The following is a 576,716-nucleotide window of genomic DNA, read 5'->3' as shown; positions in this document are numbered from 1 at the left end:
CCAGCGCGCGCGGCGGCTGGTTTCAAACCTGTGCGATCCTCCTGTCTCTGCCTCCCAAGCGCGGGGATTACAAGCTGCGCCACCATGCCCGGCCTTGACCGTAACTTTTAAACAGCAGTATTAGAGGTTTGAGGAGGGGAGGGAGAGTAAGCCAAAAGTAGATAGAAGAGTTTCTCAAAATGTTGAAGTCATATTATGTCATTCTGCTTTAATTCACCAAACTTCTCCATGACTATTATGGAAAAATAAGAAAAGGAACCACATCTAAAGAAAATTGAGCTTCAAACTTTCATAAAAATGTCAATGGTGCCTGTCTTCCAGGAGCACCAAATGTACTTGACTTGGTATCAGTAGAGATAACACTGGGGAGAATTTCCATCGCTGTTTCCCAACTACCCCAAGTCCAGTAGGCAAGGATACTAGCCAGGCGTGGTGGCGCATACCTGTAATCCCAGTACTTGGGAGGCTGAGACAGTCAGGTCACAGGTTCAAAACCAGTCTCAGAAAATAGCAAGACTTTCACCAATCTAGTGAGACCCTGTTTCAAAAAGTAAAAGTTAAAAAAAAAAAGATGTAGCTCAGAGGTAGAATATCTCTGGGTTCACTTTCCAGTACCAAACAAACAAACAAAAGATACTGAAGATGCTTTGTGACTCTATCACCCCTCCTGGAAAATGAGCAGTGTTGGTGGCCCCCAACACTACTCTAAAATAACAGAAGTAAAATGTTGGCTCAGCTCTCTGCCCTTTCCTTAAAAAGCCCATGTATCACCATTTGGCATCTTTGGTTTTGACTCATCCAGGATATTGTGTTCTTTTCCTGAGTACACAGTGAGCCAGGGCTCTGTCAAGGGTACCGCTTTGTGCTTACAGAAGAAAGTTTATAAGATTTTTCTTAACTCTAAAAACTGAAAATTGGCTTTCTCATAAAAAAAAATAATTTCCCTTTGTCCTAGGGGTGTACTATGACTGGAAGATCAGAACACATAAAGAACAAAACATCAAGTTGAACATAAAGGGGGAATTAAAGGTGGTTTAGAGCTTTGGGTAGCAGAGGGGTGTCTTCAGTACCTGTGTTGTTATTAAGATTGGAGTTGGAGTGACTATCTCACATCTCAGTTCAAATGAGGTTAATGGACTCCTCGGGCATCACTGGGGGAGGAGGGAAGAACCCAGCATTTTTTTATGATGCTCTGAGCCTCTGAGGTTGTTTTGTAAATCTTCTAGAAAGTACATGATGTTAGCCTGCAATCCCAGTACTTGGGAGGCTGAGACAGGAGAACTGCAGTTTGAAGCCTGCCTCAGCAACTTAGGCACTGGAGGATTTTGAGCAGAGGAAGGACATGCTCCAACTTGAGTATTTGTACATTTTCGTATGCAGAGTAGATGAGGAAGAGCAAGTCGGGGAGCCAAGTTGGATAGCCGAGGTAACAGTAGGAAGGTGGTGGCAGTGTGGACTAGGATGGCCCATGTGGAACTGGTGAGAAACGGTCATATTTGGGATATGTTTTCATGAGCACAGGAAGACTTGTCGACTTTTGCATATAAAGTGTTAGGAAAAGGAAGGTTTGGGGACCAAGCAACTAGAAAGGGAAGTTATCACTTACTAAAATGGGGGAGATGAGGAGAAGGAGGCTGAGCGAGGTAGATATCTGGGGTCTGATTCTGAATATGTTAAACTTGAAATGTCTTTATACATTTAAGAGAGCTATGAATTAGCAGGTACATTGTACCAGTCAGAAATATGGGCTGGTATCACAGTGGGAGTTTGTGGTCAAGGGGGTTGGAAATGCTGGGTTAAGCCTAACAGGTTGCTGTACTCTAGAACTGTTCTAGGGTTTTGTGGATGTTTTGTTTTGTATTTTGTTCTGGAGATTGAACCCAGACATGTTCTGTCTCTGAGCTCTACCCTACCCCTTTTCATTTTGAAACAGGGTCTTGCTAAATTGCTGAAGCTTTCCTTGAACCTGTGGTCCTCCTGTCTCAGCCTCCCAAGTGCTGGGATTTCAGGTATGCATCATCATGCCTGACTTTGAGTTTTTAACTCAAATTCACTTTTGAACATCCAAAAGAAGGGTTTATGTTGTACCAAACTTATTTCATATGGCACACCTACCTGGGGAAGCTTCCACTCCCTCTATTATTCTACAGGATACCCCATGAAGAATACTATTGAAGAGGGCTTATACTCATTTTTAATAGAAATGTCTCCACCTTAAAGCAGGATAACACAGAGAGAAATGTGAGTTTGGGATGAAGATCTTTTAATCAGTAATGGATTGTATTTTCCTTGTGAATCAAAAGAAATTCATTTGAGTCTGGAGAATAGATTCTTATGGGTTTGGTTGGAGGCATCAGACCTCACAATTTTAATCAGCCATCTCTTGGGTGAACTAATAAAGTCAAGTTTCTACACCTGCAGGTCGAACATCTCAACTTTATTAAGTCCAGGCTGACACCTTTCATCCTGCCTTTCGCCTTTATCTTTCTTCAACTCAGTGGGTCTGCTACTCAGGCCACCACCTCTCCTAATAATCCTCATCCACGTTAGCCTGGGACCGCTTTGCCTATCAACATCACAGAAATCTTTCCTGATGATCTTGTCTTTTCCCATAACAAACCAGATACACCAGTGACTCTGAATCCACATCTCCAGCTCTGGCCTTCTCCTGACCCCTAGGATGGTACTTCCCTCTGCCGCCAGCCACAGTGGAATATCTTAGAAGCATCTCAAACTCAGTGTTTCCCAAAGATCAACTTTTTCATCAAAACATGTTCTTCCTCCTGAAGTGTTTATTTTAATCTATTCTATTTGTGCTCCATTTGCCTCAAAAAGAAACCTAAAGTTACCCTCCTGTCATGCAGCCTTCTCCTTGACCCCGCTGCAGCCATTCATCAAGAGCTGTCATTGAGACCTTGTATATTTCTCCCAGTCTTTCTCCTCTTCCTCCTCCATTTCATCAGTTCAGGGCCTCGTCTTTTTCTACATGAATTGTTCCTGTAGCTTCCACATGGTTTCCTGCCTTCTGCATGGGACCACCATCAACAGGTCCTCCTCGGACTGCCAGAGTTACCATGTCCAATGGAAAACGGGTCATATAGCTAACTCCCCTGAGTAAAAGCCACTATGAGCGTCTTAGCAGTCCTAGAACAAAGCTCACATACCTTAGAGCAACCTCAGGATCTTTTACAGTTTGGCTCAAACTGTTCCACCATGGCTTAAGACACAGAACAACTCTTTCTCCCAAGACATGACCCTTATACCTACTACGTTTGCACACGCTGAAGTCTTGCCTTTGCTGAGAACATATCTCTTTTCACCCCTATTGAGTTTAAGGCTTTAAACTCCATAGCAAAAACTTCTTTAAAGAAGTTGGGCATGGTGACTCATGCCTGTAATCCCAGTTCTTGGGAGGCTGAAGCAGGAGGATCTCAGGTTTGAAGCAAGCCTCAGCAATTTAGCAAGACCCTGTTTGCAAATAAAAATAATTTTTAAAAATGATCAAATATTGCATCGCATGGTTTATATTTTGGTGAATGCTTCTGTCACTGACTTACATAGTTAGCCACACATCTGCTTTGGCTTGAATGTGTCCCCCAAAGTTCATGTGCTGGAAACTTAAATCCCGGAGCAGTAGTGTATGGAGGTGGGGCCTAGTAAGAGGTAATTAGGTCACGAGGGCTCCAGCCTCTTAAATGGGTTTATGCCATTATCTTGGAAGTGGAACAATTGTCACTAGTCTAATCACAAGTGAAACCTTGGCAGTCTTCCTCCCTGACCTCCCAAGTGCTCAGGTCCCCTTCCTCAGGGCACCTAAACCTTTACAGGTAACACAGTTCCTGGTTATCAGCAGCCTGGAGACACCACGGGAGAATAGGGGTCATCTGAGGGGAGTCTTCTACTCTCAGCTCCTTTCAAGGAAAGTGTAGGCACTGGGGTTGTATGTAACTGATGATGATGGTGATGATGATGATTCTGAGCCATGTCCCAAGCCAAAGAACCAAACCCGTGGGGAACAGAGGAGTGTGCAGTTAAACTTTCAAGACTGGGGCTGAGAATTGCAGGGACCAAAAGGAGCTTTTAGGGACAGGACTGTCTTACTGTCCCACCAGCAGCTGGAGTTCATGAATCCCGCCCTAGACATCTGCCATTCTTTTTATGTCCTCCTCTCTCTGGGTCCCTCCATTTGGCTGCCATTCTACTAGCTGCCAAAAATCCCTCTAACTCATGTTCCTACTAACTCACTCTAACTCATGTTCCCTCTCAACAACAGAGATTCTGATTGCCAGGCACCTTGGAAGCCCCTGGAAGCCTTTAAGATGCTTCTCTTAAGTCAGGTGCGCTCACCTTGGCCAAATGGTTATGGTCATAAGCGTCATGGGCTATGGAGCAGAGTCCTCAGCATTGACCATTGCCATGGCTGCTATCACAATGGTTTGTCAAATTCAAACACCTATCTTTTTTGCCTGGGGAAACCCCTAATCTGCCCACAGTGTGTCCCAGGCTGGCCCTTGCCCGCCTGGCTTTGTTGCATTTGCTGTCTTTCTCTGTCCCCTGGATGCTTGCTCTGTGACTCCCTGGCCGCCGTGTAGAAGAGGCTGCTTCCTTACGCTGGCCGGCCGCATCCCTGTGCCCCTGACTTCACCTTCCTGGCCCCAGCTCCTGGAGGCAGCCTGCCACCAAACTGCCGTTAGGTCAGCCTGCACCGCGCTGGTACCAGAGTGTGATGTCTTTATCTGATTCATAGTAAACCTTGTTAGGCCACAAAAGGGAATTTCCAGGAGCAGCTTCTATGACTCAACTCTCTCTAATTTGTTGGTTGGTTGGTTTCCTTACATCTCATCTACTCTGGGTGAATCTAAAAAATTCAGGAGATGAGCCTAAAAGGCAGTTGAATCACCCCTCTCAAAAACATCCTCTTTGCCAGTTCCTAGCCAGCATCCCATACCAGACTGTACATTTTTACTCTCTTCTTGGGGTGAGATTTTTGTCTCTCAAAGACCACCTAATGAGTGAATAGCTTGTAAGTCTTAACACAAAGCCAAAGCAGCAGCCGAATTTGTCCATGGAGTCTGCCCCAGGAAGCTCATGGATTTCCCATGGCATCAGCACCCTCTGGCTCACCTACCCCACTACACCCCTAAATAGGCAGAGGGTCAGAGCCTCAGCTCTCTCTTGCACTAGGGATGGATAACTCTGGGTTACTTGAATAATTATGATAATCATACCCAGAGCCACAACTGACATTCTACCATAATTATCTGAGAGGGAAGGAAACTGGTATTTATATATAAATAAAGTATATTGTGATAGCCATGGCACCTAGAAGGATCCAGGTTTTGTGTTTTACGTTTCACATATGTGATGATACTTCATCTTCATGCCCCCTTTGAGATATCTCATGTTTATGCATAAGAATAACTCAGAGACATGGCGTACCCTGTGACCTTGTGACAAGGTCATGCAGCTAATGAGGGCCAGGCAGGGAGTCACAGCCAGCGGTTCTTAACAAGTCTGTGTGCCCCTGGTCCCATGCTGCCTCCTATCTGTACTCCTGCCAGCGCCGCTGGCCATGAGCGTCTCTTTGGCTGTTGCTAGCAATCGTCCATCATTATATCCCCACTGCATCAGTCACACTCTAAGTAGAGGAGGCAGGACAGAAAAATGTACACGCCCTGGATTTTGCCTTTCACTTAGTAGGTGCTTAACAAATGCTTATGGATGAATCCCAAGGTTTTAGAGAAGCCCCATCGAAGCTTTCCCTTGAGACCAGCAAGGAACCTGATTGGCCAGGCAAGTCTGGGAAACCAGGCAAGAATGATGGGACTGGAGCTAATGTAATTTCAGATGAATCCATTAGAGGCCTAGTACTGCTGGAAACTGGGACGTAGAATTAAAGTGCCCTGTATAATTTATACTTGGACGCCAATGGGATGTGGAGAGTGAACCTTCGCTTTATTCCAAAGTCTTTTCCTCTGGCCCTGAAATTGTTCAGCAGATAAACAGAGCTTCTGCAAGGGGAGAGGCTGGGGTAACTTAGGAGCAATCCTTACCCCAGTCTTCGAGCTGGATGAGCTGACCTGCCAAGCTCTCATCTAATCTTTCGATTTTATGATTCTATTATGTGGATAACAGAAGAGAAGGGGCAGCCAGACGGGCAGAGCAGCTGTCTGATGAGATGCTGTCAGGGCCGGGAGAGCACAGAGAAAGGCAGGGAGTCTATTTCATCCCGGGCCTGCATCCTGTCACAGAGACATGGTAATAAATCATTGCATATGAAGGTGTCAGTGTTTCTAGTGCTGCTGTGCATGTGCAGGGGTCAGCTGGAAGAGTATGAAGTCTGTGTCTGTGGGGCTCTACTAATTTTGCCATTCACAAAAAGATAAAAAGGATATTTCAGGGATTTCTGCATAGAGCAGAGTGAGGAAAGAGAGCAAGTACATTTTAAATGTATGCCGTTATTTCATTTCTAGGAAGAAATCAGAGGGATAAAAAGCTAAAGACTTCCAAGGCAATTCTCCATCTCTTAAGACCTCCTGGGTTTGAGGATCATAAGATTTTAGAGCCTGAAGAGACCTGTAGTCCATCTCCTTTATTTGGTAAGTGAAGGAGCTGGAACCCACGGGCAGAAACCTACACTAGTGAGCAACAGAAACCTGACCACACTCCAGTGGGGAGCCTGCAGTTCCTGGGCTACTCAGTGACTCTCCCATTCTATAATTATTTCTACCAGCATGTCAGGAATCAGTGAGCTTCTCCCTAATATAGGAATAATGACATCTACTCTTGCTATACTTATTTTAAGAAGCAAATGAGATCATAGAGGTGGGGTGAATCTGTTTTGCAAACAGCAAGCCCTATAATATGCTATAAACCTCTATGTAAAAATAAACATTATTAACATTTTTGACATTAAAACTTATTTGCTCCTATTTTATCATCAATGTAAATAAATAATGATAGATTTCCACTCTAGATGACTTTTCAGAAGGCATATTCTTTTCAATGTTTTAATGATAATTCCTATAAGCTTTTTTCTCATTATGAAAAGCATATCATAATAAACACTTTATTTAATTTTTTTTTTTTTTGCAGGTTTGGGCATGGAACCCAGGGGCATTCGACCTCTGAGCTATACCCCCTGCTCTATTTTGCAGAGGGCCTCACTAAGTAGCTGAGGCTTTTCGCGAACCGCGATCCTCCGGTCTCTGCCTCCCGAATGCTAGGATTACAAGCATGCGCCACCACACTCAGCATAATAAACACTTTAATATACCAAAAGGCATAAAGAAAAAAATGTCAACTATAGCCCCCAAACCTAACAATAATCATTATTAATCTTTTGATAAAATTCCTCCCAATTTTCTCCCATGTATATTTTAGCGGAACTGTGATCATGTTGAATTGAATATTCTCCTTCCCCATTTCTTTAATTTGATATAGCATTTATCTTACCCTGTTACTAAAACTGCTTTTTAAATACCCTCATGGTTGCATAATATTTTACCCTACTGTTTTAATTAGCTTTTCTTGTTTCTGTGGCCCAAATATCTTACAAGCACAACTTCGAGGAAGAAAGGTTTATGGGGGCTCGTGGTTTCAGAAGTTTCCATACGTGATTGGCTAACCAATGGCAGACGGGTGTGTGGAGGAAGGACACCACCCTCACAGGAAGGTGAAAGGTTGAGGGGAGGGGCCAGGGACATACGGTCCCCAATACCAGGCCTCCAGCCATGTGCCACCACCTCCCTCTAGCACCAAGCTGGAACCAGGCCTTTTACACATGTGCTTGGGGGAGGGGGGCATTAAAAATTCAAATGACAGCAGCATCAGTATTATCCTTTGCTGATATCTCCCAGTGTTTGTGTAATCAGGCTCGGTCCCCTTGCCTAGGCACTGCTCCCGGGGATCCAGCATACCCTGTATGGGTTCTGGCTCTGCAATCCAGTCTTTATTACCTGCTTTCCTAATATATGCCTTGCAGGACCTTCTGGATGCTCCCTGTACTCAGAACTTCCCCTCACATCAACAGGAATTATCTGCTACAGAACCAAGCCTGAGCAGTTTGGCTCCCCTTATGCCAATCACAGTTCCGTCTTCCTGACCTGCATATCCAGAACCTGCTTTGCATATGAGTCCTCCTGCCTGATCTGACATAAGACATTGCCAGAAAATATAATTTACTATGGTAAATTATAATTTTCCAATACTTGTTGATTTTTGCCCAAACAACACCAGGCTCAGTTCTTTTCTTTCAGCCTGTACGATTTCTCCTCTACTCAAATCCTAGATTCAACAATTAACTTTACTAGAATCATCCATCCATATTCCTGGCTTTGAAAGGATCCTTCAGCATCATAAATAACCATGCCTAAAATTAAAAACTAAATAAATAGATAACACCACCACGCCCTATTCAAACAGTTTTCTGTTTCTTATGTATTATATACCCAATAGGACCAAGCACAGGGAATGGAATGGAAAGGAGGAGAGCAGTCAATGTTAAAGTGGTCTGCAGCTACACATTAAATAATGCATAAAAAATCTCAACTCTAATCAGGTAGAAAATGATTTATTCTACTTAATAAATAAGAAAATTATAAAGCTCATCTATACATACTTAATTATCTCGTGTTGTGTTGTTTCAGGATGCTTAGAGTAACCACAGTTAAATCCATTAAAGAAGACTTTTATTTCTTCTTAATGTCACAGCCATCTGCTTGACCTCCCTTCATGCATATTCATGGAGTGATTAACATCGAGGCCATGCCCCTCAAGATAGCAGGCATAGAACAACGAGGCCGCCAAGACCTGGAGGTGCATGGTAGAATGTCACACTTTAAATGATGATGTTTTGCACAAGCAAGACTGACTCCTGTGGTTCCGAAATAGGTTCTTTGCCTTATAACACTTTAATTACGTGCTCCAAAATGTTGCTAAGTGTTTGGCAGCAGCACCTCCTCTCTAATTCTCTCTGGATCTCAAAGAATCCTCTCTCTCTCGCTCTCGCTCTCTCTCTCTCTCTCTCTCTCTCTCTCTCTCCCTTCTTTATTTATAAAGTGTCGTGGTGTGTATTATGTCATTTGAACATTATCTCATTTGGTTCTCACATAGTCCCAGGGGGAGGTAATAGAGTCAATAAGGTAAGCGAGCACACATTTTTCACCTGTACAGTTGGGAAAATGAGGTGAAGAGAGCTTTATTGGATTGCCCCACTTCCAGACACTAGTAAGAGGTGTGAGCCTCTGTCTCCAAGTGCAGGGGACTTATTACACCCTAAAGTGAGATGTTTGCACGGGTGTGTCCAAATCTTCAATCCAAATTATTGCTAACTAGGTCCGACAAGTCTATTCTCGCTCAGTAAATGTTGTCGATTACTTAGCATCTCCTAATCAGTCAATTCAAGTGTTTATTGAATGGAGCTCTGTGCCAGATCATATACTCCGAGGCATATGGAAAAGGTCGAAGACATGACCTCTGTCTTCCAGGTTTCAAATCTACTTACAGGGGGAACAGAATGAAAAGTTAGGAAAAGGCAATGTTTCTGAAACAAAGGCACATTACAAAATAGTATTAACAGAATAATACTAATTTTAGAAATCTGTCCTGTATGTGTGTGTGTTTTAGTTACTAGGAGTTGAACCCTCAGGTATCCTACCTTTGAGCTGTATCCATATATATATATATATATATATATATTTGTGTGTGTGTGTGTGTGTGTGTGTGTGTGTGTGTGTGTGTGTGTTTAGTTTCCTTTTGTTTTGAAACTGTATCTCACTAGGTTACTGAGAGTATAAGTTATGAGTCTGGTCTTGAACCTGAGATCCTCAGATTTCAGCCTCCAAAGTTCTGGTATTAGAGGCATGTGCTGCCACACCCAGCTAAAACCTTAGTCTTTTTAGTTATGTTATGGGGGGGGGCTAGAAGGTAAGAATACCACAGGGTTTTCTTTTTGTTGTTGTTGTTATTTTCTATATTTTCCAAGTTTTCTACAACCAACAGAAAGTACCTGAGAAGTAAAGGAAAACAACTTATTTTATTATCTTTTAAGAAGAATATTTTACAGAAGAACAGAAGAACAGAATGTGGTATGAAGAGAAGGTGGTACATTCAGTGAGTCTGCAAGGGTGTCTGGTTTTAGACAAGTAGAGGGGAGCTGAAGCAAAAACAGTGTGCTGGCTAAAAGCATAAAAGTACCTGTAGTTCTGCCCCTAGGGCAGACAACTAACTTCTTTGGGCCTCACTTCTTTATCTGTAAATTAAGCATAATAATGCCAACCTCAATGTGGTTTTGAAAGAATAAAATCTGATACTTTATTTATTTATTTATTTATTTGCGGTACTGGGGATTGAACCCAGACGCACTACCCCGGAGCTACATCTCCAGCCCTATTTTTTTATTCTTTCATTTGAAACAGGGTCTCAGGAAGTTGCAGAGGACCTTACTATGTAATTGAGGCTGGCCACGAACCTGCGATTCTTCTGTCTCAACCTCCCAAGTACAAGGATTACAAGTGTGCACCACCACACCTGGCTCAAACCTGACATTTATTTATTTATTTATTTATTTGTTTATTTACTCATTCATTCATTTTTGGTACTGGGGTTCCTGAAAGCTCTTCTACCTCCAGGCTATACTCCCAGACCTATTTTATATTATTTTTATTTGGAAACAGGGTCTCTTACGCCAGCGCGGCTGGCTTCGAACCTGCCCGATCCTCCTGTCTCCGCCTCCCAAGCGCAGGAATTACAAGCGTGCGCCACCACGCCCGGCTAAACCTGATACTTTCAACAAAGTGTTCTGCACAGTGCTTAACATACCAAAAGCACTCAAAGTGATTATTATTATGGCTATTATTGCTATTCATGGAAACTAAAGCTGTGCCATTAGGAGAGAGGACCAGATTCTACAAAGCCTTAGGAACCATAAAGAGAGCTAAGTGTGGTGGCACAAGCCTGTAATCTCAGTACTTGGGAGGCTGACAGGAGAATCACGGGTTTGAGTACAGCCTCAGCAATTTAACGAGACTTCCAGCAAACTAGCAAGACCCTATTTCAAAAAACAAAATCTAGAAAAGTACTGGAAGTGTACCTCAGAGGTAGAATGCTCCTGGGTTCAGTCCCTAGTACAAAAAAAAAAACAAAAAACAACAACAACAAGCAAACAATAACAACAAAAAAGAACCATGCAGTCTGTGCTCAAGGTGGGTTAGAACGGAGAGAACTGAACTCCCAGAAGTCAGCGGGAAGGCTGATATGATTCAGATAAGCGATGAAAGGGGCCCTTCAACAAATTAACACACATTGGGTGGTTTAAAGTAACAGAAATTGATTGTCTCCCAATTCTGAAGTGGAGGTGTCTGAAATCAGAGTCTCACTGGACTCATGCTCCCTCCAGAGGCCCCAGGTGAGGCCCTCTTTCCTGCTTCCTTCAGGTCTGGTGGCTGTGATACGACTTGGTTTATGGCTACGTAACCAAGTTCTCAAAGCAGATCTGTCCGTTTTCACATTGTGTGTAAACCCTGTGTGCCTAATCTCCCTCTCCCTCCTTCTTAAAGGATTGCATATGATTGACTGAGAGCCCATCTAGATAACCCAACATAATCTCCCCAACTCTGAATCAGTTGCTTGATGACATGGCCATTTGAGTTATTATTCACAGTCTTTGCCTTGTAATATAAACTATCACCCACCTAAAATCTTTGGGGACATTTTTTACCCAATACCATTGATAGGGACCTAAGCATCTCTAACGGGCCTGGAGCTTGGGTCAGCCTGGTTGTTAGCCCCTACTGTGTTGGGTCCCAGGCAAGAGATCAAGAACTGATGTAAGGTTTGGGGACACTCACCTGCGGCTATTTGCCAACTAGCATGGCAGTATAACCTACCTGAATATAACACCTGGTTGTGGGATAGAAAAGGAGGAAAGAGGAAAGCTATTAAAGGCTTTTTATAGGCAAAGTGGATGGGCCTGGTTATGAAGGATGAAGCGCAGAAGGCATCTGATAAAGAGAGATACTATTACCAAGAAGAAATAAGGACATGTTTTTCAAGCGATCCAAGGTTGAGGTTCTCAGGGTAATTCCAACACATTTTTCATCTCAGTCTCTCATACTGCTGGATGGCGCGGGGCCCTGTCTGGGAGATGTTAATGAATTCACTTCTCAGTCTTTTAGAACTGGTGAGGATCCTGGTGTGAAGCTGCCGGCAATTGCAATGTGTCAGAACAGATTGTTTACCAAGCTCCTGCAAACATCCCTAAGCCCAGGGGACTGCTCTAAATTAGAAAGAAACAGGTTCTTTCAAGACAGCTAGTACCCTAGCCAGAAACTAGTAGTAGAGGGTTGCTTTTCACTACCTCATGAGCTGCTTAGGAGATCGATAGGTTCTAATTAGCATGTGAGGTTTATCCATCTGTGAACTTGCAAAGGAGTCCTCTCTAGGGAATCCAGAAAGAACTGTTGTTCTCCGGGTAGCTTAACAAGAAATAAAGACAATTTGCCTCTGAGTTTTCTCTGTTAGGTAAGTAGACTGGAAAGAAGATAATTTCTTGGTGATCGGTATAAAACATTTATTAGATGTCAGTACAGCCTTTGTTGATCTACAAATCAGCCCCTAGTATTTTTAGTGGGAGGAAAAAATGATAGGACTACTCATTAAAAGTGCACAGTTTGACCCAAAAGGCAGGAAATTGAGAACTAAAGTCAGCAGAGCAACTTACACTCTGTTCTTTATATCGATGGCTAACCATAATGTAGGCTCCATGTTGGATTAGAAAAATCTCTGGTGAGTAGTACATCAAAAGTATAATTGTGTAAGCTCAGTTCACACATACCACAATAGTGAAATTTGTTTTGCTATAAACATGAGATAGTAATAACGAGTTGTAGCAGGGTGGTCCATCGTCCACCCAACTCCTGACCCCACACATTTACATTATTCATGTAGATTTGTTTTTGCTGTTATACAGCTACAGAAAGAAAACTCAAAATTCAGCTGATTTGCCACCAAAAAGTAACTAAGTTCTGTTCTGCACAGATACCCACCGCATGTCACACAACTTCAGAAAAAGAATCCTCGCGTGCCAGGAGTTAACATTTTATTGATGCCTTAATTTCCCAATGCCGATGGAAAAAAATTTATTTCCATTTCATCACATTCATTTGTTACAGATGCTTCCATCTGATTTCTCAAGAGAATAAGAATAAAAGATTGCAGAAAAATGCCTCGACCTATATTTTACAAACCCCTGTCTCTACCAAATCGGATACTTCCCCTTTTGCAGCAAAAAACATTGCTGGTTCTATTTTATTTTATTTAAGAAATGTATACTAAGTCACCAGGAATCAGACTGTTTAAAACTCAGCCAAATACTTGTACAAGATGCCCTAAGGTGAAACCAGTCCTATGATCAAAGTAGCAACTCCATTTTCCTGCATTTAGACATCTGAAGCTACCTTCACCTCCAAGTATCCCCACCATGCATGCCTGGAAAGGCTTCTGGCCCCTCATTCAATGACTTTCATCCTTCCAAAGCGGAAGGCAGGTTGAGTTTGAGTGTTGTCCTGAGCAAAATATGAGAAGGGGGCGACATGGCACCTGGACAAAATAAAACAGCCTCAGATCTCCTAAGGCTCTGAGTGTACCTGACTAAGGCTAAGCGGTTGTGTTCTCAACGCCATCTCAGTGTTCTCTGCAGACCATGCTTCCCACAGACTACATCTGGTTATTAGGCACAGCTGGATATTGGGGCACAACTGTCTGGGAAACACGGGACTCCTTTGACAGGCTGCTTTGCCGAACTTTCCTTAGAACTGCCCTGCGGTCCAAGTGATTCCTGTTCAACCTTGTTTCTTATTTTCCCGGGGTCAAACTTGCATCATGGTTTGATGGCTTTCCAGGCCTTTCCTGCTTCCTCCTTGTTTTTCTTTTCTTTTTATTTTTTTAATTAATTTATTTTTTAAATTGGTGCATTGTAGTCATATATCAATCACATTGGAGTACAAGACTTGAGAGGATATACAAGCACACATCATCCAATTAGCCCTCCTCCAGCCCCCATCCCATTCCCTCCCCCTCCCTCCATCCCACACTTCTTTGGTGATTTACTTTGATACATTTGTTTATGTACCTCCTGCGTTTTAAAGAGGCTCCGTCCTCCAGCATTACATACCCTCTGATTGGTCACATTAGTTGCTTCACTATAGGGCCCTTTCTATAGCTCAACCTCTTCCTGTTGCCCTTTTCCTCCTAGTTATTGCTGATTAAGAGAAGCATCTGATTTATATTTTCTGCAATATTTCTCTGTGCATGCTGCGTTGCAAGTACCGATCCCACTCTTGATGGTCCCAGTAGTGGCCTGGCTACTCAGTGGACTGATCCAGACCTCACTGGCTCAAGCAGCGGCCTTGCCTCATGGGAGGCCCAAGTTCTGGTCTCGCTGGCCCCTGCACCGGTCTAACCCCTAAGCTGGCTTTGGTCCCGGCCTTGGAGGCCGCAGGAGTGAACTTGCCTCACGCCAGGCTCCGATGCTGGCCATTGGCCCCTGCACCGGTCTAACCCCTTGGCAGGATTCCAATCCCGGCCTCGGAGGCCCCAGCCTAGCCTCACGGCAGGCTCCGATCCCGGCCTCGGAGGCCCAAGCACTGGCCTTGCCTCACGGCAGGCTCCGATGCCGGCCTCGCTGGCCCCAGCACCGGCCTAAACCCTCGGCAGGCTCCAATCCCGGCCTCGGAGGCCCCAGCACTGGTCATGCCTCACGGCAGACTCCGATGCCGGCCTCGCTGGCCCCAGCACCGGCCTAACCCCTCAGCAGGCTCTTATCCTGGCCTCGAGGCCCCAGTACCGGCCTTGCTTCAAGGCAGGCTCCGATGCCGGCCTCACTGGCCCCAGCACCGGCCTAACCCCTCGGCAGTCTCCGATCCCGGCCTCGGAGGCCCCAGCACTGGTCATGCCTCACGGCAGGCTCCAATGCCGGCCTCGCTGGCCCCAGCACCGGCCTAACCCCTCGGCAGGCTCTTATCCTGGCCTCGGATGCCCCAGCACTGGTCTTGCCTCACGGAAGGCTCCGATGCCGGCCTCACTGGCCCCAGCACCGGCCTAACCCCTCGGCAGGCTCCGATCCCGGCCTCGGAGACCCCAGCACTGGTCATGCCTCACGGCAGGCTCTGATGCCGGCCTCGCTGGCCCCAGCACCGGCCTAACCCCTCGGCAGGCTCTTATCCTGGCCTCAAGGCCCCAGTACCGGCCTTGCCTCAAGGCAGGCTCCGATGCTGGCCTCACTGGCCCCAGCACCGGCCTAACCCCTCGGCAGGCTCTTATCCTGGCCTCAAGGCCCCAGTACCGGCCTTGCCTCAAGGCAGGCTCCGATGCTGGCCTCACTGGCCCCAGCACCGGCCTAACCCCTCAGCAGGCTCTGATCCTGGCCTCGGAGGCCCCAGCACTGGTCTTGCCTCACAGCAGGCTCCGATGCCGGCCTCGCTGGCCCCAGCACCGGCCTAACCCCTCGGCAGGCTCCGATCCCGGCCTCGGAGACCCCAGCACTGGTCATGCCTCACGGCAGGCTCCGATGCCGGCCTCGCTGGCCCCAGCACCGGCCTAACCCCTCAGCAGGCTCTTATCCCGGCCTCGGATGCCCCAGTACCGGCCTTGCCTCAAGGCAGGCTGATGCCGGCCTCGGAGGCCCCAGCACCAGCCTTGCCTACGGCAGGCTCCGATGCCGGCCTCGCTGGCCCCAGCACCGGCCTAACCCCTCAGCAGGCTCTTATCCTGACCTCGGAGGCCCCAGTACCAGCCTTGTCTCGAGGCAGTCTCCGATGCCGGCCTCGCTGGCCCCAACACCGGCCTAACCCCTCGGCAGGCTCTTATCCCGGCCTCGGATGCCCCAGTACCAGCCTTGCCTCAAGGCAGGCTGATGCCGGCCTCGGAGGCCCCAGCACCAGCCTTGCCTACGGCAGGCTCCGATGCCGGCCTCGCTGGCCCCAGCACCGGCCTAACCCCTCAGCAGGCTCTTATCCTGACCTCGGAGGCCCCAGTACCAGCCTTGCTTCGAGGCAGGCTCCGATCCCGGCCTCGGAGGCCCCAGCACTGGTCATGCCTCATGGCAGGCTCTGATGCTGGCCTCGCTGGCCCCAGCACCGGCCTAACCCTCGGCAGGCTCTTATCTTGGCCTCGGAGGCCCCAGTACCAGCCTTGCCTCGAGGCAGTCTCCAATGCCGGCCTCGCTGGCCCCAACACCGGCATAACCCCTCGGCAGGCTCCAATCCCAGCCTCAGAGACCCCAGCACTGGTCATGCCTCACGGCAGGCTCCAATGCCGGCCTCACTGGCCCCAGCACCGGCCTAACCCCTCGGCAGGCTCTTATCCTGGCCTCGGAGGCCCCAGTACCGGCCTTGCCTCAAGGCAGGCTCCGATCCCGGCCTCGGAGGCCCCAGCACTGGCCTTGCCTCACGGCAGGCTCCGATGCCGGCCTCACTGGCCCCAGCACTGGCCTAACCCCTCGGCAGGCTCTTATCCCAGCCTCGGAGGCCCCAGCACTGGCCTTGCCTCACGGCAGGCTCCGATGCCGGCCACACTGGCCCCAGCACCTGCTTAACCCCTGGGCAGGCTCTTATCCTGACCTCGGAGGCCCCAGTACCAGCCTTGCCTCATGGCAGGCTCTGATGCCAGCCACGCTGGCCCCAGTACTGGCCTAACCCCTCAGCAGGCTCCGGTCCTGTCCTCGGGGGCCCCAGCACTGGCCTTGCCTCACGGCAGTCTCCGATACCAGCCTCGCTGACCCCAGCACCGGCCTAACCCCTCAGCAAGTTCCGGACCCAACCTCGGAGGCCCTAGCACAAGCCTTGCCTCATGGCAGGCTCCAATGCCGGCCTCGCTGGCCCCAGCATCGGTCTAACCCCTCTGCAGGTTCCAATCCCGGCCACGGAGGCCTCAGTAGTGGCCTTGCCTCACAGCAAGCTCTGATGTCGGCCACTGGCGCTCGCCTAACCCCTCAGCAGGTTCCGATCACTGTCTCTGTGGTTATTATTTCAAAGGTTCCAGGTGTAATGTATCAGATCTCTGCCTCCCCCGAGTATTGGCCACTGGCATTGTCACTGCCTCCACCGTTTCAAATCCTTCCCAGGCTCTTTTTCCACTCTGAATGTTGTCCAGTGTTCCTAAGCATGCGTGATGATAGCATTCGACATTTGGTGTAATTTCTCCAAAAAAATAAATTTGGTAAGATCCGGTTTCTGCTTCTCCTGAATACAAGTCTCCACCACCATCACGGAGAACTCTTTTAACACCGCATTTCTCCTTGGTCTCTGCTAAACTCTATTCTTATATGTGATGTCTGAGATTCTTAACAATATAGAGAAATAGCAATCCTCTTTCACGGCGAATTTTTCCATAAGTTCCAGTGCATTTAGATAAGTTTTGTCTGCATCTCCAGTGTCCTGGCATCCATAACGGCTTTCTTACCTCCTCTCCAATATTTTTCTTTATCTTTTTCTGTTCTGGGCCCGGTTTCTCCAGGGGTCTGGCGTGCTACTCGCAGTTCGGCCCGGGGCCCAGAGTCCCGCGACCTGGGCCCCATCTGGCGTGCCCCGCGCGCGACTCCCGCCCAGAACCCAGCTTCTTACTGGGCCCGGTTTCTCCAGGGGTCTGGCGTGTTACGCACAGTTCGGCCCGGGGCCCAGGGTCGAAACAGGGTCTCATTTAGTTGCAAAGGGCCTCACTAAATAGCTGAGGTTGTCTGCAAACTGTGATCCTCCTGCCTCAGCCTCTCCCTTGTTTTTCTTTTATAGGCATTTCCGTCTAATAGATTTCTTACACATTAACCAATCTTGGTGTCTGCTCCTCCAAGACCTGGACTAACATAAGCAGAGGTCACCAAAAGGAGCAGAAAACAGCTGGAGGGATGGGGCACGTGGTATTGGTATGTATGTATATATAATTATTTTTCAGTGTTAACATTAGAATCCCAACCTTTTGGTATCAGCTTAAAGACCAAATTTACTTCCAGAAGAATAGGCCACAAAGTGCTGGAAGAGGCAGCTGAGGTAGGCTTTTCTCCGTGCCCATTGCAGTGGCTTTGTAAAGTGCTAACTTGCCTGGGCCAGATCCCATTTCCCAGGATTCCTCTTTCTCCTGTGTTTCTGGTTGAGAGGGCTGCTGGGATATTCTTTCATGACAGGCAGCAGCAGCCATTTTGCACTTGTGTGAACTATGAACCGGAAGTAGTCGTGGACCTGCCTCTACCCTCACTTCTTCCCTAGACCTTCTAGCAATTTCTCTGACCCCCCGGGCCAGCTGTGTGCTTGTTCAGCATCCTGGCCCAGGGCTTCACCCCTGCAGGAGACCCTGGTCCTCAAATTCAGACAGACAAAATAAGGTGTAGGTTTCAGTCAAGTCTCAAGTGGTTCTCTCTCCTGTTTGTGGGATTCCAGCCGCCAGAACTTCGGTCCCTGACAGCCTGCTCATGGAGAATGGGCTCCAACATTAGTCAAGAAGACAACCTATGGAAGACTGCTAAGCTAGATTCCATAACTGTGTTCCTAGTGAATTATGTATACATAGGTGTCTTCTCAGTTGACCCCTGAGTGATATACTGATTATGGGTTCTTCCCCCAGTTTACCTCAGGGCAGAGGTGCTTGTTAGGAACTGACATAGGTGCTTGGGTTTCACAGACACATCATGCCAACTCTGCCCTGACGCCTTAGGTCAGACATGTGTATTAGCAACATATAGAAGGTGGAACCACTGTAATGAGGTGTGTATGGTCACAGCCCACCCTGCAGAGGAAGGGAAGAGGGAATTTCTGTGTTCTGTGGTCTACTCGGATAATAAGCAGCAAAGAAGCTTTCTCCGCTGGTATATGTTCTCTCCTATCCTGTAAAAGTTGAGGAAGGAGAGGAGCGTGATTTTATAGTCTACAGCAGGGGTGGCAAATATGTAGTGTGGCTTTCTGCACCCATGGCAGATGTCAACAATAAGTGACAACAGTTTTTCTGCTGAATTGAGACATGGCTCCACTTAAGTTCGAGCCATAAATTCAGGGGCTAAAAAATAGTGTGGTTTTTATTTGTTTTCGCTTTTGGGTTCTTTTTGTTCTAAACAAAATTATGTCTGCCTTTGTGCCTACTACCTCCTTGGCAGGGAAGACATCCAAAGACAGTCACTGGGGCACCTAATGCTACCCCCACTGCCTCCCCAGGTATAGAACAGGAAGCCCAAAGGGCTACCAGGGAATGGGCATGACCTTGCCTCGGTCCAGCTTAGTTGCTATCACTTTCCTATCTCCTTTTATTTCCCAGTGCTACTGTTGAGCCTCCTCCTCTGTTGTCTGTGAGACTACTCCCACAGAGAAATCCTCAGCATTGCACCCTGGGGTACAAGCCTCAAAACCAAAATGGCCAGTGCTAAGTTCCAGGCCACCAGATGCCACATCCTCAGGGGTCCTGACAGGTTGAGGGGTGTGTTGAGGTGGATGTCATCTTCACTTGCAGAACCTTTAATCCTTCAGGTTTCAGGGAACACAGTTCTCTCTTGGTCTAACTGCTTCTCTGGGAGCCTACACCCACTCTTTATCTTGACTACCCAAAATAGCAATGTATTCATCCCTCCCATCGCTGATTTAGCAAAACCCCCATGGAATAGTACCTTCTACTTCCCTCATGATAAGTTCATAAGTATTTCTTTCTTTTGAATCCTGTGGATTAAAAATCAGGAAACCCTTGGGAGGAAGAATAGAGGTAGAATCATAAAGTGGGTTTCTAGGGTGCTGGCAATATTTTACTTCTTGATGTGGATGATAATTTTACAAATGAGTTCACTTCCTGTTAACTCATTGAGCTACATGTTTATGAATGTGTACTTATCTCTATGACAAATGCTAACAGGAAGATATGAAGCTAAAAAAAATCGCAATATATAAAATTAAGTATCAAATGATAATCAGGTAAAATATTTTGTAAGATATAAAAGTTCAAAGAGTACTATTCTTAATATATAAATACTATCTTAGAATCTCATATGTATTATTCTTAGTCATGCACTACTATTGTTATTGTTATAATAATATTTCAGTCAAAAAACAGACTGCATATATGACTCATGATTATAATAGAGTCGGAAAATTTCTATTTTCTAGTATTTTTACTGTATCTTTTCTATGTCTAGTTATACAAAGAATTATCATTGTGTTACAACTGCCTAAAATATTCAATATAATAATATGCTGTACAGTTTTGTAACCTAGGAGCAATAAGCAATAGCATATAGTGTAGATTATTGTGGGATATACAGTCTAGGTTTGGAGATATCAATATCACGCAACAAAGTCACTCAGCAACATATTTCCCATCATTAAGTAACACTTGACTGTATTAGTATTCTTAATATGTTAGAAATATATTTAATATTTAATATTCTTTTATGGCCGGGCGTGGTGGCACACGCTTGTAATCCCTGCGCTTGGGAGGCGGAGACAGGAGGATCGCGCAGGTTCAAAGCCATTAGCTGGCTTAAAAGACCCTGTTCCCAAATAAAAATAGAAATAGGTCTGGGAGTTTAGCCTGGAGGTAGAAGGGCTTCCAGGAACCCCAGTACCACCAATATATATATTCTTTTATGAATCAATGAGGAAAAAGAGCGAACATCCTTTGAGGGGAAATGAGCTAATAATAAGTACAAAGAATTCATGAAATAGATAGGTGTGGGGGCACAAGTTTCTTGGGAGGCTGAGGCAGGAGGTAACAAGTTTAAGACAAGCCTGGGTGACTCAGACTCTGTCTCAAAACACTAAAATTAAAAGGTTAAGGATGTATCTCAGTGGTAAATGTCCCTGGGTTTAATCCCCAGAACAGAAAAAAAAATTATGGCATGAAAATAAATGCAAATAAACATGAAAAATAACCTTTTTAGAAATCAAAGAAATAAACTTAAACTGGCAATTAAATGTCATTTTCTACCACTAACATGGGAAAAGTGTTTAAGTATAATAAGCAGTATTGATGAGATTCTAGAGAAATTGGTCATTTTCTACCTGCTAATGGGAACGTAAAGTGAAGCAACCTTTCTATAAGGCAGGTTGGTCCTACTTTCCAAAACCTTAAAATATTTATGAACTTTAATTCAGCAATTCCACTTCTAAAAATTTATCTTGAGAAAACAAAGATATGTGCAGATATTTACAAGAACCTACAAGAGGATATTCATGTCATTACTATTTTTAATAAGAAAAATTTTGGGATTAAAAAAAGTTCAAGAGTAGACAGTTGTCTAGTTAAAACATGGCCCTCTATCTTATGCAGCTCTTTGGAATGATGTTGCAGAAATATTTACATTGATAAGGGAAAATTCATAATGCATATCTCCAATATTAACATATTAAATGTGGTACCTATGATATGGCCCTATTGTTGGAGGCAGGTTAAGAAAAGGTTTGAAAAAGACATGGACCAAGGAAGTAACAGAGTTCGATGGGAAAGAGTATATTCTTTTGCATTTTTTATCTTTATTTGCTGATTTTTTTCCCCTGTTAAAAGGTTCTTTGTGGCACTGAGAGTAAGGAAGACTATTTATTTAAATGATATGGAGGAGCCGGGCGTGGTGGCGCACGCTTGTAATCCCCGCGTTTGGGAGGCAGAGACAGGAGGATCGCGCAGGTTCGAAGCCAGCCGTGCTGGCATAAGAGACCCTGTTTCAAAAATACAAAAACAGGTCTGGGAGTGTAGCCTGGAGGTAGAAGGGCTTCCAGGAACCCCAGTACCACCAAAAATAAATAAATAAAAATAATTTTAAAAAATAAATGATCGGGAAGATGGCGACGGAGGAAAGCGGCACTTACAAGTCCTGCTAACAATCCAACTCTACTACCACAAAACCAGCGCCTTTCAGAGCCAGAAAACACCACCAGCAAAAAAATAAAAACGGTAACTACAAGGGACAGAGAAAAAGGGCTGGAAAAACAAGACACCAGAGAAAAACCAGCCCGAAGTGCCGCGCCCGCGTGGCGCGGAGCGGCCAGAGCCGCAGCGCGGATTGGGGGGAGCCGCAGAGTGGAGCGGCCTGCCGCGTAGTGGAACCGCCAGAGCGGCTGGAGTGACCAGACCCGAGGTGCAGAGCAGCCGAAGCCACGGTTCAGAGCAGCCGAGCAGAGCGGCCAGAACAGCCAAGCGGAGCGGCCAGAACAGCCAAGCGGAGTGGCCAGAACAGCCGGAGCAGCCAGAGCCGCAGCCCGGATTGGCTGGAGCGGCGGCGCGGAGTGGCCGGAGCCGCGGAGTAGAGCGGCTGGAGCAGTCGGAGCGGAGCGGCCAGAACAGCTGAGCTGAGCGGCCAGAGCAGCCGAGCAGAGCGGCCAGAACAGCCGGAGCGGAGTGGCCAGAACAGCCGGAGCAGCCAGAGTCGCGTCGCGGAACGGCCGGAGCGGCCGGAGTGGCCAGACCCGCGGTGCAGAGCAGCCAGAGCCGCGGCGCAGAGCGGCCGGAGCGGCGCGGCCTACATCTCCCCTAGCAGCACCAGAATCCAGAGAGGAGGGAGACTCAAAACAGAGCTCAAATCCAGAGAGGAGGTACTTTGGCCTCGCGGCCTAGGACGCAGAAGCAGTGTCTTACTGCTGGCGGCAGCGGTGAGTTCACCTGACGACCCTAGACCAATCCACTCAACCAGCCACCAGGCGCCTGAGAGGAGGGGTGGACAGCGAGCCGAGGTGAGCAGGTGCTGAACAGCCGGGCGGCAGTCAGCAGTTTTGTTGGTGCAGGGAACATCTAAAACTCCCAAGGGCCGGGCACAGCACAACTGGCAAGGACTCAGAGCGGAGTTCAAAACCAGAGAAGAAATACGCCATATCACGGCCGAGGGCGTGGCAGTGGTGCCAAATTGCCAGTGGCGGCAGCAGCGAATCCATCGAGTTCACTACAGCTCCATCAGCGCACTCAATAACCGTGAGTCAAATTGCGGCCCCTAGGGGAGAAATCCCAGTTCTGCACTCCCAGGGACTCGCGCAGATAGTCTCCCTGGGTCGGAGATTTTAGCAGTGCAGCCCAGTGGGGGAGTGGCAGTGGCAGAGATATCATACCATAGTCACAACTCCCCACTGGAGAACGCCCAACTTGGCACTCCCCACGGTCTAAGCAGCCTTAATTGACTCCCTGGGTCTGAGACTTTGTGATACAACCCAGTTAAGGAGTAGTGGTGACAGAGATACCACAGACACGAGATCCAGAGCATCTTAAGTGAACACAAATTTCCAAAATCATGGGAAAGAGAAATAACAATGGAGCAGTGAATGCCAACAACCCCACAACATCAGAATCCGATAACACAGAAACCCAAAGATCTCTAGAAGATCAAATTAGGAAAATAACTTTAGAAATAATAGAGGACTTTCGAAAAGAATTTAGAGAGAGTCAAAAAGAGATAAAGGATGCAATTAATGAAGTAAAGGCCTCAATTCAAAGTATAAACAACAGATTAGACCACATGGAGAATAGAATCTCGCTTCTTGAAGATGATCATTCTAAAAATGAACGCATAGTTTCTAATTTAGAAAAAAAAACCCGACAGCAGGAATCTGACATTGAAGAAATATGGGCCCATTTCAAGAGAGCTAACCTAAGAATAATTGGAATAGAGGAGGGAAAAGAAGGTGAAACCAAAGGGATCAACAATCTCTTCAAGGAAGTAATAGCAGAAAATTTTCCAAACATAGAGCAAGAGGTCGATACACAGGTCCAGGAAACTTATAGAACTCCCTTTAGACAGGATCAGAGAAGAGGATCCCCACGCCACATAATTGTCAAAATGACTAATGTGGAAGCCAAGGAGAGAATCTTAAAGGCAACAAAAACAAAAGGCCACGTGACATTCAGAGGCAAACCAATTAGAATCACTCCAGACTTCCCAAACCAAGTTATGAAAGCCAGAAGGGCTTGGAGTAACATATTCCAAACTCTGAAAGAAAACAACTTCCAGCCAAAAATTTCCTACCCAGCAAAACTATCCATCAAATTAGATGGGGAAATAAGAAGCTTCCATGACAAACAGCAACTGAAGGAATTTATGTCTTCAAAACCAGCGCTAGAGAAAATACTCAAGGAGATTAACTGCAAAGAGGAAATGGGTAATACACGCCAGAACCAAAGAAACAAGAATTCCCATCCAGCTGACAACTAAGCAAAGAAGAATAAACAGTATCTTAAACAGAAATAAGATCTTAACATGTTGGGAATTAAAAATTATCTCTCTATAATCACACTGAATGTAAACGGCCTCAACTCCCCAATAAAAAGACATAAAGTGGCAAAATGGATTAAAAGCCAGAATCGATCCATCTGCTGCTTACAAGAAACACACCTTACAAGTAAAGATAGGAACAAACTCAAGGTAAAGGGCTGGAGCAAGGTAATCCATGCTAATGGCACTCGAAGACAAGCAGGATTAGCAACTATGATATCAGACAAGTTAGACTTCAAACCCAAACTTATTAGAAGAGACAAAGAAGGTCACATCTTACTGGTAAAAGGAATAGTCCAGCAAGAGGAAATAACAATAATCAACATCTATGCCCCAAACATAGGGGCAGCTACTTTCATAAATCAAACTCTCTGTGATATGAAGTCACACATAAATCCCAACACAATAATACTGGGAGACTTCAACACACCTCTCACAATACTAGACCGATCGTCCAGACAAAGGGTCAGTAAAGATGTCTCAGAACTAAAGAACACCATTAACCAAATGGACCTGTTGGACACATATAGAATATTTCACCCAACTACAGCAGAGTTTACATTTTTCTCAGCTGCTCATGGAACCTTCTCCAAAATAGATCACATCCTGGGACACAAAATGAGCACTAGCAAATTTAAAAAATGTTACATACTTCCCTGTGTCATTTCAGACCATAATGGAATGAAACTAGAAATCAACTATAAGAAGACCCAGAGAAACAACATAAACATGTGGAGACTGAACACCACACTTCTGAATGAAGAATGGGTCATAGAAGATGTAAGAGGTGAAATCAAGAAATTTCTAGAAACAAATGAAAATAAAGAAACAACATATCAAAACCTCTGGGACACTTTGAAGGCAGTATTAAGAGGAAAATTTATAGCACTGAGTGCTCACATAAGAAAAACAGAAAATTCTCAAATAAATATCCTTATGACACACCTCAAAGCCCTTGAAAAGCAGGAACAATTGAACCCCAAAGCCAGCAGAAGTCGGGAAATTATTAAAATTAGAGCAGAAATTAACGAAATAGAGAATAAAAAAACAATACAGAAAATCAACAAAACCAAAAGCTGGTTTCTTGAAAAAATTAACAAGATTGATAAACCACTAGCCAACCTAACTAAGAAAAAGAGAGAATCAACCCAAATTATGAAGATAAGGGATGAAAAAGGAGACATTACTACTGACAGCGTAGAAATCCAGAGGATTATCAGAAACTACTTTGAAAAACTATACTCCAACAAAATGGAAAATCTGGAGGAAATCGACAACTTCCTAGATAAATACAACCTTCCTAAACTGAGTCAAGAAGATATAGAACACTTAAACCAACCAATAACAATCAAAGAGATTGAAATAGCAATAAAGAGCTTACCATCAAAGAAAAGCCCAGGACCAGATGGTTTCCCAAGTGAATTCTATAAAACCTTTATAGGAGAACTAATCCCAATACTACTCAAACTATTTCGGGAAATAGAAAAAACCGGGACTCTCCCAAATACATTCTATGAAGCCAACATCACCTAATACCCAAACCGAATAAAGACAGTTCAAGGAAGGAAAACTACAGGCCTATATCTCTGATGAACTTGGATGCAAAACTATTAAACAAAATACTAGCAACACGCATTCAAAACCACATCAAGAAAATCATTCACCATGACCAGGTAGGGTTCATCCCAGGGATGCAAGGCTGGTTCAATATACGAAAATCAATCCATGTAATTCATCATATAAACAGAATCAAAGACAAAAACCACATGATCATCTCAATAGATGCTGAAAAAGCATTTGATAAAATTCAACATCCATTTATGATAAAAACACTGCAGAGAATTGGAATAGAAGGAACATATCTCAACATTATTAAGGCAATCTACAATAAGCCCACTGCCAACATCATATTAAATGGGGAAAAACTTCAAGAATTCCCCCTAAAAACTGGAACGAGACAAGGATGTCCACTATCACCACTTCTCTTCAATATAGTACTAGAGACTCTAGCCAGAGCAATAAGGCAAGAAAAGGAAATCAAAGGAGTACAAATAGGAAAAGAAGAACTTAAGCTTTCACTATTTGCAGATGACATGATACTATATTTAGAAAACACAACAAACTCAACCAAAAGGCTTATAGAACTGATCAACAAATTCAGCAAAGTATCTGGATACAAAATCAATCTTAAAAAATCAGAAGCTTTCCTGTACACCAACCATAAATCCACTGAAAAAGAAATTCAGAAAACACTTCCACTCAGGATCTCCCACAAAAAAATAAAATACCTAGGAATAAACTTGACCAAGGAGGTAAAAGATCTCTACAAAGAAAATTATAAAACACTGAAAAAAGAAATCGAAGAAGATCTTAGAAGATGGAAAGACCTTCCATGTTCATGGATTGGCAGAATAAATATCATTAAAATGGCCATCCTCCCAAAAGTGATCTACAGATTTAATGCAATGCCCATTAAACTACCAAGATCATTCCTCACAGACATAGAAAAATCAGTCCTTAAATTTATCTGGAATAACAAAAAGCCCAGAATAGCCAAGGTAGTTCTCAGCAACAAAAACCATGCAGGAGGAATCACAATACCTGACTTTAAACTATACTACAAAGCCATTGTAATAAAAACAGCATGGTACTGGCAAAAGAACAGATATATAGACCAGTGGAGCAGAATAGAAGACCCAGAAACAAGTCCACACACTTTCAGCCAATTGATTTTTGACAAAGAGGCCAAAAACATACACTGGAAAAAAGATAGCCTCTTCAACAAATGGTGTTGGCAAAACTGGTTAACCATATGCAGAAAATTGGATGTTAATCCCACTTTTTCACCCTGTACAAAAGTCAACTCACGATGGATCAAAGACTTGGAAATTAAACCAGAGACTTTGAAGCTCCTTGAAGAGGGCATAGGTCCAACACTACAACACATAGGCACAGACAAACATTTCCTCAACAAGACCCCAAAGGCACAGCAAATTAAAAGGAGAATCAATACATGGGATTGCATGAAACTGAAGAGCTTCTGTTCAGCAAAGGAAACTATCAAGAATCTCAATCGAGAGCCAACAGAATGGGAGAAGATTTTTGCCACCTACACCACTGATAGAGGACTAATATCTAGAATATACAGAGAACTCAAGAAACTCAACACTAAGAAAACAAAACATCCAATAACAAAATGGGCAAATGAACTAAATAGACACTTCACAAAAGAAGAAATTCAAATGGCCAATAAATGCATGAAAAAATGCTCAACATCACTGGCAATCAGAGAGATGCAAATCAAAACTACCCTGAGATTTCACCTAACTCCAACTAGAATGGCCATCATTCAAAACACGAACAACAACAGATGCTGGCGAGGATGTGGAGAAGTGGGAACTCTAAGACATTGTTGGTGGGATTGCAAATTAGTGCAACCACTTTGGAAAACAGTATGGAGAATCCTCAGAAGAATGGGAACAAATCTACCATTTGATCCAGCAATACCACTGTTGGGTATCTACCCAAAAGAAAAGAAACCAAACTACCAAACTAATCCATGTGTATCTATGTTCATAGCTGCACAATTCACCATAGCCAAACTATGGAACCAGCCAAGATGTCCATCAACAGACGAATGGATTACAAAACTGTGGGATATGTACACAATGGAATTTTACTCAGCCATCAAAAAAAACTCAATTACATCATTTTCAGGGAAATGGATGGAACTGGAGGACATTATGCTAAGTGAGATTAGTCAGGCACAAAAAATAAGAAATCAGATGCTTTCCCTAATATGTGAGAGTTAGGGAGAAATGGGTCATACTTTTAACTCTGTTTACATTGTCTTTGGATATACAATATTTTTTTTATTTTTTAGGGAGTTTATTTACCCTTTTGTTGCCTGTGCAATTGAAATCATATCCAAGAAATCACTTCCAATTTCAATGTTGTGAGGTTTTATAACCCAGATTTTCTTCTAAAAGCTTATAGTATTAAGATTTATATTTAGGTCTTTTATCTATTTTGAGTTAATATTTGTATATGTGTTAGGTAACGGTCCAATTTTATTCTTTTTCATTTATTATTATTTTTCAACAATATTTGGTTAAAAGACTAGTATTTCCTCCACCAAAACTTCATGGAAACCTTGTCAAAAATAACTTGTCAATGTTTGGAAGAATTTATCTCTAGGCTTTTATTTAGCTCCAATGGTTTATATATCTGCCTTTAGAACAGTACTACACTGTTTCAATTATTGTAGCTTTATATGGTTTGAAATCAGAAAATATACATCTTCTAGCTTTGTTCTTCTTTGAGATTGTTTTGGGTATCTAGAGTCCATATTCCATATCAGGATAGATTTTTTCTGAAAAATAAATTAATAAATGTATGATAGTTTTACCTAAAAAAAAAAAAGAAAAAAATATTCTCTGGTAAGAAAGAAAGCAAAAAGAAATATTGAAATGTTATCTTTAAGTCATCAAGAGTTTGGTACCAGACAAATGAAACTGTTATGTGAGATTATCAATGTTAATATTGTATAAATTGCTATAATACTAGATGTCAACTACTAAGCCAAGCATGGGAAGGAGGGATGGGGAGGGAATGGGGTGGGGATTGGGTAGGGGCTAACTGGGCGATATGTGCATGTATGTCTACAAAAGTATTTTCTTTATACCACTATGATGTATGAATACATTGCACCAATAAAAAATAAATTAAAAAAAAAAAATAAATAAATAAATAAATGGTAGTGAGTTTTGCAGAGGGGTAGAAAGATTGGGTTTAAGCTCCAAATACAAAAATGGAATTTATAGCCAAAGAACAGGGTCGGGGAGATCAGTGGATGAGAAATTACTAAGAGTATAAGGTAATTCTTTGCTGAATTGACTTAATAGAATTCTTGCTCAAATCCAGCTAGGGTGATCAGACATCACCTGGGAGATGTTGAGGATTAAGGAAATTGGTCAGATATAAAGTGACAGGCTTTTATAGTTTGGTACAAAATGTCCCCTAAAGAGCTTATTTATTAATATTCAGGGTTGATATACTTGAGTCGTGAGGGTTGTAAACTCAGCAGTGGATAAATCCATTATAATGGGTTTATCTGGGTGGTGGCTGGAGGGGCTGGGTCCCTGGGGGTGCAGCTTTGGAGATTATATATTATTCCTCCTCCCTCTGCTCTCTTTGTCTCTTGCTTCCAGTCTCCATGATGTGAGGAGCACAGCCTGTGTGCTCTCTCCCTCTCTCTGTTTCCCGCTGCCAAGCCCTGAGATCCACAATCCCCAGGCTCACATGAACTAAACCTGAAACCATAAAATAAATCTTCTTACCTCTAAGTTATGTGGTCAGTCTTTTAGATTCCAGCTACAAGAATGCTGACCGGAACACAGGTTCTGCCTTAACTGTTTTGACAGGAGTGTTTCTATAATCAGGCTATGCAAAAATGGACACCAAAGTCCAAGGAGATCCTTTTGAACCTTTTTTCTTAACTTGCCTGTACTCACATCATTAAATATATTACTCTTTTTTTTAAACAGAAATAAAACATTTGTCTTTCTGCCCAATTCTCCTGTAATGCAGGAGCTATTATTGAGTATGGCAGTCTAATTTTCATGGCAATCTAATTATTTGCACACTTCCAATAAGAATTTGTTCTTGTAACAGGACACAAATGTAAACATTGGTTATATTACCAAGGATATAATTATACTGTCATGTTTGAGAATAATGTGCATGGAATCTGATTTTAAGAATAAAGGCAGAGTTGATGAAGCCAATGCTTACAAAGCTTTTTTTTTTTTTTAAATAAAAAATGGCCTAGTAGCTGGTTAGCAATGTTATTAGCCTTATAAGTGAGTAAAGGAAATAATTTCCTGGCATATTTAGTTAGGTAAAGTAGTTGGGGTCCAAAAAAGAGAAAATTTTACCCTAATTATAGATAATGCAGGAAGAATCTGATAACAAGTTCCTGGCATGGCTTTCTGGTGTTCAGAGGCTTTTAGAAGTCTAACCTGAGATTCTTTATGAGACGTTCTGGAAAAGCAAACTCAGAAAATTCTATGTAGCCTATTACCATTCTTAGTTCACTTCTGTAAATAATCAGGTAAAATCTAATGAGAATAGACTTATGTTGTAAGTAAGAATCAAAGGGGAGGGTGATTGTAGAAAGAAATTTTAGGCTTCAATGGAAAACTACAGTGTACCCTGGCAGGTTCCATCTTGCAAATTCTGACAGGCTTGATCACATTCCCAATTTTTCTAGTTTCCATTTCTATCCAGCTATAATTCTCCAAATGAATATATCTCATTTTTTCCTCCCCTCCTACCTTGCCATCATAGAAAAGGAGAACTTTTCTTTTCCTCAAGTCCAGGTGGTGAAAACTAGACTTGATATAAGCTTCAAGAATGTCACCTCCACAGACCACGCATGAACAGCCTCTATGCCAAAGAACAGGGTCGGGGAGATACGTGGATGAGAAATTACTAAGAGTATAAGGTAATTCTTTGCTGAATTGACTTAATAGAATTCTTGCTCAAATCCAGCTAGGGTGATCAGACATCACATGGGAGATGTTGAGGATTAAGGAAATTGGTCAGATACACAGTGACAGGCTTTTATAGTTTGGTACAAACTCTGTGACATCCAACATTTTAAATATAACCAGAATTATGTTTATAATATTATGCCAACACGTATCATAGAGAGGATATTGCCACATTCCTATTAATTTTAAACAATTTTGAAACATTTATATAGTATAAATAATATTTACCAATAACACAGGGAAAGTTCAGCATCTTTTCTTACTTAACAGTGCTTTTCATGTGATTGGACATCAGCCCTTTGGGAAATCTCAAGGAAAATTCAAGAATAAGAAGATTTCATTTAGTATTTGATTTGGGGAAAGAAAAATTGTCAAAAATGTAGCTCCTTTAAAAGTGAGACATTTCACTTCTCTTAAATAATGAAGGACATAGTAAAGGTTAGCATAAAGCACAGGAAATTGTTCTGATAAAAAAAAAAAACTCAATTTCCCAGGCAGATTATTTAAAGGGTCAAAAAAAATTTTAAGCCCTTATTAAAGGCAGACCAATAATTCAAGGAAATTGTCACTCTAACAGAGAGAACACCAAATTCCATTTTATACAAATGTACTTTTGATGTCAAAGTTTTTTTTTAATGTAAATGCATTCAAATCTTTTGTCAGAGTGACCACACATAAAATCTCCTTTCCAGGATTTATTTACCACAAATCTACAACTTTTGATACCTATTTGTTATTGTTGTTTCATTTGTTTGTTTGTTTGGTTGGTTGGTTGGTTGCCTGGGGTTGGTTGGTCATTTGGTTGGTTAGTTAGTTGGTTGGGCTTTTTGTTTTGTATTGTTTTGTGTTGCTTTCTTTTGGTGCTGAAGATTAAACCCAGGAGCCTTCTCCTTTTGAGCTACGTCCGAGACCAATTTTTATTTTCTATTTTGGAGCAGGGAGGGTCTCACTTAGTTGCAGAGGGCATCGCTAAGTTGCTGAGGCTGGATGCAAATCTGCAATCCTCCTGTCTCAGTCTCCCAAGTACTGGGATGACAGGCAGGCACCACCTGGCTTGTTTCCCCTACATTTTCTTCTTTCTTATTCTGGAATATCCAGTCATTCCAGTTCAGAACGAAATTACTCTTTTTTCCATGAACAAAAACATAGTCATCATACCTTATGCCTTTGCTAAATAAAAACACATCCTACTTTCTTTGCATAATTTTCATATGGAATTATTTCCCTGACTATTTTCAATAGTTTTATTAACATATTTATTATAATTTTAACCATTAGTAAACTTTCTTTTATAGAGAAAACTAGAAAGTAGGCAATTGTCAATGATCTGTCACCTACTAGCATTCTATAGCAAATGTATGAATATACCATGTTACATTTCTCTTAGTTATTTCTTAGTGTGTTGTTTCAACATCTAATTCTGCACATTTATTAACAAACCCAAATATACTTAGTTCATACCCCATAAAAATAAGAAGCCAAAAATATATAAATTTAGCTTGTTCTTAGTAATTACACTTCAGTAGTTTATCTTGCTTAGAAATAATCAATATTTAGTGAATATTCCTTACTGAATTTAGCAAATCTTAGAAGTAACCAAAAAGAGTTAGTAAACTGTTTTTAGATAGACATAACATTAAATAAAATTAGACATCTCTTTAGTTCTCTACTATTTCAATTTTATTTGACCAGCAAACCTAAGTAAAATAAAAGTATGGTCCTATTATGTTTAATGCTTGCTGATTACTCAAAAGATATACCTATTTTTATTAAGCCAATGGTATTAAGCTAGTCTTACTTGCCAAAGATGTAGCCAAGTCGTGTGGAACTTGAAAAACATTTGTATTAGCTTCTATATTTCTCGGAGTTTTAGGAATAGTTAGTTTATATAAACCCTTTTTCATTCCTAAGCCAATTTGCATAGCCTTTTTTTTTTTTTTTTTTTGGAGGGGTGGTACTGGGGTTTCTGGAAACCCTTCTACCTCCGGGCTACACTCCCAGACCTATTTTATATTTTTTTTAATTTGGAAACAGAGTCTCTTAAGCCAGCGCAGCTGGCTTTGAACCAGCGCGATCCTCCCGTCTCCGCCTCCCAAGCACAGGGATTACAAGCGTGCGCCACCACGCCCGGCCTTGAATAGCCTTCTTTAATATATTTTATAAATTAATTTGGTAATACTATCCAGAGGTAAGAAATACCACCTATCGGTATCATATGTACAAAGACAGACATAACCATACAGATGCAAACAGAGATGGCTTTCATTCTAAAAATGTTAGCCTTGTTTAGCTTTATATCTTTTATCCAAATTGTTTTTGGCCAATGGGACAAGTTGAGGTTACTGCCTCAATACAAGGGCTAATGCTTTTTGCACATATTTGTGAAGAGGCCTCCTTCTTTTTTGTTTTTTTTTTTGTTTTGTTTTGTTTTGTTTTGTTGTTTTTGTTTTTTTTTTGGTTTTTTTTGGGTTTTTTTTTTTGGTGGTACTGGGGTTCCTGGAAGCCCTTCTACCTTCGGGCTACACTCCCAGACCTATTTTTTACATTTTTATTTGGAAACAGGGTCTCCTAAGCCAGCGCACGCGGCTGGCTTCGAACCTGCACGATCCTCCTGTCTCTGCTTCCCAAGCGCGGGGATTACAAGCGTGCGCCACCACGCCCGGCTCCTCCTTTTTTTGTACTAGGGATCTAACCCAGGGATGCTCCATCACTGAGCTGCATCCCCACTGAGCTACAATCCCAGCTCTTTTAATTTTTATGTTAAGACAGGATCTTAATAAATTGCCCAGACTGACCTCAAATTTGTTATCCTCCAGCCTCAGGCTCCAGAATAGCTGCAATACAGATGTGCGCTACTACACCCAACAGGAGATTTTCAAAAATTTTCATATTCCCTGATACATAAGTGTGTGTGTGTGTGTGTGTGTGTGTGTGTGTGTGTGTGTGTTTTACTAGAGATGGAACCCAGGAGTATTCTACCTCTGAGCTATACTCTCAGCCCTATTTTATTTTTTACTTTGAAACAGTGTCACTAAGTTGTTGAGAGCCTTGCTAAATTTCTAAGGCTGTTCTCACATCTGTGATCCTCCTGTCTCAGCCTCCCAAATACTGGTCTTAAAAGCCTGTGCCACCACATCTAGCTGATAAATGATCTTAAAGAGGCTGTGAACTACATTATAGGTAAGAGACTGAGAAGACACCAAGCAGCCATCTGAATGTCTCCAAAGCCCAGCTGAATAGATAAAATACCCATCCAATTACCTTCCCCCCAAATCTCCCCCTTTCTCTCTCTCTCTCTCTCCATTGATAACAGGGGCATTCTACCCCCAAGCTATACCCCAGACCTATTTTAATTTTTATTTTGAAATGGGTACTTGTTAAGTTGCTGAGGGCCTTCTGAAGTTATGGAGGCTGGCTTTGAACCCTCAATCCTCCTCCTATGTCAGCTTTCCAAGTACTGGAATTACAGGCTCACCACGCCTGGCTTTACCTGCTTCTCTTGAGCCCCCACTGAGGACAGGAGCCTGCAGCCCATGTGAAGGGCTGATGTGGGAAGAGAAAAGTCTTGCAGGGGTGATCCGAAGAAAAAGAGTTTGGGGCCTAAAGAGGACATAGCAAAGGCTTCAAAAGAATAGAAAGGAAGATAAAAGGTGATCAAAAAGCCAGGCATGGTGGCACATGCCTGTAATCCCAGCTACTCAGAAGGCTGAGCCAGAAGAATCATAAATTCAAAGCCAGCCTCAGCAACTCAGCAAGGCCTTGTCTTAAAATAAAAAGGGAAGCGCTGGGCGTGGTGGCGCACGCTTGTAATCCCCGCACTTGGGAGGCAGAGACAGAAGGATCACGCAGGTTCGAAGCCAGCTGCACTGGCATAAGAGACCCTGTTTCAAAAATATAAAATAGGTCTGGGAGTGTAGCCCGGAGGTAGAAGGGCTTCCAGTAACCCCAGTACCACCAAAAAAAAAAAAAAGAAAAGAGCTGGGGTATAGCTTGGAGGTAGAATGCCCCTGGGTTCAATCCCCAGTACTGCAAAATAAATAAATAAACAAACAAACAAACAAACAAATAAATAAGGGAAGAGGAAGCCAGCCGTGGTGGCGTACGCTTGTAATCCCAACATTTGGGAGGCTGAAACCAGAGAATTGTGGTTCGCAGACAGCCTCAGCTACTTAGTGAGGCCCTCCACAACTCAGTGAGACCCTGTTTAAAAATAAAGAATAAGGCCAGGCGTGGTGGCACACACTTGTAATCCCCGCGCTTGGGAGGCAGAGACAGGAGGATCGCACAGGTTCAAAGCCAGCCTCACTTGCTGGCTTAAGAGACCCTGTCTCCAAATAAAAAAAATATAAAAAATAGGTCAGGGAGTGTAGCCCAGAGGGAGAAGGGCTTCCAGGAACCCCAGTACCACCGGGAAAAAAAAAATGAGGACTGTCCTTTGCCGGGTGTGGTGGCGCACGCTTGTAATCCCCACACTTGGGAGGCTGAGACAGGAGGATCGCGCAGGTTCGAAGCCAGCCTCAGCTACTTAGTGAGGCTTTCAGCAACTTAGTGAGACCCTGTTTCCAAATAAAATATAAAAAAGGTCTGGGAGTATAGCCTGGCAGTAGAAAGCCTCTGGATTCTACCCCCAGTACCACCAAAAATAAAAATAAAAATAAAAATAAAAATAAAAATAGGGGAAGGGGTGTGGCTCAGAGGTCAAATGCCCCTGGGTTCTATTCCCAGACCCGAAAAAAAAAATAAATAAATAAATAAAAATAAAAAGGGAAGAGGTATAGTTCAGAGGTAGAATGCCTGTCCCTCCCCCACCCAAAAAAGAGAGGGAGAGAAAAAAAAGAAGTAGCAGTAATAGGAAGGGAGAGGTCTTAGAGGAAGAGTTAGGGGTGATCTTGAGTTTTTGTAAGAAGCCAATGAAGTTTTAGACAAGGAGCCTGGGACTAACCAACCCATCCGCTGTTTGTCTGGGACTCTATCCCAGTTTCTGGAGTGAACTCGGAGTCTGAAGGATCCAACTCCGTCCTTAACCATGCCTCCGTGGTTTAGCGAGAGTCTGACTCACTGTGGCCATGATCAGATGAGAGGCGCAAAGACAGAGGTTGTTAGGATTCACACTTAGGGCTTGGGCCAAAGGGCTGGAGGTACAGTGATAAGTCTGATCCTACCTAAATAGTGCTAAGTAGTACCATATCTCTTAAAGAAAAACATATTCATGGCACTTGTTAAAATGGCACGAGGCCTACTTATTCAGGGGGACCACTACAATGGACTTTAGAAGTAGAGGAGAGAAAAAACAAGGACAAGGGAATAAGTATAGCCAGAGAGCAGGATGAGAGGGTAGGGTAATTCTCTGCTAACTAGACCTAATAGGATTCTTGCTAGAGGCAGGCCAGTGTGATCAGATGTTGCCTGGGAGATCGTGGTGGGTGAGGAATTAAGTCAGATGTCAGGGCGATCAGATGTTACAGTTGATCATATATTGAGGGTGAAAGAGTCTGGATGGTTTCATCTTGATAAGATTCTTGCTAAAACCAAATGATACAGAGAATGGTCACTGAAGTCCTGAAGTCAAGGGCTAGCTGGGAAGAGGATTGTTTAAATTTGGGTCTGTGAGAGAATGTCAAATCAAATATTATTTCTGTCTTCAAAAAACTTTTAGGATACTTTTTCTAAAGTCAGGGGGTAGAAGAGGAAAGGCATAACATTATTTTTAAGTGAAATATACTTTCTTAATTTTAATATTTTCACCAAACTTAAAAATTGAAAACCATTTTATTCCTAACAAATAGGAACTCTTTTTAAAAATTAAGCATATTTATCTTCAATTCTGTGTAACATGCCATTCTTAAAAATAATTATAAAAACTGAAATTATAAAAAGTACTTGAGACAATGTTAGGAAAATAGAGCATAAAATATAGAATTGTGATACAGTATTGCAATCATAAAAATAAAAATGGGCAGGAACAAAAATTTAAAGAGAATATGCAAAATGAAAATCACTTTTCTCTTTCAAATGGTTAGATTATACACTGATTTTTCTTTCTTTGAAAAATTATGCTTAATATTTTATTATGTGCTTCAATTTAAAAAAAATTCTAAAATTATCAGTATTCTCTTTTCTGTTCACTAGGCTTAAACACATACTTTTCTAGGACATAGGGTTGCCAAGTTTAGCAGAAGATAACACACAGCACATGGTTAAATTTGAATTGCAGATATGCAATGAATTTTTTTTTTTTCTTCTAGGGATTGGACCCAGAGGCATTCTACCTCCAAGCTATACCCCAGCCCTATTTTATTGTTTATTTTGAAGCAGGGTCTCACTATGTTGCTGTAGCTGGATTTGAACTTGCAATCCTGTCTCAGCCTCCCAGGTAGTGGAATCTCAGGCATGTAACACCATGCCCAGCTATACAGTGAATCTTCTTCTTTCCCCGCCCCTCCCCCTCCTGGTACCAGGGATTGAGCCAGGAGCAGTCTATTACTGAGTTACATCCCCAGCCTTTTTTATTTTTATTTTTAGACAAGATCTCACTAAGTTGCCCAGTCTGGCCTCTAACTTGGCAGTCCTCCTCCTCAGTCTCCTGGGTAGCTGGAATTATAGGTATAAATCTTTTTTATTAAAGTATTAATGTGTCCCACACAGTATTTGGGACACACTCACACTTTTGTTTCTCTGAAATTCAAATGTAATTGGGCTTTCTGTACTTCCTGTGGCAATCCTGTCAGGGAAAAAAAAATGCAATGTTTTGATACACTGTGCCCAGGGCCCCTGTGTGGTGGACCTCTCAGGCGAAATGATGCAATAATTAGTTTCCCATCCCATTGGACACCCTCTTTCATTGTTCAACCACCGTGATCTGACAGAGACCTGCCTTGGAGGACAGAAAGAGGCTGCTGAAAATGAAACCCGCTGAATCATTTCCAGAGATACTGAATACAGCTTTTACCTCAGCTTGACCCAAATAAATGGGAGACAGGACGGGGGAGAGGACGGGGGACTGGGAGCCTGGGAGTGTAAGAGCACAAGTCAATACCCCCAGCACAGTCTGCAAGGTTAAAAAAAAAAAAAAAAACAAGCAAAACCGCTGGGCGTGGTGGTGCACGCTTGTAGTCCCCATGCTTGGGAGACTGAGAAAGGTGGATCGCACAGGTTCGAAGCCAGCCTCAGCTACTTAATGAGGTTCTCAGCAACTTAATGAGACCCTGTTTCCAAATAAAATATAAAATAGCTCTGGGAGTATAGCCTGGAGGTAGAAAACCCCTGGGTTCCACCCCTAGTACCACAAAAAAAAAAAAAAAACTTTCTTCCACATAAAAGGATATAAAAATGACAGACCATTTGGATTCTAATAAAACTAAAAACACACTTGTCCCTAAAGATACTTTCTGCCCCTAAGACTAAGTTGTATTTCTAAACAGACTCCTCAAGATCTATTTTCAACAAGCTTCCTGCAGCACCTAGTTCCAATATAAAATTTCTAGAATCCAAAGCAGTAATTTAAAAAACACTAGAAAAAGCACGCCGGGGCTTTCACCAATGAAAACCCCATGATCTAATGGGCTTCCCTGGCACAGGAAAGACGGACTGCTACATCACTTAAACTGTCACCAACAATGCACAGGGCCACAAATGCTCAGGGCAGGATGAGTCTCTAGACCTTCATCTACCCCGTCTTCTGCCCAGTTCCACACAGCACTCCATCCACTCCATCACACATTGACCAGAGTGCCCTCATGACCCCTGAATGACCAGTGGAAGTTGCTACTGCTGCCGCCACCAGCAAACTGTGCACCATTTGAGCTCCATCTCCTTTCCTGTCATTTTGAATTTCAAATAAAAAAAATTTTTTTTAGCATGATAACTTGAAAGTGAATTGTTCCCATCATATGTGAACATGTGTTGATATCTGATCCTCACAATAGGTTTTTGTTTGTTGTTTGGGGCAATACTGGGGATTGAACCCAGGGCCTGACACACACTAGGCTAAAGTACTCTACTGTATTTTTTTTTTTTTTTTTTGGTGGTACTGGGGTTCCTGGAAGCCCTTCTACCTCCGGGCTACACTCCCAGACCTATTTTTACATTTTTATTTGGAAACAGGGTCTCCTAAGCCAGTGCACGCGGCTGGCTTCGAACCTGCGCGATCCTCCTGTCTCTGCCTCCCAAGTGCGGGGATTACAAGCGTGCGCCACCACGCCCGGCGTCTACTGTACTTTTGAAAAATAGATTTTTAAGCTATTCTGACTCAAAAGTCCAGAATAGTTTGAAAATCACTCCTATTGGTTAGAGGCTCCCAAAGGCGCTGCGGATCGTAGAAATAGCGTAAGATACAAGAGCCAGACGTGGTGGCGCACGCTTGTATTCCCCGCGCTTGGGAGGCTGAGACAGGAGGATCTCGCAGGTTCGAAGCCAGCCTCATCTACTTAGTGAGGCTCTCAGCAACTTAGTGAGACGCTGCTTCCAAATAAAATATAAAATGAGTCTGGGAGTATAGCCCGGAGGTAGAAAGCCTCTGGGTTCCACCCCCAGTACCACCAAAAAAAAGAAAAGAAAAGAAAAGAAATAGCGTAAGATAAAGCATAAAATCTGGATTCAAGTTCTCGCTTTGTCTCTGGATTCACATAGTGGATGTGTCCTTGGGTGACTGGCTTAACCTTTTCAGAGTCCCTATTAAGTGGATTCAGTCCATCATGTTTATCTCACAGATTTGTAACATGTAAAAAGCAGAGGAAAGGCTGTCTGAATGGTTTATAAACTCAAAACCTGCTACTGTGCTGATAATCACATACATTTATCAGGATTTGTCATGTGGTGGGCGCTGACCTTTATGTGGTTTATCATATTGAATTCCCACAATAACCTCACAGGATAAATTGTATTTCCATTTGAGAAATGACTATTCTGAGAGATGGAGTATTTTGCTAACACCAGCAGTAAAAGGAGACTTGGGATTCGAACCCCGGCCATCTGGAAGCCAAGCCCACTCACTCACCAACTGCTCTGCGCCAATGCCAATATGGTGTCTTCAAATCATCCTTAGAAGTTGAGGTTGCTATGACCTAGACAAGTCATTACTGTTGCCTCATCTGTACCGTGAAACAGGCCACAGCAGAGCTCACACAAGACTGCAGCCCCTCATGGGGTGTACAGGTGACTTGACTGTTCAGACCTGGTGAAGGGCAGCCATGAGCCCAACTCAGCCCAATGCACTGTGGCCAAGAGGGGGTCCAGGGGCAGTCACTCTTCATCCGGTTTTCTAAGAGAAGCCTGGCATCCATGTCTTCATGCAAAAACCTACTGATTCTAAGTGTTGGAAACCAAGTCTGCCATTTCTCAAACAGTGGAAGAGTGAAACACACAACACCTCTGTGAGCCAAAGCCACCAGTTTGAGCCCCTAAAGAGATCAAGAGTTTGCAATCCACAACTACCGGAAGGTTCTATGGACCTACCGTGAGGGCTCTGTGGGGACTTGGGGTCACCAGCTCTTCTCCTGTCTCAACCATAATAGCTCGATGTGCCTTTCCAGTGATGTCTTACCCATCTGTTTAAGAAATGCTTCCATGGCTAACCCCTGAGATGGTTAATATAAAAATTAAATTGTGCTCCCAAATCCACATGTATGTCTGCAGCTGTAGAGGTAGGTGGGGGTAGAAAAATCATTCTGGTGGCTTGTTTAAGAGGAAAAACTATTGCCAGCCGTGGTGGCGCACGCTTGTAATCCCAGCGCTTGGGAGGCTGAGACGGGAGGATCGCACAGGTTCAAAGCCAGCCTCAGCTATTGAATGAGGTCCTCAGCAACTTTGTGAGACCCTGTTCCCAAATAAAGTATTATATAGGTCTAGGAGTATAGGCTGGAGGTAGAAAAGCCCCTAGGTTCCACCCCCAGTACATAAATAAATAAATAAATAAATAAATAAATAAATAAATAAATAAATAACAACTATTGCCAGACATGGTGGCACATGTTTGTATCTCAGTATTTGGAAGCCTGAGACAGGAGGATCAAAGGTTCAAGGACAGCCTCAGCTACTTAGGCTCTCCACAACTTAGACCTTGTTTCAAAAATAAAAAAATAAAAGTAGAAATAGGGCTGGAGGTGTAGCTCAGAGGTAGAATACCACTGGGTTCAGTCTTCAGTACCACAAAAAAAAAAAAGAAAAGAAAAGAAAATGAAAAAGAAAAAGAAAATATTCAGTGGGTCCAGAGGGCTGGGGCAGGAGTGTATCTTGCCTCTTGGAAGTAGCACCTCCTGCCTCTGCTTCTGGCCTTGCTCTTATTTATTGAGGCTGGGTTTTATTAAGCACTTGGCCTGCATCTTTGCATTTCACTGGAACTGAAACACAAAATCACAGCTCTAGAAAGAAAAGGCCTAACTGAAGAGCAAGTTCAAACAGCCAGCCAGCCGATCTCAGGCTCTCTCGAGTTCTATAACAGCAAGCGTGAGGGGTGCTTTCTTGAAAATGGCTCCCTGAAGAGCAATCACTTTTTGGATGCAGTCCAACTGCCCTATGCTTAGAGGGTCTTCTTCTTAATCTTTGACTGCCCGCATGTTTACTCTGTAGAGGAAGAGGCTGCGGTGTTCAGAAGTGCATGCAGCAGTGGAGCTGGAAGGGACACAGGGATACAGGAATTTGGGAGCCTCCCCTGGAAAGGAGTTTGTGCCATATTTGTGCATCTGATGCATGGTCCTGCCGACAATCCTGGCCGACTCAACAGACAAAAACTGCCACTTAGATATAGCCAGGAACGTGTATGTGTCCGTGTGTGTATGTGTGTGCATGCATGTGTGTGTGTGTGCGTGTGTGTGTATGTGCCAGAGAGGGGGGTGCTGTATGTATTACAGACATGTCTACCTTCTGATAATTCAACTGGTTCTACAATCATTTTACCACATTATTAAATCACTACGAATGGGGCAACTATTTAGAATGGTCTAAGGAAACCAAGTTGGATGTAAGAGGGTAAAAAAAAAAAATGAAAGAAAACCACATAAAGACACCAGGGAAATCTCTTGAACGCCATAATGTGATTATCTTACTAGTTTCTTAAGAGGCCAGGAAGGGCCATCATAGCAAGTGATATAATTTTGAGATGAGGCCACTCATTTCATTTACAAAGGGAGAGAGTAGGAGAAAAAGGAGTGGTGTTTTTAAACTGTCTTAAACGATGGTGGTTTAAACTATGCCTCTAACTCGCAGTGCTACAAATCTAGAAACCCCAACTGATGGGATTTCTAGGATGCACTTCACTCCCCAGGACCCCTCATCCTTCTCTCTTTGACCTCTTTCTGTTTGGAAATCCTCTCCTGTATAGCCACATAATTTTTGCTCTCAAAGGCTTTGAGATTCTATTGTATTTTGGAGGGGCTTCTATCTGTCATTGTTTGTTTCTACTGAAGATTGAAACCAACAGTACTCTACCACTGAGCTACATGTACCTCAGCCCTTTTAGGGTTTTTTGTTTTAATGTGTATGGGCAGGACAGGGCGGTGTATATGTTACTGGGTATTGGACTCAGGGCCATTCTACCTCTGATCTATACCTCTGCCCTATTTTATTTTTCATTTTGAAACAGGGTCTCACTAAGTTGCTGAGGCTGACCTTGAATCTATCATCTTCCTATTTTATCCTCCTAAGTACTGGGCTTACAGGTGTCTGTCACCACACTCAGTCCTTTTTATTGCTTTATTTTGAATCAAGGTCTAAGTTGCCAAGATGGGTTCAAACCTGAGATCCTCCTGCTTCAGCTTCCTCAAAAGCTAAGATTACAGTCATGCTCCACTGTGCCCAGAAATTCTGTTGGGCTTCTCAATGAAATAAAAAACACTTTTTTTTTCTTTTTTTTCTTTTTATACACACCTGTAATTACAGATGGTTTACAAAGCAAGATACCTCTCCTCTGCCCTGTTCTGTCTGTTAGGGATTCATCATGAAGTGCACCATTAGTCTGTCATGAACCAGAGCTCAAATGTGGGATGCAGCAGCTCTAATCCCACCCGCATCCCTTCTGGGTCCCTAGACGTCTGTATTTTAAGTGTAAACCAAATCACGGAAGCTGCTGATAAAAGCACTATTATTTAGAAGTTCACTGACAGGCCCTGTGTATTAGATCTCCTTGAGCTATTTCACGCAAATTGATGTTTTGACAGGTGCCATTTTGTTTGGTTGGCAGGACTTTACTCGACTCGTTTCCTCTTCGCCCCTCTCTAAATTTCTACAAGGTATATAAATACCCAGCTAGTATAAGGAGTAGATTTGTTGAATGGAAGCCCAAATTAACAAATTCTAGGAAAGACCCCAGCAGTACTTATATAAGCTATTTCATGGTATTTTCTCTCATAAGGAAGGTAGTTTAAGTGTGGCTTAATTCTTTTTCTTTCCTCTGGTGACTTATCGATTCCTTGGCCTTGAAATGGACATTCAAATAAATACTTGGCCAAGAAGATTTGATGGCCCTGTCTGATTTACAGGAAGGGAAGCATTCATCCTCTCTACAATACCTCTGTGGGCTTCGCTGAAGGGTTATTTAGTGGCCTCTCTGGAGAATCACAGCACTCTCTCTCCTCGGCTGGAACACCTTGAGGAAAATTGTATTTCCTTCCTTGTGTTGATATAAGGAGATGAGTTTTATGGAAGGCTATAGTTATTTGGACAATGCTTGGCCTCCTCGCTTGATTTAAGACAAAAAGAATAGGTACATCCCATCAGTGAAATCTCCGGAGACTAAAATTGCCTGTGCTTCCTTTCTAAAGGAGAATTTAGAGAGCAGATTGTCTCTCCCCCACCTTTCTTTCTTTAAGCTTTTTCTTTGCAAGGAGATTTTATCTTCTACCACTTAGGCTTTCCATTTCTATATTTGAAGCTGAGCCCTGAATTCCTAAGCTAGAGTATGCTCCCCTGTCCCTAGGCTCTCGTTTATGCCCCTTATCTTAAGGGTGTTGGGATGTGATCCTGCCTGCAGAGCTTGACAGACTTCTAATCTCTTAGGGTCGTGCTTTCTACACTTTTCCCTGAACCAGCTTACCTCCAGCTTTTTCGGTTTCTTTTGGCAGGGCTCTGTGGAGTCTCTCTGCATTTTGTCCCTCACCCAGAGGAACCGGGAGTTGCTCATGAACCGAGAACACACACATTGCCCTCTCCTTTGGAAACCATTGGGTATCTCTGTTGCAGATCTTGTTTAATCTGCCCTGGGAACTGCTATCAAAAGACTGAGAGGGAACTGGATTAGGTCCACATTCTCTGTATCTAGAAAGGCAGGGAGCCACCAGAGAAAGAGCCCATCCTCATACGGTGCTGCTCTGAAGCCCACTCCATGAGGAATGTGCCTATCAGGAATTCCTCAGCTATGGAGAACCTCCTTGACCACGGGCACTCCTTCCCCAATGGCCCACGCGCTATGGATGACTGATACGGGAGTATAAATGCTGGGCCATCTCAGCCCAGCTTGGACAATTTTGAAAAGCTGTTCTAGCCCCAGCACTGCAGTAGGCCCAAGCCAATTGAGACGTGGCTCAACCTTTCCTTCTGGCCACGCCTTCCACAGACATTGATCCCAAGAACCATCTCTAATCAACATCCTGTGTACTGAACCCTGGGGGACCAACCTGTGATACAGGGAGTTGTTTATTTGGATAATGGGAAAGAAATCTTGGGATGCTGTCTGCTTTATCATCGGGTACTGCTGTTACCAGTTACAATCATAACTAGCATCTCTGGTAAAGAGACAATACTGGAACAAAATTACACAGAGAACAAGCTAATATCGAAAGAAGAAAATCTGCAACTTTAACAACAGCATCAATGGCAATAAATTGCCAGGCATTTCATATCTGTTCACCTAACCCCCCATGGGAATCCTATGAGGTGAATACTGTCTTGCTTCTGTGAATAAGAACATAGATCTGAAGGTGTGAAGTAACCAGACTAGACCACAGGCCAAGATGGATCTAAAGCCCCAGCTTGTCTGCCTCCCAAACACAAAACCTACCGCCGCTCACAGTTCCCTGAAATTCCCTCCCCTCGGCCCTGTCTCTTTGCCACCCAGCTAAAATGCTGCCATAGCCAACATACAATTAAATAACGCCTTATAGAGTCGGGTGTGGTGGCGCACGCTTGTGATCCCAGCATTCAGGAGGCTGAGATGGGAGGATCAGGATTGGCAGACAGCCTCAGCTACTTAGCGAGGCCCTTTGCAACTCAGTGAGACCCTGTTTCAAAATTTAAAGGACTAAAATATAGGGCTGGAGCCGGGTGTGGTGGCGCACACTTGTAATCCCAGCATTTGGGAGGCTGAGACCGGAGGATCGCAGTTCACGACAGCCTCAGCTACTTAGTGAGGCCTCCCGTAACTTAGTGAGACCCTGTTTCAAAATAAAGAATAAAAAATAGGGCAGGGGGTGTAGCTCAGAGGTAGAGTTCCCCTGGGTTCCATCCCCAGACACACACACACACACACACACACACACACACCATATATGTATATATACACACATATATGGTGTGTGTGTGTGTGTATATATATACATACTATATATATACTATATATACAATATATATATATATATATATATATATATATATATATATATATATATATGGAGGTATAGCTCAGAGGTACAATCCCCAGTACTGAAAAAAAAAAATCCTTACACATGCAAATTTTGAAAATTGGGTCTTGCTTGAAAAAGATTTGTTCTCAAATAAAACTCTCTTCAAGCTGTACTTCTGTGGCTCATTTTCATGGTTTAAGGCAGTATCTAATTAGATCTTGTGAAACATGGAGGTTGACACAGGTTGAGTCCTTTAAAACCCACTGAGAGTCTGAAACTCCGAACAGCCTTTCATTCTGACACTAGGTTATTTCTGTCTTGAAGTAGGAATGGACAAACCGAGTCTATTAATACTATATGAAATAGATCTGCATTCCCGTTCTTAGAACTATTTTATCAAACTACAGCTCAGTCTTTTGACCCCCACTAGCAGGTGACCTGAATCCCAGGGGCGGACATTTCCTGTCCCACCTCCTCCCCGGCTTCCCTCTACACCTTAATTGTTGCTTTGCCCTCGTTTCCTTCATTACTTAAGTATTTGTTTTTTTCTCTTAACCTACTATATATATTCTCAGCTGTTTTAAACCTATTTTAGAAAGTCATTTCCATGTTCTGCATTATTTAACTCCATCTTTTCCCCTGATCTCCTTTCCCATGAGACTGGTACCAGAATGATAACTTCTCAATCTTCCAGGAACCACAGAGATGCAGGGGTCCATGTGGAAGAGGCACGTCATATAGGTTTCCACTACTCACTTGCTAATATTAGAGATACACTGGAACAACCATAGGATTCGAGCCAGATGGACAGGGGTTCAAACCCAAGCCCTATCAGTAATGTGACTTTGTGCACACAAAACTCAGTTAACCTATAATAATGCTTAACTTAAAGTGTTGGGTAGACCAGAAATGATATGTGTGAAGCCCCGAGCGTTACTCAATAAGTCTAAGCTGTGCATTGTGGTACACACCTGTAACCCCAGTACTTGGGAGACTGAGACAGGAGGATCCCAGATTGGAGGTCAGCCTCAGCAACTTAGCAAGATTCTCATCAACTTAGTGAGATTCTGTTTTAAAATAAAAATAAATAAATAAAAGAATGCTGAAGGTGTAGCTCAGCGTTAGAATGCCCCTGGGTTCAGTCAAAAACAAACAAAAAGTCTATCATTAGATTATAGACCACTCTTGGAATAGAATGGAATGAATTAAACTCCAGCCTCTTCCATGGCTCCTGCGAGTACTGAGTGCGCCCTAAAGCAGCGAAGCAGGGTTGAAGGAGAGTACTTAAAGACATGAGGAGGGAGGAGGGGGATGGACTAGGAAATCTGCCATTAGCTGGTTGCGGGACTGTCAAAATCCTTGTTGCCTCAGAGGTAAAACCAAGAGGTTTCACTGGATCAGTTCTGTGGCCCCTTCTAGCCTTAAGTTCAATGATTCTATGGGATATGGCAATCGTATAGACCTGGAGATGGATAGGACAGATCAGAGATGTTGCTGTCGTCTGCCTCTCTCTCTCTCTCTCTCTCTCTCTCTCTCTCTCTCTCTCTCTCTCTCTCTCTCTCTGTGTCTCCTTCACAGGAGAAGGATTAAAAATAATAATAATAAAAATAAAAAGGGCCCATGGGTATCACTCAGAAGTAGATGTCCCTGGGTTCAATCCCCAGTGGCCCCTCCCAAATTTAAAAAAAAAAAAAAAAAAAGCTTACACTACAATTCCTTCAACTTCTTTGTATTTGAAAATTTTGAGTTCAGGCTGGATCACCTGAAATCTGTATTCCTTCAGATCGGCTTATCCTCTTCTTTAAGCTTTGCTTTTCTCATGTGTGGAGGAGGACATGGGTAATAATACCTGCTTCTTAGGTGCTATGAGGAATATGCCAAGTGTCCAGCATATAAACGTGTAAAGAAAGACATAACAAAAATTATTGCTAATCATAGGGTATCCGAGCTGTACTTTATAAAGCCACCGTGAAATGGTTAGTAAAATGCAAACGTCCCGTCTCTGTCCTGTTTCTGACAATATTGTAGTGTAAGAGGTTCGTACCCTCCCCCTTCCCCCCAAAACACAGGCTCTTCCAAAGCTCTCAGCCATCGGGAAAGGTGAAAGCGCTATTTTGCAGCCCAGCATGATGCCACAATCGCCTCCTGGCGGAGTCTGAAGCTCTTCTGATTCTTACTCAGCTTCTGGGTTTGTTAGCTGTTTTTCCTTTGTCACTTAGTTCCTCTAAGTTTTGCTCTGCCAGGTTATTTCCAGCAAATCCCTCCTAGTAGGGACACTAGCAGAGCCACTGGGGTGACGGAGAGCTGATCAACCGTGCGCAGTGGGACCAGACTACAGTTACAGCAAACAGCTGTTTAATGAACTAAATTCCTTTCTGTTATTAATTGGTTCATTAATTGTTCCCAGTAGATAAAGCAACAAATAAGAATATTAAGCTCCATTGTCTTAACTAATCTAGCACATATGGCCTATTTGTTAACCTCTCCATCAGATTTCCTCGCCTTTTATTCTTCAAATTAAGACCCCCACCTAGGGCCGGGTGTGGTGGCGCACACGCTTGTAATTCCCGCGCTTGGGAGGCAGAGACAGGAGGCTCGCGCAGGTTCAAAGCCAGCTGTGCCGGCTTAGGAGACCCTGTTTCAAAAAAAAAAAAAAGTATAAAATAGGTCTGGGAGTGTAGCCCGGTGGTAGAAGGGCTTCCAAGAACCCCAGTACCACCAAAAAAAAAAAAAAAAAAAAAAGACCCCCACCTTGACAAACCATTCTTTGCCAAACATTCTGCTTTTTATTTTTCTCCTGTGACTTATAATTTACCTGTCTGGCTATCTGACACTAACTGAGCTCGGGAACAGGTTAAAAACTAGAAACAATCCTCACAACATCCCTAGGCATTATTTCCTATAGTTATCCCTTTTGAACCAATGAGGGACTGTTCTTAGCCCACGTTGATGTGTGCTTGTTAAGCAGAGTTGGGATTTGAGTCCAGGTCTGACTACCACCAGGGCTCAAGCTTATAGACTTTGTAGGGTTTCTCAACTGTTTTTGAGTCCCGGACTTTTTTGTAGTCTCATGAATCTTATGAACCCCTTTCTCAGAATAATGTTTTTAAATTAAAAAAATATATTACAAAGAAAACCAACATGTCAAAATACTGTAAAGCAAACGTGTGTTATAGTAATTTTATGAACACTTTAAGTAGCAAGATCTGGTGGCAGTTTGTGAATATAAACAATAAATTTTGAGATAGCTACAGCAGCCATAATGTGACACAAGAATAACTGTGATTTCTATTCATGACAAGTACTCCAGAAACTTTTGGGGATTTTTTTTTTCCTACACCTACTACTGAAAAGAATGTTAAATTTCTCCTTCGAGGCTAGAGAAAATTAAGATGTAATATTTTTGCCATCCCAGTTTGTGGGCCCTCTGAAATCTCTTCATGGATCCTTTAGGAGTCTGTGGATTCCAGGCCAGGAATTTCCATTAACTAGATTTAATAACTTTATCTCTGCATTATATTTCATTTGTTCTACACACATTTATGAGCACCTAGTATATGTTAGGCATTGTACTAAGTCCTGGGTATATGAGTTTTAATAAGACTCTGTACCTACTACCCTCATTGGTTGCTAAGACAACCAAACGTGTGGACCAATAATATACATCATGGAACCGAGATACATGCAAATTATTGTGAATGCACTCATTTGTGATTTTTAGAGTATTAAGCTGTTGTCTGTCTGCTCCCTTTGGCCAAGCAGTCTGAAATGAACTTCTCCAATTACAGAACACCTGGCCCTCCGTTTATAATGGGGTTACACTGATCAGAAGCTGAAAATATTATAAGTAAAAATGTGTTTAAAACGTTGAACCTGTCATCATTTAGCAGTGCAGAACACTGTAGAGAATCAGTTGTTTTTCCTTGTGATCAGGTAACTCACCACCGCTGTCCAGCATCTTGAGAAAGTATTTACCACATCTTGCTCGCCCAGGAAAAGTTCCAAATTCAGAATTCCAGGTACACCTTCTACTGAATACACACAGCTTTGCAACATTGTAATGTTCAAAAAAAAAAAAAAAAACTAAGTCAAACCATCCTGAGTTGGGGGCCATCTATATATGACTTTTCTATATTCTTTCATATCTCACAAATGACTTCTATCATGCGTTCGTGTTCATGCCAAATTTGGGAGATTTTCAATTAGTTGCTCCATTAGTCAAGAGTCTGAGTTTCTAAAAACAGAGCATAATTATTGCAGGAAATCAGTCACACAAATGACGGAGGAGCTAAGAAGACAGTAGGGACCTGGGAGGCCACTAACAGGTTAGAGATGGACCCCTCTGACACCTGTAACTAGAGGAACAAAGCAGAGGTCATGTTACAGGGAGAGCCCACTGGAAGCCAGAACCGAGGTGGGCTAGCACCCAGCTGGAGCTGCAGAGACTATAGAGCCGTGGCAGAGAGGAGAAACAGTGCCTGGGCTGTTTCTCCCTTCTCCCCGTCCTCCTTCCCCCTTCTTCCCGTCCTCCTTTCTTCCACCAGTGCCAGGCACTGGACAAATCCCACTTGAGAGCCTGAGAGAGGCAGGCTGTGGGAGTCAGACGCCTCACCACAGAGCAGAGCAAGAGAAGCAGCCAAAAGTAAACGAGCCCAGAACCAGCAGAGCTGCATTTCTCCTCACATAGAGTGCCTGCTCCTGTGCCTTCTCCTGGATACGTGACCCTTAAATATATATAAATCTTTACAAACAAGTATACCTGTTTAAATTTAGAATTTTACCTAGTGGTTGAATTTTTTCTTTTTTTTTTCTTTTTTTTTTTTTGGTATTCAGAATAAGTTCTGGTATATATCCTCAAACTTCATTTCTGGTTTCCTTATTAGAGTCATAGAAACTTATTTTATTACTAAACACCCTTTGGCATTAGCCATAATATCTGCATATTTGGATCTCACACCTCAAATCTCAATTCCTTTGTCAGCCATAGTCTCCAGGTTAAAAATTCAAGTGGTCAACAACGTATGAAATCCTCAAACTTAGAAGCAGTTAAGAAAATGCAAATTAGCCGGGCATGGTGGCGCAGGCTTGTAATCCCACCATTCAGGAGGCTAAGACTGGAGGATCGCTGCTCGCAGACAGCCTCAGCTGCTTAGTGAGGCCCTCTGCAACCCAGTGAGACCCTGTTTCAAAGTAAAGAATAAAAGCCGGGCGTGGTGGCGCACGCTTGTAATCCCCGCGCTTTGGGAAGCGGAGACAGGAGGATCGCGCAGGTTCGAAATCAGCCTCTCTGGCTTAAGAGACGCTGTCTCCAAATAAAACTATAAAATAGGTCTGGGAGTGTAGCCCAGGGGCAGGGGGAAGGGGGTGTAGCTTGGAGGTAGAATGCCCCTGGATTCCATCTCCAGACCCGAAAAAAAAAAAAAAAAAAAAACCAAATTAACAAGAAGAGATCGCTGGAGATGACGCTCAGTGGTACAGTGCTCCTGCATTTAACCAGTGCAGTATTTTTTTTTTTTTTTGAAGATTTAAAGAAGTTTATTAGAAAGGTAGAAATACAGAGGATAGGTACAGCTCCATACCAGACTGGCATGGAGGGGTGACTCGAATGAATACACCCTCAGTGCAGTGAGTATTTTAAAGAACTATAATTTACTAGCAGAAATGCTGATAAAAATGCGAATTATTTCAGCTTTTTGGAGAAGCAATCTGGCAATATTGATTTCATGTAAACACACAAATGAACACCTCTTTTGAATATTTTTTGGAGAAAAAAACAGAAAACTTCATACTTATTCTGTCTTTGAAAGAATTCCCTTTGAGGTTAAAAAAAAAAAAAAAAGACAAGTATTTCTTATAGAATTTCTATAATTTAGCATAAAAACTAGGTCCTAACCAGAACAATAAGAAAAGTAAAATAAAAGACAGTTATGATAATTATTAGAGAAGAGGAAGATGGCGACCAAGAAAAGCGGGGCTTAAGAGCCCTGCTAACAACCAATTTCCATTACCACAAAACCAGCGCCTTTCATAGCCAGAAAACACCATCACCAGAAAAACAAAAAAACCACCAGGCTCCAGAGAGAAAGCTGACTGAGAACAGAGCTCAGGGCCACAGAGGAGACACACACGCCCAAGGACGCGGCAGCAGCGCCATACTGCCGACGGCAGCGGCGAACTCATCGGACGGCTACAGCAAGCCGAGGTGAGCCGCTGCGGAACAGCCAGGCGGGATCTTTCGGCGCAGAGAGGATTTAAAGCTCCCAGTGGCTGAGCTCAGCACACACTGCAGGGATTCAGAGTGGAAATAAAAACCAGAGAAGAAAAAATACGCCAGCCTCATGGCCGAGGGCGTGGCCGCGGCGCCATATTGCCACCGGCGGCGGCAGCAGCAGTGAATTCGCCGAATCCAGCACAGCTACATCTGCGTACTCAAGAACAGTGAGTCAAATTGTGGGCCACAGAGGAGAAATCCCAGTACTGTACCTCACTGAGGTACTCACTGTACCCAGTGAGGGAGTGGTGGTGGCAGAAATACCACACCATAGGAGAACGTGCAACCTGGCACCCCCCCATAGTTTAAAGCAGCCTCTATTGACTCCCTGGGTCAGAGACTCTGTGATAAAACCCAGTAAAGGAGTAGTGAGGTCTGAGATACTACTGACTCGAGATCCAGAACACCTTAAGTGAAGTTATAGTGACCCAAGGGAAGAACCCAGAGAAGGCACAAACATCCAAAATCATGGGAAAGAGGAATAATACTGGAGCAATGAATGCCGCCCACAACCCCACAACATCAGAACCTGATAAAACAGAAAATCAGAGATTTCTAGAAGATCAAATCAGGAAAATAACTGTAGAAATAATAGAGGTGCTTCAAAAAGAACTCAGAGAGAGCCAAAAAGAGATAAAGGATGCAATTAATGAAGTAAAGGCCTCAATTCAAAGCACAAACAACCGATTAGACCACATGGAGAACAGAATCTCGCTCTTAGAAGATGAGCAATCCAAAAATGAACGCATGGTTTCTAATCTAGAAAAAAATATCCAACAGCAGGAATCTGACATTGAAGAAATATGGGCCCATCTTAAGAGAGCTAACCTAAGAATAATTGGAATAGAGGAGGGAAAAGAAAGTGATACCAAAGGGATCAACAATCTCCTCAAGGAAGTAATAGCAGAAAATTTTCCAAACGTAAAGCAAGAGGTTGATACACAGGTCCAGGAAACTTATAGAACTCCCTTCAGACAGGATCGGAGAAGAGGATCCCCACGCCACATAATTGTCAAAATGACCAATGTGGAAGCCAAGCGGAGAATCTTAAAGGCAACAAAAACAAAGGGCCAAGTGACATTCAGAGGCAAACCAATTAGAATCACTCCAGACTTCCCAAACCAAGTCATGAGAGCCAGAAGGGCTTGGAGTAACATATTCCAAACTCTGAAAGAAAACAACTTCCAGCCAAAAATTTCCTATCCAGCAAAACTTTCTATCAAATTAGATGGAGAAATAAGAAGCTTCCATGAAAAACAGAAACTGAAGGAATTTATGTCTTCAAAACCAGTGCTAGAGAAAATACTCAAAGAGATTAACTACAAAGAAGAAATAGGTAACACACACCAGAACCAGAGAAACAAGATTTTCCATCCAACAGACAACTAAGATTGGTTATCTGTGGAGATTCATTATTTATGTTAGTCTTTTACCTATCTCTAAATTGTATTGTTTGCCTTTATTGTTGTTAATTTTTAGGATTTCTAGTTAGAATATTAATATACCTTCAGATATAGCATTTGGAAATATTTTATCCAATTCTATTAGTAACTTTTAACTCTGTTTACATTGTCTTTGGATATACAATATTTTTTTTTATTTTTTAGGGAGTTTGTATATTCTTCTGTTTCCTGTGCCATTGAAATCATATCCAAGAAATCACTGCCAATTTCAATGTTGTGAGGTTTTATGACCCAGATTTTCTTCTAAAAGTTTATAGTCTTAAGATTTATATTTAGGTCTTTTATCTATTTTGAGTTAATACTTGTATATGGGATTAGGTAAGGGTCCAATTTTATTCTTTTCCATGTAATTATTATTTTTCAACAATATTTAGTTAAAAGATTATTATTTCCACCACCAAATGTTCGTGGAAACCTTGTCAAAAATAACTTGACAATATAGGGAAGAATTTAGCTCTAGGCTTGTATTTAACTCCAATGGTTTATATATCTGCCTTTAGAACAGTACTACACTGTTTCAATTATTGTAGCTTTATATGGTTTGAAATCAGAAAATATATATCTGCTAGCTTTGTTCTTTTTCAAGATCGTTTTGGGTATCTAGAATTCATATTCCATATTAGGATAGATTTTTTTCTGAAAAATGAATATATAAATATATGATAGTTTCACCAAAAAAACAGAAAAAAATATGCTCTGGTAAGAAAGAAAGCAAAAAGAAATATTGAAATGTTATCTTTAAGTCATCAAAAGCTTGGTATCAGACAAATGAAACTGTTATGCGAGATTATCATTTTTAATTTTGGATAAATTGCTATAATACTAGATGTCAACCACTAAGCCAAGCATGGGAAGGAGGGATGGGGAGGGAATGGGGTGGGTATCGGGTGGGGGCTGACTGGGCGATGTGTGCATGTATGTCTACAAAAGTTTGTATCCCACTATGATGTATGAATACAGTGCACCAATAAAATAAAAAAAATAAATTTATAAAAAAAAAAAAAAAAAAAAAAAAAAACAAAAAAAAAAAAAAAAAAAAACAAAAAAAAAAAAAAATTATTAGAGAAGAAAAGACTGCCATTTTCAGATAATAAAATTACATTTCAAGAAAATGTGAGAGAACTCACAGGAAAATTAGAAGAATTAAAGTAGAAAGTTTGCTTAATATAAAATTAATATATCAATCAATCTTGCTTCTGAATACCAGCCACCAAATAGAAGATGAATAGCTTAAAATGCTCCATTTATAATAGCATCACAAATATTAGATGCCAAGAAATAATCTATTAGAAGATATGCAAAGCCTTGATGGAGAAAAGTGAACCACATACACCAAGAGGCCTGCCACTTTTGCAGACTGGAATACTTTAGTCAATTCTCCCCAGTTCAGTAGATTTGGGACGACCTTAGTCAAATGTTCAACAGATCTTTTCTCATGGAACTTGACAAGTTAATTCTAATATATATATGCAAAGGGACAAGAGTAGTTAAAACACTCTTGAGGAAGAAAAAGTAAGGGACTAGCTCTGTCAGATAGCAAAACTTTGCATAAAACTCTAAGATTAAAAGTATGGCAGTGACTTAGAGATAGAATACTAGATCTGCTCACTTATCAAGTTATAAGGTTTTTGGTTTTTTTCTGGTTTGTTTTTTTTAGTGTGTGTGTTGGGGGGGGGGGTACTGGGGATTAAGCCCAAAAACATTCTACCTCTGAGCTACACTCCCAGACCTTTTTTCTATATATTATTTTTTGTTTTGAAACCAAGTCTCACTAGGTTCCTGAGAGTCTCACTGCATTTCTGAGACTGTCTTCAAACATGCAATCCTCCCAAGTACTAGAATTACAGGCATGTTCCACCACTCTTGGCTGTTGTTTTTGGGTTTTTTGCTTGTTTGTTTTGTTTTGGTGGTAGTGGGTTCCTGGAAACCCTTCTACCTCCCGGCTACACTCCCAGAACTATTTTATATTTTTTTATTTGGAAACAGGGTCTCTTAAGCCAGCACGGCTGGCTTCGAACTAGTGCAATCCTCCTGTCTCTGCCTCCCAAGCATGGGGATTACAAGTGTGCGCCACCATGCCGGCTTTTGTTTTGTTTTTCAAAATAAGAATTACTATTTTCCCAGAGAGATGTGGTTTCACTTATATAATCCCCCTGTAATTTTCCTAGCAGGTTTTCTAAAGGATCCATACAATACATTTTCTTCCATAAATATTTTGGGCACTCCTGGATCTCTGGTAATAAGAGGCAAGGGGAAAATGGTTGCCTTGACAAGTTGGAGAGGTTTGTTCTTGTCCCACTAAAAGCTAATATCGTTTCTGGTTATCCAGGAGAGGAGTCAACACACCTTTGTATCTGCTGAGGATTGTTTTAGGGTAGGACATTTTATTACACACTAAGGGGTCTAGATGACTGGTCCAAGAGCTACCTAAATCCCAATGTCTCAAGGTTCCTCTATCTTTCTGCTCTACTTTCTGCACTTGTGACTTGTGTTTATGCCACAGCTCCAGATAGGAAGAGGCAGGGAAACAGGAAGATGTAGCATCTTCCCAGAAATCTTGAGATTATGTTACTTTAACCAGACTCTGATATTTGGTGGTTCCTAGCTACAAGGAAGTCTAATGTTTAAAAAAAAAAAAAACTAGAGAAAAACTTCTGTTCAAACAGAATTAGTGTTCCATTTAAAAGGAGAAATAACAGCTGGGCATGGTGGTGAACACCTGTAATCCTAGTACTTGGGAGACTGAGAAGGGAGGATTACAGGTTTGAGGCCAACCCAGTCAATATTGTGAGACGTTGTCTCAAAATGATAAATAAAAAGAGGTGAGAGTATGGCTCAGTGGTAGAGTGCCGCTGGGTTCAATCTCTAGTTGCAACAAAAAACAACAAACACACACACACACACACACACACACACACACACACACGGGGATACTGGCAAGGGGGGCGAGAGAGAGATTCTATATTGGTAGACAATTAATGTCTGACAATCTAAATGTGACATATGTCACTTCCAAAATTCAAAAAGACTTTATAAATCATTGTGCCTTTATTAGTGGTAAGAAGTGCAATGGACAGTGACTTATTCTTTTTGTAGGAAATACCCCAACATTCCTCACATACTTTGCGTTCTCTCTCTCTCTCTCTCTCTCTCTCTCTCTCTCTCTCTCTCTCTCTCTCTTTCTCACACACACACACACACGCACACACACACAGAAGAGAGAGAGAAAACTTTTTCAAGATGGCAGACCAAATAACTTCATGAATTTATTCTTTATTTTCTGATGTACGCCATTGACCGAGGCACCCAGGCCACGTGATAGATCCTATGCTTAAAATTATATTAGTATGATATCATTAATATAATGAACAACTTCACATTTTGTGGACTAAACTTGTTAAAAAATCAGAGAGCTGGCATACGCCTAGACCCTGTGGTGCAAGTATATTGCTGTTTTGAGAAGTAAAAACAAACTCGTTCTGATGTGTCCCACATACAGGGATAAAGAGAAAAGGCAAAGGGTACTCGGTGGGGATTCAAGATTCAGTAGTTCTGAGTAAACTAGATTAGACCACCAAGGTCTGATCCAGGGTCTAAGAAAACTGGTCAGAAGGATTACTCAGACTGGGCTGGTGTTATTGTAACTTTTTTTTTTTTTTTACCAGCAAATAGGAATGCAAAAAGAACAACGTCTTAAAATTGCCAGATGCCACCTTCTACCACATGTGTCTTCAGTGTGTTACTCAAATCCAAGTGCGACAAGAAAGTTTTCTTAACCAAAACCACCAAGAAAGGCTTGGAACGGGAACAGAAAATGATAGAGGAGTTTCGGGAATGCATGGACACGTACAAGCACCTCTTTCATTTTCTCTGTGGCCAGTGTGAGATGCAGGAGCTGAAGGACATCAGGGATGCCTGGAAACACAGCCAGACATCCTTTGGCAAAAACAAGGTGACGATGGTGGCCTTGGGTCGAAGCCCCTCTGACTAGTAAGTACAAAGACAACCTGTGCCAGGTCAGCAAGAAGCTGAGAGGTGAAGTTGGTCTCCGTTTTACCAACCGAATGAAGGAGGAGATGAATGGATTGATTACAAAATTCACAGAAATGGGCTTTGCCCGAACTAGTAACAAAGCAACTGTCACTGCCAGGCTGGATCCAGGGCCTCTGGAGCAGTTCCCCCACTCCCTGGAGCCATCGCTGAGGCAGCTGGGCCTGCCCACTACCCTCAAGAGGTGTGTAGCCCTGCTTTCTGACTATGAAGTGTGCAGGGAGGGCAATGTGCTAAGCCCTGAGCAGGTTTGCATCCTGAAGTATTTTGGGTATGAGGTGTCTGCATTCAAGGTGACCAACATATGCATGTAGGATTCACTGTTGGGAAGGTTCCAGCAGATGGGAGGTGACTTGCCGGAGAGCTCATCCAAGTCTCCACTGGATCACACAAGACTGTCAGGGCTCCTGGAGGGAACACCTGTCTATTTTGCTATTGCTGGAGACAAGGGCAGGTGATGGGGACTGACTGTTAACACAAAGAATAAAACTGCATCAGGAAGGTATCCCCCTCCAGTCAACAAGAGGTTTTTCTTACAAAATAAAATAAGTAAGCGGGTGTGGTGGCGCACGCTTGTAATCCTCGTGCTTGGGAGGCGAAGACAGGAGAATAACGCAGGTTCGAAGCCAGCTGTACTGGCTTAAGAGACCCTGTTTCCAAATAAAAAGTATAAAATAGGTCTGGGAGTGTAGCCCGGAGGTAGAAGGGCTTCTGGGAACCCCAGTACCACCCCCCAAAAAAAATTAATTAATTAAATAAAATAAGTAAAATTTGCCAAAAGTTTGGTAGCCTCAGTGTTCTGATCTCCTGTTTACACCTTTTCGCTCTTGGAGAAGTGTGGAGAAATACATTAGTACTTAAGGGTTCATCTCATGATTATATAAGGAAATTCCTCTTTGACAATTACTCCAAAATTCTATTTTGGATTGAGGTAACTGGATCTTCTCAGGATTCCAGTGCAGCATGCCCGGCCGGGGCCGGGATGAATCGTCTAAATCTTCCCGTTCTGATTCTCCAGACCTGCTCTTCGCCTGTGCCAATGATCCAGCCTTAAGAGACTGGCCGTGGATGTGAATTCAGCTGTTTTTAATTCAGAAATTCTTGGGATCAAACTGCACATTTGGCACGTGGCTCTCTCCACATTTAACAAAGCCAGAGAAGTCCCTGGTTTTCAGCACTGTGCTTTGAACTGAGAACTGGGGGATTTGAGAAGGCCTTTCCTCTTACTTGAGCTCTCCATAATAATTTGAAAACCCATCTCATTTCATAGTCCTTGAATTCCCCACGACCTTCATATTTCAATATGATCGATCTTTTAGTTCCCACAGCTTTGCCTTCGATGAGCAATTCATTGCTCCAATGAAGCAGTTGATTAACTGGCTCGCTAGATCATGACGAGGCCCCTTATCCACACCTCTGCCGTGGCTCCCCTCAGAGGCTTGATCTTTCTGCCATCCCTGACCGAGGACACTGGATAGTTGCTTATGGTCCCCCCAACTTCATGACTTAGTTGCACAGGTGCCGACCACAGCTCACAGCTGATCTTAGTGGTGAAGGCTGGGAGAACAGGCACCTGACCTTTTCGTTTCTCTTGTGGAAAGTACATCTGTCTTTTCCTGATGCCTCCAGGGTAGGAAAATCCAAATATAGAAAAGAGTTTCAGATACTGAACAGGTAGCAAAAAGGAAAAATGTTCACGTTGCCTTCCTAGAAGCCCAAACAGGAAATAATGTTGAAGCCCCTTTTCCCTTTTCCAATAAAGAGACAAGATCACATCCAGAGAGAAGAAAAAGATAGCACATGTCTTAGAGGCCCCTGAAATATTTTATTTAACTATGCCTTTTCCCTGAAGACACACATTGAACTATGACATTTTGAAGCACTCCCCGCCATTTACTTCAAGAGTGGATTCATCTCTCCTCACTAGGAATCTGCACGACTCCACAACCCCAAAGCCGAGCATGCATTCTCCACAACCCCAAAGCCTCCCAGCTTTCAGGAGGCTGAGACAGGAGGGTTGAGGTTGCGGCCAGCCTCAGCTACTTAGTGAGGTCCTTTGTAACTCAGTGAGACCCTGTTTCAAAATAAGAATAAAAAATATGGCTGGGAGTGTAGCCCGGAGGTAAAATGTCCCTGGGTTCTATCCCCAATACTGCCACACACAAAAAAAAAAAAAAAGTGGATTCACCTCTCTCCACTAGGGATCTGCACAACTCCAGAGCTCCTGCGCTGTTCACCTCCCCTTGGGTGCCAGCCTCTGCTAACCTGCTAAATATCCAGACCTCACACTGCTCTTTAGCACAGGCCAGCCGTCCTCTGGAGTCAACTGCCCTAGCACTTAACTGAAGCAAAAGGAACCTCTCGACTGTCCTGGTTGCTTAAATCCCAGGCGTGGTGGCACAGGCTTATAATCCCAGCATTTGGGAGGCTGAGACAGGAGGATCGCAGTTCACAGACAGCCTCAGCTACTTAGTGAGGCCCTCCGCAACTTAGTGAGACCCTGTTTCAAAATAAAGAATAAAAAATAGGGCAGGAGGGGGCTTGGAGGTAGAATGCCCCTGAGTTCTACCTTCATTACCACAGGGAAAACAATGGACTGGGGATGTAGCTCAGTGGTAGATTGCTTGCCTAGCATACGCAAGGCCCTGGGCGTGATTCTTACCACTGCGAATGCCAAGTAAATAAGTAAAAATGATCCTTTCCAATGAAAGAAAAGCACTTGTCTGTGAAGGAGACCTCACCAAAAGGGCAAGTAATTTGGGAAGGCCACATTCTGGCTTTTCCTAAATAGTCAGAGATGGTAGCATCTGCCCTCTTATCTGGGCATGTGAAAACAGCCTTGTGTTGGGTCTATTAAATTTCAGGACTAGCAGCAGACAACATAGAAGGCTCCAAGTCGATTGCTGCTCCTGACAGTGTAGCCCTAGCCTTGGCAACTTTCTATTCATCTCAATACTCTAAGCTATTTATACACTGGCATAGGAAAACATATTATTTGCAGAAATGCCTCTGGATCTTATGTCATTTATACAGGAACAGAAGATGTTTTCAAAGAACCATATTTCTGTAGTATTTTTTGCAACAAAGACTGCACAGCCATGATCTGCCAGGTTGTGTGGGTGTAAAAACAGCCTCCATTAACTATTCTCCAATCTTTCTGTTGGCTGTTCAAATATCTATTCAAGTATCGCAGCGTGCCCATACTACTTAGATCCTGGGTTTTACTCACGATCAATTTGCGACCTTTAAGGATCCGATGGAGTTCCCCCGAGTTCCTTTTTGAATCCTGGCCTCCTCCCTGTTGGATTTTATTGGAACAAGGTCAATACCGGTGCACTCTGAGGCTCTTGCAGGAGGTGATCTGGAAATGTACAATTGTGGGAGGTAATGCGGGTCTCTTGTTTCACTTCCACCGGCTCCTTGGTTTGTGTTCTCTGTGGATGCCAAGACGAGATTAGACAGGGATGAGATTCATGGAAAGAGATAGCAGTGAGGGAGACAGGGGAGGGTACTGAAGGAGATGAGAAGAGCTGGGAACCAGGAAAGAGAGTAAGAGAGGAGGCCCAACAGGAAGAGTTCTTCTGCACATGGCTTTCTATGATCTGGGCCAGGGGCTTGTCAGCAGCGCAGTTCCTAGGCAGTTTCAGCCAGGTGCATGGAAAGTCTTTGAGCCAAAGCCCCCACCAGATTTCCCCGTCTTGCAGGAACCGGCCCGCATGAGCAGCCCTGTGGCACTCAGTTGCTCGCCAGGAGGAAGCCAGGGGGCCATGGGCTCAGTAAACACTGTAGGGGATTCCTACTTGTCTCTTCCCTGCGGCAGGAGAGCTGACCACAACATATTTTAGCCAGCCAGCTGCCAGCCTGTCTGCTTGAAAAGAATAAAAGGCAGAAAATTTTTAAATTGTCTTCTGGAGACCAGCATGGTGACACACGCTTGTAATCCCGGTACTTGGGAGGCTGAGACAGGAGGATCGCAGGTTCACGGCCAGCCTCAGCTACTTAGTGAGGACCTTTGCAACTTAGTGAGACCTGTTTTGAAATAAAGAATAAACATAGGGCTGGGGTATGAGTCAGAGGTAGAATGCCCCTGGGTTCAAGACGGGCATGGGGGTGCATGCTTGTAATTCCAGCATTCGGGAGGTTGAGACCAGAGGATAGCGGTTTGTGGACAGCCTTAGCTACTTAGTGAGGCCCTCTGCAACTTAGTGAGACCCGGTTTCAAAATAAAGAATAAAAAATAGGGTAGGGGGTATAGCTCGGAGGTTGAATGCCTCTGGGTTCTATCCCCGGACCCACAGGAAAAAAAATAAAGAATGCCCCTGAATTCAATCCCAAGACACACACACACACACACACACACACACACACACACACACACACACATACACACACAAATATATATGCATATATAGTGTATATACACTATATATAATATATATAGTATATATACATATTACACATACACACACACACACACACACACACACACACACACACATATTCTTTTGTAAAAACTCTGGGTTCCCAAAGTGGCCCGTCAGTCTGCACAGGGAGGGACCACTGCAAACCTCCTCCCCCATGCCTTCTTCACCTAGAGAGGCCTTTACTGCTTTGGATATTGGCGTTCTACCTAAGATTTCTTTCAGAGGGAAAAGAACCCCATTACTTTAATAGTTTCAGAATGGTTAAAGGAATACCACTAGTGGAGAGGTGTTGTTGTCTTTTTTTTTTTTTTCCTAAAACCCAAACTCTTGATTCGGGGTCAGTGGGGGGATGTTTTCTACATGACACTTATTTTTTTATACCATGTTCTTCTACACATTGGTAGTTTTCTGTGATCTGGTCCAGGAGCTTGCAATACCATTTTCTTTATTCTCTACCTGGGATATACTTCATGACTCATACCACCTCTGCCATCTCTCTCTCTCTCTCTCTTTTTTTTTTTTTTTTTTTTTTTTTGGTGGTACTGTGGTTCCTGGAAGCCCTTCTACCTCCAGGCTACACTCCCAGACCTATTTTCATACTTTTTTATTTGGAAACAGGGTCTCTTAAGCCAGCGCGGCTGGCTTCGAACCTGCACGATCCTCCTGTCTCCACCTCCCAAGCGCGGGGATTAAAAGCGTGCGCCACCACGCCCGGCATCTCTGCCATCTCTTCTCTGAAGTGTCCCCTGACTTCCTTAGACACAGCTTCTACTACTGTGTCCCTGTTACACTTTGTGCCTTGATGACAACTTTGGGCATGTTTCATAATAATTTGTTTATCTATGTGTGTCCTCTGAATGGTAAGAGTTTTATGTTTTATTATTTCCCTCTTTTTTCTAACGAGGGAAACACTGATATCATTCCATTAGTGTGCAGGTGAATTCGCTTGCCTTCCAACCACTACCTCTAACTGGTTGTACGAGTATCCTAGCACTGTCATGAACAAAATGCTAGCAACTGGGTGCTTCATGTGACAGAAATGTATGGCTTCATGGTTATGGTGGCCACATGTCCAAAGTCAAGGTGCGGGCAGGGTATCTTTCTTCAGAAAGCTATGAGGGAGTATCAATTTCGTGCCTCCATAATGCTGGCACTCTTTGACATTCCTTTGGTTTAAAAAAGATGGACCTTAGCTGGGCATGGTGGTACACACCTGTAATCCCAGTGTTTGGAAGGCTGAGACATGAAGATCACAGGTTCAGGGCCAGCATGAGGTAGCATAGGGAGACATTAAAAAGAGAATAGGGCTGGGGTGGAGCTCAGAGGCAGAATGCCCCTAACTTTAATCCCCAGCACAAAACAAAAAGATGTTCATCATCCCAATCTTCATCTTATTCTCCGCATGACATCCTCCCTGTGTTTCTGCCCCCAAAGCCCCCCTTTTATGAGGACACCAGTCAAACTGAATGAGGGGCCCACCCTTCTCAAGTATGACTTCATCTTAATTCCATCGTCAGCAGACCCTGTTTTCAAATAAGGCCATGTTCTGAAGTACTGGGAGTTAGGACTTTAACATAGGACTTTAGGGAGGAACACAATTCAAAGAAATTTTTCCTATAAGAATTTTCCCTATAGAAAAAGAAAGAAAGCCACATACTTTCTAAGCAACGTTGAGTAATTTTTAAGAAGAAATAAAACCATGACCAATAGCAACAGAAAGATGAAGAAAGAAAGAAAAAAGAAAGAAGAGAAAGAATGAAAGAAAGAAAAAGAAGAAGGAAGGAAGGAAGGAAGGAAGGAAGGAAGGAAGGAAAGGAGGGAGGGAGAATGGGGTGGAGAAACTGGCATCCAAAATGGTTTCTCGACATTAATTTTCAATATGAAGTCATTTGTTATTACAACTTTATAGCTGGGTGCGGTGGCTCATACCTGTAATCCCAGTACTTGGAAGGCTGAGATGGGAGGATCATAGGTTCGAAGCCAGCCTCCAACAACTTAATAAGGTTCTTAACAATTTAACAAGATTCTGTTTCCAGATAAAAAATAAAATAAAATAGGGCTGGGAATATAGCCCAGAGGTACAAAGCCCCTGGGTTCTACACTCAATTCTAGGAATATCTTATGGTTTGTTAGAACTTGAAATTCATGTGGCGTACTGGTGAAAGAGCATCTCTATGAGGGACAACAGCCAATGCAAAGGCCCTGAGGTAGCGGAGACAAGGCACAGAGTGACTTGCATGGCTTTGCAGAATAGCATGGGGTCGAGGGCAGGAGGCTTTTGTTTTTCTAAGTGGAACATGCAGTCTTTAGAAGAGTTTTAAGCAAATTTACTATATCACCTGATTTATGTTTTCAAAAGATCATAGTGGTTGCTATGTATAGAAATTAACTGAGAGCCGGGCGTGGTGGCGCCCGCTTGTAATCCCAGCATTCGGGAGGCTGAGACCTGAGGATCGCGGTTCGCGGACAGCCTCAGCTACTTAGTGAGGCCCTTTGCAACTCAGTGAGACCCAGTTTCAAAACAAAGAATAAAAAATAGGGCAGGAGGTGTAGCTCGGAGGTCGAATGCCCCTGGGTTCCACCCCCAGACCCGCAAAAAAAAAAAAAAAAAAAAAAGAAAAAGAAAGAAATTAATTGAGAAGGGGTAAGAAACAAAAGAGAGTAGTTAGGAGCCTCTGCCAAAGTCCAGGCACGACTGATGGAGATTTATATTATGCAGTAGCATCAGGGTTCAATGCTAAAACATACAAACAAGTAGTATAATCAGACTATAGATGCAATGCACACATCATTAATTAATCCCTAAAATTAACTAATTCTATGCCCGCAGATCTCTATGGCATTATATCAAATTATACTCTTGCAAAAAACAATTAAACATAGCTTTGCAAACCCATTTCCACCCCTGTTCTTGGTACCAAACCATTCCAGGACGTGATTAAGCTACCAGAGATCAAACCCAGGTCTCAAACAGAAATTCACAGGTTTGAGAAACACGAAGGCTGTTTTTTCTTTTTATTGTCCTAGTCTGCATTCGTAATTAAAGGTGATATAAGGTTGCGTCCACTGAGCAAACGCAGCACCAGTTAGCATATTCTGCCTGAATTAATGGGTGGCAGTTCTGAGTGTTTAATTAGTTGACCATCTGTTCTGGTAAATCATCTCTTGACAAGACCCGGGCTTCTAATTGACCACCCTCCCTCCAATGTAAACCTTCCAAATTCACTCTACATATTTTTTTTTTCCAGAGCACTCGAGCTAATAGTCAATGCTAATTACATCATTCTCCTGTTATGGAGCCTCAGAGATCTCCCCATCAGTGAGGGCGGGACCATAAAGTCTCAGCTGGTTTCACGCACACAGGGCCCTCTACATCTCTTGCCTTTGGAACACCACGCCCTGCTGCTGCCTCGTTGTGCCTTTATTTGTGTAAGGGAGCCCTGCCAGGCCCATCTAGTTTATTTCCTCTTGCTGTTCTTTTGGTCTAGAAAGCCAGCCCCTCCTTCTGCATGTGTTCATCCAGCCCCAACTCCAGCCCCGCTCTCAGCAGCCTCCCAGCATCCTTCCAGGTTGCGTGGAGTAAAAGCCCTTCTGTGCTCCTAAGCAGAGGTTCTTTCTGTGTGTGTGTAGGTCTTGGGATGGAACTCGGGGGCATTCTACCTCCGAGCTACACCCCCTGCCCTATGTTTTATACTTTATTTTGAAACAGAGTCTCACTAAGTAGCTGAGGCTGTCCTTGAACCTCGATCCTCCTGTCTCAGCTTCCCAAATGCTGGGATTACAAGCGTGCTCCATCAAACCTGGCTAAGCAGAGGTTCTTAAAGTACGGTCCATAGAAATCTGTACCAGGGACTACAATGTAAAAGCTACACACACACACACACACACACACACACACACACACACACATTGGTACTGGGGATTGAATCCGGGGGTATTCTACCTCCAAACTACACTCCAGCCCTTTTTTATTTTTATTATTAGTTTTTAAATAGGGTCTTGCTAGGTTGCAGAGAGTCTCCCTATATCGCTGAGTCTGTCTTCAAACCTGTGATCCTCCTGCCTCAGCCTCCCATGTACTGGGATTACGGGTGTGCACCTGCCCTTCCCAATCTGGTAACTACTATTCTAGGCAAGTCTTTTATGGGATTAATTTTTTTTTGTTTCCAAAATGAGTCAGAACATGGAATATTTGTCTGTCTGTGACTGATTATTTCACTTAATGTAATTACTTTAAGTTCCATTCATGTTACTACACACACACACACACACACACACACACACACACACACAGGTACTGGGAATGAACCCAGAGGCATTCTACCTCCTAACTACACACCCAGCCCTTTGTGTGTGTGTTTGTTTTTTAACAAGATTTCGTTCTTTTTATGGCTAAATAGTATTCCATCCTGTGTGTGTGTGAGTGTGTGTGTGTGTGAATGTGTGTGTGTGAGTGTGTGTGTGAGTGTGTGTGAGTGTGTGTGTGAGTGTGTGTGTGAGTGTGTGTGTGAGAGTGTGAGTGTGTGTGAGTGTGTGAGTGTGTGTATGTGTGTGAGTGTGTGTGTGTGAGTGTGTGTGTGTGTGAGTGTGTGTGTGTGTATAACATTCTTTTTATCCATTCATCCACTCATGGACACCTAGGTTGACTTTATATCTTATCTATTGGGCATAGTGTTGCAATAAACACGGTTATGCGAGCCGGGCGTGGTGGCGCACGCTTGTAATCCCCGCGCTTGGGAGGCGGAGACAGGAGGATCGCGCAGGTTTGAAGTCAGCCGCACTGGCTTAAGAGACCCTGTTTCTAAATAAAAAGTATAAAATAGGTCTGGGAGTGTAGCCCGGAGGTAGAAGGGCTTCCGGGAACCCCAGCACCACCAAAAAAGAAAAGAAAAGAAAAATATGGTAATGTAAATCTCTCTTTGTTGGTATCTCCATTGGAGATAGACCCTGTGGTGGAATTGCTGGATCACAGGGTCGTTTTCTTATGAGTTTAGAAAAACTTCCCCACACTGTTTCTCATAATGCCTCTACCAACTCACATTCCTGCCCACAGTGTATCAGAGTCCTCCTTCCCCTACATCCTCACTAGCACTTGTTATTGTTTATCTTTTTGATGGTAGCTGTTCCATCTGGGGTTAGATGATATAACTGGTTTGTATTTGCATTTCCCTAATGATTGGTGATATTGAGCATTTTTTATACACCTGTTGGCCTTTTGCAAGTGACTCTCAGAGATTATCTTTACCTCCTTAAGTTACCTTGGCATCTTTGACAAAAAATCTATTGGCTACATATGTATGTCTTTCTTGCTGGAGTCTGTCTCTATTCTCTTTCACTGATCTCTATGTCTATCTTACCAGTACTACACTATCCTGATTGCTAAGCTTAATAGTGAGTCTTGAAATCAGGTACTCTCATTTCTTTGCATTTCCATATAGATCTTAAAATTCATTTACCAAGTGTTCAAAAAATAAGACCTTTGGGATTTTTAATGGAACTGCATTAATTCTGTAGATCAGTTAGGGGTGCTAGCAAGAAAACATTTTATACTTTGTTACATTAAAATACCTGGGTCTATCTTTCAGTTTAAATGGATTTTACCACAGGTGATTTTGTAACATCATATACTGGTTACCTAGAAAACACTAGTTCAATCAGGAATAAAAACTGTGCTTGGAGCCAGGCGTGGTGACACACTCTGCAATCCCAGTACTTGGGAGGCTGAGACTGGAGGATCCCAGGTTCACGGCAACTTAGTGAGGCCATCAGCAATTTAGTGAGACTCTGTTTCAAAATAAAAGAATAAACTAGGGCTGGAGGTACATAGCTCAGAGATGGGTTCCATCTCCAGTACCAAAAAATAAAATAAAATAAAACAAGAATTTGTGTTTGGTGATGCATGTTTATAATCTCAGCATTTGGAAAGTTAAGACTGGAAGATTGCAAGTTTAAGGTTAGCCTTGGCAATTTATCAAGACCTTGTTTCAAAATTATAAAATAAAAAGGGCTGGTGGTATAACTCAGTGGTAGAGTGCCCTTGGGTTCAATTCTCAGTACCATTAAAAAAATTAGTCATGCAAGCTGGGCATGGTGGCGCAGGCTTGTAATCCCCGCACTTGGGAGGCGGAGATGGGAGGATCGCGCAGGTTTGAAGCCAGCCGCGCTGGCGTAAGAGACCCTGTTTCAAAAATATAAAATAGGTCTGGGAGTGTAGCCCAGAGGTAGAAGGGCTTCCAGGAACCCCAGTACCACCAAAAAATTAAAAAAAAATTAGTCATGCAGATCTTCCAAAGGTTACATATTTTCTTATACTAGGTAGATATATAGATTGATTTTATTTGTGGTACTAGGGGTAGAACCCGGGGGCATTCTACCTCCAAACTACACCCCCAGATCTATTTTTTATTCTTTAAAAATTGAAAGAAGATTTCACAACTTGCGGAAGGCCTCACTAAGGAGCTGAGGTTGGCTGGGAACCATGATTCTCCTGTCTATAATCCCTAGTACTGGGATTATAAGCATGCACCACCACACCCGGCTTATAATATATTTAAAAACATGTTTATTGGAGAATGAAACTGATCAAATTATGTTATTTGCATGTACAAATATGTAACAACGAAACCCACTACTATAAATTATAATTCACCAATAAATTTTTAATCATATTCATTAACCTCATCACCAGTTCTATTACAAAAGTCTTTACGAGAAAGCTTTCAAGATCACAGTGGCACAGACATGTTTTCCAAAAATCTTTATTTTTGCTGGAAAACTCAGATTTTGTCATTGACAACAAATAATTTCAGTTGTTTTTCTTGAAGTGACAGGCTCACTTGATTTTCTTTGTCAGGAAACATCTGCCAAATACCAAAGTTAAATTCTGGTTTGTCGTTTGTTCTCTCAAATAAAAACGGGGTTAAAGCGGTAGAATAAAATGGAGTTATCAGAGTGCATCAAAAAACAAGATACAACTACATGTTGTCTGTGGGACACGAATTTAACTGCAACGACATACACATTAAAAGTAAATCGATGGAGAAAAGCATAGCGTGCTAACACTGACTAAAATAAAGCAAGAGTAACTATTCATTTCAGACAGCAGACTTTGGTCGTGGAAATTATCAGGGATAAGAAGGGACAGTACAGAAGGTTAAAAGAGTCAATATTTTTCTTAAAGTTTATGATCCTGATTACATAGCTTCAAAATATTTGCAGCAAAAACTAGTAGAGCTATAGGAGAAAAAGAAACAGATGAATCCATTCTTATTTTTGGAGACTTCAACGGCCCTCTATTTATAATTAATAGATTCAACCAGCAGAAAATCAAATAAAAAATGGTGTTCTATGAGACAAAACACAACTAACAATGTCTGGCTCAGCTCACAACTCAAACACAGCTGGTTTTTTCTGGAGACGATTGTGATTCTTTGGCCTGCAACAGAAATGCTTTGTGTGTTATTTCCCACATCAGCATATAATAGAGTGTTAAAAAGTTATGTATTCCCTGGGCGTGGTGGCACATGCGTGTAATCCCAGCATTTGGGAGGCTGAGAAAGAAGGATCCGGGTTCACAGACAGCCTCAGCTACTTAGTGAGGCCCTCTACAACTCAGTGAGACCCTATTCAAATTTAAAAAATAATAAATAGGCCTGGGGGTATAGCTCGGAGATAGAATGCCCATGGGTTCCATCCCCAGTACCACAAAAAAAAAAAAAAAGGTTGATGTGTAGTAAAATTAGTCATTCGTACTGCTTTTTCAAGGACACCGGTAAGTATAACTATTTTGTTTGTCTTGTTTGTGTAGCTTTTTTTGGTGAGTATGTGGTGGAGAAGAACACAATGTCGATCAGAATAGTTTGGTGCCATTGCCTTGATCACGATAGGAGGGCCTCTGTTTACTGTGCATGTTGTCATGCACTCTCAATGTCAACACAAAGGAAAAGCCAAAAGATATGTTAGTCTTAATGCAGACATAGCTTTGACCTTGTGGCCCCTGTATGAGCTTCTATGGACCAGACTCTAAGAACACAAAAGGGCACTTAGTACACACATCCTGAAAGGAAGGAGGCCTGAGCCAAGGCTCCATGGACACATTTGTAAGAAACAGTTCTCAACTCATTGCAGCTAAGCTCAACCAGATACCCTAAAGAGCTTTATTAAAACACTCCCTTGACAATGTGGAAGATGTCTACAATCAAATGACATCTTCAAGGAGATATATAAACTTGATGGCTTTCCTAACATTTCTCGCTAATATTAAACTGTCATTTAGTGTTTTTACAACAGTAAGTGCCACATAACAAACGCCAAAAAACAACACGAGAAAGTTAAAGTCGTTAAGTCATTTCCATTCGCTGGCCTTCCTTTCGCTCAATCTGTCTTTGCAAAGGCCCTTGCGTGGACACAACAGTCTATGTCACAGATTTCACCAAGAAAACTTACAACTCCAACTGTAAATAACATTAAATATTATATCCCCACTTCACCCTGTTCTCACCCCAAAATTCTGAAGAAACCAGTGTCCAAGTCAAGAAATATAAAGCTCTTAAGCAGTATAAACCTGTCAATTAATGTTCTGTAAACATATTCCTTTTTCAGTAAAGTTCCTTTAAAATAATAGCGCTCTAATTAACGGCTATCACCCAAAACAGTAGAGAATTGGAAAAACTTGGCTCTACCCTCTGTTGTAATCGGCCAACTTCATGACGCTTTCTACCTAATAATTATAGATCTTATTAACGGAGATGGGTTTAATAACATAAAAACATTAGGCACCACAAATTGCATGTTCTCCCAAAAGTCTAGAGATTCGTGCCATTTCATATACCAATGTGATAAACATTATTTTTATTTAACTCAAGCGCTGGAGTTTTCTAAATACAGGGAATTTATGCAGTTCAGTGGTAGTGTAAATTGCACATACTTTCTGAGACAATGCCATTTTAACCCTGCTTTGAGAAAATGAAAATGGTGTATTATATCTGTGCCATTTCTTTTTTCCCTTCCTTGTACACAATTCATGCATAACCTATACAGAAATATATTTTTAAAATTCTGAGGCAGTAGCATATCTTTTCAGTTTTTTTTATATAAGGGTAATAGTGTTCATTGTGGAAATTTGGGAAAATAGAGACATGTATAGAAAGAAAATAGCCAGTCGTGGTGGTGCGCCCTTGTAATACCAGTACTTGGGAGATTGAGACGGGAGGATTGCAGGTTCCTGGCCAGCATCAGCTCCTTAGTGAAACCTGTTTTGAAATAAAAAATAAAAAAGTAGAGCTGGCTGGGGGTGTAGCTCAAAGGTCGAAGACCCCGGGATCAATCCCTAGTACCAGAGAGAGAGAGAGAGAGAGAGAGAGAGAGAGAGAGAGAGAGAGAGAGAGAGAGAGGGAGAGAGAAATAAAAATCCCTTAAAATGATGCAATCTGAAAAGTAGCACTTTTTAGTAATTTGGTTTATTTTATTTCAATATTTTTGTAAATTGTTTTGCATAGCTAAGATAATTTTGTACCATTTGTATATGGCTTTTCTTTCTTTTTTCTTTTTTTAATGCCTAATATAAGACTGTGAACATTTTCTCTTTTCATTAAAATCTCAGTAAACATATTTTAATGGGCTTCTTTTCACACTGAATGTGCAATGTCATTTCATCATTTCCCTACTGATGAACATTTACCTAGCTCGGCTCACTTTTCCACTATTATAAGAATATTTGGTGAATATTTATGCACATTTATTCTATGAACTGGGACCTAGACCTGTGAGGGAAGGGCAGAAACTGGTTTCCTTATTGATTGAGGCTGTGTGTCTTAGGGTTTTTTGGGTTTGTTTTTTTTTTTACAAAATATTCCTAGAGACATAAAGAACATAAACATGTTTGCAGCTCATAATACGTACTAACAAATTGCTTTCCACATTATTCCATTTTATACTCCACTAACAAAGAGCAAGATGTCCACCTCACTATACCATTGGCAGCATTGAGTATTAATATTTTTAGAGAGAAATTATTTCGCAATATTATTTTGATCTGTGTTATTGAATTGCTAGCGAGTTTGAACAATTTACTTTCAGGGCATTTAAGTTCTTCATACAATAGGTATCAAAAATAATTTTTTGTAGAATACTTTCTTCTAAATTGACATGGTAAATCAATCCCTTTAGCCAATTCTGAATACTTATAAGAAAAATTCTTCAATTATCATTCTTAACTTGAAAATTGTCTTACACTCTTTTTTTAAAATCATATATGGGTATGGAGGTGTAACTTACTAGTAGAGCATTTTTTTTTTTTTTTATCATGAACAAGGCCTGGGTTCTATCCCCAACCTGCAAAAAGAAAATAAACTATTAAAGGCACTGAAGCCGGGACATGGTGGTGCACACTTGTAATCCCAGCATTTGGGAGGCTGAGACAAGAAGATCATGGTTCAAGGACAGCCTCAGCTAGTTAGAGAGGCCCTTTGAAACTTAGTGAGACCCTGTTTAAAAAATAAAAATAAAAAATAGGCCTGGGGATGTAGCTCAAAGGTAGAATGCCCCTGGGTTCCATCCCTGGTACCACACACACACACAAAAAAAATTAAAGGCACGGTTTGTTGACATTGCATTATGGCCTAAAGCAAACTCTTTAGTAAAAAGTAGTTGGTCCTTTAAAAAAAAAATTTTTTTTTCAATATAACCCAGGAAAGTGGCACACATCTATAATCCCAGTACTTGGGAGGCGGAGACAGGAAGATGTTAGGTTCGAGGACAACCTCAGCAATGTAAGGAGACTCTCAGAAATCCAGTGAGATCCTGTTTCAAAACAAAAAATAAAAAAGAGTTGGGGGTATAGCTCAGAGGTAGAATGATCCTGGGTTCAATCCCTAGTATGAAAAAAACTTTTTTTTAAATTATTAGGAAATATAGAAGTACGCATTGGAAAATGCAAAATTTTAAAAAATCACCATCCAGAATTTTGCTAAAATTCTATTTATCCAGTGGGACCTCTGAGAGTGTACCACTAAGGAACTTTTTAAAACTTGTTCATGGCAAACTATGGCCTGTTCCAAGCAGAAGGCTTCCTCGTTGATTTCTCCACACGCTTGGTGTGTTTTGAAGCTGGAACTTAACCTTAACCAAGAATTGACTTTGCTTTGTAACTCTATACACACGTGCCTTGTTCACTCACAGAGACAGATATATATATATATATATATAGATAGATAGATAGATAGATAGATATCTTAAATTTATATCTTATAAATTTATATCTTAAATTTCATAAAAAATTAATAAAAATAAAATTTCATAAAATATGAAAAATAAATAAATAATAAATAAATAATTCATAAAATATGAAAAACATGCCAAGTACATATTATAATTGCCATTCTATGGATGAAGAAACCAAAGTTCAGAGAGACTAGAGCTAAGATTCAAGTCTAAGTTCAGCTCATCCCGGAATCTGGGCAGGCTTATTACATAGAAATAGACTACATCCAAATACAGAAATAAGCTGGCGTGATGGCTCACACTGGCAATCCCAGTACTTAAGAGGCGGAGACAGGAGGATCACAGGTTTGAGGCCAGCCTCAGCAATTTATCAAGGTCCTCAGCAACTTAGCAAGACCCTGTTTCAACATTTTGAAATAAGTAAAAAGGCCTGGAGATATAACCTAAAGGTAGAAGTCCCTGGGTTCAATCCCCAATACTGCAAAAAAATCCATATATACATATATAGTGTGGGTTATGCCAAGAGGAGGGGCAAGGTATACAAGTAAATTGGTAGCTAGTGGAAGCCGGGCATGGTGGCGCACGCTTGTAATCCCCGCACTTAGGAGGCGGAGGCAGGAGGATCACGCTGATTCGAAGCCAGCCGTGCTGGCTTAAGAGACCCTGTTTCCAAATAAAAAATATAAAAATAGGTCTGGGAGTGTAGCCCGAAAGTAGAAGGGTTTCTAGGAACCCCAGTACCACACACACACAAAAAAATTGGTAGCTAGTGGAAAGGTCTCATATATATATCACACAATGCCATTATCCAGAATTTTGTGTTACCAACTCACTTTCTATTTTTTGTCATTTTGCCTTATATGTCTATATCCCTAAAGATTGTATGTTTTTAGTTTTGCCTCTTTCATATTTTATGAAAATCATGACTAGTATCTGTCTTTCTCAGAAAACTCCCTCAGTCATAAATTCATCATAGACCTATGCTGTGTCTGTAGTTTCAGAGTTTTAAACCAGTGTAGGTAGAAGTCTAGGTTCATAGACTTGAGGTAGGATCGCAGTGGGGTTCGGGATGCATCGGGGAGGCCGAGGCAGAAACGCCCTCTTCTCCTCCCTCCCCTGAAGCAGGTTGTGAGACCCCATGTGAAAGGCGCCCTCCTTACACCAGAGAAAAGGTGCATCCTCATCTCTGAAGACCTGAGACCAGGGAAGGGGGCGAACACGAGGCCTTCTGAGTCACCCCCAGTTCATTACCATTGTGCCCCTTTCATCCCATTATAGCTCTGCACAGCTGTCCATAAAAATACAGGGTCCCCTGTTTCCTTGAATTTTTATTTCTGGTCTCCCGTGTCATGTGACACTTATTTGACATAAATTTGTTATGCTCTTCTCTTGTTACTGTCTTTTATTATAAGAGTTTCAGCCATGAACCTAACCATAGGGAAGAAAGAAAGCCTTTTCCCCCAACAATTATTACATTTATCAAATAAAAGCACGTGTATCTCATGCATATTTTAGTGTGTAGGTCCCATGAAATATCCTGAATATGTTTAGACTAAAAAAGCATTCTCTATTTTAGGCTTCAAATTTAACTGAGCATTCTGTATTGATATGGCAGCCCTATTTTCTATTTGTTTTCACTTTTGGAGGGGGTTTGTGGAGGGGGATATTGAAAACAGGGTCTCTCTAAGTTGCTGAGGCGGGCCTTGAACCTGTGATTCTCCTGTCTCAGCCTCTCAAGCACTGGGATTACAGGCATGGGCCACCACACCTAGAGTGGCAACTCTAGTTTTCATGGAGTCTTATCACATCTGTTTTGAAGGATCAACATTAACTGCCAATAACCCTAGAAGGTGATCAGCATTTTTCTAGAATTTTCCACAACATGGTGGTGGAAATTATAAGGATTCTAAAATTAGGAGACCCAGGTCCGAATTTCTACTCTGTCAATTCTTAGTGATGGGACCTTGGCCAAGTCGCTTGAACTTCATGGGCTTTGTTTTCAAAGCATCTTCAAAGCAGGGATTCTATGAGATCCCTCTAAAGAATCTACTGCCTCAAAAGGCTTTCTTATCCTCAGAAAGGAGAAACCCTCATACTATAAGACAAATTGGACAGTTAGCATTTAGACTTGATAAACCAAGGAACTGTGCCATAAGCACATCACTGAGATAGGCAAGTGGCACAAGAAAATACTGAAAATTTATGCAATTGAGAATGCCAGTGGCTACTACCTCTGTTTTGCAGAATCCAAAGGAGACTATGAAGAGGAATGGAACTGGGAATGTTGCTTCTCATGATAAGCTCATTAGGGGTATTTTATATTTTAAAAAGTTTTACTTTGGAAACTTTGAGAGTTTAGAGAAAATTTGAATGAAAAAACCCTGAAATTGAGTTTTAAAATAATAATAAAATAAGGATAATAAGCATCATATCTCCTTCACAGGATTATGGGTAAAATAAGAACATGTGCATCAAAATTCTAAGAAAATTCCAAAGTTGATTTACGCCAATGAGGAACTCAAGTTACAGAGTTGAATTACAAAGAGGAAAATGGCTCTCGTGTTTCTGATGCAGGACAGTGTCTTAAAAAAGAAACACAAAATGTCCCTTCCACAATTTCCCTCTCCTCCCCAACTTAAAAGAGAAATTAACTGGCAGGAGGTGCCCCGCTGGCGACAGGTTTGCTGGTCCTTTGGCAAATGATGTGAGCTGCAGCGCCTCCTGGAGGCACACGGGGGAAATATAGCGAGGTCGTGGCTGCATCCTCAGGACCAGACTTGAAGCTGCTAAAGTCTGCCCTCTAGTGGCAGGAGAAGCCAGTTACATTTGGAAAGTACTTTTCTCGAGTAAATAACTTTAGGGAGACAGAAAAATAAGAAACCTTTCAGATGCGTCATAGTTGAGACGTGGATAGGAGGTTTGGTTCCCAGTTCTTTGGCTCTTTCTCCTACAAGCTAGTAGTAACCTACTTATTATAAAACTAATACATAAAGTAAAAAATGCATTTAAGTTAACAGGATTAGGGTTACCTTTCATTCTGAGATTTTTGTTCTTCTGAATGGGGGGGGGGGCTTATGAAGTGATTATGAAAGCCATTAAGAATTTTTTTTAGTATCCCATATTATCTTCCAAATATATTGTGAATGTGTTCTCACTTGTTATACCCCTACTTATAGCAATCACTGTTCCTACCCTCCTAGATAATCTCCCAAATATCTAATTACAGGATTATTTTCAGTTGAGTAGCTAGCTATCCAAACTCATTAGATTCAAGGAAAATACAATGGGCTCCTCTCTGTATTACAGACAAGCAATCAGCCTGCTGTCCTTCAGCACCTTGGGAATCACAGGAATTTAGTGGGAAATCTTGAAAGACATTCCGGTCGTAGGTGACAGGGCCTAGAGCCCAGATTTTCTGCCACCTAATGCAATGCCCTTTTCACCACATCTGGATGGGAGGACTTCAAGATGCAATTAGCGTGATTGAAAAACTGTTAAGTTTTTATACCAGGAAAGAGTTGGACTGGGGATCAGAACAACAGGAGTCCAGCCAGAAGAATCCATGTGGTGTTGTTGTTGTTGTTGTTGTTGTTGTTGTTGTTGTTGTTTGGTTTTTGCTAAAGTTGAGCCTTAGAATTTTCTTTGGAGACTACCAGAGGGAACTTGAGGGAAGTTTTTGGCAGTTATTAACACCCTGATTTCCCAACTGGCTATAATATTAATAATGCCGGTGGATTGAAAGGATTACCAGGTTGGGGGTGAGATAGAAGACTTTGTGTGCACAGAGAGAGAACAAAAGGAGAATAAAATCCTGAGAGATCTGGGTGTGGTGGCGCACGCTTGTGATCCCAATACTTTGGAGGCTGAGACAGGAGGATCACAGGTTCGTGCCCAACCTCAGCAACTTGTAAGGCCTTCTGCGATTTAGTGAGACTCTGTTTTAAAATAAAGAATAAAACAGAACTGGGGGGTATAGCTCAGAGGTAGAATGCCCCTGGGTTCAATCCTCAGTAACACACACACACACACACACACACACACACACACACACACACACACGGCACCCATGAGAAAGTGCAAATAATAGCTACCATAGGTGGGTCAAGATAACTAGATCTTAAAACCAGCTCTGAGGTCAAATACAGGTGCTTCCATAATAACCAAGTACTCTGAATTCAGGGAAACATTTACACTCTACACTCTTAACAACTTTAGATTCCAAGTTCTAGACTAAAATGCCCTCTGAAAGTTCTGTACATCTACTCCATTTTTTGGTTGGGTTTTTTTGTTTTGTTTTGCGGTACTGGGGATGGAACCCAGGGACATGCTACCTCTAAGCGACACCCTCTGCCCTGTTTTTTATTCTTAATTTTGAAACAGGCTCTCACTGAGTTGTAAAGGGCCTCACTAAGTAATAGCAGAGGCTGGCCGTGAACCATGATCCTCCAGTCTCAGCCTCCTGAATGCTGGGATTACAAGCGTGCGCCACCACGCCCAGCTATTTACTTTGTTTTTAACGATGTATTTAATAGTGGTGAGGACACAGAGAAATTTAAACCCTCCTGCATTATTGGTGGGATATAAAATGACACAACTGAGTTGAAGTGCTGGAACATGCTAAGTAGATGAATTCTGAAAACGTGCTAAATTAAAGAAGCCAGACACAACTGGTTGCATCATTTCATAAGTATTGTTGAAATACTTTTGGCATTTCCTCAAAATATTAAAGATAGAATTGTCAAATGACCTGGCAACTCCATTGGGGTATAGATAAACACCCCAAAGAGTTGAAAAACACATATTCAAACAAAAGCTTGTGAATGAATGCTCATTATTCCCAACAACCAAATGATGGAAAAGCCTAAATATCCATCAACCAATGCATGCATAAAGAAACTGGTATATCCATTTAATGGAGTAGTAATAAACCATAAAAAGGAATGAAGCACTGGAACATGCTTGGTAGATGAATTTTGAAAACATGCTAAGTCAGCCGGGTGTGGTGGCGCACGCTTGTAATCCCTGCGCTTGGTGGCGGAGACAGGAGGATCGCGCAGGTTCGTAGCCAGCCCCGCTGGCTTAAGAGACCCTGCTTCCACATAAAAAAAAGTTAAAAAAATAGGTCTGGGAGTGTAGCCCATGGGAGTGTAGCCCGGAGGTAGAAGGGCTTCCAGGAACTCCAGTACCTAAAAATAAATAAATAAATAAATAAATAAATAACTCTTGGTCTACAGTTATCGAAATTTAAGGTATTATTTTCTTCGCTTGGTTGTATTTTAATCATCACCAACCTTTAATAATGTTATGATGGCTCCTGCGGTCCACTTTCAATGCCCGACGATTATTTTCATGCAAACAATCAGGATCAGTTTTAACAAAAGGTTTTCTTGACTGCTTGTGTTACAAATGAATCCCGGTGGTTAGTAGAAGTGGCCTATTCCACAACAGTAGAGAGAGCAGGAGAGACATGCTTTAGAACTGGTTAAGATACTGAAGCTCAGTACACCCTTCGGAAAGGGATATCTCATTTAAGTCCTTATTTCATTGATTCTCAGATGCAATTTTTTCCATAGTTTTATATCACTGAAATCACCCTCCCCTGTGTCGTCACCGAGGCCAGCGGCCATCAGGGTGTAACTGTCATTACCTTCACTTGTACATCAAACAGAGCTAGCTAAATCGGTGTCGAAGAACAAAGGAAAATTCCAGAGACTGAGAGTGGAGCACTCCTTTAAGAACATCCTTGACATAAAAGCAGGGACATCAGTGATTTTGTGTCAAAAAAGAAGAAAAAAAAAAAGTGATTCTGAAGAATTGGATTCTGAAGGTTAAGAAGTTTTAGGAATGTTTACCCACTTTTTTAAGTTATATTTTCCTCTTCCTACATATATACAAGCAAAATATGGAATGACACCTTTGCTAAATAAGCCTTTAAAAGCTATTTTGATGAGTGCTAAGTAAACATTCAAGTGATAGAAAAACATTTGCCTTCAATTAGCTGCAGATGTGTGAGCCTCGGGGTCTGGATCCCGCGAGTCTTCAGCAAGTGAACTCTGATCCACCGGTGTCATGTCTGTGACACTGCAGTGGGTCGACCACACACGTGGGCCTTACAGATTCTCCTCCAGTGTATACGGAGTCTGTTTCTCTACAGTCCCCTCCTCTCCCCCAGGAATTGAACCCAGGGGCATTCTACCTCAGAACTGCACCCCAGCCCTATTTTGTTTTTTTTTTATTTTAAAACAGGGTCTCACTAAGTTTCCCTTAAACTTGTAATCTCCCAAGTAGTTGGACGACAGGCATGCAGTACCACGCCCAGCTATTTCTTCACCCTTTGCATGAGTGTGTGGCTTTGCATTGCCAATAGTAATTGTCACCAGGTCTAGGCCTAAGTCTCAAAGGGTCCTGTGTGCTTCCCATTCCCCTCGGTCTCTCTTGTTCCTCTGTTTCTGAGTAAGCATGGCTGGGTCGGTCAATGGGTGAGATGTGGGGGAGAGGCAGACTAGCATCATAGATGTGCTTCAGCTGAGACCTCAGATATTTGGAACAGTCTAGCAGAACATCAGTTCAGCCATCCAGCCAACCCACAGGCAACCATATTCATGGGCCAGCCCCGAAGCCTGGCTCAAATTAGCAGAATAGCCCAGTTGGACCCAAAGGCAACGGGTAAAAATAACAATTGATTATTATATGCTACTCAGGTTTTGTGGCTGTTTGTTACACAGCAGTTGTAGCAGTTGATGACTGATATAGGTATGTAGGTAGAGATATCATGGAGGCAGTTAGATAGATGGGTCTGAAGTCCAGGGGATGCATTCAAGCTGGAAAAAAATTTTAGCCCATCAGCACTGTAGTGGACACCATCGCGGGCTCCACCCGGACACCCTTGAATACTTTTTTTTTTTTTAATCTTTAGTGAGAACTTCACTTCTACCCTCTTTTGCTTCTAATATTCCAAGCCAGTGTCTCTTCTTAGGGGAGTCTTGGGCTCCTGGGGCTGCTCCTCCTACCTCCAGAAACCCAGAAATGCCTGCAAATTCACTTCCCCAGACAGCCCTTGACCAATGACTGGCAGAGGTTCAAAACCAGAGTGGAGCTGTCTGAGCCTAGCTCCTTTGTCTTGAGGAGACTCTGCAGTGTAACTTGAGCCTGTTTTCTTTTCCCTGAGATCCAGTTAAAACCACACCTGAAATTGCACTTCTGCTTGATCTCCTCTCCTAGAGGATTAGCAGCTCCCTCTCCCCGGTCGGTCTTTCTGAGAAGCGCTTCCTCCATAAATCATGTGTACACAAATCCTTCTGGGGCACCCAACCTAAGATAAACATATAACTGATATTTAAAGCCTTGAGTCGATGTGAAGTAAAGGATATCAAGAGACTTGATATTCACAGTTATTCTTATTCTCTATATTTAACATTTTAAGAGTTTTTTTGTGAGCTGCATTAAATTTTTCTTGTACCCAAGGCAATTCTGAATGTGTCCAAGCAGAGTCTCCTCCAGCATTGCTCAAGTTCTACAGCAAATATTCAATATTCCACTAGAGTAGGATTTCCTAGCCAGGTCAACATCTCCTCCATATATAAACATTGGTTTCTGGATGCAACTATGAAAATGAATCTAAGTACGTGTGTCTGCGTATGTTTGTGAGAGCATACGTGTGTGTGTGTGTGTGTGTGTGTGTGTGCAAATGGGTATACATTGTATCTCTACATACATAGGTATGTGTATGTTGAAGCAGGAATAAAGGAATCCCCTGTAAGTTGTTGGCTATCAGGAAAGGTGAGAAACGCCTCAAAGAAATGTACTAGAAAATACATTCCGGATTCTGGAATGTTTTGTTTGAATTTAAGGTTGATGCAGTCGGGCGTGGTGGCGCACGCTTGTAATCCCAGCATTTGGGAGGCTAAGACTGGAGGATCGTGGTTCGCGGACAGCCTCAGCTACTTAGTGAGGCCCCCTGCAACTCAGTGAGACCCTGTTTCAAAATAAAGAATTAAAAAGAGGGCAGGGGGTGTAGCTCAGATGTCGAATGCCCCTGGGTTCCATCTTCAGACCCGCAAAAAAAAAAAAAAAAAAAAGAGTAATGCAGCCCACAAATTAGGTTATGGACACATATGAATGTATTGGTATGAATCTCAGGATCATGTATAATTACATTGTACCAATAAAAATTTTTTAAAAAGAAAAATGATCACACACATGTGCACATGCGCGCGCACACACACACACACACACACACACACACACAGGTAATGTGGTCAAGCTTCAAAAAGAAAAAAATTTTATTATTCGTTCAAAAATATTTATTTCAGGTCAGTGACCACGTCTTCGGCACTGCACTGGGACAGAGGATAAAACTGCTTTCTGCTTTCATTCAGCCTACAGTTTAAAGGTGGCCTGAGAAGAGGAGAGATGGACACTTCACAATTATTTGTGTTGAAAGGGGAAAGTCCAAGGCATTATTAAAATAAATAACTGAACCAGGCATGATGGCACATGCTTAGAATCCCAGTACTTGGAAGGCTCAGACAGGAGGATTGCAGGTTTGGGGTCAGCCTCAGCTACTTAGTGAAGCCCTTTGCAACTTAGCGAGACCTTGCTTCAAACTAAAGAATAAAAAATAGGGCTGGGGGTGTAGCTCAGAGGTAGAATGTCCCTGGGTTCCATCTGCAGTACCTCACCACACACACACACAAAGGAAAAAAAGAAATAACTGGAGACTAGCCCAGTCTGGCCTCTTTGAAGACATGACCTCCACGCTGACCCTAAAGGTGAAGCCAGTCTGAGGGAGAGCGTGTGTTCTTGGGGTTGGCAGCAGAGGAGAGGTATATTCTTGGGACTCTAAGCTTCTTCTCATGTAATTTGTTCCAGCCTAAAATCTACCCACCTGAAAGTTATCGCTCATTAATGCCACTGCCCCACTGATGCTTTGGCTGACTCCAGAAAAAGCTACATGCTTCCTCCTCTGTGTGTCCTGAACATTCCCGAGACATCGCAGGTACTTGTTACCCATTCCTTGGACATTCAGCAAATAAATCTAATGGTGTGTTATTTTGTAACTTTTCTTTTCTCTTTTCTTTTCTTTTTTCACATTCAACCCATTTCTACGCTCTGAGCTTCCTGGATCTTGCTCATTCTGTATCACAGTGGTTGATTTGGGGCTGGAGTTTTTTGTTGTTATTTTTTGTTTGTTTGTTTGTTTGAGTTTTTTGTTGTTTGTTTGTTTGTTTGTTGTGGTACTGGGGTTCCTGGAAGCCCTTCTACCTCCGGGCTACACTCCCAGACCTATTTTGTATATATGTTTTAAATTTGGAAACAGGGTCTCTTAAGCCAGCGCGCATGGCTGGCTTCAAATCTGTACAATCCTCCTGTCTCTGCCTCCCAAGCACGGGGATTACAAGCGTGCGCCACCACGCCCGGCCATGGGGCTGTTTTTAAATGTTTGTCTAATGAGTGGCTGAAGGACCTAGGAGATGAGGTCGTCCCATGTAAAGATCCTTCAAAGGAGGTTGGACTTCATTTTGCAGGGCATGGGGAGCTACTGAAAGGGTTTGAGTTAGATTTCATGTGTTCAGAGCTGTGCTTTATGCAGGTAGCTGTCAGCACAGTGTTGGACCAGAACACATGGAGAGAGGCCGGAGGCAAGGAGGCCGGTTAGGAAATTACCTCAAGTAGAGGTCATAGAAAGGGTAAGGAGGGAGGCAGAAGCTGTAGGAGGAGGAATAGAGATATCCACACCCGAGATCTGGTTTCCAGGGAAGAATCACTCTGGGGTATTTGTTTCCAGAGGCTGCCGTTCACATAAACTCTCTCTAATGTTTCCTGAGAATTCTCCAGAGGCATGTGAGTTTTCTAGTTAGGTAATTAAGAAATGGTTCTGTTCTCCAGAGACCAGCCAAATGCCCTAGATAATTTCTCCAATTTTGATTCAGCGAAAGGGTGAAGGAGCTACGCCATAATTCCTTTTTGGTGAATATCTACTCATTTCAAACTAAATGATCATTTAATCATACTGTAGCCTCATGAATCACCCAAGATGTTTCTAGAAACTTACTTATTTCAGCTTCTAGCTTCAGCTTCCCTCTGATAACCAAGGTTTATGTTTCATTTTTATTGTTCCATCTCCCAGTAGCTTAATTACCAATACTGTAGACAATGCTGTGGGTGTGTTTGTTCACTCAGAGTAAATATGACCCAAAGAAAAAGAAGTACACGAAAAGTATACTTTATGATAATTTTTATACCAGAAGTCAGGCAAGAGAAACTTTTAAGATTTTCAAGGCACGTGAATGTTAATTTATCTGCCTTGCTTATGTTTCAAAAGATGTTTCAGATCTACTCCTGAATCCAAACTAATCATTTGTAATGTGGGTGGATTATCATTACCATAATTTATCTTTTGATTTTTTTATATCATGAATAATCTTTATGAGTAACTATTCTATGCGGTCTTAAACATTCATGAGGACCTATTATATGCCAAGCACTGTATTTTATGTCTTCTTTCTTTCGCCCTTTCTTTCTTCCTTTCTTTCTTTCCTTCTGTGGTACTGGGTATTGAACCCAGGAAGTATTGTACCTCTTAACTATACCCCCAAGTTCTTTTTATTTTTTATTTTGAAACAAGATCTCATTAAGTTGGTGAGGGTCTCATTTAGTTGCTGTGGCTGGTCTGGAACCCATGATCCTCCTGTCCTGCCTCCCAAGCACTAGAATTACAGATGTATGCCATCATGCCTGGCTTATTTTATATCTTTATGTATCTACAGGGTTATTCTTTACAAAATTCCTGCAGGAGGTTGTATCTTTAGTGCTATTAATGACTTGCCTTAGGCCACACAGCTCGCTGGTGATAAAACCTGTGGGCAATTCAAGCTGAGTGAGCCCCAATCCGCCTCCATCTTCTCCTTCTCGATGGTCAAACCCTTGCCAGTCAGCTCCAGCACCACTAACCAACCAACAGAATGGCTGAGAGTCTTTATTAAAATAGGCCAATAGAATTAAAGCTGTCCTTCATTCTGTCCCAGGGTCAAAGCAGAGAATAAGCATCAGAACAATAAAAGAAGCTTATTCCCAATAGCAAACAGTATAACCATCCCTAAGTACGCACTTGCTTTAAAATTATTTCTTCTTTCTAATGAAACTATTTTCTCAAAAGGTCACGAGTCCTGTGTCAAATGTCACAATATGATTAAAATAATTTTTCAGCCCTTCCTGGACTATTTCATAAGAAATCTAGTGCCCTATAGGCATTTTTTTTCTTTATAGGATGATAAATAGTGTGTCAATAAATTTGACAATTCCTCAAAGCAATTAAAGATAATTGTGCATTAATATTTATAACAGCCGTTCAAGTAGCATGGAGCTGAATGTTGCTATTTATATTTTCTTTCCAGTGGTGATTGATGTCTAGAAAAATCAGGGATCCAACTGGACCTTAGAATTAAACACCAGGCTCTGTATCAAAGTCCAATGGAATTTTGTGCACTCGGAGATGCTCATTTATCAGTAAATCTAAGAAATTAGTAAGTATAGATACTATATCAAATAAAGTGTGCATATATAATCACAACATATGTCCATTGGTTTTCATCCATGTATACCATAACTATGTATGAGCTGGCTCATAACTTCATTTTATTTTCTAAATGACCAGCGCAATAGGCGAAAGTATTTGGCATTTTGTCCTTGGCTCTGAAGCAGATTGGGAACAGCTTTAGAATGACAAAAGTGATAGTCTTTTGTTATGTTGGGGCTTTAGGTCTCAGAAGAGGTCCTCGGGAATTAAAATCTCCCTTTCTCTCTCACCTTCTCCTGCCCTTCTTCGACCTTCTACTTTTTCTTTTCAAGGCACAACAGCAAAAATGCAGATAATTTCCCCTACCTTCCTGTTTTAGAACTGGCCCATAAATAAATTCTCTAACCTAACTTGTCTGATAGTAGATCTTAAGACTCCTGTTTCAGAAAGGGTCATGCCCCAGCTCCAGGCATGGGGAATTTTGCACAGAGAGGCCAAGAAGAATCTGAACAGACAGGCCTTGCTGGGTCCCCTCTGGCTGTTACCATTGGCTCATAGCCTCCTGTCCAGTCCCATTTCTGCATGGTGGTCCATGCTTCAGTCATGTCTGTGCTGTGAAGTCACCATAAAAACCCAAAGGACAAAGTCCAGAGAGCTTCCAGGTAGCCAAACACGCGTATGTTCCCTGGAGGTGGCTTAGAAGCTCTATACGGGTCTCCCCTGCCTCACCCTACACCATGTCTCTTCTTCTGTGTCCTTTGTAATATCATTTACAATAAACCAGCAAACTTAAGTGTTTCCATGAGCTTTGTGAACTGCGTGAGCAATTTAATCAGGCCCAAGGAGAATTGTGGGACCCCTGATTTATAGCCGGTGGTCAGAAACACAGGTAGAATAACCCGGGGCTTGTGATTGACCTCTAAAGGGGACTTCTGGGAACCAGCACTCCAACTGTGGGATCTAACACTATCTCTAGGTAAAGAGTGTCAGGACTGAATTGAATTAGAGGACACCCACCTGGTATCCACTGCAGAATTAATTGCTTGCTTGAGGATGAGTATCCCCATACTTTTGGAGGTTAAAGAGTGAGTATATAGTTGAAGACATTGAGGCTGTTTTTCTTTTATATCTTCATATACTTCCCTTCATTCTTCAGGGTATAATCATTATCCTTATCTTCTATTCTGATGCTTAAGGGAAGGAAGCTGTGAATTCCTATCCTCCTAGTATGACACACGGTGTCACCCACTGGGTCATTCGAACCCTCACAACAATCCCCTATGGAAGGCATTATTAACTCCATGTCACAGGCAGGAAAATAGTCACTCATCTAGCAAACGATAAATACAGGGTTCAAGCCCAGGTCAAGCAACATCCCCACTTGCATGAAAGATTGCATTGTGTTATCTTTCTTATTATTATTCTGTTTTAAATATGGATAATATTTTCTTCAATTTTCAAGATGGGGCATGAGAAAACACAAGTAGTTAAAATTCACAGACAACTGCCAATTCTTATTTTAGTGTTTCTTCCAGACCTTAATTAGAAACTCAGAACGGTGACTTAATTAAATTGGTTGGTTGGAAATTCCCTGCCCTCCCCAGCCCACACTCTACCGGAGGTAAAAAATGCCAAAGGATGATTTTGAGAACACACCAGGTACACATTTCTGTGTAATCAGGCTCTGCTTTTGTGGATGAGGGGGTAAATTTCAAGTTTCACAGTTTGATACTTAAAAGAGGAAATGAAAAAAACATCAGGAAGAGGTATGCAGTTTTTTGGTCATAGAAATTTAGCATGAATATTCTTACCATCATGACAGACTAGCCTATCGCATTTCTTTTCCCGAAGCATACCTGCATTATGACACAAACGTGCTAGGAGAATGCTAGACAGCTTTGTGTCTTTTTAAACAGAGAGAGATCCAGAGCTGATAGGGAAAGGTTAGCAAGTGCCTGCTGACATAGAAAAGAGAGAAAAAGAATCAGAGTCCACCCTTTGATTGTCAAGTATTTTTTTAATCTGGCTTTATAATCAAGAGAAGCAGCATTTTTTATTGTTAAAAGGTTTCGTTCCAAGATAGCCTTAGGATGTATGTTATCTTCTTTATAGAATCCATCAAATTAGTAGCTTTGAAACTTAATAGATCACAACAGAAATGAATATGATAAAAAAAACACATAACAGAATTTAAGGAGTTACATTATCTGATGTTCACATGTGCCAGTTTTAAAAACCTGCTTTTAGAAACTGTTAGGAAACTCGGGGCCTATTACATTAACCAAATACAGTGAAAGCGTGTAGACTGCCTCTGGGTTTTTTAAAATATCCAGCTTCTGTGTCAAATTCATAACAGAAATATTCATTTCTACCTTTGCCCTACATCAGACCCCACTCGGGACTCCCAGTGACACTGCCATCCTGTGAGATAGAGTGGGCTCAGTGGAGAAGGAAGGGCATTAGGAAGAGAAGTTACACTGCCAGGGAACTGACTCTAGAAAGGCAGGGGGCAAAATCAGGAGCTTTGGAGTCAAAAGGCCTGGGCCAAAGTATTGACTTTACTGCTTAGTCACCTATGACTTTAAGTTACTTGACCTCTCTTAGCTTTCATTTCTGAATCTATGAAACAAGAGCAGTAACTACATGCCTCACGATGTTTTTGGAAGGATTACATGACATTTTTTCTCCAAATGCAGCAACTAGGGAGAAGTAAGGATACAAGAGGGACTTTAGATAACAGAGGAGAAACCCCAGTGAAGCAGGGAGGTGGTCCAGGGGAGTGTCCAGATGTGAAATTATCAGTGCCAATCTCAGCATCATGTATGGGGAACAGGAAGGAATGAGAAGGGAGTCTGGAGGAAGCTCACCAAGTACTGGGTACAAGTGTGTCCCTATCAGTCTGAATTATGCACCAATAAAAGTATATTTATAATAAAAAGGGCCAATGAGATGGTATACATGTGACCCTAATTGAAGCCATATCTCGTGTGGTTTAGTCCCAGAGGAGTACCATAAAAAAAAAACACCACAGACTCTTGAGGCATAAATAAATAAATAAATAGGAAGAAAGAAAAGAAAAAAGCCATGGGAAGACTATTTTAATTTTATTCAGCTTTCTTAAAAATATCCAAGAGAATCTAGCCAAGCATGGCAGTACATAACTGTAATCCCAGGGCTTGGGGGGCTGAAACGGGAGGATGGCAGGTTGAGGCCAGCCTCAGCAACTTAGCAAGGCCCTCAGCAACTTAATGAGACCCTGTATCTAAAAAAAAGATAGGGTTGTGGGTGCCGTTTGGAGGTAGAATACCCCTGGGTTCAATCCCAGTACCACAAAAAGAAAGAGAGAGACTCTAATTCACAACTCTCTTGTTTCTTTTGCCTATTTTATTGTGTTCCCAGTCTCCAAAGTACCTCATTTTCCAAACCACCAGAACATGGTCTCCACTTCTCCTTGCTCTTTCTAAAGCTTTCAATCCACTCCCTACCTATCCATCCCATCTCTTTATTACAAACAGGATCGAATCTTTTTTCCAAGTCCTTTCTTTTCCACTCCAGACACTCAGGTTCCATTTTTCTGTGGCAACCCAGCATCCACAAAGACGCCAAAACCATTCTGCATGAGAAATACCAGAGGTTTGTTTGGGGGGGATGAAATTGGCAGAGAAGGCAGTTTTAATTAAACTGGAAATTGCAGGCTTTTCCCTCTCAGTATGGGAGGATGATGTGGTAGAAAAATCTGTCACCATCCTGCATTGATAATTTTCACACCGTGATATATGCAAAGAAAATAGCACAGGCTCTGGCATGAAGTCCAATCTCAACATTTGTTAGCCCCTCTTCCATTCAGCATCCCTGCCAGCTATATATTGCTCCATAACCAACTCTGCCAAGACGAAGTGGCTTAAAACAGCAGTTATTATTCTCTCTCTTGGTTCTGTGGTTGACTGAGCTCTGCTGGCCAGTTCTCACTTGGGACCGCTCCTGTGACTTCAGTCAGATGGCATCTGGAACTGGAATCATCAGAAAGCTCAACTATACAGTCTGGCGCCTCCGCTGGGCTTGCAGAAGAGCTGGAGGCCGGCCGGGTAATTCTCCCTCCATATGGTCTCCTGTGCGCCTGGTTTGGGCTTCCTCCCAGTATGGCCTCTCAGGGTGGCCAGACTTCTTACATCATATCTGGTTTCCTCAAAGTGAGCATATCAGAGACCCAGGTAGATGCTGCAAGGCTCTTTAAGAAATAGTCTCTGACGTTTATATAGGCATTTATTTGGCAAGATCATGTGATAGGACCAGCCTGGATTTTTAATGGAAGGAGACTATGTAGGGTATGAAAACTGGGATATGCAATTGATTGGGTGATACTATAGCTTGGATCAGAAGTTCCCAAATTTATTTGGCTTACTGACCTAACTTCCAGGAAAAAAAATTACTCAGCATCCCCTTGAAAATCTTTCTTGTTTAAGCAAATAAAAAGAAAGAAGCAGGGAGAAATGTGCGCTCTTTTGTGTATCAGTATTTCATCCCAGCAGCGCCAGGGCAGCACCGCCCACTTTGGGAGCCTCTAGTTTGTATCTTGAGTGTATCTCTGAAGGTCCACGTGTTGAAGGCTTGGGCATCAGTCTGTGACACGATTGGGAGGTAGTGGAACCTGTAAGAGGTAGGGGAGTGGAGGGGAGTTAGATCATTGGGGGTGTGCCCTTGAAAGGGATATGGGACCCCTGGGCCGCCCTTCTCCCTTTCTCTGTCTTTGCTTTCCAGACACCATGAGGTGAGCAGCAGACCCTCCTGCCATGAAGTGCTGCCTTACTACAGGCCCAAAGCCATGGGGACAGGCAACTGTGGACTGAAATCCTGGAAAGAGGGAGCCAATACAGACCTTTTCCTCCTTTTAAGTTGGCTACCAGAGTTTTGGTGGGGTTTTTTTTTGTTGTTGTTGTTGTTGGGGTTTTTTTTTTGTTTGTTATTGTTTTGTTTGTTTGTTTGTTTGTTTTGCAGTACTGGGAATGGAACCTAGGGGCATTCAACCTCCGAACTATTTTTTTTTTTTTTTGTAGTACTGGGGTTCCTGGAAACCCTTCTACCTCCGGGCTACACTCCCAGGCCTATTTTTATATTTTATTTGGAAACAGGGTGTCCTAAGCCAGCGAGACTGGCTTCAAACCTGCACGATCCTCCTGTCTCCGCCTCCCAAGCGCGGGGATTACAAGCGTGCGCCACCATGCCTGGCTTTTATTCTTTATTTTGAAACAGGGTCTTACTAAGTTGCGGAGGCCCTCACTAAGTAGCTGAGGCTGTCTGTGAACTGCAATCCTCTGGTCTCAACCCCCCGAATGCTGGGATTACAAGCGTGCGCCACCACATCCGGCTCCTATTTTTATTCTTTATTTTGAAACAGGGTCTCACTGAGTTGCAAAGGGCCTCACTAAGTAGCTGAGGCTGGCCTTCAACTGCGATCCTCCTGTGTCAGCCGCCCCAATCCTGGGATTAAAAGCATGCTCCACCATGCCCAGCTCACCACAGGTATTTTGTCACAGTGACGAAAAGCTAATAACTAACACAAGCAGCCAGCTTTGCAGACAACCTATCTCATAGCCCACTCAAGTCACCCCAAACATGTCCTTCCAATTGGGAGATGCTTTGTTATACTTCACAGTTATTCCTAAGAATAGAGCGCCCAGGTCTGACTGGCAGATTCCTACTTTAACCCAACAGAATTTAGTGTGAAAACATCTAGCCCTTTCTTTTTGGGGAGGCAGGGAGCAGTAAGTCAGACAGCCGGTGTTTGACTCTTCCCTCTATCCTGCACTGTCTCCGCGCTTGAACAGACATTGCAATCGCTCTCGTTTTCTCAGTTACAAAACAGGATGGGTACTATTCAGAGGGCTGTAGTAAAGACTAGGTGAGATAATTTACATAAAAATGCAAACTGGACATGGTGGCACACATTTGTAATCCCAGCATGTGGGAGGCTGAGACCGGAGGATCATGGTTTGTGAACAGCCTCAGCTACTTAGTGAGGCCCTTTGCAACTCAGTGAGACCCTGTTTCAAAATAAAGAATAAAAAATAGGTCTGGGGGTGTAGCTCAGAGATACAATGCCCCTGGGTTCCATCCTCAGTACCGCAAACAAATAAAAAAAAAATTTAAAAATAAAAAAAATTAAAAATGTAGCTGCTAGCCAGATGTGGTAGTATGTATCTGTAATCCCAGTACTTTGGGAGGCTGAAACAGAAGGTTCACATGTTCAAGGACAGCCTCAGCAATACAAGATTCTCAGCAATCTAGTGAGAAACAAAAAACACAACAGGGCTGTGGGTATACTTGGAGGTAGAATGTCCCTAGTATCACACACACACACACACACACAAAAAATACTAATTCAGATGGTGCCTAGTACATGTGATATATTAGGTGGTTATAAGCAAGGCAAAGAAAGAAATGGAACAGGGAAGAACCCTCCTGAGAAGAGATGGAGATTGACCCACTCAGCCGTGATCAGAGACTTGGAGCCATTACATCGCAGCTTTAGATATCAGCAGAAAATCTGGCCTGGTGAATTTAGCTTAGTCACACTAAGCAGTAACCGCCCTAATTACTATGCATGAGAAGGGGTGGGATTTCTAGACAGTCTAAGAACCTCACCAGGAGGCCGACTTGGCCCTTCTCTGTCTTTCTTCTCTCTGCTACTGGACCAGCCAGCTGTGACCCTCCTGGTTAACCTACCCAATAAAACCCATTATGTGTACCCTATCTGTGTCCCCCAAATGACATATTTCTCTTGGGGAGACAAGAATCAAGGGAAACTCACAGCCCTGTGCCAGGGGTAACAGGATATTATTATCATAACTGAATAATAATTATCATCATTGAATAATTGATATTATCATAATCTTATCATATTCTTATTATAATTGAATGCAGATGCTTACACTACTCATCAAGAGATTTTTGTGTCCTAACACTTTCAACAAGACACTCTGGTCAGGAAATACCTTAATTTCACCTAGAATTCAAGGCAGTTGACACTAGTTTCAAAACAAACAGGTAATGCAATTCATTGTGGGTATATTCTAAACAAATGGCATATTTCCGGCAAGCATGCACGCACTGAAGCTAGTGAAATTAGCTCTTATTTGCACTTGACGTGTCACTGAACAATTTTGTCTGCTGCTTCATTGGGAAGTATGAAGTAGCACATTACTTGACCTAAAGATTTTCAATTCATTATATGGTCCTGATAGAGAATTCGACCAATGACAAATTCCTGTGAGTGGACAAGTATAACCAAAGCTTTGGAGACAAGTACAATAAAGTCTGCTAAGTGAATTTCAAAAATCATAGCTAGCTAGAAATGAGTAGAAGGTGGGGAAAATGGCTTCTAAGATGAGTGGAGGTGGAATCTTTCAACATCACCATTCAGAGGGAGAAGGGAAACAAGGCTCCACTAATCATCCAATAATAAACAGAAACACTGAAACGTTCCGAGGACTTCTTAGGTTTATCCTTGGGTCTTGAGATAGGGCTTGGGGTGGGAGTAAGATCTCTCTGTGGAATAAGATGAATGTCGTTCTTTTGTGATTTTTATCCCTGAGTTCATGACATAGATAGAGCAGGAAGGAGCAGAGAACCTCCTGGGGTTCTTGGTATCAAGCAGCAAACCAACTCAGGCTAACCTGAACAAAAAGGAATTCTCTTGGATGGATATGGGGCATAGAAGGATTAAAAAAAAATATGGACTCAAAAGGACAAAGCTAAGCACCTCTGGAAGATCCCCAGCAGCAGGAGTTACTAAATGGTCTATCTGAATATCCCCACCAGAAAGGATAGATTAACTTTCATTTCAAGACTTTATATCCTCCAAGTCAAGAAGGAAAACCACAGTTAGCCAACATGCGAGTGTTTACCTGACCAAAACAGGATTCAAAGTTCCACTCAAAGCCAGGTATGTTGGTACATGCCTGTAACCCCAGTACTTGGGAAGCCGAGACAGGAGGATCAAAGGTTTGAGGGCAGCCTCAGCAACTGAGCAAGACCCTGTTTCAAAATAAAAAATAAAAAGGGCTGGTGGTAGAACTCAGAGGTAGAATGCTCCTGGATCCAATAATTCAATTCCTAGTAACACACACACACACACACACACACACACACACACACACACATACACACACACTCCACTCAAACACATCCAATGGAAGATTAGTGGTTTTGCCCAGAGAAAGTTAGAGTGGTAGACTATCAAAATCAACATGCAGTGCTGGGCATGGTGGCGCATGCTTGTAATCCCCGCGCTTGGGAGGCGGAGTCAGGAGGATCGCGCTGGTTCGAAGCCAGCTGTGCTGGCTTAAGAGACCCTGTTTCCAAATAAAAAAGTATGAAAATAGGTCTGGGAGTGTAGCCTGGAGGTAGAAGGGTTTCTAGGAACCCCAGTACCACCAAAACAAAACAAAAAAATCGACATGCAGCTATGGCATAAATCAGTATAAATATATAAGAACAGTAACACTGATGGTGCAATGAGGGCCCTACCTTAGCAGGCAGAATAATCAGGTATATGGATTACAGTATGCTGCTGTGTTGTCAAATTAGACAGAAGTGGCTTGTTTTGCCCCGAGAAGGTAAGAGGCCACTAAGACAGAGGTAATTATAATCGGAGACAACCTATGAGAATAATAGATTCATTTAATTTTGTACCCTCATTTGATCCTCCAAACTCCCAAACACAGAAGCACCCTTTTGCAAAGATATAAGCAGTTACGGAAAGAAAGGACCACTAGTCAAATCAAATGTTAGTTTGAGCTCATTAATTCTCTCCGCTGTCTTGTGAATCTCTGTGAGAGGTTGGAATTTCAGTAAGAAAATGGGGAAAGAGGTGGGTGATTTAGGAACCTTGGAGAAGTCAGGGCTGACCAGACAAAGTGCAAGAGCAAAGGGCAAGAGTGAAGGTTCTGAGCCCATGGTGTGGAGGAGGTCACCTAAAGCTGGCCTTGGCTCCGGATCCGGGAGGGACACTTCTCATCCTCTCCTCTAAGGACTTGGTTTCCCATTCCGAGAGCCAGAACTCATGCTTATGTTATTGTTCAACCCCAGCAGGGATGGACAGGCTCCTGAAGGAGAGGCCTTGCCACTTGTTTGGGGGGGAAAGACACCCCCTGGGTTCCTAAGCATTGACAGAAACTCATAGCCTGAGTTCTCCATAGACAGTCACTGTCCACCAAGCATCAGCTGTGCTAAGTTGGTTGCTGGATTTATTCTGAGCGGTCTGGCTTGGGGAGCATCATAATCAAGCCAAACCTCATCTCACATGCATGTAATTCAGTTAAGCCCTTAATGATGCCCAGTGGCTTTTATCATGTCTGTCTCCGTGTCTTTATTTAGTTTGATTTACAATGGACTGGCCCCAATCCATGCCTCTGTGGATGCAGATAAACAGAATTTAACCAGGGCTCATAAACAAACTCAAGGATACCTTGGACTCCCTTGAGCAATGAGAGACTCAGGTACATGCCTGAGATATTCCTATTAGAGGGCTGCCTACGGGGCAGGGGCACAGGCACCTCCATAGAGGCTAAGGGGGTAGGATGCAACCTTGTTTTGCAACCAGTTTCACATGTCCACTTTACATCTTCTCCTTTACCCCAGTCTGTCCTCTCTTCTGTCATGCAAAACCAAAGAAGAAAGAGCAAACCTCAAAGCAAAGGCCAGTCCCATGGCCTCCTCCTCTCCACGGAGCGCCAATGAGCCTGGGCCAGGCCTGTGTCCCGCGACCAACCAGAACTGGGACGGCTCTTTAGGTTGCGCATGCGCTTGAGAACCTGCGCAAATCAGTGTTTCAAGACACATTCCTAAAAACTTTACGATGTCAAAGGCAGTGAAACCACATGTCTCCTTCCGTTAATTTATCTTATTGTTCTCTTTATTAATGTAGCAAAACTATTAAAAAGTGAGAAGATAACCTGATGGTATTTTGGTCTTAAATCATCTATATGGCTAATCATGAGGTTAAGAATAGTCGGAAAACGAGATGGATAGCCAGGCGTGGTGGCGCACACTTGTAATCCCTGCGCTTGGGAGGCAGAGACAGGAGGATCGCGCAGGTTCAAAGCCAGCAGCACGCGCTGGCTTAGGAGACCCTGTTTCCAAATTTAAAAATGTAAAAATAGGTCTGGGAGTGTAGCCCGGAGGTAGAAGGGCTTCCAGGAACCCCAGTACCACCAAAAAAAAAAAAAAAAAAAGAAAACGAGATGGCTTCTGGAAATTAAGCCCCAAATGACACCAGCTTTGCAGATGGAGGTTTTTTAAATTTTCAATTTGTGGTGCTCATTTTTCCTGTACCTCCCTCTTTCTTATTGGCAGACGCTGCAGATTCTGAAAGTAAAGTAAAAAGGAAGAGCTCTTCTTGGCATCTGGCAGCTCTGCACTCCACACATAGCAGCGATATTCTCATCTGTGAACAAGAGGATTGCACTGGTTCATCCTTACATGGAACTCTGGCTCTGAACTCTAAGACACTTAATGCTGCTAAGAAAGAATCACCGTGGTTTCTCAAGTGCCAACCTCCAGGCTGAGAGAGCGAAGGTACCATAGGGTCACCATCTGGTATTATAGTGACTGGAGTTTGTATGCTGTTCAGTGACTAATTGGCTTGTAATAGTGCGATTCCCCGGAGTCATTTATTCTAATCAAATGAACACATTAAGCTAAAGTTCATCACTACAAACTGTGTCTTTCGTATGCCATCTGGAAATGAACAAGTTAATTTTACTGCTGGACAAAATAGGGGACGTAGAACTAAACTAGCACTGGATAGCAATAAGCTAACTTTTAAAAAAAAAACTCCCACTCTCATAACGCCATTAAGTTTATAAGACCTACTGGATGCAATTGTATTAATTCCACTGCAAACCACTTCTTTGTTTCTTTAAATAATTTGTATGTGAATGTGTGTGTATGTGTGATTCAATTTTGCAAAATAAAAAAAAAATGAACAAAACAGTTGGAAGTGCTATTTTCAGGCTAGAAATTAGGGTGTCATTTCAACAGGATATGTTTGGAACAAATCATTGAAGGTTTTCATTTCTACTAAAAGTTGGTATGGCACACTGTATTGGGTTTGTTGGCAAGAAGCCTATAATTAGTATTTGTTTTCATTTCTCCAAAAATAAATTTTCCCCAAATTTCATCAGGTCATATTTTCAAAGGAAAACTGGGCAATTTTCCAAATAAGCCTAAATAAGGGTAAATAATGCTCCACTGAGTGTTCCTTTATTATTTACATTAGTATGAATTAATGCTGACTAGGAAGAGGAGAGATGAGGCTGGATACAGCCCCCTACACCCCCCCCCCTGCAGAGTGGATGGAAGCCAAAGCGGGGGTCAAGCAAGGAGAATGCTCTGGCATCCATCCTCAGAGGATTTCAGACACCTGAAACCACAGCTGACACGAATCTTCACTTCATTACCCTTTCAGCTCTTCGCTATTTTTAGGGCAAAGAACTCGAGACTTCACATCAAGGTTAAACTTAATGATGGACATGAAGTAGAGCGTTAGTGGGGACTCTCTCCCCGCTAGAACACATCATCAGGCTTAGAAAGAACGCACTGGCCTCAGATTGGAGAAAGAAGTCACAGGGAAGAGGGAAGAGAGGAGCATTTTGAAGGCAGGAGCTGATGCTTGGCTCGTTCCATTCGGCTCATGGGACAGGCTCTCAGATCTGATTTGTCTTACAGCAGATCGTGAAAACGCAGGAAGATAGTACAAACATTTTATGGAAATATTCTATATTAAAAAATGAAAACAGGCCAGGCGTGGTGGCGCACGCTTGTAATCCCCGCGCTTGGAAGGCAGAGATAGGAGGATGGCGCAGGTTCGAAGCCAGTCTCTCTGGCTTAAGAGACCCTGTTTCCAAATAAAAATATAAAAATAGGGCTGGGGGTGTAGCCCGGAGGTAGAAGGGCTTCCAGGAACCCCAGTAACACACACACACACAAAAGGAAAACAGAATGGTTTATAGTTCCCTGTGAATAGACAAAGTAGATTTTTTGGGGGGTGGGTTGAACCCAAGGACATTTTTACTCTGAGCTATACCCCAGCCCTATTTTATTTTTTAGTTTTGAAACAGGATCTCACTAAGTTGTGAAGGGCCTGACTAAGTTGTGAGGCTGGCCGCCAAGCTGCAATCCTCCCCCCACCCCCAATCTCAGCCTCCCAAATACTGGGATTACAAGCATGAGCCATCATACCCGGCTAGACAAAGCATTTTAAAAAGAGAAAATTGTCATCATGACCTATGCTTCCCAGGCTGTACCCTATAGCAGTGCAGGCAAGGTGGCAGGGCCACAGGACCTGCTTCTGACTCACCCTTCCTTCAAGGTTAAACTCCAAGATGCCGATGATGGTAGATAAACTGCTTCTCAAATTAATCTCCAACTTACCTATCACTTAACGTTACTTTCCTCCCACCTGAGGGGCTGTTCGCCCATAATAAATTCAAGTACTCAGAGATCATCTTACTTTCTTGTGGATAAATATGAAACACAGATTCACCTGCTTGTAGCTGTAAGAAAACTACCAGTAGAGGTGCTATGGGTGCAGTAGTTGCTGGTTGTTGCAATGCTAAAATTGTCTTGTGTTCACAGTGAGATCTTCTTGATGATTCAGGTCTCTGTTTACACACACACACACACACACACACACACACACACACACACACCCCACATATACACTCTTACTTCCTACCTCTGCCCCCAGAACTTTTACTATGCTCAAAGTTGCCCTCTCCTATAGGATTTAGGCTGTGTGTAGACTCACGTGACCTATAGGGACCTCTCCTATCTTGCCCCACGTGCTCTACTTCCTTCAGGACGAGTTTCTCCTCACATCCCCTGGTCATATGGCTTTAGGGAGTCCACCATGATCTACCTAGATGCTTTGTGTTGAATAACTTGAAAAGAGGAGCTCGAATGTCCATGTCTGCCCTTCCAAGAGACTTCACGGGCCTTGTGCAGATTTGACCTGCTCCTCACCACAGCCTTTAAGATTCACCTGCTAGAAGGTTCTGTCCCATCCTTCCTCCAGACAAAGGTTCTCAAAGTGGGCAATACCACCCCCTGGGGGCATTGGAAGGAAACATAGATACTTATAAGAATGCAAAGTTCTCACTGTCTCTATTCACTTCAAGAAGGTAGGTTTCTAGTGGGGCACTGAGTAACTTTATTTTTCTGAAAAGAGGGAGATAAACCAAAGAAGTTTGGAAACCTCTGATCTAAAACAATGGCTTGCTGTTTGCGTTTTTATCTGCATGGCTGCAAGAGGTCGCACGATTGATTCTGCCTGCAAGACATCTTGCTCTGTAAGACTTACTTTCCTCACCATTTGGATATCCTCAACTCACTATATCCTTCTACTACTAAAATGTTTACAGATTCATGAGAAGGGTGACAAAATCCTTTTGAAAATTCTTTCCAGAGAGTGTGAACTGGCTAAAAGTCGGCTGGGATGTTGAGACTGTTTTCTGGAGCTGGGTATTCTGGAAAAGTGATCACTATGGTGTAAGCCTTGGTGAGCTCTGTGTGATGCCCTTCTTAGATACCCACTGCCATGTCGGTAACTCAAAATACCCAGTGTCCTGCGGTCAGAGGTGTCCTGCATTGGGTTATATGAGGGCAAAGAAAACACAGCCCAACAGCAGGGAACAGGCTTTATTCAGGAATAAAACCTGGAAGGAAGCAACTGACCAGGAGGCAACTGCCCATGAGAGTCAGGAGCCTGTCTTCTTACAAGCTAGGGGGTTTTATGGAGCAAGGAGTATGGGGAGATACAGGAGTAGTGGTGTAAGTCGCTGGTTTGTGTGCTAGTGGCCAGGTCATCTCGGGGCAGGGCAATGGTCAGGGGAAACTTTTTGTGGTTGTTGTACCTTTGTTCTTGGTCTTCCTCTGACAAGGCCTCTTGGCCATACCTCTCAGTGCCCACACCATGTCTTAAGCTTCTGAGTTACAGACAGTGAGGTTGGCACCCTTTATAGTTCTCTTGTGTGTGGGGGTAGGGAGGGGCAGATGAAACCATCCTAGCCCAGGTTTTCAGGGTTTGTCCATACAACTCTGGTCATGGTATACTGGCCTGGGACTAGTCCTTGGCCAGGCAGACATATGTAGCATGAGGCGATCTGTAGGAGAACTTTGCATATCTGAGACATTCTCTATTAAAAGAGGCACCAGCCCAGCATTCAGAGCCTTCTTCTGGCCACACAGAGAGAGGCACTGTTGGAAGCAGCGGTAGAAATCCAGAGGCAGGAGAGGAAAGTTGTTAAGCTGAAGCCACACGGCAACAGGTATTATATGATAGAGCAGAGAGTAGAAAGAATAAAAAGTGGGAGCAGAGAGAGTCCAAAAGATAAATAAAATGGGATGAGCCATTAGGAGAGGAAACAGCAGACATTTTTCTTTTCTGAAATGACAGCTACTAGAGATGCTATTAGGATCCTAGAATGTTGGTTATTTTCTGACTGATGCAGGGGGGAAAGAGGTAGCTTTCTTTCCTCTCTTAGGTTCATGACTGAGGCCCATAAAGCAAAAGACTGATGAACAAAAAAAAAAAAAAAAAAAAACAACAACAACAACAACAAAAAACAACAAAAAAAGAAAAACATACAAATTAGTTTAATATGACAGCATATATGACCCAGGAGCTTTTTCAAGGAAATGAAGATCCAAAGAAACAGAGAGTGTACATTTTTATGCTTCTGTATGATGAGGAGTGGGTGGTCATGGAGAACTAAGAGAGGGTACAGGGTCATGATAATGCACTGGGGGAACTTGGCAAGGCCCGTGTGCTCAGATTCTTCCTGGCCTCTCCGTATCTTTGGCTCTTTTCTCCTGGGTGTAAGAGGGTACCTCTCATATGATGTTTTCATGCCCTGCTTCAAGGGAAGATCAGAGATTTTCTGAAAGGCTTCAGAGAAAATGGGCAGAGTGGTTGTGAGGAAGTCAGAGAGACCTTTGGCTTCTTGCCGTTTTCTTAAATTCAATATGCCATTTTTTGGGGGGCGTAGTATGTTCTGAACCTCATCAATGACACCAGGAGCCTTCCAGTTCCAGGAGGCCTGGATAAGTCTTTAGACACAGAGATTCCAAAGTTTACTCCCTTTGCTGTGTAGGTCCTTACAAACAGATGACATTCCTGGGCAGACCAGGCACACCTCTACTCCTGGTTATATGACAGTGTGGTCCTTCCTCTTGTATCCCCTGCCTGGTTTATCTTTCTTTTTTTTTTATCTCTACCTCATATTGTCACCTAAGAGCCAGCCAGCAGAAAGTGCTGGGTGCGTGGAGCCTGCAAGGGCTCAGGCTCATGGTCCAGAGCACCAAACTACAACTGAAGGAAGAGACTGAGTCCTTCTGGATGAGCTTGGAAAGATGAGGGCAAGCCACAGGTAGTCCCCAACTTAGATGGTTTAATGTATGATGGTTCAGCTTGATGATGGTACAAACATGGTGTCTATCCAGTAGAAACCAAGCTTTGGGTTTGCTTTTCTGGGGCTGGGGGTGCATGGAATGCTCCTCTGTCCTGATGCTGGGTGGTGACAGTGAGCTGCAGCTCCCAGTCAGCCCAGCAACCACAGGTGGGGACCGACAACTCTCCAGTGTACACAGTATGTTTAATCAGGTCATAACCCCATCGTAAGTGGAGCAGCATCTGTCTGCACAGCTTCAATTTTAGAATAATCAGGGATAGATTTATGGGTTCTAAGGTCATAGTTGCAATTCTAGCATGAATTGCTGCCTTCCCCTTCAGGGGAGTTCAAGTTCTTGTGACTAGCTCAGTGGTTCCCGGCATAGCACCTGGGAAACTTTAAACAGAACAGAATTAGGAGACCGCTGTCTCAGATCAGTTAAATCTGATGCACCAGGTCTGAGCCCAAGCATAAGTGTTTTTAAAATGCTTTCTGTGACGCCAAGCCTGGTGGCGCTCACTTGTAATCCCAGCACGTGGGAGACTGAGACAGGAGGATCACACAGGTTCAAAGCCAGCCTCAGCTACTTAGTGAGACCCTGTTTCCAAATAAAGTACAAAATAGGTCTGGAAGTATAGCCCGGAGGTAAAAAAAAAAAAGCCCCTGGGTTCCACCCTCAGTACCACCAAAAAAAAAAAAAAAAAAGCTTTCTTTGTGATTGGTAGGTGCAACCAGGCTTGACAATGGTTTCAGTCAGGATTCTCACTGCTATGACCCCAAATCCCCTGTTTTAGGTGCTGGGACTGCAGAGCTTAATAAGAGAGGTGGCAGTTAACATCTGGGCCTGTATTTGCATAGCCTACCTCACTTACTTCCTCCAATCCCAGCCTCATTGGAAATTATCTTTATTTAAAAATGTGACATTTTGTATATCATGAGTGTTTTTCACTAATTTGGAATTTCTTAGATGTTGCATTAAAATCTTATTTGTAATCCCAGTGCTTGGGAGGTGGAGACAGAAGGATTGCAGGTTTGAGGCCAGCCATAGCAAATTAGTGAAGCTCTGTTTCAAAGTAAAACATAAAAGGACTGGGAGTATAGGTCAGAGGTAGAATGCTCCTGGGTTCAATCCCCAGTATGACACACATACCTTATTTTGGTTACAGAACTTTTAGCTTCCCTTAAATCTTGTACTTGAGATGAACACCTTACTTTCTGTGCCTGAAACCCAGCTCTGGTTTCAAAATAAACTTGTGAAAAATAAATAAATACCTGCTAATACTTACATAATTTTTTTGTGGGTTTGGTGATGGAATTCAGGGGCATTTGATCTCTGAACTACACCCCCTGCCCTATATTTTATTCTTTATTTTGAAACAGAGTCTCACTAAGTTACAGAGGGCCTCACTAAGTAGCTGAGGCTGTCCGCTCAGGTCTCAGCCTCCCACATGCTGGGATTACAAGCGTGTGCCACCATGCCCGGCTTTAAATAATTTATTAAATATATTTCTAATGTGTACTGCATGCACTAGGTTAGGAAACAGGAAATGTGCTAGGAAGTGACTAGGTGTGTAATGTGAATGGTCAGGAAATATATATATCTAACAGGATACTAGTTCATCCCAGAGCTGCATGTCATGAAGGAATCAGACAGGGGACGGTTTAGAGAAAAGCGTGGAGAAAGTCTTTGATGTGGAAATGTACCCCAAAATTTCAAAGAACACAAAAAAGCCTATTAAGGTTTAAATGTCAAGGATTTGACAGGTAGCATTCAATTTGGAAAGAGTTGTCTGAAAGCATTCAAATCTTAGGGCTTTCTAAACTCAGTAAGGAATTTGACTTTTTGCCAAGTACACGGGAAGGATTTGGATTTTAAGCAGAATACCACAGTCTGATTGACCTTGAAAAAAATTTTTCAGTACTTGTCATTGAACCCAGGCCATGATACATGCTAGGCAAGTGCTCTACCGTTAAGATATATCCCTACCCCTTTTCTAAATTGTAGAGACAGAGTCCCTCTAAATTGCCCAGGCTGGCCTCCAAATTGGGATCCTCCTGCCTCAGGCTCCCAGGTTGCTGGATTACAGGCATGTGCCACCATGCCTAACTCTGATCTTTTAAACAATTCTCTTTAGCTGTTAAGAATGGATAACAGTCATGGGTAACGAAAAGGGTAGAATCAGGAAGCTCTCTCAGAATTCCTAGTGAAAGAAGATGGTGTCATGGACTAGGGTAATTGTAGTGGAGACAGAGAAAGGGCAGCCGGTCCCAGAAATACTTTAGAAATTTTTTATTGGAGTTACGGAAGATGAGAAAAATAAAAGGGTGATTTCAAGTGTCTTAACTTGAGCAACCTGGTACATGGTGGTGCTATTTGCGGAAATAGAAGAGTGGAAAACACTAGGTTGAGGAGTATGCGATGAAATTTCCAACGTTGTGTTTATTGGGTCTGAGATACTGTTTGGAAACCTGTTGAGGGAGCAATTAATTAAAGGACAGGAAGGAGGGAGAGTGCTAAAGACAATTGTGGGTGTCACCCATACCTTGACAGAAATTCCAGCAGGTAATGTATAGAATAACCTATGGAGAGCACACAGAGGAGAAGGCAGGGCCTGGGGGTGTGGTCTTGGGAGCAGCTGTTGAAATAGGAGAAGGGATGAAGGGGGTGGGAGAGAAGTATGGTGACCTTGAAAACAAAAGAGTGTGTCTCTTTAAGAATGGGCTGAAGTCAGGTGTGATGGCGCATGCCTGTAATCCCAGTACTTGGGAGGCTGAAACAGGAGGATTGCAGGGTCAAAGCCAGCCTCAGCAATATAGTGAGATGCTCTTTCAAAATAACTAACTAAATATGAAAGGGGGGCATTCGGGGTTAGAATGCCGCTAGGTTCATCTACAGTGCCAAAGGGGGAATAAAGTTCATCTTTATTCCATAGGGGGCATAAAGTCTTTAACCCAAAGACTAGGGAGGCTGAGTCAAGAGGATTGCAAGTTCTAGGCCCACCTGGGCAATTCAGTGAGAGCCTGTCTCAAAAGAGAGAGAGAGAGACAGAGACAGAGAGAGACAAAGACACAGAGAGAGACAGAGACAGACAGACAGACTGGGGATGTAGCTCAATGGTTCAATCCCCAATACGGGAGGAGGGGCTGGTGGGAAGGAATGTGAAAAATTGTATTGAGAGCAACAAAGAGGTGGGGGGGGGAAATAACCAAGTAGACCAGTACTGGCAAGCAGGAGGTCATTGATGATTTGTTAGACGCGATCTTCTTTGATGTGAAGGGTAGAGAATGGGGAAAGTGAGTTTGTCTAGACAGTTTATAATTACTGCCATTTAACGAATGAATTAGCCCAGGCTTTGAGTGTATTAACTATCTCATCCAAAGTCAAAGCCTGGCTCTCAGGTCTTGGAGCGCAGGAAATGTTTTTTTTTATAGGGAGGTGCTGCCGTGTAAGATATTTAAACAGCTCCCCTCCAAACTGTAAAGCCTTCGACTTAACTAGTCCTTCCACGATGCCACTTTGAATGTAAAACTAAAACAACAGGAACAAAAAGACGCGGCGGGGGATGGAAACAAGCCGCAGCGCTTCGGGTTCAGGCAGCCCGAGCCGGGCGCTTTACTGCGACTGCGCAAGCCGGCGTGGGCAGGGCGAGCGCGGGCGTGGGCGTGGCGAACGCGGGACGTGGGCGTGGCGAGCGAGCGCGTCGGGGGCGTGGCGAGCGCGGGCTGGCGCGGAGTGGGCGTGGCTGGCGGGCGCGCGCGGCGGGGGCGGAACGCGGAAGGCGCGGGGCTGAGGGCCGCGGCGCAGGGCGCGGGCCGCGCGGGGGGCGGGGCCGGCCGCGGGAGTGCGAGGCGCGGGCTGACAGGGGCGGCGGCGGCCCGGGCGGAGGAGACGCGGCGGCGATGCTGGAGACCCTACGCGAGCGGCTGCTGAGCGTGCAGCAGGATTTCACCTCCGGGTGGGTATGCGGTAGGCGACGGAAGGGACCCGGGGCCGGCGGAGGAGCGGGGCTGCAGCCGGGGATGGCCTCCCCGCCCCGCCCCGCGGGAGAGTCACGAACTTCCCGGCGTCCCGGGGTGCCCAGTAACTTCGGTCCCCGGGCTGGGTCTGACCCGGGCAGCGGGGATGCGCAGGATCCCTCCCCGGCTCTCCACTCGCGCTGCATTGTGTGACCCCGGCCCTCCAGAGCACCTGCACACCCGGGCCCACCTGGGCTGGGCCGCCGCCCCCTCTCCAGGCCCGGCCGTCCGGACCAGTGTCCGCCCCCTGGCCGGCTGGCCCAGCCCTTGGCAAGGCTGGCCGCCTCTTCTAGCCTTCTCTCTCTCTCTACCTTTGCCCTGGGTTGGACGCCTCGGTGGAGGAACTGGAAGAGAAACAACGCGACTATGGCGATAGTGTTACTACCCAGTAGTTAAGAGCACAGACCCCCAGCTTCCCAAACTTTGCTTAGACTAAGCACCTGGGCATGTTTTGCAAACCCCATGCCCAAGTTGCACGGGATACCAATTAAACCAGATTGTCCACGATGGCGTTGTTGTTACAGATCTCCAAGTGATTCCAGTGGGCAGCAAAGTTTGGGAACTCGATTGGGCCCCTGGCTTCCTGCCTAGCTACCCATCCAGGCTCTACCACTTAACCAAACCAAACGTGGTTCTGCAATTACTCAGACCGCCTTGCCCCATGTACAGCCTCGGCCACTGTGAAATGGGAATTATTGAGAGAATTAGCGAATGAACCTGTAAAACAGCACTATGCCACTACTGTTGTTAGTGCTTGTCATTTTAATTTTTTTCATTACTTTAGTAAAAGTGTCACCTTTATGAAGGATCTGTCACCTATGCCTTACAAATCTTTTTGGAGAATGCTCTAAATGTAAGATAAACTCAATCATACTGTTTTAAATTCTTCATTGGAAAGATGGTATAGCAGCTACCATAATAAAGTTTTTTTTTTTTTTTTTTAAACTGGGAATTGAACCTTTAGGGACCTAGGAACAGTCCACCTCCGAGCTTCACCCAAGCCCTTTTTATTTTTTTATTTTGAAGTAGGGTCTCAGTAGGTTGTTGAGAGTTTCACAGTGTTGCTGAGGATGTTCTCGAACCTGAGATCCTCCTGTCTCCGCCATCCAAGTACTGGGATTACAAGTGTGCACCGCATGCCTGACTATAAGACATTTTATTTATTTATTTATTTATTTATTTATTTATTTATTTATTTTTGGCGGTACTGGGGATGGAACCCAGGGGCATTCTATCGCCAAGCTACACCCCAAGCCCTATTTTTTATTCTTTATTTTGAAACAGGGCCTTACTGAGTTTCAAAGGGCCTAAGTATCTGGGACTGTTCTTGAACCATGATCCTCCTGTCTCAACCTCCCAAATGCTGGGATTATAAGCGTGTGCCACCACACCTGGCTCTAGGGCATTTTTTATATTTTAGTTTGCTTTTAAGAATATTAATGATGAATGCCCAGGAAATCGTTCATTGGTAGGTGTTCTTGTATGCTTGTGACTGTCCCTCCATATTCTCTGAAATAGAGTGATTGCCGAGCATATGCAAGGCCCTGGATTTGATCCACAGTACTACAATAACAATAGTAATAATAATAAAATAAAAACAGATTTTCCAAAAACATTAGACATCACTTGCTCAGCTTTTCTGATGTCACTTTGTGTAAATCTATTTCTAATCTTTGTGGCTAATTTTCATAATCTTAGATTGAGAGGTAAATATAATCTGGAATAATAAGTCTCTTACCTAGATTAGATTACATTTTTCATCAGCTAAACATCTATGAAGGATGATTATACCCTCTCATCTGTCCCTGGATGACACAAATATCACTTACTTTGTTGTTTAAATTGAAATAAAGCTTTTCAAGAATTAAAAAAAATAGTGTAAATTTAAAAATTGTTGGTATGATGTTGCAGTGCTTTATGGCATAAAAGTGGCCATAGGTAAATCTAGGTGGGTATGCTCCTGATATCATTGCTTTTGAGGGATTCTTTGGTGGAGCCAGGAACTGTGGTACACACCTGTAATCCCAGTACTTGGGAGGCCTATACAGGAAAGTCACAGGTTAAAGACCAGCAACTTAGTGAGAACTTCGGTCACTTAGACCCTGTTTCAAAATAAAAAGAAAAGGGGCTGGGAGTGTAGCTTGGAGGTAGAATGTCCCTGGGTTCAGAAGGAAGGAAGGAAAGAATTCCTTGGTGACCTCATAGCCCCTCTTTTGGTAATCGCTATAACTTTCTAGGTTATATGGCTACCTCCAGACCTAGTCTTGCTTCTGAGCTTTGCTTAGGTTTCTTGCTTAGGAATGTGGACGCGACTTCCCCAGGCTCAAACCATCCTGGGAGACCTGGATAACCCTGAAATTGTCGAGTTTAGCTAAGGGGATCTCATTAGAACTCCTCGGATACTCACTTCTTGAAAGTGCCATAGTCTGGGGCCAGTTTAGAGTTAGATATCCTCAGAGGGCTTTGTTCCACGTGGCTCTTTTCTTGGTTTCTCTTACTCAGCTGACAGTCACTGGACTGTCAGTGTAAGCCGTTAGTCTGTAATACCGCAGGGAGAAAGCTTATCTCCGAGTGATGTCTGTCTGCTAGTTGACCCACAGCTCTAAACTTTGATGCTCACTTTCTTCCCATCCCCAATGTCCTGTGCAGTTTTTACTAAGGAAGAAAACCCCACTTAGTCTATCTGTGATCACTTTGGGATCAGCCTATTTAATGTATTTGGATATTTTTGCCTTGATGAGAAAAGATGAACTTGAAGACAGTAATAATGTATATTGTATGGAGACACAGAAGAATTGGATTTAAAGATGAAAGATGTGGCAGGTGCCTCCCCAAGCTTATCACAGTTAACTTGGTATTCCTGCAGGGCCCTTGGTTGTGGAGAAGTGTTTAGCAGTCCGAGTAGCTGCCTTTTAAAGTAATTTTAAACATCCAGTGTTCAAGACACCCCAGGCAATCAGTAGGTAACCTCGTGATTTTCTGGGCTCCTTCAGCTACTCAGAGCAACATCCTCTCCTCAGCTTTTCTGCTCATTTCACTTTCTGAAAATTCACATTTCTGGGGCTTAATTCTAGGAAAATTTACTTTTTTTTTTTTTTTTTAGTGAACTAGGACTATTCTTTATCAGCTTCGTAAAAGAATGTCACATTAGTGGTTAAAGTATGTTCAGTGGACACAATGAATTTCAAAATTTCATCCAGACTTAGATAAAATGCAACTTAGGATTCATAAAGAGCAGAGTAGAGATGACTGAGAATCTAGGGGGACCCAAGGTTGTCCATGGGTTTGTAGCCTTCCCCACCTTCCATCTCCCCTCTGCTGAGAATTGAACCCAGGCCCTTGGGCATGCTGGGCAGTACACTCTACTACTGGGCTGCAACCTTGTGGCATTTTTAAACGAATAGTAACAATTATATGGACACCGAGGTAAACCTTGAACTTAATTAAATCCTGTGCTTTCTGCCTTCAGTAGATGGTGCACCAGCCCAAAGGCTTTGGTTCTGGGCCTCACAGAGATCTTTCCCCTCACTTTGTGAGTCCTCATTTAATTTAATTTAGAATTTTTGGGACCTTTTGAGGGTTCACAGAGGACATCCTTTTTTAGTGATTGGCTTGTACTCTGAGGGAAACTTGGGTGTATAGAAGCACATACTCCAAATCTATATTTGGTCTTTAATTTTTACCTTTTGAGCAGTTAGGACCAAAGGCCCCAGGACTGAGGTATTCAGGCGTGTAAAGAGATTTTGCAAATCTCTTCAGAGAACTGAAAATCAGATTTATTGAAGGATTACAGCTGCCTGTCACAGGATGGTGTTTCCTGTTTGTAATGTTCTAGGTTCCTGTGATTAGGAATAAAAAATTACTTGTTGCAACTAGACAGTGGGTGTTTCCCCTTCAATGCCAGCACTACCCCTGACATCTACCCCGGCCCGGTATCCTCATTCTCTCTCCTCTGTCTCTGTAAAAACCTACACAAAGAAGAAAATCTAGTAATCTAACTGTGTGGTCAAAGGCTGAGTTTTTGCCTGCAGTGTTGAGTTTTCCAGGATTTCTCTTTTAACAAGGCTAATAAAACCTCACTCTTCAACTCTATTTAATAAATACCTATAGAGTTCCTGCTAAGATTAGGCATACTATCCTGTGCCAGACCCTAGATTAGGCACTCAAAGCATCCTTTTTCATTGAAGCTTTAAAAAAGGTTTGAGAGACCATATGCTCAGTTTTGCTTGGACTTTATTAAGCAGTATCTGGATACTGGACTAGATCCTGGGGCTACAAAGTTGACAGAGAGTTTCTGCCCTTGGATGCCCTATACTCTTGGTAACATAAAGCAAAAGAAAAGCTTGTGTGCTGAAAATATAAGCTGTGTGGCATTTGAACTTAGAAAAGAGTCTACTTTGATTTGGATGTGTTTATAGAAGGCTTCAAGTGGCTTCTTGAAGAATGAAGAGGGCCTGATAAATTTGGGTAAGGGCATTTCAGCTGGAAAGGAAGTTCATTGCCTGGTAGTAGAGTATTTCGTTTGTGCTAGATGCTGGGACTATGGCAGAGAACAACCAGACAGCAGGGAAGGTCCCTACTCTCATTCCAGCAGCAGGAGGCAGAGTGTCTAGAAGCTTATAGAAACTGTGGCTGAAACAGGTGGAGGGGGAGAGGTCTCTATGTACTTCTGGAAAAATATTTTTTTATTTCTGGAAAAGTAATTTGGAAAGCACTGTGATAAGACGGGGCGTGGGGAACAGGGCCGGGTGAGAGACGATGAGGTAGTGTTGGTAGGAATTAAGAAGAGGGAAGGAATGTGGCACACGGGGGTTGAATTTGTCAACAGCGAAGTGGGAGACGAAAAAGGGTGCAGAAATGAATGTTGACTTTGGAGTGAAGTGATGGCATATACCAACATAAAAGAATAAAGGAGCAGTTGACAGCGAATTTGTCGTGAAGTTGAAGCTTGACGTCGAAATAGTAGCTGGAAATTGAAGACACCCTCAGGACGCGGGTGGGAACTGAAGTTCTCTTTTCTGAGTCTGTGCAGCTCTCATGTGAATTTTTCAGGTTTTGGAGCTTAGGAGTCATTTTCACTTTCGAGTGTGATTATGCTTTTGCTTTTTCCTTGATCTTGTTAGAAAAAGAGCAAGAAAGAGAGAATTGACAAATACTACTGTGAAAATAGGGTAGATTAGATTTGTAAATGGAATTTCAAGTTAAAATGTGGTTCAAAGGAATTGAGTTTCATAACAAGATATGTTAATAGGTTTTTGTGGTGTCTTAAAGCAGCTGTCTTCCCTTTTCCTAATAGCCAATGATGTAGGTGAGTTGGAAACTGAGGTGCAGATAAAGAAAGTGCTGCCTAGTTCACCCGTGCAGCTGGGTCAGGGAGCACATCTCCACAGCCGCTCAGTGCTCCAGGTAATCATTCTGAACATCCACTCCTTAAAGTTTTTACCTAAGCAGTTTTGGGACTCACCGTCATTTCTTAGAGGCCTCCATTTTAGTATTTTCTTCAAAGATTGAAGAAGTAAATAGTCTGGTTTCAAATTAAGTCTTTGGAGCCATCCAAAAATAAGATTATTGAACCATTCTGATAAATTTGAGGTTTAGTGCTTTGAACGTGAAAGTGTGTATTAGCTGTCATTAGTAGAAAATGGTTGTCAGGTGGCTCACTTAGGATATACATCAATGTGCTTACATAGCAGCAGTTGTGTCTCCCTGGGGTGTGTGGTATTAGGAAGAAGAGTGAGGGTGAGAATGGGCCAGGGAAAGCCTTTTACCAAAACTGGTGCATTGACAGCCTCTACCTATTTCACCCTGGCACAAATACATAGTTTCCTAACTTCTTTGTTGGTGATAATTTTTTATTATTTTTTTTGTGTGTATGGCACTGGGTATTGAATCCAAGGATATTCTACTTCTGATCTACACCCCCATCTCTTTTTATATTTTGATTTGAAACAGGGTCTCACTAGGTTACTGAGGGTCTCATGTCTTTGGATTATAGGTGTGCACAACCATGCCCAACTTACATTTTATTTGAATCAGCTCTGTCATTTCTCAGAAAGCTTCCCAGTTCATATTTAGAATTTTATTTCTTAGCAAATGTTCATGATTGAGTAAAATACCACCATTTGTGTTTGAGGAAATTGGAATATTCCCTCTGAATCCCTATTTCCATCCTGTCTTGTCGTGACATTATGGGACATTAAGTAAACTTTATTAGGGAGTTGTTTCTAGTATAGAATTAGTGTGAGAAATTAAGTAGGGTTCTCTCAAAATAAAAATGACAGCGTACTTTCAGTTGACTTTGGGTTTTAGGTATGCATTTTATAAAGGACCTTTTAAAGTTGGGCATGGTGGAGAACCTGGTAACCCCAGTATTTGGGAGGCTGAGACCGGAGGATTGCAGTTCCCAGACAGCCTCAGCTACTTAGTGAGGCCCTTCGCAACTCAATGAGACCCTATTTCAAAATAAAGAATTAAAAAAATATATAGGGCTGGGAGTATAGCTCGGAGGTAGAATGCCCCTAGGTTCCATCCCTAGTACCACCAAAAATGAATGAATAAATAAATAAATAAATAAATAAACCTTTTTGAGACTGGCCTATAATTCCAGTACTTGGGAGGCTGAGACAGGAGGATCACAGGTTTGGGACCAGTCTCAGCTACTTCGTTAGGCCCTCTGCAACTTAGGCTGACCTTGTTTCACAATTAAAAACTAGTGCAAGCCAGGCGTGGTGGCGCACGCTTGTAATCCCTGCGCTTGGGAGGCTGAGACAGGAGGAGGATCGCACAGGTTCGAAGCCAGCCTCAGCTACTTAGTGAGGCTCTCAGCAACTTAGTGAGACCCTGTTTCCAAATAAAATATAAAAAAATAGGTCTGGGAGTATAGCCCAGAGGTAGAAATCCTCTGGGTTCCACCCCTAGTGCCACACACACACACACACACACACACACACACACACACACACACACACGTACAGCTCAGAGCTCAGAGTTAATATGCCCCTGAGTTCTTTCTATCCCCATTACAAAGAAAGAAACAAGAAAGGAAGAAAGAAAGAAAGAAAGAAAACCTTTTTGGTCTTTTATTAAATATATTTAACCCTGGCTGGGTGGGGTGTCTAATGCTTGTAATCTCAGTACTTGGGAGGCTGAGACAGGAGGATTGCAGGTTCATGACCAGTCTCAGTTATTTAGACTCTGTTTCAAAATTAAAGAATAAAAAATAGGACTGGGGGTATAGCTCAGAGGTAGAATGCCCCTGGGTTCCATCCCCAGTACTGCAAAATAAAAGAAACATACATACATACATACATATATACATATACATGCATACATATATATACACACATACATATATAATCTAACCTTATTTTTGTGTGTGCATCTGGTGATGGAACCCAGGGGTATTCAACCTCTGAACTACACCCCCCCTTATTTTTTTTTTATTCTTTATTTTGAAAAGGTTCTCACTAACTTGTGGAGGGCCTCACTAAGCAGCTGAGGCTGTCCACGAACCACAATCCTCTAGTCTCAGCTTCCTGAATGCTGGTATTAGAAGCGTACACCACCATGCCCAGCTTTAACCTTATTTTCTTTTTCCTTTTTCATCTAAAAATAATAGTGGTTGTAATCTTGCATCGTTTCCCCCCCTCATCTATTCTTTGTTGTTGTTGTTTCTATCTTTAGCTACTTTATATTTTCTCCAGTAGTTTCTTTTTTGAATTTTGGAACATTGACAGTTTATTTGGAGAAGGTGTAAGAAAATAGAAATATCTGAAAGTCTGTTTTTGTCATTAAAACATTTTTACAAAGTTTTAAACATACACAAAAATAGAATAACATGATAAATGCTATATATTTATTACTTAGATTCAGCAGTGTTCAGATATTGCCACATTTGTCTTTCCCTTACAACTCCCGTATTATCAGCTTGCTTTGCTTTAAAAGAGAGACATTATGTAACACATGACCAACATCATAGCTAACACAATGAACACTCGCTCCTTGATATTATCAATTATACAGTGCATAATCAGATTTCTTTGGTTCTTAGAAATGTCTTTTTTTTTTCCAGTACTGGGGATGGTACCCAGGGGCATTCTACCTCCTTAGTTGCACCCCCAGTCCAATTTTTTTATTCTTTATTTTTTAACAGGGTCTTCCTAAGTTGCAGAGGGCCTCACTAAGGAGCTGAGGCTGTCGGTGAACCGAGATCCTCCTCTCTCAGCCTCCTGAATGCCGGGATTACAAGCAGTTACAAAACATGCGCCACCACGCCCGGCTGCCCTATTTTTTTTTATTCTTTATTTTGAAACAGGTTCTCACTGAGTTGCAAAGGTTCTCACTAAGTAGCTGAGGCTGTCTGCGAACTGCGATTCTCCTCTCTCAGCCTCCCAAATGCTGGAATTACAAGCATAAACCACCCAGCTAGAAATGTCTTTTTATAACTGGTTTGTTGAGATCAATAGGTTTCACTCATTACATTTGGTTAAAGACCAATTTTTAAACAGATGGTTGCTGAGAAGCCACCTGGGGAGGCTCTTCATGACTCTTCCAACAGTTTTATTTTTAGCTCTTGTGATGGTCCTTCTTCCCTGTTTATTCCATACTATTTTTTTTCCCTTTCTATTTTTGGAAAAAAGGAGAGGGCCCCAAACTTGGTAAATTACAATTGAAAAATTAAATGCTTTAATCCAGGCAAGTGGTGTATGCTTGTAATCTCAGTACTTAGACTGAAGCAAGAGGATTGCAAGTTGGAGGCCAGCCTCAGCAATTTAGGCCCTCAGCAACTTAGGCCTTGTTTAAAAAAAAATTATATATACACACATACATACACACACACACACACACACACACACACACACACACAATACACACATGGCTGGAGGTGTAGCTTAGAAGCAGAATGCTCCTGGGTTCAATCCCTAGTACCACAAAAATGAATAGATAAGTAAATAAAGTCTTAGAGCTGTATTTTTGAAATACCAACCTAGAGATTTGCTAGGTTACATAGAATAGTCTAAAGAGGATCTTTAGCAATTCTGTTTCAAGCCTAACTATATAGCATTGTCTCAAATCACTAAAAATGTTAAAATAATAAAAATGTTACTTATTTTAAGTATGTTGTGCTGTTTTGTATAACTACACTAGGGCAGTCTACTGAGTTGTCACAACTAATGCCTTCCTTAGATTTTGGAGTGGAAATGGTAGAGCATGACTATAAAAATCTTTTTCTAAATTTTGTTTGATATTTGGTTAATCCTGATTTACTAGTTTTCAAGATAAGCTTAGAAATTTGTGCTTCTCTGGGACAGAGGAGACTTTTATATAATTTCTTAGATTCCTCTGGAGAGAGACACAAATCCATTTTGTATTAAAGAGATTGTTAAATCTTTTTAGTAGTGTAGAGAAATTAATCTCATCAATGTTTTATTTTTCAGATCATAGAGTAATGGAAAAGTTTTTGTATGAAATTGGCATTCCAATTTGGCTGAAAATATACTTGCAACAGAAAATCCCTTCTGGTGCCTGGCCAGGCATTATTAAAGAAAATATGTAATCTTGTGTCAGGGCCTGCACCTGTAGTTGTGCAGATTGTACATTGTACAGTGTGGGGTGGGACATTCATCAAGTAATGTGTCATGAGAGGAGCTCCTATTTCTCTCTTTTTCTTTTTCTTTTTTTGTTTTTTGTTTTTGTTACAAAGATTTGAAGGGCTAGTAGTTGTCCAGTCTATCTTGACTTGAAGTAATTAAGAAGGCCACATATAGCAGTTATCTCATTTCAAATAAGATTATATCATAATCTAGCACTTGCTTATTGGCAAACTCAATTACCTGGAGTCAAGTTTAGAGCCAAAAAGGAAGTAAAACTGGGCCAGTAATGTGAAAATAAATTGTGCAGTCAGTAGCATCATATTTTATACTTGAAGAGTCTGTTGAATTTTTATGTGCAGTTACAGACCGTTGATCTGTTCCTAGCCCGGTCATTTAAAAACAACAAATGTAAAGGGAAGAGATTGCTATCGTCAGATAGTAGAAGCAGTACATGACTGTAATAACCAGGTGACCAGTAGTAGACAGAAAATTTAGAAAAAAGAGACACGAGAGCCATAAAAATCCCCACAGAACTACCTTAATAGTAGTTAAAAAAAAAAAAATACCTGGCTTCCAATTAGCAAATGAGGATGCATTCCTAGCTCAGAAGCATCTGAAGAAAGCACTGTTTTGCTGCAGAATGCAGCCAGGTATTCATAACAACGGGTCAGTAATCACGCAACGTGAAGAGGGGCACATTGATACTCTTTAATGAAAGCACTTTGCATTAGGTGTTCTACCTCTACAACCCTAGTCTTTTTTTTTTTTTTTTTTTTTTTTTTTTTTTTGGTGATACTGGGGTTCCTGGAAGCCCTTCTACCTATTTTATACTTTTTTATTTTTGGAAACAGGGTCTCTTAAGCCAGCATGGCCTCCCAAGCGCGTGCTTTGGGAGGTGGAGACAGGAGGATCGCTCTGGTTTGAAGCCAGCCTTGCTGGCTTAAGAGATCCTGTTTCCAAATAAAAAATAAAAAAATAGGTCTGGGAGTGTAGCCTGGAGGTAGACGGGTTTCCAGGAACCCCAGTACCACACACACACACAAAAATAATAATAAAAAATTTAAAAATTATTTCAAAGTAGGATCCAAGTTGCTGAGGGTTTCACTAAGTTTCTGAAGCTGGCTCAAACCTGTGATCCTCCTGTCTCAGCCTTCCAAATACTGGGATTATAGGCATGCGCCACAACTAGTTTATAATATAATGTGAGTGCTCAGTTATCTGAATACTTGGGGTGATATCTGCTTAATAAAGTATACTGCTTTATTTATGTATACTTATTTTTGTTGTATCTCCAGTTCACTTATGCGAACAACTTTTTTTTTCTAATGATACAAGATAAATTATGAGTTCTCTGAGCACATTTAGGAATCGCTGTTTCTAACAAAGGAATTTGGGGAAAGTAAAAATGTAAAAATTGCTACCAATTTTCCATTTGTGATATCGGGCACATAGTGAACACTCAAATATTTGTTGCCCATAGAGGATTTTAATTCTTGTAACAAAAAAAATAGCCTGTGCCATCTAAGATTGTAACAGCTGCCAACACTTGTGGTTGGAAATCTTTTGACCTGATATATTTTCTGCTCCTTGAATTACAGGCTGAAGACTCTAAGTGACAAGTCAAGAGAGGTGACAGTCAAGAGCAAGCCCAGGTGAGCTTGTGCTGAGACTTACTTGGCCATGACTTGAGTTTCATGCAACTTTTGGTTGTCTTCATAATGGTAACATTACTTTATGGGCTTAAGATATGTTGAGTGCCCCTGACTACAAAACAGTTAACTGATTCTTTGTATTTTATATATAACACAGGATATTTTTTTCTGATAAAATTGTGAAATGGTCGAAAAATGGTGAAGTATAATTGTTTCTTCTCTATGACAAGTAGCCATTGTTTGATTATAATTACTTTAATTTGTATAATTTGGTACAATTTAATTATACCAAAGCTATTATAAAAAGCAAAAACTCCTGCATTATTGAAAAGCAAATGAATAATAAAACAAGTTGGAAAATGAGTCTCTTAATTAAGTATATTACCTGTTTTTTGTGAAAACACTTGTATTGCACTTTTTTTAGTTTATTTCTAGTAAACTGACTAAATTTTACTTTCAACCTAGAAATGATGAGTTTTAATCACACATTCTTTTTATATAACATTTTGTTAAAATGTGTATTTTATTACTGTATGCTGAAAATAACCTCTGTGGGACAAAGTTACTATTGATATATTGTAATACAAATGTAATACATTTTTCCTAAGAGTTTAGATAATCATTAGTAGTTTTAAAATATCTTACATTACAGCTGAGAATGCCAGAATTTCTGTGCATACCTTTCTTTTTACATTAGCTGTGTCAGGAACAATTTTAATAAAATGAGTGTTTCTTTTGGCAGAACTGTTCCGTATGTGCCAAAGTACTCTGCTGGACTAGAACTACTCAGCAGGTAAATGCTGCTCTTCAAAGAGGAGGACTGTATTTCTAACTGTTGGTGAAAAATATTTTATAATTGTATGTATACAAACCTTAAAACATCCAAATTTTATCTTGATGTATTGATGGGAAATTATTTATTTGCTCTTTCTTTGAAGGCTTTTACTGTTCTGGTTATTGCCAAGGTCACTCCAGGCTCTGGACAGAGATCACTGTTGTATTTACTTTTCAGCAGCTTTATCATGTGTATTTATTGTCCACACGGTTCTTTGCAAGAAAATTGATTCTGAATTTGAGTCCTCAATAATCTGGTTTCTTATTTGATTCTTAAGTTTGTAGTATTCATTTTTCAATCCATTCATGATGACATGCAAATTAATACTGAAATGTATGGTTTTCTCAGACATGGCACCAAAAGTACAAATAACTAAAGAAAAATAGATGAGTTGGAGAGGATCAAAATGAAACTCTTTTGTGCTTCAAAGAATACAATCAAAATAAGAGCCCGCAGAATAGGAGAAAATATTCACAGATTGCATATCTGATGAGGGACTTGTATCTAGAGTGGTAAAAAACTTTTACAACTCAAAAATAAAAATACAGTCCAGTAGAGAAACAAAGGACTTGAAATGACATTTCTCAAAAGAAAGTACACGACTTGCCAAGAAGTTGAACATGGAAAAGATGCTCAGCATTATTAGGCATAAGGGAAATGCAAGCCTAAACCACAGTGAATTACCACCTCACACGCATTAGCGCCTCTGTGTTAAAAATGATATGCTTTACCAAGTCTTGGCAGAGATCTGGGGGGGATTAGCACCTTTATGCATTGCTGCTGCACATGGAAAGTCTTGCAGTCACTTTGGAAAACAGTTTGGTAGTTTCTTAAAAAGTTAGATATGGGATTACAATATGACCCAGTGATTTCGCTCCAAGGGAATTTAAGACATCCACATAAAAACTTGTACCGAAGCCGGGCGTGGTGGCGCACGCTTGTAATCCCCGCGCTTGGGAGGCGGAGACAGGAGGATCGTGCGGTTTCAAAGCCAGCCTCGCTGGCTTAAGAGACCCTGTTTCCAAATAAAAATATAAAATAGGTCTGACAATGTAGCCCGGAGGTAGAAGGGTTTCCAGGAACCCCAGTACCACCAAAAAACAAAAATAAAAAATAAATAAAAACTTGTACTCAAATGTGTATGGTAATATTATTCATAATAGCAAAAATGGAAACAGTATAAATTTTCATCAACTGATAGATAAAAAGTGTGTCCATATAATAGAATATTATTCATCCACAAAAAGGGAATGAGATGATACATGCTGAAGTGTATGCTGAGAGGAACCAGCACAAAAGGCCACATACTGTATGACTGCATCTATAGTAAATGTCCAAGAGGTGCAACCACAGAGAAAAAAGTAGACTAGTAGTTACCAGGGTTTGGAGAGGAGAGGGCAATGGGTAGTGACTACTAATGGGTATGTATTTTTTTAATTTTTTTTTTATGTTTCTTTTTATGGTCACTAAATCTAGAGATTTTTCTTCTGTGAAATGACTAGTGTTTATTTGATATTAATTTCCTGTTTTGTTGAGTGAAGAACATAAGTCACATGAAAGGAAGTGTCAAGTTAACCAATGCTATACACTTATGTACATTTTCTATTTTTTCTCTCTAGTGCTTTAGTTGAAACAAACTTTATTTCAATGAAAGATTTTTTTGGAGATGTAGACTTGTGTGTATGTGGTAGACTTTTGGAATGGGGATACTTTTTTGTGAAAAATTAATATTCACAGGCAAGTGTCTATACTTTGCCAAGACATTGTACTGGAACAGTCTTTTACTCATTGGAACTAATATTGAGTGAGAAGGGAAACTTATTTTAAATAATGAATACCTAAACCATCTTTTAATTCTGGAAATTGTAGTAAAATACAAATAACATAAAATTTACCATTGTAACCATTTTGAAGTGTACAGTTTGGTAGTGCTAAGTACATTCACATTGTTGTGTATCCAGCTCCCCAAATTGTTTTCATCTCATAAAACAGTTTTATCGACATGCCACTAACCATTGCTTCCCTGTCTCCCTCCCCCGCCCCATCAGCCTTCATTCTGCTTTCTCTTTTTAAGAATCTGACTGTTCTAGACCTCATGGGTGTGAAATTGTTAGTATTTCTCTTTCTGTGATGGACTTATTCACATGGCATAATGCTTTTAGGGTTCGTTCCTGTTGCAGTGTGTCAGAACTTCTTTATGAAGCCAGAAGAGTGTTCAGTGTAGGTACATATCTGTCTATCCACTCATCTGTCAGTGAACACGTGGGTTATCTCTCCCTTTGGCTACTGTGACTGATGCTGCTGAGAACATGAATACATGAATCTTTTTGAGACTCTGCTACTCTGCTTTCAGTTCTTTTGGGATCATATCCAGAAAAGGAGTTGCTATATTATATGGTGATTCAGTTTTTAATTTTTGGAGAAGTGCTGTACTGTTTTCCACATTGGCTGTCTCTTTGTGCAGCTTCCACAGAGCCCACGCTGTCCTCCTGATAGTGGTTCCTGAAGCTCTGTTCTTTGTTCTTCGAGCTTTTTTCTTTCTGCTCCTTAGACTTCATTATTTCAGTTGTCCCATCTGTAAGCATGCTAATTCTGTGGTCTGCTCAAATCTACTTTTGAATTCTTGTAGTAGTTTTTCATTTCAGTTATTATGAATTCCTTTTGTGTGTGTGTGGTACAGGGGGTTGAACCTAGGGGCATTCTACCTCCAAGCTCTACACTCAGCCCTATTTTTTATTCTTTTTTAGGGGTTGGGAGCACTGGGGTTTGAACCCAGAGGCATTCTACTACTCTGAGCTAAACCCCCAGCCCACTTTTATTTCTTATTTGAAAACAGGGTCTCACTAAGTTGTGAAGGGCTTCACTAAGTAGCTGAGGCTGGCTTCAAACCTGAGATCCTCCTGTCTCAGCCTCTCAAGTACTGGGATTACAAGTGTGTGCCACCACTCCCGACTTACTCTTTATTTAGAAACATGGTCTCACTAAGTTGCAGAGGGCCTCACTAAGTTGCTGAGGCTGGCCGTGGCCCTGCGATCGTCCTGTCTCAGCCTTCTCAAAACTGAGATTACAAGCATGCACCACCACGTTCATCTTAGAATTTCTTTACAGAATCCTTTCTGCATTTTCTGTCTTTATTAATATAATCATTTTGTTCAGCCATGGTGGTGCACACTTGTAATACCAGTACTTGGGAGGCTGAGACAGGAGGATTGCAGGTTTGTGGTCAGCCTCGGTTACTTAGTGAGGCCCTCCACAACTTAGACCCTGTTTCAAAAATTAAGAATAGCCAGGTGTGTTGGGATATACTTGTAATCCCAGCATTTGGGAGACTGAGACAGGAAGATTGTGGTATATGGACAGCCTCAGCTACTTAGGCCCTTTGCAACTCAGTGAGACCCTATTCCCAAATAAAGAATAAAAAATAGAGCTGGGGATGTAGCTTGAAGGTAGAGTGCCCCTGGGTTCCATCCCAGCACTGCAAAAGAAAGAGAGAGACAGAGACATACGGGGGGGGGGGGGGGAAAGAAAGAAAAAGAAAGAAAGAATTAAAAATAGGGAAAATAGGGCTAGGAGTGCAGCTCTGAGGTAGAATGCCCCCCCTCCAGGGTCAATCCACAGTACCAATAAAAAAAATTTTTGTTGTTGTTCATGTATCATTTTCTTTTTTTGGGGGTGGTGGTATGGGGATGGAACCCAGGGGCCCTCTACCTCCGGGCTACACCCCCAGACCTATTTTATATTTTTATTTGGAAACAGGGTCTCTTAAGCCAGCGAGGCTGGCTTCGAACCTGCGCGATCCTCCTGTCTCTGCCTCCCAAGCACAGGAATTACAAGCGTGCGCCACCACGCCCGGCATTGTATCATTTTCTTGATACTACCCATGTCTACTTTTTGCTCTTTAAGCATATATAAACCATTGCCTTTTTTTGTTTTGTTTCAGTGCTAGGAGTCCAAACCTAGAGTCTTGAGTACTTTTAGGCACCCACTGTACCACTGATCTACACCTCTAGCCCTGTTGATTTAAAGTCTGTCTAGTTTAAATCACCACCTGGTCTCTCTTGGTGATATTATATGTCAGTTAATCTTTTTCCTTTGAAAGGGCCTTAGTTTCCTGTTCTTTTTTATTGCATGATTTGTGATTTTTATTGAAAACTGAATATTTGAATTATATACTATGATTCCCAAAAATAGAAAAAGGACAAAAACAGGTAGGTGCTAACCCTTTAAATTTTCTGAAAGTCTCTTTAGTAGGAATGGGAGGGACTTAGTAGTTGATGGAGGCTGGAGTGGGTGTGGTTAGCTGCTGCTGTGCTGAGAGCAGAGATTGACCAAAATTAATTTCAGATTTCTGTCCAGGCTTTCTTTCCCTGAGGAGTTGCAAACCTTCAGTAGAGGCCAGAGTTCCAAAGTAGTTTCACCAGACGGGTTCTTTCAGTGCAGTTGTGGTCTAGGTGAGAAGACAGATTCTTAGTGCTTATTCTGGGATCTTCTCTTCTGGCCTCTAAGTTCTACCTTTATAAGCAATGTAGTACATCACAGTTACTCTCCTATATTTGTATAGTTCTAGTACTTGGTAATTAGCACTTTGCCTTAGACGGTCATGTTGTGTATGTTGACCTTCCCTAACTATTGTGAGTTTTTCCATTAGTGCTACCATAGTATATAAAGTATTATTTGAATGAATGAGTCATTGCATTATGAATGTGGTTTCTTCTCCATTTTTGCTCATTGACTTAATAATTTTAAAGATACTTGAAAGCAGAGATAGTGAAGGATTTTATATCTGGGGTCTTTGTCTCAGTAAGATGGTACAGTAAGGTCGTCCATTGTTGAAAGTGGATGGGGATGAGTTTATTGGCTTCATGAAATGTGTAACACCTGCTGTGTGGACTTCAGGGAACAATCTAATAGGATCGAATATTTAAAAACTGCTGAGTGTCAGCTGAGGCCCACACAGTGTTAGATAGTATGTCTCTGTAATATATACTTTTCTCCAGCAGTGCTCATCATAGGAGAGTGAAGAAAAATGAATGTTATTCTATATTATTGCATAGGGAATACCAAATATCACAGGAAAATCAAGAACGATAAGGTAGGTCTGATGGAGGGTGAAATGCAATGAGGCTGGCTATAGAAGATTTACGTAAACATAAGCTGGGCTTGGTGGTGCACACTTACACTCCCAGTACTTGGGAGGCCGAGACTGCAGGATTGCACCTTTGCGGCCAGCCTCAGCTACTTAGTGAGGCCCTCTGCAACTCAGACTCTATTTCAAAATAAAATAGGGTGGGGGTGTAGCTCAGAGGTAGAATGCCCCTGAGTTCAATCTCTAGTACCACAAATAAAAAAAATAGAAGGCATAAATTTAATAAGAAGGAAAAAGGAGATGAGGAATGGTAAGAAAAGAGTGATTGGAGATTAGATGACAGGCAGTGATTAATTTGCTCTTTTCCATTGATTGAAAAAAGTGATAGAATATTTTATCATTCATCGAAATTTTACCCTAACTTTTAAATTAGTAGCCAGACATGGTGGCACATACCTGTAATCCCAATCCTAGGAGGCTAAGATGGAGAATCATAGGTTTGAAGCCAGCCTCCATAATTTAGTGAAACACTGTTTCAAAATGAAAGAAAAAATGAGGCTGGGGTTGCGGCTCAGAGGTAGCATGCCCCTGGGTGCAATCTCAGTACCACACACACACACAAATTAAAACCGGCATGTTTATTCCTTCCCTCAGCAGACATTTGGTAAGTCCTCTGTGCTGGGTACTGGGACAACAAAATGCAGAAGTAAAATTCAGCTCAGCAATTCTCACGCGTAACAGTGCCTGGCATTCAGTAAATACTTGTTGATTTTAACTGATGCTTACAGTCTGATGTGCCAGAGAACATTTCCCATCTTTGTGTTAGTTGAAGCGACAGTGGGACTGTGTTACTCTGTGACCTTCCACCTTGCTTTTCATTATGTGTGGTAGCAGCCTGTTGGGATTATCAGGTTGATGTTCCTATTTGAATTCAACAGGGAAGTTGTAAATCTCTCTACGGCTATGGAGAGAAGCAGTGTAAAGTCATCAAACACGTATTCCTGTTTAGAGAATTACCACTTGGATACCCAGAAAGTCAAGTTTTAGATCAGCATCTGTATTGATAGTTCAGAAATTGTATTTTTTTTTTTTTTTTTTTTTGCGGGTCTGGGGATGGAACCTAGGGGCATTTGACCTCTGAGCTACACCCCCTGCCTTGTTTTTTATTCTTTATTTTGAAACGGAGTCTCACTAAATTGTGGAGGGCCTCACTAAGTAGCTGAGGCTGTCCACGAACTGTGATCCTCCGGTCTCAGCCTCCCCAGTGCTGGGATTACAAGTGTGCGCCACCACGCTTGGCTGAAGTCGTATTTTTTAACTTATCATTTTGAAATAATTTTAGATTTAGGAAGCAGTTGTAAAAATAGAGCAGGGAATTCTAGCTTTCCCAATATTAGCATTTTGTATAATCCTAGTACAGTGATCAAAACCAAGAAATTAATATTAGCAAATATTTCACTATAAATCTTATTGAGATTTCACCACGTGTCTCACTAATACTCTTATTTGGGACCAGTACAGGCCCACACATTATATCCAGTCACTATGACTTCATCTCCTTTAGTCTGGAACAGTTACTGAGCTTTGTCTTTTATGATCTTGATACTTTTGAAGACCTATGGCCTTTGGTTTGCAAAATGTTCACCAATTTGTATCTATCTCTTCTTTCCTAGTGAGTACATTCAGGTTAGTGCCTTTTTGCCAGGAATGCCAGAAGAGTGGTACTCAGTGCCTGTTGGGAGGCACATGATGGTGATGTGTCTCAGACTGTTGATAATCTTGATGTCTTGATCAAACTGTCTACCAGGTTTCTCACTGTTGACACTTTCCTCCATTTTATTTAATGATAATCTTCTGGAGAGATCCAGAAGACTCAGAGATCTGAGTCTGTGAATATCCTGTTTCTGTTTATACTTTCACCCCCTAATTTTATATCCATGAGTATTCTTTTCTAAAGAGTTATTTCTGAGCTGGGCGTGGTGGCGCACGCTTGTGATCCCCACATTTGGGAGGCTGAGACAGGAGGATCAGGTTCGCCGCCAGCCTCAACTACTTAGTGTGGCCCTCAACTACTTAGTGAGGCCCTCTGCAACTTAGTGAGACCCTGTTTCCAAATAAAGAATAAAACAATAGGGTTGTGGACGTAGCTTGAAGGTAGAATGCCCCTGGGTTCCATCCCCAGTAACCGCAAAAAAAAAAAAAAAAAAAAAAAAAAAAGAAAAGATATTTCAGTTGTGCTTACCACATAGCGATTTTATAAGTTTTCTGTTACTTCTTCTAAAATTACTAATTGAAATTCTACTGCAATGAAGAGTTTTCTCTTCTTCATTTATTCAGTCACTTATTTATATCTCTGTGGACTCATGGATGTTTGCTTTATTCTTTGAGTTGTAATCTATTACTGCCATTATTTGATGCTCAGATTGTCCTCTCTTTGGTCATTGCAAGCTCCTTCAAGTTGACTTCTTTTTCTTATAACATCTCCCCCTTATTTTTTTAAATTTCTTCTTTTTGCAACCATAGTATATTTAAAGATTATATTTAGGTAGTATTTCTTTTTACTGTGATTTATACTTTTTTTTTTTTTTAGATATGAAGATACATGGGCAGCGCTTCACAGGAGAGCCAAAGAATGTGCGAATGCCGGAGAGGTAAAGAATTGGCTAATCTTATACTCATGGTAAAATTTCCTTTTTCAGTGTTAAATGCTGAATTTTAGAAAATTAAATTTATTATTCTGTTAAAATATCTTATAGCATATTTGAAATTGAATTTAATTGACTATAAAACTCGCTGAATGAAGCATATCTTTTTTTCAATTTCTCAGTCATTATTTCAGTTGGGGTAGAGAATTTATAACTTATAATTTATAACTTAAAATTATTTGGTACACACACTTAAAGTTTTGCTAGCCAAGAGCAAATACTCTGTGCTATTGTTTTGAACTAAAAAATAAAATAGGGCTAGAGGTATAGCTCAGAGGAAGAACATCCTGAGTTCAGTCCTCAGTACCATACACACAAAAAAAGAATAATTAATTGTGAATTCAGTGATTCTGCAATAAAAATTATATGCATTTCCTTCTAAAATTCTTATTTTTATTGTCCAGAATATGGGTATTGGTCACAATTCTTTTTTTTTAAATTTTTTATTGGTGCACTGTATTCATACATCATAGTGGGATACAAAAAACTTTTGTAGACATACATGCACACATCGCCCATTCAGCCCCCGCCCGATCCCCACTCCATTCCCTCCCCATCCCTCCTTCCCATGCTTGGCTTAGTGGTTGACATCTAGTATTATAGCAATTTATCCAAAATTAACAATGATAATCTCACATAACAGTTTTATTTGTCTGATACCAAGCTTTTGATAACTTAAAGATAACATTTCAATATTTCTTTTTGCTTTCTTTCTTACCAGAGAATATTTTTTTAGGTGAAACTATCATATATTTATATATTTATTTTTCAGGAAAAAAATCTATTCTAATATGTAATATGGACTCTAGATACCCAAAATGATCTTGAAAAAGAACAAAGCTAGAAGATATATATTTTCTGATTTTAAACCATATAAAGCTACAATAATTGAAACAGTGTAGTACTGTTATAAAGGCAGATATATAAACCATTGGAGTTAAATAAAAGCCTAGAGATACATTCTTCCATATATTGTCAAGTTATTTTTGACAAGGTTTCCACGAACATTTGGTGGAGGAAATAATAATCTTTTAACTAAATATTGTTGAAAAATAATAATTACATGAAAAAGAATAAAATTGGACCCTTACCTAATCCCATATACAAATATTAACTCAATATAGATAAAAGACCTAAATATAAATCTTTTTTTTAAAGCTAGAAGATATATATTTTCTGATTTCAAACCATATGATTCTAATTGGTTTGCCTCTGTATGTCATGTGGCCTTTTGTTTTTGTTGCCTTTAAGATTCTCTGCTTGGCTTCCACATTAGTCATTTTGACAATTATGTGGCGTGGGGATCCTCTTCTCCAATCCTGTCTAAAGGGAGTTCTATAAGTTTCCTGGACCTGTGTATCGACCTCTTGCTCTATGTTTGGAAAATTTTCTGCTATTACTTCCTTGAAGAGATTGTTGATCCCTTTGGTTTCACTTTCTTTTCCCTCCTCTATTCCAATTATTCTTAGGTTAGCTCTCTTAAAATGGGCCCATATTTCTTCAATGTCAGATTCCTGCTGTTGGATATTTTTTTCTAGACTAGAAACTATGCGTTCATTTTTGGAATGATCATCTTCTAAGAGCGAGATTCTGTTCTCCATGTGGTCTAATCGGTTGTTTGTGCTTTGAATTGAGGCCTTTACGTCATTAATTGCATCCTTTATCTCTTTTTGGCTCTCTCTGAGTTCTTTTCGAAGCACCTCTATTATTTCTACCATTATTTTCCTGATTTGATCTTCTAGAAATCTCTGATTTTCTGTTTTATCGGGTTCTGATGTTGTGGGGTTGTGGGCATTCATTGCTCCAGTATTATTCCTCTTTCCCATGATTTCGGAAGTTTGTGCCTTCTCTGGGTTCTTCCCTTGGGTCACTATGACTTCACTTAAGGTGTTCTGGATCTCGAGTCAGTAGTATCTCAGACCCCACTACTCCTTTACTGGGTTGTATCACAGATTCTCTGACCCAGAGAGTCGATAGAGGCTGCTTTAGACTGTGGGGGGTGCCAGGTTGCATGTTCTCCTATGGTGTGATATCTCTGTCACTGCCACTCCCCCACTGGGTCAAGTCCCAGGGAGTACAGTACTGGGATTTCTCCTCTGTGTCCCGCAATTTGACTCACTGTTCTTGAGTACGCAGATGTAGCTGTACTGGACTCGATGAATTCGCCGCTGCTGCTGCTGCCGCCGGTGGCAATATGGCGCCGCTGCTATGCCCTCGGCCGTGAGGCTGACGTATTTCTTCTTGGTTTTGAGTTCCACTCTGAATCCCTGCAGCGTGTGCTGAGCTCAGCCACTGGCGCTGCTGCCGCATCCTCAGGCATGAGGCCGATGTATCTCCTCTGTGGCTCTGAGCTCTGTTCTCAGTCCGCTTTCTCTCTGGAGCCTGGTGATTTTTTTGTTTCTCTGGTGATGGTGTTTTCTGGCTATGAAAGGCGCTGATTTTGTGGTAATGGAGATTGGTAGTTAGCAGGGCTCTTAAGCCCCGCTTTTCTCAGTCGCCATCTTCCCGGATGTCTTGGTCACAATTCTTGTTTGTCGTTGTTGTCCATGTTTTCAAAAGTTGATCTTCTTTACTGCTTCTACATCGTAATCTAGGTCCTTTCCTCTTTCACCATGTTAAGACCAAAACAAAACTGTCTGGGAAAAACTAGTGTCTGTTATTTTCTTTATAATCCTCAGGGGAAAAAAATTAGAGTTATCTTAAGCTAGACTGGTATCTCTCAACCCTGTGATTAGGACCTTTTACATCTGAATCCCTTCTTTGTTAACTTAAATCCTTTTTACCCCCCCCACCATTGACCAGTTGCCTAGAATTCCTTCACATACCCTACTGTTTACCTTGCTTCATGTAAGAAGTATTTCTAATTAAATGTAAATTGATCATATTATTTAAAATGCATTAGGAAACTTCTCTTAAAAGAATTCCTTTGAGCCAGGCATGGTGGCACAGTATGCTTGTAATCCCAGCGCTTGGAAGGCTGAGATAGGAGGATTACACAGGTTCAAGGCCAGCCTCGGCTACTTAATGAGGCTCTCAGCAACTTAGTGAGACCCTGTTTCCAAATAAAGCATAAAATAAATCTGGGAGTATAGCCTGGAGGTAGAAAAGCACCTGGGTTCCACCCCCAGTACTACCACACACACACAAAAAATTTCCTTTTGTAATGCAAATAATTACCTGCTAATTATGTTGTGGATTTTTTTTCTCTTTGATTGTTAGTGGTAGTTTGTTTGTTTTAGGTTTAGATTTCCAAATAAATGGTTTCCTTAAAAACAGGGTAAATTTAGGAATAATTTCTAAAGTCATTTTTGGACTTTCTCTTCTCTGTTAAGATGCACTGATAGAAGCAGTAATTTGAGGTTTTCTGTGCTGAATATTAAGTTGGTTCTTCTCTAAAAAGAAAGTCTTGCTTAGCATGCACTGTCACATATCTGCAGAGGATTGTGACTGGTGACTGGCTCTTCATGCTAACTGCAATTTCTTAGTACCTAAGATTTGGTTTCCCTCTCCCTGCCTGGTCTGTGTTGTAGCTGGTGGACAGCGAGGTGGTTATGCTTTCTGCACACTGGGAGAAAAAGAAGACGAGCCTGATAGAGTTACAGGAACAGCTCCAGCAGCTCCCAAGCTTAGTAGCAGACTTGGAATCCATGACAGCAAATCTGGGTAAGTGCGAGGATTGACAACATTTTCAGCAGGGCCTGGTATAATTTTGTAACTTTCTAAAAATACATTGAATTCTTGGTTAACAAGGTTTTTGGGGAACATAGTGAATTTTTAGTTAACTTTATAGTCAGGTTAAGGACTAGTCAGAAAATGGTTTAAAATATAGAAATGATTTATAAAATATATCACTAATGCTTTCTACTTAATTTTCCTCAGGAAACGTGTGTGTGTGTGTGTGTGTGTGTGTGTGTGTGTGTGTGTGTGTGTGTTACTAGGGATTGAACTCAGAAGCATTCTGCCTCTGACCTATACCCCACCCCTATTTTATTTATTTATTTATTTATTTATTTATTTATTTATTTATTTATTTATTTATTTATTTTGTTGTACTGGGGTTCCTGGAAACCCTTCTCTGGGCTACACTCCCAGACCTATTATTTTATATTTTTATTTGGAAACGGGGTCTCTTAAGCCAGCGCAGCTGGCTTCTAACCTGCGCTATCCTCCTGTCTCCGCCTCCCAAGCGCGGGGATTACAAGCGTGCGCCACCATGCCTGGCTATTTTATATTTTTGAAGCAGACTCTCACTAAGTTGCTGGGGCTGACCATGAACCTGCAATCCTCCTGTCTCAGCCTCCCAAGTACTAGGATTACAAATGTGTGCCACCACACCCAGCTAGGAAACATTTAAGTTTTGTTGATTCTTCAGGTGACTCAGTACTATCTTTGCGACATTAGATTTTTCTGGTTAAAAACTTATGTGTAAAAAGTAAAAGGGATTAGTTGTTTTAATTTTTTTTTATGGTGACACTGAAGATTGAACCCAGAAGTATTCTACCTAGCCCTTTTTTATTTTCTATTATTTTATTTTTATATGATTAATTCATTTATTTTGCAGTACTGAGGGTTGAATCCAGAGGCAGTCTACCTCTGAACTATACTCCCAACCCTGTTTTTTAGACTTTATTTTGAAAAACAGTCTCACTAAATTGCAGCAGGCCTTACTAAGTAGCTGAAGCTGACTACAAACCTGCAATCCTCCTGTCTCAGCCTCCTAAGTATTGGGATGACAAGTGCATGCCACCATACCTGGCTTATTTTTTATTTTGAAACAGGGAGTATCTCACTAAGTTGCAGAGGGCCTTGCTAAGTTGCTGAGGCTGGCTGCGAATCTGTGATGTTCCTTTCTCAGTCTTGTTTTTAAAGTTTAAATCCGGCCAGGTATGGTGGTACACACTCCTTGGGAGGCTGAGACAGGACTGTCCCAGGTTTGCTGTAAGACTCAGCACCTTAGCAAAGCCCTGCACAACTTGGTGAGATCCTGTTTCAAAATAAAAAATAGAGCTGGAGGTGTAGCTCCAGAAGTAGAGTGCCTCTGTGTTCAACCCCAGCATACATACACATACAAACACTGTCTGCTAGAACATACAGGATTCTTTTTCTCTCCCAAACAGATAAGCAATCCAATAAATCCAGCTAAGTATAAACTTGAACAAATTATTTTTGTTGTTTTCTTTTGAATGTATGATGATGATACTTTGTTTTTTCTTAGGTTTGTTTTATATTCTAAGGATCTGTGTTTTACAGTGCTACATCTGAAAATAATTTTGTGGCTTACTAGTCTCAAAAGACAAGATTACAACGATTTAAAGATCTTAGCTGGCTTTCTTTTCAGTTCTAGAATCAGGCAACACTTCATTTTGTAGACTAGAATAAGTCTTCCAATGAGCCCGGCACAGTGGTTGAAGAAAGCAGAAACAAAACCCAGAGAGCACATTGGTTACTTTATAGTTGCTTTGTGTTGGGGGGGGCAGGGAGATAGAAAAGACAGAATGGTTAACATCAGGTGGCTTCAGGTTACTTTTCATGTAAGGATTAAGGTGGAGGAAACCTTTTTCTCATGCCAGGTGAAACTGGAAAATAGGGCTGTTATTTTTCTTTTTGTGTGTGTGTGTATGTGTGGTGGTACTGGGGGTGGAACCCAGAGGCTTTCTACCTCTGGGCTATACTCCCAGACCCATTTTATATTTTATTTGAAAACAGGCTTTCATTAAGTTGCTGAGAGCCTCACTAAGTAGCTGAGGCTGGCTTCGAACCTGTGCAATCCTCCTGTCTCAGCCTCCCAAGTGCGGATATTACAAGCGGGCGCCACCACACCTGGCTTGGGCTGTTATTTTTCTTATCCTGATTTTCTAAGGAAGATCAAATAGACAGCTTGGTTTCAGTTTGCTGAGGTGGAATTTTAGCATAAGTGACTCCATTTTTAATGTTTGGCATGGTATATTAAGGATGAATGCAGTAACTTAGTCCAAAACAATGATCTCCTATAATTTTTATTCAATATTGTTTTTTAACCAAGCTTAGACTCTTGGTAAAAGAAGAGGTAGAAGCTATCTACACAAGAGATAAACATGTTGAGCTAATATTTGATCTCATCTTCAGGAGAGAAGGTAAAGATACCTTATCTCCCAGGGGCATTCTATCACCAAACTATACCCCCAGTCCTATTTTTTATTTTAAAACAAAGTCTCACTGAGTTGCAAAGGTTCTCACCAAGTAGCTGAGGCTGTCTGCTGATTGTGATCCTCCTGTCTCAGCCTCCCAAATGCTGGGATTACAAGCATGCACCACTACGCCCAATTTATTAGGTACTTTACAGATATAACCTTTACTTCACACAAGGACTTTACAAAAAACCCCAAACAAACAAATAAAAAGAACCATACAAAAGTTGCTTTTACTGTCATCATTTCAAATAACAAAAACAAGGCTTGGAGAGGTCGTGAGTGGCTTGGTGTCGCACAGGCAGTATCCCAGCCTTGGGATGCTGTCCTCAGGTGATGAGGCAGTGGGACGGCCTTCCAGAAGCCCCCAGCACTACAGATGCCTCTGGGCTGGCGTTTTGTTATTTCTGAAAGCAGGGCATGGAGAAACCTACCCTCAATTCTGTGTCACTTGCTTTTCAATCAGTATATGTTTATTTGTAGATGTTCTCCTATGGTGACATTCCTTCCCCACCCTCAGCTGAGAGTTAGCTCTGTTTATGGCTAATCGTTGTTTGTTTTATACTCTACTGACCACATGCATTTTGCCATAATTATTATTTTCACAGTTAATTGATTTTAGGAGATGCAGTCCACATAAGTCTTTCTTAGACTATATTTTATCTTCATTATCAGTTAAGAATCCAGCCAGATGCAGTGGCACACATCTAGGATTGCAAGTCTGAAGCCAGCCTGGGCAACACAGGGAGGTCTTGTCTCAAAATATAATAATAAAAAGAGCTGGGAATATGACTCAGTTGTAGAGCTCCCCTGGGTTCAGTCCTCTGTATCAGGGAGGGGGGATTCAAATATGTGAAAAACATTTGATATTTATTGATACATGACCTTACTCTTTACCACTAGTATTTTGGCTTTTTATTTATTTATTTTTATTTATTTATTTTTTGGTGGTACTAGGGGTGGAACCCAGGGACCGTCTACCTCCGGGCTACACTCCCAGACCTATTGTATATTTTCATTTGGAAACAGGGTCTCTTAAGCCAGCAAGGTTGGCTTCAAACCTGCGCGATCCTCCTGTCTCTGCCTCCCAAGTGTGGGGATTACAAGCGTGCACCATCACACCCAGCGTATTTTGGCTTTTTAAACAAATGGTATAGGTTTCTCAAATGCTCACTTGAATTCTTTTTTTTTTTTTAATTAATCTGAGAAGAGCTATCATTAAAGACAAATTAAAGTGAAAGAATTCTCTGAGAATGCTGTTGTGGGCAGTAGTCACTTGTAAGTAAATTTGAATAATTTCTTCTAGTCAGTGTTTAGCTTACATCAAGCTCTTTTTGATGAGTTGATTCAGTTTGCTTAGAAGATATGTCTATAAAGAAGATGGCACTCACCAGCTTTTTACCTGCACCTACTTTGCTCTCTCAGGACCAGCTTGAGGCTGAGGAAAAAGCAAGATCTCCTCTCGTAAAAAAGTGGTCTCCTCTCGTAAAAACACCCCATATGGGTACCGGAAGGGCTGGATACCTCGGTCGTAGATGTTTTGGTAAAGGAAGTGCTTGCCCAGAGATCCATGTAGCCCAACATCCACTGGATAAGGGAAGAAAGAAAAAGGTGTCAAATGCACTGGCCAATCAGGTGGGTCCTGAAGGAGAAATTAAATGTGATGCAGTTGCTTGACAAGGACAGTCAAAAGACAAGGTCACTTATAGCAAATACACTGACCTGGTTCCAAAGGAAGTTATGAATACGGATGATCCAGACCTGCAAAGAGCTGATGAAGAAGCTATTAAAGTGATAACAGAAAAGACAAGGGTAACTTCAGAGAAATCTGTATCTCAGAAGGTTGCCACAGTGACAGCAGTTCGAGCAGTTGATAAACTGGCTCCTGCTCAGTATATCCAATACACACCATCTCAGCAAGGAGTAGCTTTCAGCTGTGGAGCTAAACAGAGGGTTATTCAGATGGCAGTAATGCAGAAGGATCCAGTGGAATCTACAAGGTTCAAGTTTAATAAGAAAATTCTCACCGGGCGTGGTGGCACATGCTCGTAATCCCCGCGCTTGGGAGGCAGAGACAGGAGGATGGTGCAGGTTCGAAGCCAGCCACACACGCTGGCTTAGGAGACCCTGTTTCCAAATAAAAATGTAAAAATATGTCTGGTAGTGTAGCCCGGAGGTAGAAGGGCTTCCAGGAACCCCAGTACCACCAAAAAAAAAAAAAAAAAAAAGAAGAAGAAAATTCTCTGAGGACCACCCTCCGCCACGCCTTCTAGCCAAAAGATGACTGTAAAGGAACAAGAGTGGAAGATTCCTCCTTGTGGTTCCAACTGGAAAGATGTAAAAGGTTATACAGTTCCATTAGACAAACGTCTAGCTGCTGATGGAAGAGGACTTCAGACAGTACGCATAAATGCAAATCTTGCCAAACTGCCTGAAGCTCTCTACATTGTAAAGCAGTGGAAATGCTGCCCAAGGAGAGAGAAAGATGGCCCAGGAAGAAAAGGAGAGACATGAGGAGACACTTAGAGAAGTGGCACTGAAAGCCAGGGAGAGGAGAGCTGGCATCAAACCCCATGCAGGAAAAGAGGATGGGGAGGCGTGTAGAGGGATGAAATGCGGCATGACAGGTGAAAAGAGAGACCATGAAAAGACAGGTGAAAAGACAGCGACCGGCATCACTCTAGGGCAGCTCCTGATAAAAGGTCAAAACTGCAAAGAAATGAAGACTGAGATCAGTGAAGTCATCACTCGTGGTGTGTCCAATCCTCGGGCCTCCAGTGAAGTTCAGCATGACCAAAGGCTCTTCAACCAGTCCAAGGGAATGGACAGTGGACTTGCAGCTGGAGAAGATGAAATTTATAATGTTTATGGTCAGGCCTGGAGAGGTAAAGGTATGGTCCAGAGTATTTATAGGTCCAGCAAAAATCTGAACAAAGACGTGTGGTGATGACCTAGAAGCCAGAATAAAGGCCAACAGTTTGTTCATGACATAGAGTTTTCTGCTTCAGACTAGAGACAGAGGGCCCAAGAAGGACCAGTCCCTTTGAGGAAGATTCTTTTGGCTTGGAAAAACTTTTAGAAGAAGCCAAACAGTAGAGTGGCTCTAAAAGACCGTCAGACAGCAGCTGCCCCAAGGAACAAGAGCATGAAGACAAGAGGAGGAAAGAGTGGGCACCTCTAGTATAAATAAACTCTTACCAGAACCCCGATGATCAAGCCACAGGGACACTCTGTAAATGGTCAGGATAAAACCAAACCTGGGCACCAAGTCTCAGTGCTACTTTTTATTATAGGATATAGGAAGATTTAAAATTCTACTTTGGATTTTTTAGTTTTTTTTTTAATAATGGGTTGTGTTTATGCTTTTCCCACCTTTTGGCATTTATAGAACACATGGAATTAAGACCACTTCCTTTTGTGTGCCACTAGTAGTGTGGGGCAATATTTTGTATAAGAACAGCTGTTTATGAATAAAATTACCCCAACCATGAGGAGTAGAAGAATGTTCACATGTTGGAACTGTGCTACTAAATTAATATTATAATATTTTACTTTGGAGAAAGTAAGGTCTTTGTGCAACTATTCCTTTCAAATAAAAACATTTAGGCAAAAAAAGATATGTCTAAAATACAGATAGTTGGTTTACATATATATTGCCAATCAGATTATTCATTAGTATCTGAAATAACAAGCTACCTCTGGAGTTTACTGCTGTTATTTGCCTAATATTTCTACTTAATAATGAGCAACTAATAATGCAAGATGGCAAGTAAAAACTTGGAGTTCTAAAGACCGTATGTTTGTTGACCTAGAATAAGCTCAGAGAGATGTTTTGAGATTTTGAGACTTATAGATAATCAAGATTCATGAAAGCAGTGATGCTGTTACAGTAGGACATTATGAAGACAGATTCTGGGGATAGGTTTTATAAGTATATTGCTCTTGTTAATGTACTTTATGAGTCCATGTTAATGAGCTTATGCATCATTTTTATTTATTTTTTTGTTGGTGGTGCTAGGGACTGAACTAGGGCTTTGCGTCTGCTAAGCACATTCTCTATCACTGAGCTACACCCTGGCCCTAGACATCAATTTTAGACATTGGAAGCACTTAAGTGTTTTAAGTGTTTATTCATATACTATTGGGTTTTATTTATTTTGTAGCTTCAGAATATCTTGTTATCACCTAAATATCTTGACACAATATTTCAAGGCTTAAATAGTCAAGCAATAGTTAAAAAACAAAAAAGCAACTTGGAGAAAAATATTAATTGACCTTAACCATATTTTCTACCCTCTCACTGTCAGATCTAATATCATATCCAGTCAGTCTCTCCATTTCTAAGCTGTACCTCTTTTGGTCTTGCCTTTCTCTCTGGAGGGTCTGCCCTTATTAAAGAGTAAGAGATTTATATTATGTGAGCAATTTAGATTTTTGATGATGCTTTGAGCTATGCTATCCTGTGGCTTAATAAATATAACTCCTGGCTATCCCCCTTAGGAATTGTTAAGCAACAATGGCTAATCTATTTATATTGATTATTTATGTGATGTGATCCATCTAGCTTACAAAGGCCTGTTTAATTGATAGTTACTATTAAGGCTGTCATGTAAGAAAGAAATGATAAAGGTATGCCAGAAACTGCAAAACAAAGAACAGAGACTCTCAGGTCTGGGATTGTTCCTCGGTCTCACAGCTCCCTAATGGTGAGACTGGTGCAGATTTTTTAACTGCTCCAAGCTTTATAGCTTCCTTGTTTGCAACATAAGGGTCAAAACGCAGTCGGCTCTTTATATATGTTGGTTCCACATCCTTGGATTCAGCTGACTGCAGATAGAAAATATTTGTAAAAAAAAAATGTGTCTGTATTGAACATGTATATACTTTTTTCTAGTCATTAATCCCTAAGTAATACAGTGTAGCAACTGTTTACATAATATCTTTACATCGTATTAGGTGTTATATGTAATCTAGAAATGATTTAAGGTAAATAGAGGATATATATAGGTTATATGCAGTACTCCATCATTTCATATAGAGGACTTGAACATACAAGAACTTTGGTATCCATGGGGGTCTGGGAACCAATCCTTCGAGGACACTGAGGGATGGCTGAACCTCATACCTAGGTTAAAGGATTAAATGAGATTTTAGGTGTAAAGCACAGCACAGATGCATCAGGCATCTGCTGTGGGTCAGCTGCTGTCTGTAGGCCCTGAAGATGCAGCAGAGAACCAGGATGTTACCTGCCATCAGAATTCTGACATTCTAGTGGGAGCCTCTCTAGTTCTGGCTGGTTACAAAGCTGCCTTTCTGTGACTACAGTGGATGGATATTGTGAATTTTAGCCTGTGTTGCAAAACAGTTGAATGCAAAACTATTGCATTAAGTGTCGTGAGATGAACAGTGTAGTACCCTTTGTGGTAAAAGATAGTGGCATGAGGATGAAATGAAATATTTTATCCCAATTCTACCCAGATGCTTTCTTGTTCTATGAAATTACTGCAGTGTATGTTTTATCATAAAACTGGGAAAATATGTTTGAAGTGTTATATTTATTAAGTTATCTTGAATTTCCACTAGAGGGTAGTCTAATCCTACTTCTGTATTGAAGTTTAAACTACCAAGGGTTTGGCTTTTGCATTTTCTCTATTTTGTATATTGTTTCTTCATCTAAAGCAGAAAATTCTGTTCTTAGCTAACATGGTGATGACAGGGAATGGCAGCCATATGCTGAGTTTATATCTTTCTTTTAATCTGACCTGATACATTAGTAGTTTTGCTTTCTTCTGTGCAGAATTTGAGGACATTGCACAGCTAGACTGTTACAGCTGTTACTCTTTCGTGAACTAGATTATTTTATGGCCCAGGTTCTGTTCTGAAATTGTACCCTTCAAAGGGCATGCTAACTCTCTTTAGACACCTTTTGTACTGCAGGTATCTCATTGTTCTGCAGTGACTTTTGTAAGTTTTCTTATTACCGTACCATCATTACCATATTGCCTCAGTACATAAAAGCATAGCATAGCATTTGAAGACTCTTGCCATCTTTTAGTAGCTGGCCTCTCAGACCTTTAGGTTTGCAGCCAGGGAAGATTTCTTTGTTCCATGAGGCTAATTATTTTAGGGAAGATTTCTTTGTTCCATGAGGCTAATTATTTTATTAGAAAGGAACTCATTAAGTTCAAAATAATTTTAGCATGCTGCTTCATTCTTCATCTACTAGTGGCTACACGATAGACACTAAATATTTAAAACAAATGGCACAAAGAAAACTTCCAAGCAGAATCGCTCTTCCTCTGGGAGTCTCCTCACAGAGATGGATGGAGCTCTTTCTTGCAGTGTCAGGCATTCCCAAATGGCTCTTCCCAATAGAATCTTACCTATCATTTCCACTGATCACTAAGGGAGACATATGCTCTTGTTACAGTGTGCAAAATGGTGAGGCCTGAGCTCCTTGAAAAGGTAGATTTGGGTCCATAGAGGCCTGCTAGTGTTTTGGATACTAAATTACAAAACTTACTCATATATGCAAAACTGATTTTGTAACAGGAAATGAGCAGATTGTGATAGGGAAATTAAATTCCTGCCAGTTTAAATTCAATACTTAGAATATAGAATATATATTCTGTATGTGGTTATAATAATATAAAGATGCTGGGCAAAGTAGTGCACGCTTGTAATCCCCGCACTTGGGAGGCGGAGACAGGAGGACCGCGCAGGTTTGAAACCAGGCTTAAGAGACCCTGTTTCCAAATAAAAATATAAAATAGGTCTGGGAGTGTAGCCCAAAAGTAGAAGGGTTTCCCCACCCAATAATAATAATAATATAAAGATTTTTTAAGAGTTTTAATATGCAAACTTAATTCTTCTATTTTTTATTATTAATTTCAAGCTTGTCAAGAGTTAAAATGGGCTGGGCACAGTGGCATATGCCTGTAATCCTAACTACTTGGGAGACTGAGGCAGGAGAATCACAAGATTGAGGCTAGCCTGGGCAATTAGACCCTATCTCAAAAAGAAATGAAAAGAGCAGGGTATATAGCTCAGTGGTAGAGCACTTGCCTAGCGTGTGTGAGGTCCAGGGTTCAATGTGCAGTTCCACTAAAAATAAGAATTTTTAGAATAAAAAAATAGTATCATGGTTTTAATGTTTTATAAGTTCTCTGTCTATGTTTGACTTAGTACTTTTACAAAATTTAGCATAAACTTTAACAATTTAAATTAGGTGAACATAAAACATAGACTTATTGTCTAGGTTATTTTATATTATAGAATCATAGAATCACTCTATCACCAGAAATTATTCTTTATTGAATTCAGTAGAATAGATATTAGCGATCATAAAGATACAAGGACACAGTCTTTACCCTTGAGACCTTTACCGATTCCTGAGAGAGATGAGTGTACACAAATGATCATGGGATATCAGGACATTGGTTCTGTGAGGCTCAGAGCTGAGGAAGCAGAGGAGGACGCGGGCCTGTGGTCTGGAGGCAGGGCTGGAGTTAGTAGGGTGGGGGTTGAGGCCAAGCAGGGGCACTTAGCAACAGGCCAGGTGAGGAGGTGGGGTGTGCTGGCTCTTTCTGGCCTGGAGAGTGGTCCTGTTTTACTGGAGGGTAGAATATGTGAAGAATGGCAGTGAGGTTGTAACTGTACACTGTAGTCTGAAGGTGATAGGTCCTGAATGCTAAGTTAACTTAGTTCTGAAAGGACTCAAAAGTCTTCAAAACTTTTTAAAGGGCAGGACTTAAATAAGAATTTGGGGGTAGCGATAAAGTGACCACTGACAACCCAAACATCTTAAATACACCATTGAACAGAAGAATTCTTATCCTGCTGTTGGCCTATTTGGAAGGACATTTCTTTCTCATTAGGAGTTCCAGGTTAATACTGAACTACTCACATGTTTTCACCTCTCCCCATGTTACTCCTATAGAGGGATGACTGGGACAGCAATGTACAATATATACTCAGAACAGAGTTCTATCCATGAGAAATTAACTGGCCTGCCTAGGGGTCATCTTCAGATTCCTGGCTTCATTAACTCTGCGATCGGCCAACAGAGATGGAATCTAAATGGAAATTGCTATCTGTCCAAATAAAAATTACATGCATAAAAAGAACATGTATTTTCTAATACAAAGTAATTACTGACTGTTTCTTTTTATTTGTTTGTTTGTTTTTTTGTGTTGGTACTGGGGATGGAACCCAGGGCCATCTACCTCTGGGCTACACTCCTAGACCTATTTTATATTTTTTATTTGGAAACAGGGTCTCTTAAGCCAGCAGAGGCTGGCTTTGAACCTGCGCTATCCTCCTGTCTCAGCCTCCCAAGCGTGAGGGTTACAAGTGTGCACCACCACGCCCGGCGACTCTATTTCTTTTTAAAAAATAATTTAAGGGCTGGTAATGTAGCTCAGTAGTAGAGCATTTATCTCTCATAAGTAAGGCCTTAGGTTCAATCCTCATCACTGCAAAAAGAAAAATCATTTTAAATTTAATCATCTTCATGTATCCCAGGGGATCTTCAGTCTGAGAACATAGCTCAGAGTATAATTTGTATGAGTTTATCAGGAAGAAATGAAAAGGTTATTGATATTTTGATCTGTTAAATTCATAGATATTGTTTATATCATGATTGCTACTGTCAGCAGTTACTACTTTTAAGTGGCTTTTGTAAAACTTAGTTTTTTTAAAAATGTTTTCTTGTGCCGGGCGTGGTGGAGCAAGCTTGTAATCCCCGCGCTTGGGAGGAGGAGACAGGAGGATTGCACAGATTTGAAGCCAGCCATGCTGGCTTAAGAGACCCTGTTTCCAAATAAAAATATAAAAAATAGGTCTGGGAGTGTAGCCCAGAGGTAGAAGGGTTTCCAAGAACCCTAGTACCACACACACACACAAAAAAATGTTTTCTTGAGCTGGGTATGGTGGCGCACACTTGTAATCCCAGCATTTGGGAGGCTGAGCCTGGAGGATCGCGGTTCGCGGACAGTCTCAGCTACTTAGTGAGGCCTTCCACAACTTAGTGAGACCCTGTCTCAAAATAAAGAATAAATAGGGCAGGGGGTGTAGTTTGGAGGTCAAATGCCCCTGGGTTCCATCCCTAGACCCGCAAAAAGGAAAAAAAAAAAAGTTAATGTTTTTAATACTCATTCATTAACTAATTGCTAACTGTTGAGTGCTAAGCTTAGAATGTGTGTTGTGAGCCCCAGGTGTGTTGTGAGTCCCATGTTCTTGCTCTTAACTCATTCTCTAGATGCCAAGGGTACATGCATGATACCAAAAGAACCAAGTACTTTAGAGTTAAGTGGAGCTTAAGGCTTGCCTTTCATCTTTGCATCCCAGTGACTGGGATATGTCAGTGGGTGTTCATTCATAGTTATGAGGCTGCTTGACTTCTAAAAGCTTTGACTGCTAAAGTATTTCTGTTCGATGAGAAAACAGCTGTCCTTATCCCTATAATCATGGTTAATTTAGCTTCCTATCAACTGGAAATCATGTAGACTCAGTTTACATTCAGACTGCTTTTCTGCTAGCCGTGTGGCAGTGGGCAGGACATCCTTTTTCCAATAAAGATGCAAAGCTGTGTGTTCTGGAGACAAAGTTGTGTGGTGAAACACCGACTAGTCAACTGGCAGGTAGAGCTGAGTCTCCTCCCTGCCCAACCATTGACTAACCCAGTAACGGTGTTTACCAAATATCTGAACATCTCTTTCATACCTTAGAGACTTGTGTATGTGAGATGCCAGAGGCAAAACAATGCTGAAGTAACTTGGAATCATAAATGTTAAAACATGTCGGTATAATTTGTGTTCATTGTATCTTGCTGTGTTCTCATTATGAGAAAATTGGCCCTTTACGTGTGGTATATGGGATCATTAGGCTGTAACAGCAGACTAGTCGAGGTATTTCATTTCTTTGTCATCCTGGTTAATGAGGTATTTGTTGTAGAAATCTGCATCTTGAAGGTGTTTGAAATACACTCAGAAAAGAAATTTTGAAATGTTTTATTGTTGGTCATTGAATTTTATTTTGCTTTAAGAACGTTTAATAAAAAATGGTAAGTAAATGTAAAACAATCTCAACAATTTGAACTTTTACCTTTGTGACAGTTTTTTTTTTCTTCATGATCAAGAATTCTGACTTGTGATTTTTGTTTCTTTTTATCTTTTCAGCTCATTTAGAGGCCAGTTTTGAGGAGGTAGAAAACCACCTGCTGCATCTGGAGGACCTGTGTGGGCAGTGTGAGTTAGAGAGATACAAACATGTTCAGTACCAGCAGCTGGAGAACTACAAGAAAAGTAAGAGGTGAGTTTGAAAGATTGGTCCCAGTATTCATTTTCAGTCTCAAATTTCTCTATATTGCTTTAGGTACTATTGTTTGTCCGGGTGGACTGATAGAAGACAAAGGTTTCAACATGTAGAGCTCATTAATAAGGCATCTGAAAGTTTTTTTTTTTTTAACCACAATTTGTTGCCATTTTACGGACATGTGTTGAAAACACTAAGGATGGGTATCTCCAGTGTGAAGGTGTACGGGAGCCAAGCAGAGGGCAGTGTTTCCAACACAGCAGGAGCATTGTGTAGTTTTCTCCAGTGGCAAGGGGCTGGGCTGCTGTTTCCTCCTGAATTAGTTGAGCAGGAGGAAGGATCCTGAGCACGGGCTGTGGAGAGGGGCTGGATGGCTTTGAAATGGCGCTGAATCTCAGCTGTCACATGCCAGCTTGGCCTCCAGGCACATTAATCTCTGTTGGTGTCAGTATCACTGGCATATGATGGGGATATTAACATACCCATCTCATAGAGTTGTTGTGAGGACTAAATGAGGTAACTAGTGTTTAGTTCAATTAGTGCTCTGGTTAGAATAATGATTGTTATCACCCTGTCTCAAAAATAAAAATTGAGCCGGGCTTGGTGGCGCACGCTTGTAATCCCTGCGCTTGGGAGGCAGAGACAGGAGGATAGCACTGGTTCGAAACCAGCCCCGCTGGCTTAAGAGACCCTGTTTCCAAATGAAAATATAAAATAGGTTTGGGAGTGTAGCCCGGAGGTAGAAGGGTTTCCAGGAACCCCAGTACCACCAATAAATAAATAAGTAAATATAAAAAAATAAAAATTGAGCCGGGCGTGGTGGCGCACGCTTGTAATCCCAGCGCTTGGGAGGCTGAGACAGGAGGATGACACAGGTTCGAAGCCAGCCTCAGCTACTTAGTGAGGCTCTCAGCAACTTTGTGAGACCCTGTTTCCAAATAAAAGTATAAAATAGGTCTGGGAGTATAGCCTGGAGGTAGAAACTGTGGGTTCCACCCCCAGTACTGCAATAATAATAATAATAATAATAATAATAATAATAATAATAATAATAGAAAAGGAAAAGGACTGGGGATGTAATTCAGTGATAGAGTGTTTGCCTACTATGTGTGAGGGCCTGGGTTCATTCTCTGGTCCCCAAAGATAAAAAGACAAAACCAAAAAATGAAGATTTGGAGATAAGAAATGTTATTCATTTGTTCTTTTTCCCACCATTACCCAATGACCTATACAATTAGTACATTATAATTTATGTTACAAGATGAAAATTAATTTAGGTGTAAAATAGCATTACCTGTAATTTAAGTAAAAACTGAAACGTACTGAACATCTCTTAATGTGTTTCCTATCACTGAAATGGCAAAACATTTGTCTTTTGAGTTAGAATCAAGTGGTAGTCAGCACTGTCCTTAGAGTCAGAAGACCCCAGTCCCTCATGCTTCACTGGTTACTGTGTCCTTGGGCATGCCATCCACTGTATTTTATGCCTTGTACTGTTGTAAAGCTTTACTTAGTCTGGAACCTTCTTGAGTAGCATTTGACAGCCTTTAAAAATTGTCCTTTTAGTGAACTTAAATGTGGTAAACAGATTTGTCGATAATGCCTGTTACCCTGAAATGTGTAAGAAGAAGTGTGCTAATTGAGGACTAGCAGTTTATAATTGGTAGCTTGAACTTGACAAGTCATAGTAAATGTTTCATACTCTAATAGGCTAAATTTTTCAGTTATTTTCTATTTTCAAGAATAGCATGAAATCAATGTAGAATGTCTTAATTTTTATTTTATTTTATTTTATTGTGGTACTGGGGGTGGAACCAAGAGGCTTTTCTACCTCTAGGCTATACTCCCAGACCTTTTTTATATTTTATTTGGAAACAGGGTCTCACTAAGTTGCTGAGAGCCTCACTAAGTAGCTGAGGCTGGCTTCTAACCTGTGTGACGCTCCTGTCTCAGCCTCCCAAGCTCGGGATGACAAGTGTGAGCCACCAGGCCCGGCTACATTACATTTTTAATACTAAGAATCATGGTAAGAAGTTCTAAGGATAATAAATTTAACTAATACTTTGTTTGACTTTCTAAGACTTTATCTGAAAACAATAGTATGTGTATTTATTTTTTAATAGATACAGGTCATCTTAATAAAATAAATACTTACCAAGAAATGCCAGTACATTTTATATCTAATTGTCTAGTAAGATACTAGACTGATTTAAGTTGAAGTCATATTTCTATCCTGAAATAATTATTACTGATCTGATTCAAAATTATTAAATGAAGTACACTTTTGATTATTGCGAAAATCTTTGGAGACTTAAGCTTGAATTTCCTTTCTGCTACTTGCTACCTGTTTGACTTTTGCAAATATTCTATCATCTTTCTTATCTATAATAATGAGAATTTCTAGGATTTGGGATTTGAGGTGGTTAAGAGCAGGCCTCTTTAGCTCACTGAATCACTAGAAATTCTAAATTCTAATAAATTTGCTTCTCTGAATATAATAAATATAAAACATGGCTTAAATCTTTATCAACTGTAATCTTTCTGAAATATTTTTTGTGTGTGTGTGTGTGGTACTGGGGATGGAACCTAGGGACATTCTACCTCCGAGCTACAGCCCCAGCCCTATTTTTAATTCTTTATTTTGAAACAGCGTCTCACCAAGTTGCAGAGGGCCTCACTAAGTAGCTGAGGGTGTCCATGAGCCGCAATCCTCCTATTTCAGCCTCCTAAATGCTGGGATTACAAGCATGCGCCATCAGGCCCAGCTCTTTCTGAAACTCTTAACCTATTTTATTCAGCAGATGAAAGCACAAAGTATGTTTTTTAAAATTAAAAAAAAAACTTTATGGAAGCAATTTAGATTATTTACATGACTGATTAATTGTTGGTTGTAGTGTAAATAATTTGGGTACAATACCAAGAGAATTAAACAGTTTTATTCAGTCAAATATAGATTAACCAAAATATCTTTTAATGAATCATGTAGAACATTTACTATTCAGAGATGTTTTATTTACATTTAAAGCTCTTCTTATGCAATACTGAAGAATCAAAATGGGGAATATGTGAATGCTAATGTCATTACACCACGATAGTTCTATTAGTACAGAACTTTCATTTAACACAATTGATTGAACAGTCATTTATCTTTACTGGAACCTCACTAAAATGATAAAGTTAAAAGTTATAATTCAGAAGAACAAGAAGATGGAAGAGGAGATATCCATAGACCAGAGATGGCATCAGCGATTTGGAAGACGGGATGTGGATAGATAGGTATGGGCGGACCTAGTGATGCAGGCTGAAGCCGAAGCTGAGCCTTGAGCGCCTGCAGAGGGGACTTTGGAAACATGCTGCTGTGTTCCTCCAGCTCTGCAAATGCGCAGGATGGAAGGCAGCCTGAAAGATGCTGGAAGCAGGAGAACTGGCTGAAGATGCATATGTGGGAAGTTAGATCCCCAGGCCTCTGCCCAGCCCGCTAATTACCCACACCCCAGCAACTCAGGTAGTGTGGGAGCTCACCTGAGGGGCTCTAGGCCTGAGGACTTCTGGCACTTGTGTGGCAGCTGTGGCACAATTACATTAAACCAAGGGATCGGGTGAAAGTCTACACATTGACTCTTGTAGCTCACCCTCACCTGGCTACCAGAATTTTAGCAGCTAAAAATCCCCTGTGCAAGAAGATTGGAAGCTTCAGCTGAGAAACCAGCCAGCCCAAGAGAAAAGACTTGCAAGTATGGACATTTAGGGAATACTCGGAAACAGCAGGGTCTGCATCCTGACATCCTCAGACGGCGAGCCCCACGTCACGCACGACTTCTGATCAAGCGTCTGGCCTTACTCTTAGATATGAATGGACTGCTGAAGAACATTCAGTTGAGGAAAGCTTCCAAAATGAAAGGAACCAACGCAAATGGGAAATAGACTAGTGGTATTTAGAAACAGAGGAATGAAGAGACTGAGGGAAGCAGAATGAAATTATTTGTTCCAGGGATCAAACCCAGGCCTTGAGTGTGCAAGACAGATGTTCTACCTCTGTGCTGTAGTCTCAGCACAGAAGAAAATTCAAAGCAAAAAATTGTAATTAATATTCCTAAATATATAAGTTGGGCATGGTGGCGCACACTTGTAATCCCAGCATTTGGGGGCTGAAACTGGAGGATCATGGTTTGTGGACAGCCTCAGCTACTTAGTGAGGCCCTCCACGATTTAGTGAGACCCTGTTTCAGAATAGGGCAGGGGTTGTAGCTTGGAGGTTGAATGCCCCTGGGTTCTATCCTGAGACCTGCAAAAAAAACAACAACAACAACAAAAAAAAAACCCTAAATATATGAGGATATTTTGTGATAAACCATTTTGTATTTATGATATTTGTTACCATAGAAGGGAAACAGAGAATAAGAAAAAATTATTGAAAAAGTAGAAAACCAGTTGAATCTTCGGAAGGTACTGTCAAATGTCTATATAAAAGAAACAAAAAGACTGACAAAATCTAAAAGTATTATGAAAATTAGAGAATTAATTAGTTCTATATCTTACTACTTGGAAATTTAAAAAGAGAAAAATGGGAGTTGAATTTAAAAACAATATAAGAAAATTACCTACAACTGAAGAATATTAATGTTTGAATTTGAAATGACCCATTGTGTATACCCAAAAATATAAGTGGAAAAAGGCCCATTGTCAGTACATGTTTTTGTAATGTCACTGCATTTGGAATAAAGATGACTGGCAGTGGCAGAGTGCTCAAGTAGCATGTGGAATAAGGCTGACATAACACTTAGAAAGATTTTATATTAAGGGTCAGAATCAAAAGGAGCTTCAACTTTTCAGTAGCAACTCAGGAAGTAAAAAATGGCTTCTACTTAGAATGTTTCATGAAGAGAGAGGAAATGAAGTCATATCCAGGCATAGAAGGGCTCTGGGTTAGCTCACGTGGACACCTTTTCAGGAAGTTACTGGAGGATATACTCACAAGCAAGTAAGTAAAACCAAGAACAGTGCTTGGGAAGTTGAGATAGGATCACAGGTTCAAGGCCAGCTTCAGCAAGATTTTGTGTGTGCATGTGGTACTGTAGATTGAAACGGGAAATTATACCTCCAAGCTACACTCCCTTTTTAATTTTTTGTTTTGAAACAGGGTCTTGCTAGGTTGCTGAGAGTCTTGCTAAATTGCCAAGGTTGGTCTTGAACCTGTTATCTTCCTGTCTCAGCCTTCCAAGTACCAGGGTTACAGGGGTGTGCCACCATGCCCAGCCAGCCTCAACAACTTAGTGAGATCCTGTTTCAAACAAAACAAAAACCAAGAAGGAGGACTGTCCAACACAGAAGAGAGATGAATGGTTGTAAGGGAAGCATATGGGATTTCAGGATGATAGAGAATATTGCAGAAAGCACAGCTGGAACACGCCAAGGGCAGAGTTTCTGAGGGGAGGAACGCGGCCAGTAGATGCACTTGACAGTTCTGAGAGGCACGCTGAAGCTGTAGGGGCAAGCCGGACGAAGCATTAGTAAAACAAAGCAAACGATAAAGGGAAAAGGTCAGCCCACGGGGAAACACAATTTCACAAGAAAGGAAATAAAAGGCTCCAAGGCTAAGCTGTAAATAGCATTCATGTAATATTATAATGAGTACAGATTTGTGATATAACTTACTAGGAGCTGGAAGAGAGGGAGAACATTTATTATGAAGGGGTAGGAGGTATCTTAAAAGTTAATTCTCATCATCTTCTACAACAGGATAACAGTAATATTTAAAATAGAAGAGTCAATGTTGGCATAATATTTAGAAATAATGGAATTAAGTGTCAGAAGGAGAATTGAAAGTCTTGAATGTGGCTTCCTTTGAAAAGCTGGGTAGAAAGGAAGGGAGAGAACTGGGGCAGGGAATCAGTCTTCGTTATAAATAAACCCTCCTTGAGCCGGGCGTGGTGGTGCACGCTTGTAATCCCCATGCTTGGGAGTCTGAGACAGGAGGATTGCGCAGGTTCGAAGCCAGCCGTGCTGGCTTAAGAGACCCTGTTTCCAAAAATAAAATAGGTCTGGGAGTGTAGCCCAGAGGTAGAAGGGCTTCCAGGAACCCCAGTACCACCAAAGAAAAAAAAATTAAAAAATAAAAATAAATAAACCCTCCTGGGCACTCACTTTTGTAGTTAAGGAGTATATAAATATTATAAATATACAAAGTATGTACATGTGCTTGAAAAAATTTTTGTGTTAATGTATTAAAGGTTTCAGGAATTGCTATAGTAAAGACATTTATTTTACTCAACATTCCATAACTTACTTGCTCACAGAATCAATCTGCATTTAATACATATTAAAATTTGACAATTTTCCGGGCATGGTGGCACATGCTTGTAATCCCAGCATTCAAGAGGCTGAGACCGGAGGATCATGGTTCACAGACAGCCTCGGCTACTTAGGCCCTTCGCAACTCAGTGGGACCCTGTTTCAAAAATAAAGAAACTAAATAATAGGGCTGAGGGTGTAGCTCAGAGGTTGAATACCCCTGGGTTCCATCCCAAGAACCACACACGAAAGAAAAAAATTTGGCAACTTAGTGTTTTTTTATAACACCATTTGAGAAAATTTTTAAATAAAAACTAAACTTTGTGTGTATATGGTATTGGAAATTGAAGTAAGGGGCATTCTACGGAGCTACATTCCCCCTTCCAGGCTTTTAATTTTTTTGCTTTGAAAAAGCATCTGGCTAGGCTGCTTGAGAGTCTTACCATATTGCTGAGGCTGGTCTCAAACCTGCGATCTTCCTGTCTCAGTCACCAGGTTCTGGGATAACAGGTGTAGCCTTACTATGTCCAGCCAGAAACTAAGCTTAATTTTCTGATCCATAAGGGAAGAGTTTCCTAAAAATAAACTTTAATAAAATACTACACAAAGTAAACTATTGATTTCCCTTGCCTTGCTCTGAAGAAGATAATGTGTGATATGGAAGGCTGGGTATATAATATGTGTATGGTATTCATTTTTAAAAAACAGTATCTGCATACCCTGTAGCTTTGCCGAAAGTGTAGGCCAGACAGCCAGACAGCTGGGTGGGGATATGTTTGTAGGATGTAGGATATCCTATTAATGTAGGATAGTTTCTCAGACTCCTCCAGCACTAGCAGTTTCTGCACTGAGCCCTCTGCATCTTCTTAGCTCCCACCAGAGCCCTAGGTGGGCAGGACAGCAGATATTGGAGTTGAGAAGGAGATTGAGTTGCATGAAGTCATCTGGCTCCTTGGGGCCAGCATCAGAGCGAGGCTCTTCAGAGGCCCTAGTGTGTCTTCTTGTTTTTACATTGGAGTTGAAACAAGTTGATTCAGTCCCAGATATTGATACCAATGCATCTGTAGTTGAGAATAGATGTATGATAGGTAGCTTGTCATACATTTGGTGGGCATTCTCAGCTAAGAATGGATTCCTGTCCTTGCCAAAACAGTAGTGTGACCAACCCTCCCTCCCTCTCTTTCTTTCATCTTTTTTTGTTGTTTGTGGTGCTGGGGAAGGAACCAGGAGTATTCTACCTCTGAGCTACACCTCCAGGCTATTTTATTCTTTTTTATTAGGAAACAAGGTTTCACTAAGTTGCTAAGGCTGGCCTCAAATCTGCAATCCTCCTGTCTCAGTTCCCTGAATACAGGGATTATAAGGGTGTGCCACCATGCCCGGCTGAGTGTGACCCACTCTTAACAATAACTGGACTCACTACTGCCTCCAGTCTCACCATGAGCAAGAGAAACTCTTGGGGATGTTTTTACTAATCCTTATCTACCCTTGAGAAACATTTGAATAGGTGGTTTAACACAAGTGTTTGTGCGGTGAATAAGAACGCCCTTCTCCAGCTGGCTATCTGATGAAAGTGACATACAAGGAACTGTGTGGTTGGAGGGGGAAATACCTTTGCATACTAGAAGTACTAGGATAGTATTTCTTCTGCAAGTAAAGTGATACTTACTGTTCCTGATACCTTCCGTAGACAGGAGCAGACTACTTTAATAAATAGCAAAACATAGTGGATAGAATATGACTATAGGCTGCCGGACGTGGTGGCACATGCTTGTAATCCCCGTGCTTGGTAGGCGGAGACAGGAGGATCGCATAGGTCTGAAGTCAGCCTCACTGGCTTAAGAGACCGTTTCCAAATAAAATATAAAAAATAGGTCTGGAAGTGTAGCCTGGAGGTAGAAGGGTTCCATCCCCAAAAGAAAGGTTCCACCCACACCCCAAGAAAAGAATATGACTACAGGCTGAAGACAAGCACTGATACAATAGTTAAATTGTCAGGTCAGAAGACAAGAGCCATATGTGCCTAACTCATGGATCCCTGGCAGATTCTTTAGTAACCAGTAGCACAGATGGTTTTAATAAAGTAAAGAGAATAGTTAGTATATAAACCAAAACACAGTATTTAAAATCACTTAGAAGGAAATTCTTTAAAGCACACAGTGTACTTAAACATATCACAGTCAACCACTAAGCCAAGCATGGGGAGGAGGAATGGGGAGGGAATGGGGTGGAAATTGTGTAGGGGCTAACTGGGCAATGTGTACATACGTCCACACAAGTCTTTTTATCCCATTATGATGTATGAATACAATGCGCCAATTTAAAAATATCACAAGCCGAGCGTGGTGGCACATGCTTGTAATCCCAGTACTCGGGAGGCTGAGACAAGAGGATCTCAGGATCCCAATGAGCCTCAGCTGCATAGTGAGACATAGGGCTGGGGGTGTAGCTGGAGGTAGAACTTCCCTGGATCCAACCCCCCCACACACACGTAATGAGACTTGTTTTAAAATTAAAATAGGACTGGGCATGTAGCTTGGATATAGAATCCCCCTGGGTCAAATTCCTAGTACCATAAAATAAAGCAAAATAAAATCACTTAAATGGTTTTATCTAGCTAGTAATTGGAAAACGGGCTCAGGATTTGAGAGTAGGCTTAGAGTTTTAGTCACGATGCATGGGGGAACACAGACCAAATATTTAAAATGGGCTCGGGATTTGAGAGTAGGCTTAGATTTTTAGTCATGATGCATGGGGGAACACAGATCAAATATTTGAAGTGTATAAAAATGACAATTTCAGGCAATCAAATAAAATGGGACTGCATGGTGAGGTCTCCTGTAGATGGGGTGAGCATTGAAGGCTCTTCTAGAGAATCATGAGGACTGAGACTTGAATAAGCGGTCATTCACCTGAGGACCTAAGAGCGTACACCCAGTTCCAGGCAGAGGGAGCAGTAGGTACAGAGACCCTAAGTCACACACAACAGAGAGATTTTGGAGCATGAAGAGTTACTACAAAGAATCTCAGTCTTCTTGATTTTAATCATTCTCTTACCAATTTATTCCATGGAATGCTTATTGGAATTCTGTGACACAATTCACTTTATACTTAAAATTTTACATAAGTGTCGCCGGGCGTGGTGGTGCACGCTTGTAATCCCCGCGCTTGGGAGGCAGAGACAGGAGAATCGCGCAGGTTCGAAGCCAGCCGCGCGCGCTGGCTTAGGAGACCCTGTTTCCAAATAAAAATGTAAAAATAGGTCTGGGAGTGTAGCCCGGAGATAGAAGGGCTTCCAGGAACCCCAGTACCACCAAAAAAAAAAAAAAAAAAAAATTTACATAAGTGTATAATTTAAGTATTTCTTTTTCTTTCTAAACTTTTGGATCACTTATGTTTTCCCCTTAAGCACACAGCACACCATCAGAATTTCTCCAAAAATAGCTTTCTCTTGAAGAACAACAGTGATTTTTAGCAATTCTAGTTAATTATAAATGACTCATAATTTTAACGCAGTCTTCTGTTAGACTTGAAATCTGTCCAGGAGCACACTCAACTCCAGACACAGGTTTCACTGTTGCTTTGGCACACTGAAATGTGGTTGCCTCTTAGGACCTCTTTCCTGTGAGGGTGGCCCCTGCTTCTCTTGATGAAATTGAGTGCTCATGAATATTTTTAGAGAGGCAGCATTCCTTTTGCTTTGTTTGTAGAGCCATTACAACTGATGCTGAATGGCCATGCCCTTCTTTTTCTCTGTGTTTGCTGTACTTCTTGGTAATACGTAGTCTAAATTTAGAAAATCCAGACAAAGTATAAGAAATGTCTGAGATATTATCTATGGTAGTATTTGGCCAGGATATATTCTAGAGGATGACCTGCTAAACTCTCCAGCTTCCAGAAATGCCTGTCCAAGCTGAGCTGGGCAAGGTGTAGCCAGAGGTCTAATGGTACCTCCATACCAGAGGGATTGGGAGGGTTGGCAGGAGTGCAGCAACCAAGGCCTGCCTTTGCTGAGGATGGAACAGGAAGACCCAGTGGCATTCTCCAGGGTGAAGGTGGTTCTGGAACCAGAAGAGAAAGTCCAGAGCACATCATCCAAAGGACACAGGCAGAAAGGCAAGCGTGTGCTTCCTGAGGTTCTGCAGAAAAGTCTGTTTGGCTGCTGAATGAGAAGTAGAGCAGAAAGCGGGCATGGATAGCAGACGGTCACTCAACCCAGGTGGAATGACTGGGAATCAAAAACCAGACATTGTAAGCCGGGCGTAGTAGCGCACGCTTGTAATCCCTGCTTGGGAGGTGGAGACAGGAGGATCCTGCAGGTTTGTAGTCAGCCTTGCTGGCTTAAGAGACCCTGTTTCCAAATAAATAAAAATATAAGCCGGGCATGGTGGCGCACACTTGTAATCCCCATGCTTGGGAGGCAGAAAAAGGAGGATCGCGCAGGTTCGAAGCCAGCCATGCGTGCTGGCTTAGGAGATCCTGTTTCCAAATAAAAATGTAAAAATAGGTCTGGGAGCATAGCCCAGTACCACCAAAAAAAAAAAAAAAAAAAAAAAGAAAAAGAAAAAGAAACCAGACATTGTAAATGAGAGCAGTCAGGGAGGTAAGCCAGGGAAGGAGGCACACATCTGTAATCCTAGTACTTAGGAGGCTGAGACTGGAGAATCACAGGTTTAAGGCCTGCTGCAGCAACTTAATAAGACTCTAGGCAACTTATTTGAGACTCAGTTTAAAAAAATAAATAAATAAAGTGCTCGGGGTGTATAGCACAGACATAGAATGACACTAGGTTCAATCCCCAGCACCAAAACAAAACCAAACAAAGCTATCGGACTTGGGCAGAGAGGAGCTGTGATGATACTGAAGAGGAAATGAGCACATTGAGCTGCCTGCCTGCACCCTACCCTGAGGACTGTCTGGGATACAGTGGAGACCCAGGTAGGGCCTGGACGACTCTGAGTTGAGGAGATGGACCTGAGGGTCCCCCCTGCCAAGGCAGAGCTTGCAGGATACAGTTCAGTGAGGAAGGAGTTGCTCAAAGCGTGAATCTCAAAACTGAAGAGGAGTTCCTTGAGTACCCAGCAGATTACTGATAACGCATGTCACGAGGAGGGAAAAAACATCTACAGGCTCGTTAATGCTGCCGAGGCAGCCAGGCTGGAAAAACCCAAGACTCCCAGGTCACTGGGAAGAGGACTATGGACGTCATGCCTCAGTGTTGGATATAATCGGCCCCTGCCTGAGCATTGCTCCAGACTCTGGAACAAATCCTAAAGCAAGTGTCAAACTTTCCAGCTAAATTAACTGTGGCTGAAACAAAGCTGAAGAATATTCATAGAAACAAAACCATCCAGCACCTAATAAGTTAAGCCACGATGCCTGGCATATAATCAAATTACTAAGTAAGACATACTGAGGACAGCCAGCCAATCAGACCCATTCAGAACTGACACAGATATTAGGATGAGCAGACAAGGACCGTAAAGGCAGTTACTATAATTGTATTCTGAAAGTTCATAAAGGTAAGTAGAGGACTGGGAGTGGTGGCGCTCGCTTGTAATCCCTGCGCTTGGGAGGCAGAGACAGGAGGATCGCACAGGTTTCAAAGCCAGCCTCAGATACTTAGGCTCTCAGCAACTTAGTGAGACCCTGTTTCAAAATAAAATATAAAATAGGTCTGGGAGTATAGCCCGGAGGTAGAAAGGCCCCTGGGTTCCACCCCCAGTACCACCAAAATAAAAAAATAAAATAAAATAAATAGAGACGTGGAAAGCATTCTAAAAGGCACAGGCTGTGTCTCTTTACCCCATTTTCTTGTTTTCCCCTCTTCCTACTAAATGCTAGATTTTAGATGGCCCCCAGGTGGCTAATTGAAAGTAAATTGAATTTTTTATTTTATGATATTTATTATAATGTGGTAATCACACTTGCTAGGCCAGTGACCTCTTGAAAACAGATTGAGAGCTATAATTTTGTTGGTTTCATAAATGCATAATCACATCTTATATTTTCTTTCAAAATTAAACCTAAGCTTATGAGTTGGCAAGGAATTGAACTGAACAAAATTTTTGCTCTCAAGTGTCTGTTAGAAAATAAATCTTGGCAGTTTCAGGCTTTGTATGTAGTCACGAGAACAGATGTAGCTTGAGTATTTAACAGTTTATTAAATCCTTGGTGTGGCAGTGAATAAAGTTTAGGATTGATATTTAAGTTCCTCAAGCTTTATTTTGAGCAATGAGTATCTGTTTGCCATCAGCAGTAAAACATGTCCCGACCTAATTCTTTAGAAATAATAATTTTTTTTATAATTGATATAATGTTCCTTTCCTGAGCTTTTTCTCCCAGTTTTATAAAAGCCATTCTATAGGTTGGGATTGATAAAGGTTTTTTTTTGTTTGTTTTTTGTTTTGTTTTTGTAGTACTGGGGATGGAGACTAGGAGCATTCTACCACTGAGCTACACCCCCAGCCCTATTTCCTTTTTCTTTCTTTCTTTTTTTTTTTTTTTTTTTTTTTTGGTGGTACTGGGGATGGAACCCTTCTACCTCCAGGCTACACTCCCAGACCTATTTTATTTGGAAACAGGGTCTCTTAAGCCAGCGTGGTTGGCTTCGAACTTGAGCAATCCTCCTGTCTCTGCCTCCCAAGTGCAGGCATTAAAAGTGTGGTCCACCACGCCTGGCCCCCAGCCCTACTTATTCTTTATTTTTAAACAGGGTCTCACTGAGCTGCAAAGAGACCTCACTAAGTAGCTGAGGCTGTCAACGAACCGCGAGCCTCCTGTCTCAGCCTCCTAAATGCTGGGATTAGAAGCATGTGCCACCACGCCCGGCAGGGTTTTGTTTTTAATACGTTTGAAAAACTAGTATATCATTGGAGTGGAGAGTAATTGAGACTCAATATATAGCAATCTTGAGAAAGATTTATTAAAATTCAGCAATATATAATTATCCTGGTGTGTGGGGGTGAGGGAGGGGTACAGGGAATTGAGCACAGGGTGTATTACATCACTGAGCTATCCCCAGCCCTTTATGTTTTTACTTTTGAGACAGGGTCTCACTAAGTTCCCTGGACTAGCCTCAAACCTTCGATTCTCCTGTCTCAGCTTCCCAAGTACTGGGATTACAGGCTTGTCCCACATGCTTAGATATTATCCTGGGCTTTTTTTTTTTTAAGGTAATCTTTTTTTGCCTCAGTTATATATACTTGTACATACTAATTTACCAAGTCTGCAATAACTTCCAGTGTCTTAGAATTAGTTTATTAAAATAGGAATGAAATTGTACATGACCCATTGCCATTTTGGAGTTTATATATACATTTTTAAAATTTTTTTATTGGTGCATTATATTCATACATCATATTGGGGTAAAAAACTTGTGTGGACATACATGTACACATCACTTATTTAGCCCCTACCCAATTCCCACCTCATTCCCTCCCCGTCCCTCCTTCCCTTGCTTGTCTTAGTGGTTGACTTTGATATGTTTAAGTACATTTCTTCCCCTCTACCATCCCCTCCTTTAAGTTGTCTTGTTTGCTCCTCTATAGTATTTCGTTTTTCATCTAGATTTCCTCCTATGACCCATTTCTCCTTAGCTTTCACTTATTAGGGAAAGCATCTGATTTCTTATTTTTTGTGACTGACTAATCAAACTTAGCATAATGTCCTCCAGTTCCATCCATTTCCCTAAAAATGATGTAATTGAGGTTTTTTTAATGGCTGAGTAAAATTCCATTGTGTACATATCCCACAGTTTTGTAATCATTCATCTGTTGATGGATATCTTGGTGGTTCCAGAGTTTGGCTATGGTTTATTGTGCAGCTATGAACATAGATACACATGCATTAGATTGGTAGTTTGGTTTCTTTTCTTTTGGGTAGATACCCAGAAGTGGTATTGCTAGATCAAATGGCAGATTTGTTCCCATTCTTCTGAGGATTCTCCATACTGTTTTCCAAAGTGATCGCACTAATTTGCAGTCCCACCAACAATGTCTTAGAGTTCCCACTTCTCCACATCCTCGCCAGCATCTGTTGTTGTTTGTGTTTTGAATGATGGCCATTCTAGTTGGAGTTAGGTGAAATCTCAGGGTAGTTTTGATTTGCATCTCTCTGATTGCCAGTGATGTTGAGCATTTTTTTCATGTATTTATTGGCCATTTGAATTTCTTCTTTCATCAAGTGTCTATTTAGTTCACTTGCCCATTTTGTTATTGGATGATTTTTTTTTTTTTAGTGTTGAGTTCTCTGTATATTCTACATATTAGTCCTCTATCGCCTCTATCGAGGTGTAGGTGGCAAAAATCTTCTCCCATTCTCTTGGCTCTCGATTGAGGTTCTTTTTTTTTTTTTTTTTTTTTTTTGGTGGTTTTCGGGTTCCTGGAAGCTCTTCTACCTCCAGGCTACACTATTTTTTTTTTTTTTTTTTTTGGAAACAAGGTCTCCTAATCCAGCGTGCGGGGCTGGCTTTGAACCTGCGCGATCCTCCTGTCTCTGCTTCCCAAGCGCGGGGATTATAAGCATGCGCCACCACGCCCGGTTCGATTGAGGTTCTTGACAGATTCCTTTGCTGAACAGAAGCTCTTCAGTTTCATGGAATCCCAAGTATTGATTTGCCTTTTAATTTGTTGTGCCTTTGAGGTCTTGTTGAGAAAGTGTTTATCTGTGCCTATGTGTTGCAGTGTTGGACCTATGCCCTCTTCAAGGAGCTTCAAGGTCTCTGGTTTAATTTCCAAGTCTTTTATCCATCTTGAATTGACTCTTGTGCAGGGTGAGAAAGTGGGATTAATTTCCAATGTTCTACATATGGTTAACCAGTTTTGCCAACACCATTTGTTGAACAGGCTATCTTTTTTCCAGTGTATGTTTTTGGCCCCTTTGTCAAAAATCAATTGGCTGAAAGTGTGTGACCTTGTTTCTGGGTCTTCTATTCTGCTCCATTGGTCTATGTATCTGTTTTTGTGCCAGAGCCATGCTGTTTTTATTACAATGGCTTTGTAGTATAGTGTAAAGTCAGGTATTGTGATTCCTCTTGCATGGTTTTTGTTGCTGAGAACTACTTGGGCTATTCTGGCCTTTTGTTATTCCAAATGAATTTAAGGACTTATTTTTCTATGTCTGTAAGGAATGATCTTGGTAGTTTAATGGGCATTGGGTTGAATCTGTACATCACTTTTAGAAGGATGTCCATTTTAATGATATTTGTTCTGCCAATCCATGAACATGGGAGATCTTTCCATCTCCTAAGATCTTTCTTCGATTTCTTTTTTCAGTGTTTTATAATTTTCTTTGTAGAGATCTTTTACCTTCTTGGTTAAGTTTATTCCTAAGTATTTTATTTTTTTGTAGGAGATCCTGAATGGAAGTGTTTTCTGAATTTCTTTTTCAGTGGATTTATGGTTGGTGTACAGGAAAGCTTCTGATTTTTTAAGATTGATTTTGTATCCAGACACTTTGCTGAATTTGTTGATCAGTTCTATAAGCCTTTTGGTTGAGTTTGTTGTGTTTTCTAAATATAGTATCATGTCATCTGCAAATAGTGAAAGTTTGAGTTCTTCTTTTCCTATTTGTTCTCCTTTTATTTCCTTTTCTTGCCTTATTGCTCTGGTTAGAGTCTCTAGTACTATATTGAAGAAAAGTGGTGATAATGGACATCTTTGTCTTATTCCTGTTTTTAGGGGGAATTCTTGAAGTTTTTCCCATTTAATATGATATTGGCGGTGGGCTTATTGTAGATTGCCTTTATGATGTTGAGATATGTTCCTTCTATTCCAATTCTCTGCAGCGTTTTTATCATAAATGGATGCTGGATTTTATTAAATGCTTTTTCAGTGTCTATTGAAATGATCATGTGATTTTTGTCTTTGATTCTGTTTATATGATGAATTATATGGATTTATTTTCCTATGTTGAACCAGCTTTGCATCCCTTGGAGTTTATATTTTTTTATCAATTACTTTTTTCAGAGATGCTTTCAAAAATATGTAATTAATTAATTTAGTCTTGGCTTAAATGTGGCTAAAACTGTGGTGGTGTCCTACAGTTGGCTCCTGTTCTGCCATTTCTGATGTATTTTATTTTTTATTTACAAGCGTGCGCCACCACGCCCAGCCATTTCTGAGGTATTTTACATGTCTACGGCCATACCACCCTGAACGCGCCCGATCTCCTCTGAGGTATTTTACAGAAGGCGGGTCAGGCCCTGCGGCTCTCACATCAGTGACTGAGGTGCTCCAGTGCAGCCTGCCCCTCGCCCTCTCGGAGCATGCTCTCCTGAGGTAGTGGCCCAGCTTTTTGGTGGCTAAGGAACAATCTTCTGGTTTTTAGTTCTGCCTCAGAAAAGTGGCACTGTAATTGTTTCAAAGGGCATAAATTCATTTTCTTGCTGGAGAGGTTTGATACTGAATTTTTTTTTTTTTTTTTTTTTTTGGTGGTACTGGGGTTCCTGGAAGCCCTTCTACCTCCGGGCTACACTCCCAGACCTATTTTTACATTTTTATTTGGAAACAGGGTCTCCTAAGTCAGTGCGCGCGGCTGGCTTCGAACCTGCGCGATCCTCCTGTCTCTGCCTCCCAAGCGCGGGGATTACAAGCGTGTACCACCACGCCCGGCGATACTGAATTTTAAAGAGGAGCATTTCCCTCCAAGTGAGCAACATTTTCCTTTTTCTAGAAGTTTCTATTATCTTTTTTTTTTTAAATAAGCATGCACTAATCTACCCAACTCTCCAGAAATTTTATGTCATGTTTTGTTTATGACTAGTTGTTACCCTTATATTTATTTCAGAGAAATCATAGTATTTCTTATTTATTTATTTATTCATTCATTCATTTTTGGTGGTATTGGAATGGAACCTTTCTCCGGGCTACACTCCAGACCTATTTTATATTTTTATTTGGAAACAGGGTCTCTTAAGCCAGCGCGATCCTCCTGTCTCTGCCTCCCAAGCACAGGGATTACAAGCGTGCCCCACCATGCCCAGCTATCTATTTCTTTTATGGATGCAAAAAAGTAGAAGTAATATGCAGCTCTCTGGAATTAATCAGTTATAGTTGAGAATTTATCTGTTGATGTGTGCCCTTTTTTTCTGTTTTTTGCTGTTTTATTTCCCCAGTGCTGGAGATCAAACCCAGGGCCTTGCACACGCTAGGCAAGTACTCAGTTAACAGGTACACCCCCGACCAGATTGACTGAGTGATTGATGCAGGGTCCAGTCCTCCTTCCTTAGCCTCCCTGACAGCTGGATTGCTAACCTGTGCTTCTATAGAAATTAGAGAGTACCCTTTAAGATTGTAAACATTGGCTTGCAGGGTGCTGTAAATCTGTAATTTCAGAGATACAAATAAATCTCAAGTTCAAGGCCAACCTGAGCAATTTACCAACACTTTGCCTCAAAATAAAAATGGGGGTTTTGGGATATAGTTCCCAAATACTGGGATTACAAGTGTGTGCCACCATGCCCAGCCTATCTATTTATATTAGCTTTTTTAGGTACCTAAATCTATTGATGCATCACCCCTTAATTGCCTGACCTTGTGAAACTATCCTATCTTGAAGTCTCCAACCCTGTTATCCTGTACTCTCTTCTCTATCTCTGGTTTGTTTCTAGTTTGCTTTAGAGATGCTCCAGTGTTTGGCGCTCTTTGGGATTCTCTTCCTGGGGGATCACCTCCTCCCATTCTGCATGTCCTCCTGTAGTGAGTCCTATCCTATCCTTCCTCCTGTACCACGGAGGCAGGTGATATCAAATCAGTGTCTTCAGATGGGGTGTCTCTTTACCTTCAGAACCAGTTGTCATCCAGGCATCTCCATTTGGGTGTTCCAGCAGAAATCCCAAGAGCACCAAGCGCCAAATCATCTTTTGTAGCCAAATTTGACCTTCTTCATGTCTTAAGACACTACCATCTACAGATTTATCCAGCACAAGCCTGGGAGTCACAATCCCTGTCTCCCTCTCCTGTCGTTGCCACTCAGTCTTCAGCACTCCATCCTTGACTCTATCTTTGCCTTTCTCTCTTGGGCCTGCATCTTTACAGTTTCAGGTATAGTGACAGACTCCTCATTAACCTTTTTGTCTATAATTTTGTTCCCTACCATCTTCTACTCCTTTAAGATATACGAATACCATGCATCAATAAAATGTATTAGTGTTAGAACATTCATTTTCTAAAATGCAGATATGTTTAAGACTCACATCATGTGCAAGATAAAAAGTCATAATGGTGATAATGATAATATTTACAGAGCATTTATTTTTATGTTTTATTTTTGTGGTACTGGGGATTGAACCCAGAGGCTCTACCTCTGAGTTACATCCCTAGCCCTATTTTCTTTTATTGGTGCATTGTAGTCATATATCTTAATGGAGTACAAGATGGTAGAGGCATACATTCACCCATCATTCATTTAGCCCTTCCCCAATTCCCATCCCATTCCCTTTCCCCTCCCTCCTTCTCATGTTTGGCTTAGTGATTGACTTTAATATGTTTGTGAAAGTACATCATGTACATCAGGGAATTTCCCTCTTCCCTCCCTTTTTTATTTTTTATTTTGAAACAGGGTCTCACTAAGTTGCAGAGGGCCTCATAATGTTGCTGAGGCTAGTTGTGAACCTACAATCTTTCTGTCTCAGCCTCCCAAGTACTGGGATTACAAACGTGTGCCACTGCACCTGGCTTACAGAGCACTTAATGTGTACCAGACACTGTGCTTAAAAATCTTACGCTAATGGTGGCGCACACTTGTAATCCCAGCATTTGGGAGGCTGAGACTGGAGGATCACGGTTTGCGGACAGCATTAGCTACTTAGTGAGGCCCTTTGCAACTCAGTGAGACCCGGTTTCAAAATAAAGAATAAAAAATAGGGCAAGGGATGTAGCTCGGAGGTCAAATGCCCCTGGGTTCCATCCCCAGACCCACACACACAAAAAAAATCTTACTCTAAATTAACTCGTAGGGCTCTCATGATGACCATTTGAGCAGGTGTACTCTCTTCTTTATACTGACAAAAAAAAAACCAAAAAACAAAACAAGACTAGAAGGGATTAAACAGTTTCCCAGGAGTTGCAGAGCCAGGAAGTGGCAGTGCCAGGTGGGAACAAGCTTACGAGACCTGTCCATGAGTTTAGTGTCTCCATATAACACATCTTGCTCTGGACCTGGGTGCATGGAGTAGAAGGCTCTTGCTTCTTTCATTGCATCACCTGCTGTTAGTAGCTCATTGTCAGGATGGACAAGGGTTTGTCAGTGGTGGTACCACCTGATCGGAATACGTTGATATGTGGGATGGATGGTGTGTTGGAGAAATCCACCTTCTATCCACAACCACAAACACCAGGGAAAGACTAGGATGCTGAGGAAAGACAGAGCATTGATTTGGTAACAGTGTTGGAACTGCTCTTTCTTTAGGAAACTGGCTAGAAATTATGGGGGGGGGGTTCTTTTTTCTTTCTTTTTTTTTTTTTTTTGCAGGTCTAAGGATGGAACCCAGGGGCATTTGACCTCCGAGCTACACCCCCTGCCCTATTTTTTATTCTTTATTTTGAAACAGGGTCTCACTGAGTTGTGGAGGGCCTCACTAAGTATGTGAGGCTGTCCACGAACTGCGATCCTCTGGTCTCAGCTCGTAATCCCAAATGCTGGGATTACGAGCGTGCGCCACCACGCCCAGCTTATGTTTTTAATTTAAGAACATCATTAATGCCCAGGTGGTATAATTATTTTGATAGCTTTAAAATAAAAATGTGTGGTCTTTTAGGTGCCATGGCTCATCTTTGTGCACTTCAGTGAAAATGAAAGACTTAGATGTCTTCAGGGCGTGATGGGACTTCTGCTTCTGTTCATATCAGTCATATGGCTTTCCACTTCAGTTTCAAGTTTCCTAAAATAAATGTGCTTTCACAGAGACTTTCCAGGGGTTGACTAGAAAGAGGAGGTAGCTCTCTAAGCTCATGTCTCTGATATGTTTGGCTAGTGGTCCACCTTGGTAACTTTCCGTAGGGCTAAAATACCTCAGGCGAGCCACAATTTGCACTCAGGCCAGATTTGGCCCTTTATCTGCATTATGGATGCTAAAGACTGTACATATTTGGAGTCAGAGAACCTTTAGTTTTATCTCTTATTAGTCCTGTGGCCTTTCATCTCCAAGTTCCATTTTTTCATGTCTTGGGTGACGATAATGGTACCTACAATTGGGTAGTTGCAGCTGGGTGCAGTGGTGCATGTATGATTCCAGCTTCTTAGGAGGCCAAGGCAGGAGGAAGGTAGGTTGGAGGTCAGCCTGGGCAGCTTAGTGAGATGTGGTCTCATAATTTTAAAAGGGCTTGGCATGTACTCCAGTGGTAGAACACTGCTTGGTATGCATGAGCCCCTGGATGTAGTACTCAATACCAAAAAAAAAAAAAAAAAAAAAAAAATGGGGTACTTATGGATTATGGGAGATAACATATGTGAAGTGCCTTTTCTAATACATGGTATATAATAAGAAAATAAATGCCCTTTTCTTCTATACTATCCTACTTTGCTCCACTGTCACCAACCAACCCATTCCCAAATCTTTTTGTGTGTGTCTGGTGCTAGGGGTGGAACCCAGGGGCTTTTCTACCTCCAGGCTCTACTCCAAGACCTATTGTTTTTTTTTTTAATTTGGAAACAGGGTCTCACTAAGTTACTGAGAGCCTCACTAAGTAGCTGAGGCTGGCTTCAAACCTGTGTGATCCTCCTGTCTTAGCCTCCCAAGAGCTGGGATTACAGGGGTGCGCCACCATGCCTGGCCCAAATCTTTATTACTATTTTGGAGTCTTTATTTTTTTTTCAAGTCTTTTCTGTTACCCTATCTCTTAGATTCTTTTCAAATTTAAAAGCTCAAGATTTGGCGGGGCACGCTGGACCCCGGAACAGCCAGGGCCCGGGTCGCAGGACTCTGGGCCCCGGGCCGGACTGCGCAGAACACGCCAGACCCCTGGAGAAACCGGGGCTGGTCGTCAGACCCTGGGCCCCGGGCGGGGGTCAGGCGGGTCACGTCGGACCCCTGGAAGAGCCGGGGCCTGGGTCGCAAGACTCTGGGCCCCAGGCGGAGTCATGCAGAGCATGCTGGACCCCTGGGGAAAACGGGCCGGGTCACAGTGCTACTGAGTGCCTGATCCCTCAATCTCCTCAAACCACACATACTGTCTTCTCTTATTAAAAAAAAGGAAAAGAAAAAGGAAAAAGAAAAATATCGGAGAGGGGTCAATAAGGCCATGGTGGATGCCAGGATACTGGAGATGCAGACAAAACTTATCCAAATGAACTGGAACTTTTGGGAAAATTCCCCGTGAAGGAGAACTGCTTGTTCTCTACATTGTTAAGAATCTTGGTCATCACCTGTAAGGAGAGAGTTTAGCGGAGACCAAGGAGAAAGACGGTGTTGAAAGCGGTCTCCGCGATGGTGGTGGAGACTTGTATTCAGGAGAAGCAGAAATTGGATCCTACCAACCTTATCTTTTTGGAGAAATTACACCAAATGTCGAATGTTTCCTTCACACATGCTTAGGAACACTGGACAACATTCAGAGTGGAAAAAGCTTGGGAAAGATTTGAAATGGTGGAGGCAGTGGCAATGGCAGTGGCCAATACTCAGGGGAGGCAGAAATCTGATGCATTACACCTGGAACCTTTGAAGTAATAACCCCAGAAGCAGAATTTTACCACCACGCACCCTTGAGAACTTGGGACAAATGGTTAGGCAAAGAGGGTGCTCGGATTGGAGCCTGCCAAGGGGTGAGGCCGGCGACGGACACAGCTAAGCTGGGATTGGAGCCTGCCGTGAGGCAAGGCCGGTGCTGGAGCCTCTGAGGCCAGGATCAGAGCCTGCCAAGGCGTTAGGCCGGTGCTGGGACCAGTGAGGCCGGGATTGGAGCCTGCTGTGAGGCAAGGCCAGTGCTGGGGCTTTTGAGGCCGGCCAGGATTGGAGCCTGCAGAGGGGCTAGGCCAGTGCCGGGGCCAGCAAGGCCGGGATCAGAGCCTGCCGTGAGGCAAGACTGGTGCTGGGCCTCCGAGGCTGGGATTGGAGCCTGCCGAGGGGTTAGGCTGGTGCCAGGACCAATGGCCGACATCGGAGCCTGCCGTGAAGCAAGGCCACTACTGGGGCCTCCGAGGCCGGGATCAGAGCCCGCCGAGGGGTTAGGCCGATGCTGGGGCCAGTGAGGCCGGGATCAGAGCCTGCTGTGAGGCAAGGCTGGTGCTGGGACCTTCGAGGCCGGGATCGGAGCCTGCCGAGGGGTTAGGCCGGTACTGGGGCCAGCAAGGCCAGGATCGGAGCCTTCCATGAGGCATGGCCAGTGCTAGGGCCTCCGAGGCCGGGATCGGAGCCTGCCGAGGGGTTAGGCCGGTGCCGGGGCCAATGGCTGGCATCGGAGCCTGCCTTGAGGCAAGGCTGCTACTGGAGCCTCCGAGGCCGGGATCGGAGCCTGCTGAGGGGTTAGGCTGATGGCGGGGCCAGCGGCCAGCATCAGAGCCTGCTGTGAGGCAAGGCTGGTGCTGGGGCCTCCGAGGCTGGGATCAGAGCCTGCTGAGGGGTTAGGCCGGTGCTGGGGCCAGCGGCTGGCATCAGAGCCTGCCAGGAGGCAAGGCTGCTAGTGGGGTCTCTGAGGCTGGGATCGGAGCCTACTGAGAGGTTAGGCCAATGCCGGGGCCAGCAGCCAGCATTGGAGCCTGCCAGGAGGCAAGGCTGATAGTGGGGCCTCTGAGGCCGGGATTGGAGCCTGCTGAGGGGTTAGGCCGGTGCTGGGGCCAGCATGGCCAGGATTGGAGCCTGTCATGAGGCTAGGCCAGTGCTGGGACCACCGAGGCCGGGATCGGAGCCAGCTGAGGGGTTAGGCCCGTATCAGGGCCAGCAAGACCAGAATCGGGGCCTCCCATGAGGCAAGGCTGCTGCTTGAGCCAGCAAGGTCTGGATCAGTCCACCGGGTAGCCAGGCCACTTCTGGGGCTGTCAAGAGTGGGATTGGTACTTGCAACGCGGCATGCACAGAGAAATATCACAGAAAATAAAAACCAGATGCTTCCCCTAATCAGCAATAACTAGGAGGAAAGGGGCAACAGGAAGAGGTTGAGCTATAGAAAGGGCCCTATAGTGAAGCAACTAAGGTGACCAATCAGAGGGTATGGAATAGGGGAGGATGGAGCCTCTTTAAAATGCAGGAGGTACATAAACAAATGTATCAAAGTTAATCACCAAACAAGCATGGGCTCTAGGAAAGGGGAGGGAATGGGATGGGGGCTGGATGAGGGCTAATTGGATGATGTGTGCTTGTATATCCTGTCAAGAGTCTTGTATTCCAATGTGATATATGATTACAACGCACCAATAAAGAAAAATAAAAAAAATAAAAGCTCAAGATTTTAAGATCTTATTATATTACTTTCAAAGTTGTGTCTGTTCAAAAGGTATGAATATAAAGTTAATAGTGTGATAAATAAGGATTTATTGTAATTTTTATAAAGAACTATCTTTTTCAAGACATTTTGCTTTATAGATAATGTTAAAAATGACTTACTGGGCATGTTCTATGTAAGTGATAAATGACAACAGATAATCCTGAGAAAATATACCTCGGGCTGGAAGGAGGCCACCCCCTCCCATCCTCCCACTTTCTAGAGTCCAGCCACCAAGCCATATGGGTGCCCATTGTCAGGCTCTACCCGTGATGTACGGTGCTGAAAGCAGCAGACGTGATGCATGCTAGGTGGCCGTTTTGTTAGCAGTCTGAGAGCTTTCCTGTGAAAAGAAGTCACTGTGGTGGCTTCTGTCCACCTGCCGTCACAAGGGGACACTGTCCAAGTGTGTTTCTATAAAAAGTACAAAAGTCTTCCCCTAGGCATTTTCAAAGGTGGAGAAACATCTTAAGAGGAGCTGGTTTTACACTTGGCATTTTGAATGTGGTATTTTTGTTAGCTTTTTATAATAGATTGTTCTGGGAAGGCAGTTTATTATTAGAGAGAATGTGCTTCCATCTGTGAGATGGTTGTGTGTACAGGCATTTATCCAGTGACTCCAGTCTATTAAGTTTTCATCTGTTGGTCTGATTTAGTTGATTTCTACACCTATCTTTCTTGTAACACTCCACAGATTTATTAATGTGATGCTTTCTTTTATTTTAAATTCTGCTTCCATAACTCAACCCCTGCAGAAAAATGATTAAATAACAGTTTTACTCTTTGGAAATATTGTTAGGTTTTGAGTCTGGTGTTACTTCTCTTTTTTTCTTCTTTTCTTTTTTCTTTTGGTGGTACGAGGATTGAACTCAGAGGCATTCTACCTCCAAGCTACACCCCCAGCCCTATTTTTTATTCTTTATTTTGAAACAGGGTCTTACTAACTTGCAGATGGCTTCACTAAGTAGTAGAGGCTGGCCGGGAACCTGCAATCCTCCTGCCTCAGCCTCCCAAGTACTGGGATTACAAGTATGCATCACCATGCCTGGCTCTGGTGGTGTTTTTTGAATGTTTCAGTTTCAAGGCTTATTATTCTAAATTTTATAATGGCATCTGCCGAACTGAGTAAGTTTTACCAATGTGATAAAATTTAAAAGAGGGTATTTTAATTCTGTTTATTTGATCTTCTGAAAATAGTTTTAAACAGCCAGGTATAGTGGTGCATGCCTATAACCTCAGTACTTGGGAGGCTGAGACAGGAGGATCACAGGGTCCCAGCCAGCCTCAGCTACTTAGTGAGGCCCTGTTTCAAAATAAAGAATAAAAAATAGGGCTGAGGGTGTAGCTCAGAGGTGAAATGCCCCTGTGTTCAATCCTGGTATGCAATAAATAAATAAATAAATAAATAAATAAATAAATAAATAAAAATAAATAAATGGGCTCTAAAGGTGTATCTCAGATGTAGAATGCCTCTGGGTTTAATCCCCAGCACTACATACACATACACAAAAAGAAAATTGTATTAAACTATGAAAAATTCAGATTTTTGAAATATAAATGACAAGTCTTTATTTTTTTTCACAATGCTAAGGACTAAACTCATGGTTTGTTGTATGGTACACAAGAGCTCTACCACTGAGGCACATCCCAGCCCTAACGGTTGCTTTCAAAGAGATAATATGTGACAAAACTTTATAAAGAATAAACTATTCTATGGTTATAACAGGCTTCTTTGAATAAGCACATATGCTTAGTCATTCTGGATTCACAGTACTCACTGGCTCATGACTTGCTAAATATCTGTTTTGTCTGACTGTCTGCAATCTATGATTTTTCTTCTGAATAATCAAAGTAAGACTCATTTGTAGCCAGGTGTGGTGGTGCATGCCTGCAATCCCAGTACTTGGGAGACTGAGACAGGAGGATCACAGCTTCAAGGACAGCCTCAGTAAGTAGTGAGACTCTCATCAGCCTAGTGAGACCCTATTTCAAAATAAAAATAAAATAGGGCTAGGGGTGGAGCTCAGAGGTAGAGTGCCCCTGGGTTTGATCCCCAGTAAATAACATGCATGCATGTGTACCACACACACATAGTAATTTGTTTGCAAAATAAGTTTAGCTTCATCAAACATGAATTTTTATCATTTCAGGGAGTATAGGAATTAACTACATAGCCTTTTTTGAATTTTGTGTTGCTAGAACCTTTTTTTTTTTTTCTGTGTGTGTGTGTGGTGCTAGGGATGGAACCCAGGATCTTGCACAAGCAAGGCAAGAAAAGTATCACTCAGCTATACTCCTCAGCCCTTGCTTTGTTGGAACTTTTTTTTCTTTTTTGCAGGTCTGGAGTTGGAACCCAGGGGCATTTGACCTCCGAGTTACACCCTCTGCCCTAGTTTTTTTTTTTTTTTTTTTTATTCTTTATTTTGAAACCCGGTCTCACTGAGTTGCAGAGGGCCTCACTAAGTAGCTGAGGCTGTCCTCGAACCGGGATCCTCCAGTCTCAGCTTCCCAAATGCTGGGATTACAAGCGTGCACCACCACGCTGGCTTCTTTTCTCCTCCTCCTCCTCCTCCTCCTCCTCCTCCTCCTCCTCCTCCTCCTCCACCACCACTACCACCACTACCACCACCACCACCACCACCACCACCACCACCACCACCTCCTTCTCCTGATGGTACTGGGGTTCCTGGAAACCCTTCTACCTCCAGGCTACATTCCCAGACCTATTTTATATTTTTATTTGGAAACAGGGTCTCTTAAGCCAGCAAGGCTGGCTTCCAACCTGCGCGATCCTCCTGTCTCTGCCTCCCAAGCACAGGGATTACAAGTGTGTGCCACCAGGCCCAGCCTGTTGGAACTTTTGATAAGGAATCTGAGATTGGCCTTTTTAAAATTATTAAAATGGTACCTTTTTGTTATGTATATTTTACTACAAAACATTTTTAAACATTTAATTGTGAAATATTTCAAACATGCAAAAAAAGTACATAAAATAACCATTTGTGTAAACTCCTGAACTTAAATAAATGCTCACTTTTGCCTCTCACCTTCCATCCCCATACTGGATACTAAACCTAGGGCACTCTGTCAATGAGCTAACCCCAACCCACTTTTTTTTTAAAGTGTGGATTGAACCCAGGGCATTTTACCTTCAAGCTGTTCCTCCAGTCCTTTTTATTTTGAAACGGTCTCGCCAAGTTGCTGAAGCTGGTCTCAAACTTGCCATCTTCCTGTCTCAGCCTCCTAAGTAGTAAGATTACAGGCCTACCCAACTATGCCTGGCTTTTAATTTGCTCTTTTTTTTTTTTTTTGGTATATTGCAGTCGTACATGAGCGAGATTAATACAATACCTATGTACTTACCATTATTTGACTTGTTTCCCTTCCAGAACCTGCTCCCCTCCTCCCTCCTGTCTTCTTCCTCTGCTCTCCTGGCCTCTCCTGACTTGCACGAGACCCCTTTCTTTCTGGTTTTCTCTCTAGTATCCACATATGAGAGAACACGTGATGCTTGGTGGTTTTTGTTTTGTTTTGTTTTGGTGGTACTGGAGTTCCTGGAAACCCTTCTACCTCTGGGCTACACTCCCAAACACCTATTTTTTATATTTTTATTAGGAAACAGGGTCTCTTAAGCCAGCGAGGCTGGCTTCGAACCTGCGCCGTCGTCCTGTCTCTGCCTCCCAAGCACGGGGATTGCAAGCCTGTGCCACCACGCCTGGCTACACTTGGTTTTCTGAGTATGGTCTATCTCATTTAGCTTGATATACTTCAGATCCATTCATTTTCTTTGGCAAATGACAAAATTTCTTTTTACAGCTGAGTAAACTTCATTTTGTAAACTTCATCTCTAGTAACACACACACATGCACAAACACACACACACACACACACTTTATTCATACATCATATTTGAACTTTTTTTTAAAATTTTTTTTATTGGTGCATTATATTCATACAACTTATTGGGGTAAAAAACTTGTGTGTACAAACATGTACTCATCGCTGATTTAACCCCTACCCAATACCCACCCCATTCCCTCCCCGTCCCTCCCTCCCTTGCTTGGCTTAGTGATTGACTTCGATATGTTTAAGTACATTGTGAGCTTTAGAGATTTTCCTCTTCCCCCCTCATTTCTCCTCCTTTAGGTTGTCTTGTTTGCTCCTCTTTTCTCCCTAACTCTCACATATTAGGGAAAGCATCTGATTTCTTATTTTTTGTGCCTGACTAATCTCACTTACCATAATGTCCTCCAGTTCCATCCATTTCCCTGAAAATGATGTAATTGAGTTTTTTTTTGATGGCTGAGTAAAATTCCATTGTGTACATATCCATTGTGTACAGTTTTGTAATCCATTCATCTGTTGATGGACATCTTGGCTGGTTCCATAGTTTGGCTATGGTGAATTGTGCAGCTATGAACATAGATACACATGCATTAGTTTGGTAGTTTGGTTTCTTTTCTTTTGGGTAGATACCCAACAGTGGTATTGCTGGATCAAATGGTAGATTTGTTCCCATTCTTCTGAGGATTCTCCATACTGTTTTCCAAAGTGTTGCACTAATTTGCAATCCCACCAACAATGTCTTAGAGTTCCCACTTCTCCACATCCTCGCCAGCATCTGTTGTTGTTTGTGTTTTGAATGATGGCCATTCTAGTTGGAGTTAGGTGAAATCTCAGGGTAGTTTTGATTTGCATCTCTCTGATTGCCAGTGATGTTGAGCATTTTTTCATGCATTTATTGGCCATTTGAATTTCTTCCTTTGTGAAGTGTCTATTTAGTTCATTTGCCCATTTTGTTATTGGATGCTTTGTCTTCTTAGTGTTGAGTTTCTTGAGTTCTCTGTATATTCTAGATATTAGTCCTCTATCAGTGGTGTAGGTGGCAAAAATCTTCTCCCATTCTGTTGGCTCTCGATTGAGATTGATAGTTTCCTTTGCTGAACAGAAGCTCTTCAGTTTCATGCAATCCCATGTATTGATTCTCCTTTTAATTTGTTGTGCCTTTGGGGTCTTGTTGAGGAAATGTTTGTCTGTGCCTATGTGTTGTAGTGTTGGACCTATGCCCTCTTCAAGGAGCTTCAAAGTCTCTGGTTTAATTTCCAAGTCTTTGATCCATCGTGAGTTGACTTTTGTACAGGGTGAAAAAGTGGGATTAACATCCAATTTTCTGCATATGGTTAACCAGTTTTGCCAACACCATTTGTTGAAGAGGCTATCTTTTTTCCAGTGTATGTTTTTGGCCTCTTTGTCAAAAATCAATTGGCTGAAAGTGTGTGGACTTGTTTCTGGGTCTTCTATTCTGCTCCATTGGTCTATATATCTGTTCTTTTGCCAGTACCATGCTGTTTTTATTACAATGGCTTTGTAGTATAGTTTAAAGTCAGGTATTGTGATTCCTCCTGCGTGGTTTTTGTTGCTAAGAACTACCTTGGCTATTCTGGGCTTTTTGTTATTCCAGATAAATTTAAGGACTGATTTTTCTATGTCTGTGAGGAATGATCTTGGTAGTTTAATGGGCATTGCATTAAATCTGTAGATCACTTTTGGGAGGATGGCCATTTTAATGATATTTATTCTGCCAATCCATGAACATGGAAGGTGTTTCCATCTTCTAAGATCTTCTTTGATTTCTTTTTTCAGTGTTTTATAATTTTCTTTGTAGAGATCTTTTACCTCCTTGGTCAAGTTTATTCCTAGGTATTTGATTTTTTTGTGGGAGATCCTGAGTGGAAGTGTTTTCTGAATTTCTTTTTCAGTGGATTTATGGTTGGTGTACAGGAAAGCTTCTGATTTTTTAAGATTGATTTTGTATCCAGATACCTTGCTGAATTTGTTGATCAGTTCTATAAGCCTTTTGGTTGAGTTTGTTGTGTTTTCTAAATATAGTATCATGTCATCTGCAAATAGTGAAAGCTTAAGTTCTTCTTTTCCTATTTGTACTCCTTTGATTTCCTTTTCTTGCCTTATTGCTCTGGCTAGAGTCTCTAGTACTATATTGAAGAGAAGTGGTGATAGTGGACATCCTTGTCTCGTTCCAGTTTTTAGGGGGAATTCTTGAAGTTTTTCCCCATTTAATATGATGTTGGCAGTGGGCTTATTGTAGATTGCCTTAATAATGTTGAGATATGTTCCTTCTATTCCAATTCTCTGCAGTGTTTTTATCATAAATGGATGTTGAATTTTATCAAATGCTTTTTCAGCATCTATTGAGATGATCATGTGTTTTTTGTCTTTGATTCTGTTTATATGATGAATTACATGGATTGATTTTCATATATTGAACCAGTCTTGCATCCCTGGGATGAACCCTACCTGGTCATGGTGAATGATTTTCTTGATGTGGTTTTGAATGCGTGTTGCTAGTATTTTGTTTAATAGTTTTGCATCCAAGTTCATCAGAGATATAGGCCTGTAGTTTTCCTTCCTTGAACTGTCTATTCGGTTTGGGTATTAGTGTGATGTTGGCTTCATAGAATGTATTTGGGAGAGTCCCGGTTTTTTCTACTTCCCGAAATAGTTTGAGTAGTATTGGGATTAGTTCTCCTATAAAGGTTTTATAGAATTCACTTGGGAAACCATCTGGTCCTGGGCTTTTCTTTGATGGTAAGCTCTTTATTGCTATTTCAATCTCTTTGATTGTTATTGGTTGGTTTAAGTGTTCTATATCTTCTTGACTCAGTTTAGGAAGGTTGTATTTATCTAGGAAGTTGTCGATTTCCTCCAGATTTTCCATTTTGTTGGAGTATAGTGTTTCAAAGTAGTTTCTGATAATCCTCTGGATTTCTACGCTGTCAGTAGTAATGTCTCCTTTTTCATCCCTTATCTTCATAATTTGGGTTGATTCTCTCTTTTTTTTAGTTAGGTTGGCTAGTGGTTTATCAATCTTGTTAATTTTTTCAAGAAACCAGCTTTTGGTTTTGTTGATTTTCTGTATTGTTTTTTTTATTCTCTATTTCGTTAATTTCTGCTCTAATTTTAATAATTTCCCGTCTTCTGCTGGCTTTAGGGTTCAATTGTTCCTGCTTTTCAAGGGCTTTGAGGTGTGTCATAAGGCTATTTATTTGAAGATTTTCTGTTTTTCTTATGTGAGCACTCAGTGCTATAAATTTTCCTCTTAATACTGCCTTCAAAGTGTCCCAGAGGTTTTGATATGTTGTTTCTTTATTTTCATTTGTTTCTAGAAATTTCTTGATTTCACCTCTTACATCTTCTATGACCCATTCTTCATTCAGAAGTGTGGTGTTCAGTCTCCACATGTTTATGTTGTTTCTCTGGGTCTTCTTATAGTTTCATTCCATTATGGTCTGAAATGACACAGGGAAATATGTAACCTTTTTTAAATTTGCTAGTGCTCATTTTTTGTCCCAGGATGTGATCTATTTTGGAGAAGGTTCCATGAGCAGCTGAGAAAAATGTAAACTCTGCTGTAGTTGGGTGAAATATTCTATATGTGTCCAATAGGTCCATTTGGTTAATGGTGTTCTTTAGTTCTGAGACATCTTTACTGACCCTTTGTCTGGAAGATCGGTCTAGTATTGTGAGAGGTGTGTTGAAGTCTCCCAGTATTATTGTGTTGGGATTTATGTGTCATTCATGTCACAAAGAGTTTGATTTATGAAAGTAGCTGCCCCTATGTTTGGGGCATAGATGTTGATTATTGTTATTTCCTCTTGCTGGACTATTCCTTTTACCAGTAAAATGTGACCTTCTTTGTCTCTTCTAATAAGTTTGGGTTTGAAGTCTAACTTGTCTGATATCATAGTTGCTACTCCTGCTTGTCTTCGAGTACCATTATCATGGATTACCTTGCTCCAGCCTTTTTACCTTGAGTTTGTTCCTATCTTTACTTGTAAGGTATGTTTCTTGTAAGCAGCAGATGGATGGATTCTGGCTTTTAATCCATTTTGCCACTTTATGTCTTTTTATTGGGGAGTTGAGGCCGTTTACATTCAGTGTGATTATAGAGAGATAATTTTTAATTCCCAACATGTTAAGATCTTATTTCTGTTTGAGATACTATTTATTCTTCTTTGCTTAGTTGTCTGCTGGATGGAAATTCTTGTTTCTTTGGTTCTGGCGTGTATTACCCATTTCCTCTTTGCAGTTAATCTCCTTGAGTATTTTCTCTAGCGCTGGTTTTGAAGACATAAATTCCTTTAGTTGCTGTTTGTCATGGAAGCTTCTTATTTCCCCATCTAATTTGATGGATAGTTTTGCTGGGTAGGAAATTTTTGGCTGGAAGTTGTTTTCTTTCAGAGTTTGGAATATGTTACTCCAAGCCCTTCTGGCTTTCATAACTTGGTTTGGGAAGTCTAGAGTGATTCTAATTGGTTTGCCTCTGTATGTCACGTGGCCTTTTGTTTTTGTTGCCTTTAAGATTCTCTGCTTGGCTTCCACATTAGTCATTTTGACAATTATGTGGCGTGGGGATCCTCTTCTCCGATCCTGTCTAAAGGGAGTTCTATAAGTTTCCTGGACCTGTGTATCGACCTCTTGCTCTATGTTTGGAAAATTTTCTGCTATTACTTCCTTGAAGAGATTGTTGATCCCTTTGGTTTCACCTTCTTTTCCCTCCTCTATTCCAATTATTCTTAGGTTAGCTCTCTTGAAATGGGCCCATATTTCTTCAATGTCAGATTCCTGCTGTCGGGTTTTTTTTTCTAAATTAGAAACTATGCGTTCATTTTTAGAATGATCATCTTCAAGAAGCGAGATTCTATTCTCCATGTGGTCTAATCTGTTGTTTATACTTTGAATTGAGGCCTTTACTTCATTAATTGCATCCTTTATCTCTTTTTGACTCTCTCTAAATTCTTTTCGAAAGTCCTCTATTATTTCTAAAGTTATTTTCCTAATTTGATCTTCTAGAGATCTTTGGATTTCTGTGTTATCAGATTCTGATGTTGTGGGGTTGTTGGCATTCACTGCTCCATTGTTATTTCTCTTTCCCATGATTTTGGAAGTTTGTGCCTTCTCTGGGTTCTTCCCTGAGTCACTACAAGTTCACTTAAGATGCTCTGGATATCGAGTCTGTGGTATCTCAGTCACCACTACTCCTTTACTAGGTTGTATCACAAAGTCTCAGACCCAGGGAGTCAATCAAGGCTGCTTAGACCGTGGGGGGTGCCAAGTTGGGCGTTCTCCAGTGGGGAGTTGTGACTATGGTATGATATCTCTGCCACTGCCACTCCCCCACTGGGCTGCTCTGCTAAAATCTCCGACCCAGGGAGACTATCTGCGCAAGTCCCTGGGAGTGCAGTACTGGGATTTCACCCCTAGGGGCCGCAATTTGACTCACGGTTGTTGAGTGTGCTGATGGAGCTGTAGTGAACTCGGTGGATTCGCTGCTGCCGCCACTGGCAATATGGCACCACTGCCACGCCCTCGGCCGTGATGCTGCGTATTTCTTCTCTGGTTTTGAACTCCGCTCTGAGTCCTTGCCAGTTGTGCTGTGCCCGGCCCTTGGGAGCTTTAGATGTTCCCTGCACCAACAAAACTGCTGACTGCCGCCCAGCTGTTCAGCACCTGCTCACCTCGGCTCGCTGTCTACCCCTCCTCTCAGGCGCCTGGTGGCTGGTTGAGTGGGTTGGTCTAGGGCCGTCCGGTGAACTCGCCGCTGCCGCCAGCAGTAAGACGCTGCTTCTGCATCCTAGGCTGCGAGGCCAGAGTACCTCCTCTCTGGATTTGAGCTCTGTTTTGAGTCTCCCTCCTCTCTGGAGCCTGGTGCTGCTAGGGGAGATGTAGGCCGCGCCGCTCCCGCCGCTCTGCGCCGTGGCTCTGGCTGCTCCGCACCACGGCTCTGGCCGCTCCGGCTGCTCCGACCGCTCTGCACCGCGGCTCTGGCTGCTCTGCACTGCGGGTCTGGCCACTCCGGCCGGTTCCGCGACGCGGCTCTGGCTGCTCCCGCTGTTCTGGCCGCTCTGCTCCAGCTGCTCTGGCCGCTCTGCTCGGCTGTTCTGGCCGCTCTGCTCCAGCTGCTCTGGCCGCTCTGCTCAGCTGTTCTGGCCGCTCGGCTCTGGCTGCTGCAGCCACTCCGCTCCGCGGCTCCGGCCACTCCGCACTGCCGCTCCAGCCAATCTGCGCTGCAGCTCTGGCTGCTCCGGCTGTTCTGGCCGCTCCGCTTGTCTGCTCTGGCCGCTCTGCTCGGCTGCTCTGAACCTCGGCTCCGGCTGCTCTGCACCGTGGGTCTGGCCACTCCGGCCGCTCCGGCCGTTCCGCGACGCGGCTCTGGCTGCTCCGGCTGCTCCGCTCCGTGGCTCCCCCCAATCCGTGCTGCGGCTCTGGCCGCTCCGGCTGCTCCGGCTGCTCCGCGCTGCGCGGGAGCACTTCGGGCTGGTTTTTTTCCGGTGTCTTGTTTTTCCAGCCCTTTTTCTCTGTCCCTTGTATTTACCATTTTTATTTCTTTGCTGGTGGTATTTTCTGGCTCTGAAAGGCGCTGGTTTTGTGGTAGTAGAGTTGGATTGTTAGCAGGACTTGTAAGTGCCGCTTTCCTCCGTCGCCATCTTCCCGGAAGTCTATTTGAACTTTTAAAGGCCTCTCAAGACCATATGAATCAAAATCAATATTCTCAATTGTTGTCTGTTTTGGCAGTGGCAGCTCCTTATTGGATTGATGCACATGATTATATTGCTCTACAAATTATGGAAAGATCAGACAGGGGAAAAAAACAAATCTTTGAGTCCTTCATAGAAGTATACTTTACCAAGTTGCTGTAAGCTCTAATAACTTAAAAGGAAAGTAGTTTCCCTAGATATGGAAAATAAGATGTTAGAGAAAACAAAGTTAATTAAAAATTTAGTCTCCTGTCTTAGTTCTTGTTTTTATTGATTTTTAGGTACTGGGGATTGAACCAAGGGGCTTTCTACTTCTGAGCTACAACCCCGCTCTATTTTTTATTCTTTATTTGGAAACAGGGTCTCACTGAGTTGCAGGGGGCCTGACTAAGTAGCTGAGTCTGTCTTCTAACCACGATCCTCCGGTCTCAGCCTCCCAAATGCTGGGATTACAAGCGTGCGCCACCATGCCTGGCTGTTTTTCTTAATGTTGATTAGAAGTTTTATGAAGCCATCAACTTTTTCATTAAAATTGTAGAAATTTTACTCATTTTCACTCTTTATGATCTGAAGGTTATCAGAATTAAGAGTACTTAACACTGAGCTGCATCCCCCAGCCCTTGATTTTAGGTTTTTTTTTGGTGGTACTGGGGTTCCTGGAAGCCCTTCTATCTCCGGGCTACACTCCCAGACCTATTTTTACATTTTTATTTGGAAACAGGGTCTCCTAAGTCAGCGCGCGTGGCTAGCTTCGAACCTGCGCGATCCTCCTGTCTCAGCCTCCCAAGCGCGGGGATTACAAGCGTGCGCCACCACGCCCGGCTTGATTTTAGTTTTAATTACCATATATCAGTTAGAAATTTTAGCTTTTTGAAACTTTCTAGTGAAAACCTAGGAAGTAAGTAATTTTGAATTCTGTCATATATTCACTTTGTGTGTGTGTGTGTGTGTGTGTGTGTGTGTGTGTGTGTGTGTGGTGCTGGGGATGGAACCCAGAGGCTTTTTACCTTCGGGCTACAATCCCATACCTATTTTCTATTTTATTTGGGAACAGGGCCTCACTAAGTTGCTTAGAGCCTCACTAAGTAGCTGAGGCTGGCTTCGAACCTGTGTGATCCTCCTGTGTGATCCTCCCAAGCGCTGGGATTACAAGCATGCGCCACCACGCCCAGCTCTACGTTTATTGGTGTGGAGATCAATTTGCATGAGTCCTGGTGTGGCGCAGTTCCCCTGGTTTGAGCCTGTTTTTGTGACAGCCATCTCCTTAGGCAGCTGTGCTGCAGCAAGGAGCTCATCCTCTTGGGGGCATGCAGTGTTTCAGCAGTGCGCAGCAGAGGTGAGGAAACCTTTGCTTCTGAAGCACTGCGGAATCATGAGCCATCCTAAAGGCATAGAGACTTTGTGTAGCTGTTGACAGTCTGGTTTTAAATAAAGTTCAGGCATGGGTAAGAGTATCACGTTCTGTCTTCTGAGTATACTCTGCAAAATGGAACAGTTATCTATTTTTAGTGAGCTTGTATTGGGTTGACTTCATCTACAGAAACTCCCTGCCTGATCTCTAGCATAAGATTCATCCATGCAGGGTAGAATCAGGATGTTGTCTCTACAATGCTCTGCAAATTCAGATGGGCAGTAACTGATGTCAATGTTACCATTTTACAGGTAGGTGGCATACCTTAGTGCTGCGGCACAGTAGAAGGATTGATAATGTTATATTGGGAGGATGCTGTGGTCTAGGGGAAGCGCCTGAGAGAAGTGTGAGAGCATCAGTGAGTGAGGCACGATGTCTGTGGCCGTTCTAGGCAGCAGCAAGAGGGGCCAACCAGAATGCTATGGAAGTCTAAACAGGTCTGCCACTGTAAACCACTTAGGATTTATGGGAACCTGTGCCCAAGGAATGTTAGGATTTGGGACCACGGAGAGACAGATAACTCCTCTGCTAATGGCGCTCAGATCCTCAATACATACCTCACTGCTGTCCCGACTCATACATGGATCTTTGAGCAATTAAGTTTTCTGTTATTGGTGTGAGAATATAATTAGGTCTTTTCTATCAAAGGAGCAGCTTTACTTGTAAAACTGCCATTTTATAACATCGTGTGCACTTACATTCTTTTCTCTCAGTTTCCATCTCCTGAGAATTTCTAGTCCCTCTCCCAGCATACCTTTTACCAATAGCATAGAGATTGTGCGGCTATACTCCCACCAATAGGAGCGCAGCAGAGGAGCCCTATGCTGAAAATAAAATACCTAGCAAGTGTCCACCATGTTGTTCTTGCCCTAACTTCATTGGTGACAGGTTCCATTTTTGCAAAAAACATGCCTTGCCAAGTCACTTTGAAATATGTCTTTTCTTCTTATGCCATGGAAATTTACTTCTAACATTGGCACAGAACCTTGTATGGCCACAGGCTTTAATGGGTCTGGGAGTAATTTGAAGAGGCTTAATGGCACTTATTTGAACTTTTAACAGGCCCTGTGCTTGCTATTCCTCTACAAACATTGAACATGGCTTGTAAGCCACGTTGGGTACTTCAGTTACATCAGGCACTTTGTGGACTGTCCTCTTCCTGTGTCTAGGACAGACTACAAAGTGCATAGAAGATCTGTCTCAGGTGGACGAGGAAATTCCAGAGCTGAGTCTTCGTGAGAACCACGCTGTACTGGACTTTCTAGTTTAGAAGGTTCCTGTCCAGTTTTGTTTTTCAGAAAAAGCGCCTTGTATAGGTTAAACTCCTTCATTAGGGGGTTGGTTACTGGAGATGTTCCCTGGTGTTGGCCTAGGGATCATTCTGGGTTGCTGGTTGCCATGGAGCTGCTGTAATTGCAAGGCCATTAATTTGAAGTCTTTTGTTTCTTCTCCTCTTGGAAGGACCTCTGGAAATGCTCTTCTGTAATTAGTAGTTCAGCAGTCCTGTAGCCTCTTGTCTTATCCTTTGTCTTTTTATGAGCCTGCTGGGGGGGGGGGAGTCCTTTTATAAAGAGGGCAGTTCTGGATTGCCCAGCTGTGTCATCTGTTTGGTGGAAGCCAGATGCCTGATGAAAGGGGCTTCCCAGTGAAATCTGAAATCAGTCATAGACTCCTGTTTCTTTTTCCTACAGGTCTGTTAGTGGGGGAAAATTTGGGAATGCCTTTTCAAAAGTCTCTTGTACCTATGATAATGCAAGACTGTGATCCCAGCTCCATGGGAGGCTTAAGGCTAGATGATCACAAATTTGAGGCCATCCTGGGCAACTTAACAAGGCCCTGTCTCAAAATTAAAAAATAAAAGGCTAGGGTATAGTTATGAGGCCATGGGTTCAATCCTCAGTACAGCAGTACAACAACAGAAAGGTCTCTGTGATTGTCCCTGGCTTTGCCCTCTTGCAGCCTGGTGGGGCTTGCCTGCTCACTGACGTCATTCTCAGGGAGACCAAGGCTTCTGCTTACATCCATCTTTGGCTTTTACAGGCCCCACCAGTGTGTGTCAGCAAAAGTCAGTTATCTTAGGGTCATGCCCCAATTAAGACCTTGAATTCTTTAGAAACTTTTTGAGAGTCTTCCTTAGGTTCAGGAAATTCTTTAACATAGCCCTGTTTTTGTCTAGGGAGTATAAGTCATTTGGGAATTATTTCCTGAATTTTTAGGTGGTTTTATTTGACAAGAAAACTGATTGTTGTTGTTTTCTTAGACTAAAGAAACAGTCCAGACAACCACTAGACTCTGAATGTTCAGACAAAGTAGGATGTAGATGGAAGAGAGCCCGTCAGCCACTGTGCTTCTGTTATACACTCAGTGTGCACACACCTGACCTGTGCCTGTCATCCACTGTGCTTCTGTTGTACACTCACAGTGTGCACATGCCTGACCTGTGACCGTCAGACACTGTGCTTCTGTTGTGCACTCACAGTGTGCACATGCCTGACCTGTTCCTATCAGCCACTGCGCTTCTGTTGTGCGCTCAAAGTGTGCACACACCTGACCTGTGCCCGTCAGCCACTGTGCTTCTGTTGTGCGCTCACAGTGTGCACACGCCTGACCTGTACCCATCAGCCACTGTGCTTCTGTTGTGCACTCACAGTGTGCACGCACCTGACCTGTGCCCATCAGCCACTGCGCTTCTGTTGTGCGCTCGAAGTGTGCACATGCCTGAACTGTGCCTGTCAGCCACTGTGCTTCTGTTGTACACTCACAATGTGCACACGCCTGACCTGTGACCGTCAGACACTGTGCTTCTGTTATACACTCAGTGTGCACACACCTGACCTGTGCCTGTCATCCACTGTGCTTCTGTTGTACACTCACAGTGTGTACATGCCTGACCTGTGACCGTCAGACACTGTGCTTCTGTTGTGCACTCACAGTGTGCACACACCTGACCTGTGCCCATCAGCCACCGTGCTTCTGTTGTGTGCTCACAGTGTGCACACACCTGACCTGTGACCTCTAGCCACTGTGATTCTGTTGTGTGCTTGCAGTGTATACACACCTGACCTGTGCCCATCAGCCACTGTGCTTCTGTTGTGCGCTCACAATGTGCAGACGCCTGACCTGTGCCTGTCTGCCACTGTGCTTCTCATGTACACTCACGGTGTGCACATGCCCGACCTGTGCCCGTCAGCCACTGTGCTTCTGTTGTACACTCACAGTGTACACGCACCTGACCTGTGCCTGTCAGCCACTGTGCTTCTGTTGTACACTCACAGTGTACACGCACTTGACCTGTGCCTGTCAGCCACTGTGCTTCTCATGTACACTCACAGTGTACACGCACCTGACCTGTGCCTGTCAGCCACTGTGCTGAGATCCCAGGGGCTCTTTTTGCCCAGTGCATGAGAAGAGTAGCAGTGAAGAAGAGAAAACCATAAACCCCTACAGATTCCTGGACTTCCCATCGTCTACAACAGCAACCACCTCCTCCTCCCTGCCCTCCAGTTACCTTCAAGACTGCAGCTCTAGCCACCACAAAGCCGAAGGTCAAGTGTTGCTGCACAGACTTGGCGCTTCCAAGTTCAGAGAGACCAGGGGGTCAGTGCAGAGAGTGGAGCTCTGGAGCTGGGAGGAGCTGGAACTCGGGGCTCTGAGGAACACAGAGGACCCTAGGCTAGGAGGTTGGAGGCGCCTTTCATCTGTTCCTCAAGGGGTCTCAGGGCTCCATGTGGTCATCAGACTGTCAAAAGACAAAATCCCAACAAATTTATTTGTAGATCTAATTGGCTATCATTTTTGATTCATGAACTTGGGCAGCTCCTTTCTACAAAATATCCTGAAAGCTTCCACTGGGAGCCCCGTGACCCAAACACCTCCCGGTGGCCCCACCTCCTGACACAGCAAGCCCTACCTTTTTATCTGAACTGCTTTCACTACATTCAGCCTGCTGGTCGAAAGTATTTGCTTCAGGATAAATCTCTGCTGAAGTGTTGCTGTTCTGAGTGTAGTTCCTAAGCACAGCCTGCGCCTTTGCCCCCATTCCTTCACCTCCGCTGTTGCCTCTGCCCTGCTAGACATGCCTCCTCACTTCTTTCCAAATGCCTATAATGGCAGCAAATGCTGGGGTACACCCTACAAAAGATGAAATGCCCAGGCTTTTGGTTCTGCTGTTTTATCGGCTCTTCAAAAGTACCAGATGCTGATTTTTACTTTATACTAATCATCTGTACCCACTGCCGCTACCAGCATTCTCTTTTAGGGATTGAGTACAGGGATGACTCACGCTGAAGGGAAGTTTCTTGGCAGTTTGCATCTTGAGGCCTTGTAAAGGGAGTGCTGTGCCAGGCTCTTCTCGGTACCCCTCCCATGGCCTGAGGAGGCCGCAGAGGTTGAAAGAGCCAGCAGCCACCCAGTGAGCAGTTGCTAATTAACATGAGAGACCCCATGCCTCCTTCTATGGAAGGGAAAACCAGTGTGTGTGAAATTATTCTTAGTTTCTTTTTTTAAGAAACTAGAGGTGCCTTTTTTGTAGTTTTGCTTATAGTCATATTCTAAAAGGAAGCAAATCAGAAGCTTATAATCATAGAGAAAGGAATTACTTATTAGAATATTAAATTTGGTGTGCTGTCAACTCACCCCCACCCCACCGTGGCCTCGGGGAATTACTAGTGTGAGGGCAGCAGTAAGAGCTGAGACGAAGGCAGCATCTTAGGTTCTCTTAAGAAGCACTTTGGCCTTCATCTCATGAAGTAAGTAGAGAGTAGGGTTTAGGCATGTCTACTTGTATTCTGAGCTTTTGAGAATTAAGTTGAAGTCAAGTGCAGTGGCACATGTCTGTAATCCCAGTACTGGGGAGGCTGAGTCAGAGGCCAACACCAGCAATTTAGGGAGATCTGTTTTAGAAAGGGGGGAAGGTGGAGGGGAAGCTGGGAGTATAGCTCAGAGGTAGAAAGCCCCTGGGTTCAATCCCCAGCTTTAAAAAAAATGAAATTGAGCCAGTTGTAGTGTTACACACCTGTAATCCTAGCTACTTGGGAGGCTGAGGCAGGAGGATCACAAATTCAAGGTCAGCCTGGGGAACTTTGTAGAACCTTATCTAAAAAATAAAAAGGAAACCGGTGTGGTGGCGCACACTTGTAATCCCAGCATTCGGGAGGCTGAGACCAGAGGATCGTGGTTCACGGACAGCCTCAGCTACTTCGTGAGACCCTTTGCAACTCAGTGAGACCCGGTTTCAAAATAAAGAATAAAAAACAGGGCTGGGGGTGTAGCTTGGAGGTCAAATACCCCTGGGTTCCATCCCCAGACCAGCAAAAAAAAAATAAATAAATAAAAAATAATAATAATAATAATAAAAATTAAAATAAATAAATAAAAAGGGTTTAGGAGAGTAGCTCAATAGTAGAGGGCTACAGGGCTTAATCCCAATTATGAAAGGGGAAAAATGAAGGAAAAAAAAGAGAAATGAAGTTGACTATTGGTAGAAAGGAAAAAATTTGCATTTTTTTAAAGATAGGTTTGACAGTTATATTCTCTTTAGTGATTTAGGAACTCTGGCGATAGAGGATTATTATAAGAAGTAAACAGTTTCAGGAAGAGAGGGGAGGCCGGCCGGACTTAAGAGCCTTCTCGCTGCTATGAGAGCACTGTCTGCTTGGCCACTCCGTCGGCAGCTTGCCAGTCCTGCCCACCAGCGGTTAATTGTAGTCAGCTCTTTGGAACATGAGGGCACTATAATTAGGAGTGTAGAAAACTGATTTGAGAATTCAGAACTTCTCTAAATTTGCTCGCCTAGAGTGCAAATAAGTGTTAAGTGTCTCATATTTTGAGTATAACAACAAACTTTTACTAAATAAATTTGATTTCTCAAAATTACTTTTTATCAGTACCAGTACTTAAAAATGTACATGTAATTATAAGAGTATGAGGGAAACTTGAAAACACCTTCTTTGACTTCTTTGTCACAAAATGTTTATCTGTTTTCCTCCGTTCTACGTTTCCCCAGAAACTTTATGTTCAGCATCCTTGACCGACATCGACAAAGTAACAGACCAGAAGATCCCTGGAGGCGAGGCAGCTCTGTGGCAGGACGAGCTGGAGGCCTCCGTCCGCAGACAGGCTCTTACTCCTTTTCTCCTTTGCTGTGTAGCACTGGAGGGAAAATTCAGTGCTTTTATAAATTGATTCTCATATGTTTAAGACAGTTCGTAGCTGGTATTAAAGTATTCTCTGTTTTTCTTATGTTTTCATAGTTTGAATTTTGGTAGAAATATTTTAAGCCATTAGTAGGTAGTGGTGGAAATAGCTAGAAATAGTTGTTTTAGGCTGATGGTATTGGTAATTTCAATAAAACATAATTGCTACATGAGCTTCCAGAACTAGTACCCCGGGCACGGGAAGCACGTAAATTTTTATTATTTGATAAGCAGTTTCCACTGGGAGTAGGCTATTTTAAATTTGCATTTTCTTTTTTCTTCTCTCTTATAGGAAGGAGCTTGAAGCCTTCAAAGGTAATTGTGTGTTTTATTCTTCACTTTAAAGTAGTTCAGAGTTAATTGATGTCTGATGTTCATTCTTGATGATGATGAAAAGGACTCATTCCCTTTTCTTTGAGTGAATTTACATAAAAAGTCGAAGCTTGCTTACCACTGTTTTTCTAGGTCTTATATAATCGCAAGAGCTTTTGATATTCTTTAAATGCATGTACCACGTGAGAATCCCGACTAATGATCCTTGTAAGTAGCATGTTAGGGAGACATGTAACTTCACGGTTGTTGAGAACTTTAAAGTCTGGGTCTTGTGGGGGATACCCCTGACGAAGGACAGGGGCGCCTGCTGTGGAGGCACTTATTTCCCCTGAAAGGTTTGCAGTTCTGGGTCCTGTGCTGACACTCGCTTGTAACCTTGATGAGTCTCCTTTGATGAGTTTTCTGGCTCATTATTTCCTGCATTAGAATAGAGACTAATGAAATATATTTTGAGATTCAAGACGCAACTTGGCATTACTTTTCAATTTTAGGGAGCCTTTTTCATATGCGTGTGGGGGTACTAGGGATTGAACTGAAAGGCATTCTATCTCTGAGCTATACCCCTGGGTTTTTTTTTTTTTTTTCATAACTAGAGATGGAACCTTAGGGGCATTTTGCACCCTCAACCCTATTTTTTTTTTTAGTTCATTATTTTTTATTTCTTTCTTTATTTTTTTTTGGTGGTACTGGGGTTCCTGGAAGCCCTTCTACCTCTGGGCTACACTCCCAGACCTATTTAATTTTTGGAAACAGGGTCTCTTATGCCAGCACGGCTGGCTTCGAACCTGCGCGATCCTCCTGTCTCCGCCTCCCAAGCGCGGGGATTACAAGCGTGCGCCACCACGCCCGGCAAGTTAGTTCATTATTTTAAAGGTCTTACTTTAGTTCATTATTTTAAGGGTCTTACTAAGTTGCAGATGGCCTCACTAAGTAGCTGAAGCTTGCAACAAACCTGTGATCTTTCCTGTCTCACCCTCCCAAGTGCTAGGATTATAAGCATGCACCACCATGCCCAGCTATTTCTTTGTGTGTGTGTGTGTGGTACTGGGGGTAGAATCCAGGGGCTTTTCTACCTCCGGGCTATACTCCCAGACCTATATTCTATTTTATTTGGAAACAGGGTCTCACTAAGTTGCTGAGAGCCTCACTAAGTAGCTGAGACTGGCTTTGAACCTGTGTGATCCTCCTGTCTCAGCCTCCCAAGCGCTGGGATTACAAGTGTGTGCCACCACACCCAGCTATTTTTTTTTCTTCTAAAATAGGGTCTCACTAAGTTCCTGAGAGTCTTGCTAAATTGCTTTGGCTGGTCTTGAACCTGCTATCCTCCTGTCTCAGCCCCCTAAGTACTGGGATTACAGACATGCACCACCACATCCGGCTTTTAAAGGAGACACACTGGAGAATAATTCTTGGTCATGTTGATTCCTACTGGCCATAGAGAAACATGAGTGAAAAATAGAGAAAACCACAAACTCCAGCAGCTCAAGGCCCTTCAAATTTTCTGTTTTTCAATTATTCATTACCAGTTAAATAGACCTTACATTATTTTTTAAGTCACTTCTGATTTGCTTCATGTTTATTCTATTTCACATAAACTAGTCTTGACCTTTACATTTACTGAATGATTAAAGATTTTCCAGTACATTATTTATAGTTAGTTGTATATCTGATCTGTTTGGATGTTTTTATAAAATGATTAATCCTCAAGATAAAAGGTACAAAGGCTTATTCTATTATGGTTGTAATTGAACAGACTTGGGGCTACAAAACCCACTGCAACCGTAGTAAGTGATTACGCTCATGGCCGGTATGTTGAAAGTGATATTAAAAGATCATATGCTATAATGTTTTATCATGGCTCTCATTGTTCCCACTCAATTTGTGAGCCACTACTTGTAGACATTATTTTTCATCAGTGGTTTAAAACAAGATTTGAACTTCTGATAAAATGTTCTTTTTCCTCCTGTCTTTTTTTTTTTTTTTTTTTTTGGTTGACTAGTTGAGCATCTTATATAATGTTAAGAGATGGAAAAAAACAATCAAGTTAATATTAAAAGACAGGCAGGGACACCCATTATGTAAAATGTCAGCTTTACTTTCATCTCACTACTGAGGCATTCTTTTTTTAGTAAGATGATATTCACAGAAGAGACCAGCAGTTTTCAAAAGGTTAGGGAATGTTACATGTTACTTGATAGAATAATTCAATTTAGGCTAAAGTATCTTGTTTATACACACATCCCTAATTATGTACAACATTTAACAGCACATCAAATCCACCCACAGGCTAATTTATGCTCTTGGACTTGAGCAAGCCTTAAATTAATTATTGCATCATATCTACATTTTTAATATTAATTTTTATTTAAAACGGTCTCCTCTCGTACCTCACACAGTGGTGTACACCTACAGCCTTAGCTGCTTAGGAAGCAGAGTGGGAGGATAGCTTTTAGCCAAGGAGTTTGAGGCCAGGCTGGGCAACATGGCAAGACCCTGTCTCAAAAACAAAAGCTTCTCTTGAGTATTGTGCTAGTATTTCTTTCTTTCTTTCTTTCTTTTTTTTTTTTTTTTTGGTACTGGGGTTTTTGGAAGCCCTTCTACCTCCAGGCTACACTCCCAGACCTATTTTTACATTTTTTTTTTTTTTTAATTTGGAAACAGGGTCTCCTAAGCAAGTGCATGTGGCTGACTTCAAACCTGCGCAATCCTCCTGTCTCTGCCTCCCAAGCGCAGGGATTACAAGCGTGCGCCACCACGCCCGGCCTTGTGCTAGTATTTCAAAAGCACAAATAACCTAGTAGCCAGAAATTTAACTTACAAAAATATCAGTGGGGAAAAACGGTTTTAAAAACTTTCAAACATAATGTAACAGTTTCTTATATTTGGAAGGCTCCTTTGTTTTTCCTTTATAGGTTGCAGGAAAACAAAATATATTACTTCCTCCATTTGCTTTCTTCAACTTGTAATTGTATTTAGAAGCCCTCTTCTAAGTTGGGGAAACTTTTTGGAGCCAAAACTAAAACCCCTCAGACTTAGTAATATAGATCAGTATCATCCGCTGAGCTCCTGGATTCTTCCTTTTGTGCTCCACTGAGGTGAGTTAAGTTCACCTTTCGCTTTTGCTACCGAAAGCAAATCTCTGTAGGATCATTACAGCCAGGTATTGTTGTTCTAACATTGTATAGGAAGATTTTCTGTGTTCCCCAAATGTTACATTTTTTTCAAACTCTTTAGTGACAGCTACTTGAGTAGAAAAGGGAAAGTAGAATCTTAACTCCTAATTTTATGTTTTCATTGTGAAAGAGATTCCATTAATATAAACACATGTAAAGTAAATAAGTTTTTTTAGGGCCGGGTGTGGTGGCACACACTTGTAATCCCAGTACTTGGGAGGCTGAGACAGGAGGATCGCAGGTTCCAAGCCTGCAATCTCAGCTACTTAGGCCCTCTGCAACTCAGTGAGACCCTGCTTCAAAATAAAGAATAAAAAATAGGGCTTGGGGGTATAGTTTAGAGGTAGAATTCCCATGTTCCTTCCCTAGTACCACAAAAAAACAAGTTTTTCATCATCCTTAAAGAAATGGGAAATTAGCCAGAGTAGCCCTGTGCTATTCAGGGATTATTAATCATTTTCCCCTTTAATTTTTAAAATAGATTGTCATTCCATTTATAAAACTTAAAACTATTCTTAAGGTTTTTAAAGTTTCAGACTAGATATATTGTGCCCCTGGAAACATAGCAGTGCAGAGATCGAGGGGTGAATATTGTTCTTACCTCTGTGTATCTGCTTTTCTGCCTTCACCTGAGCACCTCACCAGACTAACCCCCATTCTTCATTTCTCTGTGTACTGACTGGTACCCACAGTGTGCTGCATTGTGCCTGTAGGCCGCTGGCTAGTACTCCTCAATAGTTGTTTCACTAGCTGAGCTGGGTGCTTACCCAGAGTGAGTGGTGTAGGCTCATAAAATCATTTTACTAGTTGTTATCATAATATATAGTGTAACTGAATATTAGAGAAAATGATGAAACCTCAGTACTAAAGAAAACTGTAATAAAATGAAATTGACTTCTTTGGAAGAACTAATATAGGTAAATAGCATTTTAAATTTGCTAAGAATTAGAAAATATTTGGAAAAATAACCACAATCCTTATTCTGTACACAGATTATGTCACACATCCTAAATTCCCCTTCTGCTTAAAAAAAAAAAATAGGCTGAAAGCTTCATCCAGTGCAGTGTGGGTGGTTTATGCAAGAATTCTCAATCAGTGGACCCAGGCTCAAAAAATTCATGATTAAAAATCTAACTGTATTTTGCCGGGCGTGGTGGCGCACGCTTGTAATCCCCGCGCTTGGGAGGCAGAGACAGGAGGATCACACAGGTTCGAAGCCAGCCGCCCGCGCTGGCTTAGGAGACCCTGTTTCCAAATAAAAATGTAAAAATAGGTCTGGGAGTGTAGCCCGGAGGTAGAAGGGCTTCCAGGAACCCCAGTACCACCAAAAAAAAAAAAAAAAAAAATCTAACTGTATTTTAAGTTGAAGAATTTATATTTGCATTCCTAATGGGCCCCTGAGTTAACCGCCATTTGAAACGTGACCAGGAGGGGATGTAGTGGTATCATGGTTATCTACTATTCAGTGTAAAATTATCTGGTTATGTTATAAAGATGATTATAGAGTAAAAACATGGCAGAACTTAGGAGTTACCACTGTCACAGTGCATGCGGTCATCACAAGAGTCTTCCGAAAGAGGCAGCCAAGGCCTATTAAGGTGTGATTATCTTTAAGACTTTGCTGTGGAAAACAGAGCCATTGGACCGACAGGACAAAGTAGGCTGAGAAGTGGGAAGAAGAGCATAGCAGTGTGGAGAGGAGAGGAGAGGAGGTATAAAGAAGTGGTCATTACTGCTAGAAGTTTTACCAAAAGATGAGCAGAATGAGAAGAAAATGAGAAGAAACCACTGGATTTGACATCGAATCATATGGTGACTTGAAAGAGCTATTTGTAATAGAATCCAGATTGCAAATCTGAAGGGAGAAGTTAATAAGTAAAGGTTACATGAACTAACTGTTCTTTCCTAAATGTAAATGAAACCCTGAGATGGGGTCAGACTCAAAGTCAAGAGAGAAGGTGAAGTTGAAGATATTAGAGGAATGGGTTAAGATCCTAGAGCACATGGAAGAAATGGTATCCAGATAAATCATCTTTGGAGAGGATCTAGGGACATCTTCTCTTTCCCTGAGAGAGAGGGAAAGGGTGGTTGATAAAACAGGGAAAAATTGACTTGCAGGGATGAAATAAATCTAGGAGAATCCACATAAAGAAGACAATCTGAATTTGGGGGGCTAGGCTCAGAAGTAGAAATAAAACCCAAAATTTCTTTAGTTAACTCCAGGCTGGAATTGAGAAGAGCCTATGATGCCCAGTAGGACTCCAGATCATGGGCGCCACTGAGCGCATGATTGACTGGGCTGGCCACACAGCTGATGCTGAACAGGGAGGAATGGCCTGTTTAAATAGACCAGCAAAATAGGAAGGCAAGAAGCAGGGGGTGCACCATGGAAAGGAAGAACACTTCCAGTGAAAGTGGAAGAGGAATTTCAACAAGGAATTCCTGAAATTGTGGGCCAAGAGGGAATTTCAGTTTTAGATCTCAAAGATGGAGCCATTCCCAGTGACAAGATGGTTAGAACTAACTAAAAATAAAAGCCATCAATTGAAGAGTTCGTTCTAATCAGAGTTTGGAGACCATTGGGGATCTCGCTGATGTGGACTTTGCATATTACTGGCATGTCAGCCCTTAGCATGTCACAAATCAAGTTGGTGATAATGAGTGTGAAACTTGGATAGAGCTGTTGATTCAATTTGGGAGTTAGCTTAACATGTAAGTCAAACTATTTAGCTTCCATTGGGTAATATTGATATGTCTCCCATTGGATGACATAAAGCATCCTTTCTTCTCAAGGAGCTAAAGGATATGGCAGAGCTCTTAGGGAGAAAAGCAAATATGTAATTTGAATATAATCCAGGGATAACAGAAGTAAGCACAGTGAGGTGGGAGGGACTGGCTGGAGCCGGGCAGGGACACTTGATCTGGGTGATGACTATCTTGAGGCTAAAAAGGATAATAAGGACATTCTAGAAAGAGGGAAGAACACTTGCAAAGATACAGTTGTTCATTTTACTTCAAGAATTCAAGTTAAAATTTAATTTTTTGTTCATTGAAGGAACTACAAATACTTTGTCATGGCTGAAGCATATGGTGTGTGGGGTGAAGTGGAGAGATGCAGTTGGACACGTGGGCAGGGAACAAGTGATGCGCAGCCTCACCGGCTTTGGGCTGGTGGTCTCCAGGAGGGAGACGAGTGTGTGACACAGTAGGAGTGGAGAGGGAGACGGGAGACGAGAGCACTCTTGTTCCTTTGCTTTTGTGGTCCTGGAGGTGGAACCCAGGGCCTTGCACATGCGAGGCAACCAGTCTCCCACTGCGCTACATCCTCAGTTCTTTTTTATTTTGAAACAAGGTCTCCCTACGTTGCCCATGCTGGCCTGGAGCTTGTGATCTTCCAGCCTCAGCCTCCCATAGGCATGAACCACTGCATCCGGCTCAACTCACCTCTCTTTTTCTAGACCTGCTCTTTCCAACCTGTCTTCTGTATTATCTCAAGTGCAAATCCCATCCTACTACCCTGAACTGAAATTATGTCCGTACTTCCTATTCTGGCTCTTTCAACTCCAACTGTAACCTCTTAGGTTATTTGACTATGTACCCTCATGATGAGCAAATATTTAACATGCGCCCCAAATATGTATATTCACATGTCATATAAGAATTTCTATCCTAATTTATTATGCAATATACACAAAATTGACATTTAAAACAATAGCATTAAAAAGAAACAAATAGAAGTTCCAACTCATTGTGGTAGAACGTGCCTATAATCCCAGAAATGCCAGACGTTGAGGCTGTAGAGGACCACCTGAGCCCCCTCCTCCACACAAGCTCCAGACAAGCCAAGGAACATATGAGACCTGGTCTGGTCTTGAAGAAAAAGCAAGGTGAGGGGGGAAGGAGGAAAATAATTACTAATGGGAAAGTTATTTTAAAATTTCTTTTATTGGTACTGAAGATTAACCCAGGTGTGTTCTACCTCCAAGCTATACCCCCAGCCCATTTCTTTTTATTGGTGCACTGCAGTCATACACTGTGGTGAAGTTCAGGGTATGGAGGCAATCATGCACGCAGCACTCAGTGAGCCCTCCCCCAGTTCCTACCTTGTTCGAATCCTCCTCCTTCCCAGGCTCAGCACAGTGATGGGCAAGTTTGTGTATGTACATCATGTCCCTTGAGGCGCTTCCCTCTTCCCCACGCCCATCTTCCTCAGGTCCCCGTCTTCACTCATCTAAGGCTTCTCCTCCTCTTTCTAGAGACCCTCCTGTGTCCCATTTTCTCCTTAGCTTCCACAATCAGGGATACCTTCCAACTCTTCACTTTTTGTGACTGGATAATCTCACTTAGCATAAAGTTCTCCAGTTCTATCTATTTCCCTGCAAATAGCATAATTTTGTTCCTTATGGTTGAGTAAAACTCAATTGTGTATATATCCCATAGTTTTGTAATCCACTTATCTGTTGATGGACATCTCGGCTGGTTCCATAATTTGGCAATGGTAAATCATGCAGCTGTGAACATAGATAGTAGTTTGGCTTATATTATTTTGGTATTCCCAGGAGTGGTACAGCACCCTCAGCCCTTTTTATTTTGAAATGGAATTTCACTAAGTCGCTGAGGCTGGCCTGAAACCTATGATCCTCCTGTCTGAGCCTCCCAAGTACTGAGATGACAAGTTTGTACCACTGGCTTAGCCACTTTGAAAATTCCTAGTTTTTTTTTTTTTTTTTTTTTTTTAAGCATGGGATTTAAATGAGTTTTGGGGAAATTGTCATCTTTTCACTCCAGAGTTCTAATCCATGAACATGGAATGTGTTCCTGTTCCTTTAGATTCTCTCTCATTTGTCTCAGAGGTAAGTTGCACAGTGTGGTGTCACTAAAAGAGTATTTATTTCAAGGAACTGCTAAGAAGCAGTATCATATTGCTACAGAGAGGGCAAAGTGAAGTACAGTCTGAGAATGTTGTTGAACTTGTTAACTGAGTGCTGCTTAGGGCCTTTCTGGGGACGGTTTCCGCAGCTTGGATGTGTAGATGTGGGGGTAGGGAGCGGAAATCAGATGGCGGAAGATTGGAATGAGTGGGAGGCTTGGCCCTGTTCACCATGAACCCTGATGCTGGGCACGTTGGTACTGAATAAATATTTGAATCAATGAGGAAGCAGAGACAGTGCTTTCAAAAGTTAAGGGTGGGGGAAAGAGACTGAAGAGAGGGTTTTTAAGGGGTAGGCAGGGGGAGAAGAGTGAGAGCATTTGTGTGAGCAGGGGAGAGGAGAGGTCAAATAGCGAGAGCTGGGCTGATGGATGGACCTGTGATTTAGGGAGAGCTGGATGGGGCGGGATTTAGAGCACACTGTTTTGAAATAGGCAGAGACTGCTGACAACTGCTTGTAACTGTTGGAATTGTGATGATTTAAGATACTTATTAAAAATACATAGCACATTCCAAGCCACTGGTTAGTATTGCTGAATTTGAACCTTTAGGCTAAAGCTACACTAAAGATGAGGTGAGGGGAATTTAAAGATGCCTTCTGCATTATAAGATGAGGCATACCCTTAGTTTTTATGTTGTTATTTTCAGAGAGCAAGGTTTTTTCTGCCTTTTGAAAGGCAGGTTACTAATGCATCTCTGTGACCAGATGACAAATTCAGAAGGATTTAGTGTATTTTCAGCCTCCCCCCCCCCCATTCTGGCAGCATTTGGTATGGTCCCAGCTCGGTGCATACATCTTTGTACACCAGAGCCCCTGAGAGCTTGCATTTGGCTTTTACAGAGGCAGTAGATTCCAATGCATGTCTGCTTAAGCTATCAGCAGAAAACTAACAGGCTTAATACCACTTCTTTGGAAAAACCTGCTCCTGGCTCCAGCCTCGCATCCTTTGTTCTACATCCCTGATGAAGATGCTCCTGAGAGAAGCTGCCTGGTGACTGCAGGTCTCACTTGGCCAGCACTGCTTCTGTTACCTGACCAGTCCTCAAATCCATGTCTTCTCCAGGACTCTCCGAAAATAGTCAGAGGAATCCCTGTAGGTGGAACTTCGTTTCATGCTTTTCCTTAGCTGCTTTTCTTTAAAATTGTTGCCTCCATGCTTGGGTACATTTTGTGATTTGCATGACATATATATTATATACTTTTTTAAAAAGAAGTTAAATTTCTACCTGATTTGAATATACAAGCAGTACATTTTAATAAGAACATTATTAGTTTCTTTATATTACCAGTAAGTAAAAATTACTGAATATCTAAAGCAAGTGAACAGTGTTGCATGGCAGCCTAGAACTTCTGCATTTATAAAACATGCCCTCTCGTCCATCACGTGAAATTAGCCCCACAAACATTTTTATGAAGCAGCCTTTATATTAAAAGATAAATATAAATGCCAGAAAAGTAATGCTGAGCTGTTAGAATAATGAGTCCATTTCTTACAGTGCAGCTTCATAGAACTAATTCAGCAACCCTGGCTGCTGCTGTGCTTATTTTCCCAGAAGAAGTTAATATAGTTAAATATGTGAGCTAAATTCAGCCACAGTATAAAGTTAAAATTAATTCCTTATTACTCTATGGATTCATCTAAAATGGCTGATTCTCAAAGTGGGTTCTGAAAATGTCATGATGCTTCATACAGGTTAAAAAGTATGTGCTCTTCATAGTTTACAGGACTCGAGTGCACTCTGTCACCTGTTGGCCAGAGGACATGATTTAGTGACATACATATGTGGTATTTCCATATATACATACACAAGGCTATTTAACTTAAGGAATTTCCTGCAAACAATTATACCTTAAGAATTCATTGTGAGTCTCCTGCTGAGTAATGTATTCTACCCATGGAGACAACTGAGGAATGGTTCCTGATAGTTACCGCATTTTTGAAAACTCCCTTCTAGGCCTTGAAGGTGTCTTGTGTTGTGGTGTTTGTGTCATGCCCCGTCAGGTAGAAGCCCACTAGTAAGACACACATGTCGTTACTGATTTCTTACTCTTCCGTGGTTATTCTGTTTCTGAGATTACAAATTAGAATAAGGTACATCAAAGTTAAGAGATGAGCTCTCTTTTCCCTCTCTGATGTTCATCTTTTGTGCAGCCTGTCACCTGCTTCTGGGAATCGAACCCAGGACTTCCCCATGCTAGGCATGTGCTCTGCTGCTGGGCTACATCCCAGCCCCATGCTTAAGACATACAGCTGAAATAAAATGATAGCTCGGGAATTCACTATACCATTAGAACATTAATGGAATGGAATTCCAGCTAGAGTTATATTATTATTTATTAAGTGATCAGGAAAAATCTAATAAGAATGGAGGTAAGAGTGTTCAGTGTTCATTTTTTAAAGTACTTGTAGGGAATGTATAGCAAATGCTAGCATTTTTCATGTTATTATATTAACATAGTTCTTAAAGGTTGCGATATATGTATAATGTATTAAATTTTAATATTGCAAGATTGTTATTCACCTAAGTTATTACTCCTTGAAAAATCTTGATTTATTGGTGAATACTAGCAAGATTTTTAAGTGTCTGCTCATCATCTTTTTTCCTATGTCAATTTGTATTTGTATTTATGTAATAAGGTTTAAAGAAACTATGTCCTGTGGTACAGAAATGCAGATATCCTGTCTTGTAATTTGGGTTCTGAGACAGTTCATTTTTCATACCTAGCTTATTCTTTGTGCTAATACCCTGTCATTAGGTGTCATACTGTGGGCATGGCCAGGAACTCTCTAAGATGTTTTACACTGAAGAGGAGTTGGCACTCTGACAGCTTGTTTAGGTATTAAACTCCATGAAAATAGAGCCTGAGATGAGGGTTTTGGTGCCTAAATGTTATCTTCCTGTGATTTCTTATTATGTTTCACTGTTGAATGATCAATAATTGCAGCAATGGAGTGTTTTAGGAGTGGATCAAGACAGTTTTTGTTGTATATTATATATGTTTGGTATCATGAATAAATACAGCAATTCTATTTCATTACCCTTTTGCTGGAACATGGCATAAACTTGACAGCAAAAATTATACCTTTCACTAAAGTAAATTCCAGTACCACAAAGGAGAATTCTGTGTAAAATCTTACCTGTCAGGCTCAGAAAGCGGTTTTACCTGTTGAATTCATGTGGCGCTTCATGGCTCTGTCTTACTTAGCTTTTTTAACTGGAGGTTTGTGCTGGAAAAGAACCTGTGGCATCTACGGCTCTGCTTGTGAAACAAGCTGTGGAGTTTGTGCCTCCTCAGACTGGCAGCTGTTGTGGATTCTGTAGACTTCCAGGGTGGAGGAGGGAGCGGCCAGCTCAGCTGAGGAACTGCTGCTCCTCAAAATTCACCTGACGTCCCCCGCATGGGCCCCGTGCTATGGATGCAGGTGTATGAACTGTGGCTAGTTTGGTTACATTTGAGGAATTGGTGGTTACTTGAAGACAGGACATAACTAAAACACTGAACAATGCTGAGCTAATCACTTTTCTGTTTTTCCTAAGGATTATTTGTTTAGTTAGTGGTGCTGGGGATGGAACCCAGAGCCTTAGGCATGCTAGGCAAGTACCCTACTAGTAAGCACATGCCCAGCCCCAAGGGCTATTTAAACTAGTTGTATAAGACAAAAAATTAGCCTAGGCTACTTACTAATATGGTATTCGCTTTCCAGCCTCAAATTCCACCTTTGAAAGCTTGGGAAATATCTACTGTAGTTGTGACTAAGATGCAACAGAACTTGTCAGAAACTTATGACGTATAGATGATTCTAGTTAGGTTTATTTTTCATTAAAAAAAAAACTTTTTTTAAATTTTTATTTTTTTCATATCAGGGATTGAACCCAGAGGCAGTCTACCTCCGAGCTACACTCCAAGCCCCATTTTTTTTCTTTATTTTGAAACAGGGTCTCACTAAGTTGCAGGGGGCCTCACTAAGTAGCTAAGAGTGGCCACCAACCTGCGATCCTCCTGTCTCAGTCTCCTAAGTACTGGGGTTACAAGTGTATGTCACCACGCCTGTCTAAAACTATTTATAATAAGAATTACCACCATAATTGCATTGAGGTGATAGAAGAGTAATATCCGGGCTGGAGATATAGCCCAGTGGTAGAGCACTTGCCTCGCCTGTGTGGGCTCTGGGATTGATCCCCAGCACAGCCACAAAACAAACACGACAGTGACATCGAAATGTATCACCTTGCCATCAAAATTTATTTTATTTAGTAAAATTAATGTTGCACAGACCTACCATTATGGGTATATGAGTATAGACTTTTTTTTTTTTTTGGTGGTACTGGGGTTCCTGGAAGCCCTTCTGCTTCCAGGCTACACTCCCAGACCTATTTTATGTATTTTTTTATTTGGAAACAGGGTATCTGAAGCCAGCGAGGCTGGCTCCGAACCAGCACGATCCTCCTGTCTCTGCCTCCCAAGCGCGGGGATTACAAGCGTGCACCACCACACCTGGCATAGACTTATTTTTGTTAAATTTATTTAGGGGCTGGAGGCACAGCTCATTGGTAGAACATGCACTTATGTACTTAGCATACAAGAGGCTATACGTTCAATCTCAGCACTAAAACAAAAGAAAATACTAAAAATTAGAGAAAAAAAGGAAACTATTATTAATCAGCCATTTAAAATGTTCTAGCTGTATACACAGGCACAGTGGTGAATACCTATAATCCCAGTTACTTGGGAAGCTGAGGCAGGAGGATCCCAAGTTGGAAGCCAGCTTGGGCAATTTAGTGAGACCCTGTCTGGACGTGGTGGTGTACACCTATAATACCAGTATTTGGGAGGCTGAGACAAGAGGATTACAGGTTCACAGCCAGCCTCAGCAACATAGTGAGACGCTCAGTAACTTAGCAAGACCCTGTTAAAATAAAGAATGGGGCTGGAGAAGTAGCTCAGAGGTAGAAGGCTGATGAGTTCAGTTTCCCGTAAAACACACGCACGCACGCACGCACGCACGCATGCACGCACGCACTCGGGTTGTAGCTCAGTTGAAGTATACTTACGTAGCATGAGGCCATGGTTCAATCCCTAGTACCACCAAAAAATAAAAATAAAAACGTGCTAACTCTGTACTTTTCTCAGTATCACAACAACCTTGTGTGATGAGAATATGGAGTCTAGCGTGCTGAGTCACCCAGCTAGTGAGCATCATTCCAGGAGGGGTCGAAAGCCCCAAGGCCTGCCCTCAACACCTGGTCACCACTTCACAGTGATTCTGGGAAGTGCTGAAGGTAAACAGTACAATTGAGACACATTTTCTTCCCATAGCTTTTGGGTGTTCTTATGTATTGCATTTATATCCAGTCTCTCCCATTTGTTTTCTATACCAGATAAACTTGTATTTACAGATTAATAGCTAAGTAGAATTTCACCTTTTACTTTATACTGCTGGTCGCCAGTGTTGCTCTCCTTTGCCTGTGTCTGGCTATTTTAAAGACAAGAACAAAATTCCAGTGTTTAAAAAAATTTTTTAAAGGCAAGCTGATGTATGCTCCAGAGCTCTGGAAGGATTCTGACATGACATATTTTACTGTTCCTAAAATAGAGTTTTCTCTTGTTCAGACAGTGATTTCTGAGTAACAGTTTTTAAAGAATTTCAGACAGTGTCCCTTTTTTCTACTTGTAGCATAGCATCTTAGAAGAGCCTGGGAAGCCCTGTAACCCAGCGTCCTATCCCGAATGGGGTCCGCCTAGGGGCAGTTTGGAAGTGTGCTCATCTAGAAGTGATGGAACAGTCCTCTCTCCTTTTTCTTTTCATAGCCTGTCAGGAGAGGCTTTGTTCTCCTGGTCACCTTCATCTAGATCAAGCTAGTTTTCCAGCACCTCTGATGACAGTGTTTGGGACTGCACAGTCCTGCAGAAATGAAGATGGTTACCACAGCTCTGTAGCCATGTTTTCTATCTTATTTAACCACCGTGCCCAGGTCTTTTTAACATGACAGTGCTCCTAATCTTTATCTTATTTAATGATCATAAAAGCAGTGTATTCCATTGTCAATAATCAGGAAAATGCAAAGAGCTCCCAAGAGAAAAATGGAATCAGTAGTCAGAAATGATCTCAAACATCTTGAAATTTATGTACATACATAACACACACATATATGTATATCTCAAAAGCTGGGGTAGTATATAAACAATAGGGATGAATCATTTGCTGTGTTTATCTTGAAAGAGACAGTTTTTTTTAAAGCATTTTTCTCATTAACCTACAATAAAGTTTAAGGAGGAAATACATGGCAGCCTGAAAGCTGTTTTGGCCCCAGGTCCCCAACCGTGACCATACTTTCTCCTTCGTGGTACAGGGAGGGGGCGCTTTTTAGCAAGATATTTTTGCTGCTGCTCTTTCTAGGCCCATTATTCGTGCCTTTGTGAGCTTAGATACCAAACTGCCACTTATAACTGGAAATATTCCCATAGAATTAAAGAGCAGCTCTGTAGTCCTTGCCTTATAAGCAGTTTTGGAGAACAGTAGCAACGTCTTAGGGGGTGAGTTAGTTGATTGTTTTTCTACACTGTAATTTCTTCAATATTCATTCTCACATTGTTTTGTTTTAGTACTCTATTCAGAGATTTTGTACCATAGAGTAAAAAACAGATGTTTTATCCTCTCAAACTTGTGGTAAGCAGGTTTATGTTATATGTACATCCTTTGGTTTTATAATTTAACACTGAAATAGCTCAAAGAAGTAAAAAAAAAAAAAGAAAGAAAGAAAAGTTTTCATCAGAGTCATAGAAGGTGCCTTTACATGGCCGATTCTGTTTGTGTAGGAAGAGTGAAAACATAGCTGTTACCTGGGGTAAGACATCTGGGCCAGCACACAGTGTCACGTGCTTATGTTCAGAGGACATACAGCAGAAAGTTGTGCTTGTATTATAAAACAAATCCCTTTTTCGTTCTATTCAGAAAACTTAGCATCTGTAATCCCATGTTGGAAAACATTCAATCTACAACCAGAATCCTTTCACTTATTTTTTTGGTACTAGGGATTGAACCCAAAGCATTCTTCCAAGTTACACCCCCAGCCCTTTTTATTTTTCATTTTGACACAGGGTCTCACTAATTACCAGACTTGGGTCTCACACCTGTGATCCTCCTGTCTCAGCCTCCAAGTACTAGGATCATAGGAGTGTAACACTGCACTCAGCTAGAACTCTCTCAGTTTCATTTTAGGGTCGTATTAAATAATTTTAGGAAACTTGTAACACTGTGTGTGTGTGTGTGTGTGTGTGTGTGTGTGTGTGTGTGTGTGTGTGTATGGTACTGGGGGAGGAACCCAGGGTCTTTTCTACCTCTGGGCTATACTCCCAGACCTATTTTATACTTTATTTGGAAACAGGGTCTCAATAAGTTGCTAAGAGCCTTACTAAGTAGCTGAGGCTGGCTTCGAACCTGTGCGATCCTCCTGTCTCAGCCTGATCCCAGCCAAGCCCTGGGATTACAAGCATGTGCCACCACGTCCGGCTGAGACACTTCATTTTAATTGAGAGAAATGTTAGAAGGTCTTACCAATACCTAATAAAAGTGTGGGCCTTTCTTTTATGTCTATTACTCCAAAGAAACCCTTCTTTTGGGTGTTTGGACTATTTGTTCCGTGCCTCCTCCCCCGCCCCCAAGTGTTTTGGGGCAGGTGGATGGAACAGCTTGCTGAGGGTTTATGTCTGTGCTCGTCGGAGAGCAAGATTGTAGAGTCACTGCTGACAACTTTTAGAGAAAACTGTGTTCATCGAAGACTGGACAAACTTATCCAAGGCAATGCATATGGATGATATATTCTGAGTCTTTGCCTTTAGATCACAAACCTTAACAACGTGGGACAAAAGGAATGTGATCAGAGTTCTAGACCTGAGGCCCAATTCTGGGGCTCCTAACACATCAGGTCTGGCCACTTGCCCCCCAAACCAATGAGAAAGTAGTGGTGAAAAGCAGAAAAGGAACTTTACTCAATATGACCATACTAGGAAGATGAGGGGACTGTCATTTTCAGCCCTGTCTTCAGGGGATGCTGATCTGAGCTCTCAGATTGTGTAGATGGGAACCAGTGCGCACACTCACTCAGTCTTGGTAGGGCTCAGCCAGCTCAGGACTGGGATGGTGCATCACGTCTGGCCTTGTTGGAGGATAAACAGTTGCTGTTGCCTGGAGGGCGGTTATGACTCATCACAAGATGCTTGCAGGTTAGACTTGTTCCTGGAATCCTGTTCTGACTGTCAGAGCAAAGGAGGCAGATGCAAAATACAAGTGGAGATGACAAGGTTTTTACATTTTCAAGCCCAAGTGAAGAGTCCAGTGTTAGCAAAGTCAGCCTCTAGGTCCTTATTACAAGAACCCACTCTCTGCCCTCTGAAGGTTGGATAATCCAGACTGGTGAAATACAGCGACAGTACACAGCTGAACAGGGGAGACGGTGCACAGGGGCATCAGGAAAGTGAGCCCCCAGTCACCTGGGGAGCCTTAGAAGCTCATGTGCACTCCTCGTGGGGAGGGTGTAGGGGAGTGGGCTGCAGGCAACTTCAGAGGGAGAGTAAGTGATCTTCAGGAGATGATGGGCAGCAGCCTGGGACAGTTTCCCTGGGCTGGTATGGTGGTGTGGCTGGCATGCCCATGGTGTCTACTCTGAGTTCTTTCCTGTGAGTTCATCTCATTTGATGAGGTGACAGGGAGGAGCTCAGGGCGATGGTGCTTCCCTCAGTCAGAAGAGCGGCTAAGGGAAAGCCCTTCCTGTGCGTGGCAGTGGGGGCAGGGGAGAGAAGGCCAGGGAGACCTTAGTTCTGAGATGCGCCTCTGTTGAAAGCACTCCATACTTTGTGTCAAAAGCACTCCATACTTTGTGTCAAAGCTCCTTACTTCGGGGCATCTCGTTCTGATTCCAGCGGCTGCTCCCCGGGCACCTTCTCCTTGGAGCACTCTGCATAGCCTCAGGGCCTTTCTCTCCTCTGACTAGTAGTGCCTCCTTTCCTCGACAGCTCCGTTGTGTCCTTGCACCTTCGCGATCCTCTCTCCCCGTAGTTGCAGGCGTGAGCAGAAGCACCACTGGTGTGGCTGTGCTGCTCCTGGTGCAGGGCAGGCCGTGTCCCTGTCGGACAGCTCCATCTTTGCCTGGGAGCCTGCTGTTTGTCTTGATGCGGGGAATCCACTCAGCTTCAGTGTGTGTGCTCAGATTCTGGAGGTGTGGGCATCTCCTGGCACGAGATCTCTTTTACTTTTGATATATTTATCTGGATTTATTGTCTTTCTGTCAAAGACCTGTGCAGAATAGAGGAATAGAGATTCTAGGAATAGAGACTCTCCTTTGTTTATTAAAACTGGGGTAAATTTATACTAGCTGCATGCAGTAGAAGAAAATGCTTATAGAGTGACCACACTGTTTTTCGTTTTTAAAAAATGTTGCAAGCACTGTTGACAGGCCTCAGTAATATTAATGATTTTGATAAATCACATTCCTGAGCTTAAAGCAATTTTTATTTAATGTTCTGTTAAGATATACTATGTAAAAATACATCTGTACATTGATAAAGATGGGAAAAAGCTGTCTTTATAGTAAATTAATGTTATTATAATATTATTTTGATATCGATAACACGACTACAGAATATACCTGAAAGGAAGTGTCAGTGAAAAATAGTAACTTTGCCACTGTTTAGGGCAAAGATGAGGTTTTGTCCTTCAGCTACTTGTCTCTGTGTGCGCCAGGAAGTGTGCGGTGACTAAGAGCACAGCGTAGGGGAATGCTGAAATCCTGGTGCTGACCTCTCTAGCCTCAGTTTCCTTTCTGAAAAATGGAGATTAAAATAGTGCCACTGGAGGCGCTCCTAGGGGGGGACCTCAGCTCGGGACTGTGGTGGAAAGGATCCTTTCCACCAGCCAGAGGCAGATTTGCTTTGGAGAACTGATTCAGGTTCAAGGGAGGATGCAGCCTTCTTGAGTCGAGGGCGCAGCCCCTGGGCCTGGAGTGCCAGTATTTACCGAGGGACAGTAGCGAGGGCCTGGACGAGAGGTGGAGTCACATAACTTAAGCTTCTCTAGCGCTTGAGCACTGCCTTCCCTTCCTGTTACATCCAGGAGCACGCAGGCAAAGGAGGAAGGCGTGGCTCGGCGCTTTGCAGTCCAACCCTTCGGGGTGCTTCTCTTCTGAGACTCACATGTTTCTTTCTCTGTATCCCCAAATTCCTGCTGCAGTAGGACCTACATCCATGAATTGCTTTAAGGATTAACTGATTGATACTCAGAAAAGACTTAACAGTGCTGGGTATTTCTGTAAAAGTGCTGTGTGTAAAGGTTAGGTACTATTACTTTAGAGACAAGGCAAACAGCTTAAGTGACTTATTTTCCTTTGTTTGGTTTCTCTCTGACTTACACGGAAGACCCAGGAACAAAAGAGAAACGAGTCTAACCCCCCTTCTGCAGCTCACAGAGCTGTGTGTCCTATACATAAGTATGGAGGGACAGATGCTAGAGCCATTGGAAGAAGGCTGTCAGCAGTTAGGCACACTGGCTGGGTTTGAACTGGCTTCATTTACAGTGGTAGGTTTGGGGGCAAGTAGCAACTTCTGATCTGTTTGGTCCTTTCCAAAGCGGGGCTATCTACTACAGGGGAATTAAGACTTTCCTTCTGAAGGTTTTGTCTGTTTGCTGAAACAGACGGATTATTAGGGAAAAGGCCCATAAATGCATTCAAGTGTCCCCGTGCATGGGAGCCACATAAAACAGGAAGTTCAAAGAAGAACCCGATGATTGATGCTTAAATACCTCTTTGTAGGGGAGAAAAGAGAGAGAATGTAGGCAAATTTGGAGGAGTTGCAAATGATTTTTAGGGGGAAAGAACGAGGCCAGGGGTAGACAGTGGCCTGGGACAAGGCTTTGGGCTCCTGCTCTCGGCCTCCCCCTTGTGCTGTGTGTTCTGGCCTCCCCGTCCACCAGGAGCAGCCAGGCCCTCGCGCGCCTCCCGGTGGCCCAGACAGGAGCAGGTTGAGGAGCCTCACGGGGCCTGTTGGCTCCTCCCAGCTCTGTGCTGCTCACTGTTGAAGTCCAAGGGGCATATTTTAGAGCATTGTTTTTTGAGTCTCAACACCACCTCACAGGACCTTAGTGAGGACAAATAAAGTAATAGCAGTGCCAGGCATATAATAAATGGGATAAATCTTAAGGTCTTTGTAATTATTAATTTATGCCAATCATCAGTACTTCTTATGGAGGGGACTTATAGCTCTCTATTTTTTGATTAGCCATGGGCTGTCTCTTTAATGAAAATGATGGTATAGTTCTGTTCTGTTCATTAAAGTAAGTTATTTATGTGAAAATATCAATTGGCTATTCACGTCGTATTTTTACAACTCAAACTTGGTTTCAGAAACAGTTTATTAACAACAGTGCAATAGTAAGATTAGAATAATGTTGGGAGCCGGGCGCGGTGGCACACATTTGTAATCCCAGCATTCAAGAGGCTAAGATAGGAAGATCACAGTTCGAAAACAACCTCAGCTACTTAGTGAGGCCCTTTGCAACTCAGTGAGACCCTGTTTCAAAATAACAAATAAAAATAGGGCTGAGGGTGTAGCTTGGAGATGGAATGCCCCTGGGTTCCATCTCCAGTACCAAAATAATAATAATAACAACAACAAACATCATTATTATTATATTCTGGAAAAAATGCCTTAAAATTGCATATGAAAAAAATCTCCATATATTTAGTTTTATGATATGCTACAAGTCTTGAGATTTACAAATTACTTTCTTAATTCTCAAATGTTTATCTTGTGGCTGCTGCATCTAAACACAGGATCTGAAGAAAGATCAAGTGTCCCCGCCAAGAAGTTTACAGTGCCGCAGGGAGGCTATCACTGTCAGCGCCAGGTGAACTGTGGGGTCCTGCAGGTTGCCATGGGCTGCAGGGAGGCCCTGTTGGAGGTGGCCCTGGAGGAAGCCACAGAATCCTTGCAGTACGTGCCACCATCCCATAGCATTCCACGCACCCGCCTGGCAGGGGTACAAGCATCTTGAGAAGATCCCACCTGGCTGCAGAAGCGCCAGCGTGGGGTTACAGTGAAGCTGAAAGAGCAGAGAGGGCTGGTTTCCCATGGACTTGAGATCTACAGACTTTAAAAGGTCAGCATCAGCATGAGGTACAATGTGGCAGGCAATGGACTTTCAGTCTGTTAATTTAGATTGACAGGTCTTTGAATAAATTTGAACTGTAACAAGCTGAAATATTTTCCTTGGTCAGGTAGGCAGCTGACAGAATAACGATTTATCCCATTTTATAGGCATTTTCAAATATGTACAAACACTGAATAAGCAGCACAATGGGCCTCCGCGCGCCGCAGCTGCATGTCCTCCGTCTGCGCGTGCCATCTCGGCACTGTGAGTGCCGTGCGTGGCCTCCTCATTAGCACCTGACTATTGGCCACAGAGCCACACCAGCGTCCTTCCTAACAGTGACGGGACGAAAATTACTGTAATTCCTCAGCACCATTCAATGCCATTCATGTGGGAAGATAGTATATGACATTAGGTTCATTAGATTAATGATTGAAATAAACATTAAACTGTATGCTGTAGTTTACTAATTTCTAGCTTATTGAGAGTATGGTTTTGAATCACTACTTATTTTCATATTATCTAGTATGTAACTAACTGCCTTAGTTCACATTTACATATTATTTATCGTATACTTTTATCCCTTTTAAATGAAAAGTTACAAAAAGCTGGGTGTATAGTTGGCTTATTTTTAGCACTCCTAGAGAGAATAGAATAATCACTTTAGAAAGTTAAGTGGTTACTCTGCAAACAGTGTTCGCATCTCTTATGGATCTGCCAGAAGAGGAGAGAGTTCAATTTTTCAGTGTGTGGGGACTCAAAATAGACAGGGGGCCTGGTCTGATGGCAGTTGTGGGGACTCAGCAAGGCCCCAGTGCGCTCAGATGTACCTGTCCCTGCCTCAGGAAGCTGGGAGAATTCCCTCCATGGTGTTATAACCGGCCCACAGAGGGAAGGTGAGGTGGCCTTCCTGCTTTTGCTATTTTCTCTGATTCTTTCTATGCCAAGCTGCCATCTTTTGGGGTAGTATATCTTGAAACTCACTGCCCATGATCATAAATGGAAGGAGTTAGACTTAGGAAAGGAAAGGAAAAAAAATGGAAAGATGGAAGAACTGAACTCTCAGATTTCTAAGGGACTCGTGTGAGTTTTTATAAATAAATGTAAGAAATAGCAAGGCTGAGTCAAGAAGCCAAGCTGCCCTGTGTCCAGAGCATGGTCATGAACTGCTTTGCACAAGAGGGACACAGTGAGGACGTGCAGGTAAAGGACATGTGCGGGCTTTGACGGTGTGTGCCAGGTGAACCAGGACTCAGAGGCCGCCTTCTCCAAAAAGCCCTGATCTTCACTTGGGGAACTGGGAGCAGGATTAAGTATGGCGCCTCGGCCTTTCCTGTGCATGCCTCCTTTATTCCCTTATTGCCTAGACTTAGGGTCAGCTCCCCTCCCACCTCTGCAGGTTGGTGTGCTAATCATTTTGCAAATACTTATCTAAAGCTGCTAATCCCCCTCTTCAAGGCTGAGGATACCAAGATAAGAGTTTAAGATGTAAGGTGTTTAAGATTTGAGGGACATTTGATCAACAACATTTGCAGTGTCCTATTCCATGCCCCTGGACGTCTCCAGTCACTACCCCACGCCTTCCAGAGACAGACTTGCAAACGTTGCCCTACCTGCAAAGTGGGACTGAGAACCAGCGGGAGCATCCTCTAAGCTTGGGGACCGTGTTGCTCCTCAGAGGTGGTGACCTGCCAAAGCCTCGCAGAACCAGGCCTAGGAGAACAGCCAGCCAGACCAGTTGACCAACCTGCCAGGGTGCAAGAGGATGCACACCTCTTGTCCTGCCCCAATTCTTCCCCTGTCTTAACCTGAAGCCCCTGTCGGGACCCTTGAGGACAGGCTGGAGATGCTCGTTGCCCCTCGTGTTCTTGGTATAGCTGTCTGGAATACCTTTCTTTTACCTTTAACCTTTACTTCTGTGGTGTGGTTTCTGGGGTGAGTAGTCAGACCTGGTATGTAGTGACTCCCTGAAATCAGACCCTGCTCTGGCCCAGGACTCCAGCAACAAAGATACTCATCACACCACTTACTACTTTTCTCTCTGGAATAATCTGTGATTCCTTCTTATCTGAATGTGAAACAATGTATCTTGTAGGGTAGCTTTGTGTGTGTGTGTGTGTGTGTGTGTGTGTGTGTGTGTGTGTGTGTGTGTGTGTGTTACTGGGGATAGAACCTAGGGGCATTCTACCTCCAAGGTACACCCTAGCCCTTATTATTTTATTCTTTATTTTGAAACAGGGTCTTACTGAGTTCAAAGGGCCTCACTAAGTAGCTGAGGCTGTCTGTGAACCACAATCCTCCTGTCTCAGTCTCCCAAATACTGGGATTACAAGCATGTGCCACCATGCCCAGCTTGAAGGGGTAGCTTCTTACAGAGTATGAAGTTTGAGTTTTAAATTATTTAAAAATCTAAAATCCAGGAATGGTGGGGGGCTGAGACAGGAGGATCACAGGTTTGAGGTCAGCCCTAACAACTTAACAATACTCTGTTTCATATATATATATATATATATATATATATATATATATATATATATATATATACACATACACACACACACACACATATATATATGTATGTATATATGTGTGTGTGTGTGTGTGTGTGTGTGTGTGTGTGTGTGTGTGTATGGCTGGGGGTGTAGCTCAGAGATAGAGATGCCCCTTGGTTCAATCCCTATTATCAAAATAAATAATAAATAGATAAAATATCTTAAAATCTTGTGTTCTTTTTTAGGGCCTTTTTATATGCCAACATGTTTTGAGGAATTACAAATATAACAGGGTAGTTAGTAATCCTGATACTTGAAAAACTTAGGAAGGAAATTTGACCTGTTTTACTTGATTTTTAGACAAGCTGATTTTTATAAGTTGGCAAGAAGTTGAGGTTTTTTTTGTTTGTTTGTTTTATTTTTGTTTTTCTTGCTTTCCTGCTCATGATCATATCTGAAAAGATTGAGCAATGGAATGATTCTGTTTCGGTTTAGACTGAACTCTTTTCTTGAGTGGGTGTTTTTTTGAACACCATGCCTTCTTTCTCTTGTAGTCAGTTGCTGATTCATTTTACAATCACCTTTGAGTCCCTTTTTGTACTGAGAAAGTGAAAGACTGTGAAGTTCCTCAAGAAAACCACTTATTTTGCATATTGTATTGGGCAAATCTTGATTCTAAGCAATATGTGACATGTCATAAGGAGAGTTCACATCTAAAGGACATCATCACATCACAGTTTTCAAGATATGGGCCTTAGTTTAGGAATGTTGCTGTTTATAAGTTATACCTTTCTTAGAACAAATAGGCTTCCTTGATATGAATTGCCATCATTGTAGTTGAGTGCACACAAGGGGATTCCCATGACGTCCTGCCTGTGTGACCCTTTCATTGACAGATTAATACTCTCTTAGAGGCCGTGTGCTGTTGTAAACACTCTCATGGCTGCCAGTCTCTGCCTGGTTGCAGTTGTCAGTCCCAAGGAAAGGGGTACGGTATTGTTTTATGAACATGAATATATATATATATATATTTTTTTTTTTTGGTGGTACTGGGGTTCCTGGAGGCCCTTCTACCTCCGGGCTACACTTCCAGACCTATCTTTTTATATATTTTTATTTGGAAACAGGGTCTCTTAAGCCAGCGTGGCTGGCTTCGAACCTGTGTGATCCTCCTGTCTCAGCCTCCCAAGTGCGGGGATTACAAGTGTGCACCACCACGCCCGGCTTATGAACATGATTTTGAATAGCAGTGTAGAGGCAGTATTCTCTCGCTTGCTGCAATTTGTTATTGTTATGCAATTTTGTGCTGAATTTAATCTTGCTAAGGGCAGGTATTTGGGGATATTTGCTGCACTGATTATATGGACCAGCATGATGTCATTTGTCCATCGCTTGTCCCCAAAAGTTCTGGTAGCCACTTCCTGCTCCTGCTTTTAGCCTCGATGATTACACTGTTTGTTCTCAGCTGACATAATGGCATGCTGGTGTTTCCCGTCAGCTGTGCTGCTGTTTCCTGAGCTGCTGTGGGCTGCTTATCTTCTGCATCCCTGCTCCTCAGACATCTGGCCAGCTGTGTCCGCCTTCTGTAGCTTTGCGTAGTTGAAGGCCTGCTACCATGCAACTGCTCCCCTGCTCCCGACACTTGGCATTTACTCTGTATTCCTGCTCTGTGATTGTTGCCAGACAGTAATCAGACTTGTGCTGAGCACCAGCTCCCTGACCGGCACTTGAGTTACCGAGCTGAAAGACGTAGCTCTGTAGACACTTCAGTTACGTGAGCATGGCCGGCAGTGTGGACGCCCCAGTTACGTGAGCACGGCCGGCAGTGTGGACACCCCGTTACGTGAGCACGGCCGGCAGTGTGGACGCCCCCTTACGTGAGCACGGCCGGCAGTGTGGACGCCCCCTTACGTGAGCACGGCCGGCAGTGTGGACGCCCCGTTAAGTGAGCACGGCCGGCAGTGTGGACGCCCCCCTTACGTGAGCACGGCCGGCAGTGGGCGGGGACGTGGGGTGAGTGGAATCCGCTGAGAATGGTTGTAGCGTTGAGGCCCTGTGTATCGAAGAGCCAGGGGTGTGGCTGCATACTATCCATCTCTAGTTAGGAAGATGGCTTCCTGGAGGTGTTTCCTGAAGAGTGGTTTTGTTTCTAAGCTGTTGTTTTAGAAGTCTTCACCGTAGTTGCCCATCCGGCAGAAAACAAGAGCATGGGCATCATGACCTCTGAGCACTCTCAAACGAGGACAGTGGTCTTTGACATTTCATCCTTGTCTCTTTCACACCTGGCCCCTCTCTGTCAGGCATCAATACCTCCATGTTGACTGAAGCTGCCCCAAGGCCCCCACCAGGGCTGCCCTGCTCCCCTCCACTGCTCCTCCACAGCTACACAGTTAGTCCTAGGAAAGGGTTAGGGAGAAAGCAAGCACTTAAAATGTAAATTAAATTAAAATTAAACTAAAGTTAAAATTGAAATTAAACCAAGCACTTAAAATTTGGCTATTAGAATTTTCCCAGAGCTACAAATATAGCAGTCTACTTGCCAAGAGTGGACACATTAGAACACACAAATTTCTAAAAGGCCATCGATGTCAGGAAGTGAGGACGTCCATGTGACTCCTGGGGGCTTCGTGTTGAGAACCCATGAGCCCCTCTCCTTTCGGCCTGTCTGCTGTGGACTCAGGACGGCTGCAGGGCTGTCTCCTGCCATTCCTTCCGGCCATACCACCAGCCTCCTAGGGAGGTTCAGGATTCATCCCTCATCCCCCTCTCATCAGCTGGCAGTGAGGACCTCACAGTGGAAGGAGGGAGGAGACCGAGGCAGCCGTTCAGAACGCTAATTTATTCATAAGTCACTCATCATAAGCCTTCAATAGCTTGTAACGGAAAGTGATAAAACACCATTTCTAAAATATTTTCTGGAAATAATGAGGTTTCCAAAAGATATGATCAGCTTTTAGGCATGCTGAGCTTTGATGCCACTGAATCTTTGAAAGGTAGATTTTTTCATCTGGTGGTATGAGGGCATTTATAATGAGAGGCCTTTGAATCCAAAGCATGGTGAGGTTTTTTTGTGTCCTGTGTGATATTTTGTGTTGCGTATATATGCAGTCTTCTGTCTGGGATACAATTTGGGGAATCAATCTCAAAGCAATGGAAAATGCTATTTTGGTGGTCACAAATTTTCTCAGTGGTTTGTAAGTTAGAAGATCACAGTATTTGGGCTACTTAAGGCAGTACTAGTGGAAACATCTCTAAAAATGATTGTCCTGAGTATCTGTAAATACTGAGTATCTGTTTTCTGGTGAGAAAGTACAAAGAAATTCGAGATTTGAATAATTGTCGTTAACTCTGGGAATACTTAGACCACTGTGAAATTCCAAGCAGGACGTGGGAACTGCGGGTGGGAGGAGTTCCTGGGTTCTCTCTTTTTCATGGGAGCAGTTCTTGAAGTGGAGGTGGGATTCCAGAGTGGGGGGAAGTGGATGCTGGCCCACTGTATCCAGACAGGAGCCCTGCCCAAAGAGATGAAAAGTGATTCCTTGCTGTAGCTTTATTCCTTGAGTGTTAAAGACTTTGAGTTCTACAGGGTCCTGTTAAAATGCTAATGCCTCTGGGAAATAAAGCTCAAATACTGAATCTTAGCTCTGAAGAGCTGAAAGGAACTTGTCTTGTTAGAACTTTTCACACGGCTCAGTCCTGGTGCGTAGCTAGCTAAGTAGAAAGTGCTGTCTTGCCTGGCAGGTGGACATCCTGTCTTTCACCTTCAGTACCTCAAAAAAAAGTAAGGAAAAAGCAGCCCAGTGAGACAAGGAAATCAGCTGCAGAAAGGAAAAGCTAGGTAAAGGCAGCTGGCATGGAGGCAGCTACTCCAGAACGGCCACATCACCGCACCCATAGCCACGAATCTGGGCGGTGACATTTGGGGTCCCCTTTAAAAAGGAGAAAGTGCATTTTGTTTCTGATAGAAATGCCCAGATTGTAGACCCTCAGCTCCGTGAGGTCTACACAGTGCTGCAGGTGGTTCACTTGTGGGTGTGTGCTCCTCCTGGTGCTGTGGCCTGGACCTGGGGCTCTGCCCACACTGGGCAGTCGGGGCTCTGCCACCAAACCCGTGGCGGCACTGTGGTTTTCACCGGACACATGAGAAAGCAGCTAAAGATTATTTCCCCATTTTGATAGTAAAGGGTTGCTGTCAAATTGAGTTCACATTTGTTAAATGGTGGCTTGTTTCCCAATAAATAGGATAGAAAACTATAAAGTGTTAACAATGAATGAATAAAATAAACTCTAGATCTCAGATAGTTTTCTCTTATAGCTTATACTCTAAATCATATGTAAGCCCAGTCACACTCCAACAGGGTTTTTTGTTTTTATTTTTAAGGTAACTTTGCCTCATGTTTAGATGTACTGCTGATAAATTATCGCCTATTCTCCCCCCCCACCCCCAAGTCTCTTCCCATAGGCATACGGGCTTCATTTTTGGATATTTCTCAAGATGCTTTTATGAGACTGCAGTCAAAGCACAATTGCCATAGAAATGAGAATTGTCTTACTGAGAAAATCTCATCAGCACTTGGGTATTAAATTGAAATGTCAGGAGAAAGGGGATGTTTTTGGGTTTTGTGATCTCAATTTTCCTATTGGCAAAAGGCCTTTCTTGTGGGGTGTGGTGGTGCATACCTGTAATCCCAGTAATTGGGAAGCTGAGACAGGAGGATTGCAGGTTCGCAGCCAGTCTCAGTAACTTAGCAAAGCCTTCCAGAACTTAGTAAGACCTTGTTTCAAATTACAGAATAAAATAGGGCTGGGAGTGTAGCTCAGAAGTAGAATGCCCCAGGGTTTGATACCTGGTACCACACACACACACAAAAGTCCCTTCCAAATGTTAGAAACAGAAGTGTTTTCCCTTTCTTTTCTTTTCTTTTCTTTTCTTTTCTTTTCTTTCTTTTCTTTCTTTCTATTTTTGTACGGTTAGAAATTGAAAATATTGACTTGAAACCTGGCTGTGATCTGAAAATCTCCGTGTTGTTTCTGAAAAATGGATTTGAGAACCAGTGCCCTCCTCCCTTAGGTGTAGAGGTCACAGATCTGGCCACAGGAGTCTTGCCCTGCTGCTAGAGTACAGGAAGCCCTCCGATGCGGGGTCTGTGATGAAGTCCATGGAACGGGGAGAGCTAGGCCCTCTTGGAAGAGAAGGCTGTTTATGATTATGTGGCCTGGTTGCTGCTGGAACTTTTCTCTCTGGCTAATTTCATAGATGCACTACAGAGAATCAAGGAGATGGCATTTTTGTCATTTCTGTGAATTGTGCCAGCTTCCCCATCTTATTTTCTCTGTTGTGTAGATATTTGTACAGAGTAAAAATTTGAATAGAGTGGACATGCAGCCACTACTCAGCTAGAACAGTGGTTCTCGGAGTCCATCTGCCTGTGTGGTTGCTGAGTCAGAGATCGGGCAGGGCGGCAGCCTCGGGCTCTGCAGGCCTCCTCTGGCTGGCTTGACCCTCCGTGTAACTGCTTTTTCACATGGGCACAGGCTGCGGGTTTATGTCTTTGCTTAGAGTCTTCTATTAAGTTGTTGTTGTTGTTGTTGTTATTATTATTATTACTGCAGTACTAAGGATTGAACTCAGGAGCATTCTACCTCCAAGCTACACCGCCAGCCCTATTTTTACCAGCCCTATTTTTATTTTTAGTTTGAAACGGGGCTTCACTACATTGCTGGGGCTGGCTACAAACCTGCAATCCTCCTGTCTCATCCTCCCAAGCATGCACCATCACACCCAGCTTTCCATGTGGTGGTTTTTTGTTTGTTTTGTTTTTGTTTTTTGTTTTGTTTTGTTTAGGTATTGGGGATAGAACTGTGGGCATTGTACCTCCGAGCTATACTTCCAGCCCTATTTTTTAGTCTTTTTTTTTTTTTTTTTTTTGGTGGTACTGGGGGTGGAACCCAGAGGCTTTCTACCTCCAGACTATACCCCCAGACCTATTTTATATTTTATTTGAAAACAGGGTCTCACTAAGTTGCTGAGAGCCTCATTCAGTAGCTGAGGCTGGCTTTGAACCTGTGCGATCCTCCTGTCTCAGCCTCCCAAGCTAGGGGATTACAGGCATGCGCCACCACGTCCCGCTCTTTTTATTCTGTGAAGAGCCTTCCTGAGTAGCTGAGGTGTTCCGCGAACCCCGGTCCTCCAGTCTCTGCCTCCCACAAGCGTGCACTACTATGTCCAGCCCTCCATGTAGTGTTTTTAAAAATCTTTTGAAGTATGAAACTGTAATGATTTAAAATTCTCACATTTTTCCCAAATAATTCTTTTGTTTTTGAATTTTGTTTGTGTGTGTGGTTTTGTGTATGTTAATGCCATAAGGAAAAAACCAGGAAAGTGTCAGATGTAGCTTAAAAATCTAGCAAACTGGGCTGTTACCCAGATATCTATAACAAAACTTCTAGCCTGGAGGTTTTTTTTAGTCTTATCAAAAAAAAAAAAAAAAAAGAAAAGAAACCAGTACATGTACATGTGTGTGTTACATGTTTCACCTCTCAGCTTGAGCCTGTGCATTTTTAGTGACTCATGAAGCCACTACCACAGACCGAGGGCATTTCTCACTCATCCCATAATTTTAACCTATTTGGTCCTGACTGCTAACCCACCCCTGTGCTGAACACCAAACCTAAGGCCTTGAATGGCTAAGCATGCTTTCTACCCTGAGCTACACTGCCAATCCCCAGCGGTTCTTTAAGCAAGAAGGCAACCAGTAAGGCAAAAGCAATAAAACTTTGTTTTTTGTCAAAAGTTCAACCTCTTTTTCTTGAAATAACACACTTTAATTAAAAAATTTCCCAGGTTCTGTAATGCTAATCTGATAGTCATAGAAGTTTACTAAAAAATAGACAAGATTTGAGATTTCCTTTTCCTGTTCCAATCAAAAGTAAGTAAAAATAGAATCTGAGCATTTAAGGAACTGGCGGTGACTATCCTCCAAACCCCCTCCCGTGTCCTGTCAGGGTGGGAAGGCCTGCCCGAGGCTGGGCGGTGCTCAGATGAGGGGCCTTCCTCTCAACAGGTTGCCAGCTCAGGATCTCACAAGCTGCCCTCCTCTCCCAAAGACAAGGCACTGCTGGGTACCCTGTCTTACTGTCTGGCAAACCTTGTCCTACACATTGTGTTTCTGTAGTTTATATTTTGCTAATCTTCAAGATACAGTGGTCATTTCCTTCAGAGTAATTGATAGAAACTTTTGAGGGTTCCGGAACCTTAGATACTAGAATAACGTTTCCTGTGGCATAGGAAACTGCGCTTCCAGTAGCAGTTCCTAGCACAGAACCTGGTGAACAGCTCAGGAGCTGCCATGACTCTGTGGGGTAAAAGTTATTTACTCTGACTGCAAAAACTTGACTTTATTCTGAACTACTAAATTTTAGGTAAGGATCATCCTTTCTTGGTTGCATGTAAAATAAAATAAGTAACATTTGGTACTTGATAAAAGCATTTAAGTAGTGTCTGTGTGTGTCTGTGTGCGCGAGTGCATGTGTGTGTGTATGTGTTGCAAAGGAGGGCAAATTTCTGTAAAAATTATATAACTTTATAAAGTACTAATTTGCTGGGTGTGGTGGCGCATGGTTGTAATCCCCGCGCTTGGGAGGTGGAGACAGGAGGATCATGCAGGTTCGAAGCCAACCTCACTGGCTTAAGAGACCCTGTTTCCAATTAAAAATATAAAAAACAGTTGTTTGGGAGTGTAGCCCAGAGGTAGAAGGGTTTCCAGGAACCCCAGTGCCACTGAAAAAAAAAAAAAGTACCAATTTAGATGGGCATGGTTGGTATGTGCCTCCAATCCTAGCTACTGGGAAGGCTGAAGACAGAAGGAGTAAAGGATTTAGGACAGCCAGCAGCAACTTTTGAAACTTTTCTCAAAAATAAAAAATAAAAAGGGCTGGGGATGTAGGTCAGTTGGTATAGTCCCTAGTAACACTGAGGGGAAAAAGGGACCAACTTGAGCTTGGGGTGTGGCTTTGTAGTGGAATTTTTATCTACCATGGCAAGGCATGAATCTTATATCCAGTACTACAAAAAACAAAAAGTTTTAACTTTAGGATGTATATAGATTTTTGTCCTAAAATACCAACTCTAAAGAATAAGGGCCCTATTACAATACTGTGCAATTCATAACAATAACATGTGACATAAAATAGTTATGTCTGTCTTAGAAACCAATTTGTCTTTTGTGGTGCTGGGGACTGAACTCAGGGACTTGGATACCTAAGGTACAGTACCACTGAGCTATAGACCCAGCCCCAGAAAAGAATTATTGATGGAAGCTGGATGTTAAACTGTTAAGTTAAATTTAACACAAAGCACAGAAGTTGATATTTTTGAATGCATGTATAAAACCTTTCTAATTTCAGGAGAATATTATTTAAAGGTCTCTTATGAGACAATTTGTATTGATTTGTTAAATTAGGGGCAGAAAGTTTGGGGAAACTTTAAAAATGGTCGAGTGTGCTTTATTTTGGGAACTACAGAAGGAGATTATAATGGTTAAAGCTACGAATAAGGTGAGCTTTAAAACTAGAATAAAATCTTGTGTATTTTATTATCTAATGAGTCTTCTGTTTCTGAATTAGATTTTTTTGTATGTGTGGGTCTGGAGATGGAACCCAGGGGTATTCAACCTCTGAGTTACACCCCCTGCCCTATTTTTTATTCTTTATTTTGAAACAGAGTCTCATTAAGTTGCAGAGGGCCTCCCTAAGTAGCTGAGGCTGTCTGCAAACCACAATCCACCTGGCTCAGCCTCCCGAATGCTGGGATTACAAGTGTGTGCCACCATACCCAGCCTCTGAATAAGATTTTGCTAAAATTAAAGATATTTTATTAATCCCAGACATACACTAAATTAGAGAGAAAGAAAGGAAGCTGTATCAAGGAACTGAAAGTGATTTTTCTAGCATCACCCCCTCCCTGCCAGCAGTTAGGTAACCATTCTCAGTCATGAGACCTCCATCCCTGTGTTAACTCCTCAGCTGCTGAAAGGCTTGGCTGCAGAACAGGCCAACAGTGTTCCTGTGATGAGCATGGTGTTTTGGTTTTTGTAAATATCTCAGACCTTATAATCTCAGCCACCTTTATGCCCCATTAAAACCAGTAATTGACACCGGGCTTGGTGGCGCACACTTGTACTCCCAGCATTTGGGAGGCTGAGACAGGAGGATCACGGTTTATGCACAGCCTCAGCTACTTAGTGAGGCCCTTTGCAGCTCAATGAGACCCTATTTCAAAATAAAGAACAAAGAAATAGGGCTGGGGTGTCACTTGAAGGTAGAATGCCTCTGGGCTCCATCCCCAGTACCGCAAAAAAAAAAAAAAAAAAAAAAAAAAAAAACCAGTAATTGAGACTTGATCATACCGTAATCTGTAATAGTGATAGTTTGCTGTTGTAACTATTTGAAATTGATAGTGGGTAGCTAAAGTAGAATTTGCCATCTGACAAAATTTGAGATATGTTCTGGAGTTGAAATAAAAAGAGACACAGGCTTGGATTGATAATAGAATTAAATGAATTAGAACTACTCTAGGCTTCTGGTAGACAGAATCTTTTTTATGATTTCTTTTAATCTTAATCTTTTTTATGATATCTTTTTTATGATTTCTTTTAATCTTAATGCTATTTGTTGAAGTCGTTTAGATATTTAAATTTGTCTGCCTTTTCCAAGCATAATAAATGACATCTAAAATGTGAACATTTTTCCTTGTAGAGAAGGTTTGGGTCTGCCGGGCGTGGTGGCGCACGCTTGTAATCCCAGCATTCGGGAGGCTGAGACTGGAGGGTCATGGTTCGAGGACAGCCTCAGCTACTTAGTGAGGCCCTCTGCAACTCAGTAAGACCCTGTTTCAAAATAAATAAAAAATAGGGCAGGGGGTGTAGTTCGGAGATAGAATGACCCTACATCCCATCCCCAGTACAAGAGAGAAAGAGAGGGGGGTGGGGGTGGGGGAAGGTTTGGGTCATTTATTTCTTGTAGAAAAGGTTCTATAATTTAGGTTTTTTCATAAATTATTCTAAGACTCAGAGACTACTAAACTTCAAGGTTTGTTATTTATCCTTCAGCTATTCTCCCATTATCTCACTATTCCAAATTTGGTTGTTTCTTTTTTTTTTTTTTTTTTCCTTTCCCTTTTATATACATATAGGAGATTGAATCCAGGGGCATTCTAGCTTTGAGCTACACCCTCCAGTCCTGTTTTGAAACATGACCTCGCTGAGTAGCTGAGGCTGGCCTTGAACCTGCACTCATCCTGTCTCAACTTCCCAGCTGGGGTTACAGGCATGCACTGCCATGCCCAGATAAATTCAGTTGTTTCTTACACAAGTGCCACAACAGATGACTTCAGGACACCTGGCACAGTCAGAGCATCCTCGCTGAGGCACGTAGGAGGCCGAACCTCCTGTCTTCCAAGCAGCAGAGTTACTTTAATGCCGCTGTGTGCTTTTTCATCATCCTGAGCACAGAGCTGTGCGTGTTTTCCATGAGCGTGGTGTAGTGTCAGCCCTGCCATGTTAGTGAAGCCCTGAAATCAAGTGTGAGCCAGATAACCAGGGAGCAGCATGCTTTGAAACTTCAAATGGTGATTTCTGTTTTCTTTCTCTTTCTAAGTCTTTTTTTTTTTCTTTCTTTCTTTCTTTTTTTTTTTTTTTTTTTTTTTTTTTTTTTTTTTTTTTGGTGGTACTGGGGATGGAAACCAGGGGCCTTCTACCTCGGGCACACTCCCAGACCAATTTTATATTTTATTTGGAAACAGGGTCTCTTAAGCCAGTTGAGGCTGCTTCGAACCTGCGCAATCCTCCTGTCTCAGCCTCCCAAGTGCAAGGATTACAAGCGTGCGCCATCACGCCCGGCTCTCTTTTTAAGTCGTTTTAAATTTTCTAGTCAAAGCCATCCCTACCCTCCATGAAGGTTGAAAAGTGATCAGATTTCATGTGCAGAAAAATGTAAGAAATTTTTTTTGTGTGTGTATGTGTGGTACTAGGGCACCACCAGGACCCCACATCCTAGCCCTATTTTTTATTATTTATTTTGAAACAGGATCTCACTAAATTGCGGAGGGCGTCACTAAATATAGCTGAGGCTGGCCTTGAACCTGTGATCCTGCTGTCTCAGCCTCCCATGTACTGGGATTACAAATGTGCACCACCACACCCGGCTTAAAAAAAAAAAAAAAAACTAAGAATTCTATAGGACCAATAATTCAGAAAACTGAGATGAACTTTTATTTATTTATTTATTTTTTATTTTTTGGTGGTACTAGGGTTCCTGGAAACCCTTCTACCTCCAGGGTACACTCCCAGATCTATTTTATATTTTTTTAAATTTGGAAACAGGGTCTCTTACGCCAGGAAGGCTGGCGTTGAACCTGCGCGATCCTCCTGTCTCCGCCTCCCAAACACGGGGATTACAACCATGCGCCATCACGCCCGGCTGACATGAACTTTTAAAGTACTGGTCTTAAGAAAAGTGAAAAGTTAGCCGGGCGTGGTGACGCACACCTGTAATCCCAGCATGTGGGAGGCTGAGACCGGAGGATCACGGTTCTAGGACAGCCTCAGCTACTTAGTGAGGCCCTCTGTAACTCAGTGAGACCTTGTTTCAAAATTAAAAATAAAAAATAGGTCTGGGGGTATTGCTCAGAGGTAGAATGCCCCTGGGTCCCATCGCCAATGCCACACACACACAAAAAGAAAAAGATAAAAAAGTTTTCAAAAGTTTTCCAGTTAAATATTGCTAGTAAATCTTAATTCAGTTCAAGCAAGGTATTTTTTAATTAAAACCTTTTTGATAATTTCTACATTGCTCTTGGTTTTGAGCTGCTTACTCTGGATTTGGTTTTTTAAAGCAGATTAACTGAACTTTAAGTATTTGAAGCATACTTAATGTTTTAGGGTTGGCTTATTCTAATGACTTGGAGTCAGAAGCATGGAACAGATACATTGTCAGCTGAAGCAAAACAAATGCAAAGACAGCTCTTCAGCCCCCCCCCCCCCCCATGCGCACACTCGAAATTCCTTGCAGCTTTATTAAGGGCACTGAAAGGTAGCTGATCCCGTGCGTCTAGCGAGGCCGTGCATGGCTGTGGTTGCCATGTTCCCTCCTAGTTCTTGCTATGTTTCACGTCACTCCTGGGGTCTGTGTGGATGGTGTTGGTGTTCATCTTAGCTGTCAGCCATTGGCTGAGGCCGTGTCCCTGGAGATTCACAGATACTGCCTCACCCACTCCTACCAACAACCTTAAGAAACAGGGTTTTAGCCGGGCGTGGTGGCGCAGGCTTGTAATCCCAGCATTCGGGAGGCTGAGACCTGGAGGATCGCAGTTCGCGGACAGCCTCAGCTACTTAGTGAGGCCCTCTGCAACTCAGTGAGACCTGGTTTCAAAATAAAGAATAAAAGATAGGGCAGGGGGTATAGCCCGGAGGTCAAATGCCCCTGGGTTCCATCCCCAGACCCGCAAAAAAAAAAAAAAAAAAAAAAAAAAAAGAAACAGGGTTTTTATCTCACTTGCACAGGGGAGAAAGTTGCAACTTAGAGAGGCCAAGTTAGGTCCAGCAAGCCCATGGTGGATCTCTGGAAACAGCAAGGATTTCAGTGCAGGTGGCTTGTTGGGGAGGCATCCCAGGAAGAGGAGGGGAGGGAACAGGGAGAGTGGGAGGCTGAGGAGGACAAGCCAACGCTAACGTCAGGGAGCCAGCGAGGGCTGTCCGTTCCACGGATACATCCTAGGATCGTCCGCCCACAGGATGGAGACATGGGCGCAGAAACTCTGACTTCCCCCATTCGCTGCGAGCGGCCTGACTTCCCCAGAACTTGAGGGCTGCTGCTCGCTCCCCAGGACACACTGCGTGGCCTGAGCCGGCCTTGTGGTGTCCAGGACCCACAGAACGCCTTCCTGGGCCGTGCCTAAAGCCATGGAGGGCAGGAGGGGCGCGACGGGAGCCCTGAGGGTCTGAGAAGGGACAGGACCCAGCCTGGGACTGGCGCCCAGTCGGTCCATTCAAGCCATCCTCCTGTAGACACAGACTCGAGAATGAGGGGGAGGGAAATGTAGAGAAAGCACACAAGAATGAGAACCATACAAGAAAAATGCCTAGAGGGAATATACATGTAATTGGGAGAGTTTACAACTGTTTGTGTTGCTTTGGTTAATAGTTTATATTCCTTGCATGTAGATAGAGAACAAAAAGAAAGCCTAGAATGTTCTAGAATTAGACACTTTTCTTGACATGAGATAGAAAATTACTTCCGTTGCTGAGTTTTAAGGTCTGCCATTGTACTCTGGAGTAGTGGCGCTGGGAACTTGAGGAGTTGAGAACAAGGCCAGGTCCTGTGGGGCCTCTGGGCGCTTGTTCTTTGGAAGATCTGCTGTTCTTGTTAAAAATCACTTGCTGACATCCCAAAGACTTGAGCTCCCTGAGGTGAACCAGAGGGAGCAGGCCTGGGGGATCTTAGTGTTGGGGCCTTGCTGTCCCCAGGATAGCAGGCGGCTGACACCTGGTGCTCATTACTGGAGATTCCAGAATTGTGGCCCCTGCTCTTGTGCGTGCCACAGAGCAGTGCCTGAGACGTGCCGGAGCAGAGGAATTCGGGTCCTTTATGAATTCCTCGCCCCGCCAGCTTCAGGCTGGAATTCGCGTGCAGCTCGCTTGTGCGCAATAAAAATTCTGTACTGTTAACAACTCCCAGTTCCTTCCTCCCTCCACCTCCTGGCGTCCACTGTTGTACTTTCTGTCTTGATGGATTCAACTGCTCTAGGTACCCGACATAAGTAGAATAATACAGTACTTGCCCTTTTTTGGAATTTATTTTAGTGTCCTGTCCTCAAGGTTCCTCCATGTTGTAGCCTGTGGAAGAATTTCCTTTCTCTAAGTGGTGAGGGGGTGTAGGAGTAGGAGTACTAGAGCATGAAGCCAGCGGCATTCTATCTCCAACCAGCAACCCAAGCCCTTTTTACTTTTTATTTTGAAATGAGGTCTAAGTTGCTGACAGTTTGGGCAAGTTGCCAAGGCTGGACTCCGGTCTCAGCCTCCCAGTGACTGGGACTATAGGCATGTGCCACTGTGCCTGGCTTTCCTTCCTGCTTAAGGCTCAACAGTCTTATTATTAAATTCTTACTGATGATTTTTATTGAGGGCCTACAGTGTGCAGAATAGCAAGCATGATGACAAGATAATAAAATGATATTAAAAGGTCACAATCCAAAAGCCAGGTGTGGTGGTGCATGCTTGTAATCCTAGTATTCGGGAGGCAGAGACTGGAGGATCGCAGGTTCACGATAGCCTCAGCAGTTTAGTGAGGCTCTCAGCAACCTAGTGAGACCTGTTTCCAAAAAAGAAATAAAATCCATCTGGGAGCCGGGCGTGGTGGCACACGCTTGTAATCCCATTACTTGGGAGGCTGAGACAGGAGGATCGCACAAGTTCGAAGCCAGCCTCAGCTACTTAGTGAGGCCCTCACCAACTTAGTGAGACCCTGTCTCCAAATAAAATATAAAATAGGTCTGGGAGTGTAGCCTGAAGGTAGAAAAGCCCCTGGGTTCCACCCCCAGAACCCCCACCACACACACGAGAAACATCTGGGAATGTAGCTCAGAGGTAGAATGCCTCTGGGTTTAATTCCCAGTACTACAAAAAGATAAAAAATGGTAACAGTCCTGTAGGGAGTCCATACCTTCACCTGCTGGGTTGTAATTTATAGTCATCTTCAAAAGTCAGGGCAGTGATGTGGTAGCTCCAGGGCCACGTGGACAGATCCCACTTAAGGGAGCCAAGAATTACCCGAGGACGGTTCCTGGTCCCGAGGGATGAGTCTTTGAGGAGTGGGTGGTGTGAGCTGGAAGGTCCTTGCTGTTCCAGAGGGAACAGCGTGTGCAGAGGCCCAGCGCGAAGGCCCAGTGCGGCAGCGGAGGGGCAAGGAGGGCCTGTCCCTGCAGCCAGGGCACTGTGACCCTGAGCTTGGAGGGTGGGTGAGCCTTCCTCTCCAGGCCCTTTTCAAGCCCTAACCCCCAGCGCTGCTTCCTCAGCTGACCTAGGTGCGGAGCACACACAGAAGGTCCTAGAGATGGAGCACTCGCAGCAGCTGAAGCTGAAGGAGCGGCAGAAGTTCTTCGAGGAGGCCTTCCAGCAGGACATGGAGCAGTATCTCTCCACGGGCTACCTGCAGATCGCAGAGAGGCGAGGTGAGCGGCGGGCGTGTGGGAGGCGCTGGGCCGAAGGCCTTGGATGTCCTGTTCTAGCAGTAGACCCCAAGTCAGAGCCTCGCCCTTGTCCGCCCACATGACAGGCAGCCAAAGGACGTGGTGCTTGTTGGACATATGGAGGTTAAATAGCAAGTGTGTGCAGTTTTGTGGTTCTGAGCATCTCAAGAATAATTTCCTTCAAGTTTCAAGAAAGTGGCTCTTTTTAAGATAAAAGAGCTAGGCACATGTTGCCTGTACATGTGGATTTAAAGTTCTGCAGAACATCACAAGCCTTGGGCTTTTCAGCTCTCTGCCCCAGCCAGAGCTGAAGAGATCCACATGTCAGGCAGTTCAGTTCTCCACTTGCGCTGCTCAGAGCCGGATGGCCCGCCGTCTTTCCTTTTCTTTTCCTTTCTTCTTCTCTTTTTTGGCACTAAGGATTGAAGTCAGGGCCATTCTACCTCCAAGCTACACCCCCAGCCAGCCCTTTTTATTTTTGGAACTCACTAGGTTTTTGAGACTGGCCAGAAGCCTGCAGTCCTCCTGTCTGGGATCACAGGTGTGCCCACCACACCCGGCAATCCCTCCCTTTCTTAAGGAGGAATGTGGGGAAGTTTAATTTAGAAGACTCAAACAAAAACGTCGTGACGGTGCACGTGATATGTTGGGCTCATCCTGCTAAGTCAGAATAGCAATCTGGGTTTGTCTCACTTTTCAAACACATCATGTTTTAATTAAGGGCGTGGACATTTTTATCCAGAACATTTTCAGAGAAAAGGAGATGGAACCCCAGGGCATTCTACCTCCAAGCTACACCCCGAGCCCCATTTCTTATTCTTTATGTTTGAAACAGGGTCTTACTGCGTTGCAGAGGGCCTAAGTAGCTGCGGCTGTCCACAAACTGTGATCCTCCTGTGATCACTTGGAGTGTGTGCCACCACGCCCTACTTACTGAGCCACTGAGGCTGCTGTGAACCTGAGCTCCTTCTGTCTCAGTCTCCCAAGCACTGGACTTCAAGCATGGCCCCCCATGCCTGGCTTAGTCTAAAAGTTTTAATGTTTTCCATTTTCTGTGTGGACCTTTTACCCACAGCCAGTTTGCCGGTGTCAACGGAGAGGTTAGGATCCCACCTTAATTTCCCCGTGGCGTTGGCTGGCGTCCGGGCATTAGCACCCTCTGCTCTGTGTCTGCTGCCTCCTGTCAGCGTGTCCATGTGCGCCTCAAGCTTCCATTATTTCACCAACTAGGCCAGAGTCCAAACCGTATTATCCATACTGGCTCATAATTAATTCATCAGATAGTGGTTCCTAGCTGGCGACATTTTTTGCCCCCGGGGGACATCTAGTAATGTCTGCAGACAGGTTTGCTCCTGATTGGGACGCGGTGTGCACAGGATCTCATGGGCAGGGCCGGGGTGCTGTGGCCTTCCCACATTGTGCAGGGCCGCCCCACACTGGGATGGATGGCCCATGGTGTTAAAGGCTAGGCATGTGTTTGCAGCAGGCCGTGGTGTCTGCTGAGCAGCGCCGCCACCTGTACCCCACACAGCTCCTGTTTCTTTGGAGCCGCTGTGGCCTCTGTATGATGTTAAAGTTTCAAGTTCTTTGAAAAGTCTTGTCCAGGAGTGTGACTGGAATTGCTTTAAGCTGCTGGACTGAGGCCTCTCACGGTACCAGGTTTTTCTGAGTACGTCTCTGTGGCTTATTCCTGAGTGTGGAAGGAACTTGCCTGAGGCTGGTGACTGCTGTGTTTGAAGTGCTTCCCCCCCCCCCTCATGGCTACAGGGAGTTTGTTAATTCTGGAAAATTTTTTGCAGAATTTTTGTTGTTTTCAAATACATTAACATACATAATGTCTGTAGAACTTTTTTCAGTATTTATGGCTAAGTTTGCATTTGCATTTATGAAACTTATAATTTGTGCTCTTTTTTTTTTTTGGTTTTGTTTTTGGTGGTACTGGGGTTCCTGGAAGCCCTTCTACCTCTGGGCTACACTCCCAGACCTATTTTTACATTTTTATTTGGAACCAGGGTCTCCTAAGCCAGCGCGCAGCTGGCTTTGAACCTGCGCGATCCTCCTGTCTCTGCCTCCCAAGCGCGGGGATTACAAGCGTGCGCCACCACGCCCGGCTTATATTTGTTTTTAAGTGTTCTTTTTTCTCTTTTATTCCTCTGAGAGATGAGCCTTTTCACTTGGTCCTGTCTGTACTTTAATTCCTCTCTCTGGGCTTCCCCTCACCCCCAGTTTAAGCTGGATACCGAGCCGGACTTTCTTCACTAGCAAAGCATTCAAGGCCATGAATTTGTCAAGGTACCATTTCAGTGTATTCTACAAGTTTTAGTATGGAAGATTTCGTGTTACTGGGAATTGTGCTTTAAAATAAACATGGAAACTAGGGGCCTTCTACCTTGGAGCTATACCCCCAAACCTTTTTTTTGTGTGTGGTACTGGAGATGGAGCCCAGGGGCATTCTACCTCCAAGCTACACACCCAGCCCTTTTTATTAGTCTTTATATTTTTTTGAAACAGGTCTCATTGAGTTGCAGAGGGCCTCACTAAATAGCTGAGGCTGTCCAGGAACACCTCCAGTCCCCGCCTCCGAGGCTGGACTTAAAAGTGTGTGCACCACGCCCAGCTCATTCCTTAGTTCCCTGTATTGCATAAAGACAGTAGCCATCCCAAGTTCTTGGGAAAAGATGCTGACACTGAGTTTGCTTCTTCTAACCCTGGGATTTATATTCATATGTGTTGAGTGGATTCCCGATTGCACTGGAGTTAGTTTTGTATTGCAGTCTTATACTCCTGTGACACCCAAGATTAAAGGCATGTCTTCTTAGAAACGGTGCCCGACTGTCAGGCTCTATCACACCTGCGGTGACTTTATTTGCTTGTGACTTTCTGAGCCATAAAGGTAGTTGCAGTATAAACTCCAGACCTGCGCCGGGCGTGGTGGCGCACACTTGTAATCCCCATGCTTGGGAGGAGACAGGAGGATCGCGCAGGTTCGAAGCCAGCTTTGCTGGCTTAAGAGACCCTGTTCCCAAATAAAAATATAAAAAATAGGTGTCTGGGAGTGTAGCCCGGAGGTAGAAGGGTTTTCAGGAACCCCAGTACCACCAAAAAAATAAAATAAAGAAACAAACTCCAGACCTGGAGGCAGCCCCCTGCTCCTGGGCTGAGGCAGCGTAGTCCTCTGTCTCTGTTTGCTGGTGAGCTGTGTTTCATGACACCTCACCCCTCACCCCTATTTCTGCTTTCACTCCTGGGAGCTCTTGGGTCCAGTGTGCTATCTGGAGGTGCTCACACCCTTTCTCCTTAAACATTAAAGGCTGAACTGCAAAGCATTCCAAGGGCTGTGAAAACTGCACCTGGAATTAGGATCCTGTGTGTGTGTCTGCATCATGGGCCTCATGGGAGTGCTCCTACCCCAGAGTGCCCAGCTCCAAACACCAGAGTAACTGCTATGGAGACTGACCACAGGGCACTTAGGGCAGACTTAAATCGCAGTGTGTCATTTGTTAACAACAGAAAATGCAATGTGATAACCTAATATCAATGAAACTCACCTTTTAGTTATGAAAGACAAAGTCCATTTCTTGCTGTACTGCGATCTGTTCCAGAGCCCATGGGCAGCATGTCGTCCATGGAGGTGAACGTGGACATGTTGGAGCAGATGGATCTGATGGACATCTCCGACCAGGAGGCTCTGGACGTCTTCCTGAATTCAGGCGGAGAGGATAACACTGTGCTGTCCCCAGGACTAGGTAGGGTCACGACTGTGTGACACTGTCCAGGATGTACTAACTCTTCCCTGTCGGTCGGAGCTCCATCTTCAGCCCCACCGCGTCTGGCCCGAGTCCACTGTTTCCTCAAGGATATTTACATGCTCCACCCCAGTCTCTTCCATGAATTTGTTTTTCCTTCTCTCTCCCAGGAATTGAGTTACATTTTGATGGTCACTTCAAAGACTGGGATTTGGGGAGGAGTGGGGCTCTTGTACACTACACCTAAGTGTGTTTGTCTCGCTTAAGCCCCTCCCCATTCATGCAGATGTTTTATGAAATTCCACTGTGGGTAAGGCCAGGGTATGCCAGCACTTGGCCGGTATCTTACAGATACAGCCGGTGGGGACTGGACTCCGTTTACATTCACGTAACCTCCACTGACTGAGGCAGGGGCCCTATCTTCACTGTAAGGTTCAGAGCAGTTCTGCCTGGGCCTTCTCGCCCCTGCTCTAACCCTCTCGTCCTCCCAGGGAGGGGCTGCTCCCCCAGGAAGGACACCAGGGAGTGGGAGGGTGGCTCGCACCTCTCCACAGCCAGCGGGAGATTTAGCATCGTTTGCTTATTTAGCCCCCATGAAATTAGAGGATTTAAAAGGTATCAAGAATATATTTTCAAGGTCCAATGGACTGTCCCAGGATTTGCTCTTGGGCCTTTAAGACCAGTTTTACTGTGTAATTATTGTCCTGGGGATTGCACCTAGGGCCACCTACCTCTGAGCCACACACCCCCAGCCCTATTGTAATTTTGAAATGGGGCCTTGCTGAGGCTGGCCTTGAACCTGTGATCTTCCTGCCTCAGCCTTACAAGTATTAGGATTATAGGCATGTGCCACTGTGCCTGGTGTATTAAAAGCGCTCACCATCTCTTCATTTGTCACGGAACTATTTAGGGACAGAGGGTTACCTAATAGCTCCTGCAGAGCCCAGGTCACTGGGACAAGGGACTTACTTGGGCCCTTTATTCTGGAGTCAGCTGAGTTAACTTGGCTGACTTTTCTGCTGTTTCACAGGGCCTGAATCTGACACTTGTCAGAATGAAATCACCCTTCCAGTTCCGAAGGCCTCAGGCTCTCCACAGTCCCCACTGCCTGCCAGGAGCGACTCAGCCCCCCAGGACACAGGGGAAGGAGGGGAGCGCCCCCTGGTGCAGGCTGATGAGGAGGAGGTGCAGGTGGACACGGCCCTGGCCACTTCACACCCTGAGCGGAGCAACGACAGCGACTCAAGTCAGGATGTCTGAAGGCGCGGCTGCGCACAGGCCGCCCGAGCCAGGCCGTATGATGGAGCTCGGTGTTTACCTAACTGCCACATGAGAAACTGAGACAAGAGCTAACAATAAAGCTTGAGGACTTGAGCTATATGCTGTGCAGTTTGTACAGAAAGGCGGCTTCATGGGCTCCATCCTGAATTTGAGTGAGTGAGCTCTGCTCACAGGTACAAATTCTGCTTCCATGACAGGACAAGCAATTTCAACCACACCAGGCTAGATAGAGCTTGGGTTTCATCTGATAATTACAGTTATCAGCTGAACAACCCAGAGGCCCAGCCTCCACTTAATACTTAGACCACGCATCTGGGCCCAAAATAGTAGACAAAATTGAGGCCAAAGCACCATTCTTACTCCTGCAGAGGAGCTGGGTCCTGCCAAGGCCAGCGGGAGGCGGGTTGGCACAGGTAAGGGAAGTGGCCACGGCCCCCTGCGTGCCGCGGAGCCAAGTGAACACGGTGAATGGGCTCTGGGCCGGCACCGCGCCCTGGCGAGTTCAGGCGTGCCAGCCTCTGCCTGGAAGAGAAAGCCCGTCCCTCACTCATCTTCAGCAAGACAGACAAGTGTCCAAAAAACTGTTTATTAAACCTTGTAGTACAAACCTGGAAAGTAAACAAAACTGGCAATAAACCACATGAAGTCCTCCCTCTCGAGGGAGGGGTGCAGAGCAGCGCTAATAAATTAAATGTCAAACTGTAAGCCAGAGGCGGGAGTTTACTGTCAAAGAGGGAAAGGTACACAGCAAGGCCATAAGAACCGGACAACCACAGTGGAAAACTCAACTCTGTTTATGTCATTGTTAAATATTCCAAAACAGTTCCGTCTTCTGCAACAACCAACAAAGTGGATCCTAGGACGTTCCTGGCAGTCACCACTGGCAAGCTCAGTGCAGCACGGGCAGCTACAGGGCGGATGGATCCAATTATGAAACAAACAGCTTGTGAAAACAGTTTCCCTTTTTTATTCCACACATACTGTACACACAACCGGAGAAGGGCAACAGCTACTCCATTATTATTTTGTTGTTGTTCAGTGATGTAAGCAGCACTTATAAATGTTACAAGAAAAACCCTGTAAGCATCCACTCCAAGCGATGAAGAAACTGAAACGTAAGGCTTTTCTTCATCTCGTCTCCTCAGCCCCCTCCCCCACCAAGAAAGGCTCAAGTATTTAAAACAATTTACAGGCATATGTACAAAAGGGATGGGATTTTTTTTTCTTTTTTCTTTCTCTTTTTGTTACAACATGGACAGAAAAAATAGACAAAATGAGCGCAAATGCATTTTCACATTCAAAATGAACTGCAGACCTAGTGGCTCTAAACTGTGATCCTAAACAAAACAAATTTAAAAGGAAGATTAATGCTGACTTGTGAAGGTGTAAAACAAGCAGTGAGATGAAGATGGAATGTCAGAAAATTGCACATCGATGACAAGAAGCACTTAACGGCTTCGATCACTTTTTCCCCTTACGGATGCTATTGAAGGGTTTTTTGATAAAGTAGCCAACAGCACCAAAAAATAACAGAATGGATTTCCTAATGAAATCAGGCACAGGTCTCCCTCAGTGACCCTCGAGGCAGGCAGGCTTTGTCTTCGTCCTCTCTCTTCCTCGAACGGATGCATAGTGATGTGCTGGTAGAGAACCTAGTCACTCCAACCTCCACATTTTGCCTATGGTTAGAAACAACGTCCGCCTTCAGCTGCCACAGCCGCCCAACAAAACAAAACGGGGGCTCTCCGGTTTAAAAATTACAAACTCATCTTGCACATGACAGAAGAAAAGACAGCCAAAGTAAAGCCATTCCTTTTCAAGTTTTTTTTTTTCGTGTGTGTGTGTGTGTGTGTGTGTGTGTGTGTGTGTGTGTATGTAATGTCTCCTATCCCTTTTCCAATCTAGAAAAATCTGCTCACATGACTGATGGTTATTTAAAATTTGTTCTCCAAACTTCACCCTCTTCAAAAATGGGTTAAAAAGCCGTTTTTCCCCAACAGTTAAAAAAAATCAAAATAAGAAGGGCTTTTGTCAGCCATAGGGGCAATAAAAATTAATACAGCCCCTCAAGGGTTTAAACCGTGAATATACGGCAGTTTCAAAAATCTGACTGCAGTGTCTAGGTATTCTAAGTACAAAAAAAAGTTCAACAGTTTAATGCTAAAACAAAATTAGTTCTCTAAAACCAGAAGAAAATCTTCTTTAGAGCTAGTGCAAAGACAGCTTGTATCCTACAGCAAGTACTCCAAACTAGAATATAATAATTACAAAAAAATATATATAAATCGACCATGGGAGTTGGCATCTTCATGATGAGCTCGAAGCACTTTTGGATGAGCCGGAGGATGCCAGCCTGGACGGCGGCACGTCCACGGTTGCTCTCTTGCGGGGGCCTCTTTTTGGTGTGGGTTTACTGAGACAGTTCTCGATGCTGCCGTTTTTACTGGATACTTTGCCACAGATCTGATTGACCAGACTGATGATCTGCTCCTGTCGGGAGTAAAAGACAGACATGGAATTAAAGCAGCAGAGAAGAGCCGAGACCACGCTGACCCAGTGCAGGACAGCAGAGTTCTTTGGCAACACCGATGTTTGAGTTTGTGTGACACCTGAGAGAGGCAGTGAGCCTGGACACTGGACAACACTTTGTAAGAACAAGGCCGCCTTACCAGGGAGAAGCTGCTGCTCCTGGTAGCCACACTGAGGCTGCCCTGACCATCCTTCAACTAAGTGGTAGGGGCAGAGGCTGAACCAATTAATATGCTCAAAAAACGAAAACTGAGCCCCACAGCATTCACACAGAAGTACGGAAATATTTCCTAGGAAGACCATTCAGATCTGAGTTTTTACATGTCTGTCTGAAGCACAATCCTTGATGCAGCCAGATCTAGGGCTAAGACAGACGATAGTGGCTGGTGGCTGGTCACCTAACACCACACTGTGCCTGCAGTCACGTCACCCCATAGCCAGCGAGGACACGCTCCAGGTCGCCTGGCTTCACCCAGCTTGGTACTGCAGATAAATGCAGACACTCATGTATTTTGGTACTGAGGATGGAACCCAGGAGCGTTTTACCTCCAGGTTATACCCCCAGCCTTTTTTATGTTGAAACCCGAGTCTCATTAAGTTGTGAGGCTTGTCTCAAACCTAAAATCCTCTTGTCTCAGCCTCCCAAGTACTGGGATTACAGGTGTGCACCACCACACCTAGCTAACTGCACTTAAGAAGAGAGGAGACAGCAAACAAAGCCTGCGTTCTTGGACTTTATCTGAGAGACGGCCATATCAAAATCCATCCGTGACTGTACCACAGCTCATGCTATAACAATCCCATTTTAAAACAGGAAGGAAGTGCGCGTGTGTTTCTCGAGGCCTCTGGGGGGTATCTGGGGTGGCACAGGGGAAGACAAGGCCTGCACTTGTGAACACAGATGCCGAGGCCTTTAGTGTCCCTGTCTGCTGGCTCCTCTGAGTGAAGCTTGGAACCAGGACAGCCCAAATGTCCTCGGTCCAGCCTGAAAGAGCCAGGCATGAAAGCCCAGGGGACCCCAGGAAGCTCATCACTCCGCCCTAGAGTGTCAAGGCGTCTGGGTTCTGGGGTGTGCGAGGGCTGGATGCCCTCCCTCCAGGGCACAAGATAGGCATCTGTCCCCAGTCTGTGGCCTGGACAGGATGGCTGTGGGTTGCACAGGCTGGTCCTCTAATCTATAGACTTCCCAATTTAAAAACAATATAGGCACAGAGAAACATACCTATAATCAATGATCAACCCAGGAAGATCACAGTTCCGAGGCCAGCATAAGGTAACTTAGCAAGATCATGTTTCAAAATAAGTTCTGGGGGTGTGGTTCAGAGCCAGAATGGCCTATGGGCTCAACCCCAAGTACCACATGCACAAAATATAGTTCAGCTCAACAAAGGACTGGAATCAGGGTGGCAAATTTTCACTTACAAGCAAGCCACCGACTAAATGTGAGACTGCCAAGTATGTTCCTTACTCATCAGAGCCAGCGATTAAGCCTCAGATCACCAGACTGTGCACGTGGCTTTTCTGCAGGGCTTTGGCTGCATACGCCTAGCTACCAGTGGGAGGGCGGTGAAGACGAGGAGCTTCTGCTCAGCCTGACGAAGCCTCCAGCATCATTTGCCAGAGATGGCTCTCCTCACAGACATCTTTAACCACGTGCTGTTAACGTGAAGCAGCAGGGATGACAGCAAGGTGGTTATCGCTGTCACTGACCACACTCTTTGACAACAAAAAAAATTCAAATAGACCCGTTTTTAGCTTTCCAATCTCAAAGTGTAGCCAAAGGCTTATAAGTATAACCCACCACTTGCAGGGCCTAGGGGACTTGGGTCCATAACGGCCTCAGTGCAGTCACCTACCCTGTGGGCAGCCCTGGGGACTGAGGAATGAGGACAGAGGGGCCATCTGGACTTTGGGCAGCCCAGCCGTTAAGGTTCACAGCAGAGAGTAGAAGCCGGCAATGTCCAGAGGACAGCAGAACCCCAAGGAAAGGGCACCAGGGCCAGCACACAGCAGTGTGGAGAGGTCGGGCATTTCCCTGGAGGCGCGTGTCCTGTGGGGAGCTGAGCAGGTGGGATGGGCAAGACACCTGTCAACAATCCTAACACTTAGCATCAGTGACACTCGACCTGTGAGAACAGGTCCCTCGGCACACCTGCAAGTGCTAATAGGCCCACCCAACCCCTGGACAGCCTAGAGACACAAACTGCAGGAAGAGGCACCTCAGGTGGGGGCTGCAGAGCTGCGGGCAGGGGGAGGGACCCCTGGTTTCTTTATGCCACAGACTGCTGGACACCAGCAAGGAGGCTCCCCCGAGGCAGTGCCGCTGCTCACTTAGCTGTCCCCAGCAGCTGACCCTAGTCCTCCTGCAGAGAAATGGCATGGGCACCTGTGGGGTGGGTCTCAGACACAGAGACGGTCTCCCAATTCATTAGGAACCTGGCCAGTGTGGCCATGGTGGGATCTACCACCTTCAACCTGACGCCAGGTCCTTTTCCACTGAGCCCTGGAGGCAGAAATGCTGCTGCCACACTGCAGGAGGGAAGCTCAGATGCAGGTCCCAGCAGCAAACGCCCCAGCCCCAGCACAGACAGTGCCTGGGCTTTCTGGCCTGGGAGGGTCGCTGCTGACACCTAGTGGGGAGTGGCTGGAACACCCGCACCTCCTGCTGCACAAGGGACAGAGTGGGAGAGGGGCCGCCTGACGTGCGCCCCGAGCAGCTCAGAGCAAAGCTGCCTCCCCTCCGTGAAAGGAACAGAAGCAGGAAGAAAAAAACAAACCAAGGTTTGTGAAGGTAAGAATGCTCTGGATTCACCCCGAGTTCCTCCGGCCACACTGTGCACAGTGGGGCCATGTCTCTTCCCTCAGGACAAAAACACGCGGGTTCCTAGCACATGGACCATGGGGGGAGGGGGGAAACAGCCTTGACCTCCACATGCCGGCCTGGCGGGCTGCCATCACCGGGCCTGCCCCACGGGACTGACCTCGTCGTAGCGGTACATCAGCTTCAGTCCGCGGCAGGACTTCTGTTTCTCCACGTGGCGCAGGGCACACTCCAGGCAGAACACGACGTTTTCATTCTCTTGTACCACCTGCAGGGAGAGTGACATAGCTGAAGGCCGGGGGCTCCACACTGGTTGGGAGGGAGGCCGGGCTCGGTGGGTGGGCCTGTGCCACCTGCGGCCCCAACCAGGAGCTCAGAGGCTCAGGCACCAGAAACGGACCAAAACCCCAACAGATGAACATCCTAGAGCAGGGACTCAGCTGGGGTGGCCAGCCAGTGAGCTGGCCTGCCACCCCTGCAGACCCCACTGCATCCCAGAGATCCTGACCCCGCATGCCGGGGAGGGCGTGAGGAAGCAGCGCTGCTTGCTGAGGCTCCCACGTCGTAACAGCTTGGGTTTTCTGTCAAAGCACCCTGGTACAAGAGAGGCACTGGAACAGCTGAAGGAAGGAGGAGAGGGTGCTGGCGTGGCCAGAGGCCATCTCTGAATATTCCAGCAACAAAATTGGCCCCATGTCACTCATAAGCGACTCAGCCAACCCATCTGCAGCCCAATACCACCAGGAAATCCCCTGGTGGTATTTCCCACAGGGGACCCAGTGACTCTGCACAACTCCACCTGGGGGGCACCCAAGCCCCTCACACCTGAGAGAACAAGCTGGAGCCACCTACGAAGCCCCCTTCAGAGTGCGAGCGCTATTTGGGGGGGGGGGGTCACAGCCTGCCCTGGGGAAGGCCTCCTCCCCAACGCAACCTCAACTCCTTTCTGTGCTAATAAAGAGGAAAAAGTGTCTTAACGAGAGGCAAGTGAGTCACAGGCCTTTTTGAAAGAGTGTGTGTGGGGGGAATCAGGGATGTCTGCTTCAACAATTTCTAAATAAGAAGAAACAAGCTGATCACAGAACAAGCCATCAAAGCACGAAAAGGACCCTTCCTGACATATCACCGCTGACAGAGCTGGGGACAGGGACACAGGGCACACTAAACAGAAGCACAGGAGCGTCCTGGCGATCCAGCAGGGCTGCTGTGGACGAGTCAAACCCAGTCTAATCTACGAAGATCCCTCTGAACATCCAAGAGGCACGAAATGGCAGGGGGCGACCAAGGAAGCCCAGGGGCGGCAGCTCACGCGTGGACACCAGAGTCACACTCAGAACGCCCGGGGCGCCAGCTGCGAGAGTGCGTTTACACAGCCCAGGGTCTAGGGAGACGCTGACAGTTGTCTGTTCTGTTTCTATTAAAGAGCACATTGTCCTGAATAACTTTTGAAAAGTTTCTGAGAAAAAAGTGGGATAGAAGAAAACACAAAGTGAGATACACGGCTGTAATGGGCTGAGTTTGTTCATGTCTAGCACCCAGCATCTCAAAGTGTGGAAAGTAACTCAGTTAAAACAGGACCATCACCATCATCAGCAACTTAGCAAGACCTGTTCCAAAGTTAATAGTAAATAAGGCTGGGTACAGGTCACTCAGAGGTAGAATGCCCTGGGTCAATCCCTTGTACCTCCCCCAAAAGAAATGGGGCCATCAGAGCAGCCCTGATCCGATCTAGCTGGTGTCCTTGTGAAAAGATGCTAGGACCACACATCACAAAATCATGAACGGCGAGACGGCGGCCTCTGGAGCCTGAGAGGCCGCTAGAGAGCCGCCCCAGCCTTGGCTTCTGGCTTCCAGAAGCAGCAAGACACACCCGTCGTCAGAGCTGCCCTGCCTGTGATTTTGTTGTGGCAACCCAAGCTCACACACTGGCTCCCCACTGCCCTAAAATCTGGACTTCTCAAGCATTCCCGAGAGCAGCAGGCACGGTGGGGAGCGGCGCATGGCTCTCTGCAGGTGCCGTGCCAGGCTGCGGGCAAGACTGTTAGGCCCAGCCCCTCTGCAGCAGGGCGCGAGGCAGGCGCCACCATGAGCCTCTGAGGGAAGCTGGTGCCCTGTGAGTTACAGGCGGGAACTTGCTGAGCTGCTCATTCCTGAGGATGGATGCGGAGCAGAGGGCTGAGGCCCTGGGGACGCAGCTGTCAAGAGGACTGGGCCCAGCTGGGTATGCACTGCCCGGGGCTGTGCTGGGCCACCGTCCTTCCACCCAGCTCGGACCCAGCATGTTAATTATGCTAATTATAAGTCTGAAGCTGGGTCAGGGCAGGTGGCCTTAGTAGATTGGCCAGGGCCTGACCGCTGGCTGGTGGTGCTGTGGAAGCAGAGCAGAAAGGAGACGGGAACTGAGCCAAGGGTAGAGGGCAGGCCACTGAGGTGCCTGAAACGCAGCTCAGACCACAGTGGACCCTGCGTCTCCTGGAGGAGAAGCGCTGCCATCACCTCAGGACAGGTTCCAGAGTCCTCAGGGCCTGGGAGGTGGCCGTGAAGCCAAGGAGGGGCAAACCGAGGCCGGCGCCAGGATGGAGCTATGCGTGCATGTGGTGACGCAGGGCGGGCAGCGGGCGGGCTCACCATGGACAGGTAGCACAAGTGCTGGCAGATCTGGCACCTCCGCTCCGACGTCTCCAACTGCAGCCACTTTCGAGGCTTTTTCTTGCCATCCGCCACGGAGCTGCTGCCGTCGTGGCTGCCGTAGCGTGCAGAAGAGTGGAGGCCGGCCTCAAAGAGCTGCCTGCGCTGCCGCAGCTCCGTGTCCCTGTACAGACGAGAGGCAGCCATCAGCGGGGCAGCGGTGCATGCCACACGCATGCCCACTGTGGCTGAGCAGTGCCAGGCGTCCGGGCCTACACAGTTCAGGAGCAGCAAACCCTCCAAGGCCCAGAGAGAGACTGTCCTTTAGTCAGAAGGTCACAGGCCACCACAAGGACTGGACTTTGCCTACAGTTAACACGGCACAAATGATACACAGCAAAACCGTGCCAGAGCTACAGAGGGCTCTTCCTTCCAAGGAGGCTGACGGACCGTGCCTCAGGGCCAGCTGACCTGCGCTGCCTGAGGCCGGCGGGATCTAAGCTGCGGTGGGGCCAGAGGCAGGTGACCAGCCAGCCCCAAATGGGTCAGGCGCTGCTGTGGCACCGCCGCATGCCACAGCAGTGTGGCAATGGAATCAAGAAAGCACAGCCAGGCTGAGGCTGCAGCAAGGCGGGCCGCCTTCCCTCTACACCACCAGGAGGGTTGACCTCGGGGCCATACTTTCCATCATCTGCCAGGAGATTCTGTTCCCAACCTCACACATAGAGACAAAATGGGAAATTTTTAAAACAAGCAGCACGCCCTGCAAGCCTTTGCCCATCTGGACAAGCACCCGGAGGGCCTGCGGGCCGCTCGACCGGGCTCTCCGTACCTGAGCTCGTCCAGAAGCGCCGAGATGGTACTCAGAGTGGGACCGTTTTCCTTTTTCGCTTCAGCTTGTGCAATCTGGTAGAGCAGCTTCTCCATGGAGAATGGCTTAGCTATATGGCGACGCTTCATTTCCTGAAAGAGGGGTCAAAGCTTTAGGGTCGACTTTCATCAAGCAGCAGCAATCAAGGTTCTCGGGGAGGAGGCGGGCAGGCTCCTGAACTTCCAGATGTTTACCTGCGTTTGGATTAAAGCTGCTGAGAGCTGTACGGTTTGGGGTTACTAGGGAATGGCGCCCATCGCTAGGAAGAGGCACAGCACCTCACTGCCAGCCACAGGCAGGCGCCGCACCCGAGTGCGAGCAGACGCTGCCTGCGCTCATGCAAGGGCTTCCCTTGCTACTCACTACGCAGCCTCCCCAGAACTTGCAGGGGTTGGCCAACAATGGGCATGAAAATACTGCAAGCAAAGCCTTTCTTTCCTAGAAAATCCTTCCAGATATCCCTTAAAGATGTCAAAGAACAGCCCACCATGAAACCAATCTGCTGTCTATAAACACACAGGTGGGGACACGCCTGCGTGGCTGGGGCCCTGGGCTGCTTGCCTACCTTGGCCGTCTCAAAGCCCATACTTGTCCACTGGGTGGTAGCAAAGTGCACGGTTTCTGAGACGCTGTAGCCACAGCACACTTTGGACACGAAGGACCCCGGGAAGCAGACGACGAACTGGCCACTCTGCTGCACAGTCCTGTGCACCTTGATCCCCTCCTTGCACAGCACCTCCGGGGAGATCTGGGGGTACAAGGCCAGTGAGGCACACCCTGTGCCAGCCAACCCCCTCCCCCACGGATAGGGCCCCGCAAGCCTGCCTAGCAGGCCTGTTGACGAGGACAACAGGCATCGCGCCCTCGCCAAGGGGCCAGACTTCGAAAAGTAAGCCCGTGTTTCTTCTTAAAAAAAAAAATAGCAGTTGCTCTCAATTGGCAGTAGCCCAAGACTGACTGCAGGTTCCACAGGGCTGAGGCCACAGGAGCCTGGAGTCCGTTCCCTCTCTGCTCCTCTGGGCAGGGGCAGGTGCTGGGAGGGGACAGGTCTACATGCCCAGGAGGCTGCCTCTCCTCTGAGCTGACCTGGTGACACCGGTATGACCATGAGACCAAGGCAGCACCAGCAACAGTCAGAGGCCACGGCCCCAGCCAGTGGCACAAAGCTCAAAGCAGCAAGGATGCCAGGAACTCCCCAGCCCTGTGGCCTCCCCAAAATACTCACTCCTGTCTGGTGGGGTGGCCAGCACAACACAGCCAGAGTGCAGACCCCAAAGCCCCAAGTCAGGGTCCCTACCATAAGGCACGCGCCAATCTGCATGCACAAAACTAACGACCCGGGGCCAGAGCAGGGCACAGAGTCAGGACTCCTGCAGCCTGCAGGGTCGAGGTAAAGCCCCTTTAGAGTTTGGACCCCTGAGGACTTGTTCCGCTCTGTCCTCGGCCTCTGAAAGGCAGGTCAGCAAGGAGGGTGAGCATAGAATAGCCCCCACTTCCCCAAGCTCCTGTCCCCGGGGGAGACTGCAGCCCATGGCCGCAGGCGGGGGCATGGGAACGCACCATGACGTTGCTTTCCAGCATCTGCAGCCCTGGGGTCCCGTTGGCCTGCAGCAGGGTGTGGACCACGTCCTCCAGCTTGTTCTCCTCCTCAGCAGGAATGCAATACCTGGGTGTGTGGGCAGAAGCAGAGGCTTAAAGAGGCCGTGTGTGTGTGTGCACTGCCTCCCCTAAGGACAGGCCTGTGCCGGCCTGCATGGCAGCCTCAGGCCCAGAAGAGGAGGGCCTGAACTTGGGGCTGGGATTCAAGCCCGGCCTGTCGGTGCTGGCCGCCCCCGCCACGCTCCACGCTCAGCTCCTATGCAGATCTGACCCACAGCCAAACAGCCTTCGAACCAAAACAGATGGTCACAAGCCCCATAAACCAGAACCATACCTCCACAGACTCTGCCAGCTCCTTGAGAGCGTGCTGACACAGCCCATCACTCTACAGAGAAGTCACTTGGGGCTGGGATGTATGCTCACCAGAGGACCATGCAGTCCCCTGGGTCCCCAGCCAGACTGGCCAGGAAGGTAGAGGCAGCGACTGGGGAAGGAAGGGCCCTCAGCTCCCCAAAACAAGAGAAGGGCAAAAAGCCGAGCCCATGTGCGCGCTCCCCAGTCATGTGCCGGGCCAAGCGGCCAGGAAGCTGGGCAGTGGGGGCGTGGGGCAACCTAGGGATGTGGCTGGACCACCTGCACCACAGCAAGCACACGAGAGACGCCAGGGGCCTGCAGCAGGTGCGCGGAGCCGCTCGCAGCAGAAGGCCATGGTCCCGGAGCACAGGCCTCTGCTGGAGAAAAGACTCCTCTAGATGGGAGACTCAGTAGTGGGGCTAGGGAACGCTTTCCTGGAGTCCTCTTTGTACCTACACCCAAAGGATCCAGCCTGGGCAGGTGCTATCCACACACGGGAATGCTGGGCACCAGGCAGCGAGTGTGCACGGGGGTGGGCGGTGAGGCCGGCGCCCCCAGGGTCGGCAGGTGGCCGTGAGACATGGCAGGCTTAGCTCACTGAGCCAATGCCTTCCTGGGCAAGAGAACATAGCGGAAAGGGGTCTGACAGGTCGGGCTCTGGGCTGCCAAAGCCAAGGAAGCCATTGGCCACCAGTGGAAACAAAGCCAAGTTGGGGCTGTGGAGACTCACGGCCACTGGACAGACCCCTCGACAGACGACAGAGCCCTCGGGCCACACGCCCGGGGCAGGCAGGTGTCTGCAAGAGTTTTGCTTTGAGGCAGAATCCCGGTTCCAGCTGCTCAGAAAAGGCCCCAGCCACACTTATGTATTGTTAAAAAATGCTTACATTATTTCAAAGTAAACATCTTCTGTTACTCATTTGTGATTTAAATACATGGTTTCTAACATAAATCACATGTTGTAAGAAAAACCACACACCATAACCTCCTCTGATCACATCTCTGCCTCTTCTTCATTCTCCGTCAACCACAGTCCAGGGATGAGACTTCAAAGAGCCCACAGAATCTCACATTTCGCCACCTCTGGCTCAACACTATATAAAAACAACCCACATGGTGCCTTCACACCCAGGCTTTCAGATGAAAGCAACCCAAGACTCTGCCTGGACTGGCCTGGCCCAGTGAACACTAGAGGGTGCCACAGCAGCGCCGGCTGCGAGGACCCTGCTTAGAGCTGACCACAGGCAGCCACCACTGGGCCAAAGCTGCCTCAGGGAGAGGCAGTCACAGCCGCCATCTGCCCCGGGCCTCGAAACCCCGGCAGCCTGCCGCACAATGCACATCTGTCTTAACCCAGCAGGCACCGGTCCTCCCCACAAAGCCAGCGTGACCCTGGTCCGAATGGCAGACCACTGTCCACCCGAGCCAGGGCGGGCAGCATTAGTTGAGACATTATTTAATTAGGAACGCGTCATCACCCTATTAGGATAACACGATGGCGACACGCTGAGACAAGACACCCAATTATGTGCAGCAACTTCCGTCTACCACCATAAACAGGCCACAGAGCCACCAGCGGATGGGAGACAGCTAAAGTGCAGCCCCCGGGCTCCAGAGGAGCAGCCCCGTGCACTGCATTGGAAGATCGGGCATCCAAGCGCCCGCTGCCCACACAGCCCTGGACAGCTGGCCACAAAGAGCCACTCACAAGCCGCACATGGAACGGGCTCTACCCAGTTGGCAGAGCTCAGTCACCGCTGTCCGCCAGCTCCCTGTGGCACTTTTACTACTGTTCCTCGTCACCCACATGAAAGTAACTTAGGAATGCACAGCAGATACTGGAGACCCCGGGAGGAAGACAGCAAGCCAGCAGCTCACAGCGGCTGGGAAGCAACAGGAACGACCGCTCAGCAGGGAAAGGGGATGGCGCCGAGGCGAGGCAGGGCGAGGGGCCCGGCAGGGGTGCAGGCCCACACATAGGTTGGCACCACGCTTGGCGGTGCCTCCCAACTGGGGTGGCGGGTACTCACCAAATGCAGTCAGCACCAGTGTGTAAGTAGTCGATATATGGAAGGTGGTTCTGGTCTCGAGACCAGCATGAGGTAGAGAAGACCATGCCAATGTTCAGCCAGGGGATGGTCACTCCTGAAACACAGGGAGACGGCACTCGCTCAGGGTAGCAGGGCCACAGCGGCCAGAGCCCGCGAGCCCTCCCAGAAGAATGGGGAGGAGGGGTTTATTCTTCCTTGTGCGCTGTACAGAATCTTCAAAACAGCACAGGAAGCCTCTGACTGCAAGCCGGCTGGGTGGACCACACCTATGATCCCAGCACCCAGTGAGCCCAGATAGGAAAATCCCAGGGTCAAGGCCAGCCCAGAAACTTAGCAAGGCCCTCTTTCAAAATAAAAAAGTAAGAACAGCTGGGGATGTAGCTCAGAGGTAAAAATGCCCATGGTTCGATCCCTGGGAACTGCCCTGGCAAAATAAAACATCCGAACACCAACCAATGACAGTCCCTGGTGGTGAACACCAGCCAATGTGCCCAGAGGTCAGAGCAAAAAGTCCTGGAGGCAGAACCTCCCCAGGGCGCAGGGTGGAGACAGCTCCAGCTCAGGTCAGAGGGTCTCCAGGGATGGGAACCAGGCTCCTCTCAGCCTGTGAAGCACCATCAGTCGCGAGTCCACTTAGGGTCACAGGCCACCACAGCCTTAAGAAATTGGGACTTCAGCCTTTTAGGGGGCCTTTTCTATTTTGGTACTAGGGATTGAACTCAGGGGGCATTATACCTCCAAGCTACACCGCCAGCTCTATTTTCCTTGGCGGGTTTGGGGATGGAACCCAGGGGCATTTGACCTCCGAGCCACACCCCCTGCCCTATTTTTTATTCTTTATTTTGAAACAGGGTCTCACTAAGTTGCAGAGGGCCTCACTAAGTAACTGAGGCTGTCGCGAACCACAATCCTCCGGTCTCAGCCTCCCGAATGCTGGGATTACAAGCGTGCGCCACCACGCCTGGCTTCTATTTTATTTTTGAGATGGTTTCAACAGGTTGATGAGAGTTAGCCTTAAACCTGTGATCCTGTCTCAGCCTTCAAGCATGAGGGTCATAGTTTGTGTGTAGCACACTCCTATATTCTGCGACCCGGTCACCATCCACATTCTTATGACGCCATCTACGTAATCTTTTTTCTTTTTTTTCTTTTTGGTGGTACTGTGGATTGAACCCAGGGGTAACTCAAGGTACACCCCCAGCTCTATATCCATTTTGAAACAGGGTCTCACTAAGTTGCAGAAGGTCTAAGTTGGTGAGGATGTCCTTAAAGCTGTGATCCTCCCATCTCGGCCTCCCAAGCACTGTATTACAGATGTACACCACCACACCCAGCTCCCCTCTTTTCTCAATGTCAAGTGTTAGTGAATACACGCTACACCTCCGGGCCTGTCTCAGAGCTCAGAAGAGCCTTCCCAGCGGTGCTGCTCTTGGCAGGAAGAGCCGCGCATCAAGGGGGCCCCCATGGCAGTACCCTCAGGCTTACCAGGCACAGCACCGAGGTGACGCAGGATGGACCCTGTGTTATTGGGGAGGACGGTGAGGTTCCATCCATGCCTGCAGAGGGAGAGAGGAGGGACATCACAGACTGGCAGGGGACAGATGCTGTCTGGCCCCCAGGATGTAGACCAAGGACCCCGATGTTACCTTGAAAAGGGCTCGGACTTCCCCACTGGGAACCCGCTGCCGTGAGTGTTGGTGTCCACCTTGCCGCAGTGCACCGCCACGTGGCAGTCCTTCTCCTCCACCAACCTCCAGTACTCTTGCTGTAGGAAAAGAGGAAAGCGCCAGTTACCACGGAGGGCAGCCAGAGCAGAGCCGCCGCACAGGATGCTTCGGCCACAGCCGTCAAGGCAGAGGATCGCCCCTACACAGCCAAGGGGCTGGAGTCTCAGGAGCCATGAGCGCACCCCGCATGCAATGGCAAGACTCACGTGGGAGCGGCCCGACTGTACCGGGGAGGTGCGCACACAGAATGCGGCGTGTACAGACCGCACGACGTTACCCCGCCCTGAGAGGGTGGAACAGTGACCCACGCCACGACATGGATAAACCCTGGACATTGTGCTCAGAAATAAGCTGGTCACCAAATCCCCTGAGAGTCCCTCCTAGGAGGGGGGCGTGGAGGTTCAGGAGCAGGAGCAGAGCTGACAGGGTGGGAGGGACATGGGGAGCCAGTTTTTATGGGCTCATAGAGTCTACGTTTAGAAAAGTCCTGTGACAGCTGGGCATGGTGGCACAGGCCTGTAACCCCAGTACTGGGAGGCTGAGACCAGAGGACAGGTTTGAGGACAGACTCAGAAACATAGTAAGACCCTGTTTCAAAATAAAAACTAAAGAAGGGCTGGGGGCATAACTCAGGTAGAATACCTCCTGAGTTCAATCCCTGATCAATCGATTGATGGCTCTCGCGCGCTCTCTCTCTCATACACACACACACACACACACACACACACACACACACACACACTCTCTCTCTCTCTCTCTCTCTCTCTCTCTCACACACACACATACGGTTCTGTGACACATGCTGTTGATGGTTAAACAAGTGAATGGCCTTAGGCCACAGAATTGCACTTACAAATGGTTGAAATGGACTGTCCTGCTACAAATATGCTACTACAAGAAGAATCGCTTACAGGAAATAGGTTTAAATAAAACACAGTGACGGGAAGGGCAAAGGCTTCTCACAGTTCTGCGGGTGCCGCAAGAAGCGTGGCCTTGGCAGGCGTGCCTTGCACCCCAACATTACCACGTGCGGGGCGCAGTAGCACTGGCAATGAGTGGAGATTGCCTGGGGAGGTGTGAATACGGCCTTACAGACTACAAACCGAGCCCGTGAGATCAGAACAGGGCTAGGGTGAAGTGTGGGACCCACACATCGGCAGTGGAAGAGACTACCCAAGGAACTTTCCTGATTCTGTCTAAAGTGTGGGCTAGGAACATATTTTGGTCAGACACGTGCCTGTGCTCAGTGTCCCTCCGAGGGCATTTCCACTCAGAAGCACCTTTCCCGGTTTGTTTGTAAACATCTGTCCGGAAGTGCAGCTGCCAGCTTCCTCCCTCATCTCACAGACCCTGAAGTGCCAAAGCCACACGGATCTATGACTACACTCCAAGAAGTAGCAGACACCATGCCACCTACTAACAGGGACCAGGCCAGACGGCCCACATCCACAGAGCAAGAGTGGACGCGACACTCGTGCCTGGACTCGTACCACATTTCCTGGAATGGAGGGGACAAGACAGCCGTGGCTGTGTGAGGCCCCTGTGCCGGCCGAGGCCCACCAAGCCAGGGAGGAGAGGAAGGGCGCCCCGGGTGGGCAAGGCCAAGGCCAAGGCCAGCTGCCGTCAGCCAGGAGCCGGGACAGGCTGGCCTTTTGGTAAGACCCGCACCAGAAGGTAGCCAGCTCTGGCCTGGAATTTGAATTTTAGCAAATCTTTGCTTTGTGTTTAAATATTTACATTAGCTGCTAGAGCAAAATCCAGACTTTCCGAGGGAATTAATTTCTGAATAGAAAACTGTAAAATGAGCTCCTCTTTATTACATGCCATGGAGAGTAATAATCCCCACACACGGGGGACTCCCACAGGGACACCAGCAGGACAACACAGCCTCGTTCCCAGCGCAGACGCTCCCCGCCAAAGGCCACACTCCTCTCACCTGACAGCTCCACCACAAATGCCCCAGAGCCCAGAAGTGGCCGTGCTGGCCGCCTCCGTGCTGGGGTCGGGACACAGGCGACAACATGGCTGTTGGTACTCAATCCAAGTCTGGGTGGTGTGAGGCCACAGAGCCGAGCAGCCCAGGCCCTGAGAGGAGAGCCAGGTCAAGGAGAGTGACAAAGACGAGTTCTAGGGCTGGAGTGGACCGTCCCGCGCCACACAGGGCAGATCAACAGTGGAAGCCAGCCCCCGAGGCCAGCGCGTTAAACAGAAGAGCTACTGGGGATTTTGTTCTAAAGAAGTGACACACATCGCTGAGGCACAGGGACAGGGGCCTGGGGACTCCAGACGAGGCGCCTGCAGGTCCCATCCCTGCTGCCCCCCAGCGGCGGCGGCTCTGCACCTGGACCGAGCGGGGCTTCTTTCCCTCCCCATGATCCCTGCTGCCGAGGGCCCTCCACCAGGAGGCTCCGGCCAAGGCAGCTAACGGCCAAGGCAGCTAACGGCAGACCCGCTCCGGCCGTAGCGACTGGTCTGGGCTCAGAAGCACTCACTGTCTTTCCAACCTCGCACCAACTCAAAAGAGTTGGCAGAAGAACACAACTGGCAACCTGCCAATCCCATTAAGTAAGAAAGAGGAGCGATGGGAAAACACAACTGCGGTTTCAAGGGATTCCAAACGTTCTCTTGCGTAGCGGACACTCAGGACGGGCAAGGAGCAGGCGGCCAGCGGGACGGGGCGGGAGCCCAGAGCCGGCCTCTGACTCGGTGTCCCACCCATCTGGCCGGGCCCGTCCAGGAGAAGCCGGAAGCACACCACCGTCACTATGCCATTTCGGACTTTTAACTGCATTTGGATAAACCCTGGTGAAAACTTCAGGCTGCCCCAGTACTCTGCACAGAGAGGACGGCCAGCTCAGCCCCCTGTGCCCCTTTGGGGTGCAGCAGGCGGGGACAGCCAGGCCCCTCCTGGCACCGCCCAGCCACGTCCGCTCACCTCGATCTCCGCTGGTGCGGGCTCCTTGCTGAAGCACATGTTCATGATATTTCTTGCTGTTCGATAAAACGTTGTGAGAGAAACAGACCTTCCCTGAAACAAAGGAAAAACAGAAAAGTCAAATGCAAGACACAGAGCGGGACTGAGCCCTGCGCCAGGCCACAAGCCCACCAGGGGCCTCTGTCCTGTGGCTCCCCGAAGTCCTGAGCCAAGCAGCTAAGGCAGAAAACATCCTCAGAGAAGGAGCCAGGAATCCTCAGTACCACGAAATAGAGGACAACGCCCGCTGACCCTGAGGAGCAGCCTGGCCAGATCTCCACAGAAGCTGAGGCTGCTGACCCGGAGGACACGAGCGGAGCTTTACAAAGGACGGTCACGTCAGAAACACCTCGTGCTTGGGGCAGAACCTCAAGTGACCCACATGAGGGGAGGCAAGAGGCCACAAGCCCGGGGAGGCAGCCTATGACCAGGGTCCCTCGAGGAACCATGAGGACAAGGGACAGAAACTTAAGTGTCTGCACTGGAGACCTCGCTGTGTGGACCCAGCCACAGGAGCGGCTTTAACCTGAAGCTGGAACCTGGCTGCTCCCTGAAGCCACAGGCTGTCCCCGTCCCCCTGGCACACCCAGTTCCCAGTAACACTGGAATCCTTTGAAAAAGACAGCTGATGAGACTCCGGGACTCTGGAGTCTGTCCTGCTTTGACCTGTCCTGTAGAATACAGCTTGTATTTCAGAGGCAAGCCTCTTAAGACTCCGGCCTGTCCCTCTTTCTTGGCCAGACACATTCGCTGCTTGATTTCAGAAGTGAATACTGAGAACCTACTGGGCCCTAGACCTAACGCTGGGGGCTGGGTATAGAGCAGTGCGCAGAACGGCCTCAGGAGCGTCCGCTCAGTGTGGGAACTCGGCCTTCAACGGGAGAACACAAGGTGGGAGCAGGTGTGCAGCGGCCCGTGGGTGGGGGCTTCCCTGAGGTGACGCCCTAGCTTCCCTGCTCTAAGTGAGAGGGCCACTCAAACCAGCTGCGGATCCTTCTCCCCATCCGACTCCCTCAGAGCAATTAACATGGAGATTTGGGGATTTGGGTTTTCTTTCCTGCAGTACAAATGTCCTAATGGGAGGAAAGTCACTTTCTACATTTCCAAAGCACTAGAAGATAAAATAGTAACTTTCAAGGAAAGCCCTAATTTCGCGCTGACATGCAATGAATAGAGGTGTGTCGGCCCCTGGTCAGAGGCATGTGTGCCTCCGCCCAGCTGTCTTGGATTTTTGCATTTAAATCTAAAAATATCTTTGAAAAGCCAGGCATGGCGATGTGTCTCTGCCATCCCAACACGTGGGAGGCCGCGATAGGAGGAGCACAAAGTCAATGCCAGCCTCAGTAAATCAGCAATGCCCTGTTTCAAAATAAATAAAAGGGCTGGGTTTGGAGTTTGAAAGTAAAATGCCTATGGGCTCAATCCCCAGTACCTAAATAAATAAATATATCTTTAATGGAACTTTGAGACAACAAAAAAATTCTTCCAACTTACTCTCCTGGCACTGGTCTTCTTAAGCAGTAGCAACTACTGAAAGCATCTCATGTAAGAAACTGGATTAATCACAGAATGAAGGAGCTTCAATTAAACAAGGGCCATTTCCCTGGAACTCAGGACAACACCCTGAATAAAGTGCTCGTCAACCCCGGGCCACGTCACCCTCCTCACAAAAACATTTCACAAGTCAAAGGCAAGAAGGCCCCAGGTGGCCATTCCCCATCTCAGGACGATGGGGACAGAGGGGCATATCTGAGCAGACGTGAAAACCTTAGGCCCAGAGCCCGGAGCAAACGCCAGGAGTAAAGAAGCGGCCCCCCAGGACTCAGGCCTCCATGTGGCCCCCGTCTCTGCAGGTCACCGGGCAGGCACAGCTGGCCCAGGAGACCAGAGGACGTGTCCCTCCAGGTCAATGCCCAACTGGACCATGGGCAATCCCGTGCCAGGCAATTCTGCAGAGGCTTCAATTCAGAGGCTGTGCCTGGGCTCTGCCAGCTGGCCCGGGTGCCCCAGCGCCCCCTGCAGGCCCGCGGAGAGGCAGGAGGCTGTCCAGAGGACAGGCACCAGCCCTTCTGGCTTCTCAGATTCCCAAACTTACTTGGCACAGGCCCCCCCTTAAAAAAAAATTCAGTGCTCTGCTAGTCAAAACTCAATGGTCTCTAAGCAAATACATATAAAGATAAAAATACAGATATATAAAGCAAATAAATATAAAGATAAACCCTCATTTTTTCGGCACTTGTCTCGTTCCGGCTCCCCCACTGAGAAGGACGTGCCTTCCGGGAAGGACAGGACCTGCACAACCGGTCTCTCCCAGCTTCCTTCCCCCACCGCAGTTAACCGTGAGATCTGCGTTGCGTTGACAGCTTCATCACACACGGCTCAGACCCAGGGGCTGGAGGGCAGCCGGCCACGTGGAGTGGAAATGAGGCAGAGAAGGCAGAGCTCGGAGCCCGAGGGGGGTCAAGTCGGTGTGAGCACCCCAGCCCAGACAGTGCCCAAGGGGCGCTCAGAATGGCAGCACAGGACTGTGGGTGCGGAGACAGCAAACAGGCCCAGCTATCTGCCCCCCAGCTATCTGCGCAAAGAAACCACCTGGGGAGAGGAACCCCAACGGCCCAGAGAGGCAACACACAGCGCTTGCGAGGGTATCACGGGGTGGGCGACAGCTGGCCAGGTGCAGGGCTCAGCCTCTGAGCAGCCACGAGTATCTCTATTATAAACGCAGCATTTATACCGAACACTGGCTGGAGGCGTATGCTGCAATATGGAAATCCATGGCTGTTGCGACAGGGTCACCATTGAGGCGCCCTTCTGTCAGGTCACCATAAGCAGGAAGGCCCTCCCCAGGTTCTGGCCCCCTGATAAAGGACTTCCAGGCCAACGCTCTTCCACTCATTGCTGACCACCCTTCCTGTCTGTTATAGCAGCTCAAAATGCACTAGCCTGGGTCCTAGCACACGCCCAGCGTGGCAATCAGCCTGCAGAGGTCCCACTCCCTCTTACCCTGTAGCAGGTGCTCTGGGACGGGCAGAGCCCAGAGACCCTACCTTATAGATGCACTTGTGGAAGTCGTTGAGGACGCCCTTGTCCTCCTCCTCCTCCTTGATCACTTCCTTTTCCTGAGCGAAGAGTCGCCGCCGGCCCGTCTTGAGCGGGGCCTGGCCCACCTCCTTGAGCTTGCTGCGGAAGCCGTTCCTGGGCGCCACCCCGTGGATGAGCCCGTTCTTGGGCTCGAAGCGGGGCAGGGGGTGGAACTTGTGGTGGTCGTTCTCCGTGTGGCCCTCCAGTGGCCCCTTGCGCTTCTCCAGGATCTCCTTCTCCATCAGCACCTCCTTCTCCAGCCGCCGGTGCTCCTCAGGGGACAGGGAGTCGTAGGAGAGGAGGTACTGGCAGTAGGCCTCCTGCAGCTTGGCCAGCCGGTCCTGGGCAGTTTTGGGGATACGCAGCATGTCTGCTAGTTTGTTCCATTTTTTGAGGTCAGTCACTTGCTGCATGCCGCCCATCTCGTTAATCAGCCGGAAAAAGCAGGCCAGGTCGAGCTCGCAGCCTCCTGGGCAGTGAGGGGGGGAAACAAGACAGTTAGTGAGAAGAACACGGCCCGGCCCCTCCTCACTCAACCCACAGCCCCTGAGCACCCAGGGGCTCTGCCAGGCTCGGGTTAGAACGGCAGGAGCGCAGTCCAGGGGAGGCAACCTCTATCAGCAACGGGTCACAGCAGAGTGCTAGGAAGAGTGGATTAAGGGACTGGGGCCAGGGAGCACATCCCAGGAGGTGACACGTGAGGGACTGAACAGAGGAAGGAGAGGGATAGCAGTGCAGATACCAGGGGACATTCAGTGTCCCCACATCCCAGACGGTGCACGGACCAGCACATGCCACTGTCACATACCAGAAAGCAGGGCCCTGGGCACAGCTTCCAGCAGCACCCAGAACAGCTGTGCTCTGGAGAACCACATCACCCAGCACACGTCACCCAGTCCTGATCGCCCTTCTAACTGCGTGTCACCCAGCGCTGACCCCTCCAACACGGCAGAGCCAGAGGCTCACAAGGTGACTATTTCTCTTCTCACTGGGTTTCCGGGATGAAGAGCAACGTTTGCATAAATCCTCCGTCTCATCCCAGGAGACCGGAGGGCTGCATATCTCAGAAAGAGGTGTGGGTGTGTTGTCAGTACTTCCCTTAACCAAACCACAGACTCCCACGAATGAGCATCAGGACACAAATACACTGCGATGCTGGCCCCGGGACTCCACCTGGTTGGGGCGTGGAAGAGCAGCCTCGCTCCCGCCAACAAAGGGCGAGGCAAGCTGCATCAACCATGAAAGCGAGAGGGAGCGAGTCCTGGCTGGGCACAGCTTCAGAGCGCGGAGAGGCCAAGGGCCTGCTGTGTGACCCCTGGCATCGTGTGACCCCATGGGTGGGTGCCCGAGGTTGGCCATCCGTTGCCGTGTTACACACATGGCATCCCCAAACATGCCCATGTGGCTGGGGACAAGCCAGGAGAAGAAAACCTGATAGCTGTGGGCATTTCTGGAAGTCGTGGGGTGGTCCCTCCTTGCTGCTGTGATACCCCTCGCTCACAGGGGGTCACAGCCCACCTTGTCCTCCCACCCAGGGCACAGGCTCCCAAGGGCTGCTGCACGGGAGCCTGTACAGACAGACCCGCCATCCACCAAGGATTCTAGAAAATTACTTCAGAGTGCTCAAGCCACGTCTTCTGCTAGGTGGTAAAGCTCAGACGCCAGACCTGAGGGCTGCGTGGACGGGCCGGGTCAGCGCCCTCCGACAGACCCCAGCTGCTTTAACTCAATGTGACAGCAGAGTCAAACGCGCCCCGGCGGGCGCCCCCACCCTGTCCTCATGAGGGGGCGAGGTCAGAGGCAGACTGCTCTGAACAGAACCTGCTGTCGCCAATGTCACCTGTGCATCTCACCCGTCCCCATGGGCACATGGCCAAGAACCCTCCATAAACACCCTGAAGGGAAGGTTTGCTTGGGCTCACAGTTTCAGCGAGGGGGCCTTAGAACATTTCCCTGGACTGTACAACGTGGATCTGAAAGTCCCCCAAAGGCGTGGTCGCCAGCCCGTGTCACTGCTGGGAACAGTCAGGAGGAGGGGCCTCGGGAGGCCCTGGGGGCCCCTGTTCCTCCTCCCTCCCTCACCCTCCTGACCGCTAAGATGTGAGCAGCTTTGCTCTACCCCGTCCACCCCCCAAGAAGCTCCGCCTCACCAGAGGCCCAGAGCCTAGGGCCCAGTGACCTTGGAAGGACGGCTCTGAAACAACACAAACACCTTTCCTCCCTCGAAGTTGCTCATGTCAGTTTTGCCAGTGACAGAAACCTGAACAACGTATGTTACGCAAGAGATGCTGTGGTCCACTTGTGGCCCTGGATCACCCAGAGGCCTGGTGCTCGTGGAACAGCCAGGGAGCACAGGCGCTGGTGTCTGCAAAGTGTGCACCGTCACCATCTGGCCCACGCCATCCCCGAGAGCAGACCATACATCAAGGGCTCATTCAAACCAAGTGACTCGGGGCTTCCTCGCAGCCACCTGCTGGGAGGAATCATCGAGTCCACCTGCCCGTCCTGATGCTCACATGCCTGCTCACCCTCTGTCAGAGCTCCAAATGGGGGACTGGATTTCTTAAAGGAAGGAGTATCACCCTACCCAGCTGGGCGGGAGGAGGAGGAAGGGGGTGATGGCTACAGCAGCAGGGTATGGCTACTCGGAACCCACCCTGAGCGAGATAGTACACATACACCATCCTGCGCTTCCTGCAGAACTCGCTGGGGCAAGCTCAGCTTTGGTCCCAGCCAGAGCCGCACGCGCTCTCAGAAGGAATGTAAACTTGCCCCCTTACCTGTGACCAGGAGCTCCAGGGAAGAAGCAGAGGTGGACAGGCAGGATGAAAACGTACCTGGAGCCTATGACAGGGCTGGAGGTTGAACATGAAACCACCCACCCAGGTCTATGTTGAAGCCTGAGCCCCTAAAACCGCAGGATGTGAGGGCCTCTAGCACAGTGGTAACTAAGTTAAGGCAAGCCCACCTGGGCGGGCCCTAAGCCAGTCTGATTGGGGTCTTGTAAAAAGCAGAGACCAGGACACAGACACAAGCAGAGGGAAGACCACTGAAGACTCGGGGACGCCAGCCATCGCAAGCCAAGGAGAGAGGTCTCGGCAGAAACCACCCTGCCCACACCTGGGCCTCGGGCTTCAGGCCCTCAGAACTGGAAGAAAATAAGCTTCTGCTGTTCAAGCCAGGTGGTCCGTGGCGCCTAGCTGTGGTAGCACTCACAGATGGCTCAGGGACCAGCGTGCTTCACTGTGTCCTGGGATGCCAGCTCCATCCCCAGCAGTTGGGTGGCAGGTGACAGCCCAGCAAGGGAGGCCGGGGACCCCCGCGAGCTCAGCCCATGTCAACCTGCCTCTTGCCTCACACGGCCAGGACCTGGGCTGCACGGGGTGCGAGCCGGCACTGGGCCACAGAGGAGAAGGCATGGGCGGCCTTCCAGCCCTTACCTATGAGCGGGAGCTCGTCCATGGTGATGCCCTGAGATCTGAGGTGCTTCTTGATGCAGGCCAGCCGCTGCACGTTGGGGCCCCAGCGCCGGCCCAGCTTGTGGATGTGCTGGATCTGGGTAACAAACCGCATCTCGTCGTTGAGCTTGCACTCGGGCCGCCAGTCCGGAGGGGGGATCACCCTGCACATCCCGTACTTCTCCACCTGAGCGCGCACCGACTCGATGTAGATGAGCGGGTCATGGAACTCCTTGGCGGAGGGCCTGAGGACAGGGATCTCGTCCATGGCCGCCCAGCCGGCCTTGCCGCCCGCCTTCTCCGGCTTGCCAGGCGGTGCCTCGTGCGGCTTGTGCAAGGGCTCCGGTTGCGAGGTAGAACGATTTTCACAGGAGGCGCCGTCCGCCTTGCCGTGGGCTGGCTTGCCTGGCGTGCTCTTGCTGGCCGTGGCCCGCTTCGGCCGGCTCCTTTCCCAACTTCGCTCGGGCACTTCCTTCTTCACGTGTCCATTCAGCAGAGGCTTCTCTGCGGAGGCCGAGGCCGCCGCTGCCTTTTTGCCGGGGGCGTCGGCAGAGCCGCCAGCCCCTTTCATTTTCTTGGGGGGCGACTGCGGCTTTTCCGCCTGGTGTGCCTCTTCCAGTCTCCTCTTGGAATTCCGCAGCCCCTCCCGCAGCTGCCGCCCCCCCACCTCCTTAGTGCATGACTTTGGGTTCAACCTGCCGCTGACCTTGAGGCCGTTCAGGGCAGGCCCGGTGGCCCTGGACGCCCCCCCGAGGGATAGCACCTGTTTGCGGGTTTTTGCATTGCTACTTTCAGTTTTCCCTGAGATTGTGTGGTTGACAGCTGAACTGGGCTTGTGGTGATTGGGTTTGGTTTCCTTGACCAGTTCTCTCTTGGCTTTGGTGTATGTGACAGTCCCCTTGGTCACCGTGGCAGTGTACTTCACAGTTTTGGATGGTGAAGGTCTGACTTCGCGCATCTTTTTGGCACTGGTTGCACCTGCACCCAGAGATGACATTCGAGTGACTCCGTTTACCTTAGAGACCTACAAAGGCAGAAGAAGTAGGCAAGAAGAGCAGTTAGTGCCTGTGCCGAGACAGCGACCAGCCAGACGGTAACAAGACACTAAAGTGACAAAATCAAGTAGAAAGCACATTCACGAAGCCGGGCGTGGTGGCGCACGCTTGTAACCCCAGCATCTGGGAGGCTGAGACAGGAGGATCGTGGTTTGCAGACAGCCTCAGCTACTACTTAATGAGGCCCTGTTCCAAAATAAAGAATAAAACTAGGGCTGGGGGTGTAGCTTGGAGGTAGAATGCCCCTGGGTTCCTTCCATCCCCAGTACCGCCAAAAAAAAAAAAGAAAGAAAGAAAGAAAGAAAGAAAGAAAGAAAGAAAGAAAGAAAGAAAGGAAGGAAGGAAGAAAGAAAGAAAGAAATAAAGAAAGAAAATACATCTTAGCCAGGTGTGTGGGTACACAGCTATAACCCCAGTGGACGGGAGGCTGAGACAGGAAGGTTGCATGTTCAAAGCCAGCCTCATCAATTCAGCAAGATCCTGTTTTCAAAATAAAAAGGTTGTGGCTTCCGGGTAGAATGCCCCTGGGTTCAATACCCAGTATAGGGGTGAGGGAAGAATTCATCTTGGGTTTCAATTGTTTTTTGTTGTTATTGTTGTTTGTTTTGGGGGGGTGGTACTGGGGATGGAACCCTTCTACCTCTCGGCTACACTCCCAGACCTATTTAATATTTTATTTGGAAATAAAATATTATTATATTATAATATATTATAATATATTATAATATATTATAATAATATATTATTTGAAGTGAGGCTGGCTTCAAACCTGTGCGATCCTCCTGTCTCCACCTCCCAAGCACGAGGATTACGCGCGTGTACCACCACGCCCGGCTTGGGTTTCAATTTTGGGATCTATCATCCGGCACAAAATGGTGCCACCAGGCCTGGAGCTCGCCAACACTCCACCTGGGTTTCCTGGGTGTGTTTTCACACCAGTATTCGTTCCCATGGCTTTTGTCCCACAATGAAGACCCAAAAGGAACCAGGACCTTGCAATCACTTGCCGTCGGTTTGTAAGAATTAACACATCATTGCCTATTTGGGGAGAGCGTGGGATATAGTTATACATTCTGATATAAATAAATATATAGCCCCGTTCCAAGAAAAGGCTGTTTTCTATCCTTTGTGTGTTCCACAGAACAGCATGAGCAGCCCACAGAATTTAAAACTCTATGGGCTAAAAAAAGAACAAAACAAACACACTATGGGAGGAAAGAGCAGCCGGCTCGTGTGGCCTGGCTCCGCTCGCAGACCCAGCCCAGAGGTGCGGCTGCAGGGCCAGCAGCTGCGTGCCCGTCTGTCCTTTGAGAACAGCTGCACAAAAAGCCTCCCTGGATGCAGGGCAGACGCCCTGACTTCTGCGGTAACCCTCCTCTGCGCACGTGGCTCCTAGCTTCTTACCCTCGGCTTTCTGTAAATGGGTAAACAGAGGCAGCCTCTCTGTGCTGGCCGACAGCCCAAACACCAGGGTAATTCTGTGGCACAGAAAGGTCAACCTCATTTATACTGAGCAGGTACAGCCCTGGTGGGCACCAGAGGTGGTCCAGCAGGGGTCTGCGCTGGGGACGGGCTGCTGGCTGGCTGACTCCAGGTGCACGGTGCTGCTGCGGTCACCATGGCTGAGTGGGGCTCTGACTCATCACTAGGTCTCTCAAGCTTCACTTTTCATTATAACCTGAGATTAAAAATCAAGAGCAACTTAATTTTAGGACTACCACCATCTCCACAAGAGACAGCCTAAAGACCTCACAGCTATCGCAAAGCAGAACATAACACACAGTCCTCTCTTCTACCAGGGACACCTGAGAGGACGGTGGAGCCAGCTGACCACAGGCAGCCACGGCCCAGAAGCAACTCCTTTCTACAGCAGTGCAGGCCGCCTTCGCCACTAGGGGGCGCCCCAGCTGACAGGGGACTGAAGCTTAGTGACTGTTAGTGACCTGTGTGCCCAGCTAGGGAATATGGACAATTAGCTTAGATGGATCCAGGAGGGTGGGAGTGGGGAGGGACCAGATTCCCAAGCATCTGGCCAGAGGTTCTAGGATCCCAGAGGACTGGACCTGCCGTCGGGGTCTGACGCAGTGGCCTGGGATAGAGCCTGGGAGTCCCCACCTCCAACAAGCTCTAGGCAGTGCTGGGCTAAGACCGCTGAAGAGGACGTCAGTAAAAGTTTAAAGAGGAAGAAAACAAGATAGCAGTAGGACCTGAATTTCTGCATAATGCCACAAATAACATGAAGTCCAATTGGAACCATCACCTATTGTTATGATACCATCTCTCAAGAGGTCATCCCAGGGGTTTTTTCAGAGTTGCCTGCACTTCTGGAGCTGGGAGGCCTAAGACCCAAGGCTCAGGCGCAGGGGAGGCTGAAGGGAAGGCCCAGAGATGGATCACCAGCCTCGCTATGCAGCCATGGAACTGCCAGGGAGCAGCCGGGATAAGCCATGGGAACTTGGGGGCCAGGAGGAAGGAGGTGGAAATAGTAAATAATAATACTGTTATTTGCACTAGAGATTGAACCCAGAGGCATTCTGCCTCTGAGCTACACCCAAGCCTGACTTTCTAGTACATTACTCCTATCAGAAGCAAAACAACCAACTTGTTGTCTATAGACCTCTATAAAACTTAATACTTATGTTTTTGTTTGCTTTTGTGATGGGGTCTCTGTGTTGCCTAGGCTGGCCATGAACTTCTGGACTCAAGCCAGTCTCCTGCCTCAGCCTCCCAAAGAAATGGGACGTTAAGTGTGTGCCACCATGGACAGCTCTAAATACCAGATTATTGCCAAAACAGGTATTCAACTAACTTGCCCCATCAGAAACCCGAGTTAATCTATTCATTTTCTTTCTCACTATTATGACAGTTACTTTGGAAAGCATCCACTCAAATAGCAAACATGAAGACTGCATGCATCTCTCCCTTATAATCCAGAGCAATGAACCTGAACGTACAAAAAATAGATTAAGAAGATGGACCAGAGCTGGGCGTGGTGGCACACACTTGTAATCCCAGCATTCGGGAGGCTGAGACAGGAGGGTCATGGTTCACGGACAGCTTCAACTACTTACAGAGGTCCTTTGCAACTCAGTGAGACCCTTTTTCAAAATAAAGAATTAAAAAAAAAAAAAAAACAGGACTGGGGTATAGCTTGGAGGTAGAATGCCCTGGGTTCCATCTCCAGTACCAAACAAACAAACAAACAAAACAAAAAAAAACCCCACAGCAACCAAGATGGCCCAGGGCGCATGGCATTGACCCTATTTCCTCTTCCCACCCAAGAGTCCGCACCGAGAGCCTTTCAATGTCTTCCTAAAAAGGCCAGGATGCAGTTGACAGACACAGGAATCGACCTGCCCCACAAGCTGTGCCACATGTCCTGAAGGCCAGAGATAAAATCCACAACCCAGCCATGCCCCCTGCTGCTGGAACACCTGGGAACCACCATTCCATAGCATAAGGCCTCACTAAGTAGCTGAGGCTGTCCACGAACTGTGATCCTCCTGTCTCAGCCTCCCGAATACTGGGATTACAAGTGTACGCCACCATGCCTGGCTACCCCAGCCCTTTTTATGTTTTTGTTTTGGAATGATCTTGCTAGGCTGCTGAAAATCTCACTACCTTGCTGAGGGTGTCTTGGAACCTGTGATCCCCCTTTCTCAGCCTCCCAAGTACTAGGAACAGACACATACCACCATGTGGTTTTGACTTGTTTGACTTAACAAGACTCCCAGCAAACTAACAAGATCCTATTTCAAAACAAAAAATAAAAGGGCTGGGGTGTAGCTCAGAGATAAATGCCCCTGGGTCCGATCTCCAGTACCAAAAACAAAACCAAAAACAAAATATTAAAAATTTGCACCCAGTCTATCCTGTGATCATATGCTAAGAATAAAAAATCCCTACCCTCCATATATTACTCTACCCTACAACTCAAGCACAGTGCTTAACTCCACAGGATGCCAGGTAAAGAGGAAAACCAAGCACTTCCAAGGCAGCACAAGATGAGAAACAAACTATGATGTTTTTGATGAAGCGAAGTTGTTTTAGTCAACCAATCAGCAGTTCCACCTGGGACACTACTGCCATGCTCCCTCCACTAGAGGGAGCCGTTGAGCTCTGCAGAGGCCTCAAGAATCCTTCCCAAAGGGACAGGAGGAGCCTGGAGCTCTAGACAGAGCAGCTAGACTGGAGCACTCCATTTGGACTTTAAAACCTCAATTGGAAAAGAAACAACAGTAGCCTGGCATGGTGGTGCTCCCCTGCAACCTCAGTATGGGGTGGGGGGGGGGGTGAGACAAGAGGGATCAGGGACAGCCTTAGCAATCAATGCACCTAGATGCTCACCAACCTAGGGAGACCTGGTTTCAAAATTAGGAAATATGGGTAGGAGTGTGGCTCAGAGGTAGAAGCCTCCAAAGAAAGAAAGAAAGAAAAAGAAAGAAAGAAAGAAAGAAAGAAAGAAAGAAAGAAAGAGAGAAAGAAAGAGAGAAAGAGAGAAAGGCCTAAACACAACCGAACTACACTGGCCAGTGCAGTTTGGAGGTGAAAAGTAAAGCTCTCTAGAAGGAGAGCCTGGGTTCTGCAGGGCCTGGACACACTGGAAATGCAGGTGACTTAACTGGGTCAGAAATGCTACACTGTGAGGGCTGGGCATGGTGGCGCACGCTTGTAATCCCAGATCGCGGTTTGCAGACAGTCTCAGCTACTTAGTGAGGCCCTGTTCAAAATAAATAATAGAAAATAGGGCTGAGGGTCTAGCTCAGAGGGGGAAGGCCCCTGGGTTCCATCACCAGTACTGGGGGGTGGGGAGGAGGCCACACGGCACACGTCTGTATTTCAAACCACGTGCACGATGCCATCAGAAGCAAAGGACTGAGACCTGCAGACACATGTGCACGGAGCTTGGGACAGCTCGGGCACCGGCTCCAAGCTGCAGCCCCAGCCCTATTTTTTTTCCTCTCCTTTAAGCAGTCTCACTAGGTTGCTGAGAGTCTTCCTACTTGCTGAGGCTGTCCTGAACCTACGATCCTTCTGTCTCGGCCTCCCAAGTCCTAGGATTACAGGTGTGTGCCACCATGCCCGGCTAGTTTTCCTGTTTCACCTCATAAGGCCAGGGCTTTTCTGCAACCTTGACACGGTTTCATGTGAAACCTCTTCCTATAACTGAGCCTGGTGGATCGTCCTGCCCAGAATCTGCTGGCTGCCCATGCAAGCTGGCAACTTCCTTCTCAGTCTGGGTGTAAGATGAAAACCGCAGGTGAGCTACTCAGGGCAGCCTAACTAACCCCATTACAGACTTACAGACTGCACAAACTCCCATGAAACCTCCACACAACTGCCTTGGAAAACTTAGTGTTTCAAAACCCTCTCCAGAAATGAACTCACTTGTGTGGCAATCCAAACAGGTGTCTATTACTTCATTTAAACAGAAGCGTTGTTTCAGCTGGACGCTTAACCACGCATCCAAGTCACTATGGAGGTGCAGCCACGACCTGGCGACGCCAGGAGTCACACTGTACGGCACGTGTACTCCCCAACAGCAAGCTGACGCAGAGCCCACACCCGGGGAAAGGGGGTTGTGCAGCTCAGTCCTGCGGCCCGTCTCGGGATCCAGGGTCTTTATAACACCTGAGAACCACTGCTGGGCAGTGCCTGCGGTTCGAGAGGGTAGCTACTCTAGCTGGATAAAGAGTGAGCTGTCAATGGCTCCACGGAGTTCGCTGGCGTGAACAGGGCAGAGCCACTTCCCAGGAGCACTGCTTAGGAGTCAACATCCCTCCACCCCACCATCTGCAATTCCTATAATCAAATTTACCCCTTTCCTTTTAGATCAACAACAACAACAAAAAAAAAATAAGTCAGATCTGAAATTAGAGATGAGCGCATCCTCTGAGCCGAGTCTTCCTGCAGCTGCAGAGATGAAAGGTCAGAGTCTAACCATTTGCATCAAGCAGTCACAAATGTGCTTTTATTGACCTTATTTTCAGAGTACTTAACTAACAAGATCTGATGGCTTCAAAATTATCCTTTCATTTCTCACAATGTCCCCCTGAGAGGCGCTGGCATGCAGGCTCTAAATGAACAACGGGGCCCGGGCAGGCGCCAGATCACATCCCGAGTCTCAGCCAGAGCCAGACGAGAGCTGGGAGCCCCAAGTCACCCCATCTGGCTGGTCACTGGGAAGGACGAGGAGGGGCGGCGGGACGGAGGGAGCTCCTTCCACACCAAGGACGGGGTCGCCTGCCGCAGCGCCCACATCACCAACCTCAGAAGCAGCAAGACGAGCCTCCCACAGCGGCTGGGGTGGCAGCGTCCTGTCCTGGAAGGGAACCCAGGACCTCTCCTCCTCCAGACCACAAGTGGACGGGCCTTTGCGCGGGAGCAGTGGCGCTCCCCGGCTCAGCCCTCCTGCTGCCCCCAGACGGGCCCTGGGCGGGAGGAAAGGGCATGAGGCTCAACCAGACCGATTTCCAGCCCCAGCTGCCATCTCCTGCTTGGGTGTTACAATCCCACCACACGGACTAGAAAAGTGCTTTGCTTTTGCCTCCTTAAGAAAGACACGGTATGGTGGATGAGCAGAAGATACATGAAACACAACCCCGCCCCAAAGCCCTGGGAAACAGGACAAGCCACGCTCAAAAAGCCCACCACTGTCTGGACACACCTCTGCCTCTCCCCCCCCCCTTATTTTTTGGGGGGAAGGTACTGGTGATTGGATCCAGGGACATGCCACAACAGAACGACACCCCCAGCCACTTTTTGGAAACAATTTGTTTTGAAATAGGGTACTGCAAGATTGCTAAGAGTCTCACTACCTGCTGAGGCTGTCCTCTAACCTGTGATCCTCCTGTCTCAGCCTCCTAAGTACTGGGATTACAGGCGTGCAGCACCACATCCAGCTCTGGGCCCCTTTTAATTCTGATCTGTTTCACAAGCAAAGTCATGTGGGGCAAGCCCTGCCCAGTTCCTGTCAGGCCGACAGGTGGGGGTGAGGTGGGGGTGCAAGAACACAAAGTGGGGCGTGCCTCTGCACCTCAGGCTCCAGAGTGAGCAAGGGGTCCAGTGCTTGGAAGGCCAAGTCTACATACACACTCGGTCATTGTCTCTGAATTATCTAAAATCGCTGAAGAGCACAAAAAAGCCATTGTCATTCTTCCTCTACCACCTCCCGACTCAAGACCTGCGTGTCTGTGGTTAAGACTAACCGTCTGCATGTTCGCATACGCACACCAACCTACGAGTACACCCACATATTCAGAGAAATATCCTGCCATTCTCAAGAATGTCTAACAGGGACAGAACATTTCAACCAAAGGGTGTGTTCCAATTATTTCCCAGCACAATGACCGTCACGTACAGTCACTGAAGAATCCTGCCAGTCTAGAAACCTCTTCTGTCCCCTTCCCTCCTTGCTACGAAGCCAGCTTCAGACACTAGTCTCTACCGTATTCCAGAAAAAACTGCAACTCTGCTGAAACTCCAGGTGAGGGGAGCTTGTGAACGGGCCCCACGACTTTCTGGACTTCACAGAGGACAGGAGTGATGAGAGTTAACGAGAAGCCACCGTTCCTGGCAGCCCTTCCCTGCGGTACGCAGGCACCTGCCTGTGCGCCCCTCTAGTTACCCCCAGGGTTGTGAGAGGTCACAGTCCAGGGACACATGAACTCATAGCAAGGACCGCCCATCCCCAAGGCACTCTAAGCGCTGCCCCACAGGCTCTGTGCCGTCTAACCTGACCTGTAAGGAGGGCAGGCAGCAGGCGGGGTGACCACCCCACCGCACCCCACTGAGCGCATGTTGCCCGCTCACGGCTTCTTGCTCAGAAGTCCTGGCAGTGAGATGTTGGTCTGCCATATCAGATAACACAGGCCAACGCTCACCTCAAATAAGACCGCACCATCTGCGGGCCCGTTTCAAAGCCTAAGTTGCTGCTCCTGGTGTAACCTCAGGGGAACAGCAACCTGCTCCCTGCTCCAACCTGCCTGGCGCTCCGGGAGGGAGGGGCGGGGCGGGCTCAGGAAGGAGCCAAGCTCCATTCCCACCTTCCCCAGACTCCAAGCCACAAGTTGACAGCTGGGCAATAGGGGCAGCTGGGGAGGAATGCAAACCCCCTGCGGCCCAGCGCCGAGGCCCCGCACGGGGCAAGACAGAGGACACATCTCCCTCTGGTCTCGCCTCCGGGCTTTACCTTGGTGAAGGAAATGGGGCGGTGGGCTCCGGCTGGTGGCCACCGCAGAATGGGCATTCATTACCTGTTTCCGTAAGTCCTGAGCCGCCCGATGCGGAGGGGGATGGTGGTGGCTGGCAGCAGGCCCCCGAGCCGAGGAAACCGGGGCGGGGGCGGCCGGGGGCGCCGAGGCCGGCTCCCGCCTGCTGTCCGCCCTGTGGTCGCTGTGCTTCTCCTTTCCGGGAGGGGCCTCTTTGCTTTTGTGTTTCTGAACAGGCTCCTTCTCCCGGGTCGACCTGCTGGAACCATTGAAAACTAGAAAGAAAGGAGAAAGGGAAAACAAAGTTAGTCTCACTACCAAGTAACCTCCACTTCCTAAAACCCAGACATTGTCAAGAGAAACAACTGGCACTAAAACGCACGTGGCGGTGAGAATCCTGATGAGAGAGGGGCAAATAAAACGCCCGGGTACACCGTGACAACCACTTGCTTTGGGTGACACAATGAAAAAAATATATTCATTTATTAAAAATTCCTACACAAAGACCCGGGTGTCCCTAGCAATAGTCACGTACTTACTACCTCAAGAAACGGAAAAACTACACCTGAGAAATAAAGACAAACACAAGATGCTCAACTCAGAGGAATCACGTTACAGTCAGCCAGTCGCTGAACGACATCCCAAGAAGGAAATGTACAGAATCTACCTACCTACCGACCCCTGGGTTAGCACCACCGCCCTCATTGTGAGCTGCTTCCCAGCATCACCAGATGGGTCCGGTGCCTCTCGCTAACCTGGGTAAAGACCCCCATTCAAGATAAGAGCAGTTTCTATGAATGCGTACTGCTTACATCACTAAACTCTGAAGTCTACATGGAGCCTCTGGAGTTGAGGACCATCTGCAGTCACATTCCAAGAGTGTGAGCACCTTGGGTATAAGCACGGGCAGTCGAGAGTAAGAACACGCTAGAGAGCTGTGAGTGTAAACGGGCAAGGGATGCGGCTGCTTTACCTGACCCACAGGTGAGGACAGAGCAGGAGAGAAGGGTGGCGGGGCTTTGAGCCAGGTCCAATTCCTGGCGCTAAATTCAAAATCAGCTACTCACGAGCCAGGTAAGGCCTTGCATCCACAGAGCCATCCAAAGGGCCAAGGCAGTCACATATGAAGACGGTGAGCACCTAGCCCAGGCCATGCCCGGTCACATCCTGCTCATCCATGCCCACCTCAGGACTCCCCGAGCCCCAGGCAGCTTCCGGCGAGAACTCCTAGTGTCCACTGGTAGGGAGCAGGGACGTGCAGTGCCTACAGTGAGCCTAGCGGTGGTTTTCTTATCTGTTTTGAGCTGGGACTATCAAACCTGGAGAGACACCCCAGATTGTAGAGTAAGCAGGCCTTTTGCGTGTTTCTCTAGAACCCACAGAACCCCGTCCCCTCTCCAGGCATCACAGACAAGGCCTCGCCTCTGCCTTCAGGGAACAAGGAAGGACACCTGTTCTCACAGCTCAGCAGAGCAGCCCAGGGAAGCCACAGTCCGCATGTCAGCTGACTCGTGCCAGCAGGTGGAGTGAGCGGAAAGGCTGGTGCCCAGCGACCCCAGGCCGCCCGCTCCAACCAGGGCCTGCAGGGCTCCCAGCAGAGGGCACCACCTGAGCAGGCAGCCGAAAAGAAGAGTCTTCCTTGTTAAGTGGCAAATTTTTCTCCCCTGGTCCTTTGCATCTTTTGTTATGTTACTTTTGTTTTGTTATGTTACCCGCTAACCAATGTTTTAAAAGTTTCTTTGTTTTTATGCTTAGAAAGTCTTTCATATGTTCTTTTTGTCCCTCCCGGAGTTGCTGAATTAAGAAATAAAAATTGAGCCAGTCATGGTGGCACATGCCTGTGCCTGTACTTGGGAGGCTGGGACAGTAAGACCACAGGCTCCAGACCAGTCTCAGCAACTCAGCGGGACTCTCAACAACCTAGCAAGACCCTGTTTCAAAATCAAATATCAAGCCGGGCACATGGTGGTGCACGCTTGTAATCTTAGCATTTGGGAGGCTGAGACAGGAAGATACTGTGGTTCAAGGACAGCCTTAGCTACTAAGTGAGGCCCTTTGTGATTCAATAGGACCCTGTTTCAAAATAAAGAATAAGAAATAGGGCTGGGGTGTAGCTCAGTTAGAATGCCCCTGGGCTCCATCCCCAGACACACACACACACACACACACACACACACACACACACACACACACGAAAAAAGAAATATCTAAAAGGGGAACTGGGTGTTTAGTTCAGAAGTAGAATGCCTCTGGGTTCAATCCCCAGTACCACTCACACACAAAAAAAAAATTGTTTTAATTAAAATTGTATGTATGGTCGGGTGTGGTGGCGCACGCTTGTAATCCCCACGCTTGGGAGGCAGAGACAGGAGGATCGCGCAGGTTCGAAGGCAGCCGCGCTGGCTTAAGAGACCCTGTTTCCAAATAAAAAGTATAAAATAGGTCTGGGAGTATAGCCCGGAGGTAGAGGGGCTTCCAGGAATCCCAGTACCACACACACACAAAAAAATTGTATGTATGTATGGTGTATGGCAGGCTGTTTAGATATATAAATTGTATGTATGTATGTATGGTGTATGGCAGGCTGTTTATATATAATATATATATATATAAAATGGAATGTTTACATCAAACTTACATGTCTATCACTTTGCATACTTTTGCGAAAAGAGCATTTAAGATCTACTTTCTACGCAATTTAAGAAAGCATGATCAACTAGAGCACCCCGCTACACAGGTCTAGGACTCAATTCCCCAACAAACCTTCCATCTTTTGACCAACATAATCCCATTCCCCTCACTCTATTTTTAGAGGGTAAAAATCTAAGTTTCCTTCTAATTTGTTTTCTCATTTAACTGCTTAAATTCTTTAGTCCACTTGGCATTATTTCACGTACAGTAAGTAAGACAGATTACGTTCTCCATGTATGGACTGGATATAAACCTTGATCTCAAAGTTCTTTCCAGCCCCAGTGATTATGTAATTCAAGACAAGTCTTAAATCCTGAAGATAAAGTCGTCAAAATAGGGGATATGCTCCTCTGTTGCACAAGGTGCTCCTGAACGGAGCCTGAGCAGAGAAAATGGAGGGTTTCAAACGGCAACACTTACTCTAAATGTAAGTAACTCGCCACTGTCAAAAACCATCCATCACGCCCAGGCTGGCAGCATCTGTGCCTGCTCTCAAGGCAAATTAAAAGCAACGTCCGGAAGAAGTCATACTTCAATGTGACTAAAAATCAAGCGAGGTACATGCGTCTAGGCAAGTACTGACTGTTCACCAGTTTTCTAAAGCAGTGAACACAGCGCCTCTACAGAAACAGCACAGAAAGCTGTTTGTTTTGTTTGTATCTACGATGTAATAACCCCTCCCGCTAAGATGTGTCTCATAACACACCTGCTATTATGTGCCAGTTCTATAACTACCTTTTTTCAGCTAAAAAGAAATTGATTTCATCCCCCTTCCTAACAGTATCACAAACACCAGGGAGCATCTGCAGTTCACTTCCTAGCAAGGGGTTCCATTCTCTAATCCTCAATTTTGCCGAGCGTGGCGGCACACCTGTAATCCCAGTTCTTGGGCAGCTTAATCAGGAGGATTGCGGGTTCAAAACCAGCCTTGGCAACTCAGCAAGACTCAGAAAACTAGCGAGATCCTATTTACAAATAAAAGCCATATGCCGGGCTCTAGGTGAGCTGGGAGGTAGACGGCCCCTGGGTCCAATCCCCAGTACCATAAGCAAACAACGGAGCCTCGGCTTTCTCATCTGCAGAGGAGGGAGAACCACTCCTGCAGGCAGAATGTCTAGGCATGCTTGGGGCCCTGCAGGTAAGCGGCATGGGGAGACGCCTGCTAGGTGTTTAGGAGCCACCTCGGGTACTGTCTTATCACATCGTGGCCATCTGTCCCTGGCACCCATCCCTCCCCGCAGACAGTGGACGGCCGCCTGAGCAAGACCTGCCACAGCCTCCCGCCGTCAGGTCATTAACCCTGCCAAGCTGGACACACCCCACCCTGTCGGCAGACCCTCCGCGGCATCAGGGGAAGGCCCAGCAGAGCCATTACGCATCCCAGCTGCCTGCCAGGGGCACCAATATCACTTTTCATGGGAAAAATGGGAGCTGCTCATTCCCTGCCCAAGCAAAAAGAAACACTGAAAACATCCCACATTTCTCAGTATCACGATCAGTGACCTGTGGCCAGGTCAGCAGCTGTCAAAGCAGGGTGACAGGCCTCTGGGGACACAGGGTCCCTTGCAGGAACATCACCACCAGGTAAGGCTATGACTTTAATCAGCTGCCGGACATGGTGGCGCATGCCTGTAATCCCAGCACCTGGGAGGCTGAGACAGGAGGATCACAGATTCAAGGCCAGCCTCAGAACTGGGGCAAGATGCTCAGAAACCTGGCCAGACCTTGTTTCAAAATAAAATTTTTAAGGGGGATGGGGAGGTAGTTTGGAGGTGAGTGCCCCTAGGTTCAATCCCCAGTGCCACCAAGGGGGAAAATAAATGCTACTGATTTCACTGGGTTGCCATTTGCACTGGTGATGCACATGGAAGGGAGATGAGCTATCCAGGAAACACACACACGGAACCACGCGGAGACACCACCTCTCACCCCTAGGGTGGCTAGGGCTCAGAGACCAACGAGTGTGAGCGAGGAGGTGGAGAAGCTGTAACCCACGCACACTGCTGGGGGCTCTGAGAAGGGGCGGCCGCTTCAGAAGAGAGCAAAGCTCTTCAAAGGTGAAAAGGTTGCCATAACGGAGCAATTTTATTCCCAGGCATGTACATAAGAGAAATGGAAGCCAGGCTTGGTGGCGCACGCTTGTAACCCCAGCATTTGGGAGGCTGAGACAGGAGGATCTGGGTTTGCAGCCAGCCTCAGCTACTTAGGCCCTTTGCAACTCAGTGAGACCCTGTTTCAGAATAAAGAATAATATGGCTGAAGGAGTAGATGGGAGGAAGAATGCCCCTCGGTTTCATCCCCAGTACCACAAAAAAAAAAAAAGAAAAGAAAAATATATCTGCATACTTACAGACAAATGTTCACACCTCAGGCAAAAATTAGAACTTTAGAAAAACCTGTCTCTGCCACCTTGAATTACAACAGCTTTATACTTGAGACTTTTCTGAAGACATCGGCAAAAATATGGAATTTTTTATACTGTACAATGAAATGTGCTAATAATTGGAAAATATGCATTAACCCAATGGGCCCTTCACTTTCAAGTGACCCATAAAAGATGTTATAAAACTGTGCATGGGTAAAACATCCGTTCAAAGTGGAATGGAAACCAATAGATTTTGTATGTTACAGAGTTCAGAAAGATCACCGATAGGAGTTCAGATTCCCACAGCTACTGACCTTTAAGAAACTACCTTGCTGTCAAGTCTGGGTGTGCTATCAAAGGAAGAAATCCTCCACAAGGGTGTATGTGCTACCCACCTGCACACTTGGCATCCTCGTCAAACAAAACTTTGTTGTGCAAGAAACCAAACTCAAAGGCAGACAATGAGGGAAAGGCAGAATTACAAAATAATTCCATTCTTCTCACCAATTGACTTTTTTATTTTTTTTTCATTAAAATGCTACCTGCATTAACACGTCATGAGTCTGTCATTTTTAAATGAATAAGTTTTTACTCTGTTTTAGCTTATTATGTAAACACTGGTAAATATAATCCATGTTTTTAAAAGCATGGGGTTCTATCTCACCATTCTATTTTATTTTTGCAGTGTTAAAGATCAAACCCAGGGCATTGTGCATTCTAGGCAAGCCTGTTAACCAGAAAGGTTTTCTTCTTTTCTGTGGGGAGGATTGGGAGGGCCCTGTGCACAGGGGGTAAGCGCTCCATGCTAAGCCACGCCCCCAGCCCCTCCCAGGTATTTTTAAGACTGCAGCCATGGGGCTGGCCACCGCTCCTATGCAACTTCAGGCCACTGTGCTACACTCACACTCCTAAGTAATTCTCCAAAAACTCAGATTCTGGGATGAAGCAACCTAAACTTGACCCTGGCATGGTGGCTTGCTCAGCACTTGACCTGGTCTGGCTCCCTGTCCAAGCCTTGCTGCCGTCTGTAAAACGGAGGTGGAAGCAGTTTCTCACACTTGTCTCTGACAGTGCAGAGAGAAAATACTGAGTCCGAAAAGGTTTAAGCAGGCACGAACGGTGCACTGGCAGGTCAACCTGGCCTCCGCTCCTTTACTCATCAGCCTTGTGGCCAGGCGTGCACGAAGGCGCGTGCCTGCTGTTCCAGGCCTTGGGAGGCCGAGGCAGGAAGATCGCAGGTTTGAGAACAGCCTCAGCCACATAACAAGACTCTCAGCAAAAAACAAATAAACGGGGCTGGAGGTATCTTTCAGAGGTAACATGCCCCTGGGTTCAATCCCCAGGACTGCGACAAACCAACCAACCAACCAACCAACCAACCAACAAACAAACAAACAAACAAACAAACAGAAAATGAACTGTAGATCATATTCAGTTCTGCTCAATGGACAGTTTTTCATTGTTGTGGTTTGGCGGTACTGGGGACGGAACCTAGGAACATTCTACCTTCAAGCTCCACCTCCAGGCCTATATTTTTTATTGTTTATCTCGAAACAGGGTCTCACTAAGTTGCAGAGGGCCTCACAAATGCTGAGGCTGGTGATCCTCCTGTCTCAGCCTCCCCAGTACTAGGATTACAGGTATGGGCTACCAGGCCCATCACGGCAGTATCATTCTGACCTGAAAAAAGCAGACCCTCCAACAGTACGGCCTGCACTTGAAAAGGAGGAAACAGCCCTTTGGTTCAGCCCAAAGCCTTAGAAGTCTTTTCACCACAACCACGCCTCCTTCTTGGGAGAAAGTTCTGAAAAGCAAAGTCTAGAAATCAGAGGCTAAGCTGTGACCTGGGAGGGAGGCAGGGGAGAGAACCGTGCCACTGACTCGAACTAAACCAACCGGCAGCTCTGGGGACTGCAGCAGCACACGCTGCTCAAGAACATTTTGCTAAGATATCCTGGAAAGGGGTAAAGTTTTCAAATATGCAACAACTATGAGCAGAAGCAAACCCACATTGATTTACAAACAAAGATCGCTTTCGAAAGAATCTGCTTTCTGTAACCATCTTGCTATTTTATAGCAGCAATATACCCTAAATGGCAAACATAGCCAAAAAGTCAAATTGTGTGTTAAATGGGAAGAAAGGGGTGGGGGTGGGGGGACTGGGTAAAGACAAGGTATATTTTGTACTCAACAGCTCATTAATTTTAAGTGTCGTGGGAACCTGCCAGCTTTACCCCTCCAAGTAATTATCTTTTGTCTTAATTTGTAAGATTTTCAAGAAAGGGAGAGAGGGAAAATGGGACCCCCAAAAAAAAAAAATCACTCTCACAGGGAAAGACTAAGCCCTGTGAACATAAGAGACAGAAAGACTTCAATGTACAGAAGTTCTCCACACACTTTTCCCAATTAAAAGGAATAATTGGACTAGTTTAAGCATTCATCACAGTGAGCCATATTAGGAACTGCATTGTACTCAGACACAAATAGCTTTACGTTAATGAACAGAGACAGATATATTGATTTGTATACACATACTCTGAAAGTTAAATGGCCCATAGACAAGTGTTTTCACACCACGGCAAGCAAGATCTTTAAATCCAAAGGCTGCTATTTTGATTGAGGGTCACTTCATCCCCGAGAAGATAAGATTTGCTCCCAATGAAGAAAGAAAAAGAAGCGGGCAAAGGGGGTTACTTCAGAAACATCTTTCACTGCGTGCATTTGAAAGGTGGAGAGCTACACTTTCCATGAAGGAATTCCCTTTTGTAGCTCTGGGGAGCCTGCCCCTAACAATGCTGCCCAGGAGCTCAGACACACATTCAGGCCTGGACAGGCCTCCCGGGAAGAGCCCTCGGCAACCTATGAAGAGGGCCTCTAAAACTATTGCTACACAGACTTCTGGGTTTGATTTCTAGTTCCCCAGCTCACCAGACACATCTGTGCTCCATGCCCTCAAGGGCAAGCCAACCGCTTCCCTGATCTGTCCCTCCAGGACTGCTGCCATACTTGAAGTTTATAAAATGCTGTGCAGTCTTCAGAGAGAGTTATGCAAAGATAAAAAGGAGAGTGTGTGAAGCATCCTGGGGATTGAACCCAGGGAGGCCCTTCCCTCCCAGCTCTACCCCCTAGACCTTTATTTTTTTATTTTTGGTTTTGAAACAAGGTCTCAGTAAGGTGCTGAGGTTGGTCTTAAAGAGGAGTTCCTCTTGTCTCAGCTTCCCAAGTACTGGGATTATAGGCCTGCATCAACACGCCTGGGTAGGAAGATTTTTTCCCTCCTGGAACTGGGGACAGAACCCAGGGGTGTTCTACCTCTGAGCTACAGCCCCAGCCCTATTTTTTATTCTTTATTTTGAAACAGGGTCTCATTGAGTTGCAAAGGGCCTCACTAAGTAGCTGAGGCTGGCAGTGAACTGCGATCCTCTGGCCTCAGCCTCCCCAATGCTGGGATCACAAGCGTGTGCTACCATGCAGATCTTTTTAAAAGCTTTTGCAGCAATAGCAAAGAAGACTCACATTTGTTGTTTTTTTTTTTTTTAAGAATACCCACATTTGACCAAAATAATAATAAAATAATTAATAATAATAATAATAATAATTCCTTTCTCCATAAGAGTTGAGGAAGCCAGCAAGCCACTTCTGCCTGTCTCAGAGCCCCCTCCTATAGGCAAAGGCCCAGTCTTGCCAATTACTCTTGAAGAAATGCCAAAGGCCAGGAGGCAATCCTGATGATTTTTATAAGTAGGAAACAGGACTACTTGTTGGCTGACCAAAGTTCCCTGATATTTTGGGATTGTTATGATCCGAGATGTCACGGCCCTGAAGCCTGAACCTTCTCAAAAGAGAAAGAGACAGGAAAAGCACAGGCTGGCAGGGAGAGCATGGGCCGCTAAGGAAAAGGCGAGCAGAAGACCCGCAAGACTACAGGAACGTTCTCTCTAGTGTCCCAACCCCACAGATAGAGGGGGTCAGGATGTGGAGACGTGCGGCGTCCAGGAGACCACGGCAAGCCTCTGGTCCCATGCCAGGCACTGAAATGGCCACGTCATCCGAACGTGGGCAAGACGCAGACTCTGTCCTCTGGCTGGCATTAAAGCCTGGTTACTGCACAAAAGCTCCACTTGCTCCCTGGAGCCTGTTCAACTTTAAGTCACTATTGTCTGCAAACAATGGAACGCCTGCCAACCTGTGCCAAACAGTTCAAAAGGATTTTTACTGCATTGTGTGCGAACGCTGTGCTGTGGCCTAGTTCGCTCTGGGCCAAAACAGCTCCTCCGGCTGCTGCGCCCAGCGTGAAACCAGAGAGGGAGCTAGCACTCAGTCTAGGTGCACAGAAGCTGCTCGGTTTCCACCCCACTAGGAAGCAGCTCGCTCACCGGGGACCAGCATCAGGCAGACCTCAGGAGACAGAACCTACAGCCGTCTCTGCGCCGCCCCCAGCATTTCCACTGAGTTCCGCCAGTCATCGTGTGCTCGAGACACCCTTCTGGATTTTCTGTTTTAGGGTGGTGATGATACTGGGAATTTAACTCAGAGGCATTCTACACTCCCAGATCTACTTTGTTTTGTTTTGGAATAGGGTCTAAGTTGCAGAAGACTTCATGGGTTTTTTGCGGCTGACTGTGAATCTACCTACAATCCTCCTGACTTAGCCTCCCAAACGCCAGGATTACAAGCATGTGCCACCATGCACAGCTCCTTCTGGAATTTTTACCCAATGAAATCTCTCTTGCTCAAATTATAATTACTAGACGAGAGGAATTAGTAAATGGAATCCCTAAAGTCAACTGCATTTCCCTCCTTTTCTATAGAGGAACTTAGATTCTGCTAAGCCACTGAATTTTTTCCAAACTCAATTTGGTTGCCACTGTCCCCAAACCTAAAATGTGAATGGGGTAAGCAGGACAACATAAATTAACTCACAGACTTGGGTACAGCTGCCATTTAAACGTGTTTCTTACCTATGCTCCCGATAACTTACCACCTAAGGTTTAAAGGGCTATAAGACCTTTATGAGAACATAAAGGTCAGGGCAACAGGAAGACCATAAGCCAGAATGAATAGATTTGTCCTTGAAAAATGGGTTCCTAGTACAAAAAAAAGAAAGCAGACAGGCTTCCTAGGCTTCTTGGCTCCCAAAGAAGCCCAGGACAGGGCTGATAACCAGCTTCATCAGCTGGCTCTAAGGTGTGTTTGCATTCTCCTACAGAGGGAGCCCCAGGAGGACCATGGGGCACATGGATTCCCCTGCTTCAACACCCTCAAAAAACAGAGTAGGCCCGTGCATTGCACACAGAGAGCCCAAGTGCTAAGTCTTGAAGAACAAATGAAGCATGCGTTTCTGCAGAGTTTGGGATTTCTATAAACCCCTATATACAAAAGATAATGAGTTCTAAAAGGTCAACCATCTCAGAGGTAAATGATAAGAAGCCTTTCTTTGCATTTGAACCAAGAATCACAACACCAGATCAACTACACAAGTGAGAAAAACTAGCCCTTTTCAGAATACAAATATTAGCAGAGGAAAAGGAGAAGTACAGAAATGGCAGGTTAAGACAGAAATAAAGAAATGTGGAGAAGGTAGAGAAAACACAGAAACCTCTGCATTGTAAGAAGGACTGCTTTAACAGCTGTACAAATAAGTACCTTGGATCCAGGATTCTATTAGCCCTACTGTACCTCCACCCAACTGTCAGCCAGAAAAATTCCATATGCACATTTTACAGACTCCTCAGTGACTGAAGAGTCCCCTCAAGACAGGTCAGGTAAACTCAGCTATAATTATTAAACCCCGAGCAGTTTGGTGAACAGCCTGGCAACTCACTGCATGAGGCACATGACAGAAACATAGCCAGCCTGCAAGACTTACCACAGATTCTGAAAGATCAAAGACGCTCCACTTAATCTGGTTCAAGCTGCAGGGGTATTTTGGTTCTTTAGAAGAGCCCAGGGGCATGAGGTTAGGAGCGGAATAGCAGCCACCTTCCTCGTGTTTGAGAATACACCAGGTGGCACACACTGTTCATCTGTCACCTCATTTGGTCTCGGATTTTTTTAAACATCTTTATAAGCTATAATTCACATACCATGTAACTCACCCATTTAAAGTGCCCGAGTCATCGGATTTTAGCATTTTCATGGGGGCAGAAAAACCATCAGCACAATGCAAAGTTTAAAACTTTCTTTTTAATCCAAAAAGAAGTCCCATTGCCATTATTAGTGGGCAACTCCCCAATCCCTAACCTCTTGCCATCCTAATGGCTTGAGTCAGATATGAAAAGTCTTTTATACAAGAGAAAACTTAGGCTTCAAGAGACTAAATAACTGGCTTCAGAACACCTGGTTAGGGAGAGATACCAGAGCCAGGAACATCTCTTCTGCCACCAGATGCATCTCTGAGCTGGCTGTCACAGGTATGAAGGTGGGGCTCTAGGCTTCTGGGGCCCTAGCCAGTTGCCCTACATACATACGTATATCCCTAAGGTGCTAATTGGACCAGCCAAACAAAAGCAGTCTATTAAAGTGAGAAGGAACTGGGCTCAGGGGGTTGCACCGATAGAAGAAATTAATAGAGACCTTCAGCTACATCAAAACAGCTCACAAGACAGTTCTGGTGCAACTGATAATATCATGGCAGGCTTCCTAGACTTCTTGAACTCCCAAAGGAGCCCAGGACAGGGCTGATAACCAGCAGACAAAGCTGATTCTCAGCAGCTTGGTGGGGCAGACATTGAAGACATAGGAACTTCCTGGGATTCTTGTAGCACTTCTAAGCTCCTCACAGGCTTCCAAATCCTTTCAAAACGTTGTGTGCATGGCAACAGCTAATATAGCACAACACTTTTAACCAGTCATCAGATGTTCTGATGCACATTAACTCATTTAGTTTTTACCAAAACCTATGGAAAAGCAGTCCTTTTCAAGGCAAACTAAAACACAGAAAAGCCAGGCATGGTGGTGCACGCTTGTAATCCCAGCATTCGGGAGGCTGAGTCAGGAGGATCACTGTTCGCAGCGAGCCTCAGCTGCTTATGAGGCCCTTTGCAACTCAGTGAGACCCTGTTTCAAAATAAAGAATAAAAAATAGGACTGGGGTGATGCTCAGAGGTAGAATGCTCCTGGGTTCCATCCCCAGTACTGCAAAAAATAAATAAACAAACACAGAAAAGCTGCCTAAGGTTGCAGCCATTAGCAGTTTGGTCTCTGAAATGCAAGCTCACTAATCACTATGCCAAGTGGCCTCTAACCAAAAGCACTGCCCCAAATGTAAAGGGAGATGATCAGGAATTTTATAACCTGATTCTACATGTCCCACTGCTCTTAAAAATAAATTCCACCCCACATTCCAAATTTCTGGAATAGTCACTTGCCTCAACAGGAAAGGCGTTGGCTGCCAGGGGTTAAAAAGAGGTGACGGATATCCTGTGGAAATTTCAATTGAGAAAAAAAGTATTACAGCATCTTGCCACTGAACAAGGCAAGGGGAGCCCCCGGCCCTGCTGTACACCCCCAATGCTCCACACAGAGAGGGGGCGCAGCGCACCTCCGAGGCAGGCGCTGAGCAGGAATGCGGCAAACTTGGCCAAATGATTGCTTTTTGGCCCTTACACAGCAAGCCCCCTGGTGTGATTCCAAAAGCAATTAAATCATTCCAGCTGGGAGTCCAATGACATGTTGTTTAAAAAGTCTTCTGAGAAATATCCCTCTTCAGAAAAAGATGCGCACAAAAAGGAACAATAATCTCCCCTGTTCCTCCCAATTTCCCTAAATTAAAAATTAAAAAGCAACTGAAGAATATATGAGATGTGGTTAAGCTCACCTAGGAATGTTTTCCCCCAAGTGCTCGTCTGCAAAAGATAACAAAGGACTCATACCACGACGGTAATACCGGGGAGAAGCCAAAGCCAAATTCATTCCAAACTCATCTATTAATTCCTCTCGTCTACCGCGCTTACCCACTGGAAAAAAAATAACCACTTAGGAAACACTTCTCAAAACCTAAGGCATGTCAAATATCAACTTGTATTATAAATACACACAAAGCAGTGTTTTGATTGTGTTGTTTTATTTTCAAACAGTAATTACCTAAGGGCTCTATTGTTACCATCATCTGAGGTTCTATACATGTAAGATTATTTGGGAAACTCTGATGAGCTATCAAAGTGGAAGTAGCTGTTATTTCATCCCAAGGTTAAAATCACTGGAGATGCTGTCCAAGTCACTTCAGATTATGGATCTTAATGGAAAAATCTACTTCTATTAGGATGTTCAGTGGCTTATAAATGAGAACACAGGAGTCCTGTGTAATGCTTGCAAAACTAAGCTTCTGTCCAGGGACACCTGCCTCTTGCAGGAGACAATCAGGAGTCTCCTAGTTGAGGCGGAGCGGCAGGCCCAAGCACGGTGCTGGGGGACAGGGGACGCTGTCACAAAGGGGTGTGGTCTCCTGTCCACAGCACCAGCAGCATCCAGGAAGCGGAAAAATAGTTTCTACTATTTTTCTAATTACTACTGAAAAATAGTCTCTTCAAGGATATATCCTTACACTCAGGGAGTACCTCCGGGGAGAGACTTGCCCCAAGCATCTTCAGTACTTGCTTTAATCAATTGCTATGGCTGGTTTGGTTGGTGCCTTCTGCAGTCTTTTGGTAAAGGTGGACGCAAATTCCACGGGGCAGGGCACCCCGCCTACTACACACGCGGGGCTCAGTGTTTTCCTGAAATGCTGACTGAATCTGAGGCTGACGTCAACATTCTTCAAAGCTGACTTCTTGAAATAGACCTTCCCTGGGTCGCTTGACATAGGAGGCACGTTCCAAATGGCCTGTGTTTCTAGGCTGGCTTAACTCATCCCCTCCTCTGCTGGCTTCCTAAGGGAGCGCTGCCTGATTAGCTTCCAAGGTCATTAAAGCCCAGGGCAATAGAACAACTGGAGACCCCAACAGAGCTACAAGTCCTGGGCAGTGGCTGATGGAGCTAAACTTCCTGGCGCTGTCAACCGGTGCCTACCAGGAGAGCACCACGCGACACTGCTCAGGGCTCCAACCTTACAGCAGGTTGGTGTAGGGACCAAAGCTCTGCAAGAGGCACTCCAAACACTGACTAGACGGCATCCTGTCTGCCACTTGTAGTGACAGATACAAGACACAAGACAGACAGATCTGCCATTTCAGAAAGCAGGAAAGACCTGATCTGACCACCTCATGGTGACTTCAGTGTAGGACAAGGAATCATAAGATCACGGAGGACAGCCCTCAAACAAAATACAATTATAAGCCAGGCATGGTGGTGCATGCCTGTAATCCCAGAACTTGGGAGGCTGAGATAGGAGGATCATAGGTACAAGGCCAGCCTCAGCAACTTAGTAAGACTGTTTCAAATAAAATAAAAAGGGTTGAGGGTATAGCTCATAGGTAGAATGCCTGTGTTAAATCCTCAGTAGTGCAAAATATACATTTTTGAAACAAAATATTGCCTGTAAGTATTAGGAAATAACATTTGCTTAAAAAAAAAAACTCAGTAACTCATTTTTGCAGAAAAAATTGCAGTGGCACTGGTTTGTTTCTTGTGTCAAGTGACCGGTGGACATTCCACAGTAAGTGAATTTTACTGGTAGTCATGTTCATTTAGGATATGAAGTGATGTGAAATGTATTCGTGGCTACCCACATAAATAGTCAAAGTAAAATCCAAATGTGTGTGTATATGTTCCTGGGGATTTAACCTTATTTCTAAGCTCTACCCTCAGTCCTTTTTATTTTTTCGTTTTTGAAACAGGGCCTCATTAAGTTGTTCAGAGTCTCTCTATTGCTGAGGTGAGTCTCCAACCTGCAATCCTCCTGTCTCAGCCTCCCAAGTTGTGGGAAAGCAGGCATGCACCACCATGCCTAGCAAGTCCAAACACTAAAGGGGCTGGCTCAGGGCAGAAGACAAAACACCCAGGGGAGTAGAAGCCCGATCTGCAAACAGGCCCACAAAGACCAAGCTAGTGCCTGTATAGAGATGGGGGTGGGAGCTTTGGAAAGCACGTGGGCTCCAAAAGAGACACAAAGGACAGGCCTGGGCCTGCAAGCGCCCTCCTCACCCCCCTCCTAAAGTTTATGTACAGGATTGCAGAGGAAATACTAGATAGCACCATGATTCACACAAGGATGGGGTCTTAGGACCACGTTGGAACTGAATCCAAAGGCAACCCTCTGAAGCTGTGGCCAACCCTTCCCACTGTGAGAACAACAAGGTCAAGAAGGTAGAGGCTCAAAGGCTGAGCTCATCAGCGGAGACCTCCATCTCACTGAAGCTCTAGGCCAGACACACTACTGCTAAAAACGGCACAGGCAAGCTTAATTTGCTGGTCTATAAAACAAATTATGCGACAGACTACAGTGCACTTTAATACACAATAAATATAAAAAAATGTAAGGGGAAATCATAATCAAGAATCAAGAGAAGTCATTAGGAGTAGGCCTAGAGATAGCTTGGTTTATAGAATGAGCAGATCATTCTAGTAACAGAATCACAACAGGTAAGGACTGTAAAAGAGCTCTTACTTGGGTTTTGACAACTGTCAATAAAACAAATACAGAAGAGTAAGTATGAGCACAGCTAGTGTTCCAATTGCGCCCAGCTGACCAGAGGGACATCTTCAGATGTGGAAGACAGAGGAGACGCCATACACACTCGCACCAGTCCTCCCCCAGGGGACCGGAGACTCCCAGCACCCTCACCATCCCTGAGCCAACAGAAAGAAAACTCATGAAGAAACAGAAGGGCCCAACAGTGCTTCTGGAAATGTTTGCATTAACAGGTAGATGCCCAAAATAGGACAGCTAAACCCTTTATGATCGCCACAGTATTGTTCTCACCCCAACATCAGATGTTTGTGACAGTAAAGTCTCAAACCATTTTTGAAAATTTAGAAGTTTAGAGAAGCTGGGCGTGGTGGCACACACTTGTAATTCCAGCATCTGGGAGGCTGAGACAGGAGGATCATGGTTTGCAGACAGCCTCAGCTACTTAGTGAAGCCCTTTGCAACACAGTGAGACCATTTCAAAATGAAGAATAAAAAAAAATAGGGCTGGGGGTGTAGCTCGGAGGTAGTATGCCCCTGGGTCCCATTACCAGTACAGAAAAGAAAAAAGAAAATTAGAAGTTTGCCTGGGCATGCAAACATTGCATGCAAACAGATGTGTGCATGGATGCGGAACAGATAGCTAAACTTTCCTTGGCTCCTCATGACAATGACAGCAGTCAAGGCAGATTAACCTCGTCTCTGGGCAAGAAGTCAGCCAAGTTCTTTGTCTCCACCATAGGCCCTTCATATACCCCTGCAATGTGCTGTCAGACGCTCACGGCCCCTTCATACAATCATCCTGAAGCTTATACGAAAAGAGAATTAAAGATCTAGGGACGCAGCCCGGCTTGGTGGTGCTCCGCTTGTAATCCTAGTCCTTGGAAGGCTGAGACGTGAGGATTACATATTTGTGGCCAGCCTCAGCAGCTTAGTGAGACCCTATTTCCAATAAAATAAAATAAAATAAAATAAAATAAAATAAAATAAAATAAAATAAAATCAGGCTGAAGGTATAGCTCAGAGGTAGAAGGCCCCCGAGTTCAATCCTCAGTACCACACACAAAAAAAAAATCACTATCATAATCCTCTATGGATACAAAAGATGGTGACATTGTAAGTTGCATCTATGAGAAAAATTGTCCTATGAATCCTAGGCGTCTTCAGCAAGCTCAAGCTAGAAAAATAAGTTGGAGTCCAAACCACAAGAGCACACGTACATACAGGATTAATTTGCCTGGTCAACAAGAGTTATGAATGTACCCGCCCAGCCACAGTAATAGAAAAGCAATGTGTCTCGAGGAACCAGTTAGACATACAGGGGAAATATATTCCTGCCATTCCAGCACATTAGCAGAAAATAAGTAACTGCATGCTGTACTCATATTTGTTCGCTCTTGATTCTCTATTAAGCAAAAAAAACAATTAACATTCTTTCTCAAGATTAAAAGACAAATACCCACAAGTCTTCTTTCTTTCTACACTGGACCTGAAAGCTCACCCCAGCTGACAGTTCCAAGCTGGGGTTCCAAGTCAGAGACGCCCAGCTATGCCTCTGCAGGGTACGGTCTCTGATGATAGTCACCACCTCACCACACACTCACGCTCTCAACCAGGTCCACATCCACCCGACTCCTATCCATTCACCTTCATGACCATGTCCTCAGGCCTCCGTGAAGGGCTGGACCACTCCACCTTCCGCCTCTCATCAGCTCTTTTCTGGATAAAATCCTCTAGCTCCAATCGTCTTTCTTTTCATATTGAACTAAATTTTTTTGTTTGTTTGTTTGCAGGTCTGGGGATGGAACCCAGGGGCATTCTACCTCTGAGCTACACCCCTGCCCTATTTTTTATTCTTTATTTTGAAACAGGGTCTGAGTTCCAGAAGGCTTCACTAAGTAGCTGAGGCTGTCCAAGAACCGCGATCCTCCTATCTCAGCCTCCCGAATGCTGGGATTATAAGTGTGCCCCACCATGCCGGGCTCATATTGAACTAAATTCTGCTGCCAGGGATGTTCTGAACTTAACCTCTCTAACCTCATTTCTCCATCTGAAATCATCTACATTTCCCTGTTACCAGTAAGAATTATCAGCAGAGCTTATGCAACCGACACCCTCCAGACCACAGAGCCCAGATCCCATTCTTGAGGGACAACATGCGCCAATCCATAGCCAGGCAACACTCTATAGCAGTCTGTTATTTTTTTTTTCTCTTTTGGGTGGTGCTGGGGATTCATCTCCAATCCTTTTTCTTATTTTAAGATAGAGTCTCACCAAGTGGCCTGAGCTGGTCTCTGATTTGCGATCCTCCTGCCTCAGCCTCATGAGTAGCTGGGACTTCAGGCGTGCCCCCACCACCACCACCTGGCTTTAGGGAGTCCATCTGCACACCTGAGCCTGATTTCCAACTCATATGCAGCTCTGCTTCATCAGGGTCCTTGATGATCGCAGCTGCAGGTGGCAAACTCTTTACATAAAGGTTTGGATTTAGTGACCATTTTAATTAGCTTCATTTCCTCCATTCTACTGCAAGACCTTTTAAAAGAGGGTCATATATCGTCCACTGCATCTACATGCCACCCAAACACAGTCCTAAGCAAGCGGGGAGACAGATGAACATCATTAAGCTGGCAAAGCAGAAAAGTCTAACAACACCCAGCGCTAGGCGTGGACTTCCATCGTTCTCCACGCTATGACTGTCCTGAGCATCTATTTCTCAGGGGTCCACACAGACAATAGGGAGCTGGGTGAGCGCATCAAGGGTTTGCTTTGACCACTTACAAGCACTTGCTGCCGTTTATAGACAGGGTGGTCCCTCGTAGGGCCTGCAGGCATGTGCCACCATGCCCGGCCCCCAACCTTTGTTACTGCTTTCTATTTTCATCCTCTTCCTAAACCCTGTAACACTGGGGGAGAGAGGAGTATCTATTTTATAATAAATGTTCATTTTTTTTCAATTTCAGGGGAGAAATGATAGTTTTATTTCTACACTATATTCACTTGCAGAGTTTACAGTTATAAAGTTCACGGAATCTTGCTGGCTACATCCCATTTAGACATGATTGTTCCCTCTTCTGATCCCTATTAGCTGCAGCTCTTGGGGAATTATCACAATCTCTCCAACATAAGTACATCTTAATCTACTCACCTAGACTACCTTACACTGTTCAGTGTTCTATGAATAATCTTTGCCCATAAAGAGCTGGACACTTACAGAGGCATCCAGAGCTAGCTCTGCCATTAGCCAGCCACAGCCGTCAACCCTTCTCTTTTGTTTGTGTATGGTGCTGGGGGTTGAACCCAGGAGCATTCTACTTCTAAGCTATACCTCAACCCCCCCCCCTTTTTGTGTGTGGTACTAAGAATGGAACCCAGGGGCCTTCTAACTTCAGGCTACCTATTTTATATTTTATTTGGATACAGGGTCTCATTAAATTGCCAAGAGCCTCACTGAGCTGCTGAGGCTGGCTTCGGATCTGCGTGCTCCTCCTGGCTGAGACTCCCAAGTATTGAGATTATCAGCGTGCGCCACCACACCCAGCTACCCCTTCTATTTTAAAATAAGGTCTAAGTAAGCTTTCTCTTCTAAAGCAATGTTCTTGTTCAGCTCCCTCACCCAAAGCTTGGATTTCGCCTTCCTCGCCCAGCCTCGGCGCCAGACCTACCGTGCCCGTTGTGAGCGTGCTTGTGGGTTTTTCCTTTCCTGGGGGTTGACTGGCATGACGATGAAGCATTGTTGGTGGCTGTTTTGACATCTTCTGTCTCGTCATCTTCCTCCTCGACGTCCTCCTCATCCTGAGAGCTTCCGAAATATACCATACTGTTGGGCAGCGCAGGAGAACCTGGTGGGTCGAGAGACACGGCTCTTAAAACACTGGCCTCGACAGTCACCCTTCCAGGGGCGGCAACTCAACAGAGGTGATGAGGCTAACTCGCACCAAGCAGGTGGACAAAGCTATTCATCTCTGCTGCCACTTGTCATTTATTCTCAAATATTCCCCAGGAAGTACAACTGCATCTGTGTCCTTTTAACAGATTTCAAGCAAAATCCCCTAGTGGAGGAATGCAACCATTCGCCAAACACAGCAAATCAAAATTTTAGAAACTTCATCTGAACAGTTTCTGGGGGAAAAAATACATTGGGAGTGGGGAGAACCCTATCAAAGATTGAGCAAAAAAAATTTAAATAAAAAAACAACTACACACTTCATTGAGACTGAAACTAACCTACATTATGAATTTAACTTACTAGACTTTAATAATAGAATTTAATTTTATTTATTGGCACTAGAGGTAGAACCTAGGGCCCTGTACGTCAGGTAAGCACTCTACAGCTGAGCAATACCACCAGCCCTAACTTTTCCTGCTATAAAAATCACTGTCTTGTATTCATAATAGGTGAATGACATACCGATTCCCAAAAACCCTGATGTATTTAGAAGCTACTCTGATGTTATGACTAGGTTAAAAGAATTCAAAATTATTCAAATAAATTCCTATATAACATTAACTAAAAGAGCTGGATTTAAAAAGAAAACCTCCTCAAAGAAGAAACTATATCCCTCACTCCTTTTACATGTTAACTTTCCCATTCTCTATGTTCTCATTTTGATACTTAAAAAGCTATTAATACCAAAATCTATTCAATATTATACAGAAATATTATACAGGAATACAGTTCTTCCCCATCAAACAAGGACATTTCAAGAGATAAAGTCAAATCACTGGTATACTGTTTGAGACTGGGAACTGCTAAAATCCCAATGTAATCTCTTTCAACCTCCCTCCCTCTTAGTGTTCATGGGAGAGCTACTACCCAGGACCAGAAGAACTACTTAATGTTACCTTTCTCCTCTTGCCCAGCTTTCCTATGCGTTGGCTACTGCTCCAGTGACGTCAACATAAACACCACTGATTTGTTCTTCCCAAATGAAGATCTCAAACCTCAATTACATGGTTAAAAGCCACTCCAGTCCAGTTTGGGGACTATATGCCCCCTGATCATGCAGATGAAGATGAATGCGTGATGACAGGCTAACATGGCAAGTCTCAAACTCACCTCCCCAAATGCGGACTACACAGATACCTCTCGCCCCATCCTCCTGCTGCTGCGGTCGTCTCCCTGGACAACCAGTATTAAAAAATCCCTTAAGTTGTGTGGTCATACCACAGGGCAGAAATAACATCCCAGTGGGGCACAGTCTGCAGAAAGACCCTATGTGGATAACAGAATTGCATTTAGTCTGACAAAAGCCATTTCTTCTTTTCTTTTTATTTCTCCCCTTTGATCATTTCCATTTACAATCAGGCTTCCAACAGAAAGAAGGTGCTTAGAACCGACACAGACTTTAGAGAAAAATCATTAAATCGAAGTAACAGTATGCTGGGCAATGGTACACCTGCAATCCCAGTACTGGGGAGATGGAAATAGGGTTGCAGATGTGAGGCTGTTTTCAAAATAAAAAAGGGCTGGGGGTATACCTCCGAGGCAGAATGCCTCTAGTATCAGTCTGTAGCAGTACATTAAAAAAAAAAAAAAAAAAAAAAAAAAAAGTTAAGCAGGCTTGGTGGCGCACGCTTGTAACCCCAGCAATCGGGAGGCTGAGACAGGAGGATCACAGTTCGCAGACAGCCTCACCTACTTAGTGAACCCCTGTTTCAAAATAAATAAGAAATAGGAATAGGACAGAGGGCATCAAATGCCCCTGGGTTCCATCTCTAGACCCACAAAATAAATAAATAATGAATAAATAAATAAGTAAAAATTTTAAAAGCGAGTAAAATGAGAATATCCCCCTCAAAAAAGAAAGAAAATTAAATATCTAGCTATATTTCCACTGGAACAAAATATCTATTCTCATTCTAAATAGTTTTCTAGTTAGTACAAGACTGACAAAGAGGAGACACCACCCTTCCTACCTTCCCAGTAAGAGGTTTTTAGTTAGGAATCATCATTCCTGGGTCCAGGGTACCTCCACAACCAAATTACTTTACTCTAGATGCAAGTCCTCCCAACACTGCTGTGTGGGTGTGGACGTGTGCACCAACAATCACACTACAGCAGGGAGCCTCCCTCCTCAGAAGTTTTAAATTTCCCTCTTCTGTAGAAAGAATAAGCTAAATAATCTCGTAGGCGTTCCCTTCAGGTCCACATATCCATGCTGGGTTTCTTTTGAGCAATGGTCTTCCTAGCCTGCATCCTGGAGGTGCTGACTAGAGAAGGCAATCATGAAGAAGGGTGAGAGGATCGGCCTTTTTTTTTTTTTTTTTTTTTTTTTTGGAAAGAGGCAGGGGGAGGAGGTATGGGAGGAGGAAACCAGGGCTTAGTTCAGAGTGAGCCCCCTCCTGCCTTCCTCTTTTCCCGCAGCAATAAAAGCTCTGTAAGTGAGGCCACCAGTGAAATAATGTGAAAACCAAGCAGTAAGATCGGGTGAAAACACTCTATTTCAGAGATTGGGGGAGGAAGGCATACACGGAATGTAAGGAAGATAAACAAGGAATTGATTTCCACTGACAATCTGTCAAGGAGTTTGTACAACTCCAACCCTACAGAAGCAGCACAAAGTCATTCCTGTTCTTATACTCAAGATAGAGAAAATGGAGGAGCATCAACTTCATGTCCCAAAGGACATGGAGAAAACTTGTAGCTGTTTCAGGTTTTGCAACTGTCCTAAAGAAAGCATGTATTAATCAGCTTAAAAACAAACCATGGCTGGGCGTGGTGGCGCACGCTTGTAATCCCCGCACTTGGGAGGCTGAGACAGGAGGATCACACAGGTTCGAAGCCAGCCTCAGCTACTTAGTGAGACCCTATTTCCAAAAATAGGTCTGGGAGTACAGCCCGGAGGTAGAAAGCCTCTGGGTTCCACCCCCAGTACCACACCCCCCCCCCCAAAAAAAAAGTAAAAAACAAACCATGATTAAATACCTAATGCAGGTAACTAATGAAGACTTGCTTAGCCCCGGGTTTGGGAGGTTTAAAGTTCAATCAGTATGTGCAGGCTTAGGCCCCTACAGTGGCCGATGGCACATCAGAAGAGCCATACCAGCCACCCAAGAAGTAAAGAGGGCTGGATGGGCTGGTGTGCTCCTTTTTTTTTTTTTTTTTAACATAACCCACTCTCTTCCTAGGACTACACAAGGGATTACACAAGAACTACTTAAACCCTTCCCAGGCCAGTGTCCCCAGCAAGACCTACCACCTCCCAGTAGTCCCATTCCCAGTAGGTCCCACCTCTGCAAAGATCCCCCTCTTCCCAGTGGGACATCCCTGCAGACCACACCTCTAATTAATTAGAGGAACCTGGCGGACACAAATGAAACCATCCAAAGCCTAGAAAGTATACAAGGCAACTTCTTCAACAAAAGCAGCAAGCAATCTTATGAAGAGATTTGCTTTCACATTTCCTCAGCAAGCTGGAGGCTCACATAAGAGAAATCTAAGATTAGAAACAGAAGGCCAAGGCGAAGGAATGGAATTCATGGGGAACATGCTCTCCAACCCCAAATTTTTAATGAAGATGCCAAAGGACACTGTTTCTTGTAGGCATGGGTACGCCTTACTGTGTCCTATGAAGCATTTTCTTCCAAGAAGCCGTTGCCAACCCAACTGTTTAATAGAAGGAGCAACTGTGAGCAATTAGCACCCCCTAGTAGGCAGGGACCCCGAGAATTTGGGTGGGCCCTCTAACCTGTACATTGCATTAAATTTTCATGGCCAGAGTGATACAGGTCCAAAGAATAAGTCCAACAGGGTTTCATGGTACTGCATTCCAGCACTGCATCACCATGGTGCTGTTAAGAAATCCCTCACTTACAAAGTAACAGGGAGGCCAGAGGCCAAAGGAACCTCTGATTCCAGCCAGAAGAAACCAGAGCAGGGCAAGAAAGAAAGCAAAGCAGCCTCCCCTTGCTTTCCCATGAGGACAAACCAGTCAGATCATCTCTCACTCCACGCCAAAGAGAAAATGATCGCAGTGAGAGGGGAAGAGTGACCATTCTAGGATAATACCTAGCAAATAGCTAAATAACAACCTCAAACGCACAAAGGGGGCGAAAACGCATCTTCACAACCATTTATTACAGAAAGCACTCCTTTCTTCCTCACCTAGATGCAAGCCTGATGATCCAACTTACAACTGAGTGCAGAGGAGGAGAGATGTGCTAGAATGAAAACAGGATGTGCTGAAGCCCTCCAAGCACAGAGCAGCCTGGGGACCTGTGGCTAGGGGGAACTTCTCATGCTCCTCTATTTTAAAAATTGGGTGAAGGGGTGTACCCAAGAAATAGAGTGATACTGAGTCCAGTCAAAGTTAAATTGATGTTTAGAACTTAAAAAGAGCAAAGTGTGTTTTTAATGTTACATTACAGATATTTTACAACTTACAGATCCCAGTTCTGGCATATAAAGGTTAGCTTCAAAAGGTTAATTCAAATCTAGAATTGTTTCTTTGGTAATCGCATTGAACCCAGGGGCATTCTGTCCCTGAGATACACTCTCAGCCCTGTTTTTATTTATGTATTTATTTATTTAGCAGCACTGGGGGTGGAACCCAGGGATATTCTACCTCCGAGCTACACCCCCAGCCCTATTTTTTGTTCTTTATTTTGATATTGGGTCTCACTTGAGTTGCAAAGAGCCTCACTAAGTAGCTGAAGGTGTCCACAAACTGAGATCCTCCTGTCTCAGCCTTCCAAATGTTGGGATTACAAGCAAGCGCCACCATGCCCGGCTCTATTTTTTTTTTTTTTTTTGAATACAGGGTCAACCTCACCAATTTGCTAAGGGTCTTGCTGAATTGCTGATACTAGCCTCAAACCTGTGATCCTCCTATCTCAGGCTCCCAAATACTGAGATTCCAGGTCACCGTGACCAGCTCAGAGCTAAGAATTTTGTTAAAAAAAAAAAAAAAAAAAAAAAAAAAAAAAAAACCTTTGACCCTCCACATGTCAGATGCGACTGTCTTTTGAAAAGCTCATCATATCTGGAGCACAGAGATGATGACAGAAAGGGACAACTGGCAGACAGGCGATTAACAACCAGAAAACACTTCTGGAACTTCCTTTCCATGGCTGGACTCACCTACAGTCCTATAGTGACATAGGACTCTTAAAGGTCAGTGCACTCACCCAAGCATGCCCTGCCATTCTCGGGGTGGACTGTCCACAGAAAGACACAAACTCCCTTCATGACATCGAATAGTGAGAGAGGCTGGTTTATCATGAAATTACATCTTCTCTCTCCTTTACGAAGTCTGTAGCTTTAAAGTAGTAACCCTGTAAAATGTTCACCATTCATGGATTAAGGGTTGTAAGGATGTGGGGGAGTTTACATTCCATGATTATAAATATACTTTTCTATTAAAATCACAAGCATATTATTTTCTCCCCTGATTATTCAAGTGCATTAGCAAACGTGAAAAAAAAATCTGAACTTGGATCAGATAAGAGGAATCAGGAGTACGGAATGCATCTGCGCTTTGCCAAAGCCGTATTTCATTACTTTTCAGAATTAGCTGGCAATGTCTCCACAATATTTACTGAAGTGCAAACCAAATGTTTTCATCTGGACAAAAATCAAACTGTGGTATGTTACAACCACAACAGAAATCATTTTAATCCAAAAGCTTGCTTTCTCTAATTTGGGCTTTGGTTTCTATAAAGTTGGATTCTTCTCCACGAATTATATACACAGACAAACCCTCCTTACCATTCTCTCCCCTCCCCCACCAGTCCCTTCATCTTAACAAGCCAAACATAGCTCTGCTCTGTTTTGGAAAGGCCCTAAAGGGATTCCCTTGCATACAGTCTTTTAGCTGGAGAGTCAAATTCTGCTGCTTGACCCAATTAGCGTGGGGTGGCCCGCTGCGCTGGCCTTTCTCATGATTCAACCTTAAGATACACAACAGAATGAACGGTAATCAGCCCCAGCTATCATATTAAATTTAAAAAAACTAAACTTCAAAGAGAATGGGGAAGGTCTGGGGCCAGGAAAGAAGCAGTTATCCGATTTCCTGAGAAGAAGGAAAGGAGAGATCCATCCTACGCTCCTGGAGAAGCTATAGAAGGCCACTAACCCAACAGGTACCTTAGTTAATTCTACTGTTTGTGCCATGCACTGTGCTATGGTGCCAGGCACCATCTTATACACCAAGGACTAAAACTCCATGTCTACAGCGTACTTTTACACATTTGCTCACATGCAGGTTAACATGAAGTTCCTAAAAGGCTATCGAATGGCAATCTAGGCCTCCCTTTCAGGTCAGCCGTTATCAATTCCAAGGGAAGAAGAATTTCCAACAGGATTTTTTTTTTTTTTTTTTTGCGGGTCTGGGGATGGAACCCAGAGGCATCTGACCTCCGAGCTACATCCCCTGCCCAGTTTTTTATTCTTTATTTTGAAACAGGGTCTCACTGAGTTGCAGAGGGCCTCACTAAGTAGCTGAGGCTGTCCCTGAACCACGATCCTCCAGTCTCAGCCTCCCAAATGCTGGGATTACAAGTGTGCGTCGCCACGCCCGGCTTTCCAACAGGATTTTCTAAGCATTGCTCCTCTGCACACATACCATCCTAAAATTATCTGTCCCATCAGATCCTTTGTGTGTGGCATTACTGTCTTTAAAGTGTTTCACAGTCAAGTCTTAAATGAGTTAGCCCCATTTTACTGCTGTGGCTTCTCCTAAAGATAGGTAGAGTAAGTGTTTATATAAAGTAACCTCGGGCACCAACAGGCACGTGTACAGTAAGGCTTGGGGCAACCGCCCTCTGTGCTAAAGGCCACACACAGGGAACCCCGAAGGCTTTCTGAGGGAGGAGCTGGCTGTCCAAGCATGCCCATCCCAGACCTGGGCTTCCTTCTAACATGTGTGTACCCACTGAAACAGACTGCAAGGAATCCAGAAGTCTAAGGTGACGGGTCAACCCTGTCAGTCACTTCTGTGCCATGAGACTCAGAGTTTACTGCCACAGAATGAACGCAAGGCCTGTGGCCAAAACGAGTGTCGGGGCCCCAACAGCTGAGAAGCAGCGAGGGAGAGCACTTGACAAAACTCCCACGAGTGAAGTTACTGAGCCCAAGCCGATACTGTCATCTCATCAGGAGGCTTCAATGACAACTCACACTGCAAAGGTGTCATTCTCTGCATAGGCAAGGGCACGGGCCAGGCATCCCTGTTTTCTTTCACAAATGTAAAGGTCAGCAGACTAGTGAGGTTCCCCAGGAATGTGGAAAGGCAAAATAAGCTCAGTGGTTAGGAAGAGGCCTGAGTGCTGGGCGTGGTGGCGCACGCTTGTGATCTCTGTACTTGGGAGGCTGAGACAGGAGGATTACAGGCTCGCAGCCAGCCTCAGCTACTTTTAGTGAGACCCTGTTTCAAATAAAGAATAAAACAGGGCTGAGGGTATAGCTGGGAGGTAGAATGTCCCTAGGTTCCATCCCCAACACCACTAAAAAAATAAAATAAAATAAATAAATAAATAGGCCAGAGTGAGGTCGGGTAGTAATGGGAAATCTTAGGTCACATAAAGTCTTTTTCAGAGAACAAAAACAGATAAAATTGGTGACTTCTGGGTCATTAGGTCCACCTCGGCCACTGACTGAGTGCACAAGTACCCGGGTGTGTCCAGCGATGAGAGCAGGCACCATGTCCCTCCCAACATCAGACTCACCTGCAGATCTAGCCCCTCTAATGAAAAGTTGGAACACACTCCCTCCAACCTCTTCCCAATATCCTCTGCGCCTGTGGCCATGAGGCCTGTGGTTCTCATGGTCTCAACTGAACACACAGATCTCATGATATAGCAGCCACCACGGTGCTCTACCTCTCAGACGGCAGAGTGCCATCTGTAATTAGCTTATATAGCCACCACAGTACTATCTTAAGCTGAGGAGCAGAAACAAGTAAGGAAGTTAAATGCACCAACTGCCAGTTGCTACAGATCACCAACGCCTGTAGGCCACCTTGTGAGCCAAGCAAAGCTCCTCAGATCCTGGGAGACAAAGTGAATAGTCATTCCTGCACAATGTGGACACAGGGGACTTTAATGCCACGTGCAGAATGAGCACCACAGTGCTGCCACCGCTGAAAAGTTTCTCCTCCACTGACCTGCTCCCAGTGGGCTTCAAAATGCATAAAAGGCCCAGACAGCAAGGCAAAGGCCAGAGGGATTCTAAGAAGTCCCGCTAACCTGGGTCGGCATGCTGTCTCTGGCAGGGAATGAGGAGCCTGCTTTATCTTCAAGGAGCGCAAGCCTGGTCAGAGGCCAGCTGGCCGGGAGCGGGACCGACCCTCACAGCCAAGCGTCTTGGCGCCTTCACAGACCCAAGGTCACAGAGCAATCAAAGAGGGACTCATCCCTCTCCTCAGATCTCACGAATTCCACAGTCTCATATTTCTTCATTACTAGGTGATAAACTAGCCTAGCAAATAAATTACATGCTCAGCAGAACTGACACTGGGGAAAAACCAAGCCTACGAGGAATGGAAAGCCCGTCTGACTTAGAAAACACAAAGGACAGAGTGGCCAGAAACCCACTCTCCCAGCTGCCATTCTCAAACACAGAGACGTAATGCCTCGGAAGGAGAGCCGTCGGAAGAGCTGCGTACCAGAGACGGCGTGCCTTCCTCCCCGAAGACCACATACGACGTGAAGTTCATTATTATGAGCACCACAGCGTTCTTGCAACTGGGAGATTACTTAATTGCTTTCTAGCAGGTTAATCCCCTTTCACTCCATGACCTTTAAATCACCTCAGACTTTTCGGGTGCCCTACTTACGACTCTCCTCAATACTAAGGCCTGTGATAGAGAAAAAGATGAGCTCCTTGTCAAGCAGGCCAGCCACTATCGTCAGAGCACTCCACGGTTGGCTGTCTCTTCTATTATCTGCGGGGTATGCAGATCCTCTGATCTTATAGATAGCTCCAACCAAATCTCAAATTCAATTCTTTTCCTCTATACTACCTCCATAGAGAAAGCTCCCTGGGAACTAGCAAATAAAATATACTTGTTCCGGGTGTGGTGGTACACGCTTGTCATCTCAGCATTTGGGAGGCTGAGACAGGAGGATCGTGGTTCACAGACAGCCTCAGCTACTTATTGAGTCCTTCTGCAACTTGTTTTATAATAAACAAGACCTTGTTTTATAATAAAGAATAAAAATTAGGGCTGGGGGTGTAGTTTGGAGTTAGAATGCCCCCGAGTTCCATCCTCAGTACTGCAAAAAAATAAAGAATTTTTAAAAAATACTGGGGGCGAGACATGGTGATATATACTTGGAAACCTGTGGGAAGAAACACAGGTTGGAGGGCAGCCTCAGAAACCTAGTGAGACCCTGTTTCAAAATAAAATAGGTCTGGGAGGTTTAGGTCAGAGGAAGAATGTCCCTGGATTTAATACTCAGTACCATGGGGGAGGGAGGTGGACGGACGGATGGACACACCACACACACACACACACACACTTGGATGATAGTCCTAAGCACTTTTCTGGGGCCTCTTTCACAACCATTAGTTTTAGCAACTATATGCTACAAAAACTAGAATACCCACTTTACAGATGACACTGAGGCAAAGAGGGATTTAAGTCTTCTGCCCAGGACATGCCAGCCTTCGGGTGCAGCTCTACAATCACTTCACCGAATGGCCTCTCTGCAGCCAAGAGCATTCTCAAGAGAGCTCCCAGGATAATCTTCTCAACGTGCTAGGCATATTGGGTCATCTCAGCTCAAGAGCCTCAGCGGTGGCGCCTCCGTGTCTGCCTCGGGGCCTCAGGTCCGCACCTGCAACCTGACTCACTTGCTTCAACTTTGGGCCCTTCAAGGAAGAACCTCCGACGGCTTCAGCAGAATTCCTTCTTTCTAGCCAGGTCAACAGTTCATTCCCCTCTGCAGCCACACCAGCTGGCAGGGCGGAGCTCTCTGCCTCCCCTAGCACTTTCACACAGCACCAACTACACCTGCTTCTGCTTTCCCGTGTCTAACCTCATGTTTTCTAAACGTCTAGCATATAAAAAGGTTCAATAAAGGTTTGCTGAACTAATGAACAATTGAGTGGCAGCTGATCACGGAAGATTTTGTAAGACAGGAGAAACAAAAGGCAAGCGGTCCCAAAACAAGACAGCAGTGCTTCACACGGGCTGACAGCAAGCACAGCTACTAGGGATCCCCCCACCCCAAAGGTTCTCATCCCCGGGCCTCGCTGGGAGGCTGAACGGTGACGGCCACGACCACGAGAATGAACTCTGCGTTGTCGGTGGGCAAGCTGCAGGAGTTCCCTATGGGAATCCCCATCTGCAGTGCCCCATAAAGAGAAAAATGTAAATAAGAGAATCATTTAACCTGCCACTGCTCTGCTGCATTAAGCTCTTTTAAATCTCTTAATAATTATAGTCAGAACAAAGAGAGGAAGACAGAACTCATTAAGAATAACGAGACTAGTGACAGGAAATACAGCAGTGGTGCCAGTTGCTGAGCGCAGCACACGCACGGTCCTCCTTCCCTGCGCGCCGCGGAAGATGCTAATTGCCCCCACGGCAAGAGGCGCATGGACCCCTTCGAAGCAGCTACTGAAAGACACATCCACTGCAGGTTAACACATCAAGACCCCGTGCACCGTTCATTCCATCCTCCTGTTCATTCCAAAGTCCAGGACAGAATATCAAACAGAAAAGAAGGCCTCTGCCAAACTGGGCTGATGTCTCTCTAAATGCTTTAAGTATTTAAGGAAAAAAAAAAAAAATCCTCCAAAGCCTCTTGACCCAGAATGATTGGCTGGCATATTAACTTGTCCACACTAATCACGGTATTAATTGTATGGGGTGTAGAAGGTCCTCCTCCAAGGTTTCTAGGCAAAGGCAAGGCCCTGGTCTCTCTCGGCGCTGCTGGTGGATGACAAGGAAGGCTTACAGAACTCCATCTACAGCCTTGCCACATCTTCTCTTCAATATTCCAAACTAGCACAGAGACGGGTAAAAGCTAGTAATTGGGGCCTGAGAAAAGAATGACATGCCATCCTTGGCCACCAACATCACTTCCATGTCTTTGATTTGATTCCGTCATTATTTCTGCAGCCAGGCTGTTTTTCCGATAAGTAATGAGCTCATTAAAGGCTGCCATTTTTGCCCCTAACGTGCTCGCTGTCACCCAAGGGTGACGGACTGACTGCAGTCTTTATGCTCAACATGAGGTCCGTGGCTCTGACAAGCTCTACTTGGTTTGGCATCGACACACAAACACACACACAAAAAATCAAAAACCAAAAAGAACAACAACAACAAAAAAAAAAAACCAGATGAACCGGAATTAGAATGCAGGTAAGAATGTTAAGCGGATTCCCAACTGTCAAAGGTGCCTTTTCAAAAGGCTTCGGAGGCTGGGATGATTCCACTGAAGACATGCGTCATCAGTTCTTGATATCGAATAGTTAGAAAAAAATCTAAATGCAAATCAGGAATTAGATACATTATGAGATGTCCACAGGATGGGACATGGCTAAACTATTAAAATATGACCAACAGGTATTCAAGCAATACTGCAAAATAAAAATATAATGCAATATGGGTTCAGGAATTTTATGTATCATATATGTACATAAAAGCTTGCTTAGGAAATATTTATGAAAGAGACCACTAACAATGGAAGGGGGTTATTGTGAGTTTACTCTCTTGCTGACATATCTTTTCTGTTGATATTTCCCAAGAACAAGATACACAGACACCTTTTGAACTTAAAATCAAAAGAAAGTCATTAAAGTGCCACATTCTACGGATCTATTTAGCATCTGTATGGGTCAAAATATGCTTTTTAGCTAGCTCAAGCAGCTACATATTAAAGTCATACCATCTAATACGAGTATGGCAGTGCATGCCAGTAATCCCAACACTTGGGAGGCTGAGACAAGAGACTTGTGGCTAGCCTCGGCAATTCAGCAAGATCCCATTTCAAAATTTTAAAAATAAAAAGGAAGGGCTGAGGGTTTAGATAGAATGCCCTGGGGTTCAATCCCCAGCACCATACACACAAACACAAACAAAGACAAAGACAAACAAAAACACCACCATCCACTCCACTGGACTTCCAAGGCAGACCTGTCATTTGTGGCTTGTTCAGCCCAATCAGGTAAACAAACACACTTGATCAAACAAAAATATGCCATTTTAAAGCTAGGATGGCTTTCACTTCTAATACTTCAGATCTGAGGATGGAGAGAATAGTGTGGCAAATGAGGGCAATAGGAATCCTTTTCCCAAGCCAGCTAAAAACAAATAAAACCTTTTTTAAAAATTACTAAGCTAAGCCGGGCGTGGTGTCGCACGCTTGTAATCCCCGCACTTGGGGGGCAGAGACAGGAGGATCGCGCAGGTTCGAAGCCAGCCACGCGTGCTGGCTTAGGAGACCCTGTTTCCAAATAAAAATGTAAAATATAGGTCTGGGCGTGTAGCCCGGAGGTAGAAGGGCTTCCAGGAACCCCAGTACCACCAAAAAAATAAAATAAAATAAAATAAAATAAAATAAAATAAAATAACTCAGCTAAGTAAATGGAGGAATAAACTCCTGAGATGCAGAGCAGTTTTCCTAAACATTTTGCACATCTCCAAGGTTTCTTTTATTTAGATCTTTGTTGCATTTTACTTCTCCAAAAAGTGTTTGTCTATCAAAAGATATTTACTTCTCTTATATCTACAGTCTTGCTAAGATAGGTTCCTGGTAAAATTTTCTCCAAGTATGATTGATTGATTGATTGATTGAGGCAATGGGGATTGAATTCAGGGTCATTCTACCTCTGAGCTACGCTCCAAGCCCTATTTTATTTTTATTTTGAAACAAGAATCTCACTACTTGCTGAGGCTGTCCTCGAACCTGAGATCCTCTTATCTCAGCCTCCCAAGTACTGAGATTGCAGGCAGGTGCCACATATCCAGCTAGTGTCATTTCAACAGTAAAAACTTCCCTTCGAGGAAGGTCTCTCCAAATCTGCCAGAACCATAGGAAACAGGATTTTTATAAATCATAAACATGCAGTTATGTGACACACAAACACATGTGTTCCTTTCTACACCGATATGTCTCTTCAGTTCCCCCTCTTTGAGAGTTAAAAGCAGGCACATCCAGTCCACAATGAGACTTGCTGACATAGCTCCCTGACTGACAGAGCAATTTCTGACATCGGATAGAAGAGGATCAGGGAATCTTCTGGAGTCAATGACCATTATTTCACAATTTACATTAGGCAAAATGCCTGGAACAATTCCTAACCAAAAAACATTCCTAAAGAGGCATAAGCAACATAGTCACCGGTGCCCTTTTTAAACACCTGGAGCCACCAAATGCTTTAAAAAGTCACCTGATCAAGGTTACAAAAGTCAGTCCCATCACAACTTACTGACCTAAAGTCATCTTGCTGCTATAATTAAACTGAAGACCCTTCACAGATTCCTTTGGTTCAAATCCCTTCTTAAGAGCACTGCATCCTGCGCCCTCTCCACTCCTGGCACCACACCATACCAGCCTCACAGCCTACTGGTTATTCTTTCCCTCTGTGGCCATTCGGCACCAGATCCTGACACCCTGCACTGTCGAACCTCCCTTCCCGTCTTCACACTCAACATGCAGGGTGAAAGTGCATTAGCCTCCAAGCTGCACCCCCAGTCCTATTTCTTATTCTTTATTTTGAAACAGGGTCCGAGTTGCAAAGAACCTAAGTAGCTAAGGCTGTCTGCAAACCGCAATCCTCTGGTCTCAGCCTCCCGAATGCTGGAATTACAAGAGTGCATCACCACTCCTGGTTTACCGTTATTTCTAACTAAAAAACAAAATAGGACTGGGAATTTGGCTCTAAGGTAGAACCCCCACCCACAGGTCCCACTGCCAGTACAAAACAAATCCTGAATGTGTGTGCTCATGCCTGCAAGAGCTCCGTCCACAAAGAATATCTAGGTATACACAGCACTGCCGTAGCTTTGAGGACAGGCAAAGCCCAGTGCTTGTCTTCTAAACATCAGTTTTTGCTGGTCATGGTGGTGTATACCTGTAATCCTAGTATTTGAGAAGCTTAGACAGGAGGATCCGCAACTTGGTGAAACTTGCTTCAAAATAAATATAAAATAGAGCTGTAGAACTGAAGGTGTAGTTCAGAGGCTGTACTACCACCACCACCACCACCACCACCACCACCACCCAAAAAAAAGAAGAAAAAGGTCAGTTGCCAGTAAAAAAAAAAAAAAAAAAAAAAAAACAGGGCCCTTCGGAGAAACAGCCAATTCCAGGGCTGAGGAAAAGAGTTTAAAAGCAGCTTAGGCTTTTTGCTACTGTGTTCCATCTGTGGAGCTAACTTTTATAATAAAAAGCACATCTTGAGGGCCTGTGGTAGAAACAGCAGCAATGCTTGGGTTTATTTTTGACACTATACCAAGTTTTAGAGGTGGTCAGGTGAGGGCGTAAAGTTCAAGATGAGCCCAGCCCGCACTCTTGTTGCAAGGCTGGAAGGGAGACTAGAACACATGAAAAGAGCAAGAAAGCCAGCACAAAGGAGTCCCATATGAGATCTGGGACAATCTCAACATCAAAACAGTGACAGCAACCGATTACAACCCCTTTGAGTAAGACAGGAAATAAATTCTGAGAGATACCACAATGTGAGTTTGAGAAATGAAAGACATATACGATATTTCTAAAAATACTTAGGTACAAAGCTTGAGATCGGAACATTATCTTAGAGGCTCCTGACAAACCCACCCAAATAAGACAACCAATGTGCCCACCACCCTAAAAAGGGGCAGACAGAAACTGAACCACCCAAGGGGGCCTAGTGACAAGAACTAAGAATCGCTTTCCACTTCAGTGTTCCTGCCCGAAACACAAAACCTGAATCCAATTGCGAAGAAAGGCCAGGAGACCCAAATTGAAGGATATTTCACAAAATATCTGGCCCATTATCTTCAAATGTCAAAGCCATCAGAAAAATAGATTAAGAACCTGTGCCACACTGAGCAGACTATAGTGATATGACAAATTGCAGGCAGTGCTGGATTCTGAGCTGGGTCTTTTTGTTCTGAAATCAGATGTCACAAAGCACTGTCGGCCTTGAGAGATGGGGGTGCAAGGACGGGGTGGGGGACAGTACTGTGAGTGTCCTCATTTTGGTGGTTACAGAATGTCTCCGTGTGGAAGAAATACACACTCATGTATTGAGGTGGTGGGACAAAAGGCGGATGCTCAACTAAGAGAGAAAGTTATTGCATCCTTCCGTAACTTCAAAAATATTTTTTTCAATTAACCTTGAAGCCAGGCGCAGTGGTACATCTCTATTACCCAGTACTTAGGAGACTGAGACAGGAGGATCACAGGTTTAAACCAGCCTTAGCAATAATAATGAGGCTGGGGAATGGCTCAGAGGTAGAACACCCCTGAGTTCAATCCCCAGAAACACACACACACACACACACACACACACACACACACACACACACACACACACACACCTGAGCTTCGAGTGCAACAGTACTCTCTCTTCTAGGTCCCTCTCTTCTCAAGCTCCTCCAAGGACCTCTCGAAGGTCACAGCTTCCTACTCCTCTCCATCCATACCCTCTCAACAAGACAATCTTTCAATCATTAGAAAACTAGCTTTGAACTAACCGTGGTGGCACACACCTGTAATCCCAGTACTTGGAGGCTTGGACAGGAGGGTCAGTGGGTTCAAGGACAGACTTAGCAAGTAGTTAGACTATCAACCTAGGAAGATCCTGTTTCAAAATAAAGATAAACAGGGGCAGGGGTGTAGCTTGGAGGTAGAACGCCTCTAGATTCAATCTCAAGCAGCACAGAGGAAAGAATATGCGGCTCTAAGTCCAAACCTTTTTCTTGCCTTGTACTCTGTTGGTGGGTCCCACTGCATGTGTGGACAGACATTTTTGCCATTAAGTACTCTTAGCGAGTACGACTACTGCTTTTTCATATTGTAGCACAGAGCTAGAAGAATGTAAGCCTTCGGCCTTAGAAAACATAAGGAAAGGAGACTGTACACCCATTTAGGACACACACACACGCGCGCGCGCGCGCACAAACACACCAGAGAAAAACACACAAAGAAAAGCCAGCAAGCTGTGTGGGAGGTGCCCGTAGGGGCCTCACAGGGGTGGCAGGAAGGAGTTAAATTATAAACATTAAAACTACAAACTGTAACTATGCACTGAGAAGCCAAGAAGAGGGATTTAAAAGTCAAATGGAAACAGAAGAAACATGAAGACTTAACAAATAAGTAGTTCAAAAAGCTGGCCCACAGTGGGGATGGCACTTAAAACCCACCCTCGAACCAGGGAGAGGAAATGAGCCCAAAGCTAGGAGAACAGAGCCAGCACCCATTCCGTCCATCCCGTGTCCGGCTTTAGCCCCTTCTTTCAAACAGGCCGTCCCTCACAGACAGACTGGCCACACGGGCTTACCTCGAAGGCAGAGAAAGGTAAGAAAGTCTTCCGTCTTAGGCTTCCTTTTAGAGAGGTCAGAAATTTGAGTAGCTGGCGGGGGTAGCAAAGGCTCCACTATCTTCACTGGAGTTGTGCTGGGACTGTTCGGCTGAGATTGAGCAAACTTCCTTTGTGCTTGCAGCCTAGGCCTGCAAAAGCAAAAGAAAATTAAGACTAAATTAAGCAGAGACCAGAGGACATAGAGCTATGTGTAGTAATAAAATCATGACACAGGGGGCGGCTATTTCCAGCAAACTCTTTCTAATTAAGAGTCTGCCTCTCTCATACCATCCTAAACCACAACACCTGCTTTAACGCACAGTAAATTTGGTTAAAGGTGTGTTGCATATGGGCTTAAAATAGGTGCTGTGAACATGTCTGTGTACAGTGTGCCCATGTGTACACACTACACACATGTACGCTTACTTCAAAAAGGAACTGTGTTTGAGTGTGGGGGATCGATGGTGTTCGCGCTTTCATTTCAGCCCAGTGAGGAGGAAAATGCAAATTCTGCAGCTGCGTTCACAGAGTCCTTTGCTTTCATCTGACACTGTCACAAATACACAATTCCCTCCTTATCATGTCTCAACACCCAGTCCACCTGTTCATCTACCACTCCCCAGTCTTCTATCCCAAACCTAGCCTTCTGCCAAATCCTCAGTCTTTGGTCCCACCTTTAATCTCCTCATAATTCAGCCCCAGAAGTACACTCCCAATAACTGAGATTTTTTAAATGAAAAGGAAAAAAAAAGGAGCAGGGCATGGTGGCGCACGCTTGTAATCCTTGGAGGCTGAGATGGGAGGATTGCAGGTTCTCAGCCAGCCTCAGCTACTTAGTGAGGCCCTCCACAACTTAGTGAGACCTTGTTTCCAAATAAAGAATAAAAAAAAGGTCTGGGGTGTAGCTCAGAGGTATAACTCCTGGGTTTAATCCTCAGTACCTGGGGGGGGGGGGGCAAGATGAGCATGTTAGCACATGCTTATAACCTTAGTAGTTGGCAGGCTGAGACAGGAGGATTGCAGATTCGAATCCAGCCTCAGGGACTTAGCAAGACCCTGTTTCAAAATAAACATTCGGGCTGGAGGGTATACCTGGAGATAGAAAGCCCTGGGTTCAATCCATAGTACCAAAAAAAAAAAGAAAAGAAAGAAGAAAAGACAAACAGAATAAATGAAATGCTTTTTTTTTTTTTTTGGAGGGGGGTATGCATGATACTGGGGAGTTCTACCTCTAAGCCAATGTCCCCAGTCCCATTTTATTTTTATTTAAAAACAGGGTCTCACCGGGTGTGGTGGAGCACACTTGTAATCCCTGCGTTTGGGAGACTGAGACAGGAGGATCGCACAAGTTCGAAGCCAGCCTCAGCTGGCTCTCAGCAACTTAGTGAGACCCTGTTGCCATATAAAATAGGTCTGGGAGTATAGCCTGGAGGTAGAAAGCCCCTGGGTTCCACCCAACCCCATGAAATTATGGGTTATCCTCTGCCAGCAGAGTCAAATCAAAACTCTTTACTCAGGGATTCAAAGAGGGGTCTTATCCTCACTGATCTGATATCACCATAACTCATCCGCCTGGTGTCCACAGAGCAGAGCAGTACGTAATCTTAACTAGATAACTTTTCAACTGAAAAGTCTTGTTATGTTTGAACCAAGATTCTGGAATCATTTCTTATTTCTCAACATTGTAGTCAATAATGAATTTCTCTTTCCCTATACAAATTAAGTACACTAACGTTTTTACTTTATATAGAACTATCCTGCTGTTTATCACAGATTGCATAATACTAGCTCTTCTTTCATTTGTGGTACTTGGGATTGATTGAATACAGGAGCATTCATCTCCAAGCCATACCCGTAGCTCTTTTTTTTTTTTTTTTAAATTTTGTTTTGAAATGCTCTCACTAGGTTGCTGAGGCTGGTCTTGAACCTGTGATCCTTCTGTCTCAGCCTCCCAAATATTGGGATTACAGGTGTGCATAGCCATGGCGGGATAGCCCTTCTTTTAGTTACAAATTCAAATTTTAACAGGGCACTAGGCACCTCTCAGAATGAAAGCATATTTATGTGCTGCTTTAAGGTAGCAACCTAGACTTGCTCATTCAGAGGCTAAAGATTTATTTTTTTTTTTTTTTGGTGGGGGGAGGTACTGGGGATGGAACCAGGGGCATTCTGCCTCTGAGCTATATCCCCAGCCTGTTTTTATTCTTTTATTTTGAAACAAGGTGTCACTGAGTTGCAAAGGGCCTTGCTAAGTAGCTGAGGCTGGCTGTGAACCATGATCCTCCTGTCCCTGCCTCCCAATACTGGGATTGCAAGCCTGCGCCACCACACCTGGCTTAAAGAAATCATATTTGAGGCCAGGAACACAGTAAAAAGAAGCAGCTCCATGGTGCAGGGAATTTTAAAAGTCTGATTAGATCCCAACTTAGTGCCGAACACTGTGATACTGATAATGCCACTCAGTCAAATCAATTAAATAGAAATCAGGTCATTTATGACACAGAAATCTTCCCTTGCAGTGTTACTGTTGGGAGGAGATCACACTAATAGCAGTAAGCACAGGTATATAAAATAGCACAGCAGACTACTGATGCTCAAAACATTGACTTTTTAAATAACAGTCTGTTAACAAAATACAAAGAACTCCACACATACAATTTTACTTTGTTCAAGTCAACATCTTAATTTAACTTCATATATCCCTTCATAAATTGAGCTATTTATACATCTTGCTTTCCTTCATTAGAGAGGGAAAAAAGCTTCCTTGCGATCAACTTACTTCGTATTTTAAATATAACTTTCCCTGTATCCTAACCAGTTATCTACTCTTGCCTCTCCAAACACTGTAGAGATCATATTTCCAATACAAACAGACAATCAGAAGACAACACAACTCCTTCACTGGGTGATCTATAGCCCTTAAGATTAAACCCACAGCTCCTCCAGATTCCAGCAACATCCAAGGGGAGGTAGTCACATTAACAGAGTAGAACGCCAAATAAGGCCTAACAGACTCTCAAACATTTAGACCATGGATCCTCAGGTAGGTGTGTGTATGTGTATGGGGGGGGGGGGGGGGTTGCGCTGGGGATTCAACCTCTGAGCTACACCCCCAGCCTCCTTTTTATTTTTCTATTTTGAAATTGGGTCTCACCAAGTTCACTTTCTGCCAAATGACTTTCTCAGGGAAACTATAAAAATAAGGTAATAACAGATTAAAAAGTGGCAACAAGATTAATTAATTGCCCCTCGGAGAAAGAAACCAAGTTCCCAAGTGCTGGCAGAAACCAGGAGCTGGGTGTGTCCTGGGTGGCACTTGGGCTCCCGGAGTCGCATGGGGATTACGGAGGTGTTGGCTTTGCCTACTGGCCGCACATAGCCAAGTGACGCACCACAGGGCCAAACCCTTACGGGAAGCACCTCAGCAGAGCCGGTCTGGTTCAAGGACTCACAAGTGAGTTGCTCTAGAACACTGGAGGCAAGGAAATGGGGCGACAGGGAGATCGAAACCTGCTGCAAGCTGGGCGTGGGGGCGCACGCTTGTAATCCCAGCATTCCAAAGGCTAAGACAGGAGGATTGTGGTTTGCAGACAGCCTCAGCTACTTGGTGAGGCCCTTTGCAACTCAGTGAGACCCTGTTTCAAAAAGAGAATAAATTGAGGGCTGGGGGTGTAGCTTGGAGGTAGAATACCTCTGGGTTCCAGCCCCAGTACCACCAAAAAAATTTTTTTTAAAATACTGCAGCCCCCAGAGCGCTTGCACCTGGACATGCTGGGTCAGAAGCAGGTTTGCTATGAGGTAGAGGATGGCACCAAACAGGCATCAAGGGGGAGCTGGAGAAGCCTCCAATCCCAGGGGTGAGGGGTGCCCCCAGATTATGAAGTGCTTCCTATATCCCAACCCCAGCACCTCCATCAGCCGACCAAAAACTTCACCTTCCACTTTATCTAGAGCAGAAAGGCCTTCACATGGAAATACCACTTGAGAGGTCCAAAGTGGCACTGGGAGTACAGAGTTCCTGGGGTAAAAGAAGAGGAACTGGGATGTGGAGGGGAGGGGAGGGGCCTCAAAGGCTTCTGCACCTTACCATCCCTGAGACACACCCAGAAGCTCCTGGCACAGGAGTCAGGCCCTCAGAAACCACAGGAGCGAGAGCGTCACTTCTACAAATGTTAGTAATGCTTCAAGAAGAGTCCTTATGAAGCATGCCCTTGTTCTTGAACTCTGTGTACCCTTATGTTGTTGATGAAACCAATTAAATGAAACCTGCCAATAAGCAACGTAAACAGACAAAATAAAGTAAATGTAAACCAAGAGAAGGAAGAATAAGCAAATACGTTTATACATAATTATGTCTATGAAGAGGGCAAGTGAACAGAAGCTATATGAAGTCACATCTTCTCTGGTGTAAAGGTGTGTACAGGTAATATGAACTGAAGGACTTTGGTACCCACACAGCAAGCTCAGAAGACTAGAGATCCATTCTGCTATGTCTATTTGGAGTAAATGCTAAAGCTAGTGGCTTTTGTTGTGGAGAATCCTACAAAGTGCTCCCTCACTGCACATGTGAATAAAGGGAGAAGGGCGAGACCTCCCTAGCACTACGCAGACCAGAGGCAGAAGCCACCAAGCCTTGGTCCCTGGATCAGTTTCACCTTGGTGCCCTCCCCATGACAGGTGAAAGAAAATCACCTAGTGGGTGTCCCAACTCCAGAAGTTGCAGGGTCCAGGCACCCAGTTCTGCCCAGATTAAGCTGAAGCTCCCCCCCCCCAAGGAGTGTTGAAACAGACAACTGATCAACCTGAGCCATGGCCAAGATAAAAGCACAGGTTGTAGGAACACACCAAAGGGATCTTAGTTACTTAAAACTGCTCCCTCCATCTAGAAGGCTCTTTTACTCTTTCCGTGGCTGATTTATTCATGTAAGGGGAGGAGAAGAGACATTCCAGGCCTGCAATGTTTTTTTTGACAGTGGTCACTGTTTCATATATCTGCTTATAAATCATCTCCTCAAAGAAACATGACCATCCTAACAAAGGGCATCACCCAAGGCCCCCCAGTCGACTCCAAATCAATTCCTCTGTCCTGTTGGCCTAAGAGTACTCGACTGCAATCTCCTCTTCATGGCATATTTGTACGTATAGACATTACCCTGCATAGAGGACAAGCCCTCCATAAATCAGCCAGTGACAGAAGGAACATGGCGCCGATATGTTAGTTACAATTACACAAGCCTCCCTCACTTAAGAATCGCAGTGAAGCACAGGAAGGTTTCTGGGCAGCAGAGCTGATGAATAGGCTATTCAGAGCAACCAAGAGGAATGCTGGATGTATGGGAAAGAGATCCAACAGCAAGGGCAGAGGGGAAACGTGTTTCAGCTTCAGGTAAGGACCAGCCAAAAGCAACCTGGAATTCAAATCCCCCAAGAATCAACTAAGCATCTACCAGGGCGATCACAATTTCCATCATCACTCAATTAGGAGTAACTGAGGAACATGCCCATCACACCCAACAAAAGCAAAGGAAGGTGTGGCTCCTGCTTGTGAGCACCACGTGGCACAGGGTAGCCTGGATGCATGGAGCCTGCCACCACGTCCCACCTGTCCTCACACGGCATGACCGTCCAGAGCCACAAACTGCTGGGTCAGGAAGGAGGTTCCTGTCACACACCACACCATGCAGACAGGCCTGAGCCCAGGGGACAAGGCTGTTGTCCCTGCTCTTCCTCTTTCCCCAACTCCTCAAAGTGTACGGAAGGCTTGCTTTCCACTGAGCTTCCAACCCTCGTTCTCGGGTGGGGTAAGGTGGCACTGCAAACAGCCAAAAATGAATGGTTTAATGATTAAAATAATCACAAAAGTCAGACGTGGTGTTTCAAGTTTGTGATCCCAGTACTTTGGAGGCTGTTCTAGGACGAACACAGGTTAGAGGCCAGTCTCAGCAACTTAGCAAGACCTCTCAATAATTTATTGAGATTTTGTCACTAAAAATAATAGGCTGAGTGTGGTGGCACACGCTTGTAATCTAAGCATTTGGGAGGCTGAGACAGGAGGATTATGGTTCGCAGACAGTCTCAGCTACTACTTAGTGAGGCCCTTCGCAACTCAGTGAGACACCGGTTCAAAATAAAGAATAAAAAAAGGGGTGAGAGTGCAACTCGGAGGTAAAAAAAAAAAAAAAAAAAAAAAGGACAAGAGTGTAGCTCACCAGTAGAATGTACCTAGGTTGATCCCTGTACCAAAAAAATATAGAAATAAATCTTAAACTTTTTTTTTTTTTTTTTTTTTTGGTGGTACTGGGGTTCCTGGAAGCCCTTCTACCTCCGGGCTATACTCCCAGATCTATTTTTATATTTTTGAAACAGGGTCTCTTACGCCAGCCAGCAAGGCTGGCTTCAAACCTGCGCGATCCTCCTGTCTTCGCCTCCCAAGCGCGGGGATTACAAGCGTGTGCCACCATGCCCGGCTAATCTTAAACTTTTGAGGTTAAAAAAAAAAAAAAAAGCATAGCACCTTTATGGGAACACACAAACACACCAAAATAAACATCAGCGCCAGGCCAGGACACAGCTCAAAGGTAGATAATGTGCTGAGTCCTGGGTTCACACTGCCAGCACTGCAGGAAGGTGGGGGGGTTAGAAGTATTTTGAGGGAGCGGTGAGTTGGCCCGGGCCACCCCCCCCCCCCCGTGCCATTTTGGCATGGGGCTGTAACTATTTTCTGTATTTCTATTTTCTGTATTTCTTTTTAATAAACTTCTTTAAATCTTCAAAAAACAGAAAAGAAGTATTTTGAAAGTTAAAATTGTGAGGGAAAGCTTGCAAAGAATCCCCACCGATGAGCCGGCTTCATCCTCTGCCAAATCTGTTTTGTTCCTTAACAGCCTCCATGTGCCGCCTCCTCCCTTCCTCAAACGCCGCCGTGTTGAGAGGCTTCCTGGGCAGTCTGCCACTGGGCGCCGGCAATAGGGTGGCACTGCGTCTCCGGGTTTCTCCGGGGTCATCTACACTGGCGATCACCAGCTTACTGCTTGCTATCAGTGCATCCGATCTCTAGAGCAGCCCCAACTATGGCACAACGGTGATTTCTAGGCTAATTAAATTCCCTTTCTGTCAAGGATTTCTGACTACTTACCGACCCAAGATGGACACAGTGTGCAGATACCGTTTGAGTGAGGAATGAGGGAGCTGGGAAGGCCGAGCGGTTTGAAGTCAGTGCACAGCTGGTCCCTTGTTGAGGACTGGGCATGCCAAAACATCATTTTATTAACTCAATTTTCCAATATTAAACACATAAGCTGGTAAATCCAATTATTTAGATTACATCCCCATTCTAAACAAAGGGTAAGGAGTGGGGTAGGAAGAGAGGGTCTGTTCATTCAAAAAACAAGAAGCTGTGCGTCTGGCAAATGCAAAATGACCGGCATGGCTGGCTCTTTGTGCCGGTGTGGGAGCGGGTCCTGAGGCTTTGCCAACTTGATGAAAAGCCTATTCAAAAAAATTTCCTGTGTTTCCATCCCCAAAATAATTACCCACTCTATTCTACCCCCAGACACACACACTACAAACCTGGCAGCTACTCAAAGAAACAAGAGCGTGCCCGTGTGTGCTGGAGGGTGCGGGGGGCCAGGCAGGGGATATCCTCTACCCGGGGCAAGCTGCCCACCAAATTTAAATGCAAGTGCAGTTGCGGGCAAACCACACAGGACGGCTGTAAACATCCTGAATAGTAAAGAGAAAATAAACACATCCTCAAGTGAACCCAGAGGCCAGCAGAGACCGACTCACTCTCAAATGCAGCGGGCATCACCGGCCAGGGACTACATCCCTCTCAAGGCGCACGTCAGAACCCCGTTCCCATAGTTACAGTTCACATTTGTTCTCCAGGACGTCACACAACGACAAAAACACTAGCTCCGGGAGAAGAGTGTTGCCGTACAGGGAGGCATATTGTATGGTATTCCTTGAGATGTAACCACACATTGCTTCACAGCCTTCTTCCCCCCACCCTGCCCCCGTATGTATGCACAGATGAAATAGTTTGTTTATGCTTAAAGAAAAACCACAGGATATTAAATATTTGGAGCACTTGTCTTAATTAAGTTACATAGGGAGCTATTTAGAGGAAAAGTTTGCTGTTGCCGGATCTGCCTAAAGGAACTTTCTGTTGATGGAACTCCCTCCTGGTGGATCCTTGAAAGTTCTGGATTGGTCAGACTAGCACAAGAGCAGCAATGTCATAGGGCCTGGGGGCTTTAGCTCCACTGATCTCTGCAGCAAGGCTGGCCTTGATTTTCTGGAACTATTTAAAATAAGTAAGCTGGGTGTGGTGGCACACACCTTTAGTCTCAGTACTTTAGAAGCTGGGACAGGAGAATTGCAGCTTCCAAGCCATCCTCAGCAACTTAGCAAGGCCCCATTTCAAAATAAAAAATAAAATAGGTCTGGGCATATAGCTCAAAGGTAGAATGCCTGAGTTTGACCCCTACTACCACAAAAAATTAAAACTAAGAAAAAGAATACAGAAGGGAGATAAATAGGGCTCTGCATGGCTCTGAGCTTGTGACCTCTGACCACCGCAACGAAACAAAGAGTTCCTGAAAAGGCAATTTCTGTAATAATTCTTTTGATCTGCGTCCATACTTTTAAGTGAGAAAAGAAGTACTGATCTTTTGTCACCCGGCAATCAGAATCTCAACCTCCAAGCTGCCTATATGACTAAGGTAAAGGATCCCAGCACCAATTTCCAAACTGCTACTTGACAAGTAAAAGAGCAAAACATGTCAACCTTTAGAGTTAAGAACACTGGCTAACACTTCAGAAGCCTAGGAAGAAAGTGGGAAAAGAAACTATTTTTTTAGAAAGATATTAGAATCTCATTAGTGACCCTAGACTTTCCTTGAACTGCTCAATAGTAGCAACACTATCTATACTCTGCTCTCCCTAACACTGAATCCTGCCAACAAGAAGTCAGTAGACTCCTTTACGCCATCACATCAGCTTCCTTCAGAACAAAGACACCCTTAGGAACACATCAACTCTACTCAAGAAGCTGGCCCAAACAGAAGCTAATCAATGATACCCCAAAATCACCGCCACCTGAGGAGGGCATTGCCATTTGCTCCTCAACATTCTACTCCCACACTCTTCCAAAAAAAAAATTTTTTTTAAAGCATCAGCCAGGTGGAGCGGCACATCTCTCTGATCCCAGTACTTGGGAGGAATGCAGGTTCAAAACCAGCCTCTGAAATGTAGCCAGACTCTGTCACAAAACAAAAATGTAAAAAGGGCTGGGAGTGTAGCTAGGAGGTAGAATGCCTCCCATCTATCTATCTCTCTCTCTCTCTCTCACACACACACACACACACACACACACACACACACACACACACAGAGGCATCAGAGAGAAAGGTGACCCTTTTCTTCACAGTAAAAGATTAGGAGAGAGAAAAAAAGAAAAGGATGTCAAAAATTAACACAACTAAATACATGACAGCTAGGAACAACATTCTCCTAAGTTAAACATTCCTAGGCATCCGTAAAGCCCAGGTTAGGTGATGATAACCCACCCGAATGGTATGAAAGAAGTAAGTGCCGCAGCTCTTTGATTCAATTAACAAATCATTCAGTTTGGTCCCTTGAAATCTTACGCAGCATCCCGAAATGTCAAAGAACCGAGAATGCCTGAAAAGTCAAGCATGCCATGATCAAAGGAACGTTTGACGTTGAGTTCTTTTGTGTTCTAGAAAGCAACCATGTCAAACTGGAGAGGGATCATCAGCAATCAACAACATAAGTGGCAACAAAGCCCTTTTGTTCCTTCAATCACAAATGTCACCTGTGTGTCAGCTATGTAAATGTCAGTCTTAGTTTACCTAGGCAAAGCCACCTGTCCTGCCATCCCCGGGCAGCACCACCTTTTTTTTTTATTAATAGTTAACAGTCACAATTTTCTCAACAAAGACTTGGTCTCGTGGCAGTCTTGAGCAAAAGGGGGTGAATAAGGCTAACGAGAGTCAGAAGAGGAGCATGTACAAGTACCTTAAGAATCCAGACAGGACCTGGCCAGAGGAATTCCTACTATGACATTGTAGGTACAAGGTGTGAACAAATTACCTAAAGGACATTCACTTTTAAAAGTCCAGAAGCACCAGTTAAAATGTTAATCTGCCTTTCTACTTGCGCTCAATGCAAGACTGCCAACTTAAGTTTTTCAAATATCATTTCAACAAAAACCCTAGCAGTATTTCAACTTTAGGTTACTCAATGATAAGTAAAATAAAAAATGAATGCGAGTAAAATAAAAAATAATGTGAGTACAGCGGAGTGTGGAAAACACGAGAGAGGTCCGGTACACATGACATGTAAAGTTTTAATGGCACGGCTCTCCCGGAGACCAGGGCGAGGCACCGTGGGGCCCGCGCGCCTGTCCGAAGCTGGACGCGGGCTCTCCTTTTCAAGGTATGCATCTCGCGAGATGAGGGTTTACTCGCGGGAACGCCCAATTCTCGCGGGGGTTTCAGCCCCTCCCTTGCCCGGCAGAGATCATGTGACACAAAGTCACATGAGTGCAGGACCCAACTTATCACTCAATACCCAACTGCCAACTGCCAAAAATCTGCTGGCAACCATCTCCTGGCAGAGAGAAATCACTGGAAAGGAAGAATGAATGACCTCTGAGGTGAGAATCATGTTTCAAGAAAGAGAAAGAAAAACATATGAAAAAAACTTCTTTCCACAATGCTGTACAGCCCATTACTGAAGAAAATCCTGCAGAAGCTTCTCACTGGAAACATTCTAGACAGAAGCCCATAGTAAAGGGGCCACGGGTGAAGCTCAGAGGTATGGCCTAGCATGTATGAGGCCCAGTGCTGCAGAATGAATGAATGAATGAATGAATGAATGAATGAGAGAGAAATGTCAGAGTTCACCTGGCACAAGCAGCCTGAAGCATAGAGGTGGCGCTCACAACCCCAGTTAGTCCCTTGAGTAAGCAAAGCGCACTTTGGCTTCTCAACCTCTTCCTCTCAGGCATTTATTTAGTTCACTAAAAGAGATCTGCTTTATTGAAAGGGTGACAGAAAGGGATCCCAGACAATTTCCCCGCCCACTGAAAAGCTCATGAAGTAGCCAACAAGCTCCAATAGATGGCAACAGCGAGTCTTCAGAGTCCCCTCTGTATCATCACCCAGGAAAAAAACAGTTCTGAATAATAATGACAAGCACTGCCACTGGCCGATTTTTAGAACCTATGCTAGCATCTGGTGCCAGCTATGAATCTGACCACTGTCTGTAGGAAGTAGAAACGTGAACCGAACCCCGTATGCAATGCCGTTTCATCCATCAACTCTGTTCCACGTCCAAGTTCCTTGTTTGTGTGGAAAATAACATGGAAAACTCACGATATACCTAGAACTAAGATACACAGGATTGTTCTCCGATATGCATCCGAAAGTGACTTTTCCACTTTAAAAAAAAAAAAGGCTAAAGCAATGCCTCATAGTGCTAAGACATTGCTTTCAGGGGTCTAAAAGAAATTTATTTATTTATTTAGCAAGCTGAACAATAATCCCTGGTAATTTTCAAAGTGTGTAGTATCAACTAAACCATCACCAACCAAAATGCCGTTCTGCAATAAAAAATTCACTACAATTCACACCTTGTCTCCTCCTGCACACCCTGTAAAACAGTCTATTGTTTCTAGACAATTGTCTGGAGATGAAAAAACATGACCATACCTCAAGAACCTGCTCATAGCTAATGAATGAATATACAAAGAGCGATTTTCCACCTTTGGACTGTTTGTGCTTGGTCCTTCAGGAGCAAGGTCACAGTCTCCCGCTGGAATGTCCCAACCTGGGGATACTGCAGACTCAGCATCTCTGCTCTGGATCCAGGTCACTGGGAGCTGCCATGACAATTCTAAGATGCACATCCTTAGCACAGAAATTTAAATAAAAACCATGACAATTGTATCAACGTAGGTGACAAGGCGTCAAGATGTGGAAATCACCTGCATTTCTAGGAGTGCCCAGAATACCCTCTAAACAGCCTTAAGTTTTTACCAACATTTAAAGTTGCACAGGGTGGTAAATATATTTCTGCACCCCCACCCCAAAAAAGCTGGGTGTGGTGGCACACGCTTTTAATCCCAGCATTTGGGAGGCTGAGACAGGAAGATCACAATATACAGACAGCCTCAGGTACTTAGTGAGGCCCTTTGCAACTCAGTGAGATCCTGTTTCAAAAATAAAGAATAAAGCCGGGCATGGTGATGCACACTTGTAATCCCAGCATTCGGGATGGGGAGGCTGAGACAGGAGGATTCAGGTTCGCGGCCAGCCTCAGGTACTTAATGAGGCCCTTTGCAACTCAGTGAGACTCTGTTTCAAGATAAAAAAAAAATAATAAAAATAAAAATAAAAAATAGGGCTGGGTCTTAGCTCAGAGATACGATGTCCCTGGGCTCTGACCCCAGTGCCACAAAACAAAAAAAAACAATAAAAAATAGGGCTAGGAGTGTAGTTCGAAGGTAGAATGCCCCTGGGTTCCATCCCCAGTACTGCCCCCCCCAAAAAAAGAGCCCTAACATCCTAAATCCAACTGAGAAACTTGGGAGGCAGGATGTGACAAAGGGGGCAGTTTGTGCCATACTTACAATACTCTACCTCATCTACCATCTTTATGATAAATCCTTTCACCATCTAAGACACCTCTTTCCCGGTACAACACAAAAGTCTTCCCAGTCCTTCCTCATCGGCCACCTGCCAGGCCAGTTTGACGTGCAGGCTGTGCATCCACAGGCCTGATTGCTTCCCGTATGTGCGCTACAGCCGTCCCCCCTTATCTGGGGGAGACATGTTCCGAGACACCCAGAGAGTACAGAACCCCGTACACAGTACACCTTTTTCTCCCTGTAGATATTAAAACTCTGCACACTGCATTTGCCCTAGGTTGAGGAGGTTCACCCGTTTACCTAGATGAAGTGCCAGACTGCTTCTCTTTAGCATGTCTGAATTGCCAACATCAGTACTCTTTTAAAATAAGGGTTAGCAGAGCACAAAACCATGAGCCTGACAACTGATGGGCTAACGGGCCCATCGAGTAACCAGGGCAGCTACCAGGCGATAAACGGGCAGGTGGTCCATACAGCATGAATATGCTGGACAAGAGGGTACGTCGCATCATGAGCAAGCAGCAGCAGCAGGGGCGGTGAGAGGTCTCATTACACTACCCAGAATGGCAGTGCAATTTAAATGCTATAAATTCTATACTCCTGCCACTTAGCAATTAATATTTTCAGACTGCAGGTAACTAGGACCATGAAAAATAAACAGCAGATGGAAAGAGGTCACACGTGTGGATACCAACAGACCTGTGTGAGCATCTGCAGCAGTATGTCCACCCTAACCACATACCTCAAGGAGCCCTTAGCAGAGGTCTTTGCTCTCATGTCTTCCACCAGGACCTATCACAAAATGAGAACTTCTCCAAAGAGTAAAGGAACGCGCTGATTCACAAGCTGCACTGCCAGTGCTATCTTTCCACCATTAATTCACCACGTTGGAGGTAGAGTGCTGATATTTGCATGGTTAGTGACATATCCACGTCTGCATGCCCAGACACATCATATTTGCATTTGCTATGACATGAGAAAGGAAGCTTAATGGTCTTGTAAGGATTTGAGCAGAGCTAGCAGCACAAGCTCCCTGAGGTGAGACTGGGGATATGAACAAATCAAAGGCAAGCCCTTATCCAGGCATGGTGGCTCACGCTTGTTATCCCAGCATTTGGGAGGCTGAGACTGGAGGATCACAGTTCACGGACAGCCTCAGCTACTTAGTGAGGCCCTCTGCAACTTAGTGAGAACCTGTTTCAAAATAAAGAATAAAAAAAATAGGGCAGGGGATGTAGCTTGGAGGTCAAATGCCCCTGTGTTCCATCCCCAGACCTGCCAAAAAAAAAAAAAAAAAAAAAAAAAAGCAAGCCCTTCTCTTCACTCAGAGAAGCTCATTCCATGACAATTTCTGGCCTTTATTTAGTTCCAGGAAATTCCTGTGAAAAGAAGACCAAACTCTTAAGCAGGATTCAAGATAAAAACACCCAAACTATTTGCAAACCTCCAGTCATCCTGAAGGGCTGAAAGACTTCCTGTTCAATTAAGTCCCTCATTAATCCCTACTGCCTAAGCCAATTTTCCTTGTCTGCAGACAGGAAATGATAAAGTCTCAAGGTCAGCCTCCTTCCATGTGGCTCAGATCCTCCAGAGAAAGCTGCAGTCAGGACCTACCCAATGTTCCTTCCCAAAGACTCGCTGTCCCCTGGCCCTGGCTCATTTCCTCAAATTACAAAAGGGAAGGAAGATAAAAGTCCAAGAGAGCCAAAATAATAGGAGAGAAAGCTCTGCATGACTGTAATGAAATGTGAAGACCACAGTAGCTCCAGCTGGAGGAAAGGGTAGGGATCCACGCAAAACTTATAAAACAAGAATGCCACAGATAATGCTTATTAGCTAAAACTTGAAGAAATAACCAACCCCAGCCTCAAACCTAGCTCCAGTGATTCCTTCAGAAACAGAAGCAAGAATTACTTTTTGTGATGCTTCCTAGAGGCACATACTTGGTCCTCCCCCCATTCCACCATCCAGGCAAGATCAGAAGGAAAAATGCAGAGAAGCGACAACGAGGAGGTCACTTGATGTCTCGCACCCATCTACACAAGCCAAGCCACCTGAGAGGAGGCAGGGTAACATTTCCTAAGGAGCGTTTTAGGGAAGGAAGAAGCACTGGCAGGACGGCTGCAAGTGTGAGCCACACAGAAGGTGATAAGAGAGTAGGCAAAAACTGCCACACTGTCAAAATTGGGAGCAGTGATATTCAGAGCAAGCTCGGCAATAGATGACGTCCTTGTCGGCTCTGCAAGTCTCTGATGAACACCAAGGACATTCTTCCTCACTGCTAGTGCGAGAGAAGCCTTAGGCCAGCAAACTGGGCAAATGCAGGATGGGGTTTATAAAGTTGGGATCCAGGAAGGAAAGGCGGATGCTTAACTACTCTTTATAATGACTCTTCAATTCCACCAACCTAAACAGGCCCTAATGGTCTCCCTTTGATCCAAGACGCATCCATCTTGAACTGTGTCAATAGGCTGCCAAACTCCACATTCCCAGCCATACATCAGGCCGGGGAAGGGCGGCTATGGCCCCACCTCCTGCAATTTGTAAGTGGAACTAGTAAGAGATCATTTCCAGATGGACACTTAGAGCTTCCTGACTCACATCCCAAATCCCGCTGGTAGCAGTTATAACAGATTCACACAGAGGCCCAGAGACGCTGACCCAGGACATTTGTGGGTTTGCAAATGGACTTATCCAAGTTGAATCCTTCACCTGCTCTCTTCCACAAGTATATCTTTGTTTGGTCTTTGTTTAAAAAAAAAAAAAAGATCCAGCCAGACATGGTGGAGCACACTTACAATCCCCGCACTTAGGAGGCTGAGACAGGAGGATCGCACAGGTTTGAAGCCAACCTCAGCTACTTAGTGAGGCTCTCAGCAACTTAGTGAGACCCTGTTTCCAAATAAAATATAAAATAGGTCTGGGAGTATAAACTGGAGGAGGTAGAAAGCCTCTGGGTTCTACCCCTAGTACCACCAAAAAAATAAATAAAAAATCCATAATAAATCACTCATAAAAAATTACTCTGAGTCCAGCACAGTGGCACACACCTGTGACTGAAGTATTTAGGAGGCTGAGACAGGAGGTTCTCAGGTTCAAACCCAGACTCATCAATTTAGTAAGGGGGGGGGGGTGGTTTCAAAATTAAAAAATGAAAAGGGCTGGGAGTGTAGCTCAGAGGTAGATGCCCCTAGGTTCAATCCCCACTACAAAAAAGGGGAGAAGAAAATACAATTTAAAAAAGCACCCCAAAGGGTGTGGTTCAAAGAATGCCTTTGAGTTCAATCCCAGTACCAAAAATAAAGTCATAAGTGTCCTAGCCAAGAGTAACAGACACACTCACAAAACTATAACTTCACATGTAGTCTCCCAAGAATCCACTTATCTTTCAAAAAAAAAAAAATCATGTTTTTCTGTAAGTGTACCTCCAACCCAATGACCCCAAGTCATCTATTCTCCCAAGGTTGCAACTTGGTCCCTCCCCATCACCTCTGAGTATGTTCACTCCAACCTGGGTTTTGGAGTATTCCAATACAGTTTTCTTTCTTTTGCTATTGTGAGAGGATGGAGGACAAGTATTTTTTTTTCTTTCTAGATATTTTCATATCACATCAGAGTTTTATACAACTGATTTCATTCAGTGCTCTCTGAACTGGAGATGCAGGTAATGATTTTGATGGAGAGAACAGCGATCAATTTCACAAATTTGGTTCCTTTTTTTTTTTTTTTTGGTGGTACTGGAGATGGAACCCAGAAGCATTCTACCTCCGAGCTACACCCCCAGCCCTATTTTTTATTCTTTATTTTGAAACAGCATCTCACTGAGTTGCAAAGGGCCTCACTAAGTAGCTGAGGATGGCAAACCATGATCCTCCTGTTACAGCCTCCCAAATGCTGGGATTACAAGCGTGTTCCACCATGCTCAGCTACAGTTTTGTTTTTAATGCACATCTTTTCCACATTGGATGATTTTTAATTTAAAAAAATCAAACAAATTAGTATTGCAGGAAGAAATAAGATGCTCATGGTACATGCTCATGCTCATTTCCAAGATTTCTCTTTTTTGGGGATTATAAAGCCACCAGCAAACCTCAACTAGGAAAAATAAGACGACATCTCCCTGGGCAACAGAACTAGTATGCAGTGACAACACATATAGTTCAATAAAGAGTAAGATGTCTCAAAAACAAATTCAAACATAGGAAACTAAGAAAATCAGCATGTTCCTCATTTAGCTTCTACTTCAAAGAGGAACACATCCAGTATTTTTTTTTTTTTTTTTTTAAGGTGCTGGGAATCCAACTCAGGGTGCCTCAAGAGGCAAATGGTTTACCACTGAGCTACATCTCCAGCCCACGCTCAGCAAATCACTACAGTAAGGGGCCTTCACAATGTGAGCCTAAGAGAGAGCACATGTGAATAGGAACTGCATCGAGGATCCCCTGGGCTGGGTCCCTCCCCATCACCTCCATCCTCTCACATTAGCAAAAGAAAGAAAACTGTATTGGAAATTTGGAATTTGGGTTCACTCCAAAACCCAGGTTGGAGTGAACATACTCATAGGTGATGGGGAGGGACAAAGTTGCAAAATCTGAAGCAACGGGCAAATGAAGACCTAAGTCCTGTCTTCCAGATCAACATGGACAGACCTTTTTTTCCTGAAATGTAGCCTAAACCAATCATACCATCCAATGACCTACTCCAGGGAGCCAGCTGCCATTCCCTGCAGGCTCCCTCCAGGATAGAAATCCCACTCATTCACCACAAGGGAACTTTCCAAGAAAGTACAATATATTCCCCAGCCCACCTGTAAAAAGTCCCTCTCAAAAGGCAATTCTAGACCTCCTATCCCTGGTTTCTAGGTAGAATCTAGACTGCTTAGCTCAATGGTAAGATCACCTGGCTGGTGGCAGGGGAGTGGTATACATGGAGGCTCTTAGAGAACCTGGTGCTGAGTTCAATCCATGAAGAGCTACAAAAGTCACTGACCTCTGAGGAAGGAACAGAAAAAAATCATTATATACCCGGTGAGGAGTCAAATGGCATCTCAAAGACAGGCAAGGTACTGGAATTTCATTCTCTCATGAACTGAACGCATTTTAAATGACTGCACCTGGGGGTGGGGGTGCACACTTGTAATCCCAGTACTTGGGAAGCAGAGACAGGTTCAAGACCAGCCTCAACAACATAGCAAAACCTTGCTTCAAAATAAATAAATAAATAGCCAGGTATGGTGGTGTATGCTTGTGATTCTGGTACTAGGGAAGCTGAAACAGGAGGATCACAGGTTTGGGCGCAGCCTCAGCTGTTTAGTGAGGCCCTCCACAAATTAGTGAGACCCTGTTTCAAAACTGAGAATAAATGCTTGTAATCTCAGTACTTGAGAGGCTGAGACAGGAGGATTCAGGTTCAAGGCCAGCCTCAGCTACTTAGCGAGGCCCTCCATAACTTAGTGAGACCCTGTTTCAAAATAAAAAATATAAAAATTGGCTAGGGGTATAGCTCAGAGGTAGAATGCCCCTGGGTTCAAACCCAGACAACAACAAAAAAAAAAAAAAAAAAAAAAAAAAAAAGAGCTGGGGGTGTAACTCAAAGGTAGACTGCCCCTGAGTTCAAAATAAAAGCTGAACTTGAAAACACTAACACTCGAAGCAATAAGCATGAAACTAAATTGTGTGTGTGTGTGTGTGTGTGTGTGTGTGTGTGTGTGTGTGTGTTTGCGGTACTGGGGTTGGAACCCAGAGGCATTCTAACTCCAAGTTACACCCCTAGCGAAACGGTCTCACTAAATTGCAGAAGGCCTCACTAAGTAGCTGAGGCTATCTGCGAACTGGGATCCTGTCTTAGCCTCCCAAATGCTGGGATTATAGGCATGTGCCACCATACCCAGCTCAATACTAGCTTTTAAAAGTAACCTAGAACACTTGTGGAAAGCAAAAGTAAACTAAGCAGGCCTAAGGACTGCTAAAGGCTGGAGTTCCGGACCACCCTGAGAAACATGCAAGACCCCTTCTCAAAAGATAAACCGGGCGTGGTGGTGCACGCTTGTAATCCCAATACTTAGGAGGCTAAGACAAGAGGACCATGGTTCCAGGCAGCCTCAGCTACTTAGTGAGGCCCTCCCCAATTTAATGGGACCTTGTTTCAAAATAAATCAAAAATATAAAATTGGGAGCTGGGTGTGGTGGCACACGCTTGTAATCCCAGCATTCGGGAGGCTGAGACCAGAGGATCGCAGTTCGTGGACAGCCTCAGCTACTTAGGCCCTCTGCAACTCAGTGAGACCCGGTTTCAAAATAAAGAATAAAAAAAATAGGGCAGGAGGTGTAGCTCAGAGGTCAAATGCCCCTGGGTTCCACCCCCAGGCCTGCCCCCCCCAAAAAATATATATATAATTATAATTGGGTTGGGGGTATAGCTCTGAGGTAGAATGCCCCTGAATTCCATCCCTAGTACCATAAATAAATAATTATGTATTCAAACACAAACTAACCAGAATGAAAGCTTTTACTTAGCCATTCTTCTAAAACAAACCCCCAATCTGTTTATGAAGTCCAAAGTCTAAAAAACTGTGTAACACAGACTCCAGAGATTACAGTGATGCCCCCGCAGCAGCAGGATCTCTGCAGGCCCCCACTGCACGAGGTAGGCACACTGCTGTATGCTTGAGAACCTTCTCATCTCCTTCAGAGAGATCAGGAAACAGCAACTAGAGAAGGATATTTATTGACTTGAGTAGGATTAAAGCTACTACTGAATACTATTGGAGAATACACGATAACCTGTCAAAATACTTGAATTAACAATCCAGAATCACATTAATGGAATTCTGAGGCTCAGAGTTGGGTAAATGAATGGGTTCATTTCCTGTTGTGCCCAGAGGAGGGAAGAGCCTCTGTTGCCATGGAAATAGTAAACCAATGCATTCCCTTCCAAGCTTCACAGTGGTTAAAATAAAAACAGATCAGAGTTGACTATTTATCCTTGTAAAAAAAAAATTTTTTTTTTAAATCCATCTCCCTATCAATTCCTGTAGGGAACTGGCTGCGTCCTAATCTCTGTGCAACGTGCACTGAATCGTCACCCCTAAGTAACCCCACTGGCTAAAAATACAACAAATTCCATTTTAAAACACAGGTCACTAAGAAACTGTTGATGAGTATGTGAAATTGCCTATCGTGTCAAACAGGACTGAAAGCATGAATTCATTAAGGACAGGTATAGTGTAATTTAATGTCATCTCTTGTTCTGAGCTACAACAAAACTTGCTTTGTTAAAAAAAAATAATAAACTGTGAGGAAGACCATGAAAAGGTAGAAACAGCCTTAGGGAGATGTGTTTTATGGATACCTTTCTCCACTGGGTATAACTTAAGGCCTGTGCAAGTTGAAACGTGTGAAACTAGAGATAGAATAAACTCACTGATATCCACACACAGAAATATTCTCAATCCCATTTGTCCTCCACTACACAACACACACATTCAGAAAAATATTCCCAATGTCATTCTTCCCCCACTACACAACACACACAAAAGAAAAACTCAAGTCTAAAAGAACTATTACTTTTTAATTTAAAAAAGGAATATGATAGATGCCAAATTGCACTTTCTTCCTCTTGGCCACAATACTAAGTATAAACAAAAGAAGAAGTACAAGGGAAGCACCAAGTACTGCAACCAACAAGGAGCTAGGAGTAACATTTAAGAACAGAAATTTCAACGGCAATCGAGATTCAATCACACTGTCTGCTGCATGAGTTATTTATGGCAGGGTACGCCTTTCGCTCAGATGCTATGCCCTCAGGTAGGGCACAGGGTACCTAAGGATCCACACACCTGAAATGACACCAAAAAAGATGGAGGGGGCTGGGAGAGGTGCACAGCTGACTAGTCTATAAATAATTCCCGAGAAACTGCAATGGAAGGAAGGACTTTACTCCTCTCTACAAGGCAGATAAAGCTCGAGGAAACATTTGGCAACATACAGAGAAAAGGTCCCCAAAGAGGAATGGAGGAGGCAACTGGGCCCCAGATTCCTTAACCACAGACATAACCACTGTCCATTTACACAGTGACTGTATACAGAATGGATGTTGACTATTCATTAATTATTGCTTAGTGCTATAAATGACATAGCATTTAATCCTTGAAGAAGTGGTTATCAAAGTGAATCTTCCTTTGACTATTAGCATCAGAATCACTCAGGGATTTGTTAGAAACGCAGTTTCACAGGTCCCATTCAGCTCTACTGAATCCAAAACTCTGAAGGCTGGAGCCCACGCTAACATAGCTGTGCTTTAAAAGTCATCCAGGTAGCGGGCGTGGTGGCGCACGCTTGTAATCCCCGCACTTGGGAGGTAGAGACAGGAGGATTGCGCTGGTTTGGAGTCGGCCTTGCTGGCTTAAGAGACCCTGTTTCCAAATAGGTCTGGGAGTGTAGCTTGGAGGTAGAAGGGTTTCCAGGAACCCCAGTACCGCAAAAAAAAAAAAAAGTAAGTCAGAGCCAACTCTATACAGTATTGTGGTTGTCATTTACCACATAAAGAAATGGAGGTCCAGAGACTAAGTGTATACACAAACTAAACAACTACTTCATTCCAAAACCTGGGCTCACACTGGTGTCACGTGGACTGTAGGTCATAGTTGGCTTAGCAAATGTATTGGACATGATTCAGCTGTGCAGGCACGCTTACCTACCCCAGGCATTCCTGGGAACAGGTTCCCTATTGGTTTTAATTCAACAAATGACAAGCTCCCTTCCCGCTGCCGTACCTTTAGTGTCTGGACAGACTATTTCACAGTGCTCATCTAATGTTCCCAGTTAAAGGCTCAATGCTGGAAATGAAACCTCTTTGGAAAATCCACAGGGTCAATTTCCAAAGCGACATCTGCAATGTTAACTGTTTTTAACTGACACATGGCAATTGTATTTATGAGGTACAGCACGACATTCCAATACATGTATACGATGTATTCAATACATGTATTAATTGGATGAGGTTAATTGGCATATCTAGCATCTCAGACATTTATCATTCTTTATGAGAGGAACACTTAAAAATCCTCTCTGCCACTGTGAAATACACAACTGTTATCAACCAGTTACCCCACTGTGCAATATACATGAGAAAACATGAAGTTACTCCTATCCAACTCCATCTCTTTCCTGTATTTCCTAAATTGCTTCATTGAAAGGAAAAATAACAGTGTTGAATGACACTTTGTTTACTACTTTTTTAGAACTACGCAATTTAAAATATGCAAGAGCAAACTTGAGAGTCAAGATGGACCTTTGGAATTGGGCAAAAATATTTAGACCCCAAATAGGGACAGAAGTTTGCCCTCGTCACTGCTATTGTCAAGACATCAGCAAAGCACGGAAAAAGTACTTGGTTTACACCAAAGATGGTGTAGGTGAACAACACAGAAGACTTGGCCCCACCAGGCCGCTTCAAGATTCAAGGCATTTGCCCCAGGCCTTCAAGACCTCCAGCAGAAAGGTAGAGCTCAACTTGCCACCACACTCATCTCTCCTTAACCTCTGAATGGCTTCTCAGACCCACAACGGAGGAGGACATCTTTTAGTACACATGCGATTTCAGCTAAGGCACAACTTAGATCAGGGTGTACTTTGGGTCCTGGATGTCTGAAAACATTAATGCCCAGTCTCATCTCTGCAGTGGGATGATCCCATGGTCAGATGCTCTCTCTATAAAGGGTTCTATTTAGCCCAGCATAGTTCAATTAAACTACAACATGGGAGGGATCAGAAATGAGAATCAAGAAAGAAACCATGGCAAAGTCCGTTCAAATCCCTACAAAAAGGAGTGACTACATGCTCCAGAAAAGCCAAGTGCCAGTCCACAATACATAATGGCTGTTTCCTGATCAGGTGGCAGATTACATTCCTGCAATGTACCAACAGACCGCAGCCTGTCAGGATGAATGCAAACATATTTGTTGGGGGCTGAAGAGCAGGCTGAACAAATTTGTAAGCTATGGACTAGAAAAAGAATGGCTCCGAAAACACCTTATTTTTAGAAACTGCTAGAATCCCATCCTACACAGTTCCAAGCCGGAAGAAAATTTTTTAAAGAATGTGTATGTTGATTGGAAGTAATATACGACAACCACAAAGAACCCCGAGATTGGCCTGTTTCACATGGATGTTTTCTTGAAGTAGCCATGACAGACCATTCACCAAGAGTATTTTAGAAGCTATAGTTGGCTTTAGGATTTGCAGCCATTCTACCTTTCCCCAAGAAGGTAGACGCTAAGGAAATCACTATTACTACAAGCTTACCAACAACCACCTCGGGGAGCTGCATCACACAAGACAGAGTTGTCATTTGCATAGAGGACTTTTAATATATGTTCATTTGTTAACAGTGCTGGAAGTCGAACACAGGCCTCAAGCTAGCTGTGCGATTGCTCTACAACTAAGACAGACAGACAGACAGACAGACAGACACACACACACACACACACACACACACACACACACACACACACACACAATGGACTTTTAAAATCCTGTGCCTTGCTGGGCGTGGTGGCGCACGCTTGTAATCCCTGCGCTTGGAAGGCAGAGACAGGAGGATGGTTCAGGTTCAAAACCAGCCGTGCGCACTGGCTCAGGAGACCCTGTTTCCAAATAAAAATGTAAAAATAGGTCTGGGAGTGTAGCCCTGAGGTAGAAGGGCTTCCAGGAACCCCAGTACCACAAAATAAAAAAAATCCTGTGCCTAGAGAATAACTGGCTTGACTAAGAAAAGCACCTGGCCTACTGTACTGTTCTATACTCAACAGAATAATACTTCACATTTAAAAAAAACTCAAAAGACCTTTAGTTATTTCAACAAATAATCTGAAACCAAGTATACATAACAGGACAAAGACTCACCTTTTGAAACACGAAACATGATTTGTTTTCCATTAAGTGCTCTTATTCTTTCTACACTTTAAATATGGTTGATAGGAATTAAGATTGAGGTTAATTCTACATAACTGAAGTTTCCTTTTTTCTTTTTTTTTTCTTTTTTTTTCTTTTTTTTTTTTTCTTTTGGTGGTACTGGGGTTCCTGGAAACCCTTCTACCTCCGGGCTACAATCCCAGACCTATTTTTATACTTTTTTATTTGGAAACAGGGTCTCCTAAGCCAGCGTGAGTGGCTTCGAACCTGTGCGATCCTCCTGTCTCCGCCTCCCAAGAGCAGGGATTACAAGCATGCACCACCATGCCTGGCTGAAGTTTCATTAAAAAAAAAAATGTGTTCATGTATGGTATTTAAACTTCACAGACATTTTCTTGGAAAACTAAATTCCAAGAATACCAATAACCCAAAGCTAGACCACCGTCTACCTCTAGAAAACCAGTTTAAGAAAATTAGAGAAAAACTGTCAGATATTATTTATCACCATTATTAAAAGGGAATATTTATTATCCTGGACATAGCTGCTTGGGATAAATATTTTTAAGTGTTAAAGAGACCAGAAAATGGGAGTCAACCTTAAATTGGTGCCAGGCAGGAACCAGCAGGCCCTGCACTTCCCCTTCCTGTGCTCTGCCTCACAAAGTAGCAAGGGCAGCTGGTGGGTGGCTTTGCCTCACCCTGTGTGCTAAGGAGTCCAGACCCTGCCGTGAGACTAGAAAGAGGCACCTCCACGTGGTACACAGTGGTTTCTGCATAGACAGTTATGGATTTCTGAGTATGCATGGTACCAGAGGAAGAAGAGGATGAGGAGCACATTACAACACACACACACACACACACACACACACACACACACACACACCACAGTATCTGCTGGGTTTGTTCTTGACCCTTTAAAATGAAATAAATATGGTGAAGATTTCAAACACAACACAATATTTATCTTATTTATTAATAAGATAAATATTTCAACTAAAGAGGATCATTTGCTTCTGAAAAGTGACAATTCCTTCACAAAGATTTCCTTCCTTATTTAACTACTATTTAGAATTTGTTCTTAAAAATATACCAATGTTTGTTACACACTGTATACTCTGTGGCAGATACTAGCAAATAACAATGAACAAGGACTGTCCCATGGGCCCGGGGGCTTAGGGCCACAGTCTTTGAAAGCCTGAGCATCAGGTGGGCACAGCCTCGTGAGCCATGACCACCCACCCCTCTCCCCACCCAAATACACCAATGGAATTCCAGCAGCAATGATGTCGATTTAAACCAGTTCTGTGAAATGAGTTTTCAAGTAGCGGGACAGATCTATCAAGGCATTTTATGAGGATTACATTCTAGAAGAGTCTAACTTTGCAAATCAAAGCCATTGAGCCTAAGCAAAGGAAAAAGTAGCTTGCCTAATATTTACCTTATTCAGAGAAGGAAAAAACACCTCTTATTACTATGATCTCCTGTTTGAATTTTCAATGGCATAAATGAATCAAACTCCCTCCTGGAAACGACTCATCATGGTTGGCGCCTTCATTTCCTCCCGCCAACCCCTCACCCTGCCATAAGATGACAGGGAGGGAGAAGGGGAAGGACAGGGAGGTGTGGCGCGGCAGCAGAAGCTCCATCCCATCTTGGTCTAAATACTGTAGCGCTGTTAATTGAGCTGAGCAGCCAACTGAGGTACTAACATCCAAGGAGCATTCTAAATAAAAAGGCATGTTTAACAACCCCGCATAAACACACATGTGAACCCCAAGTGACACTGATGGCTGTCACCTCCTTCACAACCCAGGTGACTCCAAACCTCACAAATCCCGCCTCCAGGGCCTTTCGTGTGAGTGTCAATCTGTTCACTCTCAATTTCATCCAGGAAGATGCAAGAGACTAACAAATGTTTCTAGGAGGGTCAGATATTACTGAAGAGAGATCAGGGTGATGTTTAGATTTGTCCACTGGGGGTTTATAAAGGCAAGGAGGACGAAAGCACGTGACAGACGTTCTAAGAAGAGCCATGAAAGAGGAAGGAGGAAATCGGTACCCAGCAGTTTCCATGGCAACCCCGAAGCATGCTAGACCCTAATTTGCATGGGAGGTGGTAGTGATATCCCTGCAATCTGATCTGAGGCAAAAAAAAAAAAAAAAAAAAGGAAATGGCCTCTCGGCAGCAATAAAACTGCCACAGATGAAGTTCTAGGCATTTTCCTTAAACAAATAAATGGAATGGAAGTCTGTGTGTTTACCAGGAACTTTAAGAAAATTGTGGACCTGGGTGTTCACTCCCCCTCCCTCCCCAAGTATATATAAAACTTTGCCCTCAGCAAAAACCAGTGACCAATTAAATCAAAAGCATTTTTGGCAATGTTCTAACCCACATAGGCCACACACATTCCAGGGAAGGTCCCGTGTCTTGTGACCCTTTCCGTACCCCTCTGGCCATCTTTGAGACAGCAGTGGGGTGTGTTTGAAGATCTGAGTACCTACGGAGACCTCTCTAGACAGACCAACATTGAGCAGAAAAAGGAATTTCTGGCAGAGTAAATGCTTAACACACCATTCCAAAGAGAGGCATAAACAGGAAGTTCCAACTGAACCCTGTCAGAGAGAATTGCTATAAAGATATATCCCTTGCTTGACAAAATCCCTCCAAACTGAGCCGGGCGTGGTGGCGTACGCTTGTAATCCCCGCGCTTGGGAGGCTGAGACAGGAGGATCGCACAGGTTCGAAGCCAGCCTCAGCTACTTAGTGAGGCTCTCAGCAGCTTAGTGAGACCCTGTTTCCAAATAAAATATATTTTTAAAAAAAGGTCTGGGAGTATAGTCCTGAGGTAGAAAGCCTCTGGGTTCCACCCCCAGTACCACCAATATCCCTCCAAACTGTGGATCCGAACCGCACCTCAATTACACAGGCTGAGTATATGGCACTCGCGCGCCTCTCCACACACACACTTAAAAATGGAAGTTTCAGGACAGCTCAGTCCTGACAAGACTGACCCAAGTACCTGATCCAAAAAAGTAACAGTGAGGCCCCAGATTCCCTCTTAATTAGCCACAAACTTGTGATTTTACGTCACATCTTCCTTTGGGTTACAAAAAAGGTTTAGAGAAAGAAAAAGAACTGAGCATTTTCATTTCCTGGTGGGAAGCAGAACTTCCCTACTGCGAGCGGAAGAGATGAACGCCGTCTGGTATTCACTCAACAAATAGGCGTTGTGTCTCTAAGCACATCTTGGTCTGTAGCACCAACTTGGAGATGCCTGCAGCTGGAGTCTCTTCCAACAGGCAAGAAACCCAGGACTCAAGACGTGCCTAGGGTCATTAACTAACTCCAGCACCCAGCGACCGGCCTGTCTCTGCGTTTCCCTGTGAGAATCCCACAACTGGCAGCTCCCATCTGCTCTGATGAGAAATCAGAACTCAGTGAGGTAAGAGGGGCTCCTACTCTAACTACTCTCGTTACCCCTCCCCATAGGGGAGACCAAGAACACAGTCTCCTGATTAAAGATGCCTCAGCTTTCCTGGACGTGTCCCAAGCCCCTGACTTTGTGTCCCATAGACTTTATCTTTCAGCTACAGGCCTACTTTTTTTTGTAACTGCAGAATAGGTGACACTGTTAAATTAGAAAAGACCAGATATAGAGGATCAACATTACAAGGGCCTCTGTGCTACATCATGAACAGGGCGAGCAAGACTGGGGGGGGCAGGGAGAGTGGCTATGGCCAAACTTGGCCTTTTGTACACAATCTACTACCGTGGGAACGGGATTAATCCATCTAAGAGGACAAAGTCTTCATGACCTAAATACCTATTAAAGGTCTCTAACCTCATAACATGGTATGAGACTCATACCATGGTATAAGATCATGGTAAGATCAGCTTTCCAATATACTGACTTTAGAAAACACACTCACCACAGCCCACAACTCTAATTCTTTGCTTCTCTCTGGAATGTGATTTCCCACACAACACAATCCGGCTGGACCAATATCCTTTGTTTCACACTGCCTAGCAACCTATTAGCACACATTTTGATATATACATGGACAATCCAACATCCCTAAAGGTGACAATCTCAGGGCTAAAAAAGGATCTATTTCAATTCAGACTACAAAACTCTCAATCCACTCAACCAATTTTGAAGACACAACTGCTCTATTTTACTTCATCATCAAGACAGTATGGGAGTTGGGCATGGTGGCGTAGGCCTGTAATCTCAGTACCTGGGAAGCTGAGACAAGAGGATTGCAAGGTTTCAAGACAGCCTCGGCAACGTAGCAAGACTATTTCCAAAGAAAAAAAGAAAAACAGGACTGAGGGTACGCCTCAGAGGCAGAATGCTCAAGGGTTCAATCCTGAGCACCAAAATACAAAATAAGGACACTGAGGTGCTTATTCTGTGTTCTACTCAAAGTTAACCGAGACCATCATGCAGAGTCCCTCACACACACCTCTACCCCAGGGTGGTGTTAGGGATTGGACCTAGGGATATTCTGAGCTACATCCCCAGCCCTGTTTTATTTTTGTATTTGGAAACAGGGTCTTGCTAAGTTGCTGAGAGCCTGAGTCAGTGATTCTGGCTTCAAACTTTTGATCCTCCTGTCTCAGCATCCCAAGTAGCGGGATTATGGACATAAACACCAGGAGCTCCATCTCTTAGATCAAGGTGCCTCTGTTTTCTTAGTGGATGGGGATGAAAAGAATGATCAATGGGGATGAAAAGGATGATCCTATCTTCCAGGGTTTGTAGTGAGAATCACTTGGGCTCATCTGCAAAAGGAAACGAGACAGTGGACAGTACACCTGAGGTGCTCTGCGTTGGCCAGACCCATCAACACAGAAGGAGGAGACCAGCCTGACTACTAGGGAGGCAGAGTGGCCTGACAGAAACCTCCCCAGGGAGGTGCCTGGAGAGAACAAATGAGAAGCAAAGATGGGAGCCGCCATTGCCTAGCAAGGCCCAAAGACAGAGGTCAGCGAGGAGGGAGGTGAGACATGGCCTGCACCAAGATCCTGAATCAAAGGCCCCCATGCAGGGTAAACACAGGCACTCATGCAAGGATGAGGACAGGCAGAGAGGCACTCAGCCCTAATCATCCTGATCTGAGCAGCAAGAATTTATCTCTGCTTCAGCTACAGACACTGGGTAGTGGATGGAAAGAAAACCATAGTCCATCCTGCCATTTAAGCCACACTGGTCGACCCACACATACCTCAGGAGGTGATCCCAAACTCCCAGTGGGCCCAGGTCCGTTGCCCAGGAACAACTTATCCTCTGTGTGGCACCAACAAACCACTTCCACATGTACTTAACAAACCCTTCCACCTCTCCGGGAGGATGCTACTCCCAGTGTTAACCCTTCCATACTCAGTATTACATGACTCTACTCAACAGGCAATGTCTTCACTCTGCCCCATCCCCAACTCAAGCCGGCCTTGCCGCAGCCTTAGGCCTTGAAAGAGGGGTCTGCCAGATGCCTCCTGTCACTATTTGCATACAGAATCAAGCAGCAGATAGGAGAAAAGACCACTGTATAACAGCAAAACAGAGCCATGTCAGGTGGTAATCTAACAAGCAGTTAAGAGTTCCAAGATAGGCCAGGCGTAATCCCAGTACTTGAGAGGCTGAGACAGGAGGATGGCACAGATTCGAAGCCAGCCTCAGCTACTTAGTGAGGCTCTCAGCAACTTAGTGAGAGACCCTGTTTCCAAATAAAGTATAAAATAGGTCTGAGAATATAGCCCGGAGTTAGAAAAGCTACTGGGTTCCAACCCCAGTAACACGGAAAAAATAAAAAATTGTAAGAAATCCAAGATAAGTCAGGCATGGTGGCGTTTGCTGTAATCCCAGCATTTGGGAGGCTGAGACTGGACGATTGTGGTTTGTGAACAGCCTCAGCTACTTAGTGAGGTCCTCTGCAACTTAGTGAGACCCTGTTTCAAAATAAAGAATAAAAAATAGGGTAGGGGATATAGCTCAGAGGTCAAATGCGGTCAAATGCCCCTAGGTTCCATCCCCAGACCTGCAAAAAAAGAAAAGAAAAAAAAAACCCAAAATAGGAAGAGGCACCCTCCAAAAAGAAAAAGAAAAAAAAAATCACAAGGCAAGACCAGTCAGATGTCCTATTTATTTGAGCAGCTTCTTTCATTCTGCAGAGCCCCACAGCCAGGCTCTATCACAAGGTAGGTAATCAGAGATGAGGAGAGACAGCCAGGGTCATGGGTACCCAGGAGAGGAGAGAGGAGAGATATGAGAGGAGAGGGACCCTGAGGGCTCTGTGAGGTCTGAGGGGATGCCCAGGGATTCTACTGCAAGGCAGAACCTGACTGTGAATGTTGGAACAGCACGTGCCACCCTCCAGAAAAATCATGTGCTTCACCTGCAAGACCTGCTGGCACAATCAGAAATGCTCCCAGAACACCATGCTGTCTGTGCCCCTCAAGACATCTATCACAAAGCCCTTACTTTAACCTTGGTGACTACGTTATCCCAGAGAACACTTAAGCACAAGGTGAGATGCACACTCCTCTCCAGCTTGTAGCAGTGAATGAGGAAAAGCACACCCGAGAGCCAGCACCACGAGGCAAGTCCATGCCTCTATCCTTGCCCTCCAACCCAGCCACGGCCAATCAACCAGATGAAAAGAAGTAAAAACATAGTCTCCCAGGGGAACGGCAAATACCCCACTCCAGCCACAAAGCAGCCACAGATCTGCTTGGAGAAGAGCTACCTGGAGCAGCAGGCAACTCAGTCCCCATTAGTCTCCTGTCCCCAGTGCCCCTGCACATGAAGCCAGGAGGCCCCAATACCAGATGATTCAGACACGGATTCAAAAAGCTAGTCCATTTTGCTCAAGAAAAAGGTTTCTCCCTCTTACCTACTGTTTGTTTTACAATAGAGAGAAAGGACTCATGTCATAACAGAAGGAATACAACGCCATTAGAAGAGATTATGTACCAGGTTTTATGGTCCACAGACACGCGTGGCCCAAGCATGAACAGTGAGCATGGCTCGGGTCCACCATGGCTCAGCACCCCTAACCAACTGCTGGCCCAAAGGAATGTCCTTTTGTCATCTATCCATAAGAAACACCTAAACGAATGAGATTTACATTTGATACACACCTTTTTAAAACATGGTATAGAGGGAGAGTCGAAGCTTTATAAAACCTGAAATCTTGGATTCAACTCCTGCTAACTCAGCTGAAACAGGCGTTTCAAAAGAATTCAGATCGATTTATTAGCACTGCATTATCCTGCTACTGGATGCCTCTTGCAGACATAGGTTTTATAGCTTCAAAGAGCGCGCTGTCTTCCACAGCACATATACTAAAACTGGAATGATACAAAAAGGTTAGCATGGTCCCTGCACACGAATGGCATACAAATTTATGGAGCATTCCTTTTTTTTTTTTTTAACCAAGTCCTGGCGTGCCCCTATGTTACTACTACTATGAATTACATGATGGTATAAGACTGTAATGCACCGATAAAGTTATTAGAAGGATTTCCAGCCAGGCGTGGTGGTGCACGCTTATAATCCCGCGCTTGGGAGGCTGAGACAGGAAGATCACACGGGTTCGAAGCCAGCCTCAGCTACTTAGGCTCTCAGCAACTTAGTGAGACCCTGTTTCCAAATAAAATATAAAAAAGGTCTGGGAATATAGCCCGGAGGTAAAAAAAAAAAAAAAAAAAAAAAAAAAGCCTCTGGGTTCCACCCCCAGTACCACCCCCCCTAAAAAAGAAGGATTTCCAATACACATAGGCTTTATTGTGGAGTAAACTCTAAGTCAAAAGCTTTTTCATTAATTTAAGGTATACTCAAGCTATCTACTTTATTTATTTATTTGCAGTACTAAAGACTGAACCCAGGGGCTACATCCCCAGCCCTACTTTTTATTCTTTAGTTTGAAGCAGGAGCTTACTAAGTTGCGGAGGGCCTAAGTAGCCGAGGCTGGCCAGGAACTTGAAATCCTCATGTCTCAGCCTCCCAAGTACTAGAATTACAAGTGTGTGCTCATTTTCTCTTTTTCTTTAAAGCTTAACAAGCCACAATGAAAAGCAGAAGATTGTGGTCAAGATAAAGGGCTAATACCCTTCCCTGGCAGTTCTATTTTCTGGTGGTTACATTTTTCTCCTGTTACTCGCTCTCATTCCACAGAAGGAACTTAACACTCCTAGCTGAGTAACAGACAGGGTTTACCTTTTGCCTGTCTCAAGCACTAAAAACCTGTGCAAGACAATGGACATCAAACAGCAAAGCTTGTTTATCTGCTCTGAGAGATAATGCTCCAGGATGCTGCACACAAAACAAGCATACCCTAGAGGAATCCCTGCGATAAGGAGGAACAGCTGGGAGGGTTTGGGAGAGGTATGTAGGGTGCTGTGGAGGCCGGCAATGGACTCCAGAATGTACTCAAGTGTTCAGGTCTTCAGCTGAGCACAGGAGCCTTAGGAAACCACCCAAGAGAAAGTACTACCATAAAGAATTAGAGAGAGTGGACCATGGATCCATCAGGGGGCCAGAAATAGTGCCCAATCCTGCTAGCCAAAATGGTATAAATAGTCACAGGACAATACCTGAAATACTCATAAGAGTTTTGTCTGAACACTAAACAAAACCTATAGCGATTTCTGCTTTGGCCTTACACCAAACAAAGGTTAAAGGCAAGACATGCTGGGTCAGCTTCCCACACCTGGAATCCCAAGTATACAGAGGCCGAGGTATGAGTGGCCAGCATGGAAAGCTTAGCATGATCCTGTCTCAAAATAAATGAAATTAGAAGGTAACTCAGGTAAAATGTTCTTGAGTTTGAACTCCAATAATACTAAAAAAGGAAAACAAGAACAAAAAAGCAGTATTTTACCCCCTACTTAGATCCCAAGACAATGCTTAATGTACAGAAATACAAAGATATCCATAACTCAACCAAAGAAATTTTATATGCCTAGAATCCAATTTAAAAAATTACTAACAGGAAAGTATGACCTGAAATGTGGAGGGAAAATACAAATGATGAAATTAGGACATAAATATACTAAAACATCTATCCTAACTTGGTGTATTCTATACACCATGAAGGCAAAACAAGGATTAAGCCCAGTTGAATACTCACTGAAGATTATCAAAATACCTCAACGTAGCCAGGCATGGTGGCGCACGCTTGTAACACCGCGCTTGGGAGGCGGAGACAGGAGGACTGCGCAGGTTCGAAGGCAGCCTCCCTGGCTTAAGAGACCCTGTTTCCAAATGAAAATATAAAAAAAAACTGAATGTAATTTGTAAATAAAATCAATGTCTGAAATGAAAAACAAGCTCAATGAAATTTAACTGATTTGAGATATAAACTATGTGAAGTGAAACATATAAAGAAAAAATGAAAATAAGCAGATCAGTGAGCTATGAAACAACTTCAAGCAAACTAATATCCACTAATACCCACCTCAATGAAGTTATCAAAGGAGGAAGGAAGCACAAGAAGAGATTCCATCTACTGACTAATCGCTATAAACTCAATGCATACAAAACACAACAAAGAAAGGCTATACCCAGATGTACTGTACCAAATGGCTCACAATCACTGACTATAAAAAGGAGCTGAAAGCCAGGCATGGTGACACATGCTTGTAAGCTCAGTATTTGTGAGGCTGAGACAGGAGGATCCCAGGTTCTCAGCCAGTCTCAGCTACTTAGTGAGGACCTCTGCAACTTAGTGAAACCCTATTTCAAAATAAAGATTAAAAACACATGGATGGGGGTGTAGCTCGGAGGTAAAATATGAGTTCAATCCCCAGAACCTCAAAAATATAAGATAAAATGAAAAGTTTGTAGAGTGGGTGAAACGATGCTTTAAAGAATGACAGTAGAAACCCTGTGAGGAGCTATGAGAGCAGAAGACAATGAAGCAGTGTCATTATTTTTACCCTGTAATTCTATACCCAGCAAAAGTGTCATTCAAAACAGAGATAACATTATCAAACTGACATTTTTAACGAGTGTGACATGAATACCTTTTCACACATAAAGGCTCAAAGATTCATCCATTACCAGCAAACCTGTATTAGAATTGTTAAAATCCTTCAAAATAAAAATTATACCAGAGGGATATCTAAATCTCTACTAAATACACCAGGGCACCTGATATAGCAACTAATAAGGAAAACAAAAAGGGCAAGGAGTGCCAAACACATCCATCTTTACTCTGCATTGTATTTACTTACATGATTATTTTCTCTGCTTAAAGATTCAACATAAACTGGGCGTGGTGGCACTCGCTTGTAATCCCAGCATTCAGGAGGCTGAGATCGGAGGAGTACAGTTCACGGGCAGCCTCAGCTATTTAGTGAGGCCCTGTTTCAAAATAAAAGAGTAAAAAATAGGGCAGGGGGTGTAGCTCAGAGGTCAAATGCCCCTGGGTTCCATCACTAGACCCGGGAAGGGGAAAAAAAAAAAAAAGATTCAACATAAAATCCTATTTTTCAATTTTGTTCCTTCTCTGATTACTGTAAATATTGAGTATATTTCAGTCATTATACATCTGAAATTGTAAGTCAGTAAAATTTATCTCTGCTTTGTAAAATATTCCTCAAGGCTGTAACAAAACATTCGAGAATAGTTTAGTCAGTAGAAGCTTTCAAATCAAAATTAAAAGTTCATATAAATTTACCTAAGCCATTTGTTTTGCTTAAATATTTTAGCAATAGTAGTGAATATACTTAAAATTAAGTATTACTAATGAACTGTTCAGAGATATTGAAAATTTTTCAGACTTTTTTTTTTTGGAGGGGCAGGTCTGAGGATGGAACCCAGAGGCATTTGACCTCCGAGCTACACCCCCTGCCCAATTTTTTATTCTTTATTTTGAAACAGGGTCTCACTGAGTTGCAAAGGGCCTCACTAAGGAGCTGAGGCTGTCTGTGAGCTGTGATCCTCCTGTCTCAGCCTCCCAAATGCTGGGATTACAAGCGTGCCATGCCCAGCAAATTTTCAGACTTTAAATCCCTGATTCTTAAGGATGAATTTAGTAACACCAACCTGTATGTAACACTGTGGGCTGTCAAGCAACACTCGTTTGCATTTGGACCTGACCCCCTCCCAAACTTAGAGATAGCAATTATTTTAAACCAATAAAATAAAAGAATAAGAAACATAATAATGCAGACAAATAAACTGTGGACAGAATATCTGTTAAAAAGGCTAGGAGAGCCCGGTGTGCTGGCGCACACTTGTAATCCCCGCGCTGGAGAGGCAGAGACAGGAGGATTTCACAGATCTGAAGCCAGCCGTGCTGGCTTAAGGGACCCTGTTTCCAAATAAAAAGTATAGAACAGGTCTGGAGTGTACTCCAGAAGCAGAAGGATTTCCAAGAACCCCAGGACCACCAAAAAATTAATTAATTAATTAATTAATTAAAAGGCTGGAAGAAAGAATTCTCACCAACATGCATTTAAATCTAAAAGATAAACTCTACTCAATCATGACATCATACAAATCCATTAACTCCTTACATCAAAATTCAATCTGCTGGAAAAAGACTGGGTGTCCTTGAAGTCAGTAAGTATTATATTATGTTAAGTCCAATAAGGCATTATTTCTTTGTTGTTCTATCCCTGCAAAGGCACAAAGGCATGATCTGTTGCAGTTCCTTAGAAACTTTTGGGATGGGATGTTATTCAGAGGTAGAAGACCTGCTTAGCATACATAAGGCCCTGGGTTTGATTGCCAACAAATCCCCTCCCCCCCCCGAAAAAAATATAAACACACACACACACACACACACACACACACACACACACACGCGCGCGCGCGCAAAGTAGTTTAGAAACTATTGGAAGCCGGGTGTGGTGGCGCACACTTGTAATCCCAGCATTCAGGAGGCTGAGACTGGAGGATCGGTTTGAGGACAGCCTCAGCTACTTATAGTGAGGGCCTCCGCAGCTCAGTAAGACCCTGTTTCAAAATTTAAAAAAAAAAAAAAAAATTAGGGCAGGGGTTGTAGTTCGGAGGTCAAATGCCCTTGGGTTCCATCCCCAGAGCCAAAAAGAAAAAAAGAAAAGAAAAGGGAAGGGAAGGGAAGGGAGGAAGGAAGGACGGACAGACGGACGGATGGACGGACTTATTAGAGTTGGCATATACACTTTCAAAGAATTATTAGCTTGGTATATTTAATAGGATTTCAGCATGAGGCATGAGGGGCCTCTCCCAAAAGTGAAGCAATGACTAACATGAATACCAGCAATGGAATCTGCTCGTCAACACCCTGTGTTCACAGCCTCCAACCTTGCCCCGCTCATACCTTCTCTATGCAAGCAAACACCAGGCCACACATCAAGCTCTGTGGAAGGAACTGACACCACTCACCACAGGGTCCTTCCTGTGACTCAGTACTTCAAGAGAGGGAGACGCACCCACACTTTTCCATCTGCCTACAGATTGCTGTGGTGAGGGCACCACGGAAAAAAAAAAGATATAAAATCACAATTTGCATAAATCAAAAACCCTCTAAAACAATTTCGAGAAAGTCCCCCATGAACGTGCATATTCACACACGGCAATCTATGTGTCCCATATGCTGATGGTGAAACAGCCTAACACAGAATGCTCATTGCCTGTATCTTTGTTTTCTTCAAAACTTGGTTCAACCACCACCATCACGGTGTTACTTTTGCTATAACATATCTGATGAATCTGAAGGCTCTGGAACAGAGACATCAAATAATCTGGCCAATGCACAAAAGTAATCCTTAGAGGCATTGAGAAGCCATGTGTCAGCTCTAGTCCACACTCAACTATCTAGTAGTGCACAGAACTACCACTGTTCAATTTTTACTCTCCCTTCCTTCCACTCACACAAAGAAAAAATATGAAGAAGTAACCCTAAACAGGCATGGTAGTAAATGCCTGTGATCCTAGTACTTGGGAGGCTGAGACAGGAGGATCTCAGGTTTGAGGATAGCCTCAGCAATTCAGTGAGCCCTCAGCAACTGAGTGAGACCTTGTTTCAAAATAAAAATAAGGCTGGGAGTGAAGTTCAAAGAAAGAAATCAATCCTGCTACTAATATCGGAATGACATTTCAAGTGATGTCTTCTGGATCAAACATTTTGGATCTACTATTTATTAACACATAAAACTCCATCATCACTTTCTTTGTTCAACACCCTCTTTTCCATTTGCCACCCACAGATCATCCTTATCCAGGAAGCCACCCCACCCAAAGAGTTTCTCACCCTTAGTTCCCACAGGATTGACTCAAGTCTGTCTGTTGTTTCTTACAAACACAGATACCTCCAGGGGAAACATTTTGAATCAGCAACTGAGTGGAATGGGATGGGCACTACAAGAGTACGGACTTAGAAGGACCACCACAATACTCAAGAAGGGTTCATTAAAGCCTAAAGGTCTACAATGCTTCTGAGCAAAACACACTGATAACGTTAAAAAAATAAAACAAGCTCACCTACCACGATGATCAAAAGAAAACCATCACACAAAACTTTAAAAAACACCATTCTCAGGCCTCAAGTTGAATCAAGTGTTCCCCTAGTGCAGACCTCTCCCAGCTTTCTTTGGCTAGGCTGCCCTGCCCAAAGGGGGGCAAGGAACACCTGAGAGTCAGGCCGGTGGTGCACGCTCATAATCCCAGGACTTGGGAGGCCCAGACAGTAGGAGCACAGGTTCGTGGCCAGCCTCAGCCACTTAGAGAGGCCTTCCACAACTTAGTGAGTCCCTGTTTAAAAAAAAAAGAAAGAAAGAGAGAGAGAGAATAAAAATTAGGGCTGGGTAAGTAGCTTGGAGGTAGAATGCTCACGAGTTCAATCCCCAGTACCCCTCCCCCACAAAAACCACGAACATCTGAGTAATGCTTGCTTCTCTTCACAAAGAGTGATTTTACACGATGACCTTAAGTTAGCTAGGTAGATTCTCGGACTTCCAAGAAGATGGCAACGGAGAAAAGTGGGGCTTACAAGCCCCGCTAACAACCAATCTCTATTACCACAAAATCAGCACCTTTCATAGCCAGAAAACACCATCAGCAGAGAAACAAAAAATGTAAATACAAGGGACAGAGAAAAAGAGGGCTGGAAAAACGAGACACCAGAAAGAAACCAGACTGCAGTGCTGCGGCCGGAGCCGCGGCATGAAGCGGCGCGTGCGCCATCTTCCCTTGCAGCACCAGGCCCCAGAGAGGAGGGGAACTCAGAACGGATCTCAGAGCCAGAGAGGAGATACGCCAGCCTCATGCCTGAGGACGTGGCAGCAGCGCCTTACTGCCAGCGGCAGCGGCGAATTCGCCAGACAGCACCAGACCAATGCACTCAACAGCCCACCAGGTTCCAGAGAGGAGCGGCAGACAGCGAGCCCAGGTGAGCTGCTGCGGATCAGCTGGGCGGGATTCGGCAGATTTTTTCGGCGCAGGGAGTGTCTAAAGCTCCCAGGGGCTGGGCTCAGCACACCCTGCAGGGACTCAGAGCGGAGCTCAAAACCAGAGAAGAAATACGCCAGCCTCACGGCCGAGGGTGTGACAGCAGTGCCATATTGCCACAGCAGCAGCGAATACACCGAGTCCACTACAGCTCCATCAGCACACTCAACAACGAGTAAAATTGCGGCCCCTAGAGGAGAAATCCCAGTACTGCACTCCCAGGGATTTGACCCAGTGGGGGAGTGGCGGTGGCAGAGATATCACACCATAGTCACTACTCCCCGCAGGCAACCTGCTCCCCCCCATGGTCTAAGGCAGCCTCGATTGACTCCCTGAGTCTGAGACTTTGCGATACAACCCAGTAAAGGAGTAGTGGTGACTGAGATACCACAGACTTGAGATCCAGAGCACCTTAAGTGAAGTCATAGTGACCCAGGGAAGAACCCAGAGAAGGCACAAACTTCTGAAATCATGGGAAAGAGGAATAACAATGAAGCAATGAATGCCCACAACCCCACAACTTCAGAACCTGATAAAACAGAAATTCAGAGATTTCTAGAAGATCAAATCAGGAAAATAACTGTAGAAATAATAGGGGTGTTTCAAAAAGAATTCAGAGAGAGCCAAAGAGATAAAGGATGCAATCAATGAAGTAAAGGCCTCAATTCAAAGTATAAACCAATTAGACCACATGGAGAATAGAATCTCACTCCTAGAAGATGATCACTCCAAAAACGAACACATAGTTTCTAATTTAGAAAAAAATCTGACAGCAGGAATCTGACATTGAAGAAATATGGGCCCATTTTAAGAGAGCTAACCTAAGAATAATTGGAATAGAGGAGGGAAAAGAAGGTGGAACCAAAGGGATCAACAATCTCTTCAAGGAAGTAATAGCAGAAAATTTTCCAGACATAGAGCAAGAGGTTGATACACAGGTCCAAGAAACTTATAGAACTCCCTTTAGACAGGATCGGAGAAGAGGATCCCCACGCCACATAATTGTCAAAATGACCAATGTGGAAGCCAAGCAGATAATCTTAAAGGCAACAAAAACAAAGGGCCAAGTGACATTCATAGGCAAACCAATTAGAATCACTCCAGACTTCCCAAACCAAGTCATGAGAGCCAGAAGGGCTTGGAGTAACATATTCCAAACTCTGAAAGAAAACAACTTCCAGCCAAAAATTTCCTACCCGGCAAAACTTTCTATCAAATTAGATGGGGAAATAAGAAGCTTCCATGACAAACAGAAACTGAAGAAATTTATGTCTTCAAAACCAGCGCTAGAGAAAATACTCAAAGAGATTAACTACAAAGAAGAAATAGGTCACACACACCAGAACCAGAGAAACAAGAGTTTCCATCCAACAGACAACTAAGATTAGTTATCTGTGAAGATTTATTATTTATGTTAGTCTTATACCTATCTCTAAATTGTATTGTTTGCTTTTATTGTTGCTTATTTTTAGGATTTCTAGTTGGAATATTAATATACCTTCAGATATAGCATTTGGAAATATTTTATCCCATTCTATCAGTAACTTTTAACTCTGTTTACATTGTCTTTGGATATACAATTTTTTTTTAGGGAGTTTGTTTACCCTTCTGTTGCCTGTGCCATTGAATTCATATCCAAGAAACCACGGCCAATTTCAATGTTGTGAGGTTTTATGACCCAGATTTTCTTCTAAAAGTTTATAGTCTTAAGATTTATATTTAGGTCTTTTATCTATTTTGAGTTAATGTTTGTATATGGTGTTAGGTAAGGGTCCAATTTTATTCTTTTTCATGTAATTATTATTTTTCAACAATATTTAGTTAAAAGATTAGTATTTCCTCCACCAAATGTTCGTGGAAACCTTGTCAAAAATAATTTGACAATATATGCAAGAATTTATCTCTCGGCTTTTATTTAACTCCAGTGGTTTATATATCTGCCTTTATAACAGTACTACATTGTTTCCATTATTGTAGCTTTATAAGGTTTGAAATCAGAAAATATACATCTTCTAGCTTTGTTCTTTTTTGAGATTGTTTTGGGTATCTAGAGTCCATATTCCATATTAGGATAATTTTTTCTGAAAAATAAATAAATAAATGTATGATAGTTTCACCTAAAATAGAAAAAAGAAAAAAATATTCTCTGGTAAAAAAGAAAGCAAAAAGAAATATTGAATTCTTATCTTTAAGTCATCAAAAGCTTGGTATCAGACAAATGAAACTGTTATGTGAGATTATCATTGTTAATTTTGAATAAATTGCTGTAATACTAGATGTCAGCCACAAAGCCAAGCATGGGAAGGAGGGATGGGGAGGGAAGGGGATGGGGATCAGGTAGGGGCTAACTGGGTGATGTGTGCATGTATGTCTACGAAAGTTGTTTTTTTTTTTTTAATCCCAATATGATGTATGAATACAGTGCACCAATAAAAAAAAAAAATTTTTAAAGTTGGCTAGGTAAAATGATGCCTGGTTTGAGCTTTCCCAACCAATAACCTAGCAAATAAAACCTCTAAGGAAAACAATTAGAAACTCAAGAAAAATACCGAACAGTAAAGAACTATGTATTTCACTGTTATCTGTCTTTGAAAAACATGCTCAGGGTCAAGGAAAAGCAACAGCACAGTATATGGGTAACAGAGAAAGGGGGGGACTATAAAAACAAGAATGCTTTGCTTTAACTAAAGAATTGAAACATGTTATAAGCATCATCAGAAAAAGGTAATCACTTCAATTGGTGGGTTGGGAAAAGCAGACAGTTAACAAAAATTCCCTGTCATTGCCTCCTTTTCTCTACTGTAGACAAAATACACATTAACTGGTGATCCTAAAACATGCACCTAAAAAGATGTGCATAGCAGGAATAATTAAGCATTACAAGAACAGCTAGCAATTTATATCATTCTTTTAAAAAAAACATTCTCAAAGTAATTACATAAATCAAGACCTTAAAATTTGAAGATTGATTTTTCTCCCAGAAATTCTAAATGCCAAAAGCAAATGTCCAAAGTGGATCTTAAAACACACTCCTATAGTGTATCATGTTTAGCAAATTTAAGATCCAGCATCCCATCAATAACCCATCCAATGCTTGAATCCACATTTCAAAATAACCCCTGTAAACAGTTACTCTGGGCTTGGCTTCTCATATTCAGAGACAGCACGCTGTCAATCTATAGGAAGGTACAATGTACAGAAGCCTCAGCATTGTGGTCAACGGCATACTGCACAAGCTCCAGAAATCTAGGCTCCAAGTCAACCACTTGGCCTCAGACCACAGATCGGCACAGCAAATGATTTCTTCAAAGCCTGAAACTATTAAAAGTAAGTAAGTAAGTATGTATTTTATTATTTCGTAGCACTGGGGGTTGAACCCAGGGGGCATTCTGCCTCTGAGTTATATCCCCAGCCCTTTATTTCCAAAAAGAGTCTCACCAAGTTACCTTGCAATATTCTTGAACCTATAATTTTCCTGTCTCAGCCTGCCAAGTATTGGGATTACCTGCATTCTCCATGCCCATCTTAGAGATCATTTAAGCAAGAACTGGACAACCTAACGATAGCCCCTTTGTGAAGGCTCCAAAGGCCTCCTCCTGTACAGTCCAGGCCATCCCAAACCAGCCTCGAAATCCAGCTGTACCTGTTCAACCCTCGTCCACTTGTGTCCCAAATGGGCTTCATTACTACTGACCAACCACTGCCCCACAAAAATATGGTACAATAAATTTTTAATTCTGTAATCATGCTAATCATTGCAGAAGATTGACAATGCTTACATTTGCCTTGAGCTTATCCTAAAAAGGTGTTTCTCTTTTCTATGGTCCTAGAGATTAAGTTAAATGACTGCTTTGCACTCAGCTGTCAAACAGTACAACAGTGACTTGTGCAGAGGAAGCTAGCAGCAGCTGACTTCTGTCATCCGAGAGAGGCAACCAGGAATAAGAGCCAGCACCCTCTCCCCAAGACAATGAAGCCTCCTAACATCAGCCACGGCACCAACACACTCTGATGGGATCCCAGCCAGAAGGTAAGGGCCGCAGGTGGTCATATAGCCACAGGAGTGGGTGCTGCCATTTCCAACAAATTCACAGAATTCTATTCCCCAAATGGAGAGGAAAGTCGAAGAAAAATGCATGAACATCCATGAACATTCGCCCATGTTGGAAGGCATGGATAGTATCAGGACACATTCCAACATATTTACTGATATGATTGTCTTACAAATCCTTGAAATTTTTCTTGTGGCAATTCCTTTCTCTACTTGTAGCAGGTGTTTCATATAAAGATCTATGATACAACAGGTTCATTGCTGAGACACCTGACCAAGTGTTTTTGAAAAGTGTTTATACAAAGCCCAGTACACCAACAGGTGAGTCTTACATGTGTTTACTAACCATACTGATAGCAATAGCCCATCTTCTAAGACGCCATGGGGAGGAACGGAAGAAATGAAGATCGAAGTTAATACAACCTCAGTGTTGTTGTGGAGTAAACAGACCCTTCACAATCGAGAAGAATATGCCCCATTAATGTGCCAACTTAAGCTATGCACCTAAAATCCCAGGCCCAAAAGCCATCAAGTACACATGGCTAATCTCCTTTCCTCTTAACTTGCCTGTATATTCAGTTCTTCATTACAGATATACATTTAGATTTACAAAAAGCAAAAAACTGTTCGAACAAATGAATTTTTCTTTTCTCCCATCTCAGATTCTTAAAAAAAAAAAAAACATGAAGATAGTAATCCAATAAAACATCAATGATAAAATGAAATAAGAATGAAATAAAATTCTAAAAGGGAAAAAGGAAATACCAAATGTGACATGAAGCAGGACTCATATTAGCACAGAGGTTTTTAAAAACCCATTTAAAAACATTATTATAAGGTCACTGCCACTGACCTTGAAATCACAAACTCACCTAAAACTATATGGTCAAATTCCTTATCAAACTATCTTAACCCGATCAAGGAACATTATATAAAAATAACTGTTCAGAAGTTTAAAGACACAATCCCACAACTACCAACTCAGTTAAGCACCAATGGATTAAAAATGCATACAGTATAGCCGGGCGTGGTGGCGCACGCTTGTAATTTCAGCGCTTCGGAGGCTGAGACAGGAGGATCCCACAGGTTTGAAGCCAGCCTCAGCTATTTAGTGAGACTCTCAGCAACTTAGTGAGACCCTGTTTCCAAATAAAGCATAAAATAGGTCTGGGAATATAGCCCGAAGATAGATAGAAAAGCCCCTGGGTTTCACCCCCAGTGAGACACACACACACACACACACACACACACACACACACACACACAGCATACAGTATAATTTCTACTTTCTTGACAATGAAAAAATCTCAAGAACATAGCATTTTGCTGTCCAAGTCCTGAAAAACATCTGTCTTCAGAAGATGGCAAAACAGCATCTAGAATATTCCTTAACATTACTGCTGACCATCAATTAAAATGAACAAAACCAGTATTACAAAACCTGGTAACTTTTTGGCTGATTCATATGCAAGGAAGATGTTTCATTCAGTCTACTCACTTTTAATGATTGCTAGGCAATACTTAGAAAACCTACAATTCTCACTCCTCCACATAAATCAAGAGATTGTGTGAGCGGGCCCATGTTTGTTCCGTGTGGCAAAAGCTGGCACCTGAGTCCGCAGTCCCTGGTTTCATTAATGTACCAATAGACTTTTTCAGCCTTGGGTACTAACCTTTTCCTCGACGGCCCTTCTTCAAAATCTGAAGAACTAACATCGTTGCTAGTAGAGGACACTTGGGATGCATCGTCCTTCTCATTCTCTGACTGTTCTGACGCTGGTCCTAATCCCTTAGACTGGTCATTACCAAGGAGCCCTACAGGTGAGAAAAGGGGACAAACACTTAAATACATCACATCAGGAAGCGGCACTTTACCACAGTTAACCCTACACAACGGCTGGTGGAGACAGACAGGAACGTGGGTAGAAGTGAACTTACAAGTACACATCCTTTTGTTTTGCTTGTGGAACTGGGGATTGAACCCAGGGGTGTTCTATCTCCTCAGCTCTATCCCCAGCTCTTTTATTTGTTTATTTATTATGTGGTACCAAGGACTGAACCCAAGGACATTCTACCTCTAAGCTACACTCCCAGACCTTTTTTTTTTTTGAAACAGGATCTTGCTAAGTTACCTCGAACCTGTGATCTTATTGTCTCAGCCTCCCAAGGACCAGAATTACAGGCATGTGCCACCATACCTGGCATTATTTTTTGTCTTGAAACAATCTAGCTAGGTTACTGAGAGTCCTGCTACAATGCTGATGTTGTCTTCAAACTTTCAAATCTGTCTCAGCCTCCCAAACACTGGGATTATAGGTGTGTTCCACCCCACCTGGCTATACATCTGTTTTGAATGGACAGAGAGAGAAAAATCTTATCTCATTTTATACCTTTCAATATTGTGAAATGCCTAATGAGAAAACAATTTCAATGGCAGAAAATCTGAGCAGAAATTTGGAATCTAACATCATATGTACTTTCAGGTTCTTTTTAATGTACATAAAAAGACCATCAAATTATCAAATCAAACTAGTTATTTCTGAAAAGTAAAGTATTTACTCTAAATATGCTTGAATCCTTTTTGGAATTGCCCTCAAGAACCAATACCTGACACACTATAAAAATATATCATTATCTTGGAGCCATATCTTAGACATGAACTAAAGTCCTAATGTACTACTTTCTCTTCATAAGCACACATTAGATTACAGCCAGACTTGCCTTAGATTTGTTCAAAGGATAAAGTGCCTATGGATATGCTTCTATGGACAAAAAGGTTGGGAGAGTGCCAGCCTTCGTGGGGCTCTAGAAACAGCTACTTCTAGTGATATGAAACTATTTTAATAAGTACTAATGGTTAACATCTCAGTAAAATTATTTTCTAATGCTCAAACTCCTCTGCATCTATAGGTGCAATGTAGGTCCTACCAATGAGAAGCTTCTACTGCATCAGTGGCCCATAGCAACTGCCTAGTGATCAGCTTGAAGGCACTAAGGAGCTGAGTAGCTGCCGCGATGCTCAGCACACAACCTGGGGTTTCCCAGGTCAAGTGGACCAGCCTTACAGCCAAAAGAACAGCACCTCCCCAGTTTATGCTTCTAGCACTTCCACCAATTATATAAGCACTTTTGTGTCCTGAAAAATCTCTTTTCATTTGAGGCACTAAAGAGTAGTTCCTGTTGGTTGAACCAAAGACTAGAAGAATATAGTACTCAATTTTATATGTGTGTGACGATATTTTCTGAAATAATACACACTGAAACAGCACCCTGGGACCTGTGCTGTTTATGCATCCACTTTCCCTGTTATCTATTTTTTTCATCATTTCAGAAAATGGGTAATAACATCAGGTTGGAAATCTAATTTAATGCAGTAAATAAAATTTCATTGCAAATTCACCTATAATAATGTGACTTTAAGGGTCTTGACTATAGTATGGAAATGACAACAAACTTCCCAAAGAAAGAAAAATGGGGGGTGGGGGGCGCTGCACTATGAGACACAGTGGTATGAGACTCAATGAATCCAATGACAGAAGTGTGGTCCACATTACAGAGAGAGAAGAGCTGTGCTTTGCTTGGCAGTAGTCACTAGTCAAGTAGAGCTACCAAACATCTGAAACACAGCTCAGCTAATGTAGATAAGGAGAGGAATTACAAATTTAGCTTAGCTTTTATTAAAAAATAAATGAATGAAGCATTTCATTAACAACTTCCTACAGATTAACTATGAAAATATCTCATATATATTCAGTCAGATGTATTAAAATTAATTTCACCTTCTTATAGTTTGTGGCTCTAGGAAAGTAAAATAGTTTGTGAAAGAATAAAGACAAAAGAGGGCATCTGATAAATAGGATGATACAGACCAGACTTCAGAGAGATTAGACACAGATCCGGGTATAAAGTATATACTAAAAAAGGAGGATGTGTGTCTTAAAATATGTGTGTATTTTTGAGTGGGTTTACATCTTTCAGTGGGGTGCATGCTCATGAAGGAGAGTCCATCAGGCAAGGTGAATCATAAAAGGAAAGAGGGAATCTGAATCCACGTATTTTTCTGCCAGGGTGCTGAGGATGCAGACATAACTGAACACCATCTAAATTCTAGTGAGAAGAGATAGCAAACACAGATGCATTTATCATTTAGCACTACGTAAAAGAAGAAACCATGCAGGTATGCAGCAAGGAACAAGGGAGGGGGAGGGCTGGTGAATATGAGTCAACACCGCTAGCCAGCAATACCAAAAGGAGAACAAATGTCAGGATTTACAATGTGCCCAGAGCACACGGCCAGGGTGGTGATGGAGGGGAGGCAGGCGGAAGCCGAGGAGGCTGAGGTTATGCCGTATTTAGACTGGGGGTGCTGTTAGGTGAAGATGGGCGAGTCCTCTTCCCTTGGACATAAAGCAGGGCCTCCGGTATTCGCTGAGAAAGCAATGAATGAGTGGATGAAGGAACATTTAGTAGACTCAAGTGAGAGTGAAAGCTGCTGGAGTCAGAGCTGTACTCTTGCCCTCAGGAGAATAATCCTCAGAGATGACACAAGAACAGTCAGTGATTTCTCCATCAGAATCATAAGGCGGGCATATCGCATGGGGCCTCACCCCAGTGTGCCCTGCTAATACCCCCAACCCTCTTGATACAAAGAGTGCTTGGAGTCCACCTTGAGAACCACTAGACTACTGCAGAAGAATGCAGAGTCCACATCATTAAGAGAAGACCTATGAGCCAGGCATGGTGATGTGCATGCTTGTAATCCCAACATTTGGGAGGTTGAGACCAGAGGATGACAGATCGAGACAATCTCAGCTACTTAATGAGGCCCTCTGCAACTCAGTGAGACCCTGTTTTAAAATAAAGAATAAAGCTGGGCGTGGTGGCGCACGCTTATAATCCCCGCTTGTAATCCCCGCGCTTGGGAGGCAGAGACAGGAGGATCACACAGGTTCGAAGCCAGCCGCGCTGGCTTAAGAGACCCTGTTTCCAAAAAGAAAAGAAAAGAAAAGAAAAGAAAAGAAAAGAAAAGAAAAGAAAAGAAAAGAAAAGAAAAGAAAAGGAAAGGAGATAAAGAATAAAAAATGAGGCTGCGGGTGTGGTTTGGAGGTAGAATATCCCTAGGTTTCAACCCCAGTACCGCAACAGGAAGAGAGGTTATAAAAGTCCACTGATAAATGAGTATGGACTCCAAAAAAAAAAAAAAAAAAAAGTAATAGGTTGGGAAAATGTGCATGTCTAAAAAAGCCTAAGCAGAAACAGGCTCATAATAGCCACCTACTGACTCTCCAAGCAGAAATTCATGGAAACTGCATGAAGAGGTTTTACATGCAAAACACCATGGGGACGTTAGTTGACTCCATTGTGCACTCGATGCAGGAGAAAGGGTGAGGCTGCTCTAATCTCCAGGTGTGACTTAATGGGATGCAAGCAGAGGCTCCTTGTCCCTGGCTCCTCTAGTTAGCAGCAGAGAGCACCAAGCTTTCCCTCAGCCTAGGGACGACCTGGCGGCAGCTTGAACCTGAGGAAAGGCACGCAGTGGCTGCTGTCTGAATCACATTCACTCTACAGATTCAGAAAAAGGGACCCAGGCACAGGGAATTAATGGTCTGCTATGCAAATTAAAGGACCACAGCCTTTTTTCCCCAAATGACCAACTTTTTTTCAATTTGTGTGCTCACAGTTCTGTAAAAATAGGCCCAAGAAAAAATTACATTTATTTTTAGTTAGATAGTCCACATGGCTGGACACACCCAGAGTTTCATCTCAAACCCACTCCTCTGTCTTACCATCTCCACTGTTCTACTGACTCTCCTATTTCATTTTCAATGTTTTAAACCAAACCATGCAGCCTGCTCAGTCTAGGAGAGCCAGGTCAGCAAGACCGAATACAGTGCCACGGGGCAGAATAGCCATTATTATAACATTACAGGAGCTAATGCACAGAGCCTTTTCTTCCGTCTAACACAGCCTTGCCACCAATTTTTTAAATTATTCTTAGTCAACGAGAAATAACGCATCCCCGCTCCTTCGCACAGTTAAACCATTTTTATTCTCCCAAAGCCCTTCTCTAACACAATCATTTGCCGGGGAGAGGGGGTGACAGAGGAAACTGAATGGCCCAAAGATTCAGGCTCCTCACATTAGCATTTGTTCTCCTCTATTAATATTCAGTAGGTTGAACTTAAATTAAACCACGTCTATTGTCTTTCACAAAAGCAATAAATATGAGCTGAAAATTCCACATCACTGTGGTAGAGACAGCTTGGGGACTGTGCCTGCAACCTTGGCTAGAGACCATCAGCTGACAGGAGCAGCATGCAGCGGCCTGGATGCTACGGAGCACCACAACACAGTGCCCAGGGACTCCCCTGAGAAATCAACACAACAGAACCCCGCCACCACGGGTCCTGCAAAGGCAGGAGCCATCCATCCCGCATCCCAAGTGAGCAACAAACAGAAGCCTTCCACGGATGCACAGGGAAATACAACCCATCAGGCTTGGGAGTCTGAAAGAGCAAAGGAAAGGGCAGCGAGGGCTCCTCTTGGAGGGAGATGGGCATGTGATCTCTCCCCGTTTCCTTAACAAGGAGAGGGTTGGGGAGACACACACCACTTAGGCCAAAGCTTCCTTCCCCAAAGGAACTTCTAAGTACTTGATGAGAACTCTAGATTTCAGAACACAAACATCCAGGCCTAGTTCTTTGCTACCACCTGGGGGGCGGGGGGACCAGAGCATGCAAGTCCTTATAATTTTATGTTTTCAATGCAAAGAAATGTTCAGGCCCTCTCCCATCAGTTATGCATACAGGAAAGGGAAAAAAAGGGGGGGGGGGATTCCTTTCATCCAGGAAAGCAATGCCACAAGAAGGGTTAAAAAGCAAGAAAAACAAGGAGGGCTTTGAAGCTGTTCCAGTGCCTCTCAAACATCTGGAGCACACCAAACTTATTAGCATATTAGGGAGAGCCCATGTATTTGGCTTTGTTGTAGGAGACATGCACAAAAGGTGATTTGGTGTTACAAAGCCAATGCCGTCTGTCACCCTGTCACTGTGAGACAAGGTATCACGTTACATATTAAACAGACAAGCATCCAAAGACAGCTTTCATTTTCAGCATCAATGTCTCAGTGTGTGCCTGCGCATGTGCATGTGCACACACGCAGCACTCTGAGTTGGTAGGGAAATAATAAAAGCAGCCCTCTTAGTAGAGGCAGGACCCTTCTGTGAGGTCATCAAAATGCATGGCTTGCCGCCATTACCAGTGGAAAAAATAAAACCTACGTGCACTCAGACGTTGTGAGAAAAACTGGAATGTCTGCTTTCCCAACAGTGTGGGCATTGCTGATGCTGGGCCAGCTCGGCAGGGTCGACATGAACGTGGGTATGGAGTGCACACATGCAGGTCGGCGGAGCTGCCCCCAACAGTGCACAGGCCTCCGGGGTGAGGGTGTGCAGGGCCAGGGGTCTGAGCTCAGCCCGGGCTCATCCACTGACACGCTCACCCCATCACCACACTGATGCGGCCCAGAACAAATGACAGTCACAAGGCAGGGTGTCAGTGGCACATTTGTGGTCAACGAGGCGCAAATGAAAATGGCTTCATACCTTGGATTATGGAAAATAATTATCTTTTCTCTCCTGACATTGAATGGCCTCACAGCCAACTGGGGCTCCCCTTTGTCTACTCTCAAATCAACCATGGAGATTTCCCACTTCAGTAAAAATTAAATAAATAAATAAAATCCCCCAAACCTTCAAAACAGACACAAGCCACAGAGGGAGCACAAGCTTTTGTTCATTTATCTCCCCCCAAGAATACAGATATGTAGATACAAACATTGGTTTTACGTGTCAATCCCACTGACCACTACCAGTCTCTATTCCTCTGACCTTTGGAAATCTAAACCTTCCTTGTGTGCCCATTTTTTGAGAAAAGGTATTAGAAAGCACCCTGACACAGCAACCACTATACACATGGAAAAGTTGGGCCATGGAGTAGGAAAGAAAACATCTTTTCAGAATTGAGTCAGACATCCAGGATCCTAGAGTCCACAAAGCATTTTCTCACCTTAAGCCTCAAGATAACAAACTCAGCAGACATTTCATAGTAAGAGCAGGAAATATGCAAAAGCAAATCATGCTGCTCCCAAGACAGGCGGGCCCTATTCAACCCAAATGAGTAGCACCAGAGGACAAAAACATCCCCTTTCCACATCTGAACCAAGTCCAAGGGGAGAGAAAACATTTCTCCCTCTTAGGCTCCAGCAACAATAACACACAAACAGCAAAACTGATGAGTGAACTTGATCACACACACACACACACACACACACACACACACACACACACACACACACACACCTCTTAGTAGGAAGGAGCCACGATCTTCAGAGAAGAGTTCTAGACCATTCCAGGAGCTATTTAAACTGTAATGATGACTCACTTCCTGTTTTGGCATCACTGCCCTGCTTCTTTGGGGGTCAAGGCCCGTGTTCCCAACACTCTTCCCTTTCATTTGTCATGTCTAGCATGACTCTCATAGTAATCAGAGCAAGTACAGTATCTTGAATAATGGCTGAATTGTCAACTCCTACAAGCTTCTACCATGTTAAGTTAGACTTTCGCACAGTGACTCTACTAATCCCTGGCTATGACTCTTCTAGGTTTATCCACCATCCCAGTACCATTTTAATCTTTCCCTGACAAATCTAGTTTAAAAAAAAAAAAATACCACCAAAAGTATGGATCCTTGGAATGTCCAGCTAATTAGAACTGTTCCTAACACAGAGGGTCCAGAGGGCCTCTGACCATATCAGAGGTCTTCTGCATGCCTTCCACATGCAGAAGAAAAGTGCATAAAAGGCAAGACTGGGCTTAGGCAGTCGGGCAAGTGGAGCTGCAGAACAATGGCATCGCGAAGAACGCGGAACTCAGATGCGTGTCAAGTACAGGTAAACACAAGGGCACGTCGGAGATATAAACATATATAGATAGATAGATAGATAGATAGATAGATAGATAGCAATCAGACTAGCATGTTCAAAACCCCTTCTGTTCTGATAAACTGTCAGGCTAAAACTTGCTTTTATATAGCCTGAAATATGCAATCCTCAAAGGAAGATTTCCATATACATAACATATTCACAGATAGCTAATAATATTCTACCTTTAAGTAATTACTGTGTGTGTGTTTAGGCCTTTAGAGCTTCACAGCATTAAACTTATCACACAAATGAAAGGCACCAAATGAAACTTGGCTCTCCAATTTTAGCAAGGCTCTCTGAACCTAGGTAAAGCTGCCTGTACCTCCAATCAGCAATCACCTCAGAGTTAGCAGTTTGCATTTACCCACATTGATACTTTCCTGAGCCACACCATAAATTATGGATAAATTAACAGCTATACCCTCTCCCCCAAAGCCTCTGTGGCTGCCTTCATGATGGGAAGCAACCTGTACAAGTTCTCAGTTATGCTTTGTATATAGCATGACTGGGAAGAGCAGTTTCCTCATCACCTCACTTGCATATAAACAAACCAACTGCCCACCCCCTTTCCAGATGTATGTATAGAGGCGCCAGCAATCAGCTCAAAATCCAAACAAAACAAAACCCCTCTGCAGCAACCAAGTTCAGAGCGGCCTAGTGCCTCCCAGAGCAACAATCTTTCCAATACTGAAATACAATGGGAATACTACAGAAAGCAGGACTGTGGGAATGTGGCCATGGCTCTACAAAGGTCTGAGGCCCCCACAATCCACGGCCTTCCATGTAAACACATTCACCTATGCTCATACACAGTAAGGCAAATATGGGCTGATGCACACGATATGGGAGAAGAATGGAGAACGCTCCAAGTTTAAAACATCTGGGTCTAACCCAGACTCACTTGAGGACTCAGTATCTACTTACATGCCTCAGTTTCCTCTCGTTCCAGGGAAGAGGAAAGGTAGAGAAAGAAAGGATTAAAGGAAATGCAACCAGACATGCTGTTTATAAAGGAAAAGCCAGAGCTCGGGTAAAGATGAACTAATTAACTTTAATCAAACATCTATTTTTAAATGCTGGGAAATGATCACATAAACTGGTAATAAAATAAAAGGATCGGCTATAGCTGGATGACGTTCAGTCCCTGGAGAAATTCTTACATTCGGAGAAGCCTGGTTAAAACTGCAGATTTGGCCAAAATGGTCAACAGAGCTTAATGCTTTAAGAACGACATTAATTCTCTCTTGTAAATTTCCATAGTGCCTTTGCAGGAACTACCATCCTCCCTAGGGAGAATATCAAAGCTAAAAGAATAGTAATATTAAGCAAATCGCAACACTTCCTACAGACCACATATATATATATATATATATATATATATATATATATATATATATATATACCCATTATGGCTGGCAAGACATATACAAACACATATAGCACCTTGCCATCCATAATGGATTTTATCAGGACCCCAGCAGGGAAACCCACAAAGGCCTATTTCTCCAACAAAAGCCATCGCAGCCTGAAACGCATCTCCAACTATTTTGGTTATTTTATGTTATGTATAGGAACAGACCTTCTATCCCAGGTTCCTCAAGATAAGCCACCAAAAACTGCACCTGGCAGGCCCGTGGAGCAGCCATCCTCAGAGCCGGATCATTGCAGAGAGACAGAGGAAGAAGGACAGAGGGAGGGAGGAGGGAGGAAGAGCACAGTGAGGCAGGCTCCCGAGCACTTGTCAACAATCCTCCCCTGTACGTAATAAGCAAGCGGCAGTGCAGATTCCGCGCGGCAATAGGCCGGCCAGGCGGCGGCGGCGGGGGCGAGGGGGAGGGGAGACAGCCGGGAGAGAAGGTTATTTATGTGCCTGGGAGGGAATCGAACACCGAAGAGGAGGGGTCTCCCAGCTGGCTTTTTTTTTCCCGCCCCAGCCTGATAAATTAAAATGGGAGAAAAAAGGCAAAAGAACGCCCAGCGCCTTTCACCCTGCCATTTCCTCCAAACTGCAATGCAGTGAAATCCCAATTACAGAACTGCTGTTCCGTGGGGGAGGGGCACCTTGGAGGGGACATTCGCGCTTAATTGTCCTCACTTTTGATTCCAGGACCGATCAGACCTTGCATTGCCCGCCCCCACCCTGCAAGGGAGCACACCCCCCCCCCAAGACGCCGGATCCAGGGCACAGTTTCAACAGCATCCCTCTTTAATATCATAATCTGTGTCATTCAGCACTTGCCTTTTATTTATTTTTATTTGTTTTTTTGGCTGGGAAACCTGGGCAGCTCTCCAGACAGACTGCAGAAATCTTTCCACATGCTCCTCCTCCAGCCCGCCCTCCCCCACTTCCTCTGCAATTCCAGCCACCTCGGAGCTTCATTACTTATGAAGTGGCTGTCTGGGCAGTCCTGGGCCACCGAGGACGCCTCCCCCCAGCCCTGCCCAGACCCCTCCCCGAGGCACATAAATTGATCTAATCTAATCAAACAGAAGCTGCTTTCCCTCATTGTTTCTTGAGAATCTTGCACAAAACAGGCCCAGTGGCCCTGGCAGCTGCTCCAGGGGTGAGAAGGGCAGGCGTCCAACTGGCCCCGGATAACTGCAGTGCACATCTCTCTTTTTTTTAAGTCGAGTCTTTTGAAGCTTTTGAACTTCATCTGGCAACGATAATGTGCAAAACACATGCTCTTGACACTGCCTACAAGTTTCTCTTTATGCCCCTCCATGGTAGCGGAAAGACCGTGGCCCAGCCCAGAGAAGACCCACCAGGTACTGAAATTTCTCTTCCAGGATCATGCAGAACAAGCTTCTTTCCACCTCGTGGTGGGCCCATTTCACAAGCCCCTTCTGGCTTCTAATATTTCACAATTATGAGCTTAAACTTCACAAAACTGTGAGGACAGCGGATTTGCTCAGAAGTCAGCTGGCTAGCAGTCAAAAGGATAGAAGTTTCCTAAGTCACTGTGCAAGATTAAAAACAAATCAGGTGAGCCGGGAGTGGTGGCGCATGCATGTAATCCCAGTACTTGGAAGGCTGAGACAGGAGGATCGCACAGGTTCGAGGCCAGCCTCAGCTACTTAAGTGAGGCTCTCAGCAACTTAGACCCTGTTTCCAAATAAAATGTAAAACAGGTTTATGAGCATAGCCCAGATGTAGAAAGCCCCTGGGTTCCATCCCCAGTAATACAGAAAAAAGAAAAAAAAAAATCTGGTGGTACACTGGGGTGTGGTGGTTCAGGCTTGTAAATCCCAGCATTTGGGTGGCTGAGACAGCAAGGACTGCAGTTAACGGACAGCCTCAGCTATTTAGTGAGGCCCTTTGCAACTCAGTGAGGCTCTGTTTCAAAAAAGAAATAAAAAATAAAAAATAGGGCTGGGGTGTAGCTTGGAGGTAGAATGCCTCTGGGTTCCATAACCAGTACAACACACACACACACACACACACACACACACACACACACACCCCAAGTGGTATGTGAAAGAGGTGAAGGGTCTTCTCCAATGTCTACTCAACACCTAAAAATCTTAAAAATCTGAATTAAGCCAGGCATGGTTGCTCATACTTGTAATCCCCATACTTGGGAGACTAAAACAGGAGGATCACAGTTCTTGGGCAGCCTCAGCTACTTAGGTCCTCCGCAAATTGGTGAGACCCTGTTTCAAAATAAAGAATAAAAAATAGGGCTAGGGGTATAGCTTGGAGGTAGAATGCTCCTGGGTTCCATCCCCAGTACCAAAAAAAAAAAAAAAAAAAAAATCTGAATTAGACTCTAAGAGATACTCTAGAACAAATCTCCCACTTTATGGATGAGGAAGCTGTGGCTTAGGCAAGCTTGGTTCTTAATAAAGATCAGAATTGGGCCTACGTCTCAACAGACTGGCTGTTCAAGTAGTATACTGGGGCATCTACAGACAGACATGTGCTAGCACAAAGGTACAACTTCAAGACACAGTCCCTTAGAGAACAAATGGGGTCAGGGGTGTGGCCTGCTCTCCAGTCTTTCCCATTGTGGGCTCGCACAGAGCAGGCCCTTCTTTATTGCTCTCCAGTACAAAATGTTTCTGTAACACTCAACAAGTGTTTGGCATGTGTCCCACTCAGCAAAGGTCATACAGTCAATTAGAGGACATTTAAGTGGTGGCTATTTGGGCTTTTCTCCTTTTCCCTTCAACTGAGACAGGTCTTTTAGTTCCTTCAATACTGAAGAACGCCAAAACAAAGAATGAAACAGAAGACAAATATCTCGATGTATGCTAAGTATGAGAAAATACTGTTAAGGACTAGAACCCTGAGACACAGAGCTAGCCAGAAATGAAGTCTGAAAATCACATGTGGACTCTGGTTCTTTTAACATCAGCAGTTAAAAGAGTAAACATCTTCACCTTTCCTACTACTTCCTCCTTCCTCTTCACATCAGCTAAAAAGAAAAAGGTATTTAATTTTTAAAAGACAGGAGAACTCTCATCAGTCTTCCCTAAAATATAAGAAGTTGGCTCACGGTATTTGTTGTGGCCTGTGCACAGTTGTTGGGGCAGGAAAGGAAGTATGTGAGCATCAGTGGGTTTTGGACTATCTAGGCAGAACACTGATCCCCTACAGAAGAGGAAGCATGCCAACAATATAGATGAGACTGCCAGCACCTTCTCACACACAATGAATGGAACCAGCAACTAACCCTCAAGTTTGGGAAGAGCAACACAATTTTCACTGTTTAAATACCTAGAGGAAGAGCAAAAATTAGAGAAGATTTTCTTTATTCCAGTTTTACATAATGTTGTTACCATCATCTAAGTTACAAAATTCAAATGTCAAAGTAAAGCCTAAATCTCAAGAATCATCAACTTAATCTTCCTCCCTACTTTTAATTTTTAATAATATTCTGGATACCTGAAACCTGACTGCCAACTCCATTACTAAAATAGTACCTAACATACTGCCTATGTGCTCCCTCAACCCTGTTTCATTAAATATTTAAGTTATAGCACAAACGTGTATGCCTAAATACTATTTCAACTGTGCTTGACTAAATTTACAAAGAAACTTAGGTATTTCCAATTCAACATCAGGTTACTAAGTTCTGCCCTTTGTTTTGTTCATACCTCTGAACCATTCATTTTATTTACTACACAATGAAATAGTCCACGATTGATGGATTTCAACCATCCCACAATTTGTTTAGATTCTCTTGTTCAAGAGCATGTGAAGAGTTTTCTGATGATGATAAACCATGTCGAAACTCCTCTGTGATCTCCTAGGAAGACTGCAGTAGTTTCTCCTGCATACATATCTAAGAGTAGAATTAGTAGGAATCCTTAGATACAAAAAAAAGTTCAAATTCATAAACTGAATGGCAAACTAGTTTGCAAAGCAGGAAGATTGTAGATTTAAGGCCAAACAAGGCAACATATCAAGACTCTGTCTCAATTTTAAAAAGGGGGCTTGGACTAGAGCTTATTGGTAGAGAACCTGTGGTTTCAATCCTCGGTATATATGTAAATACATAAACACACACACACACACACACACACACACACACACACACACACACACACTATTGCTCAAGACACCAGAGAACAAGGCGTTATAATCAAAATGCTACATGTAAAATGGTCAGATTTCAGAAAGCATCTCATATCCAAAGAAATTCTACGCAGCCAGTCAGGTACACAGCTGCCTTTCATCTGTTTGTTGTCCAAACCCCAGGACGTGCAAGGACATATTTAGCATCTTCCACAGTCAAACATCTACTGACATCCACAATCACTTCATTGCCACGAAATTAGGTGAATTCCAACAAGCACAGCAGATATCCTCGGCTCTAGAAATATAACTGGAGCAAGCTCCAAACCTAGGATTTTAATAAAAGAGACAGCAAGTCATTTACATGTCAAACTTAAACATGGATACCTAAGAGGGGCCCTGTCTTGATTAAAAAACCTATAGTCTCAGAGGCAAAGACCTTGTTTAATTCACGTATCCAATCAGAAAGATCATGAGGACTCCTTAGGAGACACAATCAGCCTCCAAAGCTCTTCAGATTCTTGCAACTTATAATAACTGCAAACCAGGTACAGTGGTGAGCACCTCTAATCCCAGTACTTGAGAGGCTGAGAAAGAAGGATAACAGTTGTAAGGCCAGCCTCAGAAACTTGTTGAGACCCTATTTCAGAATAAAAGAACAGGGGTAAGCCTGGTATATTGGCTCGTTTTTGTAATCTCAGTACTTGGGAGGCTAAGACAGGAGGGCCTCAGGTTCACAGCCAGCCTTGGCAACTTAGTGAGGCCCTCTTTCTGAGACTCCATTTCAAAATGAAATAGGGCTGGGGGTGTGGTTCAGGAGGCAGGACACTTCTGGGCTTAATCCCCAGGACAAAACAAAAACAGTACCTACTGAGTAACAGCTTGACATTCAAGTTTGGTGTAATTAATTTCCCTGCAGGGGAGGATGGTACATGCTTGTTATGTCAGTACTTGAGAGGCCAAGACGGGAAGATCACAGGTTCATGGCCAGTCTTAGCAAATTAGTGAGATCCTGTTTCAAAATATAAATAATGAAGCTTAGCATGGTGTAACACACTCAGAATCCCTGTACTTGGGAGGCTGAGACAGGAGGATTGCAGTTCATGGACAGCCTCAGCTACTTATAAATGAGGCCCTCTGCAACTTCGTGAGACCCTGTTTCAAAAAGTAGGGCAGGGGGTGTAGCTCAGATGTCAAATGACCTTGGGTTCCATCTCCAGACCCACAATAAATAAATAAATAAATAAATAAATAAATAAATAAATAAATAAATAAATAAATAAGGCTTGGGGTGTAGCGTGAAGGTATTGCCCAAGTTCCATCCTCGGTGATACAAAAAAATATAATAAAATAAAAATAAAGTCAGGCTGGGAGTGTTGCTCAGAGGTAGAATGTCCTGGGTTCCAACCCCAGTTCCACAAAAGAAAAAAAATTTCCCCAAAATACTAATTATAAAGCAGAGGGGGGACAAGTTGGGTTGCCCTGTGAGTAGAAGAACCTATGAGGCTGTGGAGCCAAGACTTTGATGCAGGATACATGGGTTTCAATGAGCATGCTGCATCACCCATGGATATAGCTATCCATGGATTCTATGTCTGAAGAATCCACCAAATGATGTTATAAAAATAGCTGAGGACGAAATCTTGCATCTGTACTGAACATGCAAGCCTTTGTTCTTGTCATTTCCTAAATAGGGTGCAACATCTATTTAAATAGCACTTTTTTGTGGCGGTACTATGGATAAAACCCAGGGGCATTCTATACTGCCAAACCTTTGTGTTTGTTTTTGCATGGCACTGGGGATGGAACTCAGGAGCATTCCACCTACAGCTACACCCCTAGCCCTGTTTTTGTTTTGTTTTGTTTTTTTAATTCTTTATTTTGAAACAAGGTCTCACTGAGTTACAAAGGGCCTCACGAAAGTTGCTGGAGTTGGCCACAAACCTGCAATCCTGTCTCAGCTTCCCAAACACTGGGATTACAAACATGAGCCAAGACACCAAGCTAACATGCCACTTACAGTGTATTAGGTGGCATAAGTCTAGAGATATTAAACTGTACGGGAGGATCTGTGCAAGTTTAATTACATCATTTTATAAAAAAGATTTGAACATTCATAGATTTTGGTACCTGGGAGGATCCTGGAACAGTCTCTGAGGCTATGACTGTACTCTAGTAATATTTTTTGTTATTTGGGCCAAACTACATAGTATTGATCATTACCACCAAGCTTATGATAAAAGCCAGTGGAGAAAAGTGATCCGATGCGCTAATATTTGACTTCTAAAAACATTATTACAGTGTGGGCTCTCTATGACAGTAGAGTAATAAATATTACTGGTTGGAATTTTATTTAAATAAAAGTTAACACACTGGCACTATACCAAGCAGAATTAGGTACACATGCAGTCTGTCTTGGACTCCTTCCAAGAAGGCTTGATAATTCCTGAAACACCAGCGGTGTTGAACTGTGTAATGCATGTAGCTGGCCCAATAGCCAACGTGACTTCAGGGCCACACCGTACAATTATAAAATAATACCAATAATTACAAGAATTCAGTAGGGTGATCCAGGTTGGGTGACAAACTCATGAAACTAACCTTGGCGATTAAATCCAACAAAACAGCACTACAATTAAACCAAGACATTAAAAATTTAAAGGCTGCCGGGCATAGTGGCACACACTTGTAATCCCAGTTCTTAGGAGGCTGAGACAGAAGGATGGTGGGTTCGGCTACTTAGTGAGGCCCTCTGCAACCTGGTGAGACCCTGTTTCAAAATAAAGTTTAAAATAGGGCCAGGGGGTAGCTCAGAGGTAGAGTGTGCCTGGGTTCAATACCCAGTACTGGGGGAAAAAATAAAACCTTAAAGGCTATATGTAAAAAACAATACCCCACCTTTTTTTTTTTTTTAACTACAAACCAAAAAATCTAGTTTATTTCATCAGGCCCTTGCACTAAGAATTTTAGTGGGGGGCTGGGTGTGTGGTTCAGTGGTAGATCACTTGCCTACCAATCTCCAACTCCACCAAAAAAAAAAAAAAAAAAAAAAAATCTTAGTGAGTCGCTCACATAGCACAACCAAAGGAAAGTGCCCTGCTTCAGAGCCGGGTGTGGTGGCGCACGCTTGTAATCCCCGCACTTGGGAGGCTGAGACAGGAGGATCACATGGGTTTGAAGCCAGCCTCAGCTACTTAGTGAGGCTCTCAGCAACTTTGTGAGACCCTGTTTCCAAACAAAATATAAAAAAAGGTCTGAGAGTATAGCCCGGCGGTAGAAAGCCTCTGGGTTCCACCCCCAGTACCACCAAAAAAAAAAAAAAAAAAAAAAAGAAAAAGAAAAGAAAAAAAAAAGAAAAGAAAAGAAAGTGCCCTGCTTCAAATCCCAATCCCAATTTTGCTCATTGACTATTGTCTTAAAAAAGAAGAAAAATAAATAAATCAGAGAAACTCTGCCCCAGTATTCTCATCTACTAAATGGAAGGCAAGACAGTGCTGGCATTGGAGGCACTAACTACACAAGTCAAAGGGTCTGTGCTGTAAACACTTTACAATGGCTATTTATATGCATTCATGAAATTCCATGGCAACCACTTGCTTAATTTTATTCACTACAGAGCTTTTAATTATTGCATTATACATATTTAAAAATGATTCAGTTAACAGATGTTGAGATGTGAACAAGAACTAATACCAAGTTAAAGATGATAGTCAACCTTTGAAGAGTATTTTGAAAATGTGACCCAACGCAGTATAGAGTACAATCCAATCAAAACAACAAGATGGGCGTTTTACCTACTACAGTAATAAGAAAAGGAAACATCTCCTTGAAGTGTTAAAGCCAGGTCTCAACTGAAGAGCTGAAAGACACCTTTTCAAGTTTCTGCTCCTTACCAAACCGATACTCTCATATACTCCTGTTGTGGTTCTAAATTGAAAATACTTTGAAAGAGCAACGTAGTAATGGATGCCAACAAATATGGCATGCCGTGAGCTTCACTTCTAGAAAATACTAAGCAATAAATCAGAAAAGCAAAGACTTGTGAACAAGGATTTCACCATAGCTTGTTTAAATGATTATGTTGCTTCTTTTACTACTCCTTTAAATTCTATTTTTCAAAAAGAAAAATAATTTTCCCTACATTTTCCTGAATCACAAGACACACCACCTAGTAATATTTTGATTCTAAAGCCTGGCAAAGCTACATAAAGCCACAAAGGTAGCAAATGACATGTCCTCTTAATGGTTTGATCTCTTAAGTCTCAGTACCTTTGCACACACTGTACACTATTTGGTCCTCTTCGTCTGCCTAGAAGTTCCTGTTCCTCTTTCTTATCAGCATTCAGTGACACATACTACCTACATGTACTATTTCAATACAACCACACAAATTCAGGAGGCAGTGTTTACCTCCAGGTCATATTCCTTGACAATTTAGTCTTACGCATCTAAACAATCCTTGAAATTTAGCACCGTCTACACAAAATATGCACAGGAAGGTTTTGTTTGTTTTACAGTACTGGGGATGGAACCCAGGGGCATTCTATCTCCGAGCTACATCCTCTCAGCCCTATTTTTTCTTTTTTTGAAACAGGGTCTCATTGAGTTGCAAAGGGCCTCATTAAGTAGCTGAGGCTGCCTGCAAACTGGATCCTTCTGCCTCCGCTTCCCAAATCCTGGGATTACAAGTGCACACCACCACTCCCAGTTTACAGGAAGTCCTTTTCAAAGACTAGGCTGCTACTCCATGCTGACATCTAGGTCTTCCTACACCGGAGATGCTTTTGCCTAGGAAGCCCCAGTTCATACATAACGTTCCCACCTCTCAAATGTACCACACATTCCTCGGTCAACACCTTCTTACCAGAAAGAGCATTTCAATCTTTTTTTTTTTTTTAAACACAGGGCTTACTGAAAATGAAGACAAAACTTGGGGCACATTTAAAGAGCCCAGTGGTCTGGTTTGGGTCTAAGTAACCATGCCGAGATGTGGCTTGAGAGTCTTCCCGGATTGGGTGTCACGGGTGCGCTTGGTTATCCTCTCAGTGACTACTATGTACATCCACAAGTTCACTCACTGAGGAAGGATGGAAAGAGATAGGCGACTCTTTGGAGTTGCTTTGTGTGAAAGGATCTGGGGAACATCAATGGAGGAAGTATTTTCCTGACTGATGAAAAATAACTCAGTTGTGGTCATCTAGCCTTGCTATAAAGGGTGATGTAGAAAATACAGCATGCTGTGTTCATTTTGTGGTACTAGAGATTACACCCAGGGACATTCTACCTCTGAGCTACATCCCCAGCTATATTTTATTTGTATTTTGAAACAAGGTCTAGCTTAGGCTGATGAGACACCCTGTTTCTGGCTGAGACTGTTCTCAATCCTTTAATCCTCCTGTCTCAGCCTCCCAGGTACTGGGATTGCAGGCATGTGCTCCAGCCTGGCTTGTGCAGTGTGTTTTGTAATGCATCAAAGTAAAAGAGAAAAACTAGAAGAACTTCTAGTTTGTTTTGTATTAGGCTAGGAAAAACTCTTGTAATTTAAAAACTGTAACTTCCCTATACTTGCTAAACAAAACTCAGAAGTCTTGAAAAATACAAGACCTAAAATTCAATTTCCAGATGAAAAACTCAAAAATCTTGACACTATTTTTAAGGCATGTAACCCTTCACTAATTTCAATTTTATAGCTGTGAATTTGTTTTGGAGCTAATATTTTTCTGCATCTGAACCTGTTGTCTTTCTCAAAACATGTGTCTTCTAGATCCTCTAACTTTAAATTCATTTCCAAGATTTATTTATATATTTACTTATTTATTTATTTTGCAGATCTGGGGGTGGAACCCAAGGGCATTCAACCTCCGAGCTACAACCCCTGCCCTTTTTTAATTCTTTATTTTGAAACAGGGCCTAAGTCGCGGAGGGCCTCACTAAGTAGCTGAGGCTACCTGCAAACCACAATCCTCCAGTCTCAGCCTCCTGAATGTTGAGATTATGAGTGTGTGCCACCATGCCCGGCTGACTTTTAAGATTTTTGGATAGAAAATTTTGTTTTTCCCACTAATAATCCTTTTCAGCAAGTGAAATCCCCAACATACCAGTAGTCGCCGTTAACAATTTGGTTCACGTCCTTTCTAGCATTTCTGTAAAAGTTTCCCATCATTAAGAGGACTAGGAACAATCTATACAATCCACTGCTAAATCTAGAACATTACTTATGGAATCTTCTCTACCAGTGACCATTATGGGTTTTAGAAATTTGGAATTCTTTGGCAATTCTACCAGGCAGCGACAGCCCAAGGCTGCTAGATCCCACATTAGTCTCCAGACCCTATGGCCATGGTCTGCTGCTGCTGCAGTCCCTCTGCTTCTCATCCCAACCCCAAACAGGACAAGTCAGCCAGACACAGCGCCCAGTGAAAAAAGGAGGAGGGACAAATGGAATAGCACATGGGCAAATGGCCTCCAACTGAGCTGCAGAGGCTCAAGGTCCTCTCTCTAGCCTGTGGAAGAGACAGAAAACAGAGATGGGATCTGTTACATGGCCACTAGTTCATATGGGAAGAAAAAAAAAAGACATAGCAAAACTACTTTCTATTCGTCAATTTCCTGAATGGTGATTTTTATTAGAAATGATTTTAGAAGCCATCCCGATGTGGCAGCCTGAGGATGAAGCCACCAGCACCTAATACTCATGGACAGAGTACCCCACAAGCTTGGGCTAAGGGGGACTCGTTTTGTTGCCTGCAGGCTACAGGTATTAATGGGGTTTTAAGTATACACAGACCTACTCTTAGCTCCCTGCTTTAGTTTCTTCACACAGCACAGGAACGGGACAGTGGCCAAGCCAGGACATTTGCTCCAGGATGAACTTCATAACATCCAAAAGTGTCCTGACCCATCAGTACCATGGAGCCAGCAAAGGGAAGAACGAGAGCACGCCATCAACCTTAGGAAGTCTCCTGCCTGTCACACCAGAAGCAACAGGACGAGGGATCCCAGTGTTTCGCTTTAGGCAGGCAGGCTGGCAATGGACCTCGGAGACACAGGTTGGGAGTTCCTAATCCAAAAACCGACAATCTTTTTAAGCATAATCATGAAGCTCAAAAGGTATTCAGATTTGGGGACACTCTAAATTTCAGGCTTTCCAATGTATGATGTTCAACCTAGTAAAGTCCAAACAAATACTCCAAAACCTAAAGTAACCAGGAATCTGAGAACACTTCTAATCCCAACTATGTCCTGCTAAGGGACACTCCACCTGTACTCAGTTACTGGTAGCAAAGAATGAAGATTCGATGGCAGTGTTAATTTCAGCATATCAAATTTTTTATATACTCAATATTGCTTGAAATGGCTAGAATCCAGGAATTCTAGTTGAATATGATTTGACAGATTGCAATATGAATGGTTGTACAACACAGCCTCTTTCCCTTAAGAATTTCCTCTAACTGACCCCAATGTAAGAGTTTCTGTAATCCCTAGTACTTGAAAGGCTAAGACAAGAGGTTCACAAGTTTGAAAACCAGCTCCAGAAAAATAGACCCTCAGCAACATACTGAGACTGTTTCAAAATAAAAAATAAGGCAGGGGTGTAGCTTGGAGGTGGAATATCCCTAGGTCCAATCCTTGGCACGCCCCCCCCCAAAAAGAAATCTGATATCCTTCATGGTCACTTTCTTACCTGCCTACCTTGGGCCTCTCCCCTTCAAAACCACCAAGCATAGCTGCACCCTCTTTCACACACCATAAGCCAGTTCTGAAACCTTCTGCTAGGGCTGCTCACAGACTTCAGAATCTAGCACTGCATGCACCAACAGAAAAGACCCTACATATTCAAACTTCCCTACTACCACTCCTATAAGGTAGCTCTTAGTAATGCCATTGAGGATAATCTGCTAGGAAAAAATAGAGCTAGCTACGTCCAAACTATAGCTCTAGGTCCTAGGAGTGAAATCTGATCACAAGATGCTAACATTTGTAACTAAAAAAATCCGAGCAAACCAACTTTAATACAACTCCAAACTGTTGGGCTTAATGATACAGCTATAGCTTTTATGGGAATTAAGTAATGTACACGTAGAACCTCAATAATAACCACACTTTAAATAATTGCTTTCTGCTAGATACTAAGGACTTCAAATAAACTATCTCAGCAATCCTAAGAAAACCAGCTTTGAGAAAAGGAAAAACAAAACCCACATACAGAGATGGAAAATATGGCAGTATCAGGTTTTGTTAGTTCTCAAACCTTGGCTGGGACCATGAGACAATATTGATCCTCTCACAGTTTCCACAGTAGGGCTGGAGAACTATAGCCCTCTTATTGGTCCTGAGCTGGCAGGGGGATGAGCACCCAGCCACTGCCCCCACTAAGAGATGGTCCAAGTTCACTGTTCCAGGGTGCTGAGCTCGAATCACTTCGACTGAGCCCGCCTTCCATGCTATAGATTCCACAGCATCGAGAGACACCACTTGGTCTCTGTCCCCACCTGCCCAAAATAAGACCCGGCAATTCCTCTAATAAGACCAGGCTCTCCTGAGCTTGACTGCTTTGCAGAGGGGCTTGGGAAGCTGGGCAATCAGCAAGCTCCTTCGTCCACTACCAAGAGCAGCCACTTGATGGCAATCTTAACCTACTCCCTTGGAATTCTTCCACACAGGGAGACCCCCACAGGCTGCCAGCACCAAATGTGGGCAGCACTCTGGACCAGGCTGGGAAGAGCATCTCTGCTTGGCCCAAGTGTGTGACAGTGCGGGGATGGGGAGATGGATGGATGGATGGGATTACTGCTAGCGCTCTCCAGCAGGTCCCTACTTCCGTGTGCTTCTCTGGGGCTGGTAGAGGAGGGTCTGCTGACAGACAAGTCAGGGAGATGGAAACCTGGCAGGCCTCATGGCCCCCATTCACACTGGGCTTTCCAAGGACAGCTGAAGTGCAAGCCACAGATGGCAACAAACAGAGCAATAAATCACCTGCAGGCCCCTTGCTCTTATCACAGCACCCTGACCCCTGAAAACAGGGAGGGCATGCAGAGGAAGCGGGAGATTCTTATCAGAAGGTGCGTGCAACACCTGTTGAGTAAGTACCCCAGCTTTTCATTCTTATTTAAACAGTCAAAGAAGAAATATCTGTCTTCAGGAGAAAGGCTTTTTCTTTTTGGTAATGCTGAGGGCTAAACCCAGGGGCATTCCATCTCTGAGCTACACCTCCAGCCCTATTTAAAAAAAAAAAACCAGGCATGCAGCACATGCTTGTAATCCCAGCACTCTGGAGGCTGAGACAGGAGGATCGCGGTTCATGCACAGCCTCAGCTACTACTTAGGCCCTTTGCAACTCAGTGAGACCCAGTTTCAAAATAAAGAATAAAAAATAGGCCTGGGGTATAACTCGGAGGTAGAATGCCCCTGGGTTCCATCCTCAGTACCGCAAAAACAAACAAACAAAAATAGCGTCTTGGTCAGTTGCCAAGACTAATCTTGAACTTGTGACCCTGCTATTTGGGGTTTTCTAAGTACTGGGATTGCAGGAATGGGAGAGTGTGTATGTGTGTGTGTTTTTAAAGAAATATATTATAAAGAGCATTCAGTGCATCTATTTTCAATGGCAGGAAAAAGAATCAAAGGGCTCTCTGAAACATCTCGGGGAAGGACACACAGAGACACTGTCATATTATCCATAAAACAGCGCACGATCATGGTGCGGATAATGACATGTTGCCCAAAGCGTTCTACCTCACTCTGCACAGTGGCTTCCTAACTCTTGGCTTCTCCATTTATAAGGAGGGCTCCAGCAGAGAGTGGAAGAGTGTGCCAACACTTCCCTCAGAGGGATTCAGAAAGTGCCAGCTGAGAGCCTTCCAGCTCACCCTTTAAAACTCTGGAACACTTTCCAAACAAGCAAACTGGAAAGGGCCTTTTCAAATAACACTGGAAGCAAAATGGTCTGAAGGTGAGAACAGGGTGAAGTCACCGGGGAACCCCTCTGGCAATGTGCAATATAGACAAACCCCTCTCGCCTGGCTCCTGCAGGCCGGCACAAGGACATGAGATTATTCCTACTGGCCTGTCACCTGCCCATGAGTCTCCCACCTTCTAGAGTCACCTGGAGAATGGAACCTCGGGCCTTGTATGTGCTCGGCAAGCACTCCGCCACTGAGGTGCACCCTCAGCAGAGAAGACATGGGGCCAGGGCAGCCTAAAGTTCCTTGGATCTCAAAGGAACAACAGTCACCTGGCTCGCTCACCCCTCAAGGCTGGGCTGATACTGATGACAGGCCTGAAGTTATTATAACAGTCTGCATTTCCCTCCTCACCCCACCACCCCTCCAATAGGAATCTGCGTAGTTCTATCATATTTGGGGAACAAATTAGGAAGAAGCTACATCTGGGACTCCGCACACACATCCAAAATCCTACAAAGGCAGCCAAGAGGATAGATGAGATTTGGCAGCAGGTGAGATTAAGAAATGCACTAAATCCAGGGATTTCTGGACTGTAGGGTAATCCCCCCCCCCAAAAAAAAGGCCTATCTAGTAATCACTCCGCTGGCTTTAAAGATATAGCATATAGGACTCCAAACATTTAATGCAGTTCAAGGAATGACAGGGTATTTCCAAAAGCTAAGTAAAAGGCCCGCTGAATGTGAGGGGAATGGGATCTCAGAAATTCACAAGCACAGCAAAACTGCACGACTCCATTGTGGTAAATCTGAAGGTAATTAAAGCCCCATCAATACACCCATCACCGAGTTCAAAGCATGAAATGGGTCAGACTTAAAAAACACATGAGGCCTTTCTCCGATGGGCAACATTATCATTTTACAAGAATGAACGCAGATAAGCAAATCCTATTCATCAGCAAGTCACCCCTGGCTGAAGGCAGGCCTATCTGGTGACCCCGCTGGGTCTGTGCAGAGCAGTAAAAACAGATGGAGAGGACTAGACTTACATCACAACGGCAGGATTTCCACAGCCTCCAAAAAACACGAATAGTGCCACCATTTTCCTCAAGTAATCTCTGACTACAGGCACCTCCTTCAAAAGGCCATGGCACTCACCAACTTCCCTCTTAAACCCTGGAACCTTTGAAAACACACGGTCTGCGCCTTGGGGTTCTGGGCCCATCCCATCTTCTAGACCAGTTCCTCGAGTGAGATCATGCCTAAGGTATTTGGGTTACAATGCATGGTTTCACAAAAGCATACACTCAATTTAAGTGTCCCATTTTAATCCCATCCACCTAAGAAACAAATTTCTCCAAGGCTAAACAGCTGTTGGGGAGATGTTAGGAAAATATTGTAAGATCACATAAGCACAGAAGAAAACTTGAAGCCAGGTATGGTGGCACACCCGTGTAATCCCAGTATTTGGGAGGCTGAGATAGGAGGATAACGGGTTCTAGACCAATCTCAGCAACCTAGCAAGATCCTATTTCAAAACAAAACAAAACAGGACTGTGGGTATAGGTCAGAGCTAGAATGTTTCTGGGTTAAAACCCTAGTGCCAAAAAAAAAAAAAAAAAGGCTAGAAAGGAGGGTTCCAAGGAAGTTAGCATGGAAACCGATCCATGGTTGACATGAAATAGAACTGTCACCATCTCCAAGCTCCACTGTTCTGTAACAGATTGAAGGTTTTTTCTCCCCTATAAATTGTTTTGAGGCAGTGACACCCCTGCTCCCAGTATGACTGCATTTCTAGAAAGGCCTGTGCAGAGCTGTTAAAGGTCAAGTGAGGACATGAGGGCGGTGTCCTGAGCTGCTGGGATTGTTAAGAAAGATACAGCTCTTACTCCTCCTACCACACAAGAGCACAGCCTGGAAGAGGATACTCAAGGGGCACTTCCATTTGGAAGACTGTTAGAAATAAGTTCCTGTTGTTTAAGCTACTCACACTACAGTGTTTTGTTATGGCAGCCCAAGCTGCCTAACACAGACTTTCAACACCGCCACCAGAAAGTCATTAGCAATCCTACCACACTATGGACACAAGTCCTGCAACCTCAAGGCCAGGAGGCAAACCCTGAGCTCCTCACAAAAATCACAGGGATTAGCAGACCAGGGGTGTGACCTATGGAAAGTGCCCTTGGGGAAGAGCCAAGACTGCAGCCTCAGCTCACACTGCTTCAAATCAATGCACCTCGGTGGCTGAGGTGTGCCCAGAGCTCGCAGCACTGGCTACCGTGCTGTGCAAGAGAGAAAGGCCACCGTGAGGAGGACTCAGAACTCAGACCGTCCCATGCCTGTCTGCTCTGATTGGAGCATGCCTGTCTGCTCTTATTGGAGCTATAGCTGTTATGCTCCTTTAAGAGCCTGGCAGCTCAGCAAGGTGGTGCATGCTCCTGGGCCCTGTGCTTGGAAGGCTGAGAGAGGACAAGATCGCAAGCAAGACCAGCCTCTTAACTTTTTTTTTTTTTTTTCGGTGAGTTGGTGCTGGGAGTGGAACCCAGGGGGGCTTTTCTACCTCGGGGCTATACTCCCAGATATATTTTATTTGGAATCAGAGTCTCACTAAGTTGCTGAGAGCCTCACTAAGTAGCTGAGGCGGGCTTTAAACCTGCAGGATCCTCCCGTCTCAGCCTCCCAAGTGCTGGGAATTCAAGTGTGCGCCACCAAGCCCGGCTAGCCTTCTTAAAAAGATTCGGCAAAAGTGTTTCAAAATTAAATATAAAATTTAAAAGGCTGTGAGAGAATTCCCTTACTTCAGAGTGTGAGTGAGTGTGTGTATGTGTGTGTGTGTGTGTGTAGCAGTATTAGTGGAGGAGGAGGAGGGGGAGGTGGTGTTGGTGGTGGTGGTAAACAAAGAGTCAGACTCTGAGAATCCCACCACCATTTAAACTGTGGAAGGGGTCTATCCATTAGATGCCCCCCAAAATCAGCTTCAGAGGCTGCAGAAGGTACACACATGACTACCTGGCCCCTAATAGACATATTTTGCCCCCAAAAGACACCTTTGATTATTTGGTATATTCTGATACTCTGGGCAAAAAAGAAAGCAAACCCATATATAACCAAAAAAACTCCTACAAAGAGTGACAGGTATTGAGAAAGCCCAAGTCCATCCTTTTAAAGAAGTCAACAGCACTGGAAGAGGCAGGAGGAAGCTTTCTGGGGTGATGGAGAAGTGTGCCATCAACGTTGCCACGTTGGTCACACAGGGATGTGCGTACTTGTCAGAACTCCTTGAATCATGCATGAGTTTACAGCGTGGAAGGGTCTCCCCTACTCTGACACATATACAAAATGTGTCAGAAACAGGACTCCTGGTAGTCAATTCTACCTAACCGTCTCCTACCTAGGTGGCTTGTGTGACTTGCTTACCACCTGCCCATTAAACCAACCTAGAAAAGTGACACTAGCAAAAGCACCGGTTATGTTCTGAGAATTAAGTTATGTGACTTAAAAGGCAACTCGTTAGCCAGGTGTGGTGGCGCACGCTTGCAATCCCCGCGCTTGGGAGGCGGAGACAGGAGGATCCCGCAGGTTCGAAACCAGCCGCACTGGCTTAAGAGACCCTGTTTCCAAAAATAAAAATATAATAATAGGTCTGGGAGTGTAGCCTGGAGGTAGAAGGGCTTCCAGGAACCCCAGTACCACAAAAAAAAAAAAAGCAACTCACTTTTATTTTACTTAAAAGCCCAATGTGTAAGCTGAACTTCCAAGCAACATACCTTCTACCTCAGACAACACATGTGGTTCAGTCTGAAAGGAGACTAAGGTGACCCAATTCCAATGATCTTTGATAGACTTATCAAGTATAGACTCCCTTTGGCAACTCAGAAAATAAGATTATGCCTCATGTGAGCATAACCAAAAGGAAGCCTGGGGTCCCAGCTGTCTTGTAGGGTGGCAAACAGGTGCTAGGGGAGCAGCAGGAGGGACCAGCTGTGTGGCATGCCCCTCCTACGAACAGTCCACGAGAGGCCAGGGGAGTGAGGGTGTAGCCCAGATCAAGGAAGACACAAAAAACACAGGCTGAGAGTACTGGAGGGCCATGGGTCTCAAGCACAAAGTGACCCATAAAAGGAACACATTAACCTCCACTCTCTGCCCTTCAGGAATCACTTGCCAGCAGCCATGCCAACCAGGAAGCTTGGTGGCAGACATTTAAATTGTGTTTCTGGTTCCAATCAATCTTTGGCATGCTCCTATCCTTCCAGTTAAAATCTCCAAACACCTGGTCTGTAAAAAAATTGAATCTGACCTACTCTAAAAATGATGCTTCCTGCTCTAGCCCTCCTTAACTTCGCACACAACCCCCTTGGTGCCCAACCAGTGCAGGTGGTGGAGCTACAGAAACCTATCATCATCATATTCCGCTGAACTGGTCTCTACACCTCTGTCACCAACATTGCTTTTCCCAATTTGTATGTTGTGGAGATAGCAGAGGGCTTTGCTTATTGAAAGTCTCACATTTTTCTCAAGTTTAAATATCAATCTTTCAACCGTGCGTGGTGGTACACGCTTGTAATCCCTGTGCTTGGGAGGCTGAGACAGGAAGATCGCACAGGTTTGAAGACAGCCTCAGCTACTTATTGAAACCCTGTTTCCAAATAAAATATAAAATAGGTCTGGGTGTATAGCCCAGAGGTAGAAAGCCTCTAGGTTCCACCCTCAGTACCACCAAATACATACATACATACATACATACATACATACATACATACATACAATCTCTGAAATTAGAAAGAATTTCACCATTAAGATGATTTGCCTGTGTATTTAGTGCTTTTTTGTTTGTTCTTTCTTGTTGATACATAAATGAGATACATCACTTGAAGGATGACTCCTACTAACCAAAAACATCAAAATGTTGACCAAATAGAGTTCTACCAATACCCCATCTACATTATTTGGGTCAAAGACAGACTGAGAAAGACAGTTGCTAAGAGAAAGATCAGATCTGAACAAAAATATCTTTCCAAAATAGATGTCACTTTGCTTCCCAACAGAGAATAAATTAAATTGTTTTCCACAAAGTGTATTTGCCCTTAATTTCACTCAGCTCTTCTTTCTTTTTTTGCCTCACACATGAGGAGAGGGAAGGAAAGGTCTTGAGTTCCAGGCGTTTCAGGAAACTCAACCCAAGCTGCAGTCACTGCTTTGAGACAGCTGATTGGTTCTCTGAAGACACAAGTACCCCTTGGCTAAGGGAACACTAACCAGGCAACCACGCACTCACACAGCCAAGACCTCCACTGCAAATGTATGACCCCATGGAAAAATTATCATTAACCAGTCAATATGCCCTGACCTTCTGTGTTTATCTTGTGAATTAAAAAGATTTGAAAGTGGGCCCAGCCCAAGATGCATTCCACAGACACCAGAAATCTTTAAAAAACACTACAATATGGAAGGTTCAAAGTTCTACTCCTTTAAAAAAAAAAAATAAAGTAGGTTGGGGGATCCTGGGTAAGCAGTTGCTGCCAGGAAGTCCACATCCAGTCCTGTCATTTCCAGCTTGCAGATCAATGGTGTTAAATACGCTAATCACTAGGTGAAGAAATGGTGGTGGGGGAGAACAACAATAAATGTATCTGTGACTAAAGAGAAGAAAGGAATCAGAAATGGGGGTCCCACGCCCTCAGACCTTGTTTTTTTTGTTGTTGTTCTTTTGTTTTTTAATAGAAACAAAGTTATCGTCCATCCAGCTGTCCTCCAACCTGCCATCCTCTCTTCTCAGCCTCCCAAGTAAACACACCTATAACAGCAGTAATTTCACCAGTTGTGTAATTCTCCCATATCCAGCTAGAAATACAATTTTTTCATACATTCTGCATATTAATTCAATTATAAGCCATAATAAAATCCAGACACATGTTCACACTAATAAGTACCTATAACCCCATCTTGAGGTCTTTTTCCAAATGAACAACTCCACTTATCTCCTTAAAAAGAAACAGGGAGGGAGGGGTGGCCTCCTACAAATTCTTGGTTTTAAAATCCTATCTTTCTGGAAGGCTCCAAAATTGCTTCTATTTAAGTGGTGATTAGACACATGGGAACTCTATTCCAGGAAGCCTGGGTTTGTATCCTCACTGCCTAGTTGGAGAAGCAAGCTGCTAATCCACTCGTACTGTGTATTAAAGTTTGTCCTGACAAGTGAGTAAAATAAGTCAAACCGCTGCAACCATAGCTGGTCAATAACTAAGGTTAGCTAACACAACTGCTGCCTGGACTGAGATTCTAAAGAAAAGGACCCAAGTGCCCTTAAATCTACTCAAGACTGTTTCACTGGCCAGAGGGCTTGCTGATCTCAGATGACATTTATAGGAAGCAAATGAAATTCAAATGCAGCTAATAGCTCCCCTCTCTTACTGTGTAATTATGCGTATTCGTTATTTGAGTAGCATGTTATTATTCAAATGTCCCCAATTTCAGCCCCAGCAGGCCAAGGGCCCTCAAAGAGTAGCCAAGGTCTCAGTCTCCTTTCTGAAGCTTTTGTCTTTTTATTATAGCCAGAAAAAGTGGCATTATCTACAGCAGGAAGTAGACAGAAGGCTCACAATCAGCAGATCTTAGTCCTGCCTCACCCCTAAGCCCTGCTCCAGCCAACAAACTAAGGATGGCTTCAACCCCTGCACAGACAATCCATGAGGCTGCTCAAGACTCACATTTGCTACCTGTAGTGGGGTAAAAATTTCATTCCTTGTCACTTCAGAAGCACAAAAAGCAAGATTGATGGCAAGCATGGATTTTATGACATAAAAAAATGAGGTCTCTCTCCTATCTTGTGTCTGCCTGGTTTATTACTACTCTGGTAGAGCTGCAGAAATGGGCAGGCCGAGCTCAGCCACTCAGATATAAGCTGTACCATTAACAGATGCTGGAGCCCCTTCACACAAAAGGGAAGGGCAAAGGGCCGCTCACTCCTCACACCAGCATGCCAGTGATCTAGCAGAAGTGATGTCAATTTGTTTTTTAATCAGATAAAAATTACACAGAGTCCATTCCATTGTTGATGCAAAATATTTAAAAGCCTGAATCATCCCAGGAAACTAGCAGAACCAATAGTCCAGAAACATCTTCATTTTAAAAAACTGCCGGGGACGGGGGATGATTTTCAACACTACAATTTCTAAGATGCAGTGTCATTTCATGCATTCTGGGTTGTAAGTTGCATCCTGAAAACCAAAGTGCACGACTTGAGCTACAGTTCCCTCTGCTACTGTGAAGTAAACACTTGTGTGACTCTGGAAAGGTCACCACCACACTCAAGAATAACAAGCAACTTTGTTCTCCGAGACATGTCATAACCCAAGAACCCCACACTAAAAAGCATAGAAAGGTGCACAGAGGTGGAAACCACCCATCACCCACCTACCTCTGGCTCTCGCCCTGGTCTGCCCCATCCATAAGCTCGGAGCCACCTCTCAGATGAGGCTCTGCAACGTCTAGTCTTAAAGCCTTCCTGCCAGCCAAATTTCCATAACAAAAACTCTACCAATGGAGTCATTGCAACATTGGGGGGAAAAGGAATCTTAAGGATATTGGGGTTAATCTCCCCAAATTTTTAAAAACACGTATTTGTATGACTTCGTCACTATTGCGCCCCCCACCCACCCAAACCTCCACAAACATGTGCTCTGGCTCTGTACAACCTTTAGGACTAAAGGACTAGGGTATATGAGATGGCCAACTCTACAGCACCCATCCAACCCAAGTGACCCAAATATATACGTGCATTCACAGAGAAAACAGCTTGCAATTACAACTTGCCCTATCTCCAGCTCCCCAGCCCAGCCCAGAAAGGTCTTGGATGCTCCCTGTTCTTTCAGCTTCCTAAGGACCACACCCTCCAGCAGAGCATGTCAGAGATTTTGGATCGCGTGCACCCAAAGAAGAAAGAACTCCCAATAATTCTTCCCTTCACTTCCCAGGAAAAAGAAAGCATTCGTTAACACCAAAAGTGCCGTTGGGACTCTTGTGAAACCAAGAGATTCAGACACAGCTATAGTAATCGAATACACAGGGTAACAAAAAGGTGGTCTTGGAGCTGGGCTTGCTGGCACACACTTGTAGTCCTAGCATTTGCGAGGCTGAGACAGGAGGATCAAGGTTTGTGGACAGCCTCAGCTACTTAGTGAGGCTTTCTGCAACTTAATGAGACCCTGTTTCAAAATAAAGAATAAAAAATAGAGCTGGGTAAGATTGAGCTCAAAGGTAGAATGCTCCTGGGTTCCATCTCCAGGACAGGGGGAAGGAAGAAAAAAAAAAAAAAAAAAGGTGGTCTTGGGGAGTTGCCTGCACAAACCCCCTACACAAACCAGCAAGTAACACATTCACAGCAATTTCACAACCAACACTGGAGCCTTAGTGCCCATATTTTTGCTTAAATGCTTAAAAGTAAGTCATTGTGAGGATGAAAAGCCAACTCAGTGCCTTGTTAAAGAGCTATCCTTTTGCTACAGAAGTTAGTACCAGAATCAAAGTATTTTGATCCCCATGAAGAGGTCCTTCACAACTTAGAATTTCTTCCACAGTCTCATCAAGCCCCTACAACAAAGTTTAAACTAAATCTGGCCAGCTGGCTAGAAACACTGGCTGCTTCTTAAATGACTTTTTTTTGGGGGGTCACTTATTCAAATGCTACCATTATTAAACCCTGGACAACTTCTAGTCCTAATGGTTCCCAGAATCAGTTTTCTATTTTTGAAACAGGGTCTCACTAAGTTGTAGAGGGCCTCACTAAGTAGCCGAGGCTGTCCATGAATTTGGATCCTCACGTCACAGCCTTGATTACAAGTGTGCAGCACCATGCCTGGCTCAGGCATTTCGTCTTTGTCAGATTCAAAGAATCACTAAGGCCATGCCGCTCCTGGATAGTGGGGAGACAAAGACGGCATTCCTTTTCACAACCATAAAAATGTCACGGTGGAGCAGCTACCACTCTACTTCTGCTCGGGGATTCAGTAATGTTCTCCCTCATCACCCTGCCCTCCCCAAAACTTAACCAGACAAATGCTGGTACACAATGTGAAGCAGTGACAAAAAGCAGTCATACCTGACGTTCTGCAACCACCGGGCTCAGAATTTACTATATCACAAACAAGGAAAGGATGAAACCATCACTTGCGGGAGAACCCCATAAAAGGGGACCCTTTGGGAAAACAAGATATGAGAGTTCAAATTGTAAGGCTTGTGACAGTAAATTCGGTCGTTCACTTTGCTTCGTGAAAGGGTCTTTTCTGTCCATATGGGCTCAGATGAGTGAGGAGAGAAATAGAGGGGGGCAGAGCATGTAACATACGTGGCAGAGTCACTACAGCATCAAGAGTCAACTTCAAGGCCAAGTCACATTACATTCCTCACCCCTGACCAAGCACATGCTGGAACACAATCCATTCATATACTGTCTAGAAGTCTAAGAGACTGATCAGGCACAAGAGGCTATGGACCAACACCACAGCTGCTTCTTGGGAAACAGTACAATCAAATGCTTGTCCTCAAATCGCTGTCAGATGACTTCATCAAAATCGTATGAACCCTAACTTAAAAAAGGGACATTCATACATTCAGCACAGGGCAAGTTTCCTTCCAGGTATCCAGGATCCATTTGAAGTCTCCGCAGGAAGAGAGGCACTTCCTGGGACACAGGGATTCTAAGCCCCTGCATACCTGCTGCCCTGTAGCTACCAGCCCGCAAGTATGAGGCAGTGAGGCCAGGGCGCAGGAAAGGCACTAGACAGGCCACATCCTTACCCAAAGAGGAGATAAGAACAAAAGCCCCCACATTTTAGCAAGATCACCCAAGGGTTCTGCACACACATTTGGGTGGAGGCGGCCATAGGAAAAGCTATTAGGCTCTACATTCAGCCCACAACTAGGAAATAGACTAAGGCACCCTGTCCACTGTATTTTGCAGTGCATAAAGGAACACATATCTATAAGCCCAACAAGAGGTCCACAATATAGGCTAGGCACCTACAGGCAGGCTAAGAAGCCCAAGCTAACAGAACACATCCCATTCAGAAACAAGGCCATGCACGGAGATAAGTCCAACTCCAGCAAGAGTCAACTCACCATTCACCGTCTTCAGGCTCCCAGCGATGCCATCCCCGTGCTGCCTCTTCTGGGCATTCTTGAACTCTTTCAGAGACAGATAAAGGACCTTACGTACCACCCTTTCTTCTGACCATGGAATCCCATCACTGTCATCCTGGGCAGAGAAAGGAAGGGAGAAAGTTACTACAAAGCAAGCAAGCAAGCAAATACTGAATCACAGTAGACTTTGAGTGACATATTCCAAGCAAGTGACGTGTGACCAAGACCCAGGACTGAAGATCTGTGTTGCATTTTACTGCCAAGGGACGATACCAGCCCATTCTGGAGACTTCAAACTGAAAGAAAATACAAGTCATCTCACTTCCTTCTGTGCCTCACATCCAAGAACATTCACTATTGTTGCTGTAGCTTTTTATTCCTGGCAATGTTCAGGAAAGTTAAGTTGTCATAACAACCAGAGGAGTAAGGAACTATTTTACTACTTTTTTTTTTTTTTTTTTTTTTTTTTTTGGTACTGGGGTTCCTGGAAACCCTTCTACCTCCGGGCTGCACTCCCAGACACCTATTTGTTTTATATTTTTAATTTGGAAACAGGGTCTCCTAAGCCAGCAAGGCTGGCTTCAAAGCTGCGCAATCCTCCTGTCTCCGCCTTCCAAGTGCGGGATTACAAGTGTGCGCCACCACGCCCAGCTAAAATTTTAAATAAAGTGAATAATGTCAGACTGTACAGTGCACTGCAAATATGTGCAGCACTCCTCTGGTTGAATAATTTCAGAATTCAAATAATGCAAGATATAAGTGCTGAGTCAGGTGTGGTAGTTCACACCTGTAACCTCAGTACTTGGGAAGCTAAACAGGTTTGCATCCAGCATCAACTTAAGACCCTGTTTCCAAATAAAAATAGGGCCGCGATGCAGCTTTGAGGTATATTGTCCTGGATCCAATCCCTAGTGCCAAAAAATAAAAACAAAAAGATATAGGTGCTAGCCAGGTGTGGTGAGACTCATGTCTATAATCTCAGTACTTGAGAGGCTGAGAAAGGAGGATTGAACGCTTACAACCAGCCTCAACATCTTATCAAGAAAGTTCCTGGGTTCAATCCCCAGAATAACAAGACATCGAGGCCCTGATTCCCCTGGCAAAGGATATTCAGAGCTCCTAGACCTCTACACACTGTTCATTCTTCTATTAAGTACTTAATATTCACACACCTACTTCAAGACCTAAGCATTTTACAACAAAGTTCATTTTGGAGTTGGAAGTATTTGAAGCTTCTCACTTTGCACCCTGAAATCATCATCATCATACTGATAGCCTAGTTTATAAAATAAGGATGTGAATATTTGGCTTTCTTCAGCTCCTACAGAGAGCCAAAAAACTCAGAACCGATTCACGGGTGGTCTGGTGCTGATGTACTGGGTTATACAAAAGAACTGGTCTTCACTCCTGCCACAAACAGATCATGTAAAACCTCCAAGGGCCTCAATGACAAGGCTAGATTATGTGAGGTCTTTTCCAGCTTTTAAAATTTCTATGCCCTGCATAAACACAAACTACATCTTAGAAATCCAACCACATACAGACTTCTAAACCCTAAATAATTTGGGCTGCACACTCTGGTTAAGCCTCAAGGATTTCCTAGAATGAGAGCAAATTTCTATCTTCTACAACAAGAAGAAGAATGGCCCAAGGAAGGATGAGAGCTAAGATTTGCTCCTCTCTTCCCCTCGGAGGCCTTCACCCCTGCAGGCCTGCCAAGCTGGGATTTCCGCTAGCTGGGCAGCGTCTTCCTGGTGGTGGCTCTCCAGAGACAGTTCCAAGACAGTCTCACACTCAAGTGGTGCTCAGGGTCTGGCAATGAAGGCTAAGAGAGGAAATCAAACTAGCAAGAAGAACACAAGGAACACAAGTAAATTCTCAACTTGTAGTAGGCAAGACTCAATCTCATGATATATAAGAACCAGCAAAATGTAGTGCTCAGGCCAGACTCATTCGTGGAATCCAAACAACCGGCCCGAGTAAAATGCAGATGATTTGGCTACACAACAGATGAAAAGCAAGACGAAGCAGAATTAATTTTTACAGCAACTCCCTTGAGTGCCCGTGAAAGCTCCCCCGGCATATTAGTTGCGACTGAATGATAGTGTTAACTGCAACGGGAGTTAATGCTTATTAGGCTGAAATCCACCTTTTCAGCAGCCACTGTCTATTGAGAAGGGCTGTCAGGCAGAATTCTCTTCTCAGCCACCAGGTTCCCACTCCAATCGTTTGCATCTCCCCAACAAACAGTGACATGCGCTTATAAACTATTATTTCCTATGTGAACACAGTTTATAAATTGCAAAGCCCAAAATAGCTTTCAATGTAAAACTCCCATGACAATTTACTGCATCCTGGGTAGGCCGATGCTTTTCCTCCGGACTTCAGCCTGCAGATGAGAGAATTATACCCCTACAACCCAAGTCTAATTAAAACATAAACCACGTGGGATGGTAATGCCTGTAAAGGGTGCCACCGCACATGAGTTTCAGGTACTGACACCTATGAAGTACTTTAAACACAAGAGCAGCAATCCATGAGGTTTCGGGATCCAGACAATAAAAATAAACTTCCAAAAACACACTCATCTATGCTCTTTGCTGAGCTACAGAGCTGGTCAAGACTTGTCAGCACCCTCAATGCCAATGGGAGACATACCTGCTGTGGACTAAGCCTACTCCAGGATCAGTAGGGTAATAACTCAGAATATTCAACATTCAACTCCCTTCTGCAGCTGCAGCCACAGTGAGTCACCATCGCCCTGCACTGCTCCCTTAATAAGCCAGATGCAGCAGGCACTGGCCGGCACAAGCCTGCCCGCGCCCGCCCGCGCAACCGTCCCTGCCAGGTGTCGGCCAGGGGAAGAAGGTTCTTCTTGCCCCGTAGTGGCACAGTGCTGAGTGCTCTAGCCAACAGCCCAGAAAGAACTGAGGGAACACCAAAGTTCAAATGCAAAATACTGGACTTCCTCTTTGTTTCCTATTTCCACTAGCTGCCTCAGGGAATCAGCCATTCAAAAAATGTCTGGGTGGAGTCAGAGGTCACTTCTCTGGCTCATCAGCATGCCCTGGACTCCTAAAATACACCAGAGATAGTAAAAACACAAGCTTTTTTGCAATCAATGAAAAACTTTTTTTTTTTTTTTTGTGGTACCAGGTATGGAACCCAGGGGCATTGTACCTCCGAGCTACACCCTCAGCCCTATTTTTTAGTCTTTTTATTTTTTAAGCAGGGTCTGACTGAGTTGCAAAGTACTTAGTTAAGTCACTGAGGCTATCTGGGAACCACATCCTCTGGCCTCTGCCTCCCAGATTTACAGTGCAAGCTGAAACAAGTTTAAGCCTAGCCTTAGCAACTGATCAAGACTGTGTGCAACATAGCAAGACTTTGTTTCAAATAAATAAAAAGGGCTGGTGGTATGGCTCAGAGGTATAATGCATCTCCAGTACCAAAAACAAACTTTATGGTGTTGGGCTATAGATGTGGTTCCATGACAAAAGTGCTTGCCTAGTGTGTACAGCACCACGAAGACAAAACAAAAACTTAAGCTCTGTCTCACCTCCACCACCACCTACTGGCACCTGCCCTGCCAGTGCCAAACCTTAGCCAACACCCAGTGCGTTCCCAGGTGTGCCTGAGATCACAGCGATTTTCATAACTTAAACCACCGCTTCTCTCATAAAACACTCCCCACAGTGACTGATCCAAAAGGGCTGGCCATATCTCTTGTTCCCAGCAGCAAGCTGAAGACGTCCCTCCTGTATGTGGGGCTGCCTTCCTCGGCCGCGTAGTTCCCTGCCACCTCAAGTCCATATGGGTGTACAGGGCCCACAGACACCATCGCAGTCCCTTCTACTAAATGCTACCCCGTCTTTTCACATAATGCCTTCGACTTGCTGCTACCCCCGCCCCTTTCTTACCATATCGGCACAGGCTCCTGTAACCTCCACATCCTGGAGGATTCTCACTACACTCTGGCATCACCCTCTGTATCCCAAAAAGTCATTCCCAAATTATGATTCTCAAAGTAGCGAACATCCCACTCATGCCTTGGTGTTCCAAAACCCAACCCTTCTCCTTTCTCATCCAAGTCAGATAGCATGGCTCTCTCTCCCTGCTGAGGAAGACGTTGGCATTGGCCACAAACTCAAGCATCCTGTCCATTAGTTTAGCAGCTACCTTAATACAGAAGACACAGTAATAATGGAAAGAAATGGAAAAGGACATGGTTTCCTTTTATATTGCTAAGTGTTTGCCACCCTTTAAAATAGGGCTGGGGGCATAGCTCGGAGGTAGAATGACTCCGAGTTCAACCTCCAGCCCCCAACCTGGCCAAAAAGGCATTGGTCAGTACTTGGGAGACCAAGACAGGACAATTAAAGGTTCAAGGCCAGTGCATGGTAACTTAGCACGACTTTACTTCAAAATAAAAAATAGAGCTGAGGTGTTGCTCAGAGGTAGACGACCCCTGGGTTCAATTCCCAGTACCCCCATACACATAACGTGTGTGTGTGTGTGTGTGTGTGTGTGTGTGTGTGTGTGTGTGTCTGACTGAATGACTGACACACAGACACATGCACTGCCTAGGAAGCAAACTTGTATACTATGTTCAAAAAATTTCTACAAAGCCGAGCGTGGTGGTGCACGCTCCACCACGCCTGTAATCTCAACATTTGGGAGGCTGAGACAGGAGGGAGGATCACAGTTTGCAGATAGCCTCAGCTACTACTTAGTGAAGCCATTTGCAACTCAGTGAGATCCTGTTTCAAAATAAAGAATAAAAAAACAGGGCTGGGGGTGTAGCTCAGAGGTAAAATGGCCCTGGGTTCCATCCCAAGTACCAAAAATAAAAAATAAAAATTTTTTTTTAAAATTACAGAAAGTAAAAGAATACAATATAACCCTACCTGGTCTAAGCCCTGCAATAGACACACAAGATAAAGTATCACAGGGGCACTATGCATCTTTTGGCAGGAAGCAGTTATTTAAACAATTCTCCAAAGCTCACCATCAGGGAAGGAGATGACAGCTTTCTACCTTCCAGATCCCTGCAACTCCAAGATGGGACCTTAGCCACCTGGCGCTGCTGATGTGCACACAGTCCCCCCATCCACACGTGGCTCAGCCTCTGCATTTCAACAGGGTCCCCAGGTGACTTCTGCACACAGCAAGCACATGGTAAGCAATGCGCACAAACACCCCTGGGCACAATGGTGCCCTCTGAGCCACTGCATACTGCTCTAATACCCCTCAGAACTCAAAGAAAACATGAGAGAAAACCCAAAGATGAGTGCTCCAAACATCCATCTACTGTTGTCACCGTTCATCAATACACTCTGGTAAGACTCCCCTACTTCTCAGTGATCAAAGGGAGCTGGTGAAAACCATAAAAGGGGTACGGCCCTAAGTAATGCAGTTGTGTTCCTTTCATCATTCCTCGGGTGACAGGTCTCTCCCATACCCTCATCTTCTAGTTAGCCAACTTGGCATGACTTCCCTTTAAAATTCAACACCCAGAAAGAAAAACTCATCTAAACATGTGAATTCCAATCCAGAACAGGGCCCACAGACACGCGAAGATCGTCTCCATTTCCAAACTCAAACCCCCAAAGTTAGGATAAATTTTAGCAGCCACATTAAAAAATAGAACTTCATTAAGCTTGCAGTTCACCCTTTATGGAGATTGTTCTTGTTTTGTGGTAGGAATAGGATGGACAGCGTGGAGCAAAAGTAAATGTGCAGCACTATGCAGCCAGATGCAAAAAAGAAACCAAACAGCACAGCTCTCACTTGCACAAATTCTTCTGTTTCTCTCTCCTCCACTGAGGGAGGGGGAAAAAAATCATGAAAACATAAACCAAGTTGTATCCAAACAGGATGAGGGAATGGCTTTGCAAGACAAGAAACATCATGATACTTGCTTTAAAAAATAAATTATTCTGGTCTAAGTACACCAGGAGTTCTTATCTGTCTCGGCTGTTGCCCTCAGATGACAGACAACTTCTCAAGATGTGCTGTCAAAATCTCAGCATAACACGCCATAGGTTTCCCGGCAAGCAGAGCTAGTGGAGCAGGCCAGAGCAGAGGGTGATCTCCTTGGAGATAAGAGGAAGACTATGAACAGCGGCTGGCCCCTGAGCTGATAGCAGCACCTCCAGTGCTCATTACTGGCTAGAAGGTTTGCTTGGTGATTCCAAGCTTTTAGTCAGGACTTTCCCATTTGGCCTCACCTTAGTGTAGATCCCAAACACTGTGTTCTCCCTTTGATCTAAAATGTGTACAGAATGGCCAGCTGTGCTGGGGTGCAGTTACTTGGGAAGGTAAGGTCGGAGGGTCAACATAACCCATGAGTGTATGATCAGTCTGGTAAACACTGCAAGACCTTGACACGTCCCTCCCTTCCCAAAAAAAGTATGAGAAGGAAGAATTCCTGAATCAAACTGGAGGGAGGGGGCTGGGAATTGAACCCAGAGGCATTCTACCTCCAAGCAACAGAGAGAGGAGAGAGAGACAGAGACAGAGAGACAGAGAGACACAGAGAGACACAGAGAGACACAGAGACAGAGACACAGAGAGACAGAGAGAGAGACAGAGAGAGAATGTGTGTGTGTGTGTAATGAGGGGGTACTAGACACCAGGGGCATTCTACCATTGAGCTACACCACCAGCCCTATTTTATTTATTTAGAAACAGGATCTCAGGAAGCTGCTGAGAGCAGCCTAGCAGCTTCAAACCTATGATCCCATCTCAACCCCCACAGAATGGGATTACAGGTCTGTGCCACCATGCCTGGATTCACTATTTAAGTAGGATCTTGCTAAATTACTGAGGCTGGCCTTGAACCTGCAATTCTGCAAATTCTGAGATTAGAGGTATGCACCACCATGCCCAGCTTTTTGTTTTTAAAAGCTGAACTTCAACCTTGTCCAAAGACTGAACTGTAGCCAGACAAAAAACACGAGCAGGAAATGAAATTTCAAGACTCAGAAATTTGCTATCTACAAAACAATCCAAATAGGGAACACACACTGCTTCTCAAGTGAAAACAAAATTAAAACTACTAATCTGCACAGGTAAAATGAAAAATCTCTAGCTGGAGATCAGTAAAGTGACAGGAAGGAGAGAAGGGTTTGCTTGCTGACATCTCCACTACCTCATATAAACCATTTTAAGTGACTTATCCGTGAGTGAGTGTGTGTGTGTGCGCGCAGTACTAGAGATTGAACTCAGGGTCATTCTACCTCTGAGCTATAGCCCCTGCCCTATTTTTTATTCTTTACTTTGAAGCAGGGACTAAGTTGTAGAGAGCCTCAGAAGTTGCTAAGGCTGGCTGCGAACCTGTGATCCTCCTGTCTCAACCTCCCAGGTACTGAGATTATTAGTGTACGCCACCAATGCCCAGCTATGTGTATTGGGTGTTTTAATCAGGGTTTTGAATATGGGCCATTTAGAGTTAGGAGATAGAAAAGATTTTTTTTTTAAAAAAAAAACAGATTATAGGAAAGAAAAAGGTTTTTTCTAACAATTACAACTATTTGTCATTGAAAAGGATCCAATGACGGATAATTTCCTATCACTTGTAGAAAAACCGTATTTGACTCAGGCATCGCAGATAGAGCAGTGACTTCACTTAGCACCCAAACCAAGGGAACTGGTAAGATAGGGACTGGGAGGGAACTGGTGAAAACTGACCATACTCAGCTAGGGTCCTACTAGAGATCAATTCATTAGAGCCCCCAGTCCAAGTCATTACCACCTCACCAAAGAAAAGTTGATATCCAAAACCTAACAGGATTGAGATGTGTCACAAAACACCCTAGTTTTATATTTGAGACTTGGAGCCTCCAGCAATTTTTACCTATCCCCCTGCTGGAAAAGGATGGATGCAGTTACTTGAAGGCAATGCATTGCACAGAACATACTCCTGCTTCCATGGGGAGTGGCTGCAGCACATAATCTACTCTTACGGCCTCCCCAAACTAAAACCAACAAGCCCAAATAGGAACAGAGCCTTCCTGTGGATGGGAGGTTGAAGCGTGAAGCCCACAGCCTTATGTGGGAGTGCTGGTGCAAACTACAGGAGCCATGGGTGCTCACACACCTGGCCAAAACAATGCAAGGGAAGGGTGGGACTTACTCCTCAGGTACTTAAACAAAAGTGCAACTGCAACACCCAACTCTACTCCATGTTGGATCGCCATGAAATGCCATGCCACGGACAAGGGGATGGGATGGAGGGGGTCTGATGGAGAGTGGCTCAAAGCTGAACAACAGCTGACAAAAGTGTGAGACAGGTCTGTGAAGGAGAAAAGCAGCGACAGCCGCTTCCTCCTCCCAGGGAGAAGCGACCAGAAGCTTCTTCATGGATGCCATTCTCAAGGACCTGTTGTTAGGTCACGCGGCTGTGTTGCTGTATGAAATGCCAGCCTGTTCCACCCAAAGTCTGAGGTACAATGAAACCAGCAGAAACGGCATGGAGGTGGGGGATGGTGGCTCCTTCCATGGATTAATCCATAAGGGTTTACAGAGAACTAAATAAAAGCAGGGCAGGGGGGGAATAGTGCAGGTAAGAAACGCAGTGCAACGTCAGCTTAGCTAAAATTAACATTCCTTCCCTTTAACAGTAGTATTTTTTCCTTAGAAACCTCTTAGATCACCTGGTCCACAGGCTTGTAATCCCAGTATTTGGGAAGCTGAGACCGGAAGATCACAAGTTCTCGACCAGCCTCAGTAATTGAGACCCTGTTTCAAAATAAAATAGGGCTGGGGGTATAAGCTCAGAGGAAGAACACCTCTGGGTTCAATCTTAGCATGGGGGCTGGGGGGAAAGCCCTGATGGATCAACTTGGTACTAATCTTTTTAATTTCTACAAAACAGCTAACTCTAGATATTCAAACAAGGAACAACTGGGGAAACAATGCATACCTAGAAGCAGGCGGCCAGGAAACATCCTGAGAGAAGCAACTAGGTTATTAAACTTGTGGTTGATGATCCCTTGGCCTTGGTTTTAAATTAAAAGCACAGCAAGCAGCAAAAACTTCCTCAGACAGACACGCTTCCTGAGTTAAGGCTAACGTCCTGAAAATGCTTATGCAAGGAGAGTTTTACTTCTTCCAAACTCCCATTAAATAATGTGTACTTATCTTTGATTACTGCCTATTAAAAAAAAAAGCTACAGTTGAAATTGGATTAAGAACTTCTGCTGAAAACGATTTATTGCATAACACAACTCTGACAGCCTGAATCTCCAGCCACCAACTGAGCCTTTATAAAAATCTGCTGGGCAGCTGCCAAGTCAGCTCTTTTGCGTCTGAGCGTGTCAGACATCCGTGGTCGTCAAGGCAGCACAAGACATCCGCACGTTCTTAGGGAAAGGGCGCAGCCAGGGAAGAAGCCACCAGGGCCATGCAACCAGCCGGAGCCAAACCCTCCTGCACCCTACGACCCCGACCGCCCGGGCAGTCACCAATACAGACCAGAGACCTGCAGTGGAATTAACCGAGAACACACAAGCAATCGGGATCAGCAAAATCTGCCTTCCAAGGAGGGAATGCAGGAGGGGACATCAAATCAAATTACAAGTAAATTCAAACACTGGCACTAACATGAAAATCAGAGTTCAGTGTCAAAGGTCCCAATGTGCACACCTTTACAACTTTACTTTGTGAATAAATTAACAAGCAACCTCCCAAAGGAATTCCAACCGATTTAGATCTTTTGATCATTAAAACGACTTTATGTTAAGAATTTTCCTCCAGTGGTAGTGCACACTTGTAATCCCAGTACTTGGGAGGCTCAGACATGAGGATCGCAGGTTCGCAGCCAGCCTCAACTACTTAGTGAGGCCCTCTACTACTTAGTGAGACCCTCCACTTCAAAATAAAATAAAAATGGGGCTGGGGGTGTAGTTCGGAGGTAGAATGCCCCTGGTTCAATCCCAAGTACTGGATAAAAAAATAATAATTCGCCAAAACTCAAAAATACCATATTCCAAGTTGCACTGTTAAATATAGCGGCCACTAGTCACAAGTGGCTGATTGTAATTTAACTCAATACTGGCCACAGTTCAAGCACTCAATAGTTCAGATAAATGGACAACAGATGGCTATAGAATGTTTCCATCGTCGTGGAAGTTCTATTGGACAGCACTGTGCTAGCGCCCACATTTGCATTAGACTAGGTAAGGTTTCCATTAACGATGTGTGCTGCTACCAGAGAATGCATTTCACTGCATCCCACAGGGTCTGCGAAATGTGTGCCCTATACTCTATTCCCCTTAACTGACAATTATGGGAGATTAGAAACCTTACATAAGAAAATTAGAGTCTATCGTCAGCCTGTAATCCCAGTGCCCTGGAAACCAAGACAGGAGGAGTACAAGTTTGAGACCAGCCCCATCAACATAGTAAGACTCTCAACAGCACAGTGAGATCCCAAAACAAAAAATGTTAGAGGTATAGCTCAAAGAAAGCTCAATCCTGGGTTCAGCCCACAACAGTGAAAGTAAATAGGAATCAACAACAAAAAGTGTTAGAGGTATAGCTCAAAGAAAGCTCAATCCTGGGTTCAGCCCACAACAGTGAAAGTAAATAGGAATCAACAACAAAAAGTGTTAGAGGTATAGCTCAAAGAAAGCTCAATCCTGGGTTCAGCCCACAACAGTGAAAGTAAATAGGAATCAACAACAAAAAGTGTTAGAGGTATAGCTCAAGGAAAGCTCAATCCTGGGTTCAGCCCACAACAGTGAAAGTAAATAGGAATCAACAACAAAAAGTGTTAGAGGTATAGCTCAAAGAAAGCTCAATCCTGGGTTCAGCCCACAACAGTGAAAGTAAATAGGATCAACTTTTGAAAGTAGTTCCATAGAAATGCCCTGCAAGTGGCTCCAACCTCTACCTCTGAACTATACTGACACCCTTGTTTTGTTCTGTTTTGAAGTGGGGTCTCCCTAGGATGCTGAGGCCGGGCTCATCAGAGATCCTCCCATCTCAGTCCCAAGTACTGTGATTACTTGGCACCACCATGTCACCATCCTAGCTGCCCGTGGTCTGGAAACCTGACCTGAACTTGGCAGCTTTTTTCACACTGTTTACACTCACTCTTTACATTCAGAAAATGCTATCTGTCTCTCAATTTCTTGGACACAGACTTAAAACATGCTCTCCTCTTATAAAATCTTCCAAAGGTCTTTACCACCAACCCTTATCCCAACCATCACCTTGGCCAACAGTCAAAGTTCAAGCCATAGACAAAGCCAGAGATGTAAATACAGCTGGTAGTTTAAAATTAAAACCTACACCCCAAATTTAGGCATCCTGACATACTGAATGGCATTGAAAAAAAGCACAGTTGACTTACTCATGTTCAAGTTAGGAGTGGAACCTTGTGTGGTAGTATACACATGTAACCCTATCGATTTCAGGAGGCTGAGATAGGAGGATCCCAAGTTCAAAGCCAGCTAAGGCAACTTAGGTTGTCTCAAAATAAAAAGGGCTGTGCCTCAGTGTGCCTGACATGCACAAGGTCCTGGTTCAAACCAAGTTATCACAGAAAATAGCGAGATTGAACAAGTGTGTGCACACACAGACACACACAAAACACACAAACACTTTAAGACTCAAGTGAGTCTTAAAAAAAAAGAAAAAAGATCTGCAGTTGGCATTATAGCAGTGATGATCTTAGAAATCCACAGTTGAACACCGCCGATACTGTGGTATGGCTCATCAGCTGCTGCTAAGAAAATTCTGTTAGCCTTGTGAGGTCATAATCAAGAGCCCACCACAGACAGCTACAGTTATAGTTAGGACTCACATGCAAATAGAAAACTAAAGGCTGGTACACACTCGCCACTAAGCAGAGTCAAGGGACTGGAAGTGACGGTGGCCCTAGGCCCACCCACATGGCTGCCAAGATCCTGGCCTGCTGCAGTCAGAAGAGATGTGAGCTCACACCATGGAGCACAGAATCCAGAGGCACACACACCCCAGAGACAAGGAGAGTGGTGTGCAGAAGGGAACATCTGCTGATTGAGGAACATTTTCATCTTCCCCACCTCCAAGTCCCTACACTGTGCTCTGAATTTCCTGTTCAGAAATACTTTGGGCTCCTGTCAAAGATCCACCCCCCCATCCCCCGCCAACCCCACAGTCTGTGCTGCACTTCCAGGAGCCTAGCTTTCCAGCATGTCCATCATCACAACTGTGGGAGTCGTGGGTTCAACTATGAGTACTTCTTTAGAACAAATACTAGCTCTCAAGCTCGGCTGCCCTGGAAATCACCTGTCCAGCTACAAAAACTCTAGCCCTCCCCCCAGTCTGACCTCACTGGTCTGGAGTGTGGCCTGCACAATACCTCAGAATCCCGTTCTAGAACACAGTGTCACGACCTTTACAATCACCTGCGTAACACAGCCATTCTCTACTTTATTAAAGTCATCTGTATTCCAGCCTGAAGACAGCTCAATGGCAGAGCACTTGCCTAGCATACAAGAGGTCCTGGGTTCAACCCCCAGTGTCCAAAACACACACATAAATAAATCACCTATATTCTGACAACTCCATTAATTGAGCCTAGCATATATGAACTGCAAAGAAATGGTTGAAGGGATGAGCTGGGTTTTTTTTTTTCCAAGAAAGAAAAGGCAACTGGTAACTGGGGAAACCAGATAACGGTTTAAATAGAACACTCTTTGTTTCTTTGAGAGTAATTGTCTGAAAACGAAAAATCAATATTCTCCGAAATCGGAAAAAGCAAAGGGTTTTAGATGACATTAACATTTTCATTCACTGAAACAAAACAGGCACCGACTAGCTTCAAGAAGCTGAACCAAACTACAAGATGCTTCTGTACCCCCCCCATGAATGAGGCAAATCTCATTAGCCCTCCAAATCTGAGTCATAAGTAGACTCTGATCCGCCAATAATACAAAACAAAAAAGTCATTGTAGCGTACCGGGACACTAGGTTTTGATTATTTGCTGGTTTAATTATATCAGAAGAGAGATCTGAGTCGGATGTGGTGGCGGCACATGCTTGTAATTCTAGTACTGAGGCTGAGACAGGAGGATTGCAGGTTTGACAGCAGCCTTAAGCAAGTAGTGAGACTCAACCTAGCGAGAGCCTGTTTCCAAATAAAAATAGGGCTGGGGGTAGAGCTTGGAGGTAGAATGCCTTTAGGTTCAATCCCCAGTACCAAAAAAAGATTTGAAAGGCAGATCTTTTACATAATGCATTCTCAGCAAGAATTAATAACCAAACAACAATTATGGTGGCATATACCATAATCCTGGCTTTTCAGGAGATTAAAGCAGGAGCATCCTAAATTCCAGGCCACGTTGGGCAACTTCAGCATGACCCTGTCTCAAATAAATGTTACTTATTTAGTACTAGGGATTGAATCCAGGGGTATTTTACTTCTGAGCTACAGCCCAGCCCTATTTTATTTTCTCTTTTGAAACAGGGTCTTCCTATATTACTGAGAGCGGCTTCAAACCTGTGATCCTCCTGTCTCAGACTCCCAAGTACTGAAATCACAGCCATGTGTCACCACACTAACTTCAAACTTAAATTTTAAAAAATTCTGGAGACAGCCGGGCGTGGTGGCGCACGTTTGTAATCATAGTACTTGGGAGACTGAGTCAGGAGGATGGTAGTTAGCAGACAGCCTCAGCTACTTAGTGAGGTCCTTTGCAAATCAGTGAGACTCTGCTTCAAAATAAAAAATAGGGCTGGGGATTATAGCTCCGAGGTAGAATGCCCCTGGGTTCCATCCCCAGTACAGAAGGGGGGGTGGGGGATCTAGAGACATAATCCAGTGGTAGAGGATTTTGCCTAGCATGTGTAAGGTCCTGGGCTCAAATTCTAGTACCAAAAAACAAAACCCCTAATAACTAAATTCAGGTCGATATACTGAGAAGAAAAGGTTTTCTTCCCATTAACATTAAAGTTGGTGATGGAATGGCTTAGAGAGGAAAATAGCCTATGTCGAGGGAGGGAGGGAAAGAAGCATGCCAGTTGGGGCTTATACTTTTTAGGCATGCCTACAAAAGCCCTAACCTCAGAGAAAACTTTCCAATTTTCACATATATGCCCACACAAACACAGCGGACACTCCCCACAGGCCAAAATAAACTGCTCTCACAGTAATTACCATAAACAGAAGAGGGAGATGGTCTTCCTGAATGACAATGTGGATCACAAGGAAAACCATCCGCTACAAAAACATCATAAACAGAATTACATGGCCAGCAATAAACAGAGAAAGAGTGGAACTGCTTCTCAGTGAGACACAAGACAACACAAGGGGCTGTTGATGGGTCTGCAGAGGGATAAAAGGGCCCTAAAAAACAGGATCCAATGACAAGTCTTTTTCTGCTGAACTAAAGAGATTCTAAAAATCCAACAACCCTCAGTTTAAATAAAATAACTTATAGCATTTCCCAGGCAAAGATTTTCTAACCTCTGGGATTTTTTTTTTAAAGGTAAGATTAAAGAAATTTTTCCCTTAGAAACAGATTGAGAGCCTCTAAATACTGCTCAAATGAGCACGTGGCCCCTGTCCATAAATGCAACGAACCAACCTCACCAGCTCCCACTATAAGATGAATCTGCCTGAAGCTAGGACTTAGGCCCACCGACATGTGATGTTTAAATCATATCGATAATGAGCCCGTGATTAAAGGCCAATAATGAATGAGCAGCATTAAAATATGTCTACACATCTCACCAGCCTGTGAACTGTACTATATTTGTGTCTGAACAACAGTTGTTTTATTCTGAAAATTGCTAACCTAATCCTGGCAAAATCTCATGTTACGCATGCTTATGGCCACACTTATTGAGCTCCCCATTTTCGGAACAGCCCAAGAGATTTTTGTGAAACAACTCCTTGATGGAGAAATGCACAGCCTTCCCAGATCTTACACGCAATCTAGCCCCAGCACGTGAGGTCTTGAGACCACCGGGAGGCCTCTGTCCCCAGAGCTGATCTTTTGCTTTGTCCTGGGTTCAGTACATACACCAAGAAAACTCTGAAAGTCACAAATGGGATTTGTGTTTATTTGGGGGTAGGTTGTTTTCTGCAGCAGGGCTGGAGATGAAACCAGGGCTTCATTTATGTCAGGCAACCCCTTTACCATTGAACTACACCCACTCACAAATGGGTTTAACACAACGGTTTTTAACACAATTCCAAGTAAAGATCATGAAAACAAGTCTTTTGCCTCCAATTTGTTCCAGCATTTTCATTTGTTTAAAAATGTGCACAGTAAGCCAGGCGTGGTGCCGTACACTTGTAATCCCAGCATTTGGGAGGCTGAGATAGGAGGATTGCGGTTCAAAGACAGCCTCAGCCTACTACTTAGCGAGGCCCTTTGAAACTCAGTTAGATCCTGTTTCAAAAAATACAAAGAATAAAAAATAGGGCCGAGGGTGTAGCTCAGAGGTAGAATGCCCCTGGGTTCCATCCCTAGGACCACAAAAAAAAAAAAAAAAAGAAAAGAAAAAAAAATGTACAGTAAGCCAGATGTGGTGGTGCACGCTTATAATCCCAGTATCTGGGAGGCTGAGACAGCAGGATCTCAAGTATGAAGCCAGCCTCACCAACTTAGGCTCCTGGCTACTTTGCAAGACACCATTTCCAAATTTTAAAAAATAAATAAATAGGTCTGAGGCTGTAGCCAGGAGACAGGAGGCCCCGGGATCCATCTCCAGAACCACCCAAGAAAATTTTAAAAAAGAGTGCAAAATAAAAATTTCTTAACAAAGCTTATGACTTATTTGATAATCAGAAAATATACTTTCTCTTATGCATAATGCACAATGCACCACTTGAACAGGAAATTAAAATGTATATACATGTTGAATGTACAAGTAAAATTATCAAGGGTATACCCACCAGGATGGCTATAATGAAAATAAACATTGGTGACGATGCAGAAAAAAACAGAGCCTCTTGGACAACGAATGCAGGAAACCTACTGAGTAATAGGTTCCTAAAGAAGTTAAACAAAATTACTCAATTGAACTCTTAGGCTCTGACACACACATGTATACAAACTGTCATAACAGCATTATTACTAAAGAGCCAACAGAAACAACCTAAACGAGCCGGGCATGGTGATGCACGCTTGAAACCCCAGCATTTGGGAGCCCGAGATAGGAGGATCATGGTTCGCAGACAGCCTCAGCTACTTAGAGTGAGTCCCTTTGCAACTCAGTGAGACCCTGTTTCAAAATAAAAAATAAAAAAAAAAAAGGCTGGGGTGTAGCTCGGAGGTAAGAATGCCCCTGGGTTCCATCCCCAGTACTGGGGGTGGGGGAGGGAAAGAAAAAAGAAACCTACATGTCATCAAATAGACAAATGGACATGTGAAATTGAGTAGGACGTCCGTACAACAGAATATCCAGCCATACAAAGCAATTTTCTTTTTGTTTTTTGCAGGTCTGAGGATGGAACCCAAGAGGATTCAACCTCTGAGCTACACCCCCTGCCCTGTTTTTTACTCTTTATTTTGAAACCAGGTCCCGTGGAGTTGCAGAGGGCACTAATTAGCTGAGGTTGTCCATGAACCGCGATCCTCCAGTCTCAGCCTCCCAAATGCTGGGATTACAAGCGTGCGCCACCACACCCGGCTCCAAAGCAATTCTTAAGACAGCACTGGATGAATCTTGAAAACCAGGGAAATGAGGCAAAACCAGGGCCAACAGGAAGAGCCACAGAGACAGAAAGTAGATCTGTGGCTGCCAGAGGTTGAGGGGAGGGGGAAACGGTGAGCATGAAGAACTGAAGTCAAAGAACTAGCCACTTTAAAATGGTAAGCATGAATGTAATATTATTGGATTCCTCCTGCCTCAGGGTCCCAAGGACTACAACTGCAAGCAAGTGCCACCATAACCAGCTAAAATCAGCTTATTTTATGTCTTTGAAATCTGGTAACCTCAAATCAAATTTTACTTAATTCTGAAATTCTAAGCATAAATAGTACTTTATTCCCGTGTGAAAGTTCTAGAATGTATTGCTGACAAATAGACACTGGCTAAACTTTAAGCAATAACCTCCCAATATGCAAAACAAAACCACAATCATTCTAAACCCAAATGCAGTCTTACATAATTTCACTGTGGGCTTTAACAATTTCCAACACTGTATTAGCACTGAAATTAAAAAGCAGCTAATCAATTAATACATATGCAGGCAATTCCTTCACAGCCTGTAATAACTGCTGCTGAGACCCATAAGCTTTCTATTTCCGAAGAGCAGAACTGTCCCTCTCTTTTCTGACACTCGGTAGGGTGACAAGATACACTAAGCAAAGGGAGAGGAGTCCCATCATCCACAGATACAGAGGTCTTACGGCATTTCTTTTTCATGCCATTACTGTGGTGTGCAATAACTCTGAAACTGTCTTTTTTTTTTTTTTTTTTTTTTTTTGGTACTGGGGTTTCTGGAAACCCTTCTACCTCCAGGCTACACTCCCAGACACCTATATTTTATATTTCTATTTGGAAACAGGGTCTCTTAAGCCAGCTTGGCGGGCTTCGAACCTGTGTGATCCACCTGTCTCCGCCTCCCAAGCGTGGGGATTACAAGCATGCGCCACCACGTCCAGCCTTCTTCTCTTTACACTTATTCCCCACCTAGAATTTACCTCCTATGGAGCTTATCACAATGTTCAGCTTTCTCTCATCCTCCAGGCAAAATTGGCTTTTTTTTTTTTTAGGGGGTCAGGTGATGGTACTGGGGGCAGAACCCAGGGGCACTGTACCTTTGAGCTACACCCCAGCCCTTTTATTTTGAAACAGGGACTCTAACTTGCAGATGATCTAAGATGCTAAAACTGGCCATGAACCTGCAATCCTCCTGCCTCAGCCTCCCATGTACTGTGGCTGTAAGTGTGTGTCACCACTCCTGGCTCTGCTTCAGCTCTCTTTAGGAGGGTGTATTTACAGTCACATTTTCATTTGCAGGATTCTTTAGTAAGTGGCTTAATTCCTGTAATAATGTGGCAAAAACCATGCAAGTACGTGTGTGCGCGTGCACACGCGCGCATGCGTGGTATTAAGCAATTTCTCGTCATTAAAAAGAAAAAAAAGAAAACCTGGGCATGGTGTTGTGTACATGCCTATAATCCCAGTACTTGGGAGCCTGAGATAGAAGGCTCAGAAGTTCAAGATCAGGGAGACCAAGTTTCAAAATTAAGAAGGGAGGGGAGTATAGCCCAGAAAAGGGTTTCCAGGAACCAAAAAATAAATAAATAAAAATAAAAATAAATAATTAATTAATTTTTTTTTGTTTCTTTTTTTTGTGGTACTGGGGGTGGAACCCAGAGGCTTTCTACCTCTGGGCTATACTCCCAGACCTATTTTATATTTTATTTGGAGACAGGGTCTCACTACATTCCTGAGAGCCTCACTAAGTAGCTGAGGCTGGCTTTGATCCTCCTGTCTCAGCCTCCCAAGCGCTGGGATTACAAGCGTGCGCCACCACGCCCAGCAATTAATTAATTTTTAAAAAGGGAGAACAACTGCCAGGCACGGTGGCGCACGCTTGTAATCCCAACGCTTGGGAGGCTGAGAGGAGGATCATACAGGTCCGAGGCCAGCCTCAGCTACTTAGTGAGGCTCTCAGCAACTTATTGAGACCCTGTTTCCAAATAAAGTATAAAAGAGGTCTGGGAGTATAGCCCAGAGGTAAAAAGACCCTGGGTTCCACCCCCAGTACCACCAAAAATAAATAAATAAATAAATAAATAAATAAATAAATAAATGCGGGGACAAAGAAATCAGGTAGCATGTAACCAATAAATCCAAAGACCCAAGTGGCCTGCGTTCATATCCCTGCTCTGCCACTTATTAGAAGTGTTATGCTGGAGAATTTACCTGTATATACCCATTTCCTCATTAGAAAACTGAACACTTGCTGCTATGTTATATAGAGATTAACTAAATATGTCTGATAAAGTACAAAATGCACATCATTAGCAGCAGTAACAGCCTCGTCATGTACGTCTACCCCTCTCAACAGCAGAGGAAGGAACAATGTTTACCATTCAAAGTACGTACTTGTAGTTTTCTACTGTTGATAATGTCCCACAAACTGAACTGTCTTAAAGCACAAATGCACTCAGTCATAAATACAAGTCCAAAGTAGCTTTCACTGGGCTCCAGTCAAGGTGTCCTTTGGACTGGATTTTTCTGGAAGCTTTAAGACAGTCCAGTTCCTTCTCTCTTCCAGTTTCTAGTGGCTGTCCGTATGCCTTCACTTGTGGCCCCTTATGTCAACTCTCAAAGTGCACGAATCCTACCTCCATTTCCACATCTTTTTTGCCACTTCATAAGAACCCTCGTGGTTACACTGGACCCCCCTGGGTAGTTTCCCCATCAGATGATCCTTACATGAATCTCATCCGAAATTCAGGGAACAACAGGTTCCAGGAGCCAGAACTTTGATCTATGGCAGAGCTATTATTCAGCTTCCCAAAAAGGACATGTTGTTATCTGTACAAGTAAATAAAAGTACCATGCGGTATCTCCACTTGTGAATAAGGGAGCAGGTGGTAGCTTTGAAATAAACCTTGCTAAACTCCAAACGCCCATGTACGGCTGGCATGGAAGGGGATGATATCTGAAACTGTATGTTCCAGGAAGATGAATGGCAGCTTTCCTATTTGTTTTTTATTTTACTGAACACAGGCCAACAGATCTCTGAGTCTCCTACTAATAAAGTATAAACACCTGAGTGGGTCAACAACAATTAGTGGCTCCAGATGATGCTAAACTTAACACGTCTCGAAAACTACCATCTCTGCTCTGTTTCCCTAGAAACAGAAAAGCAACCTAGTGTTTTGTCTGAAAAGAATATTTCCTGCATGGAAATCATGGAGGGGTACGGGGAGTGGAGAACTGGTTGAAGTATTTTAATTACTGTTATGATTTCTCAGTAAAGAAGAACATGGGATTCACATCGGGAAGGGAATCAATCATTCTAATGTGATACGTCCTCACCTTCCAAGCCCACAACTGATTGCCAGAACATTGTTAATGCACCTGTATTAAATGGCACTCGATTTTTGGATAAAATTCTGTATTTTTCTATTGTTAACAAAGAGCCCTTTCAAAATAGTGACATTTGCCTTTTCCTTAAAAGGAGCAATTTTATTTTTCAATCTCCAAGATGTTCTTCTCAAAGCTAGCACTGAAGTAGAAATTTAAATAAAGTACAGGTGAACGGATGAAAGCGTTCTCAGAGATAATAGGTACAATGATATGAATCTCAAGATTTGTGCTCTAATGTACATAAAACTGACAATAAACACAAGATACTAACACCATTAGTTATTAGAGAAATCAAATCAAAGTCACACAGTAAGGAGCACCGAGGCACGCACACCTGTAATTCCAGTACTTGGAAGGCTGAGACAGAAGGATCACAAGTTCAAGGCCCGCCTGACAACAAGAGTGTGTCTAAAGAGAAAAAAAAAAACAGGCTGAGGAGGTGGCTCAGTGGTAAAGCACCCCTAGGTTCCATCCCTAGTACTGCAGAGGGCGGAAACACACACACACTACACGGCTCCGTACCCAGTAGGATGGCTATAATCAAAGACAGACAATACTAAATGTTGAGAAGGGTGCGGAGAAATTGAAACCCTCAAATGTTGTCAGAGTGTAAAACGGCACAGCAGCTTTGAGTCAGTCTGGTTAGTCCTCCAAAGTTAGCCCAGCAAATCCGCTCCTAGGCATGGCCCAACAGAAGCAAAAACGCTCCACACAAAAACATGCACACAACTGTTCATGGAGCATTCAAAATGACCAAGACACATCCACTTGCCCAACCGTCTACCAACTGCTGAATGGATAAAGCAGGACGTGTTCATAGAATGAATGCAAGAATGTTGTTCAAAAACAAGTACTTCTCGATCTCAATAAAGCTGCCTTTCACCCTAAAAACAACTTCTGCTGTGCTATATTCATTCACAAAACTTATACTCCTTTTGCATTCAGTGAGTATTCACTCAAGAGTAAATTTAGACTTATAATCATGACTGAGCGGGAAAAGTAGAAGTTGTAAGCTACCCTGCAACTCTCTGCCAGCTGGAAGGGTGCCATCCCCTGACAGGACCGCCAAATTAAATTCTTAATAGATGCCAACAGCTCCATGTTTACAGGAGGTTAGGGGATGGGATGGGGGTGCCGAGAGTAAAGGATCTGCGTGTTTCCTTGGTGTCTGCCTTGGACCTCCCACACCACTCAGCCCGCAGGTTCCTGTGAGCCTCCTGCAGACGCTTGCTTAGGGATCTGCAGTTCAAGTCTGGGGAAACAAACTCTTCAACAATGACAATGCATGCTATTAAGAAACACCCTGTAGACTGGACAATGGATATTGGTATCACATTAGATCCTAAAGGGTTTCTTATTAACAACCTAGAGAGCTTTTTCTTGTTCAGAGTCTCTCAGGAATCATGGCTAAGCATGACTGCTCAAATTCTGAAAAGCTTTACTATTTTGCTATAAAAAGTACATGTTGATAAATTAATGTAAGTGCAAGAAACAAAGGTTTCAGTAAAGGGGGGAACAGGGAAGACTTCTATGAGTCCTGGGAGAAGCTAATAAATGAGGGACAGTGTTCCTGTGCTGCATCTCGGAATAGAAGCAGGCCAGTTCATAAGACACTGACGGAGATAAGGTTTCTGAGATTCCCTCATGTCCTCAGATTCAGCACAGTGACTCTCCTTTGGAAAAAGGATATATGCAGAATTCATCCGTGTGTATGAGAACTATAGTCGTTAAGCCAAAACTACAGTAGCTCCCCATTTCAGATTCAGCTCTCCCTAATTTCATTCACCTCTGCCTCAAAAATATTAAATGGGAAATTCCGGAAGTAATTCAGGAAATTTTCAACTCATCATGGCTGGGACAGAAGGATGAAATCTCACACCAGTCAGCAGAGTCTGTCTGGAATGTATATAAATGTATCCAGGCTTTATAAGCTACCCACCTGTTATTCACTCTAGCCATTATCACAGGGATGTTTATCAATAAACCTGTGCTATATAGGCTGCCCACCTGTTACCTGCCATGTCACCTTTAAGAGATCATTTGCCTGGTGCCCCAGAGCTAGCCTGTATTCACTTAACCCTTAGTTTGCTTAATCCTGGCACCAAGGCATAAGACTGGTGATTACTAGTAATTTTATTACAGCATATTGTATTAATTGTTCCACTTCACTGTTAGCTATTAATCTACTGCTAAGCCTAATTTACAAATTAAACCTTATCCTAATTATGTATGGGAAAGACAGCATTATACAGCATTCAGGAGTTTCAGGCCTCCACTGGAGGTCATGAAGTGTGTTCCCTGTGGGTAAATGGGGGGCTGGTGGAGTTGGGAAAAAGCATCACCTGAGATGTGATAGAGAAAGCAGCAAGGGATGGAGAGAGCCTGGAAGCTGCACCAGGAAGAATGACTCAGGCCTTCTCTCTCCCCACCAAGTGAAGAGACCACAAATGCCAAAAATCCCATTTATAATAACTGCACAAGAAGTGTACAGATCAGAGGACCACGCAGCAACGCTTTAGAGGCCTGAGACAACTTCCCAGCTGAATCTCTGAAGTGGTCAGTTCTTCTAAAAAAAATTTTTAAAAAGCCAATGAAGCTAATGGTGAATCAGCATGGATAACAGCTGTGAATCAGGCTGAAGTGAAGTGTGCTGGGCCATGATAGCAATGTCCTTACTGCTAGGAACAGAACATGGCACATCTCGCAGGCTCCGAAGTACGTACGTATGTACGTACGTACACACACACACACACACACACACACACACACCACCAGTTCATTTACAGGAGGAAAGTGAGTTCCCAAAAGGCTTGGACAGAGCCAGGCATAGTGGTGCGTGCTTGAAATCCCAGCATTTGGGAGGCTGAGACAGGAGGATCATGGTCTGTGGCCATCCTCAGCTACTTAGTGAGGCCCTTTGCAACTTAGTGAGAACCTGTTTCAAAATAAAGAATAAAAATCAAGCCGGGAGTGGTGGTGCATGCTTGTAATCCCAGCATTCGGGAGGCTGAGACAGGAGGATTCCAGTTCACAGCCGGCCTCGGCTACTACTTAGTGAGGCCCTTTGCAACTCAGTGAGACCCTGTTTCAAAACTAAAGAATAAAAAATAGGACTGAGGGTGTAGCTTGAAGGTAGGATGCCCCTGGGGTCCATCCCCAGTACAAAGAAAAAAAAAAAAAAGGCTGAGGTGTAGCTCGGAGGTAGAATGCCCCTGAGTTCCATCCCCAGTACAAAAAAAAAAAAAAAAACCCCAGCACCATCCCTGATGGAAGGCATTGCCTGTTGGTCCTGATCCTCCCATCTGTCCTAATTAATGCATATTCTGCTTTCAGTATCTTCTTTGCCTCAAAAAAAAAAAAAAAAAAAAAAAGTCCTTTTGCCTCACTCATTGTCCTTGGAACCTGTTCAAGTGTAAGTTAGACTTAGCATTACTCAGAATTCTATTCAGTGTCTCTGGTGAACTGCGGACTCACGGAGGTGAGGTCTCTTTTCCTCCTCACTGGTGAGAAAACACAAGTTGGCTGGGAAAGAAAGACTGTGCATTAAAACCAAGACGCTGCCTAGTGTTTTGAGGGGGGAGGCCAAGGAGCGCCACCAGGTCTGCAGGCTTTCAGCTCTGGCTCTGGGGACGTGAAGGCGCAGGCTGGGCGCTGCTGGCAGTCCCTGCTGCCCCGCACAGCCCTTCTCCTTTCTCAGCTGGCATCTCCTCCTCGGGAGCTCCTCATGTGTGGTTAGCCAAAACCCGTCAATGATCTTTTGCCAAAACTGCAATTATCAAGCTCCAATGCCAACACCCAGGCCCACTTCTAAAACAGTACTCACTAATTTGCACTCCACCTCCAGGCTGAGCAAACCCTGGAAATAGAAATGGGAATTTTCCAACCTGGAAATAGTTCCTACTGAAAAAGCTCTACTCCATCACTTCAGTAACCCACTTGGGCCCACTTCATGCTCGTGTACCTAAAATTAGGGCACAGAATGTGGCTGCGGTGGGGACCAAGATGCTAAGTTTGCGTGGCCACAGAATTCCATCTTCAGGTGGACCGGTTTTACTTAGCATCTCTCATCACCAAAAGATGGATTAGAGAGTAATGGCTAAAAGAGCAACTGTGTCCTCTGGGAACAGTGGGCCACATTCCCCCATCAGAAGAGGAATGACCTCGTAGATGCATTCACAGTCCTATTTTAAGAAAAGTGGCAGAGCTTGGTGCGGTTGCACACACAGTACCACCTGTGCCTGTACTCCCATTACTTGGGAGGCTGAGACAACCTCAGCAACTTCGAGGAATCGCATTTCAAAATAAATAAAATTGGAAGGAAGGAAAGGGAGGAGGAAGAAAAGGAGTATGAGGAAGGAAGCAAGGGAAATAAAGCCAATAAACTGCAAGGTCAAAGAGGAAACTCCTTTGCAATCTGGCTTACTAAAAATGTTTTTTCATTCCTAATGCACATATTACCAACTTGAAGACATTCTTCAACAGCACCCCTAGAATCTGTTCTCTTCATGGCCTACAAAATGAGGGCTAAACTTCCACTGGGTGGGCCTGGGTGGTATTCTTCTAAGACCAACTTTAAGAACTTTACCCTACTGAATGCTTTATTGCTCCCCGGCCAACTCAATGGCACGGAGGCGGTGAGCAGCAGCAAGCCGCCGTGCCAGGTTCCCATTCCACTTCTGGTCCAGCCACGCTGAGGCTCACTACAGGCCTCGAGCCTCTACCCCTTATTGGAACCATTAGAGAGTAACTTTGAGCTTGACATTTTTATACTTATGAAAGCAACAGCAAAACAAAAAGAAGACACTAATCAGAGTCAGACATGGCAGCACACGTCTGTAATCCCACTACTTGGGAGGTTCAGGCAGGAGGACTGCAGGTTCAAAGACAGCCTGTTGAACTTAATGAAAATTTGGAAAGACACAGACAAAAGCAATAAGAAAAAACAGTAAGTTTGCTTTTCCTGTAAGGGACTTCATATTACCTTCACGGACAACTTATGTTGTCTTTTTTTCTTTGCAGTACTGAGAACTAAACCCAGGGTTGCTCTGCCACAGTTTTACAACTGTGTTCATTTTACTTCGAGGCAAAGTCTCACTATACTGCCCAAGCTGGACTCAAAATTGTGATCCTCCTGTCTCGCCCTCCCAAGGAGCAGGGATTACAGGCATGAACCAAGATGCCTGGCTGCAAAGTGCAAGTTTTTCAAAACCAAACACAATTGTTTTTTAAAAGTCATTACTGTAATTGGTAAGGAATGTTTTTCTTTTGTCTCATTTTGTTTCCAATGCTCCCAAATAAAACATATGCCCAGGAATCTGAAACCCATCATGAGAAATGAAAACATTCTCACAGTGCTCACCAGCCACCTGAGTAACCAAGGAAGGAAGTAGTGTCTGAAGGCATAAAAGGTTAAAAACACGTGGCAGGATGGCTTGCAGGCCTGCACTCTCCCGTCCCACACCCCCAGCCCACGCACACCACACTTTCATTACTTACAGGATTGTATCAACATTTCTGCTTGCCTTAAAAAGGCCTATGGCTGTGCTTCACCAGCTGCCTGGGTCCTTCTTTTCATAACTCAGAGCTCCATTCTCAAACCCAAGATTTAAACATAGCATCTTCTAAAAGTTTAGTTACATAACATGTGTTCCTTACCTATTAACTCCTATCTCAGGAAGGACATTCAAACGCCGCTTTTAAAAGACAGTCTACTAGCTTTTCTGATATAAAAATCAGGGGGGAAATTCACCTCGATAAGAGATGATAAATGTGCCCGCTATCTACAGGTAATCACAAAGACTCAGATGTTTATGCCCACTAGGATATATTCAAGGCTGAGAGGTGGCTCAGGGGTAGAACACTTGCCTAGCATGCAGGAGGCCCTGGGTTTGATCCCCAGTACTGCAAAACAAATAGACAACAATCTTGGAGCATTTTTAGAACAAGCTGAGGAAAGGTTCATGGGAACAGGAAGGTTTCTGAAAAATCATGGCTCCACATCCCCTCTGGAAAAAAAAAAAAAAAAAAAAAAACTATGTACGCTGGGGGATCAACCGAATGCAGAAAAGCAGGAAGGAAAGAAGAAAAAGCCACACCAAAGCCGACTACTCTGCCTTACAGACCAGAGAACCATAAGCGTGGTAATTGAAACCAGAAATCTGGGGAAAGAAAGCAAACTTAAAAGAAGTACAAACAAGAGGAGGAGACTCATGGATTTAATTACTTCCACTATACATGACAATTAAGAATAAATGGTGGGAAACCACAAGACAGCAGACAGTAAAGAAAAAAAGTTAAATGCTGATTGCCATTAGCATTAACAACAGGAGTTTCTAACACCTGCTATACGCTACTGTGTAATAAAAAATGAATTGCTCTCCAAGTGAATAAATGAATACATTAATGGAAGCCAGGTTCTTTGGGAAGCACATTTAAACTACTTCAGGCCACCAAAGCAACATTCACCAAATAGATGCTTCAATGCACATTTAACAGGATAAAAGAGACTGAGCCTCTTCAAAGCTCCCAATCTACATCTGACAACAATACAGGAGACTGTTATCACTAGACAGGAAATTCACTTAATAATAATTCATTATTTCAAATGCCAACAGCTGAGTAACAACAAAAACAATGAGTGCTTATTGAGTACATTTTGCATGTATCACTGCAAGCAATTATCAGAACACCCCGTGAAAGAAAGGCTAACTCGCCCAGGTTAAGTGGCAGAGCAGAGATTCAAGCCCAGGCAGCTCCTTTCCAAAGCCTGTGTTCTCATCCAGGTCCAAGTGAGCCTTCTGTCTCCTACAGCGCCAAGAGCCCCAAGCAGACGCGGTGACCCAAAGGGGAGGTGACGCTAGAACTCTGCCCCTGTGCCTCCAATGGAAGGAAATGGAATTCCTCGGAAAATGTCCATCTCAAAAACACAGTCCAAATTTGCATATTAAGAATAAATTTATAGCATGCACACATTGGCCTCAATTTCATTCCTAACAATGCAATACTAGAAAAAAAATGTCAACTTTACTAGGAATTTTGGCTGAATACTTTCCTGAGAAATTGAACAACTTTCCCATTCACTGTCTCATTTCCACGGAAAGCTTTTCTAATTACACAGACCACAGACAAGGATAACATGACTAGACCAAGATCAAGTGACATACTAGGCTTTCAGATTTTTGGTTCAAAGAAGAAAATTAACCCATTAAATCCCAAGTTTTCAATTCTGAGAATATTTCAAAAAAACCTCCACAGGTGAATAAGCTGAAAATTTAGGTTGCACATGTGTATGAGTAATACTTATGATTGTCTATTTATTATACCATGTCCTGTGGTTTCATTTTCATATACTTATTAGATCCTATATTTTCATTTTTATATGTGAGATAATGGGACAGCCTTTGTTAACCTTTGGAGTGTGGCTCCAGTTATGATACCAGTACATTCCTCAAATCGTTCTTAATTATTTAAGTGGGCTGGCTGAAAAGTGCTGGATCATTGCAGTTACACAAGGCATTCAGGTATACATTCCTGGAGCATTGAACTAAACCGGGCAGAGTGGTGCACACCTGTAATCCCAGTACTTGGGAGGCTGAGAAAGGCCCGCAGGTTCAAGACTAACCTAAGCAACCCAGTGAGGCTGTTTCATAATGAAACAAAAAGAAAAAAGGCTGGGGGTATAACTCAGAGATAGAAGGCTTCTGAGTTCCAATCCCAGCATATATATATGCTGCATTTCTGATTCAGTGCCTTTTGAAGTGGCCTTAAAGAGCTGGGCATGGTGATCCATCCTAAAAATCCCAGTATTTGGGAGGCTGAAACAAGAGGATGGCAGGTTCAAAGCCAGCCTCATCAAGTGAGGACCTATATCAAAACCAAAAAACTAAGACTGTAGTTCAGAGGTAGAATGTCCCAGGGTTCAATCCATAGAATCAAAAGAAATAAACAGCCTTGAAGGAAAAAAATTGTTTACACAGCCAGAATACCAAGTCCCTAAACCATAGGGGAAAAAAAGAACCTGTGCTAAGAACACCAGTGAAGCATCCCAGGAAAGCAGCAGGCATACAGGCCAACTGTTAGGCCTGAGCCTGGAACACAGCTGCACATCAAACACAACTTGCAGGGGGAAGTCAAATCTGCCCTGCACCATGAGGTTTTTCTGAATTTGCTTCTCTAAACTAAGGCTGGGGGGGAGGGGGGATTTATATAGCGCCAAGCAACCAGCATCTTTAGCATGCACTATTTTTTAAGCACTGAAACTGTTATTACAGAAAAACTAACAAAGAAGTTAACAGTAGTCTGAGATTAAGATTTTTCAGTAGAAAATCCCTAACTAGGGTAAACGTAAAAGGCTATGTGCTAGGCCGGGCATGGCGACGCACGCTTATAACCCCAGCATTTGGGAGGCTGAGACTGGAGGATCATGGTTCGTGGACAGCCTCAGCTACTTAGTGAGGCCCTCCACAACTTAGTGAGACCCTGTTTCAAAATAAAAAACAAAAATAATAGAGCAGGGGGTGTAGCTCAGAGATCAAATGCCCCTGGGTTCCATCTCCAGACCCACAAAAGAAAAACAAACACACACACACAAAAAAACTATGTGCTAGAACCAGGCATGCTGGCCCACACTTGTAATCCCAGTAACTTGGAAGGCTGAAACAGGAGGAACACAGGTTTTAAGCCAGCCTCAGAAATTCAATGAGGCTGTCAATAACTTAGACCCTATTTTGAAATAACAAGATAAAAAGATAGGGAGGAGTTGCCTATAGATAAAAAAAAAAAAAGCTATGTGCTAAACTAGGGAACTATTAAAACTACTCCAATAAACAATAATGTATATATTCACGGGAGGAAACAGTCGCAGGCCACTTATTTGTAAAAATAATGATAATAAATAAGGCTGCCAGGTGTGGTAGCACACACCTGTAATCTTAGTACTTGAGACACTGAGGAGGATCACAGGTCCAAGATAAGCCTCATCAACATAAGGAGACAGTTTCAAAACCATAACTAAGTAAGTAAATGAGGCTGGAGGTCGAGTTCGGAGATAGGGTTTGGCCAGGCATGGTGGTGCATGTTTGTAATCTCAGTCAGTACATAGGAGGCTTAGACAAGATCCCAGGTTCATGTTCAGCATCAACTTATTGAGACTCTGTGTAAAATAATACAAGTAGGGCTGGGGGTAACACAGCTCAGAGATAGGTTCCATCCTCAGTACTACCAAGAGAGGGGGAAAGAGTGGGCAGACAGGCAAGCCGGGCTCAGTCACCTACACCCAAAGGGGGTTTGGGGGCTGAGAAAGTTACAGAATCCGCGGTGGTGGCCGCATAACCTTTCAAGATTACTAAAAGACTTATTTGTACGTTGTCAGTACATAGACTGCATAGCACACGATAAGTCTCCATTGAACTTTTTCCATTTAAAGAAGAGAGCTTGAAAGACTTTAATAGAGTTCTGTCCACCTATAATTATCAATCCCTATCTCAGCCGAGTCTGACAAAGCCACACGCACACTCCAGGTTAGAGCTTCCTATATGCCAAGGCATGCTTTATCTTTGTGACACAGCATGTGACTGAATAGAGGAGAGGAAGTTATATACCAGCCGAGCACCACCCACTGAATACAAATAGATTCAGAATTAGTCAAAAGCTTCGTGGTCCATTTACTTCCCCAAACTGCTGAAAGAACTGGCCACACCATCGCTCGAAATTATACAATCACTACTAGCACTCCAAAGTGTGACGGGCCATCTTGTGCTGCCTTAAAACTCAAGCAACTTCGTTAATGCTCTGCAACTACTCTGTAAATAAAAAGGTCCTCCCAGGTGAAGCCCAGAGTAGCATCCGTAAGAACAGACCTCTCATAAGACAAAGCCATTCTCCAATCATTAATTGCTTTGTTTTTTAATCTTACAATTTGCCACCGGCTTTCCTTGTCTGGCTGGCTTGTAGTCTTGTGATCACTGTGCCAAGATCAATGTACATTAGTCTAAACAATCTGATCTTAGCCAGACCCCGCTTCTGTCAAAGATGACTGAAGAGCCACATTAACTCAAAGAACATCTGCTCAGTGTTGGAGGGCACAACGAGGGGCTACCGGCCGCCCTTCCCGGTCCCCAGCGGAAACATCTGTGGCCCGAGCCCCTCTTGTGTTCCATACACCAATTTTATGCCAAGAGACTATCATACTCTCGACGCACATCCAACTCTTTCCTGCAACCTTGATTCCACCGGAAGGGGATTTCAATATGCTCTTCACCACCTCTGCATTCCACTAGAATCGATAACGTCCAAACCTGCAGGACTTAACCGGTTGCATGAAGAGAACTTAATGAAACCCCGACATGAAAGTTCTGTGGAAAAAATCCCAGAAATCACAAAAGCAAATTCAACCGCATGCATATCTCGTGTGTGTGTGTGTGTGTGTGTGTGTGTGTGTGTGTGTGTGGAGGAGGAGGAACCTGGAGTGCTATTCCTTTGAGCTACACCCCCATTCCTATTTGATTATTTTGAAACAGGGTCTCATTAAGTTGCAGAGGCCCTAATTCCCAAGGCTGACCCCAAACTCCCAATCTTCCTGTCTCAGCCTCAGGATTACAAGCCTGCACCACCACACTCGGCTCATAGTAATGCAAAAGTAGAGCAGCCATTTATTGCAGCAATCCCAACAAGCCTACCTGTACCCTCCAGAGAGCTAAGGCATCTTACAGCACTTTAGTAATGATTAAGTTACTAGTCACCCACATACAACTTCAGCATTCTAGAACATGCTTATACAGTCCTAGATAGTATAACCCATGACATGCCTAGGCTGTATTATAACCTTACAGGGCCACCCTCAAATAGGCTTTTTTTTTTTTTTTTTTTTTTTTGGTGGTGGTACTGGGGTTCCTGGAAGCCCTTCTACCTCCGGGCTATACTCCCAGACCTATTTTTACATTTTTATTTGGAAACAGGATCTCCTAAGCCAGCGCGCGCGGCTGGCTTCAAACCTGCGTGGTCCTCCTGTCTCTGCCTCCCAAGCGCGGGGATTACAAGCGTGCGCCACCACGCCCTGCCTCAAATAGGCTTCTGAAATCCTCCTACGTACCTAGGCTGTCCCAACCTCCCAAGTACTGGAATCACAAGTGTGTGCCACCATGCCTAGCTGAAGTTTTGTTTTGTTTGTTTGTTTGTTTTTAGTGTATTTTGACCAAGCAATTCACTTTATCATCAAGTATGAAGATGCACTAAACTGAGGATTTCCAGTCATTCCTCATAATGGCAAATAATTAGAGCAAATCTACAACAGTAGATGTTAACCATAGCAGTCAACTCAAGGTAATGGCTAGGCTGGGCAAGATGACAGGCACGGGGTACCTTTGGAGGCTGTACTGGGGCTTGAACCCAGGGGCATTCTGCCTGAGCTACACCCCCAGCCCTGTTTTTATTCTGAAATGGTCTGGGCTAGATGAATGAAAGTCTTACTACTTGCCAAAGCTGTCCTCAAATCTGCAATCTTCCCGTCTCAGCCTCCCAAGTACTGGAATTAGAAATGTGTGCCACCACTGCCAGGCTCAGGCGTGGAGTACCTGGCTACCCCACATGTATGTTTAATTAGCCCACTTTAAGAGATTAAATAGGCGCAACCAGGGTGCAAAAGCACGATGCTTGCTGCGTGACACAGATGTCAATAAAGTGCCCACCACAGGGAGAGTTTGCAATGATTTCTTCAGCTGCACTTTCAGCACAAGAAAAGATGCAGGCAAGTATGTCAAAGCAAGACCTTGGGAGAAACGGTATGCACAACAATGCTTTGCCGTTTTTCTCGTTCTTTGGTTTTGTTCCTTGGTGTTTCAACCTAAGTAAAAAAGTAGAAACTGATACCACAAACTCTTAATAATTAGTGGTACAGGGCGGGTGTGATGGCGCACACTTGTAATCCCAGCATTTGGGAGGCTGAGACAGGAGGATTAGTTTGCAGACAGCCTCATCTACTACTTAGTGAGGCCCTTTGCAACACAGTGAGACCCTGTTTCAAAATAAAGAATAAAAACAGGGCTGGGGTATAGCTCAGAGGTAGAATGTCCCTAGGTTCAATCCCCAGCTAACACAAAAAAATATATAATAGTGTTACAAATATAGCATTTCAAATTCTTGGTCGAGTTTCTTAACTGTCTAGAATGAAACCAAATCTTCCTCTCTGCAGTTCCTACCTGAACCATTCTGCACAGCATCTTCCCGTAATAGTAAACTAAGTAACTCTACTGGCTTAAGCATTTGATGAGTATTGATCCGGGCAAGCACTACGTGGTGATGCCCATGCATGAAAACAAATCCGAATTTCAGCAGACGGTTCATTTCTACTCAAAAATGCTGCCTAATCCAGGAATCAGTGGCATCTCTTCAAATAACCCCTACATGGCACAGCATGTGTAAAGAAACAACTTAGTACATAAGTGTTACTGCTGACAAACTGGAAAGTCCAGTCAAGGAAGCATGAGTCTTGTAACACTATTTATCTGCAAGGTGGGTGTGTGAAGGTGAGGCAGGGTTTCTGGCAAACACCTCCCTTGGGAAGGAGGCCGGGCCTGCCCCAGCAGCTGCATCGCCTCCGATAGGAGGGAGAGGTTGCTTGCAGAGAAAGCCCCCTACCCGCCACCTTACACCTGCTACCACAAAGTAAAATCTGAACTAAATAGAGAGCTTTTTAAAAAATATATTTTCCAGTCAAAGTGTACAAGAGTGGGGAAAAGCAGATAGAAGAACATTCATGTAAGGAAGTACACAGAACAAAAGAGAACAGAGTTTGGGGAGGGTGGCCTTTGTGTGCCTGAATGCTTTATACTGTTTCATCTACAAAGAAGTATCAAAATGGCACTAAATAAACCATCAAAACTTTCTACATAACAGTGAAAATAACACTTTTCCTAACATCACAGGGCCGGGAAGGAGAGCGTGGGTAGAGAAGAAGACTTCCTTTTGAAAACAGTTTCTTGCTTCATTTTGTTAAGGGCATCATCACTGCATATCTTCACGTGGACCCACACACAATCTCCTGCCTCAAGGTGGTCTGGACTGAATTCTCACTAAGAGAACACTCAGAGGCAAACGCTAATCAGCATCTCAAAACTACATGCAGAGGGTGACCCATCACACAAACACACACACACACACACACACACACACACACACACACACACACACACACACAATTTTCCCACCGAGCAGGACAAAGACATTTCTGACCTACAAGGAGCTGAGCAGGATTAAAATAAGAAACCATGACAAAACCTCCATGTATCTCCCTCTACCACCATGGCTGTAATTATGATCTTAACACACATACAGAACTCAGGGTCTGGAGTCACGGGAACAGCAGTCTGTCCTCAATACAAATGTTTGTGTTATCACTTTACCAGCTTTCCCCACACTTACACATGAGAAGTGCCATGCAAAGCAAGACAGGGAGCAGACTAAGCCCAACGGATGGCATCTCTAACTCAAGGAAGCAAGCCTACCTTTTTTCATGAGCAGACTGCTAAATGCACACCCAACCGATGAAAAGCAAAGAATCAAAAGTACCATTTGTGCCACTTAAGACACAGATTCAAAATCACCTCAGAGACTTAGCCAAAGATTCTGTTTGCTGTGTCACCTCCAAGTACCAGCCTTCATTCATGAAGTTGAAGGAGTTTGGTTGAAGGAGAAGGCACACCCTAAGTGTAAAGGCTTTGCCTGACACTTTGAATTAGGTGGTGCCAATTCTCAAATGACTTTAAAGCTCTGGCACAAGACAAAGCATCTGCACTAATACACATCACTGTACATAATCTGTAATGAGTGATTACAAGAAAAAATGGTATTTCACACACAGTATGGAACCACCCCGAATACTAAAATCAGTGAACCTTTGACTGATAACCATAAGTTTCTGCAGTCCTGACTGCACATTAGACTAAGCCAAACTAACGTGTCTCTAGCTATACCACTACTCGATATTATCCGAAGGAAATAAAAGCATCAAAAGAGATACCTGCACAGCCATGTTTATTATAACAGTATTTACAATAACCGAGATATAGAATCAGGCTAATATATATGCATTGAGAAATATGGTACATACATACATTAGAGTACTAGTCATTCAAAAAAGGATTAAGTCATATCATTTACAGGTGAATGGATAGAACTGGAAGACATGTTAGGCAAAGTTAGCCGAGTACTCTGTCCTATGGAAACAAACCAAGAACAACAACAACAAAAAAGACTTGGAAGAAGAAGGGGGACTATTAAAAAAGGGGCCAGGGGCAGGAGGAGATAGGAAAAGAGGGTAGACAAGATGAAAAACCATCAATTTGCACTTTTTTTTGGGGGGGGGTGGTACTGGGGGTGGAACTCAGGGGCTTTCTACCTCCAGGCTATACTCCCGGACCTACTTTATATTTTTATTTGGAAACGGTCTCGCTAAGTTGCTGAGAGCCTCACTAAATAGATGAGGCTGGCTTCGAACCTGTGCGATCCTCCTGTCTCAGCCTCCCAAGCGCAGGGATTACAAGCGTGCACCATTACACCCAACAATTTGCACTATTAACACGCATTGTTCTAAGAGTAGAATTTTTTTTTTGGGGGGGGGGGGACAAGAAATGCACAATCCTAGGCCAGGCATGGTGGCGCACGCTTGTAACCCCAGCATTTGGGAGGCTGAGACAGGAGGATCCCGGTTCAAGGACATCCTCAGCTACTACTTAGTGAAGCCCTTTGCAACTCAGTGAGACCCTGTTTCAAAATAAGTAAGTCAGCCAGGCGTGGTGGCGCAGGCAATCCCCGCGCTTGGGAAGCTGAGACAGGAGGATCGCGCAGGTTCAAAGCCAGCCTTAGCTACTTAGTGAGGCTCTGAGCAACTTAGTGAGCCCCTGTTTTCAAATAAAATAGAAAATAGGTCTGGGAGTATAGCTCGGAGGTAGAAAGCCTCTGGGTTCCACCCCCAGTACCACAAACAAACAAATAAACAAATAAATAAACAAATAAATAAATAAATAAATAAATAAATAAATAAATAAATGTATGTCGGGGCTGGGGATGTCGCTCGAAGGTAGAATACCCCTGAATTCCATCCCCAGTACTGCAAAAGGGGGAGGGGCGCTGGGGGTGTAGCTCTGAGGTAGAATGCTCCTGGATTCCATCTCCAGTACCACAAAAACGATAAAAAATAAAAATAAAATACACAATCTGTTAAAAATGTATAGAAGCTTAGAGGGAGGCTGACACAAGAGAATTAATAGGTTCGAGGCCAGCCTTGGCAATTTAGCAATACTTTTTTCCTAATAAAGGTAAATAAAAATCAGGGATAGGAGTATAGTGTGGAGGTAGAATACCCCTAGGTTCAATCCCCAACACTACCACTACTTAAAAAAAAATCATAGAAGGATATCCCCCAAATGTTACTTTGTTTTTTTAAAGCTTATAATACTGAATTTTACCAGCAGACCAATGCTGAAGTACAACACTGAAGGGGGGCGGGGGGGCATGTTTTTAACAAGCTCAAAGTTGGAGAATTAGTATATCTTTCCCCAGGCGGAATGGTTTCCTTACAGGAATCTGTTACCCATCATCATACTGTCAAGCACATGGAAGAGGAGGAGGAAGGCACAAACCAGGGCCTGCCCCTGCCCTACAGGCTGGAGGCAGGGGGACGGGACCCACTGCACACTCCTGCAGCATGGAAGTCCTCAGTAGGACACTAAGAGGAACCAACCATAACAAGAAGGTCTAACGCAGAAAAAAGAGCGGTGCCCCAGATGTAGAGGAGGACAGAACTTCTGGAAGAACCGTCAAACAAGTCAAATGCTCAGTGTTAAGTAGAAAGGGCCAGACCTGCCATGAGCAAGGTGACCAACATCGCTAACACAGTCATTTTCAAAATGAGGGGTGTGGAAAGTTGAGTCCCTGGGGGCCCCTTCGGTTTTCTAGGGCTAAGATGTACTGACTTTCAATTACCATTTTTATCATCGAGAGGAAAAAGGCTGGTGAGGGTTTAATAATCTGTAACCAGAAGAGGTTAAATATACCCTAACTGTTTTAATTCCACGATTTTTTGCGAACTGGACCAGTGGAAAGAAATTAACAGAAACATTCACAGGCCAAGGTGGCGTGCGTGCTATTATATTCCAGTTCTTTAAATGGTGGTTATTTTGTACAAGTGGAATCTTAGCCCAGAATATGCTGGTATTTCACATACTGTTATTTCATGGGAAGCTTAAAAGAATCTTCTGTATTACTGAACATGCTTTCAAAATTTACAGTGTTAAAGGGACTCCATGAAAGGATACTTTCACAGTACCCTTTGGTAACAACAGCTTGCACTTGGCCGACCCATCTGAGCCAAAACTGGAGACTTTAAATGCTAAATGCGGAAGGGCAAAAGGAATCGGCACCATCGTCAAATGACTGCTTGTGTGTAGCCTGAAAACAAAGTCAGAAAAGTGGTGGCAATAAAAACAAACAGGAAGAGAAAACACTATCCCATTCAACGCATACAAAACATTCTCACAGGATAAGCATGTGTCCACATCTTAAAAACATCTTCCTTAGGGCTGAAGATAAGAGTTCAGCCCAGCACGCATGAAGCCCTGGGCTGCATCCCAGGCTAAGAGTCTACAAAATAATAATAATGTTCATGAAAACAGTATTTGTCAAGATCTGAGTTATCGCAGAACTCAAGGGCTCGGGTTCCTACTGGAGGCTCAAGCTGTCCCTCTGTAGACCCCCCCCCCTCCATTACAAGGTCAGATTTTTTTTCCATTATGCACAGCACACGATGGCCCTTCAGAGACATGATCTGTTAATGTATGATTTACTGTAATTAAGCAACACAGTTTAATGCCATCAAGCAGCTTTAATTAGAGAAGGCTGCCCTGTCTTCACGCTGTCAGATCGATTCCTATTTGCACAGACTCTACATGCACCATGAGCACCTTGCGTGTGCTGTGCAAGCCTTCCTCTGTGGAGCTGGGGACTGCCACATTTGTAAATCCAGGTGGTTGTGTGCGTGCACACGTGCATCCTGAACCAATAACCACAGGTAGGATGGGAGTCACGACACAGAACTCCTTCAATACTTAAATACCACCACCTCCCTTTAAGTCTCCCTTGGCCCCAAACTCCCCACTATTCATATGTTACAGCCGCCAACTCTGAATCTCATTTTGAATCACACCTAAATACAGTCTCCCTTTCTTTTACCTAAACATCTTGAACCAAACTAGACACTCCGAAAGACAGAATATGTGATTGGGGGGTGAGGGGGATAAAGAACATGTGCTATAATCATAGAATGTGCTATCACACAGCAAGAAATAAGGATGAATTCTGGAGACAGTGCCAACTGGTCGCACTATTCTGCAACTGTAGTCAATGCCACAGAACTGCATACCTAAGAAATGATTGAAATAGAAAAAGCAATATGTATTTCAGCACCATTAAAGAAACAAAAAATTCAGAAGGAAGGAGTCAGGAGTGCTCTTATTCAAGTACAACACAGATGAACCTTGACCACATGCTGAATGAAAGAAGCCATTCCCATTATGCCACACCCATAACGTTCCCCCTTATAGGAAAGGATCAGGACAGGCACACCCCGGTAACAAAAGAAGAGGACCGAGTGACTGCCAGTGACTGCCGGGGACTGAGAGGGGAAGTGTCTGTTAATTGGCACAAGGTTGCCTCTGAGGTAACAAGAATGGCCTGAATTGGGCAGCAATGGTCTGCTAAATGCCGAACAAACTAAACACACTGAATTGTACACACTTAAAGGAGGTGACCTTTATATTACGTGGATCATCTCAAAGAGGCTATCATTTAGAAAAAAGATAATCAGAGTCACTTAAGAAATAGGACAGAGAAGAAGAGAAACTACTTCCTTGTTTATTCTCAGACAAATCCACAGAGTGTGTGATTTCCTGCTCCGGCTCTGGAGCCTAAACAAGGGAACCCCACAATTCTTCCTACAAGTGAGAAGGCAGATCAGGCTGAGAGGAACCCGCAGAGGCCGAGAGCGCCGACAAGACAGGAGCCCAGAGGGGCAAGCCTCTACGTGGGACTTCAAGTACAGGGTTCTGTCACTGTAACAATGGGTCCTTTCAAAGCAGGTATAGAGGCATTACAGTCAATTGGGGAAAGTACTAGTAAATTTCACTATTCCCACCTAATAAAGCCTTTTACATAGTGCTACTTTAAAAACCTGGTTTTTCCTTTAGGGGTCTTTTCTGGTAACACTTTTATAGGATACACTGTAATTAATGAAGTGTAATATGCTTAAGCTCTAATTAGTATATAGATACATGTAAAAATTTAATCCCAGAGGCAAATTTTTTATCCAAATCAATTGATGCCTGCCTCTCCATAAAAGTTAATTATCGATACACCTGTCTAAGAAAGTATAATCAGCGTCTGTTTTTCAAGCACATTTTAGTTACCCTACCTGCCTCCTCCAGGTTCACTCTGATGAATGGGATCCATTTTCGCTTTGCAATGTCTTGTTTACAACTAGCCTTTCCCAGTTTTCCCATTGCTGTACCCAAGCATACTTGTATTATAAACTGCCCTAATAAGCATGCTCCCAAATATCAAAGTATCATACGATACTACAATCCATAAATGAAGACACTACAGTTGGGATAGTTCTACAACCATTTCTGAGAAGGGCAGCTGGCCTGAGGATGCAGCTCAGTGGTAGAGCTTGGGCCTGCATTAGAAAGCCCAGGTGCACGCTTGTAATCCCAGCATTTGGGAGGCTGAGACCGGAGAATCACGATTCACTGACAGCCTCTGCTACTTAGTGAGGCCCTCTGCAACTTAATGAGATCCAGTTTCAAAATACTCGGAGGTCGAACACCCCTGGGTTCCATCCCCAACAACCTCCCCCCCCCGGGGGGGGGGGGGAGCGAGAGAGCGAGCGTGCAAGCGAGCCAGGGCTCCATCCGCAGCACTTTGTAAATGAGGAAGAGGCCTAAATAAAGTATTTTAGTGAACTTCTTTCCCCCTACACACACACACACACACACACACACACACACACACACACACACACGACCTACACAGGATTGGTTTTAAAATGAATAGAAAGGGAAAAGTGTTGCAGAACTACTACTCATTTCACAAGACAACGAACTTACACTGTTTCACAAGGAAATTCGGCTTTCACAAGACTTCTCTGCACATAAAAGACTGCCTCTGAAACAACTGTTTAATTGTAGAACATAACAGTTTTCCACGGAAAGTTTTTGAGTTGTCTTTTACTTAAAACCACTCTTTTGGTGTGAAAATACATAACTTGTGATAATTTAGAACATTGAGATTTTCTAAATAAAGGTACAGATAGTAGTGAACAATAGGAGGTTCACATGAATGTCCAAAAATGGACTAAGTAGATCCTTTAAGTACTCTTCTCTAAAATGCACAATGCACTGCCTAGTATGATGCTGTTCTGTTACTTTAATTACCTCTAACTGAGCAATATATTTGGGATTATAGACCAAAAATCATGCCACAGAAGTCTCAACTTTGATGGCCTTTCCCTCCAAGAAAATTCTAATTTGAGCAAAACTTAAAAATAAATACACTGCTTTGAAGTATTCATTCCTCCCAGGCAGGAAAGTAGACAACTGAGGAAGAAATTTTTAAAAAAACACACACACACACATTTTGAAAAGGCTTTTGATGTCACTTTCCTTCTATTAAACACCTCCTCTTTATAAAATTTGCATCTTTTGGCTGACTCACCAAAAATAATGACTGCACAGAGAAGTTTCTGACTACACAATTTCCATTATTCATGCGGTGGAGTGCTTAAAATGCTAAGTATTTCTTACCTTCTTATTTTACAGTCTGTTATTAACGTATTAAGACAACTTTGGAAATAGACATCATCCCTTTAATGTAACACATCCACCACCTAAGACTGTCAACCTAGGCCATCTCTCACTGTACTACTTCTGAAAGAACAGCTGAACAATTAACATTATTGGAGATTAAAATGGAAAGGGGGCCCCCACACACTGACACCACACTTCCTCCGGTAATTTGGTGGTGACCACTGTGTCGTATCAAGCGCTGGCCACACAAGTGGATCCACTTAACCATTCCGGTGCTGGCGCAGGATGTGGACTCAGTGGTATTAATGAGCTCGAGAGCTTATAATGTAACCTCACCAGACCAAATAACCTCCTGGCCACACAAGTAGAAAATAATTAAAACAAGCACAATTCCAAGTTAGCTTTGTAACCAGATGGTGAATGAAAAAGCAGACAAAGGCTCGTTTGGTGAATAACCTGGGGAACGCTCCTACGGTTTCTTTTTTAAAGTTCCAGCTCAGAGTTGTGAAATCAAAGAGGAATGGGGAATACAACGGTTCTCACAAGAATTTCGCGCTCCTGGGCACATGGAGTCCTGTCTACTAGGTCAGGACCAGAGAACATCCCAACGCACTCCCTAATGGAATGCCAAGTTTAATTAAGGCAAAAACCTAGTGACAAGTAATGGCAGCTCCTGCAAAACACCTATAGTCTGATTTTCAACACTAAATGTAAAAAAAATATATATATACACGGTAAAATTCTACAATCATGAGGATTATAAAAGAACACAAACATCCATGAAAATTCTACAACTCCCCCCACCCCAAACAACAGTTAGCAAACATATATATTCCTGTCTTTTCATTTCTTCCCAAGAAGGGTAGAAAACATGTTAAAACACAAAGCATCCTAACTTTTGCACAAGTCTCTTACCATCGGTCTGGACGGGAAAGACAGACTCCAAAGGTCTGCCCTGGCCTTCACAGACCAGAGTACATGTGGCTTAACCCACTCATTAAAAATGAAAGGTCTCATTCATGAAACAGATATTAAGCAAACTGTGTACCCTCACATAAAGATGGAGTCAGCAAAAACACCATCATACAATCCAAGACGTACTGCCTACAAACATTCCCTGAGAGGTTTTACAGTGAACCTGCTAAGAAGGAGAAAGGGCGAAATCACATGTGAATTCATTTCAGCACATTACCACCACCATCCTCAAAAATCTGTTAGCTACCAGCAGGGTGTCAATGAGCCCCACCATGCACCCCTTTCATAGCAGCTAACCTTCCCAGACCCATCCCACCCCTCACAAGACTAATCATAACCACAGAGCAAAAGAATGCCAAACCCCAGTCCCAAGGGAGAGTGCGATAACGATTAAGGAGGGATTGCAGACCTAAGGGGATAACAAAATAATGCAAACAAACCTTAACGGGCATTTGTTTCTGCTTCATTCAAATCAGGCATCAACATACAGGCTGTTTATTGAGGTTCCAGAATCATCTGAGTTAGGTTCCTTGAGCCAAGGGGTTCATAGTGGGTGTAAAGTTGCTCTTGTGGCCCCATGGGACAGTGGAGCCAGGTGGCACACACCTGTAATCCCAGTACCTGAGAGGGAGGCTAGGACAGGAGGATCGAAGGTCTGAGGACAGATTCAGCCACTCAAGACACAGCAACCAAGGAAGAGCCTGTTTCAAAATAAAAAATAAGCCAGGCATGTTGGCACACACCTATAATTTCAGTATTTTGGAGGCTGAGACAGGATGACTGCAGGTTCTAGACCAGCCTCAGCAACTTAGCCAGACCCCATTTCAAAATAAAGGAAAATACAGTTGGAGGTACAGCTCACAGGCAGAATGCCCCTGGGTGCAATACTCATTACCATAAAAATAAAATAGAAAAGTACTGGGGGTATAGCTCAGAGATAGAATGTTCTGGATAACCCACCCCACCCCAAGAAAATGCAGCTATGAGAGCAGAGGACACATATTTAAAAGGTCCAGTGGTTATCTCCCTGGCTCTTGCTGCCAGCCAGTGCACCAGCCATGTGACCAAGTGTACCCCACAGGGCCAATCCAGCAGAGGCCAAGCCTCCTGACTAGCAGCACTCTATCTTAGCAGCCCTCGCCCTAAAAAACAGGTGTTGTGCTCAAGAAAAAGGAAGTCTAGATTTTAAAGGATGGGGAGCCGTCTTGCTCTGAGACCACAGCCACAGAGTGTCATTGTGTTCTCAAGTTTGGAGACAGACCCCAATCCTAACTGTAGTACTTCACAGGATACTAGGCAATCCCAATGAATGGTATGCTTGGAGTCTCTACTCCATTACTAATATTTGACAAAAAAAATTTAATCTCCTGCCTATTTCATGTGTTCAACTTTTGAGGGTGAAAGTGTAAGTTGGCTAATCTATCAGTAACTTTGTGGCTGACTGGGAAGACTGTGGGACTTTGCTTTGGGGATAGGCCTTCATCTCCCCCTAACCTGATTCATCATCAAGATGCCTCTGTCTTGCATGTCACAGCACATTCTGCGTATTGAATTTATGTTTGTAAATACTGCCCGGAAACTAAGCTCCTCCAGTCCCACCCTGTACTCCGAACAGACTGCTCTGGGCTCTTCTTTACCAAAGATCCTCCCACTCACTGGCTTTGTGCTTACTGACTCTCCCTCACTCCTGGCTCCTGGCTTCCCCAGCACAGCTGTCAGTCAGCTTCTAGAATGTTAGAGGTGGCAGCTGAACTTAGTCACATTCACACCTGACCAAGGTCAAGAACCTCCTTGTGGCTTCACAACTTACGAGTGTGAGGTAGTAACAGCTTCACTTCCCCTCAAGCCATGCTACACACCCCTGTGAAGGCACAGTTAAGGATCTTGAAGAAGGTCCTAGATATCAGCTGCATACAGCACATGTTGGAGATTTGGGCCCTGACAGTGACAGCCTAAAATATGGAAATGTGCAGGAGGGAAACTGGAGGCAACCCAGAAAGGTACCTGAAAGATACACAATTTAGAGAGAAGAAAAAAAAAAACTATAGGAAAATAGGAGCCTACAATTTTTAGGGGAAGAAGACAATTACCAAAGCAAAATCCCACCCACAATGTTCCTGACCCCAGAGTTTACACAGATGAGCCAACACACAGGCTGTAATTCCAGTACTTGGGGGCTAAGACAGAAGGACAGCAGGTTCAAGATCAGTCTCAGCAACTTAGGAAGACTCAGTGAGGCCCTGTTTCAAAATAAAAAGGGCCATGGGTATAACCTGGATGTAGAATACCCCTGGGTTCTCTTACACACACACACACACACACACACACACACACACACACACACACACACACACACCAGCTAACATATAACCTTCACTTTCAAAGTTGTGCCTCTTCAGACAAGCGAGCCCATTTTCAACAACAAATTAAGAAGGTGGGAAATTAAAAATGATCTTATGCTTAATTAACCATTCAACATATGGACCTTATTTTACATTAACATTTACCAAAACAAATAAGACATATACTGGGGGAAATCTGAACACTGACTTGCTTTTGGGTAGTAAGAAACAGTCCTCTGAATGGTATCATGGGTGTTTTCTTTAAATAGAGAAGTTAATGAAATGTTTACATAAGTAATATGTTTGATATTAGCTTTGCTACAATGCAAGGGTGGAGGTAAAGGTGTGGGTGGAAGAGGAGATTAGCCAGAACTTAACACGAAAGAAGATAGTACAAGTGTTTCTGCATATTTGCAATTTCCTGTAAGAAGGACGAGGGTCCTCCTCTACAAACAAAAAGAAAAAAAGCATTTAAGCCACAGAACGTGTAGACAGAGCAACAAGTCTCAAGTGGTTCAGTGCCGGGCTCTCTCAATTCTAAGGAATTACTGAAGAACCAAGAGTTGTCATTCCCATAAGCCATATACACATAATATTCACTGTATGGAAAACCAAAGCAACTTTCTAAATATATCACTAATCCACATAGAAAATAAAGCCAAATTTTAGTATATTCCTATGAAAATCATTGTTTTCCAAAACAAACAATTTAATGAGGAAACTGACACCGTTTTCTATTTCTGCAAATATCTGAGTATTTGGCTTACCAGAAGTCAGCTGGCTCTTCCCAGCTGAATCCAAACCGATGTTGCTATCACACACCATATAGCTGTGCTGTAAAGCCTCGCTGCACATCTGAGACAGGAGTGGAGAAGGGATACATCTTGGTATCACTATCATGCTACTTCTACCTTGCAAACTCTGAAGAAGGGCCTGAACCCCAAGGATCACCGAACGGCAGTTTGATGACCACTGCGGGGTTAGAGGAGAGCCTATAAAAAAGCCAAATTTCCTCAACACCAGGCCTAGCAAGAAAAAGTTTCTGATATTCTTTATCATGCGGTGATATAAGGCACAAGGTTTAAATGCCCAGAGCTGGCAAAAAGACCACCACCACCCCTAGTGCCCCCACATACCAGTATCATCATGATGGAGGAGGGCCTGGCAACATTCCCCTCCTAAATCCAAGACAACTCAAGTGCATGGATTGCCTGGCTCCCATCCTACTAGGGATTCAATGCACTGGGTCTCCTGGTAAGCATTTTTCTTTTATACTAAATCCCTTTAAAAAAAAAAAATGGACAGATCAGAGTGTATCTTAGATACTAAGGTTAAGTTGAAGCTTGCTTCCAGGTGTAATCCCAGAACCTAGAACACAGAGCTACTGGGTTCTCAATTTAAAATGGTCTCCTGCAAAGCCAGGCGTGGTGGCGCACGCTTGTCATCACAGCATTTGGGGTCTGAGACAAGAGGACCGCGGTTCACAGACAGCTTCAGCTACTCCTTAGTCAGGACCTTTGCAATTCAGTGAGATCCTGTTTCAAAATAAAGAATAAAAAATGGGGCTGGGGGTGTAACTCGGAGGTAGAATGCCCCTGGGTTCCATCCCCAGTAATGAAAAAAAAAAAGTCTGCAAATAAAAGCCAGAGTTTACAACAACAATGTAGTGACGTACAATATATGTAGGTTTATAAGATTCTTTCTAAAGAAAGGAAATAGGGAGGGGCTAGGGATGTAATTTAGTGGTGGGGGGGGTGCATGAAGATACAGATAAGATTGCAAGCACTGAAGATAACTGGGGAGGGGGGAGAGACGAAATGTTTAAAGAATAGTCGAGTGAAAGCTGGGCCCAATGACTAAACAGAAAAGTATCCAAACTCTCAGGCAATAGAACAGGGTAGAGGAGCGAGGACTGAAGCTGCAATGCCAAGATCTGGAGACTCCTGGAGCAGACTCTACAGGTCCTTCTGTAAGCAATGACAGACCTTCTTACTCAGAAGTGTACAGAGGATCCAGGCATGATGATACCCACCTGTGATCCCAGACACTGGAGAAGGCAGAGAAGGTAAAAGGATTGGAAATTTGAGGCCAGCCTAGACAACTTGGAGTCCCCATTTTAAAACTTTTTTAAGGGCTGGGGATGTGGCTCAGTGGTAGAGCACTCCTGGGTTCAATCCCCAGTGCCAGGGTGAGGGAAAGGGGGAGAAGGCATACAGGTTAGGGGTGTGGCTCAAAGATAAAGCACTTGCCAAGCCTACACAGGCTCTAGGTTCAACCCCCAGCACTGCCAGACACCCAAAAAGCTATATATATACAGATGTGTGGCGCTGTTCAGAGACAGGAAACTAGAAGCCTAACACAACCATCTGTAGTGAACTGGTTGTTTGTTTTGCTTTTTTTTTTTTTTAAGCACAATGCCCACAACCCCAGGGAAAGGAGGAAGAGACAGACTTAAGTTGAACCATAACTAGATGTGAGATATCTACATGCAAGCTCCTTTCCTTACAAACTTTCAGATTATGGGTTTTCAGGGTTAAACATGATTAGCCCTCCACCACCACCATATAACAGTAGTAGCTATCTGAATTTTATAGAGTTAAACAAAGCCAGGCGTGGTGGCAACACTGCTTACAATCCTAGTGAGAATCACAGGTTCAAAGATATTCTCAGCAACCTAATGAGAGGTTTTTTTGTTTTTGTTTTTGTTTTTTGTTTTTTTGTTTTTTTGTTTTTTTTTTTTTTTTGTGTGTGTGTGTGTTACTGGGGTTCCTGGAAGCCCTTCTACCTCCGGGCTACACTCCCAGACCTATTTTTACATTTTTATTTGGAAACAGGGTCTCCTAAGCCAGCACACGCGGCTGGCTTCAAACCTGCGCGATCCTCCTGTCTCTGCCTCCCAAGCGCGGGGATTACAAGCGTGCGCCACCACGCCCGGCTAGAGATTTGTTTTCAAATAAGAAAATCTGGTGTGGTGGCCCATGCTTTTAATCCCAACATTCAGAAGGCTGATACCAGAGGATCGTGGTTCCCAGACAGCCTCAGCTACTTAGAGAAGAAGAAGAAAGAAAGAAAGAAAGAAAGAAAGAAAGAAAGAAAGAAAGAAAGAAAGAAAGAAAGAAAGAAAGAAAGAAAGAAAGAAAGAAAGAAAGAAAGAGCGAGCCGGGCGTGGTGGTGCACGCTTGTAATCCCAGCATTCGGGAGGCTGAAACCTGGAGGATCGCGGTTCGCGGACAGCCTCAGCTACTCAGTGAGGCCCTCTGCAACTCAGTGAGACCCAGTTTCAAAATAAAGACTAAAAACTAGGGCAGGGGGTGTAGCTCGGAGGTCGAATGCCTCTGGGTTCCATCCCCAGACCCGCAAAAAAGAAAGAAAGAAAGAAAGAAAGAAAGAAAGAAAGAAAGAAAGAAAGAAAGGGTGGGTGGGTAGCATGCCCCTGGGTTCCATCCCCAGATCCACCCAAAAAAACAAAAAAAAAAAAGAAAAAAGAAAAAGAAAGATCTGTCTGGGGATGTAGCTCAGAGGTAATATGTCTCTAGGTTCAATTCCCAAAAAAATTTAGAAATAAAGTTAAATGAGAAAAAAGAAAATCAAGCTTCAAAATTGTGTTATAAAGGGACAGCAGGGAATATAACTTGGGCCCTAGGTTTAGTCCCTAGCACCCCCAAAAAAATATTTTTAAATGAAATACACATACTGAACCCATTTTATCAAAACACAGGCATTAAACTGGCTAGTATGTAACTTACTATTCTATTATGACCTTCTCAAGTCCTTAATCAAAAATTATTTTTAAGTTTAAAACTAAAAGTTTTTAAGAATCACCATTCTTCTTAACATAAAAACATTAACTCATCCAAGTAGGGTGTCATATGCTTGTAATCCCAGAATTTAGGAGGCTGAGAAGGAGGAGCACAAGTTTAAGGCCAGCCTCAGCATCCTAGTGAGGCTGCCAGCAACTAGGCAAGGCCCCATTTCTAAATAAAAAAAAAACTTAATAGGGCCAGGACAGAATGCCCCTGGGTTCAATCCCCAGCACCACAAATATAAACATACATATATATAAAGATAAATAAACTTCATATATATAAACTCAAAGTCATGGCCGGGCGTGGTGGCGCACATTTGTAATCCCTGCTCTTGGGAGGCTGAGACAGGAGGATCACACAGGTTCGAAGCCAGCCTCAGCTACTTAGTGAGGCTCTCGGCAACTTAGTGAGACCTTGTTTCCAAATAAAATAGAAAATAGGTCTGGGAGTGTAGCCCAGAGGTAGAAAACCTCTGGGTTCTACCCCCAGTACCACAAAAATAAATAAATAAACAAACAAATCCCCAGTACTGAAAAATAAATAATATTTTTTAAAAAAACTCAAAGTCATCATAGCCTAAATGCAAATTTTATAAAGTTCCTAGAGGATACAGAAGAGGTAATCCTTTCCATCTTGGGCTATATTGTTTTGCTTTGTGGCACTTGGGAGGAACCCAGGGCCTCACACATGCTAGGCAAGCATTCCACCCCTTTTTATTTCAAGACAGGGTGTCACCAAGTTCCTCAGGCTGGCCCCAAATTTGTGATCCTCCTGAATCAGCCACCAGAGTAGCTGGGATTACAAGTGTGCAGCAAGTCCAGTTTACAAATTCAGGTCTTTGAGAGATAATGTGAAGAAATGCTACCCTAACCTTAGCATATGGTAGTACTCAGATGTCTTTAAAAAGATAAGTAACATCCATATCATAGGCTCAAAGGACTAAAGTGGGGGACAAAGGTAAGTATGATCAAGGAAGAAGTCTCTGGGGGCAAGGTGTGCAAGTGATAGGGAAAATCCCCCAGCTTTACTCCTCGGGGTGGAAAGTGGCTCTCCTGTACCCCACAAAGCTGTAGGTAGTCAGAGGGCAGGACTTCCTGGTACCGTGCTATACTAGGCTGAGCAAGGGTGAGTCAAATGGACACCCCGGGTCATTCCTGTGATGGGAAGAGAGAAGAAAGGACAAGAGATAGCTGCTCCCACACATTTTAGACATGCTTCATGGATCCAGAAAACCATGCAGAAGAAATCCACTTGGAAACCAGGTAGAATGTGCCTGCCCTGAAGGCAAAAGCCCACCACCAGAACACAGGATCGAAGAGGATCCCGACACCCCCAGCCCAGAAGAGTAGGAGGGAAAAAGTGTTCTCTCAGAAAACCTATAACCAGAATACAGTCAGGAAAAGCAACCTGCAGTTCTGGTGTTGGTCTGTACCTCACTAGAGTAAGTTCTTCATTTACCAGAATCTCTGCCACTAAATCCCATACAGCAATATCAAACGAACCAGGTAATTCATAACAGCTTAGAAAAACTTCTTAATGGTTTAAGAGTCTACTGCTAGGTTTATGTTATGGTTATGTCTGACATTCTAGAATTTCGGGAGGTGGAAAGGGATGGAAGTCATAAGAAATAGGTAGAAAATCTTTATCCCTAAGTTTCCCCTATCATCAATTTCCAGGGTTTACAGATTCCTCATGTATTTAAAAAAAAAAAAAAAAAAGGCCGAAAATGACCTGCTTACTCCCCTAATTTGCTATTTATTTGAAGTCTGGATCAGTCTTGGTGGCTTAATGCAAATGCTCCCTGACCCCTGGCTAAATATACTGCCCAGAAACAGGGCTAGACACATTCCTGAAAGAATCATTAAACATTTACAATATGCCAGGCAATGTCCTAAGCATTTCTCACTAAACATTCAAAAAGTAGACATACCCATTTAGTACCTTCCCATTCTGAAAAGAACAGGATTGATGTGTCCAGAACGTCACACGCACCCTATGAAAACTCACCATGCGATCACACTTGAAAATCGATAATAAACCAATCTCTGGAGTAATGAATATGGCTTACTGATAAAAGTTCCCTCATCTTTCACCAGGCTTAGGACTCAAAAAGTACTGAAGCCCACACACCTTCCCAATTCTTCACATCACTCCACCAAATCAATATGGAATTCCACGTGCTTTTTAGTTTAAGTTTGAAATTGTACATTTTCTACCTAACCATCTCTGTAGAGTCAGGGTCTTACCGTGCTGCTCAGACTAGCCTGGAACTTCTTTCTTCAAGCCATCCTCCTGCCTCCCCATCTAGAGTTCAGGGACTACCCTGGTGCATCGATTTATGTTCTCCACTCTACCAAAAAAGGACTACATGAAGATTTCCCACTTTTCCAGAAGCCACTAGACACTAAGTTTAAAATCCTGTGAAGAACCCTCCCAATTATAAAATTAGATTGCTATTCAAACTCACAGTACTATTAATTTCCCACATCTGCAATTGATAAGTATTGTTAGTTTAAAGCAATGACTCAGAAAAATATAGCAAACTGTACATCTGAGGCAGTCATGACATGAAAAAAATCATGTTTTGTGCTGGTCAATTCTGAAATGCAGGACCCTGACAGGGGTTTTGAACAGACAAGTGCTTGACTCCATTCCCACCGATACTTAACAGAATGAAGCAGAATAAGCTATGAGCCATGTTTCATGACCCAAACAAAAAGATTTTCAACCTCATTAAATATTTCCTGGTCGAACATAATTTGCATTGCACAACTGTAACGCTCAACCTTAGGCAAGTGTGCAGGTTTCACATTAATACGGTGCAATACAACCAACACTCAGGTAGCCAGAACTACAGTCAACGTCCAAAGTGGATACCTCACAAACAACTATTAGGAATTTTATGATTTGCAGGGCTAGAGGTGAAGCTCAGTGGTAGATCATTTGCATAACATGTACCAGGACCTAGGTTCCACACCTAGCATCAGTAACTAAAAATGAAAGAAAAAAATTTTTTTGTGTGTGGTACTAAGGGTAGAACCCAGGGCCTTTTCTACCTCCGGGCTATATTCCCAAACTTATTTTATGTTTTATTTGGAAACAGGGTTCCACTAAGTTGCTGAGAGCCTAAGTATCTAAGGCTGGCTTTGAACCTGTGTGATCCTCCTCCTGTCTCAGCCTCCCAAGGGCTGGGATTGCAAGCATGCGCCACCACACCCGGCTAAAAAGAAAGAAATTTCATCTGGAGTTAAAATAAGAAAAGGCCTTTTTTCAAGAAAAAGATAGCTGAGTACACTGATGGTATTAAAATTTGACAAAAGCTGGGGGTGGGGTGCATGCCTGTAATCCCAGGATTTGGGAGACTGAGACAGGAGAATCATAGGTTCGAAGCCAGCCTCAGCGACTTCATGAGGCTCTCAGCAACTCAGAGAGACCCTGTTTTCCAAATAAAAAATAAAACAGGCTGGGGATGTAGAATGTCCCTAGATTCAATCTCCAGCATCAAACAAGAGAGGACAAGAAAAAGTAACAAGAACTGGAAAAGGGCCAGGTCTTCTATATAACTGGTAGCACTTAAAAATAAAAAAATACTGATTTTTTTCCAGAGACTTATTGCTTACTTCCTAAAGTGGAGTTTCTGTCATTTTCTATTTGCTCTCGTTGGTCATGCAAGTGCAAACCAGATTTGCTCAGTCAAGGCAAAGCCTTTTGACAAAAAGTCTGGTAAGCAAGCACACCCAGCAAGGTCAGCTCAGGGTTTTTATCCCTGCCCAATCCTGTGCCTTGTCCTGAGGGGTCCCAGCTTGTGATCACAACTCTGAAGAAGTTTGACTTTAAAAAAAGGCTAAAGTACAACTCTGTGGAGATGGCTTTATTTCTAAGACAAGCAAAATTTAAAACTCTGGAAGATTCCAGTCAACCAAAGGTTGTACACGCTAAAGTGGCTGAGATTCCAGAAGTTTTCAATCAATCAAAGGTTATGTGAGTTCAAATGGTTGCTGTCTGACCACCTGTGTGAAAAGAAACGATTTTATACTTCTTACACTTAGTACATACTAAGCATTCTGACTAAAACAAAATGCTGTCCTGTGCCATCAGTATAGGTGTAGGGGGTGCTTGGGATTGAACCTACAACTACAGCCCTGGCCCTCAGGCATATATATCTGGAGTGGATTTTGCTCCTTAAGATACACTGCCTACTATGCCCAATTTGAAATCCACAGACTCCCCACATGCAATATGGGTAAATGAGCCAGTATCACAAAATTACTGTAAACCGCAGATCACATTTAACGTGCAAGTTTAAAAACAGTGTATCATATTCTGTGTGCCCCTGGCTGAAAATACTATAGACTACTCTTTATTGGCCTTATTTTCATATGCAATATATGTAAGTTAAAGACCATATGGTGAAATCCACGAGTGAAATACAAAGAGCAATTATTTCCTATGTTATCCTCTCTGAATAACATCTAATCTAGCTACTCAAGAAGATTCCTGATTAGATAAGGCGGAAACATTTTATCTTATTAGCTATATGGTTTCATCTTGTTTAAGAACTGCATTGTATATAATGAATGCCAGATGATCTTCAAGCTCAGTAGGTTTCGAAACAGCCTCCAGATCACATTTATGCAGCCGCTTGATAATGAACAGTCGAAGGTTCACCTTCTACTTCAACCCACTTACACGACAGGACCCCTCCCCCAGCTATCAATCCATCTAAATTAGTGGAGACCACAGTAGCTGGGTTTCTAAATATATTTTTCTGTTCTCACCCACACATGGTATACACTGGCTAATTAAAGTCGAGGTTTTCCTTTTTAAATAGGAAACATTTAAAAGAACATGTTGGAAAGCAAACAGGGTTAAATCAAGCTTAGATTACTAGCACACAACCAAGACCTTACCTGTCCCTTAATTAAATACTATATCTTACAATCGTAAAGAAAATTAAAACAGCAATGCAGTTTCCAGACTCTTTGTAAAGCTCACAACCAGCCTATTTTCTTTTATCCAGCTTTTGCTGGATTAAGAATCTGCACCAGAGCAGAAGCGACTGGCTCACCATGCTGAAAAAATGACAGCCCACAAAGCTTTAATATCTGAAACATACTTAAAAAGAAAATTTTTAAAAAGCCTGAGACAATGGGAGGACCTAAAATTAACAAGGTACCAGTAATGTAGCTCTGTCAAGTTAAAATCACCAGTTCCTACTTATATCAACATGCTCCTAATCGAGGTGTGACAGACACCCTAGTGCTGAGTTCACAGCAAGTAAGATCAAGAGTCAAAGGAGCTCAACCTCTGAAGCCAAAAGGTAAAAATGCAGTGAAGCAGAATGCTTGACTGCATCAAGTTTAATAATATACCCACTTTAACTTACTTTAATAAACTACCCATTCTGTGTAGTTTTTCATCACAGAAAGTTAAAGGGGCTTTCAGTCGTTAAACTTCTCCTGCTATTCCCTCAAGCACGGGTCCCATTACTTAATTTTTGTTCTGCAAACCACAGATACCCCTAACACACACACTTAACAGCAGGTGCAGAACCACAAAGAAAAGGTGGCCCAGCTGGGTGTGGTGGCACATGCCTGCAATCCTAGTACTTAGAAGGCTGAGACAGGAAACTGGCAGGTTGGAAGCCAGCCTCAGCAGCTTAGCTAGGCCCCACTTCAAAAAAAAAAAAAAGTTAAAAAATTCAAAGGGCTGGGAGTGTAGCTCAGAAGTAGAATGCCAGCCGTGCGTTTGTAATCCCAGCATTTGGGAGGCTGAGACAGGAGGATCACGGTTAGTGGGCAGCCTCAGCTCCTTAGTGAGGCCCTCTGCAACTCAGTGAGACTCTGTTTTAAAATAAAGAATTAAAAAACAGGGCTGGGAATGTAGCTTGGAGGTAGAAAGCCCCTGGGTTCCATCCCCAGTACCGGGAGAAAAAAAAAAAAAAAAAAAAAAAAGTCGAATGCCCCATGTTCGACCCCTCCTCTCATCCCTCCCCCCCAAAAAGTGGCACAAAATACAAAGATGGTCAGATCATGCTTAAGGCATCAGCCACTCATTGATCCATTAATATGAAATCATCTTGTCTTTAGAAACAGAATGAAACATCTGTGCTTGTGTATAAAGACGCCTTTGATGATTTATAATAGCCTGGGCATGATATATATCATAGGTCTCCTTCCCTTCCCCCAAGGAAGTAAGCTATAATGCCAGCTATCCTCCTTTCTCTGAAAGGAGCAAAGGACTTAACCCACACACACATCCATCAGCCCAGAAAACGAACTGAACGTCTAGGCTGCTTCCTTATTCCCTTGTAGTAAAGCCAACCACAGCAAAGAAAACAGAAATTAGTGGGAAATGCAGAGGTTTTTTGCCACTGGGATTCACAGCAGCCTTTGGACAGCCATTATAGCTGACTGGCTCCAGCTCTCTTCTCAGTACTGCCACCCCCCTCTTCCCTGCCTACCCCACACCACCCTCCAAGATCAAAGGCAGCACTTACTGTTTATAACATCCTGAGCAATCCAGGAATCCTAAGAGGGCTGGTTACCTTTTTCCACTCCTCAAGGTCTCTGCTCCAAGAAATATTTTTAGTGGGCCAGGACAGCCCTGCAACACAACTGTGAATCGAGCCGGCCCATCTCCTCTCAAACGCCATGGGATGATAAAGCATTGTGGTTTCCAAGCTTTATCTCCAAGCCCCTCTGCTGGGGGCTCTACTGCAAGTAGACAGGAGACAGCAGCAACCACCAAAACAACCAACCCAAAGCCAACCAGCCGGCCTAGAAGTTCATTTTGGATCTGTAACACATCCCAGGTATTCAAAAGAACAAAACCTTCCTGTTTCCTGTAGGCATTTCAGTACCTTTGAGTGTATCTCCCAGGAAGCACCAGCCCTCCCAGTCTTCTGCACTCTTTTGTTTCTGTGGTACAGAGGATTGAATCCAAGGGAATGTCTACCTGGGATTGCAGCTGTGTGCCACACATCTAGTTTCTGTGTTCGTCTTTTTTTTTTTTTTGGGGGGGGGGGTACTGGGGATGGATTTTTTTTGGGGGGGGTACTGGGGATGGAACACAGGGGCATTCTACCTCCGATCTACACCCCTAGTTCTATTTTTTAAGTCTTTTTATGTTTCGAAACAGGGTCTCATTGAGTTGTAAAGGGCCTCGCAATCCTCTGGTCTCCACCTCCCGAACGATGGGATTACAAGTGTGTGTCACCATGCTCGGCCCATGCTCACCTTTTAAATCTAATAAATTTGCTGGTTATACCCAGTACTTATCCCCCAGCTGGGGATATTTCCCAGCTTTTTTTCTTTTTCGTTTCAAGTGTAAAAATAAGACCAGAGAGGCCCTGGGTTGATCACCAGCACCATAAAAATAAAAAGAACAATGTGTTATCATAGTTACTTGGAAGGCTGAGGCCTGAAGATGGCCAGTTCAAGACCAGTCTAAGAGAATGAGCAAGACCCTGTCTCAAAATAAAATACAAGCCGGGCGCACGCTTGTAATCCCAGCATTCGGGAGGCTGAGACAGGAGGATCGTGGTTAGCGGACAGCCTCAGCTACCCAGTGAGGCTCTCTGCAACTTAGTGAGACCCTGTTTCAAAATAAAGAATAAAAAAAATAAGGCAGGGGGTATAGCTTGGAGGTCAAATGTCCCTGGGTTCCATCCTCAGACCCACAAAAAAAAAAATAAATAAATAAGCCGGGCGTGGTGGCATACGCTTGTAATCCCAGCATTCGGAAGGCTGAGACAGGAGGATCGCGGTTAGCGGACAGCCTCAACTATTCAGTGAGGCTCTCTGCAACTTAGTGAGACCCTGTTTCAAAAAAATAAAATAAAATAAAATAGGGCAGGGGTGTAGCTCAGATGTCAAATGCCCCTGGGTTCCAGCCTCAGACCCACAAAAAAAATAAAATAAATAAAATAAAATACAAAAGCAAAGATCAGTTTCTCTTATTGCCTCTATGCTCAGAGATGTCATGTCTACAACAACCATCCAGCAGCCAGCAGGCCTTGAGCACTCCCAAAGTCCAGGGATGCCAGCAAAAGAGCACCACCTCCTCGCTTCAGGTTCTCCAGTCACCCACCTCTGCCTCAGCAACAACCATGGTAAGCATAGAGGGTTTTGTGGGACCAGGACTGCTGCTAAAAACAAAACAAAGCATAAGGGAACCACTGCCTCTGGTTCCACCCTGCGGTGGCTTCCACGTGCCCCAGGGCACACGGCCCCAAAGATGAAGAGTGGGCAGCTACGACACACACCACGCGGCCACAGTATTTTCTCAGAAATGCTCGACAAGGAAAACTAATTCAAACTGAAACCTGAAATACTCAACCCAGAGCACTAAGGTTGGCCAATATTACTGAGCCGTTAGTTACCTAGTAAACACTCCAATAACATGGAGAAAGTAGTAACCATTACTGATCACAGCATCAGGAAAAAGTTTCAAGAGAAGAAGTCCAAGTGTGCTGCAGTAAAAAGGTAGAAACTTCTCCGGAAGGGGCTGGGTATACCAAGAAGGTAAGAGTGGAGACTAGGGAGTTTTGGGGGAATTTACTCTCACCACAATGTTTGCCAAGTGCTTCTGATTTCAACCAAAAGTCTATCTCTACCTGCAAAACCATACATCACCGTCTCTACCTGCAAAACCATACATCACCGTCAGTGACACCCAAATTTACAAAGCCATACCCATTTCAGAAAGTCAATCTATCTCCAGACTTGTGTTTTCATCAAAAACAGGAAAGAAGCAACACATTAATACTGCCTCTGTATTTCACAGTTCAGATTATTTCTGAACTGCCCTGAGAGCTGTGTCTAACTAACTCCTTTCTCAAGGGGATTTCAGAGGAACAAGAAGTTATTTGACTTTAAAAAATTCCACTGCTAAATTGAATCAAACTAAGTCTATGCAACAAGTACTATTTACAACTAGAAATCAGAAATAACTGATAGGACAAGGAAGTATAAACTCTACCAGTATCTAAGAGTGTAGACAGGAACTCATTCCAGATCAGAAACATATTCAAACTCCAGAGATCCTCTGAATAAGTGAGGAAATCGCTTGCTTAGGGTATTTCAACACAGACTGAGCTGACATTACAACATGGAGTGGCTCAAACCATCTTCTTAACCAAAATCATATTAAAGTTGTTAAAAAATGAACAAGAAGCCAGGAGGGGTGGCACATGCCTGTATGTGATCTCAATTCTTGAAAGACTGAAACAGAGGATAGCAGGTTTGAGTCCGCTTCAGTAACTTAGCAAGGTCCTCCAGCAAGACCCTGTTTAAAAGTAAGAAACAACGCCGGGCATGGTGGTACACGCTTGTAATCCCCGCACCTGGGAGGCGGAGACAGGAGGATCATGCAGGTTTGAAGCCAGCCTCACTGGCTTAAGAGACCCTGTTTCCAAATAAAATATAAAATAGGTCTGGGAGTGTAGCCTGGAGGTAGAAGGCCCCTGGGTTCCATCCCCAGTACCATCAAAAAAAAAAAAGAAGAAGAAGAAGAAAAAGAAGGAAGAAGGAAGAAGGAAGAAGGAAGAAGGAAGAAGGAAGAAGGAAGAAGGAAGAAGGAAGAAGGAAGAAGGAAGAAGGAAGAAGGAAGAAGAAGAAGAAGAAGAAGAAGAAATAATAATGAGGGCAGGGGTGTAGCTCAGAGACAGGATATCCTTGAGTTCAATCCCCACTACCACACATACAGAAGAAAAGTTTGTTAAAAACTGAAGGCAAGTAGAATATACAGTGGCCCAGGTTATTGTAATCCCAGATATTCAGGAAGCTGAGGCAGGAGGATCACATGTTCAAAGCTAGCTTGGGGAACTTAGTGAAATCTTATCTCCAAATAACTTTAGAAAAAGGGCTGGAGATGTAGTTCATTGGTAAAATGCTTGTCTAACATGGTGTAATCCCCAACACAAACACAAGCACAGGGAGGAGAAAGAAAGGAGGAAAAGGAGAAACTGACATTCCAAAAGAGATAGCTATCTTATTTTCTACAGCCTGTAATTAGTGAAGTGTTTTCACTTGCATTATTTAATAAAGATTGCCCTGCTGTGGCCCCTCTCCCTCTTGACTCTGGCATGCACAATAAACGCTGAAGTACAAACTGCTTCAGTAACTTAGCAAGGTCCTCCAGCAAGACCCTGTTTTAAAAATCAGTAACACCGGGCATGGTGGTGCACGCTTATAATCCCCGCACCTGGGAGGCGGAGACAGGAGGTTTCTGCTAAGCACTGAAAGGGAGAAATAGATGGGTTCCCCACTTTTTCTGATACTACCTCAATTACTGGCAAGCACAGTCAACTGTGTTCACCTTCCCCTGGGTGCCCAGTCCTGGAGATGGAACCCTGGGCCTTGGGCATACAAGGTAAGCACTACAGGTTCTTACTAAACTGCCCAGGCTGGCCTCAAATTTATAATCATCCTGCCTCAGCTTCCCTAGTAGCTAAGACTACAAGCAGAGACCACCATGCTCGGCCTTGTATTCAGTTTTTAAACAGCACAAATAGGGATAGGACTGTGCTCAGAGGCAATCCATCAAAAACGATTAAAATGTTCATTACAAGGTAATCTTGCTAGATGACAACTTAATCTGGGACAGAAGCACAGAACTGCTATTTTATATATCCCTTCAAGCAAGGAGGAAACTTTATAGAAGTAAAGCTATAGTGCTCCCCTACTTAAGTTGTACTTGCATTATTACCTGAGAGAATACTGAACAAGACAACATTTGTGGAGTAAGATTAAAAAGGAGGCCCAACCCATGTTAATTATGCGAATTCTAATCCTTTCCAGTTTATGCCTCAATCCCTGGACAATCACTGCAAAGAACGGATTAATTTTAGAAGCATCACTGTCTTTCATAGACTTAAGAATTGTAAAAAAAAAAAAAAAGAAAAAGAAAAAAGAAAAAACACTTTCTTTTAATACTTAGTAGCAGGTACTAAAAACAAGGCCTGACCAGCATGCACCAGAGGATGCACTCTACTGATGTACTTTCCAGTTGTTTACTGAAACAATAAACTGAATTAGAGATAAACTAAGAAAGAACTGGGCAGGGCAGGCCTGTGATCCCAGTACTTAGTCTGAGACAGGAAAATCTCCCTAGATTGGAGACCAGCTTCAGCAATGCAGCAAGACCCTGTTTTAAAACATAAAGGAAGCCGGGTATGGTGGCCCACGCTTATAATCCTGGCATTTGGGAGGTGGAGACCTGAGGATCACAGTTTGCCGACAGCCTTAGCTACTTAGTGAGGCCCTTTGTAACTCAGTGAGACCCTGTTTCAAAAATAAAAGACTAGCCAGGTGTGGTGGCCCGGAGGTAGAAGGGCTTCCAAGAACTCCAGTACCACCAAAAAATAAAATAAAATAAAATAAAATACTAAAAATAGGGCTAGGGATGTAAAGCTCCGAGGTAGAATGCCCCTGGCTTCCATCCCCAGTACCACACATACACACAAAAAGGTGGGGGTGGAGGGCGGAAGGCGCATTCCTGTAATCACAGCCTTTAGGAGACTGAGACAAGAGGATCATGGTTCGCAGACAGCCTCAGCTACTTAGTAAAGCCATTTACAATCAGTGAGATGCTGTTTCAATAGGGCTAGGGGTATAGCTCGGAGGTAGACTGTCCCAGAGTTCCATCCCCAGTGCTGCAAAAATAAAGGGGGCGGGGGCGGCTGGGGTATAGAGCTGGGAGGAAGAATGCTCTTAGGTCCAATCCTAGTACCACAAAGAACAAATGTTAGGCAGTTTGTTTTTGCAGTACTGGGGATGGAACCCAGAAGCATTCTGCCTCCAGGATACACCCCCAGCCCTATTTTTTTTTTTTAATTTAATTTGAAACAAGGTCTGACTTGCAAAGGGCTTCACTAGGTATCTGAGGCTGTCGGGGATCTAATGTGAAGATTACAAGTGTGCACCACACCCAACTCAAATCATTTGATATAATGCAGGACAAACACAACCTCTGGGGACTTACACTTAAGAAGTGACTTGAGCCAGGTAGGCATTTCACTATGTGTCCATGTCCCATCCCCATCATTAAGGTATTCTAGACACGCCCCCAAGCAGCATGACGGTTGCTAAATACGAAGTTTTGGTGGCTAAAAAAGAATCACTACTTCACTCTACAGCCTATGGCTCTACTGTGACTTCCATGCTAAAAGAGCAGAGCTATGCCCAACCCCGCAGGGGCTCCAGAGATCTCACGGTCACTTGTGAAGCCACTTGTCTTCTGAAGCCTGCTGACAAGCTCGGGGGAAAAGTGAGGCCGAGGGGTCCACAATGAGATGGGACAGCAATGCAGAGGACCACAGCGCTGTGACACCTCCCAAGTCCTGCACGCCACCTACGAGCTGGACTCTTACCCAAGTGATGTTTCCTTATGCTTAAGTGTATTGCTTCTGCCAGAAGGTAAGACAGAAATTTCATTACAGCCGGGGAGGAAGGGAAGACATCCAAAACAAAACTTGTCATTTTTTGTTTTTTTGCAAAGGTTTTTCTATAAGGGGCAGCCTTAACCAAAGAAACTAGACGAGGAATATGCATTTATTTGACTAACCAAAGCAGTCTAGAAGCCAAAAATAATCAAAGTAACGAGTAATAATTCATTAATTATTACTGCCCATTCACTTCACAGACCCCCCAGCAGTACCTGCAGGGCCCACCTATGGTATGTTCCACGGTGGTCTGATGTCTCTAAATTCAAGCTCTCTTCCACTACAAGAGCCCTAGGCTGCACAAGGACCAAACAAGGTGTCATATCTATCACACTGTAAAAAAGTAGCTCCTGGTGTCATTCAGCAGACCTCAACAGCCATGCCTGTAACAATTCGAATGTTAGTAGCTTTCAAAAGTAGACATGGGGCACAGAACAGTAGTGGACACTTATAATCCCAGGATTTGAATCAGGAAGATCACAGGTTGGAGGCCAGCCTCAGCAACTTATTAAGACACCTGGTACCTTACTTCACAAGACCCCATTACCAAAATGAAATATACTGCCGGGCATGGTGGCGCAAGCTTGTAATCCCAATGCTTGGGAGGCTGAGACAGGGGGATTGCACAGGTTCGAAGCCAGCCTCAGCTACTTAGTGAGGCTCTCAGCAACTTAGCGAGACCCTGTTTCCAAATAAAGTATAAAATAGGTCTGGGAGTATAGCCTGGAGATAGAAAAGCACCTGGGTTCCACCCCCAGTATGAGTACTTGGGAGGCTGAGACAGGAGGGTCACAGGTTTGAGGACAGCCTCAGCAAGTAGTAAGGCTCTCAACCTAGCGCGCGCGCGCACACACACACACACACACACACACACACACACACACATAATGGTTGGGGGATTAGCTCAGAGGTAGAATGCCTCTAAATTCAATCCCCAGTGCCACAAAATATAAAATAGAACTAAGGTGGGGGGGGGGGATTAGCTCAGAGGTGGAGCAATAATAGCAAATAAGGTATTTGAGATCAGGGGAAATGTCACCAATTAAGGAGTAACTGCTACAAGCTTTGGTGGGGAAGCATGTGGGGCAAGGAAAACAAAAGCAGATGTAGAGGCAGCCTTGAGTGCCTTCAGGCACTCCCTCCCTGGGCCACTGAGGTCCACACCTCGAGCTCTGGGCAAACAGCACTGGGGCTGGGAGTCAGGGCCTGGCTCTAGGACACACTGGACCTGGGAGCCAAGGGGCCAACAAAAGGTTTAAGGCCAGCTAGGCATGTTGGCGCAGGCTTGTAATCCTAGCATTTGGGAGGCTGAGACAGGAGGATTGTGGTTCACGGACAGCCTCACTTTTAAGTGAGGCCCTTTGCAACTCAATGACACCCTGCTTCAAAATAAAGAATAAAAAAAGTAGAGCCAGGCGTAGTGGTGCATGCTTGTAATCCCTGCATTTGGGAGGCGGAGACAGGAGGATCGCACAGGTTCAAAGCCAGCCACGCTGGCTTAAGAAACCCTGTTTCCAAATAAAAATATAAAAAATAGATCTGGGAGTGTAGCCCGGAGGTAGAAGGGCTTCCAGGAACCCCAGTACCAATAAACAAACAAACAAACAAATAAATAAATAAATAAATAAATAAATATGGGCTGGGGTGTCGCTACAAGGTAGAATGTCCCTGGATTCCATCCCCAGTACCAAAAAAAAAAAAAAAAAAAGTTTAGGACCATTTGAAAAGAAACAAAGATAACTTCCAACTTCAACCATAAGGACCAGAGTCAGGCTGAGCCCGCACTGGATGAAAAGAGTTATAGCTAACCAGTATATTTCCTTGCTGAAAACCAAATCCCCAATTTGGGGGGAAAAAATTGGGGGTGTTAGGTTACCAGGGAGTAAACCCAAGACTTGGCATGTGCTAAGCTACATCTCCTGCCCCTTTTTATATTTTAACTCTCCTGCCCCTTTTTATATTTTAACAGGGTCTAAGTTGCTGCACATGCTGGCACTTGGGTTCTTCCTGCCCCAGCCTCCACAGTTGCTGGCTGGGTGCTAGGCTAAGAAATTGACTTTTCTAAAACAGTTGTCCTATCTAGTTTCATGTAACATTTTCAGTTCCCTGGTCAATTGCAGAACAGAGATGCTAATGTTTACCTGGACTGGAGAAAAACCACATTCACTGAATTCATACCACGTGCATTATTCCCCTTTTATTTTTGTCTTGATCTCCTACTGTGCCTAACCCGCAAATTAAATGTTAACATAAGTACGTATGTGCAAGAGAAGACCAATTACACGTAGGGCTGGCTTGGCACTACCCAAGGTTCGCATACCCATTGGGATTCTTAAAATGCAGCTCAGTCAACAAGTTTCTATTATCAGCCAGGGAGTATTTCCACCAAGATTTCCTCTTCTTCCCCAGATTTGCAAGTCAAAAAAGATAGCGCCACAGAGAAAAACCACACACTGCGAATTCCACAGACCCGCTTCCCAACCTCGGAGCACATACAGCATTCTGCTGCAGCACCCACGCCCTCATGCTCAGATCCGAAAAGCAACTCACGTCATTTCAGTGTTGACAGCAAGTTTCCCAGAAAAGCTGGCTCTCTTCAAAACGAGAAGTCACCAACCAGGAGGAAGCGATGCGAGATCAGTGAGAGCTGCGTGCCAGTCCCCTGCATTTCCTCAGTGCCTGCCAGGCCCTGAGAAGCCGGCACACCACGACCTCAAACCTAAGTCACCCCTGCCCATCGCCCCCACCAGAGAAGACATTTATTCCCAACACTCAAGCACACACACCCAACAGTGGAACCTCATCAGTGGTTAGCCCTCTGCTTCCTCGAGGCTCACTCAGCACACTCTCATGACCTACCAAAGGGAGGTAAAGGCCAGCTCATGCCTACAGTCTCAGTGCCTGGGAGGCTGAGACATGACAATCACAGGTTCCAGGCCAGTCTCTGCAACTTGGTGAGACCCTGTTTGGAAGTAAAAATTAAAACAGGGCTGGTGATGTAGCTTAGAGGTAGGGTGCCCCTAGGTGCAATCCCCAATACAAAGAAGAGGAAGGTAAATAGTTACCCAAAGCCTAAGGGCACCTAATACAAAATCCCACCACTGCAATCTATTAACAGTGTTGAATTCTTCTTTCATAATATGAAAGCCAACAATACCAACAAAAGATCCATGGGCTTCGTGGAAGGCATTCGAAAGTGGAGGCCGCAACCTGGCTCATGGGAAATATGCGGGAAGTCCTAAATCCAGCGTTCTGTCTGAGCAAGACATGGGTGTTTGCTTGGTTGCTTTCTTCTCCCCCTTAATACGGGGAGACGGGGCACAAAGGAGAGCAAAGAACCTGCCTGGATCGTTTGTTTCTCCAGTTGTGTTATTCCTTCAGGTTGTGTGAAAGATTAAAGTTGTTTTAATGCCCAGTTGAAAATTCATCATGAGTCATGACGAAACTACTCAGCTGCAAAGCAACCAACTATTAATACACACAAAGATTTTGAATCTCAAAAACAAAACAAATTTAGACACGAGTGCTCCTTTGTATATTAAGTTTTAAAGCACATAAAACTAATCTATGACATAAGAATCTGGTCAGTGCTGGCCAGCAACAGGAGGGAGGGAAGGAAAAGACCAGCAGCCACAGGACACGGGGGCTTCCTCCAGGGTTGCAAGTACTGCTAGTCTGGATGGGATGGCAACACGTCAGTGTATGCAGTGGCCAAAAGTTACCAAACTAGCTGGGCACGATGGCACATGCCTGTAATCCCAGTACTCTGGAGGCTCAGAGAGGAGGGTCACAGGTTCAAGAACCAGCCTCGGCACCATAGTGAGGCCCTAAGCAATTTAGTGAGATCCTATTTCAGAAGACCCCTGGGTTCGATCCCCAGTAAAAGAGCGTGGGGAAGGAATAGCCAAAGCATCTGTACAGAAACCTCTGCATCCAAAAGGATGCCTGGTCCTCACATTTATTCCACAAGGGTGCCCACAGTTGGACTATGGACAGGAGGCCAGGCAGAGACACCTCAGAGTCTTAACAAGGACACACAAAGTCAGAATTAATTCCCAAAGTTGGAATCAGCCCCTTCCAGCCCTCAAACCAAGACTGTCTCAGTTCTATGGCTTGAAATGATTTACAAGTCATCCCTAGCAGGGGCCACATCCAAGACTTAAGAACGACCCAGTAAGAAATGTGGACAAGAATATATATGCCCAGAAGCAGGTGTTACACTTGTAATCCTAGTACTTGGGAGACTGAGACAGGAGGATCGCAGTTTGTGGCCAGCCTCAGCTACTCAGTGAGGCCCTCTGCAACTGAGACCACATTTCAAAATAAAGGATTAAAAATAGGGATGAAGATGAGGCTCAGAGGTAGAAGGCCTCTGGGTTCCATCCCCAGTACCGCAAAAATATAAAAGCAAAAATATGTCCCAGAAAATGGAGGCAGAAAAGGCAGTCATAGCACACAGCATGCTGTCTTAAGAGCCCCATCCTAGAATTCAGGGCCACCTTTTACTCACCTATTTCCACAAGTAAATTATTGTTTCTATTTTGGTTAGAACAATCTGTTAATACTGTTTACAAATGCTGGATTCAACAGTATTTTCCTTTGAGTGGACAGTAGTAAAGCGCGCGCGCGCGCGCGCGCATGTGTGTGTGTGTGTGTGTGTGTGTGTGTGTGTGTGTGTTACAGGGAATTGAACCCAGGAACAGTCTACCACAGAGTTACATGACTGACCCTTTTTTATTTTTTTTTATTTTTTTTTTGAGGCAGGGTCTCACTAAACTGCCCAGGCTGGCCTCAAATTTGCAAACCTCCCTGCCTCAGCCTCTCAGGATCGCTATTACAGGCATGCACCATCACATCTGGCTTGATTTTAATCATACTCTGTAAAGTGGTTATGGCAGGAAGCATCCTTTTACACCTCTCATGATCAGTCATTATAAAAACAAGTATTTGTGTCATTCTTAGGCTTATCACATGCGTATTTTGCTCCACATTGTAGCAGGAGACAAAGCCATGTAAACAGCACCTCTAACTTAAATCGGCCACCACCTACTTCACCTTCCTTGCCTCAATCCGGTCATGAGCCCAAACCCACAGCCTTAAGCCAACACAGTGTCCCCATTTCATAGTGCTTTCCTAAATCCCTCCTTTGGAAGGGGAAGATTCTAGAGATCCTTAAACTACAGAGTAATACCAGCTTACTGCAGAAAATATAGATAAGCCTTACCCTTGAGCACCCATCCCTCCTCCCTAACTCAATGCCAGGTGTAGCTCCGACTTCATGCATGGCTCGGGAACACATTACTAGTGAACCCCAGCTCCACCTAGTAAGTTCCTGCCAAGTATGGGCACTGTGACATGCAGGAGGTCACCTCTCATCCCTCAATATGAATCAGTTGCTTCTCCAAACATTTCCCACCACACCCTAAGCACTACTACCTGAGGTCCTGTCCCTCCCCTTCTGTAATACTGTAATAGCCCCTGGTCATCAGTGAGTGCCTGGATTTAGCAATTGCCAAACAAATGGTAAGAGATCCATGGAAACTTCTCAGATAAAAGTTTACTAGAAGCTGGGTGTGGTGTTACATGCTTATAATCCCAGCGTTTGGGAGGCTGAGACAGGAGGGTCACAGGTTCCTGGCCAGCCTCAGCTACTTAATGAGACCCTTTGCAACTCAGTGAGACCCTGTTTCAAAAAAATAAAAAATAGGGCTGGGGGTGTAGCTTGGAGGTAGAATGCCCCTGGTATACCTGGTACATTCCCAGTACTCGAGGAAAAAAAGTTTACTAGAGAAATATGGTTGATAGTTCTGTTTCCTTTCAGGGAACTACACTCAAAGGCCTTGTGCATATTAGGCAAACACTCAACCTCTGAGCTATAGACCAGCCCCAACACCACTGAATCTAGGACATGTCCTTTAGTCCTTTGAATAAATATACAGTTAACATTAATTACAAAATTAAACTATTTTCTCATTTGCTTTCCCTCCCACTTATCATGCCATTCAATGTCCTTGGAATCATTTTTAATGATTGTACAGAACATATTCCATAATCTCAATCTCCTATCGTTACAACTTTTCACTGTGATACACAGCAAAATCCACTTAATACACATCTTTGTGACCAAATACAAAGGCTGAGTGGAAATGGTGTATAAGGAATAAGAATCTTTTCTGTCAAAAGTACAAAATTAGGCATTCATCTTGTAGTTGTGTACGTGTCTGTATCAGCCATTTGAGTTCATACAACTTTTAGTTGATCCTAATCTTCAAGAAAACCCGCCATAACACCTTTAGCCGACAGTCTTCTAGAGTCGTAAGCTTTGTTTTAAATCATGGAAATAGCCAATTGTACATAGTCGTGAACCCAAGGCCTAGACAGTCAGGGCGAGGGGCAAGACGCTCACCCTAGGGATGGAAACTGAGTGGAATGCCCGCCTGGTGTGCTTGCCTACCAAACTGTCAGCTGCAGAACAGTCTGCAGAAGTAAATGCCTTGACAGTTACTTTCATTTTTATGGGTTTTTTTGGTGCTGGGGATGGAATCCAGAGGCATTCTACCTCCAAGCTACGTACCCATCCCCATTTTATTTCTTATTTGGAAACAGGGTCTCATTCAGTTGCTGAGAGCCCAGTCCTGGGATAACAAGCGTGAACCACCATGCCATGCTCAATTTCATGAGCTTTTATTTGCAGCTTCCCTGCAAATAAATCCCTTTCCAACAAGTATACTAATTATAGCGCATGCTGAAGCCTAATACGGGGATCAGTTTAAGGACACAGACAGAAGGCTCACACAGAATGACAGCCAGGTTCTTCAAAGAAATGGCCAATTTAAAAGCATGAAGCAAGAGGATCGCAAGTTCGAGGCCAGCCTTGGCAACTTAGCCAAGACCTGTCTCAAAATAAAAAATAAAGACTGGAAATATAACTCTAGTGACTCTGGGTCCAAACCTCAGTACTACAAAATAAAAGAGACAGATGTGGTGGCAGAGATTTGTAATCCCAGTACTTGGGAGGATGAAACAGGAGCATCGTGGATTCGAGAACAGCCTCAATAACTTAGCAAGACTCTCCACAACCTAGCAAGACCCTAATAGCTCAGAGGTAGACCACCCTTGAGATCCAACCCTGATACCAGAAAGGAAAGGAGGGAAGGAGGGCTGAGGGTATATGAACCTGGAGAAGATAAAAGACAAAGTGTAATTACTTTGGAGAACAAAACTGAACCAGCTAGGGGAAAAAAACGAAACGGAAAGTGGTACTCAGTGAAATCCAAGAGCATGGAATTTTCCTAAAGAACCAGCCAACATCCATTTTGCAGTCGCTTTCACACTTGAGGCCGAGACAGGAAGAAATACTGATAGTATTGGGACAGATCCGCAGGAAGGTCGCACCACAGTCAGTCCAAGGTCACTTGGGTCCAACTTCTAGTTCAAGCCTGCAGGAAAATTCCACACTGTACTCTACAAACTGCACTCTGCAAGTTAAACTCAAGCAAAGCCATGACTAAACTTTCCTACAGTAGAGCTGGGGGTACAGTTCAGTGGGTGAGGGCTTGCCTTGCATGGCTGAGGCCCTCGGCTCCATCCCCAGCACTGTAGAAAATATATTCCTATGTTAGCACAGGTACTACCCAAGCACACAGCATGCTTACTGCTCATCAAATGCATTTGAAAAAAACAATGGGTAAAAGGTGTCATGGTGAAACACCGGACGGCAACAAGTTATATATAGTGCATATCTTTTCAAAATGGGGAAGGTCTAACTTAGCATAGTAACTTTATGACTCACTGTAATAATCAGTACTGTTTCTCTAAGAGCAGATGATGCTAACCATATTTACTTGCTCTAATTATCTAATCTGTTTCTAAGGAAGAAAGGCATTCAACAGATCAACTGTCACTATTTAGCCCCAGAAAACAGAATGAACTTTTTTAAATATTTAGTAAAAGATATATTTAAAAGATTCTTTGTGTGTGGGGAGGGAGAGTAACTGGAGATTGAGGTCCAGGGGCATTATACCTCTCCGGCCCTATTTTTACTTTGAAGCAGGGCCTCTCTAGGTTGATGAGAGTCTCACTACTTACTGAGGCTGTTCTCTAGCCTGCGATCCTCCCATCTCAGGCTCCCAAATACTGGGATTACAAGTATATATCACCAGGCTCTGCTTAAAGAATTTAAAGCTTAAGAAGGAAAAGAGGGCATTTCAACTTCTCTGAAAAGTTAGGGTGTTGTTTGTTTGTTTGTTTGTTTGTTTTGGGGGGGGGCTGGTGTTTATTTTTTTGAACCCAGAGGCATTCTGCTCAAGTTATACCCCAGACCACCTTTGTTTATTATTTTGAAGGTCTCACCAAGTTGCTAAGGCTGGCCTTGAACCACAGATCCTCCCATCTCTGCGGATTACAGAAGTGTAGCCACCATGCCCTGCTGAAAAGCTAGTTTCTTGAGAGTGGCCAGGATTAGCAAAATGATGCCAACATTAAATTGTTGGTGGTTTAACAAGGCTCTAGAGGCAGGTGCCTGCAATGTGGGCCCCTCTGCCTTCTACTTCCTCACCTCTGATACCTGGTTAGCGGCACCATCCTCACAGGCATGGTGTAAGACTGAGGCCAGAGAATGCCACCCAACTGTGGACGCCCATCACTGCCATGTCCTTGACCAGGGATGAAGAAGACCATGACAATCAACACACCCAAAGAATAGCTAAGGAAGGTTACTTAGAAAATACAAGCAGACTTTAAACAGATCACCTTCTAAAAGTGGGCTTGTGAACTGACCATTTAAAAATCAGAAGGTCAACATAGATACGTTTGAACCAAAGTGGTTGGTGTGGGTTCCCAAACCAACACAAAGGAGTAGGCCAGTAAGGAGAGAAAAAAGTATCAAGAAAGGTGAATAAAAGCTGCTGAGGCGCATGAGGGGTGAGTGATGCCCCCTTCGAGTGCCTCTTCAGAAGGCCAGGGGAAAAAAGACTCACCAAATCACACAGTGCATCAACACAGGAATTGAAATGTGAGGTCTGAGTGGGACAAGCCCAGTCAGAGTCTGTATTTTAGCCAGTGCTTGTTTTAGTTGTCATCTGACTAGCTCTAGAGAAAATAAATGAAGTTTTAAGCTACAGAGTCTGTTTCTGAATCTCAGACCTGATGAATTATACACTATAATGAACTCCACAAATTAAGTGAAAGCAGGCTCTGCTATCCCAGCAAATTTGAGCAACGCACGTATTTCTCATTGGCTACTAGTAATATATCTAAGATTAAGTGAATTACATAATTAAAGGGAGAGCTTAGTTGAATACAGAAAGTTTCCAAGATTTCTCCCTATAAACTAAAATGCTCTTGGTGGAAAATTTCCCCAAATAGACCAGATTTCCTGGCGGAAGACATACGAATGTTATTTCATTTTAAAGCCACAATTCAAGAAATTTAAAGCCAAGCAGAGATTCAAGAAATTTCAAAGTTTGATCGCAAATGCTATTAATTGTAATATACTATAAACAAAACCAAGAAAATATATTTATACTTCAAAGAAGGAATAGAGTCATGAGAAGAGACAGGTTGTCAATCTTCCCCACCTTCCATTGTCCCCTGGGCTTGCTTACACTGCCTAGGTTCCTGTAGACGGCTCTTCCAGGTGATTAGTCTTCCCACTTCTGTTTAAAAGCCATGATAATACAAACCTGATCTATGGTATTTAAGACAGCTTCGAGGGAGGGGCTAAGAGTCTAGGTAGTGGTTAAACAGGTGCATTCAGTTTAAAAGCTCAATGATTTAAGAACTGAAAATACATTCAAAGAAACTATTTTCTCTCCTTCACACAGAATTTGAATGCTGTTGTTGAGAATAGGGGAGGTAGGGCTGGTGGGAGGGAAGGGAAGGGACCTGACCGCTGGGACTGAGAATCAACACACAGCACAAGATTGTCCCCCTCAAACCTCACAATCTACCTGGAAAGCAGTTAAAGTGTCTGCAATTTGTGATCTCTAAATACTAAAATTTAAGTTACTTGCCCACAGAAAACCCAGAAAACCGTAACCATGGAGACAGCCCCTACCATGTCAAAAACCCTAACATTTAGGAAAGGACAGACTTGTCTAAAAGTGGGCCTTGGAAAAAGTAAATGAAATGCTTCTTTGCATTTCAAGAACTGCAGCCAAACCCACTATGGAGAACACTAGGAAATCCTTTTCTTAAAGGTTCAGAACAACATGGACATGCAACACCAGTATCCTAAGGAGATGGGGCACTCTTCTAAATTCACACAGAACACTATCCAAGTAAACCATAGTTAGGACTTAGCATTACAGGAGCGTCCAAGACCAGAAAAAAAAAATCAGAGGCAATTCCCCCATGGAACTTAGACCTGTCGATAAACAAGCTCTGCCTCTACTTACTACTCAGAGAAGTTGTTGGTGATCTAGGAAGAGAAGTTACATTACTCATATCAGAAGCCCACACCAGCTTGAACCTAAACTCGCCCATGGATGGAAAACAGCACCACAGTGCTGTCTTAAAGCTGAGCTATAAAGCCGGGCGTGGTGGCGCATGTTTACAATCCCAGCATTTGGGAGGCTGAGACTAGAAGATCGCGGTTCAAGGACAGCCTCAGCTACTTGGTGAGGCCCTCTGCAACTCAGCGAGACCCTGTTTCAAAATAAAAAATAAAAATAAAATGGGGCTGGGGGTTTAGCTCGGAAGTAAAATGAGCCTTGAGTTTCACCCCAAGAACTAAGAGAGAGAGAAAAAGTTGAGATACATTTTAGGAAAAGAATGGAATTAAACATGGTGAAATTCAAGTCAAAGAGGCATGGTGCTGCGGAGTAGCGGCATGGAACAATGGAATTAGCTGCTGTCCCTATTGTCCCAAGCTCAGCCCAGACACAAGCTGCTCAAAGGGACAGGAAGTCCCGCCACAGGGACAGTGCCCGGTATATCCAGTCAGCAGTCTTCAATGGGTCTTTAAATCCTTCCGTTTATTTTTGTTTTGTGTGTATGTCTGGTATGAGATTGAACCAGCGGGAGTTCTACCTCCAAGCTACACCCCCAGCCCTTTTTGGTTTGGAAACAGTCTCCTAGGTTGACAAGATTCTTACTTAAGCTGCAGAGGAAAGCCAGCAATCCTCAAACCCTTGCCTACTCCCTCCCCCACAAAGGGAGTTACAGGCAAGCACTGCTATTCAAAACCTTTTTTTCCCCTTGTAATGGGGATTGAACCCAGGGGCATTCTATCTCTCATCTATATCCTCCAGCCCTATTTTTTATTCTTTATTTTAAAACAGGGTCTAAGTTGAGGAGGACCTCACTAAGTAGCTGAGGCCAGTCTCGAACCTGTGATCCTGTCTCAGCCTCCCAAATATTGGGATTACAAGCTACAAGCATGAGCCACCACACCCGGCCTTTTCACTACTTCTTTAACAATACCTGTGATGATGTTTCTTCAAGCAGAGAAAAGAAAACCCACCCAACAAAACCCCAAACTTGTGTCAAGCCCCAGTGGAATCTCCAGAACAGATTTTACGGGTTCTACCACAAAAGTGGTCTTTAACAGCCTTCAGCTAAGAAAGACTGTTAAAGGAGCTTAATGTGGTGGTATACACCTGTAATTCCTGTAATCCCAAGAACTCGAAAGGCTGAGGCAGGAGAATCAAGAGTTTGAAGTAACCCAGTCTCAAAAGATACAAAGGGGGAGGGATACAGTGGTTCAGCCCTTGCCTGGCATGCACTGCAAGGCGCACACACACACGGTGACCAAATAAAAGGATGAAACACGTTGGAAGCAGATGCAGAACCAATCTATGCATCTTAGGATGCACCGTCACAACCCAGCAACAAGATTTCCCACCCGCAGCACTGGGCTGCTCAGCTCCCGCACAAAATGTAAGAAAGCAGGTACTGGCCAGGCCTGTAGTGCAGGTCAGAGAATATGTCTGGGTCCAAACCCCAGAAGAAGGAAGAAGTAGGGAGGAAAGAGAAAAATCAAGCAGTTAATAGACCAGGCTTTGAGAAGCCAAGCCTACAATCCCATGATTGAAAGGCAGAGATAGGAGAAATCACAGGTTCAAAGCCAGCCTCAACAACTTAGACCCTGTTTCAAAACAAAATAGAGCTGGAGGTCTATAAGATAGAACACCCCACCCCTGAAACTAAATCCCCAATACAAAGGAAAAAAGGAAAGAGTAAGAGAGACACAAACAGATAACTAAATCAGCCAGGGCTGCAGAGTCCTCCACAGAAATACCTCACAGCCACGGAGATGGCCAGTGGGTACTATGGTTTCAAAGGCTACAAAGAAAACATTCAGTAAATATTTGTAGATTAATTTTTCAAATAAATGATTAAAGGGCTAGAGGGGGCAAAGCTACAGTACAAAGGTCAAATGTCAAGCACCACTCATGTAGAGATGGGACTGAGTAGAGCAAGGCCCTTTGATGACCATCCTGCCGCCGAGGAGAGGAATATAATCCATGCAGTGGCCTCCTCGTGGCGGCGCTGAGGACTGGGAGAGGCTGCAGGAAGTTCAGAATCCTCTGGCTTTAAAAGTCCTCTTAAGAAGTGAACAAACTATCACCTCTCCAGGATTTTACCCCAAAGCGCAGGTTAACCTACCCAAGTAATATTTGGGGATGAGCAGGAAACGGTCCATCCTCCAGCACCCACTCCAGTGCAGAGCAGAGGACGACTGAAGACCAAGCCCCGCAGTGTGGAGGGAGGATTCCAGGCTCCAGCCCCCGCCCAGGGCTTGTTTATCAAAGGTGCTTCTCAGGGGGCAAAACCACTGCCACCTGAGCACACCCCAGGCCTGTTTACAAGCTCTTGACAGTTATTACCTCCTTTAATACTCACAGCAACCAATCAGGGAAGACACTGATCATCTCAGCTCAAGGAAAAAGGGCACTGAGAACATAAACAACTTGGCCTGAATCACCATAATTAAATGAACATCCTCTTTGGGTTTGAATCCAGAACTCTTATACACTCAAGTTGTTCCCTGGGCTTAACGCTGGTTTGAAGACATCTTGATGAACTAAAAAGAAGGCAGCCATTGTCACCTGTGCATCAGAACATCATGTCACCTAAAATGCCACTGTTGCCGCACGTGGTGGCACAGGCTTGTAATCCCAGCATTCAGGAGGCGAAAACCAGAGGACCGTGGACAGCCTCAGCTACTTAGCGAGGACCTTCGCAACTCAGTGAGACCCTGTTGCAAAAATAAAAAGACTAAAATAGGACTAGAGGTGCAGCTCGAAGATACAGTGGCCCTGAGTTCCAGCCCCAGGAAGGGGGGGGGGGGGGCACTGTCAAGGGGAATTGAAAGCCTTCCGAAAAGCCAGGGGTAGTGCACATTTGTAATCCCAGTATTCGGGAAGCTGACACAGGAATATCGTAGGTTCACTGCCAGCTCTGCAAACAACCGAGACCCTGTTTCAAAGCAAAAGAAAACAGCTGGGCGTGGTGGCACACTTGTAATCCTGAGACAGGAGGACCACCGCAGCGTCAGTTACTTAACAAGGCGCCTCGCAACTCAGTGAGACTCTGCTTCAAAAATAAAAAGAAAGCCAGGTGTGGTGGCGCATGCCTGTCATCCCAACATTCGGGAGGCTGAGACTGGAGGATCGCGGTTCAGACAGCCTCAGCTACTTAGGCCCTTTGTTTCAAAATATAGAATAAAAAATAGGGCTGGGGGTATAGCTCGGAGGCAGAATGCCCCTGGGTTCCATCCCCAGTACCGCAAAAAATAAATAAAATAAATAAAAAGAATAAAAAATAGGGCTGGGGGTATAGCGCGGAGGTAGAATGTCCCTAGGTTCCTTCTCCAATGCCGCATAAATAAATAAATAAGAAAGAAAGAAAGAAAGAAAGAAAGAAAGAAAGAAAGAAAAAAAAGCCTGTGGTGTACCTCAAGAGGTAGAATGCCATTGTGTTCCATCCCCAGTACCCCACACACACACAAACACACAAATCCGATTGAATTCTAATCACTTTATTTAAGTGATGAGAGGCAATTCTCATCATATTGCATATTAGGTCTTACTGGGTTTGGCAACGGTATTTTAAATTCAAACAAACAGTACTATGAGACTATAAATCAAGCCCTATGGATAACAAGCTCCCCTAAAAGAGGAAAGAGGAGGAGAAGGAGGAAGAGGAGGAGCAGCAGTAGCCCCACGTGTTCAACAGCCTTTCGAGAAGCAGAGGGCCATGGGCACAGCCCATCACGCTGCCTCCACCCACCCTGCCAGGCTCACTCAACACCCCTGCCTTGCTATGCAGGCGCGCAGGAGTACCACCTGGGAACCTGGCTGCAAAAAAAAAAGGGGTGGGGGGCTCTCGGGCCCTATCTCAAACTTACTGAACCAGAATGGGCTGTTGCAAAAGACCTCGTCAAGATTTCTTCCATGTCAAAAGTTTAGGTCCTGTATGTCTTTTTCCTTTTCTTCCATCCTGAGGGTGAAACCCAGAGACATCCCAAGCCCTTTTTAATTTTTTTATTTTGAAACAAGGTCTCACTAAATTGATGAGGCTGTCCTCAAACTTGCGGTCCTCCGGTACTGGGAATACAGACAAGCACCTCTGGGCCTGGCTGAGATGTTTATGTCTTAAGGCACAATCATATCATGTACCAGAAAGCAAGTGGAGATAAGAAGGTAATGGAACCAGTTGCTGTCACAATGACCCCTCAGATTCCTGCTACAGCCACAACCTCAAGCTTTGTGAAAATCCTTTGTAATTTAGCTCCCCAAAATAGCCACAGCCCGTTTAAAACTAAGAATTTGATATTCTGCGATTGAGATAAGTCTGTTATCCAAAAAACAACTTAAAATTGGTTGCCCTGCACAGTAGATAGCCTTATTCCTGATAGCAGTAAATTCTTACTAAATATGAACACCAGAAAAATAAGTAAAACATAGCAAAGAAGCTGGGCATGGTGGCGCATGCTTGTAATCCCAGTACTTAGTAGGCTGAAACAGGAGGATCACAGGTTCCCAACCAGCCTCAGCTACTTAGTGAGGCCCTTTGCAAATTAGTGAGACCTGTTTCAAAAATAAAGAATAAAAAATAGGGCTGGGGGTGTAGCTCAGAGGTAGAATGCTCCTGGGTTCAATTCCCAACACCACCAAAAAAATAAACATAGCAAAGAGAAAAAGTAAAGATGCTTGATTACAATGACTGCACTCAATTAATATAAAGCACACACAGAAAACATCCTGAACTCCATGGAGGCCAAAATAGGACTTACACCACTAGGAGTTTGTTCGTTGTGGTGTGGTCTGGTCTTTGTGGTAGTGGGGACTAGACATTATTAATGTTTTAGCTACTAAGCTGGCAGTGAAAAGCTTCCTTGGCAGAGCCAGCTCCATGGTACAGCTCTTGCCTAACATGCACAAGGCCCCAGGTTTGATCTCCAGGACCAAAAATAAAAATAGCCCTGTCTTCCTCACAAGTAAAACATGCATGATCACTGTTAAAACAAGGATCTAGAGATCATGAATTGGCACCTTCCATGCAGAAAAGTTAAAAGACGTAACCTCCTCCTCTGTCCAAAGGGCTATAAAACACTTTCTTCCGCTTCAGAGATACTCTTGCAGAACTTATCAGTGACCCAAAACACATACTGGCATACAAAACACTGAGTTTCACTGCTCCAAAAAACAACTGTTTCCTTATTACAACAAGTCACAAACCCAAACATTTCTTTCTCAGGCTAAGAATACAAGTTCCTCAGCACAACAGTGCAGCCCCTTTCCTGATTTAAAGGTAATCCTCTGACATCCATGTAATTTCCTTACATTTTAAAATGAAGAGGGAATCCACAGTTCTGTATTCATTCTTCATGAAAAACTGCTATGGGAAATAATACAACTTTTAAGGATTTGACTATGGAGTTAATTCCATAAAATAGCATGTGGTCAATGATACCCCAATTTAATGTTACACTGGGATAATGGAAGACAGCTTACAATTATCCATTACTGTAATTTAGCCTCCACTGTCAATAAATAAATGTCATTTCCAGTCACTCAGATGAGATCTGAGTGATGGGACTAGGCAAAAATAAAGGCATAAATGAGATTCACAAAATATTTAAGGACCCAACCGTTGACTGGTTTCTGGCCAAATGTACAGAAAGTGAAATACCCATGATTAATATGGCGTCACTTCTAGATGCATTAAAGTTCTACTAACACTCCCACAGTCTGAAAAAAGAAAAGCGATTTTAAGTAGAAAAAGAGCTCAAGTTCCAATTTGCTAACTCGGGTCACACCCTATCATTTTGTAGCTTTTCCTCTTTTATGTGATCCCTGCTGTTCCATTGGAATTTTTAAAGACCTGGGATTTCAGTAATTACAGCGATTTCAGAAGTAGTTACTTGAAAACTCAGTTCCCTATACACTGCTTTTAAATGTTTGAGTGTTTGGTTTTGTAGAAAGATTACACACCAGAATCTCACTCAGTCCTTTTATGCACAAAAGCTTCTTCTCAACCCAATATATCTGCTTCCCAACTACCAAAAATCACTTATTATAGTTACCTAGTAACTGACAAGTGATAAGTCAATCATCAATCTAAAATTTCTTTTTGGTTTCCAATTAGGAATTCAAAAAACTGGGGGTTACTGGATTCTTGACACCTCTTAAGTACCAGGGATAAAAGAGGGACTACCTACTCTATTTCCCTACCTCACTTAAATTAGCGTACACACACACACACACACACACACACACACACACCAGTCATGACAAGGTACACTTGGATTTTGCAAACAAGCTCCACCATCCAGTAATTGGCTCATAAATCTCATTCATAACTTGAAACACAAAAGGTCCAAAATGAGCAGTCTGTAATTTTAAATGTTGCCATTACTCTCCTGGCTGCAAGCAGTTAAAGAAGGCCTTGCTAGCTCATGAATTACTAGTACAGTTTATTGCTCTGAATGGGCTCAGAATGAACGCAGTATTCTCAGGAAGCTGCAGCTGAGAGGGGAAGGTTCAGGACTCAGCTGCTTCCATATCACTTACCCAATCACAATGAAATGACCCCGGCTGCTCCCAGGCCCTTACTCCCCTTCCCTTCCTCCTGCCCACAGAATACCTTTAAGGCACAAAAATCATACATTTATATTGTATACAAATATATTTCAAATCAGGCCTTTCTTATTGTTAGTGTTGTTGTTGTTGTTGTTGTTGTTGTTGTTGTTGTTGTTGTTGTTGTTTGGTTACTAGGGGTTGAACCCAGGGGCCTTCTAACCACTGGGCTATAGCACCAGCCCTCTTAATTTTATTTTGAAATGGACTGTGGCTAAATTACAGAGGGACTCCCTAATTGCTGAGACTGGCCTTGAACCCTCCATCCTCCTTCCTGTCTCAGACTCCCAAGCACTGGGATCACAGGCATGAGCCACCTCACCAGGCTTATTATTAGTCTTTAAGCAGAGGTCTCAAATGTTTATGAAAGGGAAAGTACAACAAAAAATTAAAAACAACAGAACAGTCATCCAACCTTCACTGCTGAATGTGGATTTCAGCCTACACATTACTAACAATTCCAGGGCACTCCAACCCCAAAGAGAGGGATGAAGAAACACTGGGCCAATTAGAAATCACATTTCATGCATATCTGGAATTCCATGTTGGTCACTGATAGAGAAAAACAGAGACATCAGAACAGTAGAGGGTTTTAAGGGAGGCACACTGGGCAGATCAACAGAGATTCAGAAGCCTACAGCCACAGGGCCTGAGATGCTGATTTTTTATTTAGAAAAAGACTCTCATTAGGTTGCTGAGGCTGGCTGAGAAGCTGTGATCCTCCTATTTCAGCCTCCCAAGTACTGAGAGTGGGCCCCACCAGGCCCCAAGAATAAGAAGAGGCAAAATTATCCTCAAAGCAAACAGACCACCCTAACAGAACAGGTGATGCAACACTAAACATCTGATCTCATCTACCCACACCAACCGCCCACCCCGTTTAAAGGAGCACTTGCAGCCAAAGGAGACTGCTCTGGGACATGCAGCAGGCAAAAGTGAGCCACTGGTTTGGGCAAAGCTGGGTGGCTTACTCTTATTCCCCCATACAAGCCTCAATGAAGAGAAAAGCAGTTCTCAATGTAGAGCCACTCAAGGTTCAATTCCAAACCTAACTCCTTCTCCAAATCTCACCTTCCTTTCTATAGGAAAAGGGATGGCACTTACCTCTGGAAGTCCATGGGAGGACTTAATGAGACAGGCTCGTGAGCCCACGGCCAAAAGACCAGGAGGCCAAAAGCTGGGCTGCAATCTATGTCTTGGCCCCTCTGAAACTGGCCCACTGCCTTGGGGTTCAAACTCCAGCTAGGATGGCTCCTTCCTGTGACAAACACACCTCAGCTACACAGACCCCAAAATGTGTGTGTGTGTGTGTGTGTGTGTGTGTGCGCGCGCGCGCGTGCGCGCACGCACGCACGTACGCACGCGCACACGTGTCAATGGGAATGGAACCCAGGGGCATTCTACCTCTGAGCTACACTCCCAGCCCCATTTTTTATTCTTTAATTTTTAAACAGGATATCACTATGTTACAGAGGGCCTCACAAAGTATCTGAGGCTGGCCATGAACCTGCAATCCTCCTGCCAGTCTGCCAAGTACTGGGATTACAAGCGTGCACCACCATGCCTGGCTTACACCTGGAAAATTTTAAAGCTGGATCAAGACTGTCACTGACATCTTGCCTTTGTCTTTACAAATCCAGAATAGGATTAAAACACAGTTTCTGCTTCTTACACTACTTTGTTTTCCCTCTAAAAGGGTTCCAGAGAACACTATGTCCAAAGGATAGAATTCAGAATTAGGGTTCACCTAAGCGTCAATTAATTAGGGTTAATTAAACTTGAGAAAGTCTATCTGCAGTCAGCTGATAGGTTTATCTAAGAGTCCTCGTAATCCCAAATTATATGGCCAAAGAAGAACTATACCTCCCTCAAATATAATGTGGGATTTTTGTTTTGTTTTTTTATTTTTTGGAGTACTGGGGTGGAACCCAGGGACCTTCTACCTCCAGGCTGAACAGGATCTCACTAGGTTGCTGAGAGCCTTAATTGTTAAGGCTGGCTGTGAACCTGCGCTCCTTCTGCCTCCACCTCCCACGTACTCAGATTACAGGTATGCGTCATCATGCCTAGCTTAAGTATTTTTCAAAACATACTTGGAGATAGCCCATGATACTTTCTATCATAAATAAATAGCATGACAGCTCGAAAGAAATACCTAAAGACATCTGGTTGAAGAACGTGAAGGGGAGGGGGTTTCAGTGGCAAGGGGTTCCATCCCCAGCTCTGCAAAAAAAAAAAAAAAAAAAATGTGGTCCAACTAACACCTGTGGAGATGCTTTGGGTTCCCAGGAGAAACTGGGAGTGCTGGAGGAAACTAACTCTTCCAGCAGTTACTAGAAAGGGGCGAGGGGTTGGGCTTTCAGGGCTGGAGATGGTCAGAGGAGGTGAGCAGGAAGCCAAGGTGTGGGTAAAAGACCAACACCCAGGCACTCCAAATACCACAACATAGACCAAAATAGAAAATGAAAGTCAAGAAACAAACCCTTTAACAAGAGCATAAGAAACCATAAATAAAGTATCACACAGCCTGGGAACCTACAAGGTGATCCCAGAACATCTCGGTGTGTTAGAAAGTAAAGAAGTACTCAAAGGACCATAGGTACACAGGTGGCAGATGACGGGCCCCCTCAATTAATTTCCTCACTGATAACCACACCATGACTTTGTCAGAAAACATCCTTAATATTAGGAAGTACACACCGAGGTATTTTTTGTCCCCAATTTATTCTCAAACGATTCCTAATTTTTTTTAATTTGGGAGAGGGGCATATGGATATCACAGTTTGGATCTTCATTTTGTTTTGTTTTGAGAGCGGGTCTCCCTAAATTGCCCAGATTGGCTGCAAATTTGCAATCCTACTGCCTCAACCTCTGATTTGCTGGGATTAGAGCCCTGCACCACCACCCCTGGCTGGTGAGGATCTTCAATGATTCCCAAAGGCTCATGTGCTGGAGGCCTGGTCTCCAGCCCATGGTGGAATGTTTAAGAGGTGAGTATTAGCAAAAGTTAGATCACTGAGCATATGTCCTTAAAGGCCTCACTCCAACAGCTGAAGCTGGCCATGAACTTGTGACCCTCCTGCCGTGACACAAACACATTGAGATTCAGGGGTGAGTAGTAATGTCACATTTCTGGTAAACTGGCAAAGTCAGGAGTAGTGGCATACATCTGTAATACCAGTATTTGGGAGGTTGAGACAGAAAAATCACAGGTTCAAGACCAACCTCAGCAACTTACTGAGCTACTGAGATCCTCAAGTAATTTAGTGAGATTCTGTTTCAAAGTAATAAATAAATAAAGTACTGCAAATATATATTATAATATATATATATATATATATATATAGAGAGAGAGAGAGAGAGAGAGAGAGAGAGAGAGAGAGAGAGAGAAACACTGCACTAAGTAGATGGTCCCCAAATAGAGCTGCTTATGGAGGTACTTCAGAAATTGCAGGTTGCTGAGTCAATCTGCTGTTTTTCATCAGTTGGGTCTTAATGTATGTCTGATACATAATGCATGTCTTATGCCAGCAAAATTCCACGATGGGAGATCCCCAAAGGCCTTCCAAATGGCTTGGTTACAAAACAAAATTTTTAAAAGCCTAGAAATCCCATTTCCTGTGTGCAAGGCACAACCACTTACATTTGCAAAGCTCCACAATGTAGAGGACAAAGTACGAAACACCAAACACTGCCTTCTCTCCTAGAATTCTGTTATCCTCTAACCTCCTATATTGGGAAATGGTCTCAGAGGAATCAAACGCAAACTCCAAGTCCATGCAAGAAGGCAACAGCACCCTCTATCAGGGGATTTTAGCTCCACACAGTAAGCCTAATAACTGCCTTTCCTCATTATGTTTAATCACAAGATAAAAATATGCTTAAAAGACACAAGAATAGCAAAAATGGAAAATGTCCAAGAAGCAAACCAGGAAAAACTGGCAGTAATGAAAAAGCGCAAGTCTAAACAGTGGTTGTGGGGAGGGGAAGATTGCTAGTTGTTTCATTTTGTGGGTGGGAGAGAGAGGCTGGGGATTGAACCCAGGGTCTTGGGTTCAATACACCAAGTACACTCTGTACCTCTGAGATACACCCTGAGCCCCAGAAAAGTATTTCTTAAGCCTCAAGACTGCTAAGTATGTAGCAGACTGCAAATTGCAACTCAAGTAGGAGTGAACTATGTAAGAAGTATAAAATAAGGCCAAGCATGATGGCCACGCCTGTAATCCCAGCATTCAAGAGGCTGAGACAGGAGGATCATGGTTTGCAGACAGCCTCAGCTACTTAGTGAGGCCCTCTGCAACTCAGTGAGACCCTGTTTCAAAATAAAAAAAAATAAGGCTAGGGGTGTAGCTCGAAGGTAGACTGTCCCTGGATTCCATCCCCAGTACAGCAAAATAAATAAATAAATAAATAAATAAATAAATAAATAAATAAATAAAATTTTCTGTCAAAGAGGTAACTAGACAGCAGCCATTTTAGCTCATATAAACTTTGGCTAACCAGAATCTTAACCGCTTTTTTAAAAAGCTCATATAACATAAGTGTTAGCCAGAATCTTCCAGATTCTTAAACGTGGTTTTAAAACTCCCTGTCCTAGAAATAAGCCCAATCACTGCAGAGTTGTACTTTAAACTTTTGTTTCTTGGCCAAACTGTGTTTCAGAATTCCCGTCAATCTTTGAAAATTGCCAGTTGCACAGAGTTGAAACACCCCCCGACCCCCGCCAATCCAGGCAAGGGGCAGGAAAGCATCAGAGGTAAAAACCTGAGCTGACTTCCTGGTTGGTGTGCTTGCTTACCAAACCTACCTCTGCAAAAGTAAAAAGTTTTGCTGAGCCATTCTCCAGGGTTTTGTTTTAATCTCTGGTTTGCATTTCCATGCCCAACAACCAGTTCTCAGGTGGCTCTACAGACCCTGTAACAAAAGCTTGTCCCCTGCCCTGGTTGACAGAGCCCAGGACCTCACACAGACTAGCAAATACTCTAAAACTGATCCACAGCCCCTAAAAGCTATTTTCCTAAAAGGCAAACTTCTACTTTCACCTGGTTTGGATACCTTTCTTCTATGGAACACAATGGCTCTTGTTTTTTTCTTGGGTTTTTGTTTTTTGTTTCGCTAGTGGGGACTGAACTCTGAAGCATTGTACCTCAGGGTTACACCAACAGCCGTTTTAACGTTTTATGTTGAAATAGGGTCTTGCTGCCAGATATGGTAGTGTACCATTGTAATTCCAGTACTTGGGCGATCGAGATAGGAGGATCGCAGGTCTGTGCGGCCAGCCTTAGCTACTTAGTGAGGCCCTTCACAACTTAATAAGACTCTGTTTACAAATAAAGAATAAAATAGGGCTGGGTGTAGTGGTGACCAGCATTCGGGAGGCAGGAGACCAGAGGACTGAGGTTCACGACAGCTTCAGCTACTACTTAGGCCCTGTTTCAAAAATAAATAGACTTAAAAATGGCTGGGGGTGTAGCTCAGAGGTACAATGCCCCTGGGTTCCATCCCCAGTACCGCCAAAAAAAAAGGAGGAGGAGGAGGAGAGGAGAAGGAGGAAAAGGAGGAGGAGGAGGAGGAGGAGGAGGAGGAGGAGGAGGAGAGGAGGAAGAGGAAGAGGAGGAAGAGGAGAGGAGGAGGAGGACTGGAAGTGTAACTAGAGGCAGAATGCCTGAGTTTCATCCCCAGTACTGGGGGGAAAAAATTGAACGTATCCTTTTGCTTTAAAAATGAAGACTTATGCAGGGCATGGTGGCGCACGCTTGTAATCCCCACGCTTGGGAGGCAGAGACAGGAGGATCGCGCAGGTTCGAAGCCAGCCGCACGCTGGCTCAGGAGACCCTGTTTCCAAATAAAAATGTAAAAATAGGTCTGGGAGTGTAGCCCGGAGGTAGAAGGGCTTCTAGGAACCCCAATACCACCAAAAAATAAAATAAAAATAAAAATAAAAATAAAAATAAAAATAAAAATAAAAAATAAAAATAAAAATAAAAATGAAGACTTAAATTTCAAAAGTCAATGTGGCAGCCGGGTCGGTGGTGCACTCTTATAATCCCAGCATTTAGGAGGTTGAAACAGTAGGATCCAGGTTCTCAACCAGCCTCAGCTACTTAATGAGGCCCCCCTTTGCAACTCAGTGCGACCCTGTTTCAACATAAAGAATTATAAAAAAAAAATCGGACTGAGGGTGTAGCTTGGAGGTAGAATGCCCCTGGATTCCATCCCTATTACCACAAAAAAATAAAAAAATAAACAAATTTTAAAAAAAAGGTCAATGTGGCTATTTCCCTTGATGAAACTGGGTCTTGCTAAATTGCTAAGGCTGGTCTCCAACCTGTGATCCTATCTTAACCTCCAAAGTCCTATGATTACAGGCATGCACCACCACCACGCTGGGCTTGGCACTTACCTCTTCATCATCCCTTTTTCTTTTTGGTCCTTTCTGAAGATTACAAAACTCAAAAAAAATAATTAATCTGGATTTGTATATTTACATACACCTGAATCCAGAAAGTCTGATCAGAGCTATTTTTCCATTCATCCATGAAACATATGAATGCATCAATTAACACACCAAAATGATGGACATCACATGCTTACATAACAAGACTTTAAAAACTGTATTTGAAGTTTTTTGTTAAATAGGATAAACCGTAAGTTTCCTATTATAAGTCTGACAGAAGAAATAATTTCTCAAGGACTCCAGAGAGGTTACATGCCTTTGTAGTGGCTAATGGGAGGGTGCAGAAAGGATTAAGTATTTGAGGGGCAGTATATAGGTAGACAGGAAGTCATAAAGAGAACTTCTCAAGGAAGAATTTCTTATCCTTAGGGTCAGAAAAGCAGCTCTAAGACATGAAACCCATAAAGGAAAAAATAAAGTATGGGAAAATCTTAAACGTCTATATGAAAAAATATATACCATAGACATAACTAAAGGACAAAATATTTCCAGTACTATATAATAGATACTTAGAAGAAAAGAGTTGTCCAAAAAAGTAATAAGGAGCCAGGCGAGGTGGCACATGCTTGTAATCCCAGTACGTGGGAGGTTGAAACAGGAAGATAGAGGTTCACGACCAGCCTTAGCTACTTAGGCACTCTGCGACTTAATGAAACCCCGGTTCAAAATAAAGAATAAAAAATAGGGACAGGAGTGTAGCTCAGAGGTAAAATGACCCTGGGTTCTATCCCAGTACCACAGAGGAAAAAAACATAAAGGCAGTAAGAGCTAGAGGCACAGCTCATTGGCTCAACAAAAGCCTAGCATAGTCAAAGGTCTGGGTCCAACGCTCAGTACCACCAAAAAAAAAAAAAAAAATAGTAATAAAGGAAGGGGGAAGGGGATGATGATAATCAAAAGGTATAAGCCTCAGTTTTTTTTTCAGGATTTTTTTTTTTTTTTTTTTTTTGTCTTTTAGAATCCAGGGATCAAACCCAGAGTGCCACACCTGCAGAGCAGGTACTTTGCCCTGAGCTATATCTGCCCCAGAAGCCTCAGTTTGATAGAAGGAATAACTTTTGATTTTTCCTTCTGAGATCTGTGGCACAGGATGGTGACTACATCCAGCAGCTGAAAACTGTCCAGTTCAGCTAGGAAGGTGGGTCTCAAATGTTCCCACCACAGAGGATATCCAATGCTTGAGGTTATACAAGAGTTGGTTTGCTTCCTTTGGTCAATGTATACTGTAATTAAAAGAAAAAAAAATCATTCCAGAAGCCAGGTGTGGTGAAGCATGCTTGTAATCCCAGTATTCGGAAGGCTGAGACAGGAGGATGGCAGTTCGTAGCCAGCCTCAGCTACTTAGTGAGGCCCTTTGCAATTCAGTGAGACCCCTTTTCAAAATAAAGACTAAAAAATAAGGCTGGGGGTATAGCTCCGAGCTAGAATGCCCCTGGGTTCCATCCCCAATACCGCCAAAAGAGAAAAAAAGAGGGCTGGGGTGTAAAATTTTAAAAGGTTCTAGGATGTAGCTCAGTGCCTACCTGGCATGTGTAAGGATGTCCCAGGTTCTGCTGGGGTGGGGGGTGGGGGGGGTCCTAACATTACTTTACACTGCATAAATGTCTACAGCTATAACTTGTCAGTATAATAAAAGAGGGTTTGGGGGTTTTTTTTGCCAGGCGTAGAGGTGCATGCTTGTAATGCCCGCATTTGGGAGGCTGAGACAGGAGGATCGCACAGGTTCGGAGCCAGCCTCAAGCTACTTAGTGAGGCTCTCAGCTACTTAGTGAGACCCTGTGTCCAAATAAAGCATTAAAAAAAAAAAAATGGTACTACCAAAAAAAAAAAAAAAAAGAGGGTTTTTTTTTTGGAGGGTAGTACTTGGGATTGAACCTAGGGGCATTCAATCTTGAAGCTATATACCCTCAACCCTAATTCATTTTTTTATTTTGAAACAGGATTGCACTAAATTTCTGAGGGGCTCCCTAAGTTGATAAAGCCAGTTTCAAACCTACAATCTTCCTGTCTCAGCTTCCCAAGTACTAAGGTTACAGGCATGCACCACCATGCCTGGAAAGAGGGAAGGTTTTGGTTTTTGGTTTTTTGCAGTACTGGAGATGAAACCCAGGGGCATTCTACCTCTGAGCCACACCACACCTTCAGCCCTATTTTTTATTTATTTATTTTATTTTATTTTATTTTATTTTATTTTTGGTGGTACTGGGGTTCCTGGAAGCCCTTCTACCTCCGGGCTACATTCCCAGACCTATTTTTACATTTTCATTTTGGAAACAGGGTCTCCTAAGCCAGCGCGCACGGCTGGCTTCGAACCTGCGCGATCCTCCTGTCTCTGCCTCCCAAGTGTGGGGATTACAAGCGTGCGCCACCACGCCCGGCTTTATTTTTTTTTTTTTAATAAAGGACCTCACTGATTTGCAGAGGTCCTCACTATGAAGCTGAGGCTAGCCGTGAACCACGATCCTCCTGTCTCAACCTCCCGAATGAGAAAGCATTTTTAAAAAACAAGAAACATGGTCGGAATCTCGACCATACTCCCTCACCTCCTTAAGGGACTGCGGCTTGGCCAGGGCTACTCTCTGGCAGCCTACAGCTCCCTGAAGGGTGCTGGGTGGTTAGTGTCTTGGTCTCGACCCCTAGCTTGCCAGGACAGAGCTGCAGCACAATAAACCTTGCTTGCATTAAAAAAAAAAAAAAAAAAAAACAAGAAACATGCTGAAAAATATTTAAAAAATGAACAAGATTATGAACAAAATAAATCTAGATTAGCTGATAAAGGGAAATGCTCAATATGGAGGAAATATAAATTATAATAATAATGGGTCATATTTTATTCATTAGTAAAAACTAAACTGTTTAATACTAAATGCTGGCAAGAGAAAGAGGAAAATAAAGATTCTCATTCACTGCTGGTGTGTGTATAAATCAGCCAAACCTTTCTTTGTTATATACCTTTATTGGTGCATTAGAGTCTTATAATACAGTAAACAGTGATGGCGACAAGCATGCACACTGCAGCTGCTGAATCCTCTGCTGTCCCTCCCCACCCTTCCCTTCCCCACACATGATATTGAGACTGACATTGGCATTCTGCTGCCTAACCCTCTCTGAAAGCGAAGAGCTCTTCCTAAGAACCAAGCACCTTGTACCTCCAAATCAATCCTATGCTAATTTTATCATGTGCATGAAAATTTATAGGAAAAACATTTTCAGCAAACAAAACAGTGGAAACAGCTTAAATGTCCAGCAAGTGCCTCCTATATGCCAAGGACTCTTCTAGGAAGAAAACCATCGTAAGCAAGTACATAAACTATAGTACACTAGTCCTACTCAGCAGAAAAAAAGAAAGATACAGAAAGATCTCCAAGACACAGTTAAGTGAGGAAAAGCTACAAACCGTATAAGCAGGATAGAGAGATGACCTGCATGTCTACCTACACATGCACGTAGGATGCACGTAGGAGGTAGACTAGGAAAGCACACAACACATTATAGGGTTTATTTTTGAGGTGGGCACTGGGAGTACGGGAGGGTTTGTTGGGAGATTTCAGACTTTGCTCCGAACCTTTGTAAATTTCATAATGAATCTGACTTCAAAATTTATACATACCACAATGTATTGACATTACTTTTTTGGACACAATCTTAATGGCATCATGTAAATTGAAATGCAGTGAAGATCAAGGCGAGTACAACAGTCCCCTTCCAGTTATCTAGCTTAACCAGACACCACTTAAAAAAGGTGTCTGCAGCCAGGCCTGGTAGCACTTGCCCGTAATCCTGGCACTTGGAGGGCTGAGACAGGAGGATCACAGGTTCTAAGACAGCCTCAGAAACTTTAATGAGACTGTTTCAAAATAAAAAAGAAAACCAGTCTGGGGCGCATCTCAGAGGTAGAAAACCCCTGGGTTCAATCCCCAGAACCACTCCTCCCCCCCCAAAAAAAAACCCAAGGAATGAAGCCTTTACCTTTATTTTATTTATTTATTTTTATTTTATTTTTTGGTGGTACTAGGGTTCCTGGAAGCCCGTCTACCTCCGGGCTACACTCCCAGACCTATTTTATACTTTTTTATTTGGAAACAGGGTCTCTTAAGCCAGCAAAGCTGGCTTCGAACCTGCGCGATCCTCCTGTCCCCGCCTCCCAAGCGCGGGGATTACAAGTGTGCGACTCCACGCCTCACAGCCTTTACCTTTAAATGTTACTCTAAGATTAAGAACAAATTGTTCAACTAAATTAACCACTTGAAGTTTAAAATCCTTTCTATCAAGCAAGTGGTCAGTCAGCAGCCATTTTCGCTCATTTAACCTATGGCTGACCAGAATTTTCCAGAATCTCTGCCATTTTATTGCCTTACTGGGTGTTGATGTTTCAACTGCCAAACTGCAGCTGCTCTGTGGCAGGCCCAACAGAACCCAGAGGCATGCCACTTCTGAGCCATACTCCAAGCCCTACTTAATTTTTTGTTTATTTTGAAACAGAGTCTTGCTAAATTATCATACACTGGCTTTGAACCTGTGTTCTTTCTGTCTCAGCCTCCCAAGTCTTGGGATTTAAAAACCCTACTTTAAGATTATCAACAACAGCCAGGCGTGGTGGCGCACGCTTGTAATCCCATCATTTGGGAGACTGAGACAGGAGGATGGCGGTTCGCAGACAACCTCAGCTACCTAGTGAGGCCCTCTGCAACTCAGTGAGACCCTGTTTCAAAATAAAGAATTTTTGGGGGTTCCATCCCCAGTACCGCCAAAAAAAAAAAAAAATATATCAACAACCTTCTTTAAAGAATATAAAATCTGGGCCCTTTTTCCTTCCACTGACATCTTAGCTCAATCTACATGGTCTTTTTTAATGCAGGAGGAAGAGAGAACCAGAAAGAAAATTGAAGGAATGAAAGTATCCAAACCTAATTTTTTCTTTTTTTTCTAAATTGGAAAGGAAAAAACTGAGAAAGTAATTTCTCAAACTTGGCCCTGCTTTAGTTTAACTCGAACAAATTTAGAGAAGCAACATTACTACAGCCGAAAGACAGCCAACATTTACTTTGGCAGAAAAAAAAACAAAGTCACTGAAGTTATTTTTTTTTTTTTATTACTACTGAAGTGCTGGCAACAGGACCAAGAGCCTGGTTATTTTATCCTTTTTTTAATGGATAAGCAGGAGCAGAATTTCAGAATTCCCAAAGCCGTAGATTTGAGGGGAAAAACAGACATCAGGTCATGCTCGTGCACACAGCATGATGTACATTTTTCCCCGTCTAGATGGCAAGTACCCAGGTGTTGGTCATCCCATTCCTTCAACTTTTCTAGACACAAGACTTTTCATAATAAGAAGTCAGCTTGGAAAAGGGATTTGGTCAAATGCACTCAGGCAAGCCTAAGGTTAACATGGGATGCAAAAGTAAGGCAACAACTAATATCTACCGATTGCCTCCTAAAAGCCAATAGATTGACTAGTGATGAAATAAAGGGTCTTAGGCTTAGACTTAGGGCTGGGGACATAGCTCAGTGGTACAGCATGTGCCTAACAAGCATGATGCTCTGGATTCAATCCCCAACACCAAAAAAAAAAAAAAAAAGAGGGAGGAGCTACTGAAGATTTGGGCAGAAAAAGTAGCCTTTAGAAAAAAAAGAGAATTTAGAGGTCTATCAATTCTGAGCACAATAATGGTGTAAGTGGATTTAAGTATTACATAATATGCGTGTATCAAAATATAGTATCTCACAAATCTGTGCAATTTTTATATTTTCATCAATTAAAAGATAATTTTAAATTAAGAATAATAACGGCCGGGAGTGATGGTGCATGCTTATAATTCCAGCATTTGGGAGGCTGAGACAGGAGGATAGAGGTTCGCGGGGAGCCTCAGCTACTTAGTGAGGCCCTTTGCAACTCAGTGAGACCCTGTTTCAACATAAAGAATAAAAAAAAATGGGGCTAGGGGTGTCACTCAGAGATAGAATGTCCCTAGGTTCCATCCCCAATACTTCAAAAAATGAAAATAAATAAACTGACTAAAAACTAGGGCTGGGGATGTATTTCGGAGGTACAATGCCCCGGGATTCCATCCCCAGTACTGCAAAAAAAAAAAAAAATGAATAAATAAATAAATAATAAAAAATCAGGTTGGGGACACAGCACAGAAGTAGACTGGCCCTGACTTCTATCCCCATTAACACACACACACACACACACACACACACACACACACACACACACACACGCAAAGGTATCATCTGGACAGCTATTGCTAGCAAGACTGAAGTGCTCCAGTCTGATCACAGACCATTTTGCTAATAACTAATGTTGAAAATGCACATGCCCTATAACCAGGCAAATGAAATGCTAGGCTACACACTACTGAACTTCTTATACGTGTGTAACTCAAAAAATATAAAAATGGTCACAGCCTCACTCTCTTTAATGGGGGAGTTGGTTTTGGTTTTTCCTTTTGATCTAATAATAGCACTTGCCTAACATACAGGAGGCCTAAGTTCAAATCCCTATGGGGCAAAAAAGAAAAATGGGGCCAGGCGTAGTGGCACACGCTTGTAATCCCAGCATTTGGGAGGCTGAGAAAGGAGGATCACAGTTTGCAGACAGCCTCAGCTACTTAGTGAGTCCCGCTGCAACTCAGTGAGACCCTGTTTCAAAATATAGAATAAAAAATAGTGCTGGAGGTGTAGCTTGGAGGTAGGTAGAATACCCCTGGGGTTCCACCCTCGGTACTGAAAAAAAAAAAATAGGGTCAGGGGTGTAGCTCTAATGTCCCTGGGTCTCATCCCCAGTACTGAAGGAAGGAAGGAAAGAAGGAAAAAAGAAAGAATAATAGGAAAGAAAAATGGGCATCAACTCCAGTTCCCCTCTCCCGACATTGCTTCAGGTCACTTCTCTCTCCAAAGTCCAATCTGCTCATCAGTAAAAATAAAAGAATTCTGCTAGGTATCGTGGCACATGCTTGTAATCCCCATGCTTGGGAGGCAGAGACAGGAGGATTGTGCAGGTTCAAAGCCAGCCTTGCTGGTTTTGGAGACCCTGTTTCCAAGAACCCCAGTACCACCAAAAATAAAAAAAGTAAAAAATAAAATAATTCTGCTTTACCAAAGGATGTGATTATAGCACATGACTCTGTTACCTAATAGGCAAGACATTCAAAATATGGTAGTTACTGCCAGGCATGGTAGCACACGCTGGTGCACGCTTGTAATCCCAGCATTCTTGTAATCCCTGCATTCGGGAGGCTGAGACTGGAGGATCGCGGTTTGTAGACAGCCTCAGCTACTTAATGAGGTCCTTCTGCAACTCAGTGAGACCCCGTTTCAAAAATAAATAATTTAAAATAGAGCAGGGGTTGTACCTCGGAGGTCAAATGTCCTTGGGTTCTATCCCCAGACCCACATACACAAAAAAATTACCATAGTTACAGTACTGTAGAGAGAGAAACAATGAACTCGTGCAGGAAAAACTAAATGTTTGATGAACTGTCCATTTCTTCTTTTTCTTTTTTTCTGATTGAACCCAGGGCCTTACCTAGGCAAGCACTCTTACCATTGAGCTACATTTCAGCCCTGCAACTTTCTCTCTCTCTCTCTCTCTCTCTCTCTCTCTCTCTCTCTCTCTCTCTCTCTTTTTGGATGGAACCCAGGGGCATTCTACCTCAGAGCTATACCCCCAGTCCTATTTTTTTTTTTAATTCTTCATTTTGAAACAGGGTCTCACTGAGTTGCAAAGAACTTCACTAAGTAGCTGAGGCTGGCCAAGAACCATGACCCTCCAGCCTCAGCCTCCCAAATGCTAGGATTGCAAGCATGTGCCTGCCACCACACGCCCACTGGGGTTCCCTGGTCCTTAAGCTCACTTAAGGGCTTTGAAACTTAGGGTAAAGTCCAAAGACATTCAATCAAACTGCACCAGGCACGTTTACAAGAGATTACCATAGCAATGTTGCCACATACAACCACTGAAAATTTCAAGGAGCATAAATGAACTGTAAATGGACTACCCTAATAGCAACACCCCCAGTCCCTGATCAGACACACAGACCAGCTTGGTTCATTTAGATGGTCAAAAGACTATGTTATTTCCATAACTAAGAAAGAGTCCAGCTCAGTAAGAGGTCTAGAGATCTGACCCACTGCAGAAGAACCCAGAACGCAGTCAACAGATACACCATGAGTTCTCTAGTCACTGGGTGGGGCAGGGGGTGGGCATGGGAGGGTTAGGCTGGAGGGACTTGGAGTGTTTGAGTTTCAACTTGTAGCTCCTAACAGCACACCAAGCCTGCACCTCCGCTGGCTCTTCCAGCACTCAGTAGATGGCAGTACCAAATCACAGTGGATGGGGCTTTATATAATGCCCTAAATGCATTAACAGGAATAGACTTGCTTTCTCCAGGGACCCTTGAAACTCCTTTCGGGCAAAAATCATGTCTCCAACAGCACACAGAATGCTTAAGCATTAATACGGGCATGCAGAACCTAATGGCTCTGCTCTGCCCTGGATTTCCTGCAAGTCAGCTAAAACAGGACTGGACGCTCAAGGGGAGGAGAAGAACGAACACAAAATTAAATTAACTAGGACATTTGTCGTGTCAAACTTTAGCCAAGTTAGGTCTCTTCACCGGGGAAAGAGAGGAAACAGCCATTTATGCCCTTCCCTCCAGCATAGCCTCTTTACCTCATTAGCATCACGGAAAGAAAAATGCAAAGCTATTTCCCCTCTAACTCTCATCCCCTCCCCCCAGGAAAATAAGACAGTCTTTTTCTCCTACACGCTGCCGGGTGAACACCGTGCACAGATACAGGAACACTAGACAGCAGTCTACCGCACCTGTTAACAAAATTTCTTTCCCTTCGAAGAATATATCCCCACTGCCTCTCAGCCCCACTATTCTCGGCTTAATTTGCAAACCCCATTAGAAGAAAAGTACCAGAAAATTGCTTGTCCCATTTCATGCAGTATCTTCCCTGTAGCGGTGACACAGCAATTAAGCTAATACGCCTGTGTCCCAAGAGAGGCGCAAAGTGGACAAAAGTCTCAACTTTCCTAAATGGAAGGAAATTTCCCCCCACTGTAGAAGCAAGGTTCAGAGGGTGAGAAAAGGGAATTGCAATGCAGTTAAATCCACTATTTAATAATACAAGACCGTAATCAACTGCAAGTCCTTGAACTTACATTATACCTTTCTACTGGGATGTTCATGTAATTTCAAAATGTATTACTGTAAAATCTCAGTCACTGGAGAGGCAAGAGACTTGGGGGGGGGGGATAAAATGGACTTTAATTAAAATATGAATAATCCAAGTCCAGCTAATTCAAAAGCATCTGACTCCAACACCTAGTCAGCTGGGAATCAGCAGCTGCTTCCAATTACAAGTGATTCTGAATTAACCGGTATCAGTGTCTAATGGTGGGGCTGCGTATGTAGGAAATCTTTCCAATTCTGAACATACAGCTGTGCATACAGTCAAGAAAGAGAGAAAGGAAGGGAGTGAGGGAGGGGAAGGAAAGAAAAAAGGAAGAAAGAAAAGAAAAAAGAAAAGAAAAGAAAAGAAAAGAAAAGAAAAACATCAGAGACCCAAATGCCTGTCTATACAACCTCTTTCTAGGTCAGGACAAAGGTGTGCTGCTCCCGGTCTTTGCCTCTGGCCCCAGAGGCTAGTCTCTCTGCTACCCTGAGCTCTAGAGTTCTTCAGACTCACACCCCAGCCTTCCTACAACCTTCACACCACTCCCCTAACATCTGGAGGTTAAGTCCCAGAAACCAGACATAGAAACCCAGTAAAAGAAGACTGTGCCCTTACCTATCACACAAAATGGGAAATCTGAAGAGCTCTTGCCCTTCCTCTGGGGATGGCCCAGAGACCACAGAGTCAAAAGCCTAACCAAACCCTCAGCACAGAGGTTCCCACCACCCTCCTGTAGAAAGAACATTCCAAAAGGACAACCCGCTTCTAACTGCAGGTGGAGCTTTAGACCATCAGATTGTCTACAGCTTTTTAAGGGTCTCACTGATGTGATGAGGCAATGAAGATTGGGAAAAGGCTGAAAAAGAAGCCATGGAAACCTGAAATCTCCATTCCAGGCCCAACCAAAGGCTAAAGGTGCCAAGAAGAACCACTAACAGAATGGGCCAGAACGCTAAGTGAGCCAGCCAGCAGAGCTGCTTGCCTCCCCTCCACACATAAAATCCCCTCCTAAGAAACCACTCCAGAAACATCAGGTATATACCTGAGGCCCTAGGTTCAATCCCCGACAGAAAGAGAGAGAGAAAGAAAGAAAGAAAGAAAGAAAGAAAGAAAGAAAGAAAGAAAGAAAGAAGAAAAGGCAGGAGGGAGGGTTCTTTAGCTGTGTTAAATTATCTGAATGGAGGAAAATAAATTTGGATCTGCAAATCCAACACCACGCTGCTGAACTGCCTTTCCCCACACATTTCCTGTTTTACAAATAGAACATGTTTCTTCAGTACCAAATACTAGATAATACATAGAAAGGCTTAACTTTTCTGTGAAAATAAAACGGAATCTTGGGCTGGGTTGTTGCTCAATAGTGGAGCATGCACATTGAATTCGATCCCAGCAATGCAAAACAAATTAATTAAAATGAAGTAAAATCACATGACTCCATCAGATAAAAATGCAGTTGTCTTCATACGCTTTTAACAAAACAGGTTAAAAAAAAACACCTAGTACCCCCTCCCCGAAAATCTCATAAAATGTGAAGAAACAGTAGTACTCTCTTCTTTTTTTTTTTTTTTCTTTTTTTTTAAGTAAGACAGGGTCTTACTGTCCCCACACTTGCCCTGCCTCAGCCTCCCCTGGGATCTCAGGTGTGGTCATCTGCCATGAATCAGTGTATCTTTTGTTTTTGTGGTCCTGGGGATTGAATCCAGGGGTATTCTACCATTAAACTGCAAGTCCAGCCCTCCCTCTCTTGATTTTGAGACAAAGTCTTACTAAATTGTCCAGGCTGACCTTGAATTTACAACTTCCTCTCTCACCCTCCCAAGTAACTGGGATTATTACATGCATGCTCCACCATGTCTAGCTGAGACTGTTTGTTTGTTTGTTTGTGAGTGATATGGGGATGGGACCCAGAGGCATCCTACCTCTGACCTATAATCCCAGCCATATTTTTTTATTATTGAGAAACAGGGTCATACTAAGTTTTCAGAGGGCCTAGGTAGCTGAGGCTGACCATGAACCTTCAATCCTCCCAAGTACTAGGATTACAAGGCCCGGGCTTGAAACAGTATTTAATGCACTAAAGACATTTTCCCCCAGTTTTGTCCATTTGCATTCATTTCAGGTTCTTTTTTTTTTTTTTTTTTTTTTTTTTCCTGGTACAGGGGATGAAACCTGTAAGTACTGAGCAACATCTCTAGGGCTTTTAATTTTTTATTTTGAGACAATATCTTGCTAAATTTAAATTGCCCAGGCTGGCCTCAAATTTGTGATTCTCCTATGGCCTTCAGAGAACCTGGAATTAGAGAAGTGCCCAGCCTACGTGTGGTTTTGTTTGTTTTTTAAGAAAGAAGAGGGAAGACAGGTGTGGTGGTGCATGCTTGTAATCCCAGCATTTGGGAGGCTGAGACAGGAGGATCACGGTTCGCGGCCAGCCTCGGCTACTACTTAGGTCCTTTGCAAGTCAGTGAAACCCTGTTTCAAAATAAAAACTAAAAAATAGGGCTGGGGGTGTAGCTCGGAGGTAGAATGTTTCTGGGTTCCATTCCCAGTACCACAAAAAAAAAAAAAAAAAAAGGGAGAAAAGATAGAGACAAATACTTTTTTAAAACATACAGAAGGGTGTTTAAAAAAAAAAATCAAACAGTATTTTCCTCAGTAAGTATCCTCAAAAGAATAACATAGATCTTCAGAGACTCAAAGCCAGGGCCATAATTTACATTATTTCAAAAACTCATACTTTAGGAAACTGTCCTGAAAAACAGTTGTTTGAAAGAATGCAATCATTACTTGCAAATCACTTCCTCAGTTTTACAAATATGACCTTGTCAAGAATAACTGTAATCAAAAATTTTAAAAGAAAAAAAAACAAAACAAAAAAAATAACAACTGTTTTTCCACTTATAAATCTAAACCATTTGTCTACTCAATGTAGTGTATGTTTACAGAAAACCCACTTTGTATATTCAAAAATAGGCCAGGCAGGGTTGCACACACCTATAAATCCCAGTATTGGGGAGGCTAAGATTGGGAGATAAGAGGTTTAAGGTCAGCTTCAGCATTCAGAGACTCTCAGCAACCTTGAGAGACCTTCTTTCATAACAACAACAACAACAACAACAACAACAAAAATCAGCGTGGCTTGGCAAAACCCTGGTACGTAGTGGCTGAGACAAGAGGATCAAATGTTCAAAGACAGCCTTGACAAGTAGTCTGATTCTCAACCTAGAAAGACCCTCTCTTTCAATCAATCAATAAGTAAGTAAGATTAGGGCTGGAGGTATAGCTCAGAAGTAGAATTCCCCTCGGTATAACAAAAGGAAAAAAAAGGGCTGTGGGTGTAGAATGCCCCTGGGTTCAATCCCCAGTGCCACACAAAAATAAATAAATAAATAAATAAATAAATAAATAAATACGTAGGCAAGTTAAATTTTTTAAATATAAGGATGGAGGAGACAAGAGCGTAAGCTTAGTATGAGGAAGCTGTGATGTTACCAGGGAGAAGGAATCCCCACCCACATGGGTAAAAAGTAAAAAAGGGTAACCCACAAACGCTGGTAAAAGCCACATTATGAATGACCTAGCTTCCTTCTTTATAGATAGCCATTTACTAGGCGTCATTTGTATGTTTATAAAACATAAATAACCTCTTTTTTTTTTTTTTTTTTTGCAGTACTGGGGATAAAACCCAAAGACATTCTACCTTTGAGCTACACCCCCAGCCCTATTTTTTATTCTTTATTTGGAAACAGGGTCTCACTGAGTTGCAAAGGGCCTCACTAAGTTAGCTGAGGCTGTTCACAAGCCACGATCCTACTGTCTCAGCCTCCCAAATGCTGGGTTTACAAAACAGTTGGCTCATGATAGCTCAGCAATAGTAAACTCATACTGAGAAATAAAACATACAAGCCGGGCGTGGTGGCGCACGCTTGCAATCTCCGCGCTTGGGAGGCAGAGACAGGAGGATCGTGCAGGTTCGAAGCCAGCCGCACGCGCTGGCTTAGGAGACCCTGTTTCCATATAAAAATGTAAAAATAGGTCTGGGAGTGTAGCCCGGAGGTAGAAGGGCTTCCAGGAACCCCAGTACCACCAAAAAAAAAGATAAAACATACAGCCAGGGACACTCAAAATTGCACCAACGCAGAGCCAGGCATGGTGGTGCACGCTTGTAATCCCTGCATTTGGGAGGCGGAGACAGGAGGATCGCACAGGTTCGAAACCAGCCTTGCTGGCTTAGGAGATCCTGTTTCCAAATTAAAAACTATATAAAAAATAGGTCTGGGAGTGTAGCCCAGAGATAGAAGGGTTTCCAGGAAACCCAGTACCACAAAAAAAAAAAAATTGCACAATGCAGATACTATACTCCTGGCCCCATTTCACAGATAAGGAAACTGACTGAGAGAGGGTTTAGTAAATTAGGAGATTAAATGACAGAGGCTGAAGGAAGCCCGGGGCTCTGGCTGGATAACCCTCAGGCAGTAGATCTACCAGGACCCTGAAGACAAGCACAGATGTAGAAGTAAAATAGGACCTGGATTCGCACTCAATTTGGAGGGTGGGGAGAAGTGGCGGTCCAACCCAGGCCCCTTTTCCTAGGGGTGTTTCAACAGCTCCAATTTAAGGTAAATAGTGAAGTGAAAGGGTTGTGGTGAGTTGTGAATAGGTAAAACAATTTATACAGCACTCAGGAAGGCAGGCATTCCATCAAGGGAAGCTACTCTGAAGTAAGGGAACTTTCCTTTTTTCAAGACCCATACACTTTCAAGGTATGGAGAGAAACCAGCAAAACAGTAAGAGCTAAACACTGAAATTCCTGAACCTGCTCCACTTCCCCAGTGAGGCATCAGTGCTGGGAAGCGCGCGCTGACACTAGGCAGACATGGCGCACACTAGCTGTGCATGAGGACACCAGGCCTCCTTCCAGAAGGAAAACTAAATGCTCCTCAGAAGACAGCAGAGACGGCACCGGGCCAAAGGTTGCTTTTTCAAGCAATGCTTCAGGCCCTACAGACACTGGTTTTCAACAACTTTAAATCGTGGTTTATGGATCTACAGCTAGCACCTGATGGAACAGAAAACTCAATTTTTTTGTGTGTGTGGTACATGGGATCCAACTCCGGGTGCTTCACCTCTGAGCTATAGCCCTGGCCCTTTCTACTTTTGTTATTTTGAAACAAGGGCTCACTAAGCTACTGAAGGCTGGGGAGAGCCTGAAACCTGCAATCCTCCTGGCTGAAGCCCCCAAGGACTAGGATTATAATAAAACCAGGTGTGATGGTGCATGCTTGTAATTCCAGCATTTTGAAGGCTGAGACACGAGGATCATGGGTTCTTGGCCAGCCTCAGCTACTTAGTAAGGCCTCTGAAACTTAGTGAGACCTTGTTTCAAAGTAAAGAATAAAAAATAGGGCTGGAGGTGGATCTTAGAGAGAGAATGCCCCTGGGCTCCACCCCCAATACAGCAAAAAATAAATAAATAAAATTATATAAATTCCTTTTAATATTCCTTACATAATAACAAAACACCAGTCACCAATGTCTATATAATTACTACAAAAAGGAAAAGTTTGGAGTGAAACTTGAAGTTCAAGGCCATGTCAACAAATATTCAATTAGTGAACCTTCAGTCTGTGGGGTATACGCTGGTTATTCTTGCGGGGATCATATCCAGGGTTTGAACACTAATTCACTTCTTTTTTTTTCTTTCTTTTTTTTTTTTTGGTACTGGGGCTCCTGGAAGCCCTTTTATCTCCGGGCTACACTCCCAGACCTATTTTTTATATTTTTTATTTGGAAACAGGGTCTCTTAAGCCAGCAAGGCTGGCTCTGAACCAGCGCGATCCTCCTGTCTCTGCCTCCCAAGCGCGGAGATTACAAGCGTGCGCCACCACGCCCGGCCCCGAACACTAATTCACTTCTGAACACTGGCTGGGCCCTGCAGTGTGCATAGCTGGCAAAGTACCTGGATATACATAAATATTGCCTGAATAACAGCATTTCTCTACATTACAAATAAATGTAAACTGTACTGTGTTCTAGACCAAGAAACTGCCCACCAAACAAAATGCTAAGGGGCACCTCCAAATGCTAAGATTAAAATCCTGCTTAGGCCGTAGTTACCACGTCAAAAAATTCCTTTCTTATAACTTGGCCTTTTACAGCCCAGTGCGTCCAGCAAACACTTCGAGGCCACCAAAGGGGTGATGGCTCAGCACATCTTTTGACAAATTCTAGGGTCTCCCGCAAGTGCCCCCCCCCACACAAAGGGGCCTTTGACTTCCCTAAGGACAAACGGCCGCTGGCATTCCTCACCTTGCCTGCCATTGGCACACGCTCCCGTCTGACTTTAAGAGGCTTCACAAAAGAGTTATAGCCCCCGACTTCCTTGACTTTAATTAAACTTGGCTTCCACTTCTGAAAAATCCTCAAGTTTCTTATTTTGTTTTGTAGTCTCGCTAATGCTTTCAAATGAGAGATGCTGTGTAAAGGACAAGCAAATTCTTTGCAGCTGCGTGTGAGCATTCTGCCAAGTGAAGCACGGGAAGAAGTGCGCTCCCCCATGTTAAAAAACGTCCAACCGGGAGATTTACAGAACAGCAGGGAGAGCGGAGGGAGCCCGGGGGGGGGGGGGGGGGGGGAGGACGTGTGCGGGCGAGGCTGCAGAAAGCTCCTTTTTGTGTGTGTTCAAGTCCCAGGGGCCTTTGGAGGCTTGTCATGCTTCGGCGATTGCTGCGCCCTCCCACTTCACCCCCTTTCTAAAGCCACCGTCCTCTCCACTCGGCCCTTGGGCTATAAGTACACCACTTCTTAGAGGTTCCTTTATGTGACCCCCCCATCTCCCCAGGCCTCCCCAACAGCCATCCTGCCACAGCTGGATAATGGAAAGAAGCTTAACGGGGAGGCAGCAACCATTTTCCTCTGCCTAAATGAAGTCCTAGAGTTAAGCTGCGCGCCCAAGAAGAAAATGACAATCACTTTGGCAAGTGAACTTTTTATTTCCTATTAGCGGCAGCGAGATAACCACGGCCGTCAACGGTTAAAGTTCAAAGATGTGTTCTGAAAGCTATTAAGAAAATCTAGCACTACTCTTTTGCCAAAGGCTAATTTAGGTCAAATATGCTGTCTGAGAGGGTTTTGTTTTAAGTTTTAAGAAATGGGTTTTAAGCCGAGCGTGGTGGCACACGCTTGTAATCCCAGTACTTGGCACGCTGAGACAGAAGGATCACGGGTTTGCAGCCAGCCTCAGGTATTTAGTGAGGCCCTCTGCAACTTAGTGAGACCCTGTTTCAAAATAAAGAATAAAAAAAATAGAACTGGGGGTGTAGCTCAGAGGTAGAATGACCCTGAGATCCATCCCCAGTACTGCAAAAAAAAAAAGGGGGGGATTAGAGGTAAAATGCCTCTGGGTTCAATCCCCAGTACTACAAAGGGGGGGGGGGGGTCGATGTTATTGCAGAGGGGAAAAAAAAGCAGTGGCCACCTCCTTTAGCATGTAGGCACATTAGGAATAAGTGTCCCTTTATCATGCAGAAATCTGTACTTTGTATATGCTCCTCTATTAACAGATCCCAATATGAACTCTGAAATTAAGACTTGGTAGGTCTATCCCAGCAGCATTCTAGTAGGCTGTGGATGTCCATTTCAGGAAATCAACTCTCCTCCACTGAACCTGTGAATGAATACAGTTTATTCTCAGGGCCAAAGAAGCACAACCATCCCCTGGCATGCAGGTGAGACACACACCCAGCCCAGCAACATCCTAGCACATGCTTACACGCATTAACAGCAACAGAGCCGGCCAGCCAGGCGCTCCTCGCTTCTACACCCAGAGTGGAACTTCCCCATCACACCAGCCTGGGGAGCAGGGAGGAAAACCAGGCATGTCCCACGCAAGGCATTCCGACACCTCTGCTTGAAATGACCAACCAGTTAATTCACAACAACTAGCAGGCGCAGTTCACGGAGCATTCAGAGCCTGTCTACATTTGACTACAAATTTGAAACCTGATTCTAAGAACAACACTGCGCCTGTTTTAACTTTTTACTATCTAACAACTGGCAACCTTATGGGGAGTACCCGCTCCCTCCTCCAGCTGGTTAGGATTCAGGCTTCGTTCTGGTCGCCGGCCTGCCAGGCCTCTGCTTGCTTCTTGCCCCTGGCAGAACACTGCACTATCTTGAGTGGTAAAAGAGAAGGCAGCGCCCAGGTGTACGTCAGATACCGGTGAGCTGCTCTCCAGTGACATCCACCCGCCATGGGAAGGGGAGAATAATATTCCGGAAATCTCTCTATGGACTTTGGTTTAGGTGCAGTGTTGAATTCAACATTTCTCCCTAGGGCGACAAAGGACAAGGTTTGCCACCCACCACGTTGTAACATGTTCGTATTAATCCAAACCCTGCGTCCCAGCAGCTGTAAGAAAGCAATACTGATGCCCGGGAAGGAGAGAGTGCCGCTGGCGTAGGGGCACCGTAGGCTTAATAGAATGCCAACTCTTTACTTCTCCAAGGATGTGCAGCCCTCTTTACAGTGGCTAGCATGGAATTCAAGAACAGACCCGGTGATCTTCTTGGGCACTCTGCTAGAGTTGGCAGGAAGACAATGACTGGTCAGCTGACATCCAGATGGTTTAATCAGAGCAGAGCATTTTCTAGGAAGCAGGTCACCTCAGAGGTCATGAGATGACACCAGCAAGAACACATACACAGTCCAGACAGAACTTTCTCAGCTTCCCCCAAAATGTAAAAACACAGAGTGTGGGCCACACCTGTAATCCCAGCTAGGCAGAAGGATAGCAAGTTCAAGGCCAGGCTGGAAAATTTAATAAAACCTCCTCTCAAAATAAAAAGGGGGCCAGGCGTGGTAGCGCACGCTTGTAATCCCAGCATTCGGGAGGCTGAGACCCAAGAATCGCGGTTCGCGGACAGCCTCAGCTGCTACTAGTGAGGCCCTCTGCAACTCAGTGAGATCCTGTTTCAAAATAAAGAATAAAAAAAAATAGGGCTGGGGGGTAGCTTGGAAGTAGAATGCCCCTGGGTTCCATACCCAGTACCGCAAAGAAATAAAAATAAAAATAAAAAGGGGTTGGGGATGTAACTCAGAGGTAGAGCAACCCTGGGTTCAATTCTCAGAAAACACACACACACACACACACACACACACACACACACACAAACTAAGGATACAAAACTTTCAAACTTCACAAGAAAATATTTTCTCTCAAAATGACTCAAAAAAGCAGAAAGGGCTTTTATAAAAGATTCCTGAAGTCAAAACACATTACAAGCACACTAGCCGGGAGAAACAGGTTGCGCAAAGGAAGTGCAACCCAGGGCTGCTAGACAGAATAATAACCATGAAACTGCTGTTTCCTTAAGAGGCCCCGGCAAACCAGTCCTTCCCCAGGGGGAGAGGATGCGGAACTCACTGCTTGCTGCTTTCCTTTTCATTACTACTGTAGCAGGGTGCAAGTGCTTGCTGTGTGTGTGTGTGTGTGTGTGTGTGTGTGTGTGTGTGTGTGTGTAAGAGAAAGAGAGACAGAAGGTGGGAGGGTGGTAAGAAAGTAAAAACTGAGACTGGTATTTGTTCTGGGCTGGAAGTTGTAATTAATGAATGGTCAGAAACCATCCAAGACTGAGCGTAGTGGCACATGCTTGTAATCCCAGTATTGTGAGGCTGAGACAGAAGGATGGGGCTGGAGGCCAGCCTCAGCTACTTAGTGAGACCCTCCTCAACTTAGTGAGACCCTCGTTCAAAATAAAGAACAAAAAATAGAACTGGGGATGTAGCTCGGAGGTAAAATGAGTCCCACCCCCAGTACTGCAAATATAATAATAATAATAATAATAATAATAATAATAGAATTTTAAAAATTGGGCTGAGGATGGAGATGGGAGGTCAAATGCCCTGAGGTTCAATCCCCAGCACCATAAAAAGCAAAGCCAAGCAAAGCAACCATCCTAAAGAGCTCTTTAAAAGAATGGCCATGGGAGGATCTGAGTAAACTCTGCTCGATCAGCACAAACACCACATGGAAAACATCAGGCCCATTTGTCCATGGGGCTCCAGACACTTCCACGGGAGAGCACGTGACTGTGATCCCGAGACAAACCCGAGCAGTACTGACCTTTCATTTGGAGCCCCTGAGCCTCATGCCATCTTTCTTATGAATACGGGAGTGCTTCGGACCTTTCCTGCTGGGAGGACGGAAGCACAATTATTCACCCCAGCTGGTTGGAGGCCAGACTAGCTCCACCAGTGGCAGACTGGCCACCACCAGTGCCCTGCGGCTTTCAGGAGGAAGAACTTTTGCAAAGCCCCCGGAGCTGGGAAGGGCACTGGGAATAAATCAGGTTAAAATAAGAGGGGGAGTGGAGTGTGTGTTTCGCAAGTGGGAGGCCCTGGCTTCCATCTCCAGCACAAAACACAGGCAGACGCACAAGAAATGAGAGCTGAGATTCTGTGAAAGATCACGGGTGCTCCTGCTTGCAGATGGCTGACCAGTCCAGAAGATCTTTCTGCACTCAAGAAGCAGCCTCAACTTCTGTATCCACCGGGAAAGGACAACCCCGAAAGCAATATCACCTCGCAAAGTCAACCTTAGGGTGCCAAATCTGGCAGGGCTCGCATAGCACGGATATCTGATATCTTGGCTGCCAGTCATACCTATTTGGATCAGGGAGGATGATTAAGGCTCTAAAACTCAACTATGGCCGGGCGTGGTGGCACACGCCTGTGATCCCAGCATTCAGGAGGCTGAGGCCGGAGAATCGCGGTTCGCAGACAGCCTCAGCTACTTAGTGAGGCCCTCCGCAACTTAGTGAGACCCTATTTCAAAATAAAGAATAAAAAATAGAACAGGGGGTGTAACTTGGTGGTCGAATGCCCCTGGGTTCCATCCCCAGACCCACAAAAAAAAGGGGAAAAAACTCAACTACAAAATTCTAAATACGGGCCTTTAAATACAAAAAGGCACCTAAGCCTAAGTGTCCTAGGGTGAGCTAAAGGACAAGAACTGAGTTGCTCCGACTACATCCAAAGAGGTTAGTTAAGTCCCATCCTGCAGCCCACACGAGGGCTCTGTAACTGTTAAAAAGACAAGGACTGGGCTGGGTCCGGCCAACATTACAAGGATAACCAACTGGTCCCGATCCTTAGTCCTGTGCTTTTAAAGGGCAGACGATGTGCCAACTATTTTAAAGCTCCAACACACTAATTCTGTAAACAATAATGGCTACAGCCTGCACACTGCACACTGGAATGGATTCCTCAACTTGGCCTCATCGCTTATGCAGCTGATGAAACAAACACTGACAGCTTTTTTGCATTTGTAAAGGCCCCACAGCAGCTGTGGTGATCCCACCATAGAGCAATGAATTAAGCCTGAAACCCAGCTGGGTCTGAACAGAAGCCTTTTTTGCACAATACAGCAAGACTATCATTGTTAACCTAGGCATTATTGGGAAATATTCTGCATTACATTATAGGGCAGTTCTAACTCAATTCTTAAAATTAGCTCTAATAAGCAATTTTAATTTTAGAGGGAGGGACTTGCGTTTCGCTTTGGAAATGGCACATGTGGATAGGTTATAGGTACGCCACACAAAAGCAAGCAGCCGGCCAGAGCACCCGATTTCCAGTTAAACAATGCAAAGTTTAAAATATTAACTCCTTCTTAAATATATATACATATACATATATATTTTTCCACCCTCTCCCTCCCCCCATACACACACCTAACTTCTAAACCGAGGTGGGTATCTAACCTAATAAATTCTTGGCTACTCAAGTCACTGCAGAAAAAAATATCGAATACAGTCGCTGTCAGGGTTTCCCATTAGGTAAGCCAAATTAATGACCTAAGCAGAGGCGTCGATTTGGAACAGAGAGCCCGATCCGAAAAACAGGAAGAGTGTGAAAAGCATGATTAGCACCATTAGCAAAGGATTTTTTGACGATGAACTTGAGCTCTATGTAATAAATTTAAAATTCCAAATGCTGACAGGCACGCGGGTGTTTGGCTTCCCATCAAGGTATGGGCGCCCACACCAAGACACACACGGCACCCCCGCGGCACAAAAGGCATCTACAGCCCCCACAAGGGCACCTCCCTGCCTCCTACCTCTCTGAGCACTTAAAAATGTGCAGAAATTGCCTGACTCCAGTAAGAAACCATATCATCTCAACAATTTCACACCAACTAGGGAAGAATAAATCTGTTCAATCGGAAATATCAAAAGAAAATGCACCACACCATCCGTCTTCCTTCAAGAACTCCCATTTCTTCAAGGAATTCCTGATAAAAGGCACATTTCTTTTCTTTGTAGCGTCTTTGGTTTAGCAGGCTTAGAAGCAAGAATAATACAGGGAAACATCTAGGTAAACAACTACTCTAGTCCCCTTGGCTCTTTGACAACGAATGTTAACAGAAGCGGACATGGTGGGGCTCACTCGTAATCCCAGTACATGGGAGGCTGAGACAGGAGGGCCGCAGGCTCATGGCCCAGTCTCAGCAACTTGGGCCCTAGGCAACTTAGTGAGACTGTTTTAAAATAAGAAGTAAAATAGGGCTGGGGGGGTAGCTCAAGAGGTAGAATGCCCCTGGGTTCCCCCAGTACCCCCACACACAGGAAGTCCCGCGCTAAGCAAAAGGAGCACTTGGTCCTGGCATAGGCACTGTGTGAACAGCACCTACAAAGGCATACAGAACCAGGCCGTGTGCCGAGAGTAAAGACTGGTCATCAGGCAGTGAGGAAATGAGGACTATCCCCCAAAGGCAAGGCAAGAGCCCCACAAGTGGAGGACCCAGCACAGCACTCTGCTGAACACAGGCTCAGAAGCACAAGCTGAAAGAGCTTAACTCCTGTAAATAAGTAATAATGTGCTCTGGTGTGGTGGGGCACTCTTAATCCTAGTACTTGGGAGGCTGAGACCAGATGATCACAGGTTCACAGCCAGCCTCAGCTACTTAGTGAGGCCCTCTGCAACTCAGTGAGACCTTGTTTCAAAATGAAGAACAGCCAGGCATGGTGGCGCACCCTAGTAATCCCAGCATTTGGGAGGCTGAGACAGAAGGATCACAGTTCACAGACAGCCTCAGCTACTTAGTGAGGCCTTTTGCAACTCGATGAAACCCTGTTTCAAAATAAAAGAATAAGCCAGAGATGGTGGCAAACGCTTGTAATCCCCACGCTTGGGAGGCGGAGACAGGAGGATCACGCAGGTTGGAAGCCAGCCGTGCTGGCTTAAGAGACCCTGTTTCCAAATAAAACCTATAAAATAGGTCTGGGAGTGTAGCCCGGAGGTAGACGGGCTTCCAGGAACCCCAGTACCACAAAAAAAAAAAAAAAAAAATAGGGCTGAAGGGGTAGCTCAGAGGTAGAATGCCCCTAGGGTTCAATCTCCACTACCATTAAATATATATATATATATATATATATATATATATTGTCCTGGTGCATGCTTTTCTAATACAAATACAAACTGATAGCCACACAAAAATTTGCACACAGGCCAAGCATGGAAACACATACCTATCATCCCAATACTTTGGAGGCTGAGACAAGAGGATCATAGTTTGGAGGCCAGCTTTGGCAATTTATTGAGACTGCTTCAAAATAAAACTTAAAGCAAAAAACCTGCACACAAATGTTCACAACTGGAAAAGGGTAGACAGAATCAAAATGTCTATCAGCTAGTGAGAGGATAGCAACATGTGGCATCACCCATACAATACCATTATTAAGCCTTTAAGAAGGAATGCAATATTGATAAACGCTACAACGAAGTGTTTGAGATTCATCCGTGTTATGTGAGAAGTCACAAAAGGCCACATATGGCATAATTCCATTCATGTGAAATATCCACAATAAGCAAATCCTCAGAGACAGAAAAATTAGTGGTTGCCGAAGGCTGGGGGAACTGGGCTGAGATGGAAAGGAACTACCACTGGGTATAGGATTTCTTTTTTGGAGTGATGAAAATGTTCTAAAATTGATCATGGTGATGGTTGCATCTATGAATATACCAAAAGCCACAAAATTATGTAAAAGAAATAGCATTCACATCCAAAATTACATAGGGAAAGATTAAGATGCCCAAGAGTCTTCTCATCCTGGTTTTAACCACTACTAACATGCCAAAAGAATGTCTGAACTGCCAAGAGATCTGCAACGAGCTGGGGATGCGAGAGATTAAAAAGAAAGGCTAGCGGGCTGACACCCGACTAACCACAGCAGACAGAGGCCGCCACGTATTAAAAGTGCTGCAGGGCTGAGGGGGAAGGAAGCCAGCGGCAGAGGGTTTGCTAGGATGTGCTAGGCCGATGGATGGATGGATGGATGGATGGATGGATGGATGGATGGATGGGAAACTTGGATTCCTGCACATCCAGGAATCACTGGAACCCAGTGGGTCCCAGGGAGGGACTCAAGGCCAGCCACTTGGGCAAAATAAAGTGCTCTAACTATGACTTTAACCTCCCAACAATAAAACTGCAACTCTGGGCTTTCGATTCTCCTTAAACTATACTGTGTGCTAAATTAAGAGCTGGAGAGCCTATCTCTTACAGACAGACTTACTAGGTACGGGTGCCTGCTCAGTCCTCCAAATTAGCTTGGGGTTTTTGTTGTTATTTGTACTGGGAACTGAACCCAGGAGCATTCTACCTCTTAGCTTCATCTCCCAGCCGCCTGCTTTTTTTCTTTGGAAACAGGGTTTTGCTAATTTGCCCAAGCTTGTGATGCTCCTGCCTCAGTGTCCCTACTGGGATTACAGGTATATGTGCCACCACATGCCACCATACCTAGTTTAAATTAGCTCTAAAACCACCCCTGAAACAGAGTATGGTGGTGCAGATTTATAATCCCCATACTTGGGCGGCTGAGGTGGGAGGATCACAGATTTGAGGCCAGCCTCAGCAACTTAGCAAGACAGTTTCAATTTTTTAAAAATACAGCAGGCTGGTGGTATAGCTGAGACAGCATCCCCTGGGTTCAATCCCCAGTCTCTTCTGCCCCCACAAACTCAGCCAAGAAAAATCCCTGAATTCATAAATTGGGCAAAAAGCAGTGAGAACTCCAAAGGTGAAGGAGGCATTACTTGTCAGCCCTAGAAATATTTTAACACTCAGTGAGGGGGGGATTATTTATTTGTTTAACCCAGGAACCACATTCCTTGAAAAACACCATCCAAGGCCTTGATGGATCATATAAAATGCCTGTCCAGAGAAATAAGCCATTCCACCTAAGTAAGGGGGCATCTCCTTATTCAGGATGACCTCCAGTGCAGACCGAAGAAAAAGAGCTCCCTCTTGCAATAGGTACCATTAAGGTCTTCATTTGTATTAAACAACCGTAAGCAAACAATGTTGGGCTGTAAAAGCTTTGCAAGTCAAAGATAATGGCCTTCCTTGGTAAACTGACTGTTCTTTGTAATCATCATTATTTATTCTCCCAAGAGGCTTTGCCTACTACTCCAATAAATCTGGGAAGAAATAACATGACAACTTCAGCAAGTCTCATGGAGGGAGGAAAAGAGGAAAAAAGGCTAGTTGAGTAGAAAATGTGTTTCATCCTGGGGTATGTCAGCGCTGGGATTGCGATCACATCACTTAATTAGAGCGGGCAGCAGGATGAGAAGAGAAAAAAACCTCCAGCTTCAGATCCTTCCGAGTCAGACCCACCTCTCAATGCTCTCCAGCTTACCAGGGCCAGAAGAAAACCCATTTTATCAGCATCAGGAGAGTTCTGATTTATCACAAGTAGAGTGTGCAGCGCTGTGCTTCTTATCTAGACAAGAACTCCGTACAGAACACTGTAGAACACGAAGCACTGCAAATCCAAGCTCACCTCCGTAGCAGGAGTTCCTGCAGACCTAGCTGATGGTGTTTCTACTGAGCAAGGGAAGAGGGGGAAGTCAGTGTGAGACTTGGCTCATGCCTTAGGGATGCCCAGGGCTCTGATTCTGGGACAGGCAGGCAAGCCAAATATGTTCTTTATTTAAAGGAGGTTTCCTTTCACTCTGTCAGCCACCTTTCAAATTCCAGCTAAGTTTAAACCACAATGGTTTGGAATCCTAACAGTAGTTTTGAGGATTACAATAATTTGAAAACATTTTTAAAGACACAGAACACTGACTCATGCAGCACACCCACCAATCTTTCCAAAGTAACTGGAGTTCAGAAGTTCATCATTAAATCCAGACCCTCCCTGGCCCCAGCGTGGTGGAAAAAATGTGATAAACTGCCATCGGCATTTAAATGGGAATCTGATCTCTGCCACTTGAGGATGTAATCACCACTAGGGATTACTTTCATACTTCTTTAAAATTCTTCCAGATTAGAAATTCTGTCAGGGTGTCAATACCAATACTACTTAACAAAACTCGTCTTTAATTAAAGCATTAGGTCAAGTTCTCAAAGCTGAAACAAAACAAAAAAAGAAAGGCTCAGCCCAAACACTGCCAATGGGAGGACAACTGAATCACTGCTCATATTTTAATCCAGTTGTCACATTTTGCATTTATAAACAACTATAGTCAGAAACAAAAATGATTTGCTCCTGGGATGACAGCTCACTGTGGCCCTAAATCCTTTTAGGTATATATAAAACAGTACCCCCCCCCAAAAAAAAAAAAACAACAACAAAGTGGCCAGAAGCCGTGACACAAGCCCATTTGTAATCCCAGGACTTCATTCAGAGGCTGAGATAGGTGGATTGTCTCGGCAACTTAGGGAGACTGTTTTAAACAATAAAAATAGCTGGAGGTGTAGCTCGGATGTAGAATGCCACTGGGTTTAATTCCCAGTACCAAAAAAAAGGAGGAGGTCAACTAAGAGTCCCAGTGAAAGGGCTGAAAACACCCATTAACAGGTCAGTGCAGCCCGATCCTGCACCACATCCCGGAACCACTTTCCTAACTGCTCAGCCTAGGACTCCTTGTGGAGCCCTACCAAGGATTTCAAATCTTCAGAAACCACCTCCACTGAGCATTTGGCATCTGGCAAGGGCAGTGGCCTGTGCTGCTCAGCATCATCAGTCTGAAAAGGAGCCAGGAGGCTTGGGGGACCAAGGTCTGCGATGTCACCGCTCCAGCAAAGGCAAGACAACACGACCGAACCCCTTCAGGGCAGATGAAAACCATGTGCTACCCATTTAACTAGGAGCCCAGACCATGACTCTTTATTAAATGCCTTCCATTCACATTGGCTCTTTCATCCTCCAACATCAAGACATTATTCCAATCTGAAAATAGAACAGAGCTTTAGAGCTCTGGGCCTCATAAGATCAGGGAAAGGGAGCCGGGTGTGGTGGCGCAAGCCTGTAATCCCAGTCCTTGGGAGGCCAGACTGGAGAGTCCCAAGTTCAAGGCCAGCCTCAGCAACTTAATGAGATCTCTTCCAAAATAAAAAATAAAGCTTGGGAGGTGGAGATAGGAGGATCGCACAGGTTCTAAGCCAGCCCCGCTGGCTTAAGAGACTGTTTTCAAATAAAGTATAAAATAGATCTGGGAGTGTAGCCTGGAGGTAGGTGGTTTTCCAGGAACCCCAGTACCACAAAAGGAAGGAAGGAAGGAAGGAAGGAAGGAAGGAAGGAAGGAAGGAAGGAAGGAAAAATAGGAAAAATAGGAGTTGGGCGTGGTGGCACATGCTTGTAATCCCAGTCCTTGGGAGGCTGAGACAGGAGGATCGCACGGGTTCAAAGCCAGCCTCAGCTACTTAGTGAGGCTCTCAGCACCTTAGTGAGACCCTGTTTCCAAATAAAATATAAAAAAGGTCTGGGAGTATAGCCCGGAGGTAGAAAGCCTCTGGGTTCCATCTCCAGTACCACCAAAAAAAATAAAACAATAAAAATAAAAGAGCCAGGAGGGCATGTTGGCACACGCTTGTAATCCCAGCATTTGGGAGGCTGAGACCAGAGAATCACAGTTTGCAGACAGCCTCAGCTACTTAGTGAGGCCCTCTGCAACTCAGTGAGACCCGGTTTCAAAATAAAGAAAAGAAAAAAAATAGAGCAGGGGGTGTGGCTCAGAAGTCAAATGCCCCTGGGTTTCATCCCCAGACCTGCAAAAAAATAATTAATAAAATAAAATAAAATAGGGTTGGGGTATATCTTGGAGATAGAACATCCCCAGGTATACTCCCCCATACCACAAAGGAAAAATGGAAAAGTGGGCAGGCAAGTTGAGTAAAACAAATAAGCAATAAATTCCACCTTATCTCTAAAGAGACCTCTTAAGTGGAGAATGATAAAAGAAGGCAAAAAAGTGCATCCAAACGTACTCTCTTAAAATACAAACAGGAGTGCTGTCCCTGAGCCACACACACCAGGGAGGGGAGAGATGGAAATCCATCCATAGCCGACCTTTGCCCTCAGAAAGAAAAGCAAGACTTGGCAAGGAAGACAGCTGAATGCCCGGATTACTCCAGTGTCTATCCTCTCCCTCAGATAACCAGGATCTGCTATAATCAGCCATGACCCACACTGTTCTTTCTTCAACCTTGAACTTGGAGAATTACGGCCACAAAGACCTGTAGGACATAGAAAGACAGGGTCTAGATAGTGAATTTAATAAGGCCCTTCTATGTCTGTTAACATTTGATTCTGCTTCTCCCACAATGACCTGGAGAGACCAATAATGAAGTGACACTTTCTCCCCATTTTATACATAAGCTTGAGATCATCGATATACACAGAGGCAAGACCCACAACTTCAGGCTGACTCCAAGGCCTGCAGGTGGTGTCTCTGCAGTGTCAAATGAGGGCACTGTCACACTTTGAATCACCATGCAAAGACACAAGGAACAGCCAGAACATACCAGCTGGGTTCACTGAGACATCTTCTAACCATACGAAGCCCACCTCACCCACAGGGCTAAGACTGAGAACAGCGTGGTTCTTTGTCCTTACCACGGAGCACCTCCCACGTCCTCACTTTTACCTCATAAATACAAAAAAAGGAACTGTACAATTATACCAGCTCTCCCTTCCTCTCCACCACTGCGGCCCTTCTGACTGATAACACATTGTGTTCTTAGAGAGATCTTGTTTTACAAAGTGCTTTCACATATCTTATCTCATTTACTTCTAAATGCCCTGAGAGAGGGCAAGGAAAGAAAATAGAAACTTAAATAAAACCCAACTGACATCTTTACTACTCGTTACAAGTGCCTGTAAAAGCCAACAAACAAACAAACCCGCTGGCCTAACATGCACTATACGCGGAACGGTAAATTAGCACAGCCTCTCTCCAAGAAAGAGATCCGGTAGGAAATCAAAAGGCAAACGCAGGTACTTCTGAGCCAGTAATTCCACACTGCGAAATTTTCAGATGCATACAAAGTGTACTGCACAATACAACAGCCCTCCACCTACAGAAAAGCCATCAATGGGCCGAGGGGACAGGTCAAGTGAAGTAGTCATTTCAGCCATTAAATATGAGCGTATTTTGATAACTGAAGTTAAGACATAAACACAAAAGGCAAGTAATGAGCCTATGTATATAAAACTATACCTGTACAGGTGGAAGAATGCCCAGTATGTGATTTCAATGAATTTGATCTCTAAGTACTCGTCTGATTGGAATGATTTTATATGGGGAGGGGGAGCCACTTCACAAGAGAAAATAGCAGTGACTGAATTAGGCATGGGGATTACAAGTGAATTTTCTTTTTCCACGAAAACTAAAGAGTGACTGCATTTACCGTGGACAACTAGAATGCACCTGGATGGAGAAAGCATGTCCCAAAGAGGGGGCCACCTACCAAATCAGGGGCCGGATTTCACGCCCCAGCTGTCTCTGACCCAAGTGAGACCTGCAGTCAGGCACCTGACAGCAACAGGTTCCTGGCTATAAAGAGTCTGAAATTCTGCCGGGCGTGCTGGCGCACGCTTGTAATTCCCCGCACTTAGGAGGCAGAGACAGGAGGATCGCGCAGGTTCGAAGCCAGCCGCGTGCTGGCTTAGGAGACCCTGTTTCCAAATAAAAATGTAAAAATAGGTCTGGGAGTGTAACCCGGAGGTAGAAGGGCTTCCAGGAACCCCAGTACCACCAAAAAAAAAAAAAAAAGAGTCTGAAATTCTGACTAGCTAACTCCATCTTTTCCCACTAGATCCTCCCAATTACCTCCCACCATTGGGTAGTATTCAACATACTCCATCAGAAGCTTCAACTCAAATATTCCCTGACTGCATACTATCTCAACATGAACACTGATCCTTGATAATTATAAAAATCAGCCCCTATTCGGTGGGGTTAAGAGGGTGAGAAACATGTAAGCAAGTCCAACGCAGGAAGGAAGGTGTGGGGAGCCCAGCCAGAGACCAAGAGCTTAGCTCTGCCTGAACAGGGAGGGAGGGAGCAAACTGTCCTAGAGGGGCACCGGCATTCTTAGGGAACTCCACCCGCTGAGGATTTGAAAGACCTGGGCTTGCGAGGTGAGAGGCCGGGCTCAGCTCAGCTCAAGCCGGGAATGGGTGCGGGATGGGGCAGAGTAGAGCTAGAAGGGCTTCAGAAGTCTGTGTTGACAACAAACTTGGTTAACACTGGATCAGGAAGGCCACCAGGAGCCACTGAACGTGTGCATCGCTCTTAAGAGCACAGGCAAAATGCTGCTCTTAGGTAGCACTTGTGTACTATGTGGACTTAATACGTGAACAGTTTTATCAGCCACAATGAGATACCACATCACACATTAGAAAGGCTGAAATTTAAAAGACCAACAAGGGTGATCAAATGCGCAATTCCCAAGATTCTTCCTTAAAGATCTACTTTAAGCATCTGCTAAACATCTTTGTCCAGATCTGGTCCCACAATTGAGATCCTCATTCACAATTGGTCCCTCTTTCTGATTCACCACCCAAACATCAACCAAGATGGTATGGGGTGGGGGTGGGAGGTGACTACATCATCTATTTTTGTTCTGTTTTGTACTGGCAACGAAACCCAGGAGCATCCTAAGTCTGAGCTACAGCTACAGCCCTATTTTATTTATTTACTTTGAAACAGGACCTTGTTAAGTTGCTGAGAGTCTTGCTAAATTGTGAAGGCTGTCCTCAAAGCTGAAATCCTCCTATCTTAGCCTCACAAAAGTACTGAGATTACAGGCATGGGCCACCACACCCAACCCTTTTTATTTTGAGACAGTCTTGTTAAATTGTAGGGCCTTGCTAAATTGCCGAAACTCTCCTCCAACTAGCAATCCTCTCCTCAGCCTCCCATGCAACTGGGACCACAGGTATGCATGCACCAGAGTGCCCAGCTTCCTCTGATCTTTAAACCCTGGTTCTAAATCCTGAAGTAGATCTGGGGCTTGCTATGAAATCACAGGATTCATTTATTTCTGAGTCAGCTAGGAAGGCCACTGGCAAGCCTGGTGTCTGAGGGCTGGTGATTTCCAACTGTGTGATAAAACCTTGAGCATCTGAGCAGCAGTATGCAGTTTACGGCACGCTTCCACATCAAAAATCTCCCAGGTTCTCCCAGCAACGAGCCTGTGAGAGGCGCGGAACGAGTCTTCCAGAAGAGGCTGCATATCTTACCCAGGATCACACAGCCAGCTTAACACAGAGCCAAACTTGAACTCCGCTCACAGTTACTAAAGAAGCACCCTGTACATTCAAAGCAAGGCTGCCCAAAGCAGGGACATTTCATGACTGAAACCCTGAACTGTTAGTAAAAGGCATGCACACAAAGGCAGACCTCTGCTGCTTAACAGAATACGGGCTCATCCAGCCCCCTCCCACGAACCTATGGAAGAATAAAGGAAAGAAACACATGTTCCGTCCTAATCCCTTCTCATTTCCTCTTGGCACCTGTTTCTGCCCCCACAGGAACGAAACACTTCAACAGCCGGCAGAAATAAAAACCGAGATAATACACTCAACCGCTGTAGGTGCAGTCCTCGCCAAAATGGTGGTTAGAAAACAATGGAAAAAGAACCTCCAATTTTAAGGTAATAGTAAAAGAGATGCCAAAAGGTCTCCCGCAATCACCAGAAATACCTGAGCTGCTGTCGCAGCAAACCAGGGAGAGAGCTGTCTCCTGAGTGACATCAGGTACAACCCATCCCCTCCACCCAGGAAAAGTTGCTGGAAAGAATTCCTATTTGGCCAGGTAAGGTGGCCCATGTCTGTGATCCCAGGATAGCAGGTCCCAGGACAGCTTGGACAACCTAGCAAAACTGTTTCAAAATGAAGGTGGCGCAGGCTTGTAACACCAGTACTTGGGAATCTGACACAGGAAAGTTACAGGTTTAAGAACAACCTCTGCAATTTAGGTAGGCTCTCTGTATCATGCTGGGTGTGGTGGTGCATGCTTGTAATGCCAGTACTTGAGAGGCTGAGACAGGAAGAATGCAGGTTCAAAGACCCTGTTTCAAAATAAAGAATAAAAAGAACTAGAGGTGTAGCTCAGAGGTAAATGCCCTTGGTTTCAATTCCCAGTACCAAAGAAAGGAAATAAAAAATCAGTTCTCAAGAACCAGTAGAGCGGGGCGTGGTGGCACTTGCTTGTATTCCCAGCACTTGGGAGGCTGAGACAGGAGGATCCTCAGCTACTTAGTGAGGCCCTTTGCAACTCAGTGACCCTGTTTCAGCACACACTTGTAATCCCAGCACTTGGGAGGCTGAGACAGGAGGATCACATTGGTTTGAAGCCAGCCTCAGCTACTTAGTGAGGCTCTCAGCAACCTTGGAAACCCTGTTTCAAAATAAATTATAAAATAGGTCTGAGAATATAGCCCAGAGATAGAAAAGGCCCTGGGTTCCACCCCCAGTACCACAGAAAATAAATAAATAAATAAATAAATAAATAAATAAATAAATAAATTGGGCTGGGGTGTAGCTTGGAAGTAGAATGTCCCTGGGTTCCATCCCCAGTACCGAAGGGGGGAAAAAAGAAAAAAGGAACCAGTAGGGTTCCTCTTCTCTACCACTGGCCGCTGGCATACGTTCTTGTGGAGATGTAAGTGATTACGTATGGTGTTCCCACCATTACTCGAGCTGCCTGCTAACACACTGGACAGTCTTTATTTAACGAGTGGCCCAGCCCCTGGTGAAAACCAAGGGCAATGCGTCCATGCTCCTCCCAGCAGCAAAGTTAGGGGGAGCACGCCGGGCACGGGCACAGGCACGGGCACATACCTGTAAACCTGTATTTGGGAGGCCCAGACAGGAGAGTCACAGGTTCAAGGCCAGATTAAGTGAAGTATCCAGGCTCTCAGCAACCTTGTGAGATGCCCGTTTCAAAACTAAAACTTAAAAAGAGCAGAGGGTGCAACTAAGAAATAGAAGTCCCAAGTTCAATCCCCAGTACCACACACACACACAAAAAGTTAGGAGCACGGTGCAAGAGAAGAGTTGATTTGCCGCAGCCCTGAGAAGTCAAACCGGTTCTGGAAGCCTGGAACTTCAGCCCACACTGGTCTTCAGACACACCGCCAATGCGGCGGGGGCAATTCCAAAAATACAGAGAGCGGCCTGGCATGAAAACACACCCCTGTAATCCTAGCTACCAGGAGGCTGAGGCAGGAGGACTGCAAATTCAAAACCAGCCTGAGCAATTTATAAGACTCTGGCTCAAAACAAATGTGTGTGTGTGTGTGTGTGTGTGTGTGTGTGTGTGTGTGTGTGTGTGTGTTTCTGAGGATGGAACCCAGAGGCCTTCTACCTCCGAGCAATATTCCCAGACCTTTTTTTTTTTTTTTTTTGGGGGGGGAACAGGGTCTCGCTAAATTGCTGAGAGCCTCACTAAGTAGCTGAGGCTGGCTTCGAACCTGTGCGATCCTCCTGTCTCAGCCTCCCAAGCGCGGGGATTACAAGGGTGCGCCACCACGCCTGGCTCAAAACAAATTTTTAAAAAGAAATGAAAATATAACTCAGTGGTAGAGTGCTTACCTAGCATCTGCAAGGCCCTGGGTTCCATCCCAGCACGGCAAAAATAAAATTAAGAGCACAAACCAATATAAACCTGATGGCGCGTACCTGTAATCCCAGTACTTGGGAGGCTGAGACAAGAGGATGACTAGGAAGAGCCTGTTTCTAAAGGAAAATAAATAAATAAAAAGGACTGGAGGTCTATCTCGGGGGCAACTCTCAAGTACCCAATCCTCAATACAAAAGACAGAGAGAAGGAGGGAGAGAGAGAGATAAAGAGAACAAAACAGCATTCCGGACAGGTACTGAGTGAGATCTCAGTACTCGGTGAGATCTTCCAAGGATGACTCAAAGAGACAGCCAGCTGGGGAGAAGGGGTGAGCTCCACCAACTGGTGCTTCAAAAAAACAACAAGCAAGGCGGGCGTGGTGGCCCACACCTGTCAATCCTAGTCACTTGGGAGGCTGAGACCAGAGGATAGCAGGTTCGAGGACAACCTCAGCAACATTTTAGACTCTCAGTAACCTAGCAAGACCCTATTTCAAAACAGAAACGTTTTTTGTGTTTGGTACTGGGGATGAAACCCAGGGACATTCTACCTCTGAGTTACACCCTCAGCCCCCCCCCCCTTTTTTTTGGTATTGGGGATGGAACCCAGGGGTATTATACCTCTGAGCTATACCACAGCCCTATTTTTTTTTTTTTTTTGTACTGTGGATGGAACCCTTCTACCTCTGGGCTACATTCCCAGACCTATCTTATATTTTTTAATATATTTTCTCTAGCCTCAAAACTAGAGAGAGAGAGAGAGAGAGAGAGAGAGAGAGAGAGAGAGAGAGAGAGAGAGAGAGAAGTTTTTTTAACAGGGTCTCTCTTAAGCCAGCAGGGCTGGCTCAAACCTGCGGAATCCTGTCTTTACCTCCCAAGCCCTGGGATTACAAGCGTGCACCACCAGGCCCAGCCCTACTTTTTTATTATTTACTTTGAAACAGGGTCTCACTGAGTTGCAAAGGACCTCACTAAGTAACTGAGGCTGGCCTCAAACCGTGATCCTCCTGTCTCAGCCTCCCAAATGCTGGGATTACAAGTACCATGCCCAGCAAAACAAAAACTTTTTTAAAGGCCTGGGAATGTAGCTCAAAGGGAGAATCCTCAGTACCACAAAAAAAAAAAAAAAAAAAGCAGCTGGGCTTGGTGGCACAGGCCTGTGATCCCAGCAGCTATTCAGGACACTGAAGAAATTAGAAATTCCAAGTCAGCCTGGGCAACTGAGCAAGATCCTGTCTCAATATAAAACAAGTTTTAAAAGAACCAGGATGTAGCTCAGTGGCAAGGCACTTGCCTAGCATGTATGTGGCTCTGGTTCAATCCTCAAAACTTAAAAAAAAAAAAAAATTCAAGGCCAGCCTGGAAAACATAGGAAGTCCCTGTTTCAAAATAGAAAAGGGGTTGGGGATGTGCCTCAGTGGTACAGCAATGGCCTAGCATCTATGAAGCCCTGGGTTCAATCCCCAACACTGCAAAAACAAACTTTTAGCCAGGCTTGGTGACACCTGCTACACGTAATCCCAGTACTCCAGAGGTTAAGAAAAGAGAATGACAGGTTCGAAGGCAGTCTCAGCAAACACTGAGACTTTCATCATCCTAGTGACCCTGCTTCGAAATAAAAATAAAATAGGGCAGTGGGCAACTCAGAGGCAGAACGCCCCAGGGTTCAACTCAGAGAGACAGACAGAGGGACAGGGCGAGCTAGTAACGATGGACTACTGGACTCAGTGGTAAAGTTCCCCTGGGTTCAATGCCCATGGGAGGAAGGGAAAACGAGATGCAGCTTTAGCCACAGCAACAGTCTCTACCACTCTTGGTTTTCTCTTCTGTAAAATGGACTCAAAAGCCCCTTTTCTCATGTGAACTTGATATGGAAACCATCGGTAAAGGTGGGTGGTTGTTTCAGAATTGACTGGGTGTTCTCCTTTCAAGAAGCATAGGTACTGTGTGGCAGTCTAAAAGTGTTTTCCACAAGCAGAACGCTCCTGTCTCCTCTTTTCAAAGGGCAAAGATGGCCCCAGGGGAGATGGGCAGCGGTTTACTCACAATAGTGAAATCTGAAGAGAGACAGGACAAACTGGGGTGGAAACGCAAAGAAAACTAGAGCCCTGGAAGCCTCCAGTGGTATTCTAGTGGTATTCTGCTCAGGAGAACTGACTTTGACCTTGCCCCCAGAGACAATATCTGCACCTGCACAGAGTCAGGAAGCCGCCTGCAAGAGGTGAGAACCCAAACCCGGGAAGCAGACGGGATGATTTATGCCACCAGAGCTAAACCGTAGTCATTTTCTACGAGCATCAGCTCCACTTTTAATGATTTGCTTCTTAAAATTGAATAAAAATCCCTTTATTAAAAAGTCTAAGGTGCCGGGCGTGGTGGCGCACGCTTGTAATCCCAGCATTCGGGAGGCTGAGACCTGGAGGATCACGGTTCGCGGACAGCCTCAGCTACTTAGTGAGGCCCTCTGCAACTCAGTGAGACCCAGTTTCAAAATAAAGAATAAAAAAAAATAGGGCAGGGGGTGTAGCTCGGAGGTCAAATGCCCCTGGGTTCCATCCCCAGACCCGCAAAAAAAAAAAAAAAAAAGTCTAAGGTAAACCAGGCATGGAGGTGCATGCTTATAATCCCAGTACTGAGAAGGCTGAGGCAGGAGGATTGCAGGTTCGCAGCCAGCCTAAGCTACTTAGTGAGGCCCTCCGCAACTTAAGACCGTATTTCAAAATAAAGAACAAAAAAATAAGACTGGAGGTAGAACTTGGAAGTAGAATGTCCCTGGGTTCCATCCCAGATACTGCAAAATAATAATAATAATTATAATAATAATAATAATAATAAGCCTAAGGTTGTCAGAGGGCTGAAGGACTGACTTAAGTTCCCAAGAAAGGTTAGAACCTAAAAGGATGGGCCTGGGCCTGGGTGTGTAGCTCAGTGAGAAGCTTAGCATGCAAAAGGCCCAGGGTTCCATCCCCAGCACCCCCTCACACACACACACACACACACACACACGCAGACAGGTATCAAAGCTTTAGAAAATCAAAGTCAACAGTGTTCCCATCTCTTGGAGTGAAAGGAGGAAAGCATAGAAGAGGCTTTATGGACAAAAGGAAAAGGAGAAAAAGGAAGACTGAGGCCTGGAAAAACAACTGAGGCTTGAGTCAGAGATTCCCAGAACAACAACAACAACAACAACAACAAAAAAAAAAAAAAAAGAGTATAATTACTCAGGTTGTAAAAAGAAAAAATATAATTGGCTTAAACTAAGATATATGTTCAATTTGTTTTTCTTTTATTAACAAGTAGCTTAAGGATTAGAAATTAACAGACTTCGGCAATAGGACAGTAAAGCTGGGCGCAGTGGCCTAAAATCCCAGCACTTGGGGAAGAAGGGCAGGTTTGAGGTCAACCTCAGCAATTTAGCAGGGCCAGCCTCAGCAACTTGGTGAGACCCTGTTTCAAAATTAAAAATAAGTTCCATAGCATACATGAGATAGGGAACATAGGGGTTTTTTTTTTTTTTTTTTTGAGATGAGTTTGAATACATTTGGTAGCAGTGTTACCAGAAGCAATAGAGACCAAAAGTTGGGTAGTTAACATAAACATAAACATGTTTTTAAGGCAAGAAATCTTTCTTTTTTTGTTTTTTCGTGTGTGGTGCTGAGGATTGAACCCAGGGGCATTCTACCTCCGAGCTACACCCCCAGCTTTTAAAAGAGTCTCACTGCCGGGCATGGTGGCGCAAGCTTGTAATCCCTGCGCTTGGGAGGCAGAGACAGGAGGATTGCGCAGGTTCGAAGCCAGTCGCACTGGCTTAAGAGACCCTGTTACCAAATAAAAATTTATATATATATATATATATATATATATATCTAATAGGTCTGGGAGTGTAGCCCGGAGGTAAAAGGGTTTCCAGGAACTCCAGTATCACCAAAAAAAAAAAAAAAAAATAGGCTCTCACTAAGTTGCAAAAGGCCTCACTAAGTAGCTGAGGCTGCCTTCGAAGCCAGATTCTCCTATCTCGGTCTCCCAAGTACTGGGATAACAAGCATGCACCACCAAGCCTGGCTAAAAAAACCTTTATTTAAAAAATAACATTTTATGTTAACCACACAAATAAACTTTTAGTTGCTCACCTTTCAACTGGGCCACTGTCTTATTTTTTAGTTCATAGTGAACCTTCCTTGAGGGCTCTTCCACATTAAGCAGTACTTTTTTTTTTTAGGAGAATGTTTAGGTGTTAAAAGGGAATGATTTTGGGATAGTGGTGTGTGGCTCAGTGGTAGTGCCTCTTAGACTCACGCACATGGGGGGCTTCTGGGTTAGACAACAATTAAAAGGAGGGGGGGAGAAAAAATAACTTACAAAGCTGTGCATGCAAAAAATCCACCAAAAAAAGTATGTTTTGGACTAGAATCAGAGCCATTCTACCCCTGAGCTACACCCCTAGTCTTTGATTTTGAAACAGGGTCTTCCTAAATTGCGGAGGCTGGCCTTGAAGTTGCAACCCTCCTGTAGCACAGGCTCCCAAGTATTGCAACTATAAGCAAGCACTTAACATGCCCAGCTCACAATTTTGTTTTTTGTTTTTTGTTTTTTTTATCCTGTGAATTGAACCCAGGAGCATTTTACCTCACCAGCCCAATTTTTTTTTTCCTTATTTGGAAACTGGATCTCACTAGGTTGAGAGCCTCTCCAAATTGCTGAGGATGGCTATAGACCTACAACCCCTCCTGTCTCAGCCTTCCAAATATTGGGATTACAAGCATGCCTTTTATTAAAAGTGACTTTTATCGCTGAGCATGGTGGTACAGGCCTATAATCTCAGTACTTGGGGGGCTGAAACAGGGCGATCACAGGTTCAAGGCCAGCCTCAGCAACTTAGCAAGGCCCTGTTTCAAAATATAAAATAAAATAAAAAGGGCTGGGGGTGTAATTCAGTGGTGGAATGCCCTGGGCTCAATCCTCAGTAATACCACACACACACACACACACACACACACACACACACACACAAAGACTTTTATCAAGTCTTCCTCAAAACAATCATCTTAAAGTTTTCATAGAAACCAACTCTTTCACATTCATTTCAAGGTTTACACAATATTTAATCATAATTACAATAAACCTAACTGGAATAACCAGATTCGGGAACAAACAACTGCTCCTTGGCAAGCCTTCTGGGTGGGAGCCAAGGGGGACAGAGGGACACCACAGGGCTGCCACTGTCCAGGAGCTCCGGGCTGGGGTATCAGCCAGGAAGTTTTACACCCAAGAACTGGAGAGCTGGTGCTGCGACCCTGGGGGAGGCTTGGACCAGCACCACGGGGAGGATTGGAGCAATGCAACCAGAATTCTAATAAAAACGTCCACAGTCAAGAGTCTGACCAAGGCAAGCCATTAGATTGGATGAAAACTAATCATCTGGGGACAGAGCTTGGTGGTAGAGCACTCACTAAGCATGAACGAGGCCCTGGGATCTACCCCAAGACCACAAAAAATTCAACACTCTAGTAGTTTTTACCAAATGTTTAGGAACTTAGTATGATTTCCCTTGTCTTCTTTGAAGAGAAAAAAAAAAAAAGCCAAACAGTTCTACACTATATGTAAAACACGAGTTATATATACTCCAAAAGATTTTCTCCCTTCTGAAAGAGAAATGTTTATATAATCTTTTTAACAGGGTCTATATTAAGACTGGAAACTAGGTGTGATAGTTAATCTGTATTGTCAATTTGACTGGATTAAGAGACATTTAAGATTATGGGATTTGGGGTGCGCTGAGGCGATGATTGGCGGGTGCAACAGCACTGAGGAGGGAAGTCCCACCCTGACTGTGGGCAGCACTGCCCAATAGGCTGGGGACCCCGATGGAAAGGATGGAGTAAGGGAGGTAGAAGCAAAACAGGGAAGCTTGGTTCTTCCTGGGTGAAGGTATAGCTGCTCTTGCCTGGGTATCACACTTTAGCCCCTTTGCTCTTCTAAGTGAACTTTCACCAAGGAGTCTCTGCCTTAGATTTAATGTGAACAAAACAATGTTTTCTATTACTAAAGGCAAGGAGAAAGAAAGCCATGTGCAGAAAAAAAAGGGGGGGGGAGGCCATAACTGCCAAATAATCTGACAGTTTTGTTAAACAGGGGGAAAGAATAAAAAAGTCTCAGCCAAGCACAGTGGTACACATCTGTAATCCCAGCTACTTGGGAGACTGAAACCAGCCTGGGCAACTTAGCCAGAAGACCCTGTCTCAAAATCAAAAGTAAAAAAGGGCTAAAAGTGTGCTTTAGTGGTAGAACACCACTGGGTTCAACACCCAGCACCGCAAAAACACAAAAAACTCGTAAATCCAAAATCTTTACCTTGCTGTAGTTCTTTTTTCTTTACTACTTTATATAATTATAACTCCTGCCTTTGAACCTTATGAAGCAAATTTCTTCGAGTTTTTCAATCACATTGCACTTTAAAGTCAGGAAAACTAGATACTTAAAGCTTAAAAACAAGACAGGAGGATTACAGTTTGTGGCCAGCCTCAACAACTTAGTGAGGCCCTCCTCAGGGCAAGGTGGCGCACACTTGTAATCCCAGCATTCGGGAGGCTGAGACTGGAGGAACACGGTTCGCGGACAGCCTCAGCTATTTAGTGAGGCCCTCTGCAACTCAGTGAGACCCGGTTTCAAAATAAAGAATAAAAAACAAGGCTGGGAGTGTATCTCGGAGGTCGAATGCCCCTGGGTTCCATCCCCAGTACCCAAAAAAAAAAAAAAAAACAACAACAACAAAGCTGATGTGTAACTTGAAAGTACAATACCCTTAGGTTCAATCCTCAGCACCACAAAAAAAAAAAAAAAACTTACAGATAAGTGGTCCAAATTCTACTTGAGCTGTCGTACAAATCAAACTGGTAATTTATTTTCATGTTACCTGCATGAATCATATCTTCATAAGGCAGGGACTTTATATCAAGCTTATACCTGCTGTAAAGCTAAGATCAAATGGTTGTGAAACCTGGATAGCCTCCTTGTTATTCTAATAACCAACCAGAGGCCTGATGAAAATAGAGAAAATATCCATAGAGCAAAACAAGCAACTGTTTTATTGTCCAAGTGGATTGGGGCTCTAAAAGGCAAATGTTTCCAGTTATTTAAGGTATTGTAGCGGGAGTCGTGCCCAATACAATTAAGACAGGATTATATTGCGATTTATGAGCTTCTCAAAGATGTCATTTAATAAGAAATATAACAATCATTTCTCCCAAAGCCTACCATCTACAATCACACCCCCCAAATTCTGCTTTACTAAGGCAATAAACTAAATGGCAACTCTGCAGGCATCTAAGGCTTTTGAGACCAATTGTAAGAAACTGCCTTCCACCAGCTCAAGTAATAATGCCACCCTACATATAAAAAGAAGCACACTGTTTTACATCTTCTACCCACCTGATCATCTCAATTTCTTAGTAAAGTGACAAAGGCAGGTATTAATTTTCCCACTTTACAGAAAAGTGAACAGATGCGGAATGTGAGCCATTTGTACATTTACTGAGAACTAAGCCCAATGCACCTTGAAATTCAAGAGTCCTAGGCTGTGCAGGCGGCACTGTTCTGTGGTAGAGCACTTGCATACATCCCTGGGTTTGAACCCCAGTACCACAAGAAAGAAAGAAAAGGAAAGAAAGAAAAGAAAGGCAGACAGACTCAAAACAGTCTTATGCTGGCTTTTTTCCTTTTCTTGTGGTACTAGAGAGTGAACCTAAGGGCATTTTCTGAGCTACACCCCCAGCCCTTTTTAGTTTTTGTTTTGAAACATGGTCTAGCTAAGATGTTGTGAGCCTCGCACAAGGTTGCGGAGGCTGGCCTTGAACCTGTGATCCTGGGGTCTCGGCTTCCCAAGTACTGGGATTACAGTATGCTCCCCCATGCCCCGCGCTCTTCTAAACAGACAAGTAGTCTCCCTTTGCTCCCCCCCACCCAGAAAAAAATACACTCAGAGTTGGCCCAGCAAAGGAGCCCCGCCACTTTGAAACTACGAGACTCCCAGAATGATCAACAGTTGCTACTGTACAAGATCACCCTGAAAAGCATCCTGCCCAGACACCCTCAACAAGACAAAGTGCCAAAGTGGCCGAATGCACCACGGGATCCTTCCAGACGGGAAGGCTCTCCTGGACCACCCTCACTGGCGAGGGGGCCACAGGAGAAACGCAACACCATCAGCAGCAGCCCTGGAAGCGAGGAGGGGAACACATTCCTGCAGAAAGGAGGCGCCTCCTCCCGGCTCCCCACCCGCCCACTGACATCGGAACCCTCAAGGTCCGATGGCCTCAGGCGGGGACCCCCCCACACACCCGGGCAGCGCTCACCTGGCGGGGCGCAAGGCCGCGCCCAGCGCATCCCCGTCCGCACCTTCCGCCTCCCACGCCGCGCCCGGCCTCTGACGTCACGGGGAAGGTCCCGCCGGGCGGCCTTTGTGACGTCACAATGACAACAGAGCGGCCGGGGCGGCCCGGGCGGCGCGGCGGGGGAGGCCGCGGGCGGGGAGGGGGCGCGCTGACGTCTCGCCCGCTTAACCTGTTGCTCCCGAGCCCGCGTGGGAGCCGGGGGACGGGCGCCGCCAGCTCGGGGGTGGGGGGGCCCTGCCGCCGCGCGCCGCGCCCCCTCCGCGGCACGCCCCCGCCGCGATCGCCGCGCCCGCCCCGCGCCCCAGGCCGCGCCGGGCCGGGCCGAGCCGAGCCGGGGCCGAGCCCGCCCCCTGCAGGCCGCGCGGCGCCCGGCCCGCGCCCTCCCCGCCGCACGTCGGCAGCCGGACCGACCCGATCGGCCGGCCACCCGCGCCCAAAGCCCACCCCGCGCCGACCGGCAACTTGACGAGCCCCGCGGAGGGCGGGAGCGGCGGCCCGAGCCCTGCCCCGAAGGCTTTGTGGCTGCGCCCGAGCCGGCCGAGCCCCGGCGGGCGTCCTGGCTCCGAGGCAGGGCGGTCTCCGGGCAGTTCCTCCAGCCCGAGTTGAAACTAGTCCTTTGCATGCTACCCGGCCCTCTGCAATGCGGATGTATTTTAATTCTTAAATTCTTTATGGGGCAGCTTTGTAAGTTGAGCTTGATTATTTTAACCTTGCATTTCTTGCACGGCTGGAAGTTTACGTGTCTCGATGAGGATCAGCCCTCCAGAAGAGCCATTCAGCTCTTCCATTAAATATATTTTTTAACAAAACGACTGCCCCGGAGGTCATCTCCCATTACACACTCCACACGGATCAGAAAGGGAAAATATTAACACCAATTTGTCGACTCGAGTTAAATAAAACTTTCTTTTTAACATTGCATTATTCCTTATGTGTGTTCATTTGACCTTTTTTTTTTTCTTTTCTGAAAAAATGAGTGCTTTAAAGCATGCAGCTAATCACTCGAGAACATATCTGGTTAATCCCTCGATCCCCCTCTTTGCTCCCTCCCCTCAAACTTAAAAAAAGCCACCACACACAAAAACACTCTCCATGCCAATCAAAACGTAGCTGTACTATGCACAAAACAAATTTAACTATTCCAAACCATTTAAATCTCTATATGATCACCTAATTTCAGAAGCCCAGTTAACACAAATTATTTGTAGTCACGTATGCATTCACATTCACACTTAAAACTGTAGTGTCTTTTCCCCAAAAAACTGGAAGCCATGAATTTTTAAACAAAACCAGCCTCATTATTAAAGTCAATCCCAACAAAATGCATTCGCTGTAACACGATTCCCAACTGGTTTATGGTGCAAACCAGATAAGCCAAACGACCACATACATTAAATTTGATGTGCTAGTACAAGGGGAAGATCGCCATAATCGGACCCTCGATTGCAACTTAAAGGGCTTCCAACCCACACGCCTTTACACGATTTTCCAAATAACATCAATAATAATAACACAAGCTCATTTGCATGCAAAGTGCAATATAGACCCAAATCCGCCCGAGAATGCAGTTTACTTACATTACCGCAGCCCCCCCCACCCCAAGTTCCACCAAAATCCCTTGCCTTTCATCTAAAACTAGATTATGTTTGTGTCATTCGAGGTCAATTTATTCACTTGAGGTATCTCCACACCAATCGGCTTTTTCAACCAAACTAGGCAGACAAGACTTTGCCTGAAAAGCCCTCTTTCAGAAAAGAAAGAAACAGCCTTATCGGACGCTGTGTTTAAAACCCTTCAGCTGCAGAATTATCTATAAACTTGACATTCACAGCCATTGCTTAAAACTGCAAGTCAAAGGATGTGTTGTCAGGAGCACTTACGTATTTCTTCTGAATGATATTCCTCTTGGGTCTTTCCTTGCTCATTCTGAGATCCAAATGCTGATTGCAAAAGGGGACAATTGCTTCATGAATTTAAAGCCGTCAGAAATTTGCAAAAAAATATCCTGGTGGTTTTTATTGTTGTTGGTGGTGGTTGATCTTGTAATCCGACTTTTCTTCCTCTTCCCCCAAAGCCAGATTCGCCTTGAAATAAATCCGAAATTGGGAAGGAAAAAAAAAAATACAAGAAGAGCCAAAGACGAACGAAGCAAACAACAACAACAAAAAAAAAAATTTCACTTTAGTAAAACACTCATAATGGAAAATTTCCCCCGAAACACACACACAAAAAAAAAAAAACCGACGCCCTTCACTCCCCCCCTTTTTCCTCCAAAAACTACATCAGCGAAACGTGAAGGTCCTTAGTGTCTGATCTGTAGTTACATCTTGGAAAAGAAAGGGGAAAGATAAATAAAAATGTTGGAAGTCACGTTTGTGCTGCAGCAGCAGTGCGAGCAGAAGAGTCAACTCCAGCGGCGGCGGCGGCGGCGCAGCACCACAGCGAGGGCTCGCCGAGTCTCTTTTTTCCAAGCCCCCTAACCAATGAGAGACAGGCTATCCAGCCCAACTTTAAATGGACTCTGCTTTTATACAAGTTAGGGCTCCTCGAGCAATTCCCCGCCGCACGCCAACCGAAAACAGCCGAGCCGCCGGGCGCCCGCCTACCCCGGCGCCCACCGCCCCTGGCCCAGTCCGGTAGACCCTCGCAGCCTGGCCGCTCAGACGCCCGAGAGGCCTCGGTGGACCCTTCCAGGGCCACGGCCCAGGCGTAGCTCCCACGCCGAGCCCAGGCGCGGAATTGAGAGAGGCTCCCTAGCTCAATGCATGGCACGCTCGATCGCTCCACCTCAACCCCTTTCCCCAGCTTGCCGCTCACCCCACGGCCGCCACGCGCGATCCCCCGCCACTGCCCTCGCGTCTACCTGCAGCCGGGCAGCCGGGTACCAGTGCCCCAGGACGCCCGGCTCCGGGGAGAGCCGCCGATTCCCGGGGCACCTTAGAATGGTCCCCTTGATCTTCTGGAAGTTGTAGTCCCCCGACTACAAAATGGCTATGGCCACGGGAGCTGGGAACTACAACTCCCAGCCTGCCCCGCGGGGCCTGTCACTCAACCCCCTCCCTCCTCGCGGGCCCGCCCCCTCGCCGCCCCTGCCAACAAACGCTGGGACGTGTCCCGCGTGCGACACCGCTCGAGGCCGGCTCGGGATTGGCCGGCGGGGCGTGTGGTCCGCGGGCGAGGAAGTCCCCACGCCGCCCCGCCCCCGGCACCCCCGCGGCGCCCGGCGCCCGCCCCGCCCCCACCCGCGCGGGCCCGCCCGTGGGATCGAGGAATCGCGCGGCGGCGGCGGCGGCGGCGGCGGCGGCAGCGGGGCGGGCCCTGGGCGGGGTGCCGGGGAGGCCGAGGGCTCCGAGCCGCGCACCCGGAGCGACCTCGGCGCGAACCGAGCGGCGGGCGGCGGCCCCGGTGTCAGCTCAGGACAGCGCGGCCCGGGCGGGGTGCTGCGAGGTCGCGCTGCCCGCCGCCCGGCCGGGACGCCGCGGGGCCGTCGCCTCCCGGGCCTCCGCCCCCGTGGCCTGCGCCGCCCGCGAGCTGGGCGAAGGCGTCGGTCGGAAATAAGTGGGCTACGGAGCGGGCACCTGGGGCTGCGCTCGCCGCCCCGCGCCGGGGCCCCACACCCAGCCCGCCGGCTCTGCGGGCCCCTGCCTTATGAATAACTTTGTCAAGTGTCGCATCGCCAGTCTGCTTTGTCAGTCTCCTTGATTTTAGCTGTGGCTTTCTACCTCCCGGCTACACTCCCAGACCTATTTTACATTTTATTTGGGAACAGGATCTCACCAAAGTTGCTGGGAGCCTCACTCAGTAGCTGAGGCTGCCTTCGAACCTCCTGTCTCAGCCTCCCAAGTACTGGGATTACAAGCGCGCGACACCTGCTCACTGAGTTGCAAAGGGGCTCACTAAAGAGTAGCTGAGGCTGGCCTCGAACCGCGATCTTCCTGTCTCAGTTTACCAAATGCTGGGATTACAAGCGTGCGCCACCACGTTTGTAATGGTATTTTTTTTAATGATCTGTCAGGCTAGTCTCTGAATAACGAAAAGTCGACCAACTGCTTCCTGCTCCCTGACCCGCATGTCTGTACATTTTATTCCCCTTTCCATTCCAACTATTCCAAAAGAGTACCTGAGTAAACACAACTGTTAGATTTCATTTGTAGCAATGTTTGAAGAGATAATCATAGCGTCTGAAAGATCTAAGAAGCTGGAGATAAGAACACTGGATTCAAATTAGGCTTTGGCCCCAGGCGTGGTGGCTGGAGCTTGGAATTCCAGTACATGGGTGTCTGATTGGCCTCCAGCCTCCATGGTTTAGGTTTTCCGCAACTTACAGAGACCCAGTTTCAAAATAAAGAATAAATAGGGCTGGGAGTGTAGTTTGGAGGTAGAATGCCCCTGGGTTCAGTCCCCAATACTGCAAAAAAAGAAGCCTTTGGCCACCTCCTAAGGTGTAACCGAAGACCTAACCTCTCTGAGCTTGTCAGTTTGCTGCCTACAAATTACTGGTGACCAAACCTTGTGGGAAGGATTATATAATAAGGTTAACCTAGCTTAGAGCCAGGCACATTGTTGGAAGCTTTCCATAAAGGAAATAAAATGCCCCTTTTAACAGCCTTTTGTTATTGTTGATACTAGGAATTGATCCCGGGAGCATTCTACCTTCCAGCTATAACCCCCATCCCATTTTATTTTGAAACAAGGTCTTGCTAAATTGCTAAGGACCATGGGAAACTGCTGAGGTTGGCCTGGAACTTACTTACCATCCTCCTGTCTCAGACTCCCAAGTACTGGGAATACAGGCATATGCCACCACACCTGGCTTTAAAAGCCTGTTTTTGTTTTGTTTTGTTTACTACTTTACCTTTTCTAGATATCCAAAAGCTTTCTGAAAAGAAGTACTTTTGAATTATGCTCATTTCCCAATCAGAATTAATGAACTTTGGTATCCTAAATATTAATAAACATGTTCAATTTACTAGGAAATATCCAGTAGAACAGATTCCTCTGTGTGTGTGTGTGTGTGTGTGTGCGCGCGCGCGCGCGCGCGCGCGCGTGCAAGCACCGCTACTGGGGACTGAACCCAAGAGCATTCTATCTCCAAACTACAACCTCAGCCCTATTTTTTTTCTCTTTTTTTATTTATTTTTTTAACCATACTGGGGGTGGAATCCAGGGGCATTCTACCTCTGATCAAACTCCGAGCCATATATATATTTTTTTTTTATTTTTTTTTATTTTTTTCCCAGTACTGGGGGTGGAACTCAGGGGTGTTCTACCTCCGGGCTACACCCCTAGCTCTATTTTTTATTCTTTATTTTGAAACGGGATCTCACTGAGATGCAAAGGGCCTCACTAAGTAACTGAGGCTGTCTGTGAACAACAATCCTCTTGTCTCAGCCTCCCAGATACTGGGATTACAAGCATGCACCACCAAACCTGGCTCTTATTTTTAATTTTGAAACAAGGTCTCTCAAGGTTGATGAGTCTCACTACTAGCTGAGGTTGTCTTCAACCTTGGATGCTCCTATCTCTGCCTCCCAAGTACTAGGATTACAGGATTATAGGCCTGCACCACCACACCTAGCAAACAGATTTCAGATTTCATTTTACAGATTAGTTTTGTAGTTGTTGTTTTTGTTTTGTTTTTTGTGGTGGTACTGGGGATGAAACACTTCTACCTCCAGGCTACACTCCCAGACCTTTTTTTTTTTTTTTTTTAAACAGTCTCTTAAGCCAGCAAGGCTGGCTTCGAACTTGCACGATCCTCCTGTCTCCACCTTCCAAGGGAGGGGATTACACTACATCCATGGCCTACAGATTAGTTTTGACACCCAAGTGACTTTATGGTTAGTAGCACACCACGAGGTGTTTTCGAAAACCTTTCTTATCATTCTAACCTGTATACAGGAGTGACTCCTTCTCCCATTCTTATACTTTTAGCCAGCTTCCTGTAAATGTCAGATCTGCTGGTCCCCAGGCAAATACTAAAGCACAAAGGTGAGTCTCTTCTGGGTTCCCTCAGCTTGCTGGGTTTCTCAGTTCTAGGCCTGTGAACTCTCCTGCCAGGTGACCAATTCCATGTCAACACATATAAAAAATTATTCTGTTAATTGAGACCTGAGAGTGGGAAAAGGAAGGAATTTGCTCATATCCAGAAGATTTGGATAATATTAGTGTTGTTTTCCTGAAAAGGAAAATAGATCAGCCTTCTTTAGCAGCTAAAAGTCTTTCCTGTTGTGAAAGTAACTGGTTCCTGATGAACAGCCTTTCCCTGCCATCCTGGCCAGGCCAAATATCACCTTTCCTTGCTTTTCCCTCTTTTTTATTTTTTTTTCTTTTTTCTTTCTTTTTTTTTTTTTTTTTTTTTTTCTTTGCGGTACTGGGGATGGAACCCAGAGGCATTTGACCTCCGAGCTATACCCCTTGCCCTATTTTTTAGGGCTTGCACTGGAGCTCTAAGGTCGAATGTCCCTGGGTTCCATCTCCAGTACTGCAAAAAAAAAAAAAAAAAAAAAGTGCTACATGTGCTATATTACCTGGGCACAATGAAGCTGGCCTGTAATTCTAGTATTTGGGACTCTGAGACAGAGGAATGACAGGTTCAAGGCCAGCCTCAGCAGCTTGGTGAGACCCTGTTTTTAAAAAAAAAAAAGTGCTAGAGGTATAATTCAGAGATAGACTGTCCCTGGGTTCTATCCCCAGTACCACAAAAAAGAAATAAACTCCCTGAATTCAAAGATGGTAGCACCTACTTCTCATATTGTCCCCAAAGCTCCAGAAACGTGATGGGATTTTAAGGTGCCCAGTACCTGGTTACTGGTGACTATTTCACCAAAACTATCATCGCCAATTATTTAGACTTTTGCTGAACATTGAATTTGCCACGAGCTTCTCCGATTCCATTTTTCTTCATTTTATTTATTTATTTATTTATTTATTTATTTATTTATTTATTGGTGGTACTGGAGATGGAACCCAGGGGCCTTCTACCTCCAGGCTACACTCCCAGATCTATTTTTATATTTTATTTGGAAACAGGGTCTCTTAAACTGAAGCTGTCTTCAAACCTTCGCGATCCTCCTGTCTCACCCTCCCAGGCGCGGGGGTTACAAGCCTGCGCCACCACATCCAGCTATTCTTTTTATTTTTGAAAAAGGGTCTCAACTTCTCTAAATTGCTGAGGCTAACCTTGAACCTGCGATTCTCCTGTCTCAGCCTCCTAAGAACTGGGATTGCAAACATATGCCACCATGCCCAGCTTCCAATTCCTTTTTTTTGTTGTTGTTGTTGTTTTCAGCACTGGGAATGGAGCCCAGGGGCATTGTACATCCAAGCTACCCGCCCCAGCCCTATTTTTTATTCCTTATTTTGAAACAGGGTCTCATTGAGTTGCAAAGGTCCTCACTAAACTGAGTCTGTCCGCAAACCCTGATCGTCTTTGTCTCAGCCTCCCAAATGCTGGGATTAAACGCATGCGCCACCATACCTGGCTTCCAATTCCATTTAGAACACTGCTCTTTCCTCTTGCATTATCCAACTCCATTATTGTGTTGTATATTCTCAAAGGCTCCAATTCCACTCCCTTCTCCAATTCAGCCTGCCTCCCCGGTCTACTCACTGACTCATTACTGAATTCCCACTCATTTTCGAATCTAATTTGTTCAGGCTGGCCTTGAACTTGTGATCCTCCTGCTTCAACCTTCAGAGTAGCTGAGATATACAGGCATATGCCACTGTGCCCAGAATCCTTTGATATTTCAGTTACTCTGTGTGTGTGTGTGTGTGTGTGTGTGTGTGTGTGTGTGTGTGTGTGTCACTGCGGATTGAACCCATAAACATTCTACCACCTCTGGGCTAAACCCCCAGCCCAATTTTATTTCTTATTTGGAAACAGGATCTCACTAAATTGCAGAGGGCCTGGCTAAATTGTCAAAGCTGGCTTCAAACCTCCCAGGTACTGGGGTTACAAACATGTGCCACCATGCCTGTCTTCAGTTGCCTTTTTGAATTTTAAATCTTCTGTATTGTATTTTCCAATCTTGTCGTTTCTATGTCTTGTCTCTCATAATGAAATAAAAAATTTCATGGGGGCCGAGCATGGTCGCTCACTCTTGTAATTCCAATCCTTGGGAGGCTGAGACAGGAGGATCACACAGATTCTAAGCCAGCCTCAGCTACTAGTGAGGCTCTCAGCAACTTAGTGAGACCCTGTTTCCAAATAAAGTATAAAATAGGTCTGGGAGTATAGCCCGGAGGTAGAAAGCCCATGGGTTCCACCCTCAGTACCACACACACACACACACACACACACACACACACACACACACAGGGGATTGGGGTGGGTGAAACTCAGAGAGAGAATGCTCCTGGATTCAATCCCCAATATCACAAGGAAGGAAAAAAAAAAAAAAAAAAAAAAAACGGAGCTCAGGATATGGTTTGCCTAGCATGTGCAAGGCTTTGAGTTCAATCCCTAGCAACACACACACACACACACACACACACACACACACACACACACACACACACAAGCTGGTAGAAACCAGTCACCTAATGAATTTATGAATGTATGCTTCCTAAATGATTGCTGACTGACAATAATTCTTGCCTAAGTGACTGAATACCTTATGTGAAGTTTCTAATTTTATATAGGTCTATCTTCATCTGTGGGGGAAGGGAAGGAGGAGGAGGGATGTCAAAACCATCTTTGACTGACATCAGGTTTATAAATAACTATGAGCCAGTGTACTCGGAAGGTGGGAGCTGCTATTGAAAGAAGGTAGAACAGCTATTTCAAGCCAACTGAGATTTGCAAGAGTATTTTAAAACACACTAGGAGGTAAACCCAGAAGTAAACAGCCATCTGAAGGGTGAGTGATGTCAAAGACATTCATTCTTTTCCTTAGTCAGTGCTCCCTGTCCCTGGGTTTACAGTCTTATTTGTTAAACCTCAATGAAATGCCGCACTACAAACCGGATACAATCAAACCATGTTTTAGAAGCTGCTGGTTGTCTGTGGGCCTTGTTGATATGAATCATTCAAAGGTTCTCTGGATTATTTAAAATTTTTCGACTATCATTACCGTCCTGCTTAGGTTGTGTCTTGTGTTACTGAAAGAGTACCGGCAGCCAGGCGTAGTGGTGCACATTTGTTATCCCAGCATTTGGGAGGCTGAGACAGGAAGCCTCAGCTACTCCTTAGTGAGGCCCTTTGCAAGTCAGTGAGACCCTGTTTCAAAATAAAGAATAAAAAATAGGGGTAGGGGTGTAGCTCCACGGTAGAATGTCCCTGAGTTTAATTCCTAGCACCAAAAAAAAAAAAAAGCAATAGCAATCACTATTCACCACCAGCATAACACCAGTTCTTTTCACAGGCAGAACCTCTCACTCCTCAGGAGCGTGGGGATTCAGGGCCACTCTCTCGGTCACCCCAACCCCCACAGGCTGAGGTTCCCAGACACGATACCGAGGTGGTGGTTGATGTTCCTATCGCACCCTGCTGCCCAGAGCTCCTGTGAATTCCTGTTCAACAAAAGCAGAGCCCATCTCCTGCCAAACAGTGACATCTACAGAGTTTATATTCTGTTTTCTGAAATTTCAATGTTTCTAAAACCTCAGACTCACCCACATCTTTAGGGAAAGTGGATACCATGTGTGTGTGTGTGTGTGTGTGTGTGTGTGTGTTTTACTGGGAATTAAACAACCCAGGGGCATTCTACCTCCAAGCTACATATATCCCCAGCCCTTTTTATTTTTATTTTGAAACAGGATTTCACTGTTTCTAAATCTGGTCTCCAAACTGCGATCCTCCTGTCAGCCTCCCAAGTAGTGGGATTACAGGCATGTGCGCCGCACTCAGCTTCCCTTTCTAATCTTTCAGACAGACACCGGGAGAGAAAGGGCAAGGATTCCGACAGCGGCAGTTACACTGTGACTAAAACTTAGTGGATTATTAATTTCCAGCTTTTAGTCTTTCTTTTCAATTGTCAACCATTCATTGGGAAAAAAATTTTGTTGAGCATTTCTCAACGATGTAAAGTTAAATAAAACATAGACCCTGTCCTCAAAGCATACACACAAAGCACTGACGTTTTGTGCCTTATGAAAAAGAGTATCCAGTGTGACAGAAAAACGGCCTGGGGATGTGGCTCTGTGGCACAGTGCTTCCCTAGCACACACGGGTGCAGGGCTCCATCCTCAGCACCACAAAAATAATAGTGGAGGAGGAAGAGGAGGACTTGTTGTTGTTGTTGTTATTGTTGTTGTTGTTGTTATTGTTGTAATACAGGAGAAGTAGGGAAAGTACTTGAGAGTAGAAGGGAGCCTCTATCCTCAACTGAAGACTGGCCTGGAGCCACCTGGTCTTAAATATTATAAGAGATTATAGAAGAGAGCCTGGTCACTTAACTTCAACCTCTGTCTACCCATCCCTCAGCCCCAAGACTCATAGATGCCAGGACACAAAAGGCCGTTCTCTTCCTTGCCATTCTTCTCTTTTCTCTCCTAGCTTTTGTTCATTCATTCATTCATAGAGCTCCCCCTCCCCGTGATTGCGCACAGTGTCTCCTATTACTCCACACTTTACCATCTCCTTTCAGTCCCCCGCGTGATTAGTCTAGAAAATTATTGTCTTATACCCCACAGCTAGGCTAAGGGGAGAGGGACTGAATCTAGGTGAAAAGTCCAGAGCAGGCTGGGCATGGTGGCACCTGCCTATAATCTCTGTATTTGAGAAGCTGAGACAGGAAGATCTCAGGCTTGAGGACAGCCTCAGCAGATAGTGAGGCCCTCCGCATTTAGCGAGACCCTGTTTCCAAATAAAAAATAAAGCCCGGAGACAGGAGGATTGCAAGTTTGTGGCCAACTTTAGCCAGTTGTGAGGCTTAGAGGTAGAATGCTCTTGGGTTCCATCTCCAGTACCGAAAAAAAAAAAAAAAATTATACACACACACACACACACACACACACACACACACACAACTAGGAGTTTAGCTCCAAGGTAGAATGCCCTTGGGTTCTATCCCCAATACCACACATACACACATACATACACACACACAGAAAAAAAACCTATAAAGAGGTGGATGGATGGTTCCATAGATAGATAGTTTTAAGTAGGATGATACACCCCCAGGTTCAAACCACAGTACCACCAAAATAAATAGGACAAGCTGGGTGTGTATGATGGAGCACACTTGTAATCCTAGTACTTGGGAAGCTGAGACAGGAGGGTCACAGGTTCGAGGGCAGCCTCAACAAGTAATAAAACACTCATCAACCTAGCTAGACTCAAAATAAAATTGGTTGGGGGGAGTAGCTCATAGAATGCCTCTGTGTTCAATTCCCAGTACTACAAAAAATAAGTAGGACAAACACATTAACACATTGTTATGTTTAAGGTACTCTAAGTTGTTTAAGCTAATTGTGTGTGTGTGTGTGTGTGTGTGTGTGTGTGTGTGTGTGTTACTAGGGATTGAACCCAGGGCCATTGAAATCCTACCGCTGAGGTATACCCCCAGACCTTTGTTTTGAAACAAAGTCTTGCTAGGTTCCTGAGAGTCAAACTAAATTACTGAGGCTGCCCGCGAACCTGCTATCCTCCTGTCTCAGCCTCTCAAGTGGTAGGATTACAGGTGTGTGCCACTATCCGCAGCTAGATCAATATCTTTGAAGATGAATTGGTAGGAGAATTCATATCTCCCAAGCAACCACAGACCCCAAGTGGGGACCCATTCAATCCCCAGTAAAACACACGCACACACGCACGCACACACGCACGCCTGGCTAAGGGTATAGCTCCGAGGTAGAACACACCCCGGGCCTCAGTTCCCAATACCACACATGCACACACAAAAAATTGCTTCCCCCAAACATTCAGGGCAGGAGAAACCAGGAGTGAAGAGGCCAGATTTTCTGAATTTACTCCAGAGCAGCTCTCAGAGACTGCTCAAGCCAGGTCAGCAGGCCTGCGGCTGTCCCAGGCTTTCCCTGTTCTCCAGTACAGAGGGTTGAAATCGTAGCCCTGGTCCCCTCTTACAAAGTACCTAGCTTGTACCTACCAAACGACCTCTCACACAGTAGATAAATGCTTGTTAAATAAATGAATAGACACGTGGCACTCTGCCAATTATCATTTTGTTCACAAACGACTATTTCTACATCTGGGGTGCTCTTTCAAATAGGTCAGCTATCACCCAGGAGCTGCAATCATTGAGGAACTGCCTGACAAGTGGCACTTAAAAAATCTCCATTCTGCTTTCCAGCCAGAGCTCCTCTCAGGAAATGTGCAAATGCAGAGCGCACCAGAGGGAAATTTTCATGTTAGTTTAGTAATGTAACACTACCAGACATTTCCTTTTCTCTTTTTCCTTTTTATTTTATTTATTTATTTTCTCTTTTATGGTGCTGAGGATCGAACCCAGGACCTGGTACATGCTAAGACACACTTCCAACCCTGGGTAGAATGCCCCTGGGTTCAATCTCCAATACCAACAAATAAAATATGAAGATAAATTAAAGAATAACGCATGTGCCAGATGTGGTGGCACACATTTTTTAATCCCAATACTTGGGAGGCTGAGACCAGAGGATCCCAGGTTTGCAGCCAGTATCAACTACTTAGTGAGGCCCTTTGCAACTCAGGGAGACCCTGTTTCAAAATAAAAAAAATAACAGAGCCCAGCATGGTGGAACACACTTGTAACCCCAGCATTTGGGAGGCTGAGACAAGAAGATAGTGGTTCACAGACAGCCTCAGCTCCTTAGACCCTTTCCAACTCAGTGAGACCCTATTTCAAAATAAAGAATAAAAAATAGGGCTGGTGGCCGGGCGTGGTGGCGCACGCTTGTAATCCCCGCGCTTGGGAGGCGGAGACAGGAGGACTGCTCAGGTTCGAAGCCAGCCGCGCTGGCGTAAGAGACCCTGTTTCAGAAATATAAAATAGGGCCGGGCGTGGTGGCGCACGCTTGTAATCCCAGCATTCGGGAGGCTGAGACCTGGAGGATCACGGTTCGCGGACAGCCTCAGCTACTTAGTGAGGCCCTCTGCAACTCAGTGAGACCCGGTTTCAAAATAAAGAATAAAAAATAGGGCAGGGGGTGTAGCTCGGAGGTCAAATGCCCCTGGGTTCCACCCCCAGACCCGCAAAAAAAAAAAAAAAAAAGAAATATAAAATAGGTCTGGGAGTGTAGCCCAGAAGTAGAAGGGCTTCCAGGAACCCCAGTACCACCAAAAAAAAAAAAAAAAAAAAAAATAGGGCTGGTGGTGTAGCTCAGAGGTGGAATGCCCCTGAGTTCCATCCCAAGTACTGAAAAAGAAAGAAGGAAAGAAAGAAAGAAAGAAAGAAAGAAAGAAAGAGAAAGCAGGCTGAGGATTTGGCACAGTAGTAAAATACTCCCTTACATTCAAGAGGTGCTGGATTTGATCTCCCCAACCAAAAGTCAAGAAACAGCCAATGAGAGTCCAAGGCAGGAGGATCACAAGTTTGAGGCCAGCCTGGGAAACTTAGCAAGACCCTGCCTAATATAAAATAAATAAATAAATAAATAAATAAATAAATAAATAAATGAAATAAAAAGGGCTGCCTGGCATGGTGGTGCACACTTATAATCCCAGTACTTGGGAGGCTGAGAAAGGAGGATCACAGGTTCCTGGCCAGCCTCAGCTCCTGAGTGAGGCCCTCTACAACTTAGACCCTGTTTCCAAATAAAGAATAAAAAATTGGGCTGAGGGTGTAGCTTGGAGGTAGAATGTTCAAACCCCAGCCCCCCACACCCCACACATACATACAAAAAAAAAGGGCTGAGGATATATAGCTCAGTGGCAGGACACTCCTGGCTTCAAACCTGTACCAGGAAGGGGGGCCTGCAATTTTAAAAGCAGCCATAGCACAGCATCATGGGAGTGGCACATCTTCCAAAATCCAAGGTTAATAGGCTGTGAATTGCCACTTTCTTTGCTCATTGTCCCTGCTTCAGCAGTTCCTTTAAACCACTGTCATTCAGCTCCGGGAGGAGGAGAAAGTGGGAAGAGTACCAGCTGCAGGAGTTGCTGACAACAATGCCCTCCCCTCGGGGCCTCCCTCCACCCCGCTGTCCCCCCAGGCCTCAGGCCCGCAGTTACACAGGCCATGTTTATACAGCCTGGCCAAGGCGGCTTCCAAAGGACTTCCAAGTTATTAGGGCCAATTACTCACCTTTAGGCCCTGTAATATCATTTGTTCCCTGCCAAAATGATGGTTTCTCCTGTGGCAAATATAATAAATCCTGCAGGGTACCATTCCGTCCCGTTTAAATGATTCAGATTGCTGCAGGAAGTGGAATAAATGAGTGAATGGATTGAGTCATGGCTGTTTCTTGTATGTATGGATTATGTACTTTGCGGTGCTTGGGACTGAAGTCGAAGCTTCACAAATGCTAGCCAGGTGTTCTAGCGCTGGGCTACATCCCTCATATGTGCTTTTTTTTTTTTTTTTTTTTTTTTTTTTTTTTTTGCAGGTCTGGGATTGGAACCTAGGGGCATTTGACCTCTGAGCTACATGCCCTGCCCTATTTTTTTTTTAATTTTTTATTTTGAAACAGGGTCTCTTGCCGGGTGTGGTGTTGCTCGCTTGTAATCCCAGCATTTGGGAGGCCAAGACAGGTTCTTCAACAGCCTCAGCTACTACCTAGTGAGCCCCTTTGCAACTCAGTGAGACCCTGTTTCAAATAAAGAATACAAAATAGGGCTGGGGGTGTATCTTGGAGGTAGAATGCCCCTGAGTTCCATCCCTAGTACTAAAAAACAAAACAAAATAAACTAGAGGCATTCTACCTCTGAGCCACAACTCTAGTCCTATTTTATCTATCCTTCTTTGCTTGTTTCCTTCCTTCATTTCCTTTTCTTTCTCTCTTTCTTTTTTTCTTTCCTTCTTTATTTATTTTTGCAGTTCTGGGGGTGGAACCCAGGGGCATTCTACCTCCAAGCTACAACCCCAGCCCTATTTTTTAATTCTTTATTTTAAAAAAGGGTCTCACTGAATTGCAAAGGGCCTCACTAAGTAGCCGAGGCTGCCCGCGAACCTTGGATCCTCTGGTCTCAGCCTCCCAAGTATTGGGATTAAAAATGTGTGCCACCACATATGGCACAAGCTTTATTCTTTAATCTATCTTCATATTTTATTTGTTGTTATTAGAGATAGAATTTAGGAGTATTCTACCTCTGAGTTATACTCTCAGCCCTTTTTTTAATTAATTAAATTAATCTATTTTTGGTCCTAGGGTTTGAACCCAGAGGCATTCTACCTCCAAAGTACACTCTCAGATGGATTTTATTTATTTAGAGACAATGTCTCACTAGGTTGCTGAGAACCTCTCTAAATTGTTGAACCTCCCCCGGGCGTGGTGGCACACGCTTGTAATCCCAGCATTTGGGGGGTGAGACAGGAGGATCGGGGTTCACGGATAGCCTCAGCTCTTTAGTGAGGCCCTTTGCAACTCAGTGAGACCCTGTTTCAAAATAAAGAATAAAAAATAGGGCTGGAGGTGTAGCTCGGAGGTAGAATGTTCCTGGGTTCCATCCCCAGTACCACAAAAAATATTGCAAAAACAATAAATTGTTGAACCTCAGTCTTTTAACCTGAGATTCTCCTGTCTCAGCCTCCCAAGTACTGGGATTATAAGTGTGCACCACCACACCCAACTCCCTTTTTTTTTTTTTTTTTTGGTGGTACTTGGGGTAAAACCCAGAGGCTCTCTATCTCCGGGCTATATTCCCTGACCTATTTTATACTTTACTTGGAAACAGGGTCTCACTAAGTTGCTGAGAGCCTCACTAAGTAGCTGAGCTGGCTTCAAACCTGTGCAATCCTCCTGTCTCAACCTCCCAAGCACGAGGATTACAAACTTGTGCCACCATGCCCGGCCTCCTTTTTTTTTATTTTGAAACAAGGTCTAGCCAAGGTGCTGTGTGTCTGGCTAAATTACCAAGGCTGGCCTCTATCCTGTGATCCTCCTGTCACAGCCTCTTAGGTTACAAGCATAGGATACTACACCAGGGCCATTCTACCTTTGAGCTACATTCCCAGTTCTTTTTATGTATGTGTGGTACTGGGGACTGAGCCCAGGGGCATTCTACCTTCAAGTTCTACTCTGAGCTCTATTTTTTATTCCTTATTTAATTTATCTACTTATTTTACTTATTTATTATTTTTCATTTATTTATTTTGGTGGTACTGTTGTTCCTGGAAACCGTTCTACCTCTGGGGTACACTCCCAGACCTATTTTATACTTTTATTTGGAAACAGGGTCTCTTAAACCAGCAAGGCTGGCTTCGAACCTGGGCGATCCTCCTGTCTCCGCCACCCAAGTGCGGGGATTACAAGCGGGTGCCACCACACCCAGCCTCTTATTTATTTATTTTTGTGGTACTGGGGATTGAACCCCAGGGCATTCTACCTCCAATCTATACCCTCAGCCTTATTTTTTATTTTGAAACAGGGTCTCACTAAAATGTAGAGGGCCTCACCGAGTAGCTGAGGCTGTCTGCAAACGCACGATCCTCTTGTCTCAACCTCCCAGGTACTAGGGTTACAAGCATGTGCCATAACACCTGACTTTTACCCTTTATTTTAAAACAGGGTCTCACTAAATTGCAGACGGCCTCACTAGGCAGCTAAGGCTGGCTGCGAACCCAGATCCTCCTGTCTCAACCTCCAAGTACTGGGATTACAAGCATGCACCACCGTGCCAAGCCCCAGCCCTATTTTATTTTGATTTTGAAACAGGGTCTCATCTTGCTAGGTCTTACTACTTGAGACTCATCAACTTATTGAGACCCTGTTTCAAAAAAATAATAATAAAAAGGCCTGGGGTATGGTTTAGAGGTGAATGCCCCTGGGTTCAATCCTTAGTAAAACACACACACACACACACACACACACACACACACACACGCACACACACACGCAATGACTCTTGTGCTGGACGTGGTGATACTCTCTTGTGTTTTCAGTACTCGGGAGGCTGAGAGAGGAGGACTGAGGACAGCCTTATCAAGTAGTGAGATCTCATCAACATGGCCAGACCTTATTTCAATATGATAAAAATAAACCGGGTGTGATGGTGCATGCTTACAGTCCCAGTACTTGGCCCAGTACAAGGCCAGCCTCAGGATGTGGAGGTTAACTTAGCAAGGCCCTCCACAACTTAGATTTGTTTCCAAATAAAAAATTAAATTGGGTTGAGAGTTAGCCTGGCGTGGTGGCGCACGTTTGTAATCCCAGCATTCCGGAGGCTGAGACCCGGAGGATCATGGTTCGCGGACAGCCTCAGCTACTTAGTGAGGCCCTCTGCAACTCAGTGAGACCCAGTTTCAAAATAAAGAATAAAAAATAGGGCAGGGGGTGTAGCTCAGCGGTCAAATGCCCCTGAGTTCCATCCCCAGACCCCCCCCCAAAAAAAAAAATTGGGTTGAGAGTATAACCTGGAGGTAGAATGCCTCTAGTTTCAATCCCCAGTACCAAAATAAATAACTAAATGCCCAAGTGTGGTGGTACGTACGTGTAACCCCAGTACGTGGGAGGCTGAGACAGAAGCATCACAGGTTCAAAGCTAACCTCAGGAATTTACTAAGGGCCACCACAACTTAATGAGACCTTGTTTCAAAATAAAGAATAAAGCCGAGTGTGGTGGCGCAGGTTTGTAATCCCAGCATTTGGGAGGCTGACAGAAGGATCCTGGTTCCAGGACAGTCTCAGCTACTTAGTGAGGCCCTTTGCAACTCAGTGAGACCCTGTTTCAAAAAAAAAAATTAATAATTAATTAAACAATAGATCTCGGGTGTAGCTCGAAGGTAGAATGCCCTGGGTTCTATCCTCAGTATTGTGAAATTAATTAATTAATTAATTAAAGAATTATATAGGTCTGTGGTGTAGCTCAGAGGTAGAATGCATCTGGGTTTAATTCCCAGTACACACACACACACACACACACCCCACCACCACCAGCACAATACAAATGCCCAACGATTCAGAAAAGAGAAAGAGAAATCCAGCCCACAAGGGGTGAGGAAGACTTATCTGAGAAGTACTTTTGAATAAGAAAAAGAGGTTTTGGCCAGCTCTAGACAACGGCGGAAGGAATCCAGGGCCAAACAAAGGGGACAGGTGGTGGCCAGGAACTAAATATATGTACATATTCAAGGGGCTTCAGCAAGAAAGTGCACAGGTGCAGCTGCCGAGGAAGGCGAGGAAGGCGTTGGAGGAGCCTGAGGAGGCTGGGGAGGCCAGGTTCGCTCAGGACTTTTCCTCTTCCTTGTGCTTTATTTTGTTTTAGAGACCAGGCATGTTTGCAAACAACAGTCGAATTACTGGTTCAGGCCGGGAAGAAAATTAGAAAGGAAGCCAGGAAGCCCCAGGATGTAAGTCTGTGGTAAGGCGCTGGTGTAGCATGCGTGAGGCCCAGTGTTCCGTCCCCAGCAGCTCAAAAATTAATAAAGCGACCGGGTGCGAGGGAGTGTGACAGGATCCTGTGAGAAAATGATTAGATCTTTTCAAGCCAGGCATGGTGGCACACGCTTGGAATCCCAGGACTTGGGAGGCTGAGACAGAGGAATCATAGGTTTGCAGCCTGCCTCAGCAACTTGTGAGGCTCCCCGCGACTTAGTGAGACCCTGTTTCAAAATAAAGAATAAACCGGTTCGGGCGTGGTGGCGCACGCTTGTGATCCCTGTTGTGATCCCTGTGCGCTTGGGAGGCAGAGACAGGAGGATCGCACAGGTTCGAAGTCAACCGTGCTGGTTTAAGAGATCCTGTTTCCAAATAAAAAGTATAAAATAGGTCTGGGTGTGTTGCCCGGAGGTAGAAGGGCATCCAGGAACCCCAGTACCACCAAAAATAAAAATAAAGAATAAACCGGTAATCCCAGCATTTGGAAGGCTGAGACGGGAGGATCGCAGTTGGCAGGCAGCCTCAGCTACTTAGTGAGGCTCTTTGCAACTCAGTGAGACCCTGTTTCAAAACAAAGAATAAAAAAATAGGGCTGGGGACTGGGTTCCATCCCCAGTACAGCAAAATAAATAAATAAATAAATAAATAAATAATTGGGCTGGAGCCGGGCGTGGTGGCACACGCTTGTAATCCCAGCATTCGGGAGGCTGAGACCGGAGGATCACTGATCTTGGACAGCCTCAGCTACTTAGTGAGGCCCTTTGCAACTCAATGAGACCCGGTTTCAAAATAAAGAATAAAAAATAGGGCTGGGGATGTAGCTCGGAGGTAGAATGACCACGGGTTCCATCCCCAGCACCGCAAAAATAAATAAATAAATAAAGACATAAAAATAAAAAAAATAGGGCTGGGGTGTGGGGTAGTGGCAATGGTGTGGGATGAGGAACAGGGAGGGGTCGACATAAAACAGACTTTACCCTGCTTGAGCAACGTGGGGAGTGCTGTTACTGTTGAGAGAAATAGGGAAGTTAGAAGGGAAACTGGGGTTGAAAGGTCCTATTTCAGCTTTGAACCCACTATATTTTTTCTCTTGAGCTGGTTTGTTGGGTTTCTGTAGTTCCTTCTTCCCTTAAAGAAGAATGGAAACCACCGTAGCTTGGGTGCTGGGGGTGGGGGGCAGAGAAGTTCTGTATCTCACACAAGATCTAGGTGCATCTATTTATACAACCTGAACTTACTCAAGAGCCTAAGGGATCAATAGGTAACTGAGATGTTATAGTTTTTTTTTTTGTTTGTTTGTTTTTTTTTTGCGGGTCTTGGGGTGGAACCCAGGGGCTTTCTGCCTCCGGGCTATGCTCCCAGACCTATTTCATACTTTATTTGGAAACAGGGTCTCACTAAGTTGCTGAGAGCCTCACTAAGTAGCTGAGGCTGGCTTCGAACCTGTGAGATACTCTTGTCTCAGCCTCCCAAACACAGGGATTACAAGTGTGCACCACCATGCCTGGCTACCCCAGCCCTTTTAATTAATTAATTAATTAATTAATTAAATTTTTGTGTGTGTGGTGCTGGGGATTGAACCCAGTGCATTCTACCTCCGAGCTACATCCCCAGCCCTATTTTTTATTCTTTATTTTGAAACAGGGTCTTACTGAATTGCAAAGGGCCTCACTAAGTTTTTGAGGCTGGCGGTGAACCTGTTGATCCTCCTGTCTCAGCCTCCCAAGTACTGGGTTTACAAGAGTGAGCCACCATGCCCTACTTCAGTTCGAACATTTTAAAGTCTTATTCTAGGTGGTGGCTGCAGCTACGTATCACACAGAAAATAGGTCAACCTAGCCTTCTGGATCACAGACGTGGGGAAAGTCCCATGGTGTGGGGTTAAAACAGGGCAGGACGGCCTGACCCTGGCTCCTCTCCACTTGGGATACAGTGGAACCGGCTGAACAGGGGCCATCTGGCTGCAGAGGTGCTTCTTCAGTCCAGGAGCCCTGTGGCCTCCTTGACTGTTGACAAGGATGTGTTTTCCTGACTGACCTTTTTAAGCACAGTAAGTTAAATTGGGTGTCTACTTAAGGGATTTGCTTAGCATGACTGAAGCATTTCTTTTATTTCTTTTATTATTATTATTATTATTTTTTAATGTGGTACTGGTAGTGAAACCCTGAGGCTTTTCTACCTGGGGCTTTTCTACCTCCAGGCTACACTCCCAGACATATTTTATATTTTATTTGGAAACAGGGTCTCACTAAGTGGCTGAGACCCTCACTAAGTAGCTGAGGCTGGCTTCAAACCTGTGCAGTCCTCCTGCCTCAGCCCAGCCCCAGCCCTATTTTTTTATTCTTTATTTTGAAACAGAGTCTCACTGAGTTGCAGAGGGCCTCACTAAGTAGCTGAGGCTGTCCGCAAACCTGGATCCTATTGTCTCAGCCTCCCAAATGCTGGGATTACAAGTGTGGGCCACCACAACCGGAGACACAAAAGTTTTAAAATCTGGAAATTATTATTATTATTATTATTATTATTATTATTATTATTATTATTGGTGGTACTAGGGGTGGAACCCAGAGGCTTTCTACCTCCGGGCTATATTCCCAGACCTTTTTTTTTTTTTTTAATATATTTTATTTGGAAACAGGGTCTCGCTAAGTTGCTGAAAGCCTCACTAAGTAGCCGAGGCTGGCTTCGAACCCATGCGATCCTCCTGTCTCAGCCTCCCAAGCACGGGGATTACAAGCATGCGCCACTACACCCGGCAAAATCTGGAAATTATTAAACGAGCTGGGAGCATTGGCATTTGTCTGTAATGTCAGGATGGCATGTTTGCAGTGCACAGTAGCAATTTAGCTCCCTGGTTGGTTCCTTTCCTCCACTCCACTTGTCTCCCTTCTATTTTTAAGAGACCTCCCTCATTTTCTTTTTCTCTCTAGATTCCATATATGAGAGAAAACACAAAATGTTTGAATGTTTTTATAAGTCTGACTTATTTCACTTAACACAGTGCTTTTAAGTTCCGTCCATTTTCCTGCAAATGACATAATTTTGTTGTTGTTGTTGTTGTTATTGTTTTTTGCGGTACCTGGGATGGAACTACTCATCAGAGGCATTCCATCTCTGAGAGACACCCCAGCCGTATTTTTTTATTCTTTCTATTTTTCGAAACAGGGTCTCACTGAGTTACGAAGTGCCTCGCTCAGTAGCTGAGGCTGTCTGCGAACCTCCATCCTCCAGTTTCAGCCTCCTGAATGCTGGGATTAGGAGCGTGCACCACCAACGCCCAGCTAAATGACACAATTTTCTTCTTCTCTATGGCTGAATGAAATTCCATTGTGGATATAGATCATATTTTCTTTATCCGTTCTCCTGTTGACAGACACCTGGGCTGGTTCAGTAACTTGGCTATTGTGAATCACATTGCTATAGACATGGATATGCATGAAAAAAATAGGGACTTGCATCACAAATTTGCATGTCATTTTGGTGCAAGGGCCTTGTGTCATTTCAATATTAGTATATGTGTTGCTAAATCTAGAATTCAGTTTTTTTTTTTTTTGGTGGTACTGGGGATGGAACCCAGGGGCCTTCTACCTCCAGGCTATACTCCCAGACCTATTTTATATTTTATTTGGAAACAGGGTTTCTTAAGCCAGCAAAGCTGGCTTCAAACCTGCGAAATCCTCCAGTCTCTGTCTCCCAAGCACGGGGATTATTACAAGCATGCGTCACCACTCCCGGCCAGTTTTTTGGTTTTTTGATACAGCATCTCCTTATGTTGTCTAGACTAGTCTTGAACTCGGGGATTCAAGCAAGAAAGAAAAGGAGGAAGACAGAAAAACAAATCCAGATATAAGATATTCTCTCTCTCTCTCTCTTTTTTTTTTTAGGACTGAGGATTGAAACCAGAGATAATTCAACTTCTGAGCTATATCCTCAGCCCAATTTTCTTTTTTCTTTTTCTCTTTCTTTCTTTCTTTCTTTCTTTCTTTCTTTCTTTCTTTCTTTTTTTTTTGTGGTACTGTGGGTGGAACCGAGGGGCATTCGACCTCTGAGCTACACCCCCTGCCCTATTTCTCATTCTTTATTTTAAAATAGGGTCTCACTAAGTTGCAGAGGGCCTAAGTAGCTGAGGCTGTCTGCGAACCTCTATCTTCCAGGTCTCAGCCTCCCGAATGCTGGGATTCCAAGCGTGGGCCACCATGGCCCGCTATTCTTGTTTTTGAAACAGAGTCTCGCTGAGTTGTAAAGGGCCACACTAAACAGCTACAACTGGCTGTGAATTTGGATTTTTCTGGTCTCCGCCTCCCAAGTACTGGGATTACAAGCATGTGCCACCACACCTGGCTTTCCCTCTCTCTCTTCTTTATTGTGGTACTGGGGATGGAACCCAGAGGCATTCTGCCTTCAAGCTCCACCCCATACCGATTTTATTATTATTATTTTTGAGGTACTGAGGACATAACCCAGGGACATTCTACTTCTGAGTTATACTCCTAGCCCTATTTTTTAGTCTTTATTTTGAAAGAGGGTCTCACTGAGTTGCAAAGGGCCTCAATAAATAGTAGCTGAGGCTGTTCACAAACCGTGATCCTCCTGTCTCAGCCTCCCAAATGCTGGGATTACAAGTGTGCGCCACCACACCTGGCGAAATTTTATTTCTTATTTTTTTTATTTTTTATTTTTTATTTTTGGTGGTACTGGGGGTGGAACCCAGAGGCTTTCTACTTCTGGGTTGTATTCCCAGACCCATTTTATATTTTATTTGGAAACAGGGTCTCACTAAGTTGCTGAGAGCCTCACTAAGTAGCTGAGGCTGGCTTCGAACCTATGAGATCCTTCTGTCTCAGCCTCCCAAGCGCAGGGATTACAAGCGTGCTCCACCACCACCAGCTTATTTCTTATTTGGAAACAGAGTCTTGCTAGGTTGATAAGAGTCTCACTACTTGCTGAGGCTGTCCTTGAACCTTAGATCCTCGTGTCTCAGCCTCACAAATGCTGGAATTACAAGCACGTGCCACTATGTCCAGCCCAATTTTATTTTTTATTTGGAAACAGGGTCTCACTATGTTGCAGAGGGCCTGGCTAAGATTTTTAGACTGACTTCGAACCTGCGATCCTCCTGTCTCAGCCTCTCAACTACTGGAATTACAAGCACGTGCCACCAAGGCTGATTTATATGCTCTCTCTCTCTCTCTCTCTCTCTTTTTTTTGGTCGGGTTTGGGGATGGAATCCAGGGACATTCAACCTCCAAGCTACACCCTCAGCCCTATTTTTTATCCTTTATTTTGAAACAGGGTCTCACTGAGTTGCAAAGGGCCTCACTAAATAACTGAGGCTGTCGCTTACAAGAATGCACCACCATACCCGGCTCTATATTCTCTCTTTTGGATAGTTTTTTTAGTTTTCCTTATCACTTTGCTAGTCTGGGAAACTTTTCCTTGCTTTGAATTTATATTATCAGGTTATTTAGGACATTTAAGGATTTCTTCCTTCCAATTCCTATTCCTAACATATTTCCTTCAAATGCAAATAAAAGCATTTACCATTTGGATATACTGTAATTAAAGCCTGGGTAGGGCAGTTCCCTGAACCTAAAGCAACTTCCCTTTTCAGACAAAAGGACCCACTGAGAGCTGGGTGGGTGATGGGGGGTGGGTAGTGGTAGAGAAGCTCAGGAAATTCACTAAAGAAACATAATTGAAGTGGGATCAAAAGATAATACATCAAATCCCACATGATTTGACATTAGACAACTCTTTATGGTAAAATGTTAAGTACTTAATATTTTATTTTCATTGCGGGTCATCTTACATTGTACCCCAAAGCTATTTGTTCTTAGAACAAATGTGCATATGCTTATTAGATTTAACAACCCACTGCTCACAGTTAGTAAAGGGGTCAGGCTAAGCCTGACTCCCTTGAATGAATGAACCTCATTTGCACTTGTGGTGACAAAAACATTAGTTCTCAAACCAAAAAGAGAGATGGGGGCCAGAAGGATAAGGGAAAGTGCTAACTCAATCCTTTTTCTTTCTGTCTCTGTCTCTGTCTCTCTCGTTCTCTCTCGTAGTTTTCTTTCCTGTACCTATTGTTACGGTGAAATAGGTTACGATGTGAGAATGTTATGGGTGATGGGAAACTGTTCCCGGGGACCCCTTTTAGGGTCCTGGACACAATTTCCCTCAACCACAACAAAACCCCAAACAGAAAAACAGAAAAACCACGGATTCTTGTCCTGAGCTAATGGTAAATACACTTTAGTCAGGACTCTTGCTGAAGATTTAAAGAAGTTTATTAAAAAGATAGAAATACAGAAAATAGTTACAGCCCCATGCCAGAATGGCATGTCTGGCATGGGGCGGGGATTCAAATGAATGCCCCACCCAAGATATAACACGCGGACCTGACTTTTTATGCCCATGGCCTCCATCTTGTTTACGTAATTCTGACGTAGTAAACGTCCCTGTGAGTTTCCTCCCCCAGCAAGGTGTGACAAGGTGTCTCCTTTCACAAAGGTCGACCCCTGCTCCCATCCTAGCTAGATTGTGTAGCTCTGTCTTTTAGAAAGAGGAAGCCCTAGCTCCGCTCTCCTATAGACTTGTTAATTACTTTTATCTAAGTCAATTTACATTGGAATAGTTGCCTGCTTTTAGGCAGAAACCAAGTTCTTTCACAGATTTTTGAAATATAGTAATCATAGCTTTCTCAAATCTTCCTAGGCCATTCCCAATACTGCTACACCTATGAGTGTAGAATATTTCCCTTCGTGAGTGTGTGTGTGTGTGTGTGTGTGTGGTACTGGGAATAGAAACTGGGGCCATTCTAACTCTGAGCTACACTGCCATCCCTATTATTTTTATTCTTTATTTTTAAACAGAGTCTTACTAAGTTGTGGAGGGCCTCACTAAGTAGCTAAGGCTGGCTGAGAACCTGTGATCCTCCTGCCTCAGCCTCCCAAATTCTGGGATTACAAGTGTATGCTACCATACCCGGCTCCTTCATGTGTTTTGTGTGTGTGTGTGTGTGTGTGTGTGTGTGTGTGTGTGTGTGTGTGTGGTACTGGGGGTTTTCTACTTCCGGGCTATACTCCCAGACCCATTTTATATTTTATTTGGAAAAAGGGTCTCACTAAGTTGCTGAGAGCCTCAGTAAGTAGCTGAGGCTGGCTTCGAACCTGCGCGATCCTCCTGTCTCAGCCTCCCAAGCGCGGGGATGACAAGCGTGCGCCGCCACGCCTGGCGTCCTTCGTGTGTTTTGAGACTAGTCCTTCGTGTGTTTTGAGACTAGTTTATTAGTAGATTAAGTAGTGATCAAGATGGTTCTAGAACTTAAATCAAGGTAAAAAGGTAGTAGTCACTTTCCTCTCTTCTCATTTAATTTAATTAACCAACTTATTATTGTTATTATTGTTTGCCTCTCCTCTTTACCCATTTCTCTATATTGATTCAATTGTCTGTATTGATGATTTAATTGGTTAAGTGCTCAGAAAGGGAATAACAAGATTTGGTCATTCAGTGGCAGAGGGCTTGCCTAGCATGGGTTCCATCCTCAGTACCATAAGAAGAAAAATGAATGGAAATGATTTATAGAACATTAGTGCCATTTCCTCAGCAGGGCATGGTGGTGCACCCTTGTAATCCCAGTATTTGGGAGACTGCGGCAAGACGATAGCAGGTTTGTGACCAGCTTCAGCTACTTAGTGATACCCTCCATAACTTAGTGAGACTCTTTTTCAAAATAAAAACTAAAAAATAGGATGGGCATATAGCTCAGAGGTAGAAGGCCCTTGGGTTCCATTCCCAGGACTGCAACAACAACAAAAAATTAGTACCATTTCTTCATTCCGCTGATTTTATCTGTTCAGACAGAATTTGATTCATTTTCATAGACCAGAACTAATTTTTGCATTCTCTCCGGCAGGAAAAAAAATAAAATTGATTTGTAGGGGCCAAAAGCTGAGTCATGAATCAGTAGGAGGTGCATGACACGGTTGACTAACGGGGCGCCCTTGCCCTGAGCTCCCCAGCAGCTTGCCTCGGCCCTCCCCTGGGATGTGGGGCGGAACTCCTGGGCCTGGGCTCCTTTCCCGCTGATGAAACGCTTCGTCATTGCCGTCCTCATTGGCGAGGGGGAAAACGCACCTTCAGTACTGAGGCACGACTGCGATTCCTCATTCCTCACGCCCTGGCTATTGTTAATCATGATTCATTTCATGAAAGAGTGGAATAAAAGTCTCTGTGGGCTCAAAGCGCATCTAAACTGGAAGGATTTCAGGTTTGGGCGTGTGAGGCCCTTCCCTTATCCAGCGGAAATGAGTGTGCTCTCCTGGGGTTAAGAGATCTGACTTCAGCAGAGGAAAGAGAGCCAGGTTGACTTTTTGCACAGCAAGGGTCTTCGTGGTTGTGAGAAATGTGCTCGACCTTTTCTGACCCCACCCCACAGTGACAGTGTGGATGGATTCAGCAGTCTACAGCGAAGCCTCCCTGTGCCCCTTTCTCTCCTTAGACAAAGAAGTCATATCCAAGTGCAAAGGGGTATATACCTAGCCCCAGACTAGCCTGGAATGATTTGGAGATTATTCACCCTTGCGATTGAGTAACTCTGAGGACTTCGTAGCCCAGAGGACTCTTGCAGACTCTCACATCCTTATTCTCCAGTCAAAGATAAGAGGTGAAGGCTGGGTGTGGTTGCGCAGGCCTGTAATCCCAGAATTTGGGAGGCTGAGATGGGGGGATCACAGGATTGAGGACAGTCTCAGCAACTTAGTGGGGCTCTCATCAACTTAGCAGGACCCTGTTTCCAAATAAAAAATAAAACTGGGTGGTATCCCCAGTAACACACACAATCATTTATTCTCTCCTCTCCTCTCCCCTCTTCTCCTTCTCTTCCTCCTCCTCCTCCTCCTCCTCCTCCTCCTCCTCCTCCTCCTCCTTCTTCTTCTTCTTCCTCTCTCTCTCTTTCTCTCTCTCTCTCTCTCTCAGAAGGGACGCAGGTGTAGCCCAGTGTGTACAAGGTCCTAAATTCCATCCCCACAACCATACACACAAGAGTTTGGAGGGAAAACGAGTATGATAGAGTATACAGAGATCTGCTGCTGGATTATCAGACCAGAGAGTTGAGGCTCTGGAGCCCAGGCTTGTAGGTTCATGCTGTTTGTACTGCAGCTGAATATGAGTTGACCTTGGGCTTGGGAGAATTCATGTGCCACCTTTGAGTTCAGTAAGAGGTGTGCAACCTGATAACATGGCTAAGATACTGTATGATTAAGGGCACAGGCTTTGGACAAGCAGAAGACCTGGATTCAAGGAAAGTGTTTGCCATTTCTTAAATCCACAGTGTTAGGCAAGATATTCATTTACTTATTTTTCGGCGCTGGGGACTGAATCCAGGGCTTCACGTTTGCTAAGCACATGCTCTACCGCTGAGCTACAACCCAGGATATTAGGTAGGCCATTTACCTTTATTGAAACCAAATCAGGAAACCTCTGTTTTCTTATCTGTAAAACTAGTCTAATAACATCACCAAGAAACTGGGTATTGTAAAAATGAAGTAAGATAATGCTGGTGAAATGTTCAGAATGGTGCATAGCATATAGTTAACTACACTCAGTAAACAAAGGGTTATTTTTATTTTTTGAAGCAAAGCTTCACTAAGTAGCTGAGGCTGGCCACAAACCTGTGATCCTCCCTTCTCAGCCTCACAGTTATTGGGATTACAGATATACACCACTGTCTCCTTTCTTTCTTTCTTTCCTTCTTTCTTTCTCCCTTTCTTCCTTTCTTTCCTTCTTTGTGGTACTGGGGATGGAACCCAGGGGCATTCTACCTTTGAGCTATACCCCAGCCCTATATTTTATTCTTTATTTTGAAACAGGGTCTCACTGAGTTGCAAAGGGCCTCACTAAGGAGTAGCTGAGGCTGTCTGTGAACCTTGATCCTCCTGTCTCAGCCTCCTATAACTGGAATTAGAAGCCTGAGCCACAACACCCAGCTTCTGTCACTTCTATTTATAGTTAAAGAGATAAGACTCAAGCCCAGTGTGGTGACACATGCTTGTAATCCCTGCATTTGGGAGGCTGAGACAGGAGGATCATGGTTCTTCCAGCCTCAGCTACTTAGTGAGGCCCTTTGCAACTCAGTGAGACCCAGTTCCAAAATAAAGAATAAAAAAATAGGGCTGGGGGTGTTGCTAACAGGTGTTCCATCCCCAGTACCACCCAAAAAAAAAAAAAAAAAAAAAAAAAAGAAAGAAAGAAAGAAAGAAACTTGCCCAGGACTCAGACACTAAAAGGTAGAGCCAGGATTTGAACCAAGAAAGGCTTTTTGTCTGTTGTTGAGGCCCTGTTATTGCTGGGTATGTGTTCTCCCACTAAGCCACATACCCAGGTGCAGTGGACAGCAGCGTTTATGCCCTGTTGGCTACGGTACCCAGCCTGCAGAAGACTCAGGCACAGAGAGCCCTGCTCATTTCTCTAAAGCCCCAGAAGATAACAGCATCGCCATCAATACTCTGTAATTCTATCAAAGCGCTGTCTCTTCAGTGCACTGACTATGCAGGATGGAGAAATCGGAAGCCCTCCTTTTACCCTGCAAACACTTCTCTGATCTCCTAGTCTGGTTGACCCCTTTCCCCGCCATCTGGTTGCAGACAAAGAGCTAGCTTTGCTAAAAGTACAAATGGTAATAACAAATACAAAGTCATAATTAATATAAAGTTAGCCGGCCCTTGATGCGGGAGCTCTGGGGGCACATGGTTTTCATCCACATGCATTTCTGGCTTAATATCTGCCTTCTATTTGCCCTGCGAGGATCCATCTCCCCTCCTGAGATCTTGTGGTCTGTCCTCCTGCTGACCCTGAATTTCAAGGAGGAGGCAGATGCTCAGAGGCTGCTTAGCCCTCTGGCTATACTTTGAGCCTCAGAGAAACAAGCAGGTACATGATTTTCTGCCACATTATAAACGGGAAAACATTAAGGTTGTATGTATGATGGACCACGACAGTGTGGACTCCATTGTCTTTCTATGGCTAGGCCCAAGGGAAATTACAAATATTATCAAGCATTTGCTATATTGTGTCTTGTGGGAAGTTGATCTAGACCCCTGATATATAAATGCCACTTGTGGTCTGCAATAAAAATAGTAGTTCCATTTAATGATGATTTTCTCTGAGCCAGGCACCAAGCTAGACTCTTACAGGCTTCTATTTCATAGCACAGTTTTTGGAGGAGGCATGATTTTTCCATGTTACTTAGGATCAAATGAGAAGTCAAGCAATCTAAAGCAAACCCTGAATGTGCTCCGTCTCCTCAATGTAGCCAAGCAGCTGGTTTAAAAATCACACAGATTGCCGGGCGTGGTGGCGCAGGCTTGTAATCCCTGCCCTTGGGAGGCTGAGACAGGAGGATCACGCAGGTTCGAAGCCAGCCTCAGCTACTGAGTGATGCTCTCAGCAATTTAGTGAGACCTTTTTTCCAAATAAAAATATAAAATAGGTCTGGGAGTATAGCCTGGAGGTAGAAAACCCCTGGGTTCCACCCCCAATACCACAAAAAAACCAAAAATAAATAAAAATAAAAATCACACAGATAAGCTGGGCGTGGTGGCGCATTGTTGTAATCCCAGCATTAGGGAGGCTGAGACCGGAGGAGGAGAAGGAGGATCGCCGTTCTCAGACAGCCTCAGCTACTTAGTGAGGTCCTCTGCAACTTAGTGAGATCTTGTTTCAAAATAAAGAATAAGGCTGGGCGGGCGTGGTGGCGCACGCTTGTAATCCCCGCGCTTGGGAGGCAGAGACAGGAGGATCCCGCAGGTTCGAAGCCAGCCGCCGCGCGCTGGCTTAGGAGACCCTGTTTCCAAATATAAATATAAAATAGGTCTGGGAGTGTAGCCCGGAGGTAGAAGGGCTTCCAGGAACCCCAGTACCACCAAAAAATAAATAAATAAATAAATAAATAAAAAATAAAAAAATTAAATTAAATTAAATTAAATTAAAATAAAGAATAAAAAATAGGGCTGGGAGTGTAGCTTGGAGGTAGAATGCCCCTGGGTTCCATCCTTAGTCTCTCTCTTTCTCTGTCTGTCTGTCTGTTTCTGTCTCTGTCTCTCTCTCTGTCTCTCTGTCTCTCTCTCTCTCTCTCACACACACACACACACACGCACACACACACACACGCACATACACCCCCCCACACACACATACAGAGTGAAGAATGTATCTTTTCTCTCCATTCCTCTTATTTTATATTTGTAGTACTGGGGATGAAACTCAGGAGCACTGTACCTCTGAGATATACCCCAGCCCTATTTTTTTTAATGTTTTTTATTTTTTTGGTGGTACTGGGGGTGGAAACAAGAGGCTTCCTACCTCCGGGCTATACTCCCAGATCTTTTTTATATTTTATTTGGAAACAGGGTCTCACTAAGTTGCTGAAAGCCTCACTAAGTAGCTGAGGCTGGCTTCGAACCTGTGCAATCCTCCTGTCTCAGCCTCCCAATCGCGAGGATTACAAGTGTGTGCCACCACTCCCGGCTCCCATTTTTTATTCTCTATTTTGAAACAGGGTCTCACTGAGTTGGGAAGGGCCTCACTAAGTAGTTGAGGCTGTCCTACAGTCATGATCCTCCTGTTTCAGCCTCCCAAATGCTGGGCTTATAAAACGTGTGCCACCACGCCCGGCTACTAGCCTCAGATTCTTAGTGAGGTCCTCTGCAACTCAGTGAGACCCTGTTTCAAAATAAAGAATAAAAAATAGGGCTGGGGGTGTAGCTCGGAGGTAGAATGCCCCTGGGTTCCACCCCCAGTACAAGAATCCCCCACCCCCACCCCGGGCCTTACTACAAGAATCTTACTGAATTGCTGAGGCTGGCTGAGAACCTGCAACCCTGCTGTCTCAGCCTCCCAAGTAGTGAGATGGCAGGCATGGGCTACCACATTGGCTTCTAATATTTCTTAGAACACCTTGTGTAGAACAGAAAGACCTCACACATTTCTCCCCCACGTGTTTTTCCTCTTCATCCTTTAATAACTGACAAAATCTAGGACGTAAGAACTGGACGTGGTGGTTTACCCTTGTAATCCCAGTATTTGGGAGGCTGAGACAGGATAATTGTGGCTTCAGTGCCACAACTTAGTGAGACCTTGTTTCAAAATAAAGAATAAAGCCAGGTGTGGTGGTGCACGCTTTTAATCCCCGCACTTGGGAGGCGGAGACAGGAGGATCGCACGGGTTCGAAGCCAGCCTCAGCTACTTAGTGAAGCTCTCAGCAACTTAGTGAGACCCTGTTTCCAAATAAAATATAAAAAATAGGTCTGGGAGTATAGCCTGGAGGTAGAAAAGCCCCTGGGTTCCAATACCCCCCCCCCCCCCCGTACCACACACACACAAAAAAAGAATAAAAATAGGGCTGGGAGTGTAGCTTGGAAGTAAAATGCCCCTGGGTTCAGTCCCTAGGACTGAAAACAAAACACAACAAATCTAGGACAAAAGAGATGAATTTACTGTAACTAATGACAAAAAAAAAAAGCACCTAAAAGCCCTTGGCTGAAATCCACCAGCTACCAGTGTCTAAAAAACGCTGCCATCCCGTGACTTCAAAAGCTGATGCCCAAAACCAGGGGCGGCAGCGCACGCTTGTAATCCCAGTGCTTGGGAGGCTGAGAGGGAGGATCCCAGTTTGCAGTCAGTCCCAGCTACTTAGTGAGGCCCTTTGCAACTCAGTGAGACCCTTCCAAATAAAGAATAAATAATAGGGCTGGGTGTGTAGCTCGGAGGTAGAATGCCCCTGGGTTCATCGCCAGTACTGTAAAACAAACAAACAAACAAACAAACAAACAAACAAACAAACTGACACCAAGGCAAGCATGGTAGCACATGCCTGTATCCCTGCACTTGGGAGGCTGAGACAGGAAGATTGCAGTTGGAGGACAGCCTTGGAAAGTAGTGAGACTCTCATCAACCTAGCAAGACTGTTTCCAAACAGGCTGGGGATACAGCTAGAATGCTTCTGGGCTCAATCCTCAGTAGCCACAAAAAAAAAAAAAAAAAAAAAAGCTGACACTAAGAACATGTAAAATGCCGGGCGTGGTGGCGCACGCTTGTAATCCTAGCATTTGGGAGGCTGAGACCAGAGGATCGCGGTTCGCGGACAGCCTCGCTACTTAGTGAGGCCCTCCACAACTCAGTGAGAGATCCTGTTTCAAAATAATAAAAATTTGGGCAGGGCAGGGGGTGTAGCTCGGAGGTCAAATGCCTCTGGGTTCTATTCCCGGACCCGCAAAAAAAAAAAAAAAAAAACCCATGTAAAATAAGCTCAGAGTCTAAATGCTAAACTATATTAAAATTCTAGTTTAATTTCAAGTAATTAAATTTTCATTCATGTTTCAAAATAACTGATTGCTATTGAAATGCAATCAGAGATTAAAAATAAGTATAAGACATTGCTAAATGTAGCTAAAAATAGAAAAAAACAATCTATTGGAATCTAGAAATTACAGCGTAATAAAGTTATAGTAGTGGCATTTGCCACATACCCAGGGGCGCAGGAGCCTCCCCCAACTTAAATTACTCAGAACTTATTCCAAATAGATGACCTGTTACTATCTCACATTTATTTAAACCACCAACATTAATTCAAATGGGTCAAAATATACAACTTAAAAAAATTTGTTTGTGTGTGGTGCTGGGGATTGAGTCCAGAGACATTCTATCTTCAAGCTACACCCCCAGCCCAATTTTATTTTGTTTTATTTTATTTCATTTTATTTTTGTGCTACTGGGGATGGAACCTAGCGACATTCTACCTCTGAGCTACAACCCCAGCCCTATTTTTTATTCTTTATTTGCCAGGGGCAGTGGTCATCTCAGTTACTCAGAAGGCTGAGGTGGGAGGGTCCCAAGTTCCAAGCCAGCCTACGCAGCTAAGGGACACTTCCCGGCTACACCCCCTGCTCTAGTTTTTATTCTTTATTTTGAAATAGGGTCTCACTGAGTTGCAAAGGGCCTCACTAAGTACCTGAGGCTGTCTGAGAACTGCAATTCTCCTGTCTCAGCCTCCTGAATACTGGGATTACAAGGGTGTGCCACCACACCTGGCTTTTATTCTTTGGTTTGAAACAGGGTCTCACTGAGTTGCAGAGGGCCTCACTAAGTAGCTGAGGCTGGCCACAAACCTGTGATCTTCCTGTCTCAGCCTCCCAAGGATTACAGAGTGTGCCACCATGCCTGGCTATTTGGCCTTTTCCATTCCCTCTTTTTTTATGTTTTTTTTTTCTTTTGTGGTACCAGATATTGAATGCAGGGGCATTTTACCTCTGAGCTACATTCCCAGCCCTATCTATCTATCTATCTATATCTATCTATCTATCTATCTATCTATCTATCTATCTATCTATCTATCTATCTATTTTGTGGTACTGGGGATGGAACCCAGGGGCATTCTACCTTTGAGCTACACCCCAGCCCTATATTTTTATTCTTTTTTTTTTTTTTTTTTTTGCGGGTCTGGGGATGAAACCCAGGGGCATTCGACCTTCAAGCTACATTCCCTGCCCAATTTTTTATTCTTTATTTTGAAACAAGGTCTCACTGAGTTGCAGAGGGCCTCACTAAGTAGCTGAGGCTGTCCGCAAACCACGATCCTCTGGTCTCAGCCTCCTGAATGCTGGGATTACAAGTGTGCGCCACCACGCCCAGCTTATATTTTTTAAATTTGGAAACAGGGTCTCTTAAGATAGAGAGGCTGGCTTCGAACCTGCACCATCCTCCTGTCTCAGCCTCCCAAATGCTGGGGTTACAAGCGTGAGCCACCACGCCTGGCTCCATTCTCTCTTATGCTCCTAGTCTTTGTGCTGAGTTGCTTCGTTTCTGTCCCACTTTGTTTCCTTGAGGGTTGGTTGGTTGGTTTTGTTTTGTGGTAGTGAGGATTGAACCCAGGTGCATTCTACCTCTGAGCTACACCCCCCAGCCCTTTTTATTTATGTATTTATTATTTTGAAACAGGATGAAGTTGTGGAGAGCCTCCATAAGTTGCTAAGACTGACTGTGAACCTGTGAACCTCCCATCTCAGCCTCCCAAGTACCTGCCCCCATTTTCAAAGTGACTCTCCCTTGAAATGAGGACAAACACGAATCAGATTCCCTCATTAGACTTTTTAATGTTTTAACGTGATTTATGACTGTCCTCTCCTGGACATTCCCTTGGAGCATGAAGGCTCCATCAATACTCTGGTCTTCTGGTTTTATATTCATGAGTGGCCATACATTGTTGGGTCCCATGGGTGAAGGGCAGGTCCCGGAAGCTTTTCTCAAGAGAGCAGTGACAGACATTTCTACCCAGATAATGTCCGTCAGCATCTCCTTGCCTTCCCTGAGCCCATTTAAGTTTCTTCTGGTCAGATTCTCAGACGTGGGGTCTTATAATGAAAGTAATAGCTAGCGCTGGGGATGTAGCTCAGTGGTAGAGGGCTTGGCTAAGCAGGCATGGGCTTCGGGTCCCCCAGCACCACACACACACACACACACACACATGCATGTACACATATGCATACATGCATGCACATATGCAGTGTGTGTGTGTGTGTGTGTGTGTGTGTGTGTGTGTGTGTGTCTGGGGATGGAACCCAGGGCCATTTGACCTCCAAGCTACACCTCCTTCCCTATTTTTTATTCTTTTTTTTTTTTTTTTTTTTTTTGGTGGCACTGGGGGTGGAACCCAGGGGCTTTCTACCTCTGGGCTATACTCCCAGACCTATTTTATATTTCGTTTGGAAACAGGGTCTCACTAAGTTGCTGAGAGCCTCACTAAGTAGCTGAGGCTGAGCTGGGCGTGGTGGCGTATGCTTGTAATCCCAGCATTCGGGAGGCTGAGACCAGAGGATCGCAGTTCGTGGACAGCCTCAGCTACTTAGTGAGGCCCTCTGCAACTCAGTGAGACCCGGTTTCAAAATAAAGAATAAAAAATTGGGCAGGGGGTATAGCTTGGAGGTCAAATGTCTCTGGGTTCAATCCCCAAACCAACAAAAAAAGAAAAAAGAAAGTAGCTGAGGCTGGCTTTTTTTTTTTTTTTTTTTTTTTTTTGGTGGTACTGGGGGTAGAACCCAGAGGCTTTCTACCTCCAGGCTATACTCCCAGACCCATTTTATATTTTATTTGGAAACAGGGTCTCACTAAATTGCTGAGAGCCTCACTAAGTAGCTGAGGCTGGCTTCAAACCTGTGCGATCCTCCTGTCTCAGCCTCCCAAGTGCAGGGATTACAAGCATGAGCCACCACGCCCGGCCTCCCAGCCCTATTTTATACTTTATTTGGAAACAGGGTCTTGCTAAATTGAGGAAGGCCTCACTAAGTAGCTGAGGCTGTCTGTGAACTGTGATCCTTCTGTCTCAGCCTCCTGAATACTGGGATTACAAGTGTGCGCCACCACGTCCGGCCACATATGCATTTTTACTTGGGCCTGACTCTAAGATTTTGGTGAGAACACAATAGAGAGACTGAAAATTTTATTTATTTATTTATTTTTATTTGCCAAGCTGGGCGTAGTGGCACACACTTGTAATCCCCGTGTTTGGGAGGCTGAGACAGGAGAATCACGCAGATTCGAAGCCAGCCTCAGCCGACTTTAAGAGACCCTGTTTCCAAATAAAATATAAAATAGGTCTGGGAGCCGGGTGTGTTGGCACACACTTGTAATCCCAGCGCTTGGGAGGCTGATGCAGGAGGATCGCACAGGTTCGAAGCCAGCCTCAGCTACTTAGTGAGGCTCTCAGCAACTTAGTGAGACCCTGTTTCCAAATAAAGTATAAAATAGGTCTGGGAGTATAGCCCGGAGGTAGAAAAGCCCCTGGGTTCCACCCTCAGTACCACAAAAACAAACAAACAACAACAGCAACAACAAAAATAAAATAGGTCTGGGAGTGTAGCCCAGAGGTAGAAGGCCCCTGGGTTCCATCCCCAGTACCACCAAAGAGAGAGAGAGAGAGAGAGAGAGAGAGAGAGAGAGAGAGAGGGAGAGAGAGAGAGAGACTGACAAGCCAGGCATGGTGGCATTCTGAGACAGGAGGACTGCAGATTTGAGGCTAATTTTAGCAATTTAGTGAGACCTTGTTTCAAAATAAAATAGGCCTGGGGATGTAGTTTAGGAGGTAGAATGCCTCTGGGTTCAATTCCCAGTACCACACACATAAGTTAGAGAGACTGATGAAGAGGAGCTACTATTCCTTATAGTTGTCCCCTAGTTATCAGTCGTAGACATCCTGTCATTACTACTCCACATTCAGGCTTGGAGACCACCAAGGCTCACTCACCTTGATCTTTGAACCTGGCTACCTTTCTGATATACACAGAGCAACTGCAAAGGACAGTGTGACCTCATTCCCTGAGATGGGGATCTGACCCAGGCCTGGCACATGCGAGGCAAGTGCTCTGCCAGGGAGCCCAGGCTTTGAAAAAATACTGCATTTATAACTTTTTTCCCCCCTTAGTAGGGTCCCGCTATGCTGTCCGACTGGATTTTGAACTTCTGGGCTCAAGAGAGCCTCTCTTCTCAGCCTCCTGAGTAGGTGTGCACTAGTGCACCTGGCCTGGATTTTGCAACTTTGAAATAGTAGATTTGCTGATTGACTCAGGGGGCAAAGGCAGGAGAAACACACACTCAGGAGACATATTCTTGACTCATTCTTTGATGTCTAATATTGTAATTGGGGTTTCCATTTCTAGAGGGCAGTCAGAGATGAGAGCTTTGATTGTGTAAGAATTTCTGCCATTCTTTGAAACGGCTTGTGTTAAACATCAATGATTCTTAGAGACAAAGAAAACATTTTGGGTGAGGACGGAGTGGGGAGAGTATGCGACCTTCTCTCCAGAGGTCAATCATGTTTTAAAAGGCAATAGAATATTTTGTAAAATATATTCTTCTAGTGTGCTCCCTGACAGAGCCCATCTATGATATGCAAAGGGAACTTTGAAACACCAGTGGCATTATTACAGTTTGTCAGCAAATGGATTACGCAAGGTCTCTTATCTAATCAAAATGGAGAGGATGCCTTATTCTCTGCTTATCAAAATAACAACATCCAAGCCGGGCGTGGTGGTGGTGCACGCTTGTAATCCCCGCACTTGGGAGGCTGAGACAGGAGGATTGCACAGGTTCGAAGCCAGCCTCAGCTACTTAGTGAGGCTCTCAGCAATTTAGTGAGACCCTGTTTATAAATAAAATATAAAATAGGTCTGGGAGTATAGCCCGGAGGTAGAAAGCCCCTGGTTTCCACCCCCAGTACCACCACCAAAAAAAAAAAAAAAAAAAAAAAGGTCAGGCACAAAATAATAATATCCATCCACAGTTCTTTACACAATAATCAAGATATTACTGCTTTCTCAGAAGGAGCTGGTGAGCAGCTCCCCACATAAAGACCAGTGTTGTCTTCCAAGCTGAATTGTGAGGTATGAACCTATTCTTTTCTTTTTTTTATGGCACTAAGGATTGAACCCATTGAACCCAGGTAGCATCCTACTTCCGGGCTACACCCTCAGCCCTATTTTATTTTTATTTTGAAACAAGGTCTCCTAAGTGGATGAGTTTCACTATTTGCTAAGACTGTTCTTGAATCTGTGATCCTCCTTTCTCAACCTCTCAAGTCCTGGGATTACAGGCCTGTGTCAACATGCCTAGCTAAGAACCTATTTTGTGTGCGGTGAACTCATTTGACGCCAATACTTTACCCTGCATCTCCAAAAGCAGAGAGTTTTCTTTTACCTAACCACAATTCCATTGTCAAATCAAAGATAATGAACATTTGTTCAACAATTACATTCTAATATATAGTCTGTCTGAGTTCACTTGGGCTGCTATAACAAAATAACATAAGCTAGGTAGCTTATAAACAACAGAATTACGTAATTCTTGTGGTACTGTGGATTGAACCCAGGGGCCTTCTACCTCTGAGCTACACTCACAGCCTGACTTTATTTATTTATTTATTACCGGTCTGGGGATGGGGGATGGAACCCAGAGGCATCCAACCTCCGAGCTATACCCCCTGCCCTATTTTGTATTATTTTATTTTATTTATATACTTATTTATTTTTATTTTTGATGGTACTGGGGATAGAACTCAGGGGCTATTTGGAAACAGGGTCTCTTAAGCCAGCTGAGGCTGGCTTCGAACCTGCGCGATACTCCTGTCTCAGCCTCCCAAGCGTGGGGATTACAAGCGTGCGCCACCACGCCCAGCTTTATATTTTATTCTTTATTTTGAAACAGGGTCTCACTAAGTTGCGGAGGGCCTCACTAAGTACCTGAGGCTGTCCGTGAACCACAGTCCTCTGGGTCTCAGCGTGCACCACCATGCCCAGCTCCTACTTTGTTTATTTATTTACTTTGAAACAGGGTCTCACTGAGTTGCTGAAGGCTTCACTCAATTGCTGAAGCTGGCTTCGAACTTGCGATTCTGATGTCTCAGCCTCCCAAGTACTGGGGTTACAGGTGTGTACCGCCACAGCTTGATTCACAGCAGGTATTTATTGCTCAATGTTCTGAAAAGTAGAAGGGCAAGATCAAGGTGCCAGCAGGTTCAGTGTCTGAGGGCCAATTCCCTGGTTCTTTAATGGTGCCTCTTGTATCTTCATAGGTAGAAGGGCAGGGCTAGCTGCTTTTTCTCCTCCTCCTCCTCCTCCTCCTCCTCCTCTTCCTCCTCCTCCTCCTCCTCCTCCTCCTCCTCCTCCTCCTCTGCCTTCTTTTTCTTCTTCTTCTGCCTTGCTAGGGCTTGAACTCAGGGCTTCCCTGACACAAGGCAACACTGGGGCCTTTTAAGTTAGAGTACCAGTCCTACTTATGGGGATGTCAGCCTCATGGCCTCATCATCTTCCAATAAATCACATTGGGAATTAAGTTTCAGCATCTGAATTTTCAGGGAATATAAAATCCAGACCATAGCACATATATTTGGTGCAGGAGATTGAACCCAGGGCAATTTACTTCCAAGCTATAACTCTGGCTCTTTTTATTTTTATGTTGTTGTTGTTGTTATTATTATTATTATTATTATTATTATTATTTTGTATATGGTGCTGGGGATTGAACCCAGGGACATTCTACCTCTGAGCTATACCCCCAGTCTGATTTTTTATTCTTTTTTTCTTTTGTGTGGTACTGGAGATGGAACCTAGGGGTTTTCTATCTCCTGGGCTATACTCCCAGACCTATTTTATATTTTATTTGGAAACAGAGTCTCATTAAGTTGCTGAGAACCTCACTAAGTAGCTGAGGCTGGCTTTGAACCTATGAGATCCTCCTGTCTCAGCCTCCCAAATGCTGGGATTACAAGTGTGTGCCACTAAGCCTGGCTTGATATTTTATTTTTTACTTTATTTTATTTTATTTTTATTTTGTGGTACTGGGGATGGAACCCAGGAGCATTGTACCTCCGAGCTACATTTCTGGCCGTATTTTCTTAGTCTCTTTGTTTTTGAAACAGGGTCTCACTGAGTTGCAAAGGGCCTCACTAAATAACTGAGGCTGTCCCTGAACCATGATCCTCTGATCTCTGCCTTCCGAATGCTGGGCATACAAGCACATGCCAACAGGCTAGGCCCCCCTTAGTCTTTATTTTGAAACAGGGTCTCATTGAGTTTCACAGGGCCTCACTAAGTAGCTAAGGCTGGCCACAAACCTGGATCCTGCTGTCTCAGTACTGGGATTACAGGTGTGTGCCACCACATTCCTCCATAAAAGTGTTAAGTTTTCCTGTTTGGCTGGGTGCAGTGGTGCTCGCCTGTAAGCACAGTACTTGGGAGGCTGAGACAAGAGAATTAACAGGTTTGAGGCTAGCCTCAGCATGCGCCACCACGCCCAGCTGAAAGGTTATTGTGGGGAGCCATTAAGGCTTTCCCCTAGATTAGTGTCTCTGACTCAGCTGACTGTCCTTCGCCCAGAGTCAACAAGGTTTGGGGAGAAGATCAGGTGGTGATGGCACGAGGGTATTGATTGATCTACCTGTAATGTATGTGTTTTGTATTGGTCTGTATTGTATTCCGGTGGTGATAGCACGAGAATATTGATTGACCTGTGACTGTATAAATACCTCTGGAAAAACCCAGAGTCGGTGCAATAAAGATGAGATTGACCCGGAAGTTGCGTTGGCCAGGAGCGTCCACGCAATAGAGAATACTGACCCAGGCATAGTCGTCGACCCATAGGAAATATTGACCCACGAACAGGGGTCGACCAGTAGATGCAATAGGCTGGTGGCTCCTCCATGTTAGAATTAAAAATTCTCCATCCTCACGCCTCACTTCAGAACCCGTACTCTTACCGGCTGGCTCCAGCAGGTTATATTTAGTTATCCTGATTTATTTATTTTTGTAGGATTGGGGATTGAATCCAGTGGTGCTCTACCACTGAGCCACATTCCCAGCCCCTTTAATTTTTAATTAATTTTTTTTGTGCGTGTGGTACTGGGGATTGAACCTCTGAGATTCAATCCCCAGCCCAATTTTATTTTTTATTTGGAAACAGGGTCTTACTAGTTCTTGAGAGCCTTGCTGAATTTCTGAGGATGGCTTTGAACCTATGACCCTCCTGTCTCAGCCTCCTAAGTACTAAGATTTCAGGCATGTGGCACCATGCCTGGCTAATTTTTAATTATGGGGCAGGGTCTAGCTAAGTTTCTCAGGCTGACCTCAAATTTGGGGTCCTACTTTCTCAGCCTTCTCAGTCACTGGGATTACTGGTGTGTGTCTGGGCTTGGCTCTGTTTTGTTTTGTTTCAGTACTGGAGATTAAACCCAGGAGTGTTCTACCTCTGAGATATAACCCTATCTCCCCCCCTTTTTTTGGTGTGTGGTGCTGGGGATAAAACCCAGGGACATTCTACCTCTGAGCTACACCTCCAGACTTTTTATTCTTTTATTTTGAAACAGGATCTCATTAAGTTGTAGATGGCCTCACTAAGTTTCTGAGGCTGACTGCCTAGCTCTTTCATTTTATTTATTTATTTATTTATTTATTTATTTATTTATTTTGCGGGTTTGGGGATGAAACCCAGGGGCATCTAACCTCTGAGCTTCACCCCTGGCCCTATTTTTTTATTCTTTGAGACAGGGTCTCACTGAGTTGCAGAGGGCCTCACTAAGTAGCTGAGGCTGTCCGTGAACCGCGATCCTCAGGTTATCTTGACAGGTCCGGGAAAGTGACTTCTTTCTGGGCCTCATTTGTCCCCTGTAAAAGCCGTGTGCCACAGTAAGAATTGGGAACAGTAAGGACAGTAAAGACTGGGAGACCTCCTTCCCTGCTTGGTTCTGTTTGTACAGTGGGCAGGGAACCCCTTGCCTTCTCACTCAGTCATAAATTGGTTTGAGAAATTTTCCCCGAGTGTTTCCCAGAGACACGTGTAAGTACGGTAGGTTGGTTCAGTCCCGGTCCTCCAAAGTCCCCGAGTGTCGCTGAGGAGGCAGACGCTGTTCACAGAGTCACAACAGTGAGTCATTAATGTCAACTCCGATCAGTGCTCTGAAGACAAGTGTTATTGACAAAGAATAACAGGGAGGCTTCCTCTGGATGGGAGCCAGAGGAGGCGAAGGGAAGACGGGGAACCCCAGGCGGGCTCCTCCACCAAGTGGCTTTTAGGTTGACTCGAGGGGTCTGAGGGAGAGTTGGCCAGGGTAAGGACCAGGCTTTACCCCTCTTTTAGAATTTCTTTTTCTTGCTGGGCACTGTGGTGCGCACCTGCAATCCCAGTAATTGGGAGGCTGAAACTGAAGGATCACAGGTTCAATGTCAGTCTCAGCAACTTTGTGAGATCTTGTTTCCAAATAAGAAATAAAACAGGAGCTGGTCATGGTGGCACATGCTTGTAATCCCAGCATTTGGGAGGCTGAAACAGGAGGATTGCAGTTCGAGGACAGCCTCGGCTACTTAGTAAGGCTCTTTGCAACTCAGTGAGACCCTGTTTCAAAATAAAGAATAAAACATAGAGCTGGAGGTGTGACTTAGGTGGTAGAATGCCCCTGGGTTCCATCCCCAGTACCGGAAAAAGAAAAAAAAAATGTGTGCATGCCTCTAATCCAATATTTCGGAGGCTGAGACAGGAGGATGGCCGATTTCAGGCCAACTTCAGCCACGGAGTAAAGCCCCATTTCAAAATAAAATATAAAAATAATAAAAGAGAAGTAGCAGTGTAGCTCAGAGGTGATTTGCCTCTGGGTTCGATCTTCAGTACCAAAGAAATAAAAAAAATTAAGAAAGAAAGTTTGAACGCATAATTCATGGACTCTTAGAGAGGGGCGGACTCTTTGGCATCTGAGAATACTGCTGCATTGGTTCTCCTGATTCTCAGGTTCTCTGGATGAAGTGCACCGCACAATTCCTGCTCCTAGGAGGCTTTCAGTAAGTGGACGCTCTCTTCCCCTGGGTTCTCATTTCACAGAGCAGCGAATTGAGGCCCACAGAGGTGAAGTAATTGGCTCAGAGTTAAACAGCTGGATAACAGAAGGGACAAGGCCCGTATCTTCTGGTCTGCTGAGTTCTTTTTTTCCTATAACATGGGAAACATGGAATGTGAAAATGACCCCTGACCCTAGTAATAGGTTTACAAATAACTTTTTATTATGGAAAGTTTCAAACATACTCAAAAGTAGGCAGAATGGTGTAATAACTCCTAACTACCCATCACTCAGCTTTGACAATGACCCACTCTTTGCCAGTCTCTTCTCATTGATGTCTCCCCAACCCCAAGTATTTTGAACAAATCCTAAATACTTTATCAGATTCTAACTCTCTTCTTTTTTCTTTTCCTTTTTTTTTTTTTTTTTTTTTTTTTTTTTTATACTGGGGATGGAACCCAGGGGCATTCTACCCCCGAGCTACACTCCCAGTTCTATTTTTTATTTTTTGAAACAGGGTCTCACTGAGTTGCAAAGAGCCTCACTAAGTAGCTGAGGCTAGTTGTGAACCCATGATTCTCCTGTCTCAGCCTCCCAAATCCAAATGCTGGGATTATAAGTATATGCAACTAACCCTGGCATTTTTTTTTTTTTTTTTGGGTAGTACTGGGATTTAACCCAGTGACACTCTACCTCTGAGCTATATTCCCAGCCGTGTGTGTGTGTGTGTGTGTGTGTGTGTGTGTGTGAGAGAGAGAGAGAGAGAGAGAGAGAGAGAGAGAGAGAGAGAGATTGATTGGGCATTGAACCCAGGGGCATTCCACCTTCGAGCTATACCCCTAACCCTATTTAATTTTTTGTGGGGGGTATTGGGGATGGAACCCAGGGGCATTCTACCTCTGAGCTACATCCCCAGCCCAATTTTTTATTTTTTATTTTGAAACAGGGTCTCAATGAGTTGCAAAGGGCCTCAGTAAGTAGATAAGGCTGTCCGCGAACCAGGATCCTCCTGTCTCAGCCTCCCAAATGCTGGGATTACAAACGTGCCCCACCACGCCCGGCTCCTATTTAATTTTTATTAAGAAATAGGTTGCTAAGAGTCTCGCTACTTGCTGAAGCTGTCCTTCTAACCCTCGATCCCCCTGTATCAGCCTCCTAATTACAAATGTGTGCTACCATGCCTGGTGCTTCAGCCATTTTTAAAAAAATATATACTTCTATTGGTGTATTGTAATAAACACATCGCAATGAAGAACAGGTTCTCACTAAGTTACTGAGGCTGGCCTAGAACCTGTGATCCTGCTGTCTCAGTCTCCTAAGTACTGAGATGACAGGTTTGCGCCACCACACCTGGCTCCTTTTTATTTTATTTTGGTTTTGAGTCAGGGTCTTCACTAAGTCGCTCAGGCCAGCCTCGAACCTGTTCTCCATCCTCAGCCCTCTGAGTCTCTGGGACTACAGACAGGCACCCACCGTGGTCTCCTGCTGATCATTAACACTCCTACTTCTTCCTTTGTTTTTGCAACTAAGGACGCTTGTGGGCCAGGAGGGGGACAGTATCTGTTCTTCGCAGGGGCAGGACTGGAGCTTTTCCAGAACTGTTCACGCTGGCACTCTGTGTCCAGCAACACACCGCTAAGGGTGCATATAAATCAGCTATCCCTTGGCCACGCTTGTGGGTAGATTTATCTGGCTGGGCGGCTTAGACACTCAATGTCGGTGCTTAGAATTCAGACACACGATGTCGGGGATTTGTCCTTGTACGGGTGCCTGGCATGCCTGGGTCATGCAGCACCACCCAGTTGGCATTGGAGGGGCTCATCCAGGGGATGAAGGGGAGGTTGGTGAAAAGAGCCCCATTACAGCCGGGCGTGGTGGTGCACGCTTGTAATCCTAGCATTCCGGAGGCTGAGACGGGAGGATCGTGGTTTGCGGACAGCCTCAGCTACTTAGGCCCTCTGCAACTCAGTGAGACCCTGTTTCAAAATAAAGAATAAAAAATCGGGCTGGGGATGTAGCTCAGAGGTCGAATGCCCTTGGGTTTCATCCCCAGACCCGCAAAAAAAAAAAAAAAAAAAAAGCGCCCCATTACATTCAAGTCTGTAAAGAGGCTGGCTCATCTTCCCCGGGGAATGGAAAGTAAATTGCTTTCCTTTAGGAGTTGCGTTAACTCTTTGAGACCAATAGAATTAGTTGGGTAATGACTGTCCCAGGACCTTAGGGGTTCCTCCAGTGGTATTTTTAATGAGCCGTGTCTCCCCGTTGCTACCAGTGGCACCATTTAAAGGAACTGACTAATAAACTGTCAACAACGGGTCTGACTCATTTTTTTTTTTTCTTTTTCTGGGAATTAGACCAGGTGTTCTCGTGAAGGGATCAGTTGACCGCTTGTTTCAGAACTGAGAAGGCGCAGCCTCATTAGGGGCGCCGGTAGATGAGCCCACTAATCCTCATTCATTTTCGGAGCAGGAATGGCAGTGTCTCCGACCCCAGCCCATCAGCTCGCCTTTTGTTTTGCCTTCAAGCCTCAGTTCCGTGTTTCCAATTTGCTACGTAATTTCTCCTCGGGTTTGTAGCTTCAGAGAAAAGGAGTAACAGTAAGCAAGTTTTAACTGACAGGTTTTGAAGCCTGCGAGTTAAACATCTAGACAGGTTAGCAGTTGCCTTTAAAAAGCTTTAAATAAGATTGTGCTTGAATTGATTTTCAACTTTGCAGGCAGCGGTGTTTATAATGGAACAGCTCTGAAAGGCGAAGAAAAGGTCTCCTTTTATTTGCAAAATATCTCCCCCCACAGCACTGAAGGCTGGAGAAATAAGAAAAATAAGGATTAGTATTTTTTTTAATTCAAAGCAATTTTGGGTTTTTAAATTAAACTGAAAATTTTTTTTTTTTGGTACTGGGGATGGAACCCAGAGGCATTCTACGTCTGAGCAACACACCTCCAGGCCTGTTTTATTCTTTTATTTATTTATTTATTTATTTATTTATTTTTGTGGTACTTGGGGTGGAACCCAGGGGCTTTCTACCCTGGGCTATACTCCCACACCTATTTTATATTTTATTTGGAAACAGGGTCTCACTAAGTTGCTGAGAGCCTCACTAAGTAGCTGAGGCTGGCTTCGAACCTGTGCAGTCCTCCTGTCTCAGTCTCCCAAGTGCTGGGATTACAAGCGTGCGCCACCACGCCCAGTTTATTCTTTTATTTTGAAACAGGGTCTCACTAAGTGGCAGATGACCTTACTAAGTTGTTGAGGCTAGCTGCGAATCTATGATCCTCCTGTCTCAGCCTCCCAAATGCTGGGATTACAAGTGTATGTCACCATGCCTGGCTCTCTCAACCCTTTTTTATTTTTTATATTATTATTATTATTATTATTATTATTATTATTATTATTATTATTTTGTGATACTGGATATGGAGCCCAGGGGCATTGTACCTCCGAGCTACACCCCAGCCCTATTTTTTAATTCTTTATTTTGAAACAGGCTCTCACTGAGTTGCAGAGGGCCTCACTAAGTAGATCTGAGGCTGTACACAAACCGCAATCTCCCTGTCTCAGCCTCCCAAATGCTGGGATTACAAACGTGCACCACCACACCCGGCTGCCCAGCCTGATTTTATTTTATTTATTTATTTTTTATTTTTTGGTGGTACTGGGGATGGAACCCTTCCACTTCTGGGCTACACTCCCAGATTTATTTTATACTTTTTTATTTTTGGAAACAGGGTCTCTTAAGCCAGTGCGGCTGGCTTCGAACCTGCGCAATCCTCCTGTCTCTGCCTCTCAAACGCAGGGATTACAAGCGTGCACCACCACGCCCACCTCATGCCTGATTTTATTTTGAAACAGGGTCTTGCTAAATTGCTGAGGCTGGCTGTGAACATGTGATCCTCCTGTCTCAGCCTCCCAAGTACTGAGATTATAGGCTGGTACCACCATGCCCTGTGCCCACCCTACTTTCTTCTAGGCAGAAAAGTAGTGATCTTGCCTACAATTGGCTTTAAAAATAAAACAAAAAAACCAAAACAACAACAAGAACAAAAAAAAAAAACTGCTTAAGGCAGGAGAATTGAGGCCTGAAGTATGTTAGTAAATGGTTCCCACTTGCAAGATAAATTAACTCCGAGAAACCAACGGAGTGTTATTCAGTACCTTGGAGGAGATAATTAAACCAAATATTAGCCTGGCATCTTGAAAGTGTTAACTCATCTTTCAAGGCCACCTCCAGTTTCTCGTAAGAGAGCATCTCCTTCGCCTTAGCTACCTCCCCACCTCACACCCTCCTCCCTGCTCCTTGGAAGAGGCTGTACATCCACCCTGGAACACACTGGACTTCCCACAGCATCGAGCCCTTCAGCTTCAGCTTCAGCCTCCATGCACAGTTCCCCAGGGGAGTCTCCACTCTGCTGGAGGTTAGTGTACAAATGTGTCATCGGGGCAGCGGTCATGTGCAGGTTCACTCTTATTTATTTTATTTTATTTTTGGTGGTACTGGGCTTCCTGGAAACCCTTCTACCTTCGGGCTACACCCCCAGACCTATTTTCTTTTTAATATTTTTTATTTGGAAACAGGGTCTCTTAAGCCAGCACGATCCTCCTGTCTCCACCTCCCAAGTGCAGGGATTGCAAACGTGTGCCACCACGCCCGGCTGCAGGTTCACTCTTTTTTTTTTTTTTTGCGGTTCTGGGGATGGAACCCAGAGGCATTTGACCTCCGAGCTACACCCCCTGCCCAATTTTTTTATTCTTTATTTTGAAACAGGGTCTCACTGAGTTGCGCAGGGCCTCACTAAGTAGCTGAGGCTGTCCGCGAACCATGATCCTCCGGTCTCAGCCTCCCAAATGCTGGGATTACAGGCGCGCGCCACCACGCCCGGCTGCAGGTTCACTCTTAATAAAGCCATCTGCTCAGGAAGGCAGGAGCATCCTGTGCCCTCAGGGTGTGGGCTTTGCTCTCAGCCAGGCACATGCAGTACTAGATCCTGACCTGAACCTTCACCAGCTGCATGACCTGGCTGCATTATTTAGCGACTTTAAGGAGTAGTTTGTGTGGATGTCTGTAGTCCCAGAGATTAGGGAGGCTGAGGCAGTTTTTATTTTATTTTTTGGCGGTACTGGGGATGGAACCCAGGACATTCTACCTTCGAGCTACATCCCCAGCCATATTTTTTTATTCTTTATTTTTGAAACAGGGTCTCATTGAGTTGCAAAGGCCCTCACTAAGTAGCTAGGGCGTCTGCGAACCATGATTCTCCTATCTCAGCCTCTCAAATACTGGGATTACAAGTGTGCACCACCACGCCCGGCCTATATTTTTTTATTCTTTATTTCGAAACAGGGTCTTACTAATTTGAAGAGGGCCTCACTAAGTAGTAGCTGAGGCTGTCTGCGAACTGTGATCCTCCTGTCTCAGCCTCCCAAATGCTGGGATTACAAGCGTGCGTCAACACACCCAGCTTGAAGTGTATCTTAAAGCAGGGGCTGATGCTATGCTGGCGGTGGTAGCACACTCCTGTAATTCAGTACTTAGGAGACTGAGATAGGAGGATCACAGGTTTGAGGCCAGTCCCAGCAACTTACAGCGAGGTCCTCAGCAACTGAGTGAGACCTGTTTCAAAATAAAAAATAAAATAGGGCTAGGGATATAGCTCGGAGGTAGAATGCCCTTTGGTTCATTTATCATTCAAAAAAAGAAAAAAAGTGGGGAGCGGATATGAGTTTTTAACTTGTACATTTGGCTTTTAAATACACCATTTACCCTGTGAAAAATGACCATTTATCCTGAAGATGCTGTATCCACTTAAGACTCCCACTAGAGTGGCCACGGGAACATTGCTCATGAATTTGTGGCTGAATGAGACTCATCAATAGCTCGCCTAATAAATATAGATTAAAAGGATATCCAATATCTGCCTTAAATCCACAAAGGGATATGAATTTGCAGCAAGAGATCAAGACTCTAATGAAGGCAGCAGGAGACGGCTTTAAAGACAATCCCCTGTTGCAACTTGATGATGAAAATCAGTCTTAACTGCGCATTTAATTTCTTTTGTGGGTTCAGAGCAGATCCCTAAAGTTTCATTTGAGGAAGGTTAATCATAGTAGTCTTCGGAGCCTAAAAGCCTTTATTATTGGGTAGAGTTGGTAAAAGATATTTGTGTGAATAATAATGTTCTGCCTTTTTAAGGTGAGGTGTTATACAGGGAGAAAAAAAGGAACCTGCCCAAATACCATTTTCACATGCATCCTTAAAGAAACAAACGTGTGAGCCAGGCGTGGTGGCGCACCACTTGTGATCCCAGTACTTGGGAGGCTGAGACAGGAGGATCGCGGTTCGCGGGCAGCCTCAGCTTCTTAGTGAGTCCCTCTGCAATTTGTGAGACCCTGTTTCAAAATAAAGAATAAAAATAGGGCAGAGCATGTAGCTCAGAGGTCGAATGCCCCTGGGTTCCATCCCCAGACCCCCCCCCAAAAAAAAATAGGGCTGGGGGTGTAGTTCAGAGGTAGAATGCCCCCAGGTTTTCCATTCCCAGTACTGGAAAAAAAAAAAAAGGGAAAAGAAACAAATGTGTAAAACAATGTGGACTCTATACATTTATAGCCTTTATTTACAAAACATTAATGCTCTACCAACCCATGTTTCCTGAGCAAAATCCTGTGCACTGAAGAGAGAGGGAATTTATTTATTTATTTGTTATTCTTTTTTCTGGAACTGGGATTTGAGCTTGGGGCTATTCTACCTGTGAGCTACACTTCCAGCCCTATTAATTAAATTAATTAATTTTTTGGTGGTACTGGGGTTCCTGGAAACCCTTCTACCTCCGGGCTACACTCCCAGACCTATTTTTATATTTTTATTTGGAAACAGGGTCTCTTAAGCCAGTGAGGCTGACTTCGAACCTGTGTGATCCTCCTGTCTCCACCTCCCAAGCGTGGGGATTACAAGCATGCGCCACCATGCCCGGCTATTTATTTATTTATTTATTTTGTGATTACTGGAGATTGAACCCAGGGGCATTCTACCTCTGAGCTACAACCCCAGCCTATTTATTATTATTATTATTATTATTAGTAGTAGTAGTAGTAGTAGTAGTAGTATTGGGGGTGGAACCCAAGGGGCTTTTCTACCTCTGGGCTATATCCCCAGACCTATTTTTATATTTTATTTGGAAACAGGGTCTCACTAAGTTGCAGAGAGCCTCACTAAGTAGCTGAGGCTGGCTTTGAACCTGTGCAATCCTCCTGTCTCAGCCTTCCAAGTACTGGGATTACAAGCGTATGCCACCATGCCCGGCTTTTATTCTTTATTTTAAAACAGGGTCTCAGTGACTTGCAAAGGGCCTCACTAAGGCGCTGAAACTGTCTAAGAACTGTGATCCTCCTGTTTCAGCCTCCCGAATGCTGGGATTACAAGCATGTGCCACTACACCTGGATCCTGAAAAATATTTCTGAGGTTCACTGCAGTTCATAAAATTTGTGCATTCTTTCTTCTCCCTTCTACCCGCAGTAGGTAGGGATTGAAATCAAGGGTGTTCTCCACATCCCCAGTTCTCTTTGAAAGCAAAATTTTTTTTTGGTTCTGGGGATTGAACCTGGGGGAACATTCTCCCTCCGAGCTACACGCCCAGCCTTATTTTTTATTATTTTGAAACAGAGTCTCACTAAGTTGCAAAGGGCCTCACTAAGTAGCTGAGGCTTGTCCTTGAACTGCGATCCTCTGATCCAGCCTCCCAAGTGCTGAGATTACAACCGTAAACTACTATGCCCAGCTCTTTTATTATTTTGAAACAGGGTCTCACTAAGTTGCTGAGAGCCTCACTAAGTAGCTGAGGCTGTCCATGAACCTGTGATCCTCCTGTCTCAGCCTCCCAACTACTGGGATTACAAGTGTTTGCCACAATGGTCAGCTTATTTATTTATTTATTTATTTATTTATTTATTTATTTATTTATTTATTTTTTAAATTTTAAGTCTAGCTTTTTCTAAATTGCCCAAGCTTGCCTTACACTTATGATCCTCCTGGCTCAGCCTCTCAAGCAACTGGGTACAGATGCTTCACCATGCCTGACATTTATTTCTCCCTAGTTTTAAGCTGGAAGTTTTCATGGTTCACTTTGAATAAGAATCAAATGAAAATTCGAGTTAAAAATATATATTGGATAATCCCAGTACTTGGGAGGCTGAGAAAGGAGAGGATTGGATTGCAGGTTCAGGGTTGGCCTCTGCAACTGAGTGAGATCTTGTTTCACATTAAAAAGAATAAAAAAAAAGCCGGGCGTGGTGGTGCATGCTTGTAATCCCTGCGCTTGGGAGGCGGAAACAGGAGGATCATGCAGGTTTGAAGCCAGCCGCGCTGATTTAAGAGACCCTGTTTCCAAAGAAAATATAAAATAGGTCTGGGAGTATAGCCCAGAGGTAGAAGGGTTTCAGGAACCCCAGTACCACCAATAAATAAATAAATAAATAAATAAATAAAAAATAAATAAAAAATAGAGCTGGGTGTGGTGGCACATGCTTGTAATCCCAGCAACTGGGAGGCTGAGAAAGGAAGATCACGGTTCGTGGACAGCCTCAGCTACTTAGTGAGGCCCTCTGCAATTCAGTGAGACCCGGTTTCAAAATAAAGAATAAAAATAGGGCTAGGAGTGTGGCTTGGAGGTAGAATGCACCTGGGTTCCATCACCCATACTGGAAAAAAAAAATAGGGCTGGTAGTGTAGCTCAGAGGTAAAATGCCTCTGGATTCAATTCTCAGTACAACCATAAGAAAAAAAAGAATTGTTTTCTGGCCCCAGGTACCCAGTATTCTGCAAAATGCCACAAGTATTTGTGTCATAGATGTTGAGATAGATTATTAGATATTACCTTTCACCAAGGTGTTTTCATTTTACTGAAGAAAGTAATTCATCTTTTCTTTATTTTTTCTTTTCTACTGGGGATTGAACCCAGGGCAATACTGCCTCTGTGCTATATTCGCAGCACTTTTTATTTTAGTTTTTGGAAACAGGGTCTTGCTAAGTTGCTGAGCCTAGTGTCTGGTTTAGAACTGACGAACTCAAGCTGGGAATGGTGTAGCATGCTTGTAATCCCAGCATTATGGAGGCTGAGACCGGAGGATAGCAGTTCAAGGACAGCCTCAGCTACTTAGTGAGGCCCTTTGCAACTCAGTGAGACCCTGTTTTAAAATAAAGAATAAAAAATAGGGCTGGGGGTGTAGCTTGGAGGTAGAATGCCCCTGGGTTCCATCCCCAGACCTGCAGGAAAAAAAAAATTTGACGGACTCAGAGAGTAAGTGACTGTCATTTTTGGTAGACTACTTCTCAGCTATTTTGTTAGAACCCAGGGGGCATTCGACCTCCAAGCTACACCCCCAGCCCTATTTTTTATTCTTTATTTTGAGACAAGGTCTCACTAAGTTGCAGAGGACCTCATTAAGTAGCTGAGGCTGTCCACAAACTGCGATCCTGCAGTCTCAGCCTCCCAAATGTGCTGGGATTACAAGTGTGCACCACCACGCCCAGCTCTGAGTGCATGATTTTTTTTTTTTTTTTTTTTAGGTTTTGCAAAGTCAAGCTGAAAAGCTATCAAAATGTATACTCTGAGCCAGGCATGGTGGTGTACACCCATCATCCCAGGATTTGGAAGGCTAAGACAGGAAGATCACAGGTTTCAGGACAGCCTTATCAATGTAGCAAGATTCTCAGCAAACTAGCAAGACCATATTGCCCAATTAAAAAATTAAATAAAATAGCCGGGCGTGGTGGCGCATGCTTGTAATCCCTGCACTTGGGAGGCGGAGACAGGAGGATCCTGATGGTTTGAAGCCAGCTTCTCCCTGTATTTTATTTCCAAATAAAAATATAAAATAGGTCTAGGAGTGTAGCCCAGAGGTAGAAGGGTTTCCAGGAACCCCAGTACCACAAAAATAAATGAATAAATAAAAATAAAATAAAATAAAATAAAATAAGGCTGGGGGTGTGGTTTATAGGTAGAATGTCCCTGGGTTCAGTCCCCAGTACCACAAAAACAAAACAAAACAGCACAAAAAGCTGCACAGATCAGCCTTCATTTTTCTCCTTATTTTCTTTCCATCTTCTTCTTTCCACATTCCGTTTATTTTCCAGAAAAGTTACTCCTAGCAAATTTGATTTCTAAGCTGAGTACATCCTTAGGATGAACCCAAGGACGAGCTGGTCCTCAGACACTCTGGAGGGGGAAGGCAGCACACACTGTAATGGGCTCTCTTCTGGCGGTGGCCCTCAGAAGTCTCCTGACTTGGCAGGCTGTGCGAATGCCTTGATTTCCCCACCTATAAAGTGGAAATAATAGCTGGGCAGGGTGGTGCACGCTTGTAATCTCAACATTTGGGAGGCAACAGGAGGATCAAGGTTCGCAAACAGCCTCAGCAACTTAGTGAGGCCCTTTGCAACTCAGTGAGACCCTGTTTCAAAATAAAGAATAAAAGATGGGGCTGGGGGTGTAGCTCAGAGGTAGAATGTCCCTGGGTTCCATCTCCAGACCCGCAAAATAAATAAATAAAAATAAATATATAAATAAATAAAGTGGAAATGTCAAGGCCATTATTCAAAAAAGGATTAATAAGATGCCACCTCAGAACTTTCTGAAGTCTTAGATAAGCACATCTTCTGGTAAGCGCTATTATTTCTGTTCTTGTTAGAATTATTGTAATTGCACATGGTGACTTTGATTTGGCTTCAGGCCCTCTAATATGTAGACATTTTATAAGAACTGATTGTCTTTAACATTCATTCTGAGACAAGGTGAAGGGGAAGGAAATTCCCCCAAACCACAATAACAATTCTATCATGACAAATTGGAACTTTCTGTTAACTTGGCTCTCTTCAACTTCAGTAAAAGTCATTTTCTGAGTAGAAGCTCCTGTTTTCTTTTTTCTATCTCCTTGTTTTGATGGTTTTAAGGTTGAGTGCATGGTGTGTGTGTGTGTGTGTGTGTGTGTGTGTGTGTGTGTGTGTGTGTGTTGCTAGAATTGAATTCAGGGACATTCTACCTCTGAGCTACACCCCCAGCCCTATTTTATTTTTATTTGGAAACAGGGTTTCACTAAGTTGCTGACAGTCTAAGTTTCTGAGGCTGGCTTTGAACCATCGATCCTCCTGTCTCAGCCTCCCAAGTACTGGGATTATAGTAATGTGCCACCATGCCTGGCTAAGTGCATGATTTTTTTTTTTTTTTTTGTGGCACTGAGGATGAAATTTAGGGGCATTCTACTTCTGAGCTACACTCTCAGCCCTATTTCTTATTCTTTATTTTGAAACAGGTGCTCACTAAGTAGCTGAAGCTGGTTGCAAACCTGTGATCCTCCTGTCTCAGCCTCCCAAGTACTGGGATTACAAGCATGTGCCACTATCTCCAGCTGAGTCATGATTTTTTTTTTTGCAGGTCTGGGGATGGAACCCAGGGGCATTCGACCTACAAGCTACATCTGCTGCCCTATTTTTTATTCTTTATTTTGAGACAGGGTCTCACTAAGTTGCAGAGGACCTCATTAAGTAGCTGAGGCTGTCCACAAACTGCGATCCTGCAGTCTCAGCCTCCCAAATGTGCTGGGATTACAAGCGTGCACCACCACGCCCAGCTCTGAGTGCATGATTTTGTTTTATTTTATTTTATTTTATTTTTGCGGGTCTGGGGATGGAACCCAGGGGCATTCGACCTCCAAGCTACACCCCCTGTCTTTTTTTTTTTTTTTTTTAATTTTGAATCCAGTCTCACTGAGTTGCAGAGGGCCTCACTAAGTAGCTCAGGCTGTCCCCGAACCATGATCCTCCGGTCTCAGCCTCCTGAATGCTGGGATTACAAGCGTGCACCACCACACCCGGCTTGAGTGCATGATTTAAAACTCCACTGTCTACACTCATTTTAGAAGTCCAAGTTGCCAAGCTTGTGAAGAATTCTAGTAAGATATATGGCAGACATTGAAAACAAGCAATTCTTTTTTTTTTTTTTTCTTGAGGATTGAATCCAAGGGCATTCTACCTCTGAGCTATACCTCCAGCCCCTTTTATTTTTTTTGTCTGGACACAGGATCTGGCTATGTCACTGAGAGTCTGGCTGTGTTGCTGAGGCTGATCTTGAACCTGTGGTCCTCCTACTCAGCCTCCCAAGTACTGGGATTATAAGCGCACACCAGCACGCCTGGCAGAGCAGTTCTTTTTTTGTTGTTGTTGTACTAGGGGTGGAACCCGGTGCTTTTCTACTTCTGGGCTAGACTCCCAGACCTATTTTATACTTTATTTGGAAACAGGGTCTCATTAAATTGCTGAGGGCCTCAGTCAGTAGCTGAGTCCGGCTTCGAACCTGTGCGATCCTCCTGTCTCAGCCTCCCAAGCGCTGGGATTACAAACTTGTGCCACCACGCCCAGCTAGCAGAGCAGTTCTTATTCAAGGGATTAAGGCTGCACCAACATGAGCCATACATTTTACCCCAGGTTAGATGTTCTTTTTTCCTTTTCTGAGATCTTTGTGGTGTTTGCTTGCCCATCGTTTAGGTCCGAAGCGGTGGTGATAACGAGCATGAACAAGTGTTCAACCGTGGATATGCGATCGATCCTATATCCATGTCGCACCGAGCGGGAGCGTTTCCTTGGAGAACCGCACACTTAGCGGCGGGCACATGCACACCGATACCCGTGCTCGGCTGTAATGGGAAACAGTCGAGGCTGGTTGCAAAGATTTGCTCAGCGTGACATCTGTTTCCAACACAATGGTCAGACTGAAAGGAGTTTCATTACACGGCTGGGCATTTCTTCTTTCTTTGGGGAATATAAAAGGTGAATGCAATACTTTCCAGTTTAAAGTTACCACAAAACTTCATAATCTTAACCTCGGAATCGACTCCTAAATTTACACAGAGAACCAGAGGCCTTAAGCTGGCTGCAAGTGGCTGTTTGATCTTGGTTAAGTTCCAAAAAGCTAGGGAGAGTTCAAAGGAGGGCCAGGGGCAACTCCACACTTTAATCCCTGCTCTTCTTTTCCTTCCCTCTCTACTCCCTCTCTACGTCCTTTGGTATGAACTACAGTATATATCCATTTCAATAAGCCCAGGCACTGCAGACTCTAGAACAATGAGGAAAGCGTCTTTCCTTATTGATACTGACAGGCCCTTTGGTCAGAAAATGTCCCTCAACAGATGTCAGTGAATGTGATCATAAACCAGAGAGATATCTGTTACAACTTTTAAGGCCGTTTTATTTCCAGCTCTCTAAATTCCACTGGATAAGGTTTAAAAAAAAAAAAATTTTTTTTTTCCCCCCCAGAAACCCTTCCTGAGGGTTTAGGATCCTGGAAAAGGGGTTACAGCTTAAGATAAGTTGCTGATTTTGCTTTAACGTAGGCTCCCTTTCTTCATCTTTCCAAGAGGAAATAAAAACATAAAAAATTATCAAGCAATATCAACAATCACACTAGAATGCGTTTGTTTTATTATTCAAGGTACTGTATTTAGTAATTGAATAATGCCCTTTTTTTTTTTTAGTTTAAACTTTCTGGATGTTATTTTAGTCCAGTCATATTGCTGGAAGAGGGTTTTAGGTTATTTTAACTCTGGTTAATGAATGTATTCCGTTGATAGAAAAAAGAATTGAATCACATGCTGGCTTTCAGGACTTGGAAATGGATTATTGTTTTAGGACTGACCTCATCTGAACTTCACTTTCTATCAAATGGGAGCCTATCGCATGGGCCACCCGGCATAAAAGAATCCAAACTATCATCCTGCCTAATGATGACACAATCATTGTTCATAAATAAATAAAACTCCACTTCTACTAGGGTACCATAATGTCCTCATCTTTCTTGAGAAGATTTATTTTCTACAATATGAGGCACACACATCTGACAAATAAACAATGGAAAAGAGGAGGGAAAAGGAACAAAGATGATATTCTGACCCAGGCGATGGTGATGACAGTTGTGAGGGTGTTAGGTCTCCAGCTACCCGTGTGCGCCTCCAGCTTGATGGAAAACGCATTCCAAATGTCCTCTTGGACACATGCCCAAGCCCCGCCCCTTCAATTCTGAATCTTGCCAGTGTGTTAGTCAGCATCCTATCACTGTAACAAAATACCTGAGGTCATTAACTTATAAAGAGGAAAGGCTTGTTTGGGCTCATGTTTTTAGAGGTTCTTGTGCATCATGAGGATCTACTGTTTTGGGCCTGTGGCAGGACAGCTCAATGATGCAGAAGCATGGTGCAACAAAACCATGCATCTTAACGGTCGGGAAGCAAAATAAAATAAAAGGAGAAGGAACCATGGTAAAAGGAGAAGGGACCGCCATTGTCCTGCAATCCCCTCAAGGGCATGTCCCCAATCAGTGACCTAAAGACTTCCATGAAGCCCCACTTCTTAAAGGCTCCACCTCCTTCTAATAAACAGCCCCACCCTGGGTACTCAGCCTTTAACAGGTGGGACTTTGGGGGATATTCAGGGAGCAACAAACAACAGGGCTATTCTGTGTGTATTTTCAGTGTCATCCTTCTGAGTACTGCACAAAGAATATAATGGCGAGAGTAGGGATATTTGATCATGTGAATGCTGGGGTAAAGTTAGAATGTTATGGCAGATGTACATTCCAAAGTGTGTGTGTGTGTACACGCACCTACATGCAGATTATTTTTTCTTTTTGTGGTACTGGGGATTGAACCCAAGGACATTCTACCTCTTAGCCCTATTTATTTATTTAAAAATTTTATTTATTTTAGCCGGGTGTGGTGGCGCACACTTGTAATCCCCGTGCTTGGGAGGCTGAGACAGGAGGATTGCACAGGTTTGAAGTCAGCCTCAGCCGCTTAGGGAGGCTCTCAGTAACTTAGTGAGACCCTGTTTCCAAATAAAATATAAAATAGGTCAGGGCTATGGCTCGGAGGTAGAAGGCTCCTGAGTTCCATCCCCAGTACCACAAAAATAAATAAATAAAATTAAAAAAAACTGAAAAATAGAGCTGGGGTTATAGCTAGGAGGTAGAATGCCCTTGGGTTCCATTCCCAGTACTGGAAAAAAAAAAAAAACCTAAAAAAAAGAAAAACATTTATTTATTTATTTTTATTTATTTTTTTGGTACTTACTGGGGATTGAACTCAGAGGTATTCTACCTCCAAGTTATACTCCAGCCAGATTTTCTTTCTCTCTCTCTCTCTCTCTCTCTCTCTCTCTCTCTTTCTTTCTTTTTTCTTTCTTTCCCCTTCCTTCCTTCCTTCCTTGCAATACTGGAGATTGAATCCAGGGGCATCCTACCTCTGAGCTACACCCCCAGCCCTATTTTTTATTCTTTATTTTGAAACAAGGTCTCACTGAGTTGCAGTGGGGCTCACTAGCTGAGGCTGTGTAAAAACCTGCGATCCTCCTGTCTCAGTCCCCCAAGTACTGAGATGACAAGTGTGCACCACCACGCCTGCCTCCTGATTTTATTTCTTATTTGGAAACAGAGTCTCACTAATTGCAGGGGGCCTTGCTAAATTGCTGAGGCTGGCTTCGAACCTGCTAACCTCTTGTCTCAACCTCCCAAGTAATTGGGGTTACAAGCGTGCGCCACCACACTGGCTTTTTATTTTTATTTTGAAACTGGTTCTCACTAAGTTCCTGAGGGTCTCACTAAGTTGCCCAGACTGGCCTTGAATCTGAGATCCTCCTGTCTCAGCATCCTGAGTAGCTAGAATTATAGCTGTGCGCTACTGCACTTGTCTCACCCGCAGGTGTTCTAAACCCACAGTTTTATTTATTTATTTATTTATTTATTTATTTATTTATTTATTTATTTTGCGGGTCTGGGGATGGAACCCAGGGGCATTTGACCTCCGAGCTACACCCCCTGTCCTACTTTTTATTCTTTATTTTGAAACCGGGTCTCACTGAATTGCAGAGGGCCTAAGTAGCTGAGGCTGTCCACGAACCGCGATCCTCCAGGTCTCAGCCTCCTGAACGCTGGGATTAAAAGCGTGCGCCACTACGCCTGGCTAAACCCACAGTTTTAGCTCAGAGGGGTTTCTGGGTCGGTGGAGGATGGGGAAAAGGGAGGGGGGATGGGAAATGGGGAGGAAAATGGAAATCAACGTGCGGTAAATCTGACTCTGCAGATATTACCAAGTTCCTGTACGTATTAGGCAGTGTTATAGAAGCTGGGTCACAGGTATGCAAAAAAGAAAAGAAAAAAAAAAGAAAAAGAAAAAAAAAAGAAAAGACAAAAGTTGCTACCTTGTAGGTTCTGTAATTTTTGGGGTGGGGGTATCAGAGACTGAACCCAGGGGAATTCTACCTCTGAGCTACACCCTCAGCCCTTTTTACTTTTTCGTTTTGGAATAGGGTTTCACTAGGTTGCTGAGTCTTGCTTAGTTGCTGAGGCTGGCCTTGATTGAACCTCTGATCCTCCTGTCTCAGTACTGGGATTACAGGTGTGTGTCACCACACCCAGCCAGATTCTATACATTTACCTTACTGAGTCTTCACTAACTGGAAGAACCAAGCTCAGATGTTATATAATCTTGACCAAGCTTTATAATTATAGTACTGTTATTGTCATGGGAATTAATTTTTGAAATAAAATTCCTCTTTTTATAGACAAATAAGTAAAACTTCAGACAGTTGATGGCGATTCACCTTGAAATGACTTTTTGGGATGCTACTAAATCATCTTCGTGCCTATTTTCTGTTTGTTTGTTTTATTTTTATTTTTATTTTTCTGAACTGGGAGTCAAGCTCAGGCTCTATTTTACTTTTCCCATACAATCATCAAGGGTATGTTCATGTATAGATAGTGACTTGTGTTAGACACACATATTCAGAAGAGATTTAACTGGATGGGTTGCCCTTTTGTGTGTGTGTGTGGGGTACTAGGACTGAACTCAGTGGCATGCTTACCTTCAAACTACACCTTTAGTCCTTTTTATTTTTATTGTTTGTGGTTCTGGGGATTGAACCCAGGGGCATCCTACCTCCAAGCTACACCTCCAATCCTAGTTTTCCTTCCTTCCTTCCCTCCTTCCTTTCTTCCTTCCTCCCTCCCTTCCTCTTTCTTTCTTTCTTTCTTTCTTTCTTTCTTTCTTTCTTTCTTTCTTTCTTTCTTTCTTTCTTTCTTTCGTGGTACTGGGGGTGGAACCCAGAGGCTTTCTACTTTTGGGCTATACTCTCAAACCTATTTTATATTTTATTTGGAAACAGGGTTTCATTAAATTGCTGAAAGCCTTGCTACGTAGCTGAGGCTGGTTTCAAACCTGTGCAATCCTCCTGTCTCCGCCTCCCAAGCGCGGGGATTACAAGGGTGCGCCACCATGCCTGGCTTATTCTTTATTTTGAAACAGGGTCTCCCTGAGTTGCGAAGGGCCTCACTAAGTACTAGCTGAAGCTGTCCATGAACCGTGATCCTCTTGTCTCAGCCTCCTGAATGCTGGGTTATTCTTTATTTTGAAACAAATTCTCATTAAGTTGCAGAGGAACTCACTATGTATCTGAGGCTGGCCATGAATCTGTGATCCTATTGTCTCAGCCTCCCAAGTACTGGGATTATAAGCATGTGCCACCATGCTGACTTTATTTTTTTGAGACAGATTTTCACTAAATTGCTGAGGCTGGCCTGGAACCTGAGATCTTACTATCTCAGCCTTCTAAGTACTGGGATTAAAGGCACGTGCCAGCATTACCCTCTTTTGTTCTGTGTTTAGGGTCTGCAAATTTGATTCATAAAAGAAAATTAACAGGATAAAAACATAGACAACATTAAAGTTTAAATTTTTTTTTATTATGTTCTGCAGTCCTAGGAACTGTACCCAGGGCTGTTCTACCTCTGAGCTATATTGCCAGCCCTATTTTATTTTTATTTTTGTTATTATTATCTTTTGTGGTACTGGGAATTGAACCCAGGGGTGTCCTACCTCCATGCTACACCCTAAGCCCTATTTTATTTTTATTCTTCCAACAGTCTCACTAGATTGATCAGTCTCACTACTTACTCAAGGCTGTTCTTGAACCTGTGATCCACCTGTTTCTGCCTCCCAAGTACTGGAATCACAAGTGTGCGCCACCATGCCTGGCTCTGGCTTTTATTTTTATTTTGTAACAGGGTCTCACTAAGTTACTGAGGGCCTTGCTAAGCTGCTGAGGCTGGCTTCCGACCTGCGATCCTCTGTCTCAGCCTCCCAAATACAGAGGTTACAGGTGTTTGCCATTACTCCTGGTTCAACATTCAAATAAAAAAAATGGCGGGGTGTGATGGCACATGCCTGTAATCCTAGCACTTGGGAGGCTGAGACAGGAGGATCGCACAGGTTCGAAGCCAGCCTCAGCTACTTAGTGAGTATGTCAGCAACTTAGTGAGACCTTCTTTCCAAATAAAGTATAAAATAGGTCTGGGAGTATAGCCTGGAGGTAGAAAAGCCCCTGGGTTCCACCCCCAGTACCACACATATACACACAAAATTTAAATTTAAAAAATGTTTTTGAGATAGGGACTCAGTGGTTGTCCACAGCACCTGTGAACTCCTGGGCTCACCGATCTTCATCAGTCTTCTGAATGCCAGGGTCAACAGATGCAGGCTAGACACCTGACTAATTTTTACATTTTTATGTGCATGAAAGCCTTCAGAGAAAAAGGACAGCCTCAGCAAGTAGTGAGACTCTCTTCAACCTAGTGAGATCCTGTTTCAAAATAAAAAGTAAGGATGGGGTTGTAGCTCAAAGTTAGGATGTCCCTGAGTTCTATCCCCAGACCCGCAAAAAAAAAAAAAAAAAAAAAAAAAAAAAAAAAAAAAAAAAAGAATATAACACCTTTGCTGGGCGTTGTGGCGCATGCTTGTAATCCTCGCTCTTGGGAGGCTGAGACAGGAGGATTGCACAGGTTCGAAGCCAGCCTCAGCTACCTAGTGAGGCTCTCAGCAACTTAGTGAGACCCTGTTTCCAAATAAAGTATGAAATAGGTCTGGGAGTATAGTCCGGAGGTAGAAAGCCCCTGGGTTCCACCCCCAGTACCACACACACACACACACACAAGAATATAACACCTTTGCCTTATGTCCATAGGGCACTAAGCAAATACCTGGAGAAACCAATCAGGTTTCTGATCACTCAAGTTAGTGATTCTTCTTACTCCCTGCAGCCAACTCCCCGCCCCAGCCCTGTTCCCCGAATTCATTCTAAACCTCAACTCTCCTACACCTTCTCTGGCCATTTACTGCCTTGTTTCCCCCAACTAGGGAGGTGTTCTTTGAAGTGACCAGGGCTCAGAAAGGATGATACAGGCCTTTAACAGAGCGGTAGGAGCAGGTATCTGGGCATCCGGACATTCAGGCAAGGCTCTGAGGACGGGGAGGGAGGCTTCCAGGACACCACAGGCAGGGCTGAAGAAGCAGAGGAAGGAGCAGGAGGAGGGAGGGGACCCGAGCTGCAGATGAAGGCCAGGGAGCACACTCCCTAGGCAGGGGCTGGGGACACCCATCTTCAGGCACAGAAGGCCCTCAAGGGGAGAACCGAGGCCACAGAGGGTGGACTTCTTGTTTTTTTTTTTTTTTTTTTTTAAGGATTAAGAAGGAATCACTATTTTCCTAAGCCTCAATGCACATGCCATATGTTAGGTGTTGCCGGAGTGGAAAGCACAGGACTGACTTGGAACAGCCCGTAAGGCCGGGCTTTCGGGATTTCTGTGGGGTGAGGTCCCCCCAGGAGTGAGGTCATGCTTCTCAGGTGTCTCTGGGGGGCAGGGTTCTCACCCCCTTCCACCTATAAAGTGAAACTCAAACCCATATAAACCCCATAAACTCTCCTCGCAGGGCTCTGAGGTTAGAAGTGGAAGTTAGCCGCATTGCTAATGACAGATTCCACGGGGAAGGCTCAATAAACACTCCGTAATTAATTACAGAGAAAAGAGGAACAGGATGCTAATTTAGGTCATAGACTCCTTTGAAAATTTGATGAAAGCGATGGACCCTCTCCCCAGAAAAAAAAAAAAAAAAAAGCACATGTGCATATATGTAGTATGCTCGGTTTTATTTATGATGTCCGGATGTTCATTAAAATCCCGAGGCCAAGGCTAGTGGGGTTTGGGGATCCCTGGGTAAGTAGCCCTGACTGAAGGGTATATGTGAAATACTTTTGCATCTGGGATCCATTTTATTTGGCCAAACTCCTGGATATGGGACAGATGTGGCCAGCCTTACACATGGGAGGGACCTGGGCTCAGAGGAGAGCTGACCAGACCTCCTTATGCTAGAGGCACCCCAGAGCTTGACTTAGCCCCCACTTCTAACGGGAGTCTTGTTCTCTCTGTCCCTGGGAATCTGAAACCTTCTGTTCCAAATTGGAAGATGGTCAATTTATTTATTTATCCATTTATTTATTGGTGCAAGGATTGAACCTAGGTCCCAAAGTTTGCAAAGCGCATAATTTCCACTACACCTCTAGCACTGTGTATTCATTTTATATATTTTTTTAACTTATTCACTTATTTTTGGTTCTGGGTTGAACCCAGCAGCACTTGACCACTGAGCTGCCTCCACAGCCCATTTTATTTTATGTGTATGGCTATTATGTTTTTCCATTTTCTTTTTTTAGTTTGAGAAAGGGTTTTGCTCATCGCTGAGTCTGGCCTTGGTTCAAGATCCTCCTGCCTCAGCTTCTCACAATCCTCCCTCTCTGCTCCAAAACAAACAAACAAACAAACAAACAACAAACAAACAAACACAAACTCCTTCAGAACTTTCCCATAGAGGAGCAGCTCTCCACATATGAGATATATAAAAATCATCCCAGGACCTTGGGAAGCACGTCCAGGGCCCAGCCAAGGGCTTAAATGCTTCATTCTACGTGTTCAGCACGAGCCTCGGGGCCTGCCATTTTAAGAAGTTCCAGGAGTGAGTTGGTGGCAGAAAGTCTGAGCATGCGCTTTGCACACTTTTACCTAGAGGATTTGGGAGGCAGCTACTCCAGACCTTTGGACCACAGGTTCTCATGTTGTGTCCTATGATTCCTGCTTCATTTTATGTGTGCGTATGTGATGGGGTACTGGGAATTGAGCCCAGGATCAGTCTACCTCTGAGCTACAGCCTCAGTCCTATTTTATTTTATTTTTGAGGTACTGGGGATGGAACCCAGGGGCATTCTATCGCCCTATTTTTTTTTATTCTTTCTTTCTTTCTCTCTTTCTTTCTTTCTTTCTTTTTTTTTTTTTTTTTTTTTTTTTTTTTTTTTTTTTTTTTTTTTTGGTGGTACTGGGGGTGGAACCCAGAGGCTTTCTACCTCCAGGCTATACTCCCAGATCCATTTTATATTTTATTTGGACACAGGGTCTCACTAAGTTGCTGAGAGCCTCACTAAGTAGCTGAGGCTGGCTTTGAACCCATGCGATCCTCCTTTCTCAGCCTCACAAGCGCAGGAATTACAAGTGTGCGCCACCACGCCAGGCTATTCTTTATTTTGAAACAGGGTTTCACTGAGTTGCAAAGGGCCTCACTAAGTAGCTGAGGCTGTCCATGAACCACAATCCTTCTATCTCAGCCTCCCGGTGAACCTAACTTTTTCTTATCGGTGAGTAATAATTGAAAATATTTATTTTCATGCAAAAAAAAAAAAAAAAAAAGAAAAGAAAAAAGAAGGGAAGAAAGAAGAAAAGCAGATTGAATTTCCCCAGAATTTGGAATCTGAATTCTAAGATAATTTTGTAGTTGAACTCTAAAGATAGAAAACCATCAGATCGCCGGGCGTGGTGGCACACACTTGTAATCCCAGCATTTGGCTGAGACAGGAGGATCACGGTTCGAGGACAGCCACAGCTAATTAGTGAGGCCCTTTGCAACTCAGTGAGATCGTATTTCAAAAAATAAAGAATAAAAAAAAATTAGGGCTGGGGGTGTCGCTCAGAGGTAAAATGCCACTGGATTCCATCCCAGGTACCACACACACAAAAAAAAAGATAAAAGAAAGCCATCAGATCAGTTTTATCTTTATCTTGGTGTGGTGGTGGAACTCAAAAACCTTTTTTTTTAAAAATCTGCTGCTGCCTGAATCCTATCCTCCCTGGGATCAGACGCAATATCTTTTTTCTTCTTTTCTCTCCAGTAAAGTTCTTATTTGCTGAAACCGAGTGGAGTCCTGTTGCTTGAAACCAAGGGCAGGTTGTTATTCACTGTCCACAGGAGCCTGTGTTTGGGTGAAGTGTAATGTTCTGGTACAAAAAAAGAGAGACTTATATGAATATATTGAGATGAGACGTAAGCGGCTGAAGGGCGGGGTGGGGGGGCAGTGAGCTCCGAGTTACTGCAGATATTCTTGTGGCTGGATGACCACTTGGTAGGCTTGTCATCAGGAGATTCAAGCATTGCACAAAATAATCTCGGGGTTTGCCTTCAGCCTCAATTTATAAAACTTGCCAGACGCCAGGCGTGGTGGTGCAGGCTTATAATCCCCGCGCTTGGGAGGCTGAGACAGGAGGATCGCTCAGTTGGAAGCCAGCCTCAGCTACTTAGGGTGGCTCTCAGCACCTTAGTGAGATCCTGTTTCAAAATAAAAATACAAAAATAGGTCTGGGGGGGTGTGGCCCAGAGGTAGAACTCCTGGGTTCCATCCCCAGTAACACAAAAATAAATAAATAAATAAATAAATAAATAAGAACATACATAGAACTCTTGCCAGTCCTTTGGTGCTAGTGACTGAGCCCCATAAAATCTCTCCTGGAGGATGCGAGTTGTCCCAGGACTGTCTGTGGTACCTTTAAGAGGCACCTTGGCTGCGACAGAATCTTAGTGTAACGTGCCGGTAGGATTTGGGCAGGCGAGCAGCCACTTGGAGGAAGATAATTTTGCTTTCTCCTGAATGAAGCAATCATTTGTAAGCCATATGAGTTACTACTGGCTTTTAAAGCAGCAGTTGCCATCATAAAAAATTCAACTTATGGAAAATTCCAACCATCTCTCAGCACAGTTCTTCCCCTCCCAGCAGGGTTCTGCTGGGGCCCGGAGAAAGGAGGAAATTTTCCTAGTTGTAGCCCTTTCAAACCAAGCTTTTGGAATAGAGTGGTGAATGAAGGTTGTAGGGAGAAGCAGAGAATGATGAGGTAAATTTATGACTTATTTCAATGCCTCCCATTGTCAAAGTGTGTTTTAAAATATATATTTCTTTCTGAGTCAGGCATGGTGGCACACGCCTGGAATCCCACTACTTGGGAGGCTGAGACAGGAGGATCCCAGGTTCTAGGCCAGCTTCAACAACTTACGGAGGCCCTTAGCGCCTTAGTGAGACCCTGTTTCAAAATGAAAGATAAAATAGGCTGAAGGCGTAGCTGGGAAGTAGAACACCTCTGGGTTCATTCCCCGGTGACACAGACATGCAGACACACACATAAATAAATTAAAATTTTTTTTTCTGGTGTCCATTTGGCTACCACAAGGCTTGCTGGTGTGTGCCCCTGAACTGGAAAAGAAAAAGCATTGTAAGGGTTTGATTTGGACCATCTTGGCTCCTAGTGAGGGGTTCTCAATGAGATTTTACATTCACTTTTTGAAATTTACATCACCTGTCCCCAGTGAGCAGGAACAGACCATTTTTCTGTGTCAGCACATCTTTGTAGGCATCCCTGAAAAAAATGACACCTCAGACTCGTGTGTCATGACGGCTGTTCACAGGTGCCTGCCATATGGTAATGTGGCACAGTTTAAAATTTGGTGGGTTACAGCATTGCTTAGTTCGCATGTATGAAGCCCTGGGTTTATTCCCAGCACCAAGCATAAATAAATAAAAATAAATATAAAAATAAATATACATAGCCGGGCGTGGTGGCGCATGCTTATAATCCCAGCATTTGTGAGGCTGAGACAGGGGGGTCATGGTTCGGGGACAGCCTCAGCTGCTACTTAGTGAGGCCCTTTGCAACTCAGTGAGACCCTGTTTCAAAATAAAGAATAAAAAATAGGGCTGGGGGTGTAGCTCGGAGGTAGAATGCCCCTGGGTTCCATCCCCAGTACCGCAAAAAATAAATAAAATAAAATAAAATAAATGTACATATATTTATATTTCTTTTTGGTGGTACTGGAGAATATATATATATATATATATATATATATATATATATATATATATATACACATACTCCTGGAACTTTCTGAACCTGTAAAAATGACAAAGAACAGTGTAACTATGCATTTAATGAACCTTTATTTAGCTCATAGTACATGTTGGATGATAAATAAACATGGTGCCTACCTCTGAACAACTCAATCCTACAGGAGAAGCCAACATATTTTTTTTTAATTTTTTTAATTTTTTATTTTTTTTAACAATTTTTTATTGAACATAAGTAGTATACATTTATACTATATTTGGTGCTCTCTCCCCCCCGCCCCCTCCCCCCCCACCAATGGTTGTCCAGGTTAACCATGTCTTATTCATAATTTTACACATGTTCAGGTGTAGACCCTCATTAATCCAGATCGGCCTTTCTCCTCTCCTATCTTTCCATTAAAACTTAGCTAGTATTTCCCCTCTAATATCTGGGGACCTACTGGTATCCTTTGTGTTTTCTAGTTTGGGCATATTAGAGGAAACATGTGTATCTTCTCCTTCTGTGCTTGGCTGATCTCACTTAACATGATGCTCTCCAGGGCTTTCCATCTTCTTGCAAATGATATAATTTTGTTCTTCTTTATGGCTGAATAGAATTCCATTGTGTGTATTTCCCACAGTTTTGCTATCCATTCATCTGTTGATGGTGATCTGGGTTGGTTCCATATTTTGGCTATTATGAATTGTGCTGCTATGAACATAGGTATGCATATGTTGCTGTATTTCTCTGAATTCAACCCCTTTGGAAAGATACCCAGGAGTGGTATAGCTGGATCATATGGTGGATCTATTCCCACCTTTCTCAGGTATCTCCACACAGATCTCCATAGTGGCTGAACTAGTTTGCATTCCCACCAACAGTGTAAGAGAGTTCCTCTTTCCCCACATCCTCGCCAGCATTTGTTGTTGTTTGATTTCTTTATGCTTGCTACTCTGACTGGGGTTAGATGGAATCTCAGTGTAGTTTTGATTTACATCTCCCCGATGGCCAGTGACGAAGAACATCTTTTCATGTATCTATTGGCCCTTTGTATCTCTTCTTTGAAGCCAACATATTTTGAAAACGATTACAATTTGATGTAACTGTAGGAATGCGGATGTAGACTTCATATAAACAAGGTCAACGCTAAGATGAGTGCCCTGGTGATTTCTGTATAGGAAGAGAAATTGTGTAGGGTCCCTGGAGAGAATGTGGGGAAGACTATGGCAAGGAGAAAGAAACTGTATTAGCAAAGTTTTAAAATAAGATGTGTGTGGTGGTTAATCTTGGCTGCGAACCTGACTAGACTGAGAAATGCCTGGAAGTCCGGGTGAGCACACTCCTTGGGTGCGTCTCTGAGGGCTTTCCTGAGATGGCTGGCACGTGGCTCAGTGAGCTGAGAGGACCACCTATTCTGAATGTGGGTGGCCCTGTCTAAAAGGCTGGGGGCCTGGGCGCCAAATGCAGGATGCATGCACGCCATACATGCATTCTCTCTCTTATCTCTCCCTCCTCCTCCTCCTCCTCCTCCTCCTCCTCCTCCTCCTCCTCCTCCTCCTCCTCCTTCTTCTTCTTCTTCTTCTTCTTTCTCTCTCTCTCTCTCCCTCTCTCTCTCTCTCTCTCTCTCTCTCTCTCTCTCTCGCTTTGGTACTGGGGATGGAATCCAGGGCATTCTACCTCTGAGCTACACCCCCAGCCCTATTTTTTATTCTTTATTTTGAAACAGGGTCTCACTGAGTTGCCAAGGGCCTCACTAAGTAGCTGTGTGATCCTTCTGTCTCAGGCTCCCAAGCGCTGGGATTACAAGGGTGCACCACCATGCCTGGCTCAGAGATTATTACTTTTTTTGCTGTGAACATTAGATTCCAGCTTCTTCAGCCTTTGAACATGGATCTGCACTAGCAACTCTGTGGGCCTTTAGCCTCAGACCGGGGCTGCATCACTGGTCCCTCTTGTCTAAGGGTTCGGCTTCTTGGACTAAGTAGCTGCAGGTTTCTCCAGGTCTCCGGCTTGCAGCTGTCACTGTGGGACTAGCCAACCTCCCTCCGAGCGTGTAAGCCATTGGATCAATCCTCCCATAATTGTGCGTGCATTCTATTGGTCCTGTTCCTCTGAAGAACATGTATGATTCTGTAGGAGAGGATGAATAATCTAGAGTCTTGCTAACTCCAAATATAACTCCCAGACAAGCAGTATCTTCATGGCCTGGGGATTTTGTTAAAAGGCACATCCTGATTTTGCAGGTCTGGGACGAGGCTCAGGATTCTGCACTTCTCATAAGAGCTCAGATGATGCCGATGCTGATGCCCCATGGACTGCAAGGATACAGCCTCTGAGCAGATGGTTTGTGGTTGGGATGGCGGAAAAAGAAGCAGTGAAGGTCAAGCGTGCATTCCAGGGATGTGGAGCTGATCCTGTAGGCGGTGTCTGTAGGGTTCTATTGAACAGAACACCTGAGTTCTATTTTTACCTTTGCAATTCTCTTCCCTTAGCTGTAGCCAGCATTTCCTCGGACTGTTAATTATTGTCAGTCATCTTGAACTACTTTGAATTTCCTGGTTAAGAGGTATTATTGACTGGCTATAAATATGCGGGTGCTTGGGAGCCTGGAGGGGAACTAAGAGAAATGACTAAACCGAACACCCTGTGGTGTCAAGATACAAAGCAGATGGCCTGTGTCCTAAGCACTCTTGACTTAGTGCCGCAAAACCTGCAGGGACAATTGTTCATGCATTTGTTCATTCAATGGCTGCACTCTGTGCCTAGCTCTATATGCTGAAGTGCGGGGGGGGGGCAGCGGGGGTGAAGGGTGAATTGGCAAGGAGGGGCAGAGGGACCGTTTTGACCTGAACTTGAACTCAGACTTGGAAATCATTTTTTTTTTTAAGGTAGATAACTCTGAGACAGAAAAAATGAAAAGGCAGAATCTGGATTATATGTAGGATTTGAATAATTGCAGGCTAGGACTTCAATATAGGGAACAGATGAAGTGTCCCAGACAAGGGGATAGAGGTCCACATCCCCCTGGGGAAAACCATAGTCTAAATGTGTACATTTCTAGGCACGATAAGAGGTTGTCTAAATAAAATCTAACGTAATTAAGAGATGGCTCAACACACGTTCTCGGAAGAATGATAAAACTTAAGCTTGACCCGCAGTTGGCCCAGTTTGCCACGGCAGGAAAATGAGTAGTACCTAGCTGGATAAGATTTTAAAAATTGTTGTAATTATTAATTTGGCTTTCAGTCTGATTACAATGAAAAGAATCCGAAAGTTTGCCAGAAAACAGATTGCTAGTGGATGGGAAGAGAAATATAAAACTGATCACAATTTTCCTCCCTAGGAGTTCACCCTGACGAAAGAGAGCCAAGTGAGGGGCCTGAAGACTGAAGTTTTTTCCTTGTGAGAAGCCTCTGATTCATTAGCCTCAGTAGCAACTCTGGGCCAGGTATTTTTCAGAGAACAGCCCTCTTACTCTTCCAATAGCCTCTTGGTCAATGCCCATGGACAAGATTTTACAGGTAAGTAAGGCGAGACTCAGAAAAGTAACACAGAGTGCCCAAAGTGTCATGGCTTGTAAACTGCAGTCTAATTTGAATCTGGGCCTCTCTGGATACCCAGGCTGTCCGCCTTCCAGTGGAATGGCCATCTCTGACATGGGCACTTGGAATGATTTGTCTTGGAGGACATCTGACCCAAAACTAACGCATTTAAGAGCACGTCAAAATTCTAGGTTAGTGGACCTGATCAGTTGTCTGTCTCAGGAATGAGGTGAAGTCCCAGTGAACTCCTCAGGCACTTTTTAAAGAGGGATGCGTGTCATCTTGAATCTCTGGAGACAGTTTTCTCCTTCAAGAAAAGGGTAAGACTTAGTATCCACACCTTCTTGAACCCTAAGGAAAAGATATTCAGCCCTATAAAAATAGAGATTTCTTTGTTGTAGAAGCTTTCCCAGGAGAATCGAAGATGGCTCATAAACCTACCATTAGAAATCTGGAAAAAATTAAAAGGAAGCAAGGATTGGGTATATTCTTATGCTTCTTGTTTTTCTTTCCTCCTCCTCCTCCTCCTCCTCCTCCTCCTCCTCCTCCTCCTCCTCCTCCTCCTCCTTCTTCTTTTTTTGTGATTGTAGGTAATACTGGAAGTTAAACCCAGAGGCCATCTACCTCTGAGCAACATTCCCAGCTCCTGTTAGTTTTTGCTTTGAAACAAGGTCTCACTAAGTTGCTGAGAGCCTTGCTAAGCTGTTGAGGTTGGTCTCAAACCTTCGATCCTCTTGTCTCAGTCTCCCAAGTACTGAGATTACAGGTGGGTGCTACTGCACCCAGCTGGATCAGGCATATTCTTGGGCCTTAGACTACAGTCTTGCTTTTTCTGGGAAGGCTACCAGAAAAAAGTATGATGGATATGCATATATATATGTCCTCCCCCTCAATACTGGGGATTGAACCCAGGGCCTTGCACATGCTAGACAAGCTCTCTGCCAGTGTCTTAGTGAATATTAAGGGGAGAGGAGAAAATTAAGCCCCTCATGCAGAGCATCTTGTTCTTTTTGAAAAGTGAAAAGATGTGGAGGTGAAACTAAGGACAGGTGGATGGTGCTGAAGGCTATTTGTGGATCCGGGAGAAGGCTCAGATATTGTTTGGTCTGGTAGAGACAAACAAATGACTGAATAAAAACAGCTACAGAGCAAACGGAGTTTAATTTTCAGCTCAGCCACTCAGGAGAAAGAGCATTTGAACAAATTATTTAAACTTCCCCAGAATCAATTTTCCCAGCTATAAAATAAGACTAAACCAGCCCAGCGTGGTGGTGCATGCTTGTAATCCCAGCGTTTGGAAGGAAGTGGTTCGAGGACAGTCTCAGCTACTACTTAGTGAGGCCCTTTGCCACTCAGTGAGACCCTGTTTCAAAGTAAAGAATAAAAGCCAGGCGTGGTGGCGCACGCTTGTAATCCCAGCGCTTGAGAGGCTGAGACAGGAGGATCGCACAGGTTTGAAGTCAGCCTCAGCTACTGAGTGAGGCTCTCAGCAACTTAGTGAGACCCTGTTTCCAAATAAAGTATAAAATAGGTCTGAGAGTATAGCCTGGAGGTAGAAAAGCCCCTGGGTTCCACCCCCAGTACCACACACACACACACACACACACACACACACACACACACACACATAAAAAAAATATAGGGTTGGGGATATAGCTCGGAGGTAGAATGTCCCTAGGTTCCATCCCCAGTACCAGGGAGGGGGAAAAAAAAAGACTAAACTGGGTGCTGTGACGTGTGTGTGTATGGTTCCAGCTGTTTGGGAGGCTGAGGTGGGAGGATCACTTGAGTCCAGTGGTGCTAGCCAGCTTGGGTGAGATACCGAGACCCCCTCAGAACAAGAGGATGAAAGAAAAAAGAAAGGAAAAAGAGAGAAAAGCCTAACTTTTATGGGAAATAAGCAAGGTGATGTATAAGTGAGAAGCCAGGCACGAGGTTTAATGTTGAGGAGATCAAAACATGGTGTTTTTGTAAAAGGTTATTTATCTAGGAGTTTCAACCTTTTTATTATTTTATTTTATTTGGTATTGGGGGTTGAACTAGGAGCATTTACCCACGATACTATTTTTTAAAAAATATTTGTCTATTTGTTTGTTGTGGTACTGAGAATAAAACCCAGGGCATTCTACCTCTTGGCTACACCCTCAGTCCTGTTTTATTTTATTTGGAAATAGAAGCTTGCAAAGTTGCTGAGGCTGGCTTTGAATCTGAGATCCTCCTGTCTTGGCCTCCCAAGTACTGGGATTACAAGAGTCTACCACCACACCCAGCTTATTTTTTATTTTGAAACAGGGTCTTACTAAATTGCTGAGGGCCTCACAATGTTGCTGAAGCTGGCCCTGAACCTGCGCTCTCCTGTCTCAGCCTCCCAAGTACTGGGATTACAGGCATGTGCCACCATTCCTAGCAGAGTTTCAACTTTGAAGTGGAAGAAAAAAGGAAATTATGAAATGGTTATAAAATAATTTTAGCCAGGTGTAGTGGTGCACGCTTGTAATCCCAATACTTGGAAGGTTGAGATAGGAGGACTGACGGTTCATGGCCAGCCTCAGCTAATTAGTGAGGCCATCGGCAGTTTAGTGAGACCATTTCAAAATAAATAATAAAATAGGGCCAGGGTGTAGCTCAGAAGTAGAATGCTCCTGGATTCAATCTCTAGTACCACAGAGAAAAAAAAAATTAAAAAGCAATCATCCTTTAAAGAAATGAAGCCAGTGCAGTAACTGAAGAGCCATCTGTTTCCATCTCGGGCTGAGATGATGCTCCGGTGATGGAGGGCCTATCTATTGATGCAAGGATGCTGTGGAGATTCTGTGGGTACCACATACGGGGTCTGCGCCTTGCTCACTAATCTATTTTGATGGGCAACAGCTGTGTTAAAGCTTTAAATTACTAGTGGGCAAGTAAGTGTCACAAGAAATGAATTTGAAGTTGCTCTGCAACACACGGGTTCAGGAAATCTCACTTATTTAATTTTCCTAAATCGAATTGTATTTGGCTCCTCAGGAACCACCTCCCAGGATTGGTTGTCCACGGTGGGCCTTTCCACATTCCTTGGTTTGTACGACTCCTGAAACTTTAAATGTGGTTCTCAGAAGTTTGTTAGAAGCCGGCGTGGTGCCGCACGCTTGTAATCCCAGCATTTGGGAGGCTGAGACCAGAGGATCGCAGTTCGCAGCCTCAGCTACTTAGTGAGGCCCTCTGCAACTCAGTGAGACCCTGTTTCAAAATAAAGAATAAAAAATTGGGCAGGGGGTGTAGCTTGGAGGTCAAATGCCTCTGGGTTCTAGACCTCCAAAAAAAAAAAAAAAAAAAAGGCTGGGTGTGGTGGCCATGCTTGTAATCCCCCCGCTTGGGAGGCTGAGACAGGAGGATTGCATGGGTTCGAAGCCAGCCTCAGCTACTTAGTGAGGCTCTCAGCAACTTAGTGAGACCCTGTTTCCAAATAAAATATAAAAAAGGTCTGGGAGTATAGCCCGGAGGTAGAAAGCCTCTGGGTTCCACCCTCAGTACCACCAAAAAAAAAAAAAAAAAAAAAAAAGAAAAGAAGTTTGTTAGAAATATGGAATCTAGCCGGGCATGGTGGTGCATGCTAGTAATCCCAGATAGAATGCTTCTGGGTTCCATCACCAGTACCAAGAAAAAAGAAAGAAAGAAAGAAAGAAAGAAAGAAAGAAAGAAAGAAAGAAGGAAAGATGGAATCTGCTGGTGCGGTGATGCACGCTTGTAATCCCAGCATTTGGGAAGCTGAGGCAGGAGGATTGTGGTTTAAGGACAGCCTCAGCTACTTAGTGAGGCCCTTTGAAACTCAATGAGACCCTGTTTCCAAATAAAGAAAAAAAAAATAGAGCTAAGGGTATAGTATGGAGGTAGAATGCCCCCGAGTCCATCCCCAGTACTGCAAAAAAAAAAAAAAAAAAAGAAAAAAAAGAAAAAAATATATATATATAATCCTAGAGCTGGGCAGAGTGGTACACTCTGTCATCCCAGGGTTTGGGAGGCTGAGACAAGAAGATGGCAGGTTGTAGGCCAGCTCTTGGTAAGTTAGTGAGATCCTGTTGCAAAATAAAAAATAAAATGGGACTGGAGATGGTAGCTCATAGGTAGCCCACCCCTGGGTTCAATTCCCAGTGCCCCACCTCCACCTCCTATATACACACAGGAAATATGGAATCTTGGCTCACACCCCAGACCTTCTGGTTCAGAACCTACACTTAACAAGAGACCTAGGAGATCATGCACATTTTGGAAAATAATGATGTGAAAGACTTGGAGGCCCATGCAGTCCAAAGCAAGAACAAAATTAAAAACAAAAAAATGAACAACTGATTTTCACACCTTCACGGTCACTGCTGGAATACTTAACATCTGGTCTTTTAGAATGCTTACGGGACGGGCATTTCCACTTCCTCTGGGCTGGTTTTGGCTTCGTCAAAGATCTGCTTCCACGGGGAACCCGGGTGAATGGGTCTCTGCCACTCTAAAAGCATCAGCGTCCATTTTTATTCTCTGAGAACCAACCACCCCCCAGACTATAGAGTCAGCATCCTTTTCCCTTGTCACCGGCATTGTGAGAATCTAGGCGAGGCGCCGCATGGGCTGGTTCCTCTGCAGTTATAAGACATACTTTATTTTCTGCACATGCCCCTGAAATGGGTACCAGGTGTGGCTGGCAGTGAGTCCTCTCAGGAAGAAGAATGCCCAGTTCTTGAAGTGAACCCGAGCCAGAGGTCAGCGGCTCCTCTCCAACCCGAGGGATCACGAGGGGAAGGCCAGATCCATCTAAGTTCAGGCTGGACCTGGGAGACTCCGTGTGTGGTTGTATTTTTGTTCTTTTAAATAACCCAGTTGTGATCTGGCCACTAGGGCTCTTTCTCTAGGCAACAATCATTGTATTTCCTAAACCAGCATCCAGTCATAGTACCTAACACAGGGTTTCTCTGACATTCGGATGTACTGCACCTTTCTGCTCAGAACAAATGACTAAGAATTGCCAGGATATTTCAATTATTTGTTGTAAAATGGCAAGAGAAAATGTTAAATTAGGGCTGATTTAGGAAACTCAAAATCTGAGCCTCCTCCCCTTCACCCCCACTTTTAACATAATTGATGTTTTGGAAAAAACAATTTGATTAGAAGTCTAATTCAGTTTTATTGTGTTCAAAAATAACAAAAACAGTTACTGTAGCTTTAACTGACTCAGCTTTTGAGGATTTATTTATTTATTTATTTTTGCGGTACTAGGGATGGAATTTAGGGGCATTGTACCTCCAAGCTAAACCCCCAACCCTAATTTTTTTTTTTTTTTTTTTTTTTTGGTGGTACTGGGGGTGGAACCCAGAGGCTTTCTACCTCTGGGCTATACTCCCAGACCTTTTTATATTTTATTTGGAAACAGGGTCTCGCTAAGTTGCTGAAAGCCTCACTAAGTAACTGAGGCTGGCTCCGAACCTGCGCAATCCTCCTGTCTCAGCCTCCCAAGCGGGAGGATTACAAGCGTGCGCCACCACGCCCAGCTTCAACCCTATTTTTGAAACAGGGTCTCACTGAGTTGGGAAGGGCCTTGCTGAGTAGCTGAGTCTGTTTGCTAACCGTGATCATCAGGTCTCAGCCTCCTGAATGCCACTACGCCTGGCTGAGGATTTATCATCAAAAGGTTGCATGTTTTAAAAAGAAGTGAAAACTTAGCATGGAATAAGTTTCAGGATGAACTAATGTTCATTAGCTTCCTAGTTTTATTTTTCATGTTTGCAAACAAAGGTGAATTTTTAGCCAGGTGTGATGGCACATACTTGTAATTTCAGTCTTTGGGAGGCTGAGATGGGGATCACAGGGTTGAGGTTAGCCTTAGCAAGTCAGCGAGGCCCTCAGAAATTTAGTGAGACCATGTTTTAAAATGAGAAACATAAGCCGGGCGTGGTGGCGCACGCTTGTCATCCCAGCATTCGGGAGGCTGAGACGGGAGGATCGCGGTTTGCAGACAGCCTCAGCTACTGCTTAGTGAGGCCCTTTGCAACTCAGTGAGACCCTGTTTCAAAAATAAAGAATAAAAAACAGGGCTGGGGTTGCAGCTCGGAGGTAGAATGCCCCTGGGTTCCATCTCCAGTACCGAAAAAAGAAAGAACAAAAGAAAGGAAGAAAGAAAGAAAGAAAGAGATATAAGTCGGATATAGTGGTGCATGCTTGTGAGCCCAGAACTTAGGAGGCTGAGACTGAAGGATTGCAGGTTTGAGGACAGCTTTAGCAACTAATGAGACTCTTAGCAACCTAGTGAGACCCTGTTTCCAAATATAAATAAAAATAGGGCTGGGAGTATAGCTTGAAGGTAGAATGGCCATGGATTCAATCCCCAGTGCCACAAAAATCAATCAATCATCAATCAATCAATCAATCAGTCAGGTGTGGGGAGTGTAGCTCACGTGTGTGTGTGTGTGTGTGTGTGTGTGTGTGTATGTGTGTGTGTGTGTGCGTGTGTGTTACTAGGGATGGAACCCAGGGGCATTCTACCTCCAAGCTATTCTCCTAGACCTATTATTTTATTTGTTTATTTGGAAACAGGATTACAGATGTTCTAAGTCGCTGAGGCTGGCTGTGAACCTGAGATCCTTCTGTTTCAGCCTCCCAAATACTAGGATTACAATCGTGTACCACCACATCCAGCTTTCTTTCTTTCTTTTTTTTTTTATTTGGTGCTGGGGACTAAACCTAGAACTTCTATCATGCTAAGCGTGCACCTTATCACTGAGCTAAACCCCCAGCCCCTGAGTGTGTGTGTGTGTATGTGTGTGTGTGTGTGTGTATGTTACTGAGGATTCATTCATGCATACCCAGGTGCATTCTACTTCCAAGCTATACCCTCAACCCTATTTTACTTTTTATTTGAAAACAGGGTCTCACTAAGTTGTTGACAGCCTCATTAAATTGCTGAAGCTGGCTTTGAACCTAAGATTATTCTGTTTCAGCCTCCCAAGTACTGGGATTACAAACGTGTGCCACCATGCCTAGTTACCCCTAATCTTTAAGGTGTGTATATGTATTCTTATAATTTGAATTCTAGTATCCTATAATTAGAATCATTATCTCTATCCTTATTTAAATTAAGGAAAACTCATATATAGATAGATCTGCTCTAAAATCGCTATTTGTATTTTTCTGGTACTGGGGCTTGAACTAATGAGCTTTCTACCTCTGAGCTATATCCCCAGCCCTTCTTATTATTTATGTTTTGAAACATGGTCTTGCTAAATTGCGGAGGCTGTCCTGTGTCCTGATATCTTCCTGTCTCAGCCTCCCAAGTACTGAGAATACAGGTATATGCCACCATGCCCCATTAAAATGACTATTAAATTGGGTGACATAAGGTTTCTAGGTGAGCCCCAAAGTCTTCAGACCCAAGATAAAGGCTCTGTTTCTCATTTAAACGTTGTCAAACTGAGAAGAATGATTTGATTGCTCCTGAGTTTTGCATATGTCAGCATCAGGAGAGGCTTAGTCATGCAAATCCCTATCACTTAGCGGGTCTGCAGCCCAGAAATACAGAGCCGTGTTTCCGTATTTTATCTGTGTTTGTAGTTGAAAACATGCTTTCTATTGTGCCTTTAAAGAACAGATGTCAGGACAATGTTTAAAGCACATAACCCGAGCATTGAAGAATGTTTTTCTGCTTTTGAAGGGGGAAAAAAAAAAAAAAAGAATCCACAATAATGAATTCATTCTGCCAATTCGTATTTTCAAGGAATATTTTAACTGTTGAAGGACTTCACAACACCTACCCTTGAACTGTATTCCTCTCCTATTGTTGGTGGAGGCCAAACCCTTGTGGATTAACCATTTGTTTTGTAGACTCACCAAGACATGTCTTTCAAGGACTGGGATCCCCTTAGAACCTCAGGGCTCGGGGTTCCCTCCTCATTTATCGTCCATACCCGCCGTGGCAGAGGTTGGAATGGACTTGTTGAATTTGAAGATCCAGATTGAGGATGAAGTGGTTTGTGCTTTGAAAATATCAGTTGGAGGGGCCATGAGGGCTGGAGGAGAAGTGGAGGCAGAGGGCTCGCCACTTCTCTGGGGGAAATGGTAGCCGACTAGACAAGTCGGAAGAAGAGCGGGTAGATGGCCTGTGGTCAGGAATGGAGCAAGATTCTGAATTGGGTGGTGAGGATCATCCCCAAGAGGATGGGGATAAAAGGTCTTCAGCCTCTTTGCACACACACTGGCAAATATTTGCAAGAGCTGTCAGATCTAACTTGTGGTGAGATGGGAACCGTGAATCTCCAGCCAGGAGAGGTGAGGGTCCCCCACCTTCTCACAGGCAAAATTTACTATGGGAAAGAAGATAGCAGACAGGTAGGCTGCAGTCAAAACACAGAGCAGAAAGAAGCTTTTTCTCTTTTTCTTTTTTTGTGCATGTATGGTACTGGGGATTGAACCCAGGATTTGGCTAAATTGCTGAGGCTGAACTTGAACTTTTGATCCTTCTGTCTCAGCCTCCCAAGCACTGGGAGTACAAGTGTGCACTACCATATCTGGCTTGGTCGTCACATCTCTTGTTTTGTTTTTGGTGCTGGAGGTTGAATCCAGGGACATCCTACCTCTGAGCTACACTTGTGGACTTTTTATTTTGAAATGAGGTCTCATTAAGTTGCTGAGGATATTGCTAAATTGCTGAGGGTGGCTGAAACCTTCGACCCTCCTGTCTCAGCCTCCTAAATCCTGGGATTATAGGGATGTACCACCATGTCCCGAAGATTGTCTTTTTTTTTTTTTAATGTACTGATGAATGAACCCAGGGCAATTCTACCTCTAAGTTACACCTCCAGCCTTTTTTAGTTTGTTCTTTATTTTGAAACAGCGTCTTATTAAGTTGCAAAGGGCCTCACTAAGTAGCTGAGGCTGTCCTCGAACTGTGATACTCCTGTCTCAGCCTCCCAAATGCTGGGATTACAAGCGTGAGCCACCATGCCTAGCTTGTTTATTTATTTTTGTAGTTCTGAAGATTGAACACAGGAACATTCTACCTCTGAGCTACACCTCCAGCCCCCACTTTTTTGGTGCGTGGTACTGGGGGTGGAACTCAGGGACCTTCTACCTCAGGGGTATGCCCTCAGGCCTTTTAAAATATTTTATTTATTTATTTATTTATTTATTTATTTATTTTGTGTGTGTGTGTGTGTGTAACCCAGAGGCTTTCTACCTCTGGGCTACACTTCCAGACCTATTTTATATTTTATTTGGAAACAGGGTCTCACTAAGTTGCTGAAAGCCTCATAGCTGAGGCTGGCTTCGAACATGTGCGATCCTCCTGCCTCAGCCTCCCAAGCGCGGGGATTACAAGCGTGCGGCACCAGGCCTGGCTTTTTAAAAAATATTTTATTTGCTTTTTTTTTTTTTTTTTTTTTTTGCGGTACTGAGGATGGAACCCAGGGTCATTCTACCTCCGAGCTACACCCCAGCCATATTTTTTTTATTCTTTATTTTGAAACAGAGTCTCACTGAGTTGCAAAGGGCCTCACTAAATAGCTGAGGATGTCGGCGAACCGTGATCTACCTGTCTCAGACTCCCAAATGCTGGGATTAAAAGCGTGCACCGCCATGCCCAGCTTTTATAATTTATTTGGAAACAGGGTTTCACTAAGTTGCTGAGAGCCTCACTAAACTGCTGAGGCTGGCTTTGAACCTTTGATCCTCCTGTCTCAGTCCCCCCAAGTACTGGGATTACAAGCATGTGCCACCATGCCTGGCTCATCCCCAGCCCTTTTTAATTTTGAAACAGGGTGTCACTGAGTTACCACAAACGGGTCTAGAACCTGAGATCCTTCTGTCTCAGCCACCCAAGTATTGAAATTTCCAGGTTGTGCCACTTTTCCTGGTAACGTGTTCATAATTATATATATATTTCTATACATGACTTTGCTGTCCGTTTACTTGTGTAAGGAGTGGGTGTCAGGCTTGGGAGAAGAGTTTGGGAAGGAGCTAGCCCACGTTTGGAGCTGCAGCCTAGTATCCATCCTGCCCTTAATTATTCTCTGAGCAGCGGCACCTGTGGGGTGCCAGGACAGTGCGATCGTGGAATCCTTCTGTCCAGACAAACAACACAGCCAGGTCTTCAAAGCTGCTCACCCTTCTCCATGAATAGCTTCCTTCTGTGTCTGATGACAGTGGACCGCAGCAAGCAGTTTGAGGGGTGGCTGGCTGAATCACTGACCACGCGCAGACTGTTGTGGGTGCTTCCAAAGGGCAGAAGGGATGCGGGGCCGGAAACAAATGGGCAGCGCGGACAGTACCTGCTCTCCGGCACAGCCACCTTTCTCTGCTACCGTTTCTCCCCTAGACCGTCTGCTGGTTCATCAAGAAAGCCGAGAATAAGGTGTGTCGTGTCTTCCTTGCTTCTTGGCTGTGCTGCAAAGGAACCGGGGCCAGGAAGTCAGTCCCTGCCC

General features: G+C 44.2%; 2 protein-coding genes and 2 pseudogenes across 4 annotated transcripts; 3 read left to right on the top strand and 1 right to left on the bottom strand.

Annotated features, from left to right (window-relative positions):
• The first annotated feature begins 56,763 nt into the window (after positions 1–56,763).
• On the top strand, positions 56,764–57,565 carry LOC308273193 (mRNA turnover protein 4 homolog; annotated as a pseudogene). Its single transcript has one exon. The product of its transcript is annotated as an mRNA turnover protein 4 homolog (transcript).
• Positions 57,566–103,618: 46,053 nt separating this feature from the next.
• On the top strand, positions 103,619–225,280 carry DTNBP1 (dystrobrevin binding protein 1; the record flags this gene model as incomplete). Its single annotated transcript, XM_080710283.1, has 10 exons — positions 103,619–103,674; positions 114,927–114,980; positions 115,723–115,773; positions 123,492–123,552; positions 127,137–127,269; positions 139,952–140,084; positions 182,249–182,271; positions 220,101–220,256; positions 223,877–224,020; positions 225,051–225,280. 10 exons carry the CDS (start codon positions 103,619–103,621, stop codon positions 225,278–225,280), a joined length of 1,041 nt encoding a protein of 346 aa, XP_080566409.1.
• Positions 131,154–132,959, top strand: LOC308273649 (SNW domain-containing protein 1-like; annotated as a pseudogene). The gene is made up of 2 exons: positions 131,154–131,805; positions 132,022–132,959. The product of its transcript is annotated as an SNW domain-containing protein 1-like (transcript).
• A 2,328-nt stretch (positions 225,281–227,608) lies between the features above and the next one.
• JARID2 (jumonji and AT-rich interaction domain containing 2) lies at positions 227,609–497,812 on the bottom strand (the record flags this gene model as incomplete). The annotated part of the gene is made up of 18 exons (XM_080710759.1): positions 227,609–227,791; positions 230,812–230,919; positions 233,280–233,463; positions 234,112–234,242; positions 234,716–234,898; positions 235,711–235,816; positions 238,134–238,248; positions 239,640–239,710; positions 239,801–239,919; positions 242,817–242,909; positions 245,903–246,405; positions 249,377–250,418; positions 258,705–258,934; positions 277,948–278,124; positions 294,723–294,892; positions 338,498–338,639; positions 371,349–371,484; positions 497,768–497,812. 18 exons carry the CDS (start codon positions 497,810–497,812, stop codon positions 227,609–227,611), a joined length of 3,738 nt encoding a protein of 1,245 aa, XP_080566885.1.
• Positions 497,813–576,716: the final 78,904 nt, after the last annotated feature.

This window comes from Muscardinus avellanarius (assembly GCF_963383645.1).
Source record: "Muscardinus avellanarius genome assembly, chromosome: 14".
NCBI lineage: Eukaryota > Metazoa > Chordata > Mammalia > Rodentia > Gliridae > Muscardinus > Muscardinus avellanarius.
This window is presented reverse-complemented; position numbering and strand designations above follow the sequence as displayed.